Source organism: Phasianus colchicus, chromosome 2, assembly GCF_987193195.1.
Source record: "Phasianus colchicus chromosome 2, bPhaCol1.hap1.1, whole genome shotgun sequence".
Taxonomy (NCBI): Eukaryota; Metazoa; Chordata; class Aves; order Galliformes; family Phasianidae; genus Phasianus; species Phasianus colchicus.
The window spans coordinates 38592974-39169689 of NC_143437.1; the positions used below are offsets into that span (position 1 = coordinate 38592974).

At 39.0% G+C, this 576716-nt stretch overlaps 5 protein-coding genes and 2 long non-coding RNA genes across 26 annotated transcripts; 3 read left to right on the forward strand and 4 right to left on the reverse strand.

Moving 5' to 3' along the window:
* Nucleotides 1–2044: 2044 nt before the first annotated feature.
* Nucleotides 2045–44545, reverse strand: MAP3K21 (mitogen-activated protein kinase kinase kinase 21). 2 transcript variants are annotated; one of them, XM_090135413.1, is made up of 11 exons: nucleotides 43785–44545; nucleotides 25328–25508; nucleotides 20049–20197; nucleotides 19146–19321; nucleotides 14352–14592; nucleotides 12986–13108; nucleotides 10329–10445; nucleotides 9630–9780; nucleotides 8674–8768; nucleotides 6211–6993; nucleotides 2045–5232 (listed from the first exon to the last, which is right to left on the reverse strand). In XM_090135413.1, exons 1-11 carry the CDS (start codon nucleotides 44491–44493, stop codon nucleotides 4808–4810), a joined length of 3150 nt encoding a protein of 1049 aa, XP_089991539.1. In that variant the 5' UTR covers nucleotides 44494–44545; the 3' UTR covers nucleotides 2045–4807. The 2 variants fall into 2 exon arrangements, with proteins under 2 accessions (XP_089991539.1, XP_031447764.2); XM_031591904.2 differs by lacking the exon at nucleotides 10329–10445.
* A 2658-nt stretch (nucleotides 44546–47203) lies between these two features.
* On the forward strand, nucleotides 47204–196401 carry PCNX2 (pecanex 2). Of its 5 annotated transcripts, none has more exons than XM_031591892.2 (34): nucleotides 47204–47449; nucleotides 53534–53742; nucleotides 55851–55968; nucleotides 58128–58164; nucleotides 58628–59902; nucleotides 67978–68125; nucleotides 68294–68439; nucleotides 69689–69782; nucleotides 83309–83444; nucleotides 85290–85432; nucleotides 86714–86867; nucleotides 86962–86994; nucleotides 94131–94302; nucleotides 99159–99269; nucleotides 100868–100959; nucleotides 110596–110705; nucleotides 112257–112353; nucleotides 118455–118547; nucleotides 119037–119187; nucleotides 122255–122396; nucleotides 128092–128269; nucleotides 140809–140917; nucleotides 145554–145683; nucleotides 158447–158505; nucleotides 160639–160854; nucleotides 170532–170785; nucleotides 174743–174976; nucleotides 177101–177204; nucleotides 183905–184049; nucleotides 185924–186154; nucleotides 186495–186769; nucleotides 187709–187887; nucleotides 191898–192346; nucleotides 194966–196401. In XM_031591892.2, exons 1-34 carry the CDS (start codon nucleotides 47204–47206, stop codon nucleotides 195137–195139), a joined length of 6444 nt encoding a protein of 2147 aa, XP_031447752.2. In that variant the 3' UTR covers nucleotides 195140–196401. The 5 variants fall into 5 exon arrangements, with proteins under 5 accessions (XP_031447752.2, XP_089991540.1, XP_089991543.1 ...); XM_090135414.1 differs by having other exon boundaries at nucleotides 194969–196401; XM_090135417.1 differs by lacking the exons at nucleotides 191898–192346; nucleotides 194966–196401 and having other exon boundaries at nucleotides 186495–186599; nucleotides 187709–187839.
* On the reverse strand, nucleotides 88900–107575 carry LOC149918968 (uncharacterized). Of its 2 annotated transcripts, XR_016464221.1 has the most exons (4): nucleotides 107190–107575; nucleotides 106944–107087; nucleotides 97806–97971; nucleotides 88900–91342 (listed from the first exon to the last, which is right to left on the reverse strand). It is a non-coding gene; the product is annotated as an uncharacterized LOC149918968 (long non-coding RNA). The 2 variants fall into 2 exon arrangements; XR_016464220.1 differs by having other exon boundaries at nucleotides 106944–107575.
* A 90-nt stretch (nucleotides 196402–196491) lies between the features above and the next one.
* NTPCR (nucleoside-triphosphatase, cancer-related) lies at nucleotides 196492–214193 on the reverse strand. Of its 3 annotated transcripts, XM_031591874.2 has the most exons (6): nucleotides 214052–214191; nucleotides 210785–210947; nucleotides 209617–209713; nucleotides 206980–207189; nucleotides 201987–202071; nucleotides 196492–200998 (listed from the first exon to the last, which is right to left on the reverse strand). In XM_031591874.2, exons 1-5 carry the CDS (start codon nucleotides 214083–214085, stop codon nucleotides 202003–202005), a joined length of 573 nt encoding a protein of 190 aa, XP_031447734.1. In that variant the 5' UTR covers nucleotides 214086–214191; the 3' UTR covers nucleotides 196492–200998; nucleotides 201987–202002. The 3 variants fall into 3 exon arrangements, with proteins under 3 accessions (XP_031447734.1, XP_031447742.1, XP_089991545.1); XM_031591882.2 differs by lacking the exon at nucleotides 206980–207189 and having other exon boundaries at nucleotides 214052–214193; XM_090135419.1 differs by lacking the exon at nucleotides 196492–200998 and having other exon boundaries at nucleotides 201934–202071.
* On the forward strand, nucleotides 214155–320044 carry LOC149918969 (uncharacterized). 5 transcript variants are annotated; one of them, XR_016464216.1, is made up of 5 exons: nucleotides 214155–214244; nucleotides 214480–214567; nucleotides 225249–225319; nucleotides 317644–317733; nucleotides 318891–320044. It is a non-coding gene; the product is annotated as an uncharacterized LOC149918969 (long non-coding RNA). The 5 variants fall into 5 exon arrangements; XR_016464217.1 differs by lacking the exons at nucleotides 214155–214244; nucleotides 214480–214567 and adding an exon at nucleotides 222847–222919; XR_016464218.1 differs by lacking the exons at nucleotides 214155–214244; nucleotides 214480–214567; nucleotides 225249–225319 and adding exons at nucleotides 311346–311639; nucleotides 311791–311862 and having other exon boundaries at nucleotides 317641–317733.
* MAP10 (microtubule associated protein 10) lies at nucleotides 267294–269907 on the reverse strand. Its single transcript, XM_031591857.2, has one exon. The coding sequence runs from the start codon at nucleotides 269776–269778 to the stop codon at nucleotides 267367–267369; it is 2412 nt and encodes an 803-aa protein (XP_031447717.2). The 5' UTR covers nucleotides 269779–269907; the 3' UTR covers nucleotides 267294–267366.
* An 821-nt stretch (nucleotides 320045–320865) lies between the features above and the next one.
* Nucleotides 320866–483662, forward strand: SIPA1L2 (signal induced proliferation associated 1 like 2). 8 transcript variants are annotated; one of them, XM_090135423.1, is made up of 24 exons: nucleotides 320866–320965; nucleotides 368711–368783; nucleotides 391983–393690; nucleotides 399214–399347; nucleotides 401300–401488; nucleotides 407083–407257; nucleotides 409855–409958; nucleotides 412826–412903; nucleotides 415797–415954; nucleotides 417442–418018; nucleotides 424456–424730; nucleotides 439540–439797; nucleotides 442836–442919; nucleotides 444445–444545; nucleotides 444947–445050; nucleotides 446989–447377; nucleotides 451182–451406; nucleotides 453771–453924; nucleotides 456787–457006; nucleotides 462815–462946; nucleotides 469466–469519; nucleotides 470477–470600; nucleotides 476061–476142; nucleotides 476994–483662. In XM_090135423.1, the coding sequence occupies exons 3-24, from the start codon at nucleotides 392226–392228 to the stop codon at nucleotides 477138–477140; spliced, it is 5229 nt and encodes a 1742-aa protein (XP_089991549.1). In that variant the 5' UTR covers nucleotides 320866–320965; nucleotides 368711–368783; nucleotides 391983–392225; the 3' UTR covers nucleotides 477141–483662. The 8 variants fall into 8 exon arrangements, with proteins under 8 accessions (XP_089991549.1, XP_089991546.1, XP_089991551.1 ...); XM_090135420.1 differs by lacking the exon at nucleotides 320866–320965 and adding an exon at nucleotides 336335–336628; XM_090135422.1 differs by lacking the exon at nucleotides 320866–320965 and adding an exon at nucleotides 336640–342331.
* Nucleotides 483663–576716: the final 93054 nt, after the last annotated feature.

Sequence of the window (576716 nt, forward strand, 5' to 3'; positions counted from 1 at the left end):
ACAGTGGATCCCCTTTGGGTGAATACCCTACCCTCGGAAATAGCCTGCAAGTGATAATCCAGCACTATCAAAAGCCTAGAATGCAAAATAGCTTAAAATCTCTTGACAATATATGTGACTTATCTAGACTACTGACAGATATGCCTCACTTTAGATCCAGCTGCTTCTTAGCACAACTGCCTCTCCATTAGGAATGGGAAAGAATCGTTCAAGCCCCACAACTGCAGACAGCATTTATCCGGCAGAATAAGTGTCATTTTAACAGAAGCAACAAACACTGCTTTCAATCTGGAAGATAGCACAGAGTAAAAAAAAGCTTCTGCCTACTCCTATCTGACATAAAAATTTTGCAAAACAGTGAAAGAAATGAATAGTCATTTCTGTTTCCTCAATGGTCCCAAGCATCCAGTTCTGACTCTGCTTTACAAGACAGACAATATAGGCTTACCACAGCAAATCCAGTATAAGGCCATGAAGATATTTGAGACTTGATCACTTCTTCCATGAGGAAAGGCTTAGAGAGCTCCATCTGTCCAGCCTGGAGGAGGCTCCATTGTGACCATGAGAAAACATTTCTACAGTGAAGGCAATCAAACACTGGCACACAAAGCCCAGAGAGATTGTGAAGTCTCCATCTGTAGAAGTATTCAGAACTCGACTGGACACAGTCCTGCACGAAATGCTGATCCTGCTTGGAACAGTGGAAGGTGTTACATTATCTCTAGAGGTCTCTTCCAACCTAAACAATTCTGTGAGTATGTGAAATAAAATAAATCCATTCTACTTGCAAAGCTCTGTGCATTTGTTCTCCAGCTTATTAGAACAAAACACTTGGTTAAGGCACTGTTCAGGCCCTGGAACAGGCAGTGGTCACGGCCCCAAGATGTCAGAGTTCAAGAAGCATTGGGACAACACTCTCAGACACATGGTTTGGATTTTGAGTAGTGGTGTGTAGAGCGAGGAATTGAGCTCAATGATCCTTCAGTGTCCACCAAACTCAGGATATCCTGAAATTGTATGAAAAAAAGCTATTCTATCAATTTACTGGATTTCTAACAATATTGAGATGGCTAACTCGAGTTTGATTTGCTCATTTTTACTTATGACAGAAAGACACCTGTTATATTCTTGCAAGGACTCAACAGCCTTAACTTTGAATATCTAATGCTGCAAAACCTTAAGTACCTTACACATACATCAAAAAAATGTACCAAAGAAAGTTTCATGCTGCATGCAGTGTAGTAACCTGGAAGATGGCTAATGAGTAATAGAACTTTTCCATTGTCATACATTTGTCCACATATCATTACAACATTGTCTACAATATAAACTGCCTGTGCAGCTTGGCTTATAAATACTCATATCCAGGCTCTATACTGAGACTCACTGGCTACATTACATGTACGTTACCTCATCAGCCTCACTGAAATCGTCACACAAGAATGTCTTTATAAGATTGGGCTCATAGCTTTGAATTTCACTGCACCACTGGAGACTTCATTATGTTGTTGCTGTGCAAACTGATACTTCCTCACCTTCCTACCCAAACGTGGGCTAAAAAGCCCATGACGTAATGTGGAGAATGGAAAAGGGAAGCTCACAGAAGAAATTCACAGAAAATATTACAAGAAAAAGCTTTGCTCCATTTGTCTTAACAACAACAACACAAATAAATCCTTATCTGTATTTCTGATGCTCAATCAGGTGCAAACTTCATTTACAGAATCTAAATACTGCTCTAGCAACTCTATAATACACAGCTACCATTTATAATAGCCTCAAAATATATACGCTCAAAGAAAAGAAAGAAAAAGCTCACACTGTGTGTTTCTGCCAACATCAAATACAAGGAATAACAAGAACATTCACCTGCCGAGCTGGATAATTAATCTTAAATTAACAATTGCACACTGATGTTACAAGAATTGGCTGGCAGTAGTCTACAGTTCCTGGCTATTCCCTTGAAAACCCATTTGTAAAAGTTAAGATACCATTAATATATCTTTTGCAAGAAAATGCAGGTCACTTTGCAATACGGTAGCTACAAAACATTTATTTTTTAAATAAAAACATTTTAATCATCAGGTTTTGTAAAACAGCATGTCAAGTGTTTATCTTAATCTTTGTAGTGTGAGCACCTTCAGTTTTATGCTAAAACAATCAACATAATTTATTATTTGGTCAGACTATTAACCTACATTGAAATAAATATAACTTCAAACAAGACAGATTACTTAAAGCATACCAGATAGCTCTAACTTCATAAAAGCTTCTCTGGTGGCAAGTAGAACAGAGACTGCAAAACCACGATTGCAATATTTTTCTTTTTCTCTTTTTTAATTTCAGTGAAGACTGGCCTATGAAACTATGAAAAACAAGAATAAAGTTTTATAGAGTAAAGCTTCGAAAGAAAAGAAAAATAATTAAGATGGCTTACCTATACTCTCTCAGATTGAGAGGTGGAATACATACTTCTAAATTAATTATAATACACTGGGCTGGTCATAATATGACTTGTTCTCAAGCAAAATTATCCACTGAACAGAAAGAGAAGTCTTTGTTTAACAATGAGATAAGCCACTGATAAGCGAAAACAATATAGCCCACAAAGAGCATTTTAAGCTGACTCTGATTACAAAATGAAGGGTGCAAAATTCCACAAGTGATATAAACCTTTAAAGTACAGAAGTTTATAAGTCAAAATTAGTTGAGCACCTGAGATTTTCCTTTAGAAAGCAAAACAGAGACACTTTCTTTAGAAACATACAATACAATCAACTCCTTTGCTCTCAGTGTTGCATCAGAGTAATTGATCGGAGTTGAAATACACATAATGTTCTAGGTTTCTAATTATGCCCTGAAGATAAATGGACTAGCAAAATAGATTCAAGATTTGATCCATGTGCATTACACAACAGTTTTACAAACACTTTTTTTTTTTAATCAAAACTGGAATAGATTTCATCTACTGAAGTGTACTGATGAAACTGAATTTAAAGAAAAGTCAAAGAACAGCACGTAACTTGAATAATGTTGACAAGGAAATAAGATTACTGAAATAAGAGTGTTTGAACAAAATGTAATAATCTGCTATGCAGCCATGTAGTTTTACAGACAACTAATCTATTCGTCTTCACTTTCGATTAAAATACTATTTAAAGGAAATCCTTTTTACTTTCACTTTGGTAGTGATATTTATCTGTGTTCCACTCTATGTGATTTGAATTTCATGATTTTGTATGTCTAGTTACCTACCATTCTCAAAGTAACCAACCTACTGCATACCAGTCTTAAAATAGAAACTTTCCTTTTTTAATCTCCTGGCTTTGAAGCTTTTAAGTAAACGTGTATTCTATTTAACACTTGAATGCTTGGACCCCAGAACAAACAACAAAAGCCTCAGCAAAGTACTGCTCTGAGGAGTACATGGAAATGTTGCTCTAATGTGACCTAATTTTATTTATGAAGGCTATTTGTCAAAAGATATGCAAGTTAAGATTTCAAATACTCGAATACAAAGGATGTTCCTTTAATTCTAGAAATGCTTTCATCAAATAAAAGAGACTGTACACTTGGTTTTACTTATTCACTTAGTGAAATTGTAAACAAACTGTTAAGGCTTTTTATTTTTATTTTTTTTTAATCAAGGTTAAGCCTCCCACCACAATTAACTATTTGGAATTTTATGAAACTTTTGCATCTCTGAAAAGCAGTCAAGCACATCTCTTTGCCTTTTAATTTCTAAATGGGCTACCAGTAGTAACTTCAGGAAGAAAAGCTTCAGTAATTATACAGTGAAAATGTATATGCTTAGTTTTTACTGCTCTAAAATTTGCGTGCAGTAAAATGCACTGTTGAATTGCCTAAACCCCCAAAACAGTCATTCTTAATCCCACCAATGTTTTCCTTAATAAAAAAGTGCAGCAGAGTTTTTAAAAAATAAAGAGGGGCTAGAGGGCATAATCCTCTCCATCATAAAAAAAAAAAAAAAAAAATCCCAAGCCAAGAATATTCTTTTCAGTGCAAACACTGCAGTCTTCAAAAAGTTAAGAGTACAAATATTTACATTCCAGTGTATCCTTACCTACAAGGAATGTTGTTTCACATTAGAAAACATGTCAAATACCTCTAATCCAATCAAAATATTAAAGTTTACTCTCTCAAATCAATATAGTGGCTGAAACCCAAGTGTTTACATAAGCAGTAAAACTTTCTGAAGAAACTAATGCACACAGTTGAAAGTTCTCTCAAACACCAAGGGCAAAGACTGCAAATGCAGCTGCTGGTCCTTAACCAACTTCAGTATAACATGCCGAAATGTAACCAGCCATTAAAGGGGAGTGAACAGTTTTCTATACTGGTATCTTAAGCCCTTGACCCCTTTCACAATTCTACAAGGCATATAGAAGCTAGCTGCAGATAACTCCTTCTTATGCTAAATTCTTGACTTTACACAACGTTACCATATGTCCTTCAGTTTTTCAATGTGCAAAGTTAAATTTCCAGAAAAATAATTCAAATTTATAGAAAATGTATGTAACACTGCAGAAAGAGATGGGTATGTTATTTTAATCATTCAAAATATGCTCAGCAACTTTGTTAAGAAGTATTGTGCTTCTAGAGGTACTAGCTGGGATTCCATTTAAAAAAGGCCCCTATCACACTTCCTTAATTAGCTGCCCGCTTTAATAATTTTGGTACTATCTGTTACAGTACATCAAAAAAAAACAGCAGCATAAAGCATTAGGTGGACAAGAATTTTATATTTGTTCTCCTTTAATAAGAAAATATTTAAAATGAAAGGCACTCAAGACAAAAACTCTCTCTCCAGTTCATATATAGACGGCCGGCATGTTTTGCTCTTCATTCGACATAAAGGCACAGTGCAGTCTCTATTTTGACCTTCCACATCAATATCAAGTAATGAGGGCATGTGGCAGTTAGTTCTTTCCTTAGTGTCTGGCAAGAGGTGAACATCTGGATCTGTACTGCCCTCTAAACATTTGGAGTCTTTAGAGCTTGGTTTTATAATATGCGGAAGAATCTGCCATGAATCAATTTTACTTCTAACAGAAGAAGGTCGAGGCCTTGATATAATATTCATAGCTCTTTGTTTTTCAGTTGAAATACCACAGTGGTTGCTTCTTCTTTGAAGAGATGGAGAATGTAGAGTTCCAGTAACTGAGAGAACGGGCAATTTGGAGACATCATCGGTTGGAGCAAATCCATTAGCTGACGGAATGAAAAGATCAGACAAACACAAAAATAAGAGAAGAATTTAAACCCTGTGGCTCCTTGATTTCTTTGCCATTTGCAAAACTGAGTTACCACAAGCATTAATGTTTCTTTTTCTTAATTAATTAATTAATTGAAGACATTCATATACATTTGTGGGGAATTTCCTAAAGAAGGATCAGCAGTGCTCAATGAAATCTTCTGTGCTTTCTGTTAGAGACTATAACAGATTTCTATTTCATTATTAGAAACAAGAAAAAGCATTAATCATCCAGTTCTTGGACAAATATTAACAGTGGAATACAGCCATCAATATTTGTCAGGTTGTTATGAATAATTACATATGCACAGAGTACCATAAAGGATATTACATTTAAGCCACTATAGAACACCAGTATTACTGTTTAGAACTCCTATTCTTTTCAAGAATTCATTAACTATGAACAAATCCACTTACACCTTAACCAAATTTAAAGCCATTTGTAGCTTAATTTTTTTAATCAACAGCTCAAAAATTAGTGGAGTATGTGACAACTCCTAGGTCAAACAAGCAAATCAAATTGTATCAGATTCTCTCTTCTTGAACTTAAAAATGTACAGTATTATAACGATGCTAATTTCCTCACATATGCAGGCTGTGAAATAAACATACATTTCTCTCAGTGTTATGAATTTTGCACACAAAAAGCATGTTATTGCTGATTAAAAAGCTAAGGAAATCTGTTTTTGCAATACCCGAGGAAATAACTGTTCCACTTGAATCTTGGTAATATCTTCCCTGTAACAGGATATTATTCCAAGTGCAGATAGCTCAGGGTTTGGACACTTGAAGCTTAACTGCATACATTTATGAAGGCTGACCTATCACTTGAACATATAACAAACACCTAGTCATTAGTGAATGGTTAGTTTCTCTACATTTTCTGTTTCTGAAGTTAACAAATCCCCCCACATCTTAAATTCTCAATCACCTACCTGTGGTGTGAAAATTGTTCCCATCTGATAAGGTTCGTCTATGACCCAACACACTTAACTTTGTTGAGGAAGCATTTGGAACTTTTTGAGGTTCTTGTTGCAGACATAGATTAAAAGGCTGATTTTTTAATTGTGCAGAAACTGTATTAGGAACCATCTGTATTCTCTGTTCTCTTTTATTTTCGTAAGTTTCAGATAAAAAGTCATTAGAATTACATGGATCACAATCACCAAGCACACTGCTTAAAAATGCATCTTCACTGTCAGACTGAAGTAGGCATTTTGTGGAAATGGAGGGCATAGAGAGAAGATTCACAGTATTTGCTGCTGGATTTAAGGATGAAATACCTGTTTCCTCTTTTTTGGACTGCAGTCTTGTAGGGCTAGCACTCCTGCGAAATTTTGAAGCACGCTGAAATATTCCATCACGTTTCTTCTTCTCATCTTTAGGCAAGAGTTCATCTGGACCTTGTGATTTGTTCAGCTCTCTAATATCCAAGCCCAGAGCAACAGATGCAAGGAGGACTGCACATCCATAAAGAACTGAATCAGTCTTCTTCTTCTGCAGTGTTCTGCTCAGACTGTTTGTAGGTGTCATTTGAGGAGTACTATTTGTAGAACTGGCAGAGGTTCCTTCTTCAAAGCTCTCATGTTCTACTGTATTCTCTCCTTGATCATCCTTCCAAAGAGGTAGGTTAATATAGGCCTGACTTGGCAACTTAATTGACTTTGGTCTTCTACTGTCCAAACTTTCAGAGAGAAGTCTCTTATCAGTGCACACATCTGAAAAAAGTTACAACATACCTTAGAATTACAATTCAACTATTACACGTCTGCATATGTACACCAGGATTTCCTCTTACTTGGAGTTATTAATCTTGACATTTGTATGCTCCCCTTAGATGTAGTCAGAAGATCAGAGACTCACATTTCGAGTTTCAGAAACACATTCTAAGCCTAAACATTTTCAGGTTTTCTATTTAGTCTTTAGAACATATGAAGTAACTATTTCATTACAAATGTCATACTTTGTGTAACTCAAAAGCAGAAGAAGCTTGCAAATGAATCTTAGCGCATAAGCTTCATTTTTAGAAAGGAAAAATAGATCTTCCAAATTTCAACAGAATATTGCTTCTGCACGCTTTTGGTAGTGCTTTTAAACCACATGAAAAATATTTCCATGTGTGCTTTACAGTTAAGTGATTTAATAAACACAAAGTGACAGAGAAGATCTGGAACAGATTCTTTGCAACACTTTTAATGAAGCTGTGTTCCAAAATCAAATGAATTGCTAGAATGTTTTCTAGTTAATTAGGTCTGAAGTAAGGAGCAAATGTGACTTTTCACACCTGATGACAAAAAAAATGGAATGTGCATATAGGTCCCATGATTTATTCTATTGTAAACTACTGAGCAGTATAGAATAAACACAGAAATATCTGAAATATGTAAACTTGTTTAGTGTCCTGGATGTAGGGGTTTAGTACATGCTAATAAACCTATAGAATTGCTCTCTGTTTAGTTTGTGAGGTTTTTTTGGTTTTGTCTGTTGTTTGCCTGTTTTTTTAATAGTCCTACCAGTATACATGATTCTTTTTTTTCCCTCAAAAAAAAAAACAACAAAACAACAACAACAAAAACAAAAAAACCCCACCAGCATCCAAGCAGTTTACTATTTTCTCTTCCAGTTGACATATATCTCTAGCTACCAGACTACAAGTTATACCACAGTTGTTTCTTTGTTTTTGCTTTGTTTTTCCTGATAGCAGTATTTTTTCCAGTTATCTGTCATACAGAAAGCACACACAAATGTGAAAATTATAATGAATACTGTGTAGCTAAAGCATATTGTAGGAATGGACATGAAATGCAATATCTTGTTTGCTGTATTTGAAGGAAATCTATTCCTTTTTTTTTTTTTTCCTGTAAATCCCAAAATGTCACCTAACCAACTTAAAGATTTGAAATCTACTTTTTTTTTTTTCCTTGAACATTTAAATAATAAATATTGCTAAAAAAAATCAGGAAACTAAGACCTAGAAAAATATGAAGACTTACAGGTTTTAACTACAGTTTTAAACTGAGTAAACTGAGTACACAGAGGCCACTAAAAATAGAAGTCATTAATGATTATTTAAATGTCTATGTTTTTTTTTTGTTTTTTTTTTAAACAGAAGAATCTAAACAGCAGTGACCACAGACCTAACATACAGGTCAGCCTGACAACTCAAAAACATGGAAAAAATCTGCATGTTACAGCAGACCTCATGCAACCTTTTAGTTTGTTAGCTGCTAGTAATAGAAAGATTACTTTACACTTAGTGTAACAACTTTTTTTTTTTTTTTAATTTGAATTGTATCTGTAGCATTAGAACTCTTAATAACGTGCACAATATTTGAGGAACTGGAACAGACTTAATGCCATCATGTAGTAACTTCCACTTTTTCAAACACAGCTCTTACCTTGGTCCACAAACAGTGAAGCCAAAGGAACACCCTTCTGATTTTTCATTACAAGTGTTGACCAAGGGTTGCTGCCATCTGAAAGGGGTCTTATTCTGAAACAATGATAGGTACTTTGATATTTCAGATGATACTGTGCTTATATACACTTAAAAAGAAAGATGTTGCATTTTCCTTTCAAACTATAAACAGTATACAACTTGAAAACAGAAAACAACTTGAAAACAGAAAAGCTTTTCAAAGTTAAAAAAAATGCATATAAGAAATAGCATAGAGTCTTAAGACTATAAATTGATAACATAGCTTAGGATCAGGAATTTATACTAACAAGAAAGTTTCAGGATATGACAGCCTTAAAAAAAAAAGTCAAGAGAAATGGACCTTGACTATCTACTGAAGAACAAAAGTCAGTGAAAACCTGGACGACAGATGCATTCTCAAAGAATATCACAAAATCAAATATCACAAATTACAATCACAATCACAAACAGTGATTTTCAAAGAAACAAAAATAACAAAACCACTTTCAGTAAGACAGTCTGGATCCAACTAGCTTACCAGCCAGGCAAATGAATGGATGTCTTCATACACACATAAAAGTGAAAGAGGACGCACTGAAGTTATTATATGAAGAAAAGGAAGAGGATCTTTTTCCATCAGAAAATAGCTAACCTCCAATTTTCAGCAATCAGAAAAAAAATCTGAAAGTAAATGTGCTCAACTGACTCTCAGAACCCTCTTAACTTGTGCTGGTTAATGTGAAAGGTGTTGCTGGTGTGTAGTGTGCTTCACGTATGCAGTCAGTCTTATGTAACTGCACTGGAAGAGACTGCTGGGGCTATGCTTGCAGTTCCTCAAGACAGTCTGAGGAAAGGCAAGAAAGGGAGGCAATGAATACTACAGTGATTTAGTTACCAAGGTGCTTAGTATTATCAAACAAAATGCAGTAGACATACTTGTCCTTACAATCTGCACGATCCTTTGTTTGAATTGAACTTGGTCCCCATGTACAACCTCTCTTTTTAAAATTTTTCTTCACTTCTTCAAACTCTTCTTGGTGGTAAGTTGTGCTCCTTCCCCAAGTTTTGTTGCTTTCATCTGAAGTTACTGGAGATTGGATTTAAAAACACAAGAAACCTTCACGTAAGTATATACACTATAAATTTATATATTTGTACACATTGACAGAACAGCCTTTCTCTACCACAAAGCCATTCTGATACAGTAACAGAAAGAGTAGTAAACAAAATTTGAGACTTTCTCTTCCACAAAAAACACCACACAAATCGTACTGAACCAACAAGATGAGCAAGCAAGAAAAATAATTTATGAGCTGACAGTAGACCCAAATTAAAGGCAAAATAACAAAATTATCTGCTGCCTTTAACTGAGAACCTTATATAACTTAGGTAATTTAGACAAGTGAATTAGACTGAGCACTTAAATTCCAATGAAGAAAATACACGCTGTGGAACAATTGGTATCAACTGAAACAATATTCCAATTGTGAGAATGATTAATGTTTTCTTTCTCATTAAAAGTATGATTTGTTTGGCTGTAAAGCATCAGTTCTTCATTAAATGCTTAGTCCGTCACTTCAGGTCAGCTGTGAAATTAAACAGAACCAGCACCTTTGAAACATAATAAAATCTTGCCTTTTTTCATAACCCCACTGGGAAGTTCATATTCACTTGTGATATCTACATCTTGCTGGTACACATATACACTGTTTCTTCGGCCATTAGCTGTGTGTGTATCTGTACTGGGAATCACTGAAGAAAAATTAAGAGATCTTAGTCAAGCTGGTTTCAGAAAGGAATCTTTTTCCCTTCTTCTGGTCATAAAGCCCAAATCAAAAAAGGCTCTAAGCATCTTAGAGGGTTTTTACTGTAGGATTTACAGGTTCCTCTTTCTAAGATCAGTCCCAGACTTCCGTATGTACTAACTGGAGAAGTAATTTGACAGCAACCAATCATGCTTACAGCTATGATGGAGATGAGAAAAAAACAACTTAGCTTGTTATAACAGCATGATTAATGAGGTAGTTTTTTTCTTGCCAGCTGTTCAGTCACTCCTGAACCATTGCACTCTTGTCCTTCCTCACCATACACAGCTGCTTGTGTAGTACAACAAAAACTACCTGCCTTCTTTAAACTCCCTTATTTCAAACATAGTTTCAGGACTACTGAACATGTATTTTTTTTTTCCTCCTTAAAACAACTTTTAAAAGTAGCTGAACTTGATTTTAACCACAAGATTTACAATTAACTAAATTTTTATTTTAAAATACAAAGCATTTACACTATGAAGCTAGAATTGTTGATGACAAAGCAAAGCAATCAAGCAACCAATTGTTAGAAATGCCTGCTCAAATCACCTCTGTTCAAATAAGTCTTCTTGAAACAAAGATACTTAGAAGTGAAATCAAGTTAAAACATTATTGTGGGAAAGAATTTATTTTGCACAGGTGCAGATGGGTGTGGAAGCTGAATTGTTTCACCTAGATACTCCTGATAGATGTGATATGCTCAGGGATCTAAAATCAAAACCAGAAGAGTGCTTCTTTTAAAGGAGAGCCTTTATGTCATCCTTTATGCTTTAATCCTACGAAAACAAACACCCGCTCAAAGAGAACAAAAAGTCTCCAGCAGTGCTGAGCACTTACGCAAAGACTGAGACTAACACTGCTATAATTTACACAGACTAGGAATTAAAAAAAAAAAAAAAAAAGGCAAAAACAACAAAACCCACTACCAACAAAAAAATCCCCAAAATAATAAACCTCAAGTTTTCAGAATTGTGCCAATACCAGGAATTTACTGCACTTCCAAGCACTTCTATACAGAACCAGGAAAATGAAAAGAAAACAAGACAGTCTTGTCTATATGTAGACATGATATTTCACATGGGAAAATCTCTCTGTACTTCCTGCAGTAAGAAAGATTTAAGAACTCCACAAGAAAAAAAGCCCACCCAGCTTCCCTCATAGAATTTACCTTCAATCTCAAATTTTCTTTAGGAAAAGAACACAATATATGGGTAGTAACAGTATTTACCCAGTGAACTGTGTGAGTTCTGACAACAATTCTGGTATTTACTCAACTGGAAAAGGCAGCACTTCACCTTCAGGGAATAATTAATAAAAAAGGTCTTCATAAAGCAGAGATATTTCCAAAGAAGAAGAGATTTGGTTTCTATCCAAGTTTTGGAGTTTCAAGTAGATTCAAAAAATGAAATAGAAACCTAGCTCCAAACTACATACAGGAAAAAAACAAAACCAGTATGCATGTTGATTTCTCCTTCTCCATAAGCTGATATAGATTCTGATATAGATTCTGAAGTACTTTCCTTCAGAAGAAACTCCTTTGGCAACAACATTTAGTCCCTATCCATAAACAACCAGTTGGAACGTGTTCTACTGATCTTAAATAGAAACTCGAGGCTTTTCCATCTCGTGTAACATTTCACTTTAAATAAGGGCAACCAGACAATCTACTCTGCACAACAGTTTAAGCAGTATAAAAGCAGGTAGTGAATCACATAAGAATTTACCCCACCTACATACAGTCATCTCAAATATTAAGGTGGGCTTTACTATAAAAACACGACAGGTTTCCTTCCACATTCATAACTGCTACCTCCACTATACTACCATAAACACATCTTCCTTCTGTCACCACTATACAGAGAATAATTAGATTGTCAAGCCCAAGAACCATTATTTTTATTTTTGTTTCTTTTCCTTGTTCAAAAAAAAAAAAAAGAATGTAAGATTTCATCTTTATTTTCTTCTGCTTTTATATTTGCTTACAGTTCACTTTTCTTTTTTCTGAGCAAGCAGAGTTGCTAGTTGATTAATCAGCTTCCCCAGCTTATGAGATTGGTTTATTCTCTGAATATTTTTATTTATTTTTAAACAACTACTGATTTCATTTAGCAACTGTAGTAAACGTAATAAAAATTTGTTTTCCATTCCGAATAGCATTCAAAGCATGTTTTGCATTTTGCCATTATAATTTTTGATTGTTCAGTGTTTAATCTGTGTCTACATGCAAATGAATTCCTGAAGTTATTAACAAAATATATGATTCAAAACATCCACAGCCATTCTGAGTTGCTGAAAATTAGTTAGCATTTTAGCAAGATTTTCCTTCCCATCAAACAACAACTTGCAAAAGTTAGAATAAGTAAAGGAACCTGGTGAACAGAAATCTATCTGAAATTGATACTACTACCAATGTGTTTCAGTGAGAATATTAAAAAAAACATTCTGTATTGACTAGATGAACAATCAGAAATGTTTGAGACTTACACTGTATGGCTCGAAGACGAGGAATTATTGTGGGGCTACTTGATGGACTAGAACTGTTACTGTTTAAACTCCTCCTTTTATCCAGATTAGGAGATGCCTGCACTGTTATTTTGTGCTGGAAATCTATTAGAAATAATTAAAAAAAAATGTTCTAAATGAAGAACGTTCAGTAGATTGTACTGTTGTACTACTAAATTAAATTACATAATGAGTTACATTTGATAACACAAGAGATGTTCATACTAAATATACTGACAAATTCTGATCCTTAATGCAACAAATTAGATCTTTTTTTCAAACAGGTATTGTTTCACACTCTCACAGACTCTGCACAATAGGTTTGCAGTAACGCCAACAAAAGGAGCTACATCCAGTTGGATTCAAAAGTGAGACATATCCAGATCACAAGCTGTTATTCAAAAGTTTTTGTTGTCACAAGAGCTAAACAAATACATTGCATTAAAGAGGTCATATCCATCAAATTTGCTGGAAATTCAAGGCACAACAAAATATAGAATTACCAATATTTCCATCAAAAAAAATATTGGAAAGGAAAAATTGTACTGAAATTAAGTTTGATCATACGCCCTTATTTAATCCCTATCAACAGTGCAATTAGACTGAATGTTTTTCTTACAACAGAACTGTCTCGAGGACAAGTTCATCTTGATGATTCTTGACAACAAAGAGCTTAGCAGTATTCCAGATAAAACTTTTTCAAATAAGGTATGGGCAGAATCAGAAAAAAGGAAACAAATATTAAGTTTAAGCTTGCTGTTATTATAATTTTTAAAGTAAGTGAAACAGGACAGCGCTTTCAGTGATAGTGAAATATGCCTAGATATTCACACATTCTTTGTCTCTTCCCAGCTACCAGACAGCTACAGTTTGATCCACACTGAGTTAATGTAGCATTAGGTACATGGGGCGTTAGTAATAAATTAACAGACTCAGAAACTACTGGAAGGATCAAAGGATCCAGCCGACACCAGGGTACTACTAACAATGGTGAAGGCTTGCAAATCATGGGTATAATCTTGAGTTTGCCTAGTGACATCTAGTGGCAATATTAATAAGGCAACACAATCAGTCTGACAACGGATCAGCCTTAAATCTTTAAAGTTCTCATGCTTTCCCTCCAGAAACAGTGGATTTGATTGAATCAGGTGAAAGACTGCTCAAAGATGGGGACTACTTCAAAAAATACGGCATGCAAAAGTGGTTCTAACTATATCTTTTGCACTTATTTGGGGTAAAAGAAACTAGAAATGAATGAAAATATCAGCCAATACTGAAAATTTTAACCATTGAAGCCTTGCATACTTAATCATAATATATGTTGTGAACTTAAAAGAAAACTGCAAACCTGAAGGCAAACTAATTCGGTGTCCATCTTTAAGTTTTAGCCGGCTTCTTTTAAATTTGCCCTTTCTCTTCTTTACATTGGGTTTCTCTTGATTTAACTGGAATATCATGATGTTCAGTTCACGCTCCAATACATCAATCTCACGTTCTGCTAACTGTTGCTCACGCCGTTTAAGCAGTTCTTCTTGAGATTTTTGCTGAAGAGCTGCTCTTGTCAGCTCTTCTTCTCGTGATCGAAGCTCCTAAAAATAAAATTTGCACAAGTGAAACTGAGTAACAGTGTAAAAGCTGTATTAAAGGATATTGCAAGTATTCAGTAAGTTGTATTTCCTTATTTGATTTCACAATGCACTATATATATTTAACACGCACATACGACCTGACAGTTGACCATTCTGCATAAGTGAAGATTCTGTATCTGGATGCAAACAAGCATTATACAGATCTCCTTTGAAGCATTTAACTTGAGATACTTAAGCTAGGTAAGCACTGGAAATGGGGACAACATATCAAACCAAAGATTATCAGCTTACAGCCTGGCACAAAATGTGCTCTAAGTACTTCACATCAGAGACCCTCCCATCCCACGAGGGCTTCTCTTAGATAACTTCCATACACTAAATAAAAAAGAATGACCTGATGAAAACAAGTGAATGCATTCATCTTAATTTTCCTAACCTTTCCTGTTTTTCAACCATGTATTAGGCTTTTTCTATCTGAAAAAGCAATCAGTATTATAATGAATGAGAATTAGTGTAATAGGATAAACTAAGTCATAAGACAGAAGACAGCTGTTTCTTAATTAAAATCCAGCACATATCTGTGTAGCATCAAATAGCTAACCACTGAGTTGCACCACATGGACTCTCAAACTATCAAACCCATGCAATAGTTGTTCTTTTGCCTTTTAGAATTTTAAAAGTTGAGAAAAGGATAAGCTATGATGCGACTGATACTGTTTCTCACTGGATAACTTTTTCATTTTAATGGATAATTGTGCAACATCTGTCCAAATTGAAATTCAGCTGAAAATAGAAATTCAGCAACAGAAAGTAAGCTATGCTAAGAGTTTAGATATTCAGGAATCCTTTTCCCCCTAATTAAAACTCATTAATTCCATCACCATACACTCTTCCTATAAAAGAAGAGGAGACTGCATATTTCTGGCCATCAGTATCCACCAGCATACTAGCACTATTCCTCATCTAACGTCCAGCATTTATTAAAAGACTATCAGCATAAACAAATATCTGCTCTTTCAACACCCATTTTCTTCCAAATAAGGTGGCCTTTGAACTATATCAATTTGATGCTCTCAAACAAGTGCAAAAAATAGCCCTCTCTGTTCCTGCCTAAAAGGCTATGGATTTCAGAAAGACAGGTTACCACTGAATCAAATCAAACTCTGGTTCAGTGAGAAGCAGCTGCTCCTCAGAGAGATACTTGTTTTTTTCATTACAATTAGCATACACATACTGCTTATCACTGGTTTCAAATTTAATTTAATTGACTGACACATTTTAGACAGCTTGCTAATTTTGAGTGAGCCTGTTTCAACACAACTTTTTCAAAAAAGTTTTTTTTTTTTTTTTCCTTTTAAATCCATTCTTCTTAACATACACACCTTGGCAAAAGGTAATTATGCCTCTTGGGAATTCAAAGGGGCCTGTCTTCATTCCAGAAAGTAAAATTTTGGGTGTTTAATCAGTTTTAACACTTTTTAATTTAGAGGTTACTGACAATTTTTACTTTTCTCTTCCTTTTGTCCAATCAAAATTGAACAAACAAAAAAAAAAGAGTTGGAAGCAGAAGACAGATGAATTCAAGTTTAGGATAAAGATAGGATGCCCCATCTCTGGAGGTTTTCAAGGCCAGGTTGGATGAGGCTGTGGGCAGCCTGGTCCAGGATTAAACAGGGAGGCTGGTGGCCCTGTCTGTGACACGGGGGTTGGAAATTCACAATCCTTGAGGTCCCTTCCAGCCTGGATCATTTGGTGTGATTCTGTGATAAAGGTACATCAGAGTTTAAAATAGAAAACATGTTTATTACTATGAAGGTTTGGGAGATACTCTTTACTATGCACCTCTCATCCTCAAGCCCAGGTCATAAAGCTCAGTAACAAGGAAAAAATTGAAAGTCTGTACTGAAAAGGGAAACAATCTCGAAAATGAAAGCGCTTCCTCATTGAGAGTTTTAGTATTTACTCTTTTCCAAATAAACTAATTAAAAGACAGACCTACTGCAATTAGTTATGCAATGTTTCTACACCATTCTCCAATTACAACACTCATTATAAGGAAGCTAGGAAAGAGTTCTATATTTAAGTTGCTCAAGAATGCTCATCACAAAAGATTGCAATCTTTTCTTGAAGTGGGTGTCACCATCACTCATTTACAGCAAGCCCTTGAGGAAATTCCTCCAGCTACAGAAGTTTCTTTTTCACAGGGAATGAGACTCCACACAGGGTTGTTGTTGTTGTTCTTTCTTCATTTTATTATAATCATTATATAAATGCTTCATAAACTTGTCTCTCTCCCTAGTATCTGTCAGTGAAATTGATAATGTGCTAAATTAAGCAAGCACAAACATTTGAATAATTTGTCTAAGTCAAAGTTACATGCTTTCATTCTACAACAAGTTTACCTAATTAGGGCAGATGCCTTTGGAGGTGCACTTAATTTGGCATATGAGAAGTAAATTTTATTAATCTTTTCCTCTCCCTAATTAGGCTTAATTCACTATTACATCAAAAATACAACTCTCCCCACAAAAATCTGTGCTAACTAACACTCAGCTTGATTTAGTCAGTAAGAGTTTCTTCAAGAGAAAATCTCATGCTGGACTAATGCCTCCAGAAAATAAAAACACACCTGAATGGGAATGCCTTTTCTTGTTCCAAGTGCTCCCAGAGTAAAAAGGAGAAAATGGTTGATTGAGCAGTTGCAGCAGAGGGAAAAAACAAAGGTAGGCCCTATGGAGGGTTCTGGCTGTGGCTGGTAGTTTCACAGCAAGTGAAAATGAGAGTCTCTTCTCTTTGTAGAGGGACCATAATTCAGCTGGAAAGGAAGAAATCTGACAGCTAGAGGAACACATAGCCCAGCTCCAACAATATGTAGGCAGGGAAGCGTATGGATAACATGGCTAACACATGCTCAATTCTATGATGTGAAACGGAAGAGGGCAAACAAGAGGGCAGAAACAAAGGCACGCTGGAAATAAGGAAGACAATTATTGATAATACTACAAACTTGGCAGCAATTGACAAATTTGAATAATCACATGCACTACAGCAGATCCATAACGTCACATCCACCATCACCTAATAGCCCACAAGTAGCCATATCTGGCATTTGGTAAAAAGAGGTGTGGGGCACAGCCAACATTTAAATGACTGATTTAAAAGCATTTCTCTACAAATCCCTGCGTCTCAATTCCCTTCTGTACCTATTACATATTTGCTTAAGGAAAAACAACAGTGTATACCAGGCAATTATATTACTGCAAGAGATCTGCAAGTAATCCATGTCAGCTAGAAGCATTTCTAACTGTGATTCAAAAGGACAAATAAACTACTAAAAGCAAAACATGAGGACAAATAGTTTCAGATGCTGCATCCCAGAGTTTTAAGGAGAAATAGCGAAAAGATTCTGGACTGGTGGCCCTGACATTTAACAATACTTAGGACAGAGGAAAAAACAACAAAAAACCCAACAGGACAGAGAATAGATAACTAGGATGGTAACCAACTACATACATCTGTCAGGTTGATAGAGTTCATATGCACTGTTCAATGAAAATTATAGAACAACATATTTAAGGCCAGCCAGCTTGCCTATAAGAAAAAAAGAACTTTTTTTTTTTTTTTAAAGTGGGAGGCAGGTCTAGCTGATTAAAGACTATGTTTGTTAGTAAAATCCTCTTACACATCAGAGTAAATTCTCACACTTGGTACTGCCCTAGTTTCTAAATGAAATGGAAAAAGAATTGACTGGCCAGCTATTATAGCGCAAAAGTGTAATTAAATTAGAACATTTATATTAAAATGGAGATATTAAGAGTGATCTCAAAAAATCTGTGATTTACTCATAGCTATTAACCATTTTGAATTTATGGAAATAAACACCACAAAAACTTGCAGTGGTTATAAAAATTAGGTAAATAAATTCTGGTTTGTTTGATAATGCATTTGATTTGATGCATTCAAATACTCAGGAAAAAAACAACACACTAAAAAGTCTATAAGCCTGATCTGCAAACCATTTTCTTTGGGGAAGCAGGTGGCATATGTTGCTTTTTCAACTGTATTACTGAATGAGCTAATCACACCATAACCCTCACTCACTACCATAATATTGCTTCCTAATAAATTTAACATTTTTATTCAACTAAGGTACCTCTAATTACAGTTTCAGCATTCTGAACTGTATTGATTTGGTTTCAGAAAAATGGTGAAAAGCAAGTTGTCTGCAATTCAAGAAAACCAATAATAAAACCTTTTGTTCTTAAGTAAGCTTGCTGCAAGTCGGTTAAAGCGCTGTCAAAAAAATACTGATGAGAAACATTAATGGAATTTAAGAATAGTACATTCACCAACAAAAGTAGGTAATTAAAAGTAACAACTTGTTTTAATGAGAATAAATCTTCTCCATGCAGTTTATCGTCTTGCTTGTGTCTCACTACCTAAATCAGGTTTCTAGCATTATTTTGAGAAGCCACAATGCAAATATCTAAATCTGCTGTATCACAACACATGTACCATTCCTTCACTGCCATGCAAACAGAAAATGAACTTACTTTTTCCTTGGTCCTCAATTCATTGAATATCTGCTGAATTTCCAATTTCCAGTCGTCTTGCATGGAATGGAAAGATTCTTGAGGCATTTCAGTCATTACTGCCCCCTCAATGGCAGTAAGCTGTTCAAGAATTATGGCAAATGATGGTCGGATATGAGGGTCCTGTTCCCAGCATTCTAGAATTTATTAGAATCCCATCAGTGCTTAATAGTACATACAACTTTTGAAGAATAAAATGAATTCCCAGTTACTTGCTATTGCACTTTAAGCTATAATGCACTATAACCTTCTTCTGCAAGGCTTCCCTAGTTCTGTTTCCCTAAGTGATACCTACGTAGCTGTATTCAAGACTGTTTTTAGTTAATAATCAGATTTTTTCACCTCAGTCTTTAGGATCTCAAATAGCTGAACTAGCAGTACTACATAGAAAAGGTATTTATCAAAAGGTAAAGGGCTTACACGTGAGGAAATAGCCATTAGTGAGCAAGAATTTTTTCTCTCTAGAGAATGTCAAAAACATTTTTTACTTTCATGAAAAAACAATGAGAAAATGCTATTTTCAGTTCTCCCCTTTGGGAATTTATTATATTTATCTTGCACTGACCCATATTTTAGGAAAATTAATGTAATTTGAGCGTAAAAACAAATCATTAAAATTAGGAAAAAAGTATACTCTGTGACCACTGAAAAACTTAAGTGGTATACTTTAATGCTGCATGACTTGTGCAGAAGCATATAATAGTCTGTTACACCAGACTGCCTCGAAAAGAACAAAGTATTTTATATGCACTGCATTATCGAATACGGTGTTTATTTTGAATCCTATGACTATTACAGGCAAGGATACATACCCCAAACCCCTAATTATTCAAATAAATAGGTAGAAGAAAAAAACACATATACCTTTCATTAGTTTTGCAAATGGTTCAGGACAAGTGGATGGAATGGGCAAAGTAAGCTTATTGACAGCAACTCCGTAAGCCACAGCAAGGCCATCAATGCCACGGTAAGGAACTTCTCCTGTAAGTAGTTCCCACAGCAACACTCCATAACTACAAAAAGTAATTTTTAAATGGTTATTTTTCAGAATACCGACACCTTATTTAATCAAGAACAAACAAGTACGTGTTCAACCATGTACTGAAATTCTTGATGATTTCCCATGTCAAAGTGAATGCCTTAAAGAGTTGACTCCAGTCATCTTGCACCTTTCTCTAATAGCAACTAACCAAATTCAACGTGACTTAGTTGCAATCCTACCCTACTGTCACATGCTACCTGAAAAAATACAGACATCAAGGACTCAAAATATAACCTGGAGTCACTTCTCTATAAACACTAGTGTCACATAAATCTCAGTTAGGACAAGAAGTTTGAACAAGAGGAAAACAAGTGAACCTTTTGCCACCAAAGTCAAACAAAAGAACAAAAAATAACCCACCACCTCAGCAGAACATTCAGGCCAGACACCTTTCCAAACATTTCAGTTTCCTAGATGTGCTGGTGAGGCCTCACCTCGAGTACTGTGTTCAGTTTTGGGCACCTCAATACAGAAAGGACGTTGAGGTGCTGGAGCAGGTCCAAAGAAGGGCAACAAGGCTTGTGAAGGGCTTGGAGAATATGAGGAGAGGCTGAAGGAACTAGGGCTGTTTAGTCTCCCCTCAGCCTCCTTTTCCCCAGATCTTACTGCTCTCTTCCAATATCTGAAAGGTGCTTACAGTGAGAGTGGGGTTGGTCTCTTCTCACTGGTGACAGGACAAGGGGAAATGCCCTTAAGTTGTGCCAGGGTAAATTTAGGTTGGATATCAGGAAAGACTTCTTTACAGAAAGGCTTGTTAATAACTGCTCCCCAGGGAAAACCGTTTGGATGTGGTGCTCAGGGACATGATTTAGCAGAGGGTTGTTAGAGTTAGGGTAGTATGGTTAGGTTGTGGTTGGACTTGATGATCTTAAAGGTCTTTTCCAACCTGAACAGTTCTATGATCCTACGGTATTACATGCCTTTTCTCTTTTCTTTTCCTAATTAAAACAGACTAAAACCCAGCACATCTAATCCCTTCTTTGTTATATAAAGGCCTGTTAATTTTTCCTCTTCCTACAAATCTAATAAGATTGAGAAAGAGTTACACACACAACTAATTTCCCTATACAGGGAAAGAAAAATAGCACTGTCTCCTGTGAAAAGTGCTGATGAGATCTTTTCTTACTGCCATGTATGGAAATCAACAATCATAGACATTCCTATTGCAGCAACAGTAACCATAAGAATTTCTGCTATGCTTTCCAGATGAAAAGCCAGGTGTTGTTTTTACTGTCCTTGGGATTGTATATCCAGTGTTTGCTTAAATGACCCAACCCCCAGAAAAACACTGGAACAGCATGTAGTTGCTTTTATTTTAGATCTCCTATTTCAATATGACAGAGAAAGTTGCAAGTCTCAGTGATTTTTGTGGAAAGAGGAATTTCTCTCTTTAGTATGTGAGCCTAAAGTAGACTTATCTAAGAAATGTACAAGGCACCGGTGAGGGAGATAAGGGCTAAGTACTCCTTAATATCCAACACTCCTTCCATGTACTCCAACTAGTACCACCAAGTACTAGAAGTACAACCCCAACTACAGCAGATGTGACGAGCAGAAGAATGTAACTGGTGATATTTTGCTATCACTGCCTTCTTCCTGGAAGTCATTCAGCATTGTGCAAGACCCCGTACCACTTGAGAATAAGTAAATAAAGAAACAAAACCAGTAAACTACACAGTTTCAGCACAAACAGAACATATTTCTTACATGTGTAGTAACTACATAGGAAGCAATTTGAATTAAATAGCAGCGCTCTGTTTATCTAAGTTCTGTTCATCTAGGAAATTTTAGCCGTCATAAAAATCTCAGGAAATTAATGAATTCACAGGGCTAACAATGAATTAAAAGCTAAGTAGTACTGTTTATTCCTAAAAAAAAAGCAATAAAAGTAAAAAATGTCTTAGGAATTTTTGATCATTTCCCACTTTTTTTTCAGTCTAATCTATAAATCCACTCATATGCTCAAACTCCAAAGACCAATTTCATTTTAAAACAGTTGTACTTCTGGCAATAATAAACATGATATTTTCTGGTTTTATATATGATGGAAAAAAATCTATTAAAGATTGTTTCATTTGTGCATTTAGATAAAGCATTAAAAATAATTTTACACTCTCTCTAGCAAGTGAAGACTGGTTTCCATTCAAGGAATGCCCTGGTTCAGACTATTCTGTATCTATTTTAACATGAATTCTGAAGTTAATCAGAACCATAAGAAAAAGAAATCATCTTTCACAAAAGACTTGTATCACACCATTAATTTTTGTTGCATTTACAGTTTTAATCAGTAGTTTTCCGCTGTGCCAAAAAGGTGATCATAATACTTTAGCCTCTTTTAGGGAAGGTAGTCTTAACTTCAAGAACCAAGAGCCAGCATGGGCTAGAGTAGAATTCTACAGATGATTCTAGTCCTCCTGTTTTTGGGAGGTGCTAGTCAGTCCATCATTATCCAGGACAACCACTACTTGTTACTCAAAAATGGAAGTTGCTACTTTGTGCATTAGATTTCACCAGCACACATACAGTCATTCTATGCGTACAGTTGGAGGTACTAAGAAATAGCATTTGTAAAAGAGTAAGGAGTAAAACTGATCTCCTTTTACATCTTAGGGACAAAAAGAAAAAAAACACCAAAAAAACACCAAAAAATACAGGCACAATACACTCAAATTATATATTAAGGTCGCAAACTAATGCTTTCAGTAAGTTGTTCCTTAAACAGTTTGGCCACTAAAATTTATTCTCCTGCTGTCCAATGTGATATACGCCTTTCTTTCTGTATCTCATTCCAGCAATAACTTGCTGTTTCAATGCTTTTTATCAATGATCAAAATGGAAGTAATCAAAGTTCTCAAAGATTCTTTTACTTTACAACTCTTCTAAATCTTCTAAAGCAGAGATCACTATGCACTGCCACATGAATCCCTTTAAAAAGTGTATGAACATGCCAGGCAAAGGCAGCTATTCAGCAAGAGCTACCTGATTTTGTTGAGAACTTGCACTTTCAGGCTTCTTACCTAAGACTGACATACCAAGACTGAAATATGCAATAAATGATGGAAAGATAGGAGTGAAAAAGTGGAATTCCTCTTTGTTATTTTTGTAGATAGTTCCAGATTCCCCACAACAGTAGTTATAATTTGGGTTTGTGAAGCAGAATGATACAAGTTCAGGGCCTAGAAAGAACACACTCTGCTACCTAGGATGACACCTGAGAAAATGCTGCCTGCAAGACAGCATGAAAACCCTGCCATAACAAACTCCAGCACTGTCCGATTCTGGAATGCTGCTTGCAAATGCAATCATATTTGAGCAGCCTCAACTGCTCAGGATTTTGTTTATTTTTAATAAGTGGTCTAGAGACATCTTGTGGAAACTCAGTACTCAGTATGCATAACTTCAGTTTAAACCATTTCTTAAATATATTCTTGTCTTTGAGAGAACCGTACTTACATTTGTAACCTGAATGTTTGTAAAATACAAAGCACTCCAACAACCGGAGTACTACTAGATTTGCAGTATTATTTGTTTGCCTTTTAAAGAAGGAGTAAAGATAAGCAACAGAACAGACTGAGGTGCAGTAAGCAGAAAATCTTTAGAAGCCAAGAAGGATTCATCTATACTGTAAAACAGAGCCTTTCTACTTAAAAACCTCTCCTGTTACAAGTCCATCATTGAACTAAATACTTACATTTTTAAAAGAGAGGCGTGCAGGAGAGAAGGCGAAGAAGAGAAATACTGTAGGTTCCAAAAATGTAAACTAATGTTGCAGCAGAATATAAAATAATTGCACCAAAGCATACCCCCTCAGATACCTAAAATCACAGCAACAAGACTGGACAGGACCTGTAATTAAGCATGGAATACAGCTGATTAGGGAAAACGCCTACACCCAAACTCCACCCCGCAAAAGGAAAAAAAAAGGAAGAAAGAATGGAAAAAAGAATGAAGCCAATGATGTTTCTGAACTGGTCATCAACTCAGACTGATGTAAACAACATGCTGAAAATCAGTTGCAGACAAATGGGTGTCACAAAACAGCAGTGCAGATACAGAATCATCCTGAGAACACCAAAAATGTTATTTCATGCTGTAGAATATCAAGCATTTACACAAAATGAGACCATATTTAAGAACTATACAACACAGAGCATGCATAAAAGGCATGAAAACAGATTGAAGTCCTCCCCTCCTTCCCCAAATAGCTTCCTTAATCATTCTCAGAGAAAACACTTTAAAAAGAAAGGAAATGGAGACTTTTCAGAGTGAGGCATTGCAGCTTTTAAAGGCTATAGTGCAATCACAACTATTCCCCTAAAATATCTTTTTTCAGTACATGTATCCCATACTACATCACTCAAAAACAGCATCAGTATTGAGAACCATATTATTTATCTGATCCATCAAAATGCCTTTAGTGAGAAATTCACAAACTTAACATAGTGAGGTATGCACTTTCCAAATTAGAAAATACCTTAAAATAATTTTATGAGAACACTCTCTTCCCATACAGTTACTAGAAGCAAAATCTCTATGAAGATTAAAAAACAGCTGTTTAATTTTACACATGATCACATTCTAGATTCCTAGAAAGCAGTACAAACTTCAGTTAACATCTGATGAAGTCCTGGTTTGCCGTGTTTTTTTTTTTATTATTAAAAAGGCATGCAAGGGGATGGATGGTCCCATTTCTTTATACAGAATGAGACTTTTCAGCCATCTGATTTGGAGTAAACATAACATTACTGATCAATTATATGGTAGTATATCAAGAGCTTATCAGTCTTCCTACTAATATTCAAGGTAAGTTACTTAACCAACAGATTTTTAAGGGTTTCTCTTAATGAGATCTTGCTTTCTTTCCTAAAATATGGTTTTCTGCTATTTTCCCTTTCTTTCTTTCAAATTTTTAAATCATGAATAACTAGAGGTAGATCAAAAGTAGAAGCTGAAAAATTAATGTTCTTCTTAGAACATCTATACCTGCCGTATACTGAGATAACTTAGGAATCCATCAGGAAAAAAAATCAAATAGAAATTCATTCAAAAACCTCAGCTTACTTCTGTGGAATATGGTCTTTATAGTAGATCAACTTCTTACCTCCAAATATCACTTCCTTTAGAAAACAGGGAGGATTTGATAACTTCTGGAGCCATCCATGCGTATGTCCCTGCTGCACTCATTTTGGTTGTTCTGTGCCATTCTCTAGCCAGACCAAAATCTGTAATCTTCAAAGTTTTATTGCAAATGTCATCATGTTCCATCTTCTCTAGCAGCAAAACTGCAAAAGATTGAGTTTGTAAATTAATTCAATGGGAATCAAAACAAAACTGCCATTCTTGTTATTAATTCCACACACAATTTTGATTTCTGCAAATAACTGTACGATCTAAACATTGTGAAAATACTATTAACTTTTTTTAAAAATAAAAATGAACAAGTTTACTGATAATTCCAAGTACTTCTAAGTAAAGAAAGGGAGAAATACCTGCAGTGTCTTTCCTGCAGTTATATGAGTAGATATTAAACAAGCACAAGAGATTCACCAAAAAGAGATATAAAAGAAAGCATGCAAGTTTAAGAGAGCACAGAGTAGTAACATCCCACAGATGATGACAGGTTGTGAAAATGGGATTCACTCTGAAATGAGATTCTGAAGTAGTAAAAGTAACAGCAGAAATAGGAACTAAAACAAATGTTAAGAATTTTTATAAAAGACCTAGAAAACAAAACAGGAAACATCATCTCACTGTGTAAAATCTATCCCTCATACTGCACCCAATCTGGGTTCATCATCTCAAAATGCATATAATAAAACTGGAACGCACAGAGAAGGACACAAGCAGGGTGCTCCCAACAGCCTGTTCTCAGCCCAAAGAGCAGTTAATAGACTCAGGCTCTTCAGCAGGAAAAGAAGCAGGTTAGTGACAAACCTGATAGCTTGCACCAAACAAAGAAAGCTGTAGGTAGCAATTGTTTACAACTTCTGATCAGAAAAAAAAAAAAAAAAAGAACTACATCAGACAAAATTAGCTGGCAAGAATCAAAACCACATGGCAGTTGATCACACAACACAGAGGGAGGTGAACTTGGAAATTTTTGCCAGAGTATGTAATTGCTACCATTTTACATAGATTTGAAAAGAAATACATGAATTCTCAGAAGACATCTCCATGCATTTACGTACAAAACACAGGTAACAGGTTCAAGAAATCCCCAGGCCACAAATCACTAGAGGTGGGAAAGCAGACCAGGGAAGTCAGTTTGCCTCAGGAATATCCAACTTGCAGCAGGACGCTGGAGCTGGATGAAACCCACATGGTGTTATACACACTGTAACTTCACACCTGTTAAAAAGCAAATCACCTTCTTTTGCTGTTCCATCCTACAGTGTGTATTCACTGTCTGACTTGCGCTTAATACTGCTGGCAAACTTGTAGTACAGCTTCATAAAAGAGTGTTAAATGGAATGAATGGGCTTACTGTGTTCAAGCAGAGCAAAGACAACAGGTGCAAAAGAATCATTATTAAGGCACTACAATCTTAATTCTATATTCAGTGCCTCTGTCACTGTCAGTGCTAGTAACTGTTACTGTTACTTTTCCATTGCAATGATCTCCTGGGACAAAGCTCAAAGGCTGAATTACTAATAAGAATCATTAATGCATGTGTTTTCCAAGCATGTGTAACGTGCATTTCAAGACAAAGCACTGGGACAAAGTAGATGAAGAATGATCTTGCCTCACAGAAGAAAAACTGGTGAGCTTGCATTTGCAATCGCAAGAAATCATTTTTAGTGGTACAGCTTAATTACAAGTATTTCAAAAATGATGTCAACTCCAGATTAGAAAAGGCAGATCCCACATTCCATTCTCAGTAAGCACCTTAACACAGAGAAGAAACAAAGGCCAAAATGGTGTAGAGAAACTACAAGCTCCAAGTCAGCACCACCAGAACAAGTTAAATTCATGCAGGAGTTTTTATAACTGTTACACTTGAATGAAAGACCTATTGTTTGCCCTTCCATTTGGAACACGTTCAGCAGAATTCCTGACATTCCTTGTCAGTCAATGTGACCGAAACCAAAAACAGTCAGTCTTGCAAAAGGTAATAACGGGCAGGCGGCCAGGTTTCATCCTACAGAGGGACCACGTTCCTCTGCAATCCGCACTTCCGCTTCCGGCCGCGGTCTGGAGAGCGGCTGCAGGACACGCAGGAGAAGCAGTAATGCTGCTCAGCACAGGCGGACGGTGCCAGGCAGTGCCTCCCAGCCCCTGCACCTTCCTGTCTGAAAGCAGTCATTTCTGCAACATTCTGCTCGCCCTGCTCACTCGGCCCTTGCTTGTACCTCTCCCAAACCCATCGGGTTGGCTTTTCAGGCACTGATTCACCCCCAGTATCCAATATCTCAGTTTGCTGAGAGCCAGTTCAGCATTTCCTGGTTTATTTTAACATTTTTCAAACTTTACGCTCTCCACAAGGAGCAAAGTTCAGACTTACATAAGCAAAACTGACTCCTTCCGAATGATAGAAAATCTATTAGCAGGAGACTAAGTCTCTCATGATAAGAATGCTTTGCGTCAGTCCAGCCAACATAAAACCTTATCTTAGCCTGCTATTCAAACACTGCATGTCCTATGGTCAGGAATCAACGTCTGACTCCATATTTTGAGGCCACAAATGTTTCCCATTGTTTACACCATTTTCAACTCAATTCTGAAGTTCAAACAACTCAAAGCTTGGCTGGGATTTCCCTGTTCTCACCTCCCAGGGAGAAGGACAAAGTCAATTTATTAACATCAGAGCATCGAAGGTTTGGGTACCACACACTGTGTGCTGCCTGAATATAAGACACAGCATGTATCTGGAACTCTGTACAACTGGGGAACAGAGTTGTCATTGCATGCTATTTTCAATAATTTAATGAAATATAAATGAAGAAAAAGTATACATGTTACGTGGTGAAGTGATATTGGAACTGATAGCTATGACACTGTGCATGTCCAAAAAATTTAATAATTTTATGATAGTGCAGCAAGAATACAGGAGTACTCTAACAGCATCCCTAACAAAATTCTATTTAACCATATAGATTAAAAAGAACTTTTACTCTTTAAGTATGCAATGCTACTAAAGAGATACTGGAAATCCAAGTATTGCTTATATACATCGCTGAAAGAAGCAGCTGAGAGTTATGAAATAATTTAGTTTTTTTCTGATAGACAGTTCCCCAGAAAGGGCTAAGGTAGCAGACCTCATCAGATGCAAGAAGTTTTTAGGAAGTTTAATCATGCAGACAGAATAAGAATTAATCAAAGAAACCTATACAAGAGTCAATATTTCCATATAAAGGAAGATACTGAAAGACAAGGATAGAAACATCATTACCATGTTTATTAGGAAGCAGGCTTGCTCCACATGCCAATTAGCAATCTGTGGAAACATACAAGGTACATTTCAAGAGCCAACAGCAAAGCCTACCCTGAAAAAGACCAGATCATCATACTGGAAACACGTGCAAAGTTTGAAGGGATCAACAGTAAAACCTAGAGCTACAAAGCAGAGGTCAAAGAAGAGGAAAGGTAGGGCTGTTCTGTCTAGCAGAAGGAAAACCAAAACAGCAGCTGCATACAGTTGCAGAAGTAGCTCACGCAATTCTAAAAGATGCTAAAAAAAGGCTTTTTTTCTGTAGAAATGGAGAAGTACCATTAGAACTGTACAAGGCATAAGACTTCACATGAAATACTGAATGACTGGAACTGCATATATATGTTCAACAACAGGAACTTAGACTGAAGCAGGTGTAGAAAACAGAATAATGAGGAGCAGGTCACTTTCCCTGTTTAGATAAGAGGAGCTTGTCCTTTTTGCTAGGACAAACAATGGTTGAGAGCAGAGATCAGCCAAATCTATGAACAGGATGCAGGTCGAAAGCACTGGTGCTCTTACCAATATAATACTCTCCCAGGTACCCTGCCCAATCCATTTTACTCACGTGCTCATGACTAAACTCAGTTCTAGATCTGGAGCTGCAGGGGTGGGGAGAGCTTCATATCATATTCCAAGATAACGCCTCTGTTCTCCTACCTCCCTTCTGCTGTGCCATCCTCCCCTTTCCTTCCCCCCCCACACAGTGTATAGCACAGGTTACTCTTCACGAAGTCATAAAATACAACACATGCTCCTATCAAATCTACTGGTTCCTTAAATAGCAATGCCATTAATCTGTCCTGCTTGCTTTCTGCCTTATCAGTTACAACTGGAGTCTTTTTCTACACATCTTATAGCACCCTGCAAACATTTTATGGTGCAGCAGCATGCAGATAAAACATACTGCATGCTTTAAAACTCCGACTAATGGGACCTGTGGGGCTAGCCTCTTCTTTCCAACTCTGCATTCCTCTAGTTAAACTCAAACCAGCATCATCCCTACTTAACCACTTCTGTTCCCATACACCTGTTATCCATCAGGAAACCACAGAGTTACACTTGAAAAGAGGCAAAAGTCACAGTAACGTCCCATCCTTGTGCTCCCACTCTCCTTATCCTGTGCCATCTCCCTTTTCTACCTCTCTCCTGTTCTCTGCTCCATTCCCAAACTCTTTCATCTCCAGCAATAAAACCTGCTTTGAGCTACTGAGCGTAAAAGGTAAGACAACAATGGCAGCAGTCGGGATTAGAGGAGAAGCACAAAGCAGCAGGCCAGGCTTGGCCTCATTTGGACAAGAGCTGTTTTTTCAGATTCTCTTTTTTGCAAGCTTGCATTGAAAATATATGGGGGCAAAAAAAAAAAAAAAAAAAAAAAAAAGTGAAGTGAGAGGCAGGGCATAGATGACTGTCTTCCAAGAAACAGAGAACGGAAGATTACAGGGTTCTGCTACTCATTTAAAAAGGGCAAAGAAAAAGAGAGGAACTGACTGACTACAGAAATGCAGAAGGGATCCAATTCTTTTTTTTTTTTTTTGAAGACAATGAATATTACTGCCATCAGGAAGTAAGTGGTCAAGAAATAATGGGGAAGAGCATATTTAGACAAGTCAAATTCCTGGGGTGGATGCAAACTCAGACAGGTCCAGGACTACACCCTCAGTGCAAGCTTCAGTACTAAGCTGAACCTCCAAAGAGGAATTGAAGTAACTTGTTTCAACTGCAAGTATTTTGTCTAACACCCGGTTTTACACAAAGAGCTCCCCTTCTTGCCTCAGCCCCTTTCCTTTCTACGTTTTAAAATGTACATAGCTTTAGAAACAATATTTACAGCAATCATGAGGGAATCATGGACTGTTAGTTGTCAGCACAACCAGGAAACTTCCACCTAGTACTCAGGTCTTCAATGCAATTCTTTTACTGTTATTTCCTAAAGCCTCCGTTTTCTCTTTGTTACTAAAAGACATGCAGATCATTATACTTCTCCGATGTTATTAACTATCTGAAAGTCAGCATTTAACTCAATCTCTCGTTTGACAAGAAATCTAAATCTTGAAATCCAGAGACTTTATGCAATTAAATCAATTTTATTTCATAATGCATTTCGACTTTCAGGAGACCATTACCAGTGACACAACTGGTTTAAGTGGCTACACAAGGTTTTCTTAGAAAAGCCAAGTCAAAGGATCAAATAATTCTGTAGGGAGTTTAGGTGTACTTCAAATGCCTATATTTACAGAAATTAACTTGAAACGCTGAAGTCATTTGGATCCCTCCCCTCTTCTTTATACTCTACAGTTTCTACCGTACCCTATTCAGAGCATCTGTTTTGTTGCCAGCAAAAATGAAGAGTTAAGCAGACTTACTTTCATGAGTTAGCAATTACTAGCTACCTCCACCAACAGTTCTCTAAGCAGTTGACTGCTATATTTTTCACTAACAAAAGATATTTAATCTTACAGCTATTTAAGTTAATGGGATTACAGGTTGGGTGCCTACGTGCCACTCCATTTACCACCACTGATAACGTCTTTCTGAAGAACATACCAGATAGAAAGTAAAGAGCTTCTACTATACAGCCCTACTTGCCAAGAATTGCCAAGATTGTCCTGACAACGTTGCTACTGTGGTCCCCCTACAGCTCCCCCCAGAAAGTTCCCTCTCCATTAGTTTGCAAGGGAATCTGGTTCCTGGTAATTCACTAAATGAACATGCAATGATACCAGTAGGAAAACCTTGTATCTCTTCCTGAGGAACTAACAGGGAGAAAAAAAAAAACACAAAAAAAACTTTCTTAAACACATCACATATTCAGCTAACGAAACAGTACCTTGACAATATTAAGAGAACTATTTCCATTACTTGGAGTTATTTGGTACCAATTGCAATTAGAAATTTAAATTTCAACACTTTTTATAGAAGTCACGTCCAGCTCCACTAAGCATTTCAACTGCAAATTAAATACCACAGTGAAAACATTAATTGATCAGTATGTCTTTAATCTATAAAAGGGTGATCCATTTGCCTTTACAGCACTTCTTTTTAGCTACCTTGCTTTTCTCCTGCCAGTTTTCAAGATAGCAGCTGTTAGAGTTAGCTCCTCACCTTTGCAGCCCCAAACTGTTAGATTGTGATCATCTCACTGGATAAGTTTAGAGCTTGCCATCCATAGAGGAATTCCATCCCTTAGAGATTACAAACACAGGACACATTTATCTACTTCATCCACATTTCTCTATTTTATTATAGGGATACTGTGCTCCTTTGTCCTTTCACAGCAGACATGTAACCATTTCTTCATTTTCATACAACATTGAAAGCAGCTCAACAATTTGGTCTTATATGCACTTGTTTAAGAACATCTAGCTTTAAAAAAAAAATATAATCCTACCTCACATGAGCCAACATATATTTAAGAAGTCCTGAACAAAGTGTTCCCAACTGGAAAGCCAAAACAAGACAAGACTTGACAGAAAATGTCCTTGATAGCAAGGATTTACAAATATACACCAACCACGTAAGAAAAATACATCCCATAGTGGGCCATGTAAAGAACAAGAAATCAGCAAAAACATTGAAACGACAAAGGCTCGCCTGACTGTCTGCAAGAAAGGAGGGAAGCAAAGAAGAGTGAAGAGGAGAAAGGAGCGATTTCAACAGCTGCAGCATACCTTGCATCACCATTTTTTGCTTCCCCTTCACTTCTTTAATAACCATTATTAAAGCAACTTTGGGCAAATGGAAACTTGAGAGAAAAGCCGTTTTAACAAGTTATTGGCACAGGCTGCAGATGCTGCGAGTTATTTTCCTGCCTGCCATCTGTACTTCACTTGCTATTCTGATAGTTCTGTAATGCAAACCAGAAATTTCTGTTGTGCCTTAAGAGAAAGCACCAGAGGTAACAAGCATTTGTAATTAGACATTAATTATTCTTTCAACAGTAAATTCTGAAAAGAATTTGGATTCTGCATTACACAAAAAGCAGACTGCACTCTAAACATTATTAAGTTCTTTGTTTAATAAAATACCAAGATTAGTCCTCCTATTTAGTTTTACACTTAAGAAAAGTTACTTCACTGCAGCAATTCCTCTACAATTTTACAATTACATGGAAATCAGTCCATGCTGAAACTTGGATTTAAAACTCAAACCACTCAGTTATGCTGCACCTACCAGGAAATTTCACACTTATTAGAAACACAGCAATTACTTTGCTTTTAAGTGATCTTCTAAGCTTTTTCTTCTTTGTTTGTTATTAGTTATTAAAGGGCAGCTATGCAATAAAAACAGTGACCAAAATGAAGGGAGATCAGAAAGACATGCTAAGAACTACTAAGAATAATAGTTTGGTGGTGAATCAGTCATTCTCGACTGAGGACGTTTACAGTTTCAAGCTATACAGAGCAAAGTGCTCATCCATTCCTTTAAGACCATCAACTGTGTTAGGAAATAGTGATGTCTTTTTTTTTTTTTTTTTTTTTTTGCAGGAAATTCCTTCCTATTCCTAAGAAAACCAAGCAAACCACAAAAGGTGAGGCAAACCATAACTGTTATATACAGATAATTGCAAAAGGAGAGTCATAGGCAGTATATAACGCATCAGGTAGAGTCTCCTCCTCCAAAAAAAAAAAAAAAAAAAAAAAAAAGCATGCAGAAAATGTACTATCATCTTCCTTACCTCAAGTTCAAGCAAGACCTGACCATTCCCTTCAGAACAGAGCAAATCAATGCATGCCAAACAACATAACAGAATTCACAAATAGAATGCACCTGAGGGGCTCATATTCCCCAAAATGACACCCAGGGCCAAGAGGTTCCCTTCATTCAGAAGCCAGCTAATGCATTAATTTAGCTATTATTAGTAAAATCATCTTCTCAATACTTCTTAACTCATATTTGTTTTGAAATTATATTGACATCTTCTTGCAGTAAATAAAAATCACTTACAGTATTTTGGTATCTCAATCAGAAAATGACACAACTTCTGAATACATGCAATTATTTACATAGTTGGCTTACTTCCCCTGTTTATGATTGACAAATGTAAAAAGTTATGTGCTTTCTTGTTACTTTATACAGATCACAAAAAAATAAAGTTGCATTTGATGTGCTTATGTTAGAATATTTAGTGCACAAAAATATCAAAGGTTAGAAAAGTTTTATGTGAATATACACATTAAAATAGATATTCACATTAAAAATAAACAAACAAAAGCACATTCTTTCTTTAAATACGATTTACTAACTAACCTGAACCATTAGGGCTGATGTCAAAGCGAAGACCTCCTAAGAGCCAGCAGTCACTAAAATATATATCTTAGTCTCTCCAGTTACAGCCTCTCATCCTCAAAGGCTTTTTAGGGCTGAGTCTTAGCAACTGAGTAGCCTTGTGGAAGTTAATTATCCAGGTGGCTCAATAAAAAATAAAGTCTCCAGAGAAAACCGTTTTCTGCTGGATCCATCATTTGACCAAACTCCTACCTATCACCTGTATGCAACCACAGATGCATAAATCCACTGACATACAAGAAGGAGAAGGGTCTATATCTAGAGATGTGAGGGAAAGCCTTGTAGCACAGCTAACTGCTAAAGTGAACCAAAGACAATGTGCTATAGGAAGTGGAAAAATGAGCAGTATTTCAAAATTAATAGAATTCTTCTACATCTAGTTACATTCAAAGATGTAATGATAGAATCCAGCTTTGTTGCTTTTTTCTGTTAAAAAAAAATAATCACTGCTGAAAAGAACTACTTGGATAAATTGAAGACAAAAAAAAAAAAAAGCTTATTATGTCCTTTTGAATGTGCTTTCTGCTATGAAAAGCTAGCCTAAAAATCCAAACCAACTCTGGTTGTAGATGCTTTATCAAGTATAGTCACTGAGTTCTCCTAGAAACTCATCACTTCACACAGAACCCCTTAAATATCATTTATGAGAGATTTTAGTAGGTTGTAAAGGAGCTGAAATTTGGCCACTGGTTTCATCTGAGAACTAAAGCAATCAGTTCTATAAAGAACAATTGAAAGAATCTTGTTGATTTAATTTTTTTTTTTTTTTTTTTTTTTTTTTTTGCCAAGCTAAAGCTTTTTCTGATTTGTTTTGGAAATGACTGAATTTTGATCTCATATTTTTATATTTCTAAATACAAAACTTGACAGAAAAAATATTTTTGTTCCATCCTTGTAGCTTCTTCTATAGCTGCAGAACAGCCTCTCCAGACTGCGCACTGCCAGGACTCTAATATTCTTTAATAGCAAAGACAAAATGCTTGATTTAAAATGAGAACTCAGTAAGCTTGGCAGCATTCTTTCTCTTGGGAAGACAAAATGGAAGGGTGCTTTTTTGATTCAATAATTAAGGGAGATTTAATAATGAGTTAAAAAAATATAACATTTTTCTTTTTAAATAGTAATTGATAAAATAAGTACAATTAGTTCCATGAGAAATATTAGTAACATCTAATCCTAGTGGTAAAGAAAGTGAGAAAATTTTCCAAACATACAAAACCAAAGTATATTCAGTTCCAAGGGTTAATTTGTCCCATAATGAGCCACAGAAGTGAAGCAGTTACTCCTGCATTTTTCAGAGGGAGGGCTGGCTTATCAGCTCCAAGTTAATAGCACACCTGCCAAAACACAGATTTTAGTAGCTATGAAGAGAACAAAGCATGATTATGTAGCCAACACTGGCATGTCTAGGACTGATTTAACTGGAGCTATGACCTCCCACAAAAAAAGGTTAAACTTGGCTGGAAACTCTAAGAAAGAATACTTCTGTGGTGATTTTCACATTATTTTATATCTCTCTCTACAAAAAAATTAAAAAAACCAACCATCAGCACTAAGATGCACTTAGTGGTTTAAGATTTACACATCCACTCACCAGCAGTTACTGATACAGGGTAAGTGCTCTGTAACATAGTGAAACAAAGTAAAAATGGTGAAAAATTCATTTTAAAAAAGTCAATGCAGGAATGTAAATTTATGACACCAGATGTTAGTTTGTTCTGCTACCCTAGATAGACAAGTCATTTAGTATTTTATATACTCCCCCTGTACTAAGGTCTGGTAAGGCTGTGCCTCGAGTATTGGGTTTGGTTTTGGACCCCTCACTACAAGAGAAACATTCAGGGCCTGGAACATGCCCAGAGAAGGGCAATGAAGCTGTGAGGGGTTTGGAACACAAGTCTTATGGGGAGAAGCTGAGGAAACTGGGATTTTCCAGTCTGGAGACAAGGAGGCTCAGGGGAGACCTTATCGCTCTCTACAACTCCCTGAAAGGAGGTTATGGTGAAGTGGGGGGTTGGACTCTTCTCCTAGGTAACAGTGATAGGTCAAGAGGGAATGGCCTCAAGTTGCACCAGAAGAGGTTCAGTTTGGATGTTAAGAAAAACTTTTTCTCTGAAAGAATGGCTGCCCAGGGAGGTGGTGGAGTCACCATCCCTGTGGGTGTTCAAGAAAAGTTTACATGTTGTAATAAAGCACATGGTTTAGTGGGTAATACTGGCGGGAGGTGGGCAGTTGGACTGGACAGTCTCAGAGGTCTTTTCCAACCCTGGTGATTCTATACCTATATATACATATATACATATATATAGGTATAGAACACATAGGTATTATACATATATTTATAGATATAAAATATATATTTTAAAATTCAATACTGTAATTATAGCTCTAACAAGAAAAAAACCCAAAACATATGAACAAACAAAAAATTGCTGCACTTTTAATAAGCACTGTCAATGCAGATCAGTGAACTGAATTTCAACGTTTCAAATTTTAACAGATCATCAGAAATGAAAAATCAAGGGCAGAAGTCACTTATGCTGTAAAGACTCCTTGCAAAGGTTCACACTACAAGGCCACTGTTTCAGAACTTGAAACACTGAAGCACATTCAAAAGAAAGTTCAAGCTCAGTGATAACAAAAACCCAATACAAACAAAAACAGAGCTGCAAAGAAAAAGCTGTTATCTTCTAAGGTCAAAGAAACCACAAAACAGTATTCAGCATCCAAGTACAGTACAATGATGTGTTGCTTCTCCATTCTTTTGAGGCTGCAGAACATAACTTTTTAATCAAACTTTCAGTATTTAGTCACAGTGTTCAAACATATACACTAGGCTTGCAGTCCCAAAAGCGGAGTGTGGGGGGACGACGTTGGAACTGAAAACTGAGTTCTCTCCCAAGTTTTTCTGACAATAGAGTAATGACACTATCAATGCTCACATCTCAGTTACACAATTACATTAATTGTATTATGTTGCATTATATATATATATGTTTATGTAAGTACAATACCTTGTTACACAAATGTTACAATTAGCATGTAAAGTTGTTTTTTCACTGTCTAGGAGAACAAACAAAACTGAATAAGTACTCTTAACAGCTAATGGGAGCTGTTGAGCTGCTAGTTTTTCCACTGACTTCTATGGAAGCTAACTGCTCTTTGTGCCACTTTCAGAGACAGCTAGGATGTGACCATACCCCAGAACACCAGCTTTCGAAAACAAAATAAACCAGTCAAGTATGGCTTAAAGCTTTGTTTAATATACTGATATTCATTACAAATACTGTAATTAAAATTCCCGCACTACAACTTGCAATGCCAATCCCAAACCATTCATTTCAGAAAAACAGTCAGAAAACCTGGCAGCAACAGATGAGAATGTGACTCCCCTATGGCAAGAAGGCAGCACCAAAAACCTTGGTGAAAACGGGCCTCTTGCAGAAACCTCCCAGGGAAGGAACATGAGGAACAGGAAGAGAACAAAACTTCTAGAAAACAGTCTAAAAACAGCAGTAAAACAGCTTCTTTGGAGACAGAAGAAAGACAGGGAGAGGAGAAAGACATGAAGAACCAAGTAAGATTCAGAAGGAGAGAAAAGCAACATTATTTTTTGATTAATCATGCTATCAGTTGAAGATGCAGAATCTTAACACCAAATAGGAGAAAGGAATAACTCTACAGCTGTCAGTGTACATAGTTGGGAAAAAAAAAAAAAAAAAAAAATGAAGAACTGTATTAAAAAGGAGTTAAAATAAGGACATTCAAAGTTAATGTTTTTTAAATTAGTTGTATTAAATTCAGCTAGTGATTCATTCCAGAGACTTGCTTTCAGCATTAAGGAGTGCATGTGAATATACTTGAACACACTGCCTCAAAAATAAAAATAAAGGCCTAAGGTGATTAGAATTTTTTCTCCACTGTTTAGTATTCAGATTTGAGATCCATAAAAACATCAAACAACAGCAAATTTAGAGGGTACCAGCCTAACGTCACATACATGACTATTGCAGTTAAGCCTTAACTGTACAAGTAAAATAGCTGCTAGATATTACTTCTCTGGAAGCTTACATTCTATGCAATCAAATGATGTGCTACAGATTAGTAGCTCACAAAATTTCACTTGACAGAAAGCATAACAAAGTAATCAATTCCCTGCATTTTATTTAAATTATATTTAAATACGGATACACATTTTTCAGTTGGAAGTTAATCTCTGATATTTTAGCACTAGTTATTTCTGCTACAATGGTGATCACCACAGCAATCAGCGACTTAAAATTGCTCCTTCTTGAATTCCAGCATCTCTTTTTGAACGCGAAACACATGCAGCAAGTAAATAAATGTAACAGGTGAAAACAAAATGGGCACAATGTAAAACATTTCCTCCCATGCACTGAAAGACACTACAGCTCAAAGCTGCTGAGCATTTGCTGCTCTCACAGTATCTAACATTCTCTCAGGGTCTCTAAAAAAATAAAATCCCCATCTATCTAGTCAGAGCACATCAAATCATGTAACAGATTACTGGGAGCAATGTTTTATGAAACAAAGCATAACACTTGAACTGAATGTCATGCTAACTTGTAATAGATTCAAAAGAGATACTGTTTCTCAAGTTGATGAAATTCTGCAGTACTTCTATGGCTTTTTTTTTTTTTTTTTTTTTTAAACATACTAATCAGATAAGATTACCAAATCCAGTGCTCCTTCCTGCTATACATTCCAGGAACGTATGACCAGTTTTTAATGTTGTAATGCAGCAGCATTATCTTTAACACAAAGCAGGAGGCAGGGCTACTTACACTCATAAAGATGGGCTAGGAAGCTGGTACACCTAGGACATTTTCTAATCTTTATGTAATTTAAGTAATTAAGAATAGCAGCACTTAATTACCCTGACTTCCCATATGAATACAGCATGGAAAAATGAGGCACAAGAATTTTGAATTGCTAACACATGAATGGCTCAAACATTTGTGGAAGTATTTATATTCTGAACACCTTCCTAACTAGAAAACCATCTCATACATAGCCTGGGATTGGCAGTTCCTTGTCTGTGGGACAAGGGCTTTTTTTAAGCCAGTCCTTCCCCTGTGTCCGAGTTACTTTCAGTCCCACCATTTTATCTGTCAGATAAAATAGTCAAAGCAATGCCGCGTTCTCAGAGCTGTCAAGTTCATATGGGTTTTACAGAAGTTTACAGAAGAGGAACTTCAGTTCTGCCAGACAAATGTTTGTTCCTCTCCAGACCTCAGAGACACAAGCCAGTATTGCCAGCTCAGCAGTTAGCAAGGCTACAGGAGATGTTTCAAACCAATTATAGCAGACACAGACTATTAGAGCAGGCGAAAGGAATGCCCTCTTCTGGAGTTGGTACCCTGGGACAGCTAGGGGTGGCCCAGGAAGGGACACTGGGAACAGAACAGAAGAGCACAAGTCCCATGAACGAGAGCATTACAAAGAGGCAAGGGAGACGCAGAGCACCTGCCCAAAGGAAAATATTTTCTTATTTGTATTTAAGTCTTGCTGCAATCTAAAAGGTGAACAGTAATTGGCTTATGGCTATTGTACAACTACAAGTTCCACTGTCATTAGAGGGCATCTTGAGATGAAGCTCTCATGTGCAAAAAAGCCAGTTCTTTCTCAAAACTACCCAAGCCAATTGTAATAGAATTCCATTTTGATTATATTTTTCTTTATTTTTCTTATAGAAGATTAGAAGATACTGAATATGCAAGCATTTAACAATGTATAAGAAGTCCTTACAACTTTACAGGTGAAGGGAGCAAGTCTTTCAAAACAGAGACAGATTATGCACCCCATTGATTTCAGAATAAAAATCAGTAAAGAGGCATGCAAGTTTCCATGTAGCCTCTTTCTCGTCTCCTAGCCCAACAGCTACCATGAAGCTGCTAGGTAGGGAAGCTTGAGGGAAAATATTTTTCTGAGTTCTTGAAAACACTTCCATCTTATTTTCAAGTTGTTTTACATGTTGAACAATTCTGCTGCAAACAACCTATAGAAACAATAATCAGGTTATTTTGTCTTGCTTTTCCTCAAATTCCAGAACACCACCCTTCATCAAAAGGAACCAATTCAATAGAAATCCTGTAAAGCCACATCAAACTGCCCTTGGAGATTTTAAAACCAAATTCTCTTTTCTGAGTTATTACACGAGATTACTTTGAAAGATGTAACATTAATTCAGGTTGTCCAACTGCTGTTTCATTGTTCTTCTGTATGTCTGACCTCTTCATTTTTCAAGTACTGCTCTCATTATAACTGTTATGTCCTTGCCTTTATTCAATAGTCTTTGAAAGTCAACCTGTTCTTGATTTTTTCTATATGTAATACAAACTTGGTGCAAACTGAGGCAACAATCCTGGTAAGCTGGAAGAATTAGTGAGCCAAAACTTACTTTCATATCCATCTACAACAAATCAACAGAGAACTCACCAGTACTATGCATATACATACAATCTTCACAGAATTAACTTTGTGCTTCACCTTGCATTCACAGACTGGATCATGCCGTAAGGAAGATATTCTGAACTTTCTGTTACGTTTTCTATAAGCATACAAAGCTGCTGCACTACAGATAAAACACATTTTAAGGCAGAAGTACTGCGCAATCTGAAATCAGTCCTCAAACCACAAACCTCTGCTAATTCTGCACTAGACTTCAAAAAGTGAAGCCTTGCACATTTTATCTGAACACATTATTAGCCTTATTCAGACCCCTAAGAAAGCAACAGGAAAGACTGAGACCCTAAAAAACCATGGTTACTGAGGCATCCTAATTAACGAGGTGTCCTTGCCCAAAAGAAAATAATTTGACTCCCCCAGAGAAAAACTGGAGAAAATTGACTGTGCTGTGTCCAGACCAGGGACCCCAGCACAAGGAGGACATGGAGCTCTTGAAGCAGGTCCAGAGGAGAGCCATGAGGGTGATCAGAGGACTGGAGCACCACTCCTATGCAGAAAGGTTGAGGAAGATGGGCTTGCTCAGTCTGGAGAAGAGAAGTCCACCCTAATTTTAGATAACCTCCTTAGTCTATGCATCTAAGATCATGAAAGCTGCTTTTAGAAAGATACTCTCAAAAAAGACTGCTCTTTTTCAAAGAAACTTATGACCATGTCACCTGCACAAGGTTTCATTAAACACCCACAGCCAATTTGCAAATCACCATTAATACCATGTTTCATTTCATCAGACCTACTTAAAAGCTGAGTCTTCTTTACACCTTCGCTTTGTCTACTTTGAAATAATCATTAAATATTAAGGTTTTTACATGGACTCCAGAATTGAAGATGCCCTGATACCAACCAAACCCAGCAGTCACCCTTTAATCCCTTTCTCAACTCTCACAAAGATTGCTTGCTTTTTTTTTTCCCAAAGATTGAAGACATTTGCATGTCTACCCATTTCTAGAAACAAAACACCTTTTTCCTCCTCCCAGTAGGAGTCTGAAGAAACTTGTGCATACAAAAGAAGCCAGGCACTGCTGTCAAAAAATAAAATACGTTCTACTGCTCTCATTACTACTATTCAGTCCGTGTGGATCTCTCATTAGTCGTGTCAATTTGACATCAGTGCCAGATACACTGTCCTACAGATCCCTACTTCATGCAAGAGATTGGAGAGAAATAACACACTTGCCTTTAAGAAACCTGTTTTGGCTATTGCCTACCAGGCACGAGTCCTGACATATCTTTTCTGGATCAAATATGCTGGTAGAAGGGGCTGAAAACATAGTTCTTAGGTATTTGCAAATGAAATATTTTAGTCGGCATCCCACACCATGCCTTATTAAGGGAAGTCATCTTTCCAATTTGTTGTCTAAAGAAGAACTCCTTCTCAGTGAAAATCATTAAGCTAGCACAAAATGGGTACAGTGGCAAACTATCAGGAATTACTCTGCAGAGAGCACTGACCACCACCACTAAGGGGCCATGGAAAGCAGCAAGCAACAGCCGATCAACAGGAGCAGCCAAAGCTCAGTCTGTGACTACAGACATTGCCAATATGATGCTACTCACACCAAGTACCACACACTCCAGCAGCCTTCTACTCCCAGGTTTCGTAAGGTAGGAAAAGATGACAGTAACAGAATAAAGTGAAATCCTGGAGAAACAGACAAGTAACGTAACAGGAGACTACCAGGATTTGCAGTCCCTTTACATTCATGTAAAATACGACTTAATGATTCTATAACTTAATGATCACAGTACATTCTGTCACTAGCATACTGTTGACTTCCAAAATTATAATTCAGTTAGATGATCAAGACCATTGTCAGGCTTCACCCTGATTAAGAAACGTGGGTGAGAAAACTACGCACCTAAAGTCAATCACATGGGCAACCAGAGTAAATAATGAAAGCAGTGAATAAGCATAAATATTAAGGTTATAATTAAACGCATATTTTTAAAAGGCTCTGCCATTATCTACATACACAGAGATGATAATGGTAATCAGTACACAGCAGTCACCAATGCGTGTTGTGCTAAACCAGGGTTACAAGTTCATTTCAAATGTGGACTTTGCCATTGTCACATCAGGAGTGTAGCAAAGGTACAGCAGCTCAGTCTGAGCAGCGCAGTAAACCGAGATACAAGCTGCTTACTAACAGCTGCCTAGCATTTAACGCGTTGGCCATGAAGTCTGTTAGACCCTGAAGCAACGTTCCAGGAGTTCATCATCTTGTGCTACAATCAGAACTACAAATACAGCTGAGCTAGGTCCTTTCTTTATCAAACAAATAGTGAAAGTGTTCTTGGGAGCAGTCCCATGACTGAGCCTTGTCTTAACAATCCATGCATGATGACCTTCAAGACACACTACAAAAGCCTTTCAAACAAAATGCTTCAAACTTGAATGAAGCTTTTTCATTTTAACTTAACCACTTTAGATGTTACCCTGTTTTCAGTTGGACATTTCTGTTCTGAATGGGCCAAATTTGCAGCAGGACTGCAGAGACAGCTTCAAACATTTATGTAAGGGCACAGATTTCCACTTTCAGTTTGAAACTCAACCACGATGGTGTGTCTTAAACATCTCCATCCCTGTGAAGCCAGCCTTCAACACAACTGTCTTAAGGCGCCCTTGCATCAGCTCCAACAGATGGGTGAAGGCCTCATTACGGATGAACTGAACAAATCCCTTGCTCTTTCAAGTGCTTTTGTCCACACCAAAAGCTGAAAGCACCAGAGTTTCTACTGTTTCTGAAGTACTGTTTTTCTCACCACTGCTTGCTATGCAGGTGAATTTTATCAAACAAAAGACAAAACCACATGCAGATGTCCAGAAGTGAAACAGAAGCAATATCTTTATTATTAACAGAAGCAAAACTTGCCTTATCCCTGGAGGCGCCCAAGGCCAGGCTGCACGGGGCCCTGGGCAGCCTGATTTAGCAAGCAGCAGCACACCCCCCATGGCAGGGGTTTGGAACCGGATGATCTTTAAGCTCCCTTCCAATCCAAGCTGTTCTGTGATTCTATGATTAAGCTTTCCTTTAAAAGCTACACTGAGCCGAAGTCCTGTAAAAGCCAGGCTAGCAGACCGTGCCCAGCTAAAGGAAATCTCATGAAACTGCAGCTGTGACCACACACAAGACTTCATCCCGCTTCGCTTCTGACTGCGCTCCTTCCTACCTGAGATGTGCAGGACTCGGTCCTGTCGTATTTCAAGCGCACCCACTTCTCCCAGCCTTTCCGAAAGAACCACCGACCCGCTCACAGGCGCACAGACCCACCCGCTGCCAGCCCACCCCCGGGCGCGGCAGAGCCCCGCTCCCCCCGCCCCGGGTCCCCCGGCCGCCTCCCCAAAGGAACTCACTGTTGCTGGACTTGAGGTCGCGGTGCAGGATGGGGACGATGGCCTGGTCGTGCAGGTAGAGCATGCCGCGGGCGATCTGCACCGCCCAGTTCACCAGGACGTGCGGGGGGATGCGGCGGCCCCCGGGGACGGCGGCGGAGGAGGCGGCGGCGGCGGCCAGGGCCCGGTTGAGGGAGCCGCCGCGGGCGAACTCCATGACGAGGCAGAGGTTGGGCTCCCGCAGGCAGACCCCGTGCAGGGCGATGATGTTGGGGTGCCGCAGCATGGCGAACAGCTTGGCCTCCTGCCGCACGCTCTCGGCCGTGGCCGTGATGTCCTCGTCGGGGTCCTGCCGCGCCGCCTTCACGGCCACCTCGCGGCCGCGCCAGGTTGCGCGGTACACCTTGCCGAACCCCCCGACGCCGATGATCTCCTGCAGCTCCAGGTGCTGGAAGTCGATCTCGGTCAGGCTGCCCGCCGGCTCCTCGCCCGCCGTTCCGCGGGGCTGCCGGGTCACGTAGTTGGCGGGGAAGATGCCGAGCCGCTGCCGGATCTTGCCCGCCCACCACCCGTCGTCGCCGGACACGGCCGCATCCTGCGACAGCACCTCCACCACGTCGCCCCGCCGCAGGCTCAGCTCGTCCTCGCCGCTCGCCTCGTAGTCGTACAGCGCCGTCCACAGCGGGCACGGCCCCCCGGAGCCCGACGCCCCGGCGCCCGGCGCGGCCATGGCGGCGAGCTCAGCCCCGGCAGCCGCCACCGCGGGGGCGCCCGCCCGGCCGCATCCTCACCTGCCGCCGCCGAGCGGGAGCCGCGGGAGGGGCGGGGCCTGGCGCCGCCGGGCTGACACAGGTAGGGCGCAAGCGCGGGCAGAGAGGGTGGGGAAGGGAGTGGCGCTGCTCCCGCCTCCCTGCTCCGCGTCGCTGATTGGCTGCCGGTCGTCACGTGGCGGCGAGAGCTAGGATGGGGTTGGAGGGAGGGGGCGGCGGTGGGTGTGGAGGCGTAGGCAGGTAGGTGTCTTCCGCGCGCGCGCAGGCCGGCGGTGGGTGTGGGCCGCCTCGGGAGCTCCGTGCCTGTGGCGCTGGGAGCAGCGGAGCGGCTGCTAGGAACTGCCTGAGGTGGATAAAAGGGCGCGGGGCTGCGCCGCTGGGCGGAGTCGTCGGCTTGTTCTGTGCCTCTCGGCTGCCCGCGCATCGAGTGCTGTATGTCCCTCAGCTGCCGTCTCACTTGTAGCTGTGTATCGCACCCACGTTCTCGGCGTAGTTATTTGAAAATTGAAATTGAACGAAGTTAATAAACTCCTGTTCGTCCCGCCGAACAGCCGAAGCTGTGTCTCCACACACTACGCAAAAATAAAACTCTACAGCGATTACTGAACCACGTTAACCAAAAAGAAGTAATGCAGAACCGGTGTGCCTATCAAGTCTTTTTCCCATTTCCTTTAATATAAGAGAATGCCTCGCGGCTATTCAGAGAGATAATTGCAAACCTTTTCCTTATCTGCATATTTGCCTTATTATAAAAGCCATAAAGTATGTTGTAACACAAGCGCTCTGCCACACAAATTCCACCTTGAACTTTATCTGAAGGAATCTGCAGGAACTAATTAACTGTGGAATGTTTTGGGTCAGACAAGGTGTTGGTTGCAGTACACTGAAAAGTTTAAATATTTATTTAGAGCTAGTGTTCAAAAATTTGCTCCCCGAAGTACCACTGTGCGCCAGCAATTGCTACACGCTGGTTATTCGGAGTTTCTACAGCACGGAGCACTGTAGGATCTTGGTGTGTGAGTGCTGTTCCTGGTTTATCTAATAATGGGAGCAGTTTTACGGAGAGCAACGTGAAGCGCCTGTAACTTTTCTCATTGCACCACCTAGTGGAGTTATCATTAAGAAGAACAGCGTGCAGGTTGCTGGTGGTGAAGCTCACTGCCCAGTTTGTCACTGACCTTTCGGTGGGTTTGTGGTCACGTTTTCCACATCTGGCACTCCCCTGCAGCCACAGGCACAGCATTGTGCATCTGTCTGCACTGTGTGGAACACATACCCTTAACTGGAATTACCACCCCTCTTCTGACCTGCAAGTACCATTATGCCAGAAAAAGAGTGGAAAGATTTGAGTGATGAGAGGTCAGATCACCCTAAGTGAAACACAGCGTTGCATCAACTCCAATGAAGCCCTCCCTTCCTGGGGCTTCCAAATAATAACCTGCTTGAGCCAGATGCCTGAGACACAGAGGAGAGGAACTTTTGAAGCCCCCTTTGTTTTCCCATCTCTTTTTATTTGGAAGTCTGCATGTAAATGTTTTTGTCAGTATGTATATGGAAAACAACTTTGGTGGTTTCTGAAAAATTAATATTTTGAATTACTGCCTATAAAAACATTATTGATGGCTGGTGATTGCATTTGATGTTTGTATTAACAAACTTTGTCACCTTTGAAAAGAATCTGCCTTACTATGCAAAAAGTAAAATAAAAATTTCCACTCACCGAGGGAGAGAGATGTTATGCAAGGCATGTTTAATGGAACGGCACGCAGGGCAATGCTAGAACTGTGGCTCTTTCAAACTGGATCATAGAATCATATAGAATGGCCTGGGTTGAAAAGGACCACAGTGATCACCCAGTTTCAACCTGCCTGATATGTGCAGGGTTGCCAACCGCTAGACCAGGCTGCCCAGAGCCACATCCAGCCTGGCCTTGAGTGCATCCAGGGATGGGGCACTCACAAGATTATGGATTAGAAGACTAATTGGCAAGGACAAACCAAGCAAATACCTCTCCCCATGGCTGTAGTCCCACAGACATCTGCAGGCACTATGCCACTGAAAGAAGCAGAGCCATCCCTCCTGTTTATATGGCTCTCAAACCTATTAAGCATCCAGCACAAGCATCCATTGTGGCTGTGCTGTGTGCAGCACTGGGAGATGAGTTTATGTGATGAATTACCTCTCAAACACGGTTGTTTAATGGCATCTGTTGGCTCACACCCCTCAAGTGTGCCACAGAGATGTGGGCCGTGTCCCCCGTGCTGCCTATCTGCTCTTGGTTCCCTCTCAGTGCCACACACGCCTATCTTCTGACACCCCTCACGTGCTGTAAAATCTCTGGTTCAAGCTCAGCTGCCATCAAACTCAAAGCAGAGCTCGGGGTACCACCAAGCGGGCCGACGTTTGGCTGACAAACCCGACGAATCGGGTAAAACAACCTCGTAGCGGCGAGGGGGGGTTGCGCCGGGCCCAGCGCGGTGCCGCCCGGTGGGCCGGGCCTTCCCCGCACCTGCGAGCCGCCGCGCTCCGGGACGCGGCTCCGCGGCGCCGTCCGTCCGCGCGCCCACAGCGGCCGCCCCTCAGCGCTGCCGGCAGCCGGGCGCGGCCCCGGGATCGGCGCGGCGGCGGGGCCGAGCGGAGGGAGGCCCGGCCCGACCGGGGTGGGGCGGGATGCTCAGCGTCGCGGGGCACCATGGGAGAATCCGCCGGCGCCCGGCATGGCGGCGGCGGCGGCGGGCGGCTGAGGGGCGGCGGGGGGCGGCCATGGTGTCGCCGGCGGCGCGGCTGGTGGGGCAGGGAGTGTGGGCGGCGCTGACCGGCGGTTGGTACCACGACCCGGAGCAGGGCGCCTTCACCAACAGCTGCCACCTCTATCTGTGGCTCTTCCTGCTGACGCTGCCCCTCGCCATGCACCTGGTGAGCACCGCGGGGCGGGGGCGCGGGGAGCGGCCTGGGGGTTGGGGCCGCGCCGCACCTCGGCCTGGCGGCAAAGGCGGCGCGCGGCCTCGGACGAGGGCTCCGCGTCCCCGCCGTCACCGCCCGAGGCGGCCGCGCCCCGCTGCTGGGGCGGCCCGGGGAGGCGGGGGGTTGAGGAGGCTCCTCGGAACCCCGTTTGTTTGCCGCCCGCCCTGGTCTGACCAGCCGAGAGGGGTGAATGTGGGCAGAAAGTCGAGTGCCTGAATGTCACTGGCGAGTCGCGTTGCTCCTCGTGCCGCGCAGCTCACCTTGTGCTAAGCATTACAGATCAGCGGTTTTACTAATTGGGATTTGCTTGCGGAACTTTAATGTGGGTTTTTTTCCATGAAAACTTGGTAGTTTGACTCAGTTTTGATGTGCTTCCCCCTACCTGGGGAAAGCTGGGAAGTAGCTTGCTGGATCATTGCATCCATTTATTGGTGAACTCTTCAGTGGCTGTAACTTAGCATTATTTCTCTAGGTGAAAATTGCTGTTTGTTAGGCTCTTGCAGTGACTCAACTTGATTTTTATGAAGTGTGTAGCTTGGCTGTTTTTTTTTTTTGTTTTTTTTTTTTTGAGTGGGATAAAAATCCTAAGCAGGTCTTTTTACCCTATGTGAGGAATTGGACTGGATGACCTTTAAAGGTCCCTTCCACCTCAGATGATTCTATGGTTAGAGATGGCCTTGATTTGTAAAGAGAGTCCATGAGTCTCTCTGGAATTCCAGTGAGAAGTCAGTTATGTGTTTTTAAAAATGTATTAGTATGCTGTACCTTTGACGTGGATTGTGCTCGATCCCGGTAAGCGTGGGTTGTGGAGCTCTTAAACCAAGGTTACTGTGTTTTCTGGTGGATGGAGTCTCTGTCCTCTGTGAGCCAACAAGAGCTTAATGTGCTAAGAACTGCTGCCAAAGTGACATGCATGATTTTTCAAAAAAAGATGAGGAAAAAAAAGTGAAGGTGAAGGTTGACTTTCTTTTCCAGCTAGAGTAAGCAGGTATATATCTCAAAGAGTATATGTTGCCTTCTGGGAAATTTCTGAACTAATAGTGTTGCACAAAAGGGCGCTGTAGCTTAAAGCAAACGTAAAACATAAGAAATGATGTAAAGGGTGAAGAAGAAAACCAAATTTATCTGTTTAACTTCTCTTTTTCTTTCTTCTGGGCTTTGTGTTTGTCTGTCTTGATGGATGTGCTCCTGCAGACTGGCTGGCTTTCTGATGAATCATCTGGTTAAATGAAGGACTTGTGTTCTTGAGCTAGTCTGTCACTATGGGAATTCTTTATCCTTGATAAGAATAATGCATTTATGATGTTGCCTGCTCAAGTAATGATGTCCTCAAGTATTTGTTTTCATGCTTTTAAGTAGTTAGGCTTTGTAAACTTTGTGCACGACAGATATTCTTGCCACTTAGAAACTTGAACCTCTATTTTTAATTAAAGAATTTCTTTGGGGAATTTTACTTACAATCTTTGGAGACATTTGGGGTGGAACTCATGTTACACACTTTGGAATCAACTTAAGCAGTCACAAATATCTCTTGAAATGGCGGAGTCAGAATAAATCAGAGTGCTATTGCTCAAAACGTTCCTTTGCTTTGGATTGTCTCAGTTACACCTTTAACAAAGTCTGAAAGTCTCCGTGAAACAGTTTGATTTGAATGAAGTAGCAAAACTCACCCAGCTGCTTTTAGATTTTTCACACCAGCTCAGCTGAGATGTGCTGACAGTAGCATTGGAGAGCTTATAGTATCAAGTTGTTTCTGTTGTGTGAATTGAGGATTTTGTTCTCTAGCATTGTCAGCACAGCTTACTTTGGTACTAATTGTTCCCCTGTGAACTTCCCCATTCCTGAAAATGCAGTTCTGTGTTTTGTCTTTTTCATTTATCCTTTGTAGCAAAGGATATGGAAATAAAAATATACGTTGAAAACTACTTGGAACATCATTGCTATTAAAAATCAACTTTCAATATTATTAGGTTAACTTCTAACCTTGCCATGTCAGATCTCAAAATAGATTATGATTTGGTGGAATAAAGTAACAAATAGCACAGGGCTCCCAGGTGTTGTGTGTATGTGTGACATTGGTGACACTGTTAAGTAGAGCCACCTGGCTGAAGTCAGCACCAGTACAACACCAATAAAGCAGAGAGATGGCCTTGGGGGTGATTGTGCTATAGCCTGTTCTAGAAGACTCAAGATAGTGTACACCTGCCTTTTTGTGAGCCCTTGAGATAGCTTAGTGATTGTTTCTGTCTTTTGTTAGACAGGAAGCATTTGAACATTAGGTCTTCAAGTCATACCATGATAAATACAGCGTGGCAGTATAAGGGCGTGGGCACGTAAACAAATTACTCAGAGGTAAACTGTGATAAAGCTGGCAGTGTGTCAGCTGCTTCCAGTCCCAGCTGACCACACTTTAACCTACTTTCACCCTCTGTAACAGTAAGGATATGCGTATCACTGGAATAGATAGATAAACCACACTACTCTTACCATATTTATTAGGAGATAGAATGCACTCTTGAAACTGAGTTTACACCCCTGGGATTTGCTGCCTGTTTTTCCGTGTTGCGTTAGGGACATCTCTTAGATGTTAATTCAGCTAAAGAAACATCAGTGTATCTTTAGCTTCAGTGCTATGGTATATCCCACTCTTTCTTCACCAAGTCTCATTGTAGTGACTGACTGCATGTTTTCCATCATTTTTGTGCTGTAGCACACCAAGGCTGAGATGAGGGCAATGTACCATCTGCCTTTAGATGCATCAGGTGGGTTACATCTGGGTCTATACAACTTAATTATTCAGTCTGATTTACCAGATGTGCTATTTTGGTCAAAGGTTATGTGTCTTTATATTAGGAAATACATACCTTAGCCACCTCCACCTTTGTGCTACCCAAATAATGTTAGTAGACATGGGGAGAAGTTGGCCACTTCCCTGCCAGTGGCCTGTGGGCTGACAGCAGCCCCAGGCAGACGTCCTGTTTGCATAGGCACATCAACTATGCTGCATCTGCAGCAGTAAGCCAGGTGGCATTTCAAACACGTGAACCTGAGTGTCTGCCTGTGGCCCACAGTGTTCTGATATTGGAAGCTACTGGTCTGTTCTGAGGAGGGATGTGTTTTACTGAAGTTAGGTGGCAGTTGCCAAAGAGTTAAAAAGTTCTTCAGCAGCAGGGCTGGAGAGAGATGAGCAAACAGGCACATGGTGTGATTATAAAACCTAATTTCTGTAGGAAACATGGCTAATAATAACTCTAGTACAGCAAAAGTGAGTCTATCATATAATTCCTCAGTGGTCTGTAATTTAATTTCCCCTAGCTCAGGCAAATTTTTGTAGATTTCACATATCCATACCTGGGAACACCAGCTGCACTCAGATGACACTTCTACCCTTATGCAAGAGGCCTGTTTCTGAAAGTCCAAGGCTTTCCATCCTCACCTTCATCTTTCTTCCAATTCCTTGTGTGGAATTGGAGCAAGCTGCCAGCTACTTAGCTTCTTCCAAGATCCAGAATATTAAGAATATGCTGGCCTTTATATATGTATATTTGTAGGCAGATTTTGAATTCTGAGCATGCTTAACATGAACCCCGTGGGAAGCACTGTATGTTGGGCAGATGTGCAAGCAGACCATGGGGAGGCACTAAGTGTATCCAGGAGCTCTGATCAGAAGGCAGGGATGGGAACATGCAGCACTTGGTGTTAGCTAGAATCAGTCCTCTCTTTCACTTAGGAATTCAGGAGTTTCTGGCGATTCTCTCCTGTATTGTACCCTATGCAAACGTAGTCTGTTTTGTTAGAAGTTTATTTCTGTTGTGTCCTCGTGACGTTATTCATTTAAAATGTATTAAGCTTTATAGGTTTCACCTATAAAGCCCTTCTATTCTGGTGGCTCATTCTGAGGTGTTATTTATCGTTGAGTGGGCAGTCCATGCTTTTAGAGTTGAAGAGATTTCCCGGGAAGTGAACATACCTTTTGGAAACAAATCCTTGCAGACATTTGGTTGTCATTCTTTTTGTGAAACCAAGTGATTTTTAACTTGTGTTTTGCAAACTTGCGTTTTAGTCATAAAAACAAATTCTACCAACCCTTCTACCATGAGAGCACTGCTTTGCAAATACGTCTTCTTTCTGGCCCAGATACAGTAAATGACCAAAGAGCATGCTGAGCTCTGGTGTACATGTAGCATATGTACGTAGAATGAAGTACTCTTAACGAGCTAAGACTCGATCTGTAGAAAGTAATATCTTTCTCCTTAGGTATTGTTAGTAATATGTACCTGCTAGATAGCTTCTCTACTTTTATATAATAAATTCAGCAGTGGTTCAGGCTGGATATCTGGAAAAGGCTCTTCACCAGAGGGTGGTTGGGGCCTGGGACAGGCTCTCCAGGGCAATGGTCATAGCCCCAAACTGTGAGAAATCAGAGTTGTGATTTTTGGGTGGTCCTGTGTGGAGGAGTTGGGTCCCTTCCATCTGAAGATATTTGGTGATTCTATGTGAATCAGAATAGTCTTAAGAAAGAATTTACCTGGAAAGCCAAATGCAACAGAGGAGTAGCAGCTCACTTGCTCATGATAACACAGAAATGATTCAGCATACTCATTTCAACATGAAGATAAATGCAGTGGCTTGTTTTAGAGATGAAGTAAATGTACTTAATTCCCTTTCCTTCCTTATCTATGTGGGCACAGTGTGGTTTATTTCTGAGTCTGAAATGATTTTTAAATTCAAATGATCCGTGATCTCCAAAGCTGGTATTTACAATTATAGATTTAGGGCACAAAATTGCATCTCTCTGTGAGACTGCAACTGAATAAAAACCATATGTCAGGATGTTTCATGTCCATAGATATGGAGATTTTGGCCCTTCAGATGTAACTGGAAGTATTTACTATGAATTTTTCTTTACGGTAAGGAAGTATTTACATAGGAGAGTGCTGTTCCTTCACAGACGTGACGTACTGATGTCTGTATTTGAACTATAATTCATTGTAATGACTAAGAGATATGGTGCCCATCCCAAATCAGCAGACACAGACAGCTGCAAATTAACGATTATGAACTTTAGGAAAAAAGCATGCAAAGAGGCTGCTTCTCTCCAAATGCACTACATTTACTTGTTTTGACTGATCCTGATTTTTTTTAAAGTTCTTCAGCAGTAGAGGCAATAGGAGGCATTGTGAAGTGTTTAAAAAAAAAAAAAAGGCAACAAAACTACAATGTTTTAGTGTTTTTAGCATTATTCTCATAACTGACAAATGGTAGGATGACAATTTTTTTCAAAAGGAGTTTCCTGTTTGTGGATAATTAATCTTTTGTTTTGTATCTGATAATGCAGGAAAAGCTGTATTGTCCTGGGAGTGGGAAATTTTCATAGAATCATAGAATGGCATGGGTTGGAAGGGTCCTTGAAAACCATACAGTTCTACCTCTCTGCTGTGGGAAGGGCTGCCATCCAGCAGGGCCCAGGGCCCCATCCAACCTGCCCTTGAGTGCTCCAGGGATGGGGCATCCACAGCTTCTTTGGGCAGCTGTGCCAGGGCCTCAGCACCCTCAGAGTGAAGAATTTCTTCCTCATATCTAATCTGAATCTTCCCTCTTTTGCTTTAAAGCCATTCCCCCTTGTCTTCTCACAATCAGACCATGTAAAAAATTGGTCTCCCTCTATTTATAAGCTCCCTTCAAGTACTGGAAGGGGGTATTTTGTGAGTGTTCTAACACTGTTTGTTAATTGTGAGCTTTTACTGGCTTTGTGATTAAATTAATAAGAGAAACTATCCATAGATAGTTTCTTCTAATCAAAAGGAGAATAAATGGTTTGAAATCTGAGCAAATGTTTAGAACTTTCTGATGAGTAGAACTCAAGACTTCTGTATGGAGATACAGTACTTCTCATGTCTGCAAAACTCAGTAGAGGTACAAATAACAGACAATTAGAAATATATATAAGAAAAAATGAAATTGTCTTTGAACAATTTAGCAGCATTTTCTTATAATAAACTTGTATGATGATGTCTTTATTATTCCTTTCTATAGGCTTGTCCAGCAAATTCAGTTACAGCTTTTGCATACTGCAGCTTAGTGACAGTGTTCTTCACAGCAATTAAGGTGATCAGTTACCGTCTGCACCTTATGTTTGATAAAGGCGAAGCAATTCAACAACAGGTCCCAAGAAAAAATGGAAGGCAGTGTAAAGATGCAGAGGTCCCAAAAGAAAACACGGTTCTTCAGCCCTCAAATCATAGGTAAGCTTTGCATTACATGTTGCTGGTACATTGTATATAACTGATAAGTTTGCACTGTCCTGCGCAGCAGAAATACTCATTGACAGCAAGAAAACTCCTACAATTTTGTGGGGAGTGGCACTTCTATAACCCTTATCAGTGCTTTTATTCTCAGTGCTTCTTGCATGCTTGTAATGAAGTAGGCAGAGCTCACCTGGTTTGGGGGTGGGGCAGCCACTGGACCATGTGAAGGGAAGAGACCTGTCTGGGAGGGGCTAACAGATCCTGGAGAAAACCTGGGAGTTTTTAAAGAAGTGTTAAGGGTTGAAGGAAGAACAGAGGTTCTTCCTGGTTTTGTCCCTATGCTAAAGAATTTTGAGGGTGAGAGAAAAGAGCTGTTTCTTCAACAGAAAGAAAAGTGTGTTTTGTTCCTATTACAACTTCTGGGAAAGTGGTGAAAATTCATATAAAACTTGCTGGGAAGGAACTAGGAAATGATGTGCATCTGTTGGCAAAGAAAATATTTTTTTTATATCATGGCTTTGAAAGCCTGAGTGCAAATTTATGTTGTGTGCTTATAACAGCTTACATCCTCTGATCAAGCCTAGATGTGTACGTTGTTTTCCTTTTTCTGACTGCCATAATTCTTCTGTGGTACTCTTCAAGAGTAAAGTTAGAGCCGCTTTTATTTCTCAGGTCATTGGGTAGGTATTTCCAGCCCTTCCTCTGTACTGCAAATAAATAATCACAGTCAATAAGTCTGCTTCTGGGCTGATATGGTATTAAAGCTAAAAAATAATGTTGGCTGTAGACTAGAACAAAGATTTTCCAGAATCTTGTCTATGTAGAATATTTTGCTGGAAACTTTTTGGAATAAATTGAGACTTTTTTTTTGCCGTTTTTTCAAGCTTGAGTCATAGAAACAAAGCTGGCAGCCAGCTTTCATTGTTTGCAAGCTCTACAACAGATGTGAAAGAACCTGAGGTATGGTACATCCAGCAGTGGCTGCAGCATAAAATGTCCAACCATAGCTTAAATGGAGTAGTTTGTTAAAGCTGCCAAGCTCCAACTGAGAGCTCTGTGTATGTGAACTTCTTGTTCTGGTTTTGGTGCGTTTACAGTCGCTATGGTAAACTCTGCTACCACTGGCTCTGTGCAAGCTGTGCAGTGTCAGGTTTGTTTGTGTACCTCGATAGTGCTGTTCTCGTGTGTTTTTGGCATGTCTCTGGCATGCTCCTAGCAGCGACTTTGCTGGTATTGTCAAGGTCTGCCTGTACCAAGGTTCTTCTCAGAAATGCCTCTCGTAAGTCAAAGGATTTACTTTAGTTTGAATGATGCCTTTCAGGCTCTGTTCTCACTAGCCCACAAAGCCATTTCCTATTTACAGATGTCTGATACAGTAATTTGAGAGGCTCATCTGTTCTAGGCTGGCTCAAATTTAAACAGAATCTCAATTTCTCTGTTCATTAACTTTCATTGTCCTGCCGTAGTTTTGACTAAGAATTAGAAGTAGTATTTCTTAAAACCTGTAAAGTCATTTCAGGTTTTCCATATGGGAGGTCATAGACACAGCAGTCTTAGCTCTTGATCAGAAAATAAAGAATATCTTGGCTAGCTGGCTGATAGATTTTAAACAGGCTTTGGTATGTTGATTGAACAAGTTTCTGAAGTCAGCTAACTACAGAAAAAGTTGGCTGAGACCCCCAGGAAAAATAATTTTATAGCTTATATATAGCTGTAGGGTTTTAAAACTGAAATTGGGAAAAAATGTTTTTTTAACATTTTGTCACAATGGGGATTTACTATTTACTTATTCCAAGTAAATTTTTATTGCATTATACCTGAGAAAGAGAACACGTTGATTCTCAATAGTACATCTTGTCCAAAAATGCTTGCTTACATCCACGGAAAACCTAAAAGAAAATGTTTAAAAAGAATAGTGAATAGCTGAATGCATCCACCAAGAAAATGATTAACTAGCTGCCTGTAATTTTTTTAATAAAGTCAAAGGGAACAACTTCACTTTTTATGGTCTAATGATTATGTGAATTAGACATTATGCATTGCATTTCAAACAATTGTTTGGTGGGAGGTAAGTAAATAATTTGGTTCCTTTTTCCCTTTTTCAGCAATAACACTGGGGATAACGGTGTGATTGGTGAGACCAACCAAAATGGCTCTACCCCTACAATACACGACAGTTTGAGGCTAGAAGCTCTTCACTCACAGAGCTCATCTGGGGCAGTGGTTAGTATGCTTTTTGGTAGTAACTTTTTCACTTTATACAATGTGTTCTTATCACATGGTTTTTCGTACAGTCAGATGCTGCTGACTGAAAGCAGGTCTGCTCCAAGTTGGAAGGATACTCTGTATAACTACAGCTGTTGGTTATCCTTGTCCCACAAGTTTTTTACAAAGCTGAGCCTGCAGAAGATAGTTCTGAAAATCTTGAGAGATGTTTGTATGCTCTATAGATACTAAATGACTTGAAAATCTTGCTAAGGTCAACTAGTTTTCAAGTCTGCTTTGAGAGAAAGAAGAAGCTAATGCAGTCAGAGCAGTTTCTCATTCCCTGAGAAGGAATCAGCTCCTGAAGCGTTAGTAACTTATTTTTGTGTAACTGGACTTATGGTTATAAAATAACAGTTTGATACTTAAAGAAAACATAAAATCTGATTAAAATCTAGGAGTTAAGTTACATGAGGTTAAAAATGCATAGATTTCACGCTACTGGCCATGCTTTTTAAATCAGTTAGTGTATGAAGTGATGAAAGTGGTTTTTGTAGACGTTATTGAAGAAAAATAAGGGATACTCATGAGAAGTTTGAAGAATAAAGTTTACAAAAATTAGGAAACAGAATGAATGCTATCGGTGTTATCTTAAGCTACTCCCCAAGTACACTGTGATAACATCTTTAATTATGTGATCCCATACTATTCTTTCTACAGGACTCCTGCCTCATTCAGTGCAGAGGATGGTTAGTGATCTCTGAATAAGTAGCTATTTGATACTTCATTGTCTTCATTTTTTTCTCCCCTTTGTGTCCTTATTTACTTCAAACTATTCTGAATCTAAAGTATTTCCTCATTTCCTGGAGTGTTTCTACCTTTTTGTAGCATCTGTATGATTCACAGACATTAACAATTTTTCTTGTATGAAAAAAAATATTTTCCACCTTGTTTTTGTCCTGGTCCCCAGTATTCTGGTATTTGTCCAGTCTGCAAACTCTTTTTTTTTTTTTTTCCGGGAAACTTGTCTGAGTCTCCCATTTCGAAACATGTAGTTTGGGTCTAGTCAAACCTAATCTCCTCTTCTTGCTGCTAGGCTGCTACTATGAGATAGTAGGATGTAATAATTATTTCCTCTTAATTTTGGTGCATGTCAGCCTGAAAAGATCCATGTTATTTTTTCCCAGTAACTTTTTGCAAGTTCTCCATTCAGGTTCTTGCTCCTAGAATGTTTCTCTGCAGTATTGTGTAGTTCAGGACTCTCCACTGCATAACAAACATTGACCTGCTCGTGAGAATCCAGCAAAGGGCCACCGGCAGTGATGACTGGGGAATAAAGCACTGGATGGACAGGCAGATGTCCTAAAATCTGTGTAACACTAAAAGAATGTACTGTCTTCACCTTCCTAATGGAAGGATATGGAGAAGACTGAGCACACCTAGAGGTACCACCACCAAGGTGGAAGACTAAGAGACAATGGATGAGAGTACAGTTGGAGATATATATATAAAAAGGAGAGATTTATTCGTTTTTTTAAAACTGTAAGTGTGGTCAAATACTGGAAGAGGTTGTCCAGAGTGGCTGTGAAATCTCCATTCATGGAGATGTTCAAAGCTCTACTGGAGATGGCCCTGAGCAACTTGCTCTAACTGTGCCTTGAGTATGTGTGTGTAGGGGGAAAGAGTTTGGGCTAAACGACCTCTGTAATTTCCTTGCAATCTGAATGACTGTAGGATAACTTAATGTTTTCCTCCTCTAGTTCTTGAGAAATTACTACCAAGTACTGGAGACCAAACTTTTTCAGCTACATGTTTTTAAATCACTAAAATGAGAAGTGGAAAAGATGAACTATTTTAAGAAGGTCTAGATTAGGGACCGCGGAATGTTTTTAAAAATAAAATCTTCAATTTTCTTTCTCCCCAGATTTAACACACACAATTACAACGATGCAATTTGGAGCATTGCTGTTCTATAACCATCTCCATCACCCTACCCCCCTTTGTATTTTGTGGAAGGTACACATCCAAATTTCAATGATTGTATTAAATACCAGCACTGTAATTGATCTTTAACTAGTTAACTATTGCATTGATCTGTTGCAATACATCTATTTCTTTTCTTCCAACAGAATTTAATATATAGCCTTACCAATTTTGTGTGTTTTTTTTGTTTTTAGGACCTGCCAACACGGGAAACTATTGAAGATCTCAAAGGTATCTTAAAGGCATAATAATTCCTTTTAAACTTTTATTTAATCTTTGCTTGCCATAAAAAAAAAAAAAAAGACACATGACCCTGCAGCAGGATCTGTCATGCCTCATGTTAGAATCTGAATGGAAAAGCTCAAGATAACAAAATCTTAAGGGAGTTCTCACAGAAGCTTTCTCAGCTGTCAGTTGAGCTGTTTGGACTACAGCCTTTTGGTGAGAATGCAAGTAGCTTTCCCCATTTTTTTTTATAGAGAGAGATTAAAGAGTTTTCCTTCCATGCTCTTGGGAAGCTCTGTGTCTCTGGAATGTGCTAAAAGGGGAAGCCAGTGTTCAGGTAACATCTTAAAGCCCTTAAACATCTTCTGACTGCAGACTTATTTACAGTTTTTGCTAGCTAAAGATTTTACCTTGATAATGTATAGTGATCCTGTTTGCAAAACCTAACTCATGTTACATCTTTTATTAGGGATTACAGTATTAGAAGAGCAGTCTGTACCACCAATTTCATCTACCTCACCTGGTATCAAAGGAGACTTATTACCAGTTTCCTCAGCCTCTGCTTCAGGTTCTACAACATCAGCAATAGTGACAAAACCAGCTGCTGTGGAAACACTTTCTGGAACTGGAATAAATCAAAACGGAGAGAATGAGCAACATGGATCACAAGTTATTCTCATGGACAAAGATGTAGCTAAAAATTTCTCTAATATTTCTTCATCACAAGGTGATATTATAAGAACTGGAGTTTCTTTGGAACCATGGGACAGTGAAAATTCAGTTATTTCAGACCATTTGAGTAATCCGAGAAGTCAAAAAAGAGAGAAATTACCAGATGGCTCACTGCAGGCAAGCTTTACCAGTAACTGCCCACAGTGCAGTGCTTTTGCAACCAAAGATCCTGAGCTTGTGGAAAGTTCTTGCAGTGCTGATAGTACCAATGAAGACCTTGACTGCTCGGATAGTGAGACTGCTGTTGCAATTGTTGACAACTCTCTTCCTGGAGACCAGCTGTGTGAGCCTATTAAAATTGTCATCACAATGAGCAGCACACCAAACAGCACCCTCAGTGACCTAGCAGGCTCTGTCCATCTGAGGGCTCTGGGTACTGAGAGAACGAGCTCAGCTCTTGAGTCCGGTATAATCACAGCAGATTGGCAAAGTCAGCAGACTAATGAACAGCTCAGAATTCCTGTTATAACTTTTGATTTGTCTGATGACAGTAAAGGTAACGACTGTCCAGAAATCAGTGAAAGTGAAAGAACTCCAGAAATGTTGAGGACAGATTTGTCGTCCAACCATTGCTCTGGCTATGAATCTGGTGATGCAGTAAAAGAACACAGCAATCCAGTAAATGCTCCTTCAGAAATGAACACTTGTTCAGATTCAAATCAGAAGAATGTTTCTGAAAATGTCCAAAACATGGGTTTGAGTTCAAAAGAACTACAGAGCTTAGATCCTCAATCTTGTAGAACTGCTCATGAAAAGAGGCACATGCGGGTGCTGAGTGTAGACAGTGGGACAGATGTGCTTTTAAGTAAGAATTCAGTGGAGGCATCTGACAAAGAGAAGACTTTACCTACTTCTAAATCTGATCTGGAAGCTAAAGAAGGACAGGTGCCTAATGAGTCTAATTTTCTAGAGTTTGTCTCCCTTCTGGAATCCATTAATACCTCAAAGATGAAGGCATCTAATCAATCTACTGTCAAAATGGAGGTTACAAAAGAAAACATCCCTGCTGGAGGTATGATGCATGATTTACATTTTTTGGAATAAGGAAGTTGAGATTAGTTACATTGTTTATAGCAGCTTGGCCTGAGATCTGCAGTAGAGTGAATTCAGAGAGGAGAACTGGTTTTGTTATTAACTGATGGAAGGCTGGGCTTGGTTGGAACAGGGTGATTTCATGAAAGTGTGATACTGTCAGCTGCAATTTCTTGAATATTACGTTTTCTTAAAGCCACCTTTTGAAAAAGCTAATGCTAACCTCAGTAGGTATCTAGTCCATATCAAATGTTCTTTGCTAGATTACCTTGCATGTGACAGGCCTGGACTGTGGAAAAATCAAAAAGAATTCTTAAAAAATTGTGCAAAGTTTTGTACCTTCTCTTACAAGGTGCATGTTAAAGAGTCATCTGTGCATGTCTGAGTATGTAGAAAGCTGGATTTGTCACTAGTGGTGACCCAACTTCTAAGTAACTCGTGTGCATGTGCTCCTCAGCTTCTTCTATAGATATGGGTTGCTTTGTAGTTAAAAATAAAACAATCACATTCCAATGTGTTTCTCAGTAGGTAAGAGTTGCTGAAGACTAAAATATTTGGGCTTGTGGAAGAAAGTTTGTCAGTGGGGTTTGTTGAAAACATTAGAATATTTGAAAGGAAAATAGTATCTTACCATGCAGTTTTTCATTTAATAAAAAGAGTTATGTTTTAAAAGAAAGGGAAAGAAAAAAGCTGCTATCAGTTCATTTTAAAACGTGTATGCAATGTAGTTTATAATTCTAGCCTAGGAATATCTGGTTTTACTCAACATTTTCCTTGCTGTCACCAAACTCTGACTCTTTTTTGTTAGGAAGAAGCATTATTTGTAATGTCTTTAGCAGCTGTGTAAAAAAGACTAGAAGGCCTGTTTCGTGAGGATGCTAGATGAGGTGCAGTGGAGCTGCATGGAGTATTGGAGTACTTAACAAGTGATCTGCTATTTCCTGGTTTAGAAGATCTGGGCCAAAGTAAAATGGGGCAGCCTATATTCTCTTCCAAAATGTTCTGTAAACTTTAAATGCTGTAATAGATTGTTCTAAGGTAGCCTAAGAGGAAGCAAACTAAATGCCTGTTTTGCATTAAACTTGGGGAACTTACTGATACTTAGCAATGCAGGTTCTCTCCATGTCAAAACAGTGTCCCTTTCCATAGACTGGCTCTAAGACATCTGTTTTCCTCTACCTCACCCCTCCCCCCTTCATTATATTATATTATTTCATTATATTATATTATAACTTCATTATATTATATTATAACTTTCATTATATGGGAAACACTAGTGATTTCAGAACGTCACATTTATGGAATTGAATGGCTTCCAGATGAATGCCTTGAGTAATATGAGAGGGGAAAACTGTCTCTGTAAAGGAAAGCAATCAGAATAAGTCAGGTTATCATAAATTCTATGACGACATACAAAACAAACTTGATTCATTTATAGTTATTAGAGTTTAGATCTGGCAAGCTAAATTCTTTTTTATTCAAACCCAAAGTCCTTGGGAAACGTGAGGGTTCAACACCTTTCTTCAAACCAATCTGATATTTAAAGTGGCCAAATGTGAATTCCTTACCTTTCCGTTTTCTGAAGTCTATATGTTTGTCAGGCATTGGAGTTAATCTATACACAGCTAAGCTGCCCTGTGCTTTTTGGGGGGCATTCTGAGCTGTTACGAGACCCACAAATGCCCTCCTAGGTAGGGGAGTGATACTGCAGTGGCTTCTGTCACCGTGTGGTGTCTGCTCATGTCGATGCTGTGGGAAAAAGGCTACTCAGTCCAAACTTCTTAAGCTGGAGAGATGTAGTTCAAAGACAGTTGCTATTTACAGCAAGTAGGCTTTATTTATTTTCTTGCCTAGTCGGAATGTGCTCTTTGCAAAAATAAATTACTATCATTACAGGCAGCTTCCCCGCAGTAAGATTTGATTTTAGGAATGAGAAAGCCTCTAATTTGTTTATAGCCTTGCAATTACAAATGTGCTTTTAACAAAAGATCATTTTAAAGCAGATCTGAATAAACATTTATTCCTGCTTTAAAGTGGTTGTTCAAAAAAAAATGTAATAGAGGGGAGGCAATATAGAGCAAGGCAAAGCTACGCACCCATTGTTTTGAGGGAGGAGGTTGTTTGTCTTTTTGTTTCTTTATTCTTTTGACCTTGCAAACCACTTAATTGGCAGAAGATAATAACAGATGTCTAGTCCAAGGGAGCATGAAATGCACCTCACAAAGGTGTTTACTGGGAAATGTGAGAAACTTGGCAAGTTCCTGGAAGGCTGTGTATTTGGAGCTGTGTGGAAGAAGGCTGATGTTTTGCATATTTTGGAGAAGGCAGGAAAACTTATGAATCAGAACAGTCTTGAAAGTGAGTGAGTGAATGTTGTAGATGGTTCTTTGTTTGATGTGTGCACCCTCCACACACTTGTAAATTGTGTGGAAACAGAAGTTGCATCATCTTCAGCCAGCAAACCCTTTGCCAGTAGGCAGCTCAGGAAAATGCAGTACAAGAAAATAAAAGCATTCTTAACACTATAAGGCAGGGATGCCAGATTTAATGTGTTAAATACAGGATGTAAAGAAGCCAGCTTTTAAGAGCTGCTGCTGTTCTGTTGACATGATATCTCTTCTATGTTGTGAGAAAGTACCACTGCCACTGTTGCTAAAAATTCCTTTTGGACCACTGTCCTTCCAGTTCTGAATCAATTTTTCACCGCCCTCATAATGAAAGCCTATGGAAGGGCAACTGCAAATTTTCTGTATCCTTTGTATTGTGTAGGGAAAACTGGGCTTATGGTCTGCTCTGTGTCCTTCTGCCATGCTGGGGAGCAGTGGAAGAGCAGCTGCACACCCGATCTGTGCGGGATAAGGGCCCATGTCCCCTCTGCCACAGGTGACTTGGAATCTGGAGCAGACTGTGTTATCACCAGGGGACAAAGCCAGCTGTGGGAGTGGTGGGAACCCGCACGGAGGAACCTGAACAGGGACCATGTGGCCTGAATTGAGATGTTTTTCAGACTCTTTTTAGAAAAGGCACTCATCATCCTGGTCAGTGCAGAAACCACAACCTTGAGTTAGTTCTTTTGGATCCCTAGCAATTACACTGCTCCTATAAAAAACTAAGATGTACTTAAGTGGATATTTTTAGATGACTTAGTTATTCCCCCTACGTGTAAGAAAGAGAGCTACAGCCTGCTGTGTAATCATGGGGCAGAGTGATCTTCTGCATCGAGCCACCAGTCCCAACAGCAGCTGCAGTGTGAGGCTGGGGCAGGGGAGTGGGCAGGAGGCACCTGGAACACAAAACCCCTTTGGATGAAGGCTGAGGGGCGTTGCAGAACTCACTTTGCTCAGTGTGATGCTTAGGCTGTAAACAGATTTCATCGGCTTTGACCTAAAAATTTCAGACTTTTTAAGTGATGTTAGTGTGTTCAAGGGCAAGGCTGACACCTGTAATGAAATTATGAAGGTATTTCAGAGATTGGCATTCTGACATTGTTAGCTTTAGTGATTAGGTTACTTACCTGAGATCTCAAAAACCATGGTTTTATTTCCAGCTCTGTTATTGGCCTTATTGGTGATTATTGTGAGCAAGTCACTTCTGTGCTTAAGCTTCCCTGTCCTGTAACAGGCACAGTGAGAACCAATAGTTTTTCCTACTGCTTCAGTATTAATGTGCTAATCCTGATTAATGGATAATCTCATGTGTTTCTTCACTGCCTGTGGCAAACTTTTATAGCAATTTGTGGACTGCATCAGATTTACTGACCGCTGCTGATGTACGGGAGTAACCAGCTTTACTACTGTGTTTTTGTTGTTTTTGTTTGTTTGTTTGTTTGTTTTAAATGTATTTCTAGCATAGTAGGCAAACATAAATTGTGGATTAAGTACAAAAGCTTCATGGGTATCCAACATTTTTACTTGCTTGGGCTGCTCTGAGGAATTGTCTCGGACTGCATATAAAGTATATAATATGATGTATAGAAGTCACAAAACTACTTTTTAAAATGTTTTTTAATTACAGCATAGTAAAGGGCAACAAAAATGTAAACCTAGCAGGTTGGACACGTGCAAGGTTCTACTAAGGAAGAAAGGATGAAGGAAGGTTTGGGAAGGTTGATTAAATTGTCTGGTTTTAGTCTATAATATGTTATCCACAGATATGAAGGGGAGGTATCGTTAGTCAGAGAGCTGTTTCATTCTGAGTACTGACAAGAGCATAGAGTGACTTGAAGTTAGTTATTTCTGCAACCAAGCAGGCAACAAATGCAGTTCAGAGTGAAACTTTCTATTTTGGAGCTTAGTGTTGTGGGAAGAAGTAGATTCTGCAACAGCAATTAAAGAACAGAAGAGGCTTGGGCTTAATTAGCTTAATTCTGCTTGACCAGATTTCAAAACAGATGGCGTTTGAAATTATGACAGCAGTGGCATTTTAACTTGCAAGATTGAGTTGGGGAGATTGGAATGGGGATATGCATGTAAAAGACGAGGGAAAAACATCTGGGAGACAGGAGAAAGGGCACAAAATGATAAAAATATGCTGAATAAAATTTACTGAACAAGGAAACTTCATTCTAATTGCCTAATAAAATTTAAGGCAGTGTTAAAACAGAGACTAAAAAATTTAAACTGTTGTTTTATTTTGATAACTATTTTTACAAAGGCTGTACACTTTAAGCTGTAAAGCTGTCAGACTCTTCCCAGTGATCTTGGTAAGGATTTTACCATGATACATGTTATGCTCAACTAAAATATAAAACAGGCATACAGACCTCCACCTAGGCATTTGTACAGGACTCTTCTGTGCCATCCTTCCACAGGCATGACGTAGCTATAGAATTGTAGAATATCCTGAGCTGGAAGAAGCCCACAAGAGTCATTGAGCCCAACTCCTGGTTCCACACAGCACCACCCCAAATCCAAACCCTGTGTCTGAGAGCGATGTCCAAACACTCCCTGAACTCCAGCACTCAGGGCCGTGCCCACTGCCCCGTGCAGCCCGTTCCATGCCCACCGCCTCTGGTGCAGCACCTGTCCCCAGCCCCCACTGCCCTCCCTGACGCAGCTCCATGCCGTTCCCTCGGGCCCTGTCGCTGTCACACAGAGTGGAGCTCAGCGCTGCCCTCCGCTCCCTGTGAGGAGCTGCAGCTGCCATCAGGCCTCCCCTCAGCTCCTCTGCTCTGGACTGAGCACACCCAGGGGCCTCTCAGTGCTACCTGCCCTACAGAACTTTCACCATCTTTGCAGCCTTCCTTAGAACTACTAGAGAGTGTCCAGTGTTCTTTTTGTAGTGTGGCGCCCAGATCTGCACGCAGTACCACAGCGATGAATCTTGGTACTTGAGATGTGGCGTGTAACTTCCAGATCCACAACCAAGTTGTTTGCTGAGCCCAAGTCTGTGGCTGGGGCTTCTGCTTGCCTGGCTACAAGTACACCAGAGCTGTGGAGCAGTGCTGCTGGCTCCATGTCTTGCCAAAGTCTGTAGTGAATGTGCAGCTGTGCTGTGTGTTATGCTTTTACTCCTCTTTTGGTCATTGTATTTCTCTTAGTAGCTTAATGTTAAACTTTGCCAGAAAGCATTTTGGTGATATGGAGCTTGTTATGCACAAGGACACTCCTTGTCTAGACATCCCTATCTCTGTTTAAATTCTGTGTAATTCACTTGGAAGAAATGAGTGCTTATGAAAACTAGTCACAAACCCATAGGGCCTATCTATCCAGGCCTGGAAGTACTCATTACTGAGGTGTTGACTGATTGGCATATAAAGCCTGTAAGAAGCAGGGCTGTTTATGTTTTTATTATCGTGACTCTTTACTACTGCAGGAAAAAAGTCTGAAAGGTTTGCGGTTTGGAATGGGGATGAGAGACTTCTTCTGAAACCACCAGATAATCAAATTAAAAAATCTTTTTGTTTCAACCCTAGAGCCAGTTTTGGGCAATGTGAGACCAATTAGATGTTAAAACCACAATTTCTGATCTCTATCAGTTATTAATGCTTGAACAGCCCAAACTTTTGGCACGATGATTTTGATGAGATGTCTATGGTTTCTGGTAGTTGCATGATTTAGAGGATGCTTCACTAATTCATGGTTAAATAAGATACTGTTTTTGCTTAAGACAGCATTAAAATCTTTAAATAGGAAAGAAACAAAAAAAAAACCAGGTTGGTGGGCTTTTCTTTGTTTGTTTGTTTTAATAAGAGAAGGTAGGTCTGGAAGACCTATTGAAGTTTGTCTCCCCGTATAACAGACACAAAACTTTTCCCTAAACCAGGCTTATACTCACAGTACTGCACAAGAAGCCAAAATCCCTTGTGCTTCTTAAAGAGATACAAGACTTGGAACATTTTCAGTGTTCTAATGACATTTTAAAAATTTTTCAGCAGGAGCCAAAGGAGCTGCTGTTTCAAGCAAGAGTTATATGGTCTTTATTTCTACTGCTCATTCTGCCCTATCTGGTTAGGCTTGTGATTGTGGTCTGTGGCCCTGGTGAGGTTCTTCACATTTCATACTGCCTGCTGTGCTTTGTGCTAAGGGCCAAGACCTGCTGGGGTCAAAGTGTGATGGTACACTTAAAGTTATTCGTATTCTGGATTTTACTTTTCTTAATAAAGACAATTGAGTGGGCATTATCTCCAGAGAGAAGGGATTCTATGGTTGTGCAGTGAGGCTGAGGAATTTGTGTTGTTGTCTGAGCCTTTAAGATTCTCAAAGGTTATGTCTTGTGAATTGAAACTGGTGTGGAGATGTCCTAATTCCTAAAGGCAGGTAGGTTTATAAAAAGAAAATGTTGCTAGAGCAGCTGATGTGGCTGGAAAAAATCACAGACGGGGTCTGAAAGGTCTGTGCACCCAAAAACCTGCCTGCTCTTTTCAATGGTGTCTCTTGGCCTAATGAAAGATAGTACTTTTCTCTCTGGAAACCTTGAACCTGTTTTATGCTTAGATTATCTTAGCTATGATAACACTGATTCTTGACTGGGGACTCTTGCAGGTAGGAATGGTAATTGTTTTGGAAGGAAATAGAGTTTAGCAAATGGAATTTCTGTGGGTTTTTTTTCCTTGATGATTACATTTCTTAGGTGCTTAAGCAGCAGATATTGCAAGAAGTCTGGGTAAGTACATATCCATATGCCTTGCTAAGTGTAAGAAGCAAAGAAGCTACGGGACACACTGCAGCATCTCTAGCAGCACAACATTTTTTTCTTAAATATTTAGTTGTGTGTCAACTTATGGTGGTGATGAAACCAACATTTGTTGCACTTGAAAATCCTGCAGTGGAATTGCAAAATGTTTTGCTGTTCAGTGTGAGCATAAGTAACTAAAAGAGACCATCACTTGAAATTTTTTATATGTAGAAATAAACGATGTATATATATATAAATGATATCACTTGAAAGAGGTGATCTAAATTGGTATATTCAGTGTAGTAGAAACAGGACAAATCCATTGTGTGTGTTTTAAAAATCTATAGTTCAGTATTTTCCAAACATAGGGAAAAAGCTTCTGTGAAATTATTTAACTTGTTTTTCTTTGTACTGCATCAGGAGTGTGACTGGTAAGGAAAAGAAGTTGAGTAGCTATGTAGTTTCCATTGCAAATTCCAGTTTTAATTCCTTTGAAGATGCTTCCCTTCTTTTTGTAAAAGGGAGTGAGTGTAAAAGTATGTGAGGCAGTGCTGCTGCTTTTCTGCTCTCAGTATGCATAGCTGGGAAACAAGTTGTAGTTCTCAAGAAGGCAGACTCTTACTGCTGTGGGTCAGGGAAGATTACTTCCTCTGGATGAAGAGGAGAAGGAAAGATGAAATTCTCACTCATTTGTCCTTTGTATCGTGCAGCCTTTTCTTGAAACAGTGTGTTGGCTTATCAGGTCAGAATGTCTCCTCATCCAAAATTCTCTGTAAGTTGTTTAAACAATATTATATAAGTCATATTAATGTTTTTTCTAAAAGTAGTGTTTGCTGTTGTTTTAGCTTTTCTTTAAGATATTTCTGTGCAGTTGTAATGAGCAACACTCTTGACAGTCATCTGTGGAGACTGTCTCTACTTCACTGCCCTGTTTTCCAGATAGCCAGACAACAGAGAGAAAAGAAGAAGTGATGGGAACAGAAAAGCACCGTGAGCAACTTCCTAAGCAGGAAAGATCAGATGTACAAAGCCAAGATCGTGCTAGTACTAGTCCAGTACTACCAGAGTCTGCCAAATTTACAGCACTGTAAGGCCAGTTTACTTTACAATTTTGTACTTCAAAGATATGATGTAATCTGTTTTGTTTCATTGAGTAGAAATGACATAAACTTTTAATTAACCTCTCCTTCTTTCTGTTTTATTGAGAACAAGAAAAAAGTTCCTCATAGTAGTTTTGAAACATTTTTGTGTCAAGTTACCAGGGCAACAGGCAAAGGCAGATAATCTACCGAGTAACTTCTCAGCAAGACAGTTCTGTCTTGCAAGTAATAAGTGGACCTGAGGCGTCTGTACAAGATGAGCTATCCGTGGATGCAATGCATGTGTTCATAGATGAAAATGGTGAGTTTCTATAGGTGGAATAATTGTAATGTATGAAGAAATTTCTATAGAAAATTTTAGTCTTCTTAAAAGGATGCTTCTCATCTTGCCTGTTATGGATTGCATGTTTTCTGGGTGCGTGAAAGAAGATGGCTTAGTCATATCAGTAAATGCACAATCAGATAAGCAATAGCTAGGGTGTTCAAAATGCAGCCACACAGATGTGAAGTCTGTACACTGCCATACATACCAGAAGTTTATCTTCCAAATGTCATCCTCAAGAAGTGCAAACACAGAGCCTTTGTGCTAGGAGGGGTGGGCTCTTTACTGTTGTCTTCTCCAGCTGAGTTTAAGTTGGTGCTGGCTGAAATCTCTGATGACATTGTGGTTACTTTTTGTTCAGAGTCCTGATCTGCCTCCTCTTTCAAGTGAATTAACTGGAGAAGTGGTCTTAAGCCTGTGCTTGGAGCAGAATAGCTCCACAGCTATTACTAGAGATTGAAGCTATAACATGCATGATGGTGGTTTGTTTGAACTCTGCATGGAGCCCTGTGAGGTCCTGGCCAACACCTTTTGAATTGCAGCCACCACACTTTCCCTTAAAGCTGCCTTCAAAACCAGTGTGAATGAGTATTCATGGCAGCTGGGATCCTAATCCCAGTGTTTTGTTTTTCTGCTGATTCTTCCTGGTCTTGCTCACAGCCCTACAGTTCCTTGTGTGCAGTGAGGCTGAGAGCAGCAGAACAGCATGGCCTCAGGCTTGAGTTTAACAGGGTCTCTTCATTTCTTCCTGCTGTGCAAAAGGAGAGTGCAGTGCCTTTGGTTTTAGCAGAATTTTTCGCTATTTTTACCTTTTCACCTCACCTCCCTGAGCAGAAAGAAAAGATTTGTTCTACAGTGAACTTATATTAATAGGTGGTCTTTCTATTTACCTTACATGCATTTAAATGACAGTGTTGTCCATAAGCCTCTTATGAATATGTTTCTATGGATGATGTTTTGATTTGGTTTCTCTTTGCTATCATGGATTCTTGTGCTTAGTTATGAAGAAGAGGTCAAAATTTCACTTGAATTTGTCTCATTTTCTGTAAAGTTTTCAGTTTTTTGAATGTTAATTTGCTTTCTGAACTTTAAGATAAATCTAGTTTGCAAACTGAAACCTGATTTATATTCATACACTTGCCTAATATTTTTTGATAAATTTGTTTGCAAAACAAATGATCATATCATGTAACTGACTTCTTTTATATATATATTTTTTTTTCTGAAGGGGAAATTAGATCCTGTTATTTAAAGGCTGGCTGTCAGAAGGAAGGAAATTTTCGACATCAACTATCAAACTGTGATTGTATTTCAAATGCTCAGTGAGTAAACCCTTATTTTTAGAAACTGAGTTTTCATTGCTGGAAGCTATGAAGCAGATTGTAGATTTGAAAGGTGTGTGTGAAAGAAGAACACTGGAGAATAAATGTATTAACCTATTCAAAGATGTCAAAGTATGCATTTTTATTCTGTAATAGAACAGCAATTGGTTTGTAGGAGTATTGATGTGGAAAAGTGAAAATGAAAACCAGAACTAGCCTGTGTGATTTCCATTACTTTATGGGAATAGCCAAAGTCAAGTGTGGCAATATAAGTGAGATTTGTGAATAAAACAAAGTAAGTGAGACTGTTACCAGATATCTTCTCAGCCTTATTGTTTTACTCATTTCCCTTACCTATTGGGTCCTATCAGTATCAGCTACTGACACCATTTCCTCTCAATTCAAGCTGCAGAGCTGTTCAACTTTCATGAAATGTTTAATGGTAATTTGCCAGTCTAAAAAAGTGATCTGAACAATTTTCTTTCTTAAGGTTTTTCAGAGTGATTGCACAAATCCCAGGCTTGCTACTGTGGTTTCTGCTGTCTGATGTGTTATGTTGTTATGCATGTTTGTAAAAAGGATATTAACTAATCATAAGTATTTTTTATTGAATAATATATTTTTCATATTGTTATAGATCATTTGTAAGAGTGAGGGGATGGGAGGGTTCATTGTATTAATAATAAATACTGTTCTTAAGGTTTTTGGCTTTCAGTGGAGACTTTTGAAAACCTCAAGAATATGTTAAGAATGTGCTAGCATTATAGATAAAATGCTGTTATGAGATACATGAGAATACTCTTTATTTTCACTAGATGAAGAAAAAAATATCTGAGTTCATCTGTAATAAATGTTTATGTTTCTTCAGCAGAAAGGGAAAGCAAGCCATGGTAGAGTCTAGTTTCAATCAAACATCTTGGTTAGGACTTATGTAAGTCCTACAACTTTCCCCCCCTCTATCTAGTACAGAATAATGCCTTCCAATCCCCATCCCCTTTGTGTAACTGTGAACTGAATCTGTCTTAAATGCATAAGTAGTTTCAGGTCTCCTGACAGCTTTCAGTTAGCCTGTTTTTATCAAATAAGGACAATCTTCCTTCTCTAATATGCAGTCCTTCTAAATCTGTCCATCTGTGGACATCTGTATCATCTGTGATCTTACATCTATGTCTTGCTGTGTTACATTAAATGCAGATCTTTAGTTTGTGGTTTGCCTCTAGAAATGTGAATTATATATAAAGGAGTCTGTTAAGTGGTGTTAGTAAAAGCAAGTTCAGATGTTCTCTGCAGCCATTTACGTTTATTTAACTTAGATCAGTACCTTTGTTGGAAATCTTGGAATATGGTAGCAGTTCAGACTGTACAGAACAAAACAGCAAAGATCACTGAGCCTTCCCACTGCTTTACTGTTTTTGTATAGGAATAGAAATGCAGAAAACAAGAGCTTTTCCAAGAACAGAAGAGTAATAAACGAAAGTACAAAGCAGAAATTCACAAGAAACACTAGGAAGGAGGACCAGGAAACATGAAGTGTGCCCAAAGTTGAGTTTTGCAAGAACAGTTTGTAATATCTTTAGATCAGAGAGATTAATTACACTTGTTCAACTGGCAGTTCCTAGCATCAGTGCATAGATTGAAGGGTAGCTTGGGAAGGAGAGGGTTTTCATTTTCTCTTCAGTTATTCACCATCAAGTAAGCTTGCGTTTAAATGATACTGAATGTCTATAGCCTAAATAGAGAAAAAGTCTTCCTTAAAAACAGTTCTGGAATGAGGCATCTCTCCTTCCCCATTCCCTCCTACCTCCACCAGCAGGCATGCGCAGCACTTTATGTCAGGTTAGTTTCTTGTCCATAGCTAAAAGTAAGCCAAATAGTCACAGTTCTCAGGTAAAGTTGTTTTTATTATAGAAGAAAAAGGCAAGTTCACCGAATAAAACAAAGCACAAACAAAGGCATAATCAGCATTTGCTTCAGTTACATTCTCTTCTCTATCTCTCTGTGGAAAGCTCTCCAGAGAAATTACTCACTCGAGGGTAGGCCCTCCTTTGACAGAGATGTTTGGTAAGTTAAAGTGATAATACACATTCCCCAAATCAGTAGCAAATCATGTTTTGAGCTTTCATTGTGAAGGATAGGAGGACTTCCTGGTATAACTTACATACCCCACATGCTTGTCTATCACATTGTTCATTGTGTTGTGCAAGAAGTCTGTACCAACAGGAGGTGCTACTATTATGAAAGGGTAGTTGAAAATAGACATGAAACGCAACTCTGTCATGTCCTTAACTTATCTCCAGACCCATCAGAAAGTTAAGTAAAGACAAGACAATAACTCTGACAGTACTTTTATGTGAGTATAAAAAGATTTGTGTATGCAAGTCATCCAAATCAATCTTATGAGCTCAGAGGATGTGGGAAAAATTAATGCCTGGATATAAGAGGGTTGCATCTTTACTGAATAGCAGAAACAGAGTTCTGATCTCAGTGAGCCCAGATTTCAGAAGCTTATGGAGAAAATAGATAACATAGATCTGAGTAGATGAGTATAAGCTTTTAAAACATTTTTCGCCTCATCATGCTCTGTCTCTAGTACTTAGATAAAGTTTCTCCTAAAGCAAAAACATCAGACTGAGTTGAGTCAGTGAAGCCCAGATGTATGTGGGCTGTGCCCTGATGCTCCTCTTTGAGAAGACTTGGAGATGTTGGCCCTACCCCGGTGGTGGCAAGAGGTCTCTGGCTCTGGGGCTATTGATAGAAGCAGAAAAGCAGAGGTGCCAGCACACACTGGACTGTGGCACCTTTTGGCTAGCAGTGCAATTCAGAAGGAGGTTTTTATTAGGGAATATGGACTGGTCAGTCCAGGATAATTTAAGTGGCATGTGAATTGGCCAAAGGTAAATACCTTTTGAATAAGTCAAACAAATCTGGATAAAGTATTTAAGTCTATGAAGTATTTAAATATTACTTGAAAGAAGCCATTAAATAAAGCCTTGAGGCAGACTAACTAATGATTAACAATCTTAAATTCAAATTATAACTCACTATTTCTATCTACTGAATCCCACTATTGTCTGCTCTAGCAGTAAAATCTTAACCAATATGGCATTCCACAACAGCAATTAGTAGGAATTGAAATCAGAGTAGTATTTCTGTGGCCTGTGAACATAATAATCTGATCCTCTTGGCATGGCTTCTGAAATGCATTTATCACAACTAATGCAAAGTCTTAACATTGCCTCCTTCTCATAGAACTGGTTTGGTGTTATGTTTTTTTGCTTTTGTGTGCTTCTTGCTCTTTCTTGAGCTGTAAGGACTAGGTAGACAACCTGAAAGAATAAAAATGGATTAAAAGATGCCACACAAAACAGATGTCCAAGTTTGAAGGACTAAAGCTTGCTTTCTGCAGAGGCTCTTTGACATTGGAAACAATATTGTTGGAAGGTATTGGCTGATTTCAAATACTGTCATCGCTTCTTTTTGGCTCTACTCTGTAGTGATATGATCTTTAGAGTATTCTCCAGCTTGTCAGGGTTAATGTGTATTCCACTGGATATTATAATAGTTGGATGAATAGAAGTCATTACCTTTACCAGCAGTCCTTGTCTTGGAAGCTTTCAGAGCTTCTTAAACATGGATAAAGTTGTCTTAATCATTTCTAAAATGATATTTTGGGAATTAGAATCATTTCAAATTAGTTTCCTATTTGTGTCTCGCCAAAATCTCTCACTAATCCAGCTTTTAAAGAACTTTGATAGTTACATTTTTAAGGTATTCTTTACTCTGTAATGATTGTGTGCACATACACTCACACACATACAAAGAACAGATATGTTTTTCCCATCTTAAACCTCACTTTGGCAGGGGATTCTTGTTGCTGTACTTGGTAAGTTATTTAAACATTGGCAGGTAGCTAATCAATTGCCCAGTTACTGTTCATATAATTACCCTAACCCCACTTCTGACTGTTGTCTTGCCAGTAGCACCTTTTGCCAGCGGTCACTGGAGTGGATTCCTTGCAGAGCTAATTTGATGCCCCCATTACCTTGCCAACTTCTCTAGCCATAAATTGCTTTGTGACAGCCTTTGACATGAGAGAAAGTGCAAACTATATTCTAATTTCATGAATTACATTAGAAACCACTTACAAAAAGGCAATTTGGATCTGTTTTGGACTTAGAAACTTGAAAAACCTTCTTCTGACCCATTTCATTATGTTCTTTAGCTACATTTGTTTCCCTACAGTGAATCCTTCATATTTCTGTGCAATGTGGCTTACGTGTGTGATTGGATTCTGGGATGGCAAAGGAGGACAAGGAAGTTCACGTCTGTGTAAAACTGGTGCATGGTATAAGGCTGAACTCTCTTTTTGCGTGGTTAGTCTGTCTTTTGACTTCATTTTTTCTAGGTTTGAAACCTTACTTGAATAAAACAGATACAATAATCAGTTAGAGTTATCTTCCCATTGAACTGGTGATACAATGTAAAACTCCCAGTCATTAGCAATAATATTCTTTAAAACATGAAGTGAAAGTTTGTCCAAGTTAAACCATTTGTAGAGATTTATACCCGTTTTGGGGGCTATTAGAAACAAGTTGGAGTTAGTCTTACCAATTAGGAGGTGTCATTTTGCATCCTTTCTGTCTGCTACTGTGTGACAGAGAGCAGATGTTTCAAAGGAATTTCGTTAACTACCTTGAATGTCTCTTGCAGTTAAATAAATGAAGCAGTTTTCATAAGCATTCAAAAAGATAAATATTGGCTATCATGTTAGCTAGGAATTACATATCAGTGAAAATATAACCCCCTAAAATTACAATAATCATAGTAAAGCGTTAATCTCAGTAGCAGTAGCGTGACCTGTCCCCATTACAGAAGTCATCATAAGTATCTTAGTATCATGATATAGTAGTATCATAAGATATATATCAATGCCAATGCATGAATTATACTGCAAGACTACAATTGCATATTCTATGCATACTTGCTTTACCAGGCTAATCTGTTTTTCAAAAGTTTGATTGCTTTTCTGTATGTCCTTGTGTACTGGAGGTCTTTTTCAGAAGGTCAGACAACCTCTGGTGTGTTTGTGTACGTATCTGTATTAAGAAAAATATGTCTGTATTCATTATCTCTCAGTAATGTAGCTTTCCTCAATGTATGTTTGAAATACTGTGCTCTTAGAATTCGATCTTTCTGAATTACTTGGATGTCAGAAGTTGATCAATAGGCATGTTATCCTTTCTGATTTCACAGCTATGAAAAACTGTTCAACTTATGTAATTTAGTGCTGTTTTTTCTCCCAATTACCAAGTGCTAAAATAATATACTGCCTGAATCTGTAGCCTACAGAATTTGAATATTTGCATACTCTTTTTGATGATTAATATGTGAGGTGTTCATTTTATAATTCAGTGGTGGAACTCAGGACCCTGTCATTATCTGCTTCCTTAACTTAAGTTGCAAAGACAGTAAAAAGTTAGCTTAATTGAAATGTGAGGACACTAATATGATACGTTTTACTATTTAATAGTATATAGTATATACTATAGTATATATAGTATAGAATATATTATTACTCATATATGTATAATATAATAATATATGCTAATTATTATACATCATTTTTATTTTTATATATAATATAAAACAATAATATATAATAATAAATAAAATAATATATACAGTATATATTATTAAAATATTACTAATTTCTATTTAGTTTTGCTCCTACCAAAAATATGATCCCAATTTTTACTGTGGGTAAAATTCTGTTCTTTTTGGTTGGAGAAAACTGGGGCACGACATCCAATATCATGATATGATTTTACTACGTATGATGATGTTGAATAGTTGTACTCACATATAAATCCCTTGAAATGGTCTAATGCTTATGCATTCAGATTATCTGTTCTTTCTGCTTTGTCATTTGAAATAAATTTCTGACTGGGGATATCTACATAAAGCTTCCGTGGTACGGCCTGAAGCAGATCGTAGGCATGATAGCACTGTAAAACTCATGTGGTAGAATCATAGAATCCTTTGAGTTAGAAGAGACCTTTAAAGGTCATCTCGTTCAACTCCTGTGCAGTGAACAAAGATGTGTGCAGCAGTATGAGAAGAGATTATTACGTATCACTGAAGAATGTACCGATGTAGGATAATGCTGGTTACTGACTAGTATCTGTTGGTGTTTGAGCATTTTGCTGTCTTTACGTTTGTTTCTATTAAGCACCAAGATTTTTGTGGATGTGTGTGGAGAAACAGATGTGCTGTGACTAGCTACGCTTTGAAAAATACAGAGCATGGTCCACACAAAGTCCTATGTTCATATGTCCATACCAACCTGGCAGTGCTTGCTATGTTGAAAAACAGTAACTCCAAGGGAAAATGTTCTTGTGATATTTTTTTCTAAAGTAGAATAAAGAACTACTTTTTGAGAAAAGGCAAGTTTTCTTTCTCAAGTGAAGTATTAGCTTTCAAAAAGTCAACTGGAGTTGTCTCCTCACAAGCTGTAGAAGCATTTGGCCATTTTTATTTCTTTCCAGAAACGCTTTTAAATTTTATTTCAAAATAATGCAATTTCTGAGGATACCATTTGAGCCTGTTTTCTTCTTTCCTGTGTTAAACTCCAGAGAAAAAAAAACAATACTGAACCTCTCAAGCTTGTGCAAGATGATGTCATTGTACACCAACATTGATTTTGAAGGTAATAGAACTGATGTCTATGTAGAGCAATTCAGCTTTGTGATGCTGAAGTATTTGATTCATTCACGTACTTTGATAGGTTCACATGGTGGACCTCTTGTTGCAGTTAATCACTTTGTGTCTGGCAACAGTCAGCTTTAGGAGGCTGATGTGCTGTATACATGTAACATAAACTGGAGTTTAAAATAAATATGTAAGGCCACAGAAATGGATTCATGGTGTGCAACTGAGAGCAATAAAGAATTTGAGCAAAACAATTAGACTTAGCCACTTCCGAGGAAAAAAAGTATTTTTATATTAGGTGCAGTTTCTCTTTCCTTCCTTGACAGCTGTGCTTTCATTTGAAATCTCTTGCATATATCTAAAACTACTTGCTGTATACCTCTAGAGGTAATAATTAAAAGATCAACTCCCACTTTCTTCGTAATGTATCAGTTTACGTATGCAATTACTATAATATATAATAAAATCACATAATTTCATTCATATATATAATTGTATTTATATATGTTTTATTGTTAAATGTGGTTCATCTACTCCAGTATATGTATTGCACTTTGTGTGTTCTGTGTGAGTGATCCATCCTCTCAATGCTTCACTGTTTAGATGAAGCACTGACTCTAAACCCAAGCTTCTCAGAAGTTTTATTATCATTTGATTTTTAAAATGCTTTTCCAGTATAGGTAGAGAACTCCATTAAGGAAAAAGGAGCTGCCTCTTTATGTAGTGTTTTTTTTTTTCTTTGTTTTGAGAAAAAGGGTTTTTCCAACATCAGACGGGCTGATAGGTTAAAAAGAGCTAATTGCAGCAAAACAGTGTACCACAAGTACTAAAAAAAAAGCCATGATTGAAGTTACCTGCCAGTAGAGCTATTAAGTGCCATGGACTGCTGGTGTTTCTGGCCCTGGGCAAAAGAGGAGAGCTTCAAATCAATGAGTTAACTTTGTTGATTTACATTCACATCCATGAATAAGCTGTTGGGGTGCATTGTACTATATGAAGGCATCTAGCTGAATGCCTTAGCAGTACTAAGTGTTTCCTGTGTAAATCCATTAATACTTCAGTATTTTCACCCCTGGAAAATTCTCTAAACTTGTGAGCAACAAATCTCATAGGAGAAAGTAGACTTATAAGTATTTTTTTTATTTTTTTAGTTTTAGTATTTCAAATTGCCATTTTAGAATGAGAAAATACTGTGCTTCTGAGACATCGTTTTTTGTATTTCTCAGCAAGGTGACCTCATTCTGCTCTAGCAATAGCTGCTGTCTTCGTTTTGAGGAAGAATTTTGAAGGCTGCTCAGCAGGTTGTGTTATTCTGCAACTGAGCACTTTTTGTATGGATCAAGCAAATATTTTTTTAGCTTCTTCTCAGGTTTGGTGATTTTTAGGTGAGCCAGGTAGCTTAGGTGTAATGCTTCTTGAACATATACATGAGCATATGCAGGTTGAAAGTGGTCATGTTTGAATTCTGATATAACCACTTATTTTCCTTAGAAAAATAAAAATACTCTTTACCAACTCAGTAGCATTCTGCTGGGTTGCTAGGTGCAGGAGGAACACTTGTGTTATCATGGCAGCTTAGAACTCCTTTCCTATGGTGTTTTTTTTTTTTTCCCCACACGATGGCAGCAGCACCCTGCTCAGTTATAGAGCAGCAGAAGCACTGTGGTTTTGAGGGTTACTTCCCCTCCCTCCCCCACGGTTCAGGCAGAGAGCTCAGGAAAACGATTTAGAAGACTGGAGATGATGAAGCAGTAGGTGCTTTCAAGGCATTAATTTCAGTAAAACTGCATTTTCTCAAAAGGCATCCCCCAGGTTGTTACTTGGTCCATGCTTCTTGTTTTTTAATGTTGCTAGTACATTTCTCTTTACTCTGGAATGCAATAGGCTTACAAATTATCAGTGTTACCTGCTTGTTATTAAGATTAAATATATGTATATATGAATACAGAGAGGCAAGGGTGAACCAAGTGGATCCCATTCCTACAACACCTACGTATAGAAGCACACATGACTTGTAGTATTCATAGTGCCTGCAGTGCCTCTGATAACGTGCACTGCAAGGCTTCTCTCTGTAGTATCTCACTTAATGAATATAATATGTTCTGCTGCTCATTTTGTAGTCTGTTCCAAAACAGGGGTCTTATCATTTTCTGTCATGTTGGTAAGTCTCTCTCCAGCTCTCCCATTCTATAAGCTTGAGTCCACTACCTTATTATTGTTAGGGGTGGTATTATTCTTTGTTAGTTAAACAGATACCAAAGAAGCTCCCTAAATCCTGGTGTATAAGTAGCAAATTGTGAACAGATTTAGGAGAAGTATCATCTTTAGTTTGCACTCCCCTCAGCAGTAGCCATTAAGGGAAGTTAAATTATGCATTCAGAATGAACTTTATTCTCTTTGAGACTGTTGATTTCTTACCAAAATAAGTGCAGATTGCCTCTTCAGTTTTACCATGTTTGCTCTGATTGGGTTTGTCACATAATCATTCAGCCTTAATGCTGCTCTCACTTTTGCATATTTCAATTTTCTTATATAATTTGGGTTGCTTTCTGGTTTTCAAGTCATTCCATTTAATGGTACAGCTAGTAGCTGTAAGTCATCATCTGCTTAAAAAGGCTGTTTCCACTGCCAGTGGGTTTGTCTCAGTGCCTGGTTACTTGGTGATCTGGTCGGGTTCGTGCTGACATTTCTCCAGTGGAGACAAGTGAGTGGTGATTGAACATATAACAAGAGGTGTGCGTGGTTAGGTTTAATTGTGACAATGGAATGAAACAGCAGGGAAGGTGTTTTAGGTGAGAAGTAAAACTGCTGAGGTGTAATGGTGCTAGGAAGACCTCAGAAATGTGATTGAGTAATGGAGGTGCTATCAGGGTGCTGCGGACTGCTATTGAACCTGTACTTCAGTGTCACTTCAGGCAGCAGTGTTTCTACCACAAATTGACCATTTTGAAAGGACACAGGGCTTTTGGAGTTCCCATTGTGTTGTTAGTGCTAGATGGGTCTTGTACAACCAGATTGCTTGGGTATCAGTTCAGTGAAGTATTTTGAATGCACCTCAGACTAATGCCTTGGAGGTAATTGTTAGACGGGCAACTTCTGAGCTTCACTCGAGTTCACAGCCAGACCTGTTTGCCTTAAGAATGGGGTTACAGTGAGTATTACAAATATTATTAAAGCTGTGGATATTTATGTTGCATATTGTTGCACTTTGTAACCCAGATAGCTGCCTAGGAATGTGATGGGAGCTTTCTTGTTTTGAGCTCAGGAGCGAAGCTTTTCTGTACTGAGACTGTTGTGACCTTGCTTACAACGTTGCCTACCATAATTTAACTTTCTCCTAAATACAGGTTAAAGTAAAATTTAGCCAAGCCCTGCAAAACAACTTTATTGACCTGGGAATCTGTTATAATTTTGCGGCATGCCTTTATAATGAGCTTACCTTAAAAGGTATTCAGATTCAGGCCAGCTTAACAAAAGATTTGACTTAGGCTGGGTTATATTTCAATTGCTTGAGCAAAACTGTCAGCAGTATAAGGCATATATACATACGTCCCATCAAACAGTAACCAGAGAGGGAGATGGGAGGTTTTCCCGTTTTGTATAGTTGTACTAAAGTACTTTCAATGTTGTATGATAGCTCAGCTAGCCTACAGTGTTCTCAAAAAAAAAAGAATTATGAGCCAGTAAAAAAATCTTGGCCACTTATCAGTAGAGGGTGCTGTGAATCTTCTGCATTTGTTCTGCGTAGGTTGTATGTTTACCAAATATATTTTTAGTTATTAGTTTATTATTCAAAATGTAGTTCAATTATACCTTCGTTTACATTACAGTATGGTTTACTGTAGTAAATCTGGATAGCATTAATTTCATTCCCCAAATGAACTGATTTTCTATTTAGTAAGATTCCATGTTATAGTGTGATCAGCTCTGTTGTGATGATTTTATTATTAGAGAGTGTTTGCTCCTATTTACGTATGATAATAAATTTATGGAATCTTGTTTGTAAGCTTACAAAAACACAAACACTGCCTGCACATTTCTTACTGATATTTACTTTCAGTGTGATAATGTCATCTTGACATTCAGCATCAGAGAGGTAGCAGGTGAATGTGAGAAGGAGGTTGTACGGAAAATAGGAGGAAGGAGGAAAAATAGCAAGTAAGAGCTGAGGGGAACAGAAGATGAGGAAATAATAATAAGAGATACAGAGATATAAGGTTGTTTAAATAAAAGGCATGGGAATCAGGCAAAGGCCGGGTGACAATCTGGTTTTTGGAACTGTTGCTTTGCTAGCTCTGCCTTTCTGTTTCCCTGATTGCCTTGCCAGGTCCATAAAGTTTCCAGCATTTTCCCCACAGTTAGTGTCCCAGCTGTTTGCAACCTTTTCTGCCAATTGCTGGTAGATGGAGCTGTAAATTCTGCTGCTGAAAGCAAACAGAAAGCAGACATGGACTTTCTGGGCTTTTCAGTTATCTTCAAATCTGATGGGAGAGAATTTGTTCTCTAAATTTATTCTTGGAAGAACTCTTATTCTTAAAATGATTTTGATTTCCTGGAACTAATAGAGGAATGTGCCAGGGGAGTATCTTGGCCTATCTATCCATCATTCTGCCAGTTCCATTCTTGGGAAACAGATAAAAGACACGGTCCAATTTAGAAATACTCTCGACTCTATTTGGCTTTTGTAGAAAGACAGCTAAGGGCACAGAAAATTATCGAAGATTAACTATTCTTTCAAGAAGAACTGAACAAACACTGTTCTATTTCCTTACTATGTTTTGGGTTACATTTTGAGCAGGAATTCCCAATGCAGAATTCCTGCATACCCTGAGCTACGTTTTGCTTTTTCATGCTATAAAAAGGCAATGTCAGGGTCATGCTCACAGCAACAAGGAACGGGATGGTTCATCCTAATAAAACAAGAAGTCCATGGCCTTCTTTCATGCTGAACAAAGTCACCCTAAGTAGAGTGAATCAGAATATGGGAAAAGTCCAGATATCCTCTGTAGTCTGTATCTATGGCTAGCTGTTTTGAGGAACTTTTCTTCCTGGGAGGCATGCCTTTATGCTTCCCTTTCTGCCTACTTGAATCAGTTGTTTGAGGCTGTGGATCGTTTCCTATCACTTCTGTATGGTTTTGCTACTGACTGCTTGTGGGTGCTATAGGAGACCCACAAAGATGTGTTCTTATGGAGAGCTGCCTCATGGCTGGGCTATCAGCTGATCATGTTGGGCCTAGTCCTCATTTCCTAGTACTGTCCAAAGAGCATATGACAGCTGTACTCACTATGTGGAACAGATCTTCTGCTTGTGGCAGAAGGAGTGGGGAGTACAGGGGAAGCCATTGGGGTCAGGATAGTGGGGCACTTTCATTTGTGCTCACCTAATAGCTCTGCTGGAGTGGTAGATGGTGACTGGTGCCCAAACCTGACATGAGTCAAGGTGTTGAGAAAACTAAACTAACATGTCTGGAGGCCAAAGGCAGGATGGCTTCTATAGTGATATCCTGGTGCTGCTGGTATTCCTGTTGTTCTGAATAGAGATAGCAAATCCTAGTGGTGAGAAAGATACAGTGTGTGTTTCAAGGTGTTGGTCTGATACTTCAGCCCTGCTTCTTAGTGATCCAGACATTGAAACTCATCCTATTGTAGCATTAGCCTTGCAGCTTAATTTAACAGCCTCTTTTGTATGGAACAGTCACGACTGTAAGGCTCCTGAGGTAGCTTGGGAACGATCATATAGGGTGTGCAAGATGAGTTTATTTTTTGTTCTGGCACAGACTTCTTGGGTGAACATAAGCAAATGACTTACATTTCTTCCTGCTTGTCTTTCTTTTGTGGAAGCCAGGAACAGCTGATATTGACTGCCTTGGATGAGGTGATAGTAGCTAACCATTTTTGCAACACAGAAAGTATTGCTGCTGTACCTGCAGAGGATAAAGTATTTAAGCATAAATCAGTAAATATGTGGCATGGTGGAAAATCATCTTGTTCATGGTCCTCCTAGATTGAGTTTAGGCCTCAATACCAGGATTATCTGTATTAACCTTTTATGAATGATTGATTAATATATTGCCATCTTTTGAGGGCAGACGGAAGTTTCTTATAGTCTGAATACTCAGTGGGGTAAATGAATACTTATCAAATTCTCATTTTAAAGTATCTCCGGAGTAACTACCATTTAGTTTTGCATTGCCGATATGCAGCTTTTGACCTGAGTTATAGGAGAAGGTAAACAAGAGGGAAACTGTCATAGGTAATCTACTATTGATACTTACAGCAGTGTGCTTGTGAGAAGTGGAGGTGCGTAGAGACAACTAGAAAAAAGGAGATGATGTTTTTCTTCCAGAAGTTTAATTCATTGTTAGTGGTCTGGAAATGTGCCACACTGATATTTCTGAAAACAACTCTTGGACTAGTAGTCACATCACGTGACTCTAAATGCTTGTGCATTTAGATCTAAATGCACGTGACTCTAAAACAATGTTCTGACACTCAAATCTCAATGTACGATAAGACTTTCTGAATTGCCAGTGGACAGCAAAATGCACTTCAGAAGTGGAATTCACTCTAAGTGTTCATCTTGGGATGAGAAAAATCATGATATGGAAGTGTCTATTTCTCTACAGAGGATGTAGTATACCGTGTACCTACATTTGCATGCTAACTGCTTTGTGGGCCTGAACTAGGTTTCAGATACAAAGTTGGGAGGTTCCTTGTCCTGTAAGGCAGCCTGTCTTCCTCCTGTAATGTTTCAGGAGTACTACGAAGATGCTGCTTTTTAACACAGTCTCATTCCTTTCTCCCCTCTGTATGCAGTGAGATACAGTTCAGCTCTTCTAGTACCACTACTTCAGAGAGCCAAGAACCATCTTCTGGGGATCAGGCAGCAAGCGCTCTTCAGCAGCAGCTCCTTCTAATGGTGGCACGAAGGACCCTCTCAGAAACCCCACGGGTACATTGTAATATCTCAGTTTCTAGCATTTTGATAAACTGCTATACAAACAAATGCTGCAGACTTGTTGCTAAGACAATTCTGTTGATTTCTTGTGCTTTTTTTGCCCAGTATTGCTCACTTATTTAGATTTATTTTATGCTGATAGATGCAATTCAGATGCTTCCTACTGATACTGAGGAGAGTCTAGGAGAAGATAGGTGTTACTGGCTTGAAGGGGCTCTTTGCAGAAAAGGAGTGCACAAGTGAGAAACTGCTCTGAAAAATACAATTTTGTGGTCTAAGCTAGACTCCGACACCTTAAAAAGCTGATCTTCTGTCTAATTTAATTGGAAAGCAAGAGCATGTAGCTGTTATGATTTTAGATGCACCACCACATTTTAATATTATTACATTTTCTTTGGATTCGTTAGTATCCTAAAACCTTATGTCTGGTTTCCCTTTTATGAATCAGGCAACCAGGCTTCTGGATGTCTGTTGTGGAATGTCAAAGCCACATCCCTCAATGCAGCTGCTAAAAGAAAAAAGCCTTCAGAGTTCTTTTAAGATGGTAACATGTGATCATATTTGAACTTTACCGTTTTTGGGGTCTTGCACCAATGGCTTGAGGGTGTAATCTTGCTTTGACAGTTCCCTTTATAATAACGTTAACCTTATCTTTTCCTCCATGGCAAGTTCTACTTGATATTTATGTTCAACCTTAAAATGTCAGTTAATTATCTTCTTGGATTTTGAACAGAAACTTTAAGCTGAAAGCAAATCATATAGAGAAATTGTTTTAAGTTAAAAATCTGTTAATTGTTTGTTACAAATATGGTTTCGGATTTGGACATAGACTTCTATCTAAAAGCTCAAATGTTTTCCAGATATTTTTAATCTTGTAAATTGCTCATAAATTAGAGAACAATTATCACTCTTACTTCTAGGAAAACTGCATCATTAAGAAAGAAGTAAGGCATGTTGCTCAGGCTTATGTAGCAAGTTCATAACAAGGGCAGGCAGTAACTTCAGAACTTCCTGTTCTCTGATTTATTATTGAACATGAAACCCTAAGCCTTACTAAGACAGGAGAAGTTTTGTCATAGACTTCAGTGAGCTTAGATTTTCAGGCTGTCTCTGACACAATATAAATTTACAAAGTGAAGGAGTCATTTTTTCTTTTATATGAACCACTGTTACACTTAGTAAGTAGCTTAGGACTGCTCAGAGTTTCCCAAATAGAGCTCAAAAGTCTGACTGCAGCCCAAGTACTGCAAGCCTTGTGTAATAAACTTTATCCAAATATTACAGTTCCTCTGGAGCCAAAATGCTCACTTAGACACTCAGTTAAATAGATGTTAAAATGTTCTCAGGAGTGAATAATCAGGTCTTCAGATCTTTTTAATGGACTCTTTTACCTGTATTCTTTTTCCTTTTTTTAGGTTGTTACAGCGAACAATTTTTGTTAGGAAAATTGAGCTAATTATTGCAGTTGATTGAATTTCATGTTACTTTCTGGTAGGACAGAGAACCCAAGAGGAACAAAACTGTGCCAGGATTAGCAAGTGTAATCTTTTGAAGTAAATTTTTGCTTAAAGAATGTAGTTCAGCAACTTTTTAAAGTGATAATAGAAATGCTAATATGTTAGGTATTGTTCTAGTTTCCATGAAATAAATAGGAGGCATTATTTCCAATGCAACCTACGTAGTTTGAAGTGAAGATCAATACATTCTTGTTATTCCTGTTTGGGAAAAACAGTTCTGAAACTTAATGTAAATTTAGCCTTTTAAATACCTGTATTGCTGGCAGCCATATGTCAGTGCAGAAGAGTATTTTGTGTATTTCTGGTTTGTTTGTTTTTAAAGCAACCCAGCCAGGAACCTGAAGACTCTTCATGTTCTTCAGCACAACGGAAGTTGAACAGGCAGTTTTACCGATTTATTATATTCCCTGGTAAATGGATTAAAGTCTGGTATGATCGGCTGACCTTGCTGGCATTGCTGGACCGGTAAGCTTTCTGCATCCAACTCTACCTAGTGTGTGGTGTGCATCCCTTTGTACCCACTGGACAGAGCAGGCCACTTGAGAAGAAAGAAGCAAATGTTGTGTTAGTGTCTTATTCAGATTGAGTAGACAGATACTTGTTTGTTCTAAGTAGAAGAAAATATTTTCCTTCAGGGTTTCTTTTGGTGGTTCTCACTACCCTCCGTTTTCAAGAGTGACTTGGGTTTGTGTGAGCATCAGGCTTGCGAACAGTCCTTAAATTTGATGCTTAGCTGTTGGATCCAATGGTTTTAAGTTTTCTGAGGAAAAAAATCAGTATGTTGGTCAAAAATACAGAAGTGCCAGGCTCTTGTAAGTCAAGTACTGCAGTCTTTAAAAAAATATTAAAAAATTATAGATGATATTCAGAAGGGGATCTTTCAGCTCCTTCTGTTCTAGTATGGTTTTATTTGTTCAGAGAAAAATTCTTGTCTTGGCATCTCTTCTTCTTGCAGTCCCTCAGTTTCGTTCAGCATCAACTCTTCTGGCAGTACCCTTTGCAGTTAGACCTCGTGGCAATCTGACTACTTCAACATGTTAGACATGTTAGCTTGCATTCCTCATAGTCCTCACTCTCCCATTGCTACTTGGTCATTCCTTTTGGGTATGTGTTACACTCATATGCTAATACAGGCTCCACAATAGAAATTTCAGAGGACAACTTTTACACTTTGAAGAGATCAGACCTATAGTCAGGGATCTTAGGTTCAGAGCAGGTGCTTTTTTTTCTTAATTGCACAGAAAATGTTTACTGATTATCTTTTTTTTATATCCTGAGTATTAACACTTTTCTCCCTCGGCTTCTGTGTTCTAATGGAACAGATAAAACAAATAAAACATAGGATGGTGAATGTGGACATTCATCTAATTCTTTATTGTCAGATGTTCATTAAATGAATGTTTTATTTCCTTATTTAAATATTTTCTTTTATAGTGATGCACTTGCATACATATAAATCACCTCTACTGTGGAATCCTATTTGGGAAGAGAGATTGAAGGGTGCAGATATGCACTGAAGCCCAGCATAGACTATGCCTTTTATTTGTAGGCTTTGGCTGTCACAATGTCTAAGGTTTTTGGCAGAGGAGTGAGGTACTGTTAATCATGGATATGTAGTTTCAGGACTAAAATCTCAGGTCCTTTAAACTCTGATAGCTCCAGCACTGCTTGTTTATACCAGCTGCAAATGAATCCGCATTGCTGTAATGAGTATATAAATATTTTTTTTTATTATTATTCACACAGGACAGAGGATATAAAGGAGAACATACTTTCTATTCTCCTAGTAGTTCTTGTTTCACTTCTTGGATTCCTGACTCTGAACCAAGGCTTTTGCAAAGACATTTGGGTTCTGTTGTTCTGTCTCGTTATGGCCAGTTGCCAGTATTCTCTCCTAAAGGTAGGAAACAAGTTCGTATCCAAGAGCTGAATCGTCTTCTAACTTCTGTGAAGACAAGTCCCTGTATGTAAACTTCTTTCTGTTTTGTTTTCAGAGTGTCCAGCCTGATCCTGCTTCACCAGTACATGTAAGTGTTGGCTAGAAGAACGAGTCTTTCTCCTTTGTTGTCACTTTTGTACTGTGTAACAACAGTTAGCTAGTCTGTGAAACTGAGGTATAACTAGTTTGTTGGTTTAGGTGATTTATGAAAATGATACTGCCTTAATTTTAAATTACTGAATTTGATACTGCTGTTAGAAAAGTGCTTTCTCTTTGAGCTAAAATACTCAATTAAAACAATGCATCTGGACCAATTTGCTGAAATTAAATGCTGTGGCATTAGATCAGCATTTTCTTTGATTTCCTTGGGAAATGGACGTAACGCAGAAGTTCTAGATTAGCAGCATGATCAGCTGGGACTTGAGATTAGGAACTGTTTTTTTTTTGGTTTTTTTTTTTTTTGAAAACATGTAATTATTTTGATTTATTTTTTGTTATTGGTTCTGTATTTCCCAGTGATGTGACTAGCTCGTCAAATGGCATAGATTCTTCTGTTTGTTTTATGACGCTATTTCAGTGCATCTGTCCTGAAGAAATGACCAACTAAGTGAATGAATGCAGATTATAAGTATCTATCTACATAGATAAAGATCTGTATATTCTGAGAAGCTGAACTCTGACATCTCACTTCAAAGAGCCTGTTGCTTATCCAAGTCTATCTCCATTATAAGACTGGTTTAAGATCATCAGCCTATAACTGTGAACTGACCCCTACGCCTGTCATTGTCTCAGCACTTTTGATTTGCTGGTGTTGTGACACATTCCAGGGGTGATATGGTCCCTTGCTTGCTTTTACATCTTCTGGTGTGATGCTCATTTGTTTATTTATTATTCCTTGCAAGTTTTTGAAGAACCCCCCACTTCCCTCAAGGCTCCAGAGCAGCATGTTTAAAACCGCAGGTCCATTTGATTATTTTGCTTTGGCAGGGAGTAATTATTTTTGTCAGTTTTGAGGCTGGAAATACAGGCTGAACTTGAAAGTGAGTTTATTTACAAGTGTACACTGTACATTGCACTAAGATGGATTTCAATGGATTCTTATTTTCTTTTCTGTGTCAGTTATTATGGGGTGATCTTAAGGTATTGTCGTTTATAATACATCCACAGGATATCCATGACTACATAAAAAGTAGAAAAGGCTAGTAAACAGCAGCTTCATTTACAGATTCAATCCATACATTATACTGTATTTAAATGTATTTTAAATGAATGCAAATATTCCTACCTTAGTGTAAAGTTTTTTTGAGTGATTAAAATCAATTAGTCAATTCAGCTGCAATGTGTTTAGACATCATGTGAACCATAATCAAATAGTTTATAATTCACAGACACTAGTAACATACACATTTATTTAAACCAAGTGGCAAACTTTTACTCAAAACTTCATTATAAATATACTTAGTCCACATTTTTAATTGTATTAAAGACAAACTAACTACTGAAGTTAAATCAAAACATTTTTTGACCAGAATCTGGGTTTGTGTTTCAGACTTGAACAACAATAGTGTTACAAGTATTATTCACCATGTTGGATTCTGTTTATCATAGCAAGCAGTACAGCAAAGTAAGAATAGATGTTTACATCTTCCCAATGCTTTTCTAAAATTTATCATGGAGAGTTTCTTGCAAACTTCGCAGTGCACTGTAGGAAAGGCAAGAGAATTAAAATATAAAGAGTTTTTTCACAGGAGGTTTTGAAGGTGGAAGATTATATGGGGACTGTCGGCCTGAACCACTGATTGATCACCTGAGAAAAGGACTGAGTCAGCCATGGGAGCACAGGTGAAGGCAATTTAGCCATGTGGCTGGAAGGGGTCACAGGTCCTAGACCCCATTTAAGGGCTGACTGCCACTGGGGAAGGATCTCTTTCTGGAGATCCCTCTTCTGTGGAGTCTTTCCTGTGAACCTAGATCTTTGGATACAGGTGATCATTCCTTCCTTGTTTGTTTCTTTTCCTGTTTTCACCATGATAATCTTTCTAGCTGTAACATCAACTGTTACAATGATGAAATCAAAATAGATTATAGCCATCTCTGCCTTGTATCTTACATCGTAGCATAAAACAAAATGGGTATTTGTTAATGCTTCCTTGAGCTAGTAAGCACCACAAAAAATAAGACATACTATTTCATAATTCATACTGACAACATTAAAGCTAAAGAGCATAACCTCTCTTGATGTTATATAAGGATGCAGAAGAGCAGGGGGATTAATGAATGAGCAGTACCATGTCCATGAATGAAAATGCAGATGAGATTTTTCAGTGTGAAATGAACCATTGGCAGCTACAGATTTGCACAGTGAATTAATTTTTGTTCTTGGATTTATGAGTAGCCTTTAATGCCTTACATTATCCAAGCATGCTAAAGATGTTCCAGACTTCTTCCCTATCTCTCACAAGCAGGCTTCGCTACTTTGTGGTGGAACTTTGTCATCTCTAGCCTATTCCATTTTGAGAGATTCTGTTTTAGAAGACCATCCACTGAATTCAGGAAATAGTGTCCAGGAATGCGTAAAATCTTTGTTCAAAACTCCTTCCAAGTGCTAGGGTATTCACTTCCTGCTGTAGAGGTAGTGGTTGCTGACTGAATCCTATGAAGTCTGGTATAATTTTATTGGAAGTGGGTTCTTCCCTATGTACTGAAACTTGGAACTTGTCATGATGACTTCACGTGGTTGAGTCACTGTCCCTGGAGATGTTTAAAAAAAAAAAAAAATAAGTTGTTGTATTAGCATCTAAAATACTGGGGAAATATTGGAGGTAGGTGGATGGTTTGACTGGATAATCTTGGAGGCTTTTTCCAACCTTGGTTGATTCTATGACCCATTTAGACAATACATAGTATTTGAATGAGAGATCCTAGCTGTAACCCCATCCTGTATGGGGTAAGAAATTAAATCTTAAGTCAGCTAGAACTTTGAATTTTTTATTCACTTATATACATTTTACTGAATTGTGATAATATTTCTTTTTGATCATCCTTGGTGGTGAAGTTGGAACTTGCTATGCTCTGCAGCACCAGTCCTACAGATAATACTTGCTAGCAACATTTATTGTATCAGCAGGTTTAGGACTGTTTCCTGCTACAAAATCAGAGTGTGACTTTTTTGTCACCCTGTGCTTTAGCCTTTTCAGATCTGGTTAGCTAGGAGCTTGTGGCCTTTTGGTCTTTAGCTTTAATGTAGTCAGTATGAATTATGAAATAGTTTTCTTCACGTAGGCACATGTGTTTCTGGGATGTTAAAAGTATGGAACAGCCTCCTCATTGGCGTGGTGGGGAGCATTATGTGAAGTCCATTTCAAATGTGAATTTTATCAGTTTATTAACAGCATAATATAAGAGAGATACCAATGACTGTAAGGTATTCTGAAATGTAAGAGATCCCTTTGGGGTGTATTTCAAGGTTAGGGACAGGTGGCTTTGATAACTGCAAGTTTTCTTGATGGTTTTTAGCAGCAGCAGATCAGCCAGTAAAGTTTGTACCTGCAGCAAATGTGCTATACAAAAGAATCAGGAGAGCTTGTCTGCTAGTCCCTCTAAGACAGCTGAATAGCTTAGTATCTAGTTCAGGTTTACAAAGGCATTTGAGTTTTAAAGAATTGCAATCATACTCTTTTAGTGAAGAATAAGAAGATTGACTAAATCACTAAGGTAACTACGTTATGTTACAATGTCTCTGTCCCATTACCTGCCAAAGCAGTCAGCTAACTTAAGCGGGGTAACTACCATGGGCAGTTCAAAATACTTCATGGGATTTAGAAAAACTATTTTTAATTTCTTCCTGTATACTGTTCTGTTAGAACTGAGCACACGTACTTTTCCATAAAGTCTTCTGTCTTTCTTCGTGCAAATATGCACACAAGCAAAAAAAAAAAAAAAAATCATTAAATATCCTGAATTTGACCCCCCATAAAAATGCTCTGCAGTAACAGGTGTTTTGCTTTAGGATTTCACAAACACTTGAAGCATTGCTTTGTTGAAAATCTTCATGTTATCAAAACACAAGTTGCATCAGTGCTGTTTGTAAGATGTTAACATCTCTGAATTAACAAATATAACCTTGAAAAATTCAGTGAATATTAAGGGAAAGCAGGAATTTTCTCTGGTAATTTTTTTTAGTGCATAAAAAATGGTTGTTCGATAAATTAGACCTAAAATAGAAGATTAATCCAGATTTACTGATTGAATTCTTGTGAAGGAGGATGCAGGGCAGAGAAGATTCACTAAGATAGACCTCAGTTCTGTACGTGAAAATTTGACAAGCTGTGCAGCCAGTATCCTTCCCAATATGTCACTGCTCATGGTTTGCTCCTGTTGATCCAAGATTAGACACTATTTCTATTTCAGTATTCTGACTTGCTTACCAGTGCCACCTGAAAAAAAATAGAGAAGGTAGTATTTACTCACATTTTGCAGGTTGTTCAGATAGTCTTTCAAAGCTTCTTAGCTTCTTTCCCCAGTCCTGACTAGTGTTGTTCTTTCTGGCATGGTAAGAGTGATCTGTTTAGCAGGAAGAGTTAAATACTTACTATAAACATAATTAAGTATGTCAGTGCTCTTCTTAGAACTGAAAGATGTGAGAAGCTGAAACTCTGGACACCTGGTCATTGTTTCCATCTTACCTAACTGCTTCCAAATAACTACCGTGCAAAGGTACAATATGGTTTTGTAAGAAAAAAAAAAAATAAGACAAGAATGTAACATTACAGCAGAAGTCTTTGGTTTGCAGTGTGGGTCAGGATATAAATATCAGTCATTTAGTTGCTGTATTTACTCGTTTCTTTTCCTAAGGCACAGATTGCGTTTAAGATAAATGAACTGAAGATGAAAAATAGCCAGATTGTAGTATTTCAAGCATTTTTTAACTCTCCTCTGATGTTTTTCATGGATGTGTGTCCTATTCATAACAAACAGAACCTACACACACTCTCCTGCCTTTAGTAACAGTGAAACTCAGATTAATCACCAGCTAGGATTTGTCAATCTTGACTTGATTTACATTCCATGAATGTAAGGTGCAGTGTAAGCATGCTAGTTCCCTGCAATCTGCCACCATATTAACTCATTGATCCAAAAGAGTGTGTAGATCAGTTATTAGCTGTGCTAATGTATGAGGTTGGCTGGCAGCCGAACAAAATACAGTTGCTGTTTCAAATCAGTGAGTAGGCACAAAAAACAAAAAACAAAAAAAAAAAACAATCTTTTATTATACTCACTTAAAATTACATTTCACAAACAAAAGCACTTTCACGGCCACTTTCTTTTGCAAAGTAAACCTGAATTCTTGTCAGTTTGCTCCTGGCTTTTCACACTGAAGAAATCTTTTCACTTGCAGATGTTCTGGATGTCTTCTGTACTCTAAAGTTTGCTACCAGAAGAACTATTAAGATTTTTTTTTTTAAGTGTTTGTTATTCTCTCTGGCCCATGACCCCCCAGCAATTTTCTGTGGGATTACTTCGAACTTCATGTAGTAAGGATGCAAATGGAAATGTAACATAAGGATCCTTCCTTGTTTGGGAGAGAGAAGCTAGAAACAGCTGTAGAATGCCACCTTTTCCAGGAGGGACACTGCTTTGCTGTCAGATGTTTCAAATCAATGAAAAAAATTGAGTTGTGTTGGTACAAGATGTATCTTTTTTGCTTTCTTTCACCCCAAAGGTGCTCTCTTCAGCAGAAGCCTTATCTTGCTTCCTTTATGTGGGCAAAATGACACTGAGGACACAGATGGCCAACAGGAATCACTTAATGTACTCCTGAAATGCAGCTGTTTTGGGAAAGGAATTTTGTAGATGCTTAGTACTATATACATCCACACACAAAAGCATTCTGCATCCTTTTGCGGTGGAGGGAAGGCCATTGCCATAAAGTCCATATTTTTTCAAAGCGGCCAACAGATGAACATGATCCTGTTTTAGGGGTGAAGTGAGAAGGTGGAAGCATCCACTATTGTAAATCCACTGCCTTGTTAAGTGTTCGTGCTGCAGTTCTGTGAGGATGGCAATTTCACCAGCTGCATTTCACCTGAGCACAAGAGAGCTAGAGCAGAGTTATCAGACACCTGTTGAAAAGCGCATTAGCAAGTCTCCTGACTTTGTCGGTTTTGCATCTTGAACTATCTTTAGCCAGCTTCTGTAATGAGTGTGGTGTCTTTGAAAGCATTGTGTTGCAACTGTTTGATGGGAATTAAGAGAAAACAGGTTTTACCTGCTGAGTCACCTGTAACATTGCCCTGTTTTACAAAACAATCTACAGACCTTACTGTGCTACTGGAGGGAGGGGGAATGAGCAAAGGGCTACAGTGAAAAGAATCAGTAGTCATGAGAAATGGCTTTACAGACAGGAGACTATGACTGTTCAAAGGAGCAAGATGTCTTTTTAACATGTTGCCCTTTCAAAGTGTGTTTGGGCAGAAGTCCAAGTTGGTTGTTGCTTTAAAATTTGTGTTTCTAAATGCTTGTGGCATTTTCCTGATTTTGATGGGCAGTTTCCAGAATTTTGTTGCTAATGATGATTGATCCTTTTAAAATCTATTTTTGCCTTTGCTGGGATAAAGGGTCCTCTTTGGAAAGATGCCATTCTCTGGTCTTGTACCTACATGTCTGCTGTCAGTTTTGTGGATGGTCACATCACATAGCATAGTTGCACATTATCTGCCATCTCCATGTTGTTTGGTAAAATGTTGTGGCATCAGGAGAATAAATTGGATCAGGCTCAGACTTTTTTCTTTTTCTTTTTTTTCTTTTTTTCTTCCCAGGTTGCAATTGTATTTCAAGAAGTCATAAACAAATAAATAAAATTCAAGCTACCTGAAACAGACATTCATTAAAATAAGTTCTGTTTATATATAAGATTCAGACAGATGGGGATGTTTTTTATCCTCAGAAAATGACTACTTTTGTGATTAGTATGTTTCAAAAGATCCCAAAGGTTAGATTTTCAAAATGATGAATGATTGCTGGCATTAGTCTGAAATACTTTTTGTACTTTTTGAAAGACTCCTCTGGAGAAGATAAAAATGCCTTGTAACATTTTTATTATTAATTAGTGCACGTAAGTCATTAAAACTTTTTGTATGACTCCTGAACTTCTCTCTGGTTTAATACAATATGCACAGTAGGAGAGTGAATGCAAAATTCAAATACTTTTTTTTTTTCTTCCAGGGGCACAATAAAATCATAACCTACAGCAGACCTGTTTATTTTTGTATATTATGTGGCCTTATTTTGCTGCTAGATGCTGGATCTAAAGACACAAATCCTTCAGCTTATACAATGTATGGCTTGAAGCTTTTTTCTCCTAGATTTCTCCAGTCGGCCAGAGACCATATAATAGGTGAGTCAATATTTTTCCTAAGACTGTAAAAATGAATTAAGTGTTAGCTGGGGAAGTCTGTGTTTTCCCACGTTGGCAATCAAATGCATGTTATGGAGGTGCAACTCTGAGTCAAATTGATAGGAACATTTGGAATGACTTAAAACACATGAGAGGGGGGAAGATTTGGCAACTTTCCCTCATGTAAAAAGTGCTCTTAATGAAATGAGGCTCATAGAAAATTCTCTATAGAAAACTAACAGTCACTGATGTTATTAACGAAAGACATCATCTGTGAAATGCAGTTTATCTTTGTAAGGGCTTGTCTGTATGGAGCAGTTACTGCAGAATAAGCTGAGTTTTAAATTTAATGCTTGGAAGATAGTCTCTGCCAAGTCCTCGGAAGAACATTCATCTGCTCATGAAAAACGTGTTGTTTCTTGGTTTAGTTTAATCTTGATGTCCAGACAATGAGTTAGTGTGGAGCAGCCGCTATGCAGTTGCTTCCATCTGGAATTGTGTTCTGAAATGTCTAAGGACATCCAGGTATTGTCCCAAAATAAGACTGAAGATCTCTTGCACTAATCTGGGCTAGCCATAGCTAGAAATACCCTGTTCTGTCAAGACTCTTCTTTTTATGTTCTTGTGGTCTGTAACTGACACTGCTGTTGTTGTATTATAGGTATGAATACTGAACTGGACTCAGGTCAAATAACATGACACTATTAATTATGAAGTAGAAAAGTTAAAAGTTAGTCTCAAGTTTGTGGATTTAGCCAGGACAACCTCCTGTATTAGAGGAAAAATCTTTGTGATATAGTATGGATTACCTCTGAGGTCTTTGTTCACCTGTGATTGTTGGACTTGCCTTTTGCTATTGTCTAGTCAGGCTATTACTGCCTGAAAGGCATACTAATTTTAGGAAAGGTCTTCATATGGCTTCGTTGACTCTCAATGTTCCTGAACAGAAACAGGGGAATAATGAAGACCTGCATCTCACTTATTTTCATTAGTTTCTTTCATTACTTTCGTTTGGTCTCATTAAAGTTTCTTGTTACATCTTATTTTCTCTGCCTGTCAAAGGTGAACAGTAAAAATGCTGATAAATAATTCAACAAGAATCTTAAATGACTCCTGGGATAGAGATAAATGAAAAACTATGGCAACTAGTATGGTGGAGGGGGAGGAAAAAAAAGCGTGGCTATAAATGTGCTAATTTTGGTTGGCCTCAAAAGATATCCTGGAGCAGGTTCTTGAAACAGCCTGGAAGGGGAATGGGGAGAGGAAATGTGGGTTCATCTCTGAGATCTGTTTAACAGCAGAGAGAAGAAAACATTTCCTTTTGCTTATCTCCCATTGTACTTTTGACAGCTGTGGGGTCTAGTATGTCTGCATAGGTGTATTTGATGTTTGATGTCTGACTTTCTTGCTTTGCCTCTATGGCAGCCCTGTCTTCTGGCAATTGTGAATCACAGTGTTGCTTTATTTAGGCCTTTGCTTCTCCAGCCTCTTGCTGCACTTTGAGTTCAGATTCCTTTAGAAACTGAAAGTACAGAAATATTTGTTTCGGATAATAAAATGAGGAGGGAAGTTGGCCTAGTGAAATACGACTGAAATGTTGCTGTTATTTTGCCTTTTTATCCACCTGCTAATTATTTTTAATGCTTGTTGACTTGTCATTGCATGATGACTTTTAAATTTGTATTTAATCATAATTTATTGTAGTACTCAGAACTGGTATGTTGAGAAATAAATGAATTTTGGCTATACACCACAGAACAGAGAAAATGAGAAGTTTTCTGTTTCAGGTGTTCATTGTGGTAAGGAGTTAGTGATGAAAATCATAGAAAGGACTGATCAAAGAGCTGGTGTAATGCTGCATAGCATACTATGATCTTGAGACGTGGTTATAAAAGGAAATCAGTGTAAATTTATTAGATATGTGACAGGTCTGGTTCTTTGGAAGCAATCTATTTAGGATATGATTCTATTTTATTTTAAATTGATGATGAAACTGCTATTGGTTTATATTAGTTGGGGGATCGTGCCTTTAGTTCAGTCTAACTATGGCTTTCATCTTTAATTTCTTTCTTGACTTTTTTAGTAGAGACGTAGTGCAAGTAAGGTCACAGAACCAGTCTTAGTCACTAAGGTGCTGTAGGTATGGTCAGTGGCAAAAAATCATTACATGCTAAATGCATGGTAGATTTTTATGATGAAACTACTTGAGCACTGGAAAGAGGAGTGAAATTGGTTGGTGGAAATCTCAGAAGAGTAAATATCAAGTGATGGCAGAATTTGATGATAACAAGTCCTCTGCCCACTGTTTTCCAGCACTGACTGAGCTTCTGACAGGGGAAGAAAGTCTGTGTGAGTCGTCTTAGCTGCATTCAGGAGAGGAAAATGGAACAAAGACGACCCAATGCTATTTCTTAAAAAAATAATGCATTTATTTTTGTGTGGCAGTGTGTATTATCACAAGAAAATTGACTGGTACTCAGATACATCTTTTTAATAAGGCCATTTCTTTTAAAACGTATGAAATATTTTCAGTGACGTTGACATTGAGTTCTGCATTTCTGTAAGTCAAAACTTTTCCTCTTGCACTTGTCTGGTTGCAGCTCCACTGGAGGAAACCTCCAAACTGCAGTGTTAAATGCCAGTGACTCACATAAGCATCACTTAGTGGTCCAGCATTTGAAGGTGTTTTGTGTGGAAATGTGTGCTGCTTAAATGTTCTCTCCAGAATTCATAATGCAATTCCAACTGATTAATCAGCTCCTTTTGTTGTGCGCTTCCCATGAGGGAAAGTACTGCACTGAAATTCAATCCTCTTGTAAGTGACAACTGTTTATTTCACTCTCTGGTGTGCTCCTTTACTCAGGAGGAGATAAACAAAGCTTCCTTAGCTACAGGACTCGTTAGGGTTATTCAAGGTATTATCAGAGAGAGAATGAGATGAGGACATTGTTGTAGTCAACCAACTTTTCTCTCCTTGTTGATTCACCATTTATTTTGGAATTTATTTTGGAATGTTGACAGTACAGTGCCTTTTCCTTATCCTTCTCCCCCTGCTCTTACTCACCTTTTTATGAGGTTGCTACAGCAAAGGCAGTAATTTAGACTGTAAGTTACAGAATATTAGAATATCTTGAGTTGGAATGGACCCACAAGGATCATGGAGCCCAATTCCTGACTCCACACAGAACCATCTGAAATCCAAATCTGAGAGCGATGTCCAAACACAGCTTGAACTCCAGCACTCGGAGCCATGCCCACTGCCCTGTTCCATGCCCACCGCCCTCTGGTGCAGCACCTGTCCCCAATCCCCTCTGCCCCTCCCCTGACACAGCTCAGGCCCTGTCGCTGTCACACAGAGCAGAGCTCAGCGGCTGCCCTCCGCTCCCTGTGAGGAGCTGCAGCTGCCATCAGGCTTCCCCTCAGCTCCTCTGCTCTGCACTGAGCAAACCAAGGGACTTCTAATACATCTCCCCATCCAGACCCTGATTCACCATCACTGTTACCTGGTATTCAGATGAGTTGTCAGTTCTGCAATTCCTTTGCCTGATGGACTAGCTTCCAGCACTTAGTCCTGGGGACGTTTGATCCCATGGAGAATCCATGTGACCTGCCAGGGAGTTTGATGCTGTGAGTAGTATTTGCTTGGCTTAGTGTGGATTGGTGGAATACCTAAAAGATGAGCAGAATAGTAAAGAAAGAGAAGATTAATAATGTTATTAATTAATGCATGTGAGAGAGAGAGAAAAGTTTCTTATGTTCTCATGTATGCAGAATACATTTAATTCCTTTTAGTGGCAGGAAGTTATGATGAAGGGTGCATTGGAAGTGCAAGTACACTTATGTGAGCCCTGTCTGTGTTTAACACTCGAGTATGTCATTTCTTCTCCTGTGTTTGACTTCCTCAGCAAGATTTACAATATTAGATACTAGTAATGTGTAATAGGATGAATTTAGTAACTGTCAGATTAAACTCATTATATTGTTCTGTTTTAGCACAAAATGCATTAGTAAGAGGGGCTGGAAGTAAAATGTGAAATTAGCATTCAACAAAGAGCACAAATCCTATTGTTACCTTCTTAAAATTTGGCTCGAGTAGGAAGGGGAATGAATTATACTAATTATTTGTTTAATTTGCTTTTTGTGAGAATAAATGAGAGGAAATTGCAGCCTTCCTAGCATGTAAACTAACAAATATGGAGTTGTTTACGAGGAAGAGTGACTGGCACATCTTTGTCCTTCAAGATGCAGAGCATTTTGGTACTGGTCTGATAAAGCAGTTAAGGATTGATTAATCATGTGCTTGTATCTTTCAGTGTTGATGGTACCAGTTTAGCAAAGCACTCTCTTTTAAAGCACACTGAACAACTGTGCTTAGCATTTTCTAAGGTGGAGCTAGGAGAAATGGAGGAGTGGCTGGAAATGAACAGAACCTAAGACCAGCAGCACAGATACTCAGATTGTGACTCCTGCCTTTCCTTTACTATAAGGCAGCCATTTCAGTCAGCTGTTCCATATAGAAAAAAAAGCTATGTAAAGAAGACAGGGTTTAACTCTTGAGTTTCTTTAGTTTCTTTGTTTTTTGTTACTGTTCTTTTACTACTATCCAAAATAAATCTTAAATGTAACCTCTGAGACTTAGTTACTTGCATGTAAAGTAGAACAATTTATTTTGTTTAGGTAAGTATAATAATTGTAGCTAAGGGTTAAATAAAGTATCCTTACTTTACTTATACTTACTTCTGAGCAGTGCTCAGAATTTATTGTAATATATTATTGCAGGTTTATGCCTGTTTTTCTGTTCTCTATTTACTATGATGTATGACTATGTTCTAATATGCATTTTCTTTTTTCATTAGTGTTTTTATATTGCTTTCCTGCCATTTCCCTTCTTGGTCTTTTCCCTCAAATCAACACCTTCTGTATATATCTTTTGGAGCAAATAGACATCTTGCTTTTTGGTGGTTCTGGTAAGTAGTATGTTGAGCCTGAGCTATCACTTTTTGAGTGTATCACCCTAGATTAAAGTGTATTATTGTGTTTTTTTTAAAGCACAATGATTTTAATGTTCAAACAGTGAAAGGTATTCACTTAAGAATGAGATGGATGCTAAACTAGTCAGACCTCTTTGGTTTTTTCTTTTTTTTTCTTTTGAACAGTTGTATTCAAGTTGAGCAATAATCTGTAGAGGATAGCTGACATGAAAGAGCTGTTTTCTGACATGTCCAATGTAAAACAACAACAACAAAAAACAAAGATAAAGAAGCTCAACTTCTGGAAAACAAACAGCCAAAAACCTCTCTTAAAAATATAATTAAAAATAAAATTTTTAAAAAGTCATTTACATTGTCCTGTGGATGATTGTATGACATTTGATTTTTTTGATGTTGTTTTGGTCAGAAAATAAGTCAGTCATTAAATGGAAGACATTGCTTCAGCTTTTGGTGGTGGTTTGTTTTTCATTATAGCTTAAATAACGAAGATAACTGGTATGCATCTACTCTGTCATCTTAGTTTGGACCACAAGCAAACTTTATCTTTGTTGCTTGTCCCAAACTTCATCCTATGATCCAAAAGACAGATAATGTCAGGATGTGCAGACTGGATTCCGTTTGGATGAAGCTTTAAAGAAAGATATATCATAAGGGTGCACCTAATGCACTCCAAACACTAATGAACCTGTAATCTGTGGGATCATACATGAAGTGCAGTAAAGCATCTCGAAACACATATCACAGATTTAACATTCTCAGCACTTTTCATTTAGACACACACTGCATTGTTCTACTTGCTACTGTAGTAATAACCTTTGGTGAATGGGAAAAATTTATACTAATGATAAGGGTTTTTTTCACTTCTTACCTCATAAACACCAAAGCAGACCTTGAGGAAATAAAATGTTGCATAAAGTCCCCATCCCATCAATAATCATTCCAGTGTATGCTGAAAACTAACTAGAACATTATTTAGCAGCCCATACGTCTCTGTTTTGGAAACTGCTGAACTGCTAATTCAGTCTGACAGCATTTCCCACCCTAGTTCTGGAAGTTCTCAAAGGAAGTTGTAATGAGAGATGAGATGGTGTTCTTCTCTCCCTTTAAGTTCATTCCTACATATGTCAAACATAGTTGACCAAGCAAGCTGGTATACTTTGGGGTGATACCAGAACCTGCCTATGTCCCAAGAGCAGAGAGAATGAGGAAAATTCCACATGGAGCTTGACTAGAAAATTTTCAGATTATTAACTTCATTTCTCCTCTGTCGCAGCTCCATGAGTCATACTAATATTTTTAGCGAAGCAGTGTTTAGCACAAAGTATAATAGTGTGGGAGCTCAGATCCATGGAAAAATCATAGAGTACGGTGTCATTAAGGTTTTGGTTTTAGCTGTAAACTAAAATCTGTGAGCTGATTTGGGTCACTGAAGGTGTTCTTTCAACAAACAGCTTTGTAGTATATTATATTAACTTGTACACATGTTGTGATGTAAGAGCTGTTTTTGTGGGTTTTTTTGAACGTGCGTACTCATTTATGAAGAAATTAATTAACATGTGATGTTTGCATTTCAGCTGCCTCTGGATTAGTGTCTGCACTCTACAGCATTTCCCGAAGCTTTGTGGTTCTGACTGTCCTGTATGCATTTTGCTTCAGTGCGGTGAAGGTAAATTGAAACACTAAAAATTCAAAATCTCAGGCTAAAACTTCCTGTCGCTTAACTTCATGTCACTTGCAAGATCAGAACTGTTTGGTGCTACACTGTCATTGATATATTTGTCAAGATAAGCTTTACAAGCCATGTGTGTTAGGTTCTGCCTGTTAGCTACATTGAAATACTTGAAACTGCAGTATAAATACTAAGGTAAATGTTTGCTTGTGACTAGTTGCTTCTTTGCATAGATCATTATGAAAGGATCTTTTGTATTTCCATGATGAAGTCTAACATCCACTCTTATGCTTAAATGATATAACTCCTGTGAAAACCAGGCTAAATTTGACTCAAATTCCTGGTAAGGTTTGTATTTCCCCGGGAGGGGGAAAAATTTTTTTGTTGCTTTGTACCAGAATACCTGGAGGTGCGGAAGCTCTGAGCATCACTTTGGTTTTTGCACACTGGTGTTTGCTGATATTTCTGTACACTGGAAAAGTTTATCTGTGGATTTTTTTAGGACATAATAATCCATTAAGGAATGCTTTACTGTTGCTCTTTTTTGGGAGAATAACTACGTTAGTTGCTCTACACTACACCTTCCCTTAGTGTATATCTCTTCTGCAATTTTTACTTTTCAAAATAAAAGATAACGTTGAACTTCTGGCTGTCTACAAGTCTGCTGTAAAATTCCTGGTGACCACAGTGAGACCACGATTTCATCCTAGACTTGTTGTAAAATGTATCTTCTAAGGGGAAGGGAAGTCTTTTAACATTGTTTTATGACAGGCTAGATGCTGTCAGTGCTTGTGCAGGAGTACATGGGGATGTGCAGTGATTTGCAAGCTGTTTTCAACATCTTGCAAGCGTATGCCAAAGAATACTATGTGGTGCTACACATCTGTAGCACAGTGGTACTATCAGATCTTTGTTTAAGGGATTTCTTTAAGAAAGCTTCAGAAATGGCTTTTAACAATTTCCATTTAAAATTTTGAATAGGGACTTTAAATCAAAGATGGTCAATTATAATGCCTTAATTATCTATCACAGATGAGCAGAGCTGGCTGTGCTTGTGTTTTTAACCATTCCCAATAGTAAGGTAAAATGTGTTAAGCCACCATTTTATCTTGCCCCTGGGTGGTTTGAATCCATACACAATAATTTATGGCAATTCAGCTGCTGAGTAGTGGTGCATTAACACACTCTTAAGTATCTTTGAGCATGTTGATGTACTCTCAGGGAATCTTGGTTACCAGACCCATCTAGTATATCAGTTATACTGGTTTGACCTTGCCCAACTGTGTGGCACTAGAAAGCCTAACTACTTCTCTTGTGCAGTGTTCCAATGTAGCTGGTATTCCTGCAATGTTTTTCCAAATGTGTTGATGATTCAGAAAGGGCAGATAGGATGTAGATAAGGATGAAAGGAGTGAGGAAAAATCCATAATGGTAAGACAGGATGGAGGAGGGAAAAACAGTGAGGATAAAGAGAGACTGCTATATGGAAGGAAGAAATTGACTCGAACAACTATCTGACAGGCAAATAAAAACCTGTGAAAACAATCATTTTTCCTCTATGCTTGACAGAGTACAGTTCACTAGTTGGGGGCCGGGAAGCTGTGTGATGGATACTTTAAAAAGAAAAAGAAAGAAATGGTTTTGTAGATAGTATTAAAGAAAAGCCTCTTGAAATATTCTGCGGACTCCTTTCTCAGTGTAATAGTTGAAATTACAACATGCAGGTGGCTTTTTAGATAAGCAATCTTCTCATGGATTAGACTTCAAACTGCTTAGAAATATGCTACCCTGAAGTTGTAGAGTGCTATGAAAGATTTACAAGATATCTGCTGTAAATTACCAATATTAAGTGCAGACTTTCTGTTCATACAGAAATTACAGTTAATTTGAATTTTTATGGCACTATTCTTGTGGAGACAGTTCTGAGGAGGTTAATTTAAAGCAAGTAAAGATGATTCCACTTGATTCAGCTCATAATCTCAGTCCACTGGGGTGCTTGAAATCTCGTGGGTTTTTTTTTTTTCTGCTAGAAAAGTGCAGTTGTGTTACTCTTCTGTGTTCTTCAGTCAGGTCTAGAGCTTTTTGTCTTTTGGACTTATATATAACATTTCAAGGGAATGATTCTGTCAGATTTATTCTTTCATTAGTGGAGGATAAGTATGACTTATAAGATCAGAGGGGTCTGATCCCAAATAGAGACAACTGTGAAAGGTGATCTAATACCTGTGTAAGAAACTAGAACTGTTCTGATATATAATGGGCTACAACTTGTTATCCTAATCAAATAAAGATCTGAATTTTTGATGTACTACAAATCGCAGATTCTAGCTCAAAAGTAGGCAAGTGCTATAGTTTGTCTCACTGAGATGTTTTCACATCAGATAGTAAGTACGTAGTTGTCTTTACAATAGAAAGGGTATCTCTTTCACTCTTTAGCTTTACAGCTATTTTATAATTTTCCTTTTTACTCTCTTTCTTCTTAGTTTGTTGGAAAAAAAGATGAAAGCAAAATTTTCAGTAGTAGTTTGTGGATGTCAAAAATCTTTGCAATCAAAAAGATTCAGGGCAGGAAAACATGGCAGAAATCCTGTATCAGAAGAGGGTCTGAGTTGCAGAGCTTATTACTTGGCTGAAATGTAGCATTCTTGAATGTAAGCACTTGTTTATTGGCAGAATATCGTATAGCTCAGCAGGTGTAACGAGCGGAGTTCCATTTCCTGAAATAAATTGCAGAGCAGAATGGATCTATCTAAGTGGTTGTGTGCTTGTTACTGGTGAACGATTGCTCACATCAAATGCCCGGGCTGAGGACTCATTCCAGCGCTATCAGACTTGAGCCTTTCCTTCCTGAAGTGCTTCTTGTGTTCCAATTATGATCTTCCATGGTGAAACAGCCCTAGCCTAATTTCTCTGTGTAAGTTAATTATTCTAAAAGGAAAGAGAGTATTTCTTAGGAAGGTCATTAGAATAGTTTGCATTAGAATGGTTTGCTCTATGGTTTTCTTTCTTTTTTTTTTAGAAGAAATAAACAATGTTTATTCTAGGTCTTTTTTTTTTTTCGGTGAGATTTTTCTTGCTCATTCTTAGGACCACAAACTATACATACATATTCTAAATATCAGGACTTAATTGCAAAATTTTGTTGCAACTATTTTAGAGAATTGAATTCACATCAACTAATTCTTTGCTCTATAACTCTCATTTTGGAAGAAAAAACAAAAAGGAGAACTGAGCAATTGCACTGTTCTGGGGACACACTTCAGAACAAGTACTCAAGTTAACTTTCTACAAGCTAAAATGAGTTTTGAGGTGGGGTGAATAGCCCTGGTGCTGAAATCCTGCACCTTACACAGATAAATTTTGTTGTGGTATTATTTTGTGCAAAACAAACTGAGATGCTCTGTGGAAAGAGTAGCTTTGTTGTATAAACCTATCATTAACTTAATTGTTACTGATTTTGTTTGGATGAGTTGCCTGAGGAAGCTTATCATGTAGTATTCTTAGAAGTTAATCCTATGATCTGCAGACAAAATTTGATTTGCCCAAAGAGTTAATGAGGCCCTGCTCTTCTTTTTTAATGACCTTCCAACTCCTTTGCTATCCCATAACCAGAAGTGTTTCTCTCTGATAGCTAAAATGCACATACCATATAAACAGTGATGGGTGATCCCTAATCTTGTGTTTGTAGTGAATGGAATGTTGGATCATATGGCAGGCTGCTTACATGTCCTTCATATATCTTAATTAGAATCATGTCATGAGATTAAAAGAGGAGAAAGGCCAAGGTTATTCACAGTATTTCCTAGTAGCTGCTCCAGAAAACCCTTACCAAAAAAAAAAAAAAAATGGCTGTAATTCCAGGTTTCCATCTGTCTGTTTGAAACCTTGAGGACTTGTCTACCCATCAAAAGAGGATGCTATTTCTTGCAAAGGTTGATTGAAGGTACCTGTTGTGAGAGGAGCACATTTTCAAGTGTTGGCTGTGTTTTGTTGTAGCTGGTGAACAGAAGTTATTCCATCTGGCATTAACTCTGAGTCACTGCATATATTTTTGTTATGCAGTTGTGTTTTCCCAGTCAAGCAGAGGTGATTTGGCTACAGCTTTCAGGTGCTATGAAACATCTTTTCAGACATCTTCTGACATGGCACAACCATGTCATGAGTAGTACAACACCAGCTGCTTATGCAGCCTTACATACAATACTCCATACTCTGACCTTGATTTCAGATGAGAAAGAAGAGCCTTTGTTTTTAAAGTCCAGAGGCCTGAGCTTTTCCTTTTTTCTTTGAGATAGGCTTAAGAGATGAAAACTGTGTTTAATGGTATAATCACCCCTTATTCAAGTTATTTCCAGGTCGTCTGAGAACTTCTACTTATGTTCACTTGATAAAAAGCTCTAAATTCTGGATATAGTTGGATCACTGCTTTTCGTCAGTTCTTGAGTTGTCACATCTAATAGCACTGCTTTTTCAATTTTTTGCTTTTTTGTAGCTATTGGGTATTGAGTTTAGTTTAGAATTATCTATGTCCACTTCAGTCTGGCTTTATTTCTGATCTCAGCTTCAGTCCTGTAATCTTGTACAGAAATTGGCAGCTCTAATAGCTGTCTTACCTTTGATATATGAAAGGGTTATCTGTTTTTTCCTGGAGGAGATGCTTTTATATTCAGATGTGTCTTCAGCCTGGTGAATATAATAAGAACTTCTGTGCTTTCTATTTCACTTGAGTGGAATAGTTAATGAGGTGATTTTTGTCTCCTGTTTCATCTGTTTTTTTGTTTTTTGGGTTTTTTTTTGAATATTTAATGGGTATTTACATATCACATATGTCTTCCTATTTTTTCCACATACATTGTCTGGAATTTTTCCATCTTGATATCTGTCTTTAGCATTCTAGTTCATCAGTATGTTGCAGTGGAGTGAAAGAGCACATTCTCAAAGCTTTCTGGAATCAGTTTGTCCTTCTCTTTTGCCTTCTGTTCCAATCTGCTTGCTTGGATTTGAAGTTCATCCAGAGCTAGTTAATCATTCATCTGAGTTCCAACTTTTTATTTAGTTTTTATCTATCAACTGCTTAAGGAACTTGGGGATTATCTTAATCAGCCTGTGAAAATTTTATATATTGGACCTAGGTCCAAAAAAATTAAACTGATAAGAATATGTTTAAATGTGCCATAGCTGCCTCCTTCTAGTGAAAGTTATTTAGTTTCTATTTTTCCATTGCTTTATACCTGAAGAAAGTGTTTGCTGCTAATTTATTTATCGCTTCCGTGGACAGTTACTAAAAATCCTATGAGTATTCTAAACCATTCTCAGCTCACAATTGATGTAGTTTGGCTTGTTGCTTAATGAGTTCTAAACTCATTAATCACTATAACAATGCTTCTTGATTCCTGTTTTCAACGATGTAGGCTTCATCTGTGTACTAATAATTTAGAAATATTTGTCTTTGGGTTTTATAATGGGAAAGAATTGCAAGCATACATCTCCCTCAGTCTGCTAAGACCATCCAAAACTATTTCTAAACAGCTCTTAATGGACCTTTGTATATACACAGAATTCCCAGATGTGTAAGTGACCAAAAAATAGAAGCACAGGATTATTGGACAGCTTTGTTTCTTCTTGATAAAATACTTCCAGCGCTGCTGGAGGTTTTGAAGTCAAGGCTCATCAATTTCATGTATTTTACAATTTAAAGACCCTTGAGGTTCAAGCAAGAGCTATTAGGAATGTTAATTTTGGAGAGAATTGTCAGATAACACGCTCTTCAGTGAGTGATGTTTGCAGCTGTAGTCAGACTTGCACTTCAGTCATAACTCCAGTAGTTATGCTCTTAGATTTGCGTGTATATTATGAACTTATTGTCCAGACATAATAGAAAAAGAACACTGTATCTGCAGAATCTAATATGGTCCAAGTTTACTTTTATGTCATTGTATAGAAATTTAGAAATCTGTAATTCTTGTTTAGGATAAACTCACCGTTATGTGAAACATGAGTATTAATGCTCCTTGCATGATGTTGTTGCCTGTTTTATTCTCTAGCCTAGGAATTGCAGTCACAGACTGGGACGCTGCTGAGTAAGGTGACATGCACACAAGCACACCTCCAGATCAGTTCCATCCCTAAGGATTTTAAATTTCCTCAGTGAAAATACAGCTATAAATAAGCAGTCAGAAGTGCAAAGAAAGAGAACTTTGATTAGAAGTTGGTAGTTTATCACTTACCAAGGTTTTGGAGTCTTACATGAATGTAAAGTTTTGTATTCTGTGGGTGATGGGAAGATAAGGCTAGTGGGCATCTCTCCCTGGAACTTGTATCTAGCAAGTGTATCGCAAGGGCCATGAATAATTGACCAGCTTTCCTGGTCAATGTGTTCAATGGAAACAGGGTATCCATGGTAACAAAGCTGTCTTACAGTTAACCATGCAGAGCATGTCAATGTTACCATTTTCTTATGAGTTTGGGAGTGGGATGTTATTCCCTTTTAGAATTTCATTCGGATAGTATTTTCTAAGTTCCAAAATAAAATAACATTTCTTGGAATTTACCACCACACATGAGGAACAGCTGATTTTCATCAGCTGCCTTGCATTCTGTTTGATACAAGCAATAGGATAGATCCACAATGAAACTAGGTAGTGGAAGTAAAGAGAGAGGAAAAGAAATAAAAGATTAGTTGAATAACGATGAAATGATGTGACAGTGTAAAACTAAAAAGTCTGTGTACTTTCTGAAGAAAAACTGGAGTTTTTCCTCTATATTTAAAAGACAAAACAGTCACCAGGCAAAATACCTTCACCATTTCTTCCTTGAATTAGCATAAGTGAAGGATACTAATGCTGTGTTGGTCTATCAAGACTTTGAGTCAAGAGGACTATTCTTTTTTGTTGCTGTGGTTTAAAAGCAACAAAAGTCAACAGAATGCACGCAAATGCACAAAAAAAAACAACAACAACAACAAAAAACCCACAGCCAAATAAGTAAAGAACAACCAAAATCAAGAGTTCTACTTACCAGTGGTTCAGCTGTTTTCAAAGTACTCTCTATGGAGTACAACGCATGATTTGTTTTAGTGTATATTTCAAAGATAAAAGTTTGCTACATGCGTTTTTTTTTAAGAGAAGAAGCAAAAAAGGATAAATAATGTAGGACAGAAAGCTACTATCAACACTCTTTAAAAAAAAAAATGTGCTTTACTTTCTACCCCAGCCAGTAGTAGAAGACTTGTAAGTTCAAAGACACCTTTATCTTCCTGCTTAGTGGATTGTTCTGGGATTAGACAGTTATGTGGTTGAAGTGGAACACCACCCCCCAGTCACTTTATCTGTTTTAACTCACCACTTTTATCCTTAACCCTATAAGGCAATTTCATTTGTTTTAAAAATGACTACATGAGTGTCTGCATCAAAGTCAGAAGTGTATGTGAAAGTACTATGTGTCGCCTCGCCTAAATGAGATAGAGTACACAGTGAAACTCGCTGTCTAGGATGACAGATAATGCCAGCTTCCTAGACTAAAACCTGTCATTCCTGTTTTCCTACTGTGAAGAATCATTGTGCAATGATCAACTATATTGTTTTTTCATCTTTTTTTAATTTAAAGCTCTACCAGGCGTCATTAGTAGGGGAGGAAATGACAAAATGAAACAGGGTGCATCACTGATGTTAGAGAAATTATGCCTTTGTGCTTTTTTTTTTTTTAAGCATTGTTTAGCATTATCCCCAAAAATCCTCCTTCCCAGCCATATAGTGAATATTGATGCCTATCCTGCCTGCCTTTCTAGCTAAGAGCTCAGTTTTCAGGGGTCAGTTGAGGCACTTTGGAAGAGGAGCACAGGCTAGCCCAGTACAGAAGTTGCTCAAAGAATGCAGTAAATGTGAAAGTAGAGTTCTTGAGAAATTACTGGGACCTGGGGAACTACAGGCCTGGCTGTTTGACATGGCGCTGGGGAAGGCTGTGGAGCAGATCATCCTGAGTGCCATCACACAGCATGTACAGGACAATCAAGTGATAAGGTTCACACAGCATGGGTTTGTGAAAGGCAGATCCTGCTTAACTAACCTGGTTTCTTTCTATGCCACAGTGGCCTGCTTTTTTGATGAGGGAAAGGCTGTGGATGTAGTCAACCTAAACTTTAGTAAAGCTTTTGATAGTTTCCCACAGCTTTTCTTTCTTGGAGAAACTGGTTGTTCATGGCTTGAATGGGCATATGCTTCACTGGGTAAAAAACTGGCAGATTTGGGTCCCAAAGAGTTGTGATGACTGGAGTTAATTTCAGCTGGAGGCAAGTAACAAGTGGTGTCCCTCAGGGCTCAGTACTGGGGCCAGTTCTCTTTAACATCTTCATCAATGATCTGGACAAAGGGATCATGTGCACCCTCAGTAAGTTTGCAGATGTCTCTAAGTCAGATGGATGTATTGATAGGAAGGCTTTCCAGAAGGGTTTGGACGGGCTGGATTGGTGGGCTGAGGCTGACTGTATGACATTCAATAAGGCTATGTGTGGTGGGTGCAGCACTTGAGTTGCGACTGAGGGAAGAGAGGTTGGACAGCTGCCTGGCAGAAAAGAATCCAGGAGTACTGGATACAGAATAGGCTACAATTCTGGCATTTACAGAAAAAAAAAAAAAAGGCTTTTCTGCAATGTTTTGAAGAATGTTAATTTCTGACCTGATTCGAAGTATAGGAGAAGTTAGACTAAAATGTACCTAGTCCAAAACCTGGGAATGACCAAACGAAGAACAGAATTGAATAGAGAAATTTAACTTGGTTAGATAGAAGTTGTGTGGAACCATAGAGAAAGCCTAGCAAGAGAAATGGTTATGGGTCTGACCCACATTTGTGTCCTCCAAAGCAAAAGCTTGTATGATTTTACAGCTAGGATTCACAATATTTAAGACTCTAATTTGTAGCTGAGGATTCCACAGACGAGGCACTGGTCATATTAATTGTTCATTAAGCTTTCTATTCCTCCACTCATTATCTTTAGCCAATTTTAGCTGCTTAAGTTACCCAGAGGTAATTTCTCATCTTGATTATGCCCAGTGTGCTAATGAGCATTTGAATTGCTCTCTTTTACCCCCACTTAGGGACAGTGGCTAGTGTTCTTGCTCTCTACGATATTCCATAGCATGCAGGGCCTAGATATATTATGCACAACAGCAGAAAGATTTAGGAGTCAGGTACCATACTCCAGCTTGGTGATGTTGACTTCTGTTACAAGCAATCTGGCCGCAGGTCAAGGGAATATGTATCAATTTATGGTTTAGACAAATACTCTGCAGATAATTTCACTTGTCTCATTTGCAAATAAATTCACTCATGTCTCATTTTAATGAAAAATTGCCTCTAGAGTTTAAACAGGAAAACTTGTTTTTCACATGTTTTCTAAGCTAATTGCTGATAATGTAGGAATGACAGTAATATTATCACAAAACATGCCTGTAATATCTTAGTCTTTTTCACTGTAATGGACTTTGGTATGGTAAGGAATTGTCAAATCTTGATTGATAGCATAGAGATCTAGATGCTGTGCATTTAATGCTACAGCACAGCTTGGCCTACTTTTAAAAGAAAAACAGTACTGCATTCCTAACTTGTAAATGCTCTGCTTTCTCTTCCCATGTCCAGGAACCCTGGGATGCACAGCACATTCCAGCATTGTTTTCTGCTTTCTGTGGTCTGCTAGTTGCACTTTCTTATCACCTGAGCAGACAAAGCAGTGATCCATCTGTACTGATGTAAGTTGCATACAATTGTTATTTATTGATTTTCCTGTGTAGCTCACAAATTTTGGTTTTCTCAGAGTAATATCTGGGTTTCAGAGCTGTTGGAAATTGTCTTCCAGAAGTAGAGTGGTTAAGTGGAAATTCCTTGGTAAATTCTGATTGCATGGTTGGTGTTAGTCTTGTAAGTAAATGAAGCGCTGCAGCTAGATCAGCAGTATGGCTGGTTTTCTTTATGCGACACTTCCAAATCCTCTGAGGCAGATTCCACCCTCTGGGAAATGGCATGCTTGCCACATTGGAGGATAGTGATTTGGTTGAGAGGACTTGCAGTCTACTGATGTATTGGGTGACGCTTTGGCAAGGAGTAAGGACTTGTAGTGTGTGGGGAAGTGGCTTTGACATCATTTCTTCCCTTTTTTTGCTCTGACATGCTCTACTAAAGGTAGCTGAAGAGAGTTTGTGTGTATTAGGAGCTGATGCTGGGAACAAGGAAGATCCAGGGGAGAAGTCCCAAAATTGTGTTCTTCAGCTTTAGATAATGTGAGAGTGGGCTGTATGTAGATCCATAGCTCTGGAGCAGTAGTCATGAGTTTTCCTTTGTGGAACTGTACATCATCACAGCCACCCAGACAGATAGCACAAGTAGCTGGGTGTTAACTTGTATGGGTGGAGTTAAGCAACAAATGGGCTTCATGCTGCCATTATCACCTTGTCATCTGAGATTCTGTTTCACAGACATTTTGTTCTTTCTTAGTGTGGTGCAGGGAGAGTATTTAGCTTTGGTCAAGAATACACACAGTTAAATTGCAAATCAGCATGAAAGTGTGAGCTCTTCAAATTTTGAAATAATTTAAAGGTACTTTTTTCCCCCACTCTCCAGGAAGGACAGTCAACTCTTTAACTTCCTTACTAATGTAAAAACTTGTCTTTCCTTAAAAAGTTTGCTATGAAGAAGACATCTTATATCATTAAAACCATTTCATCTTTTAAATCTAGTTTCTGATCCTTAATCAAATCCTCAGCAGTTGAAATTGTTGTTTAATGTCTTGTTTAGGTTTTAAAAATATCATCAAATATCTTTATGCAACTGTGATGAAAATGTGTAGTCCTTTTAAGTTTTAAGGCAACTCTGAACTTGAAGGAAGATGATTGGAAATGGTGTTTAAGAGATGACTTACAACATCACGATGGAGAAAGTAGCACATCAATCTTGAACTGGGTTTCATAAAGAGCTCCCATATTGGTTTTGGCTTATATGAATTAATAAAGGGCATGAACAATACCCTCTTAACTCATTCCTCTAATTGACCGAGGCACATTAATTGGACTGTTCTGGTTGCTGAGGCCCCTTGACATTGTGAAGAGGAAGGAAGTTTTACTCTGATCAAATGTTGAGCTGGTTTTTATCATTTCCAGCTATGCAGAGATAAGAGAGCTACTACATACATGATGAAGGAAAACTGTTCTTCCTCCTCTGCCTAATTCTCTGCTCCCCTCACTTCATATGTATCATATCTGATAGACATGCTCAGAAATATCCTAACGACATGTATTTTTAAACAGGTCCCTAATTCAATGCAAATATGTCCCTCACTTTCTACGTCAACAATTTGAAGATTCATCAGCAGATCCACTCCCAGAAAAAATGAGAGAATCAGTGGTAAGACTTTCTTTCTTTACCTTCTGTGCAAAACTCTCTCACATCCGGTTTTCCCTCTGAAGGACCATATAGATATTTAGTAATTTAACGTTAATTATTTGGACAGATATATATCCTGTTCCTTTAAATCCGCAGATACAAACTGTGGGAAATAATTCTAGATTTCTCTCAGTGAGGCCAGAAGGGGGAGAGAACTGGTATCCAGGAGAAATTGCTCTCAGAGAGTACATGTGGGAAGATTATCAAGTTTCTGAAAGTATTAGGGAGTGTTGGAGATTTCCTGCAGTTGTGAACTGTCATGCTTCCAGTTACCAGACAGCAATTCCTTCTGATTACATACCTAGTGCCTGCGTTTAGCCTTTGTAACAAAGGCAATCATTCCTGTAGTCCTGAATATTTGTAGGAGCAAGAGGTGTTCAGTGTGTCTGGGAGACAAGCTGTGATTTTTTTTTTGACCTTCAGACACAGATCTGAGAGTCAATAGTGCTTAGTGGTACAGGTCGCTAGTGTGGTAGCTGGCCTGGCCTCTGGGTATCTCTTAAAAAGGGATGCATTTCTCCTGTACATATTGTACTCACTGGACATTTTATAACGTGTTACGTAGTCTATGTTAAGCATGTGAGTTGATTCCACAATCAATGTTTTCCACTTCTCATTGCTTAGCTGCTGCATAGATTATTTTCTACACTGTATGATGTTACTTTAAACTGCTTATTCTAATAAGGCCCGCATAAGATTAAGTGATATGTCAGTTCCTGTCTTCTGCGTTGAGCTATAGCTTCTTATTAAACTATACTGTTTGTACCAGCACCACACTGCTAATATGAATGTAACAGAAAAAGTAAACAAGTATTTATGTTAAAATTTTGCTATATTTGGTGTGTAGATTATTGCCACGTTGTCAGTCCTTTCTTGTACAGTGTATTGCAGATGTAACTGAAAGTTTCTCATTCTCTGGTACTTAGACTGCACTTGTATCTTTTGTTGATTGTACCCATCTTGGAGCAGAATAGAGTGATTTCATCTGTTCTGCAGATGGAGTCTTGCCAAAGGAATGAAGCAGTTAATGCAGCTGTCTTTGTAACTGGTTGCATTTCAAAGTGCAAAGGGGCACTTAAACAAGGCCTTCAATATTTTGAGAGGAAAAGAAAAAAGCACCGAGAGAATGAACAAAATCTCATCTAAGATCCTGACTGTAATTTGAAAATGGAGTCATGCTGCTGACTCTATACCTATTTTTGTGTCAGTAATGTGCATAGTGGTCTGATATCATATACCAACAGAGTTACCATGTGGTTCAACTGCATTTGGGCAGATCTGATGGATCTGGGAACATAGAACCATAGGGATGACTGCTGTGGGACTGGTCAGGCATAGGATTCCATTTCTTCATCACGTCTCCTGACTCCCATGCTTTGCTAGTGGTGCTTTTTTTGTTGTTTGATTGATTTTTGTTTAATAGGTGGGTTTTTTTTCTTTTGTGTGTTGTTTTTTTTTTTGCATTTGGTTAAGTGGGATTTCTGACACCTTTTGCTCTCAAGGCTTTATTTGGTTTTGGGGAGCTGGCACTCATCTGTATGTTTAACACCCTATGCTGCTGCTTCTAGACAGAGGCTTTTTATCTTTGATGTTGCTGAAGCTTCCTAGTTCTTTGCATTACTCTTTTTCTGTGCTGGTTTCCTTCAATCTGTATAAAAGCTGTAAGCAAATTTGTTTGCTCACAGTGTTGATTAGTAGTGCTAGTTCTTCTACAACGGGAGATCTCTTGAAAAACAAGAGAGCACTTTCTGACTAATGCAGGCTCTTTGTCTAGTTCCTGTATTAACTGGTACCTCAAACACTTAAACCAGTTTGCCACACGACTCCCACTGCTATCTCACAGTGCAATGCTAATACAGCAAGTAGAGAAGAACTGAAGCACTGAAAAGTGCATGTGCCTCAAGTTTGAGGAACACAATCAAGCCACAATCTCTGCTGACCAACCTCGCAATAATAATCATATGTACATTGTAAGACTCAACTGACTTTTAAAAGCAGTGTCAGAGGACATGAAAATGCCACACAGCAGAGCAGCCATACTCTGGTCTATATGCACATGTATGGTGTGCATAACATGACATTGAAATAAGACCCTTTTAAAACAGAAATGCTGAGATATACAAAATTAATTCACACCATTAAACAGCTGAAGGCAGCAAATTGGGTTGATATTGAAAATTAATCTATTGTATTCTCTATTGGCTTGATATTAACGTTAGCAGTAATAAATGCATCATCTCTAATGTTTAGTTCCATGACCTTTACTATTTTCCTTTCTTGAATAACTATGTAAGATTTGCCAGCTTTGGAAACCTGAATTATGAAACAGCTGTGAAGGATAATTGACCATTCAGCTTTGAGAATGGAGCTTCCTACCCTTACAATTAATTTCTGTAGGCATTCACATGGCTGATTGCTAGATTAACCAGTGGCTTGAAGGTATTAATGCGTTAAATTCAAACCCAGCTTCCTTCCTGGTCTTTAATGCAAACATATGCATAACTAGTAAAAGGATTTGTACAAAGCTCCGAAAGTGTAATTGAAAATAATAATTTTTAAACAAATGAATCCTGCTGCAACATGTAAAATCTCTGAGGCATGAGATGTAATATTGTTGGGTTGGGTTTTTTCTTTTTTCCTTCAAGTGTAAAATGGAGGAAAAAAACCACCTGTTTTCACCCCAACTATAACATTCTGGTAATGGCTATTTCTCATTGCAGAGATATTAAATGTGATCAGAGGTTAACTTTTCTATTCAATTAAAATAAAGGACTTGAGCATAACCTTCTAGAGTCGTTCAGCAATCAATTCATAAGTGCCTGTGGTTGGGAATGGAATCTGAAGTTCTGCTTTAGACAGCTGGAGGACAGAATTGTGTCCAATGTAGGTATTTGTTTAGTAGCAGCTGGGAAGATAAAGGGGAGTGCCAAGAGCAGGAGAGGGTCCTACATCCTACCCATGAAGACCGCAGGATGATGTCTTCAGTCATTTTGAGTTTCACAGAATTCAATCTCCTTCTGAAAATGTATGATGGTTCTCGTCAGGTGAGCTGAATAAAACTCATGATACACAGTCATGCTGCTGTCAGCTCTTCAAGTAGCTCACAGAGAAGTGCAAACTGAGTTCAATTTTATATGAGATGACTGTTGTGCAACCCGCAGAAAAAGCAGCCTTGGAATAAGAGCCAGAACATGTCTGTGTTTCCTGCTCTGCCTCCCATCGTGTGGCTCACTGCTCTACCAGTAGAGTCACGTTCCTTCTTGTATTTTTCACTGAGTCTTTAGGCACTTCCTCTTCCTACTGAAGGCAAGTGGAAGCCACAAGACCCATCTCTACAGCAACCTGTAGATGGATGCCCAGAGCATCCCGCTGGAAGGTAGCTTTGAATTCCCTTCAGGCAGAGAACAACTGCTCAGGGTCAGCCATTTCCTGTGGGTCTTGGCCCTCACACAAAACAGTTACTCCTGCCCAGCTTTGTTTTAGAGGGAAAAAGAACTAAATTGTGAGAAACTTGAATATGTCTGCCACATCAAGAAGTATCTCCTGCCTCCTGTGGGGACTGCTGTGAAAGTCAGCAGCTGAAGCAGTTCTGTGCAAGGGCAAGGGGGTAAGCCTAATCATAAATAAAACTTCAGCCACACTGCATACTGTCAAAGTTAGAACACAACTATCAAATTTGGATTCGAATAGCTGAATAGTGTGTGTTACTCTGAAAACGTAGGTCTTTTCCTGCATGTGATTCTTAATGTGTCAAAAGCAGTGCGAGCACAGTAGAAAGAACGCTTACAAAGGCAAAGATGGGAAAAATGGGAAATACCAGTCCTGTGTAATACAGTTTTTATAGTACACTTTGTTTGTTGATAACCTGGTCTGTGTACAGAATGGGAAGCAACGGTGCCTTTCCTCCTCCCTCCAGTATCCATTATTATCACTACTTCTGACTTTGACTAAATCTTTATTTGATGCAGTTCTTAAAATGGCAGCTTCTTCAGTCAGCTGATTACAAAAAACACACAGCTGTCACTGTAATAGGAATCCTTTTTGGTTGTGAAGGGAAGCTTGAAAATATGGTTTGTGTAATTGTTCTTATAAGCTTGTTTTAGGTGATTGAGTAGTTGGATTCAGCTGTACAGAAAAATGGTACTTAATGAGGACTTCTCATAATGTATCTCCACAAAAAGGCTGAAGCACAGGGCCACATAAATGGGGCACTGCTCAGCTTTCTCAGATAATGAATTTTGCAGTAAAACACTGTTGCTTTAAGTTGACTTTGTATGAAATAGCTTTAAAAAGATTGGAAAAATTAAAAAAGTATTTCAATTACGTGAGTTGGTAGTAAATCCTGTATCCATCTTTATCGGGATTTTATCCACGATTTTTCAGTACTGCTGCACACATGAAATCCTCAATACACAACTCTCTTGTGAGAGGAGGTCTAAGCCAGATTGAGAGAATGTGTGGGGATATGTAGGGATGAAAGGCTTTTTCAGTGAAGACCTTTTCTGTAAGTTCCCCCCTAGTGTGGTTTTCCTCATCCATACGATGGCCAAGAAGAGTGGGACAAAGCCAGCAGGCCTGTGTTTTGTGAAGATCGTTGGGAAGAGTCCACCCTAACTCTGTGCCTCCTCATTTGTGGTCCTTGCTGAGTACAGTGCCATCTGAAGAGAGCGTAGCTTGAGGAGTACAGGGAGTGCTGCTCTTTTGGAAGGATGTTTTTCTGAGCAACCTGAGAAAAGCAAGGACAACTTAATAAAGCTCAAAAATTCAGCTAAATGGGATTACAGTTTCATGGGACAAAGCAAAAGTACTTCTTGAGCCTGAAGGCTTTTTAGTCCTGCTGAATTTCAAAGGCCTGCTGCAGTAAGTGGAAGTGCTGATGCTGGTGACCTTTTACTAAGAAGCATCTCATAACAGAACGACAGGCAGCCTAAATATAGTGGTTGCTACCAGCTTGTCTTGTAATTCACAAACCCGTCTGTTTCTGCTTTCTTATCCCCTTATTCTTAGGTTTGCTATCCCATCAATATTTTATGGTTGTTTTTTTTCCTTTTCTCTGATTAGATAAAGGAAAATTACCTAGATTGCAGCACTAGGAAACTGGATGAATTTCAGATTCAAACAGAGTGTTTTATTCTGCATAGTACTTCTAGATGTTTTTGAATTATATCATAAATCAGTTTTTAAACCAAGATCTATAAGTGATAATGTATGCATGCGATGACTTAGCACTAATATTGACTGCTGAAGTTGAATATCCCATTCACAAATCTAGGACAAGATTTTCATCTACTCAGACAGATATTTGAGTGACCTCTGAAGTACAATTCAGAAGATTACAGTGCTCAAAAGCTATCTTGTTTATTTGTTTACTGAGAATGACATTTTAATCACAAGAAAAATGGTCTAGAAAGATCATGATATTTTTCCAATCTTTTTAAACAAAATTACTACTACCCTACTTATAAACCTTTATATGAAGGCACACTTGTCCTTGTGTTATCATTGAGTGATAGCAGAAAAACGGCCTTGTCTGAAACCCATAAAATCTTGTTGAAATTTGACTTCTGATACAGAAAATTGGAGAATGGGACATGTCACTTTAGAACATAATAAATGTATTAACTTGTGTCTCTGAAAGCATTACAGAAAAGCATGAGTCATTCCAGTAATGCAAGCAAATCTAAAGAAATTGTAACGCTTGCAGATAGGTAATGGAACCAGAATTTTTATTTCCAAAAATAAAAATGCCATAGTGTGAAAGAGTTATTTTCCTTAAATAGAATTAGGCTCAGTGTGAAAAATGTATTGCTTTCATTTATGCAGTGTTAAAACCAAATTTAAAAATACAATTTAAAGTTAGTCACGATGAAGATAAACATGGTTACTTTGACACACCCAGCGTATGAAGAAATAATTTCACAAAGCAGAGTGGAGAGAATACTTTTGTATCGGGGAGTAATGATTAGACTTACCACAATGCAAGTAATTTAGAAGAGAGTCACTTACTTTGTCTAGGTAAAATGGTATTGGCGTGCTAATTTGGTATAAAATAATTTTCACAGAAAGAAGTTTTGAAGTCGGATCTCATTGTCTGCACAGCGGCAGCTGTTCTGTCATTTGCTGTGAGTGCCAGCACTGTGTTTCTATCATTGAGGGTATGTGTCCTTTTTTGCTTTTTTTTTTTCCTAAGGTATTATCTCTTATGTAAAATCACAGGATATGTTAGTTGGAAGATACTGGGGGAAGGGAAGTTTGAGAAAATGTATTTACTGACTGTGATAACTTAATGCTTCTTGATGTGCAGCGTGAATTAGATTGTGGGTATTTGCATCAGGCAAAATATTACTTGGTGTTCATTTCCCTAAGCCTTTGCACATGTGCACCTCTTTTATGATATGCAACCTGAGAGACAGAGTGGATAAATCCAATCATTTGCCTTTTCTCCTCTATTTAGGGGGGAAAATGGTGAATTGTCTCTGCAAAATTTATATTTCTAAACATACATATGCCTGTGGAATCAATTTGAACATGGGAGGGGGAGGGGAACGTTAACTGAGTAGAAATCTCATTATAAGGACATGTTTTAAAACAAACAAAAAGTTATTTGCAAATTATAACTGTTTCTTTTTTCTCATTTGGCCTAGCCATTTCTCAGCATCGTCCTGTTTGCTTTAGCATGGACTGTGGGATTTGTAACACATTACATACTTCCTCAGCTTCGCAAGCATCACCCCTGGCTGTGGATCTCCCACCCCATACTTAAAAGCAAAGAACACCAGCAACGGGAAGTGAGAGGTTTGTAATGAAATCTTATCTAAACAATGGATGTCGTGGCTTGCAGCATGTCTTGATTTAAAAACAAAAATCTAGAAAGAACAAAGCAGAGGGAATAATTTGTTTTCTGTTTGATAAGATGTTTCATGATGTTTCAGGGCTAAACAGTTCCAGCTCTTTCAGCCTCTGGTTGTGTGTCAGATAGTAAGGTCTCTTAATCTTCTTAGTTGCCTTAAGTGGGCTTTCATGAACCATCATCTGATCAGCTTTCTACTTTTGCATTACAATACCGTTATTTGCTGTGTTGCTTGAAATGTTGGCATTTTAAATGATTTCTTCTTTTTGTCATAGAATTACGTATTATTTGAACAGTATGGATGATGCAACTTAGTTTTAATTTCTATTGTAATGCTTTTAGAAGAACAGTAAAATTGGAAGAAATTGTGAAGATTTATTATTGATAACTGTTCTCTCTGACTTTAACAGGTGGCGCCATGATGCATAGGAGTATCTGTAAATATTTTAGAATGCTGGGGCCTGATTTCCTGTTTTTGATAGTGTTATTTCCACAAGCAGCCAGCATACTTTGAGAAGGATGGCATTTTTTTCCCCTTGGCTCTCATCTTTTATTTGCTACCAGCCAAAAGCTTGCTTGTCATTTCTTGATGGATCCTCTGCCTTAATCATTCTCAGTATATGTTTCTGAGGTGTTTGAAGGCAATATTGTCAGAACACAGTCTGCTGAGAGACTTTAGTCTGTTCTTCAGATAAACAACAAAAGAGTTCAGATCGCTAAGCAAAACCATGCATTAAGAATTTAAATCTTCTTTAAAAAAATCATGTCTTCCAAACAAGGCTTGGGTATGAAAAACTATCCAAGAGACTTTACTGAAGGTTAACTACTACTGCAATGCATGAAAGAAAGTGTAGTAGAAATATATAACTTTTTAAAGATCTTGACCAGTTGAAAATGTTGTTCAGGGCTTTCTCTCAGTGATTATCAGTAATTTTGATGAGTGTCCAAATTTCACTGTTTTTTATATCAACTTAATAATAAAAAGACTAATGTGGGATTTCTTTGCTTTGTTCTGATTAAATCTGTCTTCATTTGTCAGGAAACATTTTCCTAAAAGTAATGATTCAGCTTTTGAAAAGGTTGAAGGTAGAGTTCTGCTAGACTGATCTTCACAGACAAGTTTCCTTTTGCTTTGAGATCAGCTACCCATGCTACCTGCTGCAGGCAGTAGGATATTTTGCTTCCTTTGCTTCCTTTGCAGTCCTGATTTTACATGTGATCCAATTCCTTACTTTGGGTTTTAAGAACTATTGTGATGTTCTGGTGGTGTGTGATGAAAACAGGAGTTTTATATACGTTATATGTTGGTTTTTTTCCTCCCGTCTCTTGGGCTTCTGTAGAGGCTTTTTATTATGTTCTGAGATGAGACAGGCTGAGTAAAAGGTTGTGTAATCCCTTCAATAGATATGTCTGACAGACTATCTTCTTTCTTTTACCCTGTAAGAAAAATGTAGGAGTAGAGTTTAAAGGTTCTCTATGTGTATAGAAGGAGAAGCTTGGAAAAAGACAGTATCCTCTAGTTGTCAGGCATGGACAGTAATGAGACAAACACATCGAACAAGGGATTTGTTAGGAGCTTTTAATGCATAGAATTTCATTTTCAATTTCCTCATTTTTGACAAGTAGAGTCCTATGGTAAAGATGAATGATTGCTAGCAATTAGATGAGCAGCTGGTAATGACAATTCCATAAGTTTACTCTGGGTTTGTTTCATAGACTTCAGATGAGCCATTTAGACTTTCAGGCCCTCCACAGTATAGCAATTGTGAGAACAGTTCTTATGATGCACCTATGAGATACCTCATTTATTTCTTGTTATTTTGACTGACTGCAGGAAAAAAAAAGTGAGTTATGGTACAATAGATGCATAGAAAGTGCCAGGCTATGTGGAAAAACCCTAACACACTAGGCTGTCTTTTCCTTTCTCACCACTACTGCTTTTATACCCCACAGATTCATCTAAGCCATTTTCAAATCATCCATTTCTATCCCTAGGTCCCCTCTGAACATATGCTCTTTTTTTCTCACTGCGTTGTCTATGCATGCCTTGCTCCTGTGGCTACTTCTTTCCTTTTGGTCTACTTGATATGCACATCTCTTTATCCAAGCCTGAGTTCCTAAATAGAGCTCAGCTTTGGATAGCCAGATGAAGCTTCTAAGTAGAGAACAGGAGCTCTGAGAGCAATTAAGAGAAGGAGAGAGGAGCAGAGAATAAAAGCTAGGTTCCAAAATAGATATCTTGCTGTGTGTATGAGCTTAGGAGGTAGCTGTTCAGCATGTTTCTTTTCCTGTCATTAAGAAGTTATATGTGTGTGGGGGTTGTTTACACACAATAATTTCCATTTCTGCAGGGAAGAGTATTGGAAATTCAGAAGCTGACATTATTATTTCTGACTCAATACCAACTTCTGCCTTTTTGCATTTGCTGTTTTTTTTCCCCAATAACCTTGTCTACCTCAGCTGAGAATAAACATTACTCTTTTCCATACACTGATGTTTCTGCACTCAGTTCACCTGAGTTCTCATATAGCTATTTAGTTGCACAGAGCATTCAGTTCTTGTTTAATTCTCCCGTTAAGCCTGCGATGTTGTTTAAAAAAAAGTCTACTGCCCAAGATAATCTTATGAGGTTCTGTAGGTCATCCACCAGGTCAATGCTGTAGAGAGTCTCTCCTGAACAATTACATCACTAGAGGTGCTATTCAGTTCAGTGACTAGTAATGAAATTGTATAGAATCTACTGTTATATAGAATCTACATGGATCACCTCTTATCATTTCTGAGATTTTTTTCATGAATGCAATTCTAAGAAGCTAAACAGGTACTGTCTAAATTGAGAGAGCTAAATGATTTCCCTGTTGCAAAAGAATTAGGAATTTCTTTGTGCCATAAATTAGTTGGTTGATTATCCTTGTTCATGTAAGCTAACTCACTTCTTTACTTTTACATTATTGCAGTACAAAAATGCAGGTAATTTGATGAAATGTTCTGTTATCTGAATTTTTATTTCAGATGCCGCTCATTTGATGTGGTTTGAAAGGCTATATGTGTGGCTTCAGTGCTTTGAGAAATATGTCTTATATCCAGCTATAATATTGAATGCTCTCACCATTGATGCTTTCTCCATTAGTAAATACAAGAAGCTTGGTACACAGTAAGTTGATTATAATCATTCATGTGGTTAGTAGACTATTCAGACATAGACTGAAGACTGAGAAATGAAATTTGTTTCTCAAAGAAGTCTGCCTGCTTGTCACAGTTTGCGTGTGCCATTATTAGTTTCCATGTACAACAACCATTGGTTCTGCTGAAAGAAAAAAAACAAAGCTGCCTTAGCATACTCAAAGACATGACCCCAGTGAGAAACAGAGAAATTAAAAGATTAAAGAGCTATATATAGATATATATGGAATGTCTAAATGTCAATTAAAAGCAAGACACACTATACCAGGCAGCAGGTGTTTGATGAGTATAAACACAGTGGGGTAACTAGAATTAATCAGATGAAAATGAGAAATCTAGGCTGGATATCAGGAAACATTTCCGAACTGAGGATTTTTAGGACTACAGCATAGGCTCCCAAAGGAATTATCATCAGTTTTCCCACTCAGGTCAGGCTAAACTGTATGAAATATTTAAGAGTATAGAATGGTAGGTAGTCCTACATTAAGAGAAGCTTCAGAAAGATAGGTATGTAAGAGGTTTTTTTCTTTTCCTTTTTTTTTTTTTCCTGAAGTCTGTCTCTGATATTAAGCAGAATTGGCAGTGCTGATCCGTGGACTCACAGTATGATCCTTGCAGACAGCCTTTTATGGTAAATATTTTGGTTGGTGACTTACCTACTGCAGATATTCAGCAGGCTTAGTTTCTGCAGTATCCCCAGTGAGCAGAGTTTCTGCAGTCTTTTTTTATCAGAATGACAGCAACACAGATAATAAAAACAAAGAAACAGTGTTCAGAAAGGAAGGTTCCAGTAACAGGAAAAACTGTGGAGGGGAGGAAGAGTTCCTAAAGTATTGATAAGATTTTAGATTTTAAATTTTACCTCAAATTTTTATTAAAAAAAAAAAAAAAAAAGAATGTTTTACTTATTCTTCTCCCTCACAGACTAAGACAGCTTTAGGAACAATAGACATTTTAATTATTAATTTTAATTATTAATTAATTTTTAATTAATAATAATTAATAATAATAAATAAAATAATTAATTTTTAATTATTAATAATAATTAATTAATTTTATTTATTAATTTTAATATGTATAAAAATATATTTATAATATATAAATATTTATATCCCTTGCTTTTGGGGGCTAGAACTAGGACTATGGCTTTAGTCAGATTTTTCTGTGTTTTCCTCCCTAACAACTACTTTTTCAGAGAGACTCTCAGTGGTCACTTGGAGATGGCCTGTGTAGTTCCCCACTGACGTTTTTCTCCCAGGCCTTGGGTCATGTAAAGGCAAAGGCATTCAAGAGTTTAGGTGTACTACATGGGGTAAGACTGAGTTCATGCTCATTTCCGTATTTGCTTCTGTGAGACTGGGAGAACTAAACAGTAATCAAAATGCCAGTTGTTAGTAGTTAGCAGACATAAGTGAGTACATGCACAGAGCAAACACGTAGGGTTAAGAAGGTACTGTTTTTTACATAGTCATTCCTCAAAGCTAGATTACACTTTAAAGTATTGCCTCCCTTGAGCATTCAAAAGTAGTGAGTCAGTCCCTCAAAAATCTTGAGATTAAAGGAAGTAATTACATTTCTCTGACTGTTTAGCCTGTAGGAGAATAACACCACAGTCGTTTCCTTCCCTATCCTCTATGTGTTTGTGTGATTGCTTTGGATTTAAAATTACCTTTAAGCATGCCAGTAAAAATACAATTCCTGACTGCTGTTTCAAAGAAGTTCCACTCAGGTATGCCCAGATCTCAGTCAAAGATATGGTATGATGTAGAGAGGGTAGACTATATCTATTATAAAAAGGAGGTGAATCAACTTTTTACTTGGGTAGATAGTGATAGGATAAGGGGGAATGGTTTTAAGCTGAAGAAAGGAGAGTTTGAATTGGATGTCAAGGGGAAGTTATTCACAGAGAGAGAGTGGTGAGGTGCTGAAATAGGCTGTCCAGGGAGGCTGTGGATGCACCATCCCTGGAGCTGTTAAAAACCAGGTTGAATGGAGCCCTGGGCAATCTGGTCTTGTGTTAGATTTGGAGGTTGGTGGCCCTGCCTGTGGCAGGGGGCTTGGAATTTGATTATCTTTGTTCCCTTCCAACCCAAGTCATTCTATGATCCTTTACACTGGCAGTGGTGGAACTGTAGCTCCTTTCAAACTATTGGATGAATGTTGCTGTGGCACAACTGCTGCTGGCCTTAGTGGTACGGATTGGTTTTTGCAATGTTTACCCAGATTACAATTGTATCAGTGGATTGCAAGGAAGATGAACTCGTTTTCTTTATGTTTGTGTTTTTAAAATCCATGAGATACATGCCTTTCCTGACCCTTATTGGCTTTTTTCTTATCTGCTGTCCCTGTTAATAGGACCATAGAGGTAGGAAATAACAGAAGCTGCCACATAGACTTCTGTCTGCCTTCTGTCTTCACTGATCTTCATGTCTTTTCCCCTTTTACTTGTAACCAAGACTGGAACATTTTCTGTATCCCATTTTTCTATGGCACTTCTCTTTAATACACATTCCCTAAGACTCACATGTATGTGCCATACACAAGACCTTTGTCCTCAGATCCTACCTCCTCCTTGAGTCTGTAAGCCCTTGAGGGAGGTGTCATTGATTCTCCTTGGTTCTTCATATACCACGTCACTAATGGAGAGAAGATATAGTATATATTGTTATATATATATATATATATGGTTGTATATAAATAGTTGTTTCCAATTGTTGAAACACTCCTTAGTAATTTCCCACCCAAGGATCAGACTGCATCATGCCACAGAGAAGGGAAGGCTCGCTCTCTGTCTGTGTGATACGTTTTACATGATTTGGGAGTTTTTCTCAACTGGAACCTGTTTCTTAAAAAAATAAATAAATAAATAAATAAAAATTCATCTTGTTTTGTGATTAGAAGGACTGAAACAGTTTACTTCTTGGAGAGGCAGTACAGCTGCCTTCACAGCCAGGAATTACTTCAACTTTGGAGGTCCTGATGTGTTGGTTATTAGAAGGACTCATGCTGACAAGCTGAAGTGGCTTTCCATATTACCTGCCAGAGCGCCTTCAGTAATAAGCCCTTATTTCTCATTCTTTCTCTTGCTTTCTCTCTACTGAGAGGTAAGGCCCCAGGAAAAGTGTCTTGTGTGGCAATATCTCTAAAGAAGAGGGATAATGAGCAAATTTATTTCCAGTTACTCTTTGAGAACATTGTTTTATAAAATGTTTCTTCTTTTTTGTTAAATTTTCTGGATGTTAACAGACCTGATAAGGAAAAAGTCTTCCTTTTGCTCCATCATTTGTGAATTTTCCATGTGAAAATTCCTCCATGTTGTAAGAATGTTCCTCTTTTGAAGGAATATGAGATCCAGCTGGTTTGTATGTGACATGCTAGGATGGCTTCTAGTGGCTTCAAAATCTATTTAGTTTAGGTTAACCCTTCAGGAATTTTGTGAAAATTGAAAGCAACAGCTTTGACAAGGTGAGAAATGAGGTCAGCTTGGCATTTCATTCAAAGAGTGATTTCCTGGTGATTCCTTATAATGCCCTGCCTGCAAATATCCTTGTGTGTACGCTAAAGAAGATACACAATGAAGGATTAATTCCACATAAGATCAACTTGAGAGTCAGGTTGGAAGTCTTCCTAGAATGATGAAACCTGTTTGGAGCTTTCTAATATGTCAAGTGTCAGTCATGGCAGCAGGTATTCTTCTGAATCACAGCAGGATGGAGAACCTTCTGTGCGTTTTGCAAATACCTGGCCTAGTTTATTGAGGCACTCAGTATTCATTAAAGCCCTCTTCTATTTTTATCTGCATCAAAAACACAACATCTCTCAAAAAGTGTGTTTAATTTACATAAGAGAGATCATCTGCCTTTCAATTCACAGAGAGTTACTTGTACATGTCTGTCAGGTTTTGGTTCTCTTTTCAGGAATAGATTCCATACAGTTCCTAAGCATCAACATGCAAAACTGCAATCCAAATGTGCTAGTTCAAATGCCAGGAAGCCCTAGGGATATCTAATATTGCTAAATACTCCTGAATTTGGCTTGATGGTTCATTAGGAGGCTCAAAACGTACTTCTGAACATGCACAGAGCTTTCTGAATAAATCCCTTTTCTCTTAACTTGTCTTGACTAGGAAAAAAATACCCGAAGGTTTTGGGCTGAGAGGCTTTGCCCAGCCTATGATTAGGATTGAGTTCACAAAATATTGCTTCAGTGTATGTGCTTTTAATGACCTTGATGTAGAAGGAGGGGTTGCCCACCTCATTTAGTAGGAGTCTCAGATGTTCAGATGTTAAGCACTCATCAGGGAAGTGGCAGCTATGGAAGTTTTGCTCTTGTTCACTCCTGCTCTGGTGGCAAGGAAATTCTTATAATATTGAGGAGTCGTGAGTTCTGACTCTTAAGTTCTTACCCTGTTCCTCCTGTGTGCTTTGAAAGTGGCTTGCACCATGCCAGTGTTCATGTGTGGAGACCAGTACTGTTTTGCAATTTAGTGGAGTGCCTGCAAGTTGTGGAGTCTTATTCTGTCTGAATAGATAGATTAAAAAAAAAAAACAACAACCAAACAACAACAAAATCCACATCTGCAGTCTTGAAAGTGATTGGTTAAGAAAGGGCAGTGCTTTCAGACCCACCTCTATCCTGAGGATTTTCTACAGGCTAGCTTTAGGCAGCTGTTGTCTGGTTATCCACTTGCACTTGTGAAGGAGCCAAAGTGCTTTGCCTTCAGCTTTGATTCTACCCATCTAAAACTAATGTGTCTGAGACCTTTTCAGTAACTAAACTCTCAAGTGGGCTATAATTATCAAGATATCAGAATTACTGTCAAAGCAAGACCATCTTTCTAATTCTGTGAAGTCTCTTAAAAACAGAACTAAAAGATGTGAACAACCTCAGGTCTTAGAGTTCAGATAACATTCAGAGACTTGGTGTGGCTTTCTAAATTTAAGCAGCTCTAACACATTGCCTCTATCTCTTCTTCATCATATAGTTTTCTGGGGTGTTAAAAGAGGAGTGTTACCTTATTGGAGATGCAGTACCAAGCACTTTAATTTTTGAATATAGGCTTCTTTGTTTTCTGTATGGTCACTTACTGTTTAGTTTAAGAGTCTTCAATTTAAGTTCTCTGTCTGATGTAATGAGGGAGAGTAAAATGCAGATTGCATCAATTTTGCAATGCATAGATGCAGTGCATCTATGCTCAATAGCAATATTATGAATTGCAAACATTTCTGTGGGTGTGAAAATTAGAGTTTTGACATAGGAGAATACTTCTAAACTGTCAGAGTTGAATGTCTAGTAATAATAGTAATAACGTGAAGCAGATTCAAGATGTTTTCTTAAATTATAGTAATTAATGGAAGTGCAAAGATAAAACTTTGAGAATTAAGAGCTATATATGAAATATCCTTCTTTTTTAATTGTTAATGCAGTTCTTTTGCTACAGATTTTTTTTGTTAGAGATTCCAAGTGTGTTATAATAAATTGTGACATTTGAGATGATTAACATGATTATTAGAATAATATAGAATTAATTTCAGAGATCAGTAAGATTTAGATATACATTGCAATCTAAAGTGCATCTAATACAGCTGTTTGTATTTAATATCTTCATAATGTAATGTTTTTATTATTTTGACCTAATTAGGTTTTTCTTTCTGCCTTTCTTACAGCTGTGATATTATCTTGATAACAGTTGCTGGGATGAAACTCCTCCGTTCTTCATTCTGCAATCCTATTAATCAGTTTGTTACTTTAAGCTTTACTGTAATCTTTTTCCAATTTGACTACAGAGACATTTCAGAAAATTTCCTGCTAGATTTCTTCATGATGTCCATCGTGTTTCACAAGGCAAGTTTTATAGCTATTGTCATTTCTCTGGAAAAATAGATTTCATACCTTGATTTATGTGCTCAGTATCACTGTGTTGATCAATACATGTTGGGGTTTGTTACAAATTATGCATAAATGTAAGCTAAAAACAAGGTTCCAGTTCTATTTCTTATCTGTTTTGGTGCAGTGTTTTGCATTTGCTTTTTGTTTACATGTTGTGATAGAGTTCATAGCTATCATTTTCAACTTCAAAATCATCGTTGAGTTGAAAAGAGCCTCTTGGGTCATTAGTGCAGGGCTGTCCTCCAGATCAATCGACTTGGCGTTTTTTTATCTATGCTTCCTTTGAATGCCTCTTGTGCTCAACTCAACAACTTCCTTTGGGAAATTATTCTGTTATCTAATCATCATCAGGATATTAAATGTTTTCCTAAAGTCAGACCTAACATTTTTTTTCTACTTTCTGTCTCATTCTTGCAATGCTGCCCTTAACCTTAACAGAGAAGAGAGCTCTGAGGTTAAGTCCTGGCTTCTATGGATTGTGTTCTAGTTATGTTAACTTCCAAAACAAAAACAAAACAGAAAACAAATCCTTTCTGCACCAGTGAGATCAGATCCTGTACTGATCTACATATTAACTAAGTAGGTTTATCTGATACCTTGATAAAATCTAAGTACTGAAAGTTTGCCTAAAGTTTTTAGCAATTCTTTTGTATTTTGTTTTTGAATTTATTAGTCCTTGATTGCCATAAAATACAATACACTTTGACCAGAGGTAATTCTAGCAACATGCTTGCTTTTGTTTTCTTTTCTGTTGTTGGTGATTCTGTTTGGTAAGTTTCTTTTCCTAAAATATTCCTGACCCAGCTGGCATAATTTCTTTTCTGAGAGAAGGACAGAGTAGCATATTGACTGTAGCATGTTCTGTGGGAGATGCCTATCAATATGTAGAGATCTGTGATGAGCATGAGCTCATAGTGCTGCCTACGTCTAGCTGGAGTTTCAGCCTTCTCGAGGAAAGGCCCATCTTATTGGTGTTCTGTTGCTGATTTTCAGTCATTCAGGTCAAATGTGAAACTGAAATCGAATGCTTTCTTCAGACTTATTTCTCTGCTGCTGTAAAGAGAGGTAAGAGAGGGCTAATAGCAAGCTGGTGAGGCACCTTAGCCTTTTTTTTCCTCTCCTATGAACAGTTGATCTAGTGTCTAAAAGCAGCTTCATCTTCGTCACGCCTCCAGCCCTCTGTCCTGTTCTGGTAGGGTGAGAAGGCAGGTGCTAGGTGTGAAGGAAAGAAGAAAAAGCAAGAAAAGATGATTTAAAAACATCTTTTAAGAAGTCCTGCTTTAAAGAGGTCCCATACTCCCTCCTCCCCCCACACCTGCATGCGCACACGCCTCTCATGCACCATGATCCTAAAATAGGGTCAGATTAACCTTTAAGCTTCTTACCTCTGGGGAAAGGTGAACAGTGAAAGAGATGCAGAGGTAGATTGTATTGTGGCAGTTTAAGTACTTGTTGCCATATTCGAGTTGGATAAGGGGTGCATTTTGGAGAAGAATGGTGATGTAATTCAGTGGACAGTCCTTGTCCAGCTTATTTAGTTCTAAAACTAATTATTTGAAAAGATCTTTAAAGGATCAGAACGTCAGCATCAGAATTGGACGTTCTAGCATTCATCATTTCTTTTGAACAAGTTGACCTTGTAAGCATGTCACAAAATACTGATGCAGGCTATTACGTATTTTTAGGAAGGAAAGAAGTAAAGGATTTTTAGTGTTGTTTTTGGAGTTGCCTGGATAGTTTGAATCTACTGTTCACTGTACAATGATTAGTAATAGCAGTAAGCATGACATAGTGAAAGATGCATACCAAATTAAGTCAATCTGTGCTAGAATAACTATTGCTCTTTACTAGGTTGAAAGCTTGTGTTATGGATGTTTTGAAAAATGTACATTTAGCATTGATCTGTCATCTTTTCCATATCTCATTAAATCAAATTTTGCACATTATTCATCAAATGGACTTGTCCTTGTTCCATTTGAAAAATTGAAATTAAATGGTTGAATTACTTACATTACCAAAATACACGCACAGTTACACAGTGATCATTAAAGCCAATCTGAAAAATAGCATAGCTGATAATAGGAATTAAAGTCCTATTAATTTCAAATAACAAAGAACATAAATTTTCTTTACTGTAATTAAGGTCAGAGTTTTTATTAACTCAGTATTGTGAAACTTTTTAGAAGGATATACTCACCTGAAGATAAAGATGTGTGTATTCTGTACTCTTGGCACTAAACAAGCTGTGTGCACCACTATTTCTAAAAGCTTATGGGTCTTCACAAATTCTGTCCAACTGTAGTTGAGTCCTTTTTATGTTTGCAAATATTTTTAAAGACAAAGACAAGAATCAGAATAATTTCTGTTATCACCTTTGACTACAACCATGCAGAAATTACGCACAATAATGATGAGTATCTGCTTGCTCATTTATACTGTCAACTATATACCATCTGAATTATGGAACATTACAAGTGCTCTGCTTTAGTCATAGTAAGAGTAACTTTTAAGCACGGCTACACCACAAATAATTACTTGCATACTGTCAGACAGAGCAGTGCAGCAGTAAGCATTCATTTTCTTTTGTCAGTCACTGGGGAAGAAGGTGTCTAAATTCAACACGAGTGTGCTAGTAAATTTTGAAGCAGACTATCTTGAATAAAATAGTAATGCTCTGCTAATGATTTTGGGCAGAATATTTCTGAATATCTTACCGTGTGCTGCTTTCATTGTACTGTTGATTTAGTGTACCTTAGTCAAAGCAGAAGCTCTAAATGAATGTGTTGCTCTCTGAGCAAGTTGAGGCATGGAAGTCAGAATCAGTGCTCGAAGATTCTTTTTTCACAGTCAACCAAGCCTCCCATTCTGGAGTGACACAGAGAACAAGAGAGTATATTCACTTCTATTCCCGAGGCTTTTTTTTGGTCAGTTTTAACATACAATTATTAATGCCACACAATTAATAACACTTATTTTTGTCATAGCTGCTTACAATTTGAACTGTTGCAGAATATGAAATCTTAATGCTAAAGGCTTATTAAATATATGTCAAGTATGCTATCTTTTCTTTCAAATTGCCATAGCAGGGGAGTAAGATAAATATTTAGAAAAGACTTCTCTACTTATTTTTTAAGAATGTTTACAGCTTTCAATTCAAGTAGAACAGGACTTCTCAATCTTTCTTATTTCAAGACTTTCCATTTAGCCACCTCCAGGTTTGTCTTGTCAGCTACAGCCTAGAATTTTTCTTTGTGAGACTCCCATTGTCTATATTTTTTAAATCAGAGCAGAATGGCCTTTTGAAAATACAATTACTCATTCAAAATCTCTGGATATAATGCTCTTATATGTACTATGCAGGAAGTTAAACTGGATAGTCAAGGCAGTCTTGTTTGTTTACACAACTTGCTGTACATTTTTGATGTAAGCCAGTTGTTCTCTCTGGGCTTTTTTGGAGATGCAGTAGTGAATTCAACTTACAAAAACTGGTTGGGTTTTACGTCTGTTTGTTGCCTGTTTGCTCACAACTGGGAGCAAACAGCAGTGTGTTGGAGATTTCTGTATGCCAAACTGTGGTGAATTGCTTCTTTTGCCAGCAACTTCCATCTGTAGAGCACAACTGAGAAGAGATACCTTCTGAATTCTGTACTTTGGAATATCTACCTTTTGACAAATTTGTTTATTTCCCTTTTAGCTTTACAGAAAGCACTCCTACCTTGGAGTGTCACTAACCCTCTGATGTGTAGGAAAACACCTTCTCATCTCTTTCAGTGCCATGTATGCTACTGGAAGGCAGAGTAATGGTCTGTTAATTTGTGTGTGTGGATGAACTAATTAGCAATACTAAAATATGAAATCACCTCATGTTTTCTGATGATCCTATCCTCTGAGGTTCTGAATTTGTCTTCATGCATAAGGCAAAATAATCAAAGAAGCAGAGCTTGTTAAGTTTGCCTTCATTAACGCTGAATTCATTTGCCTAAGTACACTTAACCCCTGCTGAGCTTGCTTAAGAATACAATTTCCCTGTCTAATATTTCCACTTCTTTCCCAGAATACATTTTCCAGTTAATAAGTAATCCAATTTTTTTTTCTCTTTGTACTTTATAAGAACTTTTTTTCTGTATGCTTATTTGTGCCGTAGTATCTGATGTTACAAATTTATGACAATTTATGACTAATAACAAAGTAAGTCCAGCTAGGACAGCCAGCTTGTAGCAACCTGCCAGGCATGTGCTGGTCAGGCTTAACTTTGTATGAGTTCAGTGTCTACAGTATAATCCTTTGGACAAGGAAGAAATTCTGCATGTCATCTTACTTTCATTCATTTTATGAGAAAATGCTACCAAATACGTTGACCTTTATTGAAGTAATTAACCAATTAGATCTTTTATTGCCTTTGTGGCAGTGAACTCTTGGTTACTCTGCATGTTCCAATGGATTTACATGGGTGCTACTTGAAGTCAAAAGCCTCACTCTTTTTCTGCCCACTTCTGATTTTCCATTCTCCTCTGTATTTGATGCTTCACTTCAAAGCTTCTGACATAAGTTAATTAATTAATCTTTTAATCCATTTCTTGCCATTTATGCATATTGAAATCCAGTGTCCTTCCAGCTGTACCTTCTTAGCTCACAGCTGTTTCCTCAACTGTTGATATCTGGTGTATAAACTCTGTTAAGGCAGTTTCTGCTGAGTAAAGTACCCAAGGCTACACCTGATATTTGACAGGATAATCCCAGCTGTGTTTTCTGTAGAATCCTTAAATCTCTTGAGCATTGTACAGATGTGTTTCATTCTAGTATTGGTGAAATGGTATAACTGATTTTTCATTCAGCCTTCTGTCACTGACCTCTTTGTCAGCCTTCACTCCTGTTGCTACTCCCAAATGTCACTTTCTCTCTTTTTTTTGTGTTTTTCCTTTAGATTAGGACAAATGCACTGCAGGAAGATGTTACCTGCTCCCTGGTTCGTTCTATCTCACTGTCTGATGAAGGCAATACTTACATGCATTTGTGCTGTTACAGATATGTGCTGTGTCTGGTGTAGGCATTGAAAGAGAAATCTTGACTATGTGATTCAACACACAACTTTGTGCATTTTTTTTTGCCTGCTTTTAGTAAAGGAGATTTCTGGGAAGGTGTAGTCTTGGCCTCTGAGGGGGAGACTTCACTGACAAGGCTGAATCTGGGCATTTCCCAGCTGATTTATTTCATGTGTCCAGCTCTCTGCAAATTAAGCGGATTAGTTCTGATCTTCTCAGTTTTGCTCATCTCAGGAAACGTGGGAGGTGATTTTTTATAGTACCAGAGTCTTCCTCCCTGAGCTCTTACTGTCAATATTGACAGTGTTGGAAGAAGCTGCCTCTGCCATAAGCGTATCCAAAACTGCTGTGTTTTATCATCATCGTATTGTCATAATCCTCATCACCTTTATGTGTGGTGGTTAACATTTAACTTAAAATGTAAGGTTTCAGAGGTTTGTTCCATTAGTTGCTTAAAACATGCTGGTTTTGTACACCATCTATGTGTTGAAAGTTGTGTTTCATAAATACATTCCTAAAAGATTTGGATTGATTATATTTTGATCTTCCTATATATATTGCTTTAAATGATGATCTTGAAATTCCACAGTATCAAGGCTTCAAATATCAGTAAGCAGAAGTGAATAAACACAGCATGAAAAGTATTGTGCTTTCAGAGTACTGTTCAAATACACCATAAGAATGTTACAAGTTATGATGCAAGCATTAAAAAGCTTTAATATTTCTAGTGAATTTATTTTATAGGATTTAATAGGTAAAAAGAGTTTCAAATGGCGTTAAATACAACTAGAAAGTCAGTGATTTGCAAAGCAAATCCACAAAGTACATAAAACTATTTCACCCAAGCTGGATTTCATATCTATAAACACGCAGATATTTAAAACATTTCATTCTTAGTATTATTAACTTTTATATGCATAAATACAAATTGAGAAAAATAAATAAAAGTATTAGTAGGTACTAGAATTTACTCCCAAGACTGAGAACTAACAATTAACTGGATTTAGATTAATGTGAAAAAGTAAATATATCCCTTTCTACCTGAAGAGCAGAATTCAAGGTTTAAGTTCTCAGGAATCTAAACAGGAATATAAAGAAATAATTTTTCAAAGTGGAGAAGTATCATTGTTTTCTGCATGTTTTAGTCTATCATTTTTGTTTTGCACTTAAAGAATGTAGCTGTGTATATATGGCAGTTATTTTTGTTTAAAACCAACATGTGCATATACTTCTAAGGCACAGCAAAATTCAAGAAAATTTTCATGTTTATGCATTATTTAGCTCCAGTATTGCCGAAGAGTCTTCCCACACAGAGTCCTAACAGATGCTAGACGGACAGACAAGCTGCCAAAAGCTGAAAGCATTTCATAGTCTCCCTCTCACTTTCAGTATCTTCTGAATTCAATTGTTAATCTCTATGCATTATTGAGACACAATAGATTTTAGAGGTGTTTCAGACCCCCCAAGTCTTTTTTTCATATTAATTTCAGGTTATTCTCCATTTGTAAGTTACTTTATTTGATTAAATAAGAATGACCAGATTTGAGCAATACATCCTGCCTTTGTTTTGCTATAGATACATAGAATACTAATATATGTGCCAGCATTCTCTAGAGACATCAGAACATGCTGATGTTAAAAGGATGGTTAAAATGATGAAATGTGTGTCCACGTAAAACAAATATGAAGGAAAGATGCATGTTCTGCATTTTACTTGGCAGCAATGGGAAAGTAGTAGTTTTAAATTCAGTGAGTATACTAATAATTTAAACTGATTATCAAAGACTTAAAACTGTTTACTGCACAAAACTGTCACACGAGTAAAGGTATCTAGGAACAGGAGAACATTGTACCCTAATGTATAATTTCCCTCCTTGTCAACTGTAGAAAACACTGAAGTTCTAAGAAACTGTACTAAAAATTTTCACTGAAAAGTCATTCTAAACTAGGATATAAAAGTTTCAAGAAAAAATTTTTTATGCATATTTAAGGAAGTTATTATGAAGACAGGAAAAACTAAGCACAGACTTTTTAAAAACATTTTCACTCTAGATAGGAAAACTCCCCGTTTGTATCTAGCACTGTTTAAAAGTAAAACTCGCATCCATCAAGAACAATTAATTATCCTTATTCATGACAACACTTTACTGAGAATTTTGTGTTTCACAGCATCACAGTAGAAGGCATCTTGTAGAAGTTTGTCTTGTCCAATTCACCTACTTAAAGCAAATTCAGCTACAGTAGGTTGCTCAGAGCTGTGTCTGGATGAGTTTTGAATATTTTCAAGGATGGCGATACCATAATTTTTCTTGACAACCTGTTCCAACATACAGCCACCTTCACACTGGAAAGTCTTCATGTGTTCAGACAAGTTCTTGCACATCACTTTGTACCTGCTGCCTTTTGGTCCTTTCTCTGTGTGTCTCTGAGAACAGTCTGACTCCACTTTCTTTGTCCCCACCATCAGGCCTTTTATACACATTGTAAAACCCTTGACAAGGATCATTATTTTCTCAAGGCAAGCAATCTCAGTTCTCTTAGCCTGTTTTCATGTGTCTCCAGTTGTGATTCTCCAATCCCTTAATCATCTTCAGGTCTCTTTGCTGGAATCAACCCAATAGCTCTGTGTCTGTCTGGGGAGCCCAGAATTTATCTCGGCACTCTAGTGCTGAAAAGAGGGTGAAAGGATCACCTCCCTCAACCTGCTAACAACACTCATTCCTGGGTTGTTCATATAACACTGCTTTCCAGCTGGCTGGCCTCCAGCCTTTGCTGGTATGTGAGGTTATTCTTCCCCAGGTGCAGGGCGTTGCAGTTCTTTGTTTTGAACTTCATGAGGTTCTTGTCAGTCTGTTGATATCCTTCTGCATGGTGGGCTCACAATCTGAGGTATCAGAGACTCCTTCTAGTTTTGTATTATAGAATGATAGAATGGCTTAGTTTGGAGGGGACCTTAAAGATTATCTAGTTCCAACCCCCTGCCATGGGCAAAGTTGCCACTCACTGGATCAGGCTGCCTAGGATCCTCTCCAACCTGGCCTTGAGTGCCTTCAGAGATGGGACTTCCACAACCTCTCTGGGTGACCTGCTCCAGATCCTCACTACCCTCTGAGTAAAAAATTTCTTCCTAACATCTAACCTTTTTTAGTTTAAAGCCATTCCCCCTTGTCCTATCACAGTCAGACTGTAAAAAATCAGTCCCCTTCCTGCTTGTAAGCTCCCTTCAACTGCTGGAAGACCACAATGAAGTCTCCCCAGACCATCTGCAAACCTACTGCTCTATCATTTAGGTCATTAATTAAGATGTCAAGTGGTATTGGCTCTGCTGTTGTCCTTTAGGATGCTCCAGTATGACATGACTATCCTCCAGCTGGACTTTGCTTCTGATCACAACAGTTTGTTTGGAAGTTTCTGAAGTTTTCAGTCCACCTCATTGTCCTTTTGTTTAGCCCTTACTTTATGAGTTTGCCTTTGAGGTTGTTAGGGAAAACAGTGTCAAAAATTGTACCGAAGTTAGGATAGACACCATCTGTTGCTTTCTGTTCATCTGCCAAGCTGGTAATTTCATTGTAGTAGGCTATCATAATGTTTTGAGTATAGTTTCCCCTTTGTAAATACATTCTGAATGCACTTCATCTTGTCCTTTGCGTGTTTGGGAATGGTTTCCTGAAACATTTGCTCCATTGCACTCCTAGGGGTCAAGGTTCCCTGCCATTCTTGAAGAAAAGAGTGGTCTTTGATTTCTTTCAGCCCTCAGAACCACCTCCCCTTGATTGCCATAATTTTTCAAGGATACTGAAGAACTGTGGCCTCTCAGTGGCTCTCTGTTTCTCTCGTTACTTGTATGTGTGTCCCATCAGATTCCCATGGAACTGTTTTTTTCCAGTTGTTTTAAATACTTCCTAAATGAATTCATCATTGCTCAGCATGTCTTCAGTTCTCCATACTTTCCCCCAGGTTTTGGAAGGTTGGGTTTCCTGAAATCTACCTAGTAAAGACCAAGAGAAAGAAAGCACTGAGTAACCTGTCCTTCACTGGGTCCTCTGCTTTCTCTCATCTTTCTTTTGCTGCTTACGTGCCTGTAGAAGTCCTTCCTGTTGCCCTTCTCTTTCCTTGCCAGATTCAACTCCAGATGGGTTTGGCTTTCCTAATCCTGTCTAATCCTAATTGGTTCTGACAGTTTAACTAATGTTGAATGTTTTCCTCTATACTGCTGTCTCATGATTACTGAAGACTGAAACACAGATAGTTGTATTTGAAATGAGAGAATGTCCCTCTAACAATCAACTCCCTTGTGTTTGTGCAGGTGAATTTTAGCACTTTTTCTGAGTTAGGCAATAGTATTTTACAAATCCTTGGACTTCCTGTGTCAGATATAGAACAAAGTATATAGTAAATTGATAAGGAACAGTATTTTTGCATGTGGTTCTAGCAAAACAAACAAACAAAAAGAAAACGTAAGCAAGACCCCTTCTTAAATCTCTATGTTGGAGTTGCAAGAAGAGATCACCTTAGTAAGTATATTTAGATATGTAAAATGATAATGACAAGTTTATCTTATGCTGTTTTGTAGAACTTGCCCTTGAAGAGATAATTTAAGAGTAATAGAGGTATTTGACAATTCTTCATGAAAACGGGAGCTTGAAAATTACACATTTTCATCTTTAGGTGCAGTATCACAAGGCTCTCAAAAACCAGGCGAGGTTCAGTACAGTGTTCTTACATGCGTATTCTTGCAAATGAAAACAAACTCCATCTCCTGTTTTGTAGAAACACTAGCTGAGACGCAACTGTTGAAAGAAGTAGCAGCAAGTTCAGGCAGTGCTGAATGTAGAGGTAGTGGGACTTGGTATAAGCAATGGGAAACTTAGGTTTCATGGCCTATTTTGCAAGAATATGTAAAGACTGAAGAATGATGAAAGTGATGTAATGGAACAAAAAGCCAGAAGGGTCTCTTCCTGTATTGGATATCCTAGCAAATGCAAAACCTGAATTTTGAGGTTTGAAAACCTGATGAACCCTGAGCCTTGAGTGCAGCCGGGCTAATTTATGGCTTTGTGATTTCAATCTGTAGCAGGCAAAACTGTGCTGGCTGCAGCAGTTTTGAATTCTTTGAGGTTTCGGTTGTGAGTCATTAGCTTTTTCAGCCCTTCTTTTAAATTTTAACAGATATAATTTTTCCCCTGGCTGTTCATTCAGATGTTTCATATGAATAAAAATTAAGATGAAGCAAGCTCCCAGCCTGTAAAACAGGGTTCAAATAAAGGAAATCATTTCTAATTTCAGTGGAGTTTTACTTGTCTGCTTTACTTAATGTTGTAATTTTCAAATCACATATAGAATTTCTGAGAAGAATAAATTTGACAAGATGTGAATTTCTCATAAACAAAGCACAGATAACCAGGCTAAGCATTGAAGAGATTGTACACCTTTTTTTCATTTGAGCTTCACTTATTTGAAATACTATGCCTGTGCAAAGTTAACATAAGCTGTATTTTGCATAACTTAAGTCATGCCAAAGCATTGCCAAAGCATAACAGAATGTATGAGTAGCACTTCTTTCATCTTGAGTGGAAGGTTTATAGGTTAAATCTGAAGCATGCATGACACAGCAGCTGCTTCTGTGATCACTTAGTGGCACAAAGATGAAAACATTTTACTGTTATTAGTCATTTTGTATCACCCTCCCAATTCACTTGCAATTATTTACAAGAGAATTCATAGAGGAACTCAGTGAAACATCTTGTAAGTGCGTTGATGATGTGGATACAGGTGGTCAAGTGTTACATTGGGGCTGGAAACTTAGGGGCAGATGAAATGAGTTAGCCGGTGAAGGTGCATTCTCTTTGGTTGTCAGTGTACTAGTGAATGGAGTGTGTATGTAGTGTTCTGCCACACAGGCAGAAGTCATGGGGAAGCTTGTGTCCATGCTAGTCAAATCTCCCAGCCAGTATGCAGGTGCAAGTATGGAGCTGCCAACTGGATGTGGGCCATAGAGGGTTTTTCTTCCAAGCACTGCTTTGGATTTGCTTGGAAAAGTGCTAGCTGGGCCAGACCACAGCCTTGCTAGGGACCTTCCATAGAATTTAAAGATATGTCTAAACAGTACCAGTGCCTGGGAGCATTGCCTGGAAGCATTTAATGTACTGGTTTTCATATGTCCTCAGTATCTTTCAGGATACTGACAATATCTTGTTTTTCATTAACTCAGTTAATAGATATATTATAGGAAATTTAATGTATGTTTTCTACATGAGCATGAGATATTTATTGCATGCGTTCCTGGTTCATTCTCAACTTCTGTGTGTGTTGAGCTCTAATCTTCCTGACAGTGTGTCAGGAACCCACAGTGCAATTTGAATCTGATGACCCAGTGCAGACAAGACAAAAGATCTGTTCTGGCCTGATGCCAAGAGAGCTGGCAGAAAAGAGTAACATATTCCGGGAAATAAGTACACATCATTCTTGAATCAGAAACTGCTTGTTGTAGCACTAGGCGTATTTTACAGAAAGCAAAAACAAATTTGGTGTGTTTTCCAACTTGTTCTGTGCAACAATAAAAATTCGTGCTCGTGCAGCATGTTTAAGGTAGGATGATTTGATCTTGAAAATGCAACTGTAATTCATGGTTAACGCCAAGCATATGCTCGCATAGAGATGGCATCTCCCATAGCTTCAACAAATAAAAATGTTGTGCTTGTGAGAAATATGCCTGGTTTCCATGTGCAGAGCCATGTGCTACATTTTTTATTTCTCTTTTCAATATCTATTTTATCCTGTGGTCTCTTCTCCTGTAATTCTCAAATGTCTAATTGGCAGTGTGTTATGTGCAGCAAAAATCAGAACCTTTTTTCCTGCTTGCTAATTAGAATCATCAAATGGCTTGGGTTGGAAGGAAATTTGAAGCTTATCCAGTACCAACCCTGTGCCATGGGCAGGGCTGCTGCCTACCAGCTCAGGCTGCTCAGGCCCTATCCAACCTGGCCTTGAGCACCTCCAGAGATGGGGAATCCACAGCTTCTCTGAGCAACCCATACAAGTGTCTCACCACCCTCTGAGTGAAAAATGTCCTTCTAAAATATGATTTAATTATCCCCTTTTTTAGTTTAAAGCCACTCCCCCTTGTTTTGTCATTATCAGACTGCATAAAAGTCTATTCTCAACCTGTTCATAAGCTCCTCTTAAGTACCTGGATGTTTTTGCAGAAAGGTAATCTGCCAGTGAGCTCATTGTGGTGCTTAAGAATGTACATCATTGTATGTGAGTTTTGAAAGAAAAATATACTTTTGTCCCTTACTGAAGTTACACCTTAATGCCAATGAAAGATAACAATATGATAGGAGCTATCTCACATTCATCCCAGTAGACAGTTCTAAAAGATGTGTCACTTTCAGATATTAATACTTAAAGCTACCTCAGTGCCTAAAATGTGTTTGTTTGTTTGTTTTCCAGCTGTGGGACCTACTGCAAAAGTTGCAGTTCATCATGACATACATCGCTCCCTGGCAGATTGCCTGGGGGTCATCGTTCCATGTGTTTGCTCAGCTCTTTGCAATACCTCATATCCTTTATATTTTTCTTTATTCTTGAATTCCTTTTCATGTATATAATTTATTTACAGTGTTTGAACAAGTTGTGAAGTTTCCAGGTAATCTATATTTTAAAATGTGAAAATGTTTACAGTAAATCCAGGGAAAGCTGGCTTTCTCTGTTTCTTGACTATGTAGGGTCTGAAATGGGGAAACTGAATTCTAATGCAAACTGCTTTATTTATGCCTTTCCACTTCTCATCCAGTCACATATCCACAGTCTTCAGCACTGAGTTCTGATGCATTTGGAAAGAAACAGTTTGGCTGACATAGTACCTCCAGCTTTTATGTATATAGGAGCTAGTTTTGTGAAGCGCTGGGTGTATTGCTGACTGAGCTCTAAGATACTACTTACTTTCTCAGTTGCTTCTAATTACTATCTCAGATACACATTCATGTCAGTGAGCCAGTTTCTGTTGCAACTGACCTGATTTTTTTTTCATGTTCCAAAAACAACTGTATTTTAACATTTCTAAGTACACTTTTCATTGTGGAGCTGGAAAGCATTTGTCTTTTTGACATTTTCACTCTGTTTTATAAACATATTCATCAACACTAAAACAATCCTTCAGAAACTGTCTCAGTGCCCATCCCAGGGTAATGAATTTTTTTTTTTTATTTAATGAATACAGAGACTTAAAACACACAGTTAATGACCTCCAAATGCCTGCAGGGATTAAAAATATAGAGGACTTTTTAAACAAAAGTGTTTCACTTTAAAGTCTAATTCGGTTAGGAACTTGATTTAATACAGGAAAAAGGTATTGAAGTAAAACACTTTAGCTTATCAAATTTAACTTTATTGGCATGCCAAGCATTTTCGGAGACTAACTTTTCATTTCTTCCTTCCCTTCCAATTGAATCTTCCCAATTCCAATTGAATTGAAAGTAAAAAAGAGTTGGGTGAAGTGTTTTTAGTTCAGATCTGCTGAAGACTTAACTATGTACTGTTTATTAGGTACATACATTTAAATCTTTGACCTTTCATCCTGTAGAAAATGGTTCTTTCCCTGGAGTGATTTTTTCTTCCCCTCTTGTGGTTTTTCCCCTCTGCTATTTGCTGTGATATACTTAATCATATGCTACATTGATTAACTGTGCATGTGTTTATAGATAGGAAACATAAATGGGATCTTTGACAGATGGAAGTGAAGACAGAATAACTCCCAGAAGGAAACCTTTAAGTTGCCTATTTGCAAACAAAAAGCATTATTAAAAATTGTTAGTTATCAGAAAATTTAGAATGACTTGTAGCAAGTTACAATGGAATTTCACAACAAAAAGTTATTTTCATCTCTGTTATAGGTATGAATTGCAGGAAAATATATGAAGTTATTTAGCAAAACATCTGAGTATCGAAATTATATTTCCGTGAGTTCCTCTTTGATCACATATATTTTTGCACAGTGATAACTTCAGTCTTGATAAAACTACCAAGTAAGCTTTGCAAAATGGAAAGCAGTGAACTATCAGGATTCAGTTTATTTACACACTTATTACGAAAGTGATCTAAATTAGCATTCTATTATTTATATTAATAATGTCTGTCATAAATGTGAATCTATCTTTCAAGACAATGTTGCAGTAATGATATTGGTTCAATGCCCAAGTCGCTATTCCCACAGCAACAATTACTCTGCCTTTTTTGCACAGTATTTTTATTTGTTGTTACCATAACCCTGCCGACAGTACTAATGAATAAATATTGCATGTATGGCACTAAGCCTGCCTTTTCTAAATATTTGTGGCTCTTAATTGTTCAGATCATTTCCACAAACAACACACCAAAATTTAAATTTAAAAGCTCTTAGGTGAGTTTTTGCTGTAGAATTCAGTGACTGAGAAGTTCCACTCACTTCAGTGAATTTCATTCAGGTGTACAGGGAAGGAAGAGCAACAAACCTGGAGCTTTGCCTGGAGGGCATTGTGGAGTCTCCACCATTAGAATTCTTAGAGAATTCAGACAAACATCTGTCAAGAGACACAGAGGTTTAGCTGTGGCTGCTGGATGATCTCAGTGACTCCATAAAGTCCCTTATAATTCTGCAGTTCTGAGCTGAGACTTCAGAAGCAGAAATGGACTTCATGCTGGAGGAGAGATCTGCTACTTCATTTCTCAGTGTTTAAATGGGATTGTGCTCATTTCTTTTAAATTGTAGCACATTGAGAAAGTTGGTCTAGTCTGTAGTCAGAGCAGATTTTTAACTAAAAAATGAACAGTGAGATTTTGAAAGAAAGGATTTGTAGTTTAGATTATTCTGCTTTTAAGTGCTTCTGCCATCAGTGTGTCAGGATTGCAGCCCTAGCAGCAGAAAAGAACGCCCTTTGAAAATCGGTTCTTCCACCCTCTAAGAAGTGCTCTAATGCCTGGAAGTGACCAAATGTCTTGGCTCAGGGTAACTGCAATTAAAAATGTGTTTTGGGGGCATCAGAAGATTTGGACTGGATTTACTGCATAGTTTTGTATTGAAGGAAGGGGATGGAAGATTTTTAAAACATAAACCATTCTTTTACTTGTTTTGAAGCTGACTTGAATTCAGACAGACTTTTAAATAATAGTTAATCCTCAAATAGAATGTTTTATTTCACTCTGAGCAGCTTTTTGTTAATTCTTCTCAAAATTTGATTTTGGCCACCTTGAAAAGAAAATCCGTTATTTACAAATAAACTCTGCTTCTACAATGTATAACGTAACAAAGATGGCACTCAGGCAAACTCACTTGAGATGCAGAGCAAGAAAGAATGGCTGTAGATTTTTTGACAGTTTTATGTGTGTATATATATATACACATATACATTTGATGTATCTGGCATATATATATATGTCTGTATATTACTGCACACATCCGCTCTAGGTAAGTATTTCTGGTGCTGTTACTTGTTTTCATGAGCACGTTTACATATGTGAAACACTTTATTAAAACCACTCTTCACAAGTCAAATGGGAAATAGCTTTTGACTTGTATGTAGTAGAGCATTATGTCTTTCAGCAAAAATAAAACTGTTGCTACTGCTTATGTCTTTAATACAAACAGTTCACAGGGGAATCCTAAATGTCTTAACTCATGAAAGTCGCAATTTTTAAATCAATAATGACATTAGAACTCTCTGTAGAAAACTTGATTTACTGTCCTTATCTGTTCTCCTTGCTCTTTTTTGTCTCTTCAGCTCCCATGCCTCCTTCCTTTATCCGACACTTGTAAATACTTGTTCATCTTTTGCAGTCAATGCTGCTTATGACTACAGGGTAATGTGACAGTTTAACTTTTGGTGTACTTGCTTCCTGCTCTGTGCTGTCACTTTTTGAACTTTAGACTCTAAGGGCAGCTCATTTTGCAAGTTCACTAATGCATAAAGACACCATTCAGGACCACTTTCTTTTAATATGTTTGAGGGATATGAGAGAGATCTTTTGGCAAATATTTGTTTGTAGATTTTGCAAATTGCTTTGAAAGCATGGCAGGGTTAGCCTTTTAATGGAAATATTGTATTGCAAATGATGATACATTTGTAAAGATGTTTACTGTACAGACTTAGACTGTGGAGGACGCATTATTAGAACTAGAAGGCTGTGGTTGTTGAGCAATTTGACTTGAATTTTAGAATGAAATGCACTTGATTGCTGTACTTGATGGTTGCTACTTCGTCTGTGGCTTCTATATTTAGTATGTTCCTTCCAATGGAAGTGTAAGGAAGGACAACTTGTCATTTACACCAACTTGGGAACTTTTTTCCTGAGATTTCATGGTCCTGGTATAAATTAAAGAAGAATTAATACTGAACAGTTTGCCTGTTTTTTGTTTTGTTTTGAAATCATATTTCTTTCAATATGCATGTTTTGCTGTGTCCTTATCCATCGCCTAAGTTGCTTTCCAGCAGTCTAGAGTAAGAATTTAAAGTAAGCCATGGATTTACGCATTCATTATAGTGTTTGTGTGGTATTTTCTATTCCTCTGTCCTCATCCTCTCATTTTGTACGTATTTCAAAAAGCATTAAATGCAGAACATTTTTTTTACTTTTAAATCAGCATGAAACTTTAAACTGTCGATAAAAACTAACCTGAAAGTGTGCTTTTCAGCCAGTAAGTTGGATTGTATAGGTGTAGTTGTTTCTTCACATACTAGCTAATTTCCAAATAAGCAGAAACTCACAAAATGAAATGTCAGCCTCGCTACTAGGATGATTCCAATGCAGAGAAATAAGAATTTCCATAAAAATAATTACTTTTTGGCTCTGTGTGTTTTAAACCCTTTCTGTCAGACTCTCAAGAATCACTTTGTGTTATAGAAGATATGTTCAGTAGATAGAAAAAGGCGCTGCTCTAGCTACAATCAGGATCTGTCCTTGGGCAGAGGTTAGACCAAGTCACACTGCTAATACTGTACTCTATTCAAACTTGTCACCTCCATTACAACTGTGCAGCATTGAAAAGACATGGATTACATGGTGGTAATTGGCAATTTGGCACTGCCTGCCTTCTTCTCTTCTCCCTCTACCTCTTCGGTAAGATAGGCAATAAAAAGGCAAAAATGGTTTTAAGAGTTGCCTCAAAAATGGTTTGAAAGTATGACTAAATAATTTGTGTTACCTTAACTTGCACTTTTCAGACTCTGCCATGCTTTTTTTCCAAACGCTGGCCACTTCAGTCTTTTCTACTCCACTGAGTCCATTTCTTGGTAGTGTCATCTTTATTGCATCATACGCAAGACCGATCAAGTTCTGGGAGAAAAACTACAAGTAAGACTATTCAAAAGTTATTTTTAAAGGTTTTGCTCTCATTCATTTTATTTCTGGAAGTATTTTTCTTTCCAAAGATATTCCATTAACTGTTGTAGGCCATGAGGAGTTCATCTTCTGAATCTTGATTCTGATGTTTTACTATTTCATATTCATTCGGTTGTTTCTGGAAATGTATATAAACAATTATCAGTATGCTACAGATGAGCTGTCACATTGCATTTGTTTTACAGGCATACAATAACAAAGCTGTGGAAAAAAAAACCGACGGTAAAACTCCCAGTTGTCAGCCTTTTTTGTCTTACTAGCTAGTGTTAGCAACTAAATCTGTTAAGCCTTTGGCACTACAAGTCAGGCTGCATTAATATATTTTATACTGGCCTGATTAAATGTTACCACTGGGATGTGGCAGGTAACTCTTATAGAGAAGTGATGATAAGTGTGCATTGTAATTACTTGCTACATCTGATCTCAGAGTTTGACATAAGAATTTGTTGTTGTCAGAATTTAGCTGTCATTCATTTCACGAGGACATAGTCTTAGAATATTGAACAGATTGAATAAAGAGCTGCTGTTCCTTTTACCCTGTAGGATTTCGGAGTGCTTGGTAACGGGGGTTGAAGGTTTTCAACAAAAGTAGCAGATAAAAGAGAACAGTCTTATTCAACTGGAGGTAGTTTTCAGAAGGATTGCCTACCAACATGTAACTGGACTCTGAGTAAACATGGCAGCTGCAGAACACTGGTGGGAAGCACAAAGTGAAAATTGTATTGGCCAAAGTAGGATTTGGTCAGAGCAATGAGAAGTGTTGTGCATTTATCACATATCTTGTATTCGATACCATGAGCACCTCAACAGAATTCGGAACTGGAAATGACAGTGATAGCTTCCTCCAACTCTTAGGGGAAAGGATCTGATGAGTTTCTGAAGAGTTTTATTTTTTTGTTTGAATTTGACTTGTGTTAGTAAGCAAATATGTCTCTGTAGTTTCTTTATAGAGGAGTACGAAACCAAGTTAAATAAAGCTTCTGAGTCTGAAGAGATTTGTGGAAAGTTTTTGGAGCAAGCTGAGCTTTGTACGCTTAACAAAATTCTTTGTCACACATCCTTTTCTGGGTCAACAAGTTCATTTAACTGAGGGTAGTCTTAGAAAGTCAGGAAGCTACTGCTAATCCCACAGACAGCTTTACATTTTGGACAGAAATTTTGAATAGTAGAAGGTGGAGAATTGAATATTTACTGCATTTCAACCAGAGCATTTTGAAGGCACATGGCTGCTTTTCTCTGTGCAGGTTAGAGAATTGGACTTATTAATTATAGGCATATCACTTCTAAGTAGTTAGATTAGTGTGATATCTGTAGGTTAATGTAGAAGGAAATAGATAGGAACATTTTAATTTGCTTTGAGTTGGTCTAAAGCTTTTGGGACAAGATGAACAGAAAATATTCAAAGGAATTCCAGAAGATGGTGGTTGATGCTTTCATCAGTACTGACAATCAGTGACTCCTTCCAGAGGAAGTAAAGAAGCTGATGCTAATCATTTTTGAAAATAAAACCTCATGTCAAAAAAATTTAACATTTTAAATGCTTTAAACTGCTGCTGCTTGTCTTTTCAAAATAAGCAGTAATTACAGCTTTGTCTTCAATGTGAATGCTCAAATTAGAGCTGTGAAAGATTTGTGCTTTGTTGTTTGTTACAAATTGTAGTACATCTTTTGGTCTTATCACTTAAAACACAAAACCACAACCTTTCCCTCAAAAAAACTGTTCAGAAATAGTAAGTGGCCTTGTAGAACACTCAGATAATTATCAAAATGAAATAAATGTTTGTCTGTACCTGTGGCATTCCACAGTATGCATCTCCTAAATTGATGTTTATTTTGTCTCTAACAGTTCTGATTCTTCTTTGCCTTGCTTGTACTTCAGTATTTGATTGCTCATGTGAAGAACTGAGCAGAGTGAGTGACAGCGGTACTGAAAAATTCCAGGGTCATTAAAGGGACACAATGATAAAACAGAAAAATTCAGGGGAAGGAAATAATATTGTATTTCAAGTAGGAAAATTTCCTACAGAATGCTTGAAATAATTGAATAAAGTGAGACTGGCATTGTCTTACTGCCTTAAATCTTTACCCTTCAGTATCTAAAAAATCAAAACTGTGGCTTGACTACTTTCTTTCAGAGCTGTGGAGTTAAATAGGCTCAGGAACTTGAACTGGAAGGGAAGGTTGTTCTGTCTCCTTCACTGACCTTTCTTTGGGCAGCAGTGTCTTAGGGCAGGGCACACACTGAGTTTTCAGGTGCTACAAGACCAAATACAATGCACAGAGGCAAGTTATTTCTTTTTGGAGTGCACTGACAGTTACTTTTGCTAAATTTGGCTCGCAGCATTCATGGGCAGTTCCAGGTTCAGTACAATGGATTCTGGGATAGATGAAGCAACCTTGACTTTTTTTTTCTTTTTTTTTTCTTTTTTCTTTTTTCTTTCTTTTTTTTTTTTTCTTTTCAATTCTATACTCATTACCTGTTGACAGAGACTTCTTCCCAGGGGAAAGCTACTTCCAGTGTGCTTTATATAGCTTTTTTGTTTTGCCTATTTTGCATATTCATTTTCAAACACTTCCTTATCATGTTGATGCCTACATTAAATTATCATATTTATATTAGCTACTCAAAAACTCATTTATGTTTATATGATATTATACAGATAGTTATTTCATGGCTATATTTTTATAGTTTAACCTGTTAACTACACTAACCAAAAACAATTTAGGCAAGCAACTACATGTCTTAACTTAAAATATGATGGTTTTGTTTCTCTTCCAAGTAATAAGGTTGCATTGGTAGAGCATCTATCCTGTTTATCAGTATTTGCACACTTCTCTGCTGTCAATCAAACTACATTCTTTTGTTGTTTCACTTGAGCAAAACCTATTTTTGCACACTCCATTTTCTCTCATCTCATTTGGGCCAACAGTGTGAAATTGGCTGAGTTAAAAGCATCAGGTTCATTTTCTGTAAAGTGAATCCAGAACTAAATATTTGGGCATTAACAAGTGGAGAGCTCCACATTATTAAATGGGCTCTTAGGCAAGTTGCTTGGGCAGTGAGCAGCTTCTCCATCTGTCTCTTAAAGCGTTGTCTTGGTTGTCACAATCTGATGTTTTCTGAGAGCACATGAGCACATCTTAAGTTTCCAGCCTTACCTTTAGTCTCAGGTTTTTTTTTGCTGACTGCCCAGAAATTTGGTTTCTCAGGTTTCTTACAGGACATCTGCCACTCTGGATGGTGTGATTTGGAGTTGAAAGTCTTAGGGAATGCAGATGATGGCTTGTTTGTTTTCTTGGGGAGATGGAGAAACTCAAACAGGTAAAAAAAATAAATAAAAAACGGCACCCCCCCAAAAAAAGTTCCTCTTGACAGTAAGCAAACTGTGAAATTCCTAGCAAGCTCCTCAAATTTAGGAATCATGCTGTGCCTGTTTGTGCTCTGGCAGTGTGTTCACAGAGCCATGGGTGTTCCTCCTTGGAGCTGACATATGCTGGTTGTTTATAGTGTGCACTTCTGGGCTCACTGCAGTGTGAAGCCTGGCACAGCTATGCATCACAGAGGTCAGGGTTCTTTCTGGGGAGAAAGGGAAGAGTGGTTTTAAGAAGAAGAAAGAATAGCCAATAGGGAGGGGAGGTTAGGAAAGAATGACCTCTCATACTACCATTTTTTACAGCTTTTGCTGCCACTGTTGTTGAAAAGAGAGGGGTAGAAAGTCAGAAGGATGGCCTGCACTCAGGAGCTGGTTGTCCCATGGGAGTCCAACTCTGAGAAATTTTCTCTTTAAAAAGAGTTTGGGTTTGTCCTGCTGTCAGCCTGAGTTCTGCTATGCAGTTTGAAGAGTCCTGTTTCACTCTTTATTTTCACAGCTGTTGGAACGATTAGGCTGTAGATGTCAGAGAGAAAAGGAAATAGCAGTAAATCTTGTTTAATGTATGGACACTTTAAAGTGTAGCTTTGGTTGAAATGCTGTTGTTCCATTCTACTGCTTTGCTTTCTTTCTTAATTACTTTGTCTCTCTCTTGTCTTCCCTTCTTCTTATCTCACTTTGTATCTCAGATATGGGAACTAACAGAACAGAGCAGAAAGTATACTTTCATTCCCCAGCAGATCTAATCCCAAGATTGCTCTGAGCAAACCCTTCTCTGCTGCAGCTGTGACTTGTCCCCACAAACAATGAGCTGCCACCAACACTCTGGGGTTTTAACTGTCTGCAAATCTCTCCCCCCTCTCATGTGCTCTTTCCTGCCTCTGTTCTTCCCTGGTCATCTGGTTTGGTGCCTGCTTTTGGGTAAGGGACAGCTTGCATTTGCTTTGAAAGATCTCTAGTGAATTACTGTCTGTTTTAACTAAATTAGTTAGTGTCTCAAAAGAGGCTGTGATTAAATTGCCAGTTACTTCAGAACAGCATTACCAGATGTCTCTCTCTGTTTGAGAATATGTGAGCAAGTCTTTTTCTTCAAGTGCATCACTATGTTGTTGCTTGCTCATTGTGGTCTGGCAAACAGCTACCTGTATAAGGTTCATATAGTTGGGGATAGAGGTTGAGAAGAATGTGCCCTGTCTTAGGTTTAGTGCAGCTGCCATTTTCTTTTTTTCCTGCTGTCTGACATAATTTGTCCATCATGCACAGCCTGCAGGTGGAGTGGGGAGAGTTTTCCCAATGTGAGCATAACCAGGATTGACCTCACATTGTGCACGTGTGTGGGAAAGGAGATGTGAAAAGTGCCCATCTGCTCCTTTCCCTTTTCCCATAAAATAACAAGCCTTCCACTTCCAAATTATTATTTTTTAACGCATCCTAGGGCATCTGGTTTCCCTGTGAGCCTGCTCATCTGGTGCAGCTGCCAAAAGCCCTGGTCCAAACACAAAATGAAATGCCATTCACCCATAACTGTCAGTGGGCCTTGCTTGGGAGCTGCAAGGCCTCTTTTTTTTTTTTTTTTTTTTGGTCTTTTCTTGCTATGTTGTTTGATTTCTCACATGTTCTTAGACCTCCATAGTAGTGATGTTTACAGAGGGACAATTGCAGCAAATGTTTATAGTTCAGTAGTCTTGGACATTGATTTATAATGAATACTTTAAAGAAAGGTACATTAACCTCAGAAGTCAACAATTATTGTGTGACTTAGCCATAAGAGGACACTTTTCCTCCCAGATGTACTGTTTGCCTTAATTCTTTGAGTATTGTTTGACAAATGTTGTGTTCTGACTCTGTCACTGCCAATTCCCCTTTCTCAGAGTTCAATTTTTCTGAATATTTCCAGCCACCAGCTTGAAAGCCCAGCCATGAGTTCTGCAGTTCATTGCTATCTTTTTAGTTTCTTCTTAACTGCTTCTGCTTTACTGCTAATTTTTGCAGTTGTCTCTCTGACTGCTTCTGTTTCTGTGCTGTTTTTATAAACTGATCAGAAAGAAGAAATGTATTCCAGTTTCAAGATTTTACAGTATTGAGACTACAGTTCTTTTATTATTGGTTATTACTCAGTTGTATCTATCTTAGTCTTTTTGATGACGGTGGCTCTTTTAAGAGGTCTTTACTGGATTGGTATCAGGGCTTTTCCAGACTTTTGTTGAGTGTTAAGTTAGTTTATAAGTCAGCAAAATAGTGCAAATTTCAGCATGTAGATTAAACCAGAATGGGCATTCATTAGTGCCCAGGACTTACAAGTCAAAACAAACAGAATCAATGAAGGAACTGCTTTTAGTTTGAATTTTTGGTGCATTGTCTTCAAATCAGAATAGGTTGCCTGTTCCCTCTTCACAGGGCATGTTGAATTTACTGAGGTTTTCTGATGACTTCAAAAGGATTTAGATCCTTGAGTGCTCAGCCTAGTTTGGCAGTAGGGTATCCCATGGGTATGGTGTTCCTATTCACAGCAGCAGTCCTCTCCACCTGGCTGTGATGCAAAAGCTGAAAACATTAGAGATTGCTGCTGGTTTATCTTTGTTAGTCTTCCCTTACAACTGGAATACTTCCCTAGCAAAGATGATTTTTGGAAAAAAGGAAATGTTCCTTTATGAAAACAGTGAGTATGGGCTACTCGTTGGGAGGTTGTGCCCCAACCTCCCGAAGTGTGTGCCTGATGATGGCTTTGGCATTGCAGGAGAGAACAGAGAAAACCAGAACTTTTGAATAACTTCATCTGTATTTCAGTCTTAGCTCTTCATGAGTCTCTGAAGTTGTGTGCTACTCATTAAACTTGTTGAGCTGATTGTCTTCTTGAGACCATTCCCTCTTTCTTCCCTGCTCTAGGCCTGTATGGTATACATCTTCACATTGCACACCATCAGCACTGCCACTGAACTTGTACATGCAATGCTGGACTACTATGAGAGTCTTTAATTCCCTTCAGTGAGCGTGCAGGGTTTTGAGGTGCTGCTTCAGGTAAAGCCTCAGGCCTGAGAAGCCCTGCTAGAAATCATGTCCCTCTCTTGTTTTGAGCTGTCATCTTCCCTTTAGCTAGTGGCCTCTTGAGCATGTATGCTTCTTTGCTGTAGCACAGATGTGTGCATGTTCTCTCCAAACTAGGCTTCACCTTATTGCTTGACATCGCAGTTGGAGTCTTAGCTATCTGGGAAAAAACGGGTGAAGAAAAACAGGCCTTTAGCTGAACAGAACTGGTATTAAAATAAGTGTTTTCAAAGTTGTCAAGATTTTTAAACTCAGGGGAGACTACAGAAAATTCAAAGCTGTATTTCTGCGGTTTGGCGGTATCTCTTTAACTGGTAACATCTCCTCTTCTCAAATTTTGCCTGTGGCAGTCAATAAAACAAATTGAGGCTAATTGAATAGGAGCCATATGTGTGATAATTAATTGGGAGTGCATTCTGATTCAGTGCTCTGTAGTTCCCTGCAGAGTTAAAGATGCATTCGCAACTCCAGTTCATTGAATCATTTTAAGAGGACAGAATAAAGACAGAAGGAAGGCATCAGAGAGAGAATCCATGCTGAGACCAGGGAGGAACACAAGCAGAGATCAAAACCACAAGCGGGATAAATGAAAAGGGAAAGGGATGGGCGGAGAGGCAAAATGCATGCAGTGGAAAATCTGAGAAGACGTTTATAAGCAGGAATTCAGACCCGACGAGAAGCAATCATGAGCACAATAGAAGAGGATTTCCAAAGCTGTTCAGGAAGGAAGACAACAGCAAGGAGGAAGAGAAGGATGAGAATGGACTCATAAATTAGAGTTAGGAAGCAGGTAATATTTTAAGTGCTTAAATGGATGCGCAGTGACTCTAAACTTTTATCAGCTGTTCTTCTAATGTTTGGCTTCCAAATTATATAAATCTAGTGAGATCAAATAAAACTTGTGAGATTTCTGTCGTGTTGAGTGTTGGGAACCTGTCCAAGTGCATTTTCTGCGAGTTCTGAGCAAGCGTTCATCCCATTCACTTTTACAACATAGACCACCTCCTGTTTTAGATTAAACTATATCAAACATTTAGGGGTAGGCTGAGGTTAGGAGCAGTAAACTCAGACCTTTCATTCAAGAGGATGCTTATTTGTCCAGGTTTTGTCAAGATTTAAAGACAGGTGAGACGTTGACATTACAGAGAAGATGTTCATTCAAACAGAAATGATGTGCAAGTTGTAAACCGATAGCAGCAGGGAGTAATTCATGCTACAGCTTGCTCAAGTCCCAATTGTGTCCTGATATGCTAGGGAATATACTGGACCCAAATTGCCTGAGTGCTCAGAAGAGCAAAATGTAAAATTTCTCTCACTTCTTTCTGAGATTATACAAAGATACAGAATTATATCATTACCACTGAGAATCATCCCAGAAGCTCTGTGCTAATTGGCGGTAGATAAATACTGGATGAATGATAGAGAAATACTTTTTATCTTTCGACTAGCAATTTTTGCTCTCAAAATACCATGTAGTGTCCATGTGCTGGGAGACTTTTTCAGTCTGAAGAGTACTATAGGGACTAACATAATGACTGCTGTAAATGATCAGCCTTCTCCATAGTTCTTGCAATAATAATAATCATTTAAAAAAAAAAAAAAAAAACCTTAAAATTTATCCCTGTTGGATTTTGTGCAATTGTAGAGTAGTGGTAAAATTTTTGTTCTTTTTTGGTGTGGTATCATTGATACTTCGCTCCCAGTTTGATGGCACTGAAACAACTTGATTAGCTTCTCTTTTGTCTTCCTGTACCTTTTGCTGAGAAATCTGTAAATATGGAGAACCTGTTAATGATCTAAACTAGTATTTCTAATCTAGGTTTTCTTTTTAAGACATCACTTCCTAGTGTTTGTTTTATTCTTTCTCATACATCCTCTCAGTCTCCATCTCCTACTTTTGTTTGTAAGTAGTCATCTCAAGTCTGAAAGTGACAGTTAAAATATAAAAGTATGCTGTTATAATACTGTGCACCAGAAAAGCTTAACAGCACTTTATCAGCATGAAGAATATTAAGAATGAATTTTGAAATACTTTGCTGTCCTTTCCTCCTTTCATGTTGCTGAAGCAATTTGCATCTCTCTGTGTGGAGTAAGGGAAATAAACATCTTGGCACACTTGCTGGCGCAGCTTCCAATACTTTGGTATATATTTTTTAGCTGTCTGATCTTTCTCTCTCTCTTTTTCTGCTGAAAACTTACCCAGGACTTTTCTCATTGCCTCCTTTTTACTCTCCAGCCTCTTACAATTTAAAGTTTTTGTCTCTTCACCCTCATGCGCCCATTTTGCTGCATTTTCTGGAAGCACCAGACTCCAAGTCCTGCAGGTCTCAGAGATGGGAACCATCCCTATGATGTCTGTTTGACTCAACTCTTACCTGTAATGCTTCAAATGCAGGTTTTTGTGTATGTAATTATCACATTTGCTTTTAAATTGGCAGTATGTCTGAGTTGTGCACAATAAGCCTGGTTGGGATGCAAGGTGCTGCACTAAGCAAAGTACTTCCAGGCATGGCAGGGCCCCAGCACTCCATCAGTGACAACGAGAGCAAACATAGACAGACCAAATGCTGATAGTAAAATCTTCCTATGTTTTAAAAGGATCCCTCATCAGCAGCATCTTAAACACCTGGAACTTTTACACCTTACCCCTTCTAGTTTCCTAGAATGCAATCAGTGCCACTGTTTATTTTTTCCAGGTGAAATACTGGAGAAGGGAGGGACAGAAGGAAAGAAGAAAGCATGAAGAATAAAAATCAGAACAAGTGATCAGGAAGGAGATATTGTTTCCATTTATAAAAGATCTTTCTTTATTAACATGAGTTAAACCTAGAGCATGTCTTCAATGCAATTGCCCAGAAAACCTGGATGTAGTTATGCACGAAGGGGCTGTCAGCCTTTGTTGTTGTAATCATGCTGAAATATTCTGCCTTTTAGATGAAATTGATTTAAAACTACTTGGACATCCTCACACTTCCAATTAGTACCATCATTTTTGCCCTTGGTATCCTTCAGATATTCGTGGATGCTTGTTTATTCTGCTGTTTCCTCATTCACCCCCCTGCCTTGCTATCTTAGCCTACTACTACTACTGTGTTTTTAATGTTAAGCCTTCCATTTATAATGCCAACAGCATAAGACATTCAAATGGATTTTTTTTTTCCCCAGACTCCATGAATAATTGTAGGGCTGCAGCACAGTAATGTTTCCTCCTGTTAGACTTGTCAGGTGTCATGGAAAGGTGGATTAAAATTGCTTGAACACTGACAGAAGAAAACTTTGGATCTACCCTAGAAAAGCATCTCTTTCATTTCCCCACAGGGGGACTGCTTTCCTTTGTGTTGTTCTCTTATAAAACTAGAGATCCCCTATTTCACAGCAGGAAACCTGGAAATCTTGAGTTTGTGTTTTGGGGCAAAATCCAGCAACTGCAAGATGGATGGAAGAGTTATTTTCATGTTCTGGAAATAAATACTGAGATAATTTTTCCCTTCAGTTTGTCTGATTCTCAGTATCCACCCCAGGCTACCTGAATTGAATCTTCTTCAGTCTATTTTCTGTCCTTCTAATGAATTTGGGAGAGTGTGGTGGGAGAATTCTTTCCAGGTTGAGAAACAAGATGATATTTTTGGACAGTGGATGCATAGGAAATGACCTGATCCTTCTGCAAACTAAGCAATAATTATAATGACATGAACAGTGCCACACAAACCAGTATATTATCTGAGCATCTATATGAATGAGTTAGATATATAGAGTCATCTATATGAGTTAGATATTTCAGAACTAGGGAATACGTTGGCTTTAAAATAGCTGAAGAAGTTCAAAGACAATCACTTGCTCTTAGGGGCAAGTGCCTGAGGACCTGCTCAGTTTGCATGGAATAATGCAGTTCAGGAAGAAATCCAATTACTGAGCTAATTATCACCTTGTATGAGTGGTAACAATCAAATTTAAGGCAGGAAGCCACTGGAGGACAGCCCAAATCTCCCACTTGTCCAAGAAGTTCACTTAGGAGGTCCTACTTGACAGCAAAAAGACCCAGAGTAAAGATGTAGCTAGTTGGAGTTTAAGGAGCAGTGCTTTGGAGTTTAATGCTAAGCAAATTCCTGTTGCCTTCAAGAAGCTGCAAACATAGCTATGGCTACTAATACTTGTGGAAGATTTTTAAAATCCTACATGATTACCTTGAGTGAATTTCTTCAAGTAAACTGAACGTCAGGATAAAAGTAGTTCACTCTGCTTTATCAAGTGTGTGTATTATTCTCAGTGTTCATAAAAAATGAAAATTATCCTTCAAAATATCAGTATGAGGCTTTGAGTATTGCTGGTAGTATCTGAAGAGTTGAATCCTTTCTTATCTCGTGTCCTGAGGCCCGTGTTTTCTGTGTTTAAGAAATTGATACTGTGCTTAGAATGAAGGAAGAAGCCGCAACAGAGCCTGGTTTGGCTTTGTGAGAGCCATTCTGCTTCCTGCCCTCGTTCAGGCTGCTTCATCTGTCACAGTATCACCTGCAGCACTCACATTTCTCCTAAAAAGAAGAAAAAAAAAAAAAAGGAGGGCGGGAGTGGGTAGAATGGAGGGAATGAAGTGGAGTCTGAGTTGCATGCTGGATAAAGAGTTCTTTATATAGATTAGAATTCTGTATACTGCTTGATTTAAGTCTGAATGTGCTTCGAAAACAGTACAGGTTTGCAGGTTGATAAAAATTTGGAGTAAAAAATAGTATTGACTTGTACTTAATTCTGCCACACTGATTTCAGAGGGACTGAAAGCTAATAAGTAGTCTCTTAGTCTTAACACAAGCAATTTTGAAAATGGCAATGTTTCTCTGCTGAGAATGCAAAATTATTTGAATTCTACAACGTAATCTTTATGCTTACTCTTGCATATGTTGCATTTGCAGGTGGATGTTTATCTGGGTAAAAGAATTCTGACAAGCTTTTTGAAGTAAAATCATTCTTTATATTCTGAATTGCTTCGGAACCCCCCCCACATTACCATTTTCTGTTACATAGGAAATGAAAATTGTAGTTGTTCTTGTAACTTGGCCAACCAGAGGAAGGAAGATAAATAATACATCAAATGAAATGTTAATGTATGTAGATGGTATCCTAATATTAATTACAAATAATTCTAATTACGACTCCTATCTTCCCTGACTATATTTATTACAAAGTAAAGAACATGCTTTTTAAAGCAAAAATCAGTAGCTGAATGGGAGTAAAAGTACAGCAGTTCTTTACCCTTTTCTACAGCATGAAAGTGTGAATCTATTAGTTTGGTGGTTAGTTTTCCAAAGGTTGGTTGGGTTGTTGTTGTTGTTTTTTTTTTTCATAGCAGAGCCAGGTGTAGAAGGTGGATAAAAAAATATTCTAACGTAATGGACATCCGTGGCATCCTTCCCTCAATTCAGCTTCAGCAAGAATTTATAGCTTTCGCGTACAATCTTCCAGTCCTTTAAATCACTTGTATATAGAAAGCATAAGAAATCCTAAATACAGTTAGCAGAGCAATATTTTGGGCTAATAATGTATGTTTCCTGTAACATTCCTGTTTGCTGAGGCTTTCACTTTTACTCTGAAGGCTTGGGAGATGGATACTGGGTAAATGCTTTGGACTTCTGGTGTTGAGTACCTCTAATCACCACAGCAGCCACTTCCTTCTGGTGGACACAGCTTGGCTTGCCCACACTGATTTACTTGTTCTTTATCTTCAGACTTTACCATGTATTTTGTTATGGGTAGGAATAAAAGCTCCATCCAGTATTCCTTACAATCCTTTCCATTCTGTGACTATTTCTCCTATGGGATTTATATCCCTCTGGTACAGTGAAAACTTGGAATAGAGGCTTTGTCATTCCTAAGGGAGACAGGATTTCCTTGTGTATGAACTAAGTGCCAGAGTTCACTCTGTTTTTTGAGGAATGAGAACAGGGAATCTCTCATTCTGCCTAGGTAAATAAACTAAATAAAGTGTTTTTATTTTCCTTTCATGTTATACACTCACAGAAATATTTTCAGATAAACAAAACCCATTATATTGAGTTATTGGCCTAAAGACTTAGAAGGGAAGAAAGGCTGATTTAATATTCTTTCTGTTCAATGTTTTGGTGGCACCTGACTGATGTGCTTCTGGAACAAGTAACAGTCGGAATAAACTGATGACCAGGTTAGAAATGTGTATTGCATACTGATATGGAATGTAAAGAAATATTAAAAAGAAAATAAAACCATTTATTTGGGAGAATCTTGTTTAAAACAGAGTAGGCTGTACAACTGGCTGTTTCTTTGTTTTCTAGCACCAAAAGGTCGGACCATTCCAACACAAGACTGGCAATTCAGATCGAAAAAGATGCAGGTATGGCTTGGGAGCTTGGGTGATTTGTTTCACTTCATTTGCAAAATGTGATGTATTTACTCCATTCAGGCTTTAGCTGTTAGATAGATTCAAAGGGATTATATGTTATGGAAGCAAACCAGAGTGTTTTAAATGTAACAGAGCACCTGTTTAAGTCATGTACCTTGATAAACAAATGCACTCTTGATTTACGTGAAGCTGATTAGGTAGCTGCTGGGATACAAATCACCTGGTTAATCACAGCCTTTCTGTTTGCATGGAGCACTTGGCAGACACTCTAGCTAGACTTGAAGTCAGCCATGGTCAGGAAAAGGTTTTGGAAAAAAGCAGCAGATTAACGGTGCCCCTATCACCGTGTAGTTTGGGCTGACAGGTATCTCCTATTCTCTGGAGAGAAGCTCTTCTGGATGAGGGGTAGAGGAAGAGAAAGGGAAGTGAGAGGAGCTAAAAATGCAGGAGGAGGTGAAAAAAAAATAAGCTTGTAAGCTGATGGATTTCTCCTTCAGGTAATGGTCCATTAAGTGAGCTCTGATCCACAGCAATCCAAAACGCCTTCCTGATTTGCACTGAGCAATTCCTGTGAGACTGGGAATGGAGCATTTTTTGACAATTTAGGAGGCATGAGGTGTGTGTGATACCTGAGCTGATTCTCTCCAACAGGACAGGGTCCTTTCCAGCAGAAACTGATATCTGGGTTTCATGCCAAATATGGTTCCAGTGAGAGAGGTTAGGATTTCATAAGTCGTTTCTTCCTGTTTCATATTCTGCGACTGCTTTTATTTTACCTCTGAGGTTTTGGAGGCTTGTATTGTGGTAGAAGTTTACCTTGTGATTATTGCGATGTTTTCAGACCTCCCCACCCTCCCTTTCAGTGCTTATTCCTTAACAGCATGAACAAATACACATCTTGAAGCAGAAATTGGAGTAATCCAGGATGTCTGTGAGGACAAAAGGAGTATTAGCAGTTCAAGGCATATATAATGCTCTTTCTTATTTATCATTTCAAGGCAAAATGTTAAGATGTTTCTCAAGGCCATTCTGTCTTCTGATAACAATAACCCTTATTATTAGCATATATGCTGATTACACATGTTGACTGCTTTTAAAAGTATAGCTCAAGTGAAGCATTCCTTTTGTGTGTGCTTTAAAAATTACTTTTGATAATTGTACTCCAGAAAATATCCAGTATATCTGTACATACATATGCACCTGTGTGTTTGTATGTACTGTATGTACCAGGGCTGGATGCATAATGGCCATGGTGATGAAATGCTGTGTAGTAATGTGCCCATTCTTCTTCCTGTATTGAGCAATTTGTAGGGGAAATTGCAGCCTGATGTCCTCTTATTTTTCTCCAAAATATGGACTCATATAAATATCCATACGTACCTGTACATATGTATCCATGCATATTCTTGTATCTTAGAGGTCTTTTCCAACCTTAATGGACAGTTGATCCAAGCAGTGTGTAAATGGACAGCTGATACTGTTTTTAAAGTGAGTGGTAGCAATTCTTGTCTTTAATGAACTTTGTTTCATTCTTTTTCAATATACTGAACATGCCTTTACGTGTCCTCATCTTAATTACTCAAAGGATATGCCATAGGCAAAGCCTTGAAAAACTCCCAGAGGACAAAAGGAAGTAATTCCCAGCAAAATTAGTGGAAAATGTGTGACAAATTATTTAGCTAGTGAAAGTATCATAAATAATATTTAAATTTAAGCTTGTACACTTAATCATGATTTCTGGTTTCTAAAAGTTAAGGACTGTAGATAGACTTTAACTTAGCATAGCAGAGTCTGTCGATGGAGCTGAGAAACTCTTGATGTTGTAAAACACAAAGAAGGTAATTCGGTTCAGTCTGATTTCTGTTATCAGTAATTTGTTGTTAGATTTATGATATTGTTTGTATTAAGCAAAAGTTTCAGGCCTGATTCTCTAAGGGACTAAAAACTGCTTAGCAAGTGCAGTTCATGTGAACTATCACCAGGAAGATATTACCTAGCTGGAGGAAGAGGCCTGATGCAGGAGTGAAAGAGTATAGGATTTTATGCAGAACGGCTTAGTTTATTTATTTGTTTGTTTGTTTTGTTTTGTTTTGTTTTTACAAATATCTGCTGCTCTGGTTGCAGGAAATGATGACAATAATCTCAACTCAATTTTTTATGAGCATTTGACAAGATCGCTGCAGGAGTCACTTTGTGGAGATTTGATTCTGGGCCGCTGGGGAAACTACAACACAGGAGACTGTTTTATTCTAGCATCAGATTATTTAAATGCATTTGTGCACTTGATCGAAATTGGAAATGGCCTGGTCACCTTTCAGCTCAGAGGCCTGGAATTTCGAGGTAAGGTTTCCTGATGGTTTAAATAACAGCAGAAACTGCCCGTGTTTCTTAACCTGTCACAAATCTATTGTAGATCTCAACATAGATTTTAACATTCCCTCCTGCCATTTTTTTAAATTGATATTTCTGCTTAAAAACTCTGTATTTCTTGTTATCATTATTTGAATTACAGATTTTCGAAACTTGAATGTTAAGAAAATTGTACTCATGTTCTGCAGTATCATAAGACATTCAGAAACAAAATGTATTGAGTTTTTCTTTGGTTCATTGATCTTTCATGTTACGCTTAGGCAAGTATTCAAATTATTTTTCTTACTCCATAATCACAAAAATTAGAGTTGCTATTAAAATTGCTCAACTTCCCCACGAACTGGCCTTTGAAACACTACCAAAAATCATAAGACGCCTCCCACAGAAAATATCCCATGTCAGATCATGTAAGATGCCAGTGCTGAGATGGTTTCCATCACTGTGGAGCAGGAGGGAAGAAGCAACTAAATCAAGCTTTCATATTTCTCTTATTTGGGATATGCTGAATTCAGCTGATGAATGTTCTTCTGTCATGACTCTCCTTTCTAGGGAAAGATATTTGCATCCCCTCCCTAGATGCTGTGATGTTTGTGGGGCTTGTAGTATCACACTCCTGTTATTTTCTTCATGAAGTGGGGAGAAAAGAGAAAGCAAATCCACCAGGCTTTTCAACAATTTTTATATTCTCTTCATGCTGTACACCTTGGCTGTGGTTGTTGCTTGGGTTTGTAACCTTTCAAAGATATCACTGCAGATGATGCTTGGAGTTCTGAAATCCTGGGATAAACAGCTTCTCAGGCTCAAGGGCTGAACAACTAATGGGCAATGTGTAGAGGGGTGTGTAATCAAGGCAACTTTTCATCAAGGTTGCATATGAGAAAACAGGAGATGGACTGGCTCTTTGAATGCAATTAGATGTGGGAGAGAAATAGGAAATAGCACATAGGCTCAGGTCTTGACTGCAACAGACTGCCTGTAGGATGTTGAGCAGGTTGTTGTCACTTCATGCTCACTTTCCTTTCTGTATGCTGAGGAGGAAGGTAACATTCTTCTATTTTAAGAAAAGTTTTGTGGAAAACAGTAAAAAAACCTGAAAGAATTTGCTGTTGTAGTAGCTGGTGAGATACCAATTCAGTACAGAGGCAAACTGTAAGAAAAAAGCAATTGGAAAGGAAGAGGGAATTTGTTTATCAGCCTTATAATCCCTTGTTGTTTGTAATGATGGTGATGTATGCATGTCTGTGACTTTCTTTAAAGACATCTCTGCAAGAATTATCTTCTTTTGTTGTTGTTCTTTAGGACAGTTTTAGTCAGTCTGTTATTTTTGGTGCTTCTTAGGTTGCTCAGAGTACAATTCTCTATGGAAACTTTGTGAAGCCAGAATGTGTTTCATGTCTGGAGACCTGAAAATAAAAGTGGCTTCCAGGATGGATTTATGTGTCTGAAAAGCGATGTATCTTACAAGTTGTTGATGTTGTGTTTACTTTTTTGGAGTTTTGAGTGAGCAGGAGCATACATGTTTCCATTATCTTCTATCCTGATTTTACCAAATCATCTTTGCTTTTCTGTTAAAATAGTTCATTGTAGGATTTGAAACAAATGAAAGAAAGAAAGAAATCTTTCATGCTTAAGCTGTGAGAGTTTTTTTTTTTTTTCTCTTTGCCACGTCCTGCTGGGTACCTCTCCATCAACATCACTCCTATGCCATTCAAGAAAAATAAACCTTGCAAAGACCAATGAAAAATATGGGAGGATGCTCAAACCACATTCTGGCTGGATTAAAAGATTGGGGGCCTAGAAGGCAGGCTTAAAGAATTGGAAGTTGAGTAGTGAGTAACTAGATAGTTTTGTTGCAAGTGTCTGGGGAGGAACATGATTTTGAGCTGGGTTGGTTCATTACCAGGTTGGAACCATTTTGCATCTGAGCCTGAGAGCAAAGCTCAGAAATTGTAGTGCTACCTGTCAAGGTATCTTTTTATTTCTTAAAATTAGTTTTTGCAAGCAAATGGGTCTGAAAATTGATACTTCCATGCCAGTTGCCTAACACTGTCTCTCTTTGCAAGCAGCTCTAATACATCTGCTGTCTGCAACAGCTCTTTACATTCAGTCTGGACTGAGCCATCACAGGCTCTCATGTGTCTTCTGGAGCCAGCTGAATTCCAGTCATAGCTGTCCCCCTTCCCATTCTCTCTCGTGTTCTTCAGGAAATCAGCAGCCTGTGAAGGAGCACTCATCTGAGTGTTCAGAATCCCTATGAATGGGACCAACATAGCAGTAGCAAACCATGACCAGGAAAGCACAAATTACTGAAGGAGGAAGAGGGGACTGGGTAAAATGGGAATGAGAATCTCACCTAGATTGTGAGAGAAAATGTATGATTGGTTTGTGTCCTCATATGATACATACTGGATGATTTCTTCATCTTTTCTTTTTTCCTAATATTTACCTAATATTTTCTCTGGGTACAGGAGATATATTGGGAAGAGAAAGGAGGGTTACATTGTTGGGCCTAGAACAGAAAAGCCTATGTACCAAGTAACAGAACATACCTGAGGAGAGAACCTAGACACAGGGATCCATGTAGAAGAAACAGTCTGAGTAAAAGGAACCAGGAGGGCTGACGTGATGGCAGAAGCTGCTTAAGGGGACATGTCAGGGGCTGTTTCAAGGGCTGCCCTCAGCTTTGTGAAAGCTGAGACAACAGAAAACCTTCCTTTCAGCAGGATTTCTCCTGTTGGGGTAGGAAGTTAGGCAGGGCTCCCCTGGACAGTAGGAGGGGACCATCTCCTGCACCAGCTGGCCAGGTTCTTCCCATTTTAAGTCTTGCAAATGTTCCCTGGCGGCTGTGGGGTACATACAACTCAGTACAGTAGGATTTTTTTTTCTATATGTAGTCAGAGTGCATTAAAGTGCTAGAAGAACTTTGGAGCTTTCAAAGCTAAGATGCAGTGCGTGATAAGCACCAGGCTTTAAGTTCACATCTAGCCATGTTTCTTTTGCTTTGTGCATCTCACATTCCTATTTTTAGTTGTCTGGTCAATATGCTGAATTTCACATAGGACCCTGCCTTCATTCATTGTAATGAATGGTTTCCCATTCATTTTTCCCAAAGAGGAAAAAAACGGGCAAGAGAAAGAACTCGAAGTCTGTAATTTTTGAGCTTTGGCTACTTCACTTCTACTTCAATTTCAAACATGTAATCTTAATTGAGGGCCCTAAAAATCCAATCTTCCTTAAATAGGAAGTCTACATTTGCCTGGGAAATGAATGAATCATAACAAAGTTCTCTGTGACTGTTTTCTGAGTAAGCCAAAATGACTATTTACATCAAGGAGCTCTAGATTTTCCTGCATTTGTGATTGTGGGTGAAAAGCTGTGCTAGCAGTGCTGCAGTGTCCAAAGAGGTCACAGTGTCTTTTGAATTTATGCATACTTGGGAGTGGGAAAAATTGCCTCCCCTATTTGTATCCAGCTTCATTAAGAGCTGGCATTGTAAAATGACCAATCCAGATTCCTTTCTATCCATATGTAATCAAAACACATGTGTCTCGGCTGTTAAATGAAACACATCTTTGCAGTAAGGGTAAGAAGATACAGATTGAGCAAACTGAAATAAAAGAGTTGGCAAATCTGGGGTTCCCCTCAACCGTGTTTAGTCCTGTTCGAATAACACACCTTGTATGAATTAGTTCTTCACTCTCTTTTCTGATGACAAAGAGGGGATGTGCCTTCACTGTGCCATTTATCCTGTGTATAAAGCAGAGATGCCCATCTCCTCTATCAAAAATGAAGAAGGTACAGATGAGCTAAGGCTAGGTGAAAATTTGTAGATATTTGCACATCGCTGTAAGTGAACCAAGCCCTTCAGTAACTTAGCTGTACTGTCTGTGCTAGACCACAGTGCTATGTTAAAAGCAACCTGCCAGAAGAAATATGTAATGTATCATTTAATTTGAAAGGAAAAGACAGGGGAAAACCCGCAATTGGGGAATGAGCAGAAGGACTGTCAAAATATCTACCACCTGCAAGTTCCCTCTAGAATGAGGAGTACTTAAAATATTTTCCTGTTTAGTCTGTGCCTCAACAAAATGTCTTTTGGAGACCATCCAGTTAGGTGTTGCGTGCGCAGAAATTACTTATGGATGGTAATGCTGATTTCTCGAGGAGCTGTTTTCTAGCTCATTCCTAGTATTCTTCAATCATGTAATTAACTTCTAAATCTGTGCTGTGATTTTGTTGCTGAACGTTGCACGTGCAGTATTCACGCTTCACTTGGAACTTCATTAGATGAACCAAGGAAAGAAGCACAGAGCAAGCACGGATGTAATTGTACATTGTGGCAAGCAGCTGTGACAGCAGGATGAGATCGCCTGTAGGGCTTTCTCTGTGTTAGCTAGTTTATTTCGCACGCAAAATGGTGTATGAATGCAGTCAGTTTAGGGTATGTGCTTTAGGCACAGTAATGATTTCTAAGAAATAAGGACAGTTACTCATTTTGGCAGCATGTGTATATACTGCGTAGTTTTATTACAGTAGCGAGTACATTGCATTTGATTTCTGTGTCTGAAAGCTCTGTAGCACTAGCAGGAGTCATTCTTTATTTAAAGACTGATTGCAGTATTCACTTTTTTACTTTTACAAATCACTTCACACTGTTGGGAAATAGAAGTGCCCACTTTTGTGTCTTTGCTGAAATCATGCTTGAAGTACGTTCATTGTATGCACAAAACCATCAAAAGATACTGAAAAAACACAGCAAGTTCAGGGAAGAGCAGCCATTTTTAACACATCTCTTTCAAGAGAAGGTTAAAAGAACAGAATGCACGTTGTTTGCAGGAAAGAACAAAGGCTCAGAAGTATAATGGGCACAAACAGAAAGGCTGCAAAGAGATTTCTTTGCTTTAATCACAATGATTTAATTGAAAAAGACATAAACCAGGAAAGACATGATGTTGAATGAAGGATATCTGCAGAACAGAAACCTTTCTAGGTGTACAATAACGCCCCAGCAGTGTATGTTTCTATCCATTTCAAATAGAATGCTTTAGTCTCTGTAATGCAGAATAGAATAAATATTTTATGCCTTTTTTCCTTTTCTCCCTCACAATTTTGTATGTATGTATGGGTGTAGTGGGGCAAACTTCTGGAAGGAAAGGAAATGTTGTTAGATGCTCAGTAACCTTTTTATTGAAAATAAGTATTTGTTGGAAACAAAATGTTGCACTGCATTATGTTCCAAAAGAGGTAACGTGAGAGGTTCTTGTGTGTTTGGTAGCTGTAAGTTTAACAACCAGCATCCTTTGAGAATGTTTTCTTTCACCTGAGGTTTTATAACATGGCTCAGTTTTTGAGATGTGATGTCTACTATTAGACTGTTTACTTTGGAAAATGAATTATTTGTCAGGCATGCAAGCACCTGAAACAGTTGAAAACTGAATCACAGTTTTATAGTTAATAGATTTGATGTTTGAGAAATTGGTGTTGTTTCACTTTTGTTTTTAAGTCCTGAGATTTTTCTTTGAAACGACACATCACAGCATACAGATTATTATTATTAACAATCTCAATTCTGCAAGAAAAAGAGCTGGAAGAAGCCAAAACAGGTACTGTTTTCCAGAACACATCCATTTCTGAGATTCATGACTTTCCATTTGGGAGCTCCTTTCAGTCCTTTGTTTCTAGAGCTATATACAAGGTTTGTTTCAGACAAAGACGTCTAATTATGCTCTTCATGATTCTTCTTGGTGATACGTACCGCCTGCTGTACTGAACAGAAAAGTCATATAAAACTACTTCTAGATGTTGTTTTACAGGATTCTCTTTCAACTCCTGCAGAACTGAAAAATTTCAGTTTCCTTTCACTCTCGGAGTTACCAAAATTAAATTAAAAAGCATACCTTCATTTCAGCCTTAAATTCTAGATGGCTAGGAGGTTATTAGTTGAGGTATGTTTTCTGTATCCTCTCGAAGTAAGATTGCAGCCTTCACTTTCAGCGTTCTCATTTCCATTTAGGTCAGATCATTCTGGCAAAGCTCAAGTCAGTCCTTAAGTCCTGATGTGTCAGGAAAAAGAGCTTCAAGTTCTCAAACTGGTTTTCTCCTGAGCTCACATAGATTGACCTTGCTTTGTTGATCTGGCGCATGTTCTTGCATTGATGAATCTTTGGCAGCCATCCAGTGTTACATATCTTATAAACGAATCAGTCTCATCTGTACTAGCAAGGGTCACCATGAATGGCTAGGCTTGAGTGAAGAGAGAAAGCTTATTTTCTTTCTTTCTACTTCAGATTTTAAAATGACTAATTACCAGTGAAAACATTTTCCTGTATTTTAATGTTTAATGGCACTGCACTTAATTACATTGCATAACTGAAGTGCACGTTTTGCTCCCTGCTCTTTAGTTTTATGCATAATTCTCTTACAATTGCTTGAACTTGCTAATTTTTGGAGAAGCAATATAAAATTGACGTTTTAATCATCAGCTTGTAACACGTATATGAAAATTTAGCATCACTGTTCTGTAAAAGATGTATACCAATGCTTAATGTCATTGGCTGTGACTTGTCCCGTTTGGCTCCGTGCATAAAACTGAGCAGATGCTCAGTCTTATTGGTACCACTGTCTAGAATCTCGAGTAAAGAACCAAAAAGGATTGATGCAGTTGTAAAATGAAGTTTATCAATGACATAAGAGTTACTGGCATCGAAGTCTAGCCAAGCACATTAATGGCCTAAAGCAAGATTCATTCAAGGGCAAGAGAAAATTTCTATTCTGGAACTGACTGCAGGAAATGCGGTGAACAAGCATGTGCTTGAGCATCAAATCTGCTTATTGTCTTCACAAACTTGAGTCTTTTTACTAGATGGTGCTTGGAAATATTAATCAGCAGATGAATTGGACCAAGGACACAAAACAGGGATTTGTTATTATGGCAGAACACTGGCCATGCCTGAGCTCAGACCTTTAAAGTAAGTAGAGGCTCTCCAAGCAATCCAAACACCAAATCCCCAGGGTATCAGTACCCGAGTCCATCAGACAGCCATTGTTAAGTGAGGGCATGTTTGCCAGCTGTTGACAGAGCACAGTCCTGATTTCATTCTTTTAAATTAATTCATGACTACATGAACTCCTTGGTTCACTCCCAGAGCATTTGCAATAATAGGGTTCCAGATAGAACGTCTCTGTCTTCCCAAGTTCAATGTTGATTGTGTTTACTGTAGTATCATTTTAAGTTTCACTGATTGAAATTACCTAGCACAGATGACTTAGAGTTTTTTTTTTTTTTACCTGTTGAATTAGCTGAGAAAAGAAATAATTATTCTGGCTACTTCTATTATTTTCTGTACATGTGGTGACAGCTTCCCTCAGACACTGAGGGCCCTATGAATTCTCCAGTTATTGCCTCTTTTGGTCCTATGTTTTACAAAATGTCTTAAGAAAGCTAGTAATTGCAGAGTCTCCAGTATGTATATAATATAAGGTATTCATTAACACAGGTGATCTAGAGAACATCTTAAAACATAGCCAGCATCTGATAGGAGTGAAACATCATATTTGATGTTAAATCCATAGAAGAATGGATTTAAGAATAGAAACAAAGCAAACTCATCTTTTAACTCCACTAGTTGTAAGATTAGCAGCAGTGGTTATTAGGATTGTGTTTTTCACCATTTAGAAACACCTGGCAATGTTTAATTTAGCACCTGAGATGCGGACTGATCTCTTAAATTCAATGTAATACTGCAAGACCTTCAACTTTTCAAAAAATAGACAACAGTAAGAAAACTAGTGTGCAATAGTTGTTTTACCCATTTCGGCCTATGTACAGAGGGATGTGCTTTTCCCTACTTCACTTTGAATATAATGTTTTTTGACTTGACTTCAGAGAAGCATCCAGTGACCAAGAGCAGTTGCTGCTTTTTGCTGTTAAGCATTAAGTGTTAATTCATGTAGAAATCTGTGAAATATGAAGCAGAAACAGTTCACTTCATGTCCAGTCCCATGGAAAATGTCAGCTTGATAGGTCATATTTTGTACTTTGTGGCAGTCTTGGATGGAAAGATGTTTACGTTTAGGTTACTTAAGATATTTAATAATTTGTCATAATTGTATACCCTTGAAGTCGAAGGGGGAACACATCAGTGTGTGAAATATTGGTTACACAGTGTAAGTTTTCACTTATAAACATATCCATATTCTTCTTTTATTTAAACTGGCATGACAGAACAGGTTTATTCTTCCTGGCAGGGGGTTTCATAGATGTTGCTTACTTTTATTTACATAGTAATAAAATTCTCAGAGAGAGAAGTGTTTGAAACAATGTGGTTTTCTTGCTATTTTTGACTATGAAAACACAAAAAGTCCTCTGAAGTGTATTTGCTGGTATGTTAAATATATATCCCATACCATATTTCACCCAAAAATGAAAGGTGAGTGATAGCAGGGATACACACTTGAATTGTTATGTGGGAGACACACTTGTTAAAGAACTTATAAGGAGAGATGAGAGCCTACTGATAAATGTTGTATCTTTGATTCTGGCTGAAGCTTTAACTGAGTGTCCCTCTCCAGAAACTGCAGTACAGTGTCTTGCACCTTCCTCTCCTATTGAGACTATCTGGAAATTACTGAGCCAGCTTTCTCACAGGGTGACACTGAACCACTAGCAAAAAGCATTTGTGAGACATATGTGTAACTTGCATAACCTTGAATGATAGTTTATGGAGAACTTCAGGGGAGAGCAAGCTCTGCAATAGCCACAGAGTATAAATTTTAAGTGGTTCCATGTATCAAGAACATATAGCTCAAGTATCTTGAAAACTTTGTGGGAAACACATGGGTGTCCACTTCTGGTTTTGATTTGTAGTGTCCAACTTGGTTTTGAAACCACATTCATAGATCTCAAAACCTGATGGGCTCACGTTGGTCATCAAGTGTGCACAACACAGGTCAGAAATGCAGTCTGCAAAGCAGAAATATTGTTTCTGCATCTTCCTCATAACTTCTTTTTAGTTAAGATGACTTTTTCAGAAGTATTTTGATCTAAAACCCATGTAATTGGCTAATTAGAGAGCTGTTCTGTCCTCGTGATGTACTGCCACTAGTGCTGTTCATTACAAACATTTGATCTGATATAGCTTTTATTTCAGTGGGAGAAAGAACAACCAGTTGCATGTTATTTTTGGAGCATGCTTTCCAAGATAGTTCACTCTAACACAGATTTTATAAGTTCTCTGACAGACTGTAAAATCTTTGTTTGTATCCTTTATGTTATTTGAAGAAACAGACTGGGATTTGGATCAATTTTCTTACTATGCCTGATGGAGCAAGAATCTTTAGTGTTGTTTCCTGGTGAGTTTTTATTGAGGCAGAAATGATGCCCTGTAGCTCAACTCAGAACCAAATGCATAGGATATTATATTGGGCCTTTTACAGTTGTTATGGGTGGTAGTAACTAAATGATGGACAGCATTTCATGTTCTACTGCACATGAATCAATTTACACATCTAATTTGTTGCTCTAGTTCTTTCTGTTGGATTTTTGGTAAACGCATAGACCCTTCAACTATACTTTCTCCAGTCAGATGTCCTTTGTTTCCCCCACTCCACAATAACTATCAGCATACTCTCTTTTCCTCACTGCCAAGGGACATATTGCCAGCAGAGAGAAGTGGAGGCTATAACAGAAGGAGATGAAGACGATGAAGGCTGCTGCTGCTGTAAGCCAGGACACTTGCCTCACTTGTTATCATGTAATGCAGCCTTTAACCTCCGATGGCTGACATGGGAAATAACACGAACCCAGTACATCCTCGAAGGATATAGCATCATTGATAACAACGCTGCAACGATGCTGCAAGTGTTTGATCTGCGGAGAATTCTTATCAGATACTATATAAAGGTAAATTGTTGGCTAAAATGGACTTATTCCTATGCGGGTTTGTCAAAAATGATAGCTGGCTGCTAGGAGTAGTATTTGAAGTAACTAGCTTTATATTTATTCCTTTGCACTACTGGCTGTCATACTGGCTCATTATTAGGTAGGGTTTATTAACTCATGTCTCCCTTTACTACATATGACTCTGACCAGATACACTTTGTACAGGAATTTGCAGGCATGCGTAAGCAGAAATCAAGAAGGTGAGTTAGCTTCCTTTCCTGATAGAGGCAGAGGAAACATTCTTGTAAAGCAAAGCTTCAGAGACAGTTCATTTTTTGTGTTTGCAGTGTTATTAAGATCACGAAGACCACACAGATATTCATTTGTCAGAAAAGCCAAAATGTTTCTAACCCAGCAAGTGAAGAAATTCCTGTGCAATACTGTCTTCTGCTGAAGCAACCAAAGCCAAATGCTGCCTTTTATGCCTCTGGTACTGCCATTCAGCCAATTACCAAAGCTCCCAACCATCTCTGACATCTTCTTCCTACCTACATCTCTGCAATTTTAAAACTCCTGTCAACCATAGAGAGAGACCTGCTGTAAATAAATTAATCACCTTTATATGCAAGTGACCCAATGTAGTAAAAACAGGATAATTGCCTCACGAATGTGCTTTGGTCATGCATTCAATTACTCTGTAAAATGCAGGCTGAGGTTTCATAAATAATTTTACAGACATCAAGGCCCAGTAACCAACCTGTTTAATTATTTAAAAACAAAACTGCCAGTAAACATGCTTATTTCATTAAAGCCACAAAAAAATACACTCCTAAAAATTTAATTCAATTATTTTTAGGGTCTGTACCTAAACTAAACAGACAATCAAAAAGGCTTCTTTAATCTGAAGTTGATATATTGCTACAATTGCTTCACTTGACTTTAAATGGTAGTCTGAATTTAAAGTGATGCAAATTGATATGATTCAGATTTTGGTGGCATATGAGACTGAAAATCATCCCAGTCTATGATGGAATCAAATCAGCAGCTCATTATTTTAAAGTAACAAAAAATTGTGCTTTTTAAACAGGAACTTTTTCATCCCTGAAAGTCAACTGAAACAAGATGACTGTGGAAAATTTGAAGCAGTCACATAGGAAGTTAACTTTTGAAGGGGGTTTAGAGCTTCTATTCCAGAAATACTTGAGAGGCAGCTGACATAGAAAAGGTTGCTTAGGCAAACTTTCGTCCCTTACAATATTAATGAAATTGATTCTGCCTTGAGTGAAAGGGTTAAATGAACTCTGTGCTTCTGAAATGTGCTGTGTCTCCACATCCCCTGGGTACAGATTTTGTAATATTCACCATCTGTGACTTTCAAGGTTTCCAAATCTAATCTTTTTTGGATTGATTTTGTGAGCCAACACTGTTAGACTGTTTTTACAGATCTTCATCCTTAGAAAGGCTTCAGTCTCTTAATCTACTTCCCTTCTTAGGGAAGGATGAACGAGGGATGATAATAACCTGTTGTCAGCTTAGTTTTTAGCCTGTGCCTGATCTCCCTTCAGTAGAATTCCTCCTCAGATTGGCACTCCCAAAAAAACCCTTAAGGAGATTTTTTTCCCCTATTCTTCAAATTATTCATTTCTTCCATAAACAGAGGCTTTGATAAGATTTGATAAAATCCTTAGTACGGCATAGGAAGATGAGAAGATTATGTTTTGTATCAGATAAGCTGTCATGCTGTTTATCTAGTGCTGCTAAGACCTAACCTTTGGATAAACATATGATACCAGAAACAGAGGTGAGAATTCACTCCTTCCCCAGCTCCCTCTTAAGGAGGAATCTTGAGCTGTGAAGACCCTGGGCAATTCCACTGTGAACATTTTAAATCCCTGACACTTTGCTTTTAACGAAGTAGGAAGGTAATTGTAAGAAGTCTAGTTAATACAGTATTCAGGCAAGACAAATCACTATGCAAGAAAACATACAGACTTGAGCTTCAGCAGTAACTGCATCTGCATCACACCGAGTGCTAGGAGTGCTTCTAGTTTGTACTTTATGGTTTATAATATTGTAAATATTTGCTATATCATTTCTGAATTGCCATATAGCTGAGAATGTATTCCTGCACAAAACATATCCAGGAAGAGCTACTAAGAGCAGAATTTAATTAGGTGGCAGAAGTTCTGCTGTTTCAGTGTCTGATTGCCAGTCTGATTATTTTCCTAGCTGAATTTGTTTCTTTGGAAACACAGGTGAGAATAATAAGAAAAGCAAACTGTATTTTGAAGATCAGTGAAGAAAACTTATGCTTTGTTTCACTTCCATGCTTCATGAATAATTATTAGATTGATCTTTTAAAGAATGAGTTACATTGAGCTTTATATTCTTTGCGCGTTTATTTCATTTGCAGTTTCACTGGCAGTCCAGAAAGGCCCTAATTTTTTCTTGTAAGGGGATTTTTATTCTCCACAACCAAAGTGGGTCAGCTCCTGTAACCCTCCTGCATACATTTTGAAATCATTTCCTGCTCAACTACTGTGATATTTTTCCCTTGTGCCTCCTCTGTCTCCTCTCAATATATTCTTGCTTAAATGTCTTCTTCTATTCCAGAAGTCTGTATTCTCAGAGTTTTCAGATCCTATTGTTTCTTTGTGAATCTTTTTCAGAAGATTTCATATTGTTTCTCCTCATGCCAAGAAATTAAGGCACCATCCTCAATCATATTACTTTACCTTGTCTTTTTCCATTGGAACTTAATTTTCCTCTTACTTGTGTATTTTTGTGCAGTTTGAAAGACAAATTGTGGATGGTATCTGGGATTTGTAAAAGAGCTGGTGGTGCTTCTGTCCTTTTTTTTCATTTTCATCATATTTTAATTTTATACATTTATTTGCTTAATTATATTCCTGTTTCATAGGTAAAGTAGAACCACATCATCTTCAGTCGTGTTTGTTCATCTCTTGTTTGCTTTGGAATCCAGTTTTAAATGAGTATCTTTAATTAAAACAAAACATTATAAAGTGTTGTAATGTGCCTTCTCAGCTGCTGTCATCTTCCTTTGCAAGACTGGAACTTCTCCATAGGTTTCCTGTTCTTCTGAAAACAAGCTTTACATTTGGCGTTGATAGATTTTTCTTACTAATATTCTAATGGTTCCAGACCTGCTGGTTAGAACTTAAGCTTAGAAACTCAGGCACAGGCATGAGATGTGAGCCTTGCTGCTTTCTTGTATTTCTGTATTTGGTCAAAGAACTCCTAGTGAGTGCTCTTCCTCCTTCTTGCTTTTTAAATGTAAATTCAGTTGCGTTATTTATCAGCTTTTTCATATTACACTTATAACTCATTATTCTTTACTGATCTCACTGACAAAATATCAAAAATAGTGATGCTACTAAATGCAGAGTAAAAACAGAAATTAAATGGGGGGTTTCAGAGTTGTATTGTACACATCTGTCACATCTCACGTGTATGAGATTTAAATCACTGTGGAAATGTTTTTGTTGAAGAATTGGAAAAGCTTCATATTCAGATAGCAGGAAGCTTACATGGCAAAAAGAAGCCTGCATCAATCATGTGGCCAGCTACTGCTGTTTTTTCAAAATCTCTCTGAACTTTTATCAATATCACCTTCTTGGTGATAGGTTCTGTGAACCCACTAGTATTCCATAATGTGCACATTGCAGTGTGGGAATTCCTTGTTTGTATTGCAGTCCATTGATTTGTATTAATTTTCCTATAAGGCACCAAGGTATTAAATATGTGATTTCTATTTCCATTTCCTGCTATTTAGATATCAATTACTACCATCTAACTAAACGGTCTGGTGAAGCATCGATTCCAAGCATTAAAAAACAGGAAAAATATGTACTACTATGGGTTGCTAGTGTTGTCTTATTTGATTTATTTTTTTCTGCATAAAACATTTCTGCTTCAATCAGAAGCAGAATGACTAATGTTTACTCATTTTGTCAACAGAGTATAATATACTTTACAGCAAGCTCTCCCAAAGTTCTTGAATGGATAAAAGATGAATCCATCCAAAAGACGCTGCAGCCTTACGCAAAGTGGCATTATATTGAACGTGACCTTGCAATGTTTAACATTAACATAGATGAAGATTATGTTCCATGTCTCCAAGGAATAACAAGAGCTAGTTTTTGCAGTGTTTATCTGGACTGGATTCAGTACTGTGCCAGGAAAAGGGTAGAGGTAAGCATACATTTTTTCATGCATAGTAGTTGTAATTTCTGAGATTGGATTTAAATGATACATGGTTACTCAGGATTAATACAGGAAAAATTATATCATTTAAGCTAACAAGTTTAACATAAAGGAAAAACCTTTGCATTGTAAAATGGAAAGAAAACCACACGTTACAGACTACTCTTGTGCAAAATCTTAGTCTCAAGAAGCTTCAAAGAGGTGGTCTTTGAATACAGAACGAATTCCATGCTGTGCATACTCTCCAGCACTATTAATTTTATAATCTCTAAAAAGTGTGGATTTAACAAGTGCTTACAAAAGGCTCTGCTGGAGCAGGCTGTGCTCAGGGAATGCCATCAGGACATTATTGTTCTTCAGTGCAGCCTGTGTTTGAATATGCTTGCCAAACATTTGTCCATGTTTGTTTGCTCTTTCCAAACATTTGCCTATGCTTTGGTACGATCCTCAAATGATAGGGAAGTGCATACCAAACTAACAACTAGTATAGCTCACTCCTGAGAGCTGATAATTCAAATGTGAACTACATAACAAGAGTGTGTGAAATGATCATACAGCTCTAGAAGGTCAAGGACAGGTTTGCAGCTACACATTCATGTGCTTTCAGCCGCTAGGATTACTGGTGGTCAGCAGCCATTTGGCAGAAATGTTCTGCTGTATTTCCATGAAATACTCAAAATAGCCCAGAGGGAGTATACAGTTGCAGACAAAACGTATTCCTCTGTTTAATTTTCTGATTATTGCTGACATTGGGAAAAAATGAGAAGTTTATATTTCTTCATCCCATACAATCTTATTTGGGTATTTTTCATTCAGGATCACTGACAGAACATCCCATTTGCTACCACTCACCTTATCTGAATAGCATAACATTGTTCGGTCATGATATTTCTTCTCCAATTCAGTTCTTTCTTGCAACTCTGCATTTCAGTACCATTCCATCAGTTCCTCTGCACATCACTACATTGGTGTTGTTTTCACTGAATTGTCCTTTGAGCTTTCCTTACCATCTCCTCCTGCTGGGAATGTTTTATCTCCTTCCTTGCCCATCTCCTGGCTTGGCTCCCAAGTTCCGAGACAGAAAAAATTCTATGGTGCAGTGAACATCTCTGCTAAATGACACTTCTGATTTGCAATCTGGCTGTAACTTTCGAACGGAATAATAGATTTAGAGATACCCAATAGACGTGTAGCTCCTGTAAGTTAGAGTTAAAAGGGCAAACAAATGCCTACACCAGTGCATATGCGTGCGCTCCCATTTATATATATATATATTTTATTTTATTGTAATTCACCTTCTGTGTAGAGGTAAGGTCATATATAAGATGAGATTTTAAAAAGCTTCATTGCACATTCTGAAAATCTGAATAATTTGTAGAAGGAGCTGTATTCTCTGTTATAAGTAGCTTCAGTCTTAGAGTCAAAGAAGTAACCCATTGCATGGGCTGAAATAATATGTACACTCCTAAACATTCAAATTCATGAGGGATTGTTGAAATCTTTCTTCCTCCTTGATAGTAAGCAATTTTTTGGTGAAAATTTCAGTTAAAAAAAACCACTTTTAAGCTAGTGAATGTAAGTGAAATATTTTGATGACTTGCTGAAATGAGGTCAGTGTCCTCAATGGCATGTAATTGTGATGTATATATTGGTATTCACTAGAAGCTTTTTTCCCCAGAAGTTTTATGAATGGATTTTTTTCCTCAAATCTGTCGAGAGGTCTCATGTGCACCCTTTGTCCCATGGATGGGCTTTTGCTGCCTCTAATTGCATCATCTCTCAGCAATAAACAGAGTGCTTTGTCTTATAGTAATAGCTGGAGAAAAACAGTGAAACAAGAATAAATAAACTAACAGAGATCTTCTGCTTTGAGATCCCACCACCTAAGGTTGGAATGTTGTGTTTCTAGTCAGTGGGCGAAATAAGCTAGCATTTTGCAGAAAGCCTCTGATTGTGATGTTTTTGTTCTTGTTCTATTAATTGCAAAGAATGCTTTTGTGTGCAGATCCAGCTACAGACAGATTCTATTGTATGTTATCATTTACAGTATTAAAATGCTTTTTAGGATGCTATTTGTATTTAGAATAACATGCAAGTTTTAAAACTTTGTAGCACTTGGACAGCGATGAGGATTCTCCACTAGTAACGCTTTCCTTTGCTTTGTGTATACTGGGCCGAAGAGCTTTGGGAACTGCGTCTCATAACATGGCCATCAGGTGAGTTTTAGGTGTCTTTGCTACTGATCTTTAAGCTGAAATCTGTTGGTCTTTTTTCACTTACTGTAGAACCTCTGCAGAACCTTGGATCAAGGTGAAGCCTGTTTCCTTTGTAATGTAATTTGTTTTCTTCTGTTCTTTCACTTCAGTAGTTTGCTTAATAACCAGTATTAGTCTTCCATACGAAACATCTTACAGTGCAGTCTTGCATTGAAAGAATATGTACCTGTGGTGTTTACTTGATCCTGGCCTGGCTACTGAAATGCTGACTTTCTCCAGGTAGGAAATAAACAGCTAAATAATCTGACTGCCAGTTAGCTGGAAAATAATAAATAGTTCTGAGGAATACAGCACAATTACTATTTTCTGTGGTCACTATGCCACTCCATGTTGGTGACTGAGGAAGACAGATCCTTTCATCTCTCGAGACCACAGATTTGTCTATTCTCAGTCTTTCCATTCATTCATTCATTCAAAGCACTTCTTCCAAGAAAATCTGGCTTATGAATTTTAGTACTTGGTTAAGTTTATATCTTTACATACTCTGCATCTTAAGTTCTTCTTAGGGGTTCTTCTATTTTCACTCAGAGGTACTAATTTGTTTGGATTTTATAACATATCTTTTGTCCTTTTTTAAGTGTTCAGCCTGAGTAGATAATACAATAGATAAAGCATTCTATTAATAATAATTACTTTAAAGAATTCTACCTTTCACCTAGTTTTAGATTTTTATTAGGTGTATTTGAAATCCTTCTGTTCGTAGGTATTTAATAACAGTAGAGAAGTTCAGTAAATATACAGTCTCTGACTGGCCTTGCTGCATTGGCACAAAACTGTGAATAAAGCTAGCTAGTGTTCCATCAACAAGTCCTTAGGGAGGATTTGTCTTATTAACAAGAAAACAAAGACAGTGTGTGTGAATTTATTTTGTGTTATAAATCAGTCCTTTAAATATTCATTCTAGCTTTGTTGTGTGTTGAAATGTTTGTAACTTCTGTTTTCATGTCTTTCTTCAGTCAATTCATGGCCCATATGGCTTATTTCTTGGTGTGCTGCTCCTTTCTGCTTTCTAAGTGGCTGTTGTCATTTCTTTTCTACTGGTGTTTGCATATTGCTTTTCCCTATTGTCTTTTTTCTGGGTTAAGTTTATTTTCCCTTAATTTCTACACATTCAAATTAGTGTGATGTTTAATGATATTGCCCTATTTTCAGATGATCCAAATTTTAGAGTATAGGGACATGATAGAAAAGCTGATGTGCGTTTAGGTTTGTTTTTTTTTTTTTTTTACAGAAAAGATTAAAGTGATTTTGATCTAGGGCTGCAGTAGGTATGTCACAGTGACATTAGAAAAGTGACTAAAAATACCACAAAATCTTCCTAAAACTGTCATCACTTTGCATGTACTTTCCCCAGGATCTTAAAATCTTCATTACAGTGTTTTGGCAGTTGTACAGGTACGGTAACAATGTCACCTCCTTTTATTGACTTACACAGTTAGTAGCTATGCAAAGAGATAGTGATGCTATTAGAGACTTTTAAAAGCTTAACTTGGAAAGTGTGAATGTTGAGGATAATTATTTGCAAAGATTTTACTAATTGCAGGAGTCAGCTATATCATGTCATTTTAAAATCTGAAACATAACCAATAAACCTTATCAGTTTCTCTCTTTTAGGGAATGGACATTCCAGCATTAAAAAAAAATATTTTTATTGCGGAGAAAAAGTCTGTAGAAGGGAAAGAATTGTGGTAGTTATATGCATTGCACAGCTCTGTCTTTGGTTTCCTGAATCCATTATATATAATCCTTTATCTTTAATTAAGTTCTGGTTTTCTTTAGTAAGAAAGTGCTCCAGGGAGTTATTATATTGTTGTATTTTTAACATATGCTTTATAACATAAGAGGAAATAAATGGAAAGTTCTGTCAGTCTTTTTCAGCACTATTTCACAAAAGCTTCCCCTAGAAAAGTTTCCCTGAAAAACCGTGTCACTTACCCACCTGGATAAGCTACCTTCAGCATCTTTCATCTGTCAGAAAGATTTGGAAAAAAATAGGAATCTGAGTAGCACAATACGAGTTATAAATTGCTAGGGCTAGGAAATATGACTTCGGCTTTGGTGACTGATGTTTATTTTTGTCTTTAAATATTTATTTCAATTGCCAAGAGCAATTTAGTAGACAGTATCACCTAAGGAGCAAGGTGGGAACTTTGCCCTCAGACATCAAGACCTCTTACAACAAAAATCCCCCAAATTCAACTGAATACAGCACAGATGGCAGCTCTTATCGTACTTGTTATCTTTACTGCTACATAGAGGTCACCACAGCCTATTTAAACACAAAGAAGTCAGCAAGGCTCAGATAGTTGTAGATTTACGTGACTTGCCAAGGGAAGCCAACACATGCAACATCAATGAAGTGAAGCAGATGTTCCCCAAGGATTAAGTTTTGGCAATGAAGGCAGATCCTCCCCTCCCCTCACTGTATTTGGTGGAGAGACAGCAGCTCTTTCAAAGGATAATTTATAGCATTACTGCTGGTTCTTGGTCCCAGCTCTGAGCTTTTTGCAGGTCTCTGTTCAAGTCAGATGGGATGGAAGCACTTAGGGTCTTCAGAAGCTGAAGGAATCATCCCTTAGGTGATGGTTTAATGCTCACTTTCTTAAGAAGGTATCATGATTTTTTAGATTGCTTCAGTCAGCAATAAGAAACAACCCTGAACTTTTTTGTGGAACTTTATTAATTCTGGCTGTGAAGCATCTTGTCTACGATATTGAAGTTTCATGATGAGTTTAAGTTGTAATGGTCAGATAAGCAGATAGGTGTTGTAATTCTCCACACGCTCATTTCGGTAAAGAGTTTCAGATAAGTCCATTGTGAGAAAATAGGCAATAATCAATGCTCTGAGGCCCATATTTTGTCCCCTTGGGTAACTGTGTGGGTGTCCAGCCCTTGCTGTGTCTTGAGGACTGACAGTTGTCCAACTGCTTCACCAAAACACTAATTAAAAGGTAATGTCACACTGAGCTGTGCACTACAGAATTGAGATTCAAGTTTACATTGTGTATGTAAACTATCAATTTGGACTCATTTACACCTGATTTTGTCTAATCTATTAATCAGTAAATGTCACTGTGTAAGCCAAGGTTTTAAATGCTCTTATATAATGTATGTAAATAATTATTCAGTGTACCTGTTCATGTAAATGTCAGCAGAAGCCTAACATTAACACTAGATTGCACTATAAATGCATTCATTAAGATGGCAGAACATTGCTATGCAAATGCTGTGCTCTCTTAAACTGTCATTAGGAGGCATGCTGCACAAAATGCAATTTGAAGAATGATGTGACATTACCATTCATTTATTCAAATGTGGGTGATACGTTTTGGTGTACCTCTGTGGAAAAAATACATAATAACACTATTTAGCCACTAGACCTCCTAATAAATAAATGGTTAGGATATGTTTCACATTTGGAAAAATATAAAAATCTTTTAATAAATCATCATTTCTTTGAGGTGAGCTAAGATATTCAGGTTATTATCGGCACGTGTGTGTTTTAATGCTGAACTAAATCCACAATTAATATTGGAAAAGGTCTATAAACTGAAGGCAGAAAATGGAGTTTGGAGTACAAAATACACACAGATGCAGTCACCAGCTCATTAGCTTTCATTTGTCTGTAGTGGTTCTGGGCTTGCATCAAATGCTTTTAGTTCCAGTTGTTGGAACAACACAGGGTGTGAAAGAAGAGTGCTTGTTTTGACTCTGCTGCCCACTCTGGTGTGAAAGAAGAGTGCTCGTTTTGACTCTGCTGCCCACTCTGGTGCTGATGTTGCTGCATCGTTTTCTACTCACTGAACATCTCTGGGCTGCAGGATCTCATGTGCCTGCAGGTTGCCTTCAGAAACAGCTTGGCAGTGCAACAACAGCTTTCAGGTCTCTGCTCAGAGGGTCAGCAGTGCTGCCAGAAATAGCAGTTCTGTCTCTTCCTGATTAACGCAGTTTCCTTGGCATCTGAATTTACCTTCACTAGGTTTCAAAATATGTGTAATGTGCCTGGAACTGTGGCAGGTGACTGATTGAGGTGTGTTCAAACTAGGCCAAGAAAGTAGCAACAACCTTGAGTGGGGCAGAGATCAAAGCTCTGGGCGTACAGCTTCTTTGTGATCTCATTAGAGCCTTCAGAAGAGAGTGCAGCAATTAGAAGCACAACAACAGCTCTATTTTATGTGGATTAAGGGCTGCGTGTTGCAGAAGTAACGGGTTGAAATAGTGTCATGTTATAGGTAGGATGTGCCCCAAAGCCTCATTACGATTGGCAGCAGAGTGAAAAATTGTAATGGCATTGTGAATACAGCAGTGTCCTTCAGACCTCTCTGGTGGAAAATATGATACATGAAATAATTGACTCTCAGCCTCCCGCCACTACTTTACTCCATGTAACAGTCACAATTGTTCTTAAAAATGCTTGTTAGGAAACTTATTATGCAGAAGGCTGAGAAATCGATGAGTCTTCCTGAGTTCAACACAGTGGGAGCTGTACGTGCTTCCCTCTGCTCCTTCCACTGATGCTCAGCTGCAGTTTTCATGCTGTTCTGGACTGGGCCTCCCTTTCTCGCAGCAGCTTGTTCAGCATCAGCTGATGCCTACAGGACACTCTGAACGTGGATGCAAACTCTTTGTCTGTCTGCTCTGGTGTTTGTATTTGGCTCTGAAAGCCTCTGATGGTTTAGAAAGCAGTTCTTTTTCCTGCCTGTTCCTTCCTTCAGCTCAGCCAGCTTTTCACAGCAAATACAAATGGTATTACTTTGGAAGAACTGCTCTGCACAGTGTGCACATTTCGGGATTGTTTAGGATTGCCATTTTTTTTTTTTTTTTTTTTTTTTTTTCATCCTGGAAAGAACAGTTATTTACTAAGGTATGTTTTGCAGGCCAGGATGGAGGCAGGAGTACTGGACACAGTTGTCTGCTGGGTGGGCCACTGGAAGGACCCTTCCTGATTTCTCACCTCTTTCAGGGGTGTGATTTATGGGCACATGGGCTGCACCTACAGTCTTTTTCTTTTTTTACTGGTTTATTGTAAGGCTTCCCTGGCTATTGAGCCACTCTTGGGCAGATTATCGTTTTCCAAATTCTGGAGATGATTGATTGAGGGTCAGCAGGGATCAGGAGCCATTCTTTGAAGATGCATAACAACTCCCTCTGAAACCTGTGCTTCAGTGCTTTGAAGCTCTGGGTTTAAGTGCCTGCCTCACCTAGGCATGCGTTAATATGTGACTAATAAATGCAAATGAGTTAAGAATTCAGGAGAGCTTCCCTGTGCTCCTGCTGTTCCCAGCAGTGCCCGCAGCGCTGCCTGCCCTCGGGCCCGCTGATCGGTTGATTTGTATCGCATGGTGCTTCCACAGAGAAAATCAGTATCCAGCTGCTTTTCTGGTAACAACAGATATATCTCTCTGTTTTAATTTCTACAGCATGCTACCCACCACGGGCAAAATTAGAATGTGTTTGAGCTTGAAGATAGGCCAGGAAGTCTCCTAATCTCTTTTTGCTCTCTCTCAGAAGAGAAAAAATGTAAAATATGTCTATTTGTTTTTCCCAAAATAATTAAAACAGCTCAATTAAGTGGAAAGATGATGCATTCTCTGGAGAAAGCATGGATAGTAGTGAAAACCTCTAACATCTTAATGCTTTGTCTCCTCCAGAGCCTTTACAATCTAAAAAATCAACTGCTGTAAAAGTGAGTAAGATGTTGGCAGGTGGACCATGTCCTGAGGGTTTGTAGGAGATGCCAGGTTTTAATAGCTGGCTCTGTTTTCCTCCATTTCAGGATCAGTTCTTCAGAGCAGTGTCAGGTCTGTGGCCCTGCTCTCAGCACCACTTGCGTGGCTCCTGTGCACTATGGGATGCTCAGGATGTGTGGTGAAAGCTGAGCCCCAGGCTGCTTGTTTCTCTTCACAAAGATCTAGTGCAACCATTTTCTAATATCTGCTTGGTTTTGACCCTCTTATATTCCACTATAGTCTCTGGTCCAGGAAGACCATTATCAAGGTCAGGCAGAGCTGGTTACATCCAGTTGCTTGTGTGAAGAAAGAAACCTGGCCTGCAGTTGCTTTAAGGTTTGTTGTTTCAGTGGGAAATGCCCCTGGGTTAGTTCATGCTTTTGAAACTTGGTGCTCTTTTCAGTACGTCTGGTTTAATGTTCAAGTCTGGTTTTGAGTTTCATGACAGAAGTTTCAGATTTAGTAAAATAATAATAATAATAATAATGAATTTTACAGCTGTTTTTTAATCATTACTATTAATTTTACCTTGCAAGCAGGACTGTTAACCATGACAGGGCTGTCATTGAACTTTCAGTGAGGGGCAGCTCTGCTGCCTTCCAGATGCTACTGAGGAGCTGTAGACATAGCACGTTGATGCACAGGCCCTTAAGACTCGTGTTCTGGGTGTCACGTTTCTCTCATGGCCAGTTGTTGGCAGTGCAAGCAGAAGGAATAACACCTACCCAAAGAGATATATATATGCAGCATGACCCTTGCTTTATATCTGCCACAAGGATTCATAGCGAGAACTCCCAGGACTATGCCAGGTTCTCCCTGCAGTGGAAGGGCCACAGGTCCATGTGCAGCTCAGCTCTAGCTTGGTGAGGAAGAGATGGCTTCTGAAAGTGACCACTGCCTTCCTCTTGCAGCTTAGACTCCTTTCTGTATGGCCTCCACGCACTGTTCAAAGGGGACTTTCGGATAGCGGCGAAGGATGAGTGGGTCTTTGCAGACATGGATCTGTTGCATAAGGTGGTCGCCCCAGCGATCCGCATGTCTCTGAAGCTCCATCAGGTAGGGTCTTTGTTTGTTTGTTTGTTTGTACTTCACTTCTACTCTTGCTTTTGTCTTCTTAGGGAAACACTGGGAAACTTGAAAAATGTTTGATGAGGCGGAAATGGAGTATGTGTTGTTTTACTCTGAAAAACTTCCTTAACCAAAATGTAAAAGCTCAGCATTTGTTTATTTTGCATTTACTCGATACTATTCCTCTGTAGCCCCAGGCTACCCATTGGAGACTATTTTTATTGCAGAGCTTGCCCCTGTCTTTTTCATTAAAACAAAGCAGATGGACATGCCATGTTTCACTTGTGGAAGTACCATAATGATTGGTTCTAGCTTGAAAACAAATGCAATAAATTGATCAATAAACTTTTTTTAAAAATCTGTGAATTGATTGAGCTAATTGCATCATTAATTTACCAATTCTTTTGTGATGGGCGATACCCAAGTAACACTTCCATATGTTGTTGGAAGTTACTGCAGAGGAGTTGTGGTTTGAAGGGTTGATGCCACTGCTGTGTGTTTGATTATGTTGTGCTATTTCTGACCCCATTCTGTTTCCACTTGCAAAAATTCAGCACCCCTCCATTTAAGTCACTTCAGTTACTTCAGGTCAGCGCTTGTATAGCTTGGAATTGATTTTATTCTTTCTCTGGTGTATTATTTAGTCTCATACACTTTGCTAGTGGATGGTATTTATAATTGTTCTGAATGTAACTGAAGTGGAACTGCTGTGAAGAAACCTAAGAAAATTGGACAAAATAATTTTGTGGCTGTAGTTACTGGATGGACGTGTAACAGCTGAAAAAGTAATGTGATATTGTGGTATCTGTTGATGGATTCATAGTCAGTGATTTTGTTGTAGTTCTACATGTATGAAAAAAACCAAACACTGTGGAACACCCCAGGTAATCCCTTCAGCTTGCCCAAGAGCTCTGCTTCCCTTGGTTTTCCACTTTATAATTTGTCAGTGGATAAGCTCTCATCCTTCTTTGTCCAGTGGAGATGTGAGATCAGAACAGGTTACTCTAGAATAAAAATTGTACCTTTCTATATTATTGTTGTTCTACCTCAAACACATGTCAAATGACAGTCATGTAAGAGCAGGGAGTAGAGTTCATAGAATCCTTAGAGTTGGAAGGGAACCTCTAAAGGCCTTCCAGTCCAACTCCCCTGCGATGAGCAGAGACATGCACAGCTAGATCACATTGCCCAGGGCCTGATCCAGCCTTGCCTTGAAAGTCTCCAAGGATGGGGTAACCACCACATTTCTGGGCAACCTGTTCCAGTGCCTCATTACCATCACTGTGAAAGACTTTTTCCTTACGTCTAACTTAAATCTACCCTCTTTGAGCTTGAAGCCGTTTCCCTTTGTCCTGTCATGGCAGATCCTGCTAAAGAATCTGTCCCCTTCTTTCCTGTAGCTTCCCTTAGATATCGAAAGGCCACTCTCAGGTCATCTTGGAGTACTCCAACAGGTCTGTGTCTCTCCTGTACTGAGGATTCCACATCTGGATGCAGTACTGACCAGTGCAAGTAGAGGGGCAGGGGTCATCTCCCTTGCCCCTCTGGCCACACTTCTTTTGATGCTGCCTAGGATACGGTTGGCTTTCTGGGCTGTTAGGGCATATTGCTGGCTCATGTTCAGCTTCTCATCTACCAGTACTCCCAGGACTTTTTTTTGACAGGGCTGTGTTCAATTCTTTCATCCCCCAGCTCGTATTGGTAATGCGTATTGCCTCAACCTAGGTGGAAGACCTTGCACTTAACAGTGTTGGCACTGTCCACAAACAAGCAAAACAACCTAGGTTTTTGTTTCTTTTTAATAGTTTTTATATTTTCATAAAAAGACCTGACCTTTTGAGTACTACTTCTTGTATGACCAGGACCAGTTCACCTGCCCAGATGAGTATGAGGACCCAGCAGTATTGTATGAAGCAATCCAATCTTTTGAAGAAAAGGTTGTTATCTGCCATGAAGGGGACCCAGCCTGGCGCAGTGCTGTCCTCTCCAACAGAGAAGAGCTGCTGACCCTGAGGCATGTGGTAGATGAAGGAGCAGATGAATATAAAGTTATCATGCTTCACAAAAGCTACTTGAGCTTCAAGGTTATCAAGGTAAGTGAACCATCTTTCTATTACTGCAGTAACTTAGGGCTGTAGATACAAATATCGTTTCTGAGTATTCGGCCAAAAGAAGGGAGTTGATCATAGCTATCAGAGAAGGAATTAGAGGCCGGAGGAGAGTTCTGTTCATTTCACTTTTATTTCCACCCTTATATTTGTTCATCACAAATAACATCCCAGGCTTATCCAGGGAGTAATTGCTCATGAGGTTGATCGAACCTGTTGGTACAAAGATACAACATGCTTGCAATTACTACTACTGTTCTACAGAGATTATATAGTTCTGTATCTGAAATGTTTTCACATGGCCCACACTGTTTTTTACCTGTAGGTCAACAAGGAGTGTGTCAGAGGACTGTGGGCTGGGCAGCAGCAGGAACTAATCTTCTTGCGCAATCGTAACCCAGAGAGAGGGAGCATCCAGAACAACAAACAGGTCTTGAGGAACTTAATTAATTCTTCATGTGATCAGCCACTGGGATATCCAATGTATGTTTCCCCTTTAACCACCTCATACCTTGGGACACACAGCCAACTGAGGAACATATGGGGGGGACCAGTCAGTTTGGACAACATTAAAAAGTGGTTCAGATCCAAATGGTTAAGGTAGGTGTTAAATTTTGGTCTTGCAGATAGACACCCTGTAGTCTTAGTTCTGCTGTATTTTCTGTTAAGAGTGTAATTGCATATTGTTATCTATGAGTAAAACAGTTGCACGCAACTCAGGACGTAATAAAATAGCCCTACAGATATGGCTGAAAGCAAGTTCATTAACTTATTCTTGCCTTTTAATCAAAATTTTCTATGTCAAGATTTGCTCTCAAACCACTTATCAGTACAAGCATTTCCCTTTTTTAGGGAAATTTTACTCTTTATGCCCCATAAACAAAGGTGTATTTTCTGTAACTCATTGGCGTGTCAAAACATGAGGAAATGCACTGGTGGGTTATGATGGATTATGCTCCGCAACTTTGGCAATATCCACATCATTGCTCATGTCCAAAGCACATCTAAAAGCGTACTTAGAATCCACCAAAACTGACTGATTTCCCCTAGGTTTGCATGGCAGGTATGATACCTTCTGTTTCTCATTAGTGTGTGAACTTTTCCTACAGTAACAGGGCTGTGTGTCTCATTCTCTCTGCCTGTCTGCTGCTGTGGCTGAGAAACAGAGGACAGCTTTATGGAAGCCAGCTTGACTGCTAAGGCCAATCCTAAAATACTGAGATTAAGTCTGGTGGCTTGATATGATAGTTTCCCAGCGTGCAGGTCACTCCCACTGAGCACTTCTTTATGACTTGGTGGCTCCATGCAAAATGTTCTGTAGATATCAATGTAACATTTCTCCTAGTCTCCAAAGTTGGGTAATGATTTTGGTTTGTATCTCACACAGTTATGTCCCAACTAACCTTATCATGCCATGAAGTGCTGAAAGACTCATAGTTGTATGAGAGAGTATAATTATACATTGTAGGGATACCTAACATTGGTAGCACAAGTTCTCTGTGCATAAAGACTGACTTATGTATTTGTTCATGCAAATAGGATGCGTAAGGACTGTCATGCAGCTCACCATGACAGAGGCAATGTTGAAGAAGCAGATACTGGAGGAGCATCTGGCAGCAATTCCACAGGTAACTCAAGCCAGAGTAGCAGCTCACAGCACACCAGAGATGGAACCCCTCAGTTGCAGCCTTCATCGCAAGAGGCTCACCAGCGTGCAGGTATTTGCACAATTTACTTGTCTTTTTCTGTAGTTTTCTCACCAGGGGCCAAATGGGCAGATGCTTTCAGGGCTCTCACATATCCAGTGAAAAACTAATTTTAGAAAGACCAACCTTTGGCTTTCCTAGTGACCAAGCATGTGTAAGAGATATCTTAGCTGATACAGTTCCAGGTATTTACTGCAAGAGCATAAAGCTAATGTGTTTCATGTGGCTCATCAGAGATTTCACTGTCAGGCTACTTCGTGTCTAATTTTTGGAATGGGAGATACTGCTTACAGTATGAGAAATTCAGATGGAGGAAGTCCGCATATGATGCCCATTCACTTTGCAGGGTGAGTCTGTGCTTACTGTTGGGAACAGCAGAACTGAGAAGTATGCAGAAATCTTCATTATCTTAGAGCGTGACAATTTATTGTGGGAATTAGTCTGGCTGTTCATCAGTGCATGTGGAGAATAAACAAATAGCAAGTAACTTAGTATGCCAATAGAGCAGTTATCAGGAGAAAATTAAATGTTGCCAATCATTCTGTCAGTTAACAGCTGAACCCTTTTCATATTAAATTATGGATTCAAAAGTGCTTCAGATGTGTTCACGTGGTGGAACTGCTGGCCTTCACATCAGGAATACCCATTAAGTTTGCCAGTCGGGTCACTGGGAGACCTTCCCTAAGGGACAGGGATTTGCTGAAAGGTCAAATTAATTGACTTTACAATACAAGTTGTGATATTACTGTGTCATTTAAGGCGGAGAACTAGAGGGATCTAGCACCTGTTTGTTTCTTGTTAAATCATTTTGACCCATCATTAAAAATAATGGACAGGACCAGAGAAAATCTTACTGTGAATCTGAGTCATGTCGTAAGGATAAAATAACTACTGCTTTTTAATTAAATCTAGCTTTAGAGCAATCCCCATGTGCATACTTATAACTTGACACTGCAGTAATCAGAATGGCAAACTTAATTGTAAAATAACGATCCCGAGCATGCCATGCAATAATGAAAAGTAATTGTGAATTGCTTAAAAGGATGTATTGGGTATCTAGAAAACCATAGTTAAGAGTGGTCACACTTAATTAAGAAAAGCTACCTGGCTTTCAGGTAAAATGAAGAAATGCACAACAAATGCAAGGAAATGGAAAACAGCAAAGGTAAACCAGAATTCAGTCCTGAGAGACGGTGAGAGAAAAAGAACAAAAGAAAGTGAATTTTCTAGCTAGCAACATTAGGAACAGTAAAAATAAAGCCAGTTTGATGCTGTTTCTTTTTTAAGAACATTAGAAACAAAAGAAATTGTAACAGCAGTCTTGAGTCATCACTATATAGAAAGACAAAGTTGTCAGTAATGTAGAAAAGAATGTGTCTGTTTTCTATTCAAGAAAATGGAGGTGATCTGTGATCTGATCATGAAGTAGTTCCTTGCATCCTCCCAACTACAGAGAACATTAAGGACCAGCTATCAAAGCCATGTGCTTAATTGAGCAAATCCAAATAGCTCTCATTCAAGATGGTTTTTAAAAGAGCTGGTTAAGAAGCCAGCTCTGTCTGATCTTCAGAAAGTATCAGAACCATGAGGCTATATGAGAGCACTAGCAGCAAACTTACTGTATGTCAGATCTTAGAAAAGATGTGACCAACACAGCTCTGTCAGTCTGACTGCGCTTCAGGACACTGGTGGCCTCCCATGCATAATCCTGGTGCCCTGATTTAAAAACATTTATAATTTGGAAGGAGATTTAAAAAAAAAACAAAAGATAGAGAAAAAATCTGGGAGATGTTCTATAGAGAAAGATTAGAAGCTTTCAACAATTTATATTGTAAAAGTTGCTTTGATCGTAGCCTGCCAGTACTTACCTGGGCAACAGCAGGTGACCAAAGACAGCTGGTTGTAGCAGACTGTAACAGGTACAACAAAGCTGAACAAATTCGAACTTGAAGTGCTCATTTTTTAGCAGTGAGAGTAAATAGAGTAACAAGTGACTATAGGTTAAGATAGATTCTCCATGACTGCATACATTGGATGCATTTCTGAAAAGTAGTTATTTCCAGGAAGGTCTTCAGCCTTTGTTACGTAGCATGGCAGTGATCCCTTCTAGTCTCACAATGAATGAATTGAGTGCGTTTCATGCTTTTGTATTTCATGTTTCATTTTGTGGCCCAGTGCCACTGATTCTGCAAAATGTGTTTGAAGCCCTATTTAAAAGCGTGACAAAAATGGGGAGCATTGGGAACATGTGGGGTTCTGTTCCAGAGCATCCTTATTTCATGATGCGGTTTGTGGAACAGCCTTTGTTTCCTAATTGCTTTCAGGGACAGAGTTATTTTTGTGCAGATACAGGTGGTCCCCTGTCCAGTGCTCTAACCACTGCATTTGGGATGAGCACTGAATGCTTTTGGACAGCGGTCAGCTTGGAAGCGTAAATCACAAACAGATGTTTGGCCACATGAGCCCCTGCACAAACACACACACTGCAGACCCTCTATTCCAATCCGTACTTTTCATTTAAGAAGGTAACTTAGACCATCAGATGTAGCAACCACAGCACTTGCTTAAGGAAACCCGTGATCCTAAAAAGCCCGCAGCTCCCAGCTGATGTCTGCCCTTTGGTCACAGCTGGAGCACAGAGACACAGGCAGAGCTGCAGCAAGAGCCACGTGCATCTGTCCCACTGCTCAAAGGGACTGCAGGGCTTTCATTGCCAGGGATGCTGCTCCACATGTCATCTTCAGAAATTATTTTTTTATTGCTCTGAGTTTAACAGTAGAAATAATGATATATTGTAAATGGGATGGAAAAATGTCTGGTGCTTGCCAAACCACCAAGGATTTAGACCAGCTGAATGGCTGCAGAGAAGTTATGGCCAAGCTCTGCCATCTGACTCTGTGCCAGGGTGCCTCAATTCTCTTTGCTTCAGAATCTGAAAAACTGGGCTAATCCCAGCCTTGGAAAGCAGACCTGTGAGTGTAAAATGGCTATAAAGTGTAAATAGCTTGGGTGTGGAATTCTTTGTCACTGGAATCCTTGAATTCAGCAACTATAGTTCACTGAGACAGTGTGAGATGTATGCTGCTTTGTGCTGCAACACTTCAGTATTGGAGGGGTTCCAGTGTTTCCCTCCCCTCCATAATTCCGGTATTACTACCACCAACCTGGAAATGCCTGCCAGACTTGCTTCTGCCTTGGTGGATCTCAATAGGTTTTCTGCCTTTAGCCCTTTACTCCACAACCATAGCTAGAAAATCCAAACGCCAGCTCATATTAGTGTCTGGAGTTTCCTGGAAAGGAAAAGCCAGGCAGGGCCTCATGTGACTGGGTGTTGGCTGCCTAAGCCTGGGTTGGTCTGTCTGCAGCAGCACAAACTCTGTGGGGAGCTGTAGTGCCAACCTGCTGCATGCCACCTGCAGAGTGCCTGGCTGTAGTGTGCCTGCTGGGTTCACTGGCCTATAAGCTGGTTAACTTTTCATTCTGTGCCAATTCATATATGCAAGCATAAGAAATACAGAAATGCTTTGTTTGCATCAAAAGTTGATGTAAATGTTTTAAGAAGCATGTGGAGAAGGTATACGTATAGGAAGACAGAATGTGCACAGACAGCAGAGTAGTTTATATGTTCTGTGTACAGCAGTGGCTGTGCTGAGATGCTGCACAGGATGGATGTAAGGTGGATACTCAGCATCCCCTCCTTTAGTGTGGTTATCAAGGGAGAGTGGAGTCACAGCAGTGCTGTGCTTAAACAGTGCACACAGTGCAGCTTAGGATGTGCATGGCAGAATTGGCCCAAATCCCTCTCTCCTGACCCAGTGCTGAACCAATACAGTGGAGAAAAAGAAAGGCTCCTGGGTTTAACAACTTCTCGTGCCTGTGATTCCAGGCTTCTTTTGCTGATAAATCCCACAGTAATGTGCCAACAGTAATATATACACACAGGACATTGTCAATAGCATGGATTTCCTCAGGATGCCACTACAGGCAGCATTTAAGTATATTTATTACTCTTTCTTTTAAAGGCAGGAGGAAACACAGGAGTCAGTCTGTCCAGGCACACGCTGCTTTAAACCAAAGGCCCCCTGTTTCAAGTCACTCTGGACCAATTGCAGAAAGCCGCCAGCCTTTCATGCAGACATCTACATCTGCCCATGAGATCGCCCAAAGGCTCTCAAGCAGCCAGCTGTCACTCCACAACTCGGCCACATCTGTGTTTTCTCAGTCCCCTGCTGTTCCCGCTGCTGGCCAGCTGACTGTGCAGGACCGAGCTGCTGCGATGCTCAGGTCCAGTCTGGCCTCGTCCACCAGCTCCACTCTCAGCCTGCTGTTTGGCAAGAGAAGTTTTTCAAGTGCTTTGGTGATTTCTGGGCTCTCAGCTGCAGATGGAGGTAACACCAGTGACACCCAGTCATCCAGCAGCATGAACATCGCCATGGGTCCGTCTGCTAGAGCAGCAAGTCAGGCAACTCGGGTAAGGCTGAAGCCCTAACAGCAGCACTGACCATGATTTGCTGTGCTGTTCACCTGTCAGGTCCCTGTAACATCTTCACCACTGTTTTGTTTCTTCTTTCTCACATCCAGAAAACAGTCTTTTCTAGGTTTTTTGGTATTTAAATTTTGCATCGCAATGAAATTGAGACTGTATTTGTGTGTTATAAGTGATGAATTCATTAGTGAGGGTAAGTTGGCTGTTTAGAACATACCTTAGAATCCAGCCTGGGGCAAAGTGCCTTTTCTTTTCACTGAGACCAGAGACTCAGTTCTGTTTTATGCAGCCCAGGTGATAAGTGCCATCATGAGCAGACTAAGTAGTTCCTTTCCTGCTTGCTTATCCAGGACTGAATTATTTTGTACGAAAATGAATGGCTCCCACTGCACACTGCACTTTTTCTGTTACCCTCTCTGACCTGAAATTCAATCCAGGACCTTTGGACCTTGTCGCTGAAAGGGTTAGGCAAAGGAAGTCTGTAGGAAGTATTTCCAAAAGGAAACTAAAAGCCTATGCTCTGTAAATCAGCATTTTCTAACAGAAAAACAGAACACAGAAATAACTTGCAGCCTTCGTCCCAGTAGGCTTCCAGTTCAGTTCCCCTCAGTTCATCTGCCCTGGAAAATTCAAGGGACGTAAGTGTTACTGTTTCATTGTCTCTTGAAATGTATTTCTTTCACTTTGGTGGCCATGGGCTGCTTTCCTGTAGTTTGAAATGTTAACCTCTAAAGAGCAGTAATATGAGAAGATGGATCAGTGATAAAGGGGGGGGCTGCAACTAGAGGCTGACTGACAGCATCATTAAGACCGACTTTCACATTTGGCCTATCAAAATAGAAGTGAAGTTGGCAACAAAAAATGGTATCCTGGGCTCCATCAGAAGAGGGGTGGCCAGCAGGGACAGGGAGGTGATTGTCCCCCTCTACTCTGCTCTTGTGAGGCCCCATCTGGAGTACTGTGTCCAGGTCTGGAGCCCCCAGTACAAAAAAGACAGGGAGCTGTTGGAGAGGGTCCAGAGGAGGGCCACGAAGATGGTCAGGGGACTGGAGCACCTCCCCTATGAAGACAGGCTGAGGGAGCTGGGCTTGTTTAGCCTGGAGAAAAGAAGGCTGCGGGGTGACCTCATTGCAGCCTTTCAGTATCTAAAGGGAACCTACACACAGGAGGGCAATCAACTCTTTGAAAGGGTAGATAACAGCAGAACAAGGGGAAATGGTTTTAAGTTGAGGGAGGGAAGATTTGGGTTGGATGTCAGGGGGAAGTTCTTTACAGAGAGAGTGGTGAGGTGCTGGAACAGGCTGCCCAGGGAGGTTGTGGATGCCTCGTCCCTGGAGGTGTTCAAGGCCAGGTTGGATGGGGCCCTGGTCTAGTATTGAATGAGGAGGTTGGTGGCCCTGCATATGGCAGGGGGTTGGAGATTCATGATCCTTGAGGTCCCTTCCAACCCTGGCCATTCTGTGATTCTGTGAACAGGAAAACTGAGGATATGGAAAGTCTAAACTACTTTTCTTCTAATATTCTGAATTGTATATGACTTCTCTAAATCTCAACTGAAAAAAGCTCCCTAGTCTGTGTGTATTTTGCTCTCAAACCAACAATGCCATTATGGTATAGTTCATGAGGTTTTGCCATTCAAGAGAAGTTGACTGAATATTACTCACCTGGGTCCAATCCTGCTTTAGCACTATAATAAGCATTAGAAATGTGTACAGCTGAACATATCAGACAACAGGGCACAACGCCAACTCTCAGCAATTTCCAAGGTAATTTGTAAGCATTCAGCATATGTGCAGTGGTGAGTAACAATGAAGGGATTCACCTCATCTACCTTTATGCCATGTAACATTTGGGTCTCAGTAGGTCACTGGTGTTGCCTCTGTACTCAGCAGAGAGGACAATCCAACTCATCCTTACAGCTGTCAGGAGGAAATCTTCCTCTTTGAGACTCATCAGTCTCTGCCAACCACTGGCCTTGAATGATACAACTCAAGCATTACATTTAGATGAGGTGAGATCTGGCCAAAAACTAAGTGCTCTGAGTCCAGGCACCTATTTGATTGAAAGTGCTAAGGAGGTATCTTACTTACACCTAATACAGTGTGGTTCTGAAAAGCTTTCATATTGATGGAGTTCTTACAGTGAGGTGACGGTGTGCATAACATTTGCAGGCTGGTAATTGCATTCCAGTTCTGCGGCAGAAGTTTCTTTGTGAGTTGGATTTAAAATTTGGTGTATTATGCAAGCCCCAGACTAACCCGATTTCACTTCTTAGAAGCTGGCCCTGCTTGAAGCAGGGGTTTGGACTGGATGACCTCCAGAAGTCCTTTTCAATCCAAAGTACTTAATAGCTCTCTGTGCTTGTACATCTGTGGCACTAAACCTCTAGCTCCTCTGCTTTTCTTTCCAAATGTATGCATTACAAATACCTGTTCAGTCTTCAGAAGTCCCTTGTGAATTATGCATGTTAAGAATCCCATGCAGTCTCACAGAACGACATTCTTAAATCAATTTTTAACTTTTTCACCCGTCACTTCAAAAAACAGCCGACGTGTTACTTATGTTCTATTTCCTGATCTCATTGACTCCTCTTTTTCTCTGCAGCAGCTCACTGAGACCTGCGATGCGACTGATGCGACAGAATCTAAACCGCGTCGAGAGCAAGGGCTGTCCCATGCCATACTCATGAGTCAGACCCTGGAGTGCCGAAGGGCCAGCCAGGAAGACATGGCCCTGGAAGACACAGCCTCTCAGCAAAGCCTGTCTGAGGAGCAGTAAGGATTATTGGTAGTGCAAGGGCCACACAGTTCTCAAAATTCAAGACAGAGTTAAGTCAGGGAGCTGCAGGTGGGTTTATGTTCTTTCAGATTTAACACATAACCTCCAAACGTTTATTTTTCTAACTTTTAAGCAGGAATATGACAGGTCACATGTTCTTCAGCTGAAGGCCTTTGGCATGGGTAGGGTTGGAAGGTGTTCTAAAAATCATGGTGCCACTTCATCTCAGGTTCTTGTAAATCCTAGAACAATGAACACAACCTGTGTGACATTCCTCTTCCCATGCAGAGGCACTGACCCAGTAATGGTGACAAAACAAAGTGTAACAGGTGAATGAATGAATGAATACAATAGGAGATACTAACACAACTTAGTGAAAAGCACATCTTTCCTGCCATAGCTAGACAGCTGATTGCATGCAAACTAATTGGCATTTGATATATAATGTATAACAAAAGACAACTTTGAAGAAAAGCAGTGAACATCTACAAGGACAGTACAACATGTGCTGGAACATTAGAGATAAATCTGATTTGATTTTTCTTTCCCAACAGCAAATCTCTTTATTTTCCTCCAACATGTTATACAGGTGGTAATTATGAATAGCAACATAGCATCACGCAGACTGATACACTGCATGCAGCTATACTGAAACTTTGTGTGAACGAACCTTGCTAAACACATTATAAAAGTCAAGCGCAAGAAAGAAAGTAGCCAGTGCATGGAAAGCCTTCACAAAGCATCTGGTGCACCTTATTTGCAAAGAAAGCAGCTCTCTATTAACAGCTGCTCTTAGGTATAATCTCATGCTCCTGTTTGGTTTACAACAGTGTTTCTCAAACTGCAGGCAACTAGTCCTCCTGGGAGATGCAAAAGGGCCCAGGAGAGTTCTCCCCGAGGACAACAAAGTGCAAAGCAGGCTGTAATTACTGTCTGCGTTTGTATTGGGCAGGGAACAGCTCATTGCCTTTAATTGCTGGACACAGCTCAGTGTCCATAAACACGTGTAGCCAGTAATTACACAGAACTCCAATTTCCCTCCCTCAGAGAAACTGAGCTGCTGCCAGTTTAACAGTTGCATAAAGACAGATGAAGCAAGAAGAGAAACAGTGCTTTCACAAAGTTTGAGAAACACTGATTTACAGGAATGCATGACTGTTTTGGAAGCCAAAAGGCTACAACAAATCCTTAATGTAATATAGGGCATAAACACATGCGTGTTTTTGTTGTTTTTTTTTTTTTAATTAAAAAATTTGCAGCTATCTGTGTTTTGCTGTCCCTCTTCACTGTAACTACCACGGACTGTTTCTAATTCTCCTTATGATAATGTGCAGCCAGGCTGCCCCAGTTAACAAGGAATCTTTAACAAGAGATGCCCCAGCTAAGAGTTATTGGCATTAGATGATACACTGTTGCATTCCGAGCTTCCTAGCGTGCCACACTTGAGATGACAAGTAGTAGAACCAAATAACAGCAAGTGAAAAATAAAACCATCCAAATATGCTTTGTGTGGCAGCAGTTTTCCAGTTTCCTCTTTTATTTTGAATTCTTTTCACTTTCTACTTGTTATGTAATAGAGAAATCTATTTTCTTTCACATAGATCTTGACAAATTCGTTCTTTATAATGCTCAGCATAATCTAGGCAACATTCTGCTCGCATTTACAGGTGCAAAAGCAGACTGATACCATGTATTCCCTGAGACACACAGCCATCAGTGTAGCTCAGGCCTTTCTGCTGCCTCCTGCAGCCTCCACATGTGATGTGGAAGAAGAAGCTGAATACAGCAGCTCCTTTCTGACCACTTCTGGCAGACACGACTTCTCCCACCACCCTGCTGGCAGCGTGCTTGGCACTAATTACACAGGACAAAGAAGTTATGGGTGTAGGTGGGGGGCTCTCAGTTGCAGGCACTGGCCCTACTTCTGCTTTGGGGGCTTTGCAATCTTCTAGGATAAACCACCAACACTTGTCTTCCTAGGCTATTATGCACAGAAGTGGGGCAAACAGCTGCAGAAAGCACTAAGCTTTCCCAGGTTAGCCTCACCCAGGCCTGTGATTGTCAAATCTCAAACTAAAACTTGAATTAACTTCTATCAAAAACAATCTTTTGGTCTCAACCAACCAAAATTATTCTGTGCATCCACTTAGAGCAAACTAAACAATGCCGAGAAACAGCTGCACAAAATCTTCTTATGGCTGCAATCACTTGACACCAGCGGTGACACGTTCCACCATCACCACTTCTTCAAGAGACTCACCCATCTCCATGGCCTCTCTGCACCCTAGGAAACACAACCACCTTGCAGTTCCTGTCTGAGGTAAATCCACCAGGGCCTGGAGGTCACGAGGTACAGTGAGGCTCAGGCTCCTGCTGTGTGGGGCAGCTGCCAGAACAGGCAACTCCTAGCTTATGTGTGCAGGCACAGCACACAAGCAGGACTGGGATTCAAACAGATTCTTTTAGTATCCTAATACAGGTTTTCTTTTCTGCTAAAGGTGTTACTGTAGCACAGCGGGTTGAAAAGCAAAAGAGGTGCCATTACTAATAGCATCAATTAAGAAACAACAAACAAGAACCAAAGATGGCAGCAGAAACTCTCCTCCATGTTGCATTTCTACATGATTTTGGAGATAGCAAGGCTGATGGCACTAAGACTGCTGCTATGTGCAGTGTTTTTAAGATGTGGTCCAATCCCACAGAATTATCACACATGATGGTTAGAAATAAAACCTGCAACCAGCTACGAGGTTGTACTGACTCTAAAACACACGAGGTAGAGACAGACCCAGTTAATCATTCTACATCAATATGTGATGGAAGATAAATTTAACACATCTTTCCTTGGGAGAAACCTTTCTGTCCATAAGAGCAGTCAGTACATACAGTTCTTTCATAGAGACGGCAGCAGGGATGATGAGATGGAGCCCCCACCTGCTGCTCAGCTTGTCCTCAGATAATAGCACTGCTGCTGAAGAGAAACATGGCATATTGATGAGCCCTTCAACACGAGAGAGCAGGGAGGAGCACATCCAGCAAGTACAGCAAACTCCGAGCAGGAGGCTGACGAATGTATGGTGAAACAAGCACAAGTTTCAGCCCTTATGTGTGTGTGTTATAAAGTGTGGGACATTCATCACCTGCCCTCATTTTGGTTTCCTAAACTCTCTTTCCACTGATGGGCTCTTGTTCACATCACACAGTGAAAGCTGAATGATAAACTCCTAAGGGTGAAACATGCCCAGAACTGGCCAGAAGATGTTAGTAGCCTTTACTAAAGCCAACTGTAAGCTGCAGAACTGCTCACAGCCACCAGGAATGCCAGTAAGCCCACAGCATGGCCTTCAGCCCAGCTGGTTCCTACCACAGCAAGCAAGAAGCAAACAGTGATGGACACTACTCACAAAAGCAAGTTCATCCCAAAATACAAATGCCATAGGTCCTGTATGTCCCTCTATTTTGAAGTGTTTAAAAAGCTTTTATATATGTATACATACACACATGTACAAGTAAGGAACTCAAGCTGCCACTGAAAAGTCTCACCTCGTTTCTGCACACAGACAATTTTGACATTCATGGCATTTAAGACAAACATTATCAAAAGCACTTACCTACCACTGGGATTCTTTATCCCTTGCTAAGATGGACAGGTACTCTCAGTCTAAAACTCTGAAGTTCTTGGAGTCTCTGCAATGCTACTTGCATTTTTAAAGAGCTACTGGTAGCATTTGGTTCCAACCCAAGTGACTGCACTTCTCCTGCTGGGGAATTTAAGTTAAAGATTAGCTGCATTCTATGCAGCTCATAGAAGATTAGAATTATCAGTGAAATCCTTCAGCACGTACTAAGCATCATCTCATCAATTTTTTTTTTTTTTTTAAACTACCCAATTATTGCCATTTTTAGATTGCTCCCTGGACCGGGAGCTGGTATTTACAGCATTTCACTACTGCTTGTACAACCTGAAATCTGCAAGACAGACATATTACTTATAATTAACTTTGCAGTAGGTTCAGTGTTAAAGATTCACCTCTCATTCAGCCTTCTCAGAGTATGACAAGTCAAAAATGGTCTAATGCATGATAAATAATACAGGCCCTGTTTATTCCATGCTGCGTGCTATTTATGTTGGATTACAAGCCGCCTTGCCAAAAATGTCCTCAATTCTCAGGCTTTGAGAAAATAATTGGTACCTCACAGTCCCCTCTTTTTTGCACCAATTAAAACCTGCAGGTGCACTAATGCTGTCATCTGGAATCTTGCTGTTACATCAGAGGTTATTTTCACCAAATGTGTGCTATTAGTAAAATTAGCCCATCAGGGGAACGGTGAATGCTGTTTGTTGCTACAGTTCTGTCAAGGCTTTCCAAATATTTTACTAATGTGAGACCAGAGAATACATTTTTTTTTTTTTACCTCTGAAGTAAACACTGTGTGCCATAAAAGCTAACTTCAGTTGTTAATACTGCTTTCTCAGTGCATATTTGGGACAGGCAAATCATTTCTTTAGGACTGTCTCAGAATACAAAAGCCAGAAATGACTGTTGAAACCATTTAGGATCTCCTGCTGAACACAGATCACAGAATTTCTCTTTATTTCTCTTAAAAGCACTGTGTAGATCAGAAAATGAATTTAAAGAACAGCACCAACAACAAAAAACTCACCAATCTAGAGCCAGGCAACAGAAAGCAAGAGCCACTGATGTCAGTGGCAAAAAATACCCTCTGGTTTAAAAGGCTGATGTTTCATTCACAGCTGAGAAAGAAAAATTCACCTCCATTTTGGATAAGTTGTTCCAGTGACTAACTCCCCTTGCTACACAAGGTCCCATCAGCACACTGCTCAAAACTTAGCAGAGCTGAAGATTCTTTTGGTAACTATTTAATCATTGAAAGAAATATTATCCTGCAGTGTATTTTATAGCTTAACTTATTCCACTGAAATTCCACTGTTCAGCATGTAAGAGCAGAGAGGCTTATGCTCCAAAGTCTATGGCACACAGACCTAAGAAAGTGCTTTGGTCTTTAGTCATTCACCATCTAACCATCTAACAAAGTGCCTTAAGAATGCTCTGGATTTAAAATTAACAAACAGACAACAAAAAGCACCAAGCAACCACTACAGGAGTTCCCAGGATCCATAGTTTAGATACCTGCATTTCAGAAATTAAATTTAGATTATGGCTTCCATATAAGTCTCCATTCTGAATGAAGTTCTTGTTCCCTTCCAGTAAGTCCATTTCAAATATACTGGTATGTTAAAAGTCACAGTTGCCAGTATCCTCTCCTTGTTCAGCAAATTAAAGCAAGGGCATGAAAGAATTAATAATTTTATGTCATCAAAAATTGTGGGCTGGGTAGATTTTTATTCCAAAGAGTCTCCAACATTATACTGTGTTCCGTAAATAACAGAGTGAAGCAGGAGCAGCAGCCACTGCTACCAAAGGCAATGAATGGTAAATGCTGGGGCAGGAGCTAGACATATTTCATTCACAACAGTTCCATTTCTTGTTGCAAGTCCCGTACAGGCAGAATTTGGAGTCCTTCATCCTTCTTGTCTGACAACAGCCTGTACTAATGAGGGGATTATGAATACCTTAAGGACACAGCTTTTTATTGTGAAAAGCAGGCCAGAGCTGTATATTCCTAAAGAGGGGATCTCTGAATTCTCTTTTCCCCAGACGTGAAAGCTGTACTGTTATCCAAATTAATGTGGCCAGAATGGAGCTGCCAGGGAACAGGGCCATTGTGTCCTTTAACCCTCCTCCCATCCAAGGAGGGACAATGTCAAAACCAGACTGTTATCCAAATGCAGGGATTGTCTTTTCTCTTTCCTGTAAGCTCCCAGCACCAGGGCACCTGTAAAAAAAAAATGCTTGTTCCCATCCACCTACATAGAACTACTGGTGTCAGTTTACACAGAAACAAGTAACAAGAATGATGCTTGAAAATGCCTTTAGTGTGCTCACTTTAACAGTTGTTGAACTGAACAGAAAAGTTAAGAAGCAACTGAAGCCTTAACTTACAGCCAAAGATGACTATAAATCATACAGTGAACAAGTGTGCACCTGGGAGGGAATTCTGTTTTAACAACATGCAAAATTGATTAAGTGGTTGCACTTTCCCTGAATACATTTGCAAACCTCAGAGGAAAAAAATACATTGTCTAATACTCTCACACTCCTTATATCACCACTAACCATTACGTGTGTACAGAATCGAGTACAGAAAAAAAATTAAATAAGCAAAAAAAAAAAAAAAAAAAAAAAGAGTATCAGTAAATACAGTGGCTTGAAAATCCCCATACAGAGACACATGCAGTTTTAAGTCGATCCTGACCTAATAAACTTCACATGGAAAATATGTCAAAACTTGACTCAGCCTCGTGAAGCTAAAAGGGTTATGTTCTGTTACACCAAGGCCACAAGTTCTGGTTCCTCAATGCACATTATTGTGTGGGAATTACAGACCATGAATTGTCCTCCAGACAGAAATGTCCTCAACATTCTGAAAGACAAAGATCTCAAAGACATTTGGCAGCTAATTGCTTTTACAAGGTGAAACAGGATCAGAGTCAGACCATCTACCTTTTTCAAATACCCAGGTTGGAGTTTCACATTAACTACAGATCTATCGAATTTTTAAATGGATCAGCTTGTGAATGGGATAAACAAGAATCCTTCTATCTTAATTTTCATATTGTAGAGTAATAGCAGCTTTACCTTGCTTACCCAGGAAGCTCTAATAACCCTTCAGGGGCTAACATAGGAAGGACAGACCAGAACATCCACAAGTTTGATGTTTTATAAAAATAAAAGCTTTAGTAATAAAGTAATAAAAGCTTTACAAGCAAGAAAAGGTCTTCATTGTCTGCATGACTCCACAGCTGCCAAGATGTCCTGCAAGATGTTGTTCCTGTTTTCCTTACTGACCTAGAAAAAGAGAAATTAAAACAGATGTAATTGGATGAGTAACCTCCATATCATGGTTTACTTCAAAAACAAAGCAGAAATTCAAATGCATTTCATTCTTGGTGGGGGAATGCTGAGTGTCAAACACTTGCCTACTTGTGCTACCAACAACACATGAAACTAAACCCACAAAACTGCATATGATTTAATTACTCGTGGATACGCATTGCTTGGATACCCAGGGCTTGAATAACTAACAGGAATTGCTCAAAAAACCATCAAGTACTTCTGCCATTACTAGAAATCCCTTCCAATTACTAAACCTCATTTTTCTACAATAAAGTGGAGGTCTTACACCTTCAGCCCTTGAAAAGACTGCATTTAAATCGATGATAGGCCAAGTAAAAAGCATCATCAATGAAAAAATTAGAACTGGCTTAACAACAGTACAACTGTGCAGTGAGAAGCCTTAGCACTGCAGGACAGAAACACCTTGAAAGAGAAATAAAACTACGGGATAAAAGCTGGGGAACTTTTATAGTGCACTGAGGTATGTCCTTTGTTTACCAGTTCTTAGAAATGTTGGACTGTAACACCAGCCCAGGTGAAAATCCATACAGTCCAGCATCCCGTCTACTGCCAGGTCCACCTGTGTTGCAGCATCTGCAGACTACTAGAAACTGCCAAGGCAATGTTACCACTTCCTGGCCAGCTCAGCCCCTGGGTAAGGCAGTGACACAGTACAGAACTGTGGGGCTGGGGGGTTACAAATTCTCCCCTCTTGAAGACAGTCACCTGTATTATGTACATGACCACAGCATTACTAACTCAGCCATCACATGGGGAAAGAGCAGAGTGAAAGGTGAAAGGGTGTGAAAGTGAATGGGGAAAGGGCTAAAAAATTGCTAAGTGTCAGTAAAAGCTTCATTTAAAAAGCTTAAGGAAATTGCTGCAGTGCTCAGATCTCTGCAGAAAGGACAGGGAGAAATCACACAAAGACAGATGAGACAGAAAAAGAAAAAATTAGGGCACTCATATTTATTAACAAAGTTTGAAGAGAAAGAAAAGATACCACAGTATGCATGACATAAAGCTCTCCACCAGCAAGATTTTGTTGCATTCCCTGTAGCTACACTTAAGATCTGAGCACACGGATTTGCATTTCTTCCAGCCAGTATAGACCGTAGTCAGTACTGAACAGAAAGTCTATTATTGTCACCATCATCATCAACAAACTAGCGACAGCCCTACCTAAAAAATTCAACCTAGGCATCCATTGCTATTCGTCACAGACATCCTATCCAAATGTTGGAAAACAACATTGTAAACCTTGAGACAGTGGTCTCACCTATGACACTTGAATTCAAGAGAACAGATCAACGTGAGACTGAAGAAAAAGTGATTTAAAAAGAAAAAAAGAGGAAAGGGCAGGAAGATCTCCCTGAAAGTGTTGCTGTTTTTATTGAGCATCATTCCAAGACTATTATTAGATAAAAAGAAAGCCCCACAATAGCAAAGAGCAAGACAATAAAGAATGGAATTGCTCTTCAGTAAGACTATTGAGGTACCCTGAGGTAAACAAGGCACAGAGCATAGATGAGCCAAGCTCTAAATCTCACAGCAAGTGTCCTGACATCCTGACTTTCAAAGGACCTTCTGAACATTTAATAGCTCTTCCCACTGTCTCAGAGCCAACAAAAACAATACTCCATTTTATCTGTCCTCTTCCATACCTACATGCCAGAAGTCCAGTGAGAGCATCAGAGAGAAAGTGCCAAGTACTGGGAAATTCTCACAACCATTTTGCAAAGGCTGCTTGATAGATATCAGCCTCCTCCTAAGGTCTGGAGACATTCTGCACAGGCAGCTTTCCCAGACAGAATAAATCTCCCAGTACCTGTACTGAATATACAAAGAGATGGGAAGATTTTTAGGGAGTAAAGGCAACTGTAGATGCTGCTTTTTACTAAGCACTTAGATAATTTTGAATAAATGATCACTGGATAGTGATAGAACAGGAGGGAGTGATTTCAAACTGAGACAGGAGAGGTTTAGGTTAGATATTAGGAGGAAGTTTTTCACACAGAGGATGGTGATGCACTGGAACAGGTTGCCCAAGGAGGTTGTGGATGCCCCATCCCTGGAGGCATTCAAGGCCAGGCTGGATGTGGTTCTGGGCGGCCTGGTCTGGTGGTTGGTGACCTGCACATAGCAGGGGGTTGAAACTAGGTGATCATTGTGGTCCTTTTCAACCCAGGACATTCTGTGATTCTATGATCACCTAAACTCCAAGGATGCAAGAGCTGAGGACAGAAGCTTCCTTTCCCTAACTATTTGGGTACTGTCGAGGGAACAGAATTTGTAGTTTGTTCAACCAGAACCTCTTCTTCTTATCCATTTAACTAACTGCTTTCTTAAAAGGCAGAAACAACCAAACTTCACTAAGGGGCTTTACAAATGCAAAATTAATAGAAAGGAAAATGGGAGAAAATGAAGGCATGCCAGCTGCTAGGGATAAAGCAATTCTAGTTATGACACCATGTCTGCAAAACTCCACAGATCTGGGCACTGCAAAAAGAACCTTTCTACTTTCACTGGAAAGTTGAGTTCTCAGCAAAATGGAATTGGGCAACAATGGAAAAAAATGTGTTAAATATCAGAGCTCCTATCGTTAAGTGCTCTGAATGTAATAAATTAAACATTTGGATCCAAATCCCAACTACTTTTAGGGCATCTGGGCCCATTTAAAGCAACTAAATATGCTTTCAAGACAGAAGGGACTGTAAAACCCACAACAGCTGTGTCTATGCCCTTAACATCAAATATCAGAACCATCCTTGTGACAATAAAAGAAGGATCAGAAAGCTCTGCTGAGTTACTTGAATGCAACCTAACTCCATGTTAAGTGACAAAGCAGACAGAATTTTTTGGAAGGTAGCCACATATGTCTGCACACTTTCAGGCATCATAAAAGCCAGCAAGAAAAAGCTAACCACAAGTAATTTGGGCACTCCGGGTTCTCTGCATGCCACAGCCCTTCAAGAAAGTAGCTGGTGATTTAGTGTTTACTCCAGCCAGTAACACAGTGAGTCACCAGCAGCAGGTTCTGTTCCTGTTCATGTGCTCATTTTAACCAGCTGAGGAAGAGCATGCAGTGTGTCACTGGAGTGAGACAGATGCTCTCCTGCACAGCAGATCACTTGTCACCTGGATACTCTTGCAGTCTGTCACACATTTCACACTCTTGCTTTTGGTTAAATGATCCAACAGAGAAATCTGCATTTAAACAAAGAAACCTGCACATTATAATCTCAGCAGCATAAACAGGATGGCTCATTTTTAGTAAAGGTTTTTTTCAGATAGAGAAAACATTTCTCTATTGAAATGTACAGGTCATAACATTTGAAAACACAATATATTGGCATGATACACCTAATAACCTGGGGTTGAATGGCAGAAGTCTCTAGAATGTCATCTGATAGAATGAGGCAGTGGAAGGCTTGAAATGTCCTTGAAAAGCCAAATACTGTTTTCCAGCACCATTTCTGAGAGAAGGAAACACATATTGTTGCCTTGCCATGACTGCATCCTAAGCAGTAAGTGACTGTTGCTTTCTCCATTCCCTCTCCTCCTAGTTCTACCACCATAAAGCAGTCACGTGGAATTCACATTCACACACATCCCTGTTCAGCAGCTCAACAAACAACACACGTTGGCTTCTCAGTGGGAAATGTGGGTTTTAATCTCTGAGGGGAAAGGTAGGAGTTGAATGTTTATGAGGGGAAAGAAATCTTTTCTTGCTTTTGCTGCTAGAGCTGCTTCAGCACCCAAAAAGGCCTTTAATTTCAGAAACAGAAAATAAAGACGATGATGGGACCACTGAGCAAAAGAAAGCTGAGGTCTGTTTCCAAGCACTGCACTTCTGTTCCCGCTTTGAAGAGGAAAAAAAGATGGAGGCTTTGCTTTCTCTACAGTAATTAAGACCACTCTTAAGGTTAAGATTTTTTCTCCTTCTTCATTCATTTGCATTACAAGAAAGGACCAATCGTCACTGGATCTGCTTCCACTCAAGAGCAGGCTGCAGTACCATACTGCTTTACAGCCTATTACCTCTGCCAGTAAGCCAGAACCTGCAAGTCTCAGTTACTGTATTTGTAACTTATGGATATTTGCAGTTCAGTTTCAGATATACAGCTTTGTTCTCTACTAGAAATAATAACACTGAGCAGAAAAATAACGGAAAGGAGAGGGGGTTGCATTTAGCTCGTTTTCGTAAAGTATCCAGGGCACTTACAGATCCTAAAGAAACCTCTCACGTTTCCCAGTGAACAGGCAGTTCTATTGTGGTAAGTTTTTGAGAATTTCTCTGTAACTGATCAGAAAAATCACACTGAGGCCTTTATGTCCTGAATATTATGTCTGTAAAACAACATAATGAATTCCAAAGTTGTTTCACTGACTGCAGAGAAAGCACACTCCATTTTACAAGTGTCTTTCTTTAACAAATTTTTTCTGCAAACTCTACTGCTGCTTTTTTTCCCCCCTTGAATATGATTACTGGTAATATTTCTGCAAGCCAGCCTGCAAAAAAATAAAAAGAAATCTGACTGTACTTTAAAAGATTTAACTCTTAGGAATAAGGAATACTTAAGTGGCAATAATACTACAGTAAGAAAACTTTTAAAAACAACGACATCATTACTTCTACAGCCTCTCAAAAGCAAAGCCAGCTGTGTGAAGCTGTGTTTTTCTTTTTTTTTTAATAAGGTGAACACCTGCCCATTAAGAACCAAATGGAAACTAAAAGGCTTATTTCATAGAAGCTCTCCACTGCTACCAAATGGTAGCAACAATCAGTTTTTAAACAGAGCCAAATACAAACCCACAACCCAGAACAGAAGGCTCTTTAAGGTATTTAATATTACTCACAGTGAACACTTCAACATCTCTCCTACTTCTTATTTCTTCAACAAGATCCAGTGGCTTTCCCTTAGGTATTGGAATAGTTCCAAGTACCACGGTCCCAGAGCCAGCCAGCATTTGACGAACAGCTTGAATAAAAGCCTGACTGAAGAGTTCCATTTTACCAATCTCATCTATGACGCAAATCTTTTTCTCTGCATCACTGCCCTGGTTTACCTGTGGAAAAGTGCATCAGGAGATTGTAAACATCACGGAACTTCGAACAAGCAACAGAAATAATTGCCATGCTAATAAAAAGTACCTCTAAAATAAATCCATTGTAATACTGGGGAACACTGAAAGGTCAGAACTGCTGCTGCTGGTAGCTGACCAACTTTAAATCTGTCATTTATATTTCAGCAAAGACTGGTGGAAAAATAGGAATACATATATGGCATAAATACCAGCTATGATGATTGGAAATATTCAGAATATCATTTTTCATTCAGAGCAGAGTTCTCCAGCTATTTGACAATAAAGAACTGCTCTCATTAAGTCTGAAGGACCCAAACGTTTCAAAACATTGAATTCTGCATTTAGAATAAATCAATATCAACACAACATAATGATTAAGAATGGCTTGCATTACATATTGGAAGCTTGTAACTACAGAATGCCTTTCAAAAACAATTTTAAACTTAGAAGATTCCTCACTATTTTAGCAAAAAAAACAACCAAACAAGCGAACAAACACATCAGATGTTTACACCCTTGTCTACAGCTTCCAAACTTTAAGTAAGATTTCAGATTATATGAAGGTTATTTTTTCATTATCAGCTGATACAGGAGCAGTTTTGTCTGTGTCAGCTGAGCCCTCAGTGCTGCAAACTGAGACATGCACAGGAGTGAGCAGACTTGGACGGGTCTCAGGGTCTTCACCTCTGGCTCCAGTATTTGTTACTGATCATGATAAAACTTTGAAAGGTCAATGCAATTTGTCCAAAGTAAAATAGGAAGGCGGGAGTCAAACTGTAAACAAAAATGTGCTGATCTCTCCAGAAATAAGAACGCTGTTCTCCTTCACACTACGCCTTCTGTTTCTGCCTGATCTACTGCTTTGGCATAAGCTCTTGCCACAAAATTGACTTGATCATCAGATTTGTGATCAGAACCTGCCATCACAGCAAGCGATGCAGAAGCACATTGTGATAGCGTCTCTGGAATTGAAAACAAACAAAAAACACCAAATGAAAACCAAAATGAAAGAGTGCTAGGATGGCAAAAACCAGCACTTCTCTCAAAACAAGCAACTTTCTCCAAAGTTATCTGGATAAACAATCACGCCATTGCCAGCTTTTTCTCCTCTCTCATGTCAGAACAATCTTCTTCCATTTCTTTCTCATTATATAACGTGATATAAAGAGAGTGCTCCGGCTGTCCTCTCCTGGTGAAGTTAACCAAAAATTAGTCTCTGCTAGTTGCAGATGTGAGGAATGAATCAACCTCAACTCAAACTCACTTCTGTAGAACCATGAACATGCACCAACAGCAGCCATGCTACACAGAACCTAAAGAAAAAAGAAATCTAAATATTTTTCCCTGTGAAGACCAAGTATTTATTTCCAGTGAAGTGGAAGAACTGTTCAACATGGATCCTAAAACGTTTTCAAGTCAAGTCTCTCCTGAATAGCTGTTTTATTTAAAATCCCTTCACAGATCTCCCTTGTCCCTGACATCTTTATTTCCATCCTTTCAGACTTCAACATTCCTTGACAAAAAGATGAAACTGATCCTCTGTCTTGTTTTCACTCCTCACATCCCTTTGGTTTTGGTTTTTGTTGCTCTAAGTTCATTAAAAAGTCCCTTCTTCATGGACCCCCTGAACTTCAGTAGCATAGAAAAATCACAAGATTATTTTTAGCAGTATTGTTCAGCAGCTAGTGCACACAGTTTATGAGATGCTATTGCCAAAGTCAGATCTGCTCTTGCTTAATTTTGAAGAGGGGGAAAGGTTGGGGTAAGAGAGAAAGGAGAAGGAAAAAGGGTGATGATCATAATATTGTTTGCATTGCTGGAAAAGAATGACCAGAGAAGGACAAGAAAAAGAGTAAGTCAGTCTTGTCACAGAGCACTCCTTGTGCAATTAAGTCTGAAATTATCATATTGCTGTATCATTTGAAACCAAGCTGTACTTACACAGTAGTAACAAAAAGTAATAACTGTATTCAAGAAACGAATAATGTTCCTACTGAAGGAATGGAATTAGAGCAAAAAGAGAGAGAAAAAAAGGATGTGAAGAGGAACAGCAACAAAGTCCTTTCTCATGGGCTCACTAACTTAAGCCACTTGTATGCAGTAAGCCACCTACTTGAACATTTTGTTTGCCTTCCACCATGCCAGGTGGTGGCATAGGAAGCAACTTCCTATCTCTCAACCCAAGGTGGGCCTGGCCACAGGACAATGTCACATAAAGGAGGAGAGGCAAAGCAATCTCACAACAGGTCTGCCCCTTCTGCTACCTAATCCTGAAGGCAATGAGAATCAGTGAAATTCAAGAATGAGAACCTTTATTAACATCAAAATTGAGTGCTGTAGAAGAGCCCTTCAATAACAATCATTATAATAAAGCATCCATTTTTTCAGCAGCTTTAGTATAATACTCACATTTCTCAGCACAGGCAGAACCAACTGCTCAAATGAAGCAACGTCTACAACGTATTGTCCTACACGACATTCACGTCTTGAAGTAGAAGAATCAGAACTGAATTTGAAAGACACACACAAATCCTTCTAAGTAATAAGTTCAGCAAGAACTTACTGCAGTCATTTCAAGTGGATTTACTAACATAATTACTCTAGTAAGTCAATTTGCTCTTAATTCTTCTAAGCAAAGAAAACGTGAAAGCAATGCATTACGTAATATTGCAGATAGCATACTTTCAGATAACAAAAATGCCATAAGCTACCTTCAGTATTATATAAACTTAAATTCGAATGCTATGCAGAAGGACAAAAAAATATAAAAGGTATATTTTGATTTCATTGCAAATATCTCTATTACACCTGCAGTTCTTGCAGGCATAGGAACTACCTTTGAATTAGACAATGTAACACTAGACAGCATCAAAGCAACAACCCAAAGCTCAGAATAGGTTGCAGAACACTTCAATGTTCTTTGAAAAATACTCAGTTTGTATGTACAGCATCACACTATTCCGGGTAAGCCATGATTGTTACTAGTATGCAAGTTATTTGGTCAGGTCAGTTATGTCTGAATGTGATGGAAATATCACGCCTACCTAGACTAAGTTGTGCAGGAATCATTAATCTAGCCTGGTAAATTAGGAAAGTGCTCTGCACTTCTGAAACCCTATTCTGAGTGGGACTCCGAGGCTCCCTTTTTCTTCAAATTCACATGCAGGATTTGTGGGCCAGTCATTGGTTCTTTAATACAACATTAAGAGCTATTCATCTTTAATTTTCAGATTCCATACTCACAAATCAACTGGAAAAAAGAAATAATCTTCCCTCCTGACTACAGCAAGCTACACACTGTATACCAGAGAGACCTGGATTCGGGAGAAAAGCTCTATCTGGTGTAAAATATGAAGTAAAAGAGACCACTCTTCTCTAGGTCATTTTTTTTAAACTATGTGATATGGTGTCTACATAGATAATGCAGGTATCAGCCAGAAAACAAGAACTGAACAAGGAACGTGACATGAAAACCGTATCTGTGCTGGTAATCAGCTTCTGGAAGGGCATTTAACATGCTGACAGACTAGAGGAGCATCAAACAACAAGCCGCTTAAAACAATTTAAACCTCAGTACCTAACTCTAGATAAAGGACCTCGTTTTCCAGATAAAGTGACAACATCAAATCCTCTTCTTCTGCCACCTTCTTTAACTTCCTCTGTGTAAAATCCATCAACGGGAACGTCTGAGGATTTTAGTGCTTGAGTGACTTTCTGGATCAAAGTAGTCTTTCCAATCCCTAGAAACAAAGAGGAAACAAAAAGTGTGTGGCATTAATCTTTTGTAATAAAAGCCTACGTTTAAACATCACAGCAATTATGTGATTTAGCACGAACATCCATTACAAGTTTGCAATTTTTTTTTTTTTTTTTTTTTTTTTTTTTTTTTTTTTAAGGCAGGGAAAGCAAGAATAGAAGCACCTTTTAAAGCCCATGCTGTACTGATACTAAAATACTTTATTATCCTATAAGAAGTAGGTCTGCAGTGAAGTCACAACAGAACGGTACAAATACCTCTGGCTACAAGTGAACTTGTTAACTTAGATTGTGCCTGGACAGGCCACAGAGCTTGCCCCAGGACAAGCAATGCATAAGAGATCAGCCCATGGTGAGAGTCATACAGTTGTTACACAACTGGTATCTAAGCTAGCTAAAAGGCTGACTGATGAACCTCCTGGTCTATCACTGCTATTCGTTATTTTTCAAGAATGGAAATGAATTAATTCACTTTTTAGATTAGGTCAAAACTGATTGCTATTACCAGAGGCGTGACTTCCAGCAAGATAAAGCACACACTACTTCTGTTCTGTCCTAGAAATTGGAATTGCTCCATACCCTTGAGTTATCAGATCCTACATGGCAAAAAAGCAGACTTCTAATGCTACAATAATTAAAGCAAGAGAGGTTCTTATTATATATAGGGAAAAGCATATTTTTTTTTTTTTTTTACTGTGAGGGTAATCAAGCCCTGGAAGAAGTCACCCAGAGAGGCTATGCAGTTTCATTCTTGAAGGATTACAAGACCTGATGGATAAGGCCGAGAGCAACTTGGTCAGGGTGCATAGCTGACCCGGCTTTACACCTCCTGAAGTCTCTTCCTGAATGAATTAAACTGGGCTCCTATAATCCATTCTCCCACCATAATAAAGATCTTCAATACCTTTCCTAGCTGACGTCACCTAGCACAATTTGATGTACTTTCTACTATGTGAATGCTGGCCATCTTCCAGACACCCTCTGTTCCCAAAAAGGAGCTATTTCCTTATTTTACCTTCATAGAAGTAAATCCCTTGACAAAGCTGAGCTTAAAAGAAGCTCATTTTGGCTCTCAAAATTTAATGTTATCACTTCATTTTTAATCATTATTATAAAGAAAATCTGCTTTAGAAAATAGAATTATCCTGTACGAAAACTCACCTGGAGATGAGGAATATATTCTATTGCAATGTGCATAAAGATGTCAAGAGAAGTATTTTCAATATGCATTGAGCAGATTTAGGAACTACTTTCTTAACCATCAGCATCACAGAATGGTTTGAGCTGGAAGGGACCTTAATGATAACACAGTTCCAACCCCCTGCCATGAGCAAGGACACTTCGGGCTGCCCAGGGCCCCATCCAAGCTGTCCTTCAGGGATGGGGCATCCACAGCTTCTCTGGGCAGCTTGTGCTAGCACCTTGGCACCATCATAGTGTGTAATTTCTTGTAATACCTAATCTAAACCATTTAAAGGTATTACTCCACATCCTATTGCTACACTCCCAGATAAAAAGGTTCCTGCCCAGCTTTTCTGTAGTCTCCCATTAGGTACTGGAAGGCTGCTATAATGTCCCCCAGAAGCCTCCTCTTTTCCAGGCCAAAATATCACCAACAAAATCTGTAGCTCCAAAGGCATCTACTCAAACACAATTTCTGAAGATTGAAGTCAAAGGGATTCCTGGCATTTGAACAACAAAATAACAAACATGTAACCATCAATATCTGCCATCTTTCCAAGCCCTTGTCTCTATAAGAGAATTTATACTAATTCAGCTAATCTCTGATTTGGTTACCTTTATTCGGTCAATTGCCAAAGTAAGCTGAAGTGATTAAAACTAAATTTAAGAAAGCTTAAAGTTACATGTTCATCTAATCAAAACAATACATTCAATTTCAGGTAAATGAACACAGGGAACCAGCTCACCCTCCTCTGCATTTGCCAGATGACTGCCTCTGCTCTGGTGGATAGAAAGGACAAATAAAGCCAGTGGAATGTATCCCTACCTGAACCTACCAATAACATTTTATTTTAATTCCAGACCACACAAGTATCTGCAAAAGGTTCACACACACACACAAAAAAAAAAAAAAAAAAAAAAAAAAAAAATAGAAAAAGAATTAGGCCCATGGCTTTATTAAAACAATCTAAGTGCTTTGTTTAGTAACTTTATAGCTCATGCAGCATCCCTCTCTCCCTTCAGGATTAGCAGCTTTTCAGTATCTAAGGGGGGGATTATACAGAAGAAAGGGACAGACTCTATCACAAGGTCTGTTGCAAAAGGACAGGGGGAAACAGTTTAAAATCAGAAGTGGGAAAATTTAGACATAAGGAATAACCTTTTACAGTAAGGGTGGCGAGGTATTGAGACAGGTTGCTTAGAGAGGTGGTGGATGCCCTCTCCTTACAGATATCCACTGTCAGTCTGGATGGGGCTAGAAGCAACTGACCTAGCTGTAGGTGTCCCTGTTCACTGCAGGGGAGCTGGACTAGATAACCTTTCAGGTCCCTTCCAACTCAAATGAATTCTATAATCATATCCGTTGCCATTACGAAACACCCCCCCAGCCAAGGCCTGCTATCCAACACCAACTGTTACTCTGTAACTGTACGTGGCTTAGGTTGCAAGAGCTAGATCACCACAATTAAGGAGGGAAAAAACAAAAACAAACAAACAAACAAAAAACAAACCCAACGCTAAGAAATTATTAAACACTGAAGTTTAGTTGGAGTGGGATTCGTCGTCCAGACGTTTTTCTGCCCAACACCCAGCCGCGGGGCTGGAGCCAGGGACAGCACAGCAGCACCTGGCAGCGCGCACTACACAGAATTGGGCCGGGAGCTAAAACGGGTCCAGCGTGAGGAAGTTACGAACGTGTCAGCAGCGACAGCGACACCCGCACGGTGTCCTCGGGCAGCGGCCGGGCCCGGCTACCGCCGGAGGTGCTGCAAGGGCTGCTTCCCACCCCGCCCCGGGCTTACATCCCCCACCGGCCAGGCCGGACCAGGTGCTGGGCTGCCACACCGCTTCCCCTCTCCCTGCTCCCCGGGTTCCTCTTGTTGCTGGCGCCAGGCAGCCTCGTTACCTGGGGGTCCCGTGAGGAAAACGTGCCTAGACATGGCAGGGAGCAGCGGGCCGCTCTCCGCCCTTTACAGCCGGCGCGGCGCGGCGGGAGCTCGGCAGGAGCACCGCCCTCGCTCCGCCTCTCTCCCGGCGGCCCCGCGCAGCACCCGGGAAGGTTGAAGAATCGGGCGCTGCGCCCTCGCGGGAGGACCAAGGTACCCTGAAGTAGTCCTGGATGGGACCTGCTCCTGCCTTACTGCTTCCCGTAGGATGGATGTTAGTTAAGAGTTGGAGCTAAGGGAACGAGAGGATAAATTCGTTTCCTAAATGTTTTTTTGTTTTTTTTTTTTTTTTTTTTCAGTCAGCTTGACCTACTTAATTTCTGAATATGTTAGAAGAAGCTTTCCCTCGAGTTTTGAGTGTTTTTGTTTTTCTTCTTACCCGTTTCAGTAAACAACGTGATCTGGGATGCAGGAAAGCAGTCAATAAAAAGATAAATGAGTCATCTGATCGCTCCATGCAGATAAGCAAGGGAAGGGTAAGCTGTGGGTTAATTGACCGCCTCGCTACAAAGCTGAGCGAACTTTGGGTCACAACGCAGAATTACAGAATAGCAGAGGTTGGATGGGACATCTGGAGACCACCAAGTCCAACCTCCTCACTCAAGCATGGTCCCCAGGAGCGCATCAGGTGGGCTGTGGCTTTGAGTGTCTCCTAGGAAGGAGATTCTGCAGCTTCTGGACAACCTGTTCCAATGCTCTGTCATCTTCATAGCACGTTTTTCCTTATATTCAGTCAGAACTTACTGTGTTTGTGCCTTCTGCCCCTCCCTGACACAGCTCCATGCCGTTCCCTCGGGCCCTGTCGCTGTCACACAGAGCAGAGCACAGCCTCCATGACACCTCCCCTCAGCTCCTCTGCTCTGCGCTGAGCGCACCCAGGGGCCTCAGCTGGTTCTCATAGCTACTTACGATCTTCATAGTCTTCCTTTGGACTCTCTCTAATAGTTTTATGTTCTTTTTGTGCTGTGGCACTGTGGAGTTTTGTTAGAGAGCTGGGGAAAGGATTTTGGTGTGGAGTCTCCAGGGGTCAACACGTTCGTGAGGTGGAAATTGCTCTCTCTGTTTTCAGAAGAAGCTGCAGTGAAGCAATGCTAGGAAGTAGGGTTAATGAAGGAGGTGTGTGTCGCTCAGGTGGCGTTTATAACCAGGGCCAGTGGCTGGGATCCTACTGGGATCTGAGGGCAGCAAGAAGGAAAGGAAGGGTCATACAAGAATGAGAACTAGTGCAGCTTGTCAGCACAAAGCGTGGGGGATGCATAGAACTGCCTATCACCAAGCCCAGGTCTGGTGTACCGCACTTAGGTCAGCAGAGGAAAGTCTTTCTTCAGCTGGAATTTATAAACCAGAGCCATATACGGTTGTTCTGTAACAACAGGTGAGGCACTTCTGCTGTGTGTAATAGGCTACCATTTAGTCAGCTGGTGGAAATCATGCGCTTCTTCACTTGCAGGCTCAAGTTGAGGGAGCTGCCATCCATTGTGTCCATTTTCCGGGAGTGTACCCTTACAACCAAATTCATAGGCTTTTCCTTTTAAGGCTGAGGCATGGTTCAGCCACAAATTCAAGCTGATTGGGCCAGAAAGATGATGTAGGGGAGGGAAGAACTAGTTTTTGCCCTAAACAGCACTGCACAGTCATTGAATGTATTGTGTGTGGTCAATTAACTGGATGTGTTCATAGAATTATGCAATGCTATGGGTTGGAAGGGCCCTTAAAGATGATTTAATTCCAGCCCACCTATTACATATTACTGTTATATATTACACTTTACGTACTACATATGAGCAGTGCACTTCTGTTTTATGTAAAATCTAGGGAGTGACTAGAAGCAAAATTTGGTACTTGTGAGTAGGCCAGGGATTGTTTGTATCATAGTTTAGAAGAGGAGAGATTGTAACTCCAAATTCTTGTTTACCTATACTCCACTTTCACTGATAACCACATTTAGTTAATTTATCTTTCTCTTAAACAGTGACTTTTAGTTCTCATTCCACATGAGTAGTGTTGAATGTGTATCGTGCTCAAATACTTAAAAAAAAAAAACCTTGAAAACTATGACATGCCTTTTGGAGGGTAGGAGGGTGAAGAGGGAACAAAGCTTCCCACATAATTTAAAAATGAAAAATACATTTTCATAGTTTACATCCCAGGACTTTTTTGTTGTTTTTCTTTTCAAGAGCAGTGAAATAATTGCAGTGCTAACTTATGGCTTCCCATAGGGGTTTGTCAGGCATCTTTTATCTAAAGAAAGAATTACAACGAAGAACTTTGTATTTACTAGACTGTTAACACTGTTAACAACATTTTATAACTGGCTACTTCACCCTTGGCCTGGACTTCCTGTGCAGAACTTATTGTGGTTGGTTTTACAGGTAGGTTTTCTGTGTAATATTAAACTATCTCAGACTACTGGCTGGTTGCCCAGGCAAGCCAGCGTAAAGAGACCCATACAATGTTGTTTTGTTCAATGTACAATTTTACTAGGTTTTATAAATCAACCTTTCATTTGCAGAAGTGCATGTGAGGAGTTTTAGGGCTATCACTATTTGACAGAACACTTGGTTTCTTGTACCCTAATTGAAGAACCATTTCATTCTGCTTTCAGATACAGAAATAACTATCAGTGATTTCACTGTGTTGCTGAATCCTTGGGCTTGCAACCAATTGTGTGAATAAAGCCATTGCAGCATCAGGGCTTGAATTAATTAGCATTCCATTATAATTTATGTATTTTTTATCATAAAATGTGCTCTCCTTCTGGGTGCTCTGTCTAGGCTGAAGTCATTCAAATGTACCAAGAACAGGCAGTAAGTATGCCAAAACGACTAGTGCATTTGTGGAGTTCTGCTATTATGGGGACCTTGTGCTTGCTAAAAGCATTTGAAGTTTTATTTATATTTCCTCAAAGACTTAGTATTTAGGTCTGCTCTCTTTTGTATACTTTATAATCTAGTCGCTGCATAGAACACGAGCTGTTCAAGAAGCATGAAATGCCGTGTGCGTGTTGTCTTCTTTGTAGCTGTGTGCTATAGCCAGTTGTCTGTAAAGTCAGCCTGCTTGCTCTCCTGATCATGGGATTTTTGCTTTTTGGGCTAGGGATGGCTGGCTGGAATAAAAAATACAACACATACCCTAGCATTGCCAGTAACTCTAAAAGAAAGTGTGTGGCATGGGCTATACTCTTTTAGGATGAGAAGAGAAAAAGCTAGCTCTTCGTCTTCTGAGATGGGTAGCTTAGTAATCATTTATTTCTAAATGGTAAATAGTCTGCTGGCAGAAAGTTTCTTCCTATCCAATTACCTAGACTCTATTTTTGGTAGATAAGCATCAGTTAAACTCAGCTCCTGCTGAATTGAATGGTGTGGTTGGGCAAGTCCATGAAAGAAGTGTTTGCAAAAGATTGGTGCTGGAAAACATCCCTGTTGGAGTAGGGAAGATTGTGATTCTGAGTTGTGAGTGACCTGTAGAGACCTCAGAGGGAGCTGCCAGTCATAGTTATAAACTGCTTGCTAAGCCTGGGGAAGCCTGCCTTTATTGTTAGATGTTCACTAAAAAACTTGGATGGAGTCCTAGATCTTTACATTGAATGGGGAAAAATTAATTAACTGCAAGTTTCCAGACCAGTGACTAAGAAAAGAGGTCATTTTTGATATTTATAGTATTCCTTAGAGCAGAAGCTGGAAGGAATGAGAGTGTAATCTACCATCTCTGACCCGTACCCTCAGTTGGGCAGTAGTTTACGTTTTAGCACTGTCTCAAGGAAGACTCAGCACGTTGTTAGACTTCTGGCCCTTTGTTTATCTGCTGTCTATTATTTTTCTTACAGGAGAAAGTTTAAGTTGAAACCCTTTTCTTCCTCTCTGCCAGCATTCATTTTTTCAGTTTGTACAGAATTTTGCTGAGGTCAGGATAGAGAAGTATACTTTATTTTTTAAGAGGTTTAATTTTAGGGAGTTCTTGTTTTTGTCCTTCTTCTCACTTGCAGGGAATGTTCCTGCTTACAGATAGTGGGCCTAGCTGAATCCCACTAGGCATCTAATGATACCAGCAGTTGTTTCCTTCTGACTATCTCTGTTTGGCCTGTGGGCTAAGCATGGTGTCAGCAGGTGTCTGAGAATTAGCCCTGAGCTTCTATGGCCTGCCAGTCTTTAATCTCAAACTTCCCAGAGAGATAAGCCACTAGGTAAATGCAGGGCCTCCTCTAGATGAAAACTATGGTGCTGTCTGTGTCAGTGATTTGACTATGAATCTTTTCCTATGTGGTTCACAAAGTAGGAATTCTTTATGTTCCATCAATGGTTGTCACTGTTCCTTCGGCCTGAAAAGAAAAAGTTCCTGAAAGTACTTCCTGAAAAAAGGGATAGAAGAAATAAATCTAATCAAATATTATAAATACCCTCTATATGTAAGCAGGCAATAGTTGTGAAGAAAATTAGGTGAATTTGCTACTGTAAAAAGAGACCAACCTTCAAAAAACATAGTTGTGTGTCTCTACCAGCACAGCATACTGTCTACCCAAGCCAGTGTTTGTCTGTCAGTCCTTATGGTTGTGTTCCTTATCACTGTAAACATACAATATATACTTTCGGGGATTAGTTTCTCTGATTATAAAGTCTTTGGCCCTTCAGAGAAATGTATGTAGTTAAGTAAGACAATCAGGAAGAAAACAATAAAAATAGTTTGTCTATGTAATAGGACTGAACTGGTCTATGTGTACAAGTCTGCCTTTCAGATTAGGAACTGAACAGAATTTCTGAAGAGAAAAATGGGAAATGATATGGCACTGGTCAGGGAGAAAACCTGTATACTTTTGAAAAACCTCTGTGCCACGCTGATTTTTTTATTTTTATTTTTTTGAAGTTTGCTCAGTGCCACAGGGTGCATCTGTATGTCTCATGAAACAAGAATAGTACCATTAAGAGATGTTTCCTTCAGCTGATACCAAAATACATTCATATTTCTGGATATAGTGTTCTGTTAATTCGGAGTGGGGATTAATTACCTTGAAGTCAGCATGGTATGACCTAGAGAGGAATTCATCCATCATGATAGCAGTACAGTGGTAATTCAAAGTCACTGTGAGAGCAACAGGAGGGGTAAGAAGTAGACACAAGGTAACTGACTTGCTGGTAAAGTATGAGTAGCACAGCCGTAGTTCTTGCTGGGATCAATATCAAATATGTCTTGCTTTACAAATGAAAACACAAAGATCTATCATGGGTAACATGTCTGTGCTAGATTTTCCCCTTAATAATTATCTTGTTCTCTGCATTAGGTACAGATGTTCTAAGAAATTTGTTGCATCTCTTCGTGGAGACAGAATGCTATTTGATTGTATTGTTCTTTAGGCTGAAAAATAGCATGTGTATAGCATTATTATTTATTTCTTCTTGAGACATATGTGCTAGCATATGGGGTAGTGTATAATGAAAATGTCTTCATAGTTTACTTTCCTGATCACTGACTGCCCAATAGAAACACTTTTCTCATCCAGCAGTCTTTCTGTAGAAGCTTATTATCAGGGAACAGCAGGAGATGAGGATAGCAGAGACTTGAGATGTTGTCCTTGTTTTCCAGAGCACCATCTTACAGAATGTGAACTCTGCAGGTAGTTCTGGTGTCTGTGGACAGATCCCAGACAAGGAAATGGGTCAAATCAAGTTCAGGATCCATCCAGGTAGTCCAGTCAGAAGCAGCAGGAGGCGAGGCCAGGGAGAGGACTAAAGACAAAGCTGGAGTATCTCTGGCAGGTCCATCCAGGAGACAGGGCAGGAGACAAAGCTGCAGCACAGTTCTGAGGCTCATCCAGAAAACAGAAGCAGAGACAGGTCTGAAAACAGATATCCCTACAACATAGCTCAAGTAGAGACTGAAGGTCCAGGGACAAGCTGAAATGGGGCTCCTTTGAGTGCAGGGTAGAGGCTGAATGAGGCACTGGATGGGACTGGTTTGGGCCTGTTAGGCTAAATGGTGACTTGTTCTTTTTTTAGATTGTCTGACCCTCTGACTCACGTAGTTGTAGTTCTTGCTATTTGTTTAAAGCTGACCATACTTTTCTATGATGTTTGGTGCTAGGCTGGTCCTAGGCAAAAGAAACCAGTGTGATCGTGCTGTGTGTATGTATGTCACTTCACCTCTAATAACCTTTAAACCTCCTGGGCAACTGCAACCAATTTAGTAGAGGAAAGAGTCAAAAATCTAATAAGTTGCTATATATTTTTAGACACGCATGTCTGGATATAACACAAAGACCTTTCAATGCTCTGAGAGAAATATGCAGCATAAGTGGAATCCTTATTAAGCAGGAGAGAAGCCATGCAGAGTTCAACACATAGCACAGATCTGTAGGAAACCAGGTTTCACTGTTTCCTTTCTCAATGAAACAGCTTGCTTGTTTGCTCTTTTCAGTGATCTCCCACCTCCTACTTCTTCAAAAAGAAAATAGTCTCCTTGAAACCGCATGACATGTTGTATGAGATTCTTACATTTTTAGTAGAAATAGCAAGAAGCATTCAGTCTGGAAAAAAAAAAATATGAAAAAAACAACTTGGCTTGTTATAGGATGATGAAAATAAATTTCCTATGTTAATCTGTTATTTTGACTTAAATAGTCACCTGCAAATTTCAAATTTCAACTGTGCTGTATGTTAGATGTCAGTGAAATAACCTGTAACTGAGGTAGAACTTTACTGCAGTAGGGAACAGATTTGATCATATTGCTAGATTTCTCAGTTGCTGTTTTTTAAGATGTAACATTTTTGTCAAGAAAATGTCATTCTTATGATTGTTGGTTTACATAGGCAAGAACATAAGTGAATTTCTCTGCTACCTCGAGTGGCAGTTGGCAGAATGCTTGATACAAACTGCTATACTGGGACAAATGCATCAAGCTGTAATTCCAGTAAGACAGTTTAATAAAAAAAAAAAAAAAAAAAAATAGGATGAAGTGAGTGCACAAATCCTAGGAAAATGAAGCAAACTGTCTCCCACAGGGGGCCTTATCTCAAGTGCTGGGAAAAAAAATATCCAGACTTAACAGGGATGAAGAGTAAGCCAGTCTGACAAGCTGCTTTTGTTCCTTATTCCCCCATGCAGCCACTGGTAAGACTGGCCATGTATTCCTAACAGACACTCTGGTTTCTCCTGTTGCTAGCACCCCACACAGTGGCCTTTGTGACTCACGATGTCCTCACCTGATGCTGAAACTAGGACCCCTCACTCCCACAGTTTTACCAGTTGGTGGTATGGGGACTTGGGAGATCGTATTTGGGGTTTAGCATGACCAGATGAGTGTGACACCCAGTCCTTTTTATCCTTCATTTTCCCATATTTGTTCCTGGATGCATTCAAGGCCAGGCAGGATGTGGCACTGGACAGCCTGGTCTAGTGGTTGGCAACCCTTCCGTGGCAAGGGTGTTGAAACTAGATGATCATTGTGGTCCTTTTCAACCCAGGTCATTCTATGATTCCTCCCCAGACCGCTTTGTCCGTCCCTTTCCATCAAAGGCAGAGACCTCAACTGGAGTTATTGGAGTTCTCCCTGCCACACGCATCTTTGCTTCTCAGTGTGTATGGCCTTTAATCACAACCTAACAGATAAGGTCAGTAGACAAACTCTCCCTCTGCTCTCACAAAGCCTTTCAGCAAGAAATGCAGTATATGTATCCACTGTCTGAAATGACTTGAATATTTCATAAAGTAAGGGCCAGAAGGATTCAGTGCCCTGCTCCACTGGCTGAGTATACAGGTCATTCAATTCTTAATTGTCTATCATTCAGATTTGGTTGAAAAAGCACATGATAACAGATTTGGATATTTACAAGGAATTATATTGTTTTTCTCCATGTTCATAAATTTGCACTGAATTTAGCATGTCATTTTATTGCTATAATGATGAAGTCCTTCTGTAATGTATGCTATTTAGCTTTTCTTTTATCCTGAATATTTAGCATTACCAGTCAGCCTTGGCACTTCACTATCCACTATCTTTTCTATTTAATTTGCTTTGAATTTGAATAAAGTAGGTCCTACTGTACATCCAGGTGGAAAACTTCCAGATGGAGCACTTCATCACTGTGAAAATTTCTCCCTTAACCCTACATTTTCTTTCTTCTATTTTATGCAGTTACTTATCCACATGATTATCCCATAGTGGTAGCTCTTCAAAAACCTTAGGTGAGTGGCCTTTTCAAGAGTGTTTTAGAAACCCAGCTGGATTTTGTCATTTGGATATTTTCATGTCCTGAAACAAAATTCAGTAGCTGTGTGAGACATGACTTTGCTTTTTGCCTGCAACAAAGGCACTGTGCTCTTATAGTATGTTTCTAGACTTAGGTATGTAAATTGGTTGGTTCTTGCTGGAGATAAGGAAAGGCAAATTATACACGTGGCCCCTCAGCTTCAGTAATTCAATTTCTCAGATACTTACTGCTCCATTTCTTTTTAAATTGCTTATTAGTTTCAAAAGTTATCATGTTAAAAGAAATAGAGAGATGGTATAACTACAAAATCTAATTGCCATAAAGCAGGACTTTTTCAGTCTTATATTTGGTGATGCCTTGAAATTATTTCAGTTGGATTTTCTAACCCACTGTATGGAAACTGTTGAGTCAGGGCCTGAACCACTGATTGAGCACCTGGGGAAAGGACCCGGTCAGCCCTGGGAGCACAGGTGAAGGCAATTCAGCTGTGAGACCACAAGGGGTGGTGCGTGGCTGCGCTTCTCTTAGACCTCATTTAAGAGATGACTCCCACTGGGGAAGGATTTCTGATTGGAGATCCCTCTTTGGTGAAGCTTTCCTCTCTAAACCTAGAATCTTCTGATACGGGTAAGTGGTCTTCTTCCCTTCCTTTATAGCACCTTTCTATCACGCTGGTCCTTCTGTCATCACACCTCTGGTGTAACACGTTTCCCATTGTATTGATCTGTCTAGTTGCTATGCTTACTAAGGTGATAGTTCTGTTTGGAGCCAGCACTTGGTCTCAGTAATTGTTGTGGGTCCTTTACAACTCAGGATATTCAATGACTGCAAGATGCTTATCAGCATAAATGAAGTTGTCAGAAGGATCCATAAATTGTTTTCTTGTTCTTTAGTATACTTACTTTAGGTTAAAGCTTTTGATGGCTCAAGGTCAGAAAAGGCCATTATGTGTATTTGTTCATATCTGTGTTGTAACAGGTATCGTGAAATATTACCCACTAATTCTATGTGAAGTGTAATACACTATGGTTGATTGAAGCTTTGTCTTTTAGAGAACTATCCAAGTGGAGTAGTGGGAAGTATACCATTTCAATAAAATATTCTAGAAGTTAATTACCTTCATCTAAAATTTGAATCTTCTTCCTTGTTTAGATTTTTCAAGCTTTGATTTTTCAACCAGTGAATTTTGTTATGTCTTTCTTTAATTAAATAAGTCTGATGCTGATCTACTAATCTGATATAATGCCTGCTTACGTTTGTGTCAATATGAAAGAAATGCCTGTATGTTTTTTTCCATCTTCCCCCTCACAACAGTTGTCAATTTAAGGGAGATCCTGTACCCCTCCTTTTCTTTCCTGAGGAAACTGAGACACTGGTAGTTACTTTTCTATCTTTCTTTCTCTACCAAGGAAAGAACAAAGGAAATAAGTTCTACCTGCTGTGTTCCTCTTGGTGCCACCTCTCATTCTGCCCAACCACAGTGAAGAAAGTCATAGAGAATAAACAGTCTATCCTGTGCTAAAATCCATAGAAACTCTGGCATAGCTGTCAGTTGTTTCTTATTTGATGTGAAAAACAAAACCCTCTTTCTGTATTAGCAGTTAATGGTATTGACATTGTTGAATAGTCAATTCAGTTCAATATCACTGGGAAAAAAGTAACTTGAGCAATCAGGTGGATGGAATTCATTTTTTAAATGATTAAACCATCTTCATGGTTACCATTTGCTTTAGTTACTATTTTTCATCATGTGTTTTCTAGCTTAGCTGCATTTGTCATGTTACTGGTAATGTAGTTATGTTTAATTTTGCCTATAAACCCTTGTAGAGGGCTGTGTATAATTCTGTTTCTGTCATTACAAATTCTGATTCATCAGTTTAGGTTATTGTTCTGAAGAATTGGTTGCTAGGAACAGTGGTTTGCCTCCTTGCCAGGAACCAAGAATTTGTTTTCTTCCCAGAAGAAAAGCTGTTATTTACTTGCTCATAATACGTGCTCTGTCTGCACGACTGCTGTTTGGATCTGTTTATAGGTTAGGTGTTTTTCAAGTAAAAATTCTTTCCAACTGATAATCTGTTGAAGCAAGTGGATGGGCACCACCTGGGTAGCAATATAGGGAGGCAATACATTTTAAACTTAAAATTGAAGAAAGGCTGGTTCTTTGCTTTATGACTTTGTGTCAGAGCTTTCCTGTCAGCCTGCAAGCACTTAAGTTTGTATTCAGTCTTACTCCTGTTAACTGTAATTTGTCCAGGGACCAGCAGTGTTCTAGGGGTGGTGCAAGATACCTTTCTTTTTGGGTTGGACTCAATGATCTCTGGAGGTCCCTTTCAGCCCCTACAATTCTGTGATTCTGTAGTTCTTCCAATTGCATTTAAAATAATTTTGTGGTAGGAAACTTTTTCCTGTTCCACATTAGAAAATCTAAATCTGTGTTAACCTGGAGTTAAATTTAATGGTTGGAAACTATATTCTGGAAAATTGCATTTAAAGATCACCTGAGCAGTTTAGTGGCAAAATAAGAGCTGGCTGCTCTGAAATGTTAAGCTAATGGGAGATGATGTGATAAATGACCTTTTTTTTTTTTTTTTCCTCCACAAAAAAAAAAAAAAAAAGAAAGAAAATATGGGTGCAGGGGGTCACAGCTAAGTGTCTGGAAGATGCTCTCCATCAGCCAGAGGTCTCCTGACCCACACTTAAAACAGGAATGGTCTGTTCGGATTAAGCTATTGACAACTATTGTGCTAAAAGAATAGCAAGAAATATTCTTTCTGTCCTCTTGTCCTAGCCTGAAGGTAGAGCCTTTTTAAGTAGCTATCCTCTCTGCTTTGTGGGTGGCCTCAGCATATATGCATGCACAGGAAGCCTGACTGCCCTGGCAAGTGCAAATTTAGGGGGGCCTGAAATACAGTGTTGCAGCCAATAACATTTTCATGTTATTTTCCATGTATTGCAGGAGTCTTGAGTCTGAGCCATTCCTATGGACAGTCCTGTTCTTTTCCACCTGCTCTGAACTGAACAACTTAAGTGAGTAATGTTGATGAAACTGTGTAACAAATTGTCTTACAAAGGACGTTTGTCTAGTGAGAATTATCCTAATGCTTTTAAAATATGTTGATCTGTAAATGTTTTACTTATCTTATTTGGTTTAAAATCCTTCTTGTTTTACGTTGGTTGCAATTCCAAAGTTAGTGTTTACCATGTGTTTTATCTTATATAATTACTTAAAACTTCAGAATGAGGCTCAGCTAGCTGGTTGCTGATGTTCTAAAGAGTAGGGCTTATGAGTATACATTGCAAGAATCTATGTGAGATCTAATGGTGATTCAAGCTAAAGTTTGGTGACTAATACTAGATATGTCTTGAATTTTTTTTCTGTTAATCTCTGTGTCCTGACTAGAATGTGATTTTGATAACGTATGTGCTGGCTTTTTCACGTTTCCTACTATGTTTTTTATTTGACTGCTGTAGAAATTGGCACTGCGTGTCCTAATTCACGTTGGTTGTGATGTAGCAAATTGTGTAGAACATTTTCCTTCAGAGGTGTAAACAGCATTTCACTGTGGAAGTTGGCAGGAAGGAGGACAGCTCTTCTGTTGTGTGCATACAGCCCATAAATGAATCCTTCTGAATGGATGATGCTGTGAAAGTGTAAGACTTATAAAAACCTTCATGTTACATAGTACAGAAATATAGTTTTATGTCCTAAGATGTATAGTTCTATATATCTGACTATGCTTCTGAACTGTTTCCTTGGTGGAAGTGCTAGTTCTTCAGTGTTTTTCTTGTTCTTTTTATTTTTAAAGAGCGTAAGAGAGTAATCTGAGAATCCTGGCTCCTGTAGCTAAGCATTATTCAACACAAGCTGGTTCCAAAGCCTTTCCAGAAAATGCCACGAGCTGCTATGAAATTTGAATCAGTCCAAGTTGCATGCGAAGAATATACCACTTTTTAAAGTATCTTACTTCTTAAGTCTGACATGTAATTCCTTAAGGGATGGAATGATATTTAGGCAATGTGCCTACTGAACAATGATGCTAAATGCCCTCTGAGAATACCAGTCACTGTTGTCTCAAGTGATGATGATCAACAGTAAGCCAAGTGCTGGCATACAGCAAGTCTTACAGGAAGCTCTAGTGCTGTAGAGTTGCAGGCACACAAATACGTATGTATCCTCCATACTGCCCTTCTACTATCTTGGTATGTTATCTCTTGAATGCTGTTTGCCATCTTCTTGTTGTTTTTATTACTTAGGTTTTGTTGCTTTCTCCCATGTTACTAAAGCTGCTTAAAGACTTCTCTGTTCCTGGCAAATGAGAACAAAACAGAGGATGAGCTTCACCTCAGATCCAAACTGTCTGCCTTAAAGGCTGGGAACTCTGGGTGATTGCATTTCTTCTCACTAGTGTATGAGACATCAGGTTTGCTGCTGACTCTGACTTTGCAAGTTTGAGCCTTGTGCCCTCTAAATAGCTTGGTGTACTGATGGACAGTCAGCTGAGTATGAGCCAGCAGTGTGCCCAGGTGGCCAAGAAGGCTAATGGCATTCTGGCTTGTATCAGGAATGGTGTGGTGAGCAGGACTAGGGAAGTCATCTGGCCCCTGTACTCAGCACTGCTGAGGCCTCACCTTGAGTACAGTGTTCAATTTTGGGCACCTCAGTACAGAAAGGACATGGAGGTGCTGGAGCACGTCCAAAGAAGAGCAACAAGAGCCCTTGTGAAGGACTTGGAGAATGTGCCCTATGAGGAGATACTGAAGGAACTGGGTGTGTTCAGTCTGGGGAAAAGGAGGCTGAGGGGAGACCTTATTTCTCTCTTCCAATAGCTGAAAGGTGCTTACAGTGAGAGTGGGATTGGTCTCTTTTCACTGGAGACTGGGAGGAGGGGAAATGGCCTCAAGTTGCTCCAGGGTAAGTTTAGGTTGGATATCAGGAAACCCTTCTTTACAGAAGGGGTTGTTAAGCACTGGAATAGGCTCCCCAGGAAGGTGGTTGAGTCACCATCCCTGGATGTGTTTAAAATCCATTTGGATGTGGTACTCAGGGACATGATTTAGCGGAGGGTTGTTAGTTAGGGTAGTATGGTTAGGTCATGGTTGGACTTGATCTTCAGGGTCTTTTCCAACCTGAGTGATTCTATGATTCTAAATATACTTGCTTACCATGGAAGGGGCTCCTTAAACAAGATGTACGGTCTCTTCCCCTTATCTGCAGTGGCTCAGAACTTGTATTTTCAGCAAGACACAGTGATCTCAACAAGATGAAATGGTTTCCAAGTCCATTCATGATATGTCATCCGTGATTTGTTTTTTTTTCCCCAAGGTTTTGTTCAGAGCCCTAGTTTGAGATAAAAACCAGAATGCTGGATGCTTGTGGTTTCTTTGGTCTTAACATTGCATGTTTTTCCTCCTTTTTCCTTCAAATGTTGTTCATTATACAGTCCTTTGTACTTTGTACAGTTCTATCCTTTGAAGTCCTATACGTGATTGACAGAGCTTAATGTAATTGCTGTGAGCCTGCTCTGGTGGAACAGGTAGAAAGCTGATACTCTAGTTTTGCAGATAGTAACAGTATAGGATGTTTGCACAGTGTGGAACATGCACTGGCTTCTAGTCATGTGCTTTTAACTCTAGGTCTAATAGCAGTTTCTCTGTGATCTTTTAGGAAACAGATGTCATGTTTAACCTGGCGGCTGCCTTTATCTTGTGTAGTCTTGATTTCAAATACCAAAATTTAGTGTCTTCTGTGTTCTTGTGTTCTGCTGTAATTGCCATAGTTCTCGGTTTTCTCTGTTTTTATGTGGTTCATAAATAGGCTGCTTCTCTTTTGTATTTCATACTTCAAGAAGGGTTTGCATGCCCAAAAGCACATTCAGTTTTTCCAACTGCTAAACCTGTTGGCTTAATAAAAACAAGTAACATCTATTTACAAACTTTTTTCTTGTTGTAGCTGTAGAATTCTTTATGTATTCTGCTTTTTGGATGCTGAACAGGGAGTTTCAAACTGCTGGAAAAGATTTATAAAATGCACAGTGATGTAAGTTACATTAGCAGTCAGAATGTGGAGACAACTCTCCATTATATTTCACTTTTTTTTTATCAGAAGAGAAAAGGGAAGTAAACCAGTTACCAGAGCTTGGGGAGATTTCTTTGGCATACTGGTCTGGATTTCAAATTAGTGAGACTGAAAAAGGATAGAGACTTTCTGTTTATGCAAGTTATTTTATCCTTTCTCACTAAATACATTGGCTTGCACAGAAATCCAGAATTTAAATACTAGACTATGTATGTCTGGGCGTGTATACATATGCTTCTCTGAAATATATATTTACACACAAATGTACCTTATAGAAGTATACTCTGAGAGACATGATAACAAGCATTTCCAGCATACTCTTATTTTCACTAGTGCATAGAGATCAGGTAAATGTTAACATCACAATCATTTTGCAGCTAATGGTAGAATATGGACTATTTTTTCTCACTTCAGTGTGTCATTGCCATTAATTCATATTTGAGAATAACATTCCATTTTTAATTTATCTGCTTCTGTTTGACTCTGAGAGGATCAAATTGTTTTGTGTTGGCAATGGTAGTAGACTGAAGGGTTTCTGTTCCCCTTAAGAAGCCTGACCTGAATATAACATCAGAGTTGGCTTGAGGAAACAGTAAGGGCAACTTGATTTAATGAAGATTATCTTGTCATTGGAGAAAACCTTCATAATTTGCTGAATATAATTGCTTACGTAGGAGTATTACAGTTCAGAATGCTGGAGGGTTTTACTGAAGTGGAAAGAACTGAAATCACACAGACACAAAGTAGAAACAGCTCCAGTGCTCTCCACTCCCACCATCATATTCTTAACTCCCATCCTGTAGATCTTGCACCCTATTAAATCTATGCTACAACCTAGGATTAGCAATGGAAGTGCCAATCCTCCAAACAACATACAAAGTGTGTGCAAGGTTCATAGGCCTGTTAGTAGTCCACTCTTTCATCTCTCTCTCCTGGCTAAGGGGGCATAAAATTCAGTTCCCCCACCCTTTTGGGATCAGAATTTCCTTTAGACCTTCCTTGTTTATCCAGGTCAGCATTTGGAAATTCCATTTCCTAGTGAAGAGTTTAATTTTACATCTGAGACATTTAGTGTGCAGAGTCTGTGGTCTGCAGGTCAGGACTCAGCCAGCAATGCAGATTCTGCACAGAATAGAAATAGATGATTTCTCTGACTTTACAGAGTTTTTTTTAGCATTGCAACAAGGACTCTAGCCTTTCAAGTTTCAAAGCTGCATGTCTACTTTCATACAGATGTGTGCATTAGACAATACATTTTGATCACATTTTTTTCCTAATTGTTGCATTAATACTTGAATAACCTCATTGTGATGTACATTCTTTCCTCCCTCACTTTTCCTCTAAATGGAACAACATTTAAGAAGATGAATTCATTTTGAAAATGAGTCAGCAAAGTGCATGGTGTGTTTTATCTTTGTCATACACAGAAAATTAATGTTACAGTGTGTCAGTAATTCATGATGACATATAAATTGGACTGAATCTAGCATAGATCACAGAGTGAACAATATTCATTACTCAATTCAGACCTCTGGACATAAAGAGTAATTAAAATGAAGTCTCTAGATGTTAGTGAGGCTTTTGCTGTTTTGTCACAATCTCGAAGCATTTCACATGCTTAACAATTGAAGAGGTTAAAATACAGCATAAGCTGAATGCCATTTATCGTAAACAGTTTTTCACCCATTCACTGTTAAAACTGAGTGGATTGCTGTGTTTTCCTTACTGGAAAGTGCAATCCTTAGTTTTTGCAGCTGAAATTTCAGATGCATCTTATGGTTGCTTTTATGTATTTTATCATAAGGATTTGCAGTAATTTGCTGAACCTAGACACAGCAACAAAAGCCATGGGAGGAAGTTTTTTCCAGTGGCTTTCAGTTTCCACAAAACAGCTTTTTCTGAGTGATATACCACTTCAAAACAATGGTTTGGGTTTTTTTTTTTAGTCCTCTGATCTTAGTCTCTAGCAAGTGTGATGTGCTGATTATCTTGAAGGAACCACTGAACTCTGACTTATTCTTTTGATGCTTCTCATGTTTGATTGCTCCTTCGCTCTACCTTCCAGCCAACGTCAGGAAAGTGCAAGGGAGATGTAGCAGTAGAGAGAACCTCCCTTGCTTAAAAATTAACAAAGACATGAGTTATAATTTATTTCACAATTACAGTTGTAAGTGCACTGGAGGGATGGATGTGGAACCCTGGAACTCTGGTGTGTGAAAAGTTGGTTTGTTTGACTTTTCTCTCTTTGCAGTGGTGCGCTCTGTAATAAGAATAATCAAGTAAACTATTTTTTGGTGTCTGTTTTTCTCTTCAGCCTTGTTTGTGCTACTTAATTTTCTCATTGGGGTAAAAAAAAACACTTAAATTCTTGTGCTCATTTAATTTTTTTTGTTCTTCCACAAAGAGTCACATTTTAAAAATTGCTACTTTTTCTTATGCCTGTTCATTTTGCAGCCTTGCTGAAGCCAAAAATAAAGGGCAGAGTGTGACCTCTGGAGTGAAACAGAGCAAGAAACTTGGCTCACTCTTTTCTGATGTTCCCTGCCTTATATTCAAGCAGAATGAGAGGAACCTTTTGCTTATTTTGTCATAAGAGGTGGAGAGGCAGCTTCAGGCTGTAGGACCTACAATATTGTATCCCAGCTTCCCTTTCTCCTTGTCATTGGCAGTCAGACACAATGAGCCCTTAGGATAGGGGACATCAGAACTATTACACTGCCTCATGCTGTCCATTGGTTCTGCACCTGTATACAGGTATCTTGGAGAAGAAGTCCTTAATACTGGAGAAGAATTCAAATTAAGAGGCAGGTAAGGAAAATGATCATCTGGAGAAAGCCAGGCTTGAGGAAAGAATAATCTACTTGAAAGTGTCGCTTAAACTGGGAGGGAAATGCAAGACTACAGCAATGCAAATCAGTGAAGCTTTGTGTTAAGGATAATCAGATCATTCCAATTTGCTACTCCAGGCTTCTTCATGTGTTGTGGAACATAGTCTGAAAAGGAGACTGGTGGCAAGATGCACTTAAAATATGGCAGAGAGACAATAAATTCTTTACGTCTGCTTGGATTTTCCTGTTATTTAAAAATACACAGATTTGAGAACACCAACTTTGACTTTGCAGAGTTGTGTGGCAAAAGGATTTGCTAAATTTATTTCAGGAAAAAAAAAAGCAACAGGAATAGTAACAATCCCTTTTTTAATAAACTCATGATCTTGAAAAGTCTCTACTTATATAAATGCTATTTTAAGGGATAATCCATTATAAAAATGATTTTCTTTTTTTATTTTTATTTTTTTAAGACTATCTTATGGTCCTAGGAAATACTAGAGTAACTCTAAAACTCGGCTTCTTTAAATTAATATCAGCTGTAAACATAAATGCCTACCGGAGGTTCTGGCCATCAGACATCCCTTTTATCCCTTTTGTCCTCAGTCAAAGGAAGAACTGTGAGGCTAGGATTGCTTCTTTAAAAAATAAAAATATCGAACGTGAGTTGTAAGGAATAAGTGGAGAACAGCCTGCCATAATGTGTTTGATATCTTAGTGGAACCATGGCTTGTTTGGATCAATAGAAACATTGATTTGTGTTCAGCTGCTGGCTCTCTTTTGTACAAGAAGGGTACAAGTCTGCTAGCTTACATGTTTTTGAGTCTAAGAAATGATTATGCCTCTTAAGTAAGATTAACATGTTTTTTGTCTGTACCTTGAAGCAAACACAAGGTCATTATGTAGGAATTTGCAGGTGATAAAAATTGATGGAATGGTAAAAATGAAGGTGTGTCGCTTAAAAAGAGCAGCCTCATGAACTAGGTGCATTTACACATGCCAAATTAAAGCAACTTTCAGAAGAGAAAATAGTAGATCTAACACTGAAGGCTCTGTCTTAAGAAAGAAAGCTTCAGAAAGGACAAGGAAGGGCTGGAGACTAAAGATAGCAAGTTGAACACGTGCTCTGGCTCTACACTGCCGTTATGCAGCATTAGTGAGCATGTTACTGGGTTTCTTTGTCCTATGTTAGAATTAATATAGCTAGGATGAGAGAAGAAAGTGATGCAAAACATCATTAATTCTCTCAGAATGAAAATTGGGCTCTAAATTCACCCTTTTTGGTGATTTGTGGTAACTTTAATCACTCTTAATACACAGAGGAAGATTTGTAGTAGGGCAGTTTTAATGAGCCCTTGTAGGGGAATTGGAAAAACTTAGGCTGTAAATAGATTTCCAGAATTTTTAAAAGGGTTGCTAACTAACTCCTAGGATGTAGCTGTCATGATAGATTTTTCATCACTTAAGGGACCTTATCTGATTGTGCACTTCTCCATACAATTAGTTTTGACTACTGCTTACTAACACGGTGTGAGAACTGTTGGATGAGGGCATCTGCTCTGGCTATGTATGTGCTTTCTGTTTTAAACTTACAGTTGAGATAAATTCCAGCTGTATTAAAGTGCTGAGGTTCAATGTTACTGAAAGTTTAAAATTGCAGGTCACTGGGGCTTGCGTTGGCAGGAACAGAAAAGCTGTCCTCACTGCAGTTTTTCTTTCAGTCAGGGCTATTTCTCTCCACGTGGTCTCTGATCACCCATTCCTCACTAGATCTCCTGTGAGATGTGGCAGATCACTGTGTTCTTGCTACTGTTTTTGATTCCTTGCACTGTTACACTGTTCACAATTCATCTGAGAGCTGCCGTGATACCTTTGGTATGGCTGAATTAGAAATCAAATCCTAACATTTAATTCAAGGGAGGTTGTTCAACTCTTTCCTTAGCTGTAGATCTTTATGTCCAGCTTGTTGTACTGAATGTAAACTGTTGCTCTAATGACTCTCAGCAGTTCTGTTGCGAAGAGAATATAGGATTGGTGGCACCTCTTAGTGAAAGTTTATTTACAGCTTAAATTCAAGGGTTAACTTGAAGCACTTAGTTATTTAAAAAATCTCTTTTGCTTCTTAATGTCATACAGGAATATAAGCAAGGATTTATTTTCCTTCAACTTAATTTTGATACAGCATTACTCTCTTAGAACTTCTCCTGTTAGCAGCCTTCCAGGCTTCTGGAGGTGAGCGCTGTGCTTTGGCAGAACAGCTCCTTGGGGCTGCTGAGTTCTATTACTTCACACACACAATCCTAATCACCTTGAAATGGCAATAAATGCCAACTCATAAATTAACTGTATTTGCCTACTAATATTAGCATCAGTCTGAAGATGCCACCAGTGAGATATACTTTATTCTATTCTTGACAATATGCGACAAATATGGATTGGTAATCCAATATACTTCTAAGAATTGGTCAGGTAACTGCTTGCTTTCCTCCTGAAAAGATTTTGTTAAATGAAAGTTGATTTTTTTTTTTTTTTTTTTGTTTATGAAAATCAAACAACCCTGAAAGGTCACAAATCCCAAAATTATGTAGACATTTCTTGAAAGGAGACAACAGATCTTTTAATTAAGAGTTCTAAATTTTTACTTTTTGCCAGTGCAGTTACCTTATTTACTTATTTTATGATGGAACTTCCATTTCTAATTTCCTCTATATGAAAATTATCAGGTTCCTTTACAGTTTATAAGATAGTAACACCAAAGCATGATTATTTTTAACCAGTTTTGGAAATTGAAAGACAATCTAACCAAATCTTACAAATAAAAAGACTCTATCCTTTGTTAGAGACTAAGTATGGATATTTTTAGCCAGGAAGAAAATGTTTTTGGACTATATGAACTTTCATATTTCTAATACAGCTAAAACAGATACCATCTGATTTGTTGACTGAAAATTCCCAAGCTGTACAATAAGTTAAACAATGTAGTTGTGCTGCATGGCACAGTCTCTAGGAGACTATTTTACTCTGTCAAAAAGAAACAACACCCCCTCCCCCATTTTTTTAAATGCAAGAATATGGGAACTTCCTCAAAATTATAAGCCAAAATATGCAAGTGTATCTAAATGGTCTGAAGACTTCTGGTGGAAGATGCAGGATGTGTGAAGTTGTCTCAGTCTTTGACCAGAAAGGTTGAATTGCTTGGTCTATATGAGAGGATCTAGGGAGAGTTCAACAAACTGTGAAGTTGAATTAATAGCATCGTATAGAAGCTGCTTGGAAGGATGACTTCTCAGGCACAAAGGAATAAGAGAAAACTATTGAAGTGAGTAGATAAAAGGGTTGTGCTTTTCTTTCCCTATAGGGAGATGCTCTTATTACAAAGGTGAAACAGGTTTTACGTGGTGGGGAATGTATTAAGCTAGATACACACTGAACCAGAATTTCTCAAACTGTGGGACTTGTGGAACAGCAATCTTGGACAGTTGGTTTAAATTAAAAAAACAAAACACTAACTTTTAATATCAATTTTTTCACTACTAATGTCTGTAAAGCATGCATTTATTTACTTCTGTTGCCATCAGCTCCTTGTGCTCCAGAGCAGGAAAGTCAGTGTATAGCCAGGTAGCCAGTATCTACGGATATTCTTCCACTTCTCAGTCTGGTGGGGCAAAACTGCTGCTCCCAGTGGAGAAGTGCTTATTGACATGGCATCCCCTAGGGTATGGTATCAGATTATAACAATATTAGAAAGGAGGAAAAGATAACTGCACAAAGAGAGATAAAGCCAAATAGAGAGCCGTGCCTGCAGAATTAGTGAGATGCGTTTTCTTTATGATAATTATGTATAGGAGTTCTGGTTCCTTTGGCCTTTTCAGAGTGGATCTCAATACAGAGTGTGATACACTGGGAGGAATGGGGCAGTGTTTCTTCAGTGTTATATTCTGGTCCCAGTGAGGTGGGCACATCCAAAAAAAAATGACCCCCCCCAAATCATTCATTCTTTCAAGTCTGTTGATACTGATGAGATTTCCAGGCAGAATGTTCTCCCCTTCTTTGTTACATCTCCACTTTTTTTTGTCCATTCCCTTGTTCCCCTTTCTTTGTTCTCCACACCCAAGGCTCATTTACTTGTTTTCTTGCTGGCTGTAGCTGCTGGCGTTCACTTCCTTTCTGTGCATTTTCTTCAAAAGCCTTGAAATGTCACATAGCTGTATGTCCTGCTGAGATGCTCTGTCTTATTAATGTAACAATGGGTGTTTTTTAATGAGAAAACATGAAAGTACCATGAGCTTTCCTCTATATTTCCCCAGACTGATCATGAGAAATTGATGAACTGCATGAGGTCTGCAAAGACTTGGGAGTTCATTTTAAGTCTGGTTGTGCAAACATGCACAAATAGGAGTTTGCTCTTTAGGAAATGGTTTGAAATTGTCTTTCCCGCGTAGCATATTTAGGAGCTCAGGGGCTCTGAGTCTCAACACAACCTGGCACAGTATCTCCAGAATAACATGATTAATTAACTCCTCTAAAATATAAAGGCAACTTATATCATGGTCTTTGGAACAGACATATATATTAATTGTTCTCACTGTCTCTCCTCTCTGGAGTTAACAACATGGAGCTCTCTGACAGTAAAAGCTTTCAGATAGTGTCTGCCCCCCACTGGATGAGGCATAGCCCCAGTGACTGGGACCTGGTTCATCATCCAAGGGCTGGGTTTTTAATTCTGAATGGTGTGGAATTCAGTTTCTTGTCTGTAAGCTGAAGCAGCAGTCATCCCAGTAATGCTTTTGAAAATCAGGTAGAAGTTTGCTGTGAGTTTGGGAACCTTGCTTTTGACTCTGCTGTGTCAAATTCTTGGCCTAAGCTGATATTTGCTCTGGTTCAACTTTTGTACCGCAGTGTTTATGGTACAAGTATCTTTTCACTCAAGAATCTTAACGTCATGAATTTTTGCTTTCTTCAACTTATACACCTTATGCTGAGAAGATGTTTTAAAGCTTAACCACATATTGTGTCGTCCAGAATCTGTTTGCTTTGATCTCATCACCTGTTAATTTCATTTAATATTTGCAGCCATAAGTGGGAATTGTACTCTAAGACTAGAGGAGCTCTGGCTAAGTAAGGAATGTATACTGAAATGTCTTGCATGGGCAAACAAGAATTGTGGAACAAGACTCCCCAGATCTGTGCTTAGTGAAGGCACAGGACACTAAAACTCCTACACCACTGCAAGGAGAGTTCCCAAAAAGTGACTCCCTTTACATTGTAAAATAAATAAATAAAAATTGAATCCTGAAATCTAAGGTAAAGCCTAGGGGGAAAGATGTGGGGAAGGGATGAAGGGGAAGGCTCAGATGATACTTTGCCTTGATACATGCATTATGTAAGGAAAACTAAAATCTGTTTATAGTTAGGTCAAAAATACAAAATGATATACAATGGAAGAAGTACAGCAGGGGCTTCCCTTTAATAAATATATCAAAATGTTGAATTGTGCTTGAAAATAGGAACAAAAAGAAGTAACAATGAAGCTCAAGCCGGACTGGATACAGAAGTTATTGATGGCAACAGATCTTTAAATTACATACAGCAGCGGGGAACACCCTGTGTTAAAAGATAACACATGCATATCCGCATATTGACACATGTTCTTTTTTAAAATCTGGCCTCCTGTGTTGGTGTTTTTACTGGCAGCGGGAAAATAAATTTTGCCTAATCTCTGATTTTCATTCCAGATAACGTCTTCCTTTTTCCAGCTGCCAGTAGTTACGAGGATGTCATGTAAGAGCAATAACTAACTGGTATGAACTGGTGCCTTGGCCTTGCAAATCTCTTGGTCTTGACTCCTGTTCTGATGAGCTGTGCTATTTCCTTAGTGGATTCTGTACGTTTGATTTCAAGGGGATTACCTGTAGGAGAGAGGCTTAAGGAGCTGAGGTCTTTGTAAGGGAAACCATGGATGCTTTGTACTCAAGTGAACTTCCTGTGCTTTAAAATCTTACCATTAATTCTTTCTCTGTCGTACATTATATGTATATGTCTAAACCTTATCTTGATCATAAAATCAAAGCTAAGCCACTCAGGAGCTTCTTGGACTGAAGTTTCATTATCTATCCTACTCCCACTACAAGCTTATAGTTTTGGAAACAAAAAAAGCTTGTTTTGATGGATTAACTCCACTTGGATGGGTTAAGTTTGGGGAGCTCCAGTGATGCGGTAGTATGCAAACCAAATGTAGAACTGTCATTTAGAGGGTTTTACCCATCACTTTTCTTGAATACTATTTCTGACAGCAAAAGTCTTTAAAAGGACAGTTAAAACTAAACTGAACAAACATTAAAAAAAAAAAAAAGTCTATTCTAGGACTGTAAAAATTGAACTGGAAGAAAATGTGGGAGCTCATTCAATCCATTCCCCACATCTATTCTGACCAGGCAACTGTCTAATCTCTTATAAACCTCCACTGATGGGGACTCCACAACCTCTCTAGGCAATCTTTGAGTGCTAAACTAACCCTCCCACTAGAAAGCTTTCCTGAATGTCAAATTTGCATCCCCATTGTGTAATCCAAGCCATTAATTCTGTCCTATTGCAAAAGGCACTGGGAAGACTCAGTTCCCTGATTTGCAGTATCATTTTGTGTACATGAAGCTTACCATTCTCTCCACTGTCTTCTTTTCCAGATTAAATCTTTCCAAACTCTTTGATCATTTCTTCCTGCACTCTTTGTCTAGATCTCTTCCTTGAAGTGGGCTACTGAAATTGGATGCAGTAATCCAGGCCATGCTTTATCAGCACTTCATGGAGTACAAGTTTCTCATTTTATGAATATATTTTAGTCTATATGTGCATTCCTATTTATACAGCCTAGTATGATATTCGACTTCTTTAATCTAAGGATGATATTTGATGTCATTCTTTTTGTGTGACAGTGTAATGCTGTCACAGGAATGGGGAATCTGTGGTTGCTAAGCCACATACAGTTTACAAGTGGATTAAGTATAATTTCCCTGTATAGGGCTGTAGAGGAAAGCACTGTGAACTGAAACAGACAAATGGCTCTGAATTTGTCTTTTCAGACTGAGGTGTGAAGACTTGTTCTCAATTTGGGTTGAACCCTGGGGTACTCCTTAGGTTACTATTCTTGAAGAAAGTGAGATAATCCTAACGGTTAGAGGCTGCCAAAGAAGCAGACAAGCTACCATGGTAAGATAGGGCAATGGTTTTCCAGACCATTGCTGCTACAGAGAGTAAAATCTAGACAAACACTATCTTTTAGTACTCTCATTTAATTACAAAGGCAGCACTGTCAAGCTAGAAATCACCTGAACTGAAAGTATCCAAAGTGACAAATTCTATTGAGTTAAGCCCACTGGGTATGGAGAAAAAGGATCATCAAGCAAGGAATCTCTAGGCTCCTACTTGCTGTGAATGTGAAGTATCGTGTGGTAGGCAAAGATACACGGTTTTGAGCTGGTCTGTTAACAACCAGCGCTGAACTGTTGCCCAGTTCCTGCAAAGCCTGCAAGGACTGCTTGTCTTCCCAAGTACAGACGTGCATTGGCAGCTGTACATAAGCTCTTCTCTATTACTACAACCTTTGAATGAATAAACAGTGATAAGAAGTGCTTGAATATTGTGCCTGAACTATGTTTTGACAGCTGTCACTTGTGCTGTTTCCTCTGAGCTCTATCTTTTAATTACATCAGGTTAGGGCAATGTTTCATCTGTCACCTTTGGCTGATAGCAGAAAGGGACAAATTCAGCCAAGTGTTGAATGGATTTTGCTTTCCTCACTGCCATAACAGTGTTTGCTACCCTCCACTTGAATCACTACCAGCAGTCAGTTATCATGGTTAGAAAAAGGGTTGTTTAAAGGTTAGACAGTGGTTCAGAGTTGGCATGTGGTTTATGCGATGTTCTAGTCCAGCAGCTAAGGCATTTTTAAGGCATCTTTAGCTGAATTTAACATTTGGTATAATTCTAAATCCCAAGAGCCAACTGCATTCTCATCAGCTAAGGAGGCTTGAGAATTGGCTGCAGAAAGAGAAAAAAAATGTCTCAACACTTGAGTAATTACCTAAGCTATGTTCATATCTTTCTATAGTCATTTGAGTGTTACTGCAAATAGGAATTGTTCAATTGTTTCCAGAGAATAAAACGGACAGCCTTCAAGATTAATGTTCCCCCTATGTGCAGAGACTGCTTGAGGGGGGGCGTTGGAAGTAGCTGGCTTTTAATGACACATTTGTGGAAGTTGGATCAGTCTGCTGAGGAATGGACCCAATGTCACACACGTTTAGTGATGGGTTCTGCACTGTAACTGGGATCTCGCCTGTGAGTAGCGATCCCTGGAAATACTCTGTGAGTGAGCTGCCTGCTGGAGAACAAAGAGAGAAGTCAGTTCAAAGGAAAACACTCCTCCAACTGCTTGGAATGCAATATATTTTTAAAGCAACCCTGGAAAATGAATTTCCTTTGGAAAATTCATAACTGGGAAGATCTCTGAATAAATTCTTTGCTGACTATTGCACAACTGTGTTAAGAAGGAGTAAAATAAGTATGCTACAAGTGAATTTTTATAGCTTGCACATAGAAGCTCAGAATATAGTGTTGTGAGGTTTTCTAAAAACAAAGCATCTAAATTTAAGTAAGACTGGCTGTGGTGTTCTCTGCCTTCTAAGAGAAAGTAATATGCACACTTTGGTTCTTTGGATGCATCATTAAGTAGAAGTAATGATATTTATGATAGTGATAACTCACTGGAGCTGAAAATTTGTTATCCTTTTGAACCAGACTTTATTTTACCTTTCTCTCCTCCCACATCCAGGAAAGGCAGAGAAAGAACAACACCTCCTGTTTTGCTTTGTTTTGTTTTTGAAATAAAAAGAGAAGCAGTTCTACATCCATGAATTTCCTCCCAGCTCCAGCCACCTCCCCAAAGGCTATTGGCTGCAGTGGAGGTACGTCTGTCTAGCTGGCAGCCTGGCACATTTCATGACCAGCTAGTGCTGAATGCACACAGGATAGACCACTTGAGGGACTGATGTCAAACAGGTCGGTTGTGAAGAACACACTGCTGTAAGCGAGCATCTCAGAGTTTCTGATTTCTCTTGCACAAAATTTCATCGTGTTGTTCTTACTGCTTTTTTTGTTTGTATTCTAACACTCTCTTTGAAGGAGTTCAGTGGCATTACTGAGATAACAGAAAGAACACAAGAACTTTTCTCAGAAAGGTAATGCCTCTTTTGCTCATCTCTGATCTAGCAGATTTCTTTTTTCTTCCTTTTTTTTTTTATGGGGGAGGAGAGAATTTTCTTTCTTCTTTTTGAGACATTGTTTGTTTCAATAGCAGATAACTTACCTTATTCACCATTCCTGCCGTGACAGGCCTCCTGTTCTCATTCTGGGCTGCAATCTCTCACATGCTGAGGGAAGAACTGGTAGATGGTTGGGCATTCTCTATTCAGAGAAGAACATCCTTTAAAGAGATACTTTTCACTTCCTTCCTGGAGGAATTGTCTGTGATGAATCACTGAGGAGAGAGTGAACAGTCAGCTTGAGGTCATCTTTTTTTCTACCTTCCATGCCTCTCTTCTTCAATTTCCCAGTCTCACTGATGTTAGACCTTTCAAAATCTTTTCTGAGAGCAACAGAAGGCAAAGAAAGGACATCTCTTTCATTTTTTTCCTCGTTGTCAGCCAAATGCTGGTCAGACTTTAGCACACGTGAAACTGTGAGGTGTTACTCCTCTGCTTCTGTGCTAGTTCCTGCTCATCTTGGTCAAATACCTCCTACCTTTCCATCTTCATTAGAAAGGAAAAGCTATCTGAGGTGCAAACTGAAACATAAACCCAAAGCATGGAGAGAGGTTTGTGATAGCATGAGAGATACAGAGGGCCTTCTACAAACAGCCTGTGTATGCCATAGATCACAAATCACAGAATCATAGGGTTTGGATGGAACCTAAGGAGTTAATCTAGTCCAACCCCTAGATATGTGACCTTCCTGAAGTAAGAAGTGAAAGCCTGGGATCCACAGTTGGATGTGCTGTGTGGCTGCTCAGGAGAGTTCACCTTTACCTCCCTGCAGTCACACAGCCTGCCAGAAGTTCCACTTGAGCCAAGGGCCCTGACCCAGCCAGGCTCATCAGGGCAGTGTTTCCATCGTGGCAACAACACTGTTTCACTGTTGCTCACCATCCCACAATGTGGTAGCACTGCCCTTAAAAATCTCTATTGCCAGAACTGCTTTGCTGCTGCTCTGTGCTCCTTGGGGCAGCTACAGCTGCACCAAGCTCATGCTAACATTGCTGCAAGCAGCATTAACTTTGCCTGAAAAACGTGCTGGTGGTTAGGCATTATACCCTTTCCAGGTGCTGCATGCTGGCTTCTCTGAAACTTTCACATATCAAACTTTGTAATGTTAATAGTGAAGAGATTCTGCAGACTCACCAGGAATATAGGGCAAAGCTCTCTCCCATCTCATCTGTGCTTTAGTCTTGTCCTTTCTTCCAGTTTGCAAAGCCCTTTGCTCCTTTCCTTGCTGTGTAGTGGATAGAAACATTTGGCTTTTTGCAATCAAAGCAGCTATGGGGGTCTCAGTGGGATTAGTTTTAAATGTAAGCATTGTGCAAGTCCAGCTCCGGGAAAGGAGGCCAATATTGTCTTTAACACACACTGGTTTAAAATCAGAACAACTCTTCTAGAAGTTCAGAGATTAGAATGGCCTTGAAATAGACCCAAGGACCTCAGTTTAATTACAAAACTAAATCAGAATGAATGTTCTTTTATAGTTCTGCTTCACAATGGTCCCTGGACTTAGTGAACCTGGGTGTCAAATATATAGATAAGGATGATCCGTACTGAAGCAGAAAAAAGGGCACATTTATTGAGCTGTGAATTAAGAGTCTATTCTTTGCTGAATTCTGCTGTTATGTTACTGTATTTGAACAAGTCTAAGAGCAAAATTATCTCTCTGCTACTGAAAGGAGATGTTGCAGGGCAAGTTTGGCTTGTTTTAGATGGTCTTGTTCCTCTGCTAGAAATTTGTCTCTCCTATCCTGAAAATGATGCTATAGTGTTTCTTGTGCTACAGAACATGCCATAAAGGTCATCTGTCCTCCTCCTTTTTAAAGGCTGTCAGGATGGATCCTCTATTAACACTGCAAGTTTTAACTTGCAGAGTAAGAGGCTGGATAAATTGTAAAGAACTCCCATTGCCTCTCACAAAGAGATGAACAGTTCTTTCATGCTTTACGTACTGCAGCATGCTTCAAAAAAAAGGTTACATCTCTTTGAGTCATTATGACCAAGATAATTCAGGCAGTACTAACTGCAGGCAGATTTTCAAGCAGAGGAAAGAAGTGGGGCCTGCAGCTTTTGGGGAAAGGCAGCCTTTGAGACAAAAGGGGCCCCAGGATGTTGGTTTGCCAGGAGCCTCTCGTTCACACAGAGGCCTGTGGGCTGACTGGTGCTAACTTGCCTGCTGGAGGGGAAGTATCTCCTGCTGGCTTCCCACCAGCATGCAGAGTCTCTAATTTAGGAAGATAAAGTACAGTCCTGTGTGCCAGTCCTGAAGAGCAACCAAAGCTAACGTGGGGACAAGGATGGGCAAACCTGTATAGCTCGAGCCAAGAATAAAAGCAATTTCATTTCTGAATGGGAAGAACAGCAATGTGTGGTGAGAGGAAGGGACCTGGCCTGTTCCACTTAAGAAAACTCATGGGGATCTGGCTGCTGCTGCAGGTATGGGACTGAGGGAATGGAGCCAGGCTTTTCCCACAGCTGAGGTATACAAGTCATAAAGAAAACAGCAGGCTTTAGGAAGACAAAGGTGGGGAAAAAAAACGCAGGCCAGTAGTTCAAATACTTTGCTATAACAGCTCTTTCTTGCACAAATATAACCAAAAGGTAGACTTAAAAAAAAAGTTTTTCTTATTGAGAAGAACTGAAATCATAAAGAATATTTTCCAGTTTTCCTCCTTTCTTCTGGGTCTCAAAGAACTCTTTTTTTTTTCTTTTCCTTTTTTTTTCATTTTGATGAGTTGCCATTAAGTGTAGAAAGAACAATGCAATCTGGTTACTCCCAAACATGTCCACATAAGAATTTGCTTTAACTGATGTAGAAGTGGCCCAGCATTGTCTTATACAGAGCTTGTGGCTATTTGCAACATGAGGCTGAATTAAACAGCAGCCTTACGAGTGAAAGGCAATATAGGACAGCATGTTCTGGTTACAGACATCAAGAGAGAGTTCTATTTTCAAAATGCCAGCGATGTCAAAAAAAATTCTCCTGTATAGATACAACTGCTTCCTTCCCCTTAGACCTTTCACCCTTAGAAAAGACAAAGCTCTTTCCAGTAGCAATGCTGGAAACATTTTATTACCCTTCCTGCAGGCAAAGGTTTCCCTACATATGGTTACATGAAATTGGTCAGATAATGAATGAGCTGATTGGCTGAACATCTGCAGGTGCTCTGTAATGACAACAATTAGGCTATTCTGAAAGCTATTACCATATTAAATTAACTTACTGCAATGCTATTAATTAGAATTCATGTTCTAGAAATGAAACAGCACAGCAATTACATTGATATTTAATGACTTGTAAAAGTAAAATATAAAAATGCTAAATTTCTTCTTGTAATTAATATAATGTTGGAAGATAGAGGGTCAGACTGCTCCCTAGTGTAACTCCAGCTACTTCAGTAACTTCAGTAGGTTTGCAACATGAGCGATTGTGATCCAAGTTATATCTTTAGTATATAAAGCTCTCCAACAGCTCTGCCAAAAATTAGAAATCAGGCAAAGTTCAGTTGGTCTTATTGTGAAGTCTGAACCTTGGTATGGTTTGGGGAGAACATTCAGTAAGGTTTGTGACTGAGGTTATCAGCTGACCTCAGCAATGTATTTTTTGCAGATGAGATCCAGCAGTGATTACTTTTTGTATAACATGCTAAGACCCTCCCTTTACTTTCCCTCATCTTTTTTTCCTTGTCACAAGTAAGTGTAAGTGCTTTTGACTTACTATTTCTTATCAAATTTCTCAGATTCTGTGCCGTGGTGACTTCTTTGAGGTAAATCCTTGAAAACTGAGAGAGATGAGCCCTGTATAGTTCTCTGAGGTGTTGTAACATCAGAACCTGTTTGTCCTAGGGCTAAGGAGCATTTGCAGCAGCATGAGCTTTGTGAAGCAGCAGGGCTGTTTCTCCTTGTCTGCTCACCATGGATGGAGCTTTTTTTTTTTTTTTTCTCTTGAGCAGACCTGCCAGGATGGTTCAATATGTGTGACATCCTATCTGGACCCTGAAGCAGCCCCTTATTTTGTTTCACCTTGCAAGTGGGGACTGTGGATATCATCCAGTCATGAATCACAGCTTTGTGAAATGAAATGAAGAGAATAAGCTGGAGCAACTGGAGCGTGTGTGGGTTGTTATCTGCACAAGCAATAGAAGCTGGGCTAGACATCTCCTATTCATGAGCTATCATCCAGCATGAGCTCAGTTTGTAGAGCAACCCACAGGGCGTTGCTTTTGGCCTGAGGGAGCTGTGAGCCACAGCTTCTTCCAGCCCTCATTACAGATATGCCTGTGCTGCAAAAGGTAGAGCAGTGATGCACGTTACCCTTCTGTAATAAGTGGCTGTAGATCCTGCCTTGTCTGTCCATTTTCTATTGCACGTTTTCCATGGAAAAAGCAGAGCCACGGCCCAGGGCATGCTCAAAAATTTCTCTGGAAGAGAAGCTGTCCTGGATTCTGCCATAACAATGGCTATTTTCAGACTGATTTTCTTCCCCTGGTGAGAAGGGAGAAAAAGTGACGTTTTAATGATTCACTTTATTGATGGGTCTGAATGTTTATTGTTGTTTTAACTATCAAAACATACAGAGGCTGGAATCTATCCAGAGGCATGAAGGCAATTTCTTTTATTCCCTTACACTGTGTAGGTCAGTGACTGGGGAGTATTTCCATCTTTCTTACAATAGGCATTTGCCTCAGGAACAATGGGGCACAGAAGTCTGCAAGTTTGAAGAAAAATAGGATGGTAGTCTAAACTGGTAGCTAAACTGTAAAGGGTCTCTTCTTATTTGCTGCAGGTTCTTGGCTTCCTAATCTTCTCTCTGCCTACACATTAATAGTCAACAGTGTTAAAAATAATGTATTACTAACTCAAAACTTTTTGGCTGTAATTTCTGTTACGTTTACTTCTCAAGGATTGATGCAAGGTCTTGGCTTATTTATTTTTAATTTCAGTATTGAGTGTATCTATGTGATTACGTGAAGCTACAGATATAACTTTGACATATGCTGTACAAAATCCCAAGAAGGTATTTCTGTTTAAATATCAAACATTGTTTAGCCTCAAGTGTTTTAAATCAGGCTTAATCCCTTCTGCCTCTTAACCAGGCTATACTACCCTATAATTTTAAAAATAGTTTTATATACATGAGCAGAGAACCATAGTCTTGACAGACCGCCCTGGTTGTCCTCATAAACTTTTTGAGGCAAACTTCAAGCCCTCCAAGCAGACATAATATAAAAAAAAGAAGTGGGAAGGCCCATGATTTATGTCTCTCCTCTTGTATTTCAATAAAAAGGGATGATGGGGTGTTGCAAAGATGGATTAATGGACTGTACCTGGAGTTTTGTGATCCTTCAGACTAAGCCGTAATAAATGTTCCAGTGTGACCTTTTGTGTAGTCATTCTGTTGCAGCTTTGTCTGTAGACACTGCTGCAGTGGACTGTGAATAGAAATTCCTTGGTGAGGCTCTCGTATGTGGCTCAGTCTTCCCTCCCAAAATGTGGTTTGTTTTCCTAATGTTTCAGTTGTTATTTTCTTAAAATAACTTTTCCTTTTTGTATGGATGGTAGAAGCTCAAAATACATAGTTTCTTATCTCACTTTGTTGGCTCTTTGTCCGAAGCCCTGTATATTTGGAATAATAATGTAATCTGACCTTGCAAATTTGGCATGGTGTCCCTAATTACAGAAAGTTTCTTGTGTCAAGGTGCTAAAGTTTACTAGGGAGAAGGTGTCTCAGCTTCCACCATTTGTTATGTGGATTTTCATAGGGCACAGACAGAAATTCCAAAGTTGTGCATAATGCCTGGGTGTCACTGTAAAATCTGAACAGACCCTCCGTGGATGCACTTTGCCTTGGCAGGCTGGTAAATTCAAGAATCTAGAGGATGAGATATTCCCTAGAAGTTCAGTGTTATGTTCCAGGGGGCTGTCCACCTTACCAGAGCTGTACTTCTTCCTTTTACATGCTGGTTTTGATGATTAAACACAATCATCTATCCATGAGAGAAAAGTATGGGAAACAGAAGGCTTGAAATAATTGTTCTCTACCACACAAATGGGAATTCAGTTCAATCTAAGCCCACACAGCATTATGGGTATTAATTTTAGACAGTCACCTTTTTGAAGCTTATCCTAACCTAATTAGGTGCCTGTTTTCCCCTTAGGGCTGGCACTTTTACTAGATGAGATAACAGCTGCATCTCTGTGAGAAGCCTTGTGAAGGGCAGAATATTTGTTAGCGGTTGCTATTTTCAGCCTTGCCAGAATAAACAAAGAGCCGGGCACCTGCAGTCATTTCTTTTGAAAAGTCAGCACTATTTTTGCATACTCTGGGGGTCAGCAGAGCAAGAGGCAGTGAGAACAGGCAGAACAGGCAGGCTCACCCACGAGGTATTGAGAAGATGCTTCTGCTGGGAGCCATAGGCTTTTCAGCTTGGAGATGTATGGGATGGTTAGGTGATTAATGACCTCTTCTAGCAAGGCTGAGGAACACGCAGAAGAACAGAGTGCTTTGAAATTATTAGAGCATCTTGGGGCAACGCAGTATGAGATTCGCATTGGCTATAAACAAGAGAGTTAGCAAAAACAAACTGGAAGAGTTCAGACAGAGGCTAAGGCAGGAGAAAAGCTTTTTTTTTTTTTTTTTTTTTAAGTCCTTTTTCTTTTTTGGTAATTAACCACAACTAAATTTCAGAACACATAACTTTAGACCTTGATTGTCTAAATGGTGTGCCTTCATCTCAAAAACAATTAGGTTTCGGGCTTAATGTGCCTCAGAGGGTTAGAGAAATGAGATCCGAGAAAACTCTTTATACAAGAAAAACATTCCTGACTAAGTGGGAGAGCAGATGGTATTTAAGTAAACTGTATTTGCAGGAAACCCCTCTGTGCCATTAGATGCCAAATGGCTACTCTCACCGCTGTTTCCCTGCTTGGGTCTGTGGGAAGCTATTGAGAAAACAAGCACTAATAAAGTATACCGAGAGCTGCAGCGATGCTGCAGAGAGGGTTAAGTTGCTTATTATGAGGCTCAGCTCTACTGTGCTGCATTGTTCTGCAGCTGAGTTTTGTAGCCCAGCTCATGTTAGTTGGCAGCCAGCAATGTTTAAATTGCAGGCATGTCTCTGAGTGGTGTCTGTGGATGCTGCATCAATGCCCAACCTAGGCTACAGGGAAGGAGAAAAGAGGGATTTGCATGCTGGCACCATTCAGCAGTGAAAGTGAGGAAAGCCCAGGAGTGAATGCAGTCTTGAGTGAGTTTGGATGGGGAAGAAAGTTCTGCAGCCAATCCCAGATGGCTGAGAGCATCTCAGGCTGGGGAGAGTTGCGTGGATGGGGATACAGCTCTGAGACCCTTTAGGTGAGCTCAGAGATGGTGGATCTTTGTAAGACCTCCACAGTCTGGCTCTGAATTTCACAGCAATTGTGCCTATGGCCTTAAGATCCATGTTGTACTAGATAAAGGTATCTGAGAAGAGTGCTGGGGCCCTGGGGCCCTCCTAATGGTCTTAATGGCCCTGATGAGCCTCACTTGGGACCACCCTGCCTGCAGCCCGGTACTCCATTTCAGTCCCAGGGCCAATGGCTTGTGTTCTGATGACCCGCAAGGGCAGTTTTCAATTCCCTATGGCTCTACCTTGCTGTTGGTTCCACTGGGTCAAGTTGGGAGCATTTCAGCCTGTCCTTGTGGTGACAGCCAAATCTTGGGGATGAAGTTTCTGCTTTGAGTGAAGGTGAAACAGTGGATAACTGGACTGGAGGGTAGGTGGATCCTACTGTATCTTAAGCTACTTATTTCTCTGTATTGAGGGCACTTCTGAGCTAAGCAGGAGTTGATCTCTTACTGCTTACTTACTAGACTGAGATGGGCTTAAAAATTGGTTATTAAAAAGGCTGTTTTCTGTCTACTGCATTTACCTAGATGGAATGGCACAGAGCTAAAGAAAGGAAGTAGCCAAGTGTATTTTACAAGTAAGCATAAAAACCTTGTGACTCAATAACTGTTTGGGATGTTTGCCCAGGGGAAGGTTTTCCCATCATCCTGTTCTTGGTCCCTCACAATCTACTTTCTTTCCCACAATAACTTTTCAGCCATAATTTATTGTAGGTTATGCGGGAGTTTGGATAATTCTAGGGGCTACTTTTTTATTATTGTTTTGAACTCTTACATTTCTAAAGGAGAGCAGATATTTGTGAGTGGAGAGCATGTGGATGAAAATACAGTACTTATTTGTGTTGCTACAAGTGAGAAAGGCTGAAAAAGGTTAGATTTTCCAGGTCGATAAATATTTAATATTTGAAAAATTTCTTGTGAAGAGGAAGAAGCTCAGAACTTGACACTGATGAATAGCCTGTATTACTTCTGAATTCTAAAGTATCTAAGAGAAAAATAAATGTCCTCTTTTTTGTGCCTAAGGGTCTCCCAGGGGACTAAAAGAGTTTGCTATGTATCCTGCCTCTCTGCAGAAGCAGTGCTAAAGGACAGAGAAAAGCACAGGCATTTTGAAAGCCTAGTGATCCATTTTTCCCCTTCAGTTTTGCAACATTTCACAGCCTTGCACAATTCCATGGTAGTATGGGGCACAGTGGAACCTGGAGATGGAGATGTCTGGTCACTGAGCCTTCCTGTTAGAAGCAGAGCTTTTAAAATCAGTGCTCTTCCAACAGGCTGTCAGTAACTCCAACTTTTGTTTTGCTTGGCTTATCTGCATAAACAAGCTCTTCCTGCTTTCAGAAATGTATGCTCAGTGGATCTTTTTGGAAAGCAATTATCTTTTCTGCCTTGTGTGTCATTGTCAATGCCAGTGTAGAGACCTAAGACAAGATTCAGTCTTTCAGAAATCACAGTAATGTTGGTGTGCCCAGTCCTTTTGGTTCAGAGATGGGCAGGGTGTCATTCTTTATTAGCCAAGAGGTGCAGAAGACTCCCAGCTTATCTTTGTGTTCCATCCAGCGTTCATCCACATAGCAGTCTCAAACTCCAAAACACACTTCATTGGCACTGGGCATAAAGACTGGCTAATGGTGTGTGTAGACAACAACTGTCATTTAAAATAAACTGTTTTCCATTTGATAATTCTTCTTAGCTGATCTTCACCAACATAATAGGATTTCATCCTTTTTTTTTTTTTTTTTTTTTTTTTTAATTGTAGTTGAGATGCCTGTGGTGAATAATCTTTTACTTTCTTCCTTCTGGAAGAGGGACTCTATTGCCACTACACATGCTTGGAAGTCAGGAAGATCAGAGAGAGCACTGTGTGTGCTTTCCCACAGGAACAAAAGGATGAAGCAAGGGTGTCTGGGATGCAGCTGGCTGAAGCTTTAGTACCATGGGAATCAGCAGCATATTGTGAAGGATGCATCACTGGGAACATAAACTAGCAAAGGCTGGGAGTACAGTGAGGAAGACCTACAGTGCATGTGTCCTTTTCATATACCTCTTTACTGGACCTTTATTTATACGCAGTAAGGATAGCTGCTCAGTAAAGTCTTAGATAAAATGGCTTTTAAAACTTAGCATAGCATTATTTAACTAAGTGGTTAGTTCCCAGCAGAAAGGTCTTTTCAGCTTATCTTTGCAAGACAGAGCTTTGTTGTGCTCTAGCTCTCATAAATTCTCCAGTTTGCCCTCTGCTGTAGGGAGATCTGTTCCATGATTTACTTTCAACTCTTGGATCTTTATACTCTGAGGGCAAGCAACTTTAAGTGTGGTACACTGAAAGAAAATGATAACCTTAATGTAGTAACAACTGACTCAAAAATAAGGTCATTCAATGTATTCAGTAAGGTGACAGATTTTCCTTTCAGTACCTAAAGGGAGCCTACAAACAGGAGGGGAATCAACTCTTTGTAAGGGTGAGTGACAGCAGGACAAGAGGAAATGGTTTTAAGCTGAGGGAAGGGAGATTTAGGTTGGACTCAGGGGGAAATTCTTTACAGAGAGAGTGGTGAGGTAATGGAACAGGCTGCCCAGGGAGGTTGTGGATGCCCCGTCCCTGGAGGTGTTCAAGGCCAGATTGGATGGGGCCCTGGGCAGCCTGGTCTAGCATTAGGTGGGATGGTTGGTGGCCCTGCATGTGGCAGGGGGGTTGGAGATTCATGATCCTTGAGGTCCCTTCCAACCCTGGCAATTCTGTGATTCCACGTTGTTCCCAATCCGTAACTGAGATCTGGACCTCCCTCCCTCCTTACTTGCACTGAATAAAGATGTACTCCTGGTGTTCAAGATTATCTCAGTTGTTAAATCAGGAAGATTCCAGCTAAAATTCAACACCAAATGAATGTGCTTCCACTCTGTAAAAGAATGCCACTCATCTTTTCTGTCTAAGGAAAAGTAACACAAGACAAATCTCTTACTCTTGCCATGCCTCCATTCAAGGTGCTTGGGAAATCTGACTGAGTAAAGAAATTCTTGCTCTTTTGTTAACAAATTACAATTACACTTCTTCAATAATAGATTGAAGCCTGAAGTGTGAAATGGTCATAGTATTAGAAGCCCCACATCCATGCTTAAGGCAATTTCTACTGAAATTCCAAATTTCAAAGGAGCAAATCCACTTCTGATTTGTCTGTACCTTATCCTTTTGAGAACAGAAACCAAGTTTAGAGTGAAAAATTACTTTTTTATTACAGAATATGCAAAAAAGAGACAATGCAAACATCTGTGCTGTGCAAGTCGCTGTGGAATAAAGTTTCTGTGGGCAGAGTGTAAAGAAAAGCCATGTTAAACGCTTGCATCATGATTACTTATGAAGAGTGAAATCAAACCAGTCCAGGAAATTGAAAGTATGCTTATGGGTGGTACTGTCTTTTCTCCTTTTATTCTTTTGAGATAGAAGTGGACTAATAGGGCTTGGAGGGTGAATTTAAAATTAAAAATGACGGTTCCTACGCTAGTGAGAGTATTTAAAAGATGCATTTTGATACATTAAGACATAAGTACAGAAGTTAAAGAACTACCTGTTTGATACATGTTTCTAAGATTCCAGTATGAACACAAGTTTCAGAATGGTTCTTTGAGCACACTAAAGCTGCAAACATCCATAAGCAATGAAACAAAGCATTCTGTAGCTCTCTTCTGGCTTTGCAAGTTCTGCTAGTGATCTTGATGTTCATAACTGGAATATCATTAAAAGTTACGTTTCTCTTTTTCCTTACTGATCTATCTTACAAAATTTTTCGTCCATCTGCTTTTCTTTACAATGTTATTGTTTAAATTTGAGGTTATTTAACAATAACAATGAGATAGTTTTGTTAGCAATAGCAGTGAGAACAATAATGAGGTACTTTCTTCTAACACTCTAAATGGTCTTTTAGATTTTATAGATTTCACCAATATTTGCTGAGACATGACAATTACATTTTGACCTTCAAGTTATCTGTCATTCAACGTCATTCCTTCTGAAGCTCAATACGCAGCAGTCTGTCAGATAACAATAAACTGAAAATATAGTTTCTTTAAGCTATTTGTAGGCATGAAAGTGCAGATTAAATGGTCTAGATGAATGAATGGAAAATACAAAAATTTTGCAAAGCTTTTGTCTGTTGTATGAAGTGCTTGACTCTGTGCAGGCTTAAATCTAAACATTGAAAAATTAATTATTGAAAATTAAGGAATCAATGAAGACTTCAGCTTTTTTATTAGGGGGAAATGTAATCTGAGCCTAGCTGTGAAAATTCAGTAAGAGCTTGTACAAATTTGAAAGGAACGATTAAGGGTACATGTGTAGAAAGAAATGGTAAATGGAGGTTTAAAGCATTATTAAGGAAATTGGTTCTTCTGGGTTGAGTGAAAAGATGTTCAGGAATTTTTTGTTCCAAGGAAGGAGATAAAGATTGGAGACAGTGGGATCTGGAGGTATGGAAGCAATCTTCAGCTTTACTTTTGAAGTTTGTGAAGACCTGCAATGTCTCTGTCCTTTCAGCCATGGTCAAGACTGTCTACCATAAATGCTGGGATCTGCAGGAGCCACATCGCTCTGGGAGCAAGGAGGTCACTTCTACATAATGCCCCTTCAGAAGGAATCCCTACCTTTCCTGAATTTCAAACTGGGATCTGCCAATGTGTGGGGATGACTATAGTGTTGGTGGATGGGAAAAAATGGAGCTATGCCTCTCTATTCAGGTATACACATTCCAGGGGCAAGGCTGGTAGGAATTTGGGTCTTTTTCCCTGCCCTCTCCATGTGTGCCACTGGATTCCTAGTCAGACCTCTCAGTGTGGTGAACAGAGAGCAAGGTGGTCATCAGGTTAAGCCAAAAATAGGACATCAACATGGTGTTGAGAGATTGGGCCGAGAACGCACTGAGACTGTCACAGATCCCCAGTAAGATACTTCACTGTACTTTGTGAAAACTTTCCTGTGTCCAGGCTGGCCTCCAAAGCTGTTATATGCTACAGCAGCCCACCAATGAGTGGTGGAGCCTTAATTATTTTGAGATCATCGAATTCTTTTTCTTCAAGACAGAGGATCTTATCCAGTCTGTTTCTTGGGATCTGCTCTAGCTCATGCTGTCTCCCAAACAAATCCTGCAAGTGTGGGATGAGGCTGCTAGGTGCAGACAAGCCCAGCTGATGTGCAAGGTCTTAAACAGCATGGTTGTTCATTTACACAGAGCACAGATTTGTGATCTGTCCCTGCTTAGTTTGTTATTTTTGGTGTAGCTGGAGTATTCTTTCCCATAAGCATTGGACTTTGGGATTTGGGTCCTCCTATTTCCAGAAGGAAACTTCTTCTCAATCTGATCATGAGAAATCTGGACCATAAATAATTTCCAGCCTAGAGCATCTTGAACAAGACATCTTGTGGGTGGTGTTTTGTAACAGTTAAGTCAGTGTGGAAAGTCAAAGTTTTTCAGGGGGTTGAATGAATCTGATCACACTGCTGTTGTTTAGTGCTATCATTATTAAATTTCTGTGGATTCTGGTAGATTTGTCTGAACAGTGAACAATGATATACAAGGAAAGTAAAGGACTTCTTTAGCCTCACTTTACAAGTTTTTTTCCCCTTTCCTTCCTTTCCTTCCTTTCCTTCCTTTCCTTCCTTTCCTTCCTTTCCTTCCTTTCCTTCCTTTCCTTCCTTTCCTTCCTTTCCTTCCTTTCCTTCCTTTCCTTCCTTTCCTTCCTTTCCTTCCTTTCCTTCCTTTCCTTCCTTTCCTTCCTTTCCTTCCTTTCCTTCCTTTCCTTTCCTTCCTTTCCTTCCTTTCCTTCCTTTCCTTCCTTCCCTTCCTTCCCTTCCTTCCCTTCCTTCCCTTCCTTCCCTTCCTTCCCTTCCTTCCCTTCCTTCCCTTCCTTCCCTTCCTTCCCTTCCTTCCCTTCCTTCCCTTCCTTTCCTTCCTTTCCTTCATTTCTTCCCCCTTGTTCAATTGCATTTTGATCTATTAGAGTTTTGAATGCCTGTAAACATAAACTGCTGAGGTATGTTGTACTCACTTACTCATCATTTGATTTTCTGGACAGATTGGCCTTACCACTGATTACCTGCATGGTATCTGACTTTTCTTTTTGAGATCCAAGAGGAAAAATTTTGTAACAAATAATCATATAAACATTCTGTAAGTGCTTGGAAGATAACAAGGAAATGAGTAGCAGTCAGCATGGATTTGTTGAGAACAAATCATGTCAGACTAATCTGTTATTTTTTGTGACAGTGTAACAGGCTGTTTGGATAGGGAAGAATCCATAGATGTCATGTGTCCTGACATTAGGATGCTCTGACATTCCTGCAGATAAGCTGGGGAACGTGCTCTGGATGTGAAATTTCTAATGTGGTTGGCTTTGTGTTCTCAGTGAACAGTTCTCTGTAGGACACTGTGAAAATAGAAATAAGTGGTGGTAAGGCATTGTGAGAGTTTGTAATGGCTCTGGGCGTAGTCAATATTTTCACAATTGATTGTCTAATTGATAAAAGAGGAAGGATATATTGCACTTGCAGATGATGCCAAACAGGGAGAGACTGAAAGGCATGTGAAGTAGTTTTTCCTGTCTAGTAGATCCTATGAAAACTTTATTTGATGTGGTTGTGCATAGATCACGGTAATTTGTTTCAAGGAAAATGTTATGAGGCTGTAACTGGAAAGCAACAAGTGTGAGCAGAGAGCTGTGGCCTATGAAGGAAGGCTTCCTCATAGTTTTGGGGTTTCCATTCTTAGAGATCCTCAAAAGCTGCCAGGACGTGGCCCTGGCAACCTGCTGTGGTGGCCCTGCCTGAGCAGGGGATGGAGCAGATGAACTAAGAGGTCTTTGCCAGCCTTGGCCATTGTGTGAAGGCTGCAAGACCTGTGGTTGTTTAGTCAAGAGAAAAGAAACCATGCAAAAAGTCATCATAAATGCACAGAGAGCTGTTTTAAAGAGGAAGGGAATAACTTGTTCTTTTTATAATGTAGAGGTTGGGAAATAATGGACTTAAATAGCACCAGGGGATACTGACGTCTGACACTGGGAGAAAGTTTTAGCATTCAAGATAATTAAGCACTGAAGCACGTTGCCTGGGGAAGATGCAGGATCTTTCTCACTGAAGGTTTCAAAGAATGAGCTAGACAAAAAATCTGTCAGCAGTGATGTAGCTGCATGTTGATTTTCACCTGAGGGCAAGGGGATATGTTAGATGAAGTCTCGAGTCCTTCAAGCACTGCTTTCTGTAGCTGCATGTCACTGCTGTATTCAGCACTTCCATATTCACATCCAAATGCTGGCTGAATACATAGTGAGCCTGAGTTTTCACTCTCTGTGCCTTATTCTAATCTGGAAAATGAATCCCGGAAGGGGTAGATCTAATTATGGCCTAGTTTAGAGGCACAAGTGTTAGGGAGGTAAGAGATAAAGAACAGAAACTCAGTGAGGAATGCCTTGCCTAGGCTTCCCAGCGACATCTTGCCAAGTGTACTGAGTTCAGTCTTGTTATGCTCCCAAATGGCCCCTCTGTGATTGCATTAGCACAAAGTATCACCATCAGAGAAGAGTTCACGTGCAGAATCCATTAATTTAAAATTTAAGGCAATAAGTGAGGACTTATAATGGATTGGCAACATTACCTCTAGCAGTATTGCCAACATATTAGTGATGATGATGAAGTGACTACTGGGGAATTCATTAAATTTACAAGAGTCTCCCCAACTGATTCCACTGGCTAAAATACTAATTGCTACACTTGGGAGCACTTTGGTCATTTAGTTTCCAAGCAGAGCTTACTCTGAGAATAGGATTATGCTACTGATGTTTTGCTTGAGTAGAGGCAAATTCTGTTTTTCAAAACTTTGAATAGCTTCTGTCTGCACAAAGGTTGCTGTCTTACTAAATAGAGGGCCTGCAAGAAACCATTTTAAGAGGCAGAAATACTTCATATAAAGTGCTCAAAAAGCATAAATATATGCAGTAGCCAATTTCTGGTGGCAGTGATATCTGTGCAGTCATTTTTACTGAAAGAGAAGAATACTGAAGCTTAACAATTAATGCCTGGAAATCCTCTGCTATTCTTCTTAAGCTGGCAGATACTTTAAGGCTAATGGGTAATGTTACAAAGTCAAGTGTATATTTGTGAATGTACACTAGAGAAATTCTCCAGAAACAGAGGCTGCAACCTGTTTGAAAGGTGTGGGTCTATGGAATTTTTCTTGGATGAATTTAAAGTGCAGTGGGTCATAATCTAGGTTTATCTTTGTGTTAGTTTCAGCTGAGGTGGAATTGTTTTTTTTTTCAGAATGTCTGGTACAACGCTATGCTTTGGTTCTAGGAAAAGTACAATGTTGATGGTGCATTGATCTTTATAGTTGCTGCTAAGCAGTGCTGTACGGAGCCAAGGCCATGCTCAGCGAAGGGCCCAAGGAGTGGGAGGGAACAGAATTAGGACAGCTGACTTAAACTGGCCCAAAAGGATGTTCCATACCATGTGACATCATGTGGAAAGACTTTTGAAGGGGGTGGGAGTTCATCTCACTCTTCTGCTGCTCAGGGGCTAGCTGAGCATCAGCCAAGGGGTGGTGAGCAATTGCTAGTGCATCACTGGTTATATATATTCACACATATATATATTGTCATAAATATTTTCCTTTTCTCTATCTTAGTAAATGGTTTTATCTCAGCCCATGAGTTCTACACCCCCCTCTCCCCCCACCATTTCTTTCCTGCATCCCACTGGAAAGGAGGGGGGATAGTGAGAAAACTGCTGTGTGGTGCTCAGCCACTTGCTGACCATGACAGTTTTCCTTATTGGTAAATTCTGATTCTGGTTAGAGCACTGGTGACTGATGAAACCAAACAGACATTTTCCAGGTCTCTACCACAGATTGATATATCGACTACAAAATTGAGATCTGTGATAACTTTCATGGGTCAATAGCTGCAGAGTCTATGAACAATAATTAAACTGTAATGTGGAAAAGATGAAGCATTTTTGGATGAAGTGACTGATTGTATTTTATTTTTGACAGACCCATAGTATTTTACACTAAATCTTAAAGATAACAGTCCTAGCAATAAATAAATAAATTTAGGGCTTATTCACTCAGTATGGGAACATATTTCATTGCTATAAGACTGTGAATATGTCCTTGCTACACTGTTAACAGTCTCCCTTTTGAAACTTGCTAATACACTGGTTTTCTTCTGATACACTGAAGAACATCATCTGAATTGCTTATAATCTGACAGTAAGGTGAGCTTTTGGGGTGGGAGAGAAGAATTTCTGAGCTCTGTTTCACAAGTCCAGGTAAACTGAACACAGCTGCAGTGTTAGCAGACATAACCTTATTGCCAGAATACAGCTTTTCAGTTGGGCTTTTCTTCTTACGTTGCACAAAATGCAATCCTGGCTTGTTAAACCTGGGAGATGATTGACCCCTCTATTGTATTACCTCGTTCTCAATGAACTGCAATGTGACTCCCAATTTACCTTTAATATGGACAGATCTTCTCAAAAATCCAACTGCACAAGCAATTTGTGCCCAAGAACATGGGAAGGGAGCTTATTATTTACAACGTATGTCATCAAGCTGCGTGATCCATCAGATTAACTGGGTGACATCCTTCTCTTTATTTGGACAGCTTAGTAGCTTTGGGGTTTTGAGTGGGAGCTGTCACTTACATTTTTGGATAATAAAACTTAATTGAAATTTCATTCCTATACCAGTAAGTGCCAGGTCCTGGCACTTAGGAACCCAGATGGTTCCTAATTGTTATGTTCACATCTTCTGTGCTGGATTGCAGCATACATTGTTTGCTCAAACATTGCCAGGACAAGCACTCCATATACTCTGCACATTTTTAATACATTTATCTTAGTGTTTAAATAATGTAAAAATAATTGCTCCAGTGCAAACAGTGTAAAGTAATACACTTCCACGTGGAATTTTTAAAGGTGTTTATTTTTGTTGCTATTGCTTTTTCTAAATCATGAGTAAGATCCTAACAATGATTTCCTGTTCAAAATTTAGACTTTCTGAGATCGTAAAAGCTGGAAGGTGATTCAAGCCACACCATCCCAGCATATCAGTATATGCAACATAAGTAAGACTTACCTGAGGCAGATGTACTCCAGGACTCGGGATGGAATGCCCAAAGTAGGAATTAAGAGTTGAAGATGTCAATGGGACAAATGAGGAAAATCTGTCTCTTGTGTTAGGTTCTTGAAAGGCAAGAGAGGATACATATTGTGGATGAGGATTGAGGATGTGAATAAACAAACTTTATATCACTCAAACTCTTTTTAGGACCTTCCTGGCTGGCGAATGCACTCACTGTACTGTGCTTTTTCTAAGTATGTGTCATGAGTTCACTCCTTGCAGTAGAGTAAGCCTATCCACGTCAGGAAAGAAGGATGACTACTGAAGTCTGTTAATGTCACAGATATGGGCTGAACCCTGGTTTCTCGCCTGGCTCCTGTCCTTGCAGAACTTTTCCTTTTTGTGTACCTAAAGGAGTGTCAGTTCACCTTGTAGCTGATTCTGTGGCTGTACATGGGAGTAACAAAGCACTAGGTAACACTGGAAGTAGCACTGTTGCAAAGAATTCTTACAAGAGCAGGAATCTGGCTTGCTCTGAGCAGACTGAAGCTTGCATGTGGAAACAGAACTATTTAGGACTCTTCAGCACTTAGAAGACAGATACTGAATGACAGAACCAGCTGCCTACTGAGGCATAATAATGGAGGTCGTGCACAGAGGCAGCTTTTGGAAAATACTGTGTAATGATAGATGGTATGGTGCCGGAGGGGTTTCCAGGCCTCTTGCAGGTTTGGGAATGAAAGGTTTCCTAGCTGGATGCACTGGAGGAACTCATTTGCATCAAGAGCCATTTTTGCACTTAGCCTCCAGATGTGCCTAAAAGTCCTGTTGATGTTCCCCAGTAGATGTCAGGAGGATGAGGAAGAAACAAGTAAACCCTGTCACCGCTGGTGGTTTGACAGCAATTTCTAAATGTCATGTGGCAATACATTCTTCCTTGCTTCTTCTGTTGCTTTTATTTTACTCTATTGTTTTTAATAGGGGTGGCAAAATGTGTTTGTTGTTGCATGTGTTTCTTTGTGTACTGCTTGCTTTTAACTTTATGTCCAGAATGACTGAGAAACAGAAAAGAAAGTAGAAAAAAAAAAAAACAGTTTGTGGTGTTTTGTGCAGGGATGGACTATTACTCATTTTAAAAGTCCAACGCAATGTATTACTTTTGATTGTATAAATATTTTTTTATCCATGTGCCTTGAGAGACAAACTCTTCCCTGTGCAGTCAGAAAGGTAACTGAGAGAACAGTTAAGATGCTTGAGTTAGCTTGAGGAGAACAAGTGAAATGAAGGTCCTTCCAAGAGGATTCTTCCCTAAAACTTACTCCTCCCTTCCTCTTCTTGTCTTTGTTTTAATGTCCTGCCAGTTGAAATGCAAGACTTGATGAGCTGTCCCAGAAAGATATTATTTCTTTGACCAGGAGTGTGGGGAGCAAACTCCTGTTGTTAGTATTGCATCAACACAGCTTTATTTTGCTTTATGCTGTACATCTGATCCATAACTTTGGTATTTACTCCACTTGCTGAACTGTTGGCAGGCCTGTGTGAGATGGCTCCAATAAAAGCAGGACTGCTGAGATCTAAACTATTGCTAAACTCAAACCAAAACAAAATACTTATCTTCACAGTCCTTCCTATTGGGATCAGAAGTAGAAGTGATAAATACAGTGAAGGAAGCTATTCTCAATTTATTTGGGATGTTAAATTGAATGGGAAAGTTCATTTCTTAAATGGTTTCTATAAACATTCCTTAAATAGCTTTCCTGTGTAAAGGTTTGCTGTGTGTTTAAGAAGACAGGGCTACTTTTGAGAAGATGAATTTTTGTCTTTCCTTTGGTTTGTTAGCAATCTCATAGAGGCTGGGGAAACAAAATGTCAGTTCCATTTTAAAACTCCAAAAGAAGCAAATAAAGATTGAGAGGAACATTTGGAACACGGTCCCCAGCTTTTACACCAAACATCTGTTTGCTCATGACTTCTTTTTTTCTTCTGGGTATATGAATGTGATGCCAGCAGCAGACAAAGAATGTTTCTTTGGCAAAATCCCCTCTCTCCCTCTCTCTCTCTCTCTCTCTCTCTCTCTCTCTCTCTGTGTGTGTGTGTGTGTGTATGTAGAGACAGTTATAAGGTTTCAGAAAAACAGAAAGCAAACTTCAGCTATGACTCTATTGCTGCTAGTGCTTTCCTAGATGCAGCTCTTGACTGTGTCAACCCAAATTAAATTGAAGCAGCACGTGTAATTTGATAGAATTTAACTGCCAACTAACAGCTTGGAAAAATGGTGTTATAACAGCAATGTGTACCATGGAAATAGTGGCAAATACACTGCTCTCATTGAAAAAAGAACCAAAATGTCATGTTGATGAAGGTTCTGATAACAGCAAATCTACTCCAGTGTTTTGTTATTAGAAATAGGTATACAGGAAATGGTATTGAAGTACCATGCTTTCTGGGGCCTCACCTTTGTGCAGAAGGATCCTGTGCAAATGATTAGATTTTGAAGAAAACCTTTATTCATCTATTCCTCTTTACAAATAAAGTGGTCAATGCACAGGAGCAGAAGGAGATGACACATGCAGCAATCAAAAGGCTCTGACTGTGTTTCAGAAGAGGACAGCAATGGCTATGAGTCATGGCTATGAGTCAGAAAGTAGATTTTCTTACATACAGTGATTTTGTTGCAAAACCTGATTAGTGCTGTGTAAAAGAAAATTAAAAATGTATCCCAGGATATGCCAGAGCTTTCCTTATATTGTGCTCTAGCAAGGTCTGACCTTGTTTCATGAAGCATTTCCTTCGCTATTTAAGCCACTGCATTTTGATCAGTTTTATTAGTACAGCTTTGTCCAAGTGACACCAGAAGTAATCAAATGAAATGTCAAGGATCACAATGTAGAGAAGGTCAGAGGATGATGTGTTCTGCCTGTCTTAAATTCTATGTCTAGAGTGTTCCTGTTAAAAACTCATAAGGAATACAGCTACCTGCTAGCAAAAAAAGTGCAGGACTGAGCTGCAGGTAGGAAATGACTGTACAGTGATTTCCAGATATTTATTTTCTGAGAATGGAAAAAGATAAGGTTATGTAGAAGTAGGTACAGGGTAAGAAACTAAGGTGGATGGAAGGGAATAAATCATGCTGAGCACTGCAGGCAGAACTTCAGTTTGATTTTAAAGATGAGATGAAACTAGAGAAGGTGCCTGACAAGTGTTTGGAGATTGTTTTGAATGATAAATAGGGACAAACTGAGTTCTAGATGTAAAATAAGTGGTGAGGAAAAGCTGGAACAGTCAAGACACAGTCAAGGGAACAACAAGAATTTGAGGGGTTCCTAAAATAAGTTTCTGAGCAAGACTGTCATGACATTGAAACTTAGGGAAAGTCAAAGGGGTTATTCTCAGTACATAAGCCTAAGGGACAGGAAAAATATTGAATCTGTCAGCAATTAAAGAGAAAAGAGCTGGAATTTCCTTGACACCAACAGAGTTTCTTACAGTCATGATACCACTAAACTTTCCAAATGGCTCTGAAAATATTTGTTGAAGCATGAGTTATCTACTTTCAGAAACATTTTCGCATTCCAAGAGATAATACTGTTAGAGCCCTCAGCATGGATTTCCATTCTGTGACTATTTTCAAGGTGACTAATTCCCATGGAATTGCAGCAGATTCCACCATGTAAATACCTTCACTTCCTTTTGAAAACCTTCTGTTAATGGATACATAGAGAGGCATTCTTACCTGATTTAGCTCAGATGAACTGAACATGTAAAGGCTACTAGGTTATCACCCAAAATATTTGAAAAACGTCTATGATAAGAATAAATAAAAATTATAGATAACTATTTCTTTTTTAAATTACCATTTTCGGGGTGTTTTTGTAATTAACAGTAACTGAATCAATCTTCAAATTTTAATTTAGTTAGGAATAATGACTATCTCAGGTGTTATTTAAACATTTCCTCTGCCAAGTCATGTTATTTTGAACAACTGGTAAATGAGTCACTTGAAGAGGACTCTGCAGAACTAAAGATTAATACCAGTTTCTACAGCATGAGACATTCAAATTCATCCTCTAGAAACCAACAGAGAAAACTGAATGTGCTTTTCTGGGAAGATGCGAGCTGTCCTGTCAAGGGAGGTTTACATTAAATTGCAAATTCATGTAAGAATTTAAGAGATTCGGTGAAATCATAGAACAATCCCAACCCCCTTCACCGCTCCCTCAAACAAACAAATACCATTTAATAGAAGTGAATGCCAATGCCAAACAAGAAAAAGACAGTGAAGCTATAGCTCATCTGGGTGACTTCAGCATACCAGAACTGCATACATAATAGAAGTTTAAATGCAGGAAGAATCTGAATGTGAACAAACTAGAAATTAAAATCCAGCAGTATACTGATTAAAAGGGAGGATGTAAAGTGCAAGCAGCTAGCTGGTAACAAACATCAGCTCCGGTAGGTGTGATTGCCATTAGCTCAAAATCAATGTTAAATTACAGTCAGCATATGTTCTCACCAAGGATGGCCTTGGCTCTCTGAAATAAGGTTATTCTGCAAATGGAAACTTCAGAAAGGGATTAAAGATAGGATTGTTTGGGAGAGGTAGAGAAACCTGATGTCTGATAACCGTGGATAAATGTTCAACCACAGTATTCTGGACAGCCATCCTGCAGCTCTGAGTGAGCAGTGTTATATTTCACGAGGGCTGCAGTTAAAGTCAACAAAACCTTTTAAGGATATGAGTGTAAGATTCAATGATTTCACTTATTTCTAGGCAATCAAAGCTTAATAAACAGTAAGGTATCTGCTGGTGACAAATCTTGAGAAAATGAAAACAGAAGTCCCAAAGATGTCCAGATGGGAAGAGCATTTAACTCTGAGCAGCACTTTCACAAAAAGAAACAAAATGATTGCAATAGCAGGTATCATAAAGTACTGGGACATAGAACATTAAGGCAGTAAGAATGAGAAATGCTGTTAAAAATAAAATAAAATAAAATAAAATAAAATAAAATAAAATTAAATTAAATTAAATTAAATTAAATTGCACAGTTACCAAAGCTGAATACAATCTCAGAAAACTGAGGAAAAGGAGTTCCAAAATGAAGGGATTACAAATTATAACCAGCAAAATCACAAGCAGAGAAGAAACAGTATCATCTAGTCAGGGTGCTGAGAGCTGAGGAATAAAAAATGAAGTGGATGAGACTGATCCGAGACTGATCCTTGACTGAGGCATCTTAAAAAACATTCCTAGGCAACAAGGGCAAAAGACTGAGTAATAAGACTGACCAGAACTGCCCTACAGCTGGAAAACTTTACAGTAGAAGAGGTTTAAAGAAAGAAAAATAAAACACGACAAAAAACCCTAAAGTGTCACTACTTGGCATCCTGCTATTCCCATCTCACCATCAGTTATATCGTGCTACCTATCTAAGTTTGAGTAAATAGTATGCTGAAATGTATTTTTAAAAGACAGACAAAACAAACTATTGCTATAGGGTGTAATAAATTTTGAGAGAAATTAATGTGTATGTCTATGAGTTTATTTCTCACTCTGGGACTTGTGTAGTGAAACATTAAGTTCAATTTTATTTTAGTTGCTTTAACTACCCTTACCACGAGCAAGTTTTGAACACGCATCTATGCTAACATACAGAGTATTACAGAATATATTCTTGGAATATGGTACACACAGTTGCTATAGTAGCAAGTCAATAGTAAGGTACTAGATGGCTTTCCTTAGTCATAAACTATAATAAACTTAGGTAAATAATTTTAACATTTTAATTTTGCTGTAGCCAAGTGTAACTAAAAAACTATAAAATCTGAAGTAACTATAGTTTATTACTTAATACTTTGGAGCAATACAGACTGTGAGGCCAAAATGAAAACTACAGCAAATTTAGTCAAATTACAGTTGTATATAAAATCTGAAGGCTACTGGAAAGTAGGAAATAGGTAAACATTTTGGTTTTGTCACACTTTACACTGTGACAAGCCATTGTCTCTGTATCTATACAGTATATGTAACTGACCGTTTGTTTCTGTGGATTGCTCAACATTCAGTAACTATTGAAAGCTCTTATAAGCAGACAGATGGGAGCATCTAAGAAATCAGCGTGTTTTTATGCACATCTCCCAGTGGACAGGGGCACATCCTGTAATGAGTACAAATTAATCATTTTTCCAGGAACTCCAACAAACAACCAGGGACTGAATGTGTATGGAAGAATAAGCTGTTCTTGCTCAAAAAGCTGAGTTTTCAAAGTCTTGGCATGCAGAAGGGGTAGGGTTCTTCAGCTATCTTCTCCTTTTCTAATGAGCAATTTTAGTTGAGATGTTTCTAGGAAAGCAGCTTTCCAATGCACTGACTTTTTAGGCCTAGATCAGGCCTGTTAATGCAGAGATGTAGCACAGAACTACCAGAGTAGCAGCACTTCTCTTTTCTCCTGCTATTTCACTCAGGTGCTCTATTGCTATGGTTCTGTGGAGGATATGCTACTATTATTTTCCTTGCCCAGAGTACTGTCATGTCCTGTGCACAATCATAACCTGTGCAATTTGGCCCCTACAGTTTAGAAATGATGTCTTTATGAAAAATTGGTTGAGTACCTCCATTAAGGTAGAGAAATCTTATTAAACTTCTGGTGTTAACAACTTGGTCATAGGAATACAGGATGCAAGTTACAATGACAAAATTGTCTGGATAACATAATGTGTCTGAGTGTAGATGATTGTAGGATTTGTACAAAAGGGAATTTGTTGCTGGCTTTTTTTTTTTTCTTCATATTTCATACTAATAGTTAATACCTCTGTTTTACCCTGCTGGGTTGAGATACAGAATCTTCTTGGCATTAGCAGGTACTTCTTGGTTTATGAGTTGAGTTTTCAGTGATCAGTGACGTGAAGTTCCTTCCCATTTTTGTTGACTGAGGGGATGTTATTTGAATATTAAATAAAAGATTGTTTAGTTTCATGACAACACAGATAACATCTGAAAAGATTAATATCCCTGAGGATAGGAACCTCTCTGTGTAACAGTAACTAATGTGAACCTGTATCTGAAAAGACACAAAGCAACCAAAACAAGTAGGCATTATGCTGACCTCCTGTTACTGTGTCATGTCTCCTGTTGTGTTCTTAGTGCATATTTTCTGTTGTTTTCATCATTGTCCTGATTAAATTATAAATTCTATTATAAACTCTTTTAAAGTTATCCCAAATAAAATTAACTAAAAGGAGACTGTGGAGTTTTGTTACTTAACCCAATGAAATATTATCCTTGCCATATTTACTACTGGAAATTGAAAAATGAAGATGATAGATAGAGGAGTGGGAATTTGCCCTTGATTTTCAATCAATTTGGGGCTGCGAAATCTTTTTTAAATAAACTTTTCTTAAGTAATGACTTTCAAACCTTGGATTCTTAGGGTAAGCAGATCATTTATATATAGCAAGGCAGTAAAAATGTTTGGGCATCATTGTATTTCAGTGACATGGGAACTGCACAGAACTTATTCCATCAGTGAAATCAGAATTGCTGCCACGTATAGGTGACAGTCTGATTTCACATGTATCAGATCCATGGCAATAAAGAAATAATTTTGTCTGGATTTGGAGCTGATGAAGCAGAGGAACCCTAAATAACATTTCAGAACTGTTCTGCCCAGATTCCTTTGATGAATGGGCATTTACAGCTGTTTACCTTTAGATTAAAAATAGTAGTAGTATTCTCCTCAGAGGTCTACACTAAATACTTGAATAATCCTCAGAGATGTTTGTAATTTAAGTAAAGGAGATACTGTCATTCCTATAAGATAAACACATAGGATAGAAATAAAAATCTTCCAAGATATTCAAGTGTAAACACAGATTCTTGTAAGAAGTACATAGAGCACTCATTGTCATATTATCAAGGCACAGAAATGGAAAAAGTCATTGTAAATTACAGGGGAAAAGGAAGTTAGCAAGTCTGTCATTTAATAGTCTTGAGGATAAATGATATAAACGATGAGTGAGTTAGGAATTTAAGGTTGGCAAAAGAAATGGACTAGTCCGAGAGTAGAAAGGGAAGACAAAAAAGACTTAAAAGCTAAGGCAGCAATTCTGAGCTCTCTTTAGATTCAAGTCAAAGAGTATCTTTGAAATTTCTAACAGATGTAACAAAGAACAAACAACAAACAAAACAACAACAACAACAAAAAAAACAAAAACCCAAAACCAACCAACAATCTCATTAGCAAAATAGAAGACAAGATGCAAGTCCAATGATCAAACTGGAAGTTATAGAAATGAAGTAAGAAACCAAAAGGTAACATCAGGTGGTAATTCAAGCATTTTAACAGAAAGGGGGATGTAGCACGTAGGAGTTCAGCCAGTGGAACAGAAAAGGAGACACAGCAAATTTCTCACTATCTTGAATCTTTAAATCAAGATGTAATACGCTCGTTTGTTCAGTTTCTTGACTTTGGGTCCTGCCCCTCCTACCCCTTCCCCACTGTCAGAGAATGCAATCAGGGAGTTGTGAAGCATGGAAAATTTACTGCACTTTTTCCTTCTCTTTGCACACTCTTACTCTTCAAGGTCAAGTAACTTTCTCCAACTCCTTAAAGCTCTCCCAGATTATATAGATTTACAGTCATCAATAATTCTTAAGCTATTTTATAATAAATCATGAAAACCTAACTTAAATGAGAAACTTCAATCTACAGTAATGGAAAAGGGCTCATCTAGTTCTGGTCTGTATATTTAGTGACAGAACAATGAAAAAATGCCTCATTAGACAGAATAGTTGATAAAAGTATGTGCTGTTACTAGGTGTGATGGTATGTTTTAAGTAACTCTTTGTAATGAAGCATAGAACTATTTTCACGAGGGATAAAAATTTAATGTTCAGCTAGGAATGCATTTTGTACTTGGCTGTTTCTGTAACACATTATTTTTACTTTGGGTGAGTTCTGAGTACTGCAATCCCTGCTTCTGTTTTCATTTCTGCTTTTGACAGTAAATCATATTTCCTGTGCTGATCAGATTATTTTTGTGTTAGGATATCTGCTACAAGATATGGTTTAGGTTCTACAAGATTTGGTTTAGTAGCTTAGTGGGTAGAAATGATGATAGGACGATGGTTGGACTAGATGCTCTTGTGATTCTATGGTTCTGTGATTCAATAATTCTATACTGACACTGAAGTCATCCTCTAGATAATGATCAAGATCCACTTAGAGATTCTAGTAGTTTACCTGAAAAAATCATGTGTAAATTCACCGATGTATAAATATGCATGGTATGAATTGTAACTAAATGTAACAAACTATAAAAATAGTTTAAATACCATATTTTAATCCAGACAGTGACAACTTGCAATTACACTGTGTATCCTGGAAGATTGTTTATTACAAGTTCACTGATATCTTTGTATTGAGTATGTAGGTCTTCCAAAACATCATCATCTTTGCCAGACCTACCATCTTCCACATCACTAAGTTCAAGACCAGACAAGTTACACGGTAAGTAGGAGCACACTTCAGTTACTGACTGACTGTTTTCTGCAGAGGTCTGCCCTTTTCCTATATTCAGATCAGTATCAGAGCTAACTTGTTCACTTCTCAGTACAGATGCTTGTTTAATATGCTCATCTACTCCGTTCTCTTCCTCATCAACCTGATGGGCTTCCTGCTCTTCATCTAATAATCCTGCCCAGAGAGAGGTGTCATTAAATAAATCAACAGATTCACCACCAGATTCTTTGCTGTTTTTCAAGCCATGGTTTCTCTTCAAACAGACCAGTGATGAAGATGAATGCACTGGCAGAAGATCTGACATACTTTCAGCTCTTTCACTTGCTTTTGAAACTTTGGACCTGCTGGATTCCACCTCTGTATCTGACCAAGGTCGGTTTGGGCTTTCAAGCCAGAGAGGTTCAGGACTGCTGTCAAGAGCTTCTAAGTCTCTGTCTGTACACTCAGCACTGGTGAAATCTTCTGAATAAACTATGTTGTCAGTACTAGCAACAAAGTCATCTGAGTATATGAATTCAGAGCTTTTTTCAGCAGTTCTGCTGGGGCTTCGTTTCTGATCACTTGCAACAGAGGTATTATCGTGCTCCATGATTTTAGGATGGATTAAGTGTATCACTTCCTCATTATCATTGCTTCCCTTCACATTAGCATATGATGTGAAAGCTGCTGGGAGCTGAACTTCCAAGTCCTTTTCTTTGTGAGCAGACTTTAATATAGTTTTCTCCAGTAAGGAGGCTACTGTTGCTTTGCATGGATGTTCCTTGCTTGCAAACCTGTTGTTCTTTGACAGACTTTCAGCAGACTGCTTCTGTAGGTCAAGAAAAACATCTGTACCAGAAAAGTACTCATTGAGAGCACTATTTTGTAATGAAGTCTCAACAGTTTCATCAACCTGACCATTCTGCTTTGAACTGTCTCCCTTGGCACACTGCTTGTGAGAAACCACACACTGTTCTCCAGCATTTTTGAGCAGCTTTCTTCTGGATAGTGGGCTTCTCACCTTCAGCTTCTCTACTTGCTTTTTTCTGTACTGCTCTCTCCTTTCAAGCTGTATCAGCTTATCAGGATTGGTTTGCTGCAGTCGTAATCTCAGTGTATTTGTCAGCCCGTACAACAGTTTCCTTCTGGGAGGTGCGTTTTCCTTAGTTTTGCAGTTTCTATCAGATTTTGTCTCTTCCTGGGGTGCAGCTTTCTTAGCTCTTTTCCCAGCCTGAGAAGACCCTGGTAAGGTAGTCCGCTGCTGGCCTTGCTTGAACTGAGAGCTGGTAGCTTCACTGCTCCCACTTGGCCTCACCGGCACCTCTGCAGGCTTCAGGGCAGGGGAATGGCTGGATGGCTGTGGACCCGTGCCACAGTCCCCTGGGGCCTGGTAGAGCCAGGCCAGATGCGGATGGACAGCAGCAGGTGTAGCAGAGCGGGTGAGCACAGACAGCTCTGCCAGCAAGGCACTGAGCAGCGGCAACTGTGCCAGGGTGCCGTGGAGTTGCTCAGGGCTCCTGGGGTGTAGCAAGGAGGGCCCAGCACTGGGGCGTGGGGGGCTCTGGACCTCGCTTTGCTCTTGTGGACTTTGTACCACAACACGCTGCCAGCACCCCATGGCTGCTGCTGGTGGCAGACGAGGCTCAGCCGGCTCACGGCTGTAATACAGCACGGGAGGGCAGATGACGTTGCCGTCCTCCTCGCTTTGCTCTTTTTCTTCTTCCTCCTCATCCGCCTCCTCCTCCTCGTCCTCCGGCGCAGGAGAGGCGCGGGGTGGCGTGGCGGGGCCCGACTGCTCCCCGGCCTCCAGGCTGCTGAGGCGGAAGCCCAGCATCAGCTCCCCGACCGTGCGGCCCGCCGCGTCCCTGAGCGGGAAGCGGCCGCGGCGGCCCCAGCGGACAGGCTCCTCGGGCCGCTGCTGCACCTCGGCGGCGGCGGGGGCCAGCGAGACGCTGCAGCTGCCGAGGAGGCGGGGGGGCTCCGGAGCGAGCCCGGCGGGCAGCGCCAGCAGCAGGGCGCGGAGCGGCTGGCGGCGGAGCGCGGCGCAAAGCGAGCCGCGGCGCCAGCGGAAGAGGCAGCGCTTGCCGCGGCCGAAGGGAAAGGCCCGGCCGGGACGGAGCGGCGGTGCGGAGGCGGCGGGGTGCAGCAAAAGGGTGGGGAAGCCGAGGAGGCGCAGCGCCACGGCCGGACGCAGCGCGGGGCCCGGGGCCGCCACCCGCACCGCCTCCACCAGCACCTCCAGCGCGAACAGCCCGCCGCCGCCACACGCCGCCGACATGACGGCCCAGCGCGCCCTTCGCGCGAGAGTTTGCCACAGTTTAAGCGCGGCTCTCGCGAGAGAAGCGCGGCCCACGCTGCTGGAGGGCGGCCGGCGCCCCCGCACCCCGAGGAGGCCTCGTGGTCGTCGTCTCGGCAACGCGTCTTCGCAAAGGACGCTGGGAGATGTAGTCCAGGCGGTCAGCCCCTGACTCCGCCGGCGGAGAGACGAGCGGTGCTCCGAGGCCTCCCGTGTCCTAGCGGGGGCTTGGAGATTTTTAAATTCGTTTTTAAATTCGTTTTTAAATTCGTATTTTTTTCTCCCAGCTCCATGTACACGAGGAGTTGTGGTGGACCCGCTTGAGTAAAGCTGCATGATGTAAGGGAACGGCATCTCTTATCTCCTGTGCGGGGAAGGGACCGCTCCCCACGCGGAACACCTTTCCCTTAAACGAGACTCACCGCAGGCACAAGAAATACCTGCCTAGCTGGGAAGATAATTATTCTGTTCAATTAGTAATTGTGCTCGAAATACGTATCCTAATGTTCAGTTAAGGTCACAGTATGCGCTCACCATTCACCGGCTGGAGGGTACCTGGAAGAAAAAAACAGTCCCCTCTCCCTTTATTCCTTTTATTCTCTCCTTTCCCCCCCCACTTTCCTAGCCTCTACCAAACCACAAATGCTTTTTAGAAAAGCAAGAAACAGAACTGAATAAAGAGCTCTTCACTGTTTGTCAGTTCCTTGATCATAGTTATTAAAGGATGACTCTTCTTAGCTGTTCTGAGAAGACAGTTAAGGAGTTGACCTGAATTGTGGCCAGTGCTTCAGTAGTAAATAATTAAGTTCTTCACAGTTTCTCTACTGCCGCTATTCTGAGCACGTGAGTCTAAGGACTAAGGCAAGTCATTTGCCATCGACACTGCTAGTTATTCCCATTGTACTGGCATTGTGACAGATGAAACAAATGGCCAGCCCATGTCCATGGCACATTTGTCTCCTGTCATCAGTTGTCTGTTTTCCTTCTGTTTCCTTTTCCTCCGGCCCTTTCCCATCCCAGGAGGGTTTGACAGTTTAATTGCCATTCTCTGTAAAGAGAGGATGACAAAAGACCACAGATACGTTGAGGGCAACAGGCGTATTTAGCACTGGTCAAACAGCTGCTCAACAGTTCCATGTGAATCTGACGATCAGCCTTGCTCCTGTATTTCATTCTGTACGTGCAGTACAAATAAAATTACTGAATACTTGTGAAAACTTTAGGTGTGAATAAGTGGTGTCAGTTAGCAACAGAACAAGTACTCAAACAGAAAGGTATAGATTTCAAATTTGTTCCCTTTGATGTGTTCTATTAACTCAGTGCTCTGATCACAAGAGCACATTTCAAAATAAGCAGAAAACTACATTTCATTGTTGTTGCAAGTTAGAGAAAAAAAGAAATCGTTTCTTTTTCCAATAGTCCTGGGGTTTGGTACTCACCATTGTAAGGAGACTTGTGATAACACACTTTTAGATTGCATGTCACTGAGGAGCTCTTTAGGGACTGGGCATGCTTCAGAGAAGCAGGATTATAGAATCAAATTTCATTACCTGCTACTGCCCTAAGGACAGCAGGTACCTGTTATGATCTACCTCAGTTACATTCAGTAAACTTTTTTGAATAGCTCTCTTTCTTTTCTGTGCAATCTCTCAGACTAGACATCAATTTGTCTGGGTTTTTGAATGTCTGGAAGAGTGAGAAATTTTGCTGAGTTGGTAAAGTCTTTCAATGACCTTATTTGTATTTTTGGAGTACTAACATTTCCTCTGAAAAAATTCCAACCCAGACAATTGGTGTCATTAACAGCAGCTCAGCAACTTTTGTTCAAATCTTTTGAATGCTCTGCTTTGCCCTTAACGTTTGTAAGATTTCAAATGTATTGATCCTGCTGCATAGAGAGAGGTCTCTCTGTACAGTTGTATACCTGTTTATGGGTTAAGAAATATGACTATTAAAAGAAACACTTGAGAAAACACGGATTATGCTGAATCTACAATGACAGTACCCATTCTGGTGTCATTACAGATTGCACTTTTTACAGATCAAATGCCAGACTAAAGAGCAGTTGTTCACTTGGATGTAAAACAGCTCTTCTCTATGCAGAATCTGTAGGGCTACACTTGGAATTTGTGCAAACATTTAGCCTGGTGGCACTCTGATTCAGAAAGGGGTCAGACAGTCTGCTGGAATATTCAGCTGCAATGTAATAGCAGTTCTTAAAATACTCCAACTTAAAATACCACCCAGAAAAGATTTATTCAGTCGTTTCTCAGTTGTTTGTTGAGTCAGCCACTTGTCAAAGGGCGATAAACAGGAAGAAATTCAGGAATAAATAAGGGTGCAGCTTTTGATAACTCTTAGTTCTTGCTCAGAAAGCTATGAAAAATGAAGAATTATAAACTACATAAGCATTTTTTCCCAGAAATACTTTAGATTTCTCTCTTGAATAATCTAGAAAATGTTTCCAAAAGGAATAAAGTTAGATGGAAATGTTAAACCTATTCAGAAATTGTTATTTGTATGTGTTTCCATATATTTTGCAGAGTTTGCAGGGAATTTTCTGTTTCACACATTCAAATTCTACTTCATGCTCATTAATTTTGTGCTGACTCAGATCTGATGCTGTATGGAGCAGTCTAGAAAGGGCTGTAATGGTATTATTAGGACAGGTGCTTTACAAAATCTACTTAAAATGGAGGATACTGGGATCTTTCCCCAGTTCCCAGGGTGTACTCTCCTGTCCATAAAATATCCCTCATATTGAGTGGCCAGAAAAGCTGGCACAAAGACTATTCAGATATACAGCTCCAAACCACCTCCCTTATGTTGCTACCCTAAAGATGCTTGTTGACTACTCTTAATTCAGTTTGATAGCTCTCACGTTTATTTTTATGCTCTACTATCTTTAGCAGGCTTTGGGAAGTGTTTAAGTAAACAATACTGGCTTAGTCATATAGCCCTTCTCCATTTGGCAAACACCAGTTTGTTTCCTATCTCTTTAAAGATTTCATTGCTGCCCGTCGTGTTTTACTTTCCCAGAGCGGTGAGAGTTAAAGCTCATGGCTTAGTTACTTCTGCAAAGTCAGCAGGGGAGGCATGCTGGGTTGTTTTCTCATTACATTGGGGCTGGGAGAATGGTTGGCCTTTAAGGCATGTGTGAATCTGTGGCTTTCACAGCCAACTTGGAAGTGCAGCCCATACCAACTCGCCTTCTGGTTCCAAATCTTTTCAACAATTAGTGGGACTGTGGCAAAACACAGCTTCTCCTTCTATACTGAGAAGTCTTCAGCATCTTTCTTGGCTTTCGGCAAACTCAGTCTAAGCAAATAGTTGGAGAAAACATCCAAAAATCTGGCAAGTACTTGAGGGAGAATGACGCTGTGAGAGCCCAGAGGAAGCAGGATGTCACAAATACAGGAGCTTAGACAACTATATTGAACATGACAATGAGACATATCCATAAGGGTCATGCCTGAGGTGATTTCCTTTATTTAAACAAAGGTCTTATTAAAGCCAATAGACATTTTGCTTAAAACTAAACAACAGTGAAGAATCAACCTTAGGATTCAGCCCATTGAATATTCCTTGCATAATGCCCAGCAATGTACAAAACAAATTTACTTAATAACTGGTGTCATTAGCACATGCAGGCTTTACCATGAGCCTTTCCACTTATTTGTTATAAAACATGAACATCATAGACTCACTTCGTATTAATCAAAGCCCTCTGGGTTCACATGCCGTCATTCAACACTAATTAATGTATCACAGTTTACATTATGCTATTTCCCATCCAACAGCTGGGAAGCTCTTGGAAAGTTCTCAAAGAGGTTGGTTTATTTTATTTGGCTTCATGATTTCAGCCCGTACCTGTCACACACACGTGTGTTGAATGACGACAGGATTCCAGGTGCTTGGCCATCCGAGGAGGATCACTTAATCATGACTGCACAGCTTTGTGTGCATGTGTTTGTGAAGCAGAAAAAATCTGTACCAAAACTTTACTTCAAAGTGTGGGGATCCTTACAATTTGTGTTTTAATGGTACAGAAGGGTAAGTCCTCAGCCCCTCTCCGGGTTTAGAGTTCTCTCTGTAGGCAATGATTTTTCAGGCTCATCACCTCCTACATAGCTACGTTTACAGTACTTTTCTGGCTCAAGCTGGGAACCACTAGGGGCAAATTGCAGTTCAGATATCTGACAGAGCCTCTGACAGTGAAAGCTCTTGTGAGCCTCAGGATGGTTTCTGATGTCAATTCAAAAGTGAGATGAGATTTCATTAAAATAAAAAATTGGAGACGTCTGTAAATATTTGAGTAGGAAACAGTACTGTGTGCATTGTACCATCACACTGATGACACTCATTGTTTAATCTGCCATAATTATCATTGTAAAGTATGTGTTTTTTTTTTTTAAGGATTTACAATACAGCTGTTTTGTTTACTGCACATTCTCAACCTCTAAACTGTTTTCCTTTTCCCTTTAAGATAAAATTAATATAAATTTGTCTGTTTTAGGAGCTCTTCTGAGAGAGCAAAAGAAAAAGAGCCAAGGATGTTGTTACAGCTGAGCTGCAGAGCCGGACCAGATCCCCCTCTCTGTTTGTGCACGAGGGCTGAGTGATACCCGAGGGCCTGTGCATGCTAGGAAGGGGACAGGAATATCCCATCCCACTTAGTGAATAGGAGGTGTAAAGCTGCTTGTGGAGGTGGTAACAAGAGGAACCAATTACCTCTGTATTCTTCGCATCCCTTTCTGTCTTCCAAGGAGACATGCTGGCAAACACATGGCTCAATAAGGTGGAAAGATGTTAGAGATGGCTCTCTAATGAACATCTGTCCCTGACTTGGTTGGCAGTGAGATTTCAGTTCTAAACATATGGTCATTTTCTTGGCTAACAGCTTTGGTTCAGGGATCTCAACTGGCTCCATCCCTTCAAGCTTCTGTCCTTACACTTAACTAGACAGTAAACAAGGGGTATCTCTCTCTGGTGCCCTACTGATCCCATTGACTTGCTGACCAGTACTCACAATAGTGGTAGCTGTGATGTGAAACATATGCACATGGCAAAGTCTTGCTCTGTTATGTCTCTACTGATTAGAGAGAATGAACAAGCTGTGTTTTAGGCTGCTAAACGTGGGAATCTAGAGGTCTGCTTTTGGCTTCCTCTTTTGCCATGCATTTTCTTGGGGAGATCTCATTTCTCTGTGCCTGAATTCCTCTTCTAAAACCTAGCCAGTGTTCCACAGATCTGCTGAGTGGCCATTGGGATTGTTTTGCTCACTCCTGAGTCAGTGAGTTGCAGCCCTGTGTGGGGCTACCAGCTCTTTGCAGGAGATGAAGAGAGGCTGGAAGGGAGCAATCCATTACTGAGAGACCCATCTCACTCCTTCCCTCATTTTAGGAGTGGGTTTTGCAGCACATGGGAAGGAGCTCAGAGGGGATGGTGTATACGCATAGCTCACTGCATTGCCATGCATGCTTTTAGGCTCCAAAACTGTGTCAGCCTGTCTGAGCTAATCATCTGCCCACCTCCTTGAGGGCTAGCCCAGACACAGCTCGTGCTGACACAGCTCTCCTGCTAACCAGTTCCTCAGCTGGCCCTGGCTGGGGAATCCCAGGGTGACGCTCCATTGCAGAGCATAGCTGTGCATCTAGGAACTTTTTGCAGATAGAAGCAATGCTGGAAAGGTATTTAATTAACTCCTATACAAATAGTCCTGTGGGCTACAGCTAGGGAGGAAAAGCAGCTTGTTTCTCTCCTGCTATGCTGTGTAGTCTGTGTGGGCAAAAAGACAAAGTGCTGCCTGTTCCAGTTGCAGGCGAGAGCTGTGCCAGGGCCAAGGCCTGGTCATCCACACTGCCCCTTGTCTAACTCCACGGGCTTTCTCTGAGCTAATTCTGGGATGTCTGTGGCCCAGTAAGGTCAGTTACAGCAGCCGTGATTGCCTTGACACATGATTTCCTTGTTTTGCTGGTTTGTATTTTAAGCTTATAGCTATTTCAGTGCAGTTTCGTGCATTTCCTATTTGAACTGTTCCTGTCGGAAGCATGCATTGTTTGGGAAGACATGGCATTAATTACTCTGTGAATTATTTGCTGTGTGGGTGCCGTGGAAGAAATAGATGGGAACTACACCAAATGGTCTTTAATGAGTTCAGTCATCCAAGATCCTGATTTCCATCTCATAAATAATAAACTGTCCTCAATATGCTAATGCAAATTTGCTTTTAAATTGCTTATTTTAATTTTGTAAGGAAAATAATCAAGAAGAAAAAGTTCTAGAAAATGCAGGCTCACCCTGTTTCTGTGGCAGGGCAATGGGAGGTTGCTGCACCTCATCCTATTCTTATTATTAAGTCCTAACACAGTGATCATGTGACTACACTGGGAATGGCTTCTGGTCCTGAAGAGTGAAATTCAAAATGTTAGGAATGACAAAAGATATGAAGCCTTTGTTCCATCAAGGGAGGGTCCTTAATATAACCTCATACAGTGAGCTTTGCCATCTCCTTTTGATGGGATCTCTTGCTTCATTTCCATTCATGATCATTTGCTGTTGGGGCCCAAGGAGGCCAGAAATGCTGCTCTGACAACAGACCTAGCCTCTGGCAAGGTAATAGTGTGTGCTCAGCACTGCCTCATCTGCTTCATCAAATGCAACATCTACTGTCTCTTGGAGAAGTCTCATCCGGTCTTGCAGGAGCGGGTGATGGTTTTTCAAAAAGCCTTCTCAGATTTGCTTGTACGAGGCATGAAAATACCAGTAACTGGACTAATGATTTATCGCTTTGCTAACTATAAATAGAATTTTTTCTGCTCCAAGCAGACCATTATGCTCAGAGAGTTTGGTACTGATATAACAGTTAGACTTGATATTAGTCTGTTCTGAAAACGTCTTTTTCATTGTTGTTTTCTTTCTTTTTTTTTTTTTTTTTTTCTTGGCATTTTATCTTCAGTAAACACATATCTTGATTTTACGTGAGCCTGTGGTCTCTCTGGGCTGTCTGTAAATCCAGGCTAAACAATAGCATGTAGCATAGCATTGCAGAAAGAATGGGAAAAGAAAGGATTTGTATTTTGGATGTGTATTAGCTGCTCACACATCATTCAGATTTGTTAAGATTCAATAACAGATAAATAGAGGGGAATAGAAGGTTGGGATGGTCCTGCAGGCACATCTTACTGGAAATACAGTTGTAGAAATTTGATTTCAAGAGACAAACAAGTGAAAAAATCCAAACAGGTTACTCTATTTCCTTCCCTGGAAGGAATGGCAGCTTTTTGAAAACATTAATATCCTCAGTCAGGCATTGCAAATATTAGTTCTCAGTTCCTCCAAGGGATAAAAAAAGATAAAAATAGAAGCCACTCTGAAACCTCCCAGAGGCTGACAAATGCATTCATTCATTTCTTTATAATGACATCTTTCATGAAGGCTTTAACACTGGAAATTCTCTGAGGAGGATTCCTTCCCCCCAATACTTTCTCATTCTTACTGAAAGCTATCTATACCATTGCGAACAGGCAGGGGGTTAAATACTTTCTGAAAACTCACCTGTGCTTTTGTGGGCTGACAGAAAAAGGTTCATCCTCCTGTGTGCACCTGGAATGCAGCACCGCAACTTGGAGAGGTGTGGCAGTAGCAGGCTGCGTGGGACAGCCTCTTTTTGTCTGATGACTGTATAGGAAACCAAGGCTTGGTTGAGTGTCTAAAATTGAAAGCATTGTTCTTGATCTCTATACTTCAGCCTTTGTTTGGATATATTGGGAGACGAACAGTTGCTTGATTTTTCTAATGCTAATGTTAAGAATCTTCTCAACGAGAGGAGCAAAGCAAAGTGCAGTACATTGCTTATGTAGCCACTGGAGTTGAGGGCTTGAGCTTGATATGGTATTGGTATTGCAGGTGCAACTCATCTGACCAACTGGAAATGGAACACAGAGATAAACTACACCCCAAAAGACTTTCTTTCACCTCTTACACTGTACATGAACCTAGATCCAATAGCTCTACATATCGTGTACTTGTAGTGTTAATTTACATCCACTCCCTCCCTGGCAGTCATTCTGGAGCAAGGGATCAGCCACATATGGGGCCAAAGGGCAGTGCTTAGATCCTGGAGGCAGTGCCTCTGGGGCTGCAGAAAGGCATGCTACACACCTGTGCACTGTAGCTCATCTCAGCCCAGGATGCTGCGTGGACATTTCCATGCTTCTCACAACAGTCTGTGCTAAAAGACCAAGTGCCACAACATTTGTGCCATGGGAGGTGTAAGGAGAGCTCGAGGGCATTTTGAAGTCCTTCTTACTAGCAGATTTGCTGAATGATGTTTGCAGTCGCTTCCAGACCACCCGTAGCGCTGGAGAGGGAGACATGAAAAGCAACAGCCTCTGATGAACTGGTCTGAAACAGAATTTCTTTCCAATTCCAAATCTGGTGATTGACTCAACCCTAAGCGTGCAAACAAGAGCAAACAGCTGATGGGTGCCTAAACCTCGGAGAGCATTGAGGTGTCAGCGAGGAGCTCTCAGTGACCATATTTACAGCCCAAACTGCCCCAGCGTGAAGTAAAATGAAAAAAGACTGAGGGGGTAGGGAAAAAGAATCTTAATTGTTCAACTGTACTGGTCTAATTCTATAATGTCCCACGTACACATAAAGAAATACTACAGTAGAGGGTTATTTCTTCTTTTACAAACAAAGGCTGTGCTCTGTAATGTACTGCTGCTTGGCACAGTCTCTAGTTTTGTAAAAGGCAGATCTTTAAACAATGTGCTGTGATCTTATCTGATCTGCAAGCTGGAGAATATATCATCAGTATAATTGGTGGCAGGGTATTTGCATAGCTGTGGTGAGGTTTGCTGGAAACTGCTTGGAAATCTCACAGGCAAGAAGGAGACTCTATTAGCTGGAATAAGTGAGGCTGTCAGCTCAGCAATGCCTGTGTGTGCTTTTCAGAATAGGAAAGCACAGAGTTTGCAGATACTCAAAGCCAGCTGAGAGAAAGCATGCTGGTCATGGCCTTTGGTCACTACTGTACTGGGTCGCATTGTGGTATGACTCCATTGCTGGTAGCTGGGGGCCAGGAGGAGCTGCTGGTCTGAAGTCATCAGTAGGCAAGTGGTGGCATTCTGCCCTCACAAACAAAATTAATTGGTTCCTCTGCTGGTATACTTGAAAGAAGCTGCAAATGAATGGATGCTGCCAGTACTTCTCAAGAGACCAAGTTACATTATCACAGTAGACTCTTCGAATGGAAAAATTTGCACCATTGAGAGGTACTCCCTCTGGATCAGGGCTGACATGCATATTAGTATAATTTGGGAACCAAGAGCAGCTAGTGATGTCGATGAGTCTACTTCTATTGAGCACAAAAATGTACTTTAGTTTCTACAGCAGTAATTCTGGCCGCTTTCACATATTCTTTGTTTGCTTGAAGGAAATAAACTGTGCTGTACTGCCCTGAATGAAAGGCTTCTCTTGAACAGTGCAGAGTCGTAGTCCAGCAAGAATATTAGGAAAGTTGCAAACACCAGTTTTTCCCAGACAACTGAAAACTTTCCTTTATATCATGCCAGCGGTTGCAGCTTCTGAAGCCCTGATGCTGTAATGGGATGTGTGAAGACTAGAGATAATGGAAGGCTCCAGATCTGCAACTGAAGCTTCCCCTGTGTTAGCAGTGTTGTTGGTTATGCTCCATGTCTAGCTGCTTTTGCAAAAGATTTCCATTTCTGGTATAACACCCTGTAAGAAAAAAAAAAAGAAAAAGAAAAAGAAAATGCATGCACTGAATCGACTTGTTAAAATTCCTTAGTTTCCTGGGGTTTTTTCCCTTTATTAGTTAGGAATGGTGGAGGTTGGTTGGGCTTTCTAAAGGGCCTTTTCAGCAAGGATGAAGCATTAATCACACCCCAAATCCTGCTTGCTGGCATATGGGGTGCCTCTCTGCTGGTGCATAGCCCTGTTGGAGCCCTGGGGAAGCTGTGCATGTGCATGGGCTCCAGCTGGATGGGCTGTCCTGCAGGGATGGAGAACAGCTGGGAGATGAAAGAGTGAAAAGCAACAAGGATTTGCCAGATGCAGAAAGTAAATGAGCAGAAGGAAAAGCAAAGCTATTCATTTTTGCTGACGCTTTCTCTGTTGCCATCTTTGGACAAATGCAATATTCAAATTAACCATGCTGTCCTTTCTCCTTATCCTTGAATGTACAAGGGCTGCTCTGAAAGTAATGCCTCTTATTTTATGATGTTGGTACTGTGGCAGTAGAGGTTGGATCTCCCCCATCAACATTCCGTTACATGTTGTTGCCATGTGACAGATGCCAGCAGAGTGGCAGTCTGACACAAAGGCACCTGACATGGAAGGGCGTATGAAGCAAAGGTGTGGAACTGAATTCCTCCATGCAGAAAAAATGGCACCCATTGACATTCATTGACATTTGCTGAACATCGATGGAAACCAAACAGTGCATGTGGGCACAATGAGGCAGTGGGTGGTGCATTTCAGCCGTGGTGACAGTGACAGTGGGTCACCTTCATAGTACCAATTTTTATGAGTGTGACATGAAGGCTCTTGTTTCATCATGGATGAAAATGCACAGCTGATGGTGCTGACTATGTTGAAAAATAGTGTTTTGTAGCTAAGAATTTTCTCTATCCAATAGTGTTTTATTGTGCTCTTTGTATCTGTTGTAGTTTCCATAGAAATAAACAGGAATCATTACTTTTGGAGCAACTACACATTTGTGTCTTTGCAATTACTGTTATCTTTTGTCATGCTATTATCTTCCAGCAATGGTACAGCAAATCAGAGGTTTCTGCTCAAAGCTGTCAATCGCTCCTTAGCAATTTTATGCAGGTGAGACTTTAAGTAGGGCTAGTGAGTTTTATTTCTTCCCTAGAAGTTCAGAATATCCTTGCTTGCTCCTTGAGTCCTCCATGGCTGCTAGCTTGGTTAAATCGAAGAGCTTGTTTCTTTAGTCTCTGCTCCATGAGGAAGTTCAGGCTCCTTCCTCTGAAAAAGAAACTGCACCAGGGACAGGGTGAGGCTGGGGAAGGTTTGCTCACTAACACAGCTCTTAGGAGGACTTTGCTGCTTTGCTCCTAGGCCTTTTGTTTCTGCCAAGTTTGTTGATGAGAGCTACAGGAGTAACAATAGAAAAGTAGGTCAGGAGTTGATCTTGTATATACTTAGAGGGCCAAGAGCACAGTTTGTGCAGAAGAAGAAGAAGAACAGAGAGAAAGGAAAAATAAACAGTAAGATTTTGGGGTGAGGTAGGGTTCACATGGGAACCGTGGTGAGTAATTATACACTTGCTTACAGATTGCTTTCTTACAGTGTCTGGAAAAGTCTTCATTTTCTTCAGCAGGACTTTGTTTAGCACTTCTAAATCTCTTATTCTGCAGTTGCTCTGTTAGAAGCAAGACCTGCCTGCCTGCCTGCAGGGATTTTGACTGTACATTGGGTGAGCAATGTGCTGGCCTCCTGTATACACATTTCAAGCGTGCAGCTGCACCCCTACTGAGATCCAGGGAAAAGCAACAGCAGAAAAACAAGAGCTTTTGCTAGATGGGCAGTTTCCTTTGAAATGTGGTAGGCATGTGAGTTCTTTCAAGGGAAGAAAATCAGTGGGAAGAATTTTTAGGTTGGAAAAAACACCATCCCAGTGTTGTCTTAGAGAGTGACCTTTCAAAATGCATCTTGGTTTACGCAAAATGCGTTGTGCATCCAGCACACAATCCAGATATACGTCAGCTTTTATTCAACTGAACTCCTTGCCATGCTCTTGGTGACAAAATTTCTTGCAAATAGCTGGTGTCATGGGTTTTTCCTATTTAGACCTAAAATCCTAGGAGGTCTCTGTAACACACAGTTCAACCCCTGATACACTGAACTGCAATCTGGTTTTATATAAAACCTGAGTTCAGCTCTTCCAGCAAATCCACAATTCCAGCTAGCAGCCTGCTATGTACTGTCTACATATGCATGATGTAATACATATATAATACATATATATTTATTCTGCTTTGTATTAGAATCCTTGCTGGTCCTTAAGGGGTTTGCTGTTCATTTTTTTATGGCTGCTTTTAACCTTTTTTTCAATTTTATTTTCCTAAAGATTAGAATACAAATTTTAAAAAAGCACATTCATATGATATACAATTTCAGTGGAGGTAAAAGCCCTTTGGCATACACATTTACTCAGAGAAAGCAAGATTGAAAGTGGAAGAGGTCTCATACCAGTGTCATCCTTTCATGTGGAATTTTCCCCTTGAAAATGATTTTGCATTTGGGACAGCATCTTGTGGGCCAGGCATGTTCAGCAATTGGTGATACAAGGCAGCGCATTTCCCCGCCCTCAGTCAAACTGAGCACAGCGCTGTTTGCTGCCTATTTGCTTCTCCTATCCATAATTAATGTGTCAGTTGATAGGCAGTGAACATTTTATAAAGGCCATTCAAACAAATCGGAACAATGTCTTCCTTGCATCTATCAGTGAGAGACTTTTTCATCTCTCTTCTGCAAATTCTCTCATTTTCCTTTTGAAAATCTCTGCCAGGAAAATACAAACAGGAGACTCTTGTTACCATCATAATGAAGAACTTTAAAGGAACACTGTCAGCTTAGACAACTACATCTCTGCTGAAATATTTTACCTCCTTGTGTTACAGGGACAGCATTAAATTTACTGAGAGCTTAGGGAGGTTTATTTTTCCTTTTCTACTTTTGCTTCCTCCTGACAACATTTTTCTCTCTGCCTAGCCTCCAAGCTTCCCCACAGCCCATCTCTAGGTTCCCATCCCATCACAGTGAGGGCACACCACAGTTTTAAGGGCACAGGTGCAGAGCTCCAGTAAACATGCAGGAGTTACAGGTGTAGAGCCATAAAGCTGCTCTGAAATCAAGGTTGGGTTTGCTGTTTTTTTTATTAGGTTATCTGAAAATCTTGGCAGCTTTTCTTCTGACAACCCTATATTTATCTGGAAAATAGGTCTGGTGTGGACAGGGATCATTTTTAGCCCCAGCTTCCTCCTCCCACAGCCATAGGCTGCAGCAGGGCCAGGATGCCTCTCTGAAGGCAGAGATACACCAGTGAAGGAGCAGGTAAGTCATGTGCTGAGGTGTAAGTAGCCTGTAAGAGTGACAGTGATGGATCAGACCTGTTTATATTTGGGGCAGTGACCACAGAAGTCACTACGGAGCAACTTGGGACCACTGGCTGTACTTGCTTCTGTGATGAAAGAACCCTTGGTAGCACATGCAGAGTGTGTCCCGGGGTTGGTAGAATTGATTGGCCTCCCAGAAATCATCCTGCACATTCACTTGTGTGAGAGAGAAAGTACGTATTTACTGTCCTGACAAAATTCTTCTGCTCAGGTGGAGCTGTGAAATGTTCAGGTTTTTTGTTTGACCTTTGCCTGAGCTTGAAGCATGGCCACTAAGGTGCCATTTCCAGATCTCTAGAGGTGTCTGAGCAACCTGCCAGGTGCTTGTGGTTTCAGCTAGCATGCTGCTGCTGTTGAGCTATTTCTGCTGTCACTCAGCCCGCTTGGAGCATCCCCTTGGGCAGCTCTGCCACCTTGGCTGGGTCACAGCATGGCTGCACCTGCTGCTGGCTGAGGTGTGGTCCATCATGTTCCGCAGCACCCAGCAGAGGAAGTCTGCTGTGGGAAATGCAGTATGTAATGCAGCAGGTAATGAAGAATTTCAGTAATTTATCTCTCAGCATATTATGCTTGATTTTTTTTTTTTTTTGCATGCTTTTCAAATCAAACGTAACACTTTCTGAGCCACACCATGCTCTTTTCCATTTTCATTGTTTCATTTCTTTTCCTCACATTGTATTTCAGTGGCTAGCATTCCCCAAGTGTTTTCTAAGGCAGCTGTATACTCTTTTGATTATAGTAAATATATGACAGTTTGTGCACTTTTACATAATTTGCTGTTTGTAGTGTACATTAGCTTACTGTTTCTTAGGAGTTACAAAACTGTGTTTAATAATGAATTATGTGCCTTACTGAATAGGTTTTCTTTCTCTGGGAGCTTAATGCTGGTTTTTACTTAAAGAAAACACTCGCTCTCCCTTATCTTTCTCCCACCCTTTTGTAATTATTATTATGCTTAATTTCTAGGTCATTTTTAACCAAAATTACATAGCAGGCCATTGAGGAGCTGCAATTTAGATAAGGCAGAACTGACAAACCAGTTACTTTTCTGGGGATGGGCACAAAAATATTTGACGTGCTATGAAGTTATTGTGGTCCTTTAACCTCTCTCAGATGGGAGTTACTTGAGTAAGGAGAGCAAATGAGCCTTACCTTCTCTTTTCTGTAAGCAGGGTGATGCGTGTATGTAGATTACTTACTGATATGACTCAACTGTATGAGCAGAATAACAATGATCTTACTGTGTTCTCACAGGAGTATTTCTCAAAGATTTCCTATATACCTGAATTTTGTCCCCATCTCATTGCTCTCTCTTTTAATTAAATTTTCCCCTGCATTGATTACATCTAGATTATCCCATGGGGCTATAGAAGTGAATTTACTTTTATTCTCATATCTGTAGCTCATTGCTTAAATCTTTTCTCTCTGTATCTCTTTTTTTTTTTTTTAAAGAAGATTTTCTGATTGCAACTTGATTACCTGTTCAGCTTTTTACAAATTATGTTTCTCTAATTGAAGCCCAGAAATAGAAATCCACTAAGGGGCTCTAAGTTAACCTCAGAAATGTTTGAATGTGTATTATTCTATTCTGTTCATCTCAAGATTCTGTGTTATAGTAGATGATACTTTTAAAGTCTCCATTGAAAGTATTAAAAATGAAATTACAAATGGACGTATGCTGAATCTATGACAATAAATAAGACAACTTACAATAAGACAACTTTTATAAAAAAGGCAACTGTTATCTTAGTGGAAACGGGGACTCTTCAAGTCAGATTTTCAAAGAGCTCCTAAGGAGATTGGAGGCATGAGTCTCAAAGACAGTTCTACACCAGGCAGAGATTTTTTTATGTGGGGGCACATAATCAGAGGGAAAAGCAAATGTCTCTGCGTGAATTTTGCTTGTGGGCAAGTCTGGCTATCTGCAGCAGAAGCATGGTATTCCTTAGCACTTCCAGCTGTCCCAAATTCTCCCTTGTGCACTAAATTGTGAGTAAACACATGTCTGGCTACAAGGGCTTCTCTTTGTAGCATGCCTTCCTGGTGCCACCATGCCAGCAGAACTGTCATGAAACCATGGCTGCTCAGCTGGCAGTCCCAGGCTCCACCATCTCCTGATGTATAGCACAGGAACCCAATACTTCACTGAGATTTAGCTGTATTACTCTTGTGTCACCTGGGCTCTGCTATTGAGACTGGTTAATATATATATGAAAGCCATGGCTCACTGCTGTACTTTCTGCAACAAATAATCTTGTCAAAAACAAAACAAAAAAAACCTCCCCAAAACTTTAAAAAGTCACATCCATTATGGAGGAGAACCTGAAACAGGATTAACAAGTGGGGAAATCCACAGACCACCTTGGGTTTGGGATGTGAAGGTGACTCCTTTGATTTCATCACAGCATGTGCTCTGCCCCCTGGGCTGGTGGTGCTGAGAAGGGAAAACCACGTTGGGCTCTTGCTGCTGAACAACTGACATTCATCTGCACTCAGTCTCATGGCTGGGAAATCTACAGCAAGGTAGTATGCTGTGCTGAGAGTGCATCACTTCTCCTCTGAGTGCCACAAAACTATCAAGACCTGAGGGCACTCAGTAAACTACAGCAAGCACGTTTGTCCTGTGTGTGACCAGCAGCTATGGGCAGAGAGTCTGGCTGGAAAGCATCATCCTTCAAGGGCCAGAGAGAGTGAGCAACTTGACCCACTGGAAAAACAAGGTGATGGCAACAGTGAAAGAACATGGGATGGAGGCCCATTTGCAAAATGTTGCTTGTGTTGTTTGCTGGAGCAGTTACTGTAATGCATTTGGCTGTAAATGCTCTTTCTCTATTGTGTTAACCTTAGCAATACTAATGAACTCCCCACATGCAGCAAAACTGTGTACTGTACCTCCATCTTTGGGCATGAAGGCAGGTGTCTGGTGGATATGGTGAAGTCACTGGTATCCACTGCATGGTTTGGGACCTCCTTTATGCCTGTGCAGCCTTTTCCTTTTGTAGCACAGATCTAGAGTCAGGAGAAGGGCTCTTCACCTGGCTCTCTGCTTCCTAGCTGCTTGGGTGTACTTGACTTTTCCATGAATATCCTGACTGAGCCAAATGGGGACGCACAGCTTCATACACATGGCCCTGATGGCTGGCCATAACTCCTGCAATGGTCACTGATGGTAATTTTGGTCAGAAATATTCTGGTGCTGTGAGGATGAAGTGCAGATGGGCCTCTGGGCTCGGTTTCCTATCTATCTTCTCCTCTGCCTCTAAGATGTTAATGTGTTTTCTAGGAGCATCTACTTAATATTTACGGCGCATGGGAGATATATGTGAATTCCTGAAAAAGTCAAAATAGGCCACCTGTTCTGCACAGACTTAGTTGAGAATAGTTAGCTAAAAGCTGTCTATGGTTCCATCTTTCTAGAGATTTACACTGGTTTTGGCCAAGTGTCAGAAGCCTGAAGAGTAACATATTTGGGCCTTGGCAAGGATTTGCTCTGATCTGTTTTGGTGCAAACTGCCCTTTGTTGCTTGTTTCCTGGGCAGGACTGGAGGCCAGATTTTTGCCTGCTGCCACAAGCCAGGGGGTGTGTGGCAGAGTAACAGGGCTGGATCCCACTTAATGAGCTGAGGAAAACAAAATGCTCAATGATGCATAATTAGGACACATGTTAAGGCAGGGCTGCAGTTCCACTTCACACCAATGATTAACCTTGCTCCCAGTTTGCCTTGGTTTGAGGAAGACTCTGTCCTCTAGCTGCTGCCTCTTGAATCTGTGCAGACAGACCCTCCTCAAAATCATATATAGCCACAAACAGCTGTGCATGAAACACAGAGTCAGGGCAGTGGGAATGGCCAGGAGCTGCTGGGCAGTGGTTCCCAGCTGGCTTACCCTTGTGTTTAGTCTGTTGGTACTCTTCTATCTAAATGTCTGTGCAGAAAGAAATGAAGAAGAAGAATTTTTAATGGCCCTTTTAGCATGTCAGTCACTTGCCATTATCATCAGGCATTTGACTGTAAGCACATTTACCCCCTGAGGTGGGCAGGCCCGTCCTCTCTGTTGCTCCCCAGGGGCAGGACATGCCTGGATGCCACAGGGATCAGTGCAGGTGGGTGCAATGCTACCCGTGGGCAGGGGTGCTTAACCCCATGCTGTTTCTCCTATCAGCGGCAAAGGGATTATTGATGAGGACCTCAAGGCTGACTAGAAGGCAGAGCTATGTAACTGCTACTGGAATTAATGACAGCGAGATGGCTAAAGCTGCCAACTGGCTTTGGGAAAGGCAGCTTCTCTCTGCCTGGGTGTGTTTACTGGAGAGTGCTGCTGCAAGGAGTTGTGAAGTAGCAGAGGCTGTGGCAGCACTCGGCTGCTGCAGAAGCTGAGGAGAATTGGACGTGCTTCCTGCCAGATCCCCAGCTGCTGAGAGCCAGCTCCTCTCTGCCAAAGTCAATAGAACTATTACCAATTTACTCCAGCTCTTTATGGCTGTAGCAAGATATCACCATGTTCCCTTTTCAGGCAGGTGAAGCATTAATGAATATGGAACAGCCAGGGGATTTTAATAAATAAAAATGTATTAACAGAAATCAATGCGAGGCCCTGCTCCTGTCAGCATTTGTTCCTGTTTTCTCCCCCCGCTTCTCTCCTTTGTTCACTGTGACTGCACATGCATCACTATGGTAACTAATTAATGATTATTTAATTTACCAATCTCTGGATGCAGCAGTTTAGTGTTAAAAACATTCAGCACTGTCCATCATACACATATGCACAAACACACATAGTCTGTCATGCAGGAAAAACTATAGGTGCTCAGTATTCTTCTCCTAAGCAAAATCTTTATCTGTCTCGTCAGATGGGACGTGGGGGCCATATGTGATGATGGCCACAACCTAAGTGGTATGTACAGGTAAACATGGTTGTGCTATTTCATGTTTACAGTCAGTACACATCAGCTGCCAGCCAGCATACCTGAAACACAGGCAGCACTGTTTACAACCCAGTGGATTTCTGCCCAGTTCTGGATAGTTGGTGTATGTTCATGTTTTTGAAAGAAATCTGATATTTCACGTTTATAAGAGCTGGTCTAAAACTGTTATTTTGGAGGGTTGAAAGGGGAAGAACAACCATTACTGGCTTTTCAGAGGGATGGTGGGATTTCAGCCATCTGAAATCTTCAAGAGAAGGAAAATAAATAATTGCTGGAGAAATGGTAGGGCAGTGATCTGCTCTTCCTTGGGGCAGATGAATGTGGGGACTTAGTGGAAAAGATAGATTGCTTTCTACTTTCATCATGTTGTTTTTTTCCCCAGCTCTCTATCTATTCCAGTGCTAAGACAAGGTGGAGATTTTCAAGAGATCCCCAGACACCCAAGTACATGTTTGCTTGCAGGAGTCTAACTCATTTTTATTCTGTTCTGACGAACTATGTGTCTGACTAGCTGACTTTCAGTTTGCAAAGGGGATACTTTCTCAGTAAAATATACTCTTGCTACAGGTGAAACATGTAGTTTTAATGAAGTTACTCTTTCTTTTTATTATTATTATTATTATTTTTTCCCTGTGACTGTTTGAGAAAATGTGAGTGCAAGGGTAAAGGGATGAGTGTGACAATGTACACTCAGGCTTGATATGCTTTTATGACTGTTGAGTGACTGCAAGAGAAGAGATGCATTTCCCTCCTGTAGCTGGTGGGACCTGAGAAATGACCACGTAAGAGACAGCCTGCTCACAGTTTGGGGGGTAATGTTCTCCTGGGTTGGAGGAAAAAGAGGAGATTTCAGCTACTCTGGAAAAAGGCTGTGAGAAGTTTAATGCTACATGCTGCTCCAGCTCTGCTAATGTGGGAAAACATAGTTGGACTGTATGAATATCTAAATATCTGCAGCTTTTGTTGCTATCAAGCAGGTTGCCACCTTCTCTTGCTCACCCTTTTAGCCATTCTGGGTCACTCAAAGGTAAAACTTCTAGACTGCCTGCAGTTGCTGCTGCCTCAGTTACAATGTGCATGCATTTGTGTATGCACACTGTATTTGTAATGGCAGAGCTCGGACACACCTATTTTGTGCAGGTGAAACCTACACAACCTACCATCTCCTGGACACACTCCATTTTGCCCAATCCTTGGCCCCAGGATCAGCTTTTGATATGGTAGCTCTGCTTCACTGCTGTTTCATATCCAAAATGGCAGGATCAAGGACTCCTAAATCACATCCTGCTGTTGATATATGTGCGCAGTGATCCAGACAGGTAGTTTTATTGCTGGTTACATGGAACAATAGCTAGTTGCATGACAATCCCCATTAACGTGTGGAAAGGTAAAAGCAGGAGCGCTAGACTAGAATGAACTATTATATCCTGGTGTTGAGGTATGGCTGAAATGGGGCATAGAACTAAACAAACTGCAAAAGTCTGTGGTCCCTTTGCAACAAGTGTTTCAATTCTGTGCTAATTTCCCAGGCAGACTGTTTTAAAAAAATGTATATATAATTCCTGAATTCTATTACTTCCGAGCGTGAAACAGTAGAACTTGGTAAAGAGACAAGCAAAGTATAAGCCATGCAACTTCTCAGATCTTACAGCTCTCTCCATCTAACTCTGTGTTAAAACTGAGTTCCTGCTGCCAAACTCCAAAGAGCCTCTTTTAACTCAGACTTGCTTTAGAAGCTTCTACAATTAAGGATGTGCCTGGCAAGTGCTGCACTGCTGCTCACCTGGCAGCTGCTGAGTATCCCAAAAGAAAACCACAGCCATCTCCCAAGGTTGAGTCATCCGTAACAGCTGGGTGAGAGATGATTTTTTAGTTTGAAAAGAAAGCTACCACTCTTTTTGTTACTTATAGGGCTGAAACCAAGTTCCTTTTATTTCTATCAGGAAAAAAAATGCAGAAAAGAGGAAAGATCCTCACTGAGCATAACCAACAGCTCATTAATCAACTCACATCAGGTGCAAAAGATTCAGCTTTGCTGGCCTCCCACACTCCAGAAAAGTGCTTTGACTACGGAAATATCAGGGATCTCCTTTGCAGCGTTTAATTTTTTATGCAGAATGGATCGGTGCCAGCAAGTGAAAGTGAGATGCTGACTTTGGTAGGTAGTTAATACTTTGGTGATTTATAACACCTGTCTAGCACATGAGGGTCCTGAGTTCAGGTCTGTGAGAGCCCAGGGCTTAAAGCTGTTGTCAGATCTAAGCCTCTTTTGAGTTTTGGTCATAAATCACACCTTAGAGATGAGAAATACTTTCTGACAAAAAGTTCTGACCATATTTCTGTGTTTTCCCTGCAAAATGTTTGTTTCTGTTACTTCCTGCTTTCTGATGAGAAATCATTTTATTGAAGAGTTTCGTGAACTGTCTCTAGCTGTTTAGCTACACTGGATCTTTTAGTGAGCTCCGCAAATTAGTGAATTTTACTTATCTGGGATTGCAAAACCTTTTTGTAGGTCTCATGTAGGTCTTTTTTAAGGGTAGACTTTTTTTTTTTTTTTTTTTTTTTTTTTTTTTTTTTAAACCTGCTTTAAGGAGCTTGCTTTGGCAGGGGGTTTGGACTTGATGATCTCTGGAGGTCCCTTTCAACCCCTACAATTCTGTAGTTTTGTTATTTTACATGGCTTGGTAATGTCCATTATGTACCTTTGGTACCTTGTCCCTTCAGAGGACTTCAGAGCATGAGATCCTGGCACACTACATAGTAAAACAAAGAGAATTTCCAGAGTGAGAAAAGTTTACACTTTGAAGCGAATGAAAAAATGTAGAGCAAATTACAAGAAATCTGTTGTGTTCCTTGATGCCACGGTATACTTTGGGGCTGGCTGCTAACAAAAGATACGTTTGGTAGCTTTACTGGAATCCATGTAGGCAGATTAAAATTGTGGCTACCATGAAAGCCAAGAGAGCATTTCGGTGTCTGCTGTGACCTCAAGCGTGGCATGGACCTGAGGCTGTCCTGCTGACCTGGCTGGGGAAGGAGAAGCTGCCTGCCTTACTTTCTTCTGATGGGTGCTGTGTGAGAATGTTACTCTTATCTCTCCTAAGCAGGCTGCTCTTCTGTTTTCTCACCCGAGGACTCCCCCGTGCCTTTAGAGGAGGGCTGCTGGGAAGGTTGCTGCGTGGGATTTCTCAGCTCTTAACCAAATGAGAAAGGTTGCTAAATTCTGAGCAAATCCTGCCCTCCAACTGCTTGTCAGACTGAGGAGATAAATCATATTGGCAGTCCCATCCCAACTGCTTTTTTTTTCCAGCTCCTATCTCAGCTACTAAGAGAGATATAGCATTTTTTATTTTGTCCAAGAGATTCACATAACCCATTTTTGGCTGCTAGCTGCATCACATCTGGGATCTGTGCTTCTACTTTCAGGAGTTGGGCTCAGAGTTGACATAGGGCTGTGAAACAACACATGGCCCTTACTTTTATGAATGAAACTGGCCAGAAAAAGACAAAAGCAGAAAGAGAATTTGATCTGCTTGTCTTCTTTATGCACTGTAGTAATGAGGAGAAAATCATTTTAGGTAGCATAGTGAGAGACTTGTAGGCAGGCTGAATTGAGAAGCGAGAAAGCATGATCTTGGCAGTAACTCTGTAAGCACTAGCCAGAGTATTTCTAAAGGAGTGTCTGCTCTTGCCATTCAGAGGAGAGCAGTTCCTTCTGCTCACACTGAGGCTGTCTCTTGGCTGGTCAGTAGCAATGTGGTGCAGAGATAAAGTGGTGTTGACCCTGCATCCAGGAGATGTGCCTGAAATGTCTCTGTGCCTTTGGGTTCTACCTAAATTTGGGAAAGAGTGAACTCGTCACCTTACTTACTTAAATATCCTTAAAGGAGATCTTTTCATTAAATATCTTCACTTAAAAATCCAGTGTTCTGTAGTACAGTCAGCATTTTTATTTAGTTATCTACTTAGGAAGCATGAACAAGGGCATAGGGGTCCTTTTGCTCTCCAAGTATCAGCTAGCAGAGCTTGGCTTTGTTTGTCAGCTGCTGAAATAGCCAGAGACACAAGAGAGAGAAGTACACTTTAATGTTGTTCCTCTGAAGTGTCACCTTGGGTGTCTTCTTGCTTATAAAACTGCTAGGGGTTCTCTCAAGCTAAGATTGCTCCAAGGCAACGCTTTTGATCAGGCATGACAGTGAAGTATATCCACTGAGGCATCATATTCTATGTGTCCTGCACAATAAATAGCATTTTGGCTACAGGATGATTTGCAGCAAATCAATATGAGCTACAGCACAGCATTGCTGGCTGTCCCTGGGCATCCCACAGTAGCCAGGATGTGCCAGTGGCCTCTCTCAGTGCCAACTGCCAAACTGAGGTGCAAGTTTCCAAGGCAAAACGAGCTGGTTACATTTTATCTGTCTGTTGGACTTTCATTTATTTTTTAACACTTCAGCAAGAAACAGCTTTGCTTTGCTCTTCCCTGCCCATGACTGCCTGTCTACTATTGCTTGGTGTAATCATTTTCAGGATTCTTGCCTTCTTCTTTCCAAGTATGGTAACAGAGAAAGAGGAACAGTCTTATGTGGAAGTTTCTCTGTGACTTGACTTATTTGCAGACTGGGGAAATTATGGTTTTTTTTTTGTTTTTTTTTTTTTCATCGCCACATTATGCAGACAAGAAATAGACTCATCATGATTTTCCTATTTGCCACCAGTGGGTTGTAATGCTGCAATGTAAAATAATGAACCAGTTTCTAAGCTGACGGGAGAAGGAATGTACTGAAAAAAAACTAGGCAGTGTGTACCAAGCACAAATGAGGGCCAATGAACGCAGTTTAAACAATATGTTTAAACAGAAGGTATTGTCTGAATGTCAGGAAGCACTTCACTGTGTGGGTAACAGAGCACTGGCACAGGCTGCCCAGAGGCTGTAGAGTCTCTTTGGAGATTTTCAGAAGCCACTTGGATGTGGCCCTGGACACCCTGCTCTGAGTGTCCCTGCTGGAGCCTGGGGTAGGACAGATAGACCCAGTGGTCACTGCTAACCTCAGTCATGCTATGATCCTAAAGTGACGAACTTTAGGCTGCCATATATAAGATCTGTTTGTGAGTAAGGTAGTATTATATTTTAATAGACCAATAACACTGCTAGGAAAAAGAAATGTCAGGTTGGCACACATGCTTTTGTCATGTTATATTGTGCCTAAGATCTCGAGTATTTTTCTAAATGCTGTAGCTACTTTAATAAAATATACTGTTCTCCACAAAGTGGTTTGGCACATGCATACAATACTGACTCTGAAAGACCTCAAGATTAAGGAGAAAGGCACCTCACTCCCTTATGAACCTGGGCTGTGATGAGCACAAGCGGACTCAGACCAGAAGTGACCTCTCGCTGATCCTGGTAGTTGCTCATTCCAAATGAAACCCCTTAGCAGTCAGATGTGGCAACGGGAAGTCCCCAGGGAACAGGGAGAAAATTGATGTTCACTGTCAGTTTGAATCAGTTTATCACAGGGTTGCTTCCAGGTAATACAGTGCATTATGTTAAGGAATCAATAGCTTGAATGAGCAGGAAATATTTTTTATTAAAATTATTCAATTTTCCCAGTCAGCTAAGTGAAATTCCACAACATAGATGTGATCAAAAGGATGCTCTGGTGGGCAGTTGGAGCTACAAGCATGAAGAACTTTCAGGATCTAAGGCAGAGAGCAGTTCTACTGAATACACAGCAAAGCAGGGACTACGTTGTGACTTCCAGATCGCTACTGCTAGACACTGCCTAACCTACAGCCAGTCATTGGAGTTTCCCTTTCCTTAGCATTGTCAATTAGTCCCATGCATCCTCATGGATTTCTGTCACATTTCTATAGTATTTGAAGAGAGACTCTCCTCTCAAATGTCATCAGTCTGCCAGGTATAGCTGTGACTTGGTGCCAAGAAAGATTAATGTAAGAGAAATGTCCTTAAAGGTGTAGAGTTGCAGAAAGCAGGAAAAAAAAATATAAAATTCAGATAAGTTTTTTGCTGGCATGTAAACTGACTTCTCTAATGACATTTTCATTAACAGTTCTTACTACCAAATGCCATAGGTTTCTCCCTTTATAGCTGTCTGCATTAATAATGAGATTTCATTGAGATTTACAGAAAACATTTGTCTTGCATTGCCAACAGGAGCTCTATGCCAGAGACAGAGGGAGGAGAATGAGTGCCCACAGTAAAGGAAGGGCAGTTTGGTATCTTGGGCCATGAGATCCATGAAAAATATCTCTCTCATCCACCACAAAATTATTTCTTGACTCAGAGTCCATAGCACATGAGGGTGAATGTTTTTGCACAGATCTGGCATAGAGCCTGGTGGTGGAATGGCCAGGCGTGGACCAATGGTGCAGATCAGCACTGCAGAGAAGCTGAGGGTGAAAGCGACCTCATCTTCCTGCAAAGGGCCTTTTCTACTTGAGCCCTATTGCTGCTGCAGTGCAAAGTGGACAGGGAGAAGGACTCTGATCAAGGCCTTCTGCATTTCTCCAGCTGCAAGTGTCATAGCAGTAAGTTCATTTTTTGTGTTAGGTTTCAGACAGACACCAATGTGAAAACAAACAAACTAGAAAACAGAATACAAAATACTGCTATACTGCTTTTTTTTTTCTTTTTTCTTTCCCCAACTTCATTCCAAAATACTTAATTCATTTTTAAATATTGCTGGGACTTTACTTTATGGCTTTTTCTTTAAGTTGGATACAAGGCAGCCTGGACCATTTGTTGCTAAGTCATCCCCTGTGTTATAAAATGGTTTATGTTGACTTATAAAGAGATGTACAGCCTTTTCCCACAGATTTGCAGTAAATTTATAAGAAACATACTGCTGAGACTGTGCCCTTCAAGTAGATTCAAGTTAAAGTAGATACTAATTGGGATCTTGGTGAAGTTGAACATTCTAGGAGTTAATGACCTAAGCTGCCCAGTGTATTCTCTCATAGTACAAAACGGTGACCTCTAAAATGGCTCAAGTCTCTTATCCAGAACACTTGCATTAAGGTGATGTTAATTTTTTCTGAGATTTCATATCTCTCTTCTTTGACTACGGTGACTTGCATTAGATATGGACTGTGGCTTTTTAGATGCCTTTGTTACAGTCAGTGAATTCTATGCCATGTATCAATAGCAAAATAAATGCTACCTTCTGAAAAACTTCAAGGCCAATGTTGGCAGTTCTGGGGATTTTCTTACCAGATGGTGTAATGGTTTGAAAATGAAATTAAAGCAATGGTTTAGTTTTATATTTTCATTTATATTTCATTTATTTATATATATTTTTACATTAAAAAAAAAATCTTATACTTGGCATGGTTTAGGGTAAAACAAAGATAAGATTGTCTGTAAGACATCCTTGAAATAACAAAAATCAGCTTTTCTTTTTTGCAGTGGACTCTTATGCCACTGATATTATGTTGTAGGTACAGCTATGAACTTTGTTATCTTAAAAATGACCTCTGAGACTGCTTGGAAGTTACTTACAGGAAAATAAGGCATCATTTGTATATAATGAAGTAAAATCTTTCTGTTTCTCACATCTCCATGGAAATAGATTTGTTGTTCAGCTCATTAGAAATAAACATTTTGCTGGTACTTCCAACAGTACACTAGCTTCATGATGCTAAGAATTAGAAAAGAAATTAAAGAGTTTGGAAGGTAAGCACTCTTACTAAATGAACCCTTGTTAATTTGGTAGTTAGAACTAAGGACTGTGGCTGAAAGCTTTGCTGGCACTTGGACTTATCTCATAGCAAGTGCCAGGAAAAATTATCTTCGTGCTTTAAAATTGATTTGATTTCTCAGTATTAAGGAAGGGCAGTCCTGTGTTGGTCATGATGTCTTCTGTGAAACCACATGCAGACCAAAGTGATTTTTCCATATTGGCTTATTTGTTGAGCTGAAGCCTGTACTTGCAATACTGCGCCCAAACTATTCTTTTGGCAGAATAACTCCCAGAAACTGCAAATCAAATTGTGTCATGTTTTGCCTTTCTTTTTTTTCTTCTTTTCTTCTTTTTATCTAATTTCTATGTCAGCTAAAAACATCAAATTGAAAAACTGAAGTATTCCAGAATTTCCTGGGGGATTTTGCAGATCAACGTTTCTGGGAAGTTGAATGAAATGTAACTGCAGCTTTTCAGTCTTTAAATAGCCTTGATGAAATGTTAGCAGTTCTTCTGTACCATATCTGTAACAGAGCTGGAAGATTATATGTGAGGTTTGGTTTCAGCAAATCGTATTGTTGTCTTTTAAATTAGTTCAGCTTTATGTATTTTGGACAATGATGAATATAAATAATTTTCATTTACAGCTTTCATGTTATATGTTCATCGAACTGGATTTGCAAAGGCATCAAGCCAGGATCTAATTTCTATCTTTATTAAGTTATGAAGCAGAATCTAGCCAGAAGATGTAATGTCCTTAAGCTGTAACATCACTAGAAACAGACAGACCTTAATGCTGCTGGACCTAATGGAATTAGATTTCATGTATGCTTAATGAATGCAAATGCCACTTAATTTTTACAGCTTGAGTTGTAATACATTGCATGTGACGCATTTGCTACTGAAAAAAAAATATTCCTATGTGTGATTCTCACACCCGGTGTCCAATTTCAGCACTGTAAAATGTATTCTCTTAAGGAAAGGGGACTGAAGAAACATGCCAGCAATATTACTGCATAATTTAAAGCAGTCACCAAAGAGAAATGTTAAAATATGCACTAAGCAATTACAAGTGTTGCATATGTTTTTTTCTCCTCTGCTGCTGTTCATCAAGGAGTAGTAAAGAGATTTAGAGCAAGCGGCAACCATAGCAACAAGGAATTTTCAGTTCAACCTGGTTCTGTATAACTTCTGGCAGCGAAACCCATTTCAGGATACTTTGTCAAGTGTTGATTCTTCCAAAAGATATGTGCAGCATTTTAAGTCCTGCCTCTCAGGCACCGGTCCCATAGAGATAGGGGAGAGCCAATTCCAGTGCAAACCCAAGCGAAAGCAATTAGAGGGAGGTTATGCCAGAGCTGGTTGTGGTGTTTGTTCTGCAGTGGTGCCTTGGGTTAGTTAATTATCAGAAGTAACAGTTATCTCTTTCTGTACTCTATGAGGAAGAGGGGAAATGGGTGTGATGCTGAAGAAGGTTCCTGTCCCTCACCAGTCCCGTGCTGTCTGGCTGTGGCTGTGAGAAGTCCCGTATGAAGCTTTGTTCCTCTGGCATGGTCACACCAGTCCCTTTCCCCTGGGGATACAGAAGGGCTCCTCCAGAACAGCTCCTGGTTAGTAGTAATTAACAGAGCTATTGTATCCTCAGACTATTGTCTGGGCTTCCTGACACATCCATTTTCCTTGCAGACAGCAAAGTGGCTATTGACTCTTAAGCAAGCCAGTGCAAACTCAAGGGGCCTAGGCGTGTACTCCATTCTGTATGTAAGACCAGAGGAAGAGTCCAGTTGTTGAATGTTCAGGGGTTTTTCAGAGGTAGTCCAGTGTTTAGTCACTAAGCATTTTAGAAAACAGAGTCGGTGTGGATAATACCCAAGGATGATGGCATACTTTGTAGCCACAGAAAAGTCTGCCTACTGCTTGCAAATTGAGCCATGCAGTCAGACTGATCTGTGACACTTGCTTAGGCAAAAAAGCTGACATTCACAGCAAGACACCGGAATGAAGTGTCCATTGCTTCTTGAAACGAAGAATTAATTTACACAGTTAATTCTGAAAGGAAAACAGCAACAAGATGACAGGACAACAAATGGTATGCAATCTAAAAGATGAGATCTATGTTATTTCTGAGAACATGTTAGAAGCATCTGTCATTAAATGTCAGTTTTTTCCAACTGTGGGAGGCAATCCTTCTAGCTGTTTGGCTTTTGTGTGTCTGTGCACGTAAGATTGAGCTGTGCTGCACACTGACTTGGAACAGGCTGTGGATTTTTGATTTTTCTTTGATGGGCCAGTACCAGTAAAGGTACTGAAGTGTGTAAGCCTCATACAGTAGTAGTGCTTTCCTCAATCTTTTCTTGTGGACACCTTGGGAAGACTCCTGGCATGCCCAAGAACTGCAGATGCCAGCTTGAACACTCCTGCAGGATGAGGTACTACTTTGAAGTCCTTTAGCCATGCATGAAGTCCTGCCCTCAAATAAGCAGCTCCATGTTCCCAGGACTGCTGGAGTCACTTACTGTGAAACTTTCTTATTTTTACAAGTAACTTGCAAACTGTTTTTTTCTAGATAAGCAGGGTTGGAGTTATGTCCCAGAAACAATACACTTATGTGTATGAATCCGCCCATTTCATGTAACACTCCTTTGAAGGTTACTTATCATGAGATGTGATAGCCCATAGATCTCCACCTCATTACACCTTAATTTGGAATCCTGAGAGTATAAAATTTTTTCATGAATTATCTGGAAACAGTTATGGCTGAGTCTGCATCCCAGAAGGGGAAACTTATTACCTTTTAGCAAGATGTATGAAGTTACCTTTGATCAAGGCAGTACATTCTTAAATACTTTATATATGTAATTGCTGTATGAAGTTACATCAGGAGGAAGTAGAGAAGGGTTGCTGTAACACTGAAGTATATAGATATTTAGAAAGGAGATAATTAGGTGAAGCAGTTCTACTAAAAGTAGAAGTGTTAGTTATTTTATTTTGGTAATGCCATGGCATTAAAATGCAGAAGGTGGGCAATATTACTTGAACAAAGTTCCCAGCAACTATTGCAAGTGGATAGCCTTTGATTGCACCGATTGTTTTCCTCTACACCTGTATTTTGTTACTTGCATTGGAGCACTTAACGCATATCCAGCAGTTATACATCTGCATGAATATTTTATAGCTCTAATTGTGCAGCCTACACCCTTTGACCCTTGGGCATACAGAGCAAGTAGATGTGCACTACTTTTATATACTACTGTATATAAAATGATAAGGTGATCAGGGAATGTGTGCAGTGGCCTGAATCATCAGTTTAAAGCAACAGCTCTACCTGTGCTGTTTGAAAGTCAGAAAAAATGTGTTCTCTTTTTATAATTAAGAAGAGTTACTGCTAAATGATTTCACATTATTTGTTAAATTAGAATGAAATGATCGACTTCTCAATATTATATCCATTATAAACATCTGTCCTTCAGGGAACTTTTCACTTGTGGCAATTTCTTGTCCTTGGAAATATAACAAGATAAGAAAGAAGTTTGAGGCATAGAATTGCCTAATAATCATTTTGGTTCTGTGCAAAAGCATTGTTAATCATGAATTTAATTTGCCTTGAAAAGAGTGAACTATAATTATAGCTCCTAGAAATATGTAGTGTAAGATTTCTATGTTTTATTTTCTGAGAAATATAATTTTTCATCTAAAAAAAACCTGCTTATTTTTATTTTGAAAAGGCTGCCTCTGAATGTATCCCAGTAGACCCTCCACCCACTTTTTTTATTAACTTCCTATCTACAACCTTCTTAAATACCTGGGAGCATTCTGGTAGGTAGGAAATAAGCCTAGGATTCCCATCCTATGGAAAACTCTGAGACTCTTAATTTTAATTCCTTATGACTTGGAAATAAAAACTTTAAATCTTGTGAAAGACTTTTTTTTCTTTCTAGAAAAAAATTGTACATCCTACAGCCTTTCCAGTCACACACTTACTCATAGTGCTTGTTAAACTGAAATTAAAGGTTTCTTTTTTTTTTTTTTCCCCTTCCCTCTCCTCCCCTTCTCTTTCCTTCCCTTCTCTCTTTTCTTCACACTCTCCCTCTGTCTCTCTCTTTTTTTTTCCTTAAATTTTGATGTCTCCACTTCCATCACCTCTCCAGCTTGAGTGCCTCAGTAAGACCGAAGTTTTTTGGCCACACCACAGTCATACACTTCTCCTCTAGGTGCAGTGATTCAGCGGTTGAGCCATCTGAACAGTTGTTCTCTTGAGAAGGCTTATGTTGTTATGGTCTTTCTAGTGAGTGGCAATGCAAGCTTAGCACTAAACTGACACCATGAACTCATCTGACACATTTCCATTTAGGCTGATGTGATTCAGAAGCATTTCATTTCTCTGCTCTAATGAAAAAGTGAAAAATTACTTTTACCCACAGAAATTCTGACTAGGAAGAGCTGCATTTCCAGTTATTAAGGCAAAGATATTTTTCCTGACCAGCATAAGTCATGACTGTTTTCCTGTTTACAAACATCCCTGCCCTGTCTACTGAATAGACAAAGCATGGCACATCCGCCTGCATTTGAGTGTAGCTGCTCACCAAGAGCTATCCTCAGTGCTGTTGAAGGCAATAGGAAATGGCCCATATTAGAAAATAATAGTACCTGCTTTTTGCTTTTCCAAAATGAGAAAACATGTCAAAAGAGCAGCATGTTCTTTTTCAACCTCTCAGATAATCTAGGTCAAGCCCTTGGCCTCCTGTTTCCCTATCTTCCCCTTCTATCTGCTGCAGGACCTGGGGCCATTGTCAGAAGGAAGGAGGCAGGTGCTCTGGGTGGGACCTGTCCTGCTGAATGTGAAAGTCTCTGGTTTCCATAAACTCAGCTGGTCACCCTTCATGCCCTTTGTCACTGAAGGAAGAAGTAGGCCCTTATACTGTGCGATGCATTTGCCCTTTCCCACATAGAGATATATGCATCATGCCTGCAAGTGTCTGCTCTGCCCCTTGCCTGTGAGGAGATTGAAGGCAGCTATCTCAGGGGGAAAGGTCTGTGTTTTGTTACATCAGTCAGGGAGCCTGTGAAGAGATCACCCAACTCCAGACATAAAGAAGTATGACAACTATTTAAAAACTGGTAACAATCCATCATTGTTAATGCTTGGTTGAAATTGGTTTGTTACTTGTTATACATTGATACATTGACATTGTTAGACTGATAATGACACACTCATAGCCTGAAAAAATGTTAATCACTGTGAATATGAGAATCTCAGATCCAGAAACTGTCACCTTATGCAAGTCAAATACTTGCCTCCAGCTTCAGCACAGTTTTGCTTTTTTAGTAAAATTAGCTAGGTCTGTGAGGCTTACCACTCAATACACGGGGGCACCCATCAGCAGTTTTGGCAAGAGCGTGGTTTCTGAATGACTTGGCCTGTTTTGCATTGGGGTATGCAAGACCCATTGGAGCTCTTTTGTGTGTACCCATAAATGTGAGAAGGTACAATCCTGATGACCTATCTGTCTGAGGTTGTTATGAGTTTTCATTTGTTTCTGAAGGTGAAGCCCTCAGTGCCAGGCCAGAGCTGAATGATAAGGACTGAGGGATTTCCATGTTTTTGAATGGACAAAAGAACTTAGCAGCTATGGAAATGTTCTTCTGTCCCTAGCAGAAAATTGAGTTTAAAATGAAGCAGAGGGAGAGAGGGGCTGGGTGAGGAGTCTGCTGGGATTGTAAGCAGAGAATTTTTAAGGTAGGATATTGCCTGTTCTTCTTTACTGGGAAAAACAAAACAAAACAGCAAAAAAAAAAAAAAAAAAAAAGCCCCAAAATTTAGGAAAGAATTCAGCAAATTGCAAACCTCTAGCATCATTTGAGATGCTCTGAGAGAACTCTGCTTATCTGCTTAGCTCCTATTCCTGTAGTGGGCAGCATTATCCCAGAACTCCACTGACAGAGATGGGTTGGACATCCTAGGATGTCTCAAATGGTGCTGGATATGTCCAGCATACTTTCTGTGTCCCCAAACAGAAAAAAAATCTGAAGTTCCCTTCTTGAGTCAAAGAAACAGTAATATAGCACCCATTAGATGCTTTTCACGTGTTTGCTATCTTGCATAATGGTCATAATTATTTTCTTGTGTTAAAAAGAGAATATGCGAGTGTGACTTTGGTCAATCTTTGCAAATAGAAATTCTAAATCAAGTATTCTGTATGCACCAAATGTGTCTTCATTGAGTGTCACAAATATATGGGAAAATTGTGGATTTTTTGGCGCAGAAAAGAATGCAGACAAGCCTTGAAATAAGACAAAACCTTCCAAGACTTCTCTAGCATCTTGTATTTGATTTAATATAAAAATTAACTGTGAGGATTGGAGATTTTTAGGGTGTTTCCAGAAGCACTCACTGCTGCAGTAATCTCCCAGAGGGACTCGCCATTCAGCATCATGCTACACCTGAAATGCACAGGAGCAGGCAGCGCAGTGGGGCTCGGGGGTTTCCCAGCCTCGAGCTGTCAGTGTCTTCATCTGGACCGGCAGCATTCTTGCTCCTCCATCGCTAGGATTTCCCTTAGGCTGATGAATTTATGATGGCCTAAATGCTGGCAAATGTCCAATTGCGAACGTGAAACAGATGCTGCTCATGAGATTGCGCTAGGCTTGGGCCCTGCTTTTGAGAAATGAACAAAGGAATGAAATTTTTTCATTACTTCTACTCTCTGAGAGGTAAAATGTCTTCTTGTCTTCTAGAGGATTGGACAGGATGTGTGATTGCTGGTGACACGTTGCACTGATTTTGCTTGTCACTGCAATCCCACATCACTTTGTGGAGTTTTAGGTACATGTTGTTCTATGCCAGAAATCTATTTGATTTGGGAAGGCTATAATAGAAGTTTGCTGCTGCTCCAAACTTTATTAGATGATTGTGCTGGCCGGTTGCCATAGCTGCAGGTGCCAACTAGTCAGAGCTTTTCCTTTTCCATGGGAACTTCAACTTTCCTGTCTAAAGAAAGGAAATATTTTTTTCTTTTATCATTTACAGCAGTAGTTTACGTCATCATTATTGAAGAATAAGTGTTGAGAACAGCCACAGGAAGTGATTCACCAGTGAAAAATGAATGTAAAGACAATTTAGAAAGCTGTCATTTTCCTAGACTGATGGAGAGGTATGGTTTTATACTGTCATACACCTGCATTATTTGCAGAAATAGGATTTGTATGAAGATGCAAGGCCTTTTATCCTGTGTTATTTTCTTCATGTTTTTTTCTTCCTGTTCCATGCTGAACTGAGCTGATTTAACAAATGCTTCAGTTTAGGTTTCTAAAGCTCATTTAGTTCCATGGGCAATTAAGTGACATGACTATAATGATGACAGCCTTCTTGAAGTCATCACCCTTCCACAGTTGCCCCAGGGAAGCATTTCAGATCAGTGACTGGTGAGCTTTGCAGCTACATTAACCAAAGAGTCACAGCCAATGTAAGTTTAAACTGATGTAAACCAGAAGTAAATCTGCACTACACCACAATGACAGGAGTGCCAAGCACACTGTTGATCTATGTATGTTCCTCACACTGAGCATTCTACTATACTCCTTTAGAAAGTAGAATAAATCCACTTTTCTGTCTGAAGTGCTTTTGTATACACAGTTACCATGTGGGTTATCTTTACTCATAGCATGGGTGAAATCACCAGCTCGTGTTTGCAGTTTGCTTTCCCTGACACAGGTTGTTTTTCGAACTTCATATCCAAGGTATGTTAAAGTAAGCATTCTTGGGGAGCTGTGCAAGACTATGCTCCAAGCTGATTACGGAGGTGAGGTAGTTTATAAAAAATGGACATAATGCTAAGCTTTAGGAGTGTGGCTAGGATTTTTTTTGTGCGAAATAGAAATGATGAAGAAGAAAGCTGACCTCCGTAGAGGTTGTAGAGTGTACAATGGAGGAAACACAGGTTTTATTTTTCCAGTCTATTTCACTAGTTTCAGATGGCTAATTTGAGTGAAGCCATCTTTTTTTTTTTTTTAATGTTAATGAAAGAAGTATCATGATCAAACTAGATTGCCCTTGTAAAATAAACTTTGCTTCTGCAGAGGGTGATATCAAAATCTAGCTCTGAAGAGAGAAGAAAAAAGAAAACTACAACAAATCTAAGAGAACATGAACTTAAGGGGAAAATAATTTACAATAAGAAAAGCAATTTCACTTTCAAACTGTTTGTTGATTTTGAATGAGTGCTCTCATTTCTTTTTTGTTATGGAGATTATATTGGTGAATTTTTCCTAAGCATCATGAATGCTGCAGTGTAGTTCAGATTGGAGTCTGATTATGTTTTGTTGCTTGTACCTGAGATGCGAGCCCTTCACCTCCTGGAACATACACTCAGACTCACCCATGGATGAGCTGAGCCCTTGCTTCAGCATCAGACTCACCAGATTTCCTTACCTTTGGGAACTTCCCAACAGTGGAGCTTGCTGTTTTTCAGCTTTGGCTTCACTGACTCTTTTCTCTGGGTGCTGGGGAGCCTTGTCTTTCAGCTCAGCACTGCTGAACCCCTCCATCTGCACTGCCGCTCCCCCTTGCTGTTTACCACACCTACATTTCTTTGGGTATTTGGTGACTGAGATACACCGCTGCCTCACCTCCGGGCATCTCAGTGTCCTGGCCACAGTGTCCTGACATTCATTTTTCTGCCGTCTCCCTCCCGTTTCTGCCTTTGACATGTGTCTAAATATTTTCACTGGACCAAAATGGTATGTTTTCTCCACAAACCATCTCATTGGTGCCAAATGCCTCTGTCTGCACACCCTAATTATAAGTGCTGCAGGCCTGTCAGTTCTTGCACATCTGAAGCTTTGCACCTCGAGAGCTCTGAAGTGGAAAGAAGCACGTCTGTTATTAATGGACTGTGCCTGCTCTCACTCTACTTTCCCCTCCAGAGCTGTTTCTTCTGGATGACCTGCTGCGGCATTCCTCTAATCTTCTGGCTCGCCTTCATCACTGCTTTTCAGACATGTGAGTCCATCAGCTTGAGTGGTATGTGTTTGAGACATTCTGCATGTTTCTCACCCAGCCTGGAAGGGGAAGGCAAACAGGCAGTGTGCTGCAAGGCTATAGTAGGAGGAGCTGGGTTAGATAGTGTAATTACTCATGTTTGTCAAAATGGGGGGAGGACATAGTTTATCTACATAGCTAATCTTTTAAGCAACTGTCTTCATGGTTTTTGTTATCAGATGCAGAAATCTACGTGACATTATGTCTGCCTTTATACTGTCAGGTGACCATCTTCTACTGGTTATCCCTTTGTTCTCTGTGCATTTGCTGCTAAGTTCTGATGGTGAAGGTAAAAAGGTAAAAAGCCAAAAAAAACCCACCCCAAACTAGTTTCTAAATATAGAGGCAGCTGACTACATACAAACATGAGCAGAGCATCATAAAGCAACCTTTCCTCAGAAGAATATCCCTGCAGTTTTCAGTGTGCTACGGAGGGAGCATAAATGTCTTTTAAATACAGGAAGCAGAACACTTTCCTGGAGGAAATTTCACCCTCCAGAGTTTATATGTTATGGATCTTCTTCCACATATGCTAATGTAAAACTGGGCTGAAGTTGGTATAAGTGAGATCAGACCTTTTGTTGTAGGCTGGGATATTTATAAACAGCTTTGTCTTCAGACAATATGGGCCATCCATCATACGTCTCAGGCCTCAAGAGAGCTGCATGGTTCTGAGGAACAGGACTGGGGTTCAGTTTGCTTTGAAGGTCTGCGTTCAAAGAAAAATGCCTTATTTACACAACCAGCTAGTTCTGATTTGTAAGGCAGCACACCGAGCATCTTCTAAAGGCAGCGTTTCTCCAGGTTAACCTGAGCCAGTGCTGCTTCATCAACTATAGGAGGGCTGTTATTGCCTCCAATAGATTACGCTACATATTTCTCCCTGGCGAGCCCAGGTCAGCTAAGGAAATCAAAAGAGTTCAATAAGTAAAAATTTGGAAGGAAATGTGTCATGGCTGTAAAAAAAGAACTCCCTACAGAAATATACTTCCAGCGACGAACTCCAAGTGAGCTGTAGGAAGAGATATTACTTATAAAATGGACAAAAAAACAGGTCAAACTGCAAAACCATAAGGCACGTTGACCAGCAAAAGCTGGTTAGAAAATGAAGACTGAAGCATTTTAGAATTGATAGTCTGTTCTGAATAGGAGTAAGTTAAAAAAGAAATATTGAAAAGTAAATTCCTCCATAAAATTCATTTCAGAATATTTAATCATTTCTCTCTGGTCACCTTAATATCAATTATTAAACATGATATCTTAGTACTTAAAATTAAAAGTCGAACTAAGTGGGTTGATTGGAACAGGTTTGCCTGCCAAAACCAGCTTGGCATGAAGAGAGGGGAACAGCTGATGTGAACAAAAAGCAATGGAAATCATTTAAGCTTTCACCTATTCATAATTTGGCCCAGAGCAGTGCAGTCCCTTTAAAAGTTTGCTTTCTGCCATAGCTTTCAAGAAACCTTTTCCCACCCACCACATAGTCTTTAGCCCATCCTGGGTGACAGTTGCATCCTGCCAGAGTGTGGCAGGCTCCGAGCAGCACTCATCTCCTCACCAGTTCTGTGTGAAGCGGCATTTCTCGCTGCTGGCTGTGTGATAGGCGACATCTCACCGCTCTGAGGTTCAGCCGCACGGCTGCACCGCCCACAGCAAATCACAACCCAACGTGTTCCACTTTCTGCACACATACATCACTTTTAAACCCCTCAAAATTCTATAAATTATAGTCATTACAAGACTGCTTGGCTTTGTTCTGTGTTCTAACAAAACAGAAGCAGAAGAGCTTCCTATTAGTTGAAGTTTACTATTTCCTATGGCTATGGCACGTAGCAGGACTGACAAAAATAAATCATGCAGGTTGCTGTGATTTAAATATTCTGCGTGCTAATCCTCCTATATTTATACTTCTCTTTCTAAAAGGAAATCCTTGAATCTGAGGTAGCTAACCTTACAAATGGAGCTCACAGCACTGACCAAAATAGACTCATGCTGAGAGAATGAGAAGAGACAGTTTGCAAAACTCTTCTTCTCTGACTTGTGAGTGAGAAAATCAAAGCCCCGAGGTAGCTCTCCTCTAGTCTTTTCCATGGAAGAAGACCTTAATGGGGACAAAGCATCTGAGGTGTCACATTAGCAAAGATAACACCAGTGTGTACTTTGTCAAATTTGAATATGGATCTTTTCCTATTAATAATATACTCTCTGGTTCTGTGAAATGCAATATGCTGTGTCTGCCCTTTTTTTTTTTTTTTTCCGTATTTTTTGTCTCTCAGTAAAGCTGCGCTTCAGCTTTACTACCTGCAGAACAGAAATAAAATGTTACCCCCTTTGAAGAGCAGTATACAAGGAACAGCATTAAAAAAAAAAAAAAGAACATCAGTGCTCTTCCTGTTTTTATCTTTCTTGACGCAAACATTCAGCTAAATATAAAGTGTCATGATAGATTGTTTCCATAGCTGGAGAAAATGGTGATGGAATCTAGGGTTGCTTTGCATTTCTTCTTCGTTACAAAGCCAGTCTTGCTTTTCTGCCAGTCCGGGGACTGCAGCTGGTCGGTGTCCTTGGTTGGTGTCCTTGCCTATGGTGTTGAGACCTCACTGAGCTCAGCATGCTGGAGCAGAAATCTCTGCTTAACTCTTCTGAGGACTTCATGCCTTGCGTTGTCCTGGCTTGGCTCTGGTGTTTCTTGGCAGCTCTGGGCTCCTCTGTTTCTTTTTCTGTTTGTAATTGACGCTCAAGCCTTCACAAACAGGAAAATATTTTTTGCTTGCTTGTGCCTTTGTTTTGGGTAGCTTTTAGGCAGTGTAAGGGTGTTTTTTGGGCAGAAAATGCCTTGGATCCACTCTCTGGCTCCATAAGGGTTCTTGTGAGAGTCTCCGTAACTCCAACTTAAATGACCGGCAGTAATTACACACAGTCTTTAGCATTGTTTTGAAAGGATAATACCTACTGTGAAAAAAATTATCAGTGATACTTTTGAGGCATCCGATCATCTAATTGCATATTTCATCTTCTGTTCATTTACATAGCAGCCATGAAATAAGTACTGATATTATTGCAACTAAGAAAATGTTCTAGCAGCTATAATTAGGGCTGGATAAATTGTTAACCATGAATAAATAATCCAAAATGTTCTTGATCCTTTCTGTTTCTGAACCAATTAGGGAGTTCTAATTTCTCTCTTTCTCAATTTTTTCCCCTAAGAACAACTGTTTACTGATTAACATGTCAGAACATGTCAAACTTCTATAGCATCAAAATTTGCTACTCGCCATGTAGAACTGCTTAACTCAACTGCATGGTATTGCATGATGATGGGCAAAACTTTCTGCAGAGCATAGTGAGTTATACCAATCAGAAATGGGAGGGAATGGGTTCTTCAGGAGCATTTTCAAGGCTGTGGAAGACCAGCCTTCAGCCTTATGGGTACCTGTGCCACAGTGAGAGAGTGAGCCCTGATCTGTGCTCCCAGTGGCTCCCAGCCTTTAAGGTGAGTGGGTTCTCATGTGTAAACAGCAATTAAAAGCTGTGTGACCATGGTGAGCCATGCTCAGGGTTCAGGTGGGTAACTATTACTCTGACTAGCCTGGATCACTGCAGCTCTGTGTTTTTTGTAGGTGTTTCTTATGAGTGCAAGAAAAGACGCTGTATGACATTACAAAGCAAGAGAAGAGTTTTTACATGGTTTTCTTGGTATGAATTTCTGGATAAGATGTGTGACAATGAGGAATTTGTCTGTAGCATTTGCTTTAGGCCTGTTGTAGCTGACCTGTTACATTAGGCTCTGCTTTTGGCTGGCTGGGGATTTGAACTCTGCTTGTTCCTTTTTCTCTACTTCTCTCTTCTTAGACAGTCTAAATCATAAAAGTTGCTCAAAAAGGAAAGGTGCACAGGAGGGTATTCTGAATTTACTGAAGTGTACTGAAAACATTTCCTAAACTGTTATTGTTTTGCCACCATGAACCCATTCCTCTGGTGATTGCTCTGAACAGATCATTTGAAGCCACTTACAAACAAGCATTGTTCCACATGAAATTTTGTCAGTGAATTTTTGGTCAATTATGAGTCCCTCATTTTCCCCAATTTCCCACAAAGGTGAGATTTCAAGCAACCTGCACACGGCATTGGCAGAAAAATAATAGAAGGCAGTTCCTAAGCCCAGCTGCCATTTGGAGGGCTGGCTTTTCGTCAGCGTGCTTTGAATTTCCCTGTCATTAAGTGCTGATCGGTCCGGTGGGATGCAGTAAACAGGCTGCAGCATTCTGTTTGTTGTTGCAATTGCCGATACAAATCGACTAACCCTCTAATTACCCCAATCTTGAGACTAATAATTAACATACTTTATTTTCCACTCAGTAGAATTTATTTTAGACCCAGAGGAGCACAAACTCTGTCTACTTAAATGCCAATTTTGAAAGCCAGAGGCTAACTGCAAATACTTCAACATATGTGCGGGGGTGTCAGAAGCATTTGGGCTCAGCCTTGAGCTGACTGAGCTGAGTTTGCAATTTAGCCTAGAGCTTATCTCCCATTTTTGGCAGAAGAGGTGAAATTTATGATCTGTCCTGATGACATTGGAAACACCCTTGTGAACGTGTCTGAATTGTTTTGTTAGCTTTGCAGATTCATGGCAGAGAAGATCGGGTCTCGCCTTGAAGGAAGACCAGAACTGATCAAATTTAAAGCTTCTGTAAAAACACTGAAGGAGTAATCGTGTTTCTTATCAGAGCCTGCAGGTAGGATGTCCTCAAGAGACGGGACAGGTGGTGAGAGATACTAGTGGTATTGATCAAAGATGTTTTGACGGAGAAAACCAATAGAGTAGTCTCTTTTCCTGACTTGTGTTCCTTCCTCCTTAATCTAAACCACCAGCACTGCTACATTTGGTATTCAGATATAAATGTTTATTGACTCTGACATGATTACGAGCAAGGGAATGGTTTAAGATGTGACCTTGGCTCTGAAGGCTGCTGGGTAGTTCGGCAGGAGAGATCCATCATGTATGCTTTTAAACCTCAGCCACCCCACAACACAGAGTGAAGCCAGCTCCATGAATCAAATGAAAACAAAATCAAAGTAGAGTGCAGGGAGGATCATTAATATAATCTTGGTTTCCTTTACATTGGCATAATCGGCATTTAAACATAAACATGTATTTGTTGACATTCCAAATAACTAACATATGAAAAATAGGTGGTGAGTTGTACCATGCAAACAGAGGGGTGGCAGAGCACCAGACCAATGTGTAGTTAATTTGCTCACCCTTCTCAGGTACCTTTTCCCTGCATGAAGTTGTAATGAGGGGAGAGCTTTGTGTGCCATCTAGCACAAGGCTCTTAATGGCCGGGAACAAATTAAAAACATCTCTGCCAATGGTATTTAGTTATTACTGCAATACGAATATGTAATTTGCTTTCAGAGGAGGTTTGGGATGCTCCATATACATAAATGCAAGTGTGTATGTGTATAATTTTAATTAAATTATACCAGCAATCTGATAGGATTTTGATCTCAGTGATTCCTGGACTGCAAGAGCATCACAGTCTGGCTCTTACCTACTCTTTCTGTGCAGTGAGTCAGGGCGCTCATGGAATCTACCTCATATCTTCCCAGATTAAAATTTCTTGCAACACTCCAAAAAAACCCACACACCAGACAGTAGCTGTGGTTTGCTGCAGAGGGACTCCACAATGTTTGCAGTTTTTTTTTCTGCTTCTGTGATGTTGCTTTTCCTGCCTCACTTCCTACTTCCAAACTACACTATGAAAAAAAATCAATAGGGTTGAATATTTATGATTTTTCTATATAAAAAGTGAAAAGAAGAACTCTGCAGTTATAAACAGGAAGAGATAGTTTGTAAAACTGAAGGTGGAAAAGAGGTCTTTTCAGTCCTGTTAAGTTCTAGCCTATACTAGGGGTAGTTACATTGGAAATCAATCCCAAAACCTCCACAGACTTTGATGGGGGAACAATTAAGTCACTGTTGGTTGTCTTTGAAATCCCACACCAAGTATACTACTGTTTGCTTGACTTGCATTGTCTTGAAAAACCTGCTGGCTTTTTTCCCTTTGTTCTGATTTGCTTACATATATTAACTGCAGTCATTCTTATACTGAAACCTACATGTAATGGACAACTTTTTTTCTCCTCATTGTATGTGACTTGTTTCACGGCCCTATTGTACTTCCAAAGACTGCTAGCACTGCAAAGTGTTCATGTAGCACCTCATGCAGAGTTAATAACCACAGTTATTTGGACCTTCCTGTTCTTACCTGCAAGAGTATTGTGAAAAGAGCAAGATAATAACGCTTTGCCATGAAGATATGAAATAACCGTCCTTTGAGGCATTCCATCACTCTGCCAAGTGGCCACTTGTGCCCACTTGCTATATCCTCACAGATGTCTCTGGTGTGGGTAAGGTTTAGGCCAGTGCTTATGGATCCACTTGTGTGTGGAGAGCAGGAACAAAGGCAGGTACCAAAAGTTGCACTGCATCAGCATGAGTACTCTTGCTGCTCTAAGCTGGATCAGGGAGCTGAAAGAGTTGAAAATATTTTGATTTATTTTATTTTCATCCAGATGATTGCTGATAGCAGCAGAAAGGAGACAGTGAGGCAATGTGGTAAGATGGGAAAGAAGATGGGATCACCCTTTTTTATAGTGGTGCTGGAGGCAAAAGTGCAGTTCAACAGAAGTGTAGAAGTACTGGGGGGCCAGTGAGGGCATAAGATGCCATGTGGGAGGGCCAAGAAAGATCCTGATCCCCGTGGAGCAGAGCATGAGTGCTGCTTGCTGCTCTGGGCAGAGCAGAGGCTGCTCTGAGTGAGAACGCTCCTGTCCTCTCAGGCTCCTCCCTGCAGACAGTAGGTGGGAGCTGACAGATGACACCCACAGCTAGCCTAATTTGGGATGAAATTGTGGAGTTCAGAGAAGCTTTTCCACCTCCATGAGCTGAAGATGGGCCTTTTTGTGCTTGTATAAAAACTCAACAGGGCTGAGCAGCAGGGGTAAGCATGCAAAGCAGGGGTGGTGACTCCTCTTACACAAGAGAATATTAGTTCTTTTCCCCTGTTGGGTTCACCCATGTTAGTTTGACCCTGTCTAGATGGGTCCTCTCAGGGGAAGCTACAATACCATTGTGCTCTGGGGTCTTGACAGGGCTTTGTGGTGCATTCTGTGTGTGCAGAGACTAGAGGATCTGTGTGGATCTGTCTGAATGCAACAGTGCAGGTAGGTTGCTGGGCTTCCATCTCTCTAATATGTGCATCTTTGTTGATTTCCTTCATGCTTTGGGTTTTTCTCTCATCCTAGATATTCATTTTTCAAAGCTCATACAAAACCTTGCTCTGGCATTGCCCTGGCACTGGTAAAGTAGAAGACAAGAGAGCCTCCTGTTTGAACAGACAAATACTTGTAAACATGTCTTGGGTGTTTTTCCTTGCACAACATCCTCTTTCTGTGTACTCATTTGGAGAAACTGTTCTTTTCTTCTCTAAAATGCTTTTGTGCAGCATTCTTGACGCAGAATGGTTGGCAAGTCCCCTGCAGAGGGGACTGATTGATCCTACATGTACACATGTATAATCTGGTGAGTGATTCTTCACAATAAGAGGCACTTTGCAGAAGTAAATTATTACTACTTTCATACCATTACTTCACTCCTTTGGAACAGGGCCATTTCCCCCTAACTAAATATCAGCATTCCCTGCTAGACAAATAGTAGTGCAGATACTCCCTGGATGAGTCACCGGGCTGCTGCAATAGCACGGCAGCTCATCCTCAGATAAGAAGCCCATTACTTGTGCCATGTGTCCTGTCACCACTGACTCAGAAACTGGAATACCAAGATTGGTCTTGAGTCAGCATTGCTATGACTGTCACTAGGCTGTCTTAGCTGGCCCGATATTTTCACACATGATGAAAATACAGGGCTGATGATGATCTAAACAGAATCTACATGGCTCCAGCCGATACTGAGTAGCTACCCTCACATATTGTCCTCTTGGAAATAATTCCAGGGCAAGTTTTCTGAAGTAGTGCTTATGCTGAACCATATCCATGGTAGCAGTCAGTTGTCTGACCCCCAGCTATCTCTTACAAGCCCCCTGGGGCCTCTACTGTATCCTGATACAACCCTGAGGGAATTATTTGCTGACAACAGTCTGTCACTTGATTCTCTCAAGGATGGTCATGACTCTAAAATATATTTCTTGACCTCATTATAAGCTCCATTGGCTTCAAGTAGCTTGCAAGTTGCTATTTGGAAGTAATTTGGATGGGCAGGACTTGTTTCCGAACTAATCCCCCATGTCTGCCTGAGTGTATACTGAGGATTATCTGTAGATCTTTATTTCCTCCTCACTTAAAATGAGTAGGGCTTTGGCTGCTTTAAATTTCCAGGTACTTTTTGTAGTTGGGAAGGCTGTGGGTTGAGCTAAGCTGAGAGAGTAAAGATGCCTGTCTGAGGGGCTCCTTCCTTTCTCATTTTATTAGTTACTCACAGCAGGACATGGGAGGGTGCATTTCATCCTGTAACAGCAGGATTCAGGGTAGTTTGATATCCTATGGTGCTGGAGCTGTGGGTGACAGTAAGTGATCTGTGTCCAAATTACTCAGCATACAGAGGCTTGGAGGCTGAGTGCTGGTGCCTGTGCATGTTTGCCTCCTTTGGGGTATAATAAAAGGCTGTGTCTCTGCATCCAGAGCTTCGCACTAATACACAATGGAAATTACTGCAATGTCTAGAGCAAGCTTGTTCTGAGGAGGCTTGCGTGCTGATTCTTGCCAGCCAAACTGCAAGGAAGTTTGAAAGAGCCACTGAGAACTGAACGTAGGGACCTGTGAGCATTATGGAGCTCACTTACTCTCAGTAATTTGCCTGATTTATCTACTTTTATCTAAGAATCAGTAATACTGGAAAAAAGAAGAGGCTAGACCTGCAAGGTGGCGAAAGCAAGTGTAATTTCACTGAACTGAAAGGAGCTGTGGTAATTTACACCAGTAAGCCATCCAGTTTGAGGCCTTAAAAGCTTTAAATTGATGACTGTTCCCCATTGATGACTGATTATTATTGGTACGCTTTGGTACAATGCCTCCAAAGTGCAGTATTCTATTAATTCAGTAGATTGCATAAGCCTCAGGCTTGCTTCACTTTTAGACTTCTTTTGGACTCCAGATTTCACTCTTGTTTTATGGTGATACAAGGCTGGAAAAAGCCATCCTACCCTGACAGCACTGTAGTCGGGGTACAGATTTGTGCAAACAAAGAGAAATGTGTCTGTCTCTCACTGAAAGTTCTTGCTGGCTCGGTAAGTTGGATGTTTTCTCAGTTGGCTTTATTTATTTATTTTCTCATTGCTTACTTCTGCAGCAGAAGCTCTCGCCACACTTACAGTATGTACAGATGTCCGTGCCTTGCTCTCAGATTCCCTGCAGGCAAACCATGATAAATGGGGAGGAAAAGAAAGACGGCTTTTAAAGAATGACCTTAGGAAACAAACACTGCAGAAATAGTTGCTATGCCTGGAGTTTAATCTGAATATGCAGGGAAGTTAGATGCATATACAAGTGGGAAATGCATCTGTATCTTTGGGTAGAGAAAACTGGAAATTTTTACACGACAGCTGGCTCTCTGGGGCCAGGCTTTAACTGGTGTATCCATGGCTTTCTGTATTAATAAGAGAAAGAGGCCATTGCTGAAAGATAATTTTAAATGAAATATAAAATGTGTAGTAACTCTTTTATTACCTGATAGTCCTCATTTTTCTTATTACCTCTCAGATTTCCTCTTGGCTTGAGAGGCAAGTGCCTCCTCTGTCATACAGCAGCTGGGTTGTTGATGGTTAACTATTTGCATGACTCACCTCTTCTTTTTCTCTTTCTTTCTGTGAAATATGTGCCTATTGTGCACATCGTTGTCTTTGGCATTTGTTCTGAATGGTACTTAAGGGGATCACTGCATCACAGGATATTTATATTTAAAAAAATAATAATTCAACATTTGTTTCTTTGGTTCCAAAGCTGACACTGGGCTCCTGGAATAAATCTTTCATTGCCTTTGGTTATTTCTTACACAATGCTCTCATGCTTAAAGTTCCTGAGATTCTAAGCACATGTTAAAAAAGGAAAAATTAAAAAATGAAGTAACTACTGATAACAGCTTAGAATAGAGCAGAATAGAATAGAACTCTAAAAGCTCGCTTTCATTCAGGAGCATAATTGTTAAATGCAGCTTATTTATGCATGTGGGGAGATGATTTTGCCTTGCTCTTAGATGATAGAAACACCATCACTTCCCTGTTCTTGGCTTGACCTTTGGTGTCACCAGAACATTTCTGTACTTTGCAAGCTCAGTTCACTTTCTGTCCTGACCATTTCTTGCTGAGGCTGAGGATTATTAGGCAAATGCACATCTGAAGCTTATGAAACCTTCAGCTGTCTTGAAAACTGAAGAAGTAGAGCCTGGAAGTCATAATGAAAAATCGTCTTGAAAAAAAGGGAAGGAGAAACAGTTTTCAGTAAAATGAAAGACTTATCTGACTTTTGTTAGCCTGTTTTTATTTACTTTGGCTGGATATAGCCTTGTTTGCCATTGTTCATATAAATTGGATGCTCATTCTTATAATCCTTTAGTCTACATCATTCCATGTTTGCCTATGGGAAAATAAACTGTGTCTTCCAGAGGATCAGTCTCAGCTTGTGTTGTAGCAGGAGAATTGTCAAGTAACCCATGGTAGGGAAGAGCTACTCTGAGTAGATATCTCTGAGACAGCAACCTTAAGTTATCTTTAAAGTCAAAGAAGAAGTGTTTTCCTCTCATGTATCCCAAACTAATTAGACAGCTCTTTCTCTGAAACTGTTGAGTTCTCTCCAAAGTCTCTAAAGATGACCCAGCTTAGTTCAGTGCAGTTGTCTTAAGGTCTGGTGAATCACACCCATGATAGCTGTGAGGATGGAAAGGGGAGCTGAGGATACTTACCATTTGCAGGAAGTGTCAGCCCCAGATTTAGAACAAGGGAGTAGTTGTTCAAATTAGACACAACTGACAAATTGGTCTGAATTCAGTGAATTGCTAGTAACATCACACTAAGCACAAAAAGAACATGGTGTTTCCTGTTCTCCGTGGACTTTTTTAGACTTGAGGGAAAAAGAAAATCTGATATAACAAAAAATTCTCACCAAAGACTGCATATGGCTGATGCTTTATATAGGTTTAAAGGAAATTCCCACGCCTGCATTTGACCTTCCTTTTTTCTATTTTTTTACAGAACACATTCAGCATCTATGTAGTTATGCACCTGCATATTATTATGTACTTTGCACATGATGAAACTGCTGAGTTATGTTAAAATTGGCAGGATGCAAGCTGATATACCTACCAAAGCAGAAGAAAAACTAAGTTGTCTTTAAAATATGTGCCTTCACCATAGCAAACTTGTTTTAGCTATGGCACAAAGAACTCATCAGAATACAGAATAAAATTTTCAACTCAATGAATGCAGAAAGAATTGCAGAGAGTGTTTTTTGATATGTGTACACTTAAAGCAATTCTCTTGCTGAGTACTTCCCTCTGGGAAATAAACATAGTTGTCCATGGTCCATTTTGCTAGCAAATTATCATTTTATTCACCTGATTTTCATATGGTTCAGTTTTTCTGTTGCGAAAGGAAAATCTTTTATATAAAGAATGGGCATTATGCTACTGTCTGACTACACAGAAAACCATTCCATACTTCAAATCACAGACTTTTTGGTATTGACTTGTTCATTATTAATTTTTTGAAAAGAGTAGATGACAGGAATAATTATGCAGATTGATCATATGGGGCCTGAATGCCCAGAACCTTAGTACAGTTAGTGTCTAAAACTCAACCTGACAAGATTCATACCCACACTTAGCAATATGCACCGTGCACAATCCTCTTGACATCTCTGGAGGCAGATACATAGCATGCAGTAGAAGTCATTGAACAACTGGGGTTTCAGCTTCCAAGTTGAGAAATGTGTACTTTAAATACAGCACTAAGCCCCAAAGGCTGGGTTCTAGTTTCCATTCAGCTCTAGACTGTTACATCACTTGGGGAATGAATCATAGCTCAGAAGAAAAGTATGATGTGTGACTGCATTGAGCAATTTGAATTCCCTGGACAAAAGTATTCAAGACTGACACTTTTCTAAATGCTCTGAATTTAAGTAGGAATAAATAACACAGGAGTCAAACTGGCTTTTTTTTTTTTTTTTTTTTTTTTTTTTTTTAATGTAATCATATCTTTGGTACAGAAGAATATAGCTCCATGCAAGTGATGATGTACTTCACTGGCTTCAACACTCATTTTGGTCCTAAATATTTTAGTGTGTTTTCTTGCAGTTGCAGAATTTCTGGCTGAGCCCAAGGAATGTGCTTGGCTCTGGCAACTGCTGTCAGCAGTCACAGCTGCTGTCACAAAAGGAGTGAGCAAATGCACATTGCCAATGTCAGGTTCAACTTTGGGGATCTTTAATGGCATAGGAGCAGAAGGAAAACTGGAGGATGGATGACTAACCGTGTATGTAGGGTCTGAAATTATTTTGAGAAGACTAGATATGATTGTTCTAGGCCTTCACATAAGGGTTTCTCCTTGAGGGAAGATTAATCACGAATGCATGTATAAAAATCTGTTTCTTCACTGACTACAGAGAAGCAGTGGGGCAAAGTACTCAGACCCCAACCCAACCAAACACTCACATGTATAAAATATTGCATCATCAATCACATGATTTTGTTACAGGCAGTAAGTAGCTGGTAGTTTTATCTACTTTTTGGATAAACTGTTGAGACCAATCATCCAAAGCCTTTGTTGTAACTGCATTACAAGATTACTATATTCTCTGAGAGTAGTTACGATGATAAATTAGGCAACAATGCAAATCCCTTTGAAAATATGTAATGAGGCATAGTACAGTTTTTCCCATATCTTTTGGGTGCAAAAGCTAAAATAAAGATCCAAATCTTCCTCCTTTTCTTTCCAGTAGACTCTGCTCATGGTCTTAGTCTTATGATTTCTTCAAGCCTGTAAATCTCATGCAAGAAGTAAGGACTGTAAGAAGAGAAATCGCTGTCAGGTGAGTTTACATCATTCCTCTTCATTGCCCTTTGTTCAATTACTTTCATCCTTAATGGTCTTCTTGTTTCCTCTGTATATATAAATCAAGATACATAGACACACAAAATTAAGTACAGGAAAATCAACTGCTTGCTTTATTGCCCAGTAAGGATGAACTGCAGGGATACTTGATGCTACTTGCACTCAAGGAAAAGTGCCTGAAAAAGAGCAGTCTTTTTGTGCACAATTTTTTTTTACTGTCTAGACTTTCTAGTCCACCTCTTTAAAAAGAGTAAATCTTGGTGCTGTTGGTGCTGTTGTATTTGCCTGTTATAGCTGGACATCTTGACCATGCCAGGGGGCACCTGACATATAATCGTAAGCTGTTCCTTCACCTCTGTGTCTCTTTCCCATCTAAATACTTGCCTTATAAGAAATTCTTGTATTTTACACCAATACAAACCTTTATTTACAGCTACAATTATTTCGCTATGGCATTCTTCATAAGAAACTAAATAAACAATTCTAGAGTGGGGAAATATTTTCTTTTACCTTTTTATACACAAGAATTTTCTACTCTGTAAGTAGATTTGGAGTATGAAGTTGTGTTCCTAAGTAAGCCCAGAAGATTGCTTAAAAGAGCTGGCAGATTTTCTACCATTTCCTGTTTTGCCAAGGAGAGTGATGTTTCAAACTTAACATGAACTGTTGGTACACTTCCCAGTTCCCTCGTTAGAATAAGCTTGATGGTGTTGCCCACTCATTTTCAACTGTAAGCTTTTCCCAATCCATTTCCTTTTTTTTTTTTTTTCTTTTTTCTTTTTTTTTCCTTTGTGTTAAATACATTTAAAAGGAACGTTTAAAGAGAACAGAATCCTGATTGAGGCAAAGGTCTTTGGCATGGATACATTAAATTCATGTTAAGTCTTGAACTGCAACCCTTCAGGTCACAACACAGTAGGTCAAGTATGTGAACTGAGGCAGGAAACGTTAAATGCTGTGTTGATTTGGAAAGTGTATTTTATACTGTCTCAAAAGACAGACTGCATTTCAGCTTATATAGAAATTGTAATTCTGTTGTGATCAATGGATCTCATACTGATTTAACTATCACTATCCACTTGGATAGTAATAATTTGCAACAAATGAGTTAGCTAAAGATTTTTTCCACTACAGATGATGTCTCTTTTGCAAGTTTTGAAGGAAGGATGGAGGGAAGAAACTGAAAAACAACATGTGAAACAAATGCATGACCGTCAGCAGGGAATATATTGAAGCTGGTGAGCTCAAGAGTAGTTCTCAGATTTTGGACTCTGTCTACAGAAAGCCTTGGAACAGCCTTTTATGAGGAAGACACAGTGTAAACTGCTTACTCTAGTGCAAATCAATTGTATATTTCACATACTGAGATTGTGGAAGCTGCACTCTATGGATTAAAGAACATTTGTTCGCTTTCAAATGATTTTTCAAGAAATGAATGTTGTTTTGCATTGCTAGTGCCTGACTATCTTTGCGCATGCAGTTCTTTTGAGAAACAAGCTAGATCTATCACTGACTGGCTTTGCTTTGTCTCGTTCGGTTTCTTTCTTTCAATTCTTCAGTTCTTTTTCTGATGGGTAGAACTTTGCTCATGCTTCCCATTTTCACTTATTGGCAGAACAGCTGTGACATTGGCTGCACAGTGCAAGCTTCCATGCTCCATCCTGGAGAATTGCTTGTGATGACCAGTTTGTGTTATACACCGCTCCCTTGTTATCTTATGCTGACATTTGGCTGTGCCAGCAAACACTGGTTGTGATGGTATCTTTTGCATTTTACCTACTTTTGTGTACTTACATACTCTGTATTGGGTTGATACCACCAGTTTATTTAAAGCAGGGCTTCATATGGTTTTTCACACAGAGAGCGGTGATGCATTGGAAGAGGTTGCCCAAGGAGGTTGTGGATGCCCCATCCCTGGAGGCATTCAAAGCCAGGCTGGATGTGGCTCTGGGCAGCCTGGTCTAGTGGTTGGCAACTCTGCACATAACGGGGGGTTGAAACTAGGTGATCATTATGGTCCTTTTCAACCCAGGCTATTCTTTGATTCTATGATATAGGCCTGTGGCAGTAAAAATGTGTTGGGCTTATTGCTTTGGAGCTTTGACACCAGACAAAAAATGTGTAGCCTATGTGGTCATTCACATTCTTCTTCTTTGGCTGAGAGGTGTGGGTAAAGCCAGCACCTGGCAAACTACCATATAATGCTCTTCCTCTATACTTTGCTGCCTCACTGACTCTTTACCAGGGTAAACAATTCTGAAGTTGAAATCCTGGACTATGATCCTACAGTTTCCAGCATTTATTTTTACACAGTTCTATACTCAGAACTTTGAAAAAAAGTTAAATTCAAACTACTGGATTGAATTTTTGAATATAAAGCAGACCAAGCTGAAATTTAACTATGTCATTAGAAGCTAATATAGAGGTCATTTACTGTGTGGTGGCACATTAAGGAATTTTTTTCATTCCCAGCTCTCTTTTCTAATATATATTCAAATATAAGAGCAGATTGTCATTTTAGAAATATATCCAGAAGTAAATCCTACTTCACCAGTGCAGTAACAGTGCTGGTTCACGGGATGATGGCCACCCTTGGACTTGCAGTTCTCCACTTGCTGGTCTTGAAGGTGTCACCCTTACACAAAGCATCAAACACAGTGTAGAGACTGGGAATGTGCCATATTTCTGCTACTCTGCCATCTCCACATTAATCAAAGATCTTGGCATTGATTTTTGTAATCGCAGAAGTGAGATTTAAATGAAGATTGATGTATCCTAGATTCCAGTCTGACTGAATTACCCTACAATGGTATTCCCTCAGTTTTTGAAAGGCCTCAGTGTTCATCAAGTTCTTATATTACAGAGAAGTTTTTCACAAGCACTCTGCATGCGCCATGCACAGTGATGGGGAAGGGATTTCAGATGACAATCCCATGCCCATGAACCATTACAGCTTGCCACTCCACTGAGCAGAATTAAGAGGGGAACTTGAAGAAGCTCCCTTCCTTTCTCTCAGCAGCTGTTTGCGGAATGTAAAAACATGTCCACAGTTTTTACTGCTTTCAGTTTTTGATCATGTCTGACCATCCCATTTGCCCAGTGATTTGTTTCCCTTCAAATACTGTTGTTCTGAATTCTGACTTCTGGGGAACAAAACACTGAATGCAGGGGAGTTCCAGAGAGAAATCAGCATTTCATCAAAGATAAAGGTAAGGGATCAGACAGAAAGTTTGTCACTGTTCATCATGTCAGTTGTGCCTTGAGAAGAGCAGGAGATCACAAATACTTAGTCATGTTGCTAGCAGTAGTTCTTCAACTTCAAATTGGGATAAGATTTTCATTTCTACTTACTAGTTCTTGCCTGACAGTGTTTCTCTTTTGTCTTATGAAAAATAAACTGTAACTTCTTAGTGAAAGACTTGATGATGGCAGGCAGAAGCATCTACTGAAGTTACTGCTGTGTGAAAACAGTTTTTTAAAATTTTGTTTTTCTTTCACTCGCTTTTGCTCATTTGGAGAATTTCACACGAGCATCCTGAGATTCAAAGCTGTCTTGTCAGGGTAAATAAGAATAATGGAGATTAAAATGGGAAAAGAAGGGAAAAAAAGGGTCTTTTTTAGAATTAGAACACTATTTTGATAAGATTGAATTTTACAGATATGTGAATGTTCCACTTTTGAAACCACTGATTATTTTGAATTCATTTATTACAAAAAAAATGTTGTTCTCCAGATACCTCTACCTTAAACACTGGAAATGTCTACTTGTGAGAAAAATCCTTCTCTCTGTGGCAACAGGTGTCTCAAAGTACATGAACTCCCATCACAGGAGATAGTTAACCTATTATATTTACTCCCTTCATTTTTATTCTGATTATGCTGACATGACAGTTTCCTTGTGAAGAGAGGTCAGCTTTAATTATGATGTTAAATATAGCTGCAAATTTCAGCTAACTGTTTGAATACCTGCTACAGACCAGTTTGCATCAATGAAGAAAATCTCATAGCCTTGATTTCTACAGTTTCAACTTTTATGAAAGTGTCAGCCCCTGACTAGTAGTGCAGTCACTAAAATGACACTGTCACCCATATATTGGTGCTATTAAAGCTTTCAGTTCATGTTCTCTAGGTAAGAGCCGTCTCTTGGAAATCTTTTTTGTTATTTGCCATGGGATGTGCATGCAATGCAAAAATAAACAAACCATAGAATTTCTTGCTTTTTAAATTTGAAATGAAAAACTTGGTCATCTTTATACGTGACACATTCAATGTGTGCTAATTTTCAGCTGAAGCTGCATTTGCCAGAGGTGTTGCTTAATGTGATGGTGTTGGTGGAGAGACACAGCAGACTAGAATAGTTCATATTATATTGCTGGAGAAAATTCCACTTTAAAATAGAACTTGGCAATGGCACTTTCTGCTTGACTAGCTCTTTAAATTTATGGTCTATCAAACAGAACCAGGAAGAGAGAAGTTAGAAGAGTAACATGTTATTCATTAGCACTTCTACTACTAGTATGGCATGGCTATGAGTAGATATTATTGCTGCTCAAGACAAGCAGCTATCCTGGAGACAAGCAGAGGAAGAGCTCTTGCTGTAGGATTTCCAAACTGAGCAGAATTTTCAATGTCTCTAAGACATTAGTAAAATTATAGCCACAGAAATTCTCTTAAAAGCTGATGAAAGAAAAAAAAATGTTTGTGTTTTACTAAGCTTCTCACTTTACATGGTTGCTTTATTCTGGCGTAAATTTGTTCAGGCACTTGAAAAGGTGTTTATGTTCCCTGTCCTTTCTGACCTCTTGTTCTTGCTGCTGCCTCTTCTGCAGTGAAATAAACACTGATACAATTGAAGATGAATCGTATGTGAGAACAGATCCAGCTGAAAAGTACCTCATCTGAATCTATGATCTGCTGGATCATTTGTCTGGGCCTGGCCGACACCAGTGCTGGTACAAGGAAGGCACCAAGATAGAACCAGATGAAGGACCTCGCTGCCCGTGGTCTTGTTTCTGGGTTGCAAAGAGTAAAGCGTGCTTTGGTCATGTGTATTCTCAAAAGTAGCTTAACCAGTTCCTTTGCAGAGAGCAGGTGGAGTGCAGGCTTGGCTTATCTGGTCAGAAGAGTGGGTGAAAAAGAATCGAGGATTGTCAAGCCCTGTCTGTCATGCCAGTTCATGACTCAGATATACAGAGGTGTACCAGGATCAGCAGCGAGCAAGCAAGACTTTCTCATGATGCTCATCACTATGTTCACAAAGTGCTTAGTTCACTCTGAATCAGAAGCAAATCTTTCATAGTCAGCAGTTATACTGTGATAAAACCAGAATAACAGGAGAATCAGGTCTTACATTGATAACTATCCAGTTTCTTCACTTTGAGCATTCCCAGCCATTTTAGTAATGCTTTCCTCATCTTCTCCTTGTGTTATCTTCTTTGGCAGACTGGGATGGTTTAATTTTTCTCCAGGTGCCAATCATTGGTCTTAATATCCCTTTTTTGTCTTTGTTTGAGGAGCAGAGGGCTGCTAGCTGGACTGACAGCCTTCCCCATGCATAGCCAAGGAGAGCAGATAGGTGATGCCTCAAGAGCAATGTGGGAGAGGATGCCTTGTACTCACTTGTCTGTAGTGACATTCACTCTAGCAAGAGTTTTCTCAAATGAGCTGTCCTTTTTAACTCCTGTTTCACTGATTTGTAAATGGCTTCCATTTTCGGTATTGCACTGGTGTGGCCTTATCTCGAGCACTCAGCAGGATTGGGCACCACAATATGAGAAGGACATAAAACTGTTAGTGGCCAAAGGAAGGCTGTTAAGATGGTGGAGGGTTTGGAGGGCAAGAAGTATGAGGAACAGCTGAGGTTCCTTGGGTTGTTCAGCCCTCATGGCAGCTGCAGCTCCTCACAGGGAGCGGAGGGCAGCGCTGAGCTCTGCTCTGTGTGACAGCGACAGGGCCCGAGGGAACGGCATGGAGCTGCGTCAGGGAGGGCAGTGGGGGCTGGGGACAGGTGCTGCACCAGAGGCGGTGGGCATGGAACGGGCTGCACGGGGCAGTGGGCACGGCTCCGAGTGCTGGAGTTCTGGGAGTGTTTGGACATTGCTCTCAGATATAGGATTTAGATTTTGGGTGGTGCTGTGTGGAACCAGGAATTGAACTCAATAATTCTAGATGGGTCCCTTCCAACTTGGAGTATTCTGTTCTGTTTTGTATTTATTAGTTGATCTCTCCTTTTGAATCTTTCACACACACACGTACACACATACAGACACAGACACAAGCACACCTACACTGAATTATTTTTTAAAAAGATCCTCTGTAGACTGTGGTTTATTAATCTGCATAAAGTAGCATAAAATGGCAATAAGCTTGTAGTCCTTGTATAAATTTCTTTTGCAGGAACATACATTCCTTCATGCTGAGAGCTTCTGAGATAACAAATTTTGATATCCTTGATTTTTAGGCTTTTTTTTTTTGAAATATGTCTTCCTGTTTTCAGAATGCCAGTTGTGTGGTTTATTTTACAAAATATCTCTTATCTGCCTTTTCCACTCCTTGCAGCCTCCTGGCAAAAGAGTGTTCATCTGAGAAAACTCAAACACATGTCATTGGAGATGCCAAAGGGTTTAACTTTTTTGAGAGTTCCTTGAAAATAATTTTTGTGACTGGAGGAACCATCACATGTAGCATAACAGATGTCCAGATACCAGTGTCATCTGCTACCTTACTTCGGAATATTTACCTTGGCTTTTTTCTCAAATTCCATTTTTCTTTATTGGACAACTTTAGCTACACGAGATGGTTGTACCCACCACAGTTCCCCGTATCTGCCAGATGACTAAAAAAAAAAAAAGCTGAAGCATCATCTGCTCAACAGATTTGGAGTAGATTGACCTGTAGTTTCACTGACTTGTTAATTTAGGAGGATGTTTCCAGATAGTAGTTTTCTTGCTTCTAGAGCCTGATGGATCTAATTTTTATGCCTCAGTGTCAGTAATAATTTACCCCACATATGCTAATGTACCATTAAGTATGAGTATCACCATTAAACCTTATGTAAACTTGTTCCTGGCTCAGACAGTACACTCTGTTTTGTTCCTTACAAGTTCTTCTAATTTCTCTCTTCCTTCTCTGTTTTTCTTTTAGTCGTTGTTTCAAAAGCAGATCCTATCCTTTCGAACATCTTACTGTTACTGCTCTTGGACTTTGCAAATTGCTCCAGCTGGGCCTGTATAGTAATGAAACCTGTTGTCAGGCTGGTGCAACATTTGGGCACTGTTGCAGAAAGAACAAATGCTGGCTTTACATCACCTTAGGGTTCCTCAGTGCTGGCTGATCTTCAGAGTCTAGAGCCTCCAGATGTGAGGCTGGCAAGGAGTTGCATGAGGTTGGCAGCTGCACTATGGTAGGAACACACACAAAAAAGGTATTTTATGTAAGGAAATATACCTTAAAAAAAAAAAGAGAGACAGCTTTCCATGCCTTGTATGGTCCTGTGCACAATGCCTGGCACTGCAGCCTGAGTAAGAGGGAAGCAGAACAAAACATGGGAGATCTGAATTCAGCTCTTGGCTCTGTTGAGAATCTCCTGTCACCTTGAATATGTCCCTTACTTCTGTGCTGTAGCTATTTCTATTTGTAAAATAGAGAAAACATGTTTCAGCTCCTCATAGAGCAATTGTGAATGTAAATACAATAAAATATTAAAATACTATTATGATAAATAACAATGCTAGTAATACAATTTATAAATGGCTTGGAACAGAAGTTCCTATTTCTATGGTGGGCAAAACTTTTCTAGATATTTTTTTTAGAGAATTCCTTACTTTTCTAAAGATAGTTTCCTGATAGTCTCACAAATGCAACTCTGTTCCCCTGCATATGCACTGGAACCTGTCAGCAGAGCGCACGCAGCTGGTGTATAGAGTCTCTTGGTCACAGTATCTTTTGGGGTTTGGCTTCAGGCAAAATGAGCATGCAGACATCTAAAAGAAATCCATGCTATGCTATAAATTGGTGTTTTGGTGTCATATGAGATTTAAAAAGTTATCTGTGTCCTGGGCTTGATCTTGTTCCAGCTGGAGGTGATGGGAGTTTTGCTGTTTATTCCATAGGTCTGGGCTGAGTAAACTAGGAGTGATATTTGAGAGAAAAGTGTGCCAAATAGGAAGTCACTTTTCTGGGGAAAGCAAAAAAAATTTTGTACTCTGACTACTCCACACAGCCAGATTGCAGAAATTTATGTCTTCCATGCTGGCCTTTACTGACTTGTTCTGCAAGACTTCACTTCCCTTGGAATGCTTTATCTTTCTCAATGCTCCTTCCCAAAGGATCACTGTTGGTTCCCCGGAAACCTCAGGGCTGCAGTCTGTGCTGGAGTTTTTTATTTAGTCCCCAGGGCACATCACTGGACTTCAGTACCCATCCTGCCACCTGCTTGCAGCAGCACTATTTCCAATACTTCCCTGCAGCCCTGCTGCCATGCTGCTTTCTTGCCCTACAGAGCTGGCAGCTTGCTGAGGAGTGCTGGGGAATGCGCTCTATGCCCTAGGGATGACAGTTGTTTGGCTGCCTATGAACCCAATGTTGGACTGTTTCCAAGAAGCACACAGAAGACAAGTCCCCTGTGGATCAGTATTAGAGAGATGTTTATGAGGTCCTTGCACTGCCCTACCTCAAGTGGAATGCCTTGTTCAATGCTTGTGAGTGGGGCTAGCAACCATGCTCGACTTCCTCAGGACTAGCCCGTGTAGAAAAGGTGCTGGCTCTCCCCTTTTCTTCACTGCTCTGCAAAGCAGGTTCAGCACACTTGCCATGCTGTGTGCAATGGAAGCAACAGTGCTCAAGGGGTTAGAGAGAGTGGTGCTAAAGCTGGCTTTGCAACATTTAATGTTTCACTAGAGTGAGCCCCAGTTTGCATGAGAAAGAATGGATCCTTCTCACAGATCAGGTCAGTTTTAAAAGTAGGCACAGCAGCATTATCTCACGTTATTACATCTTCGTTATTTCAACAGTGGCCTGTTTCAACTGGCTCTAAGATAGCACTTCAAGAGACATTAGACATAATTAAAACTAACTTTCAACTGCCCAAACAAATAACTAGACTAAATGCATTTTCCTTTCCTTTATTTTGTCTTTGTTCCTTGGCTGAGGGGAGTTATATGGTCCTTCGTAACTGTTTTCCCAACCCTTCTCGAGTTTGGAGTAATCCAAACTGAAGAGCTGATGATCACTTCTGCAGTGATCAGCTGGGCCTGGCTCCATGCACATTCAAGGCATATGATGGGATGCTGCTGTGCAGGAAAAGCTGAAATACACAGTGCAAAAAAAAAAAAAAGCCAATTTGCAGCTTTTCTGTACCTCACTGTGAAGTGACGTTGTTTTGATAGGTGAGAGGTAACATACCTCACTGTACTAAAAGAAAAATCTGTGTGGCCAGTCCCCCTTTATAATGTGTGTGAAAAGGAAAGCAGGCCAGAAAGAAACAGTTCCCACCTAGGGCAGACATGCTCACTCAACAAAATTAGGAAGATAGTATCTACAGAAATACCAGCCTTTCAAAAGCAATAAGAATCAGAAGATTACCTGAGTGTCACTATCTCATTTACAGAATCTGTGAAAAACTCTCTGGAAACATGATCCCTGTGTCTGTTTGGTTTTTAGCTATTATGCAAAGAGTAATTACATTATCAACCAACTGGTAGAACAGGCAAACACCATGGTGAATGTTATTGTGTCCACCCATATATTTAATGGATGAATGATCTTTTTACTTCTGCATCTGACTTGTAAAGGATAGAAGGCAAACAAGAACAGCAATCAAACCATGAAATAAGGTAATGGGGATGTTTGCGTTGTTCTGAGGCACCATGCAAAGAGCCACTTTTGACCAAGTTTGCGGAGATAAATTCATGCTCATTTTAACACTGTGTGTACCTACATGTCCTGAAAGCAGCACAGCCCTATGACCACTATGCTGCCAGATTCTGTGGACCTATCCCTCAGCAGGGCTCACAATTTGGGGTGCTGTACTGCTTGCCCACCTGTTGCACCTTCTGCTCTGATGCTGCTGAAGGCTGTTCAGGCTGGAGCCAACTCCTGGTGATCTGTAAACAACCAAGCTCTGAAGCAATGCGATGTTTTTCAGTCAGGAGGGAGAGGAGAGAGAGAGCAATGTTCTCTGGTGTTTGAAATCTGCTTACCTTACCTCTTTCCCCTTTACACTGTACCAAATTTGTGCTAGAAGACTCTGAAGTGAAACTCACTGAAGAAAACTAAGAAATTTCTACAGTGTCAGGAAGCCTTCAGTCAGGCCAAAAGAGCAAGGTTATATAGTTGCTTGTCTCCTCCAGTTCTCCAGAGTCCACAGTGGCAGGCTGTCAAATCCAATAACTCATATAAAATGACCTTAGAGCATAAAATGGAAAAAGCAACAGTAACAAATGGAAATGATAAAACAGGAAAAATTGGAAAAACAGAAAAGATAAAGAGAAGCTGATATGTTCTGAAGTTTCTCACATAATAGTTAAATGATTAAATAACTGCAATAAAAAATCACAGGACTCAGCTAATGCCATGTGTGCCTCTCATCATTCTTTGTGTTGTCTCACCAGTGAGTCTGGCTTGTCTGAGAACCTGAAACATCCCAGTTCTCCAAGCCTGGCAATATGGACCTGTCTGCCTTATGACTGGGTCACTTTGCAGACTCTGGCCACCTAAGTAGCAGTGAGTAGCCAAGCTGCTCAAATTGACAGCAGCTGTCTGAGCAGTAAAGCCTCTGCTGTAATGTTTTTTCTGGGACTGAATGCCCCAAAATTCCTGCTCAAAACTGCATTGCCCCTGTGCAGAATGTTGCCTAGAGTGGGCATGCAACTGAGCAAAGTTGCCATTGCCTGGCTTTTCTGGAGTGCCATGCCTTTCTGTCAAAGCTATGCATACTACTTGTTGGTGTGGGATGAAATCAGGTCTAAGAACATTTGGCCTGAATCACTTGTAAGTTACGCACTAAGAAAACTGAGGGTATTTGGAATGTGTCTTCTGTGGCTTGCTCATTTCTGAAGCAGAATACTCAGTGAATTCACAAGTTTTAATGCAGCGTCAGAAAAAACATACAGATACTGTTGTGATACTACTCCAAGTGCTAGAGAGAGAAGAGTCATAGCAGAAGAATAAAAACTCACTGAACTGTTAAGATGTCTCATGGTGGATGAGTCAGAAACTCTTTGTTTCCTGCTACACTCTTACCCATTTAGCAGGCTGCAAAACTAGAAAATGGAGCTGTGGATGACAAAGAAGTGATCATTTTTGAAAAAATGCCCACGGCTTGCAAGGTAATTGAAAGACATGATTCAGCAATTCCAAAATATCAGGAGACACACATTTGAGAAATTAAATTCCAAGTTATATTCTATCTATTTTCAGTAGGCAGGAGCATGTTCATTCCGCAGAGAGCGCTAGTGGATCCATCAAAGGATGTGTTGTAAACGGCACCAATGGAAAGACAAACATTTTGGGCCTAGAATCCTCAGCTTGCATCTTTTGTGAATTCCTGTGGGGAATACGTTTTCTGCAGGGAAGGCTTAGAAAGCAGCACTATCGGTTGAGCATCACAACACAGAACAAGGGCAGCTCAGAGGTTGTTATAAGGCCCAGGCTGAGGGTTACTCGCCTTTGTTTGTCTCCTGTGAGCCCCACTTACCAGAAATTCATTTCATGTATACGTGATCCAAGTGAGGCATTATCACCTACCATTTAACCCCAAAGATAAAGAGTTAAATGCAGCTGTGGGCCATGTGTGTGAGCCATCAAAGGTACAGGAATTTGCGTGGCACCAGATGTATTTTAGGAAACTAAAACAAATGACTTCTATAAGATTTTGAATCTTGCCGTGAATTAAAATGTTCTGTGTTTCAACTTCAGGTGTTGGTCAGCAGAGTAACTATGTAAGAGGTCTACAGAATAACTAATAATTTTGTCTTGTTATTCTGCTGTTTCAAACTGAATGTCTTAAAAACAGAATTGGGAGATGCAAGGTAGAAGAGGAGCCTAGATTCTACTGGCACAATATGAAAAGTAATTACCAAATACATCCAATAGGAACTTCAAAGGATACATAATTGAGAGAGGGGTTCTTGAGAGCATTTTCTATACCTATGTCCTCCTTTATTTCAGGAAGGAATTTTGAAAGATCTTAAAGGGAAGTAAAATCAGAGAAGAGACGTGAGATTTACTGTGGGAAATGAAAAACAGCTCATAGTGAAAAACTCTGAGAATAGTGCTGTGTATTTACTTTATAATGGAACTGATTGAGAAATAACTTAGCTATGATCAGTATGTACCAGGACTGAAAACATATCATGAACAGACTTTTCAGTATAGCAGACAAAAGTATAACAAGGGCATTAACTGAGAGGCAGACAGATCAAACTAGGAATAAGGCACACATTTTTAGCAGCAAATGTAATTGAAGCAATCTACCAAGGACTTCAGTAAATTTTCCATCAATGAGAACGCATATAGAAAGACAGGATGTTTTTATAGAAGACACCTAGTTGAAGCAAGAATTAATTCATGGAAGTTCAATGACATGTCATATAGAGGAGGTCAGACTGGATTATCACAAATGAGCCATTAGAGCTTTTAAGTCCAAGAATTTTACGGGAGATTGAAAAGGTATTAACAAATTTTCTTTCAGTAGGATGCCCTTAACAAAGATCAATCTCTCTGTCTATGAATGGATTTCCCATACTTTGCATCACTGCCTTTCGTCTTTCCCAAATAAATTAGATTAGTGTAGTGAGATCAATAGTGATTTCATAGTGTCTTCACTTTTTCAGCCTGCCTAGTTATTGAAAAAACTGTCCAATCAAAACATAAAAAAATCTTTATTCCATTTTTGAAAAAAGATGCCCAATTATATCTCATTACAGAATATTAAAATAATTCATAAGGAAATCTTAACAAACATAGTAAAACTACCAACCGAGAAATGCTACGACTTCAAAACTTCTTAAAAATTAGCTCTGGACATATATTTTATCAAGAGCTAAGGAGTTTTACAAAATAATTATGTTTACATTCTCAATTTCACTTTTTTTTCTGGGTTAGTCAATGCAAAAGTTTGAGTTAAACCACATGAAAAATAATCTTTGCATACTTTAATAGCTCCATGGATTTTCTTTCACTTTTCAAATATCCCAAACTTGATGTGTGCTAAAACCAAATCTGGAAAATGTCAGTCCCAGAAAGCATGCTTGTCAACTTAATGGCAACCAAAGAGAGAGGAGTAAATTTATTGAGAACTAAATTCAGTGGTTATTATAATGGAAATCTCGTCCTATTATCAACCTGCCTGAAGTAAGATACAAACATTAAGGGACCTGCCAGCAGAAGTTGCCTGGGAGATGTGCTGAAACAGCCTGTCTCATGGTGCCTGGGCTCTTTTTTCCCTGGCTGACTTCATTCACAAGCCTCATCATGCCAGTTTGCTCCAGCCCTTTCCCATCCCTCCCCAGCAGTCAGGTGTTGCAACTTATTTGCAATGAGGAGATTTCCTACTTGGGTGAACTTTCTTTTACCTGGCAGGAGAAATTCCTCAGGAATGAATGAAGTCTCACTATCTGTGAAGTAGCTAAAAGATTAGAGATGTCTTTTCAATTTGCTGAAGGTTCCTGAGAAAGAGCACAGCAGCGCTCTGTGGGAAGTGCAAAAGAGTACTGACCCCATAAAAGACTATGGAAGATTTTTGCAAGTCCAAACTGATCATCTGTGTTAGGTATTGGTTATTATGCCCTTATTCATATAAAAAGTGATATATGTGATGGCTTCATATTTCTTAGGCTTTCTACGAGTCAACCCACACAGCAGCAAAGTGGTAACGTGTTACCCAGCATGGCAACGTATAAGAAATTCAGACAGACTATCTGCAGTACAGTGAGATCAGCAGAGCTCAAGAGAAATCTGCTTTTTTTTTTTTTTTTTTTTTTTTTTCCCTGTTTCTGTCTTCCTCTCTTCTTCCATGTCTGTACCCTTGAATTTTTGCATCCATTGGAAGATCTTCAGGTGGAACCTGGAGCAGAATGTGCTAAGTCAGGCACACAGGTGGTTGTCTCACCACCACTTGGAAGAAGCCCTTTGCTGGCTTCCCTTCCAGCTCAGTGTAGGAGAGGCTACAGCTGCTGTGCTGCATCATGTTTGTATCCCTGGAGATGCCCACTGCTGGGATGTGCAGGTGCTGCTTCCTATTTACCTTTGGTTAGGGTGAACCCAGCCAAAGAGAAAACAGCTTTTAGCAAATGAAATAGTTGGGGGCTGAGAGTATGGAGTTAAAAGAGTGGCTTCTTTTCACAGTGAATGGAAGCCAAAATGGCTGTGAATCTCATTTAGCATCTAGCAGAAAAACTGCCAGCCTGGTAATAGTAAAGATGATAATTGTATGTTGTTTAATCTCATCTGGATTTGTCCCCTCCAGTGGTTTCCTGCTGGTAAACCACAGCGAAGGGAGTCAGTAGTAAGTAAACTAGAGGAAGTGAGATGAAATATCGCCTGCTCCTCTGGTTAGTAGGGGACTCATCTGAAGGATATTGCTAATTAAAGCCAGTAGTATTTCCCTCTGTCTGAGCTTTCAGGAACAGAGGATGTTTTATTTCACTGAATTGCTTATAGTTAAGGAAAGTCACTGGGACAAAATACTAGCAGTGTGGTAAATTATGCTTGCGCTTTAAGAGCAACATGTGAAATGGGTCCCTTACAGAGTGTGAGTAACTGGTTTCACCCCCAGAATGTCCAAATGAAAGGGCAGTTTGGGGTTAGAGGAGCAAAATTCATCCTCAGCCTACAATTGGAGCAAGAAACTCAAGAAACTATCAAACAGCTGTGGTTACTGGAAAAAGGGCTCATGTGTCCCCAGGCTGTGCATGTGGCTCCAAGGTTGCTGGAGCTGCAGGAGCCCAAAACCTTAGGTTTACCTGCAGTGCTGACAGTAGCACCAGCCTGTGGATGGCTTGGTGACTCACAGGGAGCACTGAGCCAGCGGCTGCTTCTTGCAGCTTTCCTCCAGTGTGGCCAGAGGGAGGTGAGGTTGCCTTAAAGGCTTTGTAGCACACCTCACTTTATTAAATGCCTCAAAACTCAACTGAGCAATGTCAGTGAAGAGGTTTTGTGAGGGAGATGACATCTTTCAGCATTACTGAGGCCTTGTGCTCAGTGCCTACTTACTTCAGCAAGATTCTAGGCTTGTGCCCAAAGTTGAGGAAACAAACTTAAATTTTCTTCAGCTTGCCTATTCATGAGTGCCTTGTGTCAGCAAAACATGCCTCATCATGTGGCTACCGGATGTTTTCTTCACCTTCTGCACCACTTCCACAGATCATAATGAATGGGAAAGTCCATTTTTGGTTGTAGCACTGCCACTGGCAGCAGCCTGTAGGAGATGGTGGATCAACTCCCTGTGTGTTAACAGTGTCTGAAGGCTGGCTTCAAACATGACTGAGCTGAGTAGGCCTTGCCCTACTCCAGAATTAAATGCAAAGGGGCAAGTGAAGATGTTGCTGAGAAGTGCTGGCATCTGTTCTGGTCAGAGGTGTCTGGGCTGTGGCCTGTGGAATGTCCTCTGTCTGACTTCTGTCTGTATGCTCTCTGGCCACTGGCTGAACTGTTATGGTATGCTCTGCATCCATATTGTCTAAGGCCAGACTGTTCTGCTGCAAGTGATCTATCCCACATCTGAGGCAAATGTCCTTTAATAGACAATTCAAGTGAAATACTGAATGAATTAGAAGCTGAAGTTTCTTCTTTCTCTCCACTCTTTCTGATTAAATTTTTATGTATGTTAGTTTTTAGTTTGGGCAAGGTATTCCTCTTAGTCACATGCTGTTGTGCTCTAGAGGCTTGAACAGCCCTTTACTATTTTAAGAAGCTCCTGTTTACCTCTTTTCACCTGTGCTCTGTTTTCTGGCCCTTGTTCTTCTCTTGTTGACTCCCTGAGGGTACACAGATGGTAGCCTGGAAGCCAAATGGAGTGATACTGAGGGACTGAGAGAGGGATAATTAAAAAAGAAAGGGAAAAGGAGGAGGGGGAGAAGAAGAAAAAAAAAAAAGAAAAAAAAAAGCTGTGCTCACAGACTCTTCTAACAGCAAAACCCTGGAGCATATCTGTGTGCTGGATCTTGTCAAGATGCAGGTAATAAATAATTCTGGGAATGCAACCTACATGCATTTGGCTTGTTGGCTGTAACCATGTAGACTTGTTCAGTAAGGCAGCACCATTCCATCCCAAAGTGCTTTCTGTCAGCTGAGAAGGATCTGCCCATCCACACGCAGTGCCATAGGTAGCCTGTGGACGTCAGCCTCAGAGGCACCACATCAGCAGAATGCTTCAGTATTTCTCACATCCAAATTAAGCCCTCTGAATTCAACCTGTGTGCAGGAAGGAGTTATTCTCACCACTGCAGTCTGGTAGGGATTAGCCAGCATTTTATTAGAGGATAAAGAAATGCCATGATTCACAGATAACTTCAGTCAGTTTGTTTACTTTTTAGCATAGTGCTCTTTGGAATAATAAGCGAAACACCGAAATATTCTCAGAGAAAGCGGATTTGTATCCAAAGTGCTTCATAAAATGAGACATTGAAAGAAAACCCAGCAAGTAAATGCAAATGCTCTTAGCACACAAAATATTACAGCTCTGTAACCTGTTAGTACAGCATTGTACCAGCTTCCTACGTTGGCGCTCGAAATGTAGCCAAGCTCATAAAAAGAACAGTGTAGCCGGGCTGACGATACAGGCTGCAGAAACCAGCCGCGGTGCAGGCAGCTCAGTCATTAAGCAGGCGGCTCCCGCAAAGAGAACGAGCAGAGGACACCTAGCGGCTGCTGCTAAGGTGGGGAGCTGCTCCTGCAAAGCCCTCGGGCTGCTGGGGGGGACTCCTCGAGAGAAGGCAGCAATATTTTCTGGTGATCCTGTCTTCCTTCAGAGCGAGAGGTGCAGAGTAAAGCATGACTGTCAGCAAGGTGGGTGTAGTCAGCAATTGCTGTGAGGAGTCTGAGCTCCAGGAAGCCAGCTGGGTTTTGGAGTGGAGGAGTCTCACTGCAGTGAGCATCCCTGTAAGCAGTGCTATGAGGAGAGCTTGGGCAGCAGTGAAATCACAAGCGAGTGCTGACGGTCTCACTGAGTGTTCCTTGCACCTCCCGTAATTCCCCATCATTCCACTGCTGTTTCCTGGATGAGCTTTTAAAGAAGTGAACCTTCCAGGAAGAACATGGTCATTGATATGATTCAAGTGGAAGAATACAGTTTTGTTCACTTGCAGTTGTTGGGTGAGTTTTATTTTTAATGAATAATAGACTCATAAAATCATAGAAATGTTTTGAGTTGAAAGGATCCCTTAAAGGCCATCTAGTCCAAGTGCAATGCACAGGGACACCTACAGCTCGATCAGGTTGCTCAGAGCCCCGTCCAGCCTGACCCCGAGTGCCTGCAGGGATGAGACATCCACCTCCTCTCTCAGCAACCTGTGCCAGTGCCCCACCACCCCTACGGTAAAAGACTTCCTTATCACCTTAAACGTATGTTATCCGGAATACCTTGGATGTTTGGCGTAAATTTGACAGTTCCTTTCTATTAAAACCTTCCCCAGTTCCCAGTACGGGCAGTGAGGAGAAGCTTGCGGGGCAGCGGGGTGGCACTGCATGGCAGCAGGACACCTGTGCTGCGCCAACCGGTACAACAACAGCACTTGTGTGTGAGACATGGGTGCAGGTGGAGGGGAGAATCAGCAGGAGGGCTGAAAAAATAGAAAAGCCATGGGTTGTTCTGTTGGGTTCTGTCGGAGCAGCCTTTATTTCCATTGATGTTGCAGGTAGCAGATGGGAACGAGCGTGTTGGTGCTGATAAGTGTCTTCTGTTTCGCTTCCGTGTGCATGGCCTCTTGCAGAACTGGCCGCAGAGTGAGAATAGGGAAATTCAAATCCCCAAACCAGACTTCGGTTTGCCTACCAGTGGAAAAGGGGGAGGAAAATGCGGTTGCCCGGCCGAGGCTCATTTGGGAGGCAAACCAGGAGTGCTGAGGGCTGTGCCCAAGGGGAGAGCATCTCCGCTCCTGACCGCCCGCAGTTTACGATCGGTGCACAGGAGCAGACCTCGCGGGGCAGCTCCGAGAACACGAGCCGTCGATACGGGCTTCGTCGGCTCGGAGCTCTGGGTGAGAGCCGCGGGCGCTGGGGGATGGCAGCGGCCGTGAGCGCCAACGGGTGGCGGCGTCCAGGGACTTGCGGGGTGGAGGCGCCGCGAGGGCACGGAGCGGCGCTCCGTTGAGGCTCGGCTGGGGGACTCCCGCGCTCCTTCCCTCGACCCCACCTGTTGCTCGCCGCCGGCCGCCCAACCCAACGCGCCCCGCCATCCCTCCCCGCGACCCCCGCCGGGGGAAGAAGGCGGCCGGCACGCCGTGGGGCGGGGCCTGGCGGTTCGGTTGCGCGACATCACGAGCTGCCAATGGGGAGTTCGCGCTCCCCCGGGACCGAGCCGGCGGAGCCAATGGGAGGCGGGGCCAGCAGGGGGCGGGGCTTGAGTGCGTGCGGGGGACGGAGGGAGCGGGCGTGAGCGGGACTGCTCCCGCCCCTCCCTCCGCCTCCCCTCCCGTCCGGCGACGGAGCGCACTCGGGAGCCAGCGCCGGGCAGAGCGGGAGGGAGCGGGCGGCGACCGGAGGAGGAGCGGCGCGCGGGATCCCAGCGGTCACCCTCCGGCCGCGTTCGCTCGCGGCTCCGCGCCCCGAGGGACTGACGGAGAGGGAGGAGCGGCGAGGGGGCGGCGGTGCCCGCGTGGGCGATGGGGGTCCCGCGGCCGGAGCGGCTGGAGCGAGGGCAGCGGCGGCTGCAGGTAAGGGAGGAGCGGAGCCGGCGCGGGCAGGGAGATCTCCGGGGACACGGGAACGCTGCTCCCCGCCGGGTACCTCGGGGGTCCCCGTGCTGCGTGCGACGGAGCTCCGCTTTCTTCGAGCTCTGCGGGCCGAGGGGCGGCAGCGGTCCGGCGCGGCGCCGGAGGGGACCGCTCGCTTTCCGTGCGGCGCCGCGATCCGCCGCATACGTAACGCCCGGCGCCTCGGGGCGGTCCTGCACCGCTGGGAGCAGCTCTGCTCCGGCACGGGGCTCCGAGCTTCGATTGCCCGAAGATCGTTGCAATCACGGAGTTAGTTTGCCCGGAGAGTGTTGATCCGGGGCCGGCCGCTGCTGCACCTCGCGTCGGGGAGAGCGGAGAAGGAGGCTGTTCAGCCCCTGCTGCTTCCTGAAGTGGATTTCGTGCTTTTTACTTAGTTACCGCATACGAGACTCAACCTGCGCTTCAATCTGTATCCTTCAGCACTCTTTGTTGCCGCGTACTCCTCAGGGGTGGCTGCTGCGCTCCGTTCTCCAAACTCACCGCTCGGTTCGTTACGTGACAGCCCCTGGGGATGGACCTGACGCGGGTCTGTTCTTACGGCCCCGTCGCTTTGGGGGCCGCGTGTCGGTGCGGGTGTGGAGGCAGCGCTTCTGACAAAGACAACTCCGAAGTTGCCAAATGTCAGATGCGGCTGTTAGCGGTCACGGAGCGGGGCAGGGAGGCGGATGGGTGCCGGGTCGCTTTAATATATTGGTAGTCTCAGTCTCTGCTTTCGGTCCGGCTTCGCTAGGGGAAATGAGTTTGTGTTTTCTGCATCATAAAAACTAGAAGTTAACAGAGAATTGCTTACATTAATTTTCCCAAGCTCTTTTGTGTGCGGCTTTCACTTCTACGAGCTAACGCTAGATGGCTTTCTTATCTCAGATATCCCACCGAGAAGGGAAGCGTGTAATCTGTTTCTGCAGCCTGCTATTTCTGTTTTTGTCTATTTTGTTCCTTCGTGTGAATAGTAAACTGCCTTCCACATCAGATCGGCGCTGATGGGAGCAGAGCAGAATTTAGTTTGCGTACTGGCTGACATCATTCAGCAATTTGACCTGCTTGTCTTCATGCTTATAGACAGTATTTCCTACGTGCCGCTACCAACAGCTAAAGGAAGTTTGTTTGGTTGGAAGATAGTTCTGAACAATATTTGCATTTCTTTAAGGGAAGGCAGCTGGCTAGGAAAGGCTGTATGTAAAATGAAAGAAACAACAATTCAGTCTGTTATTACTTAGTTGGGCTGCATTTTAAAAAGGACCACAGTACATTTGTCAGCTAATTTTTCTCCAGATCCTATCTATAATTACTTTAGACAGAAATATTTTAGAGGCTGGATTTAGGAACACAGTGAATCCCAGCCTGCTGGGGAATAGGAATGCATAGGCCTGATGCTCTGTTCATCTTGTTCTTTAGTCTTCCCAAAACAGTGCCTGTTGGCAGTGGACTCCAGCATTTCCTCTCTGTTTGTCTCTTTGCTACTGCCTCTGAGATACTTAAATCTGATCTTTGAAATGTGTTTCATTATTAATGCAAAAATGTTTAAATCATCATGAGCGATGATGCGTTAGGGATGTTTAAACACCACTTAAGCTCCACAACAGTTTATTTATAATTTATGTAGCATTCATATAAAACGAGATCACGGGGAAGGCTCTGAATGTATTGTCTTGGTTTAGTAAGTCCATTGTGTTAATTTACCAGGTCATGCAGCACTTTGGATGTAACGAGAAGGAATATGTACTTGTGAGGATGCCAGGCTGTTCCACCAATCATGTTGGATCAATTAAAGGTGTCATTCATATATGCCAAGGGTATGATGTGAAACCTAGAGCTAAACAAAACCTCATTATTTATTTGTTTCTAGCTGGCATTTGCTTACTGTGCCAGTCAGATTATTCTTTAAGATTTGTTTTGTTATCATAAGAGAAAGATAATTCAGTCTTTCTTGTGGACACTTACTGATAAGCACTATTACCCAAGTGCATTGTGAAATATTATTGCAGATGTTGAGTGAAACCAGGAACTAAGCAAAGCAGTGGTCACACAGGCAAAGCCTCTTTTACTGCCTGATGACCTTTACAAGTGAACTGAGGCAGTTCTTTCATCACTGTCAGCTTCACGTTGGGCATGGTAGCTGGGCATTGCCCCTAAGACTGTTACATACAGCAGTTCTGTCTGCAGGAAGAAGTATTTGCTTCTTGCTGGGACTAAGGTTATGGTTAGGTGGCTGGTTGTTAAAATACTACCAGTAGGTTCATGCATTTTACTGGTGAGTGTTATAGTTTGGTAATGAGGAGTGAGAAATATATCTTGTATTTTCTTACTAACGTTGCAAGTTCCTGGTTGTGGAAGGAGGGTGGGGTGCTGGGTTATCTTGTTTCTCACATTAGTCATCCAAGATTACCTAACAGTGGCCATACTGACAGCTTGAAATTAAGTCATGGTTTGATGAATGTTCCTTTCTCTTTCACTGCAATTTTTGCTTTAAAGTGTTTTACTTCTGTATTCCATTTGTGCTTGAGCTTTGTGGTGATTTGGGCAAGCAGCACTGTGAAGCAGTGAAGTAAAGAGGAGATGGCTGACTTTATTTGTTGTGGTGCTGTACTTAAAGTAAAAAATATACAATATGCTAAGCAGCATAATTTGTATTCAATCTTTAAAACATTACTTCCTGTAAAGTTAAGGCAAGTATCACTTTCTCTCTTTATTTTTAAGAGGAATTTCATCCTCTTGTAAATCTGAGTGGTTCAGGAAGTTTAGGCTTGGGGTGCACCTCCAATATTTTTCTGCCCTGTTTGGGCAAATACTGTAATAACTGTCTACCAATCTGAGAATCCAAAACCAAGCTCCAATTATGGATTTTGCATTCAATAGATGGAGAAGTATGTTTAACACTTTTAATTGGTGTTTAAGAAACACCAATTATTTTTAATATAGATTGTGCTAAGAATACCATTAATTCTTCATAACACTCAGCAGTGATGCCATATGACTTGAAGTTTTTTTTTAAAGAAATGTTTGGACTTTGTATGAATTAATCTCCTGAATGTGTAATGAATGTAATCAGCAGCTGTTCCATCTTTTTGAACCCACAAGCAAACAGCCTTCTTGGATCTGTGTGAAACATTTTAAGAATAGTAGGTGTTTGAAAGGAAGTAGACATTGTTTTAGCTACTGTTATCTGGAGAGTTCTGTATTCTTGAAGAAAATGACCTGTACTTGCTTAAGAATAGTTTTCTTTATTTTCTTTAGTTTAGAACTAAGAGACATAATGAAGAAAGATGCTGCAATGGAAGGAGGGAATCCCTTAGAAATAAGGGAATCTAGAAAACTCTGTAGGAGAGGTATCAAGCTCTGCTGTAGTAGCTTGGAAGGCAGCAGCAGCTGAAGTTGTCCTGATTTCCCCTCCCCCTCAGCAGCTCTGTGAATTCAGAAATTCTGAGCACAAGACTTGGATTTCTGCTATTGACTTTGATTCTTTTCTTACATAATGTCTTCATTTGTTGCCCTGAATCCTGCAGTGTGACATATCCAGCTTTGCAGACGTTTTTATAATCCTCCCATAGCTTTTGCCATTCCTTCATTCTCCCCCCCTCTCCCTTCACTCCCTGTTGCCCTCTAACTTCTCACTGACATGGTGCTATTGACTCATCTTCTAGGTAGGTTTTTGAATCACAGGAATTTCAAAATATAACTTCCCAGATTTGAGTGATATGAAAATGGTTTGATAGGATTTATGTTAGAGGATACATAGTACAGATACAGGGCTGGGATACAAATCAACAATCTGGGCTTCTGTTTCCCTTTTGGTTTACCAACCTTTATTTTAAATCTGATACAGCCTATGAAGCTGTTTCCTTTTGGTTTGGGGTTTTTGATATGTTTTTTTTTTTTTCCCTTGGGGCACTCACTTATTCTGTATGATGAGAGGGGAAAGGAAATTCTGAACTACCATGCAGTTACCCCTATTTTGTCCTTCAACTTGGATTTTCACACTTAGTCCCGTCACATCTGATAAATTGTTAAAGGCTATGAGAATTAAGTGGCAGGTAAGGGGGGTAAGAACATAAGGGGAGGGGAGTAAGAAGAGAATATGGCTTTCTGTAGATGTTATAAATGTATGTAGTATTAAGATCCTTGTGGCTTTTTTTTCCTTTTTCTTGGGGGAGTTGAATTCTGCAATTAATGCATAGTTAGCAAAACTGTCACTGTAAATGAGCGTTCTCTCTATCTCTTACATTTTGTGGAGGTGGCATTTGTGAAAGATAGGAAATCCTACTCTGTGGTCTCTTTTTTTCTTGTTTTTAGTTTTTCTTTTGCTTGTTTGTTTATTCATTTATATATTCAACTAGGAACCAATCACACGCTCTTCCTCTGTGATTATTTTCAGTTGTGGTTTTCAGTTCAAAGCCAATTATTTTTTACTTTTAGATACGTAAAGAACATTCAAGGAAACAAGTGCCTTAAGTATTTTTCTAGGCTCTCAGCACTGAAAAATGAATACTTGACACGTACTGCAATATGAGAAGTCACACTAAATGTGTGTGACATAAAGTAGGGGAAAAAAGTGGGAACAATATGTCTTTGTATATGCATACATCCTAGTGCACAATGTGATATCGTATATAGTGTGTATGCAAGCATACATCTCTTACTTATTGTAGTGGCCAGCTGCTCTAGAAGAATTAGGAGCAGCTTAAGGTGATCAGGTTATCTCGCTGCTCTGCTGTAGTAAAGTAAGCCTTTGTGAGGTTGTCAGGACAACAGCTTATTATTTTTAGTCCTAGTGTGTTGTGTGTCTTTTTTTTTTTCCCCTCTATAGCAATGAAGGGAGCTGTTTCAAAGAGTGGTTGTGTTGCCACGCAAGGATTGCCAGCTGTGATTTGGGTTCAGCAGGATGCTCTGGGTTTGTCATGTAAAAATTCTAATTGATGATGAATGCAAACCCAGTGTGAGAACAATTTCGTTCATTGGACTAATGCAAAACAACCCATTGTATTTATAAACCCATAGCCTATTTTCTCAGCAGTATTGTCATTACTCTTCTGTTCTGCTCTATCTGAATCCCAGAGAAAAACGTTTTATGTTTGGCAGTATGGAACCTGTGATATGAGCTGAGACAAGGTAGGAATTAGTTTACATCAGCATGCACTAGTCTGACACTGGAAAGCTAATAAGTGAAACCACTGGGAATTTCTGTTAGTTTACTTCATTGTATGTTTCACAAAAATGTGGTATGCAAATGGAGCTCCATGAGTTACTGTGGAGCTCCATACAGTTACTGTTTTAGTTTTGCCATTTTGAAGGACCACTAATCTCATTATACAGTAAATGAGAGCGGCGAGCTAAATGACTGAAAGGTGCTTCTCTGCATGCAGTGCAAAAGTGGCACTAATTTTGGCTGAAATAACTTAAAGGTTATTTGAATGTGTATGGGAACTGTTGAGATGTGGCCTGAACCACTGACTGAGCACCTGGAGAAACGACCTGGTCAACCCTGGGAGCACAGGTGAAGGCAATTCAGCTGAGTGATTGGAAGGGGTGGAGCCTGGCTGCACCTTTCAGATCTCATTTGAAGGCTGACTGCCACTGGGAAAAGATCTCTGGTTGGAGATCCTCCCTTGTGGCATCCCTTCTGCAAGCTTAGATCTTCAAAGATGGGTGAGCACCTTTACTTTTCTTTACTTTTCCTGTGAAATAATATCTTATCCATGCTGGTCTCCTTGCTGTTACATTCCCGTATTGCCTTTCCACCATGTTAATCTGTCTAATTGCTACTGAGAAACTTACTGGGATGTTCAGCCAGAACAGTTATATGAGGGAGGCTTTCAAATAACTTTGGGGATTGTTTTTTTTTAAATCTTAAAGTGTGCTGACACACAGGATTTGTTTTGACACTTCCATTGTTGCCTTTATACTGCTGATATAAAGGTATCCCTTAGTCTGATCCTCTAAGTCTTTGATCTGGATTGATCTATATAAGTTGATAAAATGATGTCCAAGTAGCTAAAATCCCTTGTCAGAACAGTAACATTCTACTGTAAATTCCTTTTTTTGGGCAACTGAAACAACAGTTTATTCACAGAATAAATTGACAGGGCTATATAGGCAGTTTCTACAGCTGTCTAACAGAATCAGAAACTATTGGGATAAACCTGTGAATTCTCAAATGTTTTCTCCCTTACTTGACAGTTAGACTGGAGGTGGTTGTCTTCCTCCTCTCAGAATCACTGCTACTCTGTGACTTTCATGGTATGTTTGTACATTTCTTTCAGTCACACAGCATTGTTTGCATAGGAAACCATTCCAAATTCATCTATTTGAAGATGATGAGACTAGGTGGGGTGAACAGTGCTTGTTGTAATCCACAGCAGTGTGAGAACAGGTTTATTTCCACTTCAAGTGTAGAATTTAACCAATTTGCTTAGGGAAAGAGGTCAGATGAGGTTATCTGAATTGGTCAAGAACTGTGAAGATGTTTGTTTTGAGTGCAACACCAAAAAAACAGACAAGTATCTGTTGAGCTCCAACAGTGTTTTCTAGGTGAGTTGAGGTTGCTACTGTTAGTTTAGAGGGAGTTGCTGGGAGCCTGAACTTCTGGTAACCTCTTATCCTGGTTCCCTGAAAAATCATTATTGTCAGTGGAGACTTCTGAATAAAAGGCAAGCACTGCTTCATTAGCCCGTGAGTTTCTGAGATTTGATGATTTTGCTAATGTCAGTGCTTCTCTCACTCAGGGGGTGCTTTGGACTTTTTCTCTGTGGTTATGTAACTTTTACTAATGAAGTTTCTGTGGGTGTAATTACCCTTGATCTTCTCTATCAAATCTTGCTGAATCAAACGACAGGCTCAAAAATTGTTGTGGCAGATGGAAGAGTTTCACTGTCTGATTGGATAAAGTTTGTTGCCTTGTAAAATAGTTGTTAGAAACACCTGACCATTTTTTCACTTCATACTGCCCTGCAGCAAATGGTTATTTAAATTCATAATATTTCTTATTTTTAATTTTATTCTTGTGCTTTTAAGTACTGTTAAATATATAATAGTATATTATCAATTATAGTGTGCTGTTGTGCCTGGTAATGTGCATACAAGCTGTCTTTCTATGTGCAAGCAGTTAACTGAATTTTTGCCTTGCTGTATATCTATGAAAATACGGTGGCTGCATGTTAAAACAGAACATTTGCATATATGCATAGTAATATTTTCTCCTAGGAAGTAGATGTTGGATGTCATGGTTTCCTCTTTTTTATGTAGACAATACTCAGCAATATTAGCGTTTGCTCATTTGACTACGTTCAGGATGCCTGTAGGTCAGAGGTGTTTAAAACTGCAACTTTAGCTTCTGAGCCAATTCTTTTCTTTACCAGCTGTCTCAGCCACATCTTTCAGTATGATATTTGTTTGTGACAGCTCCAGGAATAACTGTGGGAAAAGTAATAATATGCATCTCAAATAAGTTAGATCCTCCTTGCTGTGACTTAACATGAGATTACACGGCTGGGGGAAAAAACAACACAACTAAGAAAAACATGCCAAAAACCAAACTTTTCTTCATGGACACCCTGCAAGTCACCTTTGGGTTGCTATGAATACTTACTCAACTAGAAATCCAAATAGAAGTCAACATATCTGTTGCATTTGTGTATGAAGGAGTAATTTATACTGATAAATAACTTCCTTTTTAGTGGTTCTTCGTTCTTTGTTAAAGCATGAAACCTTTCCCATTGTGTAATTCACGTATAAAGGGGGATAACAGTTTTGAGCTTCCTTGCTTTGGTGGTGAAATTAGTATCTCTTTCCATGAACAATGTCCGCAGATGCTAAAATTTGAATCTTTTCTGTTTTATGTATAAACATTCTTCATCTCTGTGTCCTCTTCCTTTAGAGGAAGAAATCTATTGCAATTGTTTCTTTGCTGTATTTTGTTTTAAACTTAAGCAATCATTAGATAGCCCTCAGTGAAGTCCTTGGGTATCTTTTACATGTTGCTTATTGATAAGTTTGTGATGTTTCTGTATATTGCTTAAACAATAAATTCTATTAGCTAAGATTTAATATTGCTTATGGCAGTTTGTTCATCATTTGTATTGGTTTTAGCATGATTTCACAGCGTCTGTATAATCAAGTTGCAGTGTTATCTTTCCAATGGGGGGAATAGAAGAATGAAAAGCGGCTGGATTGTCAGACTTAAAAAGTTTACAGTCAGTGGTTCATACTTTGCCCAGAGATCAGTTAAGATAGGTCCCCGACCACTTATGTTTAGTACCTTTATCAGTGACCAAGAAGAGGAAATGAAGCCTGTCCTCATCAAATTAGTATGTGACATCACATTACGGAAGTTGATGTGGTCAAGAACAGTGCTCTGTGACTTAGATTGGAGGAATGGCCCATAATAAACATCGTGACCTGCAACAAGGATAAATGTAAGGTCTTATGCCTGGGGTGGGGGTTGTAGAATCTCTTGCAATAGTAAGTGCTGGGGACTGCCTGCCTGGGAAATAGATTTGTTGAGAAGGACATGAGTCAATGTGCCTCTGTTCTGTGAAACTTATCATGCAGATTGCTATGAAAGTAGTGCCTCCTATTTTATTTCTGTGGAAACTGCAATGGATGCTTTGAGTACAATAACACTATTTGATAGAGTAAATTCTCAGCTATGAAATACTGGTGTGAATTCAGTGCTTTGGGAGTTGGGTTAGATGATATCCCCAAGAGCATTCTAATGTGAATTATTCCATATAATACCACATTCATTGATGATAGTTGGTCTGATAATTGAGAATTCTAGTTGATGTTCCACTATATTGTTTGTACTTCATCTATTGTGGTACAGAGTATTTCTCTATTATGATATTGGAAAGATTTTTATTTAAGCCCAAGAAATAGTCTTTTGTACTTGCACTGTATATTCTTGGTTTAAACCAGTTGACAAGTATTCCTGAAGAAGTTATTGGCAGTTAAAATATTTTATAACTATAATCCATAACAAAGGAATAAGCACTTGAGAAATGGCACTTTTTCAGATATTGCTTCAGATATATATTGCTAACCTTGTCACTGAATTCTAAAACATGATTAGCAATACTAGAATTTGAATGTGTGAGCATCTGTTGAACTACTCAATTGGATTTCTTCCAAAAAGATTGTCTTACTGTTAAAGAGCAGGACAATCTGAGTTTGAAATCAGCTCTGAGCCTGTCAAAACTGAATTTGTATCTAACTCTCCTGTTCTGATTACTGATTTTATTATTGTCAAACTTCTAATAATCTATGCTGGAATTACCTGTACAAGTGCTAAAAAAGAAAATGGTGTGATAAGTCTTAGTTTAAAAATCTGAAATACAGTGTTCAGTTCTGAAAGCAGGTGCTGCCTGTATCTTTTTATGTTTAGTCTTACCTCTTAGGTTCATTAACCATAAGGAAGAGCCAGGAGTACCTCAAAAGATTGAGGTGATTTCTGTTCTTGCTCATCCAACTCCACAGTAATTTACTTTAAAATATTTCTGTGCTTACCAACACATGAAACAGATCTTTAGATCTGTTTTGGTTTTTAAGTGTTTGAGTTTTTTAAACAATCAAGATTTTATATAACATCCAGCTTCAGGATGAAAGAGAATGTAAATGTGTGCTGTGTTCAGTAAAACAAACAGAAAAGGGAATGGAAAGAATTTCCTTTAGTGTAAACCTCCTTTAAGGTGAAATAATCCTGATAGTGCTCCTCTGTTGACAGAGGGTTACAGATCACTTCTAATGATTTGCTAAAGATGGGAAGGAATTATTTTTTTATCTACCTTTTGGAAAGGATACAGAGAAACTCAGTTTGTCCTTTTGAGTCACATTTTTAACAGAAGGAGACAAAACTTTAGTTTTATAAAATTGTCAGAATTCAACAATTTTTGAGATCTAAGTCTTGTGATGAGTACAAATGGCAGTCCTAGCCTGAAACTTCCTTTATCCTGAACTCAAGTATTTGCATCATTATTAATGTTACTATTTCTATTAAATGGCATCATTGATTTCTTTACTAAACCAGTTCCTTTCGGTTTTGATTTACTGATGTTGCCTGTGGGTTTTTTTGTATTTTTGCTTGTTTGTTTTTTTTTCTTCACCCATCTCATGTGTGATGGAAGGCTGTTCCAGGGACTTGTTTTACTGAGGACTAGAATTTTTTTTTAACCTCTGTGAAAGACATGCTGAGATTAAAGATTCTGTTTTCAGAAATTTTTTGTGAAGGTCACTTAGTCTAATTCCTCTGCAATGAACTGGGGCACCTACAGCTAGATCAGGGTGCTCAGAGCCCTGTCCAGCCTGATGTTGAATGTCTCCAAGCACAGGGTATCTACTGCCTCTCCAGACTGCTTGTCCCTGTGCCTCATCACCCTTATTGTTTAAAAAAAAAAAACAAAAACCTTCTCCCTTGTATCTAATCTAAGTCTCCCCTCTTTCAGTTTGAAACCATTTTCCCTTGTCGTATCACAATGGATCCTGCTAAATTGTCTGTCCCTTTCTTTCTCGTAGCCCCTTTCAGATACTGAAAGGCTGCTATGAGGTCTCCTTGGAGCCTTCTCTTCTCCAGGCTGAACAGCCCCATCTCTCTCAGCCTATCTGTGTAGGAGAGGTGTTCCATCCCTTGGATCCTCTGGATGTGCTCTAACAGGTCCATGTCTCACCTGTACTGAGGATTCCACATCTGGATGCAGTACTCCAGATGAGACCTCAGTGCAGAATAGAGGGTCAGGATCATGTCCCTCATCCTGCTGGCCATGCTTCTTTTGATGCAGCCCAGGATACAGCTTTCTGTACTGTGGAGCCACATTACTAGTTCATGTCTAGCTTGCCATCCACCAGTACCCCCAGGTTGTTTTCAGCAGGGCTGCACTTAATCCTTTCTTCTTACAGCTTATACTGATATTGGGGGTTACCATAACCCAGGTGCAAGACCTTGCACTTGGATTTGTTGAACCTTATGAGGTTTACCTGGGCCCACTGCTCAAGCCTGTATAGGTCCCTCTGGTTAGCATCTCATCCCTTGGGTTTTTGAATCACACTGCACAGCAATATCCTTATTTAGCTTACATACTTTTCCTTTCTTCCTGATTTTACTGTCAGACCTAATTTTTCTGAGGTTAATCTAGTCAAAAAATTAACTAGTCTTTAAATAAGACAAACATTTAGTTTTTCTTATGCAGTATGTTGACTGGGAAACGGGTCCTTCTCTGCACTTGCTCTGTGGGTTTTTTTTTTTTTGGGTGATGCCTAAGAAGAATTTAAGCAGTATTTTATGAAGAATTATCTGTGCCAAATAAAGTGGTATTGAAGCATTATTTCTACTGGAAACATTGTGCAATTTTGTGTTCTTGTTGAGTACAATGTCACAGTTATTCTTTCTGGTGTTCTGATGAACTACTAGACAGAAAAATTCTTTTCAATCTTGAATGAATGACTTTGCACACAAAAGTGAAATGAAATTATTCCTCAAATCTCACTTTGTTCTTTTTCAGTAACATTTTGACCTTCCTTCACAGTGCAAGTGCTTTCCAACTGTGTTATATTCAGATTTCATTAGCAGCTTCCACTTAGTGTCAAGGCCATTATTGAAAATATGAACTAAGACTGGCTTCATTATTGATCTCTGGCTTCATCTAATGAACTATGTTATTTCTAGCATTTTTCAGGATGAATTTTCTCTTGTTCTGTTTTCAGTATGGTACTGTGTCAGGTACTTTCTTTGTTCCAGGTTGTATGAGCAGCTTTCTTGTTTTTGTTTTAATACCACTGATGAGTTGATCTAGGGAAATCATGCTTCTATGTGAAGCTTGCAGGATCCCAGCTGAAGCAGTAGTATTCACGAAATTATCAATGTGTGTAAACCCATATGGCTTACATATCAGATAGTGGCAGTACAGTAATTTAAAATACAGTAGTAACAGTATGGCATGCCACTTTGCTCTTTAATTGTGTGGCATTGTTTGGTTTTACAATTTTGCTTTGTGTTCTTGTTTTTCAGGTTCAGGGTGAAATTTAAGGAGGGAGAGAAAAAGTATCCCTTGAGTCAACCCTCTCCCCCTCACTTATCTTCAGTTTTCTCCTTGTTAAGGCAGTATGTCTGTCTTATAAATTACTGACTAGAGAAATCACAGATTACTATGTTGTAGAGGTTGGGTTTTTTTTTGAGTGTTTTATTTTCTTGCTTTTGCTTGCTGCGGTGGTCTGACTCACATTCTCATAGCTGATTATATACCAATGTTTTTGTTACAAACACCAAAATAAGCATGCAGCTTCCTATATTTGCTTTATATTGATCACTTTACTGATTTTGTTTGTGGTTGTTCATTTTTACTAGAATCATTATTCAATTCCAATGAAGTTGATAGAACATAACAAATTAGCATCGTTTTACAATTTCATAAGTTTCCTGATAATATCTGAATAAGCTTTTGGTGACAGACTTGTATTGGTTATACTAGTATTCAGGCCTATCTTTTTCCCCTTCTATATTTATAATAAGCAAACTGTTGTTGGATGTAACTCCATCTCCAACCTTGAGAGTCAATTTTCTCTCCTGATGGATGTTCTGAAAAATCTTTCTTTACTAGCATTCCTTACTAGCACATCGTGAAAGAGTAGTGCTGTGTTGTAGGCAACTTATCTTCTTTCATCTACTCATAATATGAAGAAAAACATCAATCAGAAAAATGGAATCAATCAGAAAAATCAGAAGTGGAAATACAGACAGAGAAGCCAAAGCGTTGAGCATTTTGGAAGCAGGTTTTGCTAAGGGAGACTTTCATGCCAGCTGTTCAAAACTGTTAAAGCAATTTGTGTTCTGTTATTGGAGCTTGAGTAGAATGGCACTGCGTTGCCAAAAGACTAATGACTAAAGTGACACCAGGAGACTTAATATTTGTGATGGTCTATCCCCTAGTTTGTTCTTCCAGGAGGACAAAATCAAATACTCAGGACAGACTGAAAATCATTATAATTTCGCGCCTACTGACATAGTTACATAATCATGGATAATAAAGTGATTTGGACCTACTTTTTGGTGTGGGCTTTTTCTGGAGATGAGGAAAGAATTCCTGCTCTTGATACGACTAGATGCCATTCAGTGCTGTGCTATGGGTGTGGTTTGTGACACTGGCTTCAAGGCTGTAAGGCATAGCTCTAAATGAGCTGATGCACTTTTCAGACTTGTATAGCAAATCATATATATGTAATGTAACAGGAATATCTAACCTAAAGTAAGGTTGTTGTTTCAGTGTTAAATAAAATAGATCTTTCTTGCCGTTTAAATTTTTCTTAAAGTTAAAAAACCAGAACTAAAAATTGTGACAAAAACAAATAAAACCTGTGACTGTTATGATCATCTAATGTGTTCTGTTAAATGGAACTGATTGTTAAGATGTGCCAAATTATGGTGAAAGATTTGGAGGGTACCACTGCTAATTAATCATTTTCCTTAATAAACAAAAACTGCTTTCTTTTTTTTTTTTTCAAACTGTCATACCATGTCACTTCTGCTCTTTCAAGGTTACGACTGTCCTTCAGGATTTGCCTGTGTTGAAGGAAGGATTACTGCTGAATTGGGCTCTTGGTGCAATTTTATGCCATTCACCTGAACTTCCGAAAGAATTATGGAAATAAATTGAAGGCCTCAGATGCATGATTTGTTTTAAGAATGGAAAAATGGATTTTCTTTATGCTTTATTTTGGTTTGAAATTATATCTAATAAATTACAGATGATTCATTTTTTAGCTTCTGTTGTACAAGTTTGAGAGAAATCCTACTCTACCACTAATCTCCTTTCCTAGAACATTGCAAAAGAACTGTGGTGCTTGATCAGATACCAAATGTGTGTTCAGATACTTAGAACTTATCACAGTCTGTCTCCCCCCTCTCCCCACCACCACACGCTCACATGCACACTTTGTTTCATTGTTAAAGCTTAAAATATAATGCTACTGATGTGAGAGACTATATATTAGGAAGAAATTCTTTACTGTAAGGGTGGTGAGACGCTGGAACAGGTTGCCCACAGAGACTGTGGATGCCTTGTCCCTGAAAACATTTGAGGCCAGACTGGATGGGGCTGTGAGCAACCTGGTCTGGTGGGAGGTGTCCCTGCCTATAGCAGGGGGGTTGGAACCAGATGATCTTAAAGGTCCCTTCCACCAAACCATTCTATGATCTCTGGTGCAGTACCAATTACCTTAATAAATTATTACCAAGTTAGTAGCCTTGTTTTGTCTTGTAAGGCATTGTTTATTTTAGCCATTAATTGCTGTTACGTACAACAATGTCTTTTTGTGTTACTGTTTTTTTCCCCTACCTTTGTGTATGAATTTGCACTTCTGGAGATTAAGATACAGGAAGGAATTTGAAGACATTTCCATTTATTGGAAAGCTTTGGTTGTGGAGGAAAGGTAACGAATGGTTGTGTGGAAGTTATGGGGTTGAATTGTGTACTTCTGTTCAGCTATTGATGACTTAAGGAAATAGCTGTCAGTCAGACCTATACTTTCCAATTATTCCCCAGGAAACTCTTTTCTTCACCTCTTCTTTGAAGCAGGAACTTCAGCACACACATACTTTATTTTGCTTTCAAATTGTTTTATTCAACCGTAGCGTTCTGGCTCTTAGTTTGCTTCTACCTTCCCCCAAGAAACTAATAATTCAAAGTCAGCTCAAATCCTAATGGGATTACTTACTTGGGAATAAACTGATAGAAACTATTGTACTGAGCCTTTTGGAGACAGTAGCTTCAGTAGCACTAAAACAAAATTGCAACTAATTACCTGTAGCTCAGGTGATTTATAGCAACAATATAAAAACTCTTACAGTTGAACTGACCGCAGTAAAGCCTTGCAGTTGTGAGATGTTATGAAACATCATACTTCAGCTTCTAATTAAATGTTTATGACCTTCAACCTTTTTGGCAATAAATTAAGAAAAATTCTGTTCAGAATGCATTTTTTTCTTAAACTATAATAACATCATTTCTACTCTTATTCTCTCCTCTTCCTACGTAATCTTTCCTTCTACAATAAAACGCTTTGTGGCCTTTACTCCATGCTCTATTCTGCCTCCTACACCCATCTACTGACTGCCATTATCCACTTGTGGAATAACAATCACTTTTCTTTGTTTAATAAGTGTAGGCCTGTGGTACAGCAGCATAACTCACTCCAACCCTGGATGTAATACTGTACCCAGAGGAGCAGTGTGTGGTGCTCATCTAACCAGAGGCTGGGGGCAGAGCGTACATCCTGATGAAAGGCAGCTGACTGTTAGCTCACAACTTCTGCCTGGAAAGTGTGTACCCAGATTTGTTTCCTGACTGCTCGTGCCTGTTAAGTTTTGTGTTTACTTCTGCTGAGGAGCCATGCTCTCAGCCCTTGATTAGGCTAAAAGCACAGGTTAGCCATTGACTTCTGGCAAATAAGTGAGATTACTTATCTTGCAACCTCTTGTATGGGACTAGTACAGTACCTAATCTAAGAAAATTCAGGGCAGAGTGAGATTTCTTGTTGGTTTTGAATTCTTTCCTGTGATGCAGTGGTTCTTTCATTAATAGACAATGGTTTTACTTTATCCTTTCAAGCAAGTTAGAAATGAATGTTTTTTTTCTCTCATCAATTTGAGGGAAACTCAATCTATAGAACACGAAGATAGTGCTCTTGTTTGTTCTTAACTCAATAGATTTTAAGTGCCTGAATGCTTTCTAAGCTACAAATCTTAGCCTTTTTTTTCTTTTTGGTACCTGAAGGATTAGCAAGCTTTATCACATAGTATGGGAACTGTTGAGATGTGGCCTGAACCACTGACTGAGCACCTGGGGAAAGGACCCGGTCAGCCCTGGGAGCACAGGTGAAGGCAATTCAGGTGTGTGACTGGAAGGGGTGGAGCCTGGCTGCACCTCTCTTAGACCTTGTTTAAGGGCTGACTGGCACTGGGAAAGGATCTCTTTCTGGAGATCCCTCCCTTGTGGAGTTCTCCCTGTGAGCCTGGATTTTTAGAGAGAGGTGAGTGCTTTTTCTTTGTAGTGCCTTTCTATTGTGCTAGTCCCTTTGTTATTACACCTCCTGTATTGCCATTCTGCTGTGTTGATCTTTCTGAGGGTTATACATTTAAGAAATATTTAAGTCAAGTCTGGTACTCAGATAGGATGGTAATTAAAGCCTTGTGGGTCCTTTCCAACTTGGGATATCCTGTTATTCAATGCCAAGCCTGCCAAATTTCAAGAAGCATTTGAACAAAACTCAGACACAAGGTTTTGGGTTTTTTTAAATAGTCCTGTTCGGAAACAGGAGATGGACTTGATGATCTTGGTGTGTTCTTTCTCTGGATATTCTGTGATTCTAAGCACCGTGGACCCTGCACGTCATCAACATCTCATAATCTGACCAATGGGTTTTATGTCCAGTAAAACTAGATCTTTTTCTAAACACCTTGCATGGTACATACAGTCAGTATGAAGACTCGGGAGCGCTGGAAACCTTAACAGAGGCTCCTTGTTAATTCACTTTTCTTTTTTCCTCCCTCCTGTATGACTATTGTAGCCACTAGCATGTTTTGATAACATTTTTATAATCAAATATGAGCAACTTGCAAAGTACTAGCAGATTAAGAAAGTAGATTAAAAAAGGTAGCATCATCTTATTAAAGTAGTTAATAGTACTTGCAATCAAGTAAGTTTGTCTCATCAAACAATCATTTCTCTCAATGAATTGATGGGCTTTAGATCCTCATTTGTTTAGCTCTTCGTACTTGAATACATCAAGGAAAAATTGATATTTTTTGCCTTCACGATGATCTTAGAAGCAGGGAGAATGAGAGGCTGAGTGAGTGGGAACGTGTTTATTAAGAATAACTTCCATACATACAATTATGTTCAAAATGTTCCTATTTTATTGTTAATTCAATAGAATAATTATTTAGGAAAAAAAAAACCTTTAGGTTTATTTTTTATATATTAATTGCTGTCTCAGATGACATCACTTGTTGTTAAAAGTTTTTTCTTTCTTATATCAAAAGATTCCCCTTTATGTCTGTCTGCCTGCCTGTTCTTTGACTAGATCAAATGGAGTTGTAGATCTAAATTTTGTCAGCATTGATATTTTTGAGCAGAAAGACATACAAAGCAAGCTTGAGATTTGCTAACTTTTTTTTGTTTATAAGTACTTCTCCGTTGCTGAGAGCAGTTTATGACAAAATAACCAATTAATACCAGAGTTCACAATTGAGTAACTTGACTGGCCAGTCTAACTGGCCTAACCCTGTGGTCTCAATGGAACAAAAAAAGATCTGTCTGAAAACTGAATGCTATCTTTTGTAGTGAACAGATATGAGATAAACAAAAGCCCTGCAAAGTGAGCCTGTCTTTGTATAGAACTGTCACAGTTCCACAGAGCTGATACAGATTCTTTTCACCTGTCACTTTCAGTACAATAGAATCAAAGCCTGGGTATAAACTTAATCCCATTGCACTTGTCTTATTTTTGTTTCCCTAAAATCAAGTTCTGATGAACTGATGAAGGTTATCTTTCATCTTTCCCTTCGTAGTCCCAAGGTCCAGAACTCTGATTCCTTTTTCTTCTGTGTTTGCGTAGAAAAGTTCACCGAAAATTTCAGTATCTCTTGGATTCAGAAATCACCATTGGATACTGTGTTTCTCCTGTTTTGGGGAATAAAAAAAACATGTCAGACAAAAACATTGTTCCCTGCTCGTACTCTGAAATATAATGTATGTTCTTTTCTGTTCTTGTAGTCCATACATCTCTAAAGTACGCTAAGTTGAAAATACTTATGTCTCCAATAAAAAGCATCTTTGTACCTATTTTGTTTTTAAAAGTGAGTTGTTTGGAAACTGTCTAGCTAATAATCATGACAGAGACAATAAATACAAATAACTTTATTGGAAGAGGAATGTAAGGCTGGATGATATTTAAGATACTTAGATCTAAAAACTGTTAAGTGCGTGTATCACAATTGTACAGTTTTCTCAAGCACTTTTTAAGTGCCACTCAGTCTCATTCTTAACATTCTTGCAGTGTAGTTAAAATTTCTTGGGAATAACCTTCTACTAAAAGGAAATAAAATGCAACAGAAGCCACTGTTGGGTTTAGGACAGGCTGAGTAAATGGGTGTGTGTATGTGCTTGTGCACATAGCAGAAATGCAGAAGGACTAGCAGTGTGACTAGCAGTTTCATTGTCTGTTCCATGAACAAACAAACAAACAAAAAGCGAACTCCTCTTAGATCTGAAGTGGATTTCTTTCTCCTTTGTTTTTTCAGTGATCTTGGGTTTACAACTCAACAGAAAGAAAGAAGTTATCCTTGGCCTATAGAATCAGCTTAATACAAGATTTTGTTGGTTTTTTTTTGTTGTTGTTTTTACATATCCTGTTAAACTTTAAAACTGTGTTAGAATATCACAGTCACAAAAGTGGGATTACTTTTTAAGCCAGCTGATATTTAAATTGTGGAGTTCTTTTGGATGCTAGATAGCTATATGTGGAAATGGTGGATCACTTGACAACTATGTTTTGTTACTCTTTATTGCACTTTTTGGAACTGAATTTATGGTAGATAATGTCCTTAGAGGGTATAAATTGTTATACAAGTGCATCACTGAGCTAAAACTGCATGGCTGCACACAAAGTAACTGATTTACGAAGCACTCTGAGACTATTTTATTCCAACCTTCCTCCTAATAGCAACTGAAACTTTGTAATAGAAGGCCTTGTCTTGGATTAGTTTTGACTCAATGGCTGAGATAAAGGCTGTATATTTCTAGAATTTTGGCAGCCTTAAAAGTTTGTTTCAGGTCAGATTAAATTCCTTGTAGTTAATGAATATTTTTAATGAGTCCAAAGATTATATTCACTAGACTGGAGGTCAGTGTACTGAATTAGTAGACTTTTAAGGCAGAAGATGTAGCATGATGTGGTGCCAAATCTACTGAGTGCTGTTCAGTACTTAGCAGAATGCAAGAAGGTGTAAAGCCTTGCAGATTTCTAAACTCTGCCCAAAAATATGGAGCATGAACAACCTTGTGGCAAACTTTTATTTTTAAGCAACTTATAGGCAGCTATTACTTCTGTTTCACAAATACTCATAGCCATAACTGCTTCACAGTTAAGGCCATTTGTTTAAGTTCAGAAGCAGATGGCCTCTTTAAAAATACAAACTCAGAGAATATTTTAACTGAAGATGGAATGAAAATAACTATATATGGCACATGGCAATGTGAAACTGTCATTCTTGCTAATTATTCAGTAATTCAAATGTTGTATTTTTTTTTATGTCCCTCAGACATTAGAGTCTGTAAAAATCCTTCATAAATAAGGCCTTCACATATTTTTGGTACAGCACACCAACCTTGGTCTTAGTAATTTTTTGTTTCATTGGTGGCAAGCTATCATCTATTCCTTTCCTTTGTTTCTCCTCTCGTACCGTAGTGCCTATGGGATGCTACTAGTCTGATTGCCAAGTTGGCTTATTTAGGTGTGTCTGGAATACATATTGTGTATTTCTCATTTGGAACCAGACAAACTATGCTGTGTTTGTAGTATGTTCTTGAAGTTTTGTTTGCAAGAACAATGGGTTTAAAAATGCAAACTGGAAATCTTATTTCATTAACAACCTGTTAAAAGAAAATAAAGTAGAGAATACGCATCTTGTAAACCTAAATGGAAAATGAATCCAAACAATATAATTCTGACTAGAAACCAAGTTTTAATTTTAAGATAAATGTTAAGTTGCTGACTAATCTGTTAAGCAGTTAATAAAGAAAAAAGGAATGGGGAGCAGCAGTGTAGGACACAGTTTTCATAAAAGGGAAATGTGAATCTCTACCTGTAGATAAGTTTTATCATGTAAGTCCAATTTCTGTAAAACACAAAGTTAAAGTTAAATTTTCTTGCTCTGTTTTCTTTCCACAGTTGTACCGTGTCTGATTTTCATAAGATACTTAGGTTGCTCTGAAAGTAATGCCTCCTACTTATTTCCATGGAAACCTCAACAGATGCGAAGAGTACAATAGCACTATTTAGTAGAGCAAATCTCCACTAGAAAAAGGACTATTCTTCAATGTAGTCACCACCATTAGCCGATTCACATGGATGAGTTGATCAGTACACTCTGTGTTGTGATGTGGCAGCTGTGCACAGCTATCTGGAATATGACTTGTCTTTCACATCGCTGTTGTCTCTGAAACACACCACCAACCACCTCAGTGTACCAGTGTCCAATGTTTGATCACCATAAGCGTTCAGCAAGTGTAGATGAAAGTTAGGGTGCACAAATTTTCTGTGTGGAGGAATTCAACACCACACCTTCACTTCATATGCAACTGTGTCAGATGCCATTTGGTCAAGCTGCCTCCCTGTCACGTGGCAACAAAATGGAATGGAATTATTGGAGGGAAGATTCAGCCTCTACTGCTGTACCAACAACATCCACCTACGATTTTGTAGTCCAATATAATAAAACAGGAGGCATTACTTTCAGAGCATCCCTTGTAGATAATGAAAGATTTCACAATGCTGCACATTTGTTTTGTTGCGTTTATTAAAAGTGCTTGTGAGTGAACAATCTTTGCATCCATATCAGGGATGAGTGAAATACAGTGGTGAGAAAATTAGTTAAATCAAAATATCTTGCACTAAAACGCATGGAAAGTGGTGTATAGGTCCTTTTTTTGTCTGGCAACTAGAATACGTGCTGGACTGCAATGTAAGTATGTAAATATAGGGCCTTAGTTATGATGGGAATTTAAAACACTTAGTAAAAATGTTTTTTTATCTAAGTAATTGCAGAAGAATTTGTTTCCACTTGTGTGTGTGTGTATATAACGTATTGTGATTCCAATCTCATTGTTATGTCAAGTTTACACTTCTATGGGCTTCAGCTTTTTTTTAATGTAAGATAACTACTGTAGCTTAAAACATCCTGTATTGCAACTTCCATAAAAAGTATTAGTTCACCTGTTGGGAGAAAATTACAGTGATTTTTGTCTTTGTTGTAACTGATACTAGACTCACCATGTAGCTAAAATCTGTTCCCAAAATGGTGATCTGTGGATATGAGTTAATATTATTTAGGTGCTGAAAGTTTTGGACTGATTCCAAATTAGTCAATCTGAATGTGAAAGAGTATTTTTGTTAGTGTGTTATAGTGTACTTCTTAGCCTCTGCAGTCTGTAGAAGGATCATTATTAATTCCTTGTGTTTTATGGTGCATTTTCCTTATATATTCCATTATATTTTGCACTCAGTGTGTGCATTTAATCTGGCTTATTCCATTCTACTACTATACCATATAATTGAATGCTGAGTATTAAAAGCAATGGCTGTAAATTATGAGACTTATATTTTTGGAATGAATTTGATGACCAGTTATGCTATTTTTGTCTCTATGGTTTAAAGGGAAGTGGGAGACGTTTAAATGCAATTGGAGGCATTGTCTGTCTTTTCAGTGTTGGATCATAGAATTAAGGTTGAAAGAGGACTGTACAGAATTTTGAGTAGGTTTTTCAATCAAATGTATAAGTGTCTATGAAACGTGCTATGATATTACAATTCTGTTGATTGAAGAAATCAATCACTAAATTTAGTGAACTGTTAGGTTTTTTTAAATAACTGGTTATTTCAGTGAAGAATTATAATGTGGATATCTGGAAGGTATATTAAATATTTTGATGTTAAATATCCGATTTTGTTCCCCCATAGTTCAGGCAAGATGTTGAGGAAGTGGGGAGCACCAGTAGCTTGGGTAGTAGCTTTACTGCTTGGAGCGTGTGACCTGTTACAAGATGTTGACAGAGCAAGGCTTGATTCTCCTGACAAAGCAGCAACTAGTAGGTGACCTGAGAGCATCACATAGGTACTAGAAGAGCAGATACAAAAACAATAATGTGCAGTTTTTCTCCATAGTTCCAGATGGGCCAATGACCACAGATGGTGATTTGGTAGGGCTCCCATTAGATGTGAGGAAGAACACTACTGGAAGGGTAGTGCAGCCCAGGAATTGGCTGCCTGGAGAAGTTGTTGAATTTTACAACTTTGGAGGTATTCAAGACTCATGAAACAAAGCTATGCCTGACCTTTTCTAGTGCTGATGACAGGCCTGATCTGAGCAGGAGTGTGACTTTCTGAAGTCTCCTATAACCATCACTATCATGATTCTACGATCCATGCTCAAAAATATACAGTTAAACTCACTCCATCACTTGTGGATTGGTTGAGGTTTCAACTCCATGCCTTGTACTTATGTGGTTGTGTTGCCACTAGAGCAGTGGTACCAACTTTTAAAAATTTACCTACATCTGATTAAGTTTCTGCTCATCCTCTATTCGCTATCTTTGATTACCACATTCTAAAGTGACTGTGGCTTGTTTTTATTTGAAAAAGCAAGTAACGCTGTTAAGAAGGCATACTGTACACACAGTGAGGCATTATTGCCAAAGCTCTAATCCTGTTTATGAGAGAGAATAACAAATACGAAGAAAAAATCCTCTCCACTGATATTTGAAACCTGCCCTACTTCTCACTCTTGAAGAAAAAACAGAACTGCTAAAGATTTTTTTTTTCTTTGTATCACACGGAGACGGGAGACGAACAACAAAGCACCGTCTCTACCCAAACAAAAGTTACTGACAAAATATTGAGCTGCTATATGGGAATAGCAAAAAGTTTTTCAGAATTTGAAATTTTAAAATTATCTGTGTGAAGGACAAACTTAGCTAAATTGTTGACCTTTTTCTTCTACTTATTTTATAATGGATGTGGTCAGTGTTTTCTGTCTTGTGTAGTAACTTCAGTTCGGGCTGATAACTCATCTTTGTCATTAAAACTTTAAACATTTACACTTTCTCATTTTTTGTGTTGAGAGATTTGCAGTGTTTTTGATACCCTCTAATGTGAAACTCATGTTGCTCAACACAGGATGTTAAAAGCCCCTTTTCTTTTATTGTATGGCATGATAATCAACTTTGCTGTGGTTATACCAAGCCATTCATAATTAAGCTGTTCACCTACTTTCTGTGGTGAAGTATGGAAGAGCACAAAGTATATTTAAAAAAAAAAGTATGCGAAGTGAATGCTGAGTCATTTCTGGCAGAGATCAAAGAACCAGTGCAGACATTCAAAACAAGGTATCACTGAACAGATCAGAAATTGGCTATATTATCTACTCCGTATTGCATCTTCTGTCATTTGTAGTCCAAGTGTGGTAACTTATGGTGCCAAAGTTGATATGATTTCATGCTATCTTTGTGGTCTTCATTACTATGTGGTTTTGCTTCATGGTCAATATGAGGTGTTGCAAAGTGGGGGAAGAAATGTATGGAGTTGAGCATTGTTTCAAAGAAAAAGGGGGGGGGGGGAGGAAGCTAGGAATGAAAATGATATTCGTGTTAAGTACGAGAATGGCAGCATGAGAGGTGGCATGTTGAAAACATAGATTGTAAAGATTTAGCTCTTTTTAATGAAAAGAAATTGACAACATAATGTAGGTAAGAAGGCATCTAGTGTCATGATGGGTTATTTCTAATAAAGATCATTATAGTATAGTGCTCAGATACAATTTCTCAGTTGAAAAGGAGTTTCAGAAGGTAGAACTTTCTCTAGCTTACGCTTTCTGTTTTTCTGATGAACATCATTATGAGTTTTAAAGAACTCTTCTAGGTTAGAGTTTTTTTCTCCTTCAAGAGAAGGATTGAGTTGCTAATTTTCCTATATATTCTCAACAGCATGTCCTAAAGGTAAACCTATTTGTGTTCCCAAGCGCACTGTCCACCTTATATCACTTCTCTAATGAACGCTCTTTACTATCCATCTCAGAGAAAGGATTATGCAAAATTATAGGTAGCTCAGCAGGTTCCATAAACAATTCTTCTCACCAGTCAATCTGAGACTTAAGTAGACAAAAGCAGAATGGATATTGCTTTTCAAATAAGTACTACTGAGTAATTAATTGCATCTAATTAGCAAATCTTTCCTTAAGTATTCAGACTGCAGTGATATAATTTATTTCCCCAGGTAACTGATCACATTGCTTTCAGTTTCAAGCTGAACTGTCATGTTGTTTTTAACAAGCTCTGAGTAACTGTGTGTTTTAATGAAAATGTTTTGATTGAAACAGTGTGATTCACATGTTAACTTTCAAATTGTTTGGCCCACCTAGTCCTTGTAGTTGGCTTCCTGTTGCATTGAATTGTGAGATGATGTTTGGGTCAGTGTTCTGTCTTGTTATTGAGTTCTGTTCCATGTTCAGCATTCAGCTACATGTCCAGGGTTGAGCATTGCATCCACCTAGGTGGTGGATCATATCATTCCTTCACTGCATGCACAGGCACTGTTTCATAGAACTGGGAGCAATATTTTCTATGACAGTGAAATCAGAATATTCTGAGTTGGAAGGGATCCAAAAGGATCATAGAATCTAGCTTCTGACTCCACACAGCACCACCCAAAATTCAAAATTTGAAAACATTCTTCAAATGCTTCTTGAACTCTGACAGCATGGTGCCCAGCACCATCACTATCTTGGTGAAGAAACTTTTTTTCCAATCCCACCTGCCCGCCAACCCTCCACTGAAAGGCACTCTTGTTGAAATCTTCCTAATTGGCCCTAAAATTGGAGCCTTGAGGAAGTCCCCTAGTGATGAGCATCCAGCCTGATGTAAGCCTGTCTACTATCACCCTTTGAGCCCCACTAAACAAGCAATCATTCACCCATCACGTTATCTTTTTGTCTAGCTATGTGCTGGACACTTTGTCCAGAAGGATTCTATATGGTACAGTATTAAAAACTTTGCTTAAATTCAGAAAGATTTCATCAACTGACTTCCCTTGGTCAATTAGGTGGGTAACTTGTCAAAAAAAAAAAAAAAGGACATTAAGTTCATTAAACATAACCTTCAAGTCCTGTATCCAAGTCACTGATGAAAACTCTCCATAAAATGGAGCTCTGTGGGACCCCAGTAGTCACTGGGGTTACTATAACCAAATGGGTCTATAGCTGATGAACTTTGGCCAGCCTGCATCAAATAAAGCATCTTTTGCATAGATAGTTTGTGATAGCATTAACTCCCTAGATTTCTTTTCAAACTGAATGATAAACTGCTATGTTAGTCATCTGCTTGACTGTTTTTTGAATTGTGTTTTTCCATGCTTTGATGTGCAATAACTACTGGTCTTAGAATGTGGCTCTTACTATAACGAGTTTAAGTATTTCTGAAACTCACAAGTTATCAGTTGTCTTGAACCAACATTAGTTATTTTTCTTTTTGCTCATGACTTCTTTGACACTTGATTATGCTTGGTTCAAGGTAGCGCTTGAGAAGAAACTCTGAAAATGGGGAGTATCAGCTTGAATTATAAATAGACTTTGCAACTTGCAACCAGCACTTGTACTATTGAAACTTGTAAAATAAGAGTGTTGTGTTTTTTTTATTTCTTAATGTACAAATCAAGATTCTGGCCATCTTTGACCATGTTTATCTGGACAGCATGAAATCAAGAAAAATTATGTATTCAGAGGAAAAGCCTTGTTCACAAGTCAACATAAAAAAAAAAAAAAAAAGAATAGTGATGTCCCAAATCAGATTTTTTACAAATTTTTAAGCATAGATACTATCTTGTGCAGCTAGTACATTCCCAAGCATTGAAAAAATGTTTTATTTGATAGCAGTATAACAAGAACTGCATGGAAAAAGGAAAGGTAAGGGTGGAGATTCGGGAGAGCTAGAATACAAAACAAACCAAGTGAATGCTTAATCAGGATTATTAGTTGTATCTTTGGGTCCATGCTTTTACTACATTTCGCTTTCTAAACCTTTGTGACTCTTGTCTTTGTGTGTCTCGTTACCTAGAGCTAAGAAAAGAAAGCACCTTGTGGATCTTGCTTATGGCTTGTTCACTTTTTATTTTGTTCCACAGTGAAGCATGCTGCTACTTCCTTACTCTTTTGTTTTCTGTTTCTTGGTCTGTATTTCAAAAAGTAGCAGCGTGTTTTCTTTCTGAAGAATTAGAATTACAATAGATTTCATGACTGAAACACCTGCACAGTAAGAAATGAAGCAGAACTTTTGAGCTCTTGCTGTTCCACGGTGAGGTTTCTGTTGCCTTTCCTTCCTGTAAACAAAGGCAGTCACTTAAAGAGTGGGGAATAGGGTGTTTACAGGATATTTTCTGTATGAAAGGAAGGAAAAGTGCCTTTACAGAGATCAACCTATTGTGTTGGGAATATTGGAATTTATATGGAGATAAATTGAGTTTAGCTTTTTGAGGGGAAACAAGCAGGAAAACACATGTAATCAATTCAGTCTTGACCCTGAGAAGTGCTAGATAACCCCTTTAGTTACTGAAATCAAAGCAGGAGTTAAGAACATGAGACACTTTAGTCAAAAATCCTACATGATCATTTTAAGAACTTGATCAGATATAGGCTACGCTTCAGAATGAAAGGTAAGAGTTTATGGAATTTGGATTTTATTTAAAATCAGCCACTGTTGAATTATCATTATCCTTCCTAAGGAAATAATTAGATTGAGAATATCTAGAGTCCACACACACATTCCAAAATTTTACTTGTGATCTATACTAAAAATAATTCTCATGTGAATCATGTTGTTTTATTCTTGCTTATGTTGTGAAATTAATTTCTGTGGCTAGTTATTTGGTTTTCATGCATCTTCTCTAGCATCAGCAGGAATCTTTTATAGCTGGTAAGAACTGTGAATTTTAGGCATTTTAATTATCTCCAAACATTTCAGAATAATCTGGTTTTATTTTGTATGGAACTGTTGAGTTGTGGCCTGAACCACTGATTGAACACCTGGAGAAAGGACCCGGTCAGCTCTGGGAACACAGGTGAAGAATTCAGCTGTGTGACTGGAAGGGCTGCACCCCTCCTAGACCCCATGTAAGGGTTGATTGCCACTGGGGAAGGATCTCTTTCTGGAGATCCCTCCTTTTTGGAGTTTTTCACTGCGAGCCTAGATCCTTGGTACAGGTGAGCATTTCTTCTTTCGCTGTCTCTTTTCCACCATGATAATCTTTCCAACTATAACACCTGTAAAGTACCATCTTAACTGTACTACTCTTCCAACTGTACATTTGTTGACTGTACATAAGGAGACCTTGTGTCCAGGTTGTATGGGGCGTTGGGCAACCTGGACTTGTATTAATGGTGGAGGTTGGAGGCCCTGCATGCAGCAGGGGGGAGGTTGAAGCTCGATGATCCTTTTTGTCCCTTCCAACTCATGTCATTCTATGATTCTGGGATTCTGATTGTCTATATAAGAGCTGCTCTGAAAGTAACGCCTCCTATTTTGTAATGCCAGAGACAGATATTGGTGTTATGGCAACAGGAATTGAACCTTCCCACTGATATTCCATTCTGTTTCATTGTTATCTGACAGATAACAGCAGAAGGGCATTCTGACCAAATGGCATCTGACATAGAAATGCATATGAAGCAAAGGTGTGGCACTGAATTCCTCTGTGAGGAAAAGTTGCACCTGTTGACATTTATTGATGCTTGCTGAAGACTTCTGGAGAACAAACAGTGGATGTGAACACAGTGCGATGGTTGTTTGGTGCATTTCAGCAGTGGTGACAGACATGGGAAAGACAAGCCATGTTTCGGTTGGTCATGCACAGCTATCACACCAGAAAATGAAGAGCATCTTGATCAGTACATCTGTGTGAACTGGCTAATGGTGGTGACTATGTTGAAAAAGTGTTCTGTTTTTTTAGCAGAGAATTTGCTCTATCAAATAGCATTATTGTACTGTATGTATATGTTGTAGTTAATAAGTAGGTCACACTTCTTTCAGAGTGACCTGTGTATATAACCTGGTTAGATAGACAACAGATTTGCTTAGGAAACAGGCTAAGTAGTTAAAAATGAACAGTTAGTGAAAATTATATGCATATTTCCTCTATTTTATCTATAATTCTTCTAATGTAGTCAAGTGTGTCCAAGATACTTCAGACTTGCTATACAGATCACAGTGAATGCGCAGTAAGCTGTTCTGAGTGTCTTTCTATGGATGGCATGGTCTCTCATCCATGTAGTGACCATCTGTACAGCGTTCAGAGCACTTGGAAGCCAACTTTAGAACTAGGCTTTTCTGACCTGGATGCTGTCCATCTAGGCCATCCTTTCTGGACAATCAGTTTTTTCTCAATAGACAAAACGTTTTTCTTTTTTCAGAGGAAGAAAACTTGCCAGAAAAGAATCAGATGTCTGGTACTAATGCTCTGCGTTTCCTGTGATAGGAAAAATAAGAGAAAATGCTAAAAGATTGGGCATAAATAACACCAAAGGTTCAGGGGGAGATTGTTTTCACATCAGGTTTGAGAAGGAAGGAAGAATTCATGGTCTTTTAATGTCCAGCATTATATGCTTTGTATTCCAGCCTTTTTTTTTCTGCTTGTTTTCTGTATTGTACCAACTAGTTGTGGTTATTGGAATTTGAGATCAAGATGAGTATATTTCTACCTTTTAAAATGGTGTGTGGTGTATGGCAGGCAACAGTTTGAATGTCTGACCTTTTGCCAACTGGAAATTATGATTGGCCTTCTTAAACTTATATTTTAGGTATCTTAAATGAGCATTTCTTTGCCTTGTTATTGGTTAAGTTGGCTTCCTCAGTGATATTCCCTGTAGAAGCAAAGCCCTGGTTTTTGATTCCAGGGGACACTTAAAAAAACAGAAAGAGAGGACTGAAAGACCTACAGAACAGATACACGTGTTACTTCATGGAGGGGAAAAAAAGCAATCTGGGTTGTAATCTAGGAATAGTGAATAGATGTCCAGATGTATGATAATTGTCTTACTCAGAGGATTCTTATGAAGTCTAATATTACAAATAAGTTTTATGGTACATTGAAGAAAATAAGCATGGCTTCCCCTTGTTTCTGATATGCAGTTTGTTACTTTAAATTAATTTAAAGGAACTTGTGTTTTGAATAATTTTTCAATTGTAGATCTTCAAGCATGTAGGACAAGATACTATGAAGAAAAATCTTAGAATGCTGGTAAAACCATTAATTCTTTTTACATATGCCAACTTATTTTTCTTTTCAGTTCTTAATTTCTTTTCCCAGTGTTTTCAAACTCTGGATTAAAAAAATACCAATGTGTGGACAAAGGCTAGTGTTTCCAATTTGTCTATCTCTTGAAAGAACCATGTAATTCTCTGAAGTTACGTTATGGATCAATGGATTCTACATTCTACACTCATAAATAGGCAATCAGAATAATTTGTGACAGGCTGTTTTTAATTTTTTTATCTAACATAGAACCCTTAGAGTTGGAAAGGACCATAACATTTAGACTTGTAGTTGACTTAGAATCTTGGAACTTTTTGTGCTTTTTCATTTTCATATTCTGTGGAATACTTTCTAGAATTATTTTTATCCTTATGGTGGTTGTTTAGTAGAGGAAATAGCATTGCTTCCTGCTGTGTTTTCCTTTCTTTCAAAATTAATGTAGCATTGTATATTTTCAAGCTTGATTTTACTATCTGAGATCATGGTAAACTCCCTTTGAAACTATGTTAACACAGATACGTAGCTAGTTAAACATAATGGTAGATAGTGATTTTATGTACTGTATCTCTGTTTGTTGATCTGAGAGACCTATCTGAAATACAATCAGAGAATGGCATCAGTTGAAAAGGACCACAATGATCATCTAGTTTCAGCCCCCCCTGCTGTGTGCAGGGCTGCCAACCACTAGACCAGGCTTCCCAGAGCCACATCCAGCCTGGCCATGATCACCTTCAGGGATGGGGCATCCACAGCATCCTTGGGTAACCTGTTCCGGTGCATCACCACCCTCTGTGGGGAAAAACTTCCTCCTAGTATCTAACCTAAACATCCCCTGTCTCAGTTTAAAACCATTCCCCTGTGTCCTATCACCACGTAAACAGCCATACCCCCTCCTGTTTATATGCTCTCTTTGAGTACTGGAAGGCCACAGTGAGGTCTCCTTGGAGCCTTCTCCAAGCTAATCAAGCTCAGTTCCCTCAACCTTTCTTCACAGGAGAGGTGCTCTAGCCTTCTAATCATCTTAGTGGCCCTCATCTGGACCCATTTCAAGAGCTGTGTCTTTCTTCTGCTGGGGGCTCCAGGCCTGGATGCAGTACTCCATATGGGGCCTCACAAGAGCAGAGTAGAGGGGGACAATCATGTCCCTCTCCCTGCTGGTCACTTCTCCTTTAATGCAGCCCAGAACACAGTTGGCCTTCTGGGCTGCAAGCACACTGCTGGCTCATGTCCAGCTTCTCATCCACCAGGATCCCAGTTCTTCTCTGCAGGGCTGCTCTCAGGGAGATCTTCCCCCGTTTTGTGTAAATACCAGGGATTGTCCCAGCCCAAGTGCAGCACCTTGCGTTTTGCCTTGTTGGACCTTACTACGTTCTCAGAGACCCTCTTCTTCAGCCTGTCCAAGTCCCTCTGGATGGCTTCCCTTCCTTCCAATGTATTGACTGCATTGCTCAGCTTGGTGTCATCTGCAAACTTGCACCCTCATGTCATGGTTTTGTGCACTCAATTCCATTGGCTGTGTCACTGATGGAGATGTTGATGAGCACTGGTCTCAAGACCAAGCCTTGAGGGACCGGACCCCGCTTGTGATTGGCCTCCACCCATACACAGAACCATTGATCACAACTCTTTGGATGCATCCAGCCAACCAATTCTTAATTCATTGAACAGTCCATCCTTCAAATCCATAACTCCCCAATTTAGAGAGGAGGAGGTATGTGAGGGACCATATCAAAGGTATTGCAGAAGCCCAGGTAGATGACATCCTTCCCCTGTCTAGTGAAGCTGTCACTCTATCATAGAAGGCCACTGGATTGGTCAGGCACAATCTGCCCTTGGTGGAGCTGTGCTGGCTGTCTCGGATCAACTCTTGGTCTTGTATGTGCCTTAACATTGCTTCTGAGAGGATCTGCTCCATGATCTTCTCAGGCACAGAAGTGAGGCTCACTGGCCTGTAGTTCCCTGGATCATCCTTTCTCCCTTTCTTCAAAATGGGAATTTCCTTTTTTCCAGTCATGGAGGATTTCACCAGATAGCCATGATTTTTCAAATATGCTGGAGAGCAGCTCGGCAACCGCATCAGCCATCTTTAGGATGGATACTGTCCAGCCCCATGGACTTGTATAAATTCAATTGCATGAGGAGCTCTCAGACTTGTTCCACTGTTACAGTGGAATGGAATCCATTCCCCACACCTTCACCTAGAGGTTCAGGGTCCTCTATAATAATAGTAGTTTTAAATATATTTTACTTCTTTCTGAATTAGCAATATTTTTGTATGTTTGAGGTAGAGTTATTAGTTGTTAGTTTAGACATCTTTGATAATGATTCAAGGGTTCAATCATAATCAAATGATTTCTTTTTTGCCTGTAGAATGTGAAGTTTGGAGTGTTTGATGCTCTGTTAGCTGGAATTCATTCCACAAGTTGTAGCAGAATGTTTTTTAAACTTTGTGGAAAGAACTGACTACTATCTTCCTTCAAAATATTTTATGAAACATCATGAATTTTTCTCAGACTTGTAATTCAAAATATTACTGAGCTACTTGCTGCAAAAAAATATGGTTCTATTGTGCACCCTTTATCATGACCATTGAAGCAGAGCCATAAGGAAACAAGCTGATAGTTCTGTAGCTAGTTGTTTATTACACCTTCTCCCTACACTCTTCCCCAGCAAAGCTTTTTTTTTTTTTCCAATTTATTGCCTAGAACTTGAACAAATAACACCTTTAAATTCTCTGTTGCACCACATAAACATGATATGTGTTGCACTATGCTGGATTTTTAAGCCATTAGGGTTTATTTATATTGTATTTCCATATGCTGTTAGATTCTCACACTAATGTTCTTTTGATGTTATTGTGTTGGGCTTTTTTTTTTACTTATGCCTTAACATCATAGGTGGACATGTTCGCCTAAGAAACAAATGAACAAATAAAACAACCAAGCTGAACCTGTGTCATTTCACTTGCAGGTATCTCCATATTACTTAAGTTAGAGAAGAAGTGACCCAAGTAGGCAACCTTTGAGAAGCTTTCTAACCAAAGGTAAGTGAGATTTTTAACCCATGACAAATATATTTTTGGTGTATCTGCTTTATAGCCCACCTTTTAAGTAAACTGGCAGCTGTGTTTCTGTCTGTCTTGATGTTTGACGTGTCAAAATATGTATTTCTTATAGATTTGTTAAAATGCTTCTAGATATCCTGAAGGGATTTGCTCATAAAGCTCAGCATACAAGTGAAGTTCAGTCTTTTTTCAAAAATCTGTAACTTGGCAGGTTGCTTCTCATTAATATTGGAGCATATGGTACCATCACTGAGACTACGGTTATCATACAGATGTTATACAGAAGGACTCTTGCATTCCTAAATGCATGGGATAAGCACAGATATACTATACATATATATAATTTTTAAATTTTGGTCATTTGAAAACTCTTAGCCTGGCCTTCCTCTGGAAAAGAGCTGATATGACCAGCAATGTGACACTCTTCTAGTATGTTATGCTAGAGTCTTTTATGCTAGTGTCTTTTTAAGGGCTAATTAAGCTGTTTGTAGAAAGTTCTGAGCCTACAGTTGCCAAAAATTACCTTGATATGTTCTGTGACAGGAATTATGAGGTGCAGTCATTTTCCTAAGCTCCTAATTCTGCAAACTCCTTGATCTAGTCGAATTGGATTGCTTATAGCTTTAGCAAGTGGGTAAGCTTTAGAAACACTTCATGTTTGCTCAGTACAAAGGTATGCTCCCTAACATCATAGTGAAGAAATGAATAACTTGTTCGGAGACTGAACACTTTACCTGACAACGTGTGTGAATGCACACTTCTGAATACAAACTGGTTTTGTTTTTTTTTATGAAATTGGGTACTTTCAACAACTGCTTTTGTATTTTTATGAAATTGGGTACTTTCAACAACAAGTCTTTGAGGAATATTTTAGTACAAACTTTACCAACTTCATCAAATTCATACTACGTACTATTATCCCGTGGATTCTCCAGGCTGCTGTAACATAAAGAGGAATCTGCTGCATCAGTATTTTTTTCAGTGATTGACTCTAGCAATCTGGTCACTGTCAGACATTGGTAAATATGTGCTACAACTGTTTTTGTTTTGAAGAATGGAATATTGTAGTACTGGTAATGGCAAATAGTAGAAGATATATTAGGTATAATTGTGTGGGAGTTGAATGAGTTCAGATGAAGAAAATTAACTTGAAGTAAATGCAGTTGATATATATGAAATACGTGGAAAACAGTAATATAAGTTTCTCATATTACAGATAGAGAGAAGTAATGGAGGGTAAAGTAGTTGTAGGTGGTGTCTCTTGTAGAGAGGAAATAAAATAGTAGAAAGCCACAATGTGTCTTACGATTCATTCAGTTACTGGCCAGTCTAATGTAGAGCATATATCAAATATGTGCATGAGAAATAAAGTTGAAGGTAATAACCATTTACAGAATTAAGTATACTGTGATATAATTAAAGATTTTTATAATTCTACCTCTTGTAGGAGAAAATAAAGTTTTGAAGAGCTTGATTTAAGGGAAGATCTCACAATTTTTGCATGTTTGCATTAGCACTGAAGTTAACCTGCAGTGGGTACTGGAGGGAAAAGTTATGTACTCCTGTTTCTTTCTTCAGTGTAATGGACAGATTTGGTGGGACAGGAGGAAGAGATGAGTCCTTTCTACCTCCCTTCTTTCTAATTGAATAATTTTAGGAGGATAAGATGAATGTGCAGTCAAACTGTATCAAAAGCAGAAACAGAACCTTTGGGTAATGACTCTGCTTCTAAGACAGCCTCTATAATTTCTTTAATATTGGTCACTTTATTGTATCTCTGTAATGCAAAGCACAAAATAAATGTATACACTTAAACTTGGGAAAATAAGTAGATGCTCTGAGATAGTCTATTCTAGCTTTTTTTTTTTCTGATTAATGGTAAAATTGAAATGCTGGGTTTTGTACTATTAAGTTAATTTTATGTAAACAAATCATGTTCTATATCATTATAAGCGAATTATATTAAATGACTCCTGACACTGTGTTCCTTCAAATCTGTTTTATTTCCTGTATATTCAAGTATCATACTTCTGCAGTAAAATAGTGTTCCACTACTGTTCTCTTCCATACTACCTGTGTAAAAGATAATTACTGAAGCCAATCAGAAACTTCTGTTCTTACTTTGAATGATTCTTCCCAAAGTATTCCTGTTTTGGGGTGGGAAAATAAGATAAACAGAAGCAACTTCTTTATTTTTTCTTTTTCTAGATAGGTCCCTTTTGATTTCAACTCTTCTAGGATTCTGTGATACTCTAAATAAGAAATAATTATAAGAAGCTCTAACTGATCACTTAAGACATACAATATAATTTTGGTGAGGTTCGCTGAAATTACTAATCAAGCTGGATTAATGTGCAAGTTAACAATAAGATCTGCTGTTTTGTTTTGTGTTGCCTGTTTGGAGAGGACATAGGGAAAAAGGAAAGAGCAGGTTGGATTTGAGGAAAGATGATCTAGGATCAGTTGCTAAAGAGTGATAACTTCTGGAAGGGAAAGGAAAGAGGAGGCTATTTTTAAAAATTGGGAGCAATTAATATTATGGAGGGCTTTAAGACAACATTAATTTATTTTCTTTGAGCAAAAGGCTGATGTAACACTTGTGCAAACTAAATTGATCTAAGAAGAAACATATTACACCTTAGTAGCCAAATACAAAGAATTGAAAGAAAGTTCTTGGGAAAAGAGGAGAAGAGAAAAAAATAAATAAATAAAAATATATATTCTTTTATTTATATATATAAAAGAATGTAAGCCATCTTGATCTCCTACTTTATACAATTCCTTTTCCTGAAGTAAATTAGAATATATATTTTTCTTTCATACAAAGTGATGGATTATGATAAATTAATTGAAGTCCTTTGTTTCTGGCTCTTGCAAGAAGTCTAAAGAAATATTTGAAGTAACGAAAAATTAATGCAAATATGTTTGAAAATCAATTAAAAAATAGGTCAGAAACATATGCTATGAGTCTATTTTCAGTTGTTACCAGAACTGTGCAGTATGAAGGGGTAGGTTAAAAATAATTACATGTTTTTGAAGGAGAGACTTCTCTGAGAAGATTGGAGAAATGAAGTATGTAACAGAATGAGTAATGTGAGAAATGAGAAAATGAGAACTTGAAAAAGGTTCAGGGAGAGCCAAACACCACCTACTATTATGAAGATGGTGAGGGATGTAAAGAACAACAAAAATAAAAAGACTACTGTAAGTGCGTAAGTAGTGAAAGGAGAGCTAGGCTGATTAATTGAACTGGGAGGCAACAAAGGTCTGGGAATAACAAAGGCCACAGAAGAAACTAAGATTGTCAGTACTTTCTTCACATCTGTTTTCACTGATAAGCATGGCCTTCAGGTATCCCAGACCCCTCTAAGAATGGAGGCTTAAGCCTGGAATAAGACACTTACTGTTGAAAGAGGACGACTATGGTAATGAACACTTAATCTGGATGTCAAGAAATCTATGGCATTGATGAGATATAGCCACAAGTTCTGAGCTGATGGCTGATAGCAGTGTAAGGGCACTCAGATTTTCTTCAAAATGTCATAGCAATTTAGAAAAGTTCCTGAGGATTGGAAGAAAGCATGGGTCACACCCTCCAGGAAGGATCTGGAGAAGTGCAGGCTGGTTAGCCTTGTCTTGATCACTGCGATAGTGAAAGAACGTGTAATCCTCTAAGCCCTTTCTAGATAAAGGGCAAGAAGATGAATAGGAATAATGACCGCGGATTTAAAAGGGGGAAATCATGCTTAACTCACCTGATAGTCATCTAATCGCAGAAGGATGGCTTGGTGGATGAGAAGAGGAGCTGTAGATGTTGTCTGCCTTGATATCAGCAAGACTTTCTAATTTGTTTCTTGTTATATCATCATAAGCAATCTGTATGGGCTGACAGTGAGAGACTGAAAGACTGTAAACTGGCTGAACTGCCATCTCAGAGGGTTGTGATTAGCACTGCAAAGTCCTGCCTAAGGCCAGTCACTAGTGGTGTACACTATAGATTGATGCTGGCTTCAGTACTGTTTAACATTTTAATCAGTGATCCAATTGATGGGTTTGATTGCATACTTAGCACATTTGTTGATGATACAAAACTGGGAAGAATGTCCGATATCCCAGATGGCTGTGCTTATCACACATGGTGGATGTTCTTATCTATGTATCCAGATACCTGTTGAGGCAAATCAAGAAAGGGAAATGAAGTCCTTGGTAGAGTCAAAGCGACAGGACAAGAGAGAATGGGTGAAAACTGAAATACATGAAATTCCATCTGAGCACTGTGAAGGCTCTCAGGTACTGGAACAGGCTGTTAGGATAGTCCGTAAGTTCTCCATCCTTGAAGGCATTTAAAACCTGACTGCACCCTGACCTGTCTTTAGTCCTTATTAACTTGCTATAGCTGACTGTTAAAATGTACTGATAGATTCCATGATTTTAAAAGATTGCCTGGGTCACAGGGTTACTTGCAATTCTTTCTTTCATAGTCAAGTTGCAGGGATAATGCTTAAGCTACTTTTCTCTTGATTAGGAAGTTTAGGTGACAGAGTAATAAGAGAGAAGATTCTCAGGCTCAGCTCAACATTTGGTGTTTTGTTGTTATTTTTTCTTCCCTCCCAGGGGAAACAAATTGAGGTTTTGGAAGTATTATTCAGGATCTAAGTGGAAAGAACAAAGATCAATTTTGATCTTGTGAAACTGACTGTGCTATAATGTTTTTACCCTGCCTGCAGGGTGTCTAAGTGTTTGTTTGGAATAAGTTCTAGTCCTTATCTTTCATCTTAAAATACCAATGATGTGATACAGATTGGCCTCTTGTCATACTTGGTCTTCTCTTAGCTACCATATCGCACCCACTCTCTATCTAAAAAATGCAGACAACTTAAAATTTCTTTGCAGGCTGACTTGGTCTGCTTATTAACCTGGCATGCTCTGAACCCTATTTGTAAAGACTGGAGTGAGGAGAGATGGGATCAGGGAGGGTAGAGGAGGTGAGGAAATATCTAGTTTCAAAAATGGAAATCTCACAGATATTTTTTCTTTCTTAGTCCTGTAGAAAGTCATTGGTTTGCTCTGAATGATACTTCATAGTTTTTACCTGCTAGACTTGCAATTTTGTCTTGTCCTCTAAAGCCATTTAGCCTAGTAACTAGATTTGCTTGTCAGATTCCTCATTTTGAATGTACTGTGTAATCTGTCACGTATGTCAGCCAAGGTTAGTGGGGGAGGGAGTGCTACAAAAGTTCCCCTGATACTCTACTTCATCTGCTGTCAGCTTGTACACAATTTGGTTTTGTTTGAACATACTGCAAATGGAGAAAGTGATATGAATGGCTAAAAATCACACTTCAGGGAGAAAGGAGGAGGAAAGAAAGGATGATTTTCTTCATAAAATTTCTTGAGATTTCTTTGTTAGATATGAAAGTAAGTGTTGGACAACACTGGGAGGGGCAGGGCTATGTGCCAGCAAATGCTGAGGATCAAAGTCTGCTGTAGCAACAAAGTTTTCCTAAAAATATAAACTAAATTTTTTAAGCATTTTTTTTTTTAAAGTGGCTATTTATAAGAGGGACAGGAAAATGTTTCCATTTCATATACTTTGTTAAACATCTATACTAACTGCCTCCTTAGAAGAAATGAAGAGTTGAGCTGATTCTGTATGTGGCGTGCTTCTTATTGTTGTTTTTCTACAACCTCCAAAAGACAAGTGATCTTCATTCTTGTTAATGATAATAACAGCTAATTATGCTCAGGAGGCTGACAGATTAGATACACTATTTCTGCATTCCTTAATTCTTCAGTTGGCTTCAAAGTACCCTTCACACACATTTACTTACCACTCAATGATGAGTGTTCTGCCTGTAACGTGTTTAGAAGTTAGATGCAAAGAATGTGATTTTGATTTTTGACTTGAATTCTTTTCTTTTTTTTTTTTTTTACAAGAAGAGAATGCTTCTTGCTCATTTTAAAATTTGGAATACACTTGTAAACATTCATATATATATTTTCTGTTTTGCACTTGTCAAGACTTCTAAAATTTTGAAGGTCAGATGCATCTGCAGGTTTAATTTAGAACCTATCTTCTGGGGAGAAAATAAATTGATGTCATATTTCAGCCCTTTTGCTTTACATATGCTAATTATTAGATTACATTTGGTGGTTGGTGGTTTTATATAGAGGAAGAGGAAGTGTGAGTATTAAATGACAGCTGTATGCTTTGCAACTAACTCAGTTTTCAGGGCAGCCACTGTTTAATGGTATTTTTAGGTTTAGCAAAGTAATTTGGTTCTTTTATTTTGCCTTTGATATGCTTTGAAACACAGTAAAGATAAATGAATTACTTTGTTTATCTTGAAGGAAAAAGTGTAGCATGGGTAACCTTGATAGATTCTAAGTTACTAAAGTGCAGTGGTTTTGGATGAAGAAGAAAGGAAACTTGTACCACTGTAGTGAATTGTTGGGATTGTCATTCTGTATCAAGGTAGTGAAGTGATCTAGTTAAAAAAATAAAAAAACTTAACAGCTAAGTTTAATTTAAGCTTTCTTTTTTTCTTTGTTAAAACTATGACAATATAAATGCAAAATATAAAAACTGGCATACTGAAGTTACACTGTAGCTGGCAAGTCTGCTTTATGAAATATAAAGACAATTTTGTCTTTAAGCTCTGTGTTTCTATTCCTGTTGCCCTTGTATTTGTTGTTAAGCTCACCCAGGAACCTAAAATAGCTAAACCACACACTGAAGCAGTGGAGGATTCTGTGAAGAGCTGTAAACTTTGTTTCCAGAGCTATATACTGAAGTAATTATTTCATCATTGGAAACTTGGCTTTCTTCATTTAATAGAATTGAATTAAAGCACATTTTGAAACAGACATATTCATGACATACAGGAACATTGTCACAGTTGCCTGTGTAACAGCTGCAGGTCTACAGACTCTATAAGGCTCAGGGAAGCTATAACTGCAGCTGTACTTCTGGAGTGAAAAATAAAAAGTGAGTACTGCATTTTGATGTTACAGTGATGCAGGCCGTGTCTGACAACTTTTCACGGATAAATAGTTTCTTAACTTTTAATTTTTTTTTTTAAAGCCAACATCCAGTATCTTCGAGTCCAAGAAGTTTAAAACTTTATTTTAGGAAGATCTTGTAGAAACAAACCACAATAAAAATTCTGGAGAGACAGGAAATGCTTTGTTTATGATCACATAAGGTTTAGATATTTTTGTAAAATGTTATCAGAAATAGCATATTTTAGAATACTCAGGAAAAAAAGTGGAATTTCATCTGTGAAGACTTAATATCTTGCCTCCCTTCTTAGTGAATATCCACTTGGAGTGCTTTAGTATTAATCTGTTTGATTTATGTATTTTATGCATGGATTGGTTTGTTTTTCAAATCTACTTTAGTGAGGTATGAATAAATCTTAATCTAATTCTAATTAATCCTACATGCTCATAGCTCTTCAACTCTTCCTTCTTTGTTTCTGAGTTCTGCTCACTGGTTATTACTTCCTTTTCCCTTTCCCAAGCACTTTTTTTTTTTTTTCCTTCTTGCCCCTAGTAAAGCTACAAAGTTGCTTGTGTGTAGTCCATGTGGTTGCAAAAAGGGAAGAACTGAGCTCAGCTAACATATGCATGCAACCTTCCTGGCCGTATTGCTACATACATTTATATATGCTATATATTATATGCATGTGTTCATGTACTTCCTACCATGAGGGACTGAGCAATCCAGTCTTGCTCAGACTCCATGTAGAAGAAGGCCTAGAAACTGACTGGCTTTGGATATTGCATAGATGTAGAGATTGAGAGAAATGCTAGTAAGGAATTTTTAATTTTATTTCAACGATGATTTGATATTGCTTAATTTGTCTAATCCTTTAAAAAAAAAAAAATTTCTCTAGTAATTTTTCTTATTGTTAACACATCTTCCCCACTTCTCCCAACTCTATACCTTGACTTTTCATACATAAGTCCTTAAGTTTCTATCTGATAGATTTTTGTTCTAAAAATTAGTTTTTATTTATGTTTTTGTTGCTTTTACATCTAAGTGTCTGCTATGGCTAGAATATACTTAATGTCTCTTTTCAGTCACTGATAACTATGGTGATTTGCGTATTAGCATATTAATTCTCTGTCCTTTTTTAAAAGTTACATTTCTGTCAAGTATTTATCCCAGCAACTGTCCATCTATGTTGGGTATACTAAAATAGTTTTACTGCATGTTTTTTTCTTGCCTACTATGGAGGAGAAGAGCTAAGCACTTACTTTGTGAGAATGGGAGACTTTACTTGTAGGTTTTGATTCTGATTCATGTTTAAAGAATCTTTCTGTTGATCACATATATGGTCTTAAATGTTATTTGTTCCTTCTCTAGAAGTATAGATTTCCAAAATAGTATGGCATGCATGTTGACTACTCAGACTCAGTATCTACTTTTGTTGTTGTGTCTATAACTAAGTGTGGAAGATAGCTTGAACTGGGAAGAAAATGTTGTGTTTTTTATCTATTACATTAATATTAAATTTTCAAAGTGTTCATGTATTTGGTGAGAATGAACTGGAGATCTGTCAAACATTTTTGCCTTTCCTCTTCAGAGGATTGCTTGGTAGCTATGGTATTTCACTAAAATGTTGATTGCTGAGGTTCAGTCTTGTAGACTTTTTGCAGAAAAGGTTTAATTTCCTTCTCTGTTTCAAAAAGAGAAGTGAGAACTTATTTTTTTACTGGAATATTAATGATATTTCAACACAGTGGGAATACGTAGTTACTAATGTAACTTAGAGCTCAAACTGAATATTGGATAAACCTTACTCATTTTTTTTTCCCCTTATATATATATATGTGAAGCAAAACTGCTTTCTAAAATGTGAAACAAAGTCCCCATAGAAACAACCGAAAACCCCCAAATTTAAATTTGGTTCCTTGTAGATTAAATGAACCACTGTACAAGTCAACCTGTTTGCATAGTATTTCAGAGTAGGATAGGAAAATGTTCAGTGCATTGTACTTTGTAGCTGCTCTGGATAATCATTTCTGTATTTATACCTCAGTTCTACAGTTTTCCATAAAGCTGCTTTTTTCCAGTTGACTCAGAATTTTTATGCTAATGTGTATTCTTTCATCAGTCTCTTTACAAATGTCACTGAGGTTCTGTAGAGCTCAATGGAAACAACGCCAGCCTTGTTTAGCTTAAGCACAATATGCTACCATTGTAGTATTGTCCAACTTTTTATGTGCATATCAGAATGAGATGGAATTCAGTGCACCATGCAAACTAATGGTGGGTCATTGTGTGTAGGAACAATTAACTATATATCTCTAAATTGCATTCTCTTTTTTGTGCAAGTGCACTTTTCAAAATTAATTCCAAATGCTGTAATGAACTTGTTGCTCTGGTGCCTGCTTAATAAAAAATAGGTTTATTTGAATTTATTTTAATCGTAATTTAAGAATCTTCATTTTTATAATCTTAACAATTAAGACTCAACAGTGCTAATTTGAGCTATACACTGTCAGAGCACTGACTGTGGTCTTGTTCAACATCTTCATCAGTGACCAGGACAAAGGGATTGAGTCCACCTTTTCGGAGTCTGCTGATGATGCTGAACTGGGAGGAGTAGCTGATGTTCCAGAAAGCTGTGCTGCCATTCAGTGAGACCTGGACAGATTGGAGAGTTTGGCAGAGAGAAATGTGATGAGGTTCAACAAGGGAAGTGCAGAGTCTTGCACTGGGGAGGAATAACCACATGTATCAGTACAGGTTAAGGGCTTACCTGCTGGAGAGCCCTGCAGAGAAGGACCTTGGGGTCCTGGTGAAAAATAGGATGGGTGTGAGCCCCATGACCAAGAAGGCCAATGGGATCCAGAGCTGCATTAAAAAGATCATGGCCAGCATGTTGAGGGAGTAATCCTCACTTTCTGCTCTGTTTTGGCAAAGCTGTATCTGGAGCACTAAGTCCAGTTCTGGGCTCCCCAGTTCAAAAAATGTAGGGATCTAGAGAGAGCCCAGTGGGGGGTCAAAAAGACAATCAAATGCCTGGAGCATTTCCATATAAGAAAAGAGAAGGCTGAGAGCTGATCTTATCAATGCTTATAAATATCTAATGGGCAGGAGTCAAATGAATGGGGCCAGGATTTTTTTTGTGGTACCCAGTGACAGGACAAGGGGCATTGGGTGAAAAGTGGAACAGAGAAAGTTCTACACAAACATACAAGAGAACTTCTTTCCTGTAAGGGTGATAGAGCACTGAAGCAGGCTGCCCAGGTGGGCTGCGAAGTCTCCTTCTCTGGAGATACTTAAATCCTGCCTGGACACTTTCCTGCTCAACCTACTATAGGGAACCTGCTTTAGCAGGGGGGATGGACTAGGTGATCTCCTGAGGTCCCTTCCAACCTGTATGATTCTATGATTATATGATCCTTAATATTAAAAGAACTGCTGCATGAAGGTGGCTTGTTGGCTTGGGTTTTATGCTTTTTTGTAGCTTTTAATTGCTCTTCTTACGAAATCAGTTCTCACTATGCCTTAAGACATTAAATTACTGATGTGTTTTTAAAATTTAACTAACTTACTGTAGTTTCTTAGGTAGCTGTAAAGGAATTAATTGGATTCTTTGCTTTATTTCCAGGTGATTTGACAGTTATGTCTGGCAAAATGCATGGCCTTTTGACAGCCATAATGTTAACTGCTAGTAAGGACCTGAAAGGAAATTACATTCCTGTACAATACACAACAGGAAAAGAACTATTCTGTTCTAAAATTCTACTTTAACTTTTCTGCATGAAACAGTCTCATCTCTTATGTGCAATTGGTTGTAGACTAGTTTATTCAAGTCCATTTGAAAAGGTTATACGCCTTCATCTGAAGTGGGATGGGGGAGAGGCCAGGGGTTGTACTAGGGAAATGGGGAAAGGTTTTACCTGAGAAATGATAGATCTTAATTTTCTGCAAAATCTAATAAATTGGTCTACTACTTTTTGCTATGGCTAATCTTGTTGGTTCTATCAAACTGACCTCCAAGCCTGTAGAAACTTTTGTTACCTTATTGCATGGATATATTTGTGTTTATTTAATTGTTTTGTATTTTTTTTTAATACATATGAGCATTTATTTGTTTGAAAATAAGGAACAGTCAGCTGAGCGTAGTCTGTAGAAAATCTGTTAAAATCACTCACTTCATAATTTACCCTAGATCAAGATACTTTAGTGCCATGCATAACAGTGATGCTAATATCCAAAGCCTTTTATAAGCAATTTATAATTTGTTGACAAATGCAGAGACAATTCACTTTAGGGATGAACATTTCTGTAGGTTATAAAGAAAATGGAATGTGATAATCTGAATATGGGAAGAGTGGAGGGGTCTATTTGTTCATTTTAGTGATAAAGATAGTAAGTCTGAATTGAGAAGGAAAAGGAATTCAATCTCATTAGGATGTTTCAGAAATGTAGTTTGTGCAGTAATCTTATACGAGCTTTCTAAGAGTCAGAAGCTTAGCAAAAGTGACTGTTCCTTTTAAAACTCTTGATTTTTGAAATAATTCTGTTGTTTCTGCCATGTAAATGTGTTATGGAATAGAGAAATATGCACTGATATCAAGTAAAAATGCAGTTCCAGAAATGTGCAGTCTCAATGAATGAAACAGTTTGTTGGCTGAACAGAAACTTCATGCTAAATAGAGGCCAATAATAAAATTCAAAAGCAGATTTTTTTTTTTTTTGCAGTGCTTAAAGTTCATAGCTACGTTTGTGCATGAACAGTTTGGATCAGTTAATTATACCCTCCTATTTTAACATTTTCATTTACATAATGAGCAGAACTTGATAAAACAAATGCAAAATTCAGTGTCTGAATTACTGGATGAAGAATTATGGAATTATGTAATCTGACTTTTAAAAGCAAAAAAAAAAAAAAAAAAATCTATAAATACGAACCATTCCAGATAAACATGGAATTTAATTCAGATTCCCTATGCCTGATAGTGAATCACATTTATATTGTTCATATCTCCCAGCAGTATTCAGTTAATATTAATCTATTTAGATATTTAAAGGTAAGTTACTGAAACTGTCAAATATGGGTGTTTATTTTCCCCCTCATCTTTTTGAGAGCAATTCCAGATAAGATATCAAATGATCACTGTACAAATGGCATTGAGTTTTTATTATTCTTAAGTTGTACTGAATTTGAGTGGACTGCTGAGAAACGAAGGGCAATATTCTGCTAGGAACTCTCTCATTTCCATTAGTGTTCTTCTCTTTGCATTTAGGTTTATGTGAAAAGGTTTCCTTCGTGGAAAGAGATCTGTGACTGTTAAAGCTGGCAAGTTGTTTGGTAACTAAGATTAATCTAAAATATTTTGTTAATATTAATATTATTAATATTGTTAAGCAATCTGCTTTCCAAATTTACATTGTAAGATTAAAATCGAAATTATTTTTACTTTCTAAGATTATATGAATGAAGTGTATTCCAATCACTGTAGATTTCAACATCCTTTCTTTCTGTATTTAATTTGTTCTTCTGATTAGATTGAAAGGACAGAAGAAATGAAAGTGTATGTTCTCAGTAAGAACTTATTTAAAAGCTCTTGATATATGGTGATGTGCAATATTACTTCAGAGTTCATGAGAGGGTACTTGTTGATATCCGAAACTACAGAGCCTGGGTCAATTGGAAAGGTGCACGAAATTGGCCAGTAGTATTTCAGTTTATGCCACCTCACAGTTCGTACCAGTCAATAAAGAACCAAGTTTCCATTAAAAAAAAAAAAAAGTAATCAAGATAAAGGCTAATGTTTCTATTTCTATTTAAAAACTATTTTAATCAACTGCTTCATTCTTCACTGTGGAAGATAATTCTGAGCTATGATATCAGAGCCATTCTACTACCAAATGACGTGACATAAAACTTATTTTTCCTGTTGTACTGCCTTGAAAACATAAGGAATAGAGCAGAAGCTAGTATTTCTATTTTTCATAAAAATATGCATCATAAAGTGTGCATTCTGTACTCTTTTTAGTGAAAATTTTAGATCTGTTCCACACTATGTGTTTAGATTTTTCAATAGTCCATCTGTCATCATGGACAATAGTCAACTTTTTTATTATTATTAATTAATGAAGGTGTACTTGTTGTTTTTTCAATGTTGTGATCTTTTGTGTTGGGCAAGATTATTCAGATTTTCCTTTGCTTTAAGTAAGTAGGCCTAAGGTCCTTTTTTTTCTTCCCTAAAAATGTGCTAGCTTCAATTTTTAAAACTATGTTTATCCACTTTGTAATTGCCTACCTCTCCAGAGGTTTCAAAGTATCAGAAAAGGTGCTAGGAATTGGAGTCCTAAGGAAGAACTTTGTATCACCAGGTAGCTCTGTTGCATGACAACTTTAAAAAACACATTCTGGTTCTTTATTACTTCATACACTAGACCGATCTTATGGAGACAAATTTAAACAAAGCTTATGTTTAGCAAAGTTTTTAAAATTTTATTTTAATTTTTGCATCTCTTTCAAGTACTGTCGCACAGTATTTGCTCACAGGGCATAAAATAACAGAAGTAGTAATGTCATTTCACAGAAATTGAATGTTAATGTCACATGCAGACATTCTGCACTTCCCATAGCTTTATGTGGGTGGTAGGCAGATGGGTGGAAGGGTTGTCTGTGGTGGGCAGATGGGTGGAAGGCAGCTTAACAACTGATGGGAGCTTCTCAGCACTACCTCTAAGCATTGGTCTTGTATGTATGAACTAATCTTAAAAAGGTGAACATTTTGAGCCAGTGTGAGAAACTATATGGGGACCTGTAAGATGACATGTCCAATTCTCATGAACATCAACAGAGCAAGAGATCAAATTTCCTCAGTTACCACTTGGAGACTTTGTACCTTTGAATCCAATCTGTAATATCTGTTTCCTTTGGGCACTCACACTCTCACTGATGATAATTTGGCAAAATAGAAAACGTTTTTTGGAATTGATTAGGAATTTTTTTCCTCTTACTCAAGGTATTGCATTGTTTTCTTACTAGCAGTGGCCTCATACATTTCCAGAGCTCTTCTGAATACACTGTCAGAATTAGAAACCTATTTTATGGAGTAGTAAACTTCAACTATTTAATAATTTTGTTTTGTTGGTGGTTTGTCTTTTTACTGAGTGGGTGATCCAGCCTGATTTTTGGTTTCACTGCAATAGACCTATGAAAAATGGAAATGCCTCTTATAAACTGACTTTGGGGCACGCTGACTTGTGAAACTCAAAGCTTGCGATCTTTTTCTCCTTACTGAACGATTTATTTTTTCCCAGTACTTGAGTCTTTATTCAAATGAAGTACAGCCTCTGAACCTACTACCAAATTTCTACTCCCAAATGTGAAATACCAGTCAAAATGTTAACGCTTCTTCTTATAAACTTCTCATTAAAGGCCCTTTCTTCAGATACCCCAAGGTTCTCCAGGTCCAGTATTCATGATTTTATTCAGAATAATAGAAAGCAATTATAAGCAGTATGTGAAAATAGCTTTACAAACATCCCACGAATGGTTTGAGAAACCTAGAACATGTATTTTCTACAGAAAGTATATAACAGTGCTAACATGTTCAATGAGAAGTCTTAAAACATAGGTATTTTTTGTTTGAACTCATGCTGTATTCCTGAAGATTAAAAATTCAGACTATTAACTTCACTATTTAGTTAGAGATATTATCTAAATAATCCTAATTTTTCTATCATCATATTGTTTTGTCTGCAGAAATTTGTTATATGTTGAGAGCAAAAGCTCTCTTACTGTTACTTTTGGAATGAATCTGGACAGGACATTTCTTAATAGTCTGTTTTTTCTTATTTCTGATTTTCCCTGTGCCAGCTGCTGCTCAGTGTTTTTCTAACAGAATTTCCATACTACTTATTGCACTGAGCTAGAATAATAAGAAAAATTGATACTTTAGGACATGATGATTAACTCTGGAAATAGGTAGAATGTATTTTTCTTTAATTGTTTCAGAATAATGGAATACATGTCCATTATTTCTTAAATGGTGATTTGCTTTTTTTTTCTGCCAGTGTTTTACAACAATTGTATTGTGTACTTTAAACTATTGTATTTGGTAGTGTTTATGGGCAACTGAAAGTAACAAGTTTGCTGTGAAATGTATCACATGTAATACATTCATTTCTTGATTATAATATGAATATTCTCCTCTGTAATCACCAGCTAGTCAGCTTACAGATGCAGAATTTTCCTTGGAGCATTATCCCAACACATAGAATTGTCAAGAACTTATTGTCATGCAGCAGGTTATTCAGCAACTAGTGACTTTGTTTGCATTATGCAAATGATTGCTCACTACAAGGTATAAGTCCTTTTCCTTGTGTGTGAATGATCAAAATGTGGTGTACAAGTCCTGTCTTTCTTTCTAAGCTTTGCCTCTGAAAATGATTTAGTACATTTGTTTTTTACCAACAGGATTATCATAGTGTTTAGCATCCTGTACAATAGGACTGGCATATGAGGGTCCTGTTGGATCAGGACCAAGAAATATTCCCTGCCTTTGGGGGATTATCCAATTTAAATGAGAATACATGCCTTCAAACAGCAAGGGGCAATTCAGGAAAACATGAACATGTGACCATTTCTGAGCCTGTAGACATCATTGTTCTTATGAAGGAACGAAAGATTCTGATGTCTCCTCAAGCAAGCTGCACAACCATTGAAAATGACTTCTGTCTGGTTTTGAGTGAAGCTTGCTGCAGTAAATGTTTTAGTTTTGTAACTGAAAGTTCTTCTAAAAGATGAATCATTTGTCCTCTAACCTGACCTCTGTTATGAAGTCATTTCTAGTGATTGAGGCAAAATACATGCCATAAAAGCAGCTTTTTACTTCTATTTTGGAAGCTCTTTAACTGCACTGGCTATTGTGAAGTATTATACAAAATTTACCCGAATTATCTGCTGTCTGATATTTCTGGTTTGTATTTGCATTATTATGTATTAAAAAATCTTCATTCTAAAAAATAAAAAAAACCCTAAAATATTCTGTATTACCTTTTTTTTTTTTTTTTGAAGGATAAAGATATTTACGAGGAAATTCTAATCACTATGAAATGTTGCAGGCAGGGAGATAAGTATGTCTTAATACTTTTAAGATATGGAAATATCTTACAGTCATCTAGTCTGCCATACTTCTGTCCTAAGGAGATAATATAAATGTAAAATGTGTTCCAGATGTCATTTTAGTCTCCCTGTAGAAAATAGATTATTTAATGTTCAGTAAGCAGAGGTGTTTTGTTTTTTTTTTCCTGTAGTTTGACATGTAGATTCATGAATGGAAAGAATGAAAGGGAACAAAGACTCTTTCTATTTATTTAAAATTTACACTGATAGAAGAACTTGACTGACAGGTTTGTAGCTTTGTTAATTTGCAATTAACAAAGAGTCACACTGCCAAAAAAAATGGTTTTGGGTAACAATATTCTATGAAGAGTTTAGTGTTTGTGTTCTTTTTTTCTTTATTCTTTCTCATGGGATAAAAAGTGATCAGTGCTGGTAGATGTACTTTCAACACTTCCCTAGAAAAATTAAAAGAATTCAATATTAAGACATTTCCTCTTTACTTCATTAATTGCACTATGTTGTAGGCCTTACTGTATTTTTGTGACGTTACACAATTTCATTTAAAAGTAATGCAAATGAATGAGAAGAGTTCAAATGAAAGACTCTTAGTGTGTTTCTTAGTGGTCATTTTGCTATTGATTTCAACATAATTGTGATTTCACAGCTACTTTGCATGGTTCAACCTGAGCCATATGTAATTCCAAGTCAAATTTTATAGTTAAACTCTGCATAAGCTGCATAACTGAGCAGTCTTTAATAGAACTGTAAGAATAGCAAGTTTTCCAGTTTGTTTTGGAAATTGAATTAACCTTTATGCATCTTTGTTTCAAAACTTGTGCTAGTGAAACAATAGAGTATTGATGTTGGTGTTTTAAGAAAATATAATGATAAAACATCAGATGGAAAATGATTTCTAGGACACTTTAAGATCAGTGACATTAATATTTTAGTCATTAATGGCTGTAGGTAAAACACAAAATCATAGAATTGCTCAGGTTGGAAAAGACCTTAAAGATGGAGTCTAACCATGACCTAACCATACTACCCTAGCTCTAACAACCCTCTGCTAAATCATGTCCCTGAGCACCACACCCAAATGGTTTTAAACGCATCCAGGGATGGTGACTCAACCACCTCCCTGGGGAAGCCTATTCCAGTGCTTAACAACACTTTCTGTAAAGAAGTGTTTTCTGATATCCAGCCTAAACTTACCCTGGAGCAACTTAAGGCCATTTCTCCTTGTCCTGTCATGTGTCATCACTGAGAAGAGACCAACCCTGCTCTCGCTGTAAGCACCTTTCAGATCTTGGAAGAGAGCAATAAGGTCTCCCCTCAGCCTCTTTTTCCCCAGACTGAACACCCCCAGTTCCTTCAGTCTCTCCTCATAGGGCAAATTCTCCAAGCCCTTCACAAGCCTTGTTGTCCTTTGAACATTGATGTTCACTGAGAGATCACCTAGGTTGCTTAATTGAAAATCTTGAATGGTGTTTCTCAGTGAAACTATCAATTGATCTTCAGTATTTAAGGAATCAATACTCAATGGAAGTAATAGAAGATATGGTGATAGGTGCACTTTGTTATTGTGATTTACACCAGTGGATCTTTGTCCAGATGGAGATCAGTCATGAGTGGATGTCCCCCACGAATCTATCTTGGGACCAATGCTCTTCAATATTTTTATCAGTGGCTTGGACAGTGGGATTGAGTACACCCACCGCGAGTTTGCAGATGACACCAAACTGACTGCTATATTTGACACAATAGAAGGGAGGGATGCCATCTAGAGGGACCTGGACTGGCCTGAAAAGTGGGGCCATGAGAACTGAGTGAGGTTCAACAAGGCCAAGTGCAAGGTGTTGCACTTGGTTTGGGACAAACCCGGGTATGTGTACAGATTGTGAAGAATTCACTGAGGGTAGCTCTGCAGGAGACAACTTGGGTGTCCTGGTGGATGAAAAGCTAGACATGAACCAACAGTGTGTGCTTGCTGCACAGAAGACCAACTGTATCTTGGGCTACATAAAAAAAAAAAAAGCAAGGAGAAGGGAGGTGATTATCTCTGTGAGGCCCTATCTGGAGTACTATGTCCAGGCCTGGGCCCCCAGCACAAGAAAGACTTGGAGCTGTTGGAGTGGGTCCAGAAGAGAACAGTGAAGATGATCAGGGTTACTCTCATGTAAAAAGGTTGAGGGAGCTTGCTCTCTTCAGAGAAGAGGAGGCTTCAGTGAGACTCTGTTGTTGCCTTCCAGTACCTTAAAGGAGCTTATAAGATGGAGGGAGATTGACTTTTTACATGGGCAGGTAGTGATAGGATGAGAAAGAATAGTTTTAAATTAAAAGATGGGTATTAAAATTAAACATTAGGAAGAAATTCTTTACTTAGTGGATGGAGAGGCACTGGTGCAGGCTGCCCAGGGAAGCTGTAGATGCCCCGTTTCCAGAGGTGTTTAAGGCCAGGTTGGATGGGGCTCTGGGCAGCCTGAGCTGGTGGGTGGCAGCCCTGCCCATGCCAGGTAATTGGGACTGAGTGATATTTAAGGTCCCCCCTGACCTAAGCTGTTATATGATTCTATGAATCTTGTACATGTTCCGAAGTCATGCAACTGTACTGCCTTGACAAGAAACGTGATGCTCTTGTACATGTACTGTACAACACGTAGGCTGTTGTCATTCTTAGTTAGAATTTCCCCCTCTCAACTCTGCCACACTATCCTAAATAATCTAATCTGTGATATGATTGTTGGTTGATTATTCTGTAGGAAAATGTATTTCTGTAACTATCATTTCAGCAAGGGTTTCTTTTAACTTTCTTCTTTTACATTTCTCTTGCAATAATTATGATAACTGTAAGGAAAGACAAAGCAAACTAAGAAAGTGTGCAACAAATATTCACTACATAGCGACTCAGATGTATTTCCTGTAGTCAAATGAAGAACTTTCCATCTTTCCTCTGTCTCTTATCTATGTCTGTATATTAATCAAGTGTCTGAAATATTCATATGAGAAGTAACCATTTATACTCTAGTAGTTATAGCTTTAATTGTAAATTTGGTATATTTTAACTTGAATCACTTTTTCATGAACTGTGCTCATAATTTGTTCATTTTATTATTTCCAAACCATTTTGCACAGCTGCAATCTGAATAAGCAGCTCAATTATAGTTAGAGTCATCTTTTAATATTCACTGTGCCTCATAGAAAACTTTGAAAGAAATGTTCTATTTAAAGACAATTATTCTTAAATATCATGGCTTTCTAGAGACATTTGCATGAAAACAAATGCCTGAAGAGCTCATCTTCCTTTTTTATATTCCAGTCTTGAGTAATAATTCTCCTGTGATATCATAGTCAACTGTCATATGATATGAGATCACAGTTCTGTGTGACCGGAATTTTCTATCTTGGACACATGCTTGAAATCCAAGCATAGCCCTTCTTTTGCTAACGACAATTGGGTAATTTTGATTTTAGAATCAACTTGGAATTTAGCTGCAGGTTTAAGAAATAAATGCCTTTAATATATGTATTTTGTATGAATTTTCTTGTTTTGAAAAGGTACTGGTTTTTTCCTAGATTAATTTTAGGAAATAATATTTTGGATCAGATTTGTTTAATGGGTTATGTTCAGAATTTGTGAAAATATCAGCAGCTGAAAAACTACATACATTTCTTCTTTGCGTTGTTCATTTTCATTGAACAGAATTTTCTTGTAGATTTGCTTTAAATTCCCATAAAGTAGCCATTGTGTAGCTGCTACTTTGCCAATAGTGGCAAAAAAAAAAGAGAATACTATATTTCTATGTATTTCTTTGAAGAGTGGAAATTAAGCAGAATCTGAACACACGTAAAATGTTACATAGAATTATGTGAATACAAATTATATGTCTTATCTTCAGCTTTTTGTATATTATTTCTTCCTACACTCCTATTTTATCAAATTGCACTTCCCATTTTTTAAGATTAGTAGATCTTGAGAGTCATGATTTGTAGAATTGTCATCTTGATAAATAGTAGAGATTAATGCTTTCATCCAAATTATGCATCCTTTTTAGGATGATAACATTACATAATAATAGGGGCAGATTTCCAAATTCTTGATCAACAAAATGGTTACAGAGACTTCTTAAATAATTCATTTCCGTCTATCAAGGCTGACATGAGGCAGGGTTACCAAACAACCTCCTTTTGACAGGATAGCGCAGTAGTACAGTTCTTATTCATTGCTTTGCTACTGGCACAGGAGCGTCTGTGGGCATATTTCCAGGTCCCCAGGAAACTTGGAAACATTCCATTTTAAAGAACTGTAACTGTGGCTAACAAACCAGCTGCTGTATTGAGCTCAGAAGGAAGTCTTTGTAGCAGTGTGGAAGGAACTGAAGTTATTTGCATAACATCCAGCAGCCTTAGTGAGAAGAGTTGGCAAGAGGATAGCAGCAGGGTAGGCGGCATCGAGCTTTTATCTTCTGACTTAACTGTCAGTAATTCCATTCTTAAATTGCAAAATGAGAAGAGAAAGATGTGAAGATTTCGAAGGAAATGATGGGGACAAGCGAGTACTCATGGTCTTACTGACAGTATTCTTTGTGGAAGTAATAGTTTATTACATTTACCACACAAAAGAAGTTCATATCAAATAGTATCAACGTTGTCTCTAGATGTTTGTGAATTGCTCAATTCTTATTATGGAGAGAGAAAACCATTAAAAATAACAAGAAGTACAAGATAATATAATCAGCATAGGCCAGCTGTCAATCAAAACATGCTATTATGCTAAGTTTTGAGAATTTACAGAAACGGTCAGTGCCATAACACGCACACTTTACATTTAAAACAGGCAGATTTTGTCTATTAGGCCAACTTTTTTTTTTTTTTTTTTTTTTTTTTAAGTTTCCTAGTATATCTTAAATATTAATATTTGAAGATGTGATCAAATTTTCAATAAAATGCCAACCAAGAATTCTAGAACAGGCATTTCTTCTTCTGTCATTCCAGCTTTGCTCTGTAAAGAATAATAATACTCTTTTTAAATGTTACCTTTTGTAAAGTACCTTTAATTAAAATGCTCAGGCCATGCTACATTAAGTGTTTAAGGCAACACTACCGGAAAAAATTGTCTTGCTTTCACGTTGCCTCTGGGTTCTTTCCTGCTATGTACAAATAGAGCAGTTTGTGAGACTAACTGGTAAGTTACATTATGGATTTGGATTCAAAATAAGTAGGGTGGTAGTTTATTTGTTACTATCCCTTTTTGCCTCCCACCACTTCATATCCAACTTTCGCACAAATGTGTATGATGGGAAAAAGTTAATAGAAGGGAAGAAAAGAATTGAATTTTTGTAGGATAAACGGTCTTACATTGGCCTTACATGTATTTTCCCATTTTGTAAGAGCTTATTTTTGATTAAAAAATAATTTCACAGAGTAGCAACTTCTATGAATGGTTTTGTGTGGGAAAGGACAAGAAGTCTAGAAGATGTGACTCTCCGTAATTAAAAAAATTAATCTTCAGTAAGCAGCTAAATATTCTTCCTGATATGAAAAATTGCACACTATTTATTCTTAGTACTTCTTTTACTTGCATAATTAGAAAGACGATTCTGGAGTAGCTTAACCTTCTTTCATTGTTGTTTATTTGGTAAAGTTGACTTAATCTAAAAACTTCACTGTTCATATAGAGAACACTTCCCATAAATATTTCGCATTTAAAAAAAAAATGCTGTCAGCTGTTCATGTTAATGTGAATCTCATGGAAGTTTTAATGTATCTCACCACTATAATATTAGTTGTGCCACAAAAATGTTAAGTGTATTGATTGGTACTTTTCTTTCTATGTCGTATTTTCATAAGTCTGTGTTTAAAAATCCTACCTACTTTTTCTGAACGATTGTTTTTCCAAACAAGTTAATTTATAGAGTTCTTGGAGTCTGGTAAGGAAACCAAAACTTTATTTTACTTGACATAATTAGCTATCAAACAAGTTTTGAGGAATTCATATGTAGTACTGGGGCATTAAATATAGGGAGAAAAAGAAGTTATTTTCTGAGCTCCTCTCATTATCTCTTATCTTCATTGAAGTAAGTGGAGAACTCATATTTCAGTCTAATTTGACCTGACTTTCTTTAACTCTCATAAAGGCATGTATGTTTGTTAGTCTAGTTTTATGTGATGGGTTAAAGTATGTGTTCTGCTTGTGAATGAATCTTCACAGCATGAGTTACAATCTTCTTTAAGGTCATTAAAGCTTTTAAAGATTTTTTTTTTTGGTCCTAGAAATTCCAAATTTGTAAGTAATTTAAATCTTATCAATAGGGCTACTCTCTTGTCTGATTTATGGAAGACAGCAAATGTGTTCTCTAGCATAGGAACTACATTAACAATCCACATTTCCAGCTAGTGGAATGTAATGTAACAAACAAAGCTGTTTGCACTCTAAGTAAAGGAAGAAGCATAAGGTAATCTGCTAGGAGGGGGGGTTGAAATACATTTATTCACTGAGTTATCATAGAAAGTTTACTAATCCTTAAAATGCTCTTTTAAATGGAAAATTTTGATTTGTCTTTCATCCTATCTGTTTTCATATATTTTACTTACATTTTTACCACTCTTGCCTCAGTAACTCCTGTATTAATCAGTCTCAAGCAAACATTAAAAAGATGTCTTTGAGATGACTGTACTCTCGTGTTATGTAAAAAACAGTGTTTAAGTAGAGATTAGGCATCTACTGTTACTGTCAGTATTGGGAGGGAAACGAAAAGGACAGAGTTGTACATAGCTGATATGTTTGGCAGAACTGGTCAGCTGGCTAGACAGTGTACATGCACTGGTTGGCCATTGAACAGGTGTGCAAGTCCAAACTATTCACATCCTGTGGGGATCATATAGGAAAACTGGAATTTTTGCATTTATTGTGTTTTAGGTGGCAGAGAATATAAAACCACAAGAAACAAGTCTCATTAGTTTCAGTTTCATGGGGGGGATAGTATATATATATATATACAAACAACACTAAAAACTTAACATTGTTGACTATAAACATTTTAATACGCTTTGTTTTCATTTCTTTTCTAAACAGATAAAAGACATTTGACTGGATTAATACTGAACTGAATGCATCTGAACGGAAGGAAGTGTTTTAAGATTGCTCTCCTGGCAGAAGTTGGACAAAAATGGGACACTGAGGGTTCTACTTACTCTTTTGGGAAGACTGTAACTGTATATTTACTTTGGGGTTTACTGGCCCATAAAAAAACAATGTAATAATAAAACTAACAGTACATTTATGTAACTTTAGTGGTTCCCCTCCCACTGACTGGACATGAGTGATCAAAGGTCTTTGCAAGAAGATAAGCACAAAATCAGCAGAACTTCTTCAAAGTTCAGGGAGTCTTCAAGAAGCATGCAATCTGATGATTATTTTGCTAGAAAACTTAAGGCTTTGAATGGTGGCATGGGTCCTCCTGTCCCTTCAAATGCATCTAGCAAATCTGAGAGTAATCAATCAAATGGTACACCAGCTGTGCCTAAAATGGGTGTTCGAGCAAGGGTGTCTGAATGGCCTCCCAAAAAGGATTGCTCTAAAGAGCTGAGTAAAGCTGCTTGGGAGAATCGACCATCAGCTAGTTATGAAAGCGTTGGATCAGTACATCCAAATGGACAAAATGACCAAAATGAAGGGCAGCAAGAGGAGCTAGAACTGGAATTTGCAGAGGGAAAATACTCTATTGGGGATCTTTTTGTTCATTCTCCTCAAAGGGGACTTCATCCCATAAGGCAAAGAAGCAACAGCGATGTGACAATAAGTGATATTGATGCTGAAGATGTTTTAGACCAGAATGCTGTTAACCCAAATACTGGAGCAGCACTTCATAGAGAATATGGCAGTACTTCTTCAATTGACAGGCAAGGATTGTCTGGAGAAAATTTTTTTGCAATGCTAAGAGGGTACAGAGTGGAAAATTTTGAACATAAAACCCTTGCTCCTTTTGGATTTCCTGAGTTTTTCCACTGTGATCCTTCAGTTTCTCCAAGTCTACATGCTGCTGCACAGATTTCCAGGGGAGAATTTGTCAGGATTTCTGGCTTGGATTATATGGATAGTGCCCTGCTTATTGGTCGAGAAAGGGAGAAATCTTTCAAGAGGAGACTAAAATCAGAAACAGTAGAAACGTCTCTATTTAGAAAATTACGAACAGTTAAAAGTGAACATGAAACTTTTAAGTTTTCTACTGATCTGGATGATAGACTCGACAGAAATGTTCGCTCTTGGAACTGTCAGAAGTGTTTTGCACATTACGATGTTCAGAGCATTTTGTTTAACATAAATGAAGCAATGGCTACCAGAGTAAATGTGGGAAAAAGGAAAAATATAACCACTGGGGCTTCAGCTGCATCACAAACTCAGATGCCAGCAGGCCAAACGGGAAACTGTGAATCGCCTTTGGGAAGCAAAGAAGATCTCAATTCAAAGGAGAACTTAGATGCTGATGAGGGTGATGGGAAAAGTAATGAATTAGTATTAAGTTGTCCTTACTTCAGGAATGAAACTGGTGGGGAAGGAGACAGACGGATTGCACTTTCTAGGGCAAATTCAGCATCTTTTTCTTCAGGTGAAAGTTGTTCTTTTGAGTCGTCTCTGAGTTCCCATTGCACAAATGCTGGTGTTTCAGTGCTAGAAGTACCAAGAGAAAACCAGTCGATTCACAGAGAGAAAGTGAAGCGTTACATCATAGAACACATTGATCTTGGAGCATATTATTACCGCAAGTTCTTCTATGGAAAAGGTAATTTCTTCTAATGCATGCATGTCTCAAATTGGTTGCATTAGATTTTACTTGCTTAAAAAAAAAAAATTCTTCTCTATGGGAAGACCTAAGTATTACTGAAGATCTTGAAATGTGTTACTAAAATTAAGCCTCTTAATATTTCCCTGTGGGTAAGCAAGAGTCCAGTGGATTATGTGTAAAGATATGCAGTACTTGCATATATTCCCTAATTGTTGGATCACTAAAATTGGTAGATGAAGTAACTTTTCTGTTCCAAGACTTTCTTGGAGGGCAGGATAAAAAAGATCAGTTTTATACTCAGAAAAAGCCATGGAAATACCAATCCTCAGAATGGAATTCATTATTTCCTAAAAGGTGTTTCCAGAAGAAAACATTTCATTATCAAAGCTCATGACTGCCTTCTAAATTAAACTGTCTTCTTGTGTCTCTAGGGTGTTTGATACTGTGCATACATATGTATGCTCATTAAACACAGAGCTGTTGACAATGTTTAATTTTTGAGCCTTAAGAAGATTTTTCTATGCCTTTCTCCCCTCCTTTTACTCTTTTGGGTATCTTCAAACTGCAAAGTAGCAGAGTGCTCTTCTCAGTAGAGTAACTAACTTGGCTTGAATTGTTATTCAGATAAGAGATTTCCACTCTGATCTGCTTTGGCTCTCTGTATTCAGCGCTGCTTTGCTCAATGTTTTAATCCCTGTTTTTGTAACAGGCAGAAACCCAAAATACGTCTCTGTCCTGTCTGTGTTATGAGTTCCCGCTCAATCTTTTTGCATTAAAAGAATGAAAAAAGGAAAAAAAAACAAAAAACAAAAAACCTGAAAAAAAAACCCCAAACACCCAAACCTAAGACTTCCTGAAATCATACTTCCTTTGCCTTCTAACTGTATTTGAACAGCAGGAAATAAGCTCCATACTGTATTCCTTCCTGTACTCCTGTGACCCTTCATGAGAGACTCAAAAGAAAGTCCAGTGAAGTTTAATGATATGGTGGAAACCTAGGACATAAAGGTTGTAAAAACGATGTATTTAAAAGAAAAGGAGGGAAAAATCTGGAACTGTGATGTATGAGAAAGAAAAAGGCATATAGTTAAGCAAGGATGGGCAGTAAATTCAAATATTCAAAATCGCTAGGCAGGTTACAATGGACCAAAAAGTGCTGAGGGAGTCAGAGTGGAAGAGAATGAAGGGAAACTTGTGAGAATAGTGTGTATTATTTGAGAGGCAGAAGAGACGATTGGCATAGACAGAAATAATTGTCAATGGAGAAATGTTGTGGTATGACAGGCAGAAAGAAAAAAAGACAAGGACTAAGCCAAATAAAAGATGACTTGTTTGTGAAATTCTTTTACAGTGGAGGTGTTAGAGGTTCCAAAGAGCTGAATGTTTTTGGTTTTGTTTTTTGTTTTTTGTTTTTCTTTTCCAATGAAAAACAGTGTTGGAAGGAAAAAGAAAAATACCTGGGTTTGGCCTCTTCTCCCAGGCAACAAACAGGACCCTAGGAAATGGCCTCAAGTTGTATCAGAGGAGGTTTAGGTTAGACACGAGGAACAACTTTTTCTCTCAGAGAGTGGTCAGGCACTGGAATGGCCTGCCAAGGGAGGTGGTGGAGTCACCGTCCCTGGCAGTGTTCAAGGGGCATCTGGATGAGGAGCTGTGAGATCTGTTTTAGTGCTTGTGGTAGCAGTGGTAATGTGAAGATGGTTGGACTAGATGATCTTATAGGTCGTTTCCAACCTTGTGATTCTATGATTCTATGAAAATACAAAGAGAAAACACTTTAAATAAGATACGTGGAACAAAGTTAATGGTTTTTCTTGAAAGCTGATGCAAGTGAAGTTAGTTTTAATTAATTAATGTTCTGATGTTAAATGATCTCTTGATTAAAAATAAAGTGTATTTATGTTAGTGTAGTATTGAAAACTTAAATAGTATCTGTGAATTGTACACCATATAGTAGAATATTAATGAATGCGAATTGTTAATATCCTTGTTACTAAGTGTTCTGTGGGTAATGTTCTTCAAAAGTAAATACCATGATGCATTTAGTATTCAGGAAGAAACTGTTATGTTTTCGCCTTTAAAATCATATATATGCCATGCCCTTTTCTGTATTAAGTTTCAATGGAACAGTAATAGAAGCTGTACAAGAGAAACCTTTATTTGGTAACTCTTAGGAGTAAAAGAATAAGCAAGTCAGGGCACACATAGCAAAAACTCAGTTTTTGGTATCTGGTATCAAAGGGATCAGGCATGTATGGAATCTCCAGATTAGCTCCCACTGTGAGTGCAGTTTTACCTAAAAAAAAAAAAAAAAAAAAGCCCATAGAGGATATAAAACAGGTATTTTTCCTTCAGCACCAAAATGTCTTGCTGTTGTGCTGATCTCCTGTGTAAGAAAAAGTGACATTTATATGCATACCAAGTCTTGATACCACTCTGTGACAGCGAGTTATCCTAGCTGATTGTTCACTGAATTGTAGATTTAATAGCACAGTTGAATTTAGCAAAATGATTGTGGAAGGATGAAATGAAAAATTTAGCAAACAATAGTCACTTGTATATAGAGACATATGTAATGCTACTGATTTTCTTTGCTTTCAACAACATATCTGTGATAGAGAAACAACTTTCTGCATATTTGATTTAATTCACAGTTTTATAATTGGCACTTGTCAGCATACAAGTTTTATTTCTGTTTTAAGATGCATGGAAGAAACACCCGGGCATGTGTAGCACTAATTATTCTGTTCCCTTTCAAGAAATGAAAGATTTGGAATTCAATCTTCTGAAATGAGCTGCAGTTTTATATTGCATATTTATAAGCATTGTAACTATTGTTAAAATCAGATCCAACAAGACTGATGTAAAATATGTTAATGTTTAAGAAAAATATCTTCTCAGTGTCCAGTTAAGGTTATCAAAAGCTAGAACATCTTATTTTACCTAAAGGTTTTGATTTATTAATTGTGTCCTTCAGTGACCTACATGTTTGTGTGATGGACTGAGATGAGAGGGGGAAAAAAATTGTGTTGATTTTTTTAAAAAGGATAATTGAAGCATGCTGTTGTTGTCATTGAGTTTTCCTTTTCTTTTTGTGTGATTATCCTCATAATACCTCAAGACTTGACTGTTATTACTATGCTTTGTATTTGTGGGATGCTTGCTAACAATTTTTACAATTGTTGGATTTATGAACTGATATCAAAGTGGAAAAAAATGTCTTAAAAGAAATGTACAGGCTTAGCAAGCTTTTGGTATTAACTCAGACTTCTATAAGACCTTCATGTAAGAAGGAATGTTGAATCTGTTCCTCAAAATGACAGATAGAGTATTTACCGTCTCTCTTCAATCAGCTAAAAAAACAGCATTTTCCTCTTTCATTTCAAAAAGATGATACTTTTAATTCAATGTAAATAAATTTAATGACCTTAATGAGTATGTAGCTTGAGATTAAAAAACTAAGAAACAAAACAGCAACTTAGAATTAAAAATGTTGTCTCTAAACGTTGGAATATATACATTCATAACATTTTAAATTTTTTATCTCTTATCCGCTAACATCTTGTACAACTTATCTGCCAAGCTTGCATTTTTCTGCTCAGTAATATAGCTGCCAAGGTGCATGGTAAATGTGGAATATAGTTTTCTCTACCTCGAAACAGAGAGCTATAGAAACTAAGTTTAACGCTTGTCAAAGCTTGATTATGCAGCTATGGGGAGTTATGCTGTTCAGAATGTTCGACCTATGAGTTTTATTTTTTCATTCACACAGAAATTAATATTTTTATAATCTGTACAATCTTGTTCCATTGATTTGTTAAGTTTACTAATTGAAGTTCAAAATTTTGACTTAACACTATGAAGTATGAACTATAATTAATCCACGCAGGTATAATGGCCAGGGTGGAGAAGGAGGGAAGAATGTAGCGTAGCTGGTGAGCATGAAAGAATAGGTTTGACTGTGCCTTTTTGATCCCAGGTGTTCCTTGCAAAAAAAGTTTTCTGTCTATAATGTGCTGCTACTCGTTTTCTTTCCAGTGGGAGATGGACTGTAATCACCAGTTTACTTTATAGACAGATCTTTGGAAGACTACTGGAAATGTAATTTAAAATTGGTTTGACAAATAAGTCTGTCATTTACATAATTAGAGATAACTTTATCTTTTTGTATCCATTCCAAGCCTGGGATCTCTGGGATAACTTCCCAGTAAAAGAAATTTTGTGGAAACTTCCTTATTCATTTCTGAAAACTTTCTTATTCATTCATCAAACTAGTTTAATCTAGATAATCTTAAAAGGACAAATTAATCTATTGCATCGTTACTATTAAAAACCTAGAGTTATAGCATAAACCTGTTCGGAGGAAAATTCCAAAGATCATCAGTCCAATTCCCTATTTAAAGCCACCTTTTCTGAGCAACCGGTTCAGAACTTCATCTCTCTAAATTCTATTTCCAGAAATAGAGATTTCACAAACTCTCCTGGCAACCTGCTCCTTGGTTTGATTCTCCTCTATGGAGAGCAGCATCTTGTAACTGTGGAATCTTGTCCCTTCTTTCTTACCTTGGAGAAGAGTCTGGTTCTCCCTTCACTGTTACTGTCGTTCAGGTGGTGGGGTGACACTTTTGCTCTCCTGCTCTTCTTAAGGCTGTGAAAACTTACCTCCTTCAAGCTTTAGCTCTTCTGTTATATGCTCCAACTTCCTTTTATCTTCAAAGTTTTCTTGGTAATTGTCTGCTGGACTTGTATACAGTTTTGGACAGAGGGTGACAGCATTGCATGTGTGATCTCAAAAATGCCAGATAAAGAGGAATAATCTTTTTGCTTGACCTACTGGAATACTCTGGCTAGCACAACCAGAGTGTGCTTAGCCTTCATTCCTACCAGGCTGTTCTGCTAACTGCTGTGCAACTTAGTGCTCACTGGGCCCCATGTCCTTTTCCACAGAGCTGCTCCTGAAATAGTTTGTCCCAGTACGTCACAGACATACCCCTACTTGGCCAGGACCATTTAGCTCAATGACCAATTTAACTTTACACAAAGATTGAAGAGTCACTGGTCTCAATTTTCACTCATCAAAACTGAATTGCTGACTGTAAAGTGTTAAGCAAGAATGAGAATAAACTGAAAGAAATGAAGGAACCTACATGGTACCTTATTTGTTTGGAGACTACTAACCTTTAGTGGAAACTTTATCTAGATAGGGTTTCTTCAAGCTAGTTTCTTATAGTGTCATGCAAAAAAAAAATTATTTTGGTATCAGAAGTTGAACTTAATTATGAGTTGTGTGATGAATTATCATTCTACCCATCAAAGTTAATATTTTGTGATTTACATGCTTACTGTATATGTACACCCAACTCTTACATAAAGGGTACACCCAATTTATTTACAAATCACAGCACTCAATAAGAAATAATACTTTTTTTTGGTGCAAAATTTTTTAATGTAGTTTGAACATTTTCTGGGAAATTCACGCTTCATTATTCTCTTCTTTTTTCATTCAATTTTGTGCAAAAGAGCATCAGAACTACTTCGGAATAGATGAAAATCTTGGACCTGTAGCAGTCAGCATCCGGAGGGAGAAGGTTGAAGATGCTAAGGAGAAAGAAGGATCTCAGTTCAACTATCGTATAGTTTTCAGAACAAGTGAGGTAATATTATTTCAGTAATATTATTTCAGTAATTCTGCAAAGGAAAGCTGACTTAGAAGTTAGGGTGCTAGTTGTTCGCTAACTTGGAAAGTAAATCTGTTAATTGGAAAGAGATGTTTCTTGTACTGTTAGTAAACATAGTTGCTACCTAGAGCAAAGTTCTCCTCTCCACTGCTACATACAATTTTTCTTTTTAGATAGGCATTTTTCTTTTTAGATAGGCATCCAAAAGGAGGTAAGTTGGCTGAAATTATATATATCTGCAAGAGGTAAGCAAGGAATCAGGTAATAAGAACAAAGCTGTGGGTAAATTTGGACCAAACTGATAAATGTTATGCTTCTAATGATAGGAAAAAATGATTAAGAAATGCAGGGGAAAAGAGAGGGGAAAAATATGAAAGTGAGTACTAAAACTTGAGTGTACTTTTGAGTGTTCTATTTCAAACTATTTTCTTCTTCAGAGCTTCTTCAGAAGCTATTTTCTTCTTCAGAGCTTCTTCAGAAGCTTTTTTCTGAGAGACGTTCTTTATGCACTTCAGATAATTTGTGGAAAGAACATTACAGCTTCCTAAGGAAGAGAAATGGAGAACTGCTGCTCTCTTCTCCTTCTCAGGAGTAACCAGTGATAGGATGCGCGTGAATGGCAGAAAGCTGCGCCAAGGGCATTAAGAAGTCAAATACTGAAACAGCCTTCACAGTGAGGTGGCTGATGCCCCAGGCCTGCCAGGTTCAAAAGAGTTCAAGGATAATACCCTCAACTATCTGCTTTACCTTTTGGTTAGCCCTGAAATGGTTAGACAGTTGGACATGACGGTCTTTGTAGGTTACTTCTAAGTGAAACTATTTTATTCTATTCTGTTAATATGTTAGTAACATAATTACTTTAACTGAAAGAATAGCTTTCATTATTATTATGGAAGGACATTTCTCTCAATTTTTATTTCAAATCAATTAGTGTCTCTTGCAAATGTAATTTCTTTATGACAGCAACTAGGTCTGATTTGCATGGAAATGCACAATGTTATTATCCTTAGGACTGCTTGCCTTCTATTACTATTAAAACATGTTCCTGATATCTGTGGGCTCATGTACTTTTTAGAAACATGAAGAAACAAATTTTTTTTAAGGCTAGTTTTTTCCTTCATTGCCAAAAAAAGATGTGCCTCTGTTTATGGAGAGTAGTGATTTAGGTTACACACTTCTAAGTAATGTCTCTTTTTGCCAATAAAGACAAGGTAGTATGGTTTAAAAAATGGATGGATAAGATAAATGAAGGTGCCATTAGTCATGGCTTACCTTCGCTGTCCATATCTCCAGAGATATGGACTCCGTCACAGCTCTGGGCAGCCTCTTTTAACACTTAACCAACCTATCCATATAGAAATTCTTCCTAATGTCCAATCTAAACCTGTCCTGGTGTGACTTGAGACCACGTCTGTGTGTCCTGTCACTTGTCATGTAAGAAAAGAGACTGGCACTCTCCTTGTTGCAACTTCTTTTGACACAGTTGTAGAAACAGTGAGGTCTCCCCTCATGTTCCTTTTCACCAGACTAAACAAGCCCAATTTCTTCTATTGCTTCAAATAAGTTCTTGTTTTCTATTAGCTCCACCAGCTTCATTGTTCTTCTCTGCATGCTCTGGAGCAATTCAATATTCCTGTTGTTACAAGGGCCTAAAACTGAATGCAGTATTTGAGGTGTGAACTCACCAGTTCCACATACAAATGGACAGTCACTTTTCCTGTTCTGTTGACTATAAATACATAACTGAGATAATAAGAGCCCGTGTCCTCTTTAAAATTTATCTAGCAGTCTTTTTACTCATTTAAGAAAATTGAATACAATGATATTTTTCTTCATACTTTATTCCATGCTCTTTGTAAAACCTGAAGACATTATCTAAAATTCTTTCTAGTATTATAATTCAAAAATGCTTTATATCTTTATTGCAGCTTACTACACTTAGAGGAGCAATTTTAGAAGATGCTATACCATCTACTGCAAGGCACGGCACAGCAAGAGGTCTGCCTCTCAAAGAAGTGCTAGAATATGTAATACCAGAGCTGAGCATTCAGTGCCTGAGGCAAGCATCCAACTCACCCAAAGTACCTGAACAGCTACTTAAATTGGATGAGCAAGGGGTATGTAGCTTATGACTTTTATTTAAAGATTATTCATTTAGAATGTATTTGTGGCAGTGGGGATTTAAAATATTTTGGAGATATTGATAAGCCTGGATCTTTAATGCAGATCGGTCACTTTTTTTTATTTTGGTAATATTTACTTATGAGCTCTGCATTCCTATTGACAAAATGAGGTTAACTTTTTTAAGCAAATTATTTAAAAAATATGTTACAACTTGGGAAAAATGATTAGGCTATCGTGATCCTCTTTAGACCAGTGAGTGGGAAAAAGATTATAACTAAACTTCTCATGTCTGTATTGAGTTATTTCCATGATCTTTTTTTGCCCTGTATATACTGTGTACAAATGCTATATGCAAATGAAAATATTTCTAATATGTTTCCTTAATACTGCTTACAGGTAAGGAGGCAAAAGGATATAACATATCTCTATGTCTTAAATTTTTATTTCTCTTAACACTAATTTTCTGATTAACTTTTACAGTAGATTGAACAGAATCTTTCTGGGTTCAAACAATGGAAATTATAATTGAGACTATGTAATTAATTAACTGCACCAGTAATGAAATATTCACCATTTTTCCCTCAAAATTTATGCTTATGAAGTTTGTGTTCAATAAAGAGAATCAGCCTCACTAGAAGCTTGTAGGTAAATTCATAGCTTCTGAATAATTTGGAAGGACAGACTTATGAAGGGATTTCATTGAAGTGTTAAAAATGTTTTCATTTTATTTCATTTAAAGTAAGGATTACATTGTCTGTGCAAAAGTCAATATCTGTCTGTTAAAGCTGATGGATCCTATTGTTTATAGCAGTGGTATAAGTTTTTTTTTTTTGCTAATTCAGTTTCAAACGTGGTTGTGTCAAACGTATTGGTGTCTACCAAACTTTTCCTGTGACTGACAATTGCTCAAAACAAAGTAAAGGTAGAGTGAGGAGTATTCTTTTTGGTTTAGAATATTAAGCTGGTTTTGTATGCATGTTTTATTATTTTTCTTTGTTGTAGTCTTTGAAGAAAACTTCTAATTAGTAATTAATTTTGTCCAAGGTCCATATTTTTTTACTGTTTTTGTCAGTGCTTCTGGTAAAACAACAAAAGAAATCAGTAGCGCTCTGTTCTGCATATGAGAGTTCTTGATCTCCTGTTGCTCTCAGGATTTCCTGTTTGAGTTCCAGAATGAATTTAGATTTGTCTAATAAATAATATCCATTTCCTAAAAGCACTGGATGGTCTAGAGAGCATGGAGTACTTGTTTTAGTTGACTTCAGTGAGATATTTCCCAAACTCATGAAAAGTATTTCTAAAAAATAGTTATGGAGATTAGTAACTTCAATGGGTAGGGTAGTTTTAAACATCAACTCTTAATTTTGAGAAGCAGTGGTACATAGCACTTCTTATTCTTAGTGCTTGGTTCTGAAAATTCAGTCTTGCTTTGGAATTGACTTTTACCATGCAAAATGTAGTATTATTTTATATACTGCTTATTATGGGATAATTACTTAGGTATAAGCAAAAAGCTGTGCATAGAACTGGCATGAGATCCATTTATGCTTTTAATCCACTTATGTACTTCATGCTTTCAGTTTATTAATTAAGCTAACATACAAAGAGTTATGCTTGGTAGCTGAAAGTGACAAGTGCCTGAAATGTCATGAATTTAAAAATATGAATCGAGATGTAAAGGTTTAGTACTGTCACCAGAATAATAAATATTTTGTATAACAGTCTATTAAATGTTTGTATAGTTCTTCAGCAGACTAAAGACTCTTTCAGTGTTATGAAACAGGTAGTGAAAGACATCAGTAGTTCCAGTGAAATCTAAAGTGGGCTGTGGAGAAAGCATGGCTAAAGCATTGTCCTTAAAATAACAGTAGAAAGCTGATGCAAAGTGAATGGTTGACATGATTTGAGAATGTAAGTAGTTCCCAGTTATTCTGACATGCGGTGATCAGTGTTACATTTGACTGTAAATTTACAGGAAAATTCATTAACTTATCTGCAACCTTGACAGGATTTCTTTTCTCTTTAATTCCACTCCACATTTCTACTAATGGTTTATGGTATATATACTTTTTGATATCAGTCATCACTCTAAGAATGTTCACTTTTCTCTCAAACTAAGGCTTAAGATCACAAAAAGCCCTAAGAAAATAGGAGCTTCGAATGTGGTGATATTTAGTTGCTTTTAGGTTTTTTGTCAGAAAAACTCTGAAATCTCCACATGGTAAAAGTCATCAAGTTGTTGTTATGTGATAAAGAATCTATGCTGTTTAAGACAACAAGGCACAGTAATGAGTGATTCTAACTTGAAGTTGTCATTTTGAGGAGGTCTATGCACAGTTAATACATCACACAAAACACTCATGTATGTAAATAAATTTAGACGTTATTTTCTGATGTCACGTTATTAAATAGTTCTCAATTACACTAAACACAATATTTCTTGTTTAGAAATCATGAGATCAGAACCATGTCTGAAATTACGTATACTTATGGAAGCATGGAATGCCATTCCAAAACTGGCAAACTTTATCAATTTAAATTTTCTGATATTCTGATGTTTTCACATCAGTTAAATGGCCCATTTAAGATGCTCCCAAAGCTCATTTACATATTTCTTTCTTAGGCATAGACTTTCTACAGGTACCTTGATTTCTGCCTCTACACAAGCAAATGATTCTGAGCTGAGTTACTTTGCTTAAATCTGCTAATCTTGTGGGCATGAGTGCTCCTAGTGCATGGGAGGGAGGCTCAGATTATTGCAAGCATACTTGCAGCTGCTGTTTTGTTAGGGAATAGTGGTATTGTTACAATCAACCTTGTATATGACCACTTAGAATTTGCAATACTTGTCCATGAATTGAATATCCAGGATTAAGTGCTTCATGGGCAGGACGGTTTTAAATCTTTCTCTTTACTATTTCTGAAGGAAAGTGTTTTAACCATGAAATGACAGGATGTTTTGGAGGATGCTTCACTTCTGTTTGGAATTATACCAATGATTCAGTATCTAATTCAAAAACGGCTCATCTTGGAAAGAATGAAGGAGCATCACTGCAAATTTCTAGACTGTATATTTAACTCAAGTGGTTCCCTAACTTGCCATTCACTTGTAATGTTAATTGTTGCCACTACTGTTGTAAAGTCAAGGAAATTAATTTAAATTTCCTGTTTTTTAAATTGAAGTATTAGACACTGAGCTGGGGTAGAGGTGGCAATGTGCTACAAGCACTCTCATTCTCTGCTGAAAAGTATCAAGTAACAGTACTTCCTATAATCTGATGTTTATATGAGCAGTTCTTCCAGTTTCTTCCATTTAGGGTTCATGCTAGTTTTACATGGAATAAATAGTTTCTTTGCAGTCGTGCAGTCTGGAATATTTTATTAGCTACATAACCCTCCCCAGGCACTCTTTCAATGTGGAGATCAATCAGGGAGACATTCTGGATGGATAGTAGATATATGGCAATCAAAAGGAAATAGCAAGAGCAGACTGGGATTTCCCCAGAGGTTAGAGGTCTAACTAAGGCACCTTCAGCAGTGTACACATCCATACCCCTGAATCTTCTTTTATGTGATGATCCATTTCATTTCAAACTATGGTACAGTTTCTAGTTGCTCTGTGTGGTCTAGGTGCAATGTTTTTGCAGTGTCATTCCTCATTCCTGTCCTTACTGAGCCTGTATGTATTCTATATTCTATTCCTAACTGATCCCTGGTTATAGACCTTCAGTCAGAATATGTAGAGAGCACATAAAGACTCACCCTATGAAAAGCAAATATCAAATGGAGAGGATGGACTGGGGCTTGCGAGAGAGGGGAAAGGGCTGCCATTGTGTGTTATTACAGTCTGTTACATACCAGTAGATCAAGTTCTGTAGTGTGCTTTTACATTTATATAGATCTGCTGAAATTGCAGAGCTAGAGCAATTTATACAAGGTTACATGGGAATAAATTGTCCCACTGATACTTCAATTTCATTATATGAAATGAACTTCAGTCTAGTTGATGTTTTGAAGAATTTTGCTATTGATTTTAATAGTCTACTGCTATCCTAGTACTTCATTTCAATACACTTAGGTTTGGAGCATGAGATTCATAATGTCAGTGATTCTGTCTGTAGCCTACACTAATGTGGAAATCCTTAGGATATTCTATGTATTGGTTGTGCTTGAAGGTAAATAATTAAACCAAGAATGCTGTCAAGTTAGACCCTGAATTTCATGGGAGACAAGGAACCTCAATTTTAAAATCATGAAGCACAAAAAATTAGGTTAGTAAAAGCACAGTGAGAGTTTCTATTCCTTCAGGGGTGATTTAGGGAGCTGCAGGGTTTTTTTGTTTGTTTGTTGTAATTGATTCTTGGTAACTGTCTTGCATAGAACTCTCCAATAAATGTAGCATTTCTCCAATTTACATGAAGTAGGAAAGTTAAGGAATATTTAAGTTTGGAATTATATTTTTGGTGCTTTTTCTTCTGTATATAGTGTGTTTTCTTGATTCAGTCTTTTAGTGTTTTAATTTTACATCTTTTCCTAGAAACTGCTGTGATAAAACATGAGAGCAGTAGCATTTCTGTGAATGTACAATGTACTTAACAATATAGACTGTTTTACAAATGACTGAGGCAAACCAGACTGTTCATGTTACCTCTGATCTACTGTGAAAGACTGTCTAAATATAATTCCTATTTTGGGCACTAATCCTGAAGTTTGATTAGATGTCTGAACATCTGGAGAGCTGAGTGGTGTGTATATAGACAGTGGATGGTGTCTGTCAGTTTGTGAAGCTCTACTAGTTGTCAGTTAAGAATAATAGGTCTACTACATAGTGGTTTCCAATCTGTCATTTTAAGTATGCATCAAAGTTAAGAAAACAGGACCATATTCCACTCAAGAAATAACTTTTTTTATATTAACATCCTAGCATTGAGAATGATTTATTTAAGAAAACTCTTCAACTACTATTTGATTTCTAGCTTGAAGTATGTTGTTCTTTATACAGCTTGTATTTACATGTTAGAACCTTTGGAAACTGAATATTTTGTTGTTGTTGTTTAAACAGACAATTTTATGGGGTGGACACAAGATTTATTGAACAATAAAATGGAAATTATTATTCTGAGAGTCTGTTTTTATATTGCCTTGCAAGAAGCACATTTTGTGAATGGTTGCTATTATTGAATTAGAAGGTTATGAAGGGAAAGTTCCTGTATAGGGAATGGTTTGGCTGAATCTTAAATAGTAGAACTAAGGGAAAATAAACCCACCTTGGACAAATACACAAAATTTACCAGTTAAAGTTCCAATACTATAAAACGCAGTAGAGGTTGTGCTTCAATAGATCTGTAAGTCAAAAGTTGTCTTGCACTGTTTTTAGATGTTTGAATAGTGACAATCCGGTTTTCTTTCAATATATGTGTTTGCTTTTTGCTTTATATGGTGACTTCGTTTCTCAAGTAAGAACACAGTTTTGCATTTCCAAATATTTTCTGCTAGACATTAACAGTGTCAATATTATAACTTTCATTCATACTAATGTTGATTTTCTTTGCTTCTGTAATTCTTTTCTTGAAATTTTTTATTTCAGCTGAGTTTTCAACATAAGATTGGTATCCTTTACTGCAAAGCAGGCCAAAGCACAGAAGAAGAAATGTATAACAATGAGATGGCAGGACCAGCTTTTGAAGAGTTCCTTGATCTGTTGGGCCAGAGAGTACGGCTAAAAGGGTTCAGTAAATACAGGGCTCAGCTAGATAATAAAAGTAAGTTATGTTTCTGACCTATGGTAGGAACTGCAGTTCTCAAGTTAATCTTCTGCAAATATCACTTTATCTTTTTGTTGTCATATCTTTGAATTTTGGTTAGTAATGTTATATGGTAGACAAGGATGATGAAGTAGAGCAAAAACAGGAATTGCAGTGTTAATGATACAGTGGCACACATCTTTATTAGCAATGCTCATCACTGCTCTTAACTTCAGCTTAACTCATTTTTTTTAGTTTAATGTGATTTTAACAGGATTTTGTCAACTGGTCATGATAAGCAGTGATCTTCTTTTCTGTAGCTTGTCAGCTGCATCCTGGAAAAAAAAATCAGTTTTTGTATGCTATACGAGTATGTGTAGTAAAAGAGAAACACTGTTAGCCAAGTACATCATTTTAAGCTATTAAGTTCTGCTATCCTGTGTATACTACATGTCCTTATAATCAAATGGGAAAGTTGCTTAAACCGTTAAAGATAAGCTGCCAAGAAGGAAACTGAGAAAGATATTATTAAAGGAAATTAAGGGAAGACTTTCTTGTTTTGTGTGGGATCTTTTGTCTTTTGGATAATCACAGAGATCTAGGAATAGATAAGTTTCAACTTTCTTTGTTCTTCCTACCACTGAGTACCTTATCTAATCTGGTTCTTAGGATAATCTAGCTGCAATTTTTATCTATATGCAGTTGCTTAAGACCAGTAGTGTTATTTCATTTGCTAAAAATGCTTTTCTGCACAAAAGCAGATGTGCTTCATTACTCAAAGAAATTTAGCTGTTTTTTCCCCCGAAATTTGTGAAATAAGTGTTCAGAAAAGAACAAGTGCAGAAAAACAAAGTCCAGATACGCTATTTGCTAAAAAATGTTAGCAGAGAAATGTTTGTAGTAGCAGCCATTCTGCAAATTCAGAAAGAAAGGTACTTAAGAAAAGTTCAGTGGAGCATCTGCTGAGTTAGAAAATTCTGGCTTGCTTAATATAAGGAACTTTCTTGCTCATTTTCAAAGTACTAAATTTAAATCTTTTGAATAAGTAGGATGTTGTATAAGAAATTTTTTCTTTTTAAGGTAAACAATCTGCTTTTCTGTAATTAGTATTTTAAAAGGATTACTTTGTGCAATATCTGTTCAAGATACTTTGTCCATCTTTAATATCTAATTGTAAAAGGATTCAGGGACTAGAGTTGCCAAGCTCAGTGTAGTTTAAGCAGATATTTACATTGCAAGAGTTAGCTGATTTCCCCTTTCAACATCTTCCAAACTCTGTCTGTCTAGAATGACACAAAGTTTACAATCAAATTAATTTCATCAAGGATTTTACAATAGAGGAATACAACAATGGTTACTTTGTAAAATAAAACCTAAATAAGAAAACTTAAGTGGAAATTATGCTCCCTATTTGTTATGAAACTAATTCATACTGCTTGAATGCTAATGAACTTAATTTGTGCAAACATAACTGATTAAGCCAATTGTAATATGAATGTATTCAAAACTATAAACACACTTAAATGCTTTCAAATTTAGAGCTATAGATATACAGTGTAGTTACTGCTGAATGTTACACTTAGGTGTATGTTACAGCACGTTCCCTACAGCAGATTGCATATGAAAGCATCCAGATGGGTTTAGTGTTGCCTATAGTCCAGTTTGTGCCCATTGCTCCTTGTCCTGGTTCTGGGTAGCACTGAAAGAGCCTGCCCCCCCTCACCTATACTTTAAATATCTATAAGTATTTATAAACAATTATAACATATGGTCACCATTTAGAAAGTAAATGTACACTATGTAAAAGAATGCTAGAGAATGCTTATTACTATGAAAGATGTAACATTGTATAAAAGAAATAAGTGAACATTGAAGAAGTGAAGAAAAAATGAGAACTGCCTTGGCAGAGTAGAGTTCCCAAGCTCTTTCTTTGAAGGTAATTAGTCATACCTAAGTAATCCAGACATCAAAGTGAATAACAAGGATTAATTTCTGACTACAAAGTAAATCCCATCTAATTTGCTGTAAACATTCTGAAATGTGAACTGTATTTCTAAACTGGCTAAATAAAAAATTGTATCTGATATGAAGTGTATTTCATTAATTTTTAAAACTCTGAAAATTCCCGACTAATTTATCTTTACATCATACTACAACATATTATGTACATATTCTGTGATTTAAAAATGTCTGATCTGCAGTATGTGTTTTATTATGAGATTTGAAGTGTCACTGCCAGTAGTTTATTTTTGGTAAAGAATGGGATTAGTCGATTGTCTTTATTAAGATTTTAAACAATAATAATATATATATATAATACAAAACTAAACTATTTGTTTATTTATCCCATGAAATATTAAGATCTTACAGTACTGGCTTACACAAAATTTGTTCATCCCCTGGACAGCAATCTCTGAGAGCAACTTCTTGCAGAATCCATCTGTCATAATATGAAGTTACAGAATAGATTTTATTTGATACAGATTGTTTTTATTCTTCTGAAAAAGGTTTTAAATTGCATTAATAGATTTAAATCATAGCATGTAAACAGTGGTGTCCTAGAAAGTCATATGAATGTTTTATTTTACTGACCTTATGATTAAATTCATTTTCAGCTGATTCAACAGGAACTCATTCCCTCTATACTACTTACAAAGATTATGAGTTAATGTTTCATGTATCAACAATGCTTCCATACATGCCCAGTAACAGGCAGCAGGTATGTTATTTACCATTTTTATATAATTTTATTTTATAGATATTAACACAGAGTTACTGTTTTTCAAATAGTACTGATTTTAATTGAGCTGAATTGTTTTTATACAAAGTGCGTCTCAATCTCATGATTATATTCTTTTTTTTTTTTAAATCAAATGATTTTTGTAATATCTTTATACTTCATTAACTCTTTCTATATTTACTTTTCACAGTGCTATTACACAGTATAGTTGCTCATGGCCAATCAGTTATTTTCAGTTTGGAGTTGGTTTATATCTTACATATGTTTTAAATGTTGTATGGAATAAAGCTTGAAAATAGTCTTATGGTAAAAAATGTGCATGTGATAAGATTTCTAAAAGACTCTACTTCATGCTGCAGATCTTAAAATGTTTACTGATGCATGAGCTTAATATTCAATGCCTAATTGTATCCTTCAATGGGTCTGCTTCTGAAGTCAGAAAACTGCCGTGTACTTATTTCTGATAATTCTCTTTGCTTACCTGATATTTAAAATATCTTCAAAGCATTAAGGGTGGCTAAACAATAGCACAGCAACCAAAGTGTGCACCAATAAGGTTATTCTGTCTTGCCTGTCTCAGATATTTCTTGTAACCAACTGAAAAACTACAAGCACATTTGGTATAATATATCAACATCATAACTTAACAGCAGAATTACTGCTCAGACTACTGATAGTTTCTGACTTTCTACACTACTAGTCTGCATTTCTTTAACTCTGCAGAAATAAATATTGGATTTATTTATAGAATATTATCTCCTTGTGTCGGAGATATAAAGACTTGGGTTATTTTGGAGGGTTGTCATGAAATGAAGATGCTATCTCATTTTTCTTTGTGAACAGTGTGCAGAAGTTGTGATTAGTTATTGTTAAACCATATGATTTGCACCTTTAGTGTCTTCCCTATCAATAGGACTTGTGGAAGGAAAGAGGTATATCAAGGCAGCAACAAAAGGATACAAGAAAAAAATAAAAATTCTTTATATAGGGTAAATGAAGTTTGAAATGGGGGTATGTAACGTGACTCAGGTAGTCAGTTCTCTTAACTCAGAACTCTTTAAAGAACAGTTTCATCAAAACAGTGAAGACAACTGTGAATTTTATTCTGTGACACAGGATTTGGATGTGGTTTAAAGAAACTAAATCAGGCATAAAAATATAAAAATTCTTTATCATGTGAATAATATGAATGTTTGGACAATTCATGTCTGAAAGTGTGTGCCTTTTAAAGAATGTTCAGCTGCTTCACACTCTCAGCTGTGACAGTAACTAGTAATCAAGGTAACAAATTGTTATCACCAGTATCTTCACTTCTCTGAATTTTTAATTACTATACAGGATTAATTTAGTAAGCACACTAGGAGTTGTTGTTTCTGTAATCTGTCATAATGGTTTAACTCTCATTTGAAGTGTTTGCTTTGGTTTGCACACAAGAATACTTGGCTTTTACATTTTTGCAAAATAGCTCAAGTTTTCCTAAGGTACTGTACATTTTCAGTGATAACTTTAAGGCTAAGGTTCTGAAATCCTGTTAAACACTGCAAAAACATTGTTATATTTCAGTTTATTAGTATATGTATAATTTATTTGCAAGAACTTTACAAGTTAGCAAGGCACAGATGAAGAAACTGCTGTAGAAAATTTCTGAATATATTGACCTGGAAAAAGTACATGTAAATTGGAAAAACTGTGCACTTTATTATGATATAATGCACTGAATGAGCTTGCCTTAAAGGAAAAAATAAACATTTTCATAGTTAATCACAGGCACTGACAGTGAATATGACCTTATTTGGAGTTTACTACTTTCATCATCTTTCATGACTTTTCCCTTGTTTGTGAGGAAAGGATTTCCTTTTGACTCAATCCACTCATTTTCACTATTGTTTGCAGTTGGTCAGCTGTACTACAGTGCTGCTCAGCCACTCCCTATTCCTGTCCTTTCACTTCTTCTTTTACTTTTACATTCTTATCATTTCCTTAAATGTCTTTCTTTATCGACAGGTACCAGTTTTTGTAAATAACAGCCTTTTAACTCCACGGTTTTCCCTAGCAACAAACACTCCCTTCCCACAGTGTTTTAGTAAGCACTCATCGTCGCTTTAACAGGTTCAGTATTTAGAAGGTTCACGTCGTTATTCATTGCTTTCTTGGGATCAAAACAATGCAGCAGTTTTCCAAGTTTAATACTATGTCTATCTGAAGACACCTCACCCCCACATTATTTTTAGGTACTGGGATCTAGTATTATTTGCACAGCATGGACACTGTCTTAATGAAGTGTGACAAGTTCACCCAAATGACCAGAATTTAGCCAGCCTTAATGTTTATAAACTAAAATGAATACTGTGAAAAAAATTATCAACGATTTTAACCTAGTTTTCACAAACTAGGTTAAAATTGGAGTAGGTCTTTTTCCTTGAGACATTTTAGATGTTGAAGACCACAAATGAAGTTACGTCAGTTCTGCTCAAAACAGAGAGACGCTTACAGGTTATGTGGAATGCAAATGTTGTTCATCTCTTCAGGAGTCATCACACTAATTCTACATAGTCAAAGAAGGGGAATTTTTTAGGGATTATGGTAATTTTCCTTTTGGATTCTATTAGTAATGAAGTCCTCCATTCAATAGTTACTTTTTATTAGCATATTGTATATTTACTGGCAGTGAGGTTATCACACCCTCTCCCTATATCCTTTGTTTGATAATGACTGAACAAAATACTGGATTACTCCTCCTCATCTAGAAATAAGACCTTTGATGAACAAGAACTGAGCTTTTCTTAAATTCCAAATACTGTGAGCCAAAACCAGGCCACACCAGAACTGTTTGTTGCTTCTTCCAGGACATAACTACGCCCTGCTTGGTCACTGATCAGGACATCCCTCTAGTTTTAGAGCCAGCAGGAGAACCAAAAACCAAGGTAATATTCACTTTGGCTGCAACATAGGCTGAGAACTTCCAGGTCAGCTGCTCCTTCCCTAGGACAAAAAAGAATGCCAACCCTGGTGTGGCCAGTTCCTTTTCCTTATAGTGGCCTTTTCTTCAAGTCATGGTTTAAGGCCATCTCCTTTAAACTTTACCTTTGCAAAGTCCCTTTCCAAATCATTCCTTTGCAGTTTTCCCATTCACACATATACAGTCTGCCCGTGTACACATAGTAAGAGCTGAATCATCCAAATCAATTCAAACAGTTTTCACCAGGTTTAATGAAAACTTGAAACAGATATGCAAGAGTGAAATGAACTTTTTGAATTTAACCTACTGCTGAAATGTTTGAGAAAACCACACATATGCTTATGTCAAACTCATTTTTACCAGATCTGATGAAATATCTTTTGATATTTTTTCTGGTTTTGCATCAGATTAATGACAGAAATGACTATATTTTAAAGCCATTTATTTTCAAAATGTGGTAAAATAAGTTTATTTTTTTTTTACTCTTGCAGTTTAATTTAATGAAGAGTATTTTTTCACTGCAACTACAACAAGAATACCTTGTTGTTTCTCAGTTTGATGAGGTAGATAAAATTCTGCATGAATAGGTAGATATTTATGGCTGTATATAGCCTGTAAATGTCTTAAGTTTTATGACAGTTAATGCTTTGCTTCAGAGATGCATATCTGAAAATTAAGAATTGTGTATTCTAGTAAAAATCTCAAAGTTAATATCATTATTATTTGGTATAAGTACTTTTAATCAAATGGATTCTGCTTTTCTAACATATTTTCCTTACTGGACTCCCCTTTGTGTGTCTTGTATTCCCAAATAAAATTTCGCTGGTTTCCTGTTGGCTGCCTATCGTACTTGACTGGGTTCATTTTTAAATTCTACCATGCCAGTTTATATTGATACTGGAATGATGTCAGAGTGTTTGATATCTCCTTACTGTAAGTAATTCTCTGTGATCTGTGCACCATGTTGAGAGTTCCTATTGTCCTCTGCGTTGGCATGAGAATCTTTAGAGTATGTTAGAAAGGCAGAAGGGTGAGGGGGTGAGGAAAAGGAAAGAAAACAAGACCTGAGCAGACCTCAAAATGGGAGAGGAAGCAGAAACTGAGAACTGGGGGTTTGGGGAAGGATGTGAAAGTTGGGAGGGATATATAAGTTACAGAATAGAAACTAGAGAGTTTCTTACAATTCTTCTTGCTTAGTTCCAGTTTCTTTCAATTCCTCTTTCATTTTCAGTATGCTATCCTTAATTCACATTTTTCAGGGAAGTATGTGTTCCCTCCTTCTTCTCCATTCAGTACTTTATTTTCCTATTCCTTTACCCTATCCAGAGCACTTCTTTCCATGTTCCAGATCACCCCGGTTTTTCTCTTCCCTTTCTACATCCTTGCATTTTGACTCTCTGTGGACAGACATATGACTGCGCTTTGCATTGTGTTCACTGACCACTTATGCATGACAGTTATTTATAATAGTGATATGCTGATTTTATTTAAAAATGTTGAAGAAGTCATTAAGATCTCAGCAAGCTTGGTAAGGTTCTTAAAAATGATGACTTTGTGTTTACAGTTTTTGTGCCTCTTAGTGTTTTAAGCTCTTGAAATAATAGTCAAGGCATAGGATATGTGAACTGCCATTGTTGTGTAAAGGACTTTTTTTATAGTACAATTTCAAACATTTCTAAAACTTGCCTCTTAGTAAGGAACTTGCTTAAGCAACCTGTGGCAGCAAGCAGAATCTCTTAGAGTTCTACAAAAGCAGAAAATATACTTGCAAGGAGTGATTGCCTTGAGAAATAAATCTAATTTTAAACAGGTTACGGTTTTCTATTTTTTTGTAATTTTGCTCTGTGGAAAAATATAGGCAGAAGCATGAGGCATTTTCTATGGCAAGAAAGAGTAAATGGTCAGATACAGTTACATAACCAAAACAGTAATGAATCACCTTGTACCTTGTAATTGGAAAGTGTCCTAGAAATTTTACAGCAGTGTGAATTTCAACCTGTGAGATAATACTAACCTCTTTAACATGAATTTGTTTCACTACTGCGATCTAAATGTATGGTTCACTAGCTCAACAAATTAAGATTTACTTGAAGCATTTATTTCTGTGATAAGTTCCACATAGTGAGTTTATAGCATAATTTGTGTGCAAAAGGATGCACATCGTAGCTTGTTCAAATAGGCAGTTATGTTCACTTTGATCTTCAATCTGAAAATATGATCACATGATTTAACCAAATGCTATTTTCTGATATAATATATGTTTTAAAGTTTTATCAGAAGTCTTGCATAAAATAATACAGTTTCTAATAGCTATTGTTTCTCCATGAATATTTTGTCTTGGCTCTCTTGAAGTATGCACCTATATGTAGATTGTGATGATACTCATGATAATCTTTTAAAATAAAAGTTAAGATCATCACATTAAGGATGACACTAAATAAAAATGCAATATGGAAGAGGAAATTGTATTGAAAAATACAAACAAATGTGATGCTTTTTGTATTAAGACAGATATTATGCTGTAAAAGGAGAACTGATTTTAATTAATATTCTGATGCATTGAAATAAGATAATTTTTTTTCTTGTAGAATAAGAGAGAAGTGAGCTGAAACTATGCAGAACTAGAGTGGGGATGTGGAAAAACTCATTAGTATTTTTGTGAATTTAGTCCAGTTGTGGTGTTTTTCCTGTCTTTTTACAGTTCAGCTTGATATCCTTTATTTCCAGCATCCAAAATATCATAACTTGAAAGTTTATTTCTGAAAAAAAAAAAAAATCATTTATTTTCTTTTTTGTTTGCTAAAATGAAGAAATTGTGATTTATTGAACTAATTTATCAATGCATATTTCTTGTCTAGCTGCTAAGGAAAAGGCATATAGGAAATGATATAGTTACCATTGTCTTCCAAGAGCCAGGAGCACTTCCTTTTACTCCAAAAAATATTCGTTCTCACTTTCAACATGTATTTGTCATAGTCAAAGTGCATAATCCTTGCACTGAAAATGTGTGCTACAGGTGAGTAGAGCTTTATAATTATTTAAGTTTACTTATAAGAATACAATGCAATTGGCCTTTCTAAACTTTTTATGCATCCTAGAAGTATTATGCATACAGTTTTAAGATTTTATACTTCATTTTGCAGGAGTTTGAAACCCTATTGTCTCCCTTGCACACATCTAGAATCACTGTGTACAGTCTGTAAGATTTAAATGATTTTGTGCAGAGCTCTATGTTTTGATTTATGAGCACAAAAAGGGGGTATGACGGGTTGCTGAAAGTAAAATTTGCAATCATAGCAATAGAAATAAATTCAGAATTTGTATTGCATGTTTCCTTTTTCAAAGTAGGAAAATGATTTCAAATATTGTATTTTAGAATGCTGTTAATGTATATGAGTCCCTGAGTTTGACTATGTGGTACAGTGTGAGGCATGGCTGTTAACTTGAATTAGGACTTTTGGGGAATGTACTATTTAGAATTTCAATTCATCTTAACTGCCACATTTAAATTACAGTATCATGAATTCTAACAAGTTTACCAAAGGAGAGCATAATTCTGAACTGTTTGGGAAGTGTGCAAAGAATGAGAAGGACTTCAAGGACTGTGGCACAGATTTTTAACACCTGTGAATTTTATATTTTTTAATATGAAATTCAGGATACATCATGATGTTGGATCATATTGCTGGAGATGTCTTATAGAACTTGATTTTGTTTTAGTAGCTCTTTTCAGCATGCTATTACACGATATATCATGAGTTCATTTTTATTATTACTAAATGATGGCAAACATGACTGCATTTCAGTCAATCTAGTAGTAGTTGTACATAGTTTGCATGCTACTTTGAAATCCTTTTATGGATTAAATACCTTCCCAAGCTACCAATTGTAGTTATAACTGAGTATCAATGAGAAAAATGTTTTTATTTTCTTTACCTTTTGCTGTGAACTTTCCCTATGAAAAATTGTAGATATAAAATTTATGAATTTAATATTGGCAACGCTTCCATTATGGACAGTTTGGCACTGATACCTTTTCTGTCTTCACATCTTAGCACTGCAAGATGTCTGAAGATTAAAATCAATTTTATTTATATTTATATTTTTCTTAGTTCTAATGAAATTACATGAAAACTGAAAGTGATAAAATTAAATAAAAAATCATTTTAAAAAATGCTTAGATCTCATTTATATCTTGCAAAGAATTTATAAACTTATTCCATTAAAGAAAGGAGTCACTGACACTCTAAGAATTCATTCTTGATAATCCTTGTGTTAGAAAGATAAATTCACAATGTCACATATTTAGAAGAAAAAACATTTTTAAAACAAATGGCTAAAAAAGTTTTGTGTCTAAAATACCTGAAAATTTACATATTAAAACCAAAATTATCATTGTAACTGGTCTGCATAGATAACTGCTTGTTTTCTGATGTTTTGTTGTTGTGTGTTTGTTTTTTTTTTTAAGGAATTGACCATTGCATTTTTTCTTTCTATTTTTAGTGTTGGTGTTTCAAGATCAAAAGATGTACCTCCATTCGGTCCGCCCATTCCCAAAGGAGTAACTTTTCCCAAATCAGCAGTCTTTAGGGACTTTCTTTTAGCCAAAGTTATTAATGCTGAAAATGCAGCACATAAGTCGGAAAAATTTCGAGCCATGGCCACACGGACACGTCAAGAATACTTGAAAGATCTGGCAGAAAACTTTGTTACCACAGCTACAGTGGATACTTCAGCAAAATTTAGCTTTATTACTTTAGGGGCAAAAAAAAAGGAGAAAGTGAAACCAAGGAAAGATGCCCATTTATTCAGTGTTGGAGCAATTATGTGGAATGTGATTGCACGAGATTTTGGCCAGTCTGCTGACATTGAATGTCTACTTGGAATCTCCAATGAATTTATCATGCTGATTGAAAAGGAATCAAAAAACGTTGTGTTTAACTGCTCCTGCAGGGATGTTATTGGATGGACATCTGGATTAATGAGCATCAAAATATTTTACGAAAGAGGAGAATGTATTCTTCTGTCTGCAGCGGATAACTGTGCTGAAGACATCAGAGAAATTGTTCAAAGACTTGAAGTAAGTACAATTACTAGACTGGAATATTGAAATTTTTATGAAGAGTTGCTTGTCTACAGCTCCTTTGAGATATAATTAAAAACGTCCTCTGTTTGTACTTCAGTACCATTTTCAGTCTTCAGAGAGCATTACAAAAAGTAATCCTCACACAGCATATGAGATAAGTTATCAAACCATTTTCAGGGATGAGAAAACAAATACCAATAATTTGATAGACTTCTTGAGGCTACCGAAAGGCTAACTTTTTGCCTTCCCTTGCTGTAGCCTATTCTCAACTCACACCTTTTTAGGCAGAAATATACCTTAAATTAAAAATACACAAAATCTTAAGTGTATAAAATATGCTTACTTGAATTTCCTGTTAAAAAAAATAAATAAATAAAACACAAACAGTGTGAATCTTAGCAGAAAAAGTTGTGTAAGTTCTGCAGATTTGCTTTTTCTATACTGAGTAACGGCAGGGAGTGAAGAAAACTAGACCTAATAATGCCAGTTTTTACAGCTGATTGGATAAAGATTTTCAGGTACTTATGACCCTTTTAACTAACTGTCCTGTACCTATTCCAGTTACTGTGAAGGACTGTCAGGAGCTCCAACTGCTGATACATCTCCTTCATGTGGTTATACTTCACCCCTTTGTTCTTAAATTATGTGCCCTATAGGGTGTTAGCTTTGTTTCTATTTAAAAGCCTTGTACTGAACAGAAATTGTTATGCTTACCATCTTCATGCTGGATTGCAGCTGATGTTGCAGGGCTTCTCTAGTTCTACATTCACATGTAGCATTGCATGATATTCTACTCTAGGGAGTCATCTTTTTCTTTCAGTGGTTGAAGATCTTTAGACTCCTTTTCTCTCTATTATTGTTTTCATTGGGGCATTCAGCTTCACTTTCCTTGCACAGATATTTTCCTTCTGAAAACTACCGTATGCTTAGTCCCCTGCTATTATATATTCCACAATGGACAATATAACTTTCCACCTACTTAACGTGGGTGGGAAAATGGTTCAGATTTCTAGCAAAAACTTCCGCTGTCAGCAGTTGTGACAATTTTTTTTGCTGTTCTTCATTTCATTGGTTTTACAAAATATGCAAACATGCCAGCTTCTGAGGATAGATCTTTATAATGAAGTAATTGAATACAAAATGGTAATCTGTATGCTATGATAACACAGATGATTGTCGCCATAGCTTCAGCTTTTAATTTGAATGGTGTTCTGTTTTATTAAGAAGTAAGCATCTGTCACAGTAATATTGCTTAATTTACTGGAATACTTCCTCTTTATGAAAAGATTTGCCACATAACCTTTAAGCCTCAAAATTTTGCATCAGTTATTGCCAAAATAACCTGAATATTACTTTCAGATAGCTATTCTAATGAACCCTGGTCTTCTCTTTTCACTACCACCTTTCCAACTTTCACTTGCTTAAAAAGATAACTGTCATACTGTTTTTAAAAATGGTTTTCATCTTCTTTTCTTACATCATATTTTCTTCTTTCTTCTGCTAATTCTTCTATTTTGAAAGCGGCATTTTATAATTAGTTAGTCATTTTATGAAGTTGAATGTTCCTTATCTATATTTTTTAATAGAATTTCAGAGATGGCACTTAAAACCACTAAAAAAGCATTTAAAACTGATTCAACACTTCACATTATATATATACTTTAAAACCCTTTTAATTGACTCAGAACACATCAAAGGTTGACAACCACATGTGCTAAACCTGAAAGCTCTGTGACAAAACAGCAAGCTTCACTGACAGATGATTAAATCTTTCCAGGCCCCAGTAAAAACATTTCTCAAGTGTAGTGTGTTTCATTCAGTAGTTTTAAAAACTGAGATTGTCAAAGAATTAACCTTACTCTCTGACTTTAAATGAATAGGATGTCTCTCTGAATACCTGTATTAAGCAAAGTGAAAAGCTGTGGTCTGTTTTTTCAGTTTGAACCAAAAGAATGAGTTCTGGCCTAAAAGAAAGAGCTGGGATTGTTCAATCTAGAGTCAGCTCTGTATTGGAGGAGGAATATTAAGTGATACACTGCAGAGGAGGAAAAGCAAGCTACAGATGAACTTGACAGACCTGTCTTTTAAGCAGAAAAGCAGTGGATCTGGATGCTAGGATAATAGAGCAAAGCAGAGAGAGGGATTAAATGAGAACCCTGAATGGATCTTTGGATATCAATTTGAGTAGACAAGGGTTCATGAGAAGCCTCTGTGCTTCTTGCGTTCTTCACAGGATTTAGAAGCTCTGTCTTTTAATTTCATCTATATTAAATGTATTCAGAGAAGCGAAGCCATCTCTTCCTTCAGGCACAGCACATGTTTACAAAAACAGCAGCCAAGTAAACAGAAAGATCTGCTTTAAAGTGGAGAGTACTATGTTTTATGTGACATTACTATGTATGATGCCATGCCACATTTTAGGGGATATGCTTGTGGGGGACTTGATCTCCTGGAAATCTTTTAACCTTGCTAAGGACTTGTTGGATCTAAAGCAGAAAATATCACTTTTCATCTCTCTTAACCTTCCAAATATTTAACCAATTTGGAGAAGATTCTGACTGGTCTGAGTTGAGGAAGTCCATATACTTTGGTGCATTTGTTATGCAGTATTCTATAATTGGGACATAGCAACAAACATGTATCTGCTCCCCCCAACATCGTATTGTGTGCTTTTGAGAGAATAAACTTTGATCCATCAGCAGCTCCTGATTATAATAGCATGTTCTTCTTTTCACTGTGTGACTAAATACTGGATGTATTTCAGAAGTTTGTGACAGAAATATAAGGATAGTAATGAGAAGTTGAAAATTTTAGTTTTCATTTATCTCTACTATAAATTATGAAGTGTTGCTGAAAATTAGCCAGGACTGAAGGTGAAGCTGAGAGCTGGGAAAAAAGAGTTAAAGCTTAGTGTTTTCAGTCTGCTGAGTAACTCTAATGATACATGCACAGTTATAAACACAACAGAAAGCTATATTTATGACAGAAGGCTTCTAAGTCATACAAATAACTTACTGCTGAGTAATGACAAAGGAAATAATTATTTAATAATTTCAATGGGAAGATCCAGAACATGATTAGGTAAACAAAACCCTACAATATGTATTGGGCATTTGAATAATGACTTTCACGTTTTAACTTTGAAGCTGGCACCCTCAGAAGGTCTGTGAAGTCAATGTGTTACAGCTTACATAGCCTAAATTTGCAAGATAATGATTCTTGAAATATCTGATCGTTGCAAGGTCTTCTGATGCTTCACAGATCGGTAAGGATTAGACCTTAATACATGAGGGGATTACCTTGATTTTCTCTTAGGTTGATCAGCTCCCTAACAGTAGCCTTACAGTAGCTCACTGTGTGTAAGTTCTAATTTTTCCTAATAGATAGTAGATATCGGTATAGAAAATAATCTCTAAAGGTGATAGTGCTAGTGCTTTGAAACTTATTAAGGTACTGAAAATGTTGACTGGCCAGTTTGCAGGCATAAGTTATACAAATGCTTTAGAGTTTTTCCCGCCAACCATTGGATTGAGGAGAGATTAAAGTTAGGCCTCCCATCACGCCTGGCTCTAAAACAAACATGGACAAAGATTTGTCTAAACAGGAAGTGTAAAAAAGAAGCTGTGAAGGTAACCTGCAGCTTAATGTTTGCTTTAAGTTCATTTGTTGATGTGCTTTGGTTGTAGTTGTAATTGAAAAAGACAGTCTGTTCATTCCCTGCCTGCCATTCCTTTGAAATATTATTAGAAAAACAAACAAGCAAAGAAAAGAATAAAAGCCTCTGTTTTTTTTGATGAGTCATATCTCTGTCTACATGGCTGCACGAGAAGTAATGTAATGCAAGGGAAAGGTAACAAGATGTTAGATTTACTTAAACTTCCTGTGAAATTGCACCAAGTCAAATCATCTGGCTCAGGTAGTGAAAGGGATGGTTCTGTGACAGCTTTAGCCAGTCTCAGTGATATCGTACTGTCCACAGCTGTGTGTTCCCATGCCCTCCCAAAAAAGCCCTGAATTAGGTTGGATCGTGCTTCTGTAGGATGCACACAATAAGCTACTGAGCTACTCTTCTCAAATTCTGGCTCAAGTAGAAAATGGAGAGGGAGAAAAATATACGGATACCAGCCTCCTAACTTAAGGTAGCTAAGTTAGATGTCAGAAGTTGATAATGTGCATGCCTTGTAATGATTACTAAAATACAGGGCAAACAGTGTACCTTGGTGGAACAAGGCATGCTCTTCATTCACTATGACCTTGGCAAGATCCCTTGACCTATGCTGTTAGCATACACGTCTGTAAAGGGAAAATATTTGCCTTGCAGGAGAAAGAATGATATACATTATGAACAAAAATTTTTGATAATGTGATTTGATAATGTCAGAATACTCAGGTGCTGGAATGGGCTGCCCAGGCAGGTGGTGGATTTACCATCCCTAGTGGTGTTCAAAAAACATTTTGATAATGTACTGAAGGATATGGCTTAGTGGGAAATATTGGTGATATGCAGACAGTTGGACTGGATGATCTTGGAGGTCTTTTCAAGCTTGGCGATTCTGTGATTCTATGCTTTGATAGTGGTTAAGTTTTTGCTGTAATTGTACTAATGGAGCCAACATGCATACTGGTTTTGTGACAAAAACAGAGAGGAATATTAGAGAAGCTCATGATTTTATCTTGGAAGGTGAACTAGGATTTGATCTCTTGAATCTGGCAAAGTATCACAGCATACAGACTGCAGTAAGATTACAGCTTTCTGAGCAAAACTTCAAAGATTAATTACGTTCTACATAAAAATGAGCCTAATTAGCAAAATCTGAATTTAAAAGTTTTTGAGTGTTCTATACAGTGATAGAAATAATTTTAAATGAATACGAAATAACATTATCAGTTTCTAACTTTCCTAGTGACATGCAGATCTTATCCCATTTTAGAGGTCTGCATCTGGAGGTGGTGGTGGTTAGGAACCTGACTTCAAGTAAAAATAAATCAAAATGATCTACACTGCTAAAGTCTGGAGGAAGAGCTGCTGCTAGAACTGAAATGTTTCACTTAATTTGGCTCATGTTATATCTCAAGTATGTCTAATACTGAAGAAAAAATGCCTGTGCACCTTCAATCAGTCAGCCTACAAGAGTGAAGCAGTTGACAGGATAGCACTTAGCTTTTTTGCTTATTTTGAATTTTGAAGCTAAAGCAGTTGTTATGTTTCCAATAAGATAAAAGTGGTGTTCAGTTAATATTGGGATGGGATGAGGGAAGGAAAGGAATTTGACACACGACAGCTGCTTCCTTTGGGCATGTAAGATTTTAATATTGTGAAGTGTTCTGTTCATTTTAACTTATGAAGAAACCAACTACCACAAGTGTCAGAACTATGATTAGTATATTAAACATATTTAATGTCAATTAAATATGAGGGCTGCTCTGAAAGTAACGCCTCCTATTTTATTATGTTGGCCCATGATGTCAGAGATGTATGTTGGTGGTACAGCAGTAGAAGTTGAATCCTCCCACCAATATTCTGTTAAATTGCTACTGTGTGACAGACGGCAGCAGAGTGTGACAAAATGGTGTCTGTCATAGAAGTGTGTATGAAGCAAAGGTGTGTCACTAAATTTCTCCATGTGGGAAAAAACTGCACCCATTGACATTCATTTATTCTTAGTGAATATTAAAGGAGGACAAGCAGCGGATGTGAGCACAGTGAGGTGGTGTGTTTCAGCAGTGGTGACAGCAATGGTGTTTCTCTTCCTCTGGTACAAACTTGTTAAGAGCACAGCATGCTGTCTCCTGTTTATCACTTGCGTAAATCTATAGCTAATGGTGGTGTCTATGTTGAAAAATAGTGTTTTGTAGCTGAGAATTTATGAAAGTTATTGTGCTTTTTGTATCTGTTGTAGTTTCCATGGAAATAAAATAGGAGGCATTATCTTGGAGTGACTAGTGTATTTATGATCTTTAATGTCAATTGGGCATAGGGAATAAGTCTTAGAAGGAGCGGCTGAGTGAACTGAGATTGTTCAGCTTAGAAGAAAAAAGGCTCAGAGGAGATATTATTGCTCTCTACAACTATGTAAAATGAGGTTGTAACAAGGAGGTCTGTTTCTTCTCCCAAGCAACAAGTGACAAGGGAGGTTTAGGTTGGATATTAAGAGACACTTCTTCATTGAAAGAGTTGTGAAGCATTAGAGCAGGCTGCTCAGGAAGTAGCTGAGTCACCATCCCTGGAGGTATTTAAAAGATGTGTAGATCTTGCGCTTAGGGACATGGTAGACTTGGCAATGCTAGGTTAACAGTTGGACTTGATGATTTCAGAGGTCTTCACCAAACAGAATGATTCTGTGAACAATGCATGGCTTGATACTGCTTCAAAAGTGAATTGTCTGTGTGTTCAAAGAAATGAGCGTGCTAACAATTTGATACCTTTTCAGATAGTGACCAGAGGATGTGAAACCACAGAAATGACCCTTCGGAGGAATGGGTTGGGCCAGCTGGGATTCCATGTGAATTTTGAAGGAATAGTGGCCGATGTGGAGCCCTTTGGTTTTGCATGGAAAGCAGGCCTGAGGCAGGGAAGCCGCCTGGTTGAAATCTGTAAAGTGGCTGTGGCAACTTTGACTCATGAACAAATGATTGACCTTTTACGGACATCAGTAACTGTAAAAGTGGTGATTATTCAGCCACACGAGGATGGAGCACCTAGAAGGTAAGAAACGACAGTCCTCAGTGTGATATTTGCATCTGTTTTGTTTTTCCTCTGACACTGCTTACACGATTCCTCTGGAAATAGATATTGATGTTTAATGATAATACTATTGAGACTCTTAAAGCAATCTTTTCCTGAAAGTGTTTTCCAAGTGTTTTATTGGTTTGGAACAGAAGATACAGTGAGATCTTGTAAGAAATTTAGAGGGAAATTTACATTTGTGTGGCTTGAAAGAGCAAGAAGTAAACTTTATTGTGTAATGATTGAGCCATTATGAAAGCTTGTGTGACTTCTTTCCTTCCACAGGCTAATTTTATATTTCAGTGCTAATGAAACCTGGAATCTTCTGACAGCTATCGCTTTTATTTCTTCCCAGTTTCTCTGCTGACTATGAAAAAGGATTGTTATTATTTTCTTACATTGAAATTTTAGCAAAATTAGAAAAACAGTACATAAACAGTACGAACTCCTAGAGTCCTCCTCAGTTTCCACAGAAACCTAATTTATTATTATTAAATGTTGCTCGAACCTGTGAGATCATCTCTTAAAGCAATTTCAAAGAAAACAACCTTAGTGGAGCATGAAAGAACTGGTCACACACATTCAGGAAAAGGCTGTAGTAGAAGTTATGGTGACTGTACAGTTGTTCTCAGGGATGAAGTGCAATGTTCTTTTGTCAGCATTCCGTTTTTTCTTCTGTGACAAGTGTGTTTGCTCTTCTCTCTATTATTAATATTATTGAGGTAGATAAAAAGTAGGTAAAATGTAAAACTTTATTATAATGTCTTTTCTCACACACTTTTCCAGACATTTTAATTTGGCTTATTCTGAATGAGGACTGTACTAGAGTAAATTGGATTACTTCTCTACTTGTAAAAGGCCATCTTTAAATCTCTTGTTGATTTTTAATTTAACAGAAAAAAAAAATTAGATGTGTTGCTTTTGGCAAGACAACAATCCATGAAATTTTACACAGCATACAATTCTGTGAAGTTGGTGCCAGCTGTACATGAATACTGTTTAATTGGTGGCAATTATCCAAGTAGACATTGGCCTGATGAATGACACAAAAGTGCCCTTCCCTGCCTCAACCTGCACGTTGAAGCACTGGGATCCTTTCTGAAGTAAATGTCTGTGAATATAGAATACTATCGTTTTGCTTAGTTGGATAGAATTTGCAATTAAGCATCTCTTTGCTTAGCTTTGCTGTTCTCACCATCTGCTTCTGGGTATGAGTTTTCACTGTCTTGTTTGGTATACATTTCCAAGTTGTTTGCAGAACATGAGCTTAATGAGCTGATCCTATTATGTTGAAGGTAGTGTGTATTTTATAGTCTCTGATAGAAAAATACGCACTGTATGAGTTGTTTATATCTTAGTTACATGTTTAAAAATAAAACATTAAAATTCCAAATCAGCATAAGATACATGGCACTCTGTGTGTAGGAGGAGTTTTAAATAAGGAATATCACCAAACTGGGAAAGATCTACAAAAGCTGTTCTTGTTTATAAATTTTTTGCATTTTTGTCAACTATGTAACTAATTACTAAGGAAAATGATTTTTTAAAAAAACTTTTTCTATTCTAAAATGTGAAGAACACATGGAATTATTTTTCAGCTCTCTTCAGCATATCTCTGTAGTATAAAATACAAATATTCTTCAATGCCTCTTTTCTCTCAAATTCCAGCTTCTCACTGAAACAGAAAGCCGCTCATTTCCCCCCTCTGACTCCCAAAAACATGTAAAGTGCTTTTGGCCACCTAGTTTGAAATGCATCTGATAAACAAAAAGTTTTGAGCTTGCCTGACCAAAATGTTTATAATATAAATACAGCAGACAGAAAGTTATATAGATACTAACTAACAAGACTGACAGTTTCAATTAGCAAATGTGACCTGTGACACTGTGGGATTAAAAGAAGGCCTCTGTGCTTGGCACTGGTGAGGCTGCACTTTGAGTACTCCTTTGAGTAAAAGGCCAAAAACAGTTGAGGCTTTATCTTACCACCCTCCACCATCATTCTGTTGGAGGTATTGAATAATGTCTACAATGTGTTTAAGATAATTTTTTATGGCTACTTATTCACTGGATCTATTAAAGCAGTGCATCCCACAAAACCATGATTATGCCTCAAGCAATAATCTAAATAATCTATTACCAAGTCAGTTTTGCAAAATGCCATGTCACACTTCCTTCATTTCCTTATTAAGAGATGAAACAACTTGAGGTTCAGTTCAGTCCTTCTGCCAAAGCTCATATTACATGTGCCAACAGCCTATATGTATCACCAATCCTGGGACCCCTATCAAAGTTAATGCAAATCCTAATGGCTTGTATGAGAGAATTAAGTGTTGTGGATTACAAATGTAATCTAGAGTATGGCTGGGAAACCTTTCCTTGTAGCTAAGGAAGACAGGATATTCAAATTGTAATTGAATTCTACCAATTGTACAGGGGCTACCTGTAGAATTTTCTGGCATGTGAGTGTAATCAGTGGTTCCACAAAACAAAAAGCATCCCTTTTGCAGGATTAAATGTGCCCTGATGTAGGTTATATTCACTTTCTAATTGCATGCCAATTGTCTGTTCTTAGTATTCACCTCTATTTCAGAACAATCACCAAAGCTAAAACACATTTCTACCCATGAGATATTTCCTACTCAAAAACCTTAAATCTCTGGAGTCAAATACTCACTGAGAAAATTAGCAAGGAGCTACTAACAATTTTTTTTTTTTTTTTTTTTTTGCTACTAAATATTTTCTGTTTTTTGTGTGTGTGTGTTTCTTTTTAGCATGAAATTATTTCAAATGTTGAAGTGCTTAGAAATGGATGTCACAGAACTGTTAGGAAAGTGGAGGGAGAGTTTACTCACTAAATGTATTCCGTTACTTAAGGTACATCCTTCTACCTATAGTCTTGATAGGAGTATATGCAAAAGCCCCAGTCATGGGGTAAGGACTTCCAGTTGCTATCCTGTGGCGTTAATGAATATGAGACAAAGCTCCTACTCTTTTCAGGTTGCTCCAGCAATTAAATAATCATGAACAAATAGAGAAATTGTAATTATTTACGTGGCACCGAGCTGATATTTAGTTAGAAGGGATAAATGGGTATTTGAAAAATATACTGCTTTGTAATTTAAAGAATTTGAGAACAAACATGGTTGTCAGTATATTCAGATCAGAATAAATATCCTTGTGTCATATTTATTTCTGACATGTCTTTCCCTTCAGAATTGTTGATGTGTTCTTCTGTTGTCAATATTACTGCAGCACAGTAGCTAAAACTATACGGAATTTAACAAGAGAATAACAATTCAGTTCTAATTTGCTTTCACCAGTGTTATCATGGTAATGTTCAAGGACACTACCTCCTTAATCAGTCAAATCCAATCAAAGAATTCAAGTACTTGTAAATCCATTTTAAACTCTAGACTGTTGCATTCAGTTAGAATCTTTTGTACATCAACTCTTATGTGTCTGAGTTCAATTATGTATCAAAAATGCTTAAACAGTTTCTGGAAAGTTTAGAAAATGAATGAAGCTTCAAGTAAGATATTCAGGGATGGGTGGGAAGCAATAGTCCGCACAACCACTGTAGGAGAAGTGGCTGTGGTAGTTTCCACTTGTTTGTGAACAGGCTTCTTTTCCTGTTGCTGCCGGTAATTTTGAAAATGGAAATATTTTTGTACCTGCAACTAGAACTGCCTTGGAGCTGTTATTAAAAACTACTGCTTTTTTTTTTTTGAGGTTATTTTCTTCTCTTAAACTTCGCAAACTTTTATGTGCAAAGTAAATGTAATGACCTTTGGTGCTTTCCAGTTCTGTTACTTGTTCTTAAATGGTTGTGATCTTATCAGACAGTTGTGTTTTTAAGGCTTCTTTAAGTAGCAGATAACCAGCAGAGTATTGAATGTTTGGAAAAATAGTTTAAGAAGTGTGGAAGAGTTAACTTAGTGGAAGAGTTCAAATCTTAATGGGTTTTTTTTGCCATAAACTGGTGGGATAGTTTGTAGGCCACTTTTTTTTTTTTTTTTTTTTTTTTGGTCCCTGGACTGAGTCCTTTACTGATAATGTTGTCAGTGTCACAGTAAGACCTTCTGGCTCTCCCCAGCACTGTGAACTGACTGCCACTCCTGCATTCAGAAAAGTGATGGAAAGCAGCAAACCACAGAGCTTAGACATATGGAATGGGACAGCCCATACTGTCCATATACTGGACCATAAAAGTGTTCTGTCTCTTATCTAACTAAACAGAAGATCATGGTTTTGTACTGAAAAAAGGAAAAATACTTCCTTGTAAAAAGAAAAAAAAATCGCTTTTCTTTCATTTCATTCCCCTTACTATAATTTTTAAAGAAAAGAATTTGTAAAGTTGACCTTTGTTTGTAACTACAATTTGCATTATAAGATTTTGCTCTAAATCCGTCATTCTTGAGAAAGTGGGGATGAGTATATGCAGCATTGCTGTAATCCTTGGTGAGCTGAAACTTTATTCAACTAGCATCTTTTTCTACTTTGATGTGCATCAAAATAAGGGAAAATCTAGGCAATATATATAACATGTGGTCTCTACCTAGGAGTAATCTAACAAAAAAAAGTAGAGATAAAAAGGTAAAAAATTGAAAGCAATTGTGAGGCTTATCATATTTTTGATCCAAGAAAAAACATCTTTGAGTTTTCCTCACACTTGAGTTATGAATTGAACTCATAGCAGGAGCTAGTTATAATTGCTGAAGTTTTATATAGTTACTGTAGTTAAGCAATAAAAAGGGTAGTACTAACACACAGAGCTCTGTGGAGAGATGTAAATTGGACTTCAAGATTCTTTTAATTCTTCTCTGTTCTTCAAGGTGATTGAAAAAATCCTTGAGAGTGCCGAATGTTTTTTGTGATTTGAAACTTAATTTATTGCTTACTCAATTCTGTCTCAGCAGAGAATTTTTTTGGTTGTAAATACCTTGGGGCATATGTAATTGATATTATACAAGATATTTTTTAAGGATCCAGTATGGATATAATATATCTGGGTTGGAACGTGCAACTTCTCTACCGAAATTATGACTAATTTGATCTTTACTTCATTGAAAACTTTTTCATTCATGGGAACACAGAATAACTCAGGGTAGAATGGATCCCAGGGATATCTGGTCCAACCTTCTCAAAACAGCAAGAGCAATGAGGTCAGTCCAGGTTATTGAGGGCTTTATCTAGTCACAGATTCAAAAATTCCAAGGATGGAAACTGCGTAACCTGGGAAACATGTAATACTTTCTTTTCTTTAGTGAGAGTCACTTGCTTTTTATTAAGAAAAGTATTTGATAGGTTTTAACTTACTTATTTTAACTACAGAGAGTAGAGGAAAAAATGTCAGTCTGTGTGTGTATGTGATATAAACATCTATTTAAGAAGCTCCAGCTATATATTTGCAATTATATTATCTATACAATATTAGTGTAGCATTCAATGCTGTAATCTGATCTACTAGACAACTTTACTGGGTATTTTTTATGTTGAACTAAGCCTTTTTCCTTAATTTAAAAAAAATCTTAGCGACTCAAGGTAAAACTGTCCCCTACTGCTGATTTATATTATAACTCTTTTATTTGGTTTAAAGCTTTCTCATTTTATTATCATTTGGAAAGAATACCACAGTGTCTACCAACATCAAACAAGGAATTCTATCTCTTCTGTCAGATTATTCGCTAATTTGAAGCAACTTCTAGTTCCCCTCTTTTTACTCTTCATGTTTGACAGGTTCATTGGTATGCCTAAATTTTAGAAGACGTAACTATGTAAGTTAAATGAGATATTTACAGTGCCAGTTGTTGTTCAAACTGAGAGTGAAATTCTAGCTCACACAATATCTTATGTTCATTTACTTATCTTCTAAGGCAGGAATTATATGCATTAAGAAAGAGAAAACAACAACAACAACAAAATCCCACCAACTTTCTTAAAAGGAAATAATTTCTGCTACTATCTTTAGAACTGAGCTTTCATTTCTAGGGAAGTGCATTAGTGGAAAAAAAATCATGGTTAGGTGTTGAAATGATTATTATAAGTAAGTGACCTTTGCTTACATTTTGTAGGACTCAAAGTAATAGCAAATTATCATTTCAGGTAAAATGTTTGCAAAATCCTGCAATTGAATCACACCTCTGTTATTCATTTTTGCTTAATAAAGATAATTTTTCTTTTTTCTTTCTTTTTTCCAAGTAACAGTAAGCATGGCGGCAGAGAACCATTGAATGCAATGATACAATTTTCTCCAATATTTGACTTAGTCAAACTTAGTCATTCACATAATGATGAAATGATTGAGGTTGGAAGTAGCTTCTGGAGGTCATCTTGTTCAGCCTCCCTTGCTCAAGTAGGGCCGCTTAGAGCAGATTGAATATTTCCAGGGAAGGAGGCTTCACAACTCCTCTGAGCAACCTGATGTACTTATTCACGGTTCTCATTTCACTAGTAAAGTAAATAAATACAAATTTTATGCAAAAGTGCCTCTAATGTTCAGAGTGAACCTTTTCTGTTTATTTTGAGCCTATTGCACTTAAGCACAACAGAAAAGAGCCTGACTGTCCAATTTTCATCCTTTAGTCAAGTATTCATATACATTGATCAAATTCCACACTTTCCTTAACCACAATCTTTTTCTTTTCAAGATGAAAAGTTCTAGTTCACTTAGATTTTGCATTTTCCATTATTTAACTAAGGAGTTTCTTCTCTGCCAATTTCTTCAGCCTGTTGAGAATCCCTCTGAATGTCATCACAACCATCCTGGGGTATCAAGCACTCCTCCCAGTTTTGTATCATCAGCAATCTCTAAGCGCATATTCTGTCCCCTCATCTGGATCATTAATGAAGATGTTAAAACAGGATTGGACTCAGTATTGAGCCCTGAGGTTCACCACTAGATATAGTCATGTAGCTCAACCATACCACTGATCACATCTCTGTGAGTCTGACACTTTTCAATCCACATCACTATGCATGCATCTAGATCATACTTTATGTATGTACTGTAGCTGATAGAAGCTCTGGGCTTCAAATTGTTCAGTTGGTCTCTCAGTCAAAGTAAAATACATATATGCATAACCACTTAGAGTATGCTTGAAAGATTTTTATCTTTCTCTATCAGAAGTATAGTCAGTCTGTCATTTTTCTTTCTTCTAAAGAAATGGATGAAAGTTTCAAGTAGCAAAGCTTAAAATATACCTTCAGAACTGTGTTTCACTGAACTGATCTTAAGATTGGTGTACTATCAGTCTAGATGATTATTATGCTGTGTCTTTATTCTGTCTCAAAGAATTCAGGAGATATTAACTGAAAGTCTTTTTGTGGTATGGGAAACTGCTTTGAAAAATACCATTTATCCTCCCACTGAAGTAAAGAATCAAAAATGTTAAAAGATTCTTGTTAATCTCCCTCTTCTGATGCAGCCTTAGAATATTGTTGGTCTTCCAGACTGCAAGAGTATGCTGCTTGCTCACACCCAACTTTTCATCCATTAGGATACACCAATCCTTCTCTGCAGAGCTGTTCTCAATGGGTTCTTCTCCCTGTCTGTACTCATATCTGGGATTGCCTCCACCCAAGTGCAGCACCTTGCATTTGGCCTTGTTAAACCTCATTAAATTCTTGTGCCCACTTTTTGAGCATGTCCATGTCCGTCTGGATGGCATCCCTCCCTTCTATTGTGCCAATTGTACCACTCAGCTTGGTGTCATTGGCAAACTTGCTGAGAGTGTGCTCAATCCTACTGTCTATGTCATTGTTAAAGATGTCCCAAGTCAAACCCCTTGGGAGCAGCACTTATGACTGACCTGCACCTGGACATAGAGCCATTGACAACAGCCCTCTGGCTACAACCATCCAACCAGTTCTTTATCCACCTAATGGCCCACCCTTCAAATCCATCTCTCTCCAATTTAGAGATAAGGATGTGGTGCAGGACCATGTCAAAGGCCTAGTGCAAGTCCAGGTAGATGACATCAATTGCACTTCCTTTGTCCTCTGATATCACTCCATCATAGAAAGCCACTAGATTGGTGAGGCATGATCTTCCCATGGTGAAGCCATGCTGGCTGTCTCAGATCACTCTTAGAATGGGAGGAATTTTACTCCCTGACCCCTGCTTAGTACTCGCGGGACACAAGTGGTGTGAGAAGCCTGAGGAAAAGAACTTAAGTACCTCAGTCTTCTCCACATCTGATTAGGCCACCTCTTTTTTTTTTTCTTCATTTATTAAAGAGGGTACTCTCTCCTTTGCCTGTGTCTTCTGCCTGATGTCTCTAAAGAATCCCTTCTTGTTGGTTTTCACATCCTCTTACCAAGTTCAATTCTATCTGTGCCTTGTCTTTCCTGGTTCCATCCTTGTGCATCCGGACAGCATCTCTATATTCTTCTTAGGCCACCCACTTCCACTGCTTATACTTTTCCTTTTTTTTTTTTTTTTTTCCCTTCAGCCTGACCAGCAAGTCCTTGCTCATGCTGGTTTCCTGCCTCATCTGTCTCATTTCTTATTCTGGGGGATGAAGAGCTCTTGGGCTCTCAGAAAAGCATCCTTAATGTGCTTGCCAGCTCTGTTCTGTTGCTGTGTCCCTCAGGACAGTTTCTCAGGGGATCTTATCCAACAATTACTTGAACAGCCTGAACTTTGCTCTCCTGAAGTTCAGGGTCCTGAATAACATTTTCACCTGCTACTTGCTCGTGGCTGATTCGAGTATCTTCTGAAAGGAGATCTTAATTCTATCTCTCAACAATCTTTAAGATTATTTCAGAATCAGATTTCATTCTGTACTCAGTCCTTTCAGAACTCAAAGCCTTATGTCTCTACTTGGTTCTTCATTTATTCTCTTTGTTATTTACCTTTTCCATTTCTTAGTCTGGAGCGTAATATCCTAGATGTTGGTTTTCCTAATCCTGGGTTTTCCGAGTCTTCTTACAGACTTTTGGTAAATTTTGAAAGTGTTTCTCTTTAATGTCACAAAAATCCATCCTATTTGTTTTCTCAGTGATTCTTACTTCTTACCTGTAGCTTCTCATGCCTTTTCTCCCCTGTAATTATAATCTTTTGATGTGTTTGTCTTCTTATTGACTGGGAATTGGAGATGTATCTTGCCCTTCTTGAGAACCACTTTCCATCAGTGGAGACTGCAAGGATTTTTACTGCCTCAATGATTGCTCAGTGAGGTCAAACACCATGGTTGCTTTGAGGATTTTTTTTCTCCCTTTTTTGATTTCCTGGCTAGTTCCTTTCATCCAATGCATGTGTCCTGTCTGTGTTCCTCCTGCCCTTTTCATACAACACTGTGGACATAGAGGCCTTTAAGAAGCTTCGAAGTTGTCAGCTTGCTAATGCCAAGATTCTGTAACAAAGATTGAAAGACAACAAAGGTACTTTCATAAAGGAGAGATTGTCAGCTTCAGCTCTTCAGGGAAGGACCTGCCAGACAGTTATTATCCCCCTAAAACTAGGAGAGAAAAAATGGGAGCAGCCTTATGACCTGAGCTTGCCTTAAGCAGTTGCATACATCTGTTGTGTAAAGAAATTGTTTTAAACTAAAACACATTTAATATTTTTCAAATGATATTTTTCCCTTGTTTGATGCATGTCTGGACTTCTTAGATGTCATAACTTGGGAGTGTTTTTCTTTACATTTTTTACCAAATAAGTTGTCTCAGGCCATTTGGATTTTATCCAATATCTTGAGCTTGCTCTGTAGATGTAGAGAGTCAATAGAGTTCAGGAGTTACCTCTGGGAGCTACTTCAGAGAGTCACAGAAAGGAAAATGTATGTTTATCTTACTTAATTGCACAACAAGTCTAAGAAAAACTAAGCTAATAAATTCTGCTTTCTAATCAAATCTATACAACTATATGAAATCAATCTGTTTTATCTTATGGATTTAATAGATGCATGGTGAGTTCTCCTTGTGACACCTTGTGAGAATTGCTATAGAGTAAGAACAAACATACACAGTAATAGAAGATATTACTTTCAAAGTTTAAGTTGGAGGAATGCAATTAGTTATTTTACTGATACACATAGATAATGGCTCTTTATTGAGCAGTATTATATATATTGATTTGAAATGGTGATAACAAGGGAAACTTTGTCATTGCAATAAAATTGATGAACATAAACAAATACCTTTCTATTCCTACATCCCCCCTTATTAGTTCAGATCTGCAACTCATTGACCTAATGTTGAATTGTAACTAGTTATTCTAGTTTTGTTGTTATGCTAACAAATCATTCATAAGGATGAGTGAAATTTGAAAATTAAAAATCATGTTTTTGTGGGCTCTCGACACCCCCAAATGCCACTGAGTAAAATAACTTGAACCTAAAATCAGCTTTTCAAATAGTTAAACTGATGTCTGCATGATTGCTTTACCAGATCAAGCAATGCTTTTTGTATCCTTTCATCTCTAGACTTTCATAACTTTGGAAACTGAGAATAGCGTTCTCATTATATGAATTTATGGAGCCCAAAAATGTAATTTTAAAATAAAATTTTAAGATCTTAAGGTACAGATCTATCTTTACATATTCTTTAAAGTGAATTTTAAACATTTAAAAATTAATTAAATAAATATATCATGGCATACTGGCACAAATTTGTAATCTTTATTCAGTGGAATAAGTTGTGATTTTATAAATAGAAGTTAGATAATGGTCCAAGTATTTAATAGGAAACTGCATTTAATTTCATCAGTTATTTTTCATATTAGATAACAGTTCCATAGCTAAATACACAAATAAATAAAAAAAATCTCTATTAGATTACAGGCATGAAGTAATTTGTTGTCATTGTTTCTCATCTACAGAGTTACAGTTACGGTCTTATATATCTCAGTAAACTGCTTATCTGTTCTTTAGCCAGTGTTGGTGAAGCAGTAAATTATTACTTTCCATATAAATGGTGAATTGAATAGTTGGGCACTTTTACATTAAAATAAATAATCTTATGTAACAAAGGAAGTCACGTAAAGTAGTTCAGTTTAGCCATGGAGTATTGTGGGATTTTTGTGACAGTTAAGAAGGTGGGGTCCATTTTGGATTCCAAAGTAACATTTTTAGATTTTCATGGTAATTTAAAGTAGGAATGCTATTTTTTATTTTTTTCTTTTTATCAGAAACAGTATTCTCTCTCATTGTAATTTGTCCTTGAGAGGAAGATATTTTAGTAAATATATTTGTTTAAAGGCATTGAAATTACTTTTCTTTGATGGGGAGTTTATTGGCTGTTCTTATATCGTGCTATAAATGCTATAAGGATTTAGTTTGCAAGCTAAGTCAAACTGATATTAGTCACAATCTATTTTGCGTTCAGAGCCAATAGTTATTCTTACAGCACTTTAGATAACCCCTACAAAGAAATTAATAAGGGATATAATGATAGTTGCCTTTCTCAATTACTAAGACAAACTGTGTAATCAATATCCTAATAATTAAAGTTGGAGAGGGGATGTTTTGTTTCTAACACTTAAGATTTATGGGAATGAAGGAATGAATGAAATAATACATAGACATCAGCAGAAGAATGATTGAAATAGTTGCCTACTTAATTGTTGAACTTCATATTCAAATAATGAATATGACTGCCTGAAAAATTACACAGCGTGCTAAACTAATATTAACATTGCTTTATCAACTGCACATTCTTTGTTCTGTTTGTTTTGTATATAAGGTTTTATGAAAGTCTTTAATTGAATAATCAATCTTATGTTTGTTTGTTTTTTCTCTGAGAACCTTCTGTGTTCTCATAATGCTATGGCCCCGCTTTGGAAATGAATCAAGGTTGCACTGCTAGAGGCTATTGTGCCTTAGACATTGGTCTCATTTGTTGCACATAGTGAATAATATGGGGAATCTTATGAAGAGAAAGATGGTCTTATAAGAAGTTGAATATTGCACTGGAGAAGTTCATTCTATGTAGGCTTCTCCAGTATAAATATTTGTGCAATTCTCTGCAATTTGCTTAACTTGTCTTTACCACGATTCATCATTCTAGGAGTCCAATATGTGTGCTCCATGACTTTTCAGAAGTGTGAAACAATGTTAGAAATATTCATAAATGAACTGCTTTGAAGTGGTAGTCTGAATAAATGAGACATTCATGCAGGGGACATGGGAGAGGCTATTAGATGTACCAAATTGATCTTCTGAAGTTAATTGATAATTTTATAATATTGGTTTCTCTGTAGCTCTATTTCTTTTTTTGTGGTAGCAGACTGTTAAGGTCTTCTTACCTCTGTAGGTAAGCTAAAAACAGAAAGCCATCCTCTGATGTTCTGTGATGAGAGGAGCTGGAAAGAAATGAGTTTTATACCCAGTGAAACTATGCACCTATCAACTAATTTCTCATCATAAATCAGTGCAGAAATGCAACTGAATATCTAACGCATTCAATCATAATGATAATTACATATTGAGCAGCATCTCTCCAGTGAATTCTGATCTTTGTATGCATGGAATGAGATAAAGAACTCTGCTAAAAGCAAAATAATAAATATATTGTTTCACTCCACTGACAGAAATAGAATAAAATGAAGTACGGAAAATTAATTTGAGATTTCTTACCTTCTGAGTTCTTAAGCTTGCAAAAATAATGTTCTTTTAATGTACAGTGTTAGCATGATTCTTTAGATTTTGTTTACAATAACACAAGAATTTCTATGTCCAACTACATCATCAGAGTTTACTCATTAAATTTTACTGTTGAGTTTTTTGTTCTTTGCTGGGGTTTGTTTTGTTGGTTTTTGTTCTGTTTTTTTTTGTTGTTTTTTTTTTTTCTTGTTTGTTTTGTTTGTTTGCTTTACCACAGAATAAGCTTGAAAAATCAGGAATTCTGAGTTCTGTTGTAGAGTACTCTAGTGACCCATCTTTATCACAGTATGCCCTGCACTAGCTACTAATATGCACCCTCAATGCTTTATCCTCTGTATCATGACTGTAATTCTTTCTTTACCTCTTTTGGGGTCGGAGGTTTTTATGCTACATGATAAACACTTTTCCTATTCCAGTACTATAAAATTTAGCAGCCAGAAGCATTTGGTGGTTTACACTGGGTAGATACAGAATATGTGGAGTGCAGTTGTTAAAGTTACACACATCTTCTTTTCAATAACCTTGAATAGCATTGTTAGCCTTTTTATAGTACCTAATTTTGATCTGCTTACTGAAACACTGGGAGTGAAGATATTACTTTAAGGTTTTGCTCAGAAGCCTTGAGGGATATTATCTATATGAATCTGCACTGTGTATTTGTGTTAAGTATTTTCAAGGTTAAGACTGTACACACTTCTTAAACATTCTATAACAATTTCTCTAAGTGTTTTTAATTTAGTCAGAAATTATGAATGTTGTTTTCAACAAAAGCAAAGTTTGATTAGGACTGAGCTCAAGGACAGAGTAGTGAAATTTGACTGTTTCTTGCTTTAACTTGGTGTGTGGCAATAGAATTTTTTTAGGCTGATCAGAGAATTAAATTAGTACATAGTCTATCAAGCAGAGAAACAATATGTACTGTATGAGTATATGTGAGATATAACTGCAGTGGTAATCATCGGTAATCTCTGTTAATTAATTGGTATAACAATGATTGTTAACACAAGTCCAGCTTGAGTCTGCAGAAAATACCCCAGAAGCAGACTGATCTTTTGGACAGCAGTGTCACTAATGTTATCTGAGCTTATGCTTTCTGGTAGTATTTAATGATGCTGTAAGATTCAAGCCAAAGTTGTAATCTTTAGAACTTGTCTCTTTCTTCTGCTTCATGATTTGTCTTCTCAGCATGGAGACTCCCAGAGGAATATTGGGAAGTACTGTTTAGAAATAAATGGAAAAAAATACTTATTTACCACTTAATCACTGACATCACAGTGTAGTCAGTGGGAACAGAACAGATTATAAAGGATATTTCTCAATATCACTAAGGACTGTCTGAATTGCTGGGAAGCATCACACATGTTTTGTAGTTTCAGATATGTAAATTTTATATTAAAAAATTGTTTGAATTTATGAAATTTAAACAAACCAAAGCTTTACTTGAAGAACTTGATGTTTGCTGATTTCCAAATGCTTTATTTCTACTAGTTCTTATTATGTGAAACTCTAATCATAGAATCATAGAATGACTTTGGTTGGAAGGGACCTTTAAGAACATTTAGTTCCAACCCCTGCTGTGGGCAGGGCTGCCACCCACCAGCTCAGGCTGCCTAGAGCCCATCCAACCTGGACTTGAATGCCTCCAGGGATGGGGCATCCACAGCTTCGCTGGGCAGTCTGTGCCAGCACTTCACCAGCCTTTGAGTAAAGAATTCAAAACAGAGTTTGAAGCTGTTTGCCCTTGCCGTATCATTAGCACACTGAAAAAAGTTGATCTCTCCCTACTGTTTACAAGCTCCCCTCAAGTACTGAAAGGGCACAATGAGGTCTTCCCAGAGTCCCCAAGCTGAAAAATCCCAGCTCACTCACTCACAGCCTGTCTTCATAGGAGAGGTGCTCTTCACATTTATATATAAATTAAAGCTTAATATTTTCTTCTTTTTGAAGAGAAATGAGAGAGATCAAAACTTTTGAGCACATGAGAGCAAATCCTCTATTTTGATGTTTCCCACCTGCTTGGCATGATAGCTTTGAAGCATGCAAAGGACAGCTTAATGTTATATGAACACCTCTAGGCACCCAGAAAAAAATGCCTGTACATCTGACTACAAGATTGTTTTTTCTGTTCTCTCCAGTTTTTTCTGTTCTGATCCAGGCTGATCATCATTTTTGTTCATCCAACAGGGGTTGTTCAGAACTTTGTCGTATACCCATGGTGGAATACAAACTTGACAGTGAAGGCACCCCATGTGAGTATAAAACCCCTTTCAGAAGAAATACCACTTGGCATCGGGTGCCGACTCCCGCTGGGCAGCCTCTCTCTCGTGCCTCTCCAATCCTAGGAACATCTGACAGACTGCAGTGCCAGCAGCTTCTCCAGCAGGCTCAGACAGCCATTCCTCGCAGCACTTCTTTTGATAGGAAACTGCCAGATGGTGCAAGGTAGTATACCTTTAATGCCCATCATTTTCCTAATATGCCTTAGATATCTCTGTTCCGTAGAACTTTGGTGTACTTGATTTTAAACACCTTTTGAAGATTCATGCTATTTTGTTGAGTTTCAACAATAATTCTGAGGTTGTATCAGAGGGAATTAATTGATTATAGTCCATTCTATATGAAACAAGTGACTTCTGTTGTTCGTGATGAGAGTGTACTCTAAGAGGATCCTACTGATGAGGACACCTACATTTCCCTTTAGTCCCAAATCGATAAAGTGGGAAACACTAGTTACTTTTTGATCTAAACAATGTCCTGTCCTCCACGTTTTGGGATCCTATTTAAGCAAATCATGAGTGTAAATAAAATGAACCCATCCCTCTAAAAATGAATGATTTGATCTCATTACCACACTATTTGCATAGTTTCAAAGGATTGTGTAACTCATTACTAGTCCTTATGCTTTGCCTTGCTTTTAATTAAACAAAGCAGAGCTTGTGATTTGAATATATAATGTATGTTAGATGATGGGATGGTATCTTTAAATCTTAGCTCTGTTCTAATTCAGTTGTAACCATAAGTAAAGAATTTCTTTTTAAAAATTGTAAATACATACATCTTTAATTATTTAGGAAAACTGTAGGTCTTGTACTCTCTGTCCGGTATTGTTTGCATTATTTTTGCTTATGTCCTTTTCTCTGGAGTGATGTAGTTCTCATCTTCAAGGATATAATATTGCATGTTGAGAATAGCTAATTTATATAAAAATCTAAAGTACAATTCTTGTACATCCTTAAAATTTCTGGCTGAAATCATTAAATGCTGTTATTGCTATACTATCTACCTTATTTAGTAGAAGAGCTCTGACATCTCATTACAGATATTTTTGGTAAAATCTAACATAAGGAAAAAATACATTGAATGTCCTCAAATATATCAGGTTTGATGAGTATTTGTTAAGCATACTAAATGTGAATGAATAGGAAAAGAATGAAAAGTTTCGGAAATTTCCAAATTTCTAAATTTTATTTCCAAACACTCATTTCCAAAAAAATGTTCACAAACATAAATTTCAATTCTTACTCTCCATAAAGCACATAAAAAGTTCGGAATACAGAGGCTCTCTTTTCTCATGAAGCAATTTCTAGATTACTTAAACAAATCAAGTGCAATGCATGAGTGCTATTCTGGGGAAGACATGATACAGAATATAAATAATGAAAAGGGAGAGGAACGATCGATTGTGATGTGTGCATCCTGAAACATGAAATGTTTCTAATTGGCGAGGTCTTTTTCACATAGGAAGAGGCATAGTTAATAGCTTGACAGAGAGTTGTGATTAAAACAAGAGTTTGAAGTAAGGTTGATTAATACTTACAGTCTTGTAAATGTGAAAATGTGTACTCAGACTAGAAAAATGATGAAGAGTTTTTAGAGGGTTGAGCTGCAATAGCATTTTAGTCAAATTGAAGAGGAGTGAAGACAGGGAAAAGTAGGTTGATAAAAGAAGGAAGTTATCGCAGCTAATCTGAAAATGAGCTAACATTGAGGTCTGTGATAAAGGGGTTCTTTTTAGAGATAAAAAGAGGAAGAAACAACAGAAATGTTTATAGATACAGCAAAGAGCTTTAAAAGGCTAGATATAGCAAAAGACATCAGCAGCAACAGTTTAACTACTGTGACATGTGACAAGTTAGATGCCCAGACCAAAGATGAAATTAAAAACTGGGAGCTAAATTAGATCTCCTCCTGAGGAGAGATCTTTGAGAAGGCAATTTAAGTGTTTTTGTGTTGAGCAAGGTTTTGCCTGTAATTTGTCCTTGAGAAATACACAGATATGTTTGAAATCTACTTCTTATACAATTTGCCTAATTCTGTGACAGCTTCTCCTAATTAGTGTCTAAAAGTGAAGCTTCAGTTGGACTCACTTTTTTGGCTTTTCACACCAAGAAGATTCTGTGTACTTTAGTCTTTGAGTCACAGTGGTAGATGAGCATGTTCTTTCACCTGGAGTCCAGAATCCATTCCAAATATCAGACAGATGCAACTGTTCTGTGAACGAACAATGAAACATCCTCAGAATACATTTCTGTGGTCGTGATTTTGTTGTCACTTTTTATGTAGTAAGCTAGTAAGTAGGCACTTGTCTGGGAAATAGGTTTGAGATCTAGACATTTGTCTGTATACAGCAATATCCAAGGTTTGAGGATAATGTCCCAAATATTAGTTTAAAGGCTAGAAATCTATGGGATGATGATTTACCATTTCTTTAAAGCTGGTTCATTAAAGCTGTGCAAGAAGTACCGCATTCTTGGCAATAAGAGGAAAGAACACACAATTGAAACTCAACTATAGCCTACAGCATAATTTACTTGATTGTGAAAGGCTTAGTCCTGCCAATGCTTATCAGAATAGGATATGCTGAAGAATTAGGCACTCAACTACCTGCATGTTTATCATACGTGTGTTTGATGGTTAGAAAAAATATAATAGTAAATGTCTTTGAAATTTTCAAACTGAACTGTGAAGTTGCTTATTGAACTTCATGTTCTTGAAAAGTGTGGTGCTTAAATCTAAAACAACCTTTTTCCAACTCTTCCTTGTGTATATAAATTTGTTCCTACATATTATCTTGAAAAAAAAAATTGAGATAATGTAGCTGAGTGAAATTGCAGAGTTATGGATTGGTATGCACAGAAGTGAAGAGTTGGAGGCTGATCAAAAACAAATTTCATCATTGCATTTCAGCTGCCCAGAAACACAGAGGTTCCTATGCATGAATTTAGAGGTTTAATCCACCTGCTCTGACTTTTGTGTAATCCCACTTGTTCAGAAGAAAAAATGGAAATACATGATTAATCATGAAATAAGTAATGTATTTAGAAAATTCTGAAAAAGAATGTACATTAAATATGAATATTTTATCTGGTTTGTTTGTAAAAGTGAATGTATATTAAAAAAAAAAAAACAAACCAACAGTTCAAGTCTGAAACTCTGTGAATACTTCAGTGCACTGTTAATGACTCCAGTCAACATTACAGAAGTTCTCCAAGCAACCAGTCTTCCTCCAGTGACCCAGGTCCCAGTGGGAGCAGCCAATGGAGACAGCAAGTGGGATACGATGGGTATTGATTTTATTTTATTTTTCTAATCTTTCTGAATCTCCCATGCATCTTTTTTTGAAACAAATTTGATGCGGATGTTCCGTATCATAGATTTATTTGGGAAATCTGTTAGTAAACTTTTAAGACTCCTGAGGTTTGATGTAGTTTAATCTGTATGCTAATAAAATTTTACTCATATTACTTAATTGTTTAGGACCAAACCGTTAGTTTACAATTTTGGCAAATAACAAACAGTTCTTAGTTCTGCTTTCACAGGACAGGACAGAAATCAGCTGGTAACTCAGAACTGAGACCACGTAGTGATTTTTCCTCCTTTAGTTTTACCGGGGGGAGTATTTAATTTACAACTGATCTTTATAGACTTGTAAGGTTTTATTTTCTACTGTTCTTGTTCCAGTGGTATCCATTCCCTAGTATCTCTCCTCAAAAAAGTAGCAGTATTTCATAAGTATCTTCTCCCTTTAAGGCTGTTGCAATATGAAGGTGTTTTGTTTGCATGCCTGTTAATCCCTTGATGCTGAAAGCTTTAGAAATTAGTTATCCATGAGTAAAAGACCAATATGCTGTTCAAGTTTTAAAAATATTATGAGAAAAAATCTGTTCACTACTTTAAATGAATCACTTTGTTGTACAAATTTAGCTGAAATGCTTATAAAATGTTGGGATGTGGCAGCATTTAGATAGTGTAATGAAAAAGCATTTGGCTTTTGGAAACTGTAAGAAAAAATGTAAATATTGAAAGAATCGTCTTGCCTATGCAAAAAATTCCTTTGGCGTAGCTGTTTGTGCGTGCAGATGTAGATGCAATATCTTGGAGATTGTTCACTGAAATCTCTGACAGCTAAATAGGTGCAAATATTTAAAACAATTTATTTTTTTTCACAGTATATGCATAAAAATCTATCTGGTGTCGTTTTACTGGCACAGAGATTAATAACTGTGGCTTTATTTTTGTTATGTTGCGTTGTGAAATAATTTAATTTCTGCAATTTTTACAATAGAATTTGTATTTCAGATTGTAATCTCAAATAGATTTAATTCTGAAATGAGTGCAGACATTCATAATGTTATGGATACCACTGGAACAAAATGAAGAAGCGAAGTTTACAAAATATAAAGCATTTTATCTAGCAAACATGTTCTGAGTGTGAAGCCTTGCAAAAATACTATTATTTTCTCTGGGGCTTAGTTTATTAAGCAGTTAAGTATGTATTACCATAGTTATCCTCTGCAAAACCCTTTGGCTATTGTAGCTCCAAGAATGCATTTCTTTTTAAAGCTCAAAGTCATCATGGTTGTTCATACTGAAGGACATAAGTGTGCTGTTGAGAAAATTGTATGTAAATATGTCTATTCAGTGTTTGGAAATGTTGCTATACTTGGTGAGAGAAATAATGACTGTTTAAACAAATGACTTTACAAAATATTTGCTTTGAAGAGTAGAAAGTGTTGTTTGTCATGCAAATAGTTTTCTTGAAAAAAAAAAAAAACAACAAATGGCTTAATTTTCTGCTTATGTTAAAAGGTGCCAGTCCCCTTTGCTTCATGAACACCAAGGTTCAGGCTCACTGGAGATTGAAGGAGGCAGAGAACGAGATGAAACTTTGGAAGGAACTAGACATTCTGGTAATAACAAATACCAAATCTCAAAAATAAATGCTCTTTCCACTGTAATACTTGCTGAAGTGCAGCCACTTTCTGATATGACAGTTTTGTACCCAAAAAGCAGTAATATGACAGAGAAAGCTGAAGCTGTTACAGACAATCTAATAGAATATGGTGTGGGATATCTAGATATCCAAATGAACTCCTGAACTTCAGAAAGCATCATGAATGAAGGAAAACAGGTTGAATTTCATTTAATTATGTTTGAAAAATTAGATTTTAATAATTATGCAAAGTTGCACATCTCTGATTCCAAATAGTGTACAGGTTTGAAACCTGATGCTAAGCCATGTGCTCTTTTCTTTGTGCAGTATACTCATCTTTTTAGCATTCAGAAATTAAAACACAATTATTTATGGCAGAAACCAAGTGGCATGCACCATCGACCAAAATCCTCAGCTCCTACAAAGACCGGGCTTTACAAAAAGATGGCAGTGGCAAGGAGTCGCCAAACAAACTTTCACATGTAAGTTTTTATTTCACCTGGCAAAGGAACCTTAACATTCTTCTGTGCATCCCCTGTTTATTCAACTTGATTTGCCAAATAGCTGTCAGCTTTGGGATAGCCAGTGAAATTCACACTGTAAACATACAAGGACTCTGTAGAATCTTTAAGTGTTATAAAAAATGTCTATCCTGTATTATATTTTATTTTATTTTATTTTATTTAAATCAGATTTGATGTAGGGAAAAAAAAAAAAGGCGAGATGAATCTCACCTGATACCCTCAAGCTCTTTTTTTTTTTTTTTTTTTGGTCTTGGATGATAATCATATTCCTCCTGATTTTTCTCTCTTCTTTTTTTGAATCTTACTCCATGACATAATATTTAGCAATGCATAAGAATTAGGAAATGTATTAAATGAACCTGAGCCGTGGTGAACTTTCAACTGTTCAAGATGTCTGTATAAATAGACATTGTCCAGATACTCAGCTGCTTGGAGAGTCAGGGGTGCCTAAGTATGTATGTTCAATGGCATACAGGAAATCTTTGGAAGGGTTCATGTATTTTGTATGTCTTCTGAGGCTGATTTAATGTCTTTGACCTTTTCTTTTCCTGTTCCTTTCCACTTTAGTTCTGTTTTACATTTACAATAGAAAGAGACGTGCCTTTTTGCTGGACACTTCTCAAAGTAGCTCCTTGGAAAAACTGCTCATTTGTATTTTTATCAGTTGTTCTATTGTTTTTATGTCATGGCCATTTTGTAAGGGACAGAAGAAATGCAAATATAACCCCTACTTTTTTTTAAAATAATTTTCTCAAATTTTGAGGCACGTTAATTCCCATATGGAATAGAAATGTTATTTCTGGAGTCTGCTTTTTCAAACTGCTTTACTGTATTAGCAACAACTATGTTTATATACATCTGCTAGGAGGGAGATCTCATTAAAAAATGCAAGATTAAAAAAAAAGAATCTCCCTTCTGACTTATATTCTGCATAGTAGAAGCCCATCTGCCCTTGTTCTGGCTACTCAGAGATGTTACAAAGATAAGTTAATCCAGCTTTCTATAAAATCCCTTTTTAGGAAAGCAAAACAAAACACAAAAACTTTATTGACACAAATGCGTGACATAATTCTTCCACTTCAGTTGCCATACTTAGTTTGGAGGCATATTACTTAAGTTACTTTCATGTGGTACACATACATTGCACTTGGCTGGATTTCAAGTAGCCATACATCCAATTGGATTTGATTCAATAAACAGTGTATTTCACCCACACGGAGAAAAAGCCAAGCATAATTCATTCTCCTGTGTTCTTCAGATTTGCAGCAGAAATTGTTTAAACAAATAATTATGAATGCTTCTAGCTGTAGCAAATGCTTGTTTCAACTCTCTAGAAATTCAATTTTATGGATGTTAAGCAAGTTCTATAATCAAAAAATTCAAGTGAGATCCTATGATTTGCAATATAAGATGGAAATAGAGCTTAGTATTCAGTTTTATTTGCTGCCTCACATTCACACCAAAGTTGGAAAAGACCTCCAAAATCATGTAGTCCAACTGTCCACCTACCACCAATATTTCCCCACTAAACCATGTCCCTTATTATCACATCTAAATGTAGGACGATAACTCAACTACCGCCCTGGGGAGCCCATTTGAGCACCTGATCACTCTTTCTGAGAATAAATTTTTCCTAATATCCAACCTGAATCTCCCTTGGCACTACTTGAGGCTATTCCTTCTAGCCCTATCCTAGTCTGTTTAGCCAATTATGCAATTATTCAGTAGAAACTAGTGGTATAATTCATTTTTTCATACTTTGCAATAATAGCATGCCATAAAAAATAACAAAATATCTTTGAATGGCACAAATTCAGTAATTTATATGAAAATTAAGATTTTACAATTTAACTTGAGGTGTTTTTTTTGTTTGTTTGTTTTCCTCTTGCTGTTAAGATTGGAGATAAAAGCTGTTCAAGCCACTCAAGCAGCAATACCTTATCTAGCAATACATCCAGCAACAGTGATGAAAAACACTTTGGTTCTGGAGATCTTATGGATCCTGAGCTGCTTGGATTAACATATATAAAAGGAGCTTCAACTGACAGTGGAATTGATACAGCTCCTTGTATGTCTGCACCTCTTCTGGCCCCTCTGCATCTTGCTGGCAGCAGGTCTGGAGTGCATTGTCGTACTGAGCAATGGACTGAGTCTTCTGAAACTGCTGGGCTAGATGAGGATCCAGCTAAGATGTATGCTGTTCATAGCTATGCCTCTGCTATTTCTGCCAGTCATACAGCTGAAGGAAGTATGGGAGACCTCAGTGAAATCTCTTCTCATTCCAGGTACGTGTTTCTTATAAATTAGGGATTTTGGTTTATAGATTAGTGTTCAGATATTTTATTTTATTTTATTTTTTTTGTTATTGGAATTTTTTTCTTCACTTTTCTTTGGAAAACGTACCTACCTGATATTGATTTTTGTTGTATTCAAATACCTATGTGAGGAATTATAGCATTTTTCAGGCAATTTTTTATGAGTCTGCTTAAAGAGCATGACTAGACCTGCTTCCAGATCTGATCAAGAATTTGTGTGTAACTTTGTACAAATTGCTTTGGTTTTCAAAGCTGGGAAACATCTGATTAAAAATAAATTGAATTCCTCCTTTTTATTTGTTTCTATAGTATTTGTGAAGCTCATTCTCATTTCTAGGATATGTTTTGACAGTTATTTCACTTCTATTTGAGAATTCACCATTACTATTATTGAGAAGTTTACTGAACTTTCCTGGATTTAATCTTTGACAATCCCATGATATTCTACAAGTAATTATTTGAGAGCTAGAATGTTAGAAAACCCGCAATTTTACTTTTGTTGATAAAGAAGGAAACACAAGATGCTTTCATGACACTTTGTGTCATTCATGTGAATTTAAAATTAGTCTTTCCTCATCTTTCTCGGTTGTAAGGAGGGTCGTAGGTCCAAACACCCCAGTCATGTTATTTTGACATTGGCTTTTCTTACCATATTTTTTCCCCTAGAACTTATTCACAGACTTATTTAGTACAGGATGACAAATTACATCAGATAAATGATGAAGAGAATCAAATAAATTGAAATTGGCAATTTTTACATAAAGTAAGACTGCATTGTATACCATCAACTCTAATTTACATTATTGTGGCATACACTTAATGCTTTTGTCTTGAGCTGTGTTTGCACTCTTCTTTTTGTTACCAATGGAATGTATGTACGGTACACCTGTTAAAAGGAAAGTGTGAAAGTACACTTTTCAGCTGGTTGCTTTTATCTCCCATTTTATGATGACCTTAAATTTGAGACTTTGGCCTACATGTGGAAGTTTTGACTCTGTAAAGTAATTGAAGAAAATTGATCTTCTTTTCATCTCCTTTTTCTGTTGTCAATGTCAATTAGGACAGGAAAATAACTGGATAATATTCTCATGTCTTCATATGCTTCATTGAATTAGTCTTTTATGCTTACTATGAGTGTTAGAATTTTATTTTATAATTTATGGGGAATAGCTTTGACTGGTACAGTAGTTTTTTTTGTGAAAAGTAGGTACATACTTTCACGCTAAGCTTTCATCACATCTGTGATAATGTAGAAGCTCCAGATTTACTCTGCTTTGTATGTGTTGAAATTTAGTTTTACAGATGAGGAAGAAATATGCTCTTTTTTCTGGGACTTCACTATAGAGGGCTGTAATCGATTTCTGATGACTAAAATATGTATTTTGAGCACTTGTTTGGCTGCTTTCATAATTAAGGTTCCATGCAACTATTAAGTATTATGCTGCTACTTACTTGGAATAAACATGCCATAGATTCCTTTAAAAGACAATTTAAAATATATAGATTATATAGATTTTAAGTGAGTTTATCCAGGCATTTACAAAGTAGCAATTATAGTTAAGGTGACAACTCATGTTAGGACTGACCAATTCCACTTTGCAATAGCGATGTTCAGCTTCTAATCTGTGTGCCAAATCCTTTCACCACAAGAAAATGTCAGGCTTGCATTATGTGACCCACCCGTATTATTTAAGCTTTTCTTCAGCGTCCCTCAAATTATCCTGGAGTGATAAATGATTTTACAGTTCATTTTAAAAGCTGACATCACCTATATAGCACCTGCAGGCTTATATATTATTAAAAAAAAATCTCTTTATATAACTGTGATGTTGCAATACTGTAACGTTCAAAGAGAAGCAAGAACGTTGATATTTGTGTGCTATCTACTGCCACATCCCATGTATATTTTCCAGCTGGTCTGACATTGAGTTTGTAATTGTTCGTAATTTGCAATGATGAAGCTCTACCTCAAACAAGGCTTTTACTCAAAATTAGTTTATAAATGTTAAATAATGAGCTTGTTTTACAATGGCTAAACAGCGTAAAACTGAAAAACAAGCCCACAGACTACTGGAAAGTCATAGATCTATAAATACAAACATTTCCTTATTAAAATTGCATTTATTGAGCGAAAAACATGACTCTGTGACTCTGTGATGATTCTATGAATAAATTAAGTTCAATTGGACATCAATTGGTTTGATTCTCTAGCATGATCAGATAAAGAACCCCTTAAAAATACTAATACTGATGTCTGAGAATCAAGCCTGCTGTGTGAAACACTATTCCAAACTACAAGATTGACTTGAGCTATGCACAGCACTATGTCTTGCAGCTATGTTGTTAATGGCTTTCTCTCTCCTATTTTATATTAAGTACACACATGAATTATCGAATACCTTTAGGTTACTGTAGCTGAAACAGCTCTGTTGCCTTTAGGTTTTTTTTCCTCACATAGACCATCAGTACCATTTGGATGCTGGGAATATACAGTATTTATTCCAACCGTTGCTTTGAACTCATTTAACAGCAGGTTTCTATAAGCATTTCATTTCTTAGAAAAATTTCCTGTTATTTAAAACATACAGAATGAAGCTGGATGTTCAGTTTTTCTGGAGTTTAGTTACATAGAAAAATCTAAAATACTCTGGATAGTGTCCTTGTTGTCAGTCTGATATGTTTTTTACATTATGCTTCAATACTTTCTTCACCTTTAGACTTCAGTTTTTTGTTACTGAATTATTCTGATTATGCCTTTATATAAATGTCTTGATATAAATCCTTTACACCTTTGCAAGGATAACAAGCATGAAAGCAACCATACTGCTATTAACACCACCTTCATTATTGTCTTCCTCAAAAAACTCCTGATCTTGTTTCTGCATTTGTGGGGAAGAAGAGAGATGTTTGAAGCTTCTTCCATGTCATGCAGTTTAATCAGATATAATGACATCTGTGCATGTGCATTGCTTGTGTTTGACTCAGCAGCATCTTCTGGTCCTTTGTGAATGTATCCTGTACTACATTAAAAGATAGCACTGTGTTTACTATTTGCAAATCAACAATGAATGTTAGGAGCAGCTGCTTCAGTTTCCAGTCTCTAATTTTAGTTCAGACTCTTGGTTTGTGAATGCGTTGGCTGCTTTGCCTACAAGATGAAAAGAACAACTTTACTCTTCGAGGAAGTGTTTGATTTAGTTCATTTTGAATCATTTTGAGTGTTGTCAGTTAGATGCTATTATTTGTATTAAAAAAGACTATTAAAATCATCCAGATATGGTACTGAATGAAGGACTGAATTTAAACTGTCATAAATTTGAAAAATCAGTGTGAAGTGGAAGAGACATAGAATTCTTAGAGAGATATTTGGGGTAATTCCCTATATAGTACCTTGACATAAACTGAATTATACTATGAATAATGTTTATATATGTACATATTTACTGAAAAAAGCACATAGAAATCCATATGTTTGTATTAAGCCTGTGTCTTTAATTTTGGCTCACATCATGGTTTGTGTTGGCATTTCAGCCAGTTAAATTGGACATTATTTGTTTTAAAAGTTCATTATTATTTTATTATCATCAAAGACCTTTAATATATATACACATATATAAGCAATACGTAGAAAATTACTGTACTGATGCTGCTGTCTTGATTTTAACTTGAGAAAAAGCGAACACTGAGGATTATATCTGAGTACATGAGGAAGAATTTTTGATTTGCTATTTTGTGTAACATTTTTGCTTTTGTGTGTTTCCTTTGCTTTTTCAGTGGGTCACATCATTCAGGAAGCCCATCAACACACTGCTCTAAAAAGAGTGGCTCTCTAGATACCTCCAAAGTCTATATAGTGTCGCAGAATAGTAGTCAACAGATTTCTGGGTCAGTTTCAAAACCATACCACAGACAAGGAGCAGTGAGTAAATATGTCATTGGATGGAAGAAATCAGAAGGAAGTCCTACACCTGAAGAATCTGAAATTTCTGAATGCCACGAGTAAGAATTCTTTTCAACTATGTTTGGGGCAGAAGGGCAAAGAAAATATACTTTAAAATAGGATAGAAAGATGAAAAATCACAGATTCCATTTCAAATGTTTGGTTTATTCCTGTATCTTTATGTATGACCTTTGCAAATCTCTGGGAAACAGTTGGAAAGCCACAATTGTATTATGTATAAAGACCTTTTCTAGAAATCTTCAGGAACACTACAGTTACTTGAAAATAGCTTACTTCTTAATGTTTCTGTAATAAACCTTCCCACCTTGTTGCATATTTTGTCAACTAATGCATTAGAGATTGAGAGAGGTGACTATAAATTTAGCACGTATCTATCTGGGTAATTAGGAAAAATGATGCCAGTTGAGGTATTTGAGTGGTTTCCATATACTTTTTTCTGACGTATTTTAACAAATAGGTAGGAACTGGTGGATAGGACCTCATAAGACAAAGATCAAGTGCTTCTAATCCTACTCTCTGATGCTCAAGACATTATGCACAGTGTGCAGGCTTCATTAGAAGTACATTTTAAATTTTTTTAGCAAATAACATTTAGACAAAGATAATCTTACTAGTTCTAGTCAACAGCTGCATGTATAACTTAATGTAGGAATAGGTCTTAAAGAAAGCATTACTCTTAGGTGGAAGGAAAACACTTGCATTCAAAGGAAAAGATGCAGTACTTCAAACAGATATGAAGCTTTCCAAGTACTGCAGCAATGATAACTAACACTTGAATCTGCTATTTAGAACAAATGTTTAAATTTCTGTTACTGTCAGAATCATCTTGTCTGATAACCTCTTCGATATCTTTCTGTGCATAATTTGTGTAGTTCTCTATCTCAATAAATCATATTCGGTCCTACATATCTTGATAAATGTACAGGGTGGCATGCAGCCCCTGATTTTCAAATGCCTAATACAAGATCACTCTGTTTAATAGGAATGGGATATTTGCATCTAACACTTTGTAATGCATATGTGTACAAATTTATGAGATAAGAGCTTGATGTTATTGCTAACATTTCTAATTTTAAAAATACTACCACTTTACTAACTTCCTGTCCTTGTTATTTACATTTCTTTGTGGTATTGTACAGGTGATTTGTTTATTTGTTTGCTTATTTATTTTAGGCTTTCGAATATTAAGTTGCTCAGTCATAGTAGTACTTGCATTTGGAAAGTAGTAGCTTCATTGATTCCTACAAGTTTTTGTATTTTGAAATTAATGAACCCCTGAAATAATTTCTTTTTATTTCAAATAGAACCCTTAGAACAAAATTGCATAATGAGGCATGGCATTTAGAATGAAACCACAGCTATTCTGAAAAGCATCTTCAAGAGCTAGTTCAATTTATGAAATATTAATTGAATATGGCAGCACTTCTTATACCAGAAAACATTTTCAGGTTTTTCCATGGTTTAGAGCACTTCTTCACCTCTTTCTTTCTAGGAAAGCTTTCTATACATCACAGAGAGGAAATATCCCTCTGAGGATAATTATGTTGAAATAAAATAACATCTCTAATTAGCAATGATGTTGGAAATCAGGTCAATTGCTGAATGTTGTGCCACTATAGGATATAATTCACTGAGAATTACACTTTACCATAGCAAAGCTTGTTTTCTCTCCGCTGAGGACAGAGTCACTGATTATGCTGCACTTGACAGTAAGTAATGGATTCAAATGCATGTTCTATGTGACTGGGAATCTCTGGTTCCTTAGATTGCATTTCAAGAGTACATCTGCTAAAATTCTCTCCTTTCTCACTGGAAGGAGGGTGAAAAATAATAATTCATCTTGACAGTCCTTTGTTGACTGTAAATACATTTTTATATACCGATAATTAAAGAAGACAGCTGTTTATTTGTCTAAATAGCTGTATGAAATTGCTGATAATGAAACACACTTGGTACATGGCACAATTGATTATAAATATACCTCAAATGTCGCTGTTGATGACCATAGTAATTTTTTCAGTATGGATACAATATCACAGTAAAAAATCTTGATTGTCTTATTTGCTAAGGAATTAAAAATTTTTTTGATTTGTGAGTAACTATTGAAAATGTTGATATGAATAAAACCTCAACAATACAGAAATCTTGTGTGTGAAAAGGAGAGAGGCAAGTTGGGAGAAACTAGCATTATGCTCTTATTTTGTTTCTTTTTCTTTTTTCTTTTTCCCTCTTCAGACCTTTCAGTGACTTAAGAATTTCATCTTGGACTCATAAAACCCACAAACAGTTTAATATAGAATGTCTGGAACATGTTCTAAATAAAAGCATGCTGTAGCAGTTTTATTTTGTGACTGAAAATAAATCCAAGAGCACGATTGCTTATTTTGCAATTGTTTCAACAGAGTATACGATGATATAGATGCTGTCTCTGCATCAAGTCCACTTCAAACTGCCGTGAGGAATGCCATTGTTGAAAGCCAGCAAGTGTTGTCCAAAGAAGATTTTCTGAAGTTGATGCTTCCAGAAAACATCTCTGTGGAGGAGGGGAGAAGAAAGGTTAGCTACTTTCTTTGTATATAATTCAGACACAATTATGTTAGAAATGATCTTCTGGTATTCCGAAAATTTCTATAGGAAAGGCAACAACATTTTGTGTAAACTAAGTATATTCCTTGGGAGTACTCTAAATGCTCACCATAAATCCCAAAACATCAATTCCCACGTCATGAAAATCATACCTACTTCATGATTATGTATGAAATACAGCATTTGTCTAAGTATGACTCTGCTTAACTGTAAAGGTTGAGCAAGTTAATTATAATTTCAAAGGTTAAGAGTAACATTTTCAAGGTTGGGTGGTTACATTTATTCACCTCAAATTATATTTAGGCAGAGGAATAAAATTAAGCCTGCTTTCCCCTGTCCTGTGCTACTCAGTACAGACAATTCTGTCCGAATCACACTTTTGCATAGGCAGTGGTTGGAAGTACTCAAAAGGCATAGTTGTTGATGTTAGAGGAGAGCATAACTCTATACTGAATGAAGACAATCAGAAATATTACAAAGTTCACAAGAAGAGTATAGGGAATATATTTACTAGGTTTCATGTACACGTGATTCTGATTTTTGGGCTTAATTTGCAATAAAGCACAAAGCAATTGAATTACTTGAGTAACTGTCACGCTTAGATATAAATTCAATGACCCCTTAACCTTGGTGTTCATACAGTGTGCTAAATTGCATAGTCATCATGTCTGAACAAAAGAAACACATGGGAATCCTCTAAGTGCAGAGTTTAAAATTCAGATTATATGTATTTTTAAAGTGCAATATGTTAAGTATGTTAAGTACATTAAGTATGTAATTGAATTCTTATGAATAATGTCCTAAAGGTCTCTATGAATTACGATTAGCACAAAATTTGGCTTTCTGTGATGATTTCAAGAACTGCCAATGTTTCTGGCATTTCAAGGCTGCCTACATAAGAAGTGGCGTGGTGTGGCTGTTCTGAGATATATTACGACTGTCCCCTTCTCCTCTCAAGATATCTAACTAAGAGAGACCACAGGTCTCTGATTTGCAAGGGACCCTCACAGGAAGCCACAGGAATTAGCAGCATCCAGTCTTTGATTACGTCCTTGTAGAGAGTAGTAATCTTGCTGTAGCTTAGTCAGTTGCCTTTGACAACAAACCAGAAAGTAATTTTTCTGAGTATGTAAAATTCAACAGAATTGAATCACATCTTTGGTTTAATTTTATCTCACCTTCTTCAAAGATCAGGGAATAGTGAACTCTCTAGAATGTGTAGTGTTTAATTTTTGTCATGCTCTGAAACTCTGTAAAGCTTCAACAATTAAAGTTTAACATATTTGAAGAGTTACTGGCCAGTCTTTTTAGATAAAAATGCAATGTGATGTTGGGAGACTTCAGAAACATGCAAGAGTTGTAGCAGAATGCTTGCTGAATCTGAAGTGTGTTAAAGAGGATTGGAGATGCTTTTAATTCACAGAGAGAAGATTTTCAACCCTTTGCCCAGTGTGGTTCCTATTAAGACTCAGCAGCTTTTGGTATTCTTTAACTACTGCTTATAAAAGGATACCATATACTTAATGTCCATATTAAGGATGTTGCATATGTCTTTTATCCAGTCATTTGAGACTGCTGCTCATGACTCTTGATACCACTATTTTACATGTGTTAAAATAAGGATTTGGCCTGATGTTTATTCCTATGTGTTTTTTTCAGCCAAATCTCTAAAACTGATCACTCCCTCCCTTCTTCCCCCCTCCCCCCCTCTTTTTTTTTTTCCCCTGCTGGTATTATGATGCTTTCCTAGATTAGAATCTGAGTATCTGCCTTAATCTTCTTTGGGACATAGTTAAACATTCTAACAATTAACCATTTTCTGTATTGTCCTCAAGATAGATGCCTTCCTGAACTAAAGATATGAAGTACATTTAACTGTTCTGCAAAGACTGTTCTTTGTGGCATGATTGAGCGTTTCTGTCTATTCTTTTTAGAAGCATTCATCACTGAGTGAATTTTGTTCAGAAATATAACAATGTAGATATTTTTAACTCTATGCTAGATTCACTCTTTTGAAGAGTTACTGATCCTGAGCATACTTTCTTCATAGAGAGTATGCTTCTCATAGTTAGTTACATGGAAAATAGGGCTAGATATTGAATTGTTAGATGCAAGAGAAACCAGTTAAAATAATTAAAATAACTGACCTTTGTACGTGAGAGAAATAACAGGATTTGCAGTGCTGAAGAATGACTTATGAAGTGGAATGGCCCAGTTTTACACTACAATAACATCTTGTTCTACTGTAGATGTTTGGGTTGTGGTTAAATAACTTTTTGAAAAACGTAATAGTTTCCACTAAACGCTATTATCCTATTCACTAAGCCTATTTCATGATATTTGTAGAAATGCAATCTCTAAAATCACTCTTACTGTTCAGTGAATTATATTGCACCATATATCAGTTCAGAATGTTAAATATTAAAGCATAGCCATTTCAAATTAAAATCAAAGAGTTATATGTACAGTCTTCAATAAATGTTACCAAGAGCTGGTAGCCTTAGATACATATATTGCTGGAAAAAAGACTGCTGTCATAATGCTATGGAGATTTCATTTAACATTTAGAATTAATAAAGCCGCACAAAATCTGATTAATTCATGGAAATTTGTTCCAAAATATCAAGAGGAGGAAGTATGAAAATCCAATTCAAATTTCTGAGGCCTCAGTAGAGCTGATGTGATGGAACAAATCTCTGATCTGTGTTAGCTCAACAATTTCAGAATGCCTGCCCAGAAGAATACTCCCAGGAGCCTGATGATGAGATATGCAAGTGGAAATTATTTCAACCAGTAATGTATGTTCTTATATCTCCATATTTTGATGTTTAGTTTTCATTTTATGGAAACCTTTCTCCACGGAGGACACTTTATCGTACCCTGTCAGATGAAAGTATATGTAGCAATCGAAGAGGATCTTCATATGCCAGCTCTCGAAGTTCAATGCTAGACCAGGCTCTCCCAAATGATATCTTATTCAGCACTACTCCACCATATCACAGCACGTTGCCTCCCAGAATGAGCCTGACACCTGGAATGGGAAATCTGAGGAGTAAGTGATTGTCACTGTTGTTGCTGAGTTCGGAATATATGTTGGAATTTACTTTTGAGGGAAAATTATGAAATGTTGCATCAGTCTTTCTGGGTATCCTGGTAGAAGCATCAGTACATGCTTATGCTTACGTTGGTGATCAGTGCAGGTTTATTATGTTCGGAGATGGTGTTTACTTCCTATGAAATTTTCAGATGATCAGTGATAGGCAACAAACAATTGTCTGAAGATATTTCTGGTTATAATTTTATTTTCCAGTAGTGGCCCAATCAAGCCAAGCTGGCCTCTTTTGTTTCAGTGTATGTGTACATTCAAATTAATGCTATATTCATGGTATAATACATGAATGCTTATATACTACAGCCCAAATCTGCATACACAGATATAAATATGTTGGCCCCATATTTATATACTTAATATATTATATATACTATACTATATATACTATATATATATATACTTTATTTTTTTTAACTGCTGCTCAATTATTTCTCTCTGGCCACAGGAGACATGAAACCTAGAAATAAAGAAATACTTAGCTACGTTAATACTGTATCGCAACTGACCGTGGTTTACAAAAATAGTACAACAACTGTGAACTCTGAAGTTGATAGTTGAGAAGCTGTGGGTGGATTTCCTGAAAATGTTAAGGATGCTTGTAGACCCATGTCCAGAGAGAATATGGGCAAAATAACGGAAGTAATAATGATAGGCTTCTGTCATTCATCATCTTTAAGGCACTAGCAATCACTTGCTTTCAGTATGAAGTTATATGAAAAAACACTTTCCAGTAACATGAGGTGCATTACACTGAGCTTCATTTTAAACTGTTATTACAAACTTCTAAACTCCTGCTTCAGCTGGAAATGCAAGCTTTATGTACCTTTTGCCAAACTTCAAACTATTCCTCTTCTATCAGCATGAAATTCTGTAGCATAAATTCAGAATACGAAGATCCTTTGCTTTTACTGAAGCTCCATTTTCTTTCATTGAGAGTAATTCGAAATTTTGTAGTGTGTTAAGGACTTTAAAATGGCTTCCTGATTGCATTTTTTTTTCTTACACCTGCTAGACCTGTGCTTGTAGAGCAATTTGTTAGGATGGTTAATCTGCAAAGTGATCAAACCTTCATCAGGCTGGAGGCTTCAGCATTCTGGAGGCTGGCACACAGCAACCAATGGTGCACATTCAGGATTTATACTGCTCTTCCAGCTGTGGAATTTTAGTGTTTTGTGTATTGGTACTGTCTTACATTATTTTTCCTTCTTGGTGCTTCTTAGATACAGACACCTATATGCATAGTGGGGAAAAAACCTGAAATTAGTTTTCTGTCAGTCAGTGTGAAGCTGATTGTTAATAGCCGAGAGAGTTCCTGTTATTTTCATACACAGGTCCTATTTTCTGCTTCTGGTTCTGTATTTTAAAAGTACCTTTTAAAACCAGTGATAAAAGATCTGTTATGACGACTGTCTTAAGAAACCTATAATTGTTTATCTGTAATTGCCACCTGAAAACAAACACATAATGACTTGCCCACCATTATTTTCAAAATATTGCTAGTCAATATCTGGTTATAAGAAACTAATCTTGACTCTTGTTAGGGAGGATTTTATAATTAGCACATATCAGGTATTTCCATTTTATTGCATTTATAATAATAGTTTGAGGCTTCAGTTTCAGATACCTGGACTCCTAGCTGTGATAGTACTGTCTTTCATATAATGCATCCGTTTGTGATCTTAAAACATTTTATTTTTACTGATATTTAATGTTAACAGAAATCAGTAGAAATACTGTGGTTTTGACCAGAATTCATTTTTAGATATGCTCTTGCATGTTATTACCCAGCATGTGTTCCATGAAATATTGTGGCAGCACCAAGTCTCGTGAGACCCCTCTAGCAAGAAATAGATTGTGATTAATAGGGAAGCAAAGCAGCAGCAAAAACAGAGCACAATGGGCAACCTGAAGGGTTTCATATTACTAGAAAATCAGACAAAATGACTGTGCAAATATGGAAACAGGAACTTAAACTGTATAATGTTCACTGTGGGAAGGAGATGAGAAAATGAAGCTGTAGGACTTTTTTTTTAATCATTTTATCACTGGAGGAAGTGAACTGAAAAAAATGTTGCTTTCAGTAGAGCTTGAAATGAGTATCATGGATTGCACATGGTACACAACTGCAGAAGGATTTGTTTTATCTTAGTTTTTAACTTAAACCAGAAAGCAGAAATTTTGTAGCTGAGAACTCTGAAATTTTAGCTCGGGGACATTGAAGATTCCCTGAGACAGTGCTTTTCATGTTGAGTGATTCTCACGTACCCTGCACAGTTGCAGGTACAAATGTATCCCTGTCTTGCCAATTCATGGCAGCTGAGCTAGCAATGAAGGAGTGAAAACAACAAGAACCACAGATACAGAACTAGTGTACAAACATAAGTGAGAGAAATTCAGGAAGACATACAGAGGCAGTCAGACTGAGACCATGGTCCACTCCTATAATGAAAAAAAAAGAGGGAAGGAAGAATGCTGTGCTTTGAGAAAAGGAGTAAGGTGCAGGACACTTTCACTGGTGAGAGTCCTAAAGAAGGGAACATTTTGTAATAGGACACTAGCAAATTCTGAATGTTTTCCTTCATATTGTAGGGAACGACTGTGAGAAGTTCAGCGTGAAAGTAGTTATTGGGGCACATGCCCATTGTTCTAACAGTAATATAAACATAGTTCCATGAGAAAGTCTACTAGCAGGCTGGAGTCTTCAAAGGGAGACTTTGGTCAACCCTAGGCAACGATGCAGAGGGGGGAGATGCTTGGCAGGTAATTACTGATTGCAGGAAAAAAGAACTGGAAGAAGCACTGGGATTTATGTCCACATATGACTTTCTATGTTCCTTCACTTGCAGCATCTTTTGAGTATAATCTGCTTATTAAATAACGTGTTAGTTTATGAACACAGTAAGTGCATAGCAGATATTCTTCCACTGCCTACAATCTCTACATAAAAGTAGCAGTTTCGACTGAAGCAAGATACTTATCTTGGAAGTAAAAAGGGTTAAGCCAGGTGAATCTTTTTTCTTTCTCTTCCAGTTACTCTTTGAATACAGGAGGGGTGGGACTGACGTCAATTTCAGGAAATCTCTATTGGAAACTGAGTTTACCATATAATTCTGGTGAAAATAAGAACTCCTGAAAATGCTTTTACTTTAATGTAACAATAATAAAAATAAAGAAAATTTGTAATTACAGGAAGTAAGTGGCATAAATGAAAGGACCAGAAGCCAGGAGATCAATGATTTTGTGCCAAATTGGAGTAGAGTAAATAAAGTAATCTTTAAAACTGAAAGATAATGTGCATTATTTCCTCAAGGAAATAAAGGAATAAGTCTGCATTGGTTCAAAACCAAACTTGCGGGCAATGAAGATAATGACCTTTGAGATTCTGTATACCTTCCAGGAAATGCAGAGGTGTGCATGTAACTTGTCACCTTTGCATAAGTCAAAAATGAAAACAGCAAGCAGCCTGCATGCTGCTGATGTTGCATTCATACAAAGCAAACGTGGCAACAGGTAGGTAAGAGAAACGGAGAGGCAGTGCAAATGCACTGCTATAGAAATAATTCCTCCTAGCCAGAGTGTTCCTAAAGTATGAATAGTATTCTCTGAAATTCAGATGCACAAAAAGGCCTATGTCTTTAGAGCTGCTTATTATTCTGCAGTGGCACACTGATGCCTGTTCAGTTATCCTGCTTATAATATCAGCCATCAACATGAGTGCTTGAGTTTTCAGAGCTATCAATATTCAAATCTCCTACTCCACGAGGCTTTCAGCAGTTAAACTGCTCTGTCAGGGACCAAACAGAATCTACCCTAAGGTGAACTGAGGTTCTCACAAAGACAACTTGTAATGAAGGTTGACTGCTGGTGAATATATCACTCCTACACTTCAATTTGGAAAGCCAGCAGAATGTACTGAGTACAGGCATCTTTCTGACAGGTTTCACAACCAGCCTCTGTAGGCTTGATTGTATAAAAGCAAGGGCTGCCCCTTAGGGCCTGCCTGCTGGTCTAGAACCAAAAGCTGGCTTGCCAACCTTCAAATAAGGTTTTCTTTCTGTTTTCCCCAACAGCAATATATAAAATACTTCTATCAGCATAAATATGGTTCTTACAATTCCCAAATCATATACAAAAGTTTAGAGTATTCTCTACTGTTGAGCTTACAAAGCATTTTCACCCCAAGATAATCTTAGATAAGATCTTGTGTGTGCTTATAAGAAATTGAAAATATTAGTGCAGATGTATGAGTAGTTTCATTTCATATATCATCCACTTTGGCATACCAAAAATGGTTATTAAGGAATACATTTCTACAGAGAATTGTCAAATCTCTTCCATTTGTAGTGGAACTTTCATGTAAGTTGTAGAACAAGATAAAGTCCACAGTAAATAGGATTTTTACCTCACAGGCATTGATTTTGATTCATGGGACTTCCAGTTCTTGATAGAGAATTGCAAAACTCTTTTCCCCTCATGTTCCAGATATAACAACAAAAAAAGCACCAGTTTTTTAAAGCTCTAATTTTACATGCTCCGATCATTGCTCTGTGCAGTGGAATGTTCTGTAAAGGGTTCTGCATTGGGATTTTTAGGTCAAATATTTAATTCAAACAGACTTCAGTATTCTTTGTTATGGTTCTGGACAATGACAACGTGCCACTTTCTTACACTAGAATAATCTTCCACCTGTGTGTGTGCATTTTTTCCTTCAGTGATTTTTATGTATGGTGTTGTGCTAGAAAAAACAACGCTTGTAAATATTGTAGTCTAAAGCACTAGAATAGTTAGATGGATGAGTCCTCTACTTCTGAAGTATTCAGTGAAAAAATAGGTATTTTGACACATCATAAAAGCAAAAATCATTTTTCTTTTGACTGTACTATTTAATAAAAGTGATTGCATCAGTATCTTTAGATGAAATCTAGTTTAAAATTTGTGTTTAATGCAGTTTTAAAACATCTTTGTGTCTATTCCACAATATTCATTCACAGTGAAGATTGCTATAGAAAGATAAGGAAAATATTAAACTATTTAAGATAGTTAAGAAAATTAACATCTCCTCTACTATGTTGTATGCTCACAGTATCCTTCTAAAAGACTGCATAACTGCATGAACTAACATTATAGATTAATTGAAATGCATACATTAATCTCCAGTGTACGGCATGTTACACCTTAATCTGGAGCTCAGGAATTGACATTCAAATCTTGCATTCTCAGATACACAAATATTAAGTTAATAGGGTAAAATTTTCAGTGTGAAAGTGAGTCTTGGATACAGGCTAGAATTTACAAATGCAATAGAAGTAGGTGATATTTTTGAAATTGAAATGTTTACATTTCAGAATAAAATCCTGTGTGTAAATATTTCATATGTTGATTCACAGCTTTATTTAAAACATACCTTTGTTCATCTAGCAACTTTTCTGCTCAGTGCCCAAGTTTAATATAGTATGCTTTAAGAATCAATGCTGCCTACTCACAGAATTTACAGGAAAGTGCAAAGAGCACATGATGTATGGAGGGGCACAAAAACTCTAGAAGCCCTTCCCAGCTCCTTTTTCTCGAGTTAACAGTTGTGTCCATCCTTGTTGAGTATTGAACTAGAAACAACAGAAAAAAGAAAAATGAAGAAAGCAGTCATTAATTATATATATATATATATATATTTACAGTTCATTATAACAGGTTCAAAATTAATTGTACTTCATTGTTATAGGAAGACTAATTATTGTGTTTATTGTTTAGATGAATTCTGGTTCTCAGATGGGTCCTTATCTGATAAAGCCAAATTCAATGATCCTGGCCTGATGCCCCTGCCAGACACTGCCACAGGGCTAGACTGGTCCCACCTGGTAGATGCTGCACGAGCGTTTGAAGGTAACAGGAAAAGTTGAATAAAGATCACTGTTCACTACACAAATTTTTTTTTGGGAAAAAGAATATATATTTATATGTACATACACATATAGACACATTTTGAATTAACAAAAATCCAGTGTTTGCCTCTGAAGCCCCTTTGTTCTTTTAATGGCTTTCTCAGTGCTGAAGATTGTCACTGAAAATTTGGAGTATTTTCTAAAATATTCTCAGTATCTGCCTTAGATAACATTCATCTGTTAGGGACCACAGTACTCTCTGTAATCTATTGGAAAAAGCAGGTGCTTTGAAGGAGGGATTCAAAGCACTTAAGTTAGATGCTTAAAAAGTGATTGGGAGTAACAATTTTTCTGGATTTATAATGTTGTCTTCAAAAACTTTGTGTACATAGTCAAAGTGATGTTACATCCCTCTTGGTTTTTATAATAAGCCCTTGAAAGCAGCAAAAATGTATGCCATACTTTCCAGTAGTAGAACTTGAAGTGCGGGATATAAACTAAGTTTGCATTATTAAATTATAAGACTGGGTTAACAAAGAAAAACTTCATTCACCTCTCTGGCAGCCAAGCATACTCGTAATGTATAAACACAGAAAGGTGGATGTATGTTTGAGTGTAACCATCTATCCATTTGTACATTTGTGTTTCTTGGTTTCCAATAAGTGTTTTGGTTGGGTCACAAGACTGTCCTAAAACATGCTACATTTTTTATCTGATATTATTCTCACTAGTGAATGTATGAGTCAGAGGTATCAGAGTAAGGATAACATGTAAGTCTCAGATTCATCAGCTGAATGGGTTAAGTTAGTGATAAGGTCTTGTTTTGTTTGGTTGGTTTTTGTTGTGTTTTTTTTTCAGCTAAAAGCAACCATGGTAATAAGATTTCAGGTACTGATTCCTTCCCTGAGTATGAAATGATTAAATTTCAAAAGCTCTTCAGGAGTACTTACTTTACTAATTTAGTTGGCGTAATTAAAATTTCAGAAAACAAACAGTAGTTAAAAAAAAAAATCAGATCAACAATGACGATTAGCATCCAAAAGAATTGTATTGTTTATTTTTTCTACACTCAGTCAGGAAACATCCTAGTATTTATTATTGGTAAATAACTGAAACAACAGTAAATTATATATTTGATAACTTGGTACTTGAAGAATATTTTTAAATGCTAATACTAATACAACATTTGAGTTCAGCTATTTAAAAGCTCATTCTATATAGGTTATGCTCCTATATTTTTTTATTTCTTTGAAAACTGGAATCAATTTTCTTTACTTTTACTGCTTAATATTTTGGTGAAAATAATTTCATTTTGCTAAGTGTTATGTAAGTGTAATTGCCATTTCCATTTAAGAGATAAATGTAGAACAAACACAGCTATGCACAGTGCCCTGTTCTAGGAAGGGCAAATATTGCTGGATTTTAATTGCAAATATCTTAGTATCTGACTAGATTAAGATGAAGAATTGATTGGCTGAATTGCAAGATGGAAACTTTTTAAATCTGATTTTTTAGAAGAATTTGAGGCTGAAAATAATATATATTTATAAATACATATACTTTGGTGAATGAATGTAATTCTTCATGTTTACAACTCTGCAGTAGATATATCCACATCCATGCAAGATGATTTGGAGTATATTTTGACTTTACTCATAATACTGCAACTTAAAAATTTTGACTAGGAGTAGAACTTTTACACTCTTGTTCATCTTCCTCTATTCTATGTCCTGCAATTGGAAAACCATTTTTAAAAAGAATCACTGATAGGGATATCATAAAAAAAAAAAAAAAAAATTCAGTGGAGGGAGGGAGTTGGATATGAATTGACAGATGTTTTTTTCTTATGTGTTTTAATGTTGATAATTGGTGAGTTGCTTCATCTAAGTGTTTAAAAATAACTTGGCACTACTGTTCTGCATTCTATCAGTGTGAAAAAGAGTGGATAATTCTAAAAAATCATAAACTGGTGAATATAAAACTCTTTTGATCTTTTCATTCAATGGGATGGAAATAAGATCACATTTTAAATAGGACAGATCAAAAGAGATCAATGAAAAAGGTTCAACGATGGGAAATTGATTTTAGAGTTGATTACTAGTTTGACTTTATCAACCTGATATTTAAAAGATATGTTCCTTTCTAGAACCTAGATGCAAGTCTTCATTTGAGGGTTTTTTTCTTTGTACAAGGTCTTTTAGTATTCTTTGATTAGAATGACCAAACTGACTGCACGGTCGTGGTTTTTCCTCTGTGATTTTTCTAGACTGTATGCTAAGAACTTGCATTCTTCTCTGTTAAAAATCCATACATCCTGTGAGCCCCACGATCCTTTATCTGTCTGTATGTAAATGCAGTTGTATTCTGATTAATGCAGCAGTTTCTAAACTATAGTCTAATGAGGGTGGAGTAAATGGTTGAGAAAAAGAGTATGAGGAAGTCATAACTAGTTAAATTAAAATTATCATGATAGGGCTTTTTTTTTAGTTTATGAGAGTTTCATTTCTAATACTTTCGCTTGGCAAGAACTTTAGTGAGAAGCTGAATATTTACTTCAGACTTTGCTGGAAAATCCAGTTTTACGTGGACAGGTCTCCACAGAGCAATGAAGAGCTGTGCAGGGTTTACCTCCACAAGCTCCAGAAGCTGCATCTGTAATAGGTTTTGTTGGAGCTGTTTGTGTTGAGGTCTAGTATCTGGGAACTTGAGTTCAATGCAACATTATTTTAAGTATTTGCACTACTTTCCACTGCAGGGCATAGATTTGACTCTGATATTTATCCGGAGATGATTTTTAGCATTCATGCAGTCACTTGTAAGGGGTATAATTCAATTTCTTGCATATGTAGATTCACTACTTCCAGTTCCTGTGTATTATTTTGGTAGAAGGTATAGAGAGACAGCTCTATAGCTAAGATACAGCTACAGGTAATACAGCTGACATGTTGGAAGTTCACTGTGGCTGTATCTTTGTAGCTATACTGTTGTATCTACACCTGAAACAAACCATAAAAAAGTAGACAGAACTGCATGTGACTGTGCAGCAAAAGAGAGAAAAATGAGGTTAAAGAAGAAAAGAGAAGTAAAGCAATTTTTTGAGGAGATTTAAAAAATAAAGTTGAAAGATGAATAAGAAGAAGGAGAACAAAGAAATCTAAAATAAATAAATAAAAATGAGAGAATGTGTTTTTTGTTTTGTTTTGTTTTTTAAAATCTTTCTGTATTATCCTTTTGACAGATCTCCAAGTAAGGAAAGAAGGACAGGTTTTCAATATGTGTTATGTGGTTGATATTTCATTTTCTATTCTTTAGAGAACTTGTGGAATAAAAGAAACTTGTGGAATTAAAAATCTTTCAAGATGTCCATAACTGCTACCGTTATATAGAAAAGGGTTATAGAAAAGGGTTGGCCCAAACATAAACATTATTAGTATGAATAGATCTTTCTTCTATTTTTGTTTGTTTAAACTTATTGTATTCTGCTTTAGAAAGGTTAGTATTTTATAAATAATATTATGGGAACTACCAACCTGGAAGTCATTCCTGGGATGTCTTTAATTTAGTTCATTTAAATAGGTGGTTTCAGCTTCTGATTATCTGCCAGGTTATTTTTGTGATCATCTACTAGCTATGCCAATCAGAATGTAGTCTTTCTTAATGCCAACTTATCTTTGCAGAAACATCTGTGCTACTATAATTAATATAATTTTAATATTTCCATTTAAAATCTTTTTGGTTTAGTGCAAATAATGCTACACACAACATAATGAGAATGAAGTGAAGCATTCAACAAGAGAAAATTATTCAAATATAATTAGTAAATTAAACTATTGGGTTGATAAAAACTGAAAATATTCAGCTACGATTTGGTCATTTCTGATGCGTGCATGTGTAGCTCTGTTTTGCTTCCATGCAAATCTCATTGTATGTTTGTAGGTAGCCTTTTCTTTGTAATGAAAGTTCTGTTTCATGCTCCATGCTTATTTTAGCCTTTTCTGCTCTCCGATAAGTAAAAGTTGTTTTGAGATTTTTAAACTTTTGTACACTGATAACACTGTAGAATCGTAGAGTAGTTTGAACTGGAAGGTACCTTAAAGATGTAGTTCCAACCTTCTACCAGCTCAGCTGCCCATGGCCCCATCCAACCTGGCCTTTAGTGCCTCCAGGGATGGGGCATTCTCAGCTTCTTTCTGCAGCCTGTGCCAGTGCCTCATCACCCTCAGAGTGAAAAATTTCTTCCTAATGTCTGACCTAAATCTTCCCTCTTTTAGTTTAAATTCATTTCCCCTTATGCTATTACTATACTGCCTGATAAACAGTCTTACCCATATTTCCTGTGGGCCCTGGATAGGTACTGAAAGGCTGCTACGAAGTCTCCCTGGAGCCTTCTCCTCTTCAGACTGAACAACCCCAACTCTATCAGCTTGTCATTGCATTATTTTCTCAAATTGTTTATGCACCTGGGTCCTTGTATAGTTTGGTAAGAATGTCCCAGCTAAAACCTAAAGTTCTGAGATTTTAGCATTTAGGGATGTCCTCATAATTTTGAGGAAGCAGTACCTGCAGTATAATAGTCAGAAATATGCTCGATTGTTCTGTTGAAAAGCCAAGCATCAACAAAGGTGGCATTGATTTCATTTTTGTGAATACAGTCAAGTCAGTTCTGTTGGGAATAAATAGAAACAAAATCAGTAGGAAAATTTTGGTCTTTGAAACACAAGTTCAATTTTAACCACAGTTCAGATTTAAAAGCCATCTTGATTTAAATAGTAAGTTGGTGGAACTATTGCTAAGCATGAATGCTTTTAGACAGATCAATGAGACTTGATATGGAGTTATTGAAAATAAAAATGCATTCTTAAAAGTACTTGAAAAGTATTCAAAAGCAATATATTTTAGTACTCAAGGATCTTGTTGATGTAGTAGCTTATTGTGTCAGTAACTTGTTCAGAGAATGATTTTGATGCCAACCAGGGTTTTAAAAATTACCTATTTTGAAGAGCAACACAGGAGTTTTTGTAGTATGCTATATAACTGGAGACTTCTGGTTCTTAATGGCCATGCAGTGACTTTATTCCTCATCAAAGGAATGGGAGATGTTTTCATATTTTATGAATATAGAAATGTTTCAAAAATATTTTAAAGTTATGCTACGTAAATGGAAAAGGGTTAATAATTTATTTCCTATTCTAAGTGTTATTATTTTTAATGACATGCATTTGAAATTCTTTATGGAATATATTATGGAAGAAAAGAAGTCAATCCACAAATTATACTAAATTGCAAGCACCCATTTTTGTGTTGTTTTTTTTTCTGGTTTTTTGTTTGTTTGCTTGTTTGTTTGTTTTGTTGTGAGTTGAAGTATTATGAAGATATTTTAAAATATTGGGTTTAAAACTTTCATCATGTGATTTCATTAACAGCTGCATGCATCTACTTTTACAGCTGCTTTTACACATCAAGAGAAAGCTACTTTAAAACACTGTTGGAGAGAACAAACTGACAAAACATGTTCTCAGCTGACAAAACATGATGAATGAGTGGCCATTCTCTTTAATTAAACTTACTTGGCAGTGGAAGAAAAACACAGGTTTTTATCTTACAGACAGTATGGCCTCTGAGATGCAATGTCATGCATCACGTATTAGTGACTATTGAAAAAATAGCAATAGCAGAGCATAACATCTGTTGCTGACTTTGGTTTCTTCTGTCAAGAGGCAATGAAAATGTTAACAGAAGATGTAAAGAGTGAAATTGATAATTAGATATGTACTTCAAACTTCTAACCCAATCCATTGTCAGTCTGATTGTTTATACAGTTTTGTTTCTGGCCTACATATTGCTTTTGAGTTGGGAAACTACTTTTGGTTTATCTGTACTTATTAAATCTACCCACTTAATATGTTTCAAATTGATTTAGTGTTTGAAATTATATTCTTACCTTATTTTCAACACATATGAAAACATCATGTTCAAATTTGATGAGGTCCATCATAATTTAGAAATGAGGTTAAAATCAGATTAAATGAGCTGTGGTCTTTAAAATTGGATAAAAATATGACATCTAATTTCTCTTTTCATATAATAGAATGAATTGTTAATATTTGCTATTCTGAAAAAAAAAAAGTTCATTTAGAAATGCCTTTAAAACGGCTTTTGAATGATTTCCTATTTTTATTTGGGACGTGTTGTAAAACAAGTTTTTCTGCCTGTTTAAAGCGTTCTGACCTGTTTTTGCTGTTTGGTGCTTAGAGTTTGGAGGATTGTCTTTTTTGTGTGTTGTGCCAAATTGCCATGCTGTATATCACAACATTGGGTATTGCTATTAGAGACACTGGGCATGACATCGCATGCTTTACTGTAATGTTGGTGTACAAAAATGGTTTTGTAAGGCTGGCAGTGAGAGCCAGCATGAGTTGCACTGGGAGTATCCCATTATGTGAACTTTACATAAGGGCCACAGCTACTTTAGTGGAGATGGATTGTCTTGTTTATAGGAACATTCTAAATCTTATTCCAGGTTTTGACTCAGATGAAGAACTTGGGCCGTTCTGTCATCATACGCCGTTTCTAGGTGATGATCTGGGATTGATGACTTTTATATTTTGTAAACTTTCTTTAATATTTCCTGTGTTTGCACGTTTGCATGATAATGCAAGCTTTGGGTCTGTGGGGTGGTAGAGCAAGGGGAAAAAAGGCGAGGCAGGCATGTTGTCACCAGAATTTAAACAAACCTAAGGACTTGGATTTTGTTTAACAGAAATAAGTTAAATGAATCTCCACAGAATATGGATTGTAATTTAATAGGAGACAAATCCTAATGAATGCATAATTTACTCCCATTCTGTGCAATTAGGATCTGCATGGCATAGTTCTATTACGTGATATCTGATGTATTTTGGCAACCACACTGTATATCCATAGGTAAAACCTGTGCTTGTTTAGATTACACTCTAGTGCAATCCAACATAGGTAATAGTGTGCCTTGGTAATATGTATAACAAAAACCTCAACTGATAAAACTAGTATGAATTTGTTGGTTTTTTTTCAGTCTGCAGATTACCAGAAGGTTCTGCAAATGCTTGAGACGATAGTAAACTGCAAAAAAGTACAAAATGGGCAGTAGAGATTTATGAGGAATCCAAGGGCTCTAAGTCCATGGAAAATACAAACTTTTTCATTGAATTCATATTGACACTGGTTGTGGCCCTGAGTTCTCAAGCGGTTTTCTGTGGATTTCATCAAGACCAATTTACTTTACAGCCTTAACTAGTTCAAACAGATCTGAGGTGCAAAAAATTTGCTTTGAGGTTGCCTTTGGATGCAGATGTGGGGAAGCCAACTAATTAGAATGTATTTTACATCTGCTGACTGTCTTTGAAGCTATGATGTAGAAACCTACATCCTTTTGTTGAACTGAGCAAGAACAATGGCTGTAGTAGAGCCTTTTATTTTATATATATATATATATACATATATATATATATATATATCCAGCTTTAAACATAACCTTACATTACTTTTTTTACAGATCAGAGAGTAGCATCTTTTTGTACCTTGGATGATATGCAGCACGCTCAGGGTTTGGAAGGAACACAAGAATTACCTTTGGATGAGAGTCCCACAGATGGAAAAGATTTTCTTGACGCTGCTGGGTATGTCAAAACAGCGCATTTCTTTAAAACAAAACAAAAAAGTTGCTTTTTTTCTCCTAGTACGGCTTGTTACATATCCTTTTCCTTAACTTAAATGCTATAAAGAGGAAGGGCACATGGAAGGAATGGAAAGAAAAAACTGGACAAAATGAATAATTTGTGAGCCAAAAAGTGAAGAAGGAAAATAAGAGTCAGCATGTCATGTAGTGGGTGTCAGCCCTGCCTGTGGCAGTTGGTTTGGGACTAGTGGACAGCTAAGATCCTTTCCAACCCAAACCATTCTATGATCGCATGATTAAATGTGAAAAAAAGAAACCAGAGGAGTATAGGAAGCAGAGCTCCTGTGCTCTGAAAATATGCAAGTTTCAAAATTAAATGTACTGCTTTATTATTAAATTTATTATTAAATTTTTAAAAAAGAGAGAGAAAAGGGTAGGAGATATATTTGGATATTTGCTTCGAGGTCAGTGTTCTGGAATGAATGCTGTAATTCTGATGTCACCTACCTTTTGGCTATGGGCAGTTTAGCATTTTGTTGAAACTATTCAGAAATTAACACATTATAAGATCTGAGGAAGAAAATAAGACATTGGATGGAATTATCTTGGTCCAGCTACTGGTTTGTGAAAGTTAAGAATGTTTTCTTACTGCTCTTCAGCTGACAGATTTTAACCATAGGGGACTGACACAATCTTTAGCTTCAGAAGTCCTCTCAGTGGCACTGCCTTGCATAATAGTTGCCATAAAGAATTAAAATCCTAACAGTTCCTTACAGTCCTAATTTAGATCATGAATTCACCGAACAAGGACTCCTTTTCTGAGTCTCAATCTACCAAAGCAATCTGTGTTTACTGCACATAGTTTTGCTTGTGTGAACATTGCCTTTGTCTTCACAATAGTATTTTTGCCATGTATATGACTGTTAAAAAAAAAACAAACAAAAAAACTTCCCCTCAGAACTATCAGTGAAAATGACTCTTAGGGTTTTACTTCAAAACATGTGATGTCTAATTGTCTACATGAATGTTTCATTATTTCACAGCAGAACTGTTGCCTTGACAGATCACACCTTCACTTTACTTTTGATAAGTGTTGTTTCTTGGAATCAGCCTCAGAGCATTTTCAGCTAGGAAATTTGTAGCATAGCCAGGCAAAACTCTCTCATTAGAATAGTACAGGTATATGCAGAGTTTAACCAATTAACCTGAACTGATCTATTGCACATCAAAGCCATATTTTTCACTGTGTTCCTCCTTTGCAATAGTAGTTTGTGTTACATTCATTTCTGTTTTCATTTCATTTATGGGCAGAGAAATAAATCAGGAGATCCTATAACTGGGGGCTGTGTGAAACTTCCTTGCCAAAACTGCCTAAATTCTTCACCGCCAGTGATCTGAGTATACTCCTGTCTTCTCTGTTGTTGGGAGCAGATTCTGTCCGTTAGCTCCATTAGAAGGGAAGCACATCTTTGATTAGTATCACTCTTCAGAATGGAGAACAGGAAGTGGAGGGATAAGAAAGGGCTTAGTCTTCTTGCTCGTTGTAACATCCCATTTAATTTTGAACACATTTTAAACAAATTAACGTACATGATTAAATACATTTATTTCCATTACTTTTGAGTCTACATCCTTCACCAGCTAGTGATCAGTAAGGACTGCAAAAAGATTTTAAAATGTTCATCTTTAAACATTGGAAAATGACTGATTTTTGCACTTGATTGAAGCAACTGATTCAGCTTTGTATAAAAAAAAAAAAAATTGCTCTCTCTTCAGATTTTCTTTTCTAGATAATAATTCACGTTATGGCTAATTTCATCTATAACATATATGAAACTCTGCCAGTGTTCATACAGGAAACAGTAGCTATTCTCAATATTTTCCTCCAGTCATTTGATTAACCTGTAGCAATATTTCATATGTTTTGACCTTTAAACAAAATATTTGTCTCCGCGAAGCTGTAGGTTTATCTTTTGCTGGAAATGACACAACTGCAGACCAGACAAAAGAATTCAAATGACTCCTTTAATTTGCAAAAATTACTGCTGCAGCTTGCTTCAGATTAGTAGTCCTTATCTGAAAGTAGCTTGTTAACAAATGTGCTCAGCATACCATTTACCAGCAAGTTTGACTTGCAGTGGGAATCACAGAATCACAGAACCACAGAATCGTAGGGGTTGGAAGGAACCTCCAGAGATCATCAAGTCCAACCCCCCTGCCAAAGCAGGTTTCCTATACCAGGTTGCACAAGTAGGCATCCAGGCGGGTCTTGAATATCTCCAGAGAAGGAGACTCCACAACCTCCCTGGGCAGCCTGTTCCAGTGCTCCGTCACCTCACTGTAAAGAAGTTCTTGCGCACATTGGTGCGGAACTTCCTATGCTCCAGCTTCTGGCCGTTCCCCCTTGTCCTGTCTCCACACACTGCTGAAAACAATCTGGTCTCACCACTCTGCCCCCCACACCTTAGATATTTATAGACCTGGATCAGGTCCCCTCTGTCACCTTTTCTCAAGACTAACCAGATCCAGGTTACTTAGCCTTTCTTCATAGGAGAGATGCTCCAGGCCCTTCACCATCTTTGTGGCCCTCCTCTAGACTCTTTCCCTGTCTTTTTTGTATTGGGGAGCCCAGAACTGGACACAGTACTCCAGATGAGGCCTTACCAGGGCAGAGTAGAGGGGGAGGATCACCTCTCTCAACCTGCTGGCCACACTTTTTTTAATGCACCCCAGAATGCCATTGGCCTTTTTGGCCACAAGTGCACATTGCTGGCTCATAGCCAACCTCTCGTCCACCAGGACACCCACATCCCTTTCCGCAGAGCTCCTCTCCAGCAGGTCATCCCCCAACCTGTACCAGTGCATGCGATTATTCCTCCCCAGATGCAAGACTCTACACTTGCTTTTGTTAAACCTCATCTGGTTTCTTACTGCCCAGCTCTCCAGCCTATCCAAGTCTCGCTGAATGGCAGCACAGCCTTCAGGCGTGTCAGCCAATCCTCCCAACTTCGTATCATCAGCAAACTTGCTGAGGGTGGCCGCTATCATCAAGATCATTGATTAAGATGTTGAACAAGACTGGACCCAGCACCAACCCCTCTGTGCTCTGCCAGTCAGCCAGTTTTCAACCCACCTCACTGTCCACTCATCTATCCCACACTTCCTCAGCTTTGTTATAAGGATGTCGTGGGAGACAGTATCAAACACCTTGCTGAAATCAAGGTAGACTACATCCACTGCTCTCCCCCCATCCACCCAACCAGTGACAGTATCGTAGAAGGCTACCAGGTTGGTCAAGCACAACCTCCCCCTGGTGAACCCATGCTGACTACACCTGATAACTTCCTTTTCTCCCAGTTGTCTGGAGATGGCATCCAGCACAAGCTGTTCCATAAGCTTTCCAGGGACAGAGGTGAGGCTGACTGGCCTGTAACTACCTGGATCTTCTTTCTTGCCCTTTTTGAAGACCAGAGTGACATTGGCTAACCTCCAGTCTTCAGGCACCTCCCCCATTCTCCAGGACCTCTCAAAGATGACAGAGAGTGGTTTAGCAATCACCTCTGCCAGCTCCCTCAGCACCCATGGATGCATCTCATCAGGTCCCATGGATTTATGAACATTAGTGTTGCCTAGGTGCTCTTGGACCACCTCTTCCCTAACTGAAGGGAAGTCTTCCATTCCCCAGACCCTCTCGCTAACCTCCAGTGTCTGGGATTCCCGAGAGAGAGCTTTTTCACTGAAGACAGAAGCAAAGAAGGCACTCAGTATCTCCGCTTTCTCAGCATCTCCCATTACCAGAACACCGCCCTCACTTAGTAGGGGAGCCACATTCTTCCTCGTCTTCCTTTTACTGTTAACACACTTTAAAAAGCCTTTTTTATTATCCTTTATCACCTTTGCCAGATTCAATTCCAGGCAGGCTTCAGCCTTCCTCATCGCAACCCTGCAGACCCTGGCAACCTTTCTATATTCTTCCCAAGTAGTCAGACCCTTTTTCCACATTTCATGGACCTTCTTTCCTTTGAGTTTGCGCACAAGCTCCTTGCTCATCCACACAGGTCTCCTGCCACCCTTTCCTGATTTCTTGCTCACAGGGATGCACTGATCCTGGGCTTGGAAGAAAAGCTGTTTAAATGCCGACCAGCTCTCACAGGCGCCCTTACCTTCTAACATCCTAGCCCACAGGATAGCTCCAAGTAGGTCCCAGAAGAGATCAAAGTTGGCTCTCCTAAAGTCCAGGGTAGCAATCCTACTTTTTGCTTTGCTTCTTCCACTCAAGATCTTGAACTCCACCATCTTGTGGTCACTACAACCCAAGCTGCCCCCGACCTTTACTTCCTTGACAAGTCTTTCCTTATTAGTGAGAATAAGGTCCAGCAACACCCCTCCCCTCATCAGTTCCTCCACCACCTGCATCAGAAAGTTGTCTTCAATACATTGCAGGAACTGTCTGGGCTGCGCATGCCTGGCCATGTTGCTTATCCAGCAAATATCTGGATAATTGATATTATCCAGATATGGTGCCCCATAAGCACCAGAGCCTGAGATCGTGATGCTACTTCCAGTTGCTTATGGAAGGCCTCATCAACCTTCTCCTCCTGATCAGGGGGCCTGTAGTACACCCCCACAACAGTGTCAGCCATACCAGCCCTCCCCTTGATTCTCACCCACAAGCTCTCCACTGCTACAGCACTGTCCCCCAGGTGGAGTTCAATACATTCTAGCTGCTCTCTCACATAAAGAGCAACTCCACCACCCCGCCTTGCCAGCTGATCTTTCCTAAAAAGCACATGGCCCTCCATGACAACATTCCAGTTGTATGAGCTGTCCCACCACATCTCCGTGATCAATGAGATTGTAGCGATGTGACCGCACGCAGATCTCCAACTCTTCCTGTTTATTTCCCATATTGCACGCATTAGTGTACAGACACTTTAGGGAAGCAGCATCCCCCTGCCACTCTCCATCCCTTCGAACTCTACCCTCATAACCCATCAAGCTCTGTTTTGAGCCTCGAACTACCTGCTCAACCCTAACAGCCCTCATTTTGCCCCCTTCTTACCTAGTTTAAACACCTTTCAATGAGGCTCACCAGTTCCTGGGCTAGGATCCTTTTAACCTTTGAGGATAGGTGAGTTCCATCTGCAGCCATCATGCCAGGAGCTGAGGGAAGGTGTGTGCAAATAATATCTGAAACATTCCTCCTTAAAATCATTTTAATTTCTGAGAGACTTGAATGAGGCGCAGTGTCGTAATTCAAATAACATATCAATGAGTTTGTGTACTGATAGTAAGTAGTCTTCCACTGTTGCTGCTTTTATCTTGGTTTTCCCAACTACCCCTAAAGCAATTTGCTTCCTCTGCTATCACTAAAAGTATTATTTTGCAAAAGTGGGTGGAAAAAACAGGGGTTGAAATGTTTTTAAGTAACCCAGATTGAATGTAGTGGTTTTCTTTACAGGGAACATGCTCCAACTACTCTGACTGGAAAAGTTAACCAGCTGGAAGTGATCCTTCGGCAACTACAAACTGACCTGAGAAAGGTAAGAGTATGCTATTGGTATTATTGCTCTCTAATTTTAATAGATTTTTGTGTGGAGTTCATCAAGGGCTGGAAAAAAGTAGGTAACTTAAAATAGATAACATAATGATGCTTATGAATGGTAGGGCCTAGTGATAAGTGTAGGAGTGGCTACACAAACAAGTTGCTGCAAGGCTAGTTAGTTTGCAGGGCTCTGACTACTGCAGAATAAATTATCCTACGTATACTACTCTAGAATAAATAATGTCTTTAATCCCTATTTTGTGATGTTTGAAATTTAACAAAGCATAGGGCTATGCACACAAGTGCTACTGCTAAGAAGTAAGCGCTCTAGATTTGTCACCCTTCTTGCCTCATGTGTGCCTCAATCATGTAACAGTGACTTGATTTATTTCATTTGCTGTAATTCCTGAGCTGGGAACAATGCCAAGGACTGGTGGAAATGAGTCTGCTTTCTGCTGGTCAGAAAATAATTATTATGGGGAAGATTTTGAAAGTACATAATTTTCTTTCTTCCTGGGCTTTCACATATCATTTATAACACTCGGAATCTGCTTATTTTTTTACTCCTTAAATTTTTGTTGAATTGAGTGAATTTCTATTATTTTGATATTGAAGTAGCGTCTAGCTTTCTTTTTAGCTTGCATCATTTTATCTTCAAAACAACGTACTGAAAAGGAGTGAGGCACTTGAAACACATTTTGGGAATCAACTTACTGTTAGCAGTTGTCAAAATGGATTAGGGTGCTCAACAGAATATAGCTGAATGGTTCACATGGAAATATTAACAGTAACAATAGCTGCTTGAATCTCCACTGCTTACTTTCTTCAACTTGTATCTCTGTTAACCAGGAAAAACAGGACAAAGCAGTTCTCCAAGCAGAGGTACAGCATCTGAGGCAAGATAACATGAGGCTTCAAGAGGAGTCCCAAACAGCAGCTGCTCAACTAAGGAAATTTACAGAATGGTTCTTCAATACAATAGACAAAAAATCCTAATGGCTGAACCCCTAGAAAATACTTGTAACAGCTGTAATGTAGCAGCTGTATTTTTTTGAATTAACGGGGTAATAATTTCACTGTGTTCACAATCCATTGTAGGTGTTTCTGCTACATTCTCTATCCAGTTTTATTCATTTGAAATGGAGAGAAACCTGTGGTAACTTGTCTTTAAACTCGTATAAAGAAAGGAGAGAATAGCAGATATTTGTTTGTGTGAAGATGAATGTAAAAAAATTCCTAGTGTCATTTTAGACATTTTTAGAGGATGCGCTGGCTAGGGTTTGCCTGAAGAGGAATATTTGGGGTTTTAGTTCCTGCATTTCAGGTGCACTGGTGAAGATGTTAAAGCAATTTACATTAGCTTGGGCTTCAGTATTGTAAGATAAAAAGAATAACCAGACATATACTTTAATGTTTAAAAGGTGCTCTATTTTTTTGTATGTACAGTAGTTTTATTTCCCCAGTCCACATCGTCATAGCAATAAGAATGGAGGTATAGTGAATAGTCAAAAAGCTGTGTTTATAAAATGTTAGCACTGATGTGTTTAACACTAGTTTGGATGCAGATACATTAGAGATTATTTATTTGCAGGAACAAATGGTGCCTGAATATAAACAGTGTTTTGATTTTCTAAAGATACACATGCCTTGTAAATGGCTCACAGGGGTTAGCCCATTCCCAACTTCTGTTACTTTTGTATAGTTGATGTTCAGCTAAACAGTTATACTGCTTAACTATTGGAAACATGTATGGTGTGAGCCAGCCAATCAATTGTATAATGCCAAATTTGTTTATCTTTGTACAGAAGCTTTGATCAAGTGTCTTGTATTTAACACCTTTATTTAAGCTTATTTAACCTTAAATTGTTGATTTTATAAAGTTTGTTTTATCTGCACTATGGTGAGGTCAGTTGGTTGCAAGTTGTAATATTTTTAGCTTGCCAAGACTGTACTGAGGAGTTCTAGAAAATTCTAACAATTGGATGCTGCTAGTACACAATTGATTTGTTTGTATGCTTTAACATTTTTAACTGTTTAATTTGAAATGAACATACATCCTGCTTTTTTAATAAATGTTCAAAATCTAAACCTGAAAAATTACTTTATCTTGTATCATCTACAACTATTGTCATCAATAATAGTTCAGGTTTCTGTTCAGCTCAGTCTACATTCTCAATCTGGAATCACTCCAAGCTCCCATAGCTCTTACGATCTCTTATTACTGATGAGGGATTGTCACCATTTTCAGAGTTGATTTATTTGGTGTATCCTATCCTATAACTGAGGAGGTAGCTTCATAGGTCAAGGAGTAAAAGTTGTTTTGACTGTTTATAGGCATTCATTAGTGACCAATGAGAAAAACTGCTTTACGCATAAATATGTTCTAAAGAAAAAAAAATTGAAAAGATGTCTAGCTTTTCTGTATTATTTTATATTTATCAAAACAGTAAATAACTTCCATCCTTCTCTTGTGTCTGCAATTGAAGATTTGATTGCAGTGTTAGCATGTGAAATGTGAAAGTAGGTTGATGATAGCTTGCACTACTTTGTTCCTCTTCTTTTGTAACAGTTTTGTGTGTGATATTGAGCTATATGTACTAAATTTGCTCCAAAAAAGTAGAAGTTTACAAAATGAAATGAAGCTAATAAGAGCCTTTGAAGTTATCCTTCTGAAAGAAAAAGAAATCATTTGAGATCATGTTTGTATCCCATTTACATTTCAGTGGCTGACTGCATTCAGGCAGACCTACAGAAAATTGTAGAAATGTTAAAATATATATGCAACTGATGCAAATAAAATTCTGTATCCATTGTTAGCTTATATCGGCTAAGAAATGTTTCATAAGACAAATGTATATTCCTGCTCTCATCATTGTTCTGATTAACCGGTCTTAGGAAGAGTTACATGGGCAGTAAACCGACGCTTTGATATCTTGATATTCAGATGAAAAAGTCTATTTTGTCTTTGTATTTTTCATCAAAAACTCTGACTCTTACATACCAAAGAATATTCATTAAGCTATATCAACAAAGAGTAATTAAACATGGCAGTCATGTGTTACACTAGATTCTAATTTAAACACCTTACAAGAGTCATTAGCAAATCCATCTGGCTGGAGACCTTGCCAAAATAGCAGTGCTGAACAGCTCGTGCAATTTGTCTGTGAACATGTTTTCATGAGACTGGTTTTTCCTCTTTGAGAAGCCGTGTTAATGGAAGTGAGCTGGAGAATAAGCTTTGTCTGAACAAACGTTAGGTTTGTGTGAGATTTTATAGTCCAATATTAATTTCAGTGTTCATCTCTGTCTCTCAATTACTGAAAACAAGCATTATTTTAATTAGCTTTGCAGAAAGGATTTTCCATAGTTATTTTTCTCCTTTTCCCACCAATTAAAAATGTTTTGTTTCTGACAGTGGCAGAAACCTTTCCCACAGATCTCTTACTGCCTTTGCTGACCACTTCTTCACAAAAGTAGTTTTGTCAGAGGTGTGTTCGTGTTCTTCTTCCTCAAGTGTCTTTCACCGTAATAAGATGTTTTAATGACACGTGAATACTGTATTTATTAGGGATCATAATACAGGTTTGGCAAAGGTAATGAGTATTTAATTGGACACTTCAGTTACCTGATTTTTTTAAGAATAATACTTTGAGACATTTCACTGTTAAAAATGCCTGATTTATATACGTGGAGAGACAAAGGTTTAAGTCAATGTTAGCAACTAGTGTGGAACACTAGAAAAATTGACACTGTTGATAATGCAAGCTTTGGAAGTGAGAGGAGATCAATCAGGCTCTTTCTTGTCCAGTCTCGTGATTGGGCAGCCTTTGGTGGCTGAAATGGTATGTTAGGTTGGCTCTGGTTTAGTTTTATCTGGAAGGATGCCAGGCACTGTGCAATAAATCCAATCCATATGAACCAAAGCATAGTAAGTGGGAATGGTCTGAAAATTCACTTCAAAGATGCTTTTGTGTTCTGAACTGAAACAAGAATATGGAAGTGATTTAGATGTCAGAGAAGTCTTTCCAGCACAGTAGACCGTGCTGTGAAGTATACCAAGATGCAGAAACCAAACCAACTCAGGCATTTACTTCTGTAAGGGAAAAATAGAAATTGTGGCAAGATTACCAAATGTTCTACTTCTGCCTTAAAAATGACACCATAATTTATATACAGATCCATATTCAAAGGGATCCTTATTGAGACTTTTGTCACAACATGGGCTGTATTTTATTGTGTATAGGCTTCTTTTCTGAGATCACTGTTAACAAAATTCAGGGCTAATTTTTGCTATTTTGTTGACAACATACTTTTATTGTGGTCAGTAGGCATGTGATAGCTTTATACAGAATTTTCATGAGGCACTTGAGGGACAGGAAGGTAACCTGAAACAGCCAGCATAATTTCACCAAGGGAAGTTCATGCCTGGCCGATCGATGGTCTTCTGTGATGGAGTGACAGCACTGGTGGACGAAGGGAAAGCAACTGAGGTCATCTTCCTAAGCTTGTGCGGGACTTCTGACATGGTCCTCCACCACATCCTTGTGTCAGAATTGGAGAGATATGGATTCAAAGGGTCAATTGTTTGGCGGATAAGGAATTGGTTGGAAGGTCATAGCCTGAGGGTTGTGGTCAATGGCTCTATGTCAAAGGGGAGGCAGGTCACAAGTTGTATCCCTCAGGGGTCTGCTTTCGTACCAGTGTTCTTTCATATCTTTATCATGATACAGACAGTGGGATTGAGTGCACCCTCAGCAAATTTGCTGATGACTCCAACCTGAGTACTGCAGATGATAATGGCAGAAGGAAGAGGTACTATCTAGAGGGACCTTGATAATGTCAAAAGGTCCATGTGAACCTAATGAGGTTCAAAAAAGAAAAGTGCAAGATTTTGCACTTGGGTCAAGATAATCCCAGACATGTATGCAGACTGGGAGAAGAACTCTTTGAGAGTAGCCTGGCTAAGAAAGATTTAAGGATCTTGGTAGATGAAAAACTTAACATGAGCCAGCAATGTGTGCTAGCAGTCTAGAAGACCAATGGTTCCTGGGTATATCAGAAGAGGGACGGCCAGCAGTTTGAGGGATATGATTGTCCCTCTCTGCTCTGCCCTCAAAAGGCCCCAGCATGAGCATTGCATCCAGGTCTCAGGCCTCCAACACAGGAAAGATGAGGAGCATTTAGAGAGGGTCCAGAGGAGGTTCACAAAAATGATCAAAGGGCCACAAAAATGATCAAAGGAGCACCTCTCCTATGAAGGCTGAAGGAACTGGGCTTGTTCAGCCTGGAGAAGAGAAGGCTGCGAGGAGACCTCATTGCAGCCTTCCAGTATTTAAAGAGAAATTATAAATGGAAGGGAAATAAACTTTTACATGGACAGATAGTGACAGAACAAGGAGAAAGGGTTTCAAACTAAGTGAGGGAAGATTTAGATTAGAGGTAGGGTTGTGAGGTGCTGGAACTGGTTGCCCAGAGAAGTTGTGATGCTCTGTCCCTGGCGGTGTTAAGACCAGGTTGGATGGGGCCCTGGGCAACCTTATCTGGTACCTGATCTAGCAGTTGGCAACCCTGCCTGCAGCGGGGAGAGGGAACCTGATGATCCTTGATGTCCCTTCCAACCCAAGCCATTCTATGATTCTGTGATTCCGTCTCTCTGTATTGTTTAATATAAATTCTGAAATTAATTTGCCTTTTTTTCTGTGCCCCAAATCAAGTTGTTTGGGAAATAAATGCTTCAATTACTTGCAATGCAAACACATAAGTAAATTGTAGAGCAAACAATTGGAAAACCAATTTTCAGTCTGTAAAAAAATTGCTAGACATATTATGATATTTTTGCACTAGTATTTCATGAGCTCTCTGTAATACTTCTTTTAGTCTGAAATGCTTTAAAATTAGATTTTTGTTCTAGTATCTAAAAAATTTAGTGAAATCCAGGAGCTGGTGTTGTATGATTTGAAAGCATCAGAACATTAAATATTGCTAACAAGTTATTTGTTACCTCAGTTTCTCACTTCCACAGCAAAAAACAGAAGGAAAAGAAAGTATTTCAATCAAAAAGCAAAATTGTTAGACAAAAGCTTGCTTCTGTGTGTTTGTGAGCAAATTATGCAAACTGGAGAGGAAATATCTATTTTAGGAAACCAGAAATTAATTTGCCCAAAAAATAAGCCTTAATCTCAGCTCTTTTCTCTATGCATATAGGATGTCTTTTTGTTTGATTCCCCACACTTCCTTTATTTCACTCCAAGTTCCCTTGCTTTCTCTCAAGATGAATCCAATGGCACGTGATCCAGAAGGAACACGTATTGGCCTGCAGTAGCCCCCTGGTCTGGACAGCCAGGAACAGTTTTATATGGGTTTGAACAAAGCCACAGAGAGGGAGAGACTAAACATTTTTCAGTTTTTGCTCCTCTGTCGTTCTCCACAGTGCCTGCAGAACAGAAAGCAAGACAGGTAGACCTCCATCCAGCCTTGCAAAATATAAAACTTTACTGTGGTATGAGAGTGAATTAGCAGTCAACGTTCAATTTTCAACTTTCTCACTGTCTTATCACAGTGCTAGCTTTTGGAATAATTTTTGAGTCATGAGTAAAGCCAGTCAAGAATATGTGTTTCCAAAATAGCTATATCTAGCAGACTCCTAAAGTCTTAACCAGGGAAGCAAACAAACAAAAAACAAAAAAAAAAAGAAAAGAAAAGAAAAAAAAAAAAAAAAAAGGGAGGGTGTAGAGAGGGAAGGAGGAGGTAGGGAGGATATTTGCTTACATTTTCATTTCTTTTGATTTTCTTTTCCATCCTTCCAGACAGGCAAATGACACTTCTGGCTGTTGAGCCAAATTATGGGAAACCAGTAGGACCACAGAAAGGAATGAATGGGCTTAATTGTTCCACTTTTCCACTTAATTGTTTCCTTCTTCTTAAGAGATCGTGTGAAGGTGTCAAACTTTTTAATATGGGATTTTTATTTATTTTATTTACTTCTCTAGAGAGGTAGTTTTATGTCCTTTGTTATATTTTTAAGACAGATGAGCTTTTTGCTTTCACTAACCATTAATACTTAAAGACTCCTTAAAATGATAAAAGTCACATTGACATTGTGATAGGAGCAACCAGAAGCTGTTAGAGGAGCAGTACAAATCTCTTAGTTTTGCAGAAAAGCTATAAATCTATTTTGTGTTTTTCTGGGTTCCTGTTATAGCAAATCATTAAATCTCAAAATCTGAAAAGCAGTAGATGGGCATTTTCTGGCCAACATCAGAAAACACAAAAGATGATTATATATTCTGTCATATCAGTTTATGTGTCATCGTGTCTGTAGAGTAGCTGGAAGTTTTTGCAGTAAATCTGAGGCAAGGTGATGGAGAATAAAGAGACAAAACGTTCCATGTCAGAAAGTGGGATGTGCAAAATACACTAATAGTAATTGTGGGCATTATTTGAGTTGTACTTTTATTGATGACAGATAACTCTATGTCCAAATATTAGAATTTTAATAAAATTGGAAATATTTATGTATCCTGTCTATTCTTTTGTAAATCCACTGTTTGCAACCTAGAAAGCAATTGTGTCTACCTCAAGAAAAAGTTTTTTCATGACTTAACCCTGAAAGAAATCTGGAAGAGATCTACAGTATTCAGACTTAGTATGTAAACTGGGATACTTTGTTAATCTGAATGTAAAGTGTTGGTAACTCAGTCCTTTTTATCTTTGTTTCCTGTTTAAAACTGGTGACTATTTGAGTGACCAAAGCTTTCAGTAATAGAATAAATATATGCCCTACAGTTGTCCAGAAATAAATACCAGCCTACCCATCTTTCATTACCCATAACATTATTTCACAACTTTGGTAGATAGTATATTTTTAAGATTTTTTTTTGTATGTAAATCTGAGGTCTGTGTTCTCATCATTGCTGCATTTCTTGCTCTAAAGACACTTTATTCACAAGCCCAAGACATATTGTTTCTTTTAAAGAACAAGTGCTCCAGGAAGTATGTGCTTTAAGCACGCTTCAAGCTGCTGAGCTCGAGGTTCTTCCCTAACAGATTTGAAATGCTTTTGAAATTGAATTGTTGACAACATTTTGCCTTATAACTCCCAGATTCTTGATCATCCCTTCCTTTGCTAGGAGCTAAGTGTTTATCAGTAGGGGTTTCAGTTTGAATAAGCACAGAATTTTAGGCCTGTAGTATCTTCATTTTGTAGGAAATATGTTTTTTTAAAAAGTACAAAAATCCTCTCCTTTTTTCTGGGCCTTCTTTTATTATAGAGCTCAAAACAGAACTTCGAGGTGGCTCAGCACCTAAACAATTCAAAGCCCCTTTTTGTGAAATGCTTTTTGATTAGTATGGGACCCTAAATATTAGCACTAATTAATGTTAGAAATTGTTCAGCATGCTTTCAGACTGCATACATACATTGATTTGGATGTTGAGGAATGAGTCATCTACCATTTAAAAGAGAAAACAATGGGCTCATTCCTTTGTATTTTAATGTCATCTAGCCATCAGAAGATTCTTATCATTTAGCCAGAAGTACTCCAAATGGCACCATTAAATTGGACTGCATTTTGTGGGTGTGTGCATACTGGGTGGCAGATTTCTTTGGAAATATCAGTAAATATGATTCAATTCCTCTGGTGTTAATCAAGTTTAGTATAATTAAAATCACTGAAGAGAATAAAAGTGGGAAAAATGATCAGTCTCTTTGTCTGAAATGGTGAATTACATCCAGACCATGCTTAAAAAATGAGGTCAAGGGATTAGACCAAAACAGGATATGAAAATAAAATTGAAGTCTGTCTTTATTAACCATGACCTCAGTAGCCCGCAGTTTTTTGGCTCATTGATTTCTAATGTTAATGTGGTTTAAACCTCTTACTAAGCTCTGAAGAATGTTCTTTCAACAGAACCATATCTATTAAATGAGTCATTTGCTCTTTAAAACTAGATAGCCTCACAGCACAGCATGCAGTAAGCTTCCTAACGTCTCGCCAATTGTCCGGCAAGAGAAACGTTTATGCTGCGAAACGTTAAAGGGATGCTGACAGGAGAGTTTCATCATTTGTAAATAGCCTTATTAAGGTTCATGCAGAAAATCCTCTTGGATGCTTGAAATGTGGATTGTTGCTAATACTGTGTATAGGTACTTTCCTTCTCTGTCTGTCCTAGTTTGTTACTGCAGAGCAAGTCGAAGTTGTTCAGATGCTGATTTCTTATTTTTGTATCTAAAACAAGTATGAAATATAAGAGATCTAAGAAGATTCAGACTAGTACAAATGAGCATCCTTTTTACATGTTTCTATAACATCGTAGAGATAATTTAATAATCTCCACAGAGAGAAAAAGAGAGGAATGATTAGGCATACTTATTTAACTGGCCAGTGTATAATTCCTGAATACACCAAGTGTTCTCTGTCAAACCATGCAGACAGCAAACCACATTACCTTGAATGGCCGACAATATGGTGATCATGATTTGTCCACTTGCTATGAATTTCCTCCATAAAAATCACAGTTTTCACCTCAAAGAAAATTCTCAGAAATACTCCAGCTGCATTTTTGTGGAAATGATGTGGAAATACTTACTGTTAATGTTATGAAGCCTTTAGTATTATGAATGAGACTGGGATTCTGATCTATGCTGACAGGAAACTGGCATACCCAAAGCAGAGAAGCAGATATTCCTGCATCTTTCCTTGAAGGGAATACGCCTGAAATATCAAAAGGGCTCCCAGTCAAATGCATAATTTGATTAGAATACAGATGAGAGCGATGTAATTGCTGACAGAGATACTCTGATCTTTTGATGGAGACAAACTCATTTTTTTTCCAGTGTTGAAAAATAAATCTTTATTCTCTACCCATGAGGGCCAGCTGTTTCCTCTTGCTTGTGCCATAAAGCTTTGAGCAGCTTTCTGGACTTCAGGGTCCCATCTGATACCTGAGGAAACTGTTTTCATCTGGCAGCCTATGGTTATTTGTGAATCTTAGTGTCACAGGCAGGCCTTCTGTTCCCTTTGGGAGTCCCCAGCCAGCCTGCAAGCTCTCTGCTGTCTACTCCTTGCCTTTCACCACTGGTTTTCACCTGCTCCACATGCTGCAGCAAGCTGCTTGCTCGCATGCCAGAGCAAAGCAGCCTTCCTTTCTGCTATCCAGCTGTAGCCTTTTAAATTGTACCTAGCACACAATGCTCATACAGTAAACAGTGATCAAACAAATGCAGCTGATACCATCCCTCCCAATTATCTACTCATTTTCTGAAACATTTGCTTGTGGTTGTATAACAAGAACTCTGGAAAGTCTGGTGTTACCAGTACTAAGTGCATACTGTGGACTGCAGCTGGAAATGCAGGAAATAAAGTGGGCTTGAAAAAATGTAAACAGCTTGGTCTGATTGAAGTCATCTACAAGGAGAAGCAGCACAAGAATCTTCAAATACTTTGAAGGCTCTGAGACGGTTCGACACTTGATTGTAGAAATGTTTCTGGTGGCAAACAAATAGGCTCAGGATTCCTAGGTTATTTTGGAAGTAGCTGTAGGAGTTCGCGTGGGGTAGCTTTTCTGGCATTCAAAAGCAGTCAACTGTACAGCTAAAGATCTATGTCTTTGAAAGCATCCTTAACCTCCAATATGCTTAAGATATTGTGATGTCTGAAAAAAGCACTCCATTATGAACCTCGTTCTACTGAGGCTATTATTCCAGCTCTGAGCAGAACATATGGAGCACTCTCAATTTTCAGGGAGGCTGGTTTTTGTTCACTTTATTACATGATGACTTTAAACCTGCTAAGGCAACATTGCCAGAAATGTAAACACTCTCCTTCATCTCAAAGTGAATGTTCTTCATCTGGCCTACTTGGATTTGCAGGGTCCAGAGTCTATTTTTTATGCATGTAATGTTTTTGCTGCTCTCTCTCCAGTCTGTTGCTATCCCTCTTGTACCGGGAGTCCAAACTCAAACAATGTTCCAATGTGCCTTACTGGTACAGTTACCAATCTTGTATATCCAGGAATATGCAGAGTAACTGTAGTTTCCCTCCTTTTCCCACCTATCCAAACTCTCTTTGGAGATGCTGTAATTTTTCTTTTTGTTACATCTAACTACAGTTTGAGGACAGGAAATGCTTTGCTATTTATGGCATCAGTGGAAGTAGCAACAAGGGTGAAGACATGCACAGATGCACACATGCTTGTGATAGGTGCAGCGAGAAGTGTTGGTGTTTGAAGTCAGTGCTGCTTTGAGTTCTGTACAAAGAAATATCCCTCAAAGGGGATTTTTCATTTTGAATAAATGAGAACAGAGGATGTGGGATGCACTCACCTATCTTATTTTGGCTGAGACACATTTGAAGCATTGTTGGATGGCTTAGATAATGATATATGGTCATCTGGAAGCCGGTTTTATAACCCAGGATTTCTATCCTTTTGGACAGATTGTTATGAGTAGAGGTCAGCCTGTTTTCAGTCTGGTGTTAAAGCAGGATTGAGTAAAGGCACATCGTGCTTTTAATAAACAAAGAGCCTTTGAGCCTGATCTACCGCTATTTCATTCTAGTTTACTTCTAGGGTAACCCAATTCAGTAAATGTTATTATACTTCATATTAGCTTCAAAGTAGAGCTGCTCATTGTTGAATCAAGCCCCGTGTTTAGATCAAGATAGAGAGAACTGTGTTTTTAAAAGTGCTGAAGTATTTGTTTATTTGTTTTGGAAGGTGTTTAAACATGTTAAGGAAAATTAGTTCTAGGCTGAATATTTGTATGACATGTTCTGCCTACAGCAACTTTCTGACTGAGCTACAGATCTCTAAAAATAAGATTTAAAAAGGGAATGTTTATGCAAGCCTTAACACTTGTGGTACCAGTGCTTGTTGCCACAATAATAAGTAGAATAACAGAATATTGTCATGTTGTATTGAATTTTTGACCTCTGTTTCATCTTGTGAGATAAATTGATCCTTGAACATGAGGGCTATGAAGGTTTATCTGAAAAGAAACATTTTCCAGATCTTTGCAATGAAACTCAATATGCTACACAATACAAGTAACCAATGAATAGATTCATTATTCTGGTCTGTTTAAAGTGTCATTGGCAGTAAACCACAAGAATCATCATCATAAGAAATAAATAAAAAAATAAATAAAAGGAAACAGTAAGAGGGATCCTTCTTATGATTTGTCTAACATGCCACAGCTTATAGCTGATTGTTTCTAGAGAGCAGAAGTACACAAAACCCAGTAGCGAGTGCAAGAACTCGTACTGTTTTAGAGGATGTCTTCTTGGTGCACTGGAACATTTCTGGGTTCTGCCAAAGAGGCAGTTGAGGGTCAGGTATAGAAACTGTAGAAGAGATGTCAAGGAGAGTTGTGCTTTCTGCTGATGCTCCCCTCTCTTACTGGTGGTGCTCAGAGCCGCTGCAGTGGCACCACTGATTGTGTAGGAGGCAGTGAGAATGGGAAGATGGAGGTAGGTCGCTACATTTGTGCTTATTTGGCACCATACTGAGTCACCTCTGGATCTTTTGCATACACTTTAGATTGTGCTACTGGAGTTGTTTGGATCGTTCTTCAAGGTCATGGAAATTATGCTGGAAAGCAGAGCCAGCCTCTTGAGAACCAGAGAAGCTGGAAGAGCAACATTTTGGCCTTTCCCTCTTCATGTTCTGGGCTCCCTTGCTGCAGCCAGGGATATCTGTCTGGTAGTCAATATAGAACACATGTTTGCCAGTGCCATTAACATCAATTAATATCCTCGTATTCTCTTTTAGAGTGACCAAAGCACAGACCTTTGTCTATACAGCTATGCACACATGTATTTGTGATATCTGAACTCTGGGAGGATGGAGTGCATCAGCCACGGATATGCAGTGAAGATGCACTTAAAGGTCTCGATACCTAGATCAGATAAACAACATAAAGAAGGTAACTTGTACTAGGTGAGTGTCTTCAAGAAGATCTTTCATTAAACAACTGCAAGTCAACAAACTAATAAAAGTGGGGTTTCTGTTACTTCGTTTTCTCTGATAACCTCCAAGGCAGAGTTAGGAGTCTCCTTGCTTGTTCTGCTCGTATTCCACAGAAAAACCTTCACCTTTTGTCCTCACCCCACAGATGAAATCCCATTGCACTCGGTCAGGTAATCTACTTTGATTCGATTGCAAAGTGAAATCAATAACCTCATTTAAAAAACTTGCTGAAGGCAAGGAATTTCCCTCATATTGGGCGTGCTATCAGGAAGAATCTGCCACTCTGTGTAAACCTGACCTCCAGCCTGCAAGGATAAGTAGCTTGAGAAAGCGTGAGGGATTTAGTAGCAAAATCAAGTGAGATGAGAGAAAATTGTGATAAGAACTATGTACAGGTACTGAGGAGTTATTAGGATTATACCACATTTCAGTTTTCCGGTCACAAACTTTTCCCATAGATTGTCTAAATAACTGTTTGAGCTCATATACATGGGAGGTTATAAGGTATGTATAAATGAATAAGTAGCCACACTTTGAAAGTGTAAGTAAGCAGAGGACACACTGATTCTACTGCTTGCCTCACTGTACAGAAATGACAGTCAAAGACACTCTGGAATCATGAGTTTCTATGATCACCGCTGAGAAAATGTTTGTTTCCTTTTTCCAAAAGGCTGTTTCAGGCACTGCAGTGGAAGAAAATCAAAGCAGCTGAAGCTGAATGACATATCTTGGACTTCTCGCACTGAAAACAAAAGCACACTGCTAGTCTGATGGCAGAGGAGACCTGTTTTCAGAATGGGAAACCATGCTGTTCCTGACTTCCAGCCTATATATTGCTCTTGTCCTTTAGAAAACTAATAAAATTGTTTTCCAAGACAATATTTGGAACATGTATGCTCTTAAATCATTTCTAACTATCTTTCAAATGTCCTTTTACATTCAAGAAGTGCAAGATTTCATAGGGTGATTCCATCTCTTGAAGCCTTAAAAAGTGTTCACTGATAGTCTCAAACTAAGTGGCTGTGCTTGAGGGAACTGGGACACCTGAAGAAAAAGAAGAGTGCAAATTAAAAGAAACAACAAACAACCCCCACTACTTTCCATGAGTCTGTGAATGATCAGACAGGTTTATTGAGGTGCAATCTCCACTTCTCCCATTAATGTCCTGTGGGAGGGTACAGAGTCCCATGCACTCCTATTGCAATTGCTCTACCTGAGCAGTTCCAGGGCAGTAACAGGAGTCCTGTTAAGCTACACAGCATGTGTCACAGTAGAAGTATTTGAACTCTGTGGTCCCTTTTGCCTAACTTCTTTGCTCAAAGCCCACTAAGTGCAGTGGAGTTAGGTATCCTCCTGTCTGCTATGACTTTAAGATCCTTCATACACTGCATCAGTTCCTGAGGGATGTGCCAAGCTGACAACTAGTCAGAGCCACAAACAAGCAACGATACTTGATTCATCAGCACAAAGTCATTATTACATGTCCTCTGGACGTTCTACTAGGCAAACTCACTTTGCCTTCATTTTACTAGTTGTAGAGTGTTCATCTGTTTTTGCTGAACTGGTGTTGTGCTTGGTAATGATTTGGATGAACTCCGTTCTTAGGCTACAGACTGAAGACACAAAAGGATTTTTTGTGAAGGTCCGAGTGTCTACCAGGGAGCATGGGTTACTTTAATCTTAAAGGAAAACTGTGGGAGCATCAAAAAACACCATTCAATCTGTGGCTCCCACCCATGTCTGCAAAGAACATTGCTTTCAACCAGGAGGAATTATAAAGTTGCAGAGTGTCTCTAGCAGGGAGAGCAAAGAATGGTATTCATTAACATGGGTATGTTTTTCTCAGTGCTATTGATGGGTGAGCAAAAGCTGCATATTTGGGACATATAAAGATGAAAAGTGTGAGGGAAAAAAAAAGAAGAATCGTTAGAAATGCTGTGAAATTATGATCTTCCCATTAAGAATGGAGAGGGTTGATATTTTCCAGGTGTGAATGATATTTTTCTACTACTTAAGTACTGTAGTGAGGACCCTTGACCTGGATGCTTGCACTGCAGACCATTGATATCATCATTTCAGGTGCCTACAATAGCTGAAAAAGCATGGGAAGTTCAGGGAGCTCTTTCCAAAAGAGATAGATAGTGCAGGTATGGGGGAGGTGAGGGCAGCTACAGCAACAGGGAGGCCACGGAGAGTGTGGGAGTGAGTGGCCCTGTTCAGGTATTCCTCCTGGAGCACTGGGCTGATGTTTTCCCATCTACTGGGGGTTCCGTGGGTCTTCTCATCCCATGTGGAGCCATCTGTCCCAGCTCCCAGGAATGCCCAACCAGAGACCACCGTGGACAGCCTCAAGCAGCATCACTGTGCAGGAAGGCAGACACAACCTATTGATGATAGAAATCTGACTTGTTTCTGGAGATATATCTGTTTCCTCAGCAGCTGATTTCTGCTGCCTCAAGCTACAGATATCTGAAGAAGGCTGGGTGGGGGTGTTTTTGTCTAAATACGTGCTGTCTCTGTGTTTTCTATGTTTGTGCAGAATCAGGCGTTTTATGCTGGTAGAGGAACGTCGTAATAAGCTGAGCAGATGGGGAGGCCCACCTGGAAGGCAGAATCACTGCCATCCCCTCCACACATTCTGCTGACAGCCCATTCCAAGCCTGGTGCATAGGGCTGTCTCTTGACCTCAGAGAAGCTTTGAGATTTGGGTGTTTCCGTAGGTCTAAGTATGTCATTAAACCTCAGCCTGATAGCAGACTCAATAGCATTTTGATAAGAGTTGGAGCCAGGGAAATGTTAAATTTAAATCTGTTTATTTCTCTTTGATGTTGATAAAAGATGAACAATGCATAAAGCTTTGTTCTTTCTAGAACAGGAAGCGAGAAACAAACTCAATTTCACCCGAGAGTAGCCAAGAAAAAAGAAGGTGAACTTGTCTTTGAAGCCTAAGCACTGATCATAAAATATATGATATTATTGCAGCACATGCTTCCTCCAGGTGCTTGGAGAAGGTCGCTATAGCTGCAATGTAAGGGACTTCCTGTTGCCTCTCAGTTATTTCAGGTTGTACAAAGCAACTACTCCTATTTATAATGCATGGTAAGTTCAGCCACTGGAGTTTCCTGCCTGGCTGATTCTAATCTAATTTACAAGGAACGTTAGTCCTGTGATTTACAGAGCTACCAGATTCCCTGGGCAGGATTCCCCCCTTGAAGAAAGCTTCTCATCCACAGTAGGGCCTGGGCAGTTTCACTTGCCTGTGCTAGCTCCAGCCCAGGATCCTGTAAGAAGAGCAGGGCAGGCAGCAGACAGGGTGAGACAGGTGAAGCAGCATTCTTGACACAGCAAATCACATTTGTGTTGGGTGAAAGGTCTAACCCAGGTTTGCTCCTACCAGCCTCCTCTCTCTTGTTACCTTACTTCTAGTGCCTTCCTTGATGGGTATGGGTTCTGGCCAGACCCCAAATTAAATTGTAGAGCTGTATTTACGTCTTTTGAAAACTCTGTATGGGAGAATTCATCAAATGGTTTGCACTTTTATAGCCCAAGGGTTTGTGTCTGCTCCTCTAAGGAGCCAAGGTGGAATGTCTCCATCCTGGGTGAGCCGGGTGTAAGGTCACTCATAGGCATGCATTATGACTGACTGAAACGCCATGCAAAAGCAGAGCGAGATGCCAGATCCCACAGTCTGCAATTCCTTGGGAACTAGTTCTCCTGTTTGGTTACCTGGTGTGGTGTCAGCATTGTGCTTTGAGGAGGCAATGGCTCTGGAGCAGCACCACTCGAAAGAACCTCATCTCTGGTGAGTCATTTGGCAGGCACAACACCTTTGATGACTTAATGTTATTCTCAGAATGACAGTAACTACTTCTGGCTTAGGAATAAAGTAAAGGAGAGGGAAAGAGGATTCAGAGGTTTGGTTGTACCTCACATGCTTACAATAGCAGTCCTGCCTCCTCCTTCCCACCCCACTCCCTACGCTCCTCCCTGGCCTGCGTGAAGTGAAGAGAGCAGCAGGTTTTGGGTAGCTTTGATGTGGTGCAGCAGTATGCTGTCATACTTCAATTAGGTACTTAGAAGCATCTCTAAAAGGTATTAATATCACAGCTGATGCTCGTGGACACTTTGTTGTCAGTCTTGAAAGAGTGGTAAAAGGCAAGTTAAAGACAGGATCCTCAACCCCAATATGCTCAGTCCAGTCCAGACATGAAATATAACCATGGCATGGCACGCTCTGGCTCCAGGTGTGACTGCACACAGTGCTTCTGTGCTAGAGCTGTCAGAGGGAAGTCTCCCACAAGCTCCAAATCCATGTCAGTGAAACAAAACAGAAGTGAAAGCTGATGGTGAATACCAGCCTAAATCTGCATAGTATTGGGAAACTGAAGGCTCTGATCAAATGCTTGTGATGGTTTGCAGTAAGTGCATGAATAGAGGTGAACATCAGATGTTTTAGAAGAGGTCATGGCGGAAGCTTAATTTACTAATCCATCTGAATGTAATCAGCTCGCAAGAAGTTATTCTGAAGCAAATTGCCAGGACTAAAGCAAATACCCAAGGTTCATTGAAGTAACTGGTGGGTGCAGAGGCCTGATTTCAGGAAACTATCGCAGTGCCTCCTGGAAATTTTTGAAGTCTGAAGGGCAGTTATTTTGGCCACCTTATGTGCTCACTGTTTTCAGGTGGCTGAGTATTTCTTCAGACTCAGCTATATAGTTTGCCCATCTGCCTACTGGGGAAAAGTGGTTTGTGATGGTCTTTTTTCAGAATGCTAAGAGCTTGGAGTGTGAAAAAATGCAATTACATTCCTGAATGCTGATCAGCTAAGAAGCTAAAATGCAAGGTCGCTACAATCAGAGGTGGAAAAACTGAAAATATTCACACTGCTGTGCTATTCAAATCAGGCCAAAATGCTGTGAATCAGAAAAAAAAAATCATTTCCAGCAGTTTTCCTGAAGAGAGGTAGTATGTATGTCTTGATGAGATTTAGTGGTCAGCCTTTAGATTATTTACCTATCTCTTTAGCTCATGGTTTAACTGGTTTCATTGCTTGGGCAAGTATCGACATCACAGAAACTAGAAAGTATTAGAGTATCTGGTTAATTTATGTGAAATTGTAACTTTACGGAATCGTCTCTTGATACTGAAGTAAGCTTTGATAAACATAAGAAATACTCTGTCTTATAGAATCACCAAGGTTGAAAAAGACCTCTAAAATCATCTAGTCCTGTCATGCACCTACCACCAATGTTCCCCACTAAACCATGTTCCCTAGTACCATATCCACAAATTTCTTGAACACCTCCAGGGACAGTGACTCCACCACCTCCCTGGACAGCCTGTGCCAGTGTCCAACATCTTCTTCTGAGAACTTCTTCCTAATATCACACTTGAACCCTTTCTCCCCATTCCTGGCACAATTTGAAGCCATTATTCTCTTATCCTAAAGAAAAAAAAGACATATCTCATATTGTCTATTACTAAAAGAAATTTCTTCCAAATGCCAATTATGAAATTGTTTTTATAAGAATATCTCAATTAAAAAAATTTCAAATGATGCTATTGTCCTGTTTTAGTTAGCACAACTAAACAAATCTGTGCAGAGTGCCCTCTTTCTAGCCTGCATAGATAAAGTATCCAGAGGTTTGAAACAAAACAATCAGCTGTATACACAAGCCTGTTTTTGTGGACCTCAGCCAGGCCATTAACACAACAAAGGAAATATGTTCTTATTCAGATTCTATTCATAATCCATATTTCATAACTTCTAATGAAGGAATGGCTTGAATAACGGCATTAATAATATATTAGTAAAGTTTCTTGCTGTAATCGTCAAAGCAATCTGGCAACTACGGAAAATACAGCATGCTGTTGAGTATCCTGAAGTGTGTGTATATGTCTGCTGGGAGAAGATTTGCAGAAAGGTGCATCTGTCACAGAAACACTGTAGGAATCCTCACTAAAAGTATGTATGGATCGCAAGAAGTAGTTTGGGTTGATTTTTTTTCTTATCTTCATTCTAGTTTTCTAGTTCAGCGCTGTGAATTCTGTCCTCAGCCAACACTGTGGTGATGACAGAAGTCTTATAGAGCATATGATGGTTTCGCCACAACCCATGTGGGAGTCCTGCATATTCTTGCGGTGTGTGTGACTTGGAACTCAGCAACAGCTATGGAGGTAACTAAAAATGAGACTATAGGAAAGAGACGGGGGGCTGCAATAAAAGATTCAAGTCCCCGCAATAATGCCCTGGAATAAAGTCTGTGTTCCAGCAAAGACAACATATTTGCTAGTTTGACTTACATTTATTTAAAAATAAATATCCAAGTAACTTTTCATGGACAGATTTTAATACCATATTTCTACCTAATGCTGGACACACAAAAACCAAATTAAAGCAAGTGCTTTGTGTGATGCTTTCCCCGTTCCTAAGTTTGCTTTTTAAAGAGTAGGGAGCCTGGGTGTTGCTGCTTTCTTCCTATACACTTAACCTGCTGCATGCTTTCCAGTACAAGAGATTTTTTTTACTTTTTTTTTTTTTTTTCCCCTAGTATTGCCATTAGCAGAATTTGGCATATGGAGAGATCTTGATGTGAAGACATACCTTGTCTTCACCTACATAAAATCTGTTTTAGAATTAGCCAACTCATAAAGTGGGTGGTTTTATTTATAAACGGTGGTATTATTTGCCTTCATTAGCCTTCTACAAGGCCAACATCCAAAATAATACCTAAAAGAGGACATTGTGAGGTGCAGGTATAAAAATGATGAAAAACTGAGGGAAAGCTGAGCCCACCAGCATCCCCATGCCTTCCAGGCAACTAGACCATAGTATGAGCATCTTAGAATTTTGTTCTTCCCTATTGGAGATATGGGCATATTGGTGTCTGGTTTCACATGGACATTTGTCTTCCAAAGTGCAGGGGTGACCAGGTAGAAGTGCACAACTAACACAGCTAAAGACAGACCCTGTATTTTGTTTTAATTTTTACTGACTTCTTAGTTAGTAAAAATTGAGTGTTGATTGAGTGCAGCCCTGCTGAAAAAGATGTGGGGATACTAGTGGATGGGAAGGTGAACATGGGCCAGCAATGTGCTCTTGAAGCCCAGAAAGCCAACCGTATCCCGGGCTGCATCAAAAGAAGCATGGCCAGCAGGGAAAGGGAGGTGATCCTGCCCTCTGCTCTGCATCAGTGAAACCTCACCTGGCATACTGTGTCCAGATGTGGAGTCCTCAAGACATGCTGGAGTGCATCTGAAGAAAGGCCACAAGTATGATCCAAGGGATGGAGCACCTCTCCTACGAGGACAGGCTGAGAGAGCTGGGGCTGTTCAGCCTGCAGAAGAGAAGGCTCTGAGGTGACATGATAGCAGCCTTTCATTATCTAAATGGGAACTACAGGAAAGAAGGGAATTGACTCTTTAGCAGGGTCTTTGGTGATAGAACAGGGGAAAATGGTTTCCAGCTTAAAGTGAGTAGATTTAGTTTGGATATAAGGAAAAAGTATTTTACAGTGAGGGTGGTGAGGCACTAGAACAGGTTGCCCAGAGATGTGGTGGATGCCCTGTCCCTGAAGACTTTCAAGCTGGATCAGGCCCTGGGCAACCTGATCTAGCTGTGCATGTCCCTGTTCATTGCAGGGGAATTGGACTAGATGATCTTTAAGGTCTTTTCTGATTCTAAGGATTCTATGATTTTATGTGGTACAACATTAAGAATTTCCTTCAACATTTCTTAATGGCATGAAGTATGATAAGGTAGATGAAACAACAAAAATAACCTCAAAAAATAATAGTTTCTCTTCCCAAGTAAGTATTGCTTCCTACGCAATACTTGAAGTGATACCAGTGGGATAATATCTGTAATCACTGTGAATCCCTTGCAGGTACAATTTATCATGCAGCTTAGTACATGTTGGGGTCTTCATCCTTCACCCTTGTACACTGCACTGCTTGTACACTGCATTGCTTCACATGCTGGCCAAGCCCCAGGGCCTAGGTCTTTCCCTGTGTGTCAGGATTACTCACCTAGGAAACTTCACCTGTTTGCTTGTACGGGCTCTTCTCAATCATCTCTTCGTTAGAGGGGGGTAGGTGGGGAGTCATAGGAAATGGGGTGATGCTGAAAAGAGAGTTCCAGGCACAGGAAGTAGGTATTTAAGCTTATGGAATTCAGAAACACCAGACACTCCATTACAGATACATTGTAAGTTCTGCCATCTCTCTTTAACCGATGGTGAACTTGGGATTTCCTTCATACTGCACTGCCTCTATCTCCATAAGGATAGCTGCATTCTCAGCAGGAGCAGGTCATCTCCTCTAAGCCACCTGTGTTACCATACAAAGCAGACTGGCCAGAGCTGGCTCTCCTTAGGGAACAACAACTGGTTCATAAATGACCAAGCCTGACAGGAGTACAGCAAACACCATGCCTCCAGTGTCAAACAGGGCCAAATAATTTTTCTTGCGTCATGCTCAATGACCAATTGATTTGGTGTATGTACATACAGCCTCAATAATATGGAAAATTGATGTTCCTTTTCCAAATTTGTATGGGCACCTTCAGTTAAGCTCCCCAGGGCAATGGTCATGGCCCCAAGCTGTTGGAGTTCAAGAAGTGTTTCAACAACACTCTGAGACATAAATCTTGAATTTTGAGTGGTGCTGTGTGGAGCCAGGAGTTGAGTTCCCTTCCAACTCAGAATATTCTGTGATTCTGTGAATGGAAGGATTCTTAATGTGTGGTATGATGAGACACATTTATGTGCTACAGGGCAGGCAAAGAGAGCAGAGGTACTCCAAGCATTACAATTGCAGGCATGCCCCATTCACATTCTTTAATTACTGGAGAAATCATGTGTACCACGTCCATGTAATACACACTGAAAACTCAGGCTGGTTTAAAACATAAATAATGTAATTAACTCTGCTTGATGATGCACAAAAAATGTCATGAAAAAAAAAAATCAAGTCACATATTAAAAATGCTACAGTGGGCACAATAAACTCATTGGAAAACACTGAGTGCAGACAATTGCCATTTTTGCTCTGGAAAGAGCCAATAAATTCCTGTGCACTCAAGGGTTTGATAAAGGGAATGCAAAACTCAGAAGCCCAGATTCTGGCCTGGCTTCTTGGGAGCGAGCCAGCAACTTCCATTTGGTCCTAGCTGTATTTAGTGAAGAATAAGTTCAAAAACTCAATTTAGATCCCTCTTACACTAAACACAGTGAATTAGTGCTTTATTTTGCCAATATTACTCACTTTTCTTAGTATTATATTTGGATGAAAGCAATAGAGCATGAAAAGAATTGCATTCAGGAGCATGTTGTTCCTATCCAAATTAAAACTTCTTAAGGAACATTACAACGTCCTTGAAGGCAAAGTCCATGGGAAAGACTCAATTATTTAACTTCTGCAACCTCAGTTGTGAGGCACCTAGATGCAGAAGTAACAAGGTTTTTATTGTCTTCTAAGAAGCCCTCAGACACAAAGGTCTGCAGGAGGGAATGGGAGTGTTGGACAGAGGAACTATCAGCTCCACTTTGCTAAGCTCCTGATTGTAGAAAGAGATGGAGATCTGGCATCCCTTTACCAATGGCAGCAAGAAAAAAAAAGGACTGGACACTACTTTGTGCTCTAGAGAGCTTGCAAGTCATCCAGCCTGACTCAGGAAAAACAGATCTATGTGCAAATGAAGCATTTCCACAAAGCAAAGGTCTGGATGGTTCAGCAATATCCAAAAGACAAAGCAGCTGGCCCTGCAGGTATACAGTAATCCTTGGGCCTGATGTTGTCTCTGCTGAGGCCAGCAGTCAACCCAATGGCAAACAGAGAGAGGCTGGGGATAGGTCTTTCCAGCAATATGTTTCTAGCAGTGTTAAGTAAATATACCTCTCTATGATGACTGGTGACCAACAAACAATAAGCAAGTGCCTACTTTTATTGACTAATTCATTAATTATATGCCTCTCTCTCAGGGAAGCTCTCAGGCTGTGTGTGTGCAGTGGGATGGCTTGTATTTCTGAGCTAGCTGAGGTTGGAACTGTGGCAGCTGCACAACATGCTGATGCCTACATTGATTTCCTCGTATACCCTCATGTACCTTCTGCAGATATGAGCACTTGGACTTCCCAGTGGGCTATCTCAGACAGCTGAGGGTACAGCTGTACTTGGCCCCTCTGACTGTAAAGAATTCACTGGCCCATGTTGGGGAGGCTTTCACCCCTGTTCTCTTGCATCTCTCTTTGTGTGCACTGGGTAATAGAGCAGAAATAAGGGATCTTCACTGGCTCAAAATTGGTTCAGAGCCCAGTGTGAACTGAAAATGTTTCTTTAAGCTTTAATTTCAATCTGGTGTAAATCAGGTGAGAAGTTTGTAGAAAGCAGAGTAAAATGGTTGTGCTTACTACCTCAATGCTTTACAGTTCATAAGCATGAGCACAGTAGCTGTATATGGTAAAGAGCTTGTGTACACAAACATATAGGATATACCTGGTGGTGTTTCTTTCTCCCTGTTATACCTTTGGATTTTACATGCCATCTTTGTTACTTTTTGCTGACAGGAGTCAGAGGTACAGCATCAGCATAAGCTGCAGCTGCATGTCCGACAGCTGGCAGGCTGGATGGCCATCAGTTCCATCAGTATTCTCAGGCCTTGTGCAAACAGACAGCATGCATTGACACTTACAGCAGACAAGCAGGGGAAAAGCCAGTCCCTCTATACCATTGGGTGAGTGCTTGCATCCCACTTGGCACCAACTGGCACCTTTGCTCTTGTATTCTCTCTGCTCAGCTCTGCCCCACATCATCATGGTAGTGAAGCATTAATGTCACCAATGAGTGTGTGGGAACCAGCGTGCTGCAGAGCTGAGAGCTTTAGACAGTCCCTGAGAGTCAGACCTGAGGGAAGCTGTTTTTCTGCTGCCTTTAGACCACTGATATTCAACAATGCCATTCTTTGAATCTCTTGTGTAGGATCTCTGTATGTATTAATGTAAATAAGTTGATAAGAACTAATAATCAGCTCTTTTTGGCTTTCACAATAGTGTATGTGCATTGCGTGGAAGTCTGGTGCCTGCTGAGACAACTGTCATACTTTATTTCTCAGGAAACTTTACTATCTCCTGCTGATAGTTTTAATCAACCAGGAGGGAATTACACAGACAATGCTGCCAGACGTATGAACAGAGATGTTAGTTTAAAGGAAAATGTGTGATGCTGGGATACATATGCACATTCTGTCATGCATTTACCCCATCTTCGCATGCAATACTTATCAGAGAAAAGAGTACACAGGGAGGAAAACAGAAAGTGAAAGAGAGGAACGAAGAGCATCTGGAGAGCTTCTTCAGGTTGGATCATCAGGGTGAAAGGGTCAACTGCTCAAAGACCAAATGGCACCTTTTGTAATGAGTGGTTGCCTGCAAGATTTAATATTGGAGTAGATACTGTTTAGTATATTCATCAACAGCCAGGATTTTTTATTTGTGTTGAGAAGATCCCCCTTTAATCTTCTCCTCTCCAGGGTTAACAGCCTCAGCTCGTTCAGCCTTTTCTCCTAAGGAGATGATCCAGGCCCCCAGTCATCTTTGTGGCCCTCTGGACAAGCTCAGCAGACAGTTAGAGGGCTGGAATATACAACAGATGGGGAGAAACTGAAGGAGGTGGTAGCAATGGGGCAGCTGGGTCTCTGAGTTTCTTACAGAAACTGACTTCTATGAGTTATGAAACATGGTCAATTCTTATCACTCTGTCCCTTAGAAGGTGTCAACTGCTGTTCTTAAAGCCCAGATTCTCATTTCAAGTAGATTAATACATTTTTTTCTGTCATTTCAAGATAACATCAATAAACCAGGAACTGACCATTCTGGAACAGAAGATAACGAATACTCCTACTATCTTTCCAAACAGAATGTCAGCTGCAGTAAAACTGTTATTGTTTTTCTTCAAAATTTCAATCACCTGTCCTTCTTCAGCCTAGTGTTTTTTCCTCCTCTCTCAGAATCTGTATGAACCCTCAGCTTTTTTTCAGCTGCCAAACGCACCTCAAAGTTACCCTTTATGAGATGAAACTGAACAAAAATATGCAAAGTGTGCAGAGATATACCATCAGCATCCCTCTGCAGCCAGCAACCCTAGAGCTGGGGAGCACTGAAACTCAGAGGGGTTGCATAGCAGCGGCACTTGCTGCTCCAGTGCGGTGTCACCACACAAGTGCTGCTATCTCCTTACTCTGGGAACCAATGTGGGTAGCTCTGCTAATCACCTTCCCCACTATCTACAAGCAACCTATTCACAACCACATTTTTTCAGCCATAAAAAAGCTGCATTAATTAGCTCACCTGAAAGGTATGGAGCTCATTAACAGCTCACAAAGATGTAAACATTTCAATTGTAAAGATGCAGAGATACCAGTGTGAAATATGCTCAGCTCATCCCAAGTTCTCCCTAAGTCTTTCTTCCCTTTCCTTCCTTCCTCTGCAGAGGCACCAGGCACCTTCAAGGTTACTTCTCCCTCTCCCCTCTGGTGTTTTCTGAGCTGTTTCTTAGAAGTAAGGTCTAAAGGGACCTCTCCTCCTTGGACCCGATGGCCAGGCTGTCACTCATTCTTTACTTGCCTGTCTCTCTCCTGAAGCAAGTCTCCTGACCCAGGGACCTACTAGGCATCTCTTGTCACTCTTCCTTGGAAAGCACAGCAGATCTTTGTGTTCATATGGGAACAGTGCTTCTAATATCAGCAGAGAAAGTCCTTGGGGAATGGAAGGCACAAAGCACTCGTTCAGCAGGCAGGAGGGACAGCTCTCTGCGTTTAACCTCTGCACCAGCAAGGAGGAGAATGTGACTGTCAGGGACTCTGCAGGGGATGCCTGCCATATTTGAAGGAGCTGATGAGACCCAGAGCTGGAGGCATTGACCAGCAAGGCCAGAGGTGAATATCTTCACAGCAAGTGAGGCTTCAGCTCTGAGATCCTTAGTATCCTGTCATCCTGAAAAATTGTACAGCTTTGCCAAGTCACTCTCTCTGAAGCCATTTGTAATTGACCACTCTTTCCCAGAAGCTATTGGTGCTGTTTGCCCTTTTGTTCTTGGACAGGAGAGGCACACTGCAAGTCAGAGGCAGCCCAGTGCCTCTGCCTTCTGTGGGGCTGGTGTGGAGATGCTGCACCTGTCCCTGCAAATGCCGTGCTTATCCCACCATTCTTCCTCCTGGGAAACTCCTACACCCAACCTGTACCCTCAGCTCTGTTGTGGTAAGCTCACCTTTCATTTACAGTGTTAAAAGCATTCTAATTTTCTTTTTCTTTGCAGATTCCCCAAGGCAAACACCTCAATTTCACTCTGAGTCATATCTCCTTATGCCAATTGTGCTGACGTGCTGGAGTGAGTGGTGTGAAGTGCCGCTCTGCCTGGCTGGATGCTACAGCATCCTGAGAGTGTGAGAGCTATCACAGTGATGTAACAGCCAGGAACTGAAGCCAGCCAGTATTTTCCAGGCAGAGTCCATCATTAGCAGCGCAGTCATGGCAAAATACCACACTGGTTCCCAAAATGCCAGGCAGAAGACATTGCTCTCCCACCTAGTTCTGCCTTACAGTGGGGATACTGCTCACAAAGTTTTCTTTTATTTTGTAGTAGTAGCTGCTGCAGTTGTTCATGGAATCTTTGGCAACCTGCAGTAAATTACAGCAGCCTTCAGGTATCTGTGACTTATGTCAGGGTATGGCAGCACAGAATTAAGGTTTTGCATCTGTTTTGCAAACCTCTTGCTGTTCTTTTTCATTGCCTTTGTCCACCCATCAGCTCTTCCTCTCTTGGTTTCCCTTCTTCCAACTTTTCTGAGTAAAAACCATTTTTTCCCTGGAAAGTCAACTTATAGCTGTGCTGCACTTGGGCTCCTCGTGGAAGAGCTTGAAGGACAAGTGTCTGGAATACAGGGTACTCCCATGCAGCCCCATGAGACCTGCCACCTCCTGCTCCTGCTATTGCACTGAGACCCTCAGGTACCCCATGCCACCGGACCTCAGGGCTCAGGGAGGGTGCAGGAGAGGGAAGCTTCCAGTGGGAGATGTGTGGCAAAGAGGAGGGAAGACTGTATCACTACCAGGAAAGTCTTTTCAGTTCCCTTTACTTAATGGCAGTACAGGGAGAGCAGAACTTGATAGGGTCAGATTTGACTATATAGTAAGTCTTGAGTCCAAAGACAAAGAAGAGCATTAAGTGGCAGATTTTGCAGCCTTGCTACCTGCTGTTTGACAAGAAATTGTTCCACCTGTGTACTCAAAACCTTTATTTTCTTATCTCCACTTCCTGAGCCAGATCTTCCCAGGGGCAGCTTGGTGCTGAGCAGGCTGGGAGCCAGTCCGTGCTCTGCCTTGTGGCTGCAGGCTTGTGGCAGCTCTTCCCGAGGCACCTGCACAGCCAATCCACTCTGGCTATAGACAGGAGTTTCAATATTATTACATTAGATCCATATTATTCAGATTAACTCTGTTCCTAAGTTCTTATTTAGAGAAGGATTGAGAAGATTTTCATACTGGCTTGTGTTTCTTGAAGCTGATCCCTCATAGTCTGGTGTTTCTCCTGACTTCTCTGGGGTAGCTGCCAGGTTTTCTGAGTTACTTTAGAAGCTAATTGGCCTGGATTTTCTTTTCTGCTCCTAAGTAGACTTACTGATGACTTTTTTTCTCCCATGCATGCCAGTGTAGCTGCAATTGCAGAGCTGTACTCACAAAGGTTGCTCTCTTGTCTGCTGTGTGATGCCATTTTCCCAGTGTGAACAAAAAGCATTTGAGGCTGTCACTAACCCAGCAAGTGTCCTTGGGATTTCTAGAGTGCAGAACAACAGGGAGCCTCTTTTCTTTACCAATTGAATTTGCAGACATTTTATTGTTCTTGCTTCTTTTGGAGGACATAGAGAAGAGAGTACAATATGTAGGACTTAGTACGTCACTGTTTACTTATGTTTGCATGATGCTGCTTATGAGAAACTGAGTGAGGGCCTCAGAGACACAGTCCACATTTGATTTGCCTCTACCTGCAGAAACCCTGTCTTGTCCTGACTTTCAAGCTTTCTTTTACCAACTCACTCAGGGTCACCAGGCTGTCAAAATGGTGACATATACTGATTTCCAGAAGCCAATGCCTACCATTCTTTCCTGGCTGTTCAGGGAGCCCATGTGGAGTAGTTAAGGCTGGCATGACTAAATCTCAGACATCTAAAAGAAGAGAGGTGAGTTCCAAACCCCAGTGCTCATACTCCAGTGTTATTTGTGGCTTGGGGAGAGGTGGCTGTATGACTCCAAGGTGTGGGGAAAAATTGAAATAAGCAAAGCTGGTGGGAACTGGCATGTTCCTCATCCCTGTGTCCTCATTTAGTCACACAAACACAGTAGTTTCAGGCCAGAAGCCTGATGCTTGAGAGCCTTCCAGATCTTGGGGCTGTTTTTCTGGCAGGAATCAGTTGGCTGCATGCTTCTAATTCCTTGCTCAGAGATGGTTGGCCTGTGCTGCAGTATCATGTCCTCCTAATGATCCTGAACTGGTCTGCAGCCAGGCACAGCTTTCAGAGAGCAGCTGAGGGGAATCTTGATCAGAAGTGGGTGGATACAGGTAGTGTGTGATGACCAGCAGGAGAGAAGACTGTGCATGGCAGGGTGTTGCTCAGAGCAGGAGCTGTGAAAAGCTAGACTGTAGTTTGATTTTGTGAAGTTTCAGTGGTATTTTGTGTGAAGCCATAAGGAAAAAAGAGCCTTCATTATCCCAATAGATTTGTGTCTCCTTACCAAGGTAGACACTTGCTGAGCTGCTCTTCTCCCTGAGTCGCTTGACCCTATACTTGTTCAGGTCTCTTCTACATGGGGTCCCCACAGTGGGACTTGCTGTCTGTGTGATATCCCTGGAGGTCAGCTGTGCTTCCCAAGAATCCTGGGCCTGCACAGGACCACTGAGGCAAGTAGCTCCCAGGTGGGCAGGGTTGTAAGCCTGTGGGATGGAGGCCAGCTCCCCTCAGCAAGAGAGGTAGTGACACTGCTGTGGCCATGCATCATTGCAACCTGTGTGGCCAAAAAACAGATAACCAAATAATGAAATGGTAAGTTCATCCTAAGGAGATGCTGTGACATAGTCCTGATTTCACTTACAACTTCTCTCTCTTTCACTTTTCTATGTAACACCTTAATTCCTTTGTCCCTTTCCCAACAGGACTGAGTGAGACGCATTTTCCATGCAGCAGCCCCCACAGGATTTGAAACTATAGCCTTATTCCCTGCTCTCTTCCTGTAACCCAGCACTTCCTAGGGGCCTGATCTTGTGCCCCATTCTGCATCACTGTGCTCTGGGTTGAAGGACAGAGTCCCCACATGAATGGCTCAAAGGCAGGCAGGGACATTGGTGGATACCTTTAATGAAAGACAGAAGCAACGCTTGCTAGAAATAGTTTTGTGACGCAGATTTCTGGTGTATATTTGGCTCATACCTGCTGCAATAGCTTCATGGATATTTGCCATTAATATACTTCTGCTAAAAAGAGGGAAAAATGAATAAAAGGAAATTATTCTTGGAATCAAATCTCCCAGTTTTCTGTGCTTCACCAGAGGCCACTCTATTTCCATCCTGCTGAGGCAATGATTTCACTGAGGCTGTGGTGATGGCTAGAGGCCAGCTCGAGGCCTGCCCCAGCTGCAGCCTCCCCATAATGAACACCTTGAGGGCAGTGGGGGGAAGACCTACCCACCTTGCAGGTTCCACAGCCCATCGCTCCTGGCAGGGCTTTGGCCAGCCACAGAAATTGAGGCAAGGACCTTTACAGCACGTAGGCATCACTCACAAGAGGAGGAGTAGTGAGTCAATCATCCTGACTGTGCGACTATCTATATGAGGAATCTTCCTGTAAACTTTGTGTGATCTGGACCTTGCCATTGTATGAGAAAATCTGAAAAAAAAAAAAAAAAAGGAAAGCAGTGCAAAACCTCATTGCAACACATTGTGCAAGGTCAACCTTCCTGTTCAGGGAGAAGAAAGCAAAAGTCCTTCCTTGCTCATGCAAAGAGATCCCACTCCTCTCTCCTGACTCACATTACCACCAGCTTCTCTGCTGGCTTAAAGCCACAGGGTTTTCCTAGTAAGAGAGGCTGTTTTAATAGCACCCCTGGGAGGAACAGCACACACAGATGGGTCCTGCTGTTGCCTGAGGCACAGGCTAGTGTGCACACTGCCTGTGTCTGGGGATGTGGGGAAATTCCTTACCCTGTTCTCCTGCTCCTCACCAGACTCTCACAAGGGACATATGTCATGACAGGATGACCACTTCATTATGTGATGATAACTCCTTCTCACTGTCTCCCTCTTCTCCCGTTTCAACTGAAAAACCTCTTAAATACTTAGTCCAAAAATAAAAAGTCCTTTTTGTGTGAGATACTCACATTTCAGCCTGTAACTAAAGCAGTAATTGCACATGTGCCATTTGCACATGACCTAATCCAGAGTTTTGTGTGTTGCCAAAACAATCCTTGCTGTAACTGATGTTCTCAGCTGCTGTTTTATTTCCTTAAAAATCTGAGCCTGGGCAAAGCATTGCAGTGCTTTTGGGAGCTGGCAAGGGTCACTGCAAAATGTGTGGAAGCTACGTAGGGTACGAGGTGTTGTTGTTTAAACACCTCTGGGTCAGTATTTAAAAACTTGAGGATTTACAACAGATGCCAAGGGAAATTTTAAAGAAAACCTAGGCTTCTTGTTCTTAAATCACAGCCAATAGGTACTTTTGAGAATCCGTTCCAGAGTTAGGGGCTGGATAAGAGTAGAGCCACTGTACACCATCACAGCTCTCAGTGGTGCCCGGACACAGCACAAGGCTTTTCAGCAATACTGCTTCCCAAAGGCAGCATAGTCAACTGCACTCAGAGAAGCATGTCCAAGCAGGTGGGCAGCAAGGGACTATGAGGGGACAGTTTATTGCTGATAATCTGGAAGGCAAAGGTGGTTTCTTGTTAATGTGCCTTAGCTTGCCCTCCTCTTTAATGTGAAATCTCTCACGCCCTGATCCCCTGGGAAACACAGACAAATTGCCGTTTCCACTTCAGAGCACGCACAGCCCTTGAAAAGCCTCCCTGGCTGCTTGTCTGAAGTTTTGTTTGGAGGGGGCTCTGGGGATTTAGGAGCATGGGAGGAAAGAGCGTTGCAAGGTGTTATGTGAGGAGATCACCGCTAGCTGCCTGGAAGAAATAGAGTGAGCTACCATGACCACTCCCTCACTGCAGGCCCACGCCCTGCCAGTTCTCCCATCAGAAGGCATTTTGGGGCTGGCTAAAAGCCAGAGCACTGAGATAAGCTGAGTTAAAGTATTGCAGAGCTGCAGCCTCGTTAAAGCAGAGAGGGAAAAGGGTAGGCAAAGGGGAAGCTGGACAAGGAAGAGAGAAGACTGGAACAAAGTTTGTGTACGTGTTTACATTATTTCAGTCATTTAGTATATGCATTTGAATAGCTCCTAAAACTTGCTTTGGCTGTTGCACTCATATCTACATCAATGTAAGCCATACCCTGCCCCTTGCCTGCCCCAGAGTGGTGGACAAAGCAGACATGATGGATCTAGGTACACAAATAAGGGAGTGGGAGAAGAAAGGGCCCATCAACAAAGCAAGTTAGGAGCCTAGAGCTCCAGGCTCCTTGCCACAGTCAGATTTACTGCAGACATTGCAAGGAAGGGAGGTTTTGCAGTGCTTTTACTCACTCTTGTCTGCTCACATGTACAGAAAAGACAAAGCTGGCTCCAGCAGTGGCTGGCTGCTATTTTCTTGGGTACGTGGCCCCTTGCCTTGTTTGCAGTTTGCTGTGTAAGCCCTGTTGTCAAGCAGGAGCTATTTGTTTCCATCAGGCTTTTGTAAGAGACTTATCACACCAGTATGGGAGGACCTCAGACATCAATTAATTTCTTTCCTCTGTAACTGAGAAAGGACAAGAAGGAAGGAAAGCCTCATGGCTGTAAGGGCTTGCCTATGCCTCAAAACTAACCCAAATTTCATGTTAAGTATGCAGAAAACAAGAAATTGGGTAAGTGACTCACCTGGCTTTACACAGGGATCTAGTGGCAAAAGCTGGTCTCACATCTTGTGTTGCTGTGCAGTGTTCAGATAGTTCCCAGGAAACTGCTCTTTCTTCTCCAGAAGTCCCTTCCCTTCTCCTTCATTATTAATATTCACCTGAAGAGACTTCTGCTCTACTTAGTCGTGATTTATCCACAAATTTTCACATCCTATGTGCTACTGGGACCAAATAAATGTGCCTAGAAATTGTATGCTATGAATGTGTGAAGAAAAGGGAGAAGCTGGGTTTACACGAGCATTTTCTAGAGTTTGAGTACCTGGACTTTGTGCTCTAAATCCTCTTTTTTCTTCATGTTGGGATATATGCATGTAAACTTTCAGGTTTCCCTCCTGCCCTGTTCCTTCTTCCAGTCAAATCTCCTTGCACATTTCCCTTGGAGTCATGCTGGGCCATTCCACACTCACACTACCTGCAGACCACTGAAGTTTTAGCTGGGGAACCCGGGGACATCTCCCTACATCTGAGGCTCAGGGATAGGACCACTTGCAGTGTACAACAAATGTTTCTCCTGCTTTGCAAAAAAAAGTTTGTCTTCTTCTCTGGCTTGACACTGGAAGTTGGAGCTTAGTCACCTCTGTGACGTAGTGGTAAGAGTTGATGGTATTTCTGGTTTCCAGGAAATCCAGAAAGATCTTCCCTTTCCTGTCCCAAAAGATGGTGCACATCACTTTACCCACTTAGGGCTTCATCTAGAATTTTTTCTTTGTTGGGGAATTCAGATGTTGCCACTCTGTGGACCACTGTTTTGACTCTGGCACACGGTGGTGACATCAAGTCTTGTCACTAGTAATGATGCAATCCAGAAAATTGTCACCTTCAGTCTTATATTGATTCAGTAGATACTGATAAACTTCATAGCATTCTTCCCGTTCATGGGTGAGCATTCATGGGACCCACTTGGCATGAAGTTTGTGATATTCTAATGTTGCCATCATTGTTTCCATTGCATTGAAGATTATATTCAACTCTGTACACAGTTCCCTGGTCCTAATCTGTGGATGAGCTGATCAAGATGCTCTTCACTTTGTGTGTGACAGCTGTGCATGGCCATCCAATACATGGTTTATCCTTCCAATCATTGTTACCACTGAAATGCACTACCCACCAACTTACTGTGCTTACATCCACTGTTTGGTCTCCAGAAATGTTCAGCAATTGTCATAAATGTCAGTGAGTGCAGTGTTTTATGCACAGAGGAATTCAATGCCACATCTTTGTTTTATATGCGTTTCCACATCAGATGTCATTTTTTCACACTGCCCCTCTGCTGACATCTGTCACGAGGTAACAAAATGTAACAGAATATTGGTGGGAATGTTCAGTCTCTACTGCCATAGCATCAATATCTGCTTCTGATATCATGGGCCAACGTCATAAAATAGGAGGCATTACTTTCGGAGCAGCCCTTGCACTTCACCTCTGAGAGAAATGTGTGGGCTTCTGGCAGAAGCTAGGAGGAAACAATGTGAAAGAAAAGGCATCCTGTCAGCCACCAGTCCTTGGTCCTCACAGCTGCATAAAACCTTCATATTGCAATAGCAATAACACAGAAACCTGTTAAGTACAGATTCAGCTGGATTTAAATTGAAGAGAAGCATCTATAGTAATCAAGATTTGTTGTATGTGTCTTGAATACAGCATTGTTCTTAATTATTGAGCTCTGCACACCTGCAGCAAATATATTAGATGCAAAAAAGAGTTTTCCAGCATTCTGCTGCTGGTTAAGTGAAGCAAAGGCATGTGTGGTTTTGTGTTTACAAAATCAAGACAGTGAAACTACCAGTTCTGTTTCCAGCCTTTCTCTCCTCAGAATGCCAGCTCTGGCACAGATCTCCAGCACATTCCAGACTCTTTTGTACTCTGTCTTTAAAAAAGCTTTATGAGAAGAGGCACAACAACGTATCTAGATGCTTGGGAGCTGTAACTGTGCAGGCTGCAAACTGAATAGACCTCAGAAGAGCCAGACTCATTGTGTGATCTGACAAATAAAAGCCACAGTCATTATCAAGGAAGAGCTTTGTGCGTACTTGAAACCCTTTCTTGGGGCTTCACAAAGACCACCACGATGTACCACGTAGTGCTCCAGCAGCTCTGTTGTATCTCCATACCATGAGCATCCCTAGGAGGTTCTGGGAGACAGCTGGAAGCCCTGCAGCATGGCAGGACTCCTCCTCTCCCTGAACTCACAGCCCATGGTGTTGCCTCCTCCCAGGGAGAGGGAGATGGTGATTGTGCTTTTGTCCTGCTGACATCCAACATCCCCTGGATCTCCCATAGGGAAGTTTACTCCATGACAGCAACGAGGTCACACTCCTGCTTCAGGAAAAAAAATATCCACAAATCTTCTTTTTCAAGAAGCAGAAGAATGATATGCTAAAAAGTAAAGCTTTGAGTAAGATGTTCTCTCTAGGAGGCCCCTGAAGCAGACAGGCATGTAACCTTGTCACTCTTTCCTTTGACAGGGTTACTGTACAGAAAATGAATGGAGTGAAAGCGGAGAAGCAATGCTCCAAACAAGAAATCTGGTCTGAGAACACTTCGGCTTGAAGCAGTATTTAAATGCATGGTTTCAAAAGATGTTACTGGGCATAGAAAAGCTTGAGGATGGTTCTTCCTCCTTCTTTTTTACCATTCTTTGGGGATGATGGTAACTGTATTACCAGAGTGCTGACAGGAGCACACAGATCCCTCTGCATGTGGACACTTGCCTTAGAAAAAAATTCCCTCACCTCAGTCTGTCGCAGGGCTGGATTTGGTCACTGTGTGGTTCTTCAGGCACAGCAGTTACTTCTGCAGCTCTGTCCTGATGTGGGTCTGTGGGGTTATGGGAAATGAAGGGCAGTGAAGCATGTGATACAGAGACTTTCCCAGCAGTTAAATGGGAAGGTGGTGATCACATTGTTCTTCTTTATAATGATCCTGCTCACTGAGTGCCTTAGGAAAAAAGTCTAAAGAATGGCATGCAGCTGGGTGCTGAGCCCAGCAAACAGTGGGAGTCACCTTGCTTTGGTTTTGTTTCATTTCAGAGAGGAAAGAATTGCAAAGATATACAGAGAGCACCAAGCTGCTGACATTCTATTTTGTGAAGTGACATAAAATGAAGGGCTCCTCCCTATCAACAGACCCTTAAAAGCCTTATGAATGGAAATTTGTGTGACTCTTAACCTCTCATGTTGTTACAGACAGTGACCCTGGATAGTTTAATGTGAATTTTAAACAGCAGCTCCCTCTCTGCTCCAATGGGAGGTTGTTTATGGGAGGTAGGGAGGCAGGAGGCAGGCCCATTCCCATCATTTTCTGCTGATGGTGGTGGCAAGCAGCTGGGGCTGCTCCACTGAACCCTGGAATGGGGTGTTCCCAGAAAGACTGGACCTGTCATGTCATGTTCCTCCTTTCCTCTGTGTTTCATAAGGGGGAATTTTCCAGTTTTCCTCTGGCAGAACTGTTCTTTATAGAGCAACATATTGCCAAGTTTGGTCAAACAGCCTCAGAGAACTGTGTGCACAAATCCCCAGCCACAGAGATGAAAAGTGGGCAGGCAGGGCTGAGCTTCGAAAGAAATAAAGGTCTGAGGGTGTTGCTGCAGCAGAAAAATAACAAATGCAATTATTTAAGGAGAAAAGATGAGTCCCGACAGTCAATCTGAGCTCCGGCAGTGAGTCAGAATCCCCTGCCACTGGGGAGACAGGGAACCATATGACCAAAATCAATGTTCTGGACTGCAAGATGTAGTTACTGGGATTATCAAGATGACTGGATTTGCCCACTGAAGTGTACAGGGTGAAACATACGGTACTGAACAAGCCAGCAAAGCGGCCAAGGGGCTGCTACACGAAGGGATTTGTATATAAACACTGGGAGGCAAGGCAAAAGCCATGCTCCTGTAAGTTAATTTAGCTGTGCTTGCTGCAATGACAATATAATTATGGGAGTGCAATTTACAAGATTTATCTTTTTAATTAGTAAACTCCTGTGCCCTTCAAAAATCTCCTTTCACAGCTCCAGAGCCACCTGCGTCAAAGTGCAGCGGGGAGCCCTCGATTACGCACAGTTCCCTTGCCCCATGCCACAACACTGCCACAGTGCCAAGCAGATGGTCCCGCATCGCAAGTGGCCTTCCTATGTCACTTGCTATTAATTAATTGGAACATTGTTAGTGTGCATCAAAATTTCCTTGGACGTTTTCCTTGTGTCAGTGCATTTCTTTTCAGTCGTATCTTATAGATACATTTAAACATATACTGCTTGGGAGCAAAAGTTTCCTAGCACTAATTTCAGCTGAAGATTTTTTGTTTTACAGTTGTTCCTGAGACAACTCAGTGTGTTAGCAGTGCTCCCTGACTTTGCTGTATGGGAACAAGCCAAATTCTGGGAGCTTTGCCAGAAGCCACAGCCCATCCCTGTAGATGTGTGGTGCCCAAGAGGCACAGCCCTCCTTTCACAGAGAATTGGGCGCTGTCCGTCACACACAGGAAGCTGACATATGCATAGATCATCTCCATCCCCATCCTCATTCCCATCCCCAACCACACCACACAACCCTTCTGTGTGGTGGCTCCATGCCAGTCTTTGCTTTTTCCTCTCTGCAGTCCAATACCCTCAAAAGCAACACTGGGTTAACATGTTTTCCAATAGCAGCCACAAACTTTTCTTCTCCTGGAAATAAAACTGAATTAAACCTTGTTACCACATCCTTGCTGTGCTTCTGGGAGCACTTACCTTAGAATCATAGAATAATTAAGGTTGGAAAGAGCACTAAGATAATCCAGTTCAACCAACTACTCATGCCTATGGCTGCTCTGGACCATGTGACTGAGTGAGACATCTACAATTTTCTTGAACACCTCCAGTAATGATGCCTCCAACTGGACAGCTTTTCTAATGCCTCATCACTTTTTTGGAGAAGAAATTTTTCCTAAAACGTAGTTTGAACCTTATACCCAGGTCATGGACAACCAAGGGCCTGAGTGGAGATGGTGGAGACTATGCATGTGCACATATGCATGGTGAAGGATTCAACTTGGTAGCATTATCGGGAGAAGCTAACAAGAAGGATGATTATAAAACTCAGCACTGATGCAGAATTACCTTAATTGAAAACACTACACTTTCCTTCTTTTTAAGTGCTGGGATGGAAGAAAGAAACTGCACCAAGCACAGAGATCTAAGAAGACCCCACAAAGGATTCTGTCACCTCAGCAGACCTGTAGACAAGCCAATATGAAAACCTGGTTCAGCACATCCCAGTCAGCTGCTGGTTACACCAACTGCCTGTGCTATTACCACTACTGCAGCCAAAAAGCAACCATTGCAGATGCTCCCTCACACAAGCACTTCCTCCAGGCACTGCTGGAAACCCCAGGCTCTCAGTAGGTGTCAGAGCACAATTCCACCAGCATCCTGCTGGCATCCAGGCAGTTCCTGAGCTAGCATTGAGGAGCATGACAAGTGTTAAAGATGAAGACACAGCAGGGGAAAAAAAACACTCCTCACAGTAAATCAGCTTTCAGGGGAAGCCTTAGCACACATGGACTGCAGCACTAAAAATGCAAACTCAGATCTGTGCAGAGAGGTCTTTTATTTTAGCTCCTGCAACATTTTACTCATGGCTGAGATCGCAAGGCAAGCAGAACTAACATCATGAATGCTTATGAGGAATGAGCATATTAGAGAATGCCAAAAGAGAAATGTATTTTTTAAGTGCTGCAAAATTTTTCACTCCCACTGAAGGGTCTGAGAGTTTAGCACTGGATTGAGTGCAAGATTTTCTCTACAAGAGGATGACATATATCTGCACCACAATGATAGGTGGGTAAGCTAACCTGGTCTTACACATACCCACTCACCCCCTCCAGGAATCCCAAAGCCATTTACAACAGGAGCGAACAGATAAATGGATGAATTAAATCTTGCATAAGCTTTGGGAGGTGGAGACACACAACAGTGTTTTCCCATTTTGGATGTGGAAATTAAAGCAGTAGACCGTCACCAAGGGTTGGCTTCAAAGGTGTCAAAAGGGAGCAGAGGAAACTTGACCAACCTAACACAGCTCTTGCACTCCACAGGGCATAAAGTGAGCTGAAGGCAACCTGCTCAGTTGAATCCAGTGATTTTTTGGCTGCTTTTTGGCCCCAGAGCAGATGCAAGATGAAAAAAAGCTGACTACATAAAACCCCTTTCTGTTTTGATGAGGAAGGTGCTGTCCCAGGCTTGGTCATGACTCCTGTGTATGAGGTGGCCAAGGATCATAGAATCATAGAATCACCAAGATTGGAAAAGACCTAAAAGATCATCCAGTCCAACCGTTCACCTATTACCAATAGCTCCCACTAAACCATGTCCCTCAACACCACATCCAGTCTTTCCTTGAACATCCCCAGGGTCGGTGACTCCACCACCTCCCTGGGCAGTCCATTCCAGTGCCTTTCTGAAAAGCAATACTTCCTAACTTCCTAATGTCCAGCTTGAATCTCCCCTGCAAGCAGAACTAACATCAGGATGCTTTACATCTGTAATTAAATAGATCTGCTCCATGGAGGAAACCAGCTTACTAGCTGGGTACTTCCACCCCATCACTTGTGGATGTCCCTGTGTATTTTACAGAATGCTTTTGATATGAGTAAGGATTCAGACTTTGTTTCCTTTTCCTTCTGTTTAAATGAGACCTACATTTCATTGAAAAAGTGTTGGTTTGGATCACTGCTTCGCACCAAATCACAGTGAGCAAATATTTATTTTAAATGTGAAATTCCTGATGTCTGTGCACCCCTAGTGTCCAGAAAGGTTTGCAGTAAACAGGATCACTGCATGGCACTGAGAAAAGCTTTATTCAGTGCTTCCAAAAAGGCTATTAAAAATATCCCATAAGAAGATAAGTTGCTTAGTAGGTGTCTGTGTAGCAGAAGATTAAACATACCTCAGCCAGACAATGCTTCGTAGTTAGACCAAGCAGGCACTGCCTCTTCTCTTCATAAACCCTAATCCCCTGTATCATTTCTTCTCTAATGTGCTCTACCTGGCTTCCTGCTGAGGCTGATCTATGAGCTTTGCGGAAGAAGAAACTAATATTATTCTTGGAAAGGGAAGAGGAAGCTGATTGTTTAATTTTCATACAGAACATTTTTGAAAACTGAGCAGGTTTATTTTAGCAGAAGGAAATGCAGCTCTTCTCTTTGTTTTTACTGAGAATGTGATAAATACACCTTTTTGAAGCTATATTTTGCATATGGAAGTATATAAAATATAAGACTCAGTGAACCAGGTTTGCTACCAGGAAGGTCATGTCTAACTCCAAGATTGTACATGAAGATAATTTTAACCACATCTGTGGTTAAATTATGTGGGGAGAGAGTTGAAGTACTCACTGAAATCAATGAAGCAGCCTTCTTCAGAAAGAGAGGCTGTGGTCTACGGGTTGCTAAATGAATAAGCAGTTATTGGCAAGTGGTGAATCTGAGGAGCTCCAAGGCCAGGGCACTGCGGTTGCAATTATGTTGCACTGCACTAGGTGGAAACCAGAGAAACATAGCAGTCAATCTGTCCCCTGTCCCCCAGTCAGTCATGATGGAATGGAACTCCCCTTCCCTTCCCTTCCCTTCCCTTCCCTTCCCTTCCCTTCCCTTCCCTTCCCTTCCCTTCCCTTCCCTTCCCTTCCCTTCCCTTCCCTTCCCTTCCCTTCCCTTCCCTTCCCTTCCCTTCCCTTCCCTTCCCTTCCCTTCCCTTCCCTTCCCTTCCCTTCCCTTCCCTTCCCTTCCCTTAAAGCAGATCAGCTTTAAGTGTCTGTGATTATGTAGGTCACATCAGATCTCTCTAATCTATTAATTACTGTTGTTCCTGTATATCCTGTCACCAAAGTAATCATCTTTCCAGGCCTCCTCTGTCCTCACCTGTCCATAAAGAAAACCACCATAGTTTTGGCCACTGTGATCAAAGCACATACGTGAGCAAAGGCACGTACTTCTGCCAGCCTTGCAGTCCTGCACAGAGAGTGCTGAGGCACTTTTGTGTGTTCTCCACCATTGGTGCCATCTTAACTTCCCTCCCCCTTGATCAACATGAGGCCGGCAGGTCCCATTTGTAGCTATTATTTCCACCCAGGGTCAGAAAGTTATCATAAAAAGATTATTTTTCAATCAAAAGTCGATTTCTCTCTTTGGGGACCAAGGGGGTATGAGGAGTGAGGAAAAAGAGAAGGCGCCAAGGAGGCAGAGAGTGATGGGCAGCTGGCAGATAAGGGAAGCAGTGAAGTGGAAATGAAAGCTTCCATATCATTGCAAATGGCTAAATTCATGCATTACGCTAGGATGTCACAGGCTGTAATCATAAAAAGAATCAAAGATACATAATAGCACCATTACTGGGAAATATGAGAAAGACTTGAAAGATAAGGTATCATCAAAACTCTCTTACACTGAATATTTTGCCTCTGCTTCATGCAAAAAGAGGCAAGGAAATTGTTCTTTCTGCCCCCTATTACAGGCAAGTTATTGCCCTTTCTCCACACACCTTCTGGTTTCAAGCACAAATAAAGACAGCACCTCCTAAGATAAAACTATATGACAAATGAAGTCATAAAGCTCCATATGGAAAGTTAAACATTAGAAGAGCATTTAGGTTCTTCCAGCTGCAAAGCCAGCTGCAGGGAAACTGCTGTGATAAAGTTGCCCTTGGAGTTCTCACATCTGCAACACTGTATGCTGTGCAGGACAAAGCAGACTTTCACTGCAACCACACATAATGGTTTTGCCAGGACCTTTATGTTTTCCTCTGGAAGTAAGGGCACTGTGCAGCTGTGCAGTAACTGAGTACCTGCTCTGGTTTCTCTTTGTATCCTTATCAGAAGCTGCCTTACCTAATGTCTCATTCAGAGCCTGACGAAACTCCTATATCACCCATCAGGAATTTCTGATGCAACCTTGAACTTGCCCTAAGTTTTGCCCTCTATTCTTGTCCCAGAGGTCTCCTTCCTTCTTATAGGATGGGAGAAACTTTAAAGAGCTGCATATGTAAGTCTGCTGTCCTCATCTTCCAGCCCCAGAGAGATGAATCAGCTTATTCAGATCTGTCAAAATCAGCCAGAAATGTTAACAACTGAAAAAGTATTCATCAATGAATAAGATTTGATTGATTTATTTATTTAAATGGAAATGCCTGTACAGCACTTTCTGCAATGTAGAAAACAGCACGTATGTGCACTGTACATGTAGCTCTGTATGTGTGCGTGTCTCTCTGCAATTATACATACCTTGCAAATTCCACCTAAAAGCTGACAAGTGGCGAGAGATGAGCTTTTGGAATAGAGGACAGCTAACAGACAATATAAACCAGCAGTAAAAGTGGGAGATTATCTGTGTCCATAATCCTCCCACATTCAGCAAAATATCTGCTTGCACCGAGTGGACTTGCTTTCCCACAACAATAAACCTTTTCTGTATTAACAGATTAGTAATTTAGGTTTTTGCTGAGTTATTAAAACATATCTGACAGATTTAGTAGCTCCTGGATTCTCGTGGACGGACAAAAATACTGAACAGAAATCTGCAGTATGAATCTTCATGTCTTTCCAAAATCCTAATCTCTAAAATAAACTTAGTTCACTGGGTAGAAGTCATCCTTCTGGTGGGCTGATTTTTAACCCGCAGCAAAGACTTCTGATATTCCTGGAGTCACAAGAAGCTGAAATCACAAATACTTGGTGAGTAGTTCCTTCCTTCCCAAACCAGTGACCCAGTGTTGCTACCTGGCTTCAAAGACCATGCTAGGAACTCATTAAAGAAGCCAGCCAGCTGGCTGTTTGCTTCCAGCATCTTCCAGTTAAGGTAAGGACAAACCACATCCTTGAGCCTTCCTCACAGCTTGAGGTCTGCCGTTCCTCCTTGAAGGGATGGAGCCAAGAGGTGAAAGAGGCAGTAGGGCTCCCACATGCCATCTGCAGTGAAAGGCATGGGGCTGTGGCTCCAGCAGAGCTACCTGCCTTTCCTTGCAGGCATGTGGTGCAGACTTGGATGTCAGTAGCTTGTGCAGCAGACAGGACTGTAACCCCTAGGCAGGGGGAAGGGCATTTCCATTCAGACTTTCACTGCTCCATGGCTCTCCACAGAGATTGGGCCAACTGACACTGCAGATGTACCCCCAAGGCTCTACTCTGGCATCTGTGAAGCTCTAGTGCAAAAGATAAGCATTTCCCCACTGAAATAAGCTGAAATGGATAAACAGCAGAAAAATGGTTAACGGTGGAGAAAAAAAGAAATGGGAAGCTAAATGGCAGGTGAAGAGGATGTGTAATTTCTACTTTCTAGATTACAAACAGCAGAGTAAGAGGCCCACAGCCCACATCATGAAAAATAGTGTGGGTTTGGCAGTGCACAGTTATAATTTAAGAAAGCTCAGCTCTCTATTCACCCCTTAAGATTTCCTACAAGAATAAGACTTGGAACATTGCCTCTGGCTGATGTATGGCAAGTCATTTGGATGAATGTCCCTTGTGTGACATTAAAGGGAATATATTAAATATATGTGCCATGTATTGCTGTGGGTCGGGTTCATTTTCTTCCTTATGCTTTTCATGAATGTGCTTCAGATACAAGCAAATAATGGTGGGAAATGACCACGAAGCACTACAGCAGTAAGCCCAGTGGGCAGTGGGGATTTGTGTGGCTGATGTTGCTGTGGTTCACAAGAGCTGCTGAGCAGTGATGTGGGAGTGGTTGTTAGCGTCACCTCAGTGCACACTGTAGCAGTGTAATGCTTCACCATGGAGACCCAGTTGGGCTCCTCAAAGGTCTCACTTTAAATTCATGTGAGTTTTCTCTTGTGCCCCTGCCACCCATCATGCTTTCCTATATAACTACATATAACTATGCCCTCTTCTGATCTGTATTCTGGTTAGAAAGTGCTAAAAGGGACAAGAGAGATCATGGATCACAAAAACATATCCCTATATCTGTAACTTACCCATGATAAGATGCAAAGTAATGCTTTTGAAAACAAACTGCCTTCAATTTTTCTTTTTTTTTTTTACCACTTTTCAGGCTAAAAGACCACACTGCCAGCACTCTGGCTCTAAAGGTTGCATCAGCAGCACTGCTGTTACACAGCCTTCCATTTCCCTCAGCTGTGAAACTTCCTCCAGGCTCAAACTTGCCTTCAAAGTGCTAGCCAGGAACTGGTTTGATTTTCATCAGATTTATCTATTTTTGCAATATAAACAGGAAGATGTGTATATATATAAATACACTACAAGGCAAAAAAGAAAGCCGTGAGTTTTTAATTTAATCTGCTTTGGTTTTCTCACTTTCTTGCACCTTGAAAAACTCACATTTAAAATAGTATGTCAGAGCAGCCAATCACATCTAATTAGGTTTTCTTTTTCTTATACACTGGATGAAAAAATGATAATCTGAAAGGTTAGGCCAAATTCTGATCTAACTGGTCTGACATCAGATACCAGATGTAGTGAAGGTTGTCTGGGTAAAGGAAATCAGAGCCAGGCCTATTGTCTTGCAGAAAATTGTCTCTCCTTTACCCAGCATATTTAACCTGTAGCCCCTAATTGGTCTAATGATTAAGTAGCACATTATTTTTCAGACACTCAAGTTCACACAGATAAATCTTAAAGAGACATTATTTGATTTAAAATCAGCATTAGTGATTTGATGGCTAATGACTGCTATTAAGTTCCACCGGCACAGAGACAGTACAACCTACCTCGATAACAAAACATCATTTATGAGTGTTTCATAGATTTTTAATTATGATTATCAATCTCCTTTTCTGTCTCACCCTTTGTCTCTCAACACAATGTGTTAATCTATATGTTGCTGTCTAAATAACTGGGCTAAATCAGATCCTGTCCTAAGCAAGTGTAGAGTCCCTCAACAATCCTTTGGCTTATAAGCACAACATTGATGACCCTTTTGGTCCCAATTGGAAACCCTGCAAATCAAAAGATCTTCTGTTGCCTCCTGATAGTTATTGACAGGTGAAGCAGGACTTTCCCTGCTTGTTTTGTGTGGCTCCTGTGTGTCTCTTTATATTTCATTCTTTTCTGCTGACTGATCACTTTTCCTCCCACTTGCACTCCCAGGTACCTTTAGCAAAGAAAGGGGAAGAACAGATGTTTAAAGATTCATTCCTAAAACATATGTGCATTAGAATAATGTTAATTTGTGGTGAATCACTAGCTGCTGCAAATTAGGAAGTGACTAAGTGCAATATAAGAGCAAGAAGCATTATAAAATATGTTCTTTTCACTTATTTGGACAGTTGTAGTTCAGTTTTTAATTATTGATGGTAATATTCCATAATGTGCTAGTAAACGTGCTGTTTTGTGTTTAGTAAAAAATGAAGTCTTAGTAAAACATGAAGTCATTACAGCACTCAGCTGTTAATTATTGCTTAGGGACAGAGGGAAGACTGCAAATTTTATGCAGGTTAATGAAGCATGAATCAGCTGGCTTCTACTGGAAGGAACAGATGAATATCAGATATGCTGCTACAGATACGTAGAATCCTTAGTCTTTGTGTTTGCACTGGCTTGAACATCAGCACCTGAAAACAAGCCATAAGAGATGTATTTCAGAACTATGAAGGGATGCCAACAGCAGGGAACAGTCTGATTTATTTGAGCTCCCAGTGAATTTAATGGGACTTTGATGGAGAGATTGTGAGGTCTGTGTCAGGCTGTTAAGAGTCAGTGACATTTCTTTGGTGCTGTTTGGGGAAGTAGGAACTGTGGATTATCAGGTGGACTGATGATGCTGTATGCATTTGCCCTCACCATACACGTGGGCTGTGTGTGCTTAACCATCAAGAGAGCAAGGAGGGCAAGCTTTGAGACCTTACATCTTGCCATCTTCTGTTTAGTTGGCAAGAAAAAAGACCTTTTGTTAATACAACAAATAAGTATTCACAATTGCCTGTGAAAATAAAAGCTGCTGATTCATGTTGCTGCACCTCTAGTCCTTTCCATTGCCTTTTACAGGCATGGATGGGTTCTGACTTGTGGAATTACTGATAGAAACCAAAACATCATAAATACCAACAATGTAAGAAGCTGGGCCTATGCAGCAGTACCCTGTCTATTTTTAAATATTTCATAAAATTCATGCTAGATTTTCTGCAAATCTTTGACAGTAAGTAGTAAATGAGAGAAAACACCAGTCCTGTTTGTAATTCTTTGGTTGTCCCAGCCAAAGTAGAAGTTGATGATAGCTTTGGTCACAGGTTTATAGCAAACAGTCTTCTAATGCTCTGAGCTTTTAGAGCTAAAACAAACCATGGACTAATGCAAACATAAGAAGAGGAAAGAAAATGCTCATAAAAGACTTCTCCTCTTTGTGGAGGCTTCATGAATGAGAAAAAAAGTTGCATTGATTGTACAGATCAGTAGCGATAAATAAGCCAAGATCCATCCCTGAGCATTCACATTGACGTGAATTTCTGACCCTGCAGGAAGCCACCAAGAGATCTTCCCCTGAGGGAGTGCTCTCACTTTCCTCCCACAGGTGTGGAAATAAAAGCACGAGTGAGTGGCATGAAAGGACCGCCACTGTGAAAGTTTTGGTGAGAACTGCTGTCTGCTTATGTTCAATAGGATTCTATTTCAATTCCTGGCACCTTGCAGCTTCTAGTTGCCTTTTCAAACCAGGCTGTCCACTGAAGGTAGGAGGTTTCTTTTCATACTTACACAGAAGTTACCAGTATTCTGCCACATGAAAGTTTGATGCACATTATTTCATGGTCTCTAATGAAAGGAGCTGATCTCTGGACCTGAGATTTGCACAGAAAGACAAACAGCTTTTGATTGTTGGTGTTGCTAGCTCTGAAGAGAAATGAAACACAGGGTTTTTTGTAAACTTTCTGCAAATTGTTTTTCACATGGATTTTAAGCAATTTGGGAGGGGCAATACCTCAGAAGCAAGTGTGTTGTGCGTGAAATCAAGCAGCAATTGTTCAATATGCTAACTATCCTTATCAGCTGGTGTTTTTCTGATACTTTCGTGCACTGTGGCTGTATGCTGGATGGCACCTCCTATACACAGAAGGGAATCGTGAAGAAACCTGAACTGTGATATCTGAAAGCCTGGAGGCTGATTCAAGTGCACAGCTCTCTCACATGGTGGGAGCCCCAGGGACCTGGCGGTGACCTCACCACACCACCCAACATCCACTGCCTGCCAGGAGGGGATCAAGTGCCCATTCAAACTAGAATGAATAGCATGAATGCATAGCGTCTGCTACAAGTTCTTGTTGTGATTCCTACAGAGGATTTTGTCAGTTTTTGTGTGCTTCAGCTCTCACCAGGATGGGGACAGCCTGGCTTTTCTCCTCTTCCTGATTTGCTTTGTTTTTCTTCACTTTGTGTGGATAGGGGACCAACTTCAATGATCCTGAGGCAATGGCTAGTAAGTGTGCACTGAGTGTGCGCTGAAGGTCCAAGCCAAAACAGGACATTGCTGTGTTTAACCTGTCGTCTCCAGGGACACTGCCTCTTGCATGCCTCATGTCTGCCTTCCCCCAAAGACAAAAATATTCTAAAATATTATCTGTTTCTGCCCTCTCCAGAGGCACCATCTGGCAGCCATCAGTCACAGAACTGTGACACATCTGGGACATGTTCCTGAGTAATCATTCAGGGCCATGTTAAATGCTTTCCTTTGAACTGGGCAAAATCCATCACCAGGTGAAATTCTGGCCTTGCTTTCTGAGTGAGAGGAAAAAAATCTGAGTAAGAGATCCAAAACTGGGCCTGTCTGTGCCTATTAAGCCGGCTTCACCTTTCTGAATTGCTTGTGCCACGGTAAAGAGGTGCTTAGTGTGTAGGCTGTGTGATATGAGAGACGACACTGATCTCATGCTATTTACATACCAGAAATAAGATGCTTTAGCAGAGCGTGGCTGGGCCCTGTCAGATACAGATGGAGGGCTCAGAGCAGAGCCGTGCACAGCAGTGGATTTGCTGTAGGGGCCATCATGAGCGCTGCATTCACAAATGAGTGGAGGTAGGGAAGCATTTGTTGGGATGTGCTCAGGAAGAGACACAATGACAAAACAAGGTTTCTTCCTCTGTCATTACCTCCACATCAGCTGAGTGGGCCAGGCACTGCCTGTGCTGCCCACCACTGGCATGCAGAGCCCAGCTCATCAGTCTCAGTGCAGATGGTACCAGCCCCTGGGACCATGGTGGGCATCTGATCTGTGCCAGTATCCTCACAGGGAGCAGAGAGGGCAGAGGGGCTGGGATGGAGCATGCGTGCACTTCAACCTGGGATGTCACATCCTGCTGCTGTCCCTCTACCTTTCCTCCATGCAGCAGACAAGGGCAAAGCTGGTACTGCTGCTCCCAAAGGCAGCTGTTCCTCTTCTTGGAGAGGCAGGCGTTTCCCCTTCAGCCTTGCTGCGTACAGAGTAAAGAAGGATGTATAATCTATACGCCCTTCAATAGAAATATTAGAAATAAATACAGAAATGAATAATAAAAGCAAATGTTGGAGACAGTCAGCACCAAGTTTTTTCTCCTTATAAGCTCCCTCAGGGAAAAATCACTGTGAAAATAAAAAGTTTCAACTAAGTTATTATGTTTTATGAAAGGAAAATAATGTCTCATGCTCATAAAGAAATATTTCCTCCGCCCTTTCCTCGCCTTCAAAATGAATTAAATGTCTATTAAAAAGTACCTTCCTTTTAAAAAGGACAATGAGCACTTTGATTAAAAAGAGCTTTTAAGTATTTATATGATTATCTCTTTTGTCCCCCTGGCAGCATCTGTCTTGCTGACTGCTCAGCATCTGGCACGTGCTGCCTCATGTCAGGAAGGCTCTGATTTCTCATTCAGACAGGGGGTGGGTGAGGGAACAGACATACGGGTGCACAGAGAGGCTTTTGCCAAAAGAATAAGGACATCTCCCTGGTTGTCACTGCTGCTGGCTGCTTGGCCACAGCGCTGCTGGAGAACTGCTCTCCTTTCTTCCTGCTGCAGCACGCTGTGGGTACCAGATGGCCAGCTCACTGGGTCGACATCCATCAGTGCTTCTGAGTGCAGCATGGCCAGCCGGAGCATCACGGCTCAATATTTCCTCTGCTTGTGAGCAAGATTCCTTTTTCTTTTCACTTTCAGGCCCTTCTGCTTTTTCATACATAACAAGAAGACACAGCAAGACATCCAAAGCCCTCAACCATGGCCTGCCATGGGCATTTTGCATCACTCTGAAGCAGGCTGGAGCAGATAGTGGTGGGGTGCTTGGGAAAATATCCCAAAATCCCATTCGGTGTGCTCATATCAGGGCATACACAGTGGAAGATCTGTGGGTTTTGCAGAATCAGCCTTATTTTCTGCATATTCATTTTACTAAAACTATCCTTGGTAACACAGTCAATGACTCAGAAAAATATTAGTCATAGTTCGTGCCATGTATAATTCCTAACTTTGCAGAATTTCAGAATGTTTCTAAGACGATGATTTAAGCTATCTGTCATCCACAAAAGATGAAGCAGAATGGGTCCATTTCAAATACTGCTACTTAACTAAGTCTAGAAGAGCAGTGGCTTGCCCAAATAAGACAGAAATCAACTGTCAAGACATGAGTCCTGCTCATGGATCTCCAGCTACTAGGAGAGGAGATATTTAGGCTGCAGGAAGTTTTTTACAGTAAGGGTGGTAAGGCACTGGAAGGTTGCCCAGAGAGGTGGTGGATGTCACATCCCTGGATACCTTCAATGTCAAGCTGGACAATGCTCTGAGCATCCTGATCTAGCTGTAGGTGCCCCTGTTCATTGCAGGGGAGTGGGACTAGCTGGTCTTTAAGGGTCTCTTCCAACTCAAAAGATTTTATGATTCTATGGTATGCACAATTCTTCTGCACCAAGTAGTTCCCCAGTTTCATTTTAAGATAATGATAAGTACCTGCACCTCTATTTAGAAGTCAGTAAAATGTAAGGGAAATCTTTTGAATTCTCACTCCACTGTCCTCATGCTTATAGCACTTTGCTTCTGAGAACTGCACTGCTATGTGCTACTTGCTTCAAAGGTGGTTGTGGCATCCTAATTCATCCTTTAAAATAAAAGATACATTGTTAGATTCATCTTCTTTGTTATTCAGGTCTTACTTTTACTGGCTTCCTCAAGAGTTGGAGTGAACAGTAAGTCACATGATGAAATTAAGTAGATTATCTTCTGGGGGGATTTTTTGTGGTGGAAGAGGTGAAGGCTTTCACCTGCAGCTGATAGAGCCTTGAAGCCTGAAGGAATGGGTAACTACAGTGGCAACAAGTCAAAGCAGGGTTATTTTGTCTTGCCCAGTACTGCATGACTCTTCTGTGTGACCTAGCACCCCATCTGCTGCACTGCAGGGAAGCACAGAAGGCCAGGGGACCCTTTTGAACTCTCTCCTGCTTTCACACAACAGCCCAATTAAAAAGCAGCAGTCAGAGATGGACTCCTAGTTTTGCCTGTGGGCCTTGTGTGTGGAAGAAAATAGAATGGAAATCCTGGAGTGTCTGGCTCATAAATGAGCAGGTGCAAAGCTAATGTTTTTGGTGCCATTCATTGACCATGCCATAATGGATACTACAGCTCAAGACCTTTTTTTAAAAAACTGTTTGTATTTACAGTAATCTCAGGGACCATTCTGCTTTTTTTGTAGATGTATATGTCATGAGCATAACTACTAGAAACAAAAGTGAGAAAATCATGTACTAGTCTTGAAAGATAGATTAAAATGAAGGACAGTTGTTCTTTTTCAGTATTTCCAGGGTAGTCTTTACTTGCCTTTGTTGTGGGTTTTTGCTGTTTTTTATTTGGCTTGCATAGAACTCTCAAGTCTTGCTTTTTTCACACTTGTTTTCCAGATGACTAGAAGTATAAACTTCTGGTTTATAATAAAAAAGAAAGGTGATATTCTCATTTGTTTTCAACACCTAAGGCTTCAAGAAATAGCACATACTGTTAGAGGCCAGAAATAAGATACAAACAATTGGCAATATTGCATCAGTGATTTAGATGTCTCCTCTCATTTTACCTGCAGTATTAGAAAACAGCAATCCACACATCAGAACAAATAGCACAGCTGGAAAACAAATGACAAAGTGATTTTATTTTACTGAGGTGAGGAAAAGTATCTCTCTTCAAATAATGTGTCATCATTAGCCTTCCTCATCACACTGCAACACAAGGTGGGATTAATTGAAGCTAATTTTAGTCACTTAGAGATGAAACATCTCACCTAAGTTCATTGCCTAATTCATTCTGCAGTCAATGGAGGCAGTGCCAGACGGTGATTCATCCCACTAACCACTATTCCTGGATTAAATGGGATGAATCAGGCAGTGTTGCCTGTCCTGTTACCACCAGCCACAGAGGCTGTGCAGACAGCAGCTAGGAGGAGATGTCCAGCTTCTGGCCAGGCCCATTTGGGTGAGGTCAGGCCTTTGTGCTGGCCTCCCCAGAGCTTGGGCACAGCCCATGGATTGCTCCAGCCTGGGAGGCTGTGAGAGGGGCAGAGGGAGCTGAGTCAGCCAGCCAAGCTACCAGATGTGTAGCCTGACTTATCACCTTGTGATGTGTCAAGCCATCTGCATATCTGAGGAACAGAGCTGAATCCTGACTGAAAAGCAAAATAGGCTTAAGAGCAGTTCCTAGAGGAAGCACAAGTTACACTGGAGCAGAAGCCACATCAGGCTGCAGACAGAAGTACAGCATCACATGTGAATGCAGGCAAGCACTCCCCACCCTGTCAAAACCTGAAGGTCCTCGGTGATGAAGGGTGCCATCACACTTACCTTATTGATTTCAAGCACAGAGTCAGTACTTGTGCTCTGCGACAGAACTGAAACTACTCTGAAATTTCTTCCTACCTTTGCTCATGTTTACCTTGCCCACAGAAGCTGTGTATCCGTGCTTAAAGCAAAACAAAACAAAAATATATCTAATGTAACTGCTAGTGATTAGTGGTTATCCACATACATGTCTAAACCCTGTTCTAAAAATCAAGGCCTCAGTGGTATGGCATGACCAGATCTCTATCAGCAAACTATGAATGCTGCAAAACTAGTGCTTTGTTCAGCAGCCTCATATATCCTGCTCGTCCTGGATAGCTAAACAGAAACATGCAATTTGTCATCTGATTATCTTTAATTATTACCTTTCTACCAAATCTATACCTTGAGGATGAGATTTACCACAGCTTATCCATATTTTACTACCTTGTGAGAAACTGCAAGGGTAATGTTGTGGTTTAACTCCCCACAGCTTTATGGTCTTCTACATGGTGTCAGGTGGTATGGAATAACTCCTGGCTTAATTCAGGCTGCCTGTCTTGGCTCCACCCCGTCCCCTGTGCTTTCTCGGCGGTGGCTCTTCTTTCCTAAGGCTTGACCCAGCCCTGGCTGCATACCCATCAACAACCAAAACACCAGTATGCTGTTAGCACTGCCCTCAGCTGAAAACAGAACAGATCATTATGAAAATAGATATACTTTTGGAGCAAAAACATCTAACAGAGTTGTTACCATATTTTGTATTTCTCTGGAATGTGTGCCTCAATTGTACTTCATGGCTGTCTCTGAGTCTCACTGACCTCTTAGTTCCCATTGAAGTGGGGTAGCATGGGACTGCACAGTGGCTCAAAGTAGCAGTAGTTTGCTCAGTTTTACTAAGGTAGCTGCTCATTGCACCTTTGGAGACTTCTTAGGAAAATACAAGGTACGTTTTATTTTCCATTCTTATTGCTCTTTAGAGACAAGTTACTGAGTGAAAAGAATAGCGGCAGGTAGGAAACGAAATAAAATAGATCTTCATAAGTTATAGTGGAAATAATGGAGAAGAAAAATGAAGTGATTGCAAAGGCCAGGAGATGTGAATCCAAGGAAGAGGATTCAGTCATAGGAAGGGGATGCTGAAGAAAACACTGAGGTGAGTGGATACTCACCTCAGGAATGTCTGGGGAAAAGCTGAGTTGACCTATGGACTTCGTACACTAGTGTCAGTTTATGAAGCAAAAAGATCATCATTGTAATGAGAGATAATAACATCATACTTCCTGATCTGTGGAAGTGCTCTAGAATGAAGACAACAAGGACAAACTTCCTTTGTTAGTGCCAGAACACACTCCAGACAAGGCTGTTTGTGATGGAAGTCTGGGAAGGAAATCTTTTACTCTCTCAGCTATCAATAGGGAGCCATAAAGACACTCAGAACAGGGCAAATCAAAGCCTGTTTTGAAAGAGGTGATTAGTTTAGGAGGAAACAGTTAGCATGCCTGGCCAGTCTGACCCTTGCCAAATGGAGCACAGATAAATAACTGTCTTGCTTTGGGGACAGCAGCTTTTCCAGAAAGGCATTAGCAAACTGACTGGATCCTCTGGAGCATAGAATCAGATTTACTATCATGATCATTGCCCTGTTGCTGACATTCAGCTGATGAAGAAGAGCTTTTTAGAGTGATTTCACAGAATATTTTAATTCACATTCATCATAATTTCCAGTGTGATTCACTGACTAGCACAGGAAGCTGGAGCCCCAGAGCAAGATTTGCCTGGTTCAAGTTGGATCCACTCTGGGGAACAGGCAGCCTTTCATTTGAATAATGCCTTTGTGGGTATCAACAGAGGCGCGGGTGACACTATTTGGAATTAATTTCTATTTATAACCATAAATCAGTATTATGGTAGACATCTTTTTGAAGAGTGAGAGAGGGAACTGGGACTGTTTTGTCTGGAGAAGAGGAGGCTCAGAGGAGACTTCATCCCTCTTTACAACTGCCTGAAAGGAGATTGTGCTGAGCTGGGGGGAGGTCTCTTCTCCCGAGTAACAGTGATAGGATGAGAGGGAATGACCATAAGCTGCATCAGGGGAAAATCAGGTTGGATATTAGAAGTAAATTCTTCTCAGAAAGAGTGGTGAGGCACTGGAACAGGCTGCCCAGAGAGGTGGTATAATCACCGTTTCTCGAGCATTCATGAAATGTGTAGATGTGGTGCATAGGAACACAGTTAATGTGCAACATTGGTGATGGGTGGACAGTTGAACTAGACAATCTTAGAGGTCTTTTCCAGCTTTAATGATTCTATGATTCTGAAGTGTACTCATGGCTCAGCAGCTTTCCGTGTGCCAAAGGGAAAGAGCAGCAGAAAAAGAGCAGCCACCACCCAGGCACTCATCCTGCTGGCTGCAGCCCTGATGTGGTGATCGTAGAGTGTGCACAGGATGCCTGATCTGGTGGTGAAGGGAAATGCCAGCAGTGAACTCTAACATGCTAATTCACTTATGGCTTGATTGTCTACAAATAGAAATGCAGCTCAGAATTTGTGAGCTTAATGCTGTCCCTTTTCAAGACAGCATCCCTGTGAATAATGTATGTTCTCTTTAGAGCATTGCCAGAGTTATAACTTAAAGGGTAACAATTCCAGGTTTTCTAAAGAGAGCTTTTTCCTAATATTTTTTTTTTCAAATTTGTTTTGCTGCAACCTTCTGGAATTCGAATCATGTGATAATTGAAATGTAAATACTTGCAAAGGAGACAAGTTTCAAAGCTCCTAATTCTGCCCTCACTGGGGCTGGCGCACTCTTCAGCTTTGCCAAGTCAATAGCTATGTCAGCCAGGACTGTTATTCTCCCATCTTTACCACCACCCATCCTGCAAAAAGCTAATAAAGAAACAACTTCTCCAGCAAAAAGTGTTTTTTGACAACACATTCAGACTAAATTCTGGGGACTGATTTAATCTCTACCTGAGAGGGACTGTTTGTACCAGTGTGCAATTGCATGCACACAGGGGTCCTTGAATTAGGTTTTCTGTTGCCTTTGTCAATTCACCAAGACATGCTGTTCCATAAATGAACTGACCCAGGCCTGTGTTCTGACACACCTTAATTTCATGGATTTTAGAGACTAAGTCCAGATTTACTTTTGGGAGATATCTCTAATAAATATTCACATTTGCTAAAACAGATCCCAGCTATGTTATTCGCTCCATGGGATGCAGTGCCACATCCAATGGAGCAAGAAGAGCTAGTATGGACATTTCATGGCAGCATAAGTAAAAGGTGCAGAAAATCAGTAAAAACAAGGAATGCACAGGTACCCAGAGATGAGTTACAGCTTTAGACTATGAAAAATACCTTGCACGTTTTTAAAATATTGGTTTATCTTTTCAGGAAACTGAATGTGGGAGTGGGAAAGTGTTAATAAAAAGGTAAAGTGGGAAGCAATGTGAATTACCCTGGAAACCATACAAGCTTTGAAAACACACAAAGAGAATAAGTGACCTTCTGTCAGTTCTTAGGCAGAAGTTAGATTAGCAAAATAACAGGGCATCCCACAAGGATGGGATGGGAGGCAGAGAGCCTTTCTGCATTCTGCCCTGCTTCGTCCTTTCTTTTCTCTTTCTCCTTTGTGTTTACTTGGAGAATATATTGATTGCAGAAATGACAAAGACAAGATAAGTCAAAACTCCTCTTTGTTATTCTGTAGAGAGGAGGTTACCCTTGTATCAAATCTAATGCTCCTGGTGTTCTCTCCTCCTCCCTGCACTGACTGGGAAGTCACAGTTAGCTGTGGGTTGCATTTACACTAATGACTGTTTTTCTCCCCCTGCTACCCCTCCCAGACTTATTTACTAAGCTTTTTCTTTCAGCATGACCAATAAAGCATGAATACAAATAGACCCAGGTCTTTTTTTTTTCCCTCTCATTTTTATTTTGCCACTTTTAGAAGTTACAGAAGAAAATAGTGTCATTCTGTTCCAGAAGGGCTTTTATACCAAGCTGACACTGTACATTTAAATATGTATTGCTTCCTCTATCATTTGCATTTTAATGTTCCAAACCAATAATCATGAAGTCTTGTGTGAAAATGTAAAATAATAAGGATGGGAAGAAATTTGGATCAGATTCTAAACCAAGTTAAATTACACCTAGACATAGCAGTTCATTGAGAGACCCTTCTAAAATTTTTTATTTTTTTTTAATAGATTATGAGATTCTGACAGAGGGTGTGCTGAATTGCTTGGTGTGTTTGCACTCTTCCCTTTGGATATTGAATAGGCACAGCCTTGCAGGCCTTTTCCTGTGCAGCTGGTGCACTGGCAGTGTGTTGTAGCTCTGCTTTGGAAGAGTCACCCTCCAGGCGTGCTTAGAGTAGGCTCAGCAATTGTTCATTATTTGGCCAATTAGTACAATAGCATTAGCCTGGTGACATTTCACATGTATGTAGCCATCTACTGGAAGCTAGACTGAAAATAATGCATGTTCACATTGGGGGAAAGAAAAAAAAAAGAGCCATTTGAAGTGCCAGTTATAATATTCTCATGTTCTGCTTCGTTATTGTCATCATTTACCTCCCCATTATAGAAAAGAAGAACAGAATATTCAAATTAGAATTTATCTCATGGATTTAAGAATCTCATCTTATGTGCAAAGTGACCCAATTGCTAGAAATTGATTTGTTGGAGGTATTGTGCAGTGTAACAAAAAGCTTCTTCTGTGCTTCCGAATGGTCTCTGTAGGAGAAGGCTTAGCTTGGAAGAAATGATAAGTGGTGGTCCAGTTCTAGCAAAACATTTTTCTATGCATTTTACTCTACTTTTTTTTTTTTTTTTTTGTCAGTAGAAAAAAAAAAAAAAGAGTTTTGAAAATAAAATGCATTTCTTGTATCACAGCTGTCATGAATTTAAGTTCCCTCTTGGATCCTTACCACAGTCTATTTCACTACAATATTTTGCTTCTTTGATAAGCACCAAGCACTGAAGAACAAGATGTTGAATATCTTAGATGTAAATCTGACGGGAAGCATTTGTTTTTAGTCTTAAGATAGAGCAAATAATTGCAGAAGGGTGAACCCTTCAGATAGCATAATAACCACTATGGATGTTTGCTTAGAGCCAGAATGAAGCTCAAGATGTTTTTGAGCTTAGAAAATGGCCACTTGTATACATGCATCTTTACATGACTACTTGCTTGTGGTTCCAGCTATGAAAATTACCCGGAAAAACTGTAAGAAGATTATTTTTTGCAAATCCCCTGACAGAAGCCAAGAAGCCTTGGAAACATACAAAAGCATCTGTTTACATGAGCTTTCCACCTGTAACCCAGGTAGATAAGTCATTAAAATCAATGTCCCAGATTTTGACACTGGGACATTTTGATATCCATCCATTCCTTACACTCTCTCAATTAAACTATTTTGCTGTTTCTTTGCCTGCTTTAGCCTTTTTTGCTTCCAGGCTTCCCTCCAGGTCTCAGATCAGTGCTTTCACCAAGACCAGTCTTAATTTGAAGCTAAGCAGACCTTGCTGATAACATGCAGCTATGGGCATTTTCTCTCTTCTTCAGTGTTCTCCGTCTCTCCCTTTGATCGCCATAATGATGCAATGAGCTTCAGGAAAAGATGAAAGTAAGAGGATAACAAGTAAGGGGAAACATGAGCAGAGGGAGAGTAAGAAAAGAATGGATGCTTAAATTTTCCCCCCTCTTATGCATATAGTTTTGCTTTTATTTTCATGTGAACTGTATTTCTTTTCTAGGAGAGTTTCTCAGACATTTTGAAGAGCTGCTATGTTACAACTCATTAAATTAAGTCTCTATATTTGCTGCTTAAGAAGATGTTATCTTCGGCACTCTTGGAAGCTAATGTTTGGTTGTTGTGGATTTGCCACTGGCACAGAAGCATTTCCTGCACGAATGCAAATTGCTGAAGCTCCCCAATTCCTGGCTGGATGTGGCAGATTGCTCAATTCTCTGCATTAAACTGATGGAATTAATGTTTAGCCCACCAGATGGGCTGCCTTGTGGCTGATGGCTGTCTCTGCAGAAAGGAAGGTCTAGTTGGAGAGGGCAGAAGGACTTGGAGTTGTGACCTGAAAGGCATGGCTCAGATGCATGGATCTGGATGGCCAGCACATGCCTCAGCCTCACCGCCCTTGCAAATTTATCTGGGGTTATATCTTGCCCCCTTCTGCAGCCTGACACTATGGGCTGGCCCTCACCCCATACCCGCAGCACAGCCTCTTGCCTGGAGGAGAGCATGGGTGAGAGGCCCTAGCTTGTGGGGTAAAGCAGGCAGCATGCCATCAGGTGCTGCCTAAAATAGCTGGTAGGAAATGCTGAGGAAAGGGGGGGTGGATCTAGCATTTAACATATTCACTGGCTGAGCCCTTGAGCTAGATCAGCCCTTCCGTGCAGAAAATGGTGGTGTTTCTCTCCACGTGGAACACTCTTTCCAGAAATGAATTCATTCTTTCAAATCCTCCCAGCATCATGGATTTACTCTTCATAGAATCATAGAATCATTGGAGTCAGAAGCAACTCTCAAAGATCTAGTCCAACTCCCCTACAGTTAGATCAGGGTGCTCAGAATTTCTCCAAGGATGGAGCATCCACCACCTCTCTGGGCAGCCTATTCTAGTGCCTCTCTACACTTACTGGAAAAAATATATCCCTTAAATCTAATCTAACTTTCCTCTCTTTTAGTTTGGAACAATTTCCTCTTGTCCTATCATAACAGATCCTGTAAAAAAGTGTGTCCCCTTCTTTCTACTTTGGATACTGAAAGGCTGTTCCCAGGTCTCCCTGGAGCCTTTTCTTTATCAGGCTGAACAGCCCCTGCTCTCTCAGCCTCCTCGTAGGGAGGAGTTCCATCCTTTGGATCACATTTGTGGCCCTCCTCTGGATGCATTCTAAAAGGTCCACATTCTTCCTGTACAGAGGGCTCCACATTTGGATGCAGTACTCCAGGTGAGGTCTCTCTAGTGCAGAGTAGAGGGGCAAGATAATTTCCCTCAACCTGCTGACCACACTTCTTTTGGTGCAGTCCTGGATACAGTAGGCTTTCTGAGCTGCAAGGGCACATTGCTGGCTCATGTCCATCTTGCCATCCACCAGTATCCTCAAGTCCTTTTCAGCAGAGTTATGCTTACATCCCCCAGCATGCCCTGATAGCAGGGATTGCCACAACCCAGGTGCAAGACCTTGTACTTGGTTTGGTTGAACCTCATGAGGTTCTCCTGGGCCCACTTCTTGAGCCTGCCTAGGCTTCCTTGGATGGAGTCCCATCCCTTGGATGTGTTGACCACACCACACAGCTTGGTGTTATCCACAGATGTGCTTAAGGTGCACTTGATCCCACTGTCAGTGTCATCAGTGAAGATATTAAAGAGCATTTGTCACAGTACTGACTCCTGAGGGACACCATTCATCACCTATCTCCATCCAGACATTGAGCCATTGACCACCACTCTCTGGGTACAATGTCATAACCTGCTACTCATCAGATCCATATCTTTCCAATTTGGAGAAAAAGATGTTGTGGGGGACCATGTCAAAGGCCTTTTGACACCAGTGTCTCTTCCCTTATCCACTGATGCACTTATACCATCATAGAAGGCCACAGGGTTGGTTGAGTAGGACCTGTCCTTGGTGAAAACATGCTGGTTATTCCATATCATCTACCTCCCCTCCATGTCCCTTAGCATAGATTTCAGGAGGATCTGCTCCATGACCTTTCCCAGCACAGAGGAGAGGCTAACAGGTTGGCAGTTCCCTAAGTCAGCCTTTCCATCCTTCTTAAAAATGGTTGTGATTTTGCCTTTTTTCCAGTCACCAGGGTCTTCACCTGATCATCATGACTTTTCAAATATCATTGAGAGTTGGTGGCAAGTACATCAGCCAGTTCCTTCAGGACTCTGGAATACATCTCATTGGGATCCATGGGTACTCTTAGTACTCTTCTTCTGACTTCAGCACTCCTAAGCATGAGATTTCTTCAGGATCTCTTACTGAAACTGCGCTATCTTACCCTGGACCTCGTACACAGGCGTAGCCCCTCCCATGTCCCTAGTAGATCCCTTGAGAACAATGGGAAAAGTGACAGAGCTGCGAATAAGACTTCAGGGCCATGTAACTCAGGACGCTGTACTCACTGGTGGCCAGGCACTGTTCTGGAAGTTAGGTTTGCACTTGTCCAAGGCCCTAGTCCTGTGTGGCCAAAGGGGTGACTGTGTAAAGGAGACTTCTCACCACTGCATGAGAGTTTTGACCTTCTGAAGGCATATTTATTGCCAAAACAATTGTGATGGAATATTAGCTTGCAAAACTGGCCAGAACTGAGAGATCAGGCAAGTTTTGAGTCTCTGGCATTGGGATGCATGTGATACATGTGAGCCCTGCTTGGGCTCCTAGGCTCCAACTTTGCAAAAGTACACCTGAGTGTTGCAGTATGGTCATATGATCCTTCTGTTGAAGGCAAAGAATCCATGCCTTCTTTTCTGCCTCTTTCCAGGGGCTGGAAGTATATTTCCTGGCATTCCACTTTTTCTGTATAATGCTTTGAGATATTTGTTGTGGAGTCTTTATGTCCCACATGCTGAACTATATCAAATATATACAAGTTTTCATAAATAATGGAGTTGACAACAAAGTCTTAAGCTGAAGTTCTTTTGAAAAGGGTTATTAGAAAAGCTACCTTTGCCTAACTTAAAGCTACTGGCAGTCAGTAGAAAGTTTGCTGATGCTGTTTGTGGCTGGTAGTAAATTGCACAACTGAAGATGTGCTCAGAAGAGCAAACCGAGCAGTTGGACACAGACATGCACACCTCCTTATCTACTGTGAGCAGTTAGTTATTCTGTGTAACCAGGAATATGAACTTCTTTATCTGAGTGTCTGTGCATGCTTCTGTCTGCATGATGTGTGACTGCAGTCAGTCTAAGACTGAAATGATCCAGCGTGCTTGGAGAATCTGCTAAGAATGAAGTGCTTAAGACAAACCCCCAAAATCTGTGGCTCTGCTGTGAACCACAAAGAGCTTGAGCAGTCAGACAGAAATAGGAAGTCTTGCCCTATTTGCAGTGTAGAAGGGAGGAAAGGAGACAAAAGTGTTACCGAAAATAGGAAATATTTTTAGGCATTATGGGCTGCATCTTATTGATCTGAACATTCAGTCTGCACAGGGCAGGAATCTTCTCTGCAGTTTCTAATTGTATGTGTTGTTAATTACAACAAGAAAAATGAGACTTGTGCAATACTTGTTATGGCTGTTGTGCTTGTTCCTGGTTTTCTCGATTGCTTGCAAGGAATAGGAAACAACAACAAAAAAGACTGGTGCTATTTATATACTGCTCAGGCTGCTAGCTATAAAATTATTTGTCTGTTTCCTTCCATGCCAATTCTACTGGATTTGAAGATGGTTTGAGCAGCATGAATGTCTCATCACCATGGGGACCAAAGTGGGACCTCTGGAATGGTTTCTGCTCACCAAGGTCGAGGTGTTCACCCTAACTCACCCCTGCGCTGGGGAGTGCTCAGGTGAGCAGTGGCTCCCAAAATGCTTGTGTCCTCACAGAAGATGCGCTTCAACTATATTGCATGCTGCTGCTGATAGCATTTCAGGGAATAAATGTGTGCAAAAGTATCAGGGAAGCAAATTATGGATTTGATTCTGATGCCCTTACTTTCATAATATAGCACAAGAAGACTCAGAGTGGATTTCTGTGAAACAAGGTGCTATTTAGTGTGTGCCAAGACTGCAGATCTTCCTATGCAGCTTATATTTATCTTCTCTGAGGGTACACTTACAGGATCAACATCTGGTCCTCAGGGAAATCCATCTGGTAAAAGAACACTTGTCACCCTGTAGTAATGCAATTGTAAATTTATAATGAAGGGGTAAACAAACCCAAATGGAGCAATTTAGAATTTTTCCATTCCAATTTTAGCTGTTTTATCTTCAGCTTTGCCTTAAATTCAATTTTTCAGCTAGGAGTCAGTTTGGATTGGAAACAATGCAGAGTATTTTCCTTAAACTGTTACAACAACACCATATTTCAAACTTCAATAAGTCTCCCCTCCCCCAAGTATTTTGGCATATATCTCTGTATCTTACAAGAGACCTTCAGTAACAAGTTGGGGATTCAAAGAATCTGCCATTCCACAATTAATATCTCATTCTCAACTAATTTTATTTTAAACGTAATAAAAAATGCAGTAACTAAAAGCCCAGAAGGTTTCAAGTAAGTACTAACACTTGATGTTGAGCCCATCAGTCCTTTTGTCCATTGCAATTCCTGTGCAATGTGTCTAACCAATTATAAGGATACAGAATTTAAGTAGTATCTCTCTGTGGTTAATGCAGAAGTCTAGCTATTCTGTAATTATTATAATATACAATAATGAAACAGTAATTTCATTCCTTCTACGTAATGCACTCTACCAGCTTTAATTAAACCTAGCAACCTCATTAGTGAATATCATTAGATCAGCTTCGGGGAAGCAATACTATCTAGTGAATAAAAGATTATTGCATGATTTTGGAGATCTGGAATACCAGATGCATCCTGAGGCTGCTATTAGACTCTGGGCGATTCATTTCAAGTCTCTGGGCCTTTTTTTACTCACTGACCTAGTGAAGTCTGTGGTGTTTAGACTAAAATGCTCTGAATTACATGGGTTCCAAATATCTGTATGAGCACTGCATTTTTGCAAATGAACTAATGAAGACACAGAGAAGTGCTGCCTGAAACCACGAAATGAGATACTGTCAGTTCCTGGATGTCCCCAGATATTCTGAATTTCAGTAAAAATACATTACCCATGGATTAAAACTACATTCGTTCTGCACCATCTTCCTTACCTGGTGCTGGCTGGGAACAGCCTGCAATATTTCACACAAACACCCACAGCGCTTCCAGTGGAAGAGGTAGACTGTGCCCAGCACTTCATGTGGGTTTGTGAAAGAGATTAGGTCGAGCTTTGTCTCCTCTTGCCTTTTAATTGATTTTGAGAGCCTTACCCAGGCTACAGCAGAGGGCTCTACCTGGGTGACTGTGTGCCTGTGTCAGCAACACAAGAGATGCTGAAAACCAGACAGGTTCAACCTGAAGGTGTTGGTAGGGCTTCAGAGCTGGAATAGGTGCTGCTTCCCTAACATGATCAGCTTCTAAGTTGTGCCCTAAGAAAAGAGGTGTATCTAAAAGGGAAGGCAAACAGAGCAGGAGGGAGTCACATCAGCTTGTCAGAAAAGTACCATGGGCAGCATCCAGTCCTAGCAGGTGAGAGGGCTGGGAGGAAGACAGCAGCAGGTGGGCACAGCAGCAGGGGTTGTGAGTGCTTTTGCTACAGGAACTCACTTTTTCCTCCACTGTCACCAATTTGGTGTTGTTACTAGCAGCATGTTTTAACAAAACTACTTTTCTCTTCTTCCCTCCCTGCGCACTACTGAGGACTTTGCTGTGCTCTTTCCAAGGCAGAAGATGCTTCAAATCTGTGTCTGTGGGGCTGAGTGTGAGATCTGGCCAAGTACGCTGTGGAGATGGGCAAGTAGGACAGCGTTCCTGAAGGTTCAGTGGGTGACTGAAGTACGATGTATTCAAGGACACTTGTACACCCTCCTCTGTCTGGCAGCTTTAAAGTGAGAAGAACAATCAGCTGGGGATCAGTGCCTTACTTGGTGCATGCAAAGAGGAGGCTGCCTGGTTGGCTGTTGCAGCACAGGTCATGCACTAACTGCTGACTGGTTGTGACATTAGGAGTGCAGCACAGAAATGTGGATTTGTCAGAAATGCACAGCCAGGTTATTTCATGCTCACTGTATGTGATTTTTTTTATGGACAGATTAGCATACTTGTACATCAGTATATTTAAGATGTTATATTTGTGACGTTCTCCTCTCATTTACAGTAGATTAAGTCTCAAATATCCATTGATGTTGAAGTTATACTAACAATATGAAGCTGCAGTGAATTTAAGGCATCTCGCATGGTTTAGCAGTGGAAAAGTGTGGATGATTGCAGGTTGCAACATGAAGTTGCAATCTTTTCAGCTTTGCCCTCTAGTGATTTGCAGTGATTCATTCATCACGTTGGCTCAATCTCTGTGTTCTTCTGAAGGAACAGCATGCCAAAACAGACTGTCATGTGAATATCTCTGTATTTTCCAAAGCTGACTCTCACATTTTTCCAGTAAATCAGAAACCCAAGCAAGTTTTTTCTAGTTCTGATTGTGATACCCACACTGCTTATCTGTTTTCCCAACTGAACTTAGGAAACACAGCTAGAAACATTACTGTTGCTATTATTAGATGCTGTTAATACTTAAATTTTGCAGAAAACAGTGGTGATCAGTCAGGCCTTACCAAGTATACTGAGCAGAGACACTAGGAAATCCCAGTTCCCAGCCCTTAATCTTACCTCTTGTTGGACTTCATACAAATATGTTTTCATCACAAGATATACAGCTAGCACACCAGCTAGTTCAATGAGCTGCGAGTTCTATGGCTCATGGCAGCCTACAGCACAGTGCTCTGGGTGCAGGAAGCAACATTTTCACGGTGCAAAGGCTAAGCTTCCTTCTGTCCCCACTACATCCATAGACTTGAACTGGCAACACGGAGGCACATATCTGAGAAGATTATCTCTGGCAAGTATCAACATGCTAATAGGAAATCTTGGGGAGCTAACTCAGGGAAAACCATAAGAACACGTGGATCACCTAATACCTACTTGCAGCTGCCATGTAAATATGGCAGTGTATCTCTGTGCAGCACTGCTCTCTGCTTCCTGGAACAAATCATGAGTTCATTGCCATCACATCCACCAGGAGTATCTGCTAGCATCTGTGGGGATCAGCTTCGCAGTGAAAGGTTTTTAAGCTCCTTCTTGGAACTAAGTATTCATTACCTGACATGCATGTGTTTGAACAGTGTTTATGAAAAGCACCTCAGCTCTGGCTTGGTTTCATAAGGAAACAGGCAAGTGAGCTCTGAAACATTAAATATCCAAATTCACTGTGAAAATCGGTGGGAGAGTGCAAGAGCAAGGCAAATCAAGGCCAGTCTCATCACAGAGCTGAAAAAGATACTCCCATCCCTCTAGAGAAGCAGATGGCATCTGCAGGATGAACATCAGCAGCACCACTACCACCACTGTGCACATGTCCTTGCACCAACAGCCCAGGTTCAAAGAAGGGAAAAAATGGGAACAGAGAATGGACTAAGGAATATAAAAAAAAGGTGAAATTTAAGAAAAACTAGGACAAAAATATCTAGGAATCAGGGGAGAAGTCTTCTCTTGCACCTCTGTGCAAAATGCAATCTGTGCAGTTGTTAATTTTACCATATGTTCCACTTTAAAGTAATAGAATGAATTGAATTGTCTTGTAAGATAGCAAGTTGATTTGTCTGATGGTTTCTATACAACACTTAAATCCAGATGGTTTTTCCTGGTAATGATTTCACTTCTGTTGCATGTGTATGTACAAGATGCTGAGGTACATTATATATAATTAAAGATGAACTCCATTACTTATCTCCTGAGAACGTAAACTTTGCTTATCCCTGACACACGTGGTTGATCCTCGTGCCTCATACGTCCAGGTGCCTCATATATCAATATCATTCTAGCAAATGGAAATACATTCACAGACTGTCCAGTCTGAGGAATGTCATGAGCAGGTCATTAGCAAATTATAAAAAAGGCATTTTCATTTAATGGATCCTGGATCTGAAGACAGTGTGTAGGTGCTGAGACAGCCTTCCAGTCTCCAGAATGTCCCAAACCATTGGAAACATTCGTGAAATAATGCTCACAGCACATCTGCATTACTAATTCTTTCCTGAAAGAAAAAAAAATAGTCGCAGAAAGAGGAATCTTGAGCAAGAACGTGTATAGAAAATCTGGGTATCAGAATTCACTTATGAAGACCCTGCTGCTTACCCTTAACTCTGAGATCATCCTTCCATGATTCAAGAACAGTTTCATCACAGATATACAGGGGATGAGAGAGAAATAACTCAATACCAAGATTCCTAAGCTGGCCGCAGTTCCTTGTGCCAGAGGTCATGAGTTTGACAGGTTCCCGCTCTACAAATCCTACTGCAATACAGAAGCAAAAACCAGATGATTTCTATCAACTTCTTACAATTATAAACAAAAGACAATGAGAAACATCAGGGAGTCACATTTCACTGGAGGATAGAGACGGTGGGGGGCATAATTAGCATTGGAATCACATCTGCATCAAATTGAAAATTAGTAAAAATAAAGGAAACTCTTCACTTTGCAACTTTGCAGATGAAAAGCAGCAATTCTTCCATGCATAGTATATTTTTTGTTAAAATTGCTTTCTTACTACTTAGAGGATTTAAATAAAAGATCCATAAAAATAGAAAATCCATTTATCCACCCATCTGAGGGCATGTTCCCCACATGTGCTATTCATGCTTTTAAGATGGAAGGATGGATAGATACCTAATTGTTGCTGGATGATTTTTTCCTGCAGCAGTCAGATCAGCTTTTTTGCTCCTTCCTATTAGATTATGGTCACTTTAATAAAGCTGACTCAGGCACAAATCACACCTCAAGACAGAAAACCAGCATTTGCAGACCTGCTGTTTGTCTTCTGCCCTTTGCCACACAGACATTGAACAGTGCTTGGATGTCTGCACCGATTCAGTTTAGTGTGGAGATGCCTCATGCATGGAGCATCACCCTGAGATACAAAGGACTGAGTCTCTTCTGCCTCTTCCACTGTCTTGGCAGTCTTGGCACTTGGAGAAAATCTCACCTCAGTCCTTGGAGCTCGATTTCTTTTAACTGTAAAATGAGGTAAATGATGCCAAATTCCCTTGTGAAAATTATAGATAAAAAGCATCACTGTCCTCCAAGGTGACAAGTGGTAGAAGTTCAGCCCACGGAGATCCTTAGGTCTTCTTTGACAAAAGTATCTTTGGAACTGGATGAGGTCCAAAGCAGAGTGCCTGCTTAGCAGTATCCATCTTAGACACAAGACTATCTGAACTTGTCTGCCCCTGTTCCTGTGTGGCTTTCCCTCGGTAGCTGGCTGGAAAATATGTTGCAATAGACAACCCAAAAGCCATCTGCCCAGCAAGGACACAAGGCTCAGGAATGTCCTTAGATACCTTCCATTTCCACCCTGGCTGCCTGTGTCAGGGAGTGCATTTCTTTCCTCGCTCCATCAGTGATGATGAGCACAAAGCACTCCCCTAAGCCAAGGAACTGAACAAAGCAGCTTGGGTTCTGATACATAATTAAAAGCTTTTACCTAAGCACTCTTTGCTAGCACAGATCAAACGGTGGAAGCTGAGTTGACAGGTTAATCCCATTGTCAGGAGATTTCAGTATTTCCAAAGCAGGTTTTGGGTGGATTTGGAGTGAAATCCCGAGGCTGCTGCTCCTCTGGGAAGAGAGCAGAGTACCCATCCAGAGAGCTAGAGCAGCCTTGGGCTGAGAAGCTGGTGGGAAACATGACAAGGTTTGGCCAGTCCTGCACCCTGCCAGAGTTGCTTCTAAAGCTCACCTTTTATGGAACATTTTGACCTTGTCAGCTGGCAGTTCCAACAATCAAAAAGCTTAGTCCACTTTTTTTTATTTCCTAGGCAGCTCTATTCTGACAAATGCAATATGCATTTATCCAAAAAAAGTCTATAAAACCACTAAACTTGCAATTTTTCCTCTGAAGACTCAAAAGCCTTACAACCTCATTGAATATTTGGGCTCTTTCATTCTGCTGTTGTTTTGACAATGTAGAGAAAGGCCCAGATGAGAACAGCTGTTCTGAAACTGTTCTTCACACAGATGGGAAGATCTGAATGCTGCGATGTAGTACTCATCCTGCCCACATCCCTCTGATTCCACATCTGAGCTATTCCCATATAAGCATGAGGCCAATCTCTAGTTAAGAGTTGAATGCCTCCAGAAACCCACAAGAAATAATTGTTTTTATTGAAATGACTTTCCCTGGATAGTGGAAAACACTCCACAATAGCTTGTAAATTTGTAAGTCTTTACTATCCAAGTCCCAGCAATACAGCGAGGTAATAAATCTCACTAAAGAGTGATGTGTGGTATAATTGATGGGAATAGGTAGATATGAATTTTGAGCATCTGTACATGGACAGTAAAGGGAACAAAACTAAACATATTGGCACCCTTAATATCTTTTGTCAAGCTTAATTATAAATACAAAATATAATCTCAGTTTTTCATTCTTCTTTTAGAACCTGATAATTCCTATGGAGTTGATGATGATTATGTGGCTGAAAATAAACATTAGGTCACAATTCTGCTTTCTCAATTTAGTGCAAAACATGAGCAATGTCTCTAGGTCATCACTACATCACTCCAGAAATCACTGCATGTTTGACGCTGCAGAAATCTGTTTCTCTGACACCTGCAGAGGCATAGCTCAGCTTGAAGATCCTCTCACAAACTGTCACATGGTCAGCAAAAGAGGGAGTTGTTTTTGAAAACAACTGAAGCAGGTAACAAAGCTCTGCTTGCAATCAACAGTCAATTGTTGTTGGCAAATGCAGAAGCGCTTGATAATACTAGCACAGAAATAAATCATTACAAAAAATAGGCCTTCCATTGCAGAAAATGCTCTAAAGCTCTCAAGTGTTGAAAAATAATGTGCATTTTAGCATATTTTCTTGTTTCAGAGCATATTATCAATTATTTCTTACCAAAATATTATGTAAAAGAGCCATCATTTGTATCTGTAAATGAATGGCAAGTCACAACTTCAGTAAGATGGAAAAACAATCTGCTGTCATTGTGAGTTTTTCTCTGAATATTACTTTTCAATTTTACAAAAAGAAATCTTTTGCATGCCATGGAAGTGTGTGTTGCAGCTAGTTAGGTCAATTTGCATATCATGGCATGACAAAAACAAAACAATCTCATCTCCCTTGGTGGAACAAATGACTGGAGGTTGAATTACTTAGTGACACCAATCCTTCTCTGTTTTTGTTTCTGTCTTTAGGTCCTTTCTTTTTTATTGTTGTTTTCTGCCCAGACAGGCAAAAACTGTCTCTTGCAGTAGTTACAATCTTCTGCTTGTCCTTCTGCATCATCCTCCCCAAAGCTGGAGGTTGAATCTAATACAGAGAGAAAGAAGGACTGTGATTTGTGATAATGTCTCAGAGTCTTAGGCACTCAGGCCCACAGAAATGTCACTGATTTGTACTTTTTGCTTTCCCCAGGCAATTCAGACAACTTTGTTCAGTCATGCATAGTCCTACCAGCATTGAGCAACTCATGTGTTAGAGCTTTAAAACACTCTACTACACCACCCAGTCTTCTGCTTGGGAAGAATTGAAGATGTATTCACAGATGTCTCATTATTCAAAAACGTAAAAGTTAATATCTTTAAGCCTTTGCCTTAATTATCTCTTATGATGTCACTTCTGTGGCAGATTCCTGGGGGATTCCTGGTTTTTCTTACTGTAGTTGCTTGTATTGTTTTCCTTACTTGAAGCTGTATGCTGGGCAAAAACATTGTTAGCCTGCAGTTTAACAGCCAGGCCTCAAAATAATTTATCATGCTAAGATAAAATAATTACTTCATTTATTTGAAATGAAAGAAAAGTAGGCTTGCATATAACATGCTGTTTTTGCAAGAGGAAAAGCCTTATAATCAATCTTGGTATAAATTGCCTTGGATATACTGTTTAGGTGAATATGTTATCAGAGTTATAGCCTTTCAGGAATGCACAACTCAGGTTTCTTACAGGTATTCTTTGATTTCCCAATTTACTTTTTCTTTGCTTTAAAAATATCTACATTCAAAGAGTCCACATTGCAACATCAAGTTATAGAATCATTAAGGTTGGAAAAGACCTCTAAGATCATCTAGACCAACTGTCAGCCCATCCACACCATGCCAACTACCAACATTCCTTCGGTGCTATATCCACAGCATTCTTGAACACAGGGATGGAAACACTTCCAGGTTGTAGGAAATGAGGTTTGTAGTGGAAATGCTAAGTCATGGCCTGAACCATAATTGAGCACCTGGTGGGAAGGCGGAGCCAACCCAGGGGAGCTCAGGTGCATGAAGTGCACCTGAGTGACCAGAAGGGGTGAAGCTAGGATCCATCCCTTCCCAACTCATTTAAGAGTTGGCTGTGGAGGTAAGGGTATCTTGTTGGAGATGCCTAAGGCTTTTGGGGGGTAAGCTGCTTTTTTGTTTCTTTCTTTCTGCATCCACAGAACACATCTGCTGTTTTTGAAATTATCTTCACTTGCTGAAGCTTGAGACTCTGCTACCCTTCTGTCATTGCTGTGTTTTCCATCATATTATAGCATTACAAGGTTGGTCTTCAAGTAGTGCCTTTATGTCTAGTATTTGTGTTGATGTTTATCATGGATTTTTAGTGGGGAGAGGAATAGAAATGGTTAAGAAATGCATAATTGGTTATTCTGAAGGTGTTTCAGTTTCTGGAGGGGAGAAATACTGTCAGAACTCTGGATCTTGCTATAGAAGCCATAGAGGACTTCAGGTAGGGGAGGAAAGGAAGCTGCTGAACATTAACAAGCAGAACACTCAGTTCTTGCTGTTGGACTCCAACAGTCATGAAATGCTCAGGCCTGCTGCCTGCAGCACTGCCAGCTGGCTTCTGTGGGACAGGTGATTAATGGAGGGGAAGTTTCTGTGAGCAAGTGAGCAGCATTATTTACTGATTTATGACTTCTTTGGAAGAAAGAAAGAAGTGGAAAGAAAAAAAGTTAAGGCTCAATGAGAGAGAATGTTGTGTCTGCGTTGTATGATGCTCCAGAATTTCTGAAGACAAAATGGATTATTTATGTGTAGTATGGTGGAGATCTTAGGAAAACACAGGAAACAAAAGGCATCCCAGTATGAAGCTACTACTCATCTCAGAATCACAGGAAAAGTTTCTCACCTGGTGTATGTCATAATAGTATATCTAATGAGATGTGTCAAAAAAGTAAAACTTGCAAAAATCACTTCACAACTGTTCTATTCTCTGATAGGAAGACATTCTACCTTCTAAAGATGCACATACAAACACATATAAATTGCCCTGCCTGTGAATTTTGAGGTATGTTGTGACTTCTCATTTGCATTACTCCTCTATGGGGGCAGCTGAGCAGAGTGCAGACTCTAGGACTGAACAGTCAGGAAAACTGGATCAGCCAATCCTTAAGCCAGGTAGCCAAATAGAAACCATTGCAATGGGTCCCCCTCAGGCATAGCAGGGAAGCTCATCCTTCATCCAGAGTATAGATCTTCAGGGGTGTTAATACAGGCTCATTTTCATGCAGTAACAGTTTGCTCTTGCCACTGTACGTCTAACAGCTCACCCTGTGGTTCTGTTCTATTAGCAGTGATGAATTCCAGTCAAGGGAGGCAAGCCAAGCTGCAGTATCTCTTGAACTTTAAAACAAGACAGAACATTAATGAGGGAGATCGCTGCCTTATCTTCACAGAGTGGTGCCTGATACATCCTTTGTTTTCATGCTCCCTGCAAGTAGTGATTTGTTACAGTTTCTCTAGAAATCAACTCTTCCTTTCCAATGTTGCCTGCTGGTTGTAATAGATCCTGCATTTTTCTGGGAATTACTCTGAGTTGGCTCTATCTGTTTTGGGAAGCACTCAGAAAAGGAGAGTGTAAAGGGAAAGAAACCCAACAGAAATGGCCAGCACGTGCTGGTTTACCTGGGCGAGGCTGCACCCTCCATGCTGCTGCAGTAGAGGACTCTTGCCTTCTGCTTTGAATACTTCATGGGATTGCACTGGAGTTCTGCTTCTATTCCTATTCCAGGGAATAATAGAATAAATTTTCTTGTTGGAGGGTGAGCTGCAATGGTGTGTGTGTGTGTAAAGCTGATGAGGAGCAAAGACACTCTGAAACTGCATTAGACTTTAAAAAAGAAAGAAAAAAAAGAAAAAAAAAGAAAAAAAAAAAGAAAAAAACCCTTTATGTACTCAACATAAAAGCCAGCAGGAGAGGTTTAAACCCACCACAAAATCTGGGAAGCTTCATGTTAAGGCACAGTGCTGTATTTAACTCTCATCAGCCTGCCTTGAACAGTGTTAGATAGTGCATGGAGAGCCACAGCAGTCTGTGGGAATGAAGCAGAGCTGGTGATGTGATTCTCAAGGTCTCCTTGGTTGTGTGGCTACAGGGTGCATGCTTTCTCACGTGCTTCTTCTCACAGGGGAGAGCTCCCTGCAAACACCTGCAAGGTCCTCTCATTTCTCCTTATCCTAGCCTGCCTTCTCATAGAGCAGCTGGTTTTAAGCTGCTTCCACAGTAGAATTGAATGAATCTTCACTTTTTTTTTTGTTTTTTTTTTGTTTACTTAGGCATGTGCTATTTGCTAAGCCAGTCCTTTGCAGCTGTAGGAAAATTGCATTCATCCAGAGCAGAAAAACTCAGAAAACCAAGGTGGCAGGCTGTGCTCATGAGAAGGAAAAGCAGGATGTAATGCCAGACTTACTTTAGATGGTTGAACCAGTACAAGAAACACTGACAAGGCTGTTGTTCAGATCTGTACTGTAGCTATCAGGGGCACCATTTGGCTACCCCTTATATTTTTACCAATTTTATAGTCTCTGGGGAGCTAAAACATTTAAAACAAACCTAAATGTGATTTCCAGGCAAGCCAGGGACGATGTGTTTCCTGACCATATCTAGTAGAAGGGCTCTTAATGGTGCTCAGGTATTTGATATGGTTAGCAGTGAATGAATTCCTTTCTACAAATGGGTCTTTTACAGTAATGCTCATGTTTATATAGCTTTCATTGCTGCTGCCCCTATGTAGTCACTTGTCTTACTTGTCTGGTTAGTGAAGTTTCTTCTAACATTGTCTGTGTCCTCCCCATACTGAGCTTTGCTCAAAATTTATGAGATTTAGCCCAGTTCCAATGAGCTTTTCATTCGTTCCTGGAAAACAGGAAACATGAGAAGGAGAGAGAATTAATTTCATCTGATGTTAGCTATGTAAAAGTCAGACCTGAAACAGTAGTTCAGGCCCTGCAACTGTCAGTATAATGCCACCTCTGGAAATGGCTTTAGATCAGCACAACAGATGCTTAAGGCTCACGGACAAGTCCTTTGAATTTACTCATCTGCCTCTGTGCCTCAGAGAAGGAGGCTGGCTACCCTGATTGTGTTAAACTCCTCATTTTTAGCTCACAAAGTTCTGTCTTTGGGTCACTGAACCCCACTACCAGTGCTCATAGTGAGGCCAGAGAGCGTTGTTAGATCAGTAGACTGATGTTGTTGCCTCTTCCATGGATGGCTGGACAAGAATTTATGTATCAGAGTTTCTAGCCATGTTTAATTTGTGTATGTAGCTCCAGTTGGATCCCAGATCTTGGGCTGAATACATCCTTACAGTTGGGTGAGATCAGGGCTCAACTGTATTTCTACAAACTGCAGTTCTCTGTTTAGCTCCTGTTGTTTGCAGTTCAGCAAAAAATTGTAATGTGCACTGGAGAAGTGCTTGCTGCTAGTATTTGGCTTCTGTGAAGATGCTTGACTCTCACTGTAGTACAGACAGAGTACTAATATGCTCCTGTATCCATGAGGCAGCAGTAGGACAGGAGAGTGAGTTTGATGCAAGTTCATGCTTTGTGGGAAGACTGGACACAGGCCCTAGGCAGAGCTGCTGCTGGACAGCCCCTTTTGCTCCCCCAGTAGTTATAAACCACTCTAAAAATCCCACATTTTAATCTTAGTAAGGTGTTACTGCCTTGGATGGAAAACTGCTTTGTGCTTTACTTATTTTCTTGCTGCCTTCAACAGTACTCATGCTGACTGATTCTTCTCCCAGCTGCCTTGTTCTGCACACTGCAGAAGTTAGCAGTGCAACAAATTGGATGTCCTCATTCTCATGGCACACAGGCAGGATTATTCCTCCCTGCAATACATGTGTTTGGCCCCACAAAGCCTGAAGAAGCAAGCAATGTTGCTTTTGCAGCTCCTTGAGTAAGCATTCAATGATTAAACAGAACTCTCCATTTCTCTGTTTTCATGAATGTCTCCCCTGCATTCTTCTCGTGCCAGTGGCTTATTTGCTTTGTAATGACTGGGTTTTAGCATAATCTTTTGATAGTGAGAGTTTGTAATGGACATCATGAGAGGAGTAAGGCTATGAAAACCTCTGCAGTGTAAGGAATAATAGCTTGCTCTTCCCATGCGTTAATGCCTAAATTGGCATAAATCAGCAGTGTTTCATTGCCCAACATAAAGTTTTCTCTCATGTATATTGGTGAAGGATACATCCCTAAGAACTTCAGTCCATTGTTTAACAAGGTTAATTTTCTTGCTCTTCTTGTTCTGAAGCCACACTGAATTTGAAGCTTTCTGAAATCCAGCTCAGTAATCCTCATTTCTTTGAGTCAGATTTATTGACAATCAAATTAATCTAAAGTGAAGAAGAGAGCCTGAAGAGAGGTTTTCTATTTCCGACATTTTTTTGTGCGTCCTTTTCAGTGTCCTTCCTAACTCCCTCTGTCCCTCCCTTCCCTGAAATCCTTCATGCTGACACCTCTGCAGGGGGAGGGGGAAGCAAATCAGAGTGTGTTCTCTTGCTCTGGTATTTTTCCTCAGCCTTATTAGCTAGCACTGTATACATCATCATAATTCTGGTAAGATGCTGTCAGCATCACTGGCCAGCTTCACAGGTTGCTCTTCCTGCCTCCCAAGCATCACTAAGAATAGCTAGAGACAGTGATGTATGAGGCTAAGTAGAAAGCTGTCATTACAATGGCCCCTCTCTTTCCATGGACCTCCATCAGGAATCAGAAAAAGAATGAACTGGAGAATTTCCACTGGAAACTTGGGATGGAGATTGTAGGAAAGAAAAAGCTGAGCTGTATATTCTGTACCTTCTGTCCTCTGGTGCTGAGCAGCACTGCGTGCAGTCACTGTCTGAAGGGGATTATCAGTGCACTGTTCATTCATTCTGAGCGGGGAGTTTATTTATAATTGTTAATCTGTATGGTTGTGTGGCTTGAAAATCAACAAAAAATGTATTTGCTAGAGTAATGTCCTTGTGAAGAAAAGCAGCACATTAAAGCTTCTGTTTACTGAGAAGGGCTCAAAAACAGATATTCCATATTTTTGTCCTGCACTTCTTACTGAGACAGATGCAACATTGTTGCCTGGCTAGAAACCACACATACAGCTGCTCATGCTCTTAAAGGCCTGCTGTCAACTGATTTCTTCTCTGGAGCCATTGGAAAGTGTGCACATGGTTATTCTTTGAGCCTTTTCCTTGACTTCTATGCCTATTAGTAAGAATACAGCCAATTAAGTGAGACTTTCATGACAGCATTTGGGTGACTATTTTTGCATGGTCTTTCTCTCACCTTTTGTTCCCCTGTTGGCACTGATCCCACGGCTGCCCTGTTCCCTCTCCACCTGCGCAGGGTATAGCAGAGCAGTGGGCAGGTAACAGGACCAGCACCCTGGGGTTCTCATGGTCTCGATATATATTGTTGATGGATGGGGCCTACCACAGTGAATCTGAGGTGCTCCCTTGCCTTGAATCACTACAGTAAGGTGATGGCAATAAGAGCAGGTCCCGGATGAAGGCTGCCCGGGCTCTATTTCCTGTGCTGCCATGCTGTTTTTCTAGATCATGTGTCTTCCATCATTTTTGTTAGAAACTGGGAGTGACGAAAGAGTTGACTGCAGAGTTGTACTGATCTCAGTGAGTGATACCTGCAGTGCTTCAGAACGGTACTGATATGCATTTGGGGGCCATAGGAAGAGAACCTGTGAGTGGTAGGGTTAGTGTTAAGACAGTGACCACTCTGCAGTGGAGATTAACTCCTGTTAGCAACTGAGATGTGTGCTAGTTTCATTTCACCCACAAGGGATCCCACCTCATGCACTCAGAACCTCCTCCGTGATGTGAATCAAAAGAAAGCAGATGTGACTGATAGCTACAAGCCTTGTGCTGCCAGATCTGGGCTTAGAGTCTCACCGAACAGCTGTGTGAGGAGGATGTTTACCTGATGCTAACTAGCTTCTGCTCTGTAATACTGCTTGTGACCCATGTCAAACCACCCCCTACCACTTGGAAGTCTGAGAGAGCAGACCAAGAAGGCAGGGAGCCTCCTGAGACAGCCATCACACTGCTGCCATTCAGGAGCTCACCACAAGTTGTGGTAGGGGAGAAGGCTGCAGGCCCTCACATCCTGCAGAACGGAAGGCTCATCACCACCAGGTCCCCGGAGGCATCCACAGACTGCTGTTTTCCTGGAACAAAACTTAGTTTTCCCCAGTAAGTCTGTCAGTTGTAGCAGCAATTCTTTAGTCACATCATGTTTTACTAACTTTGCATGCCTTTTATGCTGAGTTGGCATCAAAGGCATACATATGCTTTGATTCAAAGTTATTCAAGATGTGGAACCTACGGATTTTATCAATAGGAAGGAATATATTTACCCGCAGAACATCTTAAAAAATAAAAATCCATGCCTTTAAAATACTTTTACAAAAACACGGAAATAGTCCTGTTTTGTTTTTTTTTTTTAATCAAATCCTTGCTTTAAACAACTGCAGCTTTAAAAATGCTGAGTTTCACTCTCTTCAGAATTAGCTCCTGTTGTCTATGAAATCTACAAGCAAAACCAAACCCAATCCAGCTTGAGTCATCCATCACCAGCCATTTACTATTGCTCTCAGTGTGCTGAGTTCTGTTATTCAGAGGAAGGTTTCACCCGGCAGCATGAGACTGTGGCTTAGAGGAGGAATTCCTTGAGGACAAGTGAGAAAATGTAGCTGATTCAGCTAATGCCTTCCCACAGCAGTGGCAGCGGGGTCTGGAGGGTGCTCTTCACAAGGGGCCAGTGCTGGTGGGTGGCACAGCTGTGGCTTTAAAGGGGCAGCAACAATGCAGTGTAGTCCAGCGCAGCCATTGATGTGGGCCCTGGCACTACATCTGAGTGGAATGCTGCACGGCAGTTATTACACCTCAGGCATTTTGTGCTTGAAACAGCCAAAATTTCAGCTGGTGTGGAACTAAAAATATCTGCCTACCCCAGAGCAGTGATAGTAAAGCACCCAGAGGAAAGCATTACCTGCAGTCTAAAAGCATGCAGCAGATGAACTTTGCAGCCTGAGAACATCCTTCATTCCTCTAACTTATCTAAGATCTACACTATAAATCAGATGGGAGAATATAGACCTAAGAAATGAAGCCAAGTGAATAAACGTGAAATGAAGGATTAGCTTCATTTGATGCCATATAACAGCAGAACTGTGTGTGAAAATGTACATTTCAGGTAATCCTTTTTTTTTTTTTTCCTTCCCTATCCTATTTCTACCTTAGAATATTTCATATGCCCTGTCCAAGCTTACGTTTTTTTTAAAGAGATAAGCATGTCATCATCTAGTATGAGGCAGATAGTATGGAAGGGAGAACAATGTTCAACACAGACTCACTGAAATGGATCCATTTTATTCCTGATGATAACAACATGTTTAATATCCTTATAGTGAGGCAGTTTGTATATGGCCGTTGGGAGCTTAGTTAATGTGAAACAGAAGCTTAGGCCCAGGGCCGTAACTGTGTAAAACAATCCTTCTCCCAGCCAACTCCTCAGCCACACAGTGATAATTTTGCACTTTGCTTCAATCTAAAGCTCACTACAAGCTTCCATGCTTTTGTAGTTCTGTAGATAAATAACATCCTGGGCACTAGGTGTCAGGTACGTAGGGGTGGTAAGGAGCTCAGTTGTCTCCCAAAGAACAAGGAGAAAAGGACCATGATCCCACTGACCTCTGAGAAGGCAGGGAGTTATCAGAGAGAAGGTGGATGAAATCCATTCCTGCTCCTAGATACTGATCTTTGCAAAGAATACATGTGGATGCCAACTGGAATTACCAACATGTAGATCAGAGGAAAGCAGCATGCCAGAGCAGAAATGCATGCACCTCCCTGCATGCAGCAAAGCTACAAATACATGCACCCAGCCTCATCTACTTGTTTGCAATGTCTTTGAGTAGACCATGGGGTGTGATTTGCAGAGGTTCATATTGAAAGAAAATGAGAAGGTAACCTTGGATGAGGCACAATAAAATGGCAGAAATAGGAGAGGAAAGAGAAAAAACTGAGAAGTCTTAAATTATTCCCCTCTAAGTGTATTTGGTAAATGGTATAGAAAAATAATGTACTTGCTTTTGCCAAGCAGCAGTTCTTGAAAGGCTTTCAAACCAGCTAGCTTGCACTCTTTAATCTCTTATATGCTTCTGAAACTAGGTGGGAATATTATTCATTCAAAGAAACCATGGCAAATGCACTGAATAGCATATCTAGCTTTCATGCAGTGAGTCCTTCTCCACATGCTTGAACCCAATATGGTATAGAACTAAATTCCCAAAAGGCCCTCATCTTTCAGGTTTTGGGATAAGGATGTGAGTTCTTCTAAAGCTCTAGGACAAAGACAGTGAAGTATGTCCCGCTTCTCCAGCCCAGCACAACTTGTGTCAACTGAAGTAAAACTCAGTTTTGTCAGAACAATGCTTATAACCTTTTTACCACTAATCTTTGATCTCACTGAAGGGTTACCCAATCATCTTGGGGTCTCTATTAGAGGTAAGCAGGAACCTGGGTGGCTGCCCTGAGAGAAGACCACTGAACCCACAAAAGATTCTATTATTTTCCTCCACCTCTTGCTCCAGGCTCAGTCGTGAGACCAAAAACTACTTAGGATGGAATCAGAGGAATTGCCAGTTATAAATGGAACAGCTTCTCTTTCTTGATCTACATATTCACAATGTTGGAAGCAAGCAAGATATGAAGATGTAGTTATTGTAGCAGATGAACAGACATCACCATCTTTCTGCACAAGAGTATAGAGGAGGAATTAAATCATAGGCTGCGTGTAATAGTTTAACCACAAACCACAAATTGTCCAGAATACTTTTTTTACAAGTTTGTGCTCAGGGAGATTCCTAAGCCACCATCCATCTGCTTCAAGAAAGCCAGAATAACAATACGAACTTGACAGACAAACCTCTTAGTGTTTGCTCTCAGTCATACTATGACCTGCAGCATTTCATTTTAGTCTGTTTTGCTATCAGTCAACAAAGACGATTCTAAAAGGATCATCTAAGTCCTAAAAGGACTTTTGATCATTTTATAAGAAAGATACTCAGTAATTAGTTGTATTCTCTAAAAGGTATTTGTTATTGGTAGAAGCAAGTTGCTTTTAAGCAGCAAGTTGATATTAAAGAGTAATTCAGTATAAGTCCTCTCCTACATTTGTGCCACATGCAGGAATATATGCCCTGTTGTCAGAACTGACAATGCATCTTCCAGCAAGTCTACACCCATTTGGAGTTACCAATTGTTATCACTGTAGGATCTAGAGTACCCAGTTACAACTAAATCCCCAAGATATGCAAGAAAACACCATCGCAGTGGGAGTGGAGAAGGGAGATGTCATGGTTCAAGGTCTACCAGTTGCAGAACTGGTGCTACAGTGAAGCACATGTAACCCAGTGAGGATCCACAGCCCACTGGGATGTGACAGAGCCTTAGCATTTTCTGAGTGTAACTATAATTCAAACTGATGGGATTTTTGAAAAAGTGTTTTACCACCAATTTATCAAGGTCTGTTTTGATTTCATTGACAAAGTAGCTGAGTTTTCCATTTGTTTTTTATTTTTGGGGGGGTGTTTTTTTTTCCAACACAAATGCAAAATACGCAAGTTGCAGGTGTCAGGAGATCTGAACATTATGTACAACAGGATAGAAAGGAAATTACACAATTCCTCAGTTCCTATGCATTTGATAATAAAAGAACCAGCACGAGGTAGGGCAGATAATGATGATTTACTGCAACCTCATCTGCATGAGTGGATGAATATAAATATTTATAATTTTATTTGGTCTTTATGATTTATTCATTATATACATAAAGAGATAATGACCAACACATCTGTATGCTATGAATCTAGGTTTCACTATGGTTTTCCGCTGACAAAATAAACGTCTGAGCATGAATCTTATGCTTTTTTCCTAAGGTATTTTATTTGGGATGCCAGATTTTTTTTGGTTAGGTTTTCATTTAAAATAGAGATGCAGATGTGAGAATAAGAATACTATCACACAGACAGACTTCAAGCAAAGAAAACAGTCTATTTTTCCTACATGAATTCTACATTTGCTTAGTTTTTTCCTATTATAAAAAGTCAGATGAAACAGAAATTCACTGCTCACAAGTGATTGAAGCCAGTTTTGAAGGCACTTCTTCATGACCATGGCTCAGCACAGCCCGTATAAATTCAGCACTCCAGTTGTTCTGAACTTTCTCACAGAAACTTGAGGTGCTATTTAGCTGTAGGACAATGTAATTTTCACGTTGAATTTAATTGGTTTCAATCCTTTTGTAGGGCAGAAAACAAAGATTATGCATGTTCCAACTATCAAGCCCATTGGGATTTGGGGGAAGAAAAGCCACGTCCTCCCCACCCACCCCCAATTACTTTCTGAAATGCGAAATAGTAAAAAACAATTACCTTAATTTCTTTTCAGCAGAAATTTATGATATCAAAGCCAATAGGAGCAATTCTTCTGGCGAAACACACACGAGCCATTCTAGTTTAACCCAGGTACATGATTTTAAACTTTTCCAGAGATTTCAGCTCAACTTTGAACTCTAACATAATATCATAATATCACCCAGAATATATGTGCAGAAAGTGTAGCTCCTAAACTTAGGATATATCACCTTATACTGTTCTATACAGAATGTAGAAGAGCAAAAGCTCCTATGGTTTCAATGAACCTCTTTGCTCTATACTCTTTTTCTGTAATTTAATAGGCAAATATTTTGCCTATTAAATTTTATAGTTTAGCCACAGATCCTACATCAAAAATTTGTAAACATGTCTTATATTCCGAATATTTGGAAGCACGAATACAGTGCCTGGAAACTTGTGGTCTTCATACCTGAAGCAGTCTTTGCCCCATCCTTTGTGAACAGTTTTCACATTATGTCTACAAAAGAAGCTCTTGGTTTAATAAGCATGGTCCCATTGGTCATGTCACAGCTTGCAGTGAAACGAGATCAGCTCATGGGGCTCACATAAAGACAGCTATCCCAGCAGCTCTGCATCAGCCCCTGTGGTTTTGTTGTGGCTCTGGAAACTTAGGAAATAAGATATGAAAGGGTGCATGGCTTAGGAGAAACACTGGAAATCTTGAAATATGTATCATATAAGTAAAAAAATTCTTCATCGAATTTGCCCAGGGCTAGAAATGTCCCAGATCATTAGAGAGAATGTACTAATTATCTCTCTTGGCTAATGGTATAAATTCAACAACAGGTCAGATTCGGCTTCTCCTTCAGCACCGAAGGTGACCATTTGGCTCAGAAAAGCCTTGGCTTGCACAGCCAGAGAGGCACAGGACTCACAAAGAGCCCAGGATGCCCAAACTATCACTGCTGCCTCATTTGTTTTCTCTGAACGCCTTCCTTCAGCTCTGCTCCCAGGAGCTCCCACAGTGTTGGATGCACTCAATATCTATCTCGTTTCTTTTACATAAGGCTCTTTAATCATCAGCAGACTGTTTGTGATCTCAGAAACATGTCCAGGCAGCTGAGGGAGAGTACAGGCCCTTGTAGGGTGTTTCTTTTCATTTTCTGGCTCTCCTCGTCAGGACAATCCCATAAGCAATCCCATAGACTCCAGGAGGTAAAGCAGAAAGCTCTGAGAGATTTTGTGCATCTCATCTGGTTTCTCTCCTTGCAGCCCTTCTCGGTTCCAGTGCTAAGGTAATTTTCATGCAAGAGGGCTCGGGTGAAGGAACAGCTGCTGCTCCCGTGTCCTCTCTGTTATCATCCTGCTACCAGTGATGCTCTGTAATCGTTCCATTGTACCGCTGTGTTTCCTATAAAGCTGAACAATGAATAATGGATGCAAAAACTAAGTGGCGTTTCAGGTTCATTAGTATGCATATTGTTAGAAATTCATTTCAGTCGGTGTTGTGAAGCCACTCTCCTCTCTTTTGTATTTTGAGGTGTTGCTGCTTCAGGCTCTGCTAATGTTCATTTCGTATTCATTCATTTGTGCCTGTAGTTTTACCTGGATTGTGGGCTATTGTTCTTATTTGCAAAGCTTGGGTTTAATTTCCTGTAGGAAGATTTTCTTTTGTCTCCAGGGCTCATTCTCCTATTATCATCTGCCTTGAGACTACTAAAGCACTGTCCTGCTGGTAAAATATAATTTGTTCTGTAGGGTTCTAACGAAAATTTTTATCACTTCTGTCCTCAAAAATATAAAGATCAAGATTTTCCCACTTTTCCATTCCAGCTGTCAGTACCGAGCACATCACATCTCTTCATTCTTTTCCTGCTCCTAACACTGGGTAGTTCATGAGCTCCCCAGACACTATCCTGCAAATAACCGTGTCCTTGCCCCCATCCATCCTCTATCAGAGGCTTTGCTGGCAATGCTGGGTCCCTGGAGAGAATTCTGACCAGCCATGCAGACAGCATGCTGTGCAGAAATGTTTTTTTTTACAAAGTTAGCAGATACTGCTTTCCACTCTGTTTCAGGCCCCCAATCCCTCTTACTACATCTTGCATTTGATTCCTTTATTTATATGGCATACATATTTTATTCTTTCTCATTAGGCTGTTCAATAACAACCCATTATCTTTCAACAAACTCCTAGTAGATAAAACATTCATATTACTGCCCCTATTTTTATATCTCTTTCATGATGTACTTCCTCACACATTCAGACTTGTGCTTCCTAACAACAGCATATCATTAGGTCTTGCCTTCAGCTATTGTTAACGAGGAATTGACAGAATGCAGTAGGCTGATCCCAAGCATTTTTTTTCCACGCCGTCCTATCTGTATCTGGCTGATGGTCATGTAAAGCTATCTGTTAAAGAAAGTACAAAACAAACTCTGGTAACACTGGAAAAGCAACAATAGTGAGTAGTAGCTGTGCTCTCCCAAAACACAGTCGCCTCCAGCAGCCACAGTAAAATGGAATTTGCAGTGATAATATTCAATGTATGCACAGTGCATATAAAGTAATACAGTAGCAACTGATAGCAGTTTCTCTGCACATGAAGAGAGTATTTTACTGAAACTGTTTCTCATCTTTGAAAATGTATGTTAAGCCTTCTTAACATTACAAGCAGTACTGTTTGCTCAAGATAAAGTATTCAGACTAGGTTGCCAAGGATAGATGTTAAAATGCAAGTAAATGGGTAATGTCCTACATTTGGAACCAAGAACCAGTAGCAGCATTTTGAAAATGCTGGAGACAGTTTGTCATTGCCTCCATCATCATTACCTTTGTTCTCCTGGAGAAAAGCCCAGCTCTCCAGTTCTTTTGTCATACGAAACCAAAGATGAAAACAGATCTAGTAGCACTAGAAAGGGTGACAAGACCAAGTGAGACAGGGCTTCACAAAGCTAGGCTGTCACTGGGAAGCTCACAATCTCAGTTTCATGTAGAATGCCCATTCTGCTGGTGACGACAGCAGGTTGAATGCACTGGAGAAAATACAGCTCCGCAATAAGAGAGCAGAACTGCACATCCCTGAGCAGAGTGTAAGAGCTCATTGAGAACTGGGCATGAGCATATCTAAAAGATGCAAGAATGTGACATCAAGACATACTGCATGAGGAAACAGGGATCAATCACAAGCAGCTCATTTTCATTTTTATTATGGCAAGTTGTTGGCTAATGGTAAACTGAACAGATGCTTATCTCTGAAGTTTGAAAAATTTTTATCTTGTAAAAATATGAAGAGTGTGCAGTTCCACTACAGAAATTTTAATGACCATAGGAACAAGCATCGTCGTAAGTATCATAGCCTCATATATCATGTGTGCATATATATATATAGACATATACAAATTTACTTAAGAAAACACACATCTACACTGTAATTTTACTCCTATATAAATATTCACATATATACCTCTCTATAAACTTGTTAGTCCCCTGCAAATATGCACAGACAACACAAATATATAAGCATAGAGATATATATATACATACATAACATGTATGTACATGCATATAATAACATGCATATTTATCATAGTTGTGTTTTGTTTGGTTGGTTGCTTGCTTTTTAAACAGGTTTGCTCTTAGATATAAAAAATATAATCTCAGCCACTTTTCTGTTGACAGTGGACATCTCCAAGGACTCTTGTTGTTAGCTTGCTTCCTTAAACTTTTTAAACAGAGTTTTATCATATATCTCAACTGGAACTTGACTGTGAGCAGTGGGAGACAACTAACACAGATATAAACTATGTAGCCTCTACTTAAAGCTAGGGCTAGGTTAGTCTATTTGTGTCAAACCACACCACCATTCAGGCACCCCACAGCCACAGCAGATGCAAAATTGAGTAACTAAAAACCAAATTTGTCCCAAAAGCAAAAATAATTCTCTCCATAATCACAATTGAGGCAGAAAATAGACAACAGAAACTCAGCTTTCAGGAGTACAGCTCCAGATTGAAAAGCTGGAAATGAGCATGTGTTCCCTTTCCTTTCTTTTCTCTCTTGACAAGTTTGTCTTTGTTCTTGCGGTCTACTTCATTCTAGGGATTTTTTTCTTTTTTTTTGTTCCAGGGAAACATTTAATTTTTCTTTTTAATACAAGCCCTGGCACTGAGCACCTGCTGCAATTAAAGCACTGGTATTTGGCTCCTGTGAGGTCTATTCTATTATGAAGTTTTATCCATTGATTGTAGACTAATGAACCCATCAATTCATCACAGCACTTCTATTACCCTACTGCTGTTGTGGGATATTGTATTGCTGAGCATGGGTAAGAGGACTGACTCTCTTACTGCTGCCCCAACCATAGCTAAGGATGTAAAAAAAGTAAAGTAATCAGAATTTCAATGCAGTTCAACTTTGTGGCCCTTCTGTGGCCTGTCGGTTTCTCCTATAGCAAGATTTTCTCATTTAAAGCAAATCAATTTCTGCAGCACTTGCTGTTTAAAAGCAGTGGGTCTTGAGTGAGACCAAAGAGAGGAGGAGACTTGATATTTTCCTGGGAAACAGTGAGGGACAGACAGATGACAGTGGCTTTTTTCCCACACACAAAAACTGTGGAATGAGGGATCAGCAAAGTCTAGATAAAGGCAAATTAAAGTAAATAGAAACAGCAAGAAACAGTTTTGACAACAGTGTTTTTCTCCCCCTGCTTCACATTCTGGTAATGTGTTTTTTTTTATAGCCAAGTCTCAGATTATTTATGGCAGATTTATTGTCATTCCATAGATTTTTTTTTATTTTTACTTTTATTTTTTATTTTTGCAGATTGTCTGGCATTGTATTGATTCAGCACAAAAAGAAATGCACAACAAGAATTGGGAAGAAAATAAAAACCAGGAATAGGAGCAGCCTTTAAGGTATCACTGTGAGCTGCCAAGAATCAAATGTAATAAATTAAAATAAAAATGATTTCTGTCAGTCTTCAGATCTTTCTAGAGATTTTGGTTGAATGTGGAGGGTGAGGATGAATAAAGGATCATACTGAAAGATAAAGGAAACGAGGCTGTTATTTGTAATTGTGACACAGAAATCACAGAAATTGTCTGTGTAAGAAGTGTGTAAAGAGAAAGTCTGAAAATACAAACAAGAGTAATGGATCTGTCAGAAAAAAAACAAGATGTCTATCGTAGCTAACAGAGAGCAGTGAATACAATCTTTTCAAATTGCATTCTTTGCTGAAAACCATTAAGAATGGTTTTCAACTGAAAACTGGTTTTCAAATGAAGTCAATTGAAGTAAAAAAATTGTTTGAATTTAAGCAACACAAGTCCACAGAAAAAAAGTGTCTGTAAATATCAAATATTCTTTTTATCCAACACAAGCATCATTTGAATTTAACCATCAACTCATTCAGTTCTTGTTTTTTAGGCTCGTACAATACAAATAACATCCTGATTACCCAAATATCTCGGTTCTAGGGCTAACCTGTGTATTTAAAGTTCATAATCTGATGGCACAGTGCAGACATGGGGTTTGGGTAGCATGGGTATTTCAATAGCGAATCCATCACCTGCATGTGTCCTGACATAGGTTGTTCTGGATATGGGAGACAGAGCATCTAGAGCAGTCTAAACAATGAAAACAATGTGAACGATTAGCTAGTAAATACTGGAGCTGCAAGTCTAATTAATTATTGTTTGTAAAATGTTCCAAGATTCCCTAGACAGAATGTGTTACAGAAGTGAGAAATATTACAAGTGATCTTCACTGAAGTATTAACAATCCAGAAGGCAGGAATGCAGCCTTGTTATAAAGCCTCATAACAGGTTTCTCCTGCAGTGGTTTGCTAACAGGAGCAATCAGCAGCAAAGCAAGTGCAAGGCTCTGCTCACTGCTCTGGTGCCCCAGTGCAGAACAGGGGAGGGATGTGCACAGCACAGGATTCACATCATGCTACTAATATGGATCAGAACTTTGTTACTTGAAGCAGTGTCAGGATCTTCAGGTGGAAACACCTCCACAGGACCTATGAGCATACCGATGTGGAAACACTGGGTTATTTCTCCAGATTGCTCTCCTTGGGGTGACATGCAATGAAGTGACAGCTTGGCACAGCAGAGTGCTGGGTGGCTGCAACACACCCTCTGTGCTCATGTCTAGCAGTGCACCTGTGAACACACATTGTGGCATACTGCATGTCGTGTTTCATTATTTCATTTTTGTGGTTGCCACTGTTATGAATGAATATCCACACCCAGCTTTTCTCTGAGATCTTCTGATTAGATACTCTCCTGCAAATTGCTCCTTTAATGAAGGTTTGTGGGAAAGTCTGCAGGCATCCTCAAACAACACTCATTCATACTGAATGGGGGATGTAAGGTCTTTACAGCTGTGCCTCATCCTCTTTGCCTGTCTACAGTAGCTGGATTTTTCCAGCAAGACCCTAGCAGCCTTCAGAGAGATCAATGAAGCTGAGCAGTTGCAGAAGCAGCCCATAAGGTCAATGCACAAATTCCTATCTCCATCAGCATGAGACAGTAGGGTGTAAGTGATTTATAAACTGGAATCAGAGGTGACTGCAGTCTTCAGGGCTAATTACACAATTTTGTTGTCACATTTTCCACATTTGTCACAGATCTGGCAAAATAAACCAAAAAAAAAAAAAAAAAAAAAGAAAGAAAGAAAAAATAAGAAAACCAATATACAGTCATGACGGATGGGAATTAAAATCTTGGATTAAGATCTGCAGGCTGCAAAGGTATGGACAACGTCTGTAAAAAACAAGCAGGATGGAGCAAGAGAGAAACACTCTTCCTTGTTTCGTATATGAAGCTCATGGGAAATCTTGCTTTTTGTTCACACAGCCTTGCTCCTGGAGACATCATCTAGCTCCACATCCCCATAAGCTACACCTCCTTCTATCAGCCCAGACATTTACATCTCTCTGTTTAGGGAACATAACCATGGAGTGGCCTCTAATGTCACCCAACCTTCTTCCCTTCTTCAACTTTGGTACAGCTACTGCTACTAAAAAAATACAAGACACATTGTCCAGTCTCTGCCTATTCCCAGAAACAAGTGTGTCTCCCCCTGAAAACAGCGTGATTTTATTTTCTCCCCGTGCTTGTGCCCAAGAGTGTCCCTGCCATCCTCGTGAGGCACTGCACTTCTGCTATGCTCCTGAGAGGACTTAAATCCATCATCACCATCGTGGTGAGACAGAGTGCCCCTGGACTGATCTCATCCGCTCCCACACAGTGTTCCCTTTCCATGTTCTATGCAGACAGCTTGGAAACAGCGAGCAGCTTTCAGGCTCTGCAGCCAGTATTTGGGGTGGAGCAGCTGATGAGATCACTAATGAGCTGCACTGGCCCCAGTGTTCCCGCTCAGAGGGAACAGCTGAGGCACTTTAACCTCTGTGCACATTTAGAGCCAGACGAGTGCTCAGCCACTTTGGAAACCACGCGTAATTAAACTAATTGTTCTCTTCAAAAATAGTAAATGCTGTAACATCTAGAGAAGTAATTAGAATTGCCACACCACTGCTATTAAGAAGAAATACCGCATCCCTTACATAGTCATTAATCTGATAATTACTCCTTTTAATAGAAATCAAATATTTGGGAATTTTTGATCTCCTTAGGCATGAAGAGCCCAGAATCAGGGCTACAAGCCCCAGGAGGTTCTTTTTTGTGGGACTTTTGAAGGTCACAGGTCTTTTAGAGGAGTGAAGCTCCCCTTCCCCTCCCCGCTTAAAAATCTCCCTCTCTCTCTATACATAGATCAATGACATATATATATCCACACATACTTATACATATATAGCTATACATAGGCTATAGTGTGTATACATAGGGTATAGTGTATAACCAGGGCTTTCAGAGGAGCTGCTAAGCTCCTGTTGCATTCTCTGCGTACTCTTGGCTTCTTTTCCATGATGGACAGTCAACGATAAGTCTGCAAATCCCCTACTTCAACCTCCCAGTTAGTTCCTCCAGATAGGCATTAAAAACAGTCTGGGCCTATGATGCTTTGAGGATTCTTAGTTTGTATTATAACTTAAATAGCCGCCAACTTGTCTTTCTCAAAGGACCAAAATCACAGAATCACAGAATGGCCAGGGTTGGAAGGGACCTCAAGGATCATGAATCTCCAACCCCCCTGCCACATGCAGGGCCACCAACCATCCCACCTAATGCTAGACCAGACTGCCCAGGGCCCCATCCAATCTGGCCTTGAACACCTCCAGGGATGGGGCATCCACAACCTCTCTGGGCAGCCTGTTCCAGTACCTCACCACTCTCTCTGTAAAGAACTTCCCCCTGACATCCAAAAATAATTATGCAATACCCTGAAACTTGGAAGAACTGCACAAGAAAATGAGGAAGGGAATAAATATGCTCAAAATGGAGGTGGGTGGAGTGTTAATAAGTAGTTAACTTTCTCCAGATGAAATCAGCAAACGCAGGTGTGCTTTAATTTTGAAATGTTATACCCAGGTGACAGATTATATTGGTCTTGGAAAGCTCTCAGGTGAATAGGTATACATAAAATGAAACTAATGACTGGTGTTTAAGAAAAAGACTTAAAGATTAACTCATGGTTCTGTTGCCTGAGGTGTACCGTGCTGGTGAATGCACACAGAAGAAAAAGAATGTGTGCTGAATTCTGACAAAAAGATTTCCTTAGCATAACCTTGTTGTCTACACACTACTTGTGTTTTCTCACAGCCAAAAACCAGACTTTGTGTATCCCAATTTTGGAGGCAGTGCTAAGTTTTCTTGTTATGAATGAAAAGAGGCTGAAAAAAAAGGGATGAACTTTCTTGCTCCTTTAGAAATAGAAGCTCAAGGGAGTATCAGGAGATACCTTCCTGGAGCAGACAATCTGTGTTTAAAATATTTGCTAGTTCTTCTTTGCTTTTGCATTGTACTATCACACACTTTAAAAGCTAACTGTGGAAAGCTTTTCTGAAGCTGTTCATCTTTATGTAAACTTTGTGCATTTATAGAATGTAACAGAGCTTCAGCTTATGAGCTTTCTGATTTTTGTGTAGAAACTCTTTCAGAAGAGATATTTCTACTTCAGAAAATACTGCCTCTGGGCTTGATTTGTTTTGTCTTGTTTTCTCCTTCTATGGTCATTCTCTCACAGCTTTGTTGTATTGAGGTTTCCAAAGTGCCTAAAAATGCAACCTCACACTCTGCAATGCTAAAATGTTTCACAGAAAAAATGATTAAAACAAAAAAAAATCTCCAAGATCTGCAGTGCCTCTTCTGTTCTACACAGCCAAGACCTTGCATTGAGAACTCACTCCTCAAATGTAAACTTAAATTTCTATCTGCATCCGTAGGTTCTGTTGCAGTATTAAAGAAGCTCGATTCTGATCCTCAAAAACTGAATGCTTTTATAAATTGTTTTCCACAGTTTTGTTATGACTGTGTGAAACTGAATCCACCCCTATGGCTGTAGCTCTCTATTGGATCCAGAAGTAGTGGAGAGGGTGAGGTATGTGAAGGGATGGACCCGGGGGAGTAGGTCACGTTGTTTGTCAGTACAGAGCTGGATGCAGCTGCAGCTTAAGAAAAACTGAAAAAACAGAAAAGTCTCAGTGGTTTATACAAGACTTCCACCCAAGGTACGGGAATTCTCACTAGACTGTCTGGGTTTTCTGTTATTTGGTAACTTTATTTATTTATTTATTGAACCATGGATTCCCAGCTTTCAGTTGCTGATTTTGATGTGACCCAATATTCTGGCCGATGTTGTTTACTAGAGAAAGTCAGCTCAATAATTCAAATCTAGCCAAAGTAATTAGCACCTGCAAAGTGTTTCTCTGGAGTCTCCTTAAGTACAGACTATGTGAAATGGATTCATCGTCTGCATCCAGCCTTTAAATTCTGATATAACTGAAACCAGTCTAATCTGGAAAACACTGCAGACAAGAATATAGTATTGATTACCCTCGAGGAAAGGGCAGAAAAGAGTAATTCACATTAACCATAGAAGAAGACAAAAGTTTCAAGAACCTGTCTTGGTTAGCTGAAAGGGGAAGACTGTTTCCTGTGCTGGGCTAGGAAAGACCAACCTGCAAGGCAAGCCCATGTGACAAAAGAACAGGTCAGCATCTACCGCCCGTTGTAAAGTTAGAAGTGAAATCAGAGAGAGGCTAATAAATACTTCAGCAGCAGAGCAGAAACACAGAAATGGAAAAACCCTAAGTAGTTTCGAGACAGTGTTGGATCTATTCCTGAATGAGAACGAAGTGTCCCATGTGCAAGTTCTATTTCCAGTGGAGGTATGATTAGTTGGAAGTTACTCTTGTCCTTACATTAGAAGTAGTCACAAACGAGTACTTATAATTTGCTATAAAATAGATAAAACCCAGATCCCAGTGTTTCCCTGTGGGAAATGGGTATCCTTGCACCAGTACTCTTTTCCACTCTAATAGAGACTGACTTCTGATGAAGCGCTAGGGGAATGGACTACAGAAAATAATCACTGTCATATGAACTTTCAGACCAACACTTCCCAGTTCCACCATCATAAACAGAGTGCTGGGTAAGAGGATCTTTGCTCTGACCCTCTGGTGTTTCTTCCTTGTTTTCATGTTCTTAATTGTTTTCTCTCCCATAAAAAATGAATCCCCAATGTTAGTTTTGCAATCATGTTTGTAGAACAGTATCAGAAAGACTGATAGCCCAGTTTCTCTGGGCTGGGTGCATCATGTCCTGCAGTTTTTCCAAACTGCAGCTGAAGAACCTAGATGAGGAAATACCATGAGGACAGCAAAACCCTAAAAGGTAGTGGCATATAAGCAATGAAGACAGTGGGAAACATGAGCTAAATGACAGGTGGACACATTTATGTGCAAGGTCATAGAGTTTATTGATAATGCAGCCTCTGCAGGCTGAGAAATGCAAGCATGTTTTCAACACGGTTATTCAAGGAAGAAGGAATATTCTAGGGACGTCTGGAGGCCCTTACTGTTCTATTTTTTACGACTCAATGATTTCTATGACTGTGGTTTGAAAGAGTAGCTGATGTCAGGCAAGTCAGACTACAGGGGAGGAAAGGATTTGGATACCAATCATACTATTCCCAAGAATAGAAAGCAAAGCACAATCATGCTCAGACTCTGAGATCTGTGGCTGCTGAGGTGTCTGGGCAGATGAGAGCAAACAGATTAAATTAGGTTTGACTGGAACAAAGAGAAACAGCACAAGAGGTAGAAAGGGAAAGAAATGTCAAGGATAGAAATGTTGATAGAGTGCTCTTACGAATCACCATTGTCTCTGAACAAAGTCACAGGGTGACTTGTAACAGCAAACAACGTGCAGCTTGGAGCACTCTGAGTCCAGTGAGCATAGTAACTAACCCAGCTATTCTCATGACCCATAAACACAGAGTCAGTGAATGTGATAGACAGGAACAACAGAGTGATGCCGCAGTCACTGCTGTGTCCTAGCTCAGGAAGAAACATGTTTGCAAAGGGTGCAGTCCAGTCACGAACTCAGAAGCATGTTTGCACCCGTACTCATCTATTCATCATCAATAGCATGTTGCAAACAATCATGAGAATGCCAGTTTCTTGCCAAGGCACAGAGAGTTCTCACGTCTGTCACTTGAGAGAGGCACAGCAATAGCAGTACTGGATTCCAGCTATGTGTTCCATATAGCTTAGTGTTTATGAGCTTCACATCATGGAAATATTTGTTGTGGCTCCATTCATCAAGGTACAGCTCAGGCAGCAGCAGTGTGCCAACCCCTGGGATGGCACAAGTGGGCTTTGGATTGCACCAGCCGGTGACAAACAGAACTTTGTGCTTCTATCACAATGTAACACCTACAGACAAGCATGGGCACTGAAAAGGGTTAATTGGCACCCATGATAAAGACGCTGGAGAAGCAGTGGTACAGTCCACAATGCAGAGTTGTCATCAAAATGCCTTCGTGCAGTTAATAGAAAAGCTTACAACCAGATCCTCCTGCTGTGCTTTTTGTTACTCATTTGTGGCACAGCAGCACTTTGCCAGTCAGGGAAGAAAGAAACAAAACAAAACAAAACAAAACAAAAACAAACAAACAAACAAACAAACCCCCAATGTTTTACTGCTGGGAGATGTGGAAAACACAGTCAGAAAGATGGCTCCTATCCACAAATACTCAGCATCAAACTGCATGGTGAAGTGTCACCATCCATACGTAGCCATTTGCTGAGTAATCCACCTGTCATCACAATACGACCATTGGGTTTGCAGCACCCAAGTGCCTGCAGCATTAAAGACAATATCCATGCAGCCTCTCATAGGCACTGCTCTTGCCATGTCTCTATGGCCCCAACTTACTGAGTTTGCCATATACTAATATTCTCTTATCACTTTGTGTATTGAAGCTGATACTTGGTTGAAGCAGCCACTACAAATATCTTGTGGAACAAACCCAATGAGTGTTTGTCTGTTTTCAGCTGCCAAAGACTAACAAGTTGGGGTGGAAGTCTCAGTTTGGGTTGGAAGAGTTGAGCAGTAAGTGTCAAAATGACAACCTTACTACAAGTTGCACCTCTCAGTCCAACTTATTATTTCCTTCCCCCAAACCTCCATTTAATTCAACGATCTCCCTCATCATCCAGAGGATCTCATGTTTCTTCCCCTTTCTCTTTGGCACCTAGCACTTGGCAGGAAACAGCACACCTTAAGGGATTGTGTAGGAAGTGCCAAAGGCAAATCCCAAGGCAGGAAGCAGGAGTGCGAGTGGGGGTTTAAGATTTCAGCTGAGGAGCCAGCCCCAATAGGAGGAGTCAGGAGCCCTATTTGGGCAATGGCTATAGGGATAGACAGGGAGACTGATAGAAGGTGCTCCAGGGCTCTGTTCTAAGTCATGAGATGTTAAGGACTCTAGCTGGGGAAGAAGAAGAAGGACTGAAAGGATCATGGCATGGCATAAAAGACTTCATTAGGATAGATCATGATGGCTGCACAGCTTAGCTCATTTTGTTGCTCTGGTTCTCTCCAGCATGACTGGTTGCAAACCTAGAGCACCACAGGTGAGAGACAGCAATAGCTCAAGGTGAGAAGCAAGAGGGCTGAACAGGGAGGTGCCTTTCTGTGTAGGAAGGCAGGAAATGCAGGAAAAACATGAAAGCAAGTTCTCACTGAAGACATAGGCACACTCTGCATAGGAAAGGATGCATTCAAAGCATTTATGCAAATACATTGCAGGAGTTAAGGAACAGGAAAGAGGAAGGCACATCCAGCAGCTGGTGCAGAAAAATTCACCAGAGGTACTTCCCCACCCATCTGCAGGCCAGAACAGCTTTGGCAGGGTGTGTATTTCTTTTCCTGTACTGGACAGATTTCTAATCATGCCGTTCACACTGTACAAAAGCAGTGCTAGCATTTTAATTAGAACTGCATGCACTCAACACTGCTGTGGCAGAAAATCTGGGCTCCGTAGGGGAAGGAAATGCGCAGGGTTTGTATGGAGGGCTACAGCCCTCTGTCCATTCAGTTCAGGAATAGCTCCTGCCACCTTTACTAATGCTGAGCAATGCTTTCCTGCAAGAGGTCATTGCAGCCAGCAGTGCTAAGGTGCAACATTCGTCCCAAGCACTGCATAAATTGGCCAACAAAAACGATATTCTTTGTTAATGCAAATGCAAAAAAAAGCTCCTCTGAAGTGAGCAATACTATATCCCTATGGCTTTATATAATGAAGCCAGACTGCTGTTCAAAAATACAAACTTGCCCCAGAGCTCTTTTGGCTATTCATTCCCACAATATGGATTTGGACATTTCCTGGACGGTGTAGCCCAGAGGCAGTGTTTGAGCCCTGTATGCTGCATTTGAAGAAGATGTGAAACAGCCAAATTGAACATATCCAAATCTTTGCAATAAAAATCCTCCATCTCATCTTCTTCTCGTGCTGAAAGCTATGCAATTATCTCTTTTAGTAGTCCCCCATACTTTCAATAAAAATAACCATCAAAAATGAATTAAAAAAGCAGGAGAACTGCTTTGGAAAACACCTTAATTGATACTCAGAAATCAGTTTTCATAGTTTATTATTTAAGTTGGTATGAAGAAATTATCTCCTGTGGTCAGTCAGGGGGATTAGTACATCTTCACATTATTTTTCTCTTTTCAAGACAAGTTTGAGCTTGGATTCAGTGTAGCACTCCAGATAATTGTTGGATTGGGTAGCTATTCCAGCCAATAAACATGCAGAAATTGTAATTGATATTTTATAATTAAAGTACAACCTGAGAAGGAATAATAATAACTAGTGGGGAAAACACATAGTAAGATAAGGAACAACAATATAGCCAAGAGATTTCTGTTAGGCAAATGAAGCAAATTACCCTGGAGCTTTGTTAAAGCAAAATCAGTTTCTTGCTTTTTGGAAGTAGTTTTGTTTTTTTTTTCATTTGGAGTACACTTCAGCCTCCAGTAACCACTAAAGGGATGATGCATTTGTTTGAAGGAGAGTTAATAGCCTCATTCACATTGCTTTTTTTCCCAGATGTCCCAGACAGGAGCTCTTCATCCTCAATGCCAAGTGTTGGGCAAATAAGAAACAGTAGAGAACATCTGCCCCTCCAGGCTTCCCATACAATCCAATTGCTCAAAACAGAGCAGCCTGCAAGTGCTAATAAGCACTTTTCAGCTTCTATGTCAATACATTTCACCTTTCCCTCAGATAGAGCTGGTGATCATGGAGGATCTGTGCAGCACGGGCTACATAGATGGTACAAAAGTCAGTGCATGGCCTGGCACTGGGGAGTGCAGGATCTCAGTCCAGTGGATCTCTGGGCAGATATATTCAGGACTCGGGCAATTTGGGTCTTCCTGAGTTCATCTTACACATCTGGGATTCTCCTTGCAAGCCTGATTCAGTGAAGACTTCCATGAACTACCAGAAAAAATGTAAGAGTGTCAAACTGTTTCCACCATCAGTTTCATCATTCTTCTGCCATGCGAGAATGGGACAAATATTCCTTACTTCCATCCTCCATCTGCTAGAGTCTTTCATACTACAGGATGGGTCCAGGGGAAGATACAAAAATGCTTACACTGGCAGCTATAGGAAAAAGTCACATTCACTTTGCAGGGTTCTTGCAATGAGTGCTGGTGTCATAGAACCATAGAATAATTTGGGTTGGAAGAGATCTTTAAGATAACCCAGTTCCAACCCCCTTGCTATAGGCAGGGACACCTCCCTCTAGACCATGTTGCTCACAGCCTTGCCTTGAATGCTCCCAGGGAGGAGGCATCCACAACCTGTTGCAGTGTCTACCACCCTCACAGCAAAGAATTTCTTCCTAATATCTAGTCTAAATCTACCCTCTTCCAATTCAAATCCATTTCCCCTTATCCTGTAGTCACATGCCCTTATAAAAAGTCCCTCCCCAGCTTTCCTGTAGGCTCCCTTCAGGTACTGGAAGCCTGTCTTCGTAGGGGAGATTCTCCAGCCCTCTGATCATCTTCGTGGCCCTCCTCTAGACCTGCTCCAACATCTCGAATTCATTTCTTTGTGTCATTTCTTCATGTTTACTTCCTGATATATAGTGCGGCAAAAGGAAAATATGACTGATGAGATCTCTCAAGAATGCTTCTCATAAGTGGCCTCCCTTTGTTCTTCGGTTCTTTCTTTCTTAATTAATCTAATCCATGCAGGCTGGCAACAAAGACATTAAAAAACTAGCAAAGAATGTAATATAAGATAAAGCTTTTATTAAAGCATTTCTTTAAAAGTATTTCTTAGTTCTGACTATCTGGAGGCTGTTTTTCTTCCCCTTTCCTTTTCTTCGTATCTTGTAGCTCTCCTTAAAAAGCCCTTCCTTAGAGATTTCTTTCCATCACTTGAGGGCAAGGTCCAAATAGATTTTGTCTTTTGATTGAAGAAATTGTATGCTTCTCTGATGTTCAGATTTCCAGGCTAACCAGCAGTCCGATACAAATCTAATCCACTTCACCAATGACTTCTTTTAATTCATCAGAATTTGCCTTTCTGAAATAATAGTAATGCATTTAGAAAGATGCTTGGAGAATTTTGTAACCTGCCACTTACAAGTCTGATTAGACATAATGAAATCAAGAACAATGTGACAGGCTAGCATAACAATAATACTACTTCTGTCTGGGACCAATGTATGTCTGTAAGTCATACACATTCTAAGGCCGAGCTGAAGTTGTACTTATTCTGTTACTATTAAAATACAACTGTTAGAACTGACAGTTCTAAAATCTCTGTTCATTTCTAAGTGTAAGCACCCACCAGACAACCTGTAGCACAATCCTACCAAAAATTCTTCAGCTGTCGTTCTTTAAACTAAAGTTGACTTACACCATTTTTTCCATATTTTTTCTTCAAAATTTGCAGTCGCATTTCTTGCATTATTACTGTGTTCTCTCATGGCATTTTTCTTCTTTTTCCACCATTCCTTTGTACTGCATACTTTACAAGGTGTATCTTACAATTTGTATTACAAGTGAGACACGTTTCTATCATCTTAACACTGCCTGGTTTTGTATCCTACACTTTCAGATTTTTTCTGCTAGATTCTGGAGTAGTTCTTTATTGTTCTGCCCACCAACACTGTCTTCTAGATTAATTTAGGCTATGGAGTCCCTGTTTCTTTTCACAAGTGGTTTTCAGGCACATGTACCTGCTTCTTCTGTGTGCTGCATTTCACAGATTCTCTCTACTCTGTTCCTCCTGATTTCTGCCCCCGAGTCACACTGATCTTAGTTTTCAACATAATTAGGCACATGAGTAGCTAGTTTTCTTATATGAAATCCATACAGGCCTGTGTAGATGATGAGGCTGGGATTTCACAGCCACATTCACAACCAGTTCCTTGTATATGCTCTAGTCTTGCAAGCTGCTGTTATAGCCAGTGGTAATTAAGTCAGAGCCTAGGGAATGTCTACTGGAAGACAAGATGTTTTCTGTAAGCTTTCATTTATTTATTTACTTATTTTCTCAATACTGGAATCAGTAATTGGAGGTTTATGTTAATAGGCAATGAATTAAATTGATTGGAATTCCCTCACTCGAAACTATTATTTTTGCCGACAACAGCTGTATACCTTTAAATCTGTGTGAATTCAGACTAAGTGAAGTAGTTTTGATGATTCAGAAGCTTTGACTTGTTCGTCATCTTCTTTCTTTTTTTTTTTTTTTAATTTATTCTACAAGTAATACTAAAAAAGGCTCTTATCTAAACTTTCATTATTAAAAATATAGAAAAATCCCAACAGCGTGAAAGTGACAGTTTCTAAAGGAAGTCAGCTGCCTGTAGTAGAACCAAAGTGACACGTTGCACACAAATTGGATTACACAAGGGAAATAACTAATTTCTCCAGCTTTTAATGGAGGGCTACAGTTAGCTTTTGCCAAGTTCTGCTAACCCCCCAGTAAATCAGTTAGAGAAAGCAAGTGTTTTGTATGACTCATCTGTATTGTAAGAGTGGACATGTATGTCTGAGTAACTTTCTATATCAGTGAGGCAGGGAGAAAGCAGAGTAGTTTTTTGTCACATCAGAGGGAAGATGTGACATCCACCACCACAAACACACCAGTTCGCATTGCAAACCCACTCAACAAAGAGGTCTGTCCCATGGTTCCCAATGTCAGCTGAGGCCTGTGCAGCATCCCCATCCCTTTGGTCCCCCTGGACCGGTCACCACACTCCCCTTAGCAGCCACAGTCAGCCACTTCCATCAGCTGTGAAGACACAAACTATACAAAACACACAGACTGTGTACCAACTTCCCTGTGTGCAAAGAAGCAGTTGAGATACTTCAAATATTCTGCACAAGTCTAAAAATAATGACTTAATATGAGGTTTATTAACAATGTATATGTGATCAAGCTGAACTTCATCATGAAAGTTTTGCTGATGTCTGCTAATTTGTATGCATCCCCATCTGCCTTCATTTAATTCCTGCTTTAAATAAATACAATCATCTAATTAGAGAGAAGAAATAATGCTGGGTGACCACTGTGCACTGAAAATAATAAGTAATTTGTGATTTAATGAAAGAATTCCAAAAATATCAGTGACTGAAATAAACAAATTAAACCATTAAGAATATTCGGAAATAATGGAAGATTTTTTTCAGATGTAAGTTCTGTACTGAAAGATTGATGAGAAAGCTGACCTTATCTGCTAATTCATTTGCAATGAGTAATTTCACTGCCTCTACTAACTGAGCATTTCTATACAATCAACAAATTTCATTAGACAGAAAAAAAAATGTCGTGATGGAAATACATGTTTACTCAAATATCAGCTAAAGAAAAATGCTAAAATCCTAAGATATCCTTGAAATAAGGAAAGGAATATTCTAAGAAATCACATGTGATTACATGTCAGAAAGAGGGGGAGCACAGCTGTGATTGATGGGGACTTCAAAATACAGGAGGCTCAGCCAAAAGTCAACATTTTGTTTCTGATGCCAGGCAAGGGACTAGATCTATTTTGTAAACACTGACACTAGCACACTAAAAATTGTATGAAGAGAAACTGAGCTTTTCTTGAGATAGAGAAGCCTATACCTTTAAAACACCCAGGCACCCAGTTCCCACTGAACACCCCTGAGGTCACCATAAGAAGTAATCGGCACAAGGATCAAGTCCCTAGAGCCAAATTTTAATCTGATTACAAATGAATTTTGAGAGACTGGGTAATAAACTCCCTAGAGCCAAATTTTAATCCGATTACAATTGAATTTTGAGAGACTGGGTACCTAATTCCCTTTAAAAAATGGCCTTAAAGCTTTAATCCTGTTCTCAACTACAACATTTTAAACTGACTTCAGAGTAGCTATTTTGGATTTAAATTAGTGCAAGTGAGATTAACATCGGAGCCAGAAGCAGTTCACACTCTGTGCAGGTCTGAACAGCAGAAAGACAGGGGCTGAGGCACAAGTGTGACTATGAGGGAATGAAAATGGCTGGGATTTTTCATGGATTTTTATCCTACATATCTTAATTTACAAGGTATTTTGAATGTATGCTCCATCACACTTTCACACTTGTTCATGAACATAAATAAAACATTAGTAACAAACCAGAACATATAATTTAGTTTTCCACTCTGCTTTTTTTTTTTTTTTTTTTTTTTTAAACAGCTTTAATTACTTGATATCACGATCTAATCTATGTTTCTTTCAGTTGTCTATAGAAATTACTGGCACTCTAAAATGAGAGCAACTCTGCAGAAAGAATTAAGGAAAGTTGAATATGACAGTTTATATAGAAGCCATAGGACAAGGAAATTTCAGGTATGTGAAGAATTCTGCAGCATACTGAGGGCTCAGGTGGGAATTAATCAAGTTACCAAAGGCCTGTAAGATGCTGTTGAATCTATCTTCCTAGTTCACGGAGGGATCAATTATTTCTTTGTGCTCTGTGCTAGGCATTCCTCTCTTCTGTTCTTCAAAACCTCCTCCATGGCAAGTATTCCAGAGGTGCTTCTTTTCCACAGTACATTTCCACTTGCCTATGGCATTTATCAAGACAACTCCTTGGAGATTTTCTAACTGCACAATAGGGTTCACATAAATGTTTAGTTAGCAGTATACTTTATACCATATATGCTAGCTGAATCACATGGCTCCACAGAATTAGAAAATTACAATAAACTGTCTTTTAAGTTGATTCAGTCATGTTACAAGTAAGGTTCTTGATCTCCTAAGTATGGAGATCTGCAGTTTGTCATCTATTCCAGCTACCCGAATTAGGGCTCTAAACTTCTTGGTGCTCAAGTGAAAGTGCAGGAAACCTCCTGAGTTGAAGCATTCAGTCTGAAATCTGAGGTATCCACATGCTATATGCATGATCTGGTTCCCCCAGCATAGCGTAGGCATAGTGGTACCACCAAACGTGCCTCCAGTGCCACTGGCATCACCTCGGGTATCCTGCCAGGCCTCTAACATGGCCTCAGAAGGTGCGCATCTCCAGGAGCTCTTCTGTGGCATGTCTGTCTGTTCAGGGAGGGGATTTCAAGTATCCCAGGATGTTTCAAAGAAATCTCTACCAAGGTCTAGCTGAATGCAGTGAATCTTGTCAGGCTTTTTTTTCTATGCACTATGTTGGCTACTTTCTTTCTAGAACTGTGGCTGTCCCTTTCATTTGAAGCTGGCCACAGATTTTAAATGGCAATTTTCTTAGATTAAAATAACCCAGCATCTTCCTGTGTTGACTGGCAGCATTTTTCTCCGGAACCTTTGTTTGGTGCACAGCAGAGGGTGCAGAGATGAGACTTCGCATGCAAACATGGTTGTGCTGCTTGTGAGGCACCAGCCCCCAAGCTCAGCAGAAGAATTGAGTCCCTCTGCTGTGGAACTGTCTCTGACTCACCAATTCCAGTGGGGTTTGGATCAGGCACTAATTTTACTTTTTCTCCTTAATCTTCATACCCATTACCAGTTAGGGTGACTTGATTGCTGTACACCTACTTAATACATGGTTGCTGCATTTCATACATGGCTCCCTGCTTTGCTTTTGTTGTAACCTGTTCTTATGGAAGCCACACATGTTCTGGAAAGAATCAAGTACCAAATGAATATTTTCCTGAGGCAGAAAAAACAATCTGAAAAGACTTTGAATGAACTGGGAAAAAGCCACTAACAAAAAAGTATTGATTGCATCAGTCTTTCTCACTTGACTCAACAACATCTCTCTCTAGCTTTTATGTTTGTAGAAATCCAAGGCTGACAGAGATGCTCCAATGTGTAGCAAGGGCAGCACACTGATGAATCAAGCATCTGATTTATCAGTTACTCTTTCTGAATCCCACTGTTTGAGATTTCTCATCTTCTATATGTTTCATTAAATGGGAAATTTGCTATGACAATGACATTCTAGGAGTAGACTTTGCTTTCTCCCATTAATTGGTTAGGCTAGTATATTGGCAATTTTCCCAGAGGCACTGATAAACTAGGATATATATATAACATAAAATGATAAAATCATATCATATATATGTATCATAAAATTTGCAGGGTATAGATAAAAAGATCATTACTATTCTTCCCTGTTACTTTTCTCACGTTTTGTATTTTATTTCTCGATATTGTGTTCTTTCTTGATTCCTATAAAAATATTTTTGCTAGTAGCTGTATAAGGGTAATTTAGGAAGCTATTGGAATAATTTGGGAACACTTAGCTGAAAAAGGAAAGTGTTGTCCCAGAACAATAATAGAAACAGACAAAATGTCATTTGCTCACATGTTTTGTATTATA

What these genes read in the sequence shown, in the direction of transcription:
- PCNX2 (XM_031591892.2), top strand. Translation starts at nt 47,204, where the DNA reads ATGCTCAGCGTCGCGGGGCACCATGGGAGAATCCGCCGGCGCCCGGCA. An exon ending in TTGCTGGCATTGCTGGACCG is followed by an intron (nt 85,433 to 86,713) that starts GTAAGCTTTCTG and finishes TTATTCACACAG; the next exon opens with GACAGAGGATATAAAGGAGA. An exon ending in TTATCAGATACTATATAAAG is followed by an intron (nt 170,786 to 174,742) that starts GTAAATTGTTGG and finishes TTTTGTCAACAG; the next exon opens with AGTATAATATACTTTACAGC.
- MAP3K21 (XM_090135413.1), bottom strand. Translation starts at nt 44,493, where the DNA reads ATGGCCGCGCCGGGCGCCGGGGCGTCGGGCTCCGGGGGGCCGTGCCCG. An exon ending in CCGAATTAGTTTGCCTTCAG is followed by an intron (nt 13,109 to 14,351) that starts GTTTGCAGTTTT and finishes TATTTCTAATAG; the next exon opens with ATTTCCAGCACAAAATAACA. An exon ending in TCGTCTTCGAGCCATACAGT is followed by an intron (nt 10,446 to 12,985) that starts GTAAGTCTCAAA and finishes ATTTTTCTTCAG; the next exon opens with TGATTCCCAGTACAGATACA.
- NTPCR (XM_031591874.2), bottom strand. Translation starts at nt 214,085, where the DNA reads ATGTCTAGGCACGTTTTCCTCACGGGACCCCCAG. An exon ending in TTTCCTCACGGGACCCCCAG is followed by an intron (nt 210,948 to 214,051) that starts GTAACGAGGCTG and finishes CTTTGTTTCTAG; the next exon opens with GGATTGGAAAGACTACTTTG. An exon ending in GGTCCTTTATCTAGAGTTAG is followed by an intron (nt 209,714 to 210,784) that starts GTACTGAGGTTT and finishes TTTCAAATTCAG; the next exon opens with TTCTGATTCTTCTACTTCAA.
- MAP10 (XM_031591857.2), bottom strand. Translation starts at nt 269,778, where the DNA reads ATGTCGGCGGCGTGTGGCGGCGGCGGGCTGTTCGCGCTGGAGGTGCTG.
- SIPA1L2 (XM_090135423.1), top strand. Translation starts at nt 392,226, where the DNA reads ATGAGTGATCAAAGGTCTTTGCAAGAAGATAAGCACAAAATCAGCAGA. An exon ending in AAACTGCCAGATGGTGCAAG is followed by an intron (nt 439,798 to 442,835) that starts GTAGTATACCTT and finishes TCAACATTACAG; the next exon opens with AAGTTCTCCAAGCAACCAGT. An exon ending in GATTTTCTTGACGCTGCTGG is followed by an intron (nt 470,601 to 476,060) that starts GTATGTCAAAAC and finishes TTTTCTTTACAG; the next exon opens with GGAACATGCTCCAACTACTC.